This window comes from Ranitomeya imitator, chromosome 3, assembly GCF_032444005.1.
Source record: "Ranitomeya imitator isolate aRanImi1 chromosome 3, aRanImi1.pri, whole genome shotgun sequence".
Taxonomy (NCBI): Eukaryota; Metazoa; Chordata; class Amphibia; order Anura; family Dendrobatidae; genus Ranitomeya; species Ranitomeya imitator.
The window spans coordinates 560,828,958-561,405,673 of NC_091284.1; the positions used below are offsets into that span (position 1 = coordinate 560,828,958).

General features: G+C 43.8%; 3 protein-coding genes across 5 annotated transcripts; 1 reads left to right on the forward strand and 2 right to left on the reverse strand.

The window, feature by feature from the left end:
- Positions 1-24,972: 24,972 nt before the first annotated feature.
- On the reverse strand, positions 24,973-279,628 carry TNFSF13B (TNF superfamily member 13b). The gene is given in 7 exon segments (XM_069757934.1): positions 24,973-25,174; positions 40,044-40,194; positions 59,672-59,784; positions 126,773-126,829; positions 264,400-264,478; positions 279,169-279,538; positions 279,540-279,628. Coding segments are annotated over 7 exon segments (972 nt in total). The 3' UTR covers positions 24,973-25,061.
- Positions 279,629-400,904: 121,276 nt separating this feature from the next.
- Positions 400,905-410,712, reverse strand: ABHD13 (abhydrolase domain containing 13). 3 transcript variants are annotated; one of them, XR_011319343.1, is made up of 3 exons: positions 410,515-410,712; positions 404,372-404,500; positions 400,905-403,570 (listed from the first exon to the last, which is right to left on the reverse strand). XR_011319343.1 is itself a non-coding variant. In XM_069757937.1 (2 exons), exon 2 carries the CDS (start codon positions 403,545-403,547, stop codon positions 402,537-402,539), a length of 1,011 nt encoding a protein of 336 aa, XP_069614038.1. In that variant the 5' UTR covers positions 403,548-403,570; positions 404,372-404,506; the 3' UTR covers positions 400,905-402,536. The 3 variants fall into 3 exon arrangements, 1 of the variants encoding a protein (XP_069614038.1); XR_011319342.1 differs by lacking the exon at positions 410,515-410,712 and adding an exon at positions 410,262-410,359; XM_069757937.1 differs by lacking the exon at positions 410,515-410,712 and having other exon boundaries at positions 404,372-404,506.
- Positions 410,661-431,680, forward strand: LIG4 (DNA ligase 4). The gene is made up of 3 exons (XM_069757936.1): positions 410,661-410,733; positions 412,203-412,296; positions 426,631-431,680. The coding sequence occupies exons 2-3, from the start codon at positions 412,294-412,296 to the stop codon at positions 429,364-429,366; spliced, it is 2,739 nt and encodes a 912-aa protein (XP_069614037.1). The 5' UTR covers positions 410,661-410,733; positions 412,203-412,293; the 3' UTR covers positions 429,367-431,680.
- The last annotated feature ends 145,036 nt before the right edge of the window (positions 431,681-576,716 follow it).

The window sequence follows — 576,716 nt, forward strand, 5'->3', positions numbered from 1 at the left end:
TCAAAAGCTAGACATCATGCTGTGATCCAAAGAAATTCTGGAATAAATGAGAACCAAAGTAATTGAGATTTATCAGTCTGGAAAAGCTTATGAAGCCATTTTTAAAGCTTTTGGACTTCAGCGAACCACAGTGAGCGCCATTATCCACACATGATGAAAACATGGAAAGTGGGGAACCTTCCCAAGAGTAGCCAGCCAACCAAAATTACCCCAAGAGCACAGCGACAACTCTAAGATGTCACATAATACCCCACAACAACATCCAAAGAACTGCAGGCTTCACTTGCCTCAATTAAGGTCAGCGTTCATGACTCCACCACATCAAAGAGACTGGGCAAATATGATCTGTGTGGCAGAGTTCTAAGACAAAAACTGCTGCTGAGCAATAAGAACATAAAGGTTTTTCTCAGTTTTTCCAGAAAACATCTTGATGATCCCCAAGACTTTTAGGAGAATACTCTGTGGTCTGATGAGACAAGAGTTTACATTTTTGGAAGATGTATGTCCCACTACATCTGGCGTAGAAATAACAGAGCAATTCAGAAAAAGAACATCATGCCAACAGTAAAATATGTTGGCGGTAGTGTGATGGTCTGGGGCTGTTTTGCTGCTTTATCACCTGGAAGACTTGTTGTGGTAAATGGAACCAAGAATTCTGCTGTTTACCAAAATCCCTGAAGGAGAATGTCCTGCCATGTGTTCATGACCTCAAGCTGAAGCGCACTTGGGTTATGCAGCAGGACAATGATCCAAAACACACCAGCAAGTCCACCTTTGAATGGCTTAAGAAAAACAAAATTGAGACTTTGGAATGGCCTAGTCAAAGTCTTGACCTTAATCCTGCAAAGATGAGTGTCATTGCCAGGTATCGCAAATGCTTGATTGCAGTTGTTGCTTCTATGGATGGCCCAGCCAGTTATTAGGTTTAACCCCTTCACAACATGCCCCGTACTAGTACGGCACATGTCGTGTCTCCCCTTTGATGTGGGCTCCGGCGGTGAGCCCACATCAAAGTCGTGACATGTCAGCTGTTTTGTACAGCTGACATGTGCGCGCAAAAGTGGCGGGTGAAATCGTGATTCACCCGCCGCTATTAACCTGTTAAATGCTGCTGTCAAATGCTGACAGCGGCATTTAACTACCACTTCCGGCCGCGCGGCCGGAAAGGAGCCCATCGCCGGCCCCGTCACATGATCGAGGTCGGCGATGCTTCAGGATGGTAACCATAGACGTCCTTGACACCTCTATGGTTACTGATGCCGGCCTGCTGTGAGCGCCACCCTATGGCCACCGCTCATAGCAAGCCTGCATTTCAGCTACATCTGATCGCTGCTATGTAGCTGAGCCAATCGAGTGGTGCCAGCTTCTACCCTCCCATGGAGGCTATTGAAGCATGGCAAAAGTAAAAAAAAAAAAATATATATATATAAAAGTTTAAATCGCCCCCCTTTCGCCCCATCCAAAATAAAACATAAAAAAAAAATTAAACCTACACATATTTGGTATTGCCACGTTCAGAATTGCCCAATCTTTCAATGAAAAAAAGCATTAACCTGATCGCTAAACAGCGTAGCGATCAAAAAATTCGAAATGCCAGAATTACGTTTTTTTGGTTGCCGCGACATTACATTAAAATGCAATAATGGGCGATCAAAAGAACATATCTGCCCAAAAGTGGTATCATTAAAAACATCAGCTCAGCACGCAAAAAATAAGCCCTCACTCGACCCCAGATCACGGAAAATGGAGACGCTATGGGTATCGTAAAATGGCAATTTTTTTTTTTAGCAAAGTTTTGATTTTTTTTTCACCACTTAGATAAAAAATAACCTAGACATGTTAGATGTCTATGAACTCGTAATGACCTGGAGAATCAAAATGGCAGGTCAGTTTTAGCATTTAGTGAACCTAGCAAAAAAGCAAAACAAAAAACAAGTGTGGGATTGCACTCTTTTTGCAACTTCACCACACTTGGAATTTTTTTCCCGTTTTCTAGTACAAGACATGGTAAAACCGATGGTGTCGTTCAAAAGTACAACTAGTCCCGCAAAAAATAGGTTTTAGGAAGTTTCGCCCCCAGCAGTTCGCCCCCAGCATTTCGCCCCCAGCAGTTCGCCCCCAGGTACACTTCGCCCCCGAACGTTTCACCCCCAGCATGTTTCGCCCCCGCACATTTCGCCCCCGCACATTTCGCCCCCGCACATTTCGCCCCCAGCAGTTCGCCCCCGGATGTTTCGCCCCCGGATGTTTCGCCCCCGGATGTTTCGCCCCCAGCTGTTTGCCCCCGGATGTTTCGCACCCGGATGTTTCGCCCCCAGCAGTTCGCCCCTGCACATTTCGCCCCCGGATGTTTCGCCCCCGGATGTTTCGCCCCCGGATGTTTCGCCCCCAGCAGTTCGCCCCCGGATGTTTCGCCCCCAGCAGTTCGCCCCCGGATGTTTCGCCCCCGGATGTTTCGCCCCCGGATGTTTCGCCCCCGGATGTTTCGCCCCCAGCAGTTCGCTCCCGGATGTTTTGCCCCCGGATGTTTCACCCCTGGATGTTTCGCGCCCAGCAGTTTGCCCCCGGATGTTTCACCCCCAGCTTTTTGCCCCCCAGATGTTTTGGCCCCAAATTAGGCAGGGAATTTTGGCCTTGTGTTTTAGCCCTAAGACCTCTTTCACAGTAGCCACTTTCCCAAGTGCTAAGCACTGGAAAATCGCTAAGAAGATTGCCAATTTTGAATATACTAGATGGTGGCCCGATTCTAACGTATTGGGTGTTCTAGAAGGTGCAGCCACGTGGTATGTTGCACAGGTTATGTAGTATATTGGACAGTCCATGTAGTACATTGCACAGGCCATGTAGTATTTTGGACAGCGCATGTAAATTGCACAGTCCACGTAGTAAATTGCACAGCACATGTAGTATATTGGCCAGCCGACATAGTATATTGCACTTGTCACGTAGTATATTGCACTGCCCACGTAGTCTAGGAATGTGGGCACTATATTCGTGTTAAAAAAAAAAATAATAAAGATATACTCACCTCAGCCACGGGCCCTGAAGTCCTCGCGCCTCTCTGCAGTGCTGGCAGTGGCTTCCGGTCTGAGCATAGGACCTGCGATGATGTTGCGGTCACATGACCGTGACATCATCGCAGGTCCTGGACGCATAGCATCGTTCGGACCGGAAGGCACGGTGTGCACTGGAGAGAGGCGCGGAGGACAGTGCGACATCGGAGGGGGTGAGAATAACTTTTTTTAAATTTTTTTTATTTTTAACATTACATCTTTTCACTATTGATGCTGCATAGGCACGATCAATAGTGAAAAGTTGGTCACACAGGGTTAATAGCAGCATTAACGGAGTGCGGTACACCGCGATCCATTAACGCTGGCATTAACCCTGTGTGAGCGGTCAGCGGTGAGTGTAGGGCAGTGAAGCAGCGGCCATTTTTCTGGCAGCCTGTGACCGTCGCTGATTGGTCGTGGCAATGGTCGTGGGCGTTTTGCCATGACCAATCAGCGACTTGACAGACAGACAGACGCCGCGACAAATGAATATACGAATAAAACGTTACAGACAGAAAGACGAAAGTGACCCTTAGACAGTTATATAGTAAATAAGTCAATGGCTGGAAAAGCGAGGTGTTGTTTCGGCCAGCTCTTTTTATTTTATTACAGGAGCTATTTTTGAGCACTTAGCATTCATCAATAGCCTGTATCTTATGGGTCATTATCGAGAGCGCTCACAAAAGCGCTCTGAAAAATGCCAGTAAAGCACGTGCTTTGGAGTTCTAAAACAGTGGCAGCATAAGGGTGCTTTTACACTTCCGCTACATATGCACTACAGGCCGCCCGTTCGCTTCTGCGATGCCGCATTCCGCTAACCTGCAGTGGAACGAAAAGAAGAAAAAGCTCTTCTTTTTATTCTGACACTGATAGCGGAATGCGACATTATGAAGGCGAACGGGCGGCTGCAGATCGCGGAACCAAGCCGTTCACTTCTATGGGCAATGCGAGCGGAATGCCAGCATTCCACCAGCATTGCCCTGGGGTCAGCTGGATGTCAGATCCATAGCGGATTGACCTCTGGCGGCCGCAAACACAAGTGTGAAACCACTCTAAAATTACAGTGTGCAAGAGGCCTTAAATCTAAACAATTTTGAACTTTTACCTGACCCAGCACTGACCTGCTTTGTTGCAAGTTGACCCAGCACTGACCTGCTTTGCTGCAAGTTTTGTTGCAGATGTAACAAGTAGCAGGTCACATGTCCTGCAAGTTACATTAGACTAGCTTTTATTCCACCTGTACATCAGAATATAGCAGTGTCTGAAATCTCCACAAAGAGAGAAGTGTACTGCCACAAAAAATCAGTCAGCTTCCACAGCAATTCCCTTTCTACAACTATGAATTCAGTTCTGTCCAAACGTGAAAGGAGGAAGTTGGTCCATGAGAATCACATTTACTTATTTTCCAAACGAACCGCTGATGATGTCCATTCCATCTGGGTATGTGAAAAACGGTCGACTTGCAAGGGACGTGTTTGGACCAATGAAGAATCTGGCGAAGTTGTGAAAGTAGTCAATCTTCACAGTCACGCAGCACAAGCTGCAAGACCTGAAGCAATCCGAATTGTTAATGAGGCAGTCACCAGGGCAAGGACAACACAGGAGACACCACAACAGACTCTCACAGACGTCGTTTCAGGAGCCCATTCTAATGTTGCAGCACTTCTCCCAAGTAAAGCATCACTGAAGAGGACAATACGATTAGCAAGGCAACTTGGCAATATCCCAAGGTTACCTCAAACCCTTGATCAACTTGTTATCCCCCTGGAGTTCCAGGAGATCAGTATTGATGGTGTCCAGCAGCAGTTCCTTCTGCATGACTCTGGTAAGCTACTTAACCATTTAACATTGTATTAAAACAATTCCATTATGCATAATTATTGCAAAGTTTATTTTGCACAAATGTGAAAAATGCTAGACTGTAAGGTGCTGATATAAAATACTATGTGATTTTTGCCTTCAAGGGAAACTTTGAGGGTAATATAATGTAGTGAGGCCTACTGATTCCAACTAGTGTTGGCCGATCACTGGAAAGATAGGATCAGATCGGGCTGATCATACCAAAAGATTGGAATTAATTCTCCAGAGCTATATATATATATATATATATATATATATATATATATATATATATATATATATATACGCTCCTTGTAAGTAAAAAATGAGGGCACTCACCAGTCTTCGGTAAAGTGACTTCTTTATTAACAACGACAACTCCAGATAAAAGTCATGGCCGGGGGAGAGGGAGCCGAAGCAGGGGAGGACGACGGCCGTTTCGCGCTATGCCTGCGCTTCTACGGGTTGATTTGTGCTCAGGACAGACAGCGGATATAGTGCACCGGCCAGACACACCCGGCCACCAAATCCCTCCCACAAACCATAGAAATACAAAAAGCACATATTAAAAACTAAAGTTAAAAACAATACATGGCTTATGGAGTACATATATGACATGGAACACAAATCGCTACTGAAGAGATGTCAGCAAATGCTATACCAAATTATCGCTCTATTACCTGTCAATTGTGTTCACTATACGTGACACTGCGCTCATAAGACAACTACAGAAAAATGGACATATCGACTCTGTCATTGAAACCAAGCGGACCCATGGCATTACAGCGCAGGATCCACCTGGCTTCACATCTCAAGAGCAGATTGTCCAAATCACCACCTTGGGCAGGCAAATTCACCTTTTCGATGCCAGCAAAGGTAAGACATTCAGTCCTACCACCGTGTTTCTCCCTCACATGGGAAATGAATCGCGGGACACCTTTTCCTGATGCTACTGACCTGCAATGCTCTCGAAAACGGACATACATCGGGCGGATAGTTTTGCTGATATAATATCGCTTGCAAGGACAGAATACAATATACACTACATGATCAGTTTTACACGTGATGAAATCATTAACCGTGTGTGACACTGCACCTATACGGAGAAACCGCTCTGTAAGGTGCTGCTGACAGCACGAGCAATGGCCGCACCTAAAATTGCCTTTAGGGGACATCCCATTTAGCCAATTAGTATTTGATTTAGTGACGCGGTTTCTTACCAATCTATCTCTTAAGGTATCGTCACACTAGACGATATCGCTAGCGATCCGTGACGTTGCAGCGTCCTCGCTAGCGATATCGTCCAGTGTGACAGGCAGCAGCGATCAGGCCCCTGCTGTGCTGTCGTTGGTCGGGGAAGAAAGTCCAGAACTTTATTTCGTTGCTGGATCTCCCGTGGACATCGCTGGATCGGCGTGTGTGACACCGATCCAGCGATGTCTTCACTGGTAACCAGGGTAAACATCGGGTAACTAAGCGCAGGGCCGCGCTTAGTAACCCGATGTTTACCCTGGTTACCATCCTAAAAGTAAAAAACAAACACTACATACTTACCTACAGCCGTCTGTCCTCCAGCGCTGTGCTCTGCACTCCTCCTGTACTGGCTGTAAGCGTCGGTCAGCCGGAAAGCAGAGCGGTGACGTCACCGCTCTGCTTTCCGGCCGCTGTGCTCACACAGACAGTACAGGAGGAGTGCAGAGCACATCGCTGGAGGACAGACGGCTGTAGGTAAGTATGTAGTGGTTGTTTTTTTTACTTTTAGGATGGTAACCAGGGTAAACATCGGGTTACTAAGCGCAGCCCTGCGCTTAGTTACCCGATGTTTACCCTGGTTACCGGCATCGTTGGTCGCTGGAGAGCGGTCTGTGTGACAGCTCTCCAGCGACCAAACAGCGACGCTGCAGCGATCCGGATCGTTGTCGGTATCGCTGCAGCGTCGCTAAGTGTGACGGTACCTTTAACCTTGCACTTCTTCTATTGGCTATTAAGGGGCCTCTTGCTGCTACGTCGGCTAACTCCTTATCTCTCTCTAACAGGTGCCAGTTCTTTTTAATAGCTAACCTAATTTGCTGGTCCATGTTGCTATATTTAAAACAAAAAGTAAATCTTTTCCCAATCTCCTGTCTCTGGGAGGGCGGTTTTTTAACAACCCCTTCTATCCTCTCATTTTTTACTCTGTCCAAAGTAGATGTCAGCAACCTCTCTGGGTAACCCCTTTCTCTAAATCTGACTTTCATCTCTTCTGATTGACGGTGAAACCCCTCTTCAGTGTTGTTCACCCGAGGAGAAAATACATCTATTCGTATAACCATAGTTTCTTGCAACACATAAAATATTATCGTAGGTACGTCGATGATATAGTAATAATTTGGGATGGGACAAAAGATGCATTTAGCGATTTTGTGGCGCACCTGAATCGGATCAATGATCTAAATATGGTTTTTACGTCAGTGTTCGGGGGTGAACGGTTTGAATTCTTAGATGTTGCCTTGGAAATTAAAGACTGTAAGGTCTGCACTTCACTTTTTCGTAAACCGGTAGCGGCCAATACCCTGATGCATTACAACAGTTATCACCCCATGCATACGAAACGAGCAGTACCGTACAGCCAATTCTTGAGAGTGAGTAGGGTGAACAACACTGAAGAGGGGTTTCACCGTCAATCAGAAGAGATGAAAGTCAGATTTAGAGAATGGGGTTACCCAGAGAGGTTGCTGACATCTACTTTGGACAGAGTAAAAAATGAGAGGATAGAAGGGGTTGTTAAAAAACCGCCCTCCCAGAGACAGGAGATTGGGAAAAGATTTACTTTTTGTTTTAAATATAGCAACATGGACCAGCAAATTAGGTTAGCTATTAAAAAGAACTGGCACCTGTTAGAGAGAGATAAGGAGTTAGCCGACGTAGCAGCAAGAGGCCCCTTAATAGCCAATAGAAGAAGTGCAAGGTTAAGAGATAGATTGGTAAGAAACCGCGTCACTAAATCAAATACTAATTGGCTAAATGGGATGTCCCCTGAAGGCAATTTTAGGTGCGGCCATTGCTCGTGCTGTCAGCAGCACCTTACAGAGGGGTTTCTCCGTATAGGTGCAGTGTCACACACGGTTAATGATTTCATCACGTGTAAAACTGATCATGTAGTGTATATTGTATTCTGTCCTTGCAAGCGATATTATATCGGCAAAACTATCCGCCCGATGTATGTCCGTTTTCGAGAGCATTGCAGGTCAGTAGCATTAGGAAAAGGTGTCCCGCGATTCATTTCCCATGTGAGGGAGAAACACGGTGGTAGGACTGAATGTCTTACCTTTGCTGGCATCGAAAAGGTTAATTTGCCTGCCCAAGGTGGTGATTTGGACAATCTGCTCTTGAGATGTGAAGCCAGGTGGATCCTGCGCTGTAATGCCATGGGTCCGCTTGGTTTCAATGACAGAGTCGATATGTCCATTTTTCTGTAGTTGTCTTATGAGCGCAGTGTCACGTATAGTGAACACAATTGACAGGTCATAGAGCGATAATTTGGTATAGCATTTGCTGACATCTCTTCAGTAGCGATTTGTGTTCCATGTCATATATGTACTCCATAAGCCATGTATTGTTTTTAACTTTAGTTTTTAATATGTGCTTTTTGTATTTCTATGGTTTGTGGGAGGGATTTGGTGGCGGGGGGTGTCTGGCCGGTGCACTATATCCGCTGTCAGTCCTGAGCACAAATCGACCCGTAGAAGCGCAGGCATAGCGCGAAACGGCCGTCGTCCTCCCCTGCTCACACGAGCTTCGGCTCCCTCTCCCCCAGCCATGACTTTTATCTGGAGTTGTCGTTGTTAATAAAGAAGTCACTTTACCGAAGACTGGTGAGTGCCCTCATTTTTTACTTACAAGGAGCGCATGGATGGAAGTCTTTTTTCTATGAAGGAGCACCTGAGGTCCGGTGTTAGCGGCATAGCGAGGAGTCACATCTGATATCCCTGAATAGAGTTCATTATTACAGTTGATTAAGGGTCGGTGCCGCTCAGTTTTTTACTTTTTTACTTTTTTTTTAATTTTTTTTTACTTTTTTTTACTTTTTTGCGGATATATATATATATATATATATATATATATATATATATACAGTGGGGCAAAAAAGTATTTAGTCAGTCAGCAATAGTGCAAGTTCCACCACTTAAAAAGATGAGAGGCGTCTGTAATTTACATCATAGGTAGACCTCAACTATGGGAGACAAACTGAGAAAAAAAATCCAGAAAATCACATTGTCTGTTTTTTTAACATTTTATTTGCATATTATGGTGGAAAATAAGTATTTGGTCAGAAACAAACAATCAAGATTTCTGGCTCTCACAGACCTGTAACTTCTTCTTTAAGAGTCTCCTCTTTCCTCCACTCATTACCTGTAGTAATGGCACCTGTTTAAACTTGTTATCAGTATAAAAAGACACCTGTGCACACCCTCAAACAGTCTGACTCCAAACTCCACTATGGTGAAGACCAAAGAGCTGTCAAAGGACACCAGAAACAAAATTCTAGCCCTGCACCAGGCTGGGAAGACTGAATCTGCAATAGCCAACCAGCTTGGAGTGAAGAAATCAACAGTGGGAGCAATAATTAGAAAATGGAAGACATACAAGACCACTGATAATCTCCCTCGATCTGGGGCTCCACGCAAAATCCCACCCCGTGGGGTTAGAATGATCACAAGAACGGTGAGCAAAAATCCCAGAACCACGCGGGGGGACCTAGTGAATGAACTGCAGAGAGCTGGGGCCAATGTAACAAGGCCTACCATAAGTAACACACTATGCCACCATGGACTCAGATCTTGCAGTGCCAGACGTGTCCCACTGCTTAAGCCAGTACATGTCCGGGCCCATCTGAAGTTTGCTAGAGGGCATTTGGATGATCCAGAGGAGATTTGGGAGAATGTCCTATGGTCTGATGAAACCAAACTGGAACTGTTTGGTAGAAACACAACTTGTCGTGTTTGGAGGAAAAAGGATACTGAGTTGCATCCATCAAACACCATACCTACTGTAAAGCATGGTGGTGGAAACATCATGCTTTGGGGCTGTTTCTCTGCAAAGGGGCCAGGACGACTGATCCGGGTACATGAAAGAATGAATGGGGCCATGTATCGTGAGATTTTGAGTGGAAACCTCCTTCCATCAGCAAGAGCATTGAAGATGAAACGTGGCTGGGTCTTTCAACATGACAATGATCCAAAGCACACCGCCAGGGCAACGAAGGAGTGGCTTCGTAAGAAGCATTTCAAGGTCCTGGAGTGGCCTAGCCAGTCTCCAGATCTCAACCCTATAGAAAACCTTTGGAGGGAGTTGAAAGTCCGTGTTGCCAAGCGAAAAGCCAAAAACATCACTGCTCTAGAGGAGATCTGCATGGAAGAATGGGCCAACATACCAACAACAGTGTGTGGCAACCTTGTGAAGACTTACAGAAAACGTTTGACCTCTGTCATTGCCAACAAAGGATATATTACAAAGTATTGAGATGAAATTTTGTTTCTGACCAAATACTTATTTTCCACCATAATATGCAAATAAAATGTTAAAAAAACAGACAATGTGATTTTCTGGATTTTTTTTTTCTCAGTTTGTCTCCCATAGTTGAGGTCTACCTATGATGTAAATTACAGACGCCTCTCATCTTTTTAAGTGGTGGAACTTGCACTATTGCTGACTGACTAAATACTTTTTTGCCCCACTGTATATATACACACACACTGTACGCCCAAACAGTGTGTGTGTATATATGTGGGTGGGTGATGGTGGTCTGGCACTTTTGGAACTTTGTAATGCAATAAAGGATTTGTATAGGACTTCAGCAGTGCGGAGGTATTTCTTCATGGATGCATGTTAAGTACGGGCGGAAACCAACCCCTGCTCTAGCAGCACACTGAGTCCTCAGCAACAATCTCGGTTGAGCCACTCTTCTTCCAGTTTTCTTGCATATATACAGTACAGACCAAAAGTTTGGACACTCCTTCTCATTTAAAGATTTTTCTGTATTTTCATGACTATGAAATTTGTACATTCACACTGAAGGCATCAAAACTATGAATTAACACACGTTTAATTATATACTTAACAAAAAAGTGTGAAACAACTGAAATGATGTCTTATATTCTAGGTTCTTTGCTTTGATGACTGCTTTGCACACTCTTGGCATTCTCTTGATGAGCTTCATGAGGTAGTCACGGGAATGGTTTTCACTTCACGAGTGTGCCCTGTCAGGTTTAATAAGTGGAATTTATTGCCTTATAAATGGTGTTGGGACCATTAGTTGTGTTGTGCAGAAGTCTGGTGGATACACAGCCTACTGAATAGACTGTTAGAATTTGTATTATGGCAAGAAAAAAGCAGCTAAGTAAAGAAAAACGAGTGGCCATCATTACTTTAAGAAATGAAGGGCAGTCAGTCCGAAAAATTGTGAACATTTTGAAAGTGTCCCCAAGTGCAGTTGCAAAGACCATCAAGTGCTACAAAGAAACTGGCTCACATGAGGACCGCCCCAGGAAAGGAAGACCAAGAGTCACCTCTGCTTCTGAGTATAAGTTTATACGAGTCACCAGCCTCAGAAATCGCAGGTTAACAGCAGCTCAGATTAGAGACCAGGTCAATGCCACACACAGTTCTAGCAGCAGACACATCTCTACAACAACTGTTAAGAGGAGACTTTGTGCAGCAGGCCTTCATGGTAAAATAGCTGCTAGGAAACCACTTCTAAGGACAGGCAACAAGCAGAAGACACTTGTTTTGGCTAAAGAACACAAGGAATGGACATTAGACCAGTGGAAATCTGTGCTTTGGTCTGATGAGTCAAAATTTGAGATCTTTGGTTCTAACCACCGTGTCTTTGTGCGACGCAGAAAAGGTGAATGGATGGACTCTACATGCCTGGTTCCCACCGTGAAGCATGGACGAGGAGGTGTGATGGTGCTTTGCTGGTGACACTGTTGGGAATTTATTCAAAATTGATGGCATACTGAACCAGGATGGCTACCACAGCATCTTGCAGCAGCATGCTATTCCATCCGGTTTGCGTTTAGATGGACCATCATTTATTTTTCAACAGGACAATGACCCCAAACACACCTCCAGGCTGTGTAAGGGCTATTTGACCAAGAAGGAGAGTGATGGGGTGCTATGCCAGATGACCTGGCCTCCACAGTCGCTAGACCTGAACCCAATCGAGATGGTTTGGGGTTAGCTGGACCGCAGAGTGAAGGCAAAAGGGACAACAAGTGCTAAGCATCTCTGGGAACTCCTTCAAGATTATTGGAAGGCCATTCCCGGTGACGATCTCTTGAAGCTCATCAAGAGAATGCCCAGAGTGTGCAAAGCAGTCATCAAAGCAAGAGGTGGCTACTTTGAAGAACCTAGAATATAAGACATATTTACAGTTGTTTCACACTTTTTTTTGTTAAGTATATAATTCCACATGTGTTAATTCATAGCTTTGATGCCTTCAGTGTGATTGTACAATTTTCATAGTCATGAAAATACAGAAAAGTCTTTAACCCCTTCATGACCCAGCCTATTTTGACCTTAAAGACCTTGCCGTTTTTTGCAATTCTGACCAGTGTCCCTTTATGAGGTAATAACTCAGGAACGCTTCAACGGATCCTAGCGGTTCTGAGATTGTTTTTTCGTGACATATTGGGCTTCATGTTAGTGATAAATTTAGGTCAATAAATTCTGCGTTTATTTGTGATAAAAACGGAAATTTGGCGAAAATTTTGAAAATTTCGCAATTTTCACATTTTGAATTTTTATTCTGTTAAACCAGAGAGATATGTGACACAAAATAGTTAATAAATAACATTTCCCACATGTTTACTTTACATCAGCACAATTTTGGAAACAAAATTTTTTTTTGTTAGGAAGTTATAAGGGTTAAAATTTGACCAGCGATTTGTCATTTTTACAACGAAATTTACAAAACCATTTTTTTTAGGGACCACCTCACATTTGAAGTCAGTTTGAGGGGTCTATATGGCTGAAAATACCCAAAAGTGACACCATTCTAAAAACTGCACCCCTCAAGGTACTCAAAACCACATTCAAGAAGTTTATTAACCCTTCAGGTGCTTCACAGCAGCAGAAGCAACATGGAAGGAAAAAATGAACATTTAACTTTTTAGTCACAAAAATGATCTTTTAGCAACAATTTTGTTTATTTTCCCAATGGTAAAAGGAGAAACTGAACCATGAAAGTTGTTGTCCAATTTGTCCTGAGTACGCTGATACCTCATATGTGGGGGTAAACCACTGTTTGGGCGCACGGCAGGGCTTGGAAGGGAAGGAGCGCCATTTGACTTTTTGAATCAAAAATTGGCTCCACTCTTTAGCGGACACCATGTCACGTTTGGAGAGCCCCCGTGTGCCTAAAAATTGGAGCTCCCCCACAAGTGACCCCATTTTGGAAACTAGACGCCCCAAGGAACTTATCTAGATGCATAGTGAGCACTTTGAACCCCCAGGTGCTTCACAAATTGATCCGTAAAAATGAAAAAGTACTTTTTTTTCACAAAAAAATTCTTTTAGCCTCAATTTTTTCATTTTCACATGGGCAACAGGATAAAATGGATCCTAAAATGTGTTGGGCAATTTCTCCTGAGTACACCAATACCTCACATGTGGGGGTAAACCACTGTTTGGGCACATGGTAAGGCTCGGAAGGGAAGGCGCGCCATTTGACTTTTTGAATGAAAAATTATTTCCATCGTTAGCGGACACCATGTCGCGTTTGGATAGCTCCTGTGTGCCTAAACATTGGTGCTCCCCCACAAGTGACCCCATTTTGGAAACTAGACCCCCCAAGGAACTTATTTAGTTGCCTAGTGAGCACTTTAAACCCTCAGGTGCTTCACAAATTGATCTGTAAAAATGAAAAAGTACTTTTTTTTCACAAAAAAAATATTTTCGCCTCAATTTTTTCATTTTCACATGGGCAGTAGGATAAAATGGATCATAAAATTTGTTGGGCAATTTCTCCCGAGTACGTCGATACCTCATATGTGGGGGTAAACCACTGTTTGGGCACTCGGCAGGGCTCGGAAGGGAAGGCGCGCCATTTGACTTTTTGAATGGAAAATTAGCTCCAATTGTTAGCGGACACCATGTCGCGTTTGGAGAGCCCCTGTGTGCCTAAACATTGGAGCTCCCCCACAAATGACCCCATTTTGGAAACTAGACCCCCCAAAGAACTTATCTAGATGCATATTGAGCACTTTAAACCCCCAGGTGCTTCACAGAAGTTTATAACGCAGAGCCATGAAAATAAAAAATAATTTTTCTTTCCTCAAAAATGATTTTTTAGCCTGGAATTTCCTATTTTGCCAAGGATAATAGGAGAAATTGGACCCCAAATATTGTTGTCCAGTTTGTCCTGAGTACGCTGATACCCCATATGTGGGGGTAAACCACTGTTTGGGCGCACGGCAGGGCTCGGAAGGGATGGCACGCCATTTGGCTTTTTAAATGGAAAATTAGCTCCAATCATTAGCGGACACCATGTCACGTTTGGAGAGCCCCTGTGTGCCTAAACATTGGAGATCCCCCAGAAATGACACCATTTTGGAAACTAGACCCCCAAAGGAACTAATCTAGATGTGTGGTGAGGACTTTGAACCCCCAAGTGCTTCACAGAAGTTTATAACGCAGAGCCATGAAAATATAAAAAAAAAATTATTTTCTCAAAAATGATCTTTTAGCCTGCAATTTTTTATTTTGCCAAGGGTAACAGGAGAAATTTGACCCCAAAAGTTGTTGTCCAGTTTCTCCTGAGTACGCTGATACCCCATATGTGGGGGTAAATCACTGTTTGGGCACATGCCGGGGCTCGGAAGTGAAGTAGTGACGTTTTGAAATGCAGACTTTGATGGAATGCTCTGTGGGCGTCACGTTGCGTTTGCAGAGCCCCTGATGTGGCTTACCAGTAGAAACCCCCCACAAGTGACCCCATTTTGGAAACTAGACCCCCAAAGGAACTTATCTAGATGTGTGGTGAGCACTTTGAACCCCCAAGTGCTTCATAGAAGTTTATAATGCAGAGCCGTGAAAATAATAAATACGTTTTCTTTCCTCAAAAATAATTATTTAGCCCAGAATTTTTTAATTTTCCCAAGGGTAACAGGAGAAATTTGACCCCAATATTTGTTGTCCAGTTTCTCCTGAGTACGGTGATACCCCATATGTGGGGGTAAACTACTGTTTGGGCACATGCCGGGGCTTGGAATTGAAGTAGTGACGTTTTGAAATGCAGACTTTGATGGAATGCTCTGCGGGCGTCACGTTGCGTTTGCAGAGCCCCTGATGTGCCTAAACAGTAGAAACCCCCCACAAGTGACCCCAATTTGGAAACTAGACCCCGAAAGGAACTTATCTAGATGTGTGGTGAGCACTTTGAACCCCCAAGTGCTTCATAGAAGTTTATAATGCAGAGCCGTGAAAATAACAAATACGTTTTCTTTCCTCAAAAATAATTATTTAGCCCAGAATTTTTTATTTTCCCAAGGGTTACAGGAGAAATTGGACCACAAAAGTTGTTGTCCAGTTTCTCCTGAGTACGCTGATACCCCATGAGTGGGGGTAGACCACTGTTTGGGCACACGTCGGGGCTCAGAAGGGAAGTAGTGACTTTTGAAATGCAGACTTTGATGGAATGGTCTGCGGGTGTCACGTTGCGTTTGCAGAGCCCCTGGTGTGCCTAAACAGTAGAAACCCCCACAAGTGACCCCATTTTAGAAACTAGACCCCCCAAGGAACTTATCTAGATATGTGGTGAGCACTTTGAACCCCCAAGTGCTTCACAGACATTTACAACGCAGAGCCGTGAAAATAAAAAATCATTTTTCTTTCCTCAAAAATTATGTTTTAGCAAGCATTTTTTTAGATTCACAAGGGTAACAGGAGAAATTGGACCCCAGTAATTGTTGCGCAGTTTGTCCTGAGTATGCTGGTACCCCATATGTGTGGGTAAACCACTGTTTGGGCACACGTCAGGGCTCGGAAGTGAGGGAGCACCATTTGACTTTTTGAATACGAGATTGGCTGGAATCAATGGTGGCGCCATGTTGCGTTTGGAGACCCCTGATGTGCCTAAACAGTGGTAACCCCTCAATTCTAACTCCAACACTAACCCCCCCACACCCCTAACCCTAATCCCAACTGTAGCCATAACCCTAATCACAACCCTAACCACAACCCTAATTCCAACCCTAACCCTAAGGCTATGTGCCCACATTGCGGATTCGTGTGAGATATTTCCGCACCATTTTTGAAAAATCCGCGGGTAAAAGGCACTGCGTTTTACCTGCGGATTTTCCGCGGATTTCCAGTGTTTTTTGTGCGGATTTCACCTGCGGATTCCTATTGAGGAACAGGTGTAAAACGCTGCGGAATCCGCACAAAGAATTGACATGCTGCGGAAAATACAACGCAGCGTTTCCGCGCGGTATTTTCCACACCATGGGCACAGCGGATTTGGTTTTTCATATGTTTACATGGTACTGTAAACGTGATGGAACACTGCTGCGAATCCGCAGCGGCCAATCCGCAGCCAAATCCGCACAGTGTGCACATGGCCTAATTCTAAAGGTATGTGCACACGCTGCGGAAAACGCTGCGGATCCGCAGCAGTTTCCCATGAGTTTACAGTTCAATGTAAACCTACGGGAAACAAAAATCGCTGTACACATGCTGCGGAAAAACTGCACGGAAACGCAGCGGTTTACATTCCGCAGCATGTCACTTCTTTGTGCGGATTCCGCAGCGGTTTTACAACTGCTCCAATAGAAAATCGCAGTTGTAAAACCGCAGTGAAATGCGCAGAAAAAAACGCGGTAAATCCGCCATAAATCCGCAGCGGTTTAGCACTGCGGATTTATCAAATCCGCAGCGGAAAAATCCGCAGAGGACCAGAATACGTGTGCACATACCGAAACCCTAACCCTAGCCCTAACCCTAGCCCTAACCCTACCCCTAGCCCTAACCCTACCCCTAGCCCTAACCCTAGCCCTAACCCTACCCCTAACCCTACCCCTAACCCTACCCCTAACCCTAACCCTATTCTAACATTAGTGGAAAAAAAAAATGTCTTTATTTTTTTATTGTCCCTACCTATGGGGGTGACAAAGGGGGGGGGGGTCATTTATTTTTTTTATTTTGATCACTGAGATAGATTATATCTCAGTGATCAAAATGCACTTTGGAACGAATCTGCCGGCCGGCAGATTCGGCGGGCGCACTGCGCATGCGCCCGCCATTTTGGAAGATGGCGGCGCCCAGGGAGAAGACGGACGGGACCCCGGCTGGATCGGTAAGTATGATGGGGTGGGGGGGGACCACGGGGGGGGGGCAATCGGAGCACGGGGGGGGAATCGGAGCGCGGGAGGGGTGGAACGGAGCACGGGGGGCGTGGAACGGAGCACGGGGGGGCTGGAATGGAGCACGGGGGGGTGGAACGGAGCACCGGGGGGGTGGATCGGAGTGCAGGGGGGGTGATTGGAGCACGGGGGGGTGATTGGAGCACGGGGGGAGCGGACAAGAGCACGGGGGGGAGCGGAGCACTGGACGGAGGGGAGCCGGAGCAGTGTACCGGCCAGATCGGGGGGCTGGGGGGGCGATCGGTGGGGTGGGGGCACATTAGTATTTCCAGCCATGGCCGATGATATTTCAGCATCGGCCATGGCTGGATTGTAATATTTCACCCGTTATAATAGGTGAAATATTACAAATCGCTCTGATTGGCAGTTTCACTTTCAACAGCCAATCAGAGCGATCGTAGCCACGAGGGGGTGAAGCCACCCCCCCTGGGCTAAACTACCACTCCCCCTGTCCATGCAGATCGGGTGAAATGGGAGTTAACCCTTTCACCCGATCTGCAGGGACGCGATCTTTCCATGACGCCACATAGGCGTCATGGGTCGGATTGGCACCGACTTTCATGACGCCTACGTGGCGTCAAAGGTCGGGAATGGGTTAAATGAGAAGGTGTGTCCAAACTTTTGGTCTGTACTGTATAATGGCTCCAAGTTGCGCTGTTAAAAAATAAACAAACCCAGTTATTCAACTCTCTCCGGTGTCCAGCGCTGTCTCCGGCAGTGCAGGGAATTCTGAAATCCCAACGCTATGCATTCTGGGTTGTGCATCACCACCTCTGCACATGTGCCGGGCTGTTCTGTGACGTGATGTGGTGCTTTCCCAGGACCGTCTAGTGAGCGGTCCTGGGATCACTCTCCATTGTAGTTATAGTACGGCAGGCACAGAGGCGGCGATGCGCCGCCCGGATTTCGTGATTCCCTGCACTGCTGGGCTAGGAGCCGGAGCCAGTACTGGACACTGGAGAAAGAGGTGAGTAACTGGGTTTGTTTATTTTTTAACAGCGCAGCCTGGTGCCAATTACTAAAGCTAAATATGCACACATGCTGTACGCCCGTACAGTGTGTGCATATATATATATATATATATATATATATATATATATATATATATATATACACAGTGGGGCAAAAAAGTATTTAGTCAGTCAGCAATATTGCAAGTTCCACCACTTAAAAAGATGAGAGGCGTCTGTAATTTACATCATAGGTAGACCTCAACTATGGGAGACAAACTGAGAAAAAAAAATCCAGAAAATCACATTGTCTGTTTTTTTAACATTTTATTTGCATATTATGGTGGAAAATAAGTATTTGGTCAGAAACAAAATTTCATCTCAATACTTTGTAATATATCCTTTGTTGGCAATGACAGAGGTCAAACGTTTTCTGTAAGTCTTCACAAGGTTGCCACACACTGTTGTTGGTATGTTGGCCCATTCCTCCATGCAGATCTCCTCTAGAGCAGTGATGTTTTTGGCTTTTCGCTTGGCAACACGGACTTTCAACTCCCTCCAAAGGTTTTCTATAGGGTTGAGATCTGGAGACTGGCTAGGCCACTCCAGGACCTTGAAATTCTTCTTACGAAGCCACTCCTTCGTTGCCCTGGCGGTGTGCTTTGGATCATTGTCATGTTGAAAGACCCAGCCACGTTTCATCTTCAATGCCCTTGCTGATGGAAGGAGGTTTGCACTCAAAATCTCAAGATACATGGCACCATTCATTCTTTCATGTACCCAGATCAGTCGTCCTGGCCCCTTTGCAGAGAAACAGCCCCAAAGCATGATGTTTCCACCACCATGCTTTACAGTAGGTATGGTGTTTGATGGATGCAACTCAGTATTCTTTTTCCTCCAAACACGACAAGTTGTGTTTCTACCAAACAGTTCCAGTTTGGTTTCATCAGATCATAGGACATTCTCCCAAAACTCCTCTGGATCATCCAAATGCTCTCTAGCAAACTTCAGATGGGCCCGGACATGTACTGGCTTAAGCAGTGGGATACGTCTGGCACTGCAGGATCTGAGTCCATGGTGGCGTAGTGTGTTACTTATGGTAGGCCTTGTTACATTGGTCCCAGCTCTCTGCAGTTCATTCACTAGGTCCCCCCGCGTGGTTCTGGGATTTTTGCTCTCCGTTCTTGTGATCATTCTGACCCCACGGGGTGGGATTTTGCGTGGAGCCCCAGATCGAGGGAGATTATCAGTGGTCTTGTATGTCTTCCATTTTCTAATTATTGCTCCCACTGTTGATTTCTTCACTCCAAGCTGGTTGGCTATTGCAGATTCAGTCTTCCCAGCCTGGTGCAGGGCTACAATTTTGTTTCTGGTGTCCTTTGACAGCTCTTTGGTCTTCACCATAGTGGAGTTTGGAGTCAGACTGTTTGAGGGTGTGCACAGGTGTCTATTTATACTGATAACAAGTTTAAACAGGTGCCATTACTACAGGTAACGAGTGGAGGAAAGAGGAGACTCTTAAAGAAGAAGTTACAGGTCTGTGAGAGCCAGAAATCTTGATTGTTTGTTTCTGACCAAATACTTATTTTCCACCATAATATGCAAATAAAATGTTAAAAAAACAGACAATGTGATTTTCTGGATTTTTTTTTTCTCAGTTTGTCTCCCATAGTTGAGGTCTACCTATGATGTAAATTACAGACGCCTCTCATCTTTTTAAGTGGTGGAACTTGCACTATTGCTGACTGACTAAATACTTTTTTGCCCCACTGTATATATATACACACTGTTCGGACATGTATGCCCGGACAGTGTTTTCAGATTACGGAGGATTCCGATTTCTAATTCTGATCATCATCATGATCTGGCTACAAATCGGATCGTAATTTAAAATAACGATCAGCCTGAAAATCGTAATAAATTACGATCTTCAGTGATCGGATCGGCCAGCACTAATTCCAAATATGCAGCATTGTACTGGCCATACCTGTCCTGGATGCTGCCCCGGAGTTCAGCCTCGCCTGTCTGGGGCATGCACGGGCTGAACTGCCATCGCTGGCTGATTCCTCGGCTCTCGTAGTTCAGTCCTGCAGATCCTTGGACAGATCGGGCTGAACTCCGGAGCTCAGGTGAGAGATACGCCATGATTTGCAGAGGCATTTTGCCTGCTGCTTGCAAGCACTTTTTAAGCGCTTTGGCAAAACGCTTCTGCAAATAGGGGACGTGGCCAAGCTCTGCTATGGGCGTGGCCATGCCTTGCTATTGCCTAAACCGAGCGTTTTTCCATTGGTTTGCAGGCATTTTTCAGGAGGTTTCCCTCTTGCCCATTCCCTTGAATGGCAAGTTAAGCACGGGATCCGCCGGAAAATAGCTTTAAAGCTATTTTCCGGTGGGGCGTTTTCTGGCCCCAGCCGGAATCTGCCCGTAACCCGCACCATAGACATGAAAGGGCGGGTTTCATTCAGGAAACACAGCACGGAATACGCCTGTAAATCCAGCTTGTCTGGATAAAGCCTGAGGCCTCGTGCCCACTGATGGAAGGGGATTGCGGAGCGGCATCTCCGCAGCGGCTGTAATTGCGGTAGCAACTGCAGATCCCACAGGAATCTATTTGTGCCTGCAATTGTGGCCACTATTGTGGTACCCTAATTCTGCATCAAAATCTTCACTTAACTCTATGGATTTAGGTGCAGGTTTTAGTGCAGGATTTCAGCCTCTTATCTAAATGGCTGGAATTTTCTTTGTATAATGGCAGCATACATTGACATGCTGCACTGCATGTTTTTTTGTAAACAAAATTTTTTCATCAGCATTTGGATGGGATTTACACATTAATGCTGCATATGACCCCAGCCTAATGGACCATTCAGTTATGCCTTAGGCCAAAAGCACACTGGTGATTTTACTGGCGTTTTTTGCATCCTGCACAATCCTCTCAATGAGACAGCATAGTCACGAACGTCCGCCCTGCCCACCCGACGACTAGCACGCCCATCCGCTTGAATGGAACACCTCATTCAGGCGGGCGGCCCTCCCAGTCATTCATTCAGACGTCTAGCCGCACGCCGCGTCTGGATGCTGTTCAGCATGGCAGCGATCGGCTGTGCTGAACGGCCGTCTAGTTGAAGGGTCTAAAGGTACCCTAAAAATGTGACCTATTTCAAGTTTGGAAGTAATTTTAATTTTAAACAAAAATATATCATTTTCCACTGGGACAATATATGTTGTAAAAAACTATTGATTGGCCCCTTCACACTAGATTTTGCCTCAGGTTTTTTATTATGAAATCCGAAAATCTGGAGCAAAATGTGAGTTTTTAATGTGAGATATGAACAGAGGCTTCTGATTAGGATATTTTTTTTTGTGAATTTATCCCAAAATTCTCTGCTGCTTTTTACACTTTTTCTGTTATTTCCTCTACTTATACTTTCATTTTAAATTAGGAAATGGACACAGCCGTATGTTGATATTTGGAACAAGAGACAATCTCCATCTACTGGCACAAAGTAAAGAGTGGTTTGCTGATGGCATGTTTTTCACTACACTAGCCTTGTTTAAGCAACTTTACACAATCCATGTAGTCCACAGCGGCCTTGTTGTTCCGCTAGTGTACACCTTGCTGACAGACAAGAGCCGTTCTACATAACAGAGGTTGCTGCAAGAGCTGAAGAACTTGCAGCCTGGACTGCAGCCAGACAACCTGATGTTGGATTTTGAACTAGGTGCAATACAGGCATTTGAAAGTGAGTTCCCCAACCTTGTGAAGACTGGTTGCTTTTTCCACTTATCACAGTCGGTTTGGCGTAAAGTTGAAAATGAAGGACTCAAGATGCAATACCAAGGTGACCATGAATTTGCCCGTTGGATACGCATGATACCTGCCCTGGCCTTTCTACCACCACAGAATGTTGTGCAATCATTTGAAGAGTTGGTGGAAGATCCTGACTTTCCACAAGAAGCAATACCTATTGCTAACTATTTTGAAGACAGCTATATCGGTCGAATGAATCGCAGAGGACGGCAAGCACCTTTGTTTCCAATTAAATTCTGGAATGTGTATGAGCGAACATTGAATGATCAACAGCGAACAAATAATGATGTCGAAGGATGGCACCGTAGCTTTTGAGAAACATGTGGTACTCTTTTCCAAAATATATACCGGTTCAACTGTCTGAAACAGCAGCAAGAGCTCCATAGTTTTGAAATTATTCAGATAATAGCAGGAAATCCCATTGCTGCAAGAAACAAAAAGTATGCTGCAATTTCAGCAAGGGTTAAACGTATCGTGCAAGATTTCAATAATAGAAGCTTGATGGATTATCTGAGAGGCATTGCCTACAGCTTTGAATTTCAGTTCATGGTCACATATTGTATGTTTTGAGAGCAGTGTTCTTAGCTGTAAAATAATTCAAGCATTATAACCTGTAATTTGTATTTTTTCTTTTTCTCTAATCCTTCCCCTCTATACCTTTTTATGTTTCTTGTTTAAACAGTTTTGATACATACAGTTAAAGCATAACTCTACAAAAAATATGTTATGTTATAGTACCTGTGCCCATGATATTCATTTCCAAAGGAGACCTTCCAGCAGCTTCACTTCTGTGTGAAAAGTCTCATCCAAGTTAAAGCTCCATGTGCTGCAGGATTTCAGTGGTTGCTAAGGAGGTTGTTTCTCCTTAGTAGCAGTACTTGTGGATGGATTCTAGAGGGTGTGGCTGCACAGGAGCATGCAACTAACAATATATTCCCTATGATGTATAAAGGGCTGCTGGTTTACAGCCCTCTGCAAAGCCCCCCTATGTGTTCCATCCTGTAATGGCTTTACACAGGCAGGGGGAGCCCTCCTCTTGTCCAGGAAAGAGCACATGAGCGGAGGGTGAAAGGGAGCTTTGCATAGGGCTGTGAACAAGCAGCCCTGAATGTATCATAGGGAGCCACGATCCGTTCTGCTACCAAGGGGGCACGACCTCCTTAGTAACCAATGAAATCCTACTATTTTCCTGTCTGTTTGTAAAATGACTCATCTAGAAAACAAAGTTTTAAAATAAAAAAACTAATTTGATCAGAATTATATATCTTAGTCTCATATGGTGTATTATTAGTGATAAGCAAACCTGCCAATGTTCAGTTCAGGCAGGTCTTTCCCGGATGCGAAAGATCCAGGAGCAAATTGCTGGAGGCAAAACATCCAGGGATGAACTGCTGGGGGCAAAACATCTGGGGGTGAAACATCCGTGGGCGAACTGCTGGGGGCGAAACATCTGGGGGCGAACTGCTTGGGGACGAAGCATCTGGAGTTGAAACATCCAGGGGCGAACTACTGGGGGCGAAACATCCGGGGCGAACTGCTGGGGGCGAAACATCCGGGGGCGAACTGCTGTGGGCGAAACATCCGGGGGCGAACTGCTGTTGGCGAAATGTGCGGGGGCGAACTGCTGGGGGCGAAACATCCGGGGGCGAAACATCCGGGGCGAACTGCTGGGGGCGAAATGTGCGGGGGCGAGCTGCTGGGGGCGAAACATCCGGGGGCGAAATGTGCGGGGGCGAAATGTGCGGGGGTGAAACATCCTGGGGGCGAAATGCTGGGGGCGAAATGTTCGGGGGCGAAGTGTACCTGGGGGCGAACTGCTGGGGGCGAAATGCTGGGGGCGAAACTTCCAACTCCCCAAAAAATAAGCCCTCACATGACCATATTGATGGAAAAATAAAAAAGTCAATCCAGAAGAAACTCAGCTGACAGCACCACCGTACTAGGGAAATAACCTGTGCCTGCTCACCTGTGATGGGAGTCCTGACCGCCAGATCTGAGGTGCTCCAGCCACTGAACAAGTCCAATATCAAACAACGAAGAAGAAAGGAAAGGCGGCACTCACAGATCCATTCCGAGCGGTTACTTTATTGACCAGGTTTGCCGCACTGTTTGTTCAGTACCCCCAGCTGTGATGGCTTTTTAAGCAATAAAGTAACCGCTCGGAATGGATCTGTGAGTGCCGCCTTTCCTTTCTTCTTCGTTGTTGGAAAAATAAAAAAGTTGTGGCTCTGGGAAGGAGGGGAGCAAAAAACAAAAAAGGGCCGCGGCGTGAAGGCGTTAAGGGGCAATCATTTTTTCACACAAGGCCCTGTAGTTTTGGATTTTTCTTCCCTTAATAATAAAGACTTTCATTTAAAAACTGAATTTTGTGTTTACTTGTGTTATCTTTGTCTAATATTTAAATTTGTTTGGTGATCTGAAACATTTAAGTGTGACAAACATGCAAAAGAATAAGAAATCAGGAAGGGGTAAACGCTTTTTCACACAACTGTATATATGTGATAGCTCAGCCATTTTTATACATCAGTAAACAGCTGTGCTGAGCTTCATACGTACCTACAGTTCACTGGGACAATTGTACCAGAGAAGAGATTTCACTAATTGTATATATAGACTTGCTACCTTTGGGTGAGCCATATATTTTTATTGTTATCTGTAATAGGATGTGTTAGAAGTTTATGAGACTGAAATGCCTGAACTTGCTATTTTTAAGACAATATTGACAACTATAGAGGCAGGAGGCACTGAATACATCTTCTATTTTCCCCTTACTTTGTACTATTGGGTGTTTCTGGGTGAACTTAAATCAACATTCTGCCTAGGCTCACATGAAAATATTTATTCCAAGAAGTAGTATTCAATGACTTACAGAAAGCATTCTTCCAGGACGCTCTGTACCAGTAATAAAATACAGATTATTCCTGGACTTTCAAGGACATCTCACATTTTTTTTATTTGACTACTGAATTTCAAAGGGAAGACAAAAATTATGTTTGTTTCTTTCTGTTCACAAGAGTTTAATTGCCCCAAAGAAAGTACTATGTCCAATTAAAGAAATGTTTGCATTGTTTCTTGGTATTATAAGAAGAAGTTCATCACCTTCATCCAATTTTGCAATTCCTAGAAGATAAAAGGATGTATGAATATTGGGTTCAGGCTGTACCTATTTCTTATTTCAGTAGTCTGAGGAACTGCTAAATAAATAAATAAACAAATCATACTAGAAAACACAAAATAAATGTACAATGCATGCAGAAACCAAGAAATTATATCATTATTGCACATAAATAGTATAGTGGGTTCACAGAAGAACAAGCATCAATGTAAAAAAAATCATAGTTTATTTAATCATGACATAGTTAAATGGTACTTAAAACAAAACCACAGATGAAACGTCAACAGGGGCCAGTTTAGGAACATGATTTTTCCTACAAAAAACAGCTGACCAAATGGGAAGTTAATGATAGAAAATAAGAGTATGGACTATGGACCATGCCAGGGTATCATGAAGATTAATAAAAAAAATAAAGAATAATACATAAAATTAGTGCTATATTATATGATAAGTATCAGGAAGGGTAAAGTGCATGTTCTTAAATAGGTTATCCACTACCCTAATTTAGATACTAATTTTGTCAAAAATGCCTAAGAATAATGCTACTAAAGAACCCTAAATACACTTTCTGCGCATTTTCACGTTGATTTATGCCTTTCAGCTCTGTTGTTAGAGTGATCACTTTCTTTTCAGAATCCTCTGACTACATTTCACATCAGGCTGGCGGTGAAATTCATCTGTGTGCAGAGCTGTTGCAGATTTAAAAAAAAAACTATTTTTTTCAGTTGCTAACGTGATTCAGCACTCCATATCTCACCTTGTCATTTAGTGTCGGTGAAATTCATCTGTGTGCTGAGTACAAAAAATTTTTTTACGTGACAAACAGAATACAGCAGGAAAGGAGAAGGCACACCGACCCGTAGGTAAAATCACAAAAATGTTATTCTGGCATGTCAAGCCATAATTAAAAAAAAATGAAAAACACCTGATGCGTTTCTGACACGGTAAAATTCAATCCCTTCTCCTTTCCTGTTATGGCTGTGCTCACCAGCGGGACTGGAACCAACCCATTTGATTGGACTCAGCCTCATTTGGTCTGATACCTTGTTACATTGACAGCTCCCTGATCCTCTCTCCTACACTCAAAATACAGCAGGCTAGATCTGAGTTTGAAATTGTTTGGAGCATATAATCTATTGTATACAGGTCTCATCCAGACTAAAAAAATACTTTCTTCTGTTACTAACGTGATACAGTAGGAAAGATCTCACTTTGAAATTGTTTGGAACATAAATGCTTTGTTATACAGGCCTCATTCACGCTAAAAAAAATTACTTTCTTCTGTTACTAACGTGATTCAGTAGGGGAGATCTCACTTTCAAATTGTTTGGAGCATATATTCTTTGTTATACAGGCCTCATCCACAGTAAAAAAATACTTTCTTCTGTTACTATCACAATTCAGCATGCCATATTTCACCTTGTCATTTAGTGCTGCTGAAATTCAGTTGTGTGCAGAGCTAGTGCAGAGTAAAAAAAATCTAATTTTTTGTTACTAATAGTGTACTCCTACCATTCTCTCTGAGCAACATGAGTGGGGAAAAAGTGAGGTTGTGGTGGAAGAGGAATAGGCTTAGTGTTTAAGGTGTACGTGGGGTAAGTGGTAATGGTAGTAAAAGCACTAGTGAACCAACACTGTCACGTCCTATCCAAACACAACTGACAACTTATGTTACTGGATGGGCTACTGCACTATCTTTCTTTGGCAGCTGCACAGCATGTCCTCGAGAGGATGGCGCAGCTTTAAGTAGCATCTCCTTCTCTTCCTCCACTTCAACATCACACACAGTACAGTCCACAGAGATGGCACCCCAATTACCCTTGCTTCCCCCGCGTCACAACTCTCCATCCGCCCAACTGACTGTAGGGAACTACAAATGGGTGAGTCTGCATAGCTGTTCACACATTATATGTCATGGGCATCAGAAGTGTACTCCAAAGATTTACAGAGTCAAGAGGAGGAAACCATATGCATCAATACCCACATTTTTTTTAGCTTGGATCTGGGGCAGGACGAAGTAGGGTCCGAGCAGTTTCCTGACCCTCATCACCAGACAGGAGGGAGGTTATTCTGATGAAACTTATAGATCGTATATATAGATTATATATTGATAGATCGGCTGATTCTGAACGCGGCGATACCAAATATGTGTAGGTTTGATTTTTTTATTGATTTATTTTGAATGGGGCGAAAGGGGGGTGATTTAAACTTTAATTTTTTTTCACTTTTTTTTTACTTTTTTTTTAAAACTTTTGCCATGATTCAATAGCCTCCATGGGAGGCTAGAAGCTGGCACCACTCGATCGGCTCTGCTACGTTGCAGCGATCATTAGATCGCTGCTATGCAGCAGAAATGCAGGTGTGCTATGAGCGCCGACCACAGGGGGGTGCTCACAGCAGGCCGGCATCAGTAACCATAGAGGTCTTAAGGACCTCTATGGTTACCATTCTGATGCATCGCTGACCCCCGATCATGTGACGGGGTCGGCAATGTGCTCATTTCCGGCCGCCCGGCCGGAAGCGCTGGTTAAATTCCGCTGTCAGCGCTTGACAGCAGCATTTATTTAGTTAATAGCGGCGGGTGAATCGCGATTTCACCCGCTGCTATTGCGGGCACATGTCAGCTGTTCAAAACAGCTGACATGTCCCGGCTTTGATGCGGGCTCACCGCTGGAGCCCTGCATCAAAGCGCGGTATCTGACCTCGGACATACTATCCTGTCCGAGGTCAGAAAGAGGTTAAATGACAGGTGGTGAACGACTGGAGAGGATGGTGCAGGAGTATCTAAAACTCAATATCAATACCATCAAGGAGGGTTTGGACCCTGTCATATTTTGGTGTTCAAAAATGGATGAGTGGCCTGAGCTTGCCTGTCACGCCTTGGAGGTTTTATCATGCCCGGCAGCCAGCGTTCTCTGAGAATGTGTCATCAGCGGTGGTGTCCTGACAGATAAGCGCTGCCTGCTGTCCCTTGAAAGTGTAGACCACTTAACTTTCTTCAAGATGAAAAATTCATGGATCTCCAAGGACTTTTGCACCCCAATCACAGACTGTACAGACTAGATGTTGTAGTTTTTAGTGTGCTGCATTGATGTTGCGTAATTGCAGTCTGTGATATATTTATTGAAGCTTCTGTGCCTGCTGTTGCTGCTGCTTCTGCTGCAGATGTTAAGACTAATTTGTGGAAATGTGAACACTCCTATCTGCTGGGTTGGCTGTAGTGGAAAAGGTGTCAGTCCCTGTTATACTATTTCTACTATGGTGAAATTGATGCCACTTTGTTGATGTATGCCACTAATTTTTGGAAATGTGAACACTCCTGGTTGGGTCATCATCTGTTGGGTTGGCTGTAGTGGAAAACGTGTCGGTCCCTATTATACTATTTCTACTCTGGTGCAATTGTTGACACCTTGGTGGTGTCTGCCACTAATTTTTGGAAATGTGAACACTCCTGATTGGGCCTCCATCTTCTGGGTTGGCTGAAGTGGAAGAGATGTCAGTCCCCGTTATACTATTTCTACTCTGGTGAAATTCATTCCAGTTTGGTGATCTCAGGCCCTAATCTTTTTTAATTTGAAGACTCCTGATTGGGTCTCCAATTCCTCTGCTGGGTTAGCTCTAGTGGAAGAAGTATCAGTCCCCGATATACTAGTTCTACTCTATTGCAATTGATGCCAATTTGTTGGTGTCTGCCACTAATTTTTGGAATTGTATAGGCTCATGGTTGGGTCTCCTTCATATGTATTGCCTGTAGCAGTAGATCTCTGAGACCAGCAGGCCTCCACATCCTTTGAGTCATCTCCTCATATTACTATTCTTACATTTTTCTGACAATTGTAATCTACGAAACTGATATTTGTGCCACCTGAATGTGGCTGAGCATCAAAGCAGGTTGAACTATTGCATGTACTATCAGAGCTCCCAGCACAGTAGGCCTACACCGATGCCTCACCCACCTTGTCTTAATTTAAAGTTCAATTCAAAGCTGTAAATGCCGGCCCAGACCCTGATACCTCATGCATTGCTGATTGCTACCGTGTTATTCTAAAATTTGTACTGTGAATCAATTGAGGTCACTTTCCTGGTGTCTGCCCCTAATTTGCTGTGTTTTGGCAGCTTTCGGGCCCATTTGAAGGTGTTGTGTATGCCTTTGTTTCTGTCTCCCATTGACTCCAATGGCGTTTGGCTATGTTCGATGAATATTCGATGAATAAATCGGCAAATTTTGCAATATCGGCAATTGTAATCCAAACCAAAGATTTAAATATTCGCTCATCTCTATTAATGACTCTGAAAACCTGCTAATGGAGCATCTGTGCCAATATTAAATGTGTAAAAGCACAAGATTGATCATCACATCAGACTTTTTGTACTTTTTGTCTCAACTTTTAGACGGTCTGGGCTGGTGTTTGTTTTTTCATAGTTTTATTTATCTATGGGTTTTAGGCACACTGATATTGCACACTTAGTCACACTTACTTTGAGGGCTGGTCCTGAACGTTTATTTTGGGGGATATATACAAACTATTAATATGGGGAGCGTAACACTACACCTCATCTTGGCATAATCTTTTGGGTAATGACTACTATTATTGTTGAGGCACTGTAGGGGGACTTTGTCACAATTATTTTAAGAGGCCGTCTAATCTTAGAAGCACTATGTAAACAACATGCTTGCCACAGATATTTTGGGGTAAACTGTGAGCACCTATACTGTTTGAGTCATGGTTTTGGGCATTCTGAGGGTACTCTAATTTGTATTTGGGATGCATTGCAAGCAGTTATTGATAAGTAGTTGGCCTTAACTATTTCTAGCAGACATACATGAATCCTATATGTCATGCAGCTGCAATGCAGGTCTGCACAAGCTCCACCAGATGGCACTAGAGTGGAGGAAAGACTGCACACAATGCAGCAGCAGGGCTACCACCAGGTAGCAACAGAATCACCAAACTAGCCAAGTCAGCAACAAGTGGACAAACGTAGCACCAGAGGTCTAAGCAAACACGTGGTCAGAAGAAAGCCAACAGGTAAGAACCAGACTGGAGTGCGGTACCAGGGGGGGAGAAGCCGAAGGGGTAGTCAGAAAAAACCAGGAGGTCAGAAAACCGAAGCAAGCTAAATGATACCAAACCGGAGGACGGAAACACAGGTCAGAGAGCAAGTCGGGACATATACACAACAGCAGGCACGCAGGCAGAGAAACACGATTAATAACAGAGTAACCTAGGTCAGCTGCTCAGGCCGATGGACTGGAAACTATCACCGACACTGGACTTTGGTCATATGGGAACTAAATAGCTGTCCTCACCCCAGATAGAGGCAGATAGAATTAACCCCTATCTGACCAGGATGGGATAAAGACAAAACCCTGTCCTGAATCATGACACTATTGCTATGGAAGCAAGTATTAACGTTGACAAGGGCCTGTGCTAAGTTTTAGCAGAAAATGTTATGTCATTTTTAAATTCTGATTAAGTGAAATTTACCATGTCATGTGAAGAAACTTCTGCAAAAAATTTCCAAAGGTGTTTTGTTTTTGCAATATTATGTTTAGGATTACTAAAGGCGCACTTTATTGTATAGCCGGCATCAGCGAGCAGGCTGCACAAGTGATGTGATGGGAAGTGCAGGGGCAACTCCTTCACATCACCTGCCACCGCTGCCAGCTTCTATTGATCTGCCAAGAGAGCTGTGTGTGCCGACCCTCACTTCAGCCAGCACAGTCACAGGCACAGCTCACTGTGTAAGGCTGAGTCAGAGAGGAGACACACACAGGCATTCAACAGCTGACCCACAGCCACCTGTTTCCTGTGCTGAGTCTCCAGCTCCTCATCCTCAAAACTGCGGACAGAGGTGGTCTAATGCTGATTGGCTGAAATGCAGCCAATCAGCATTAGTTTTCTTTGTGTGATCTCACAGCACAGCTCAGGTAAGGCGTTGTGCTGTGATTGGTCGGCTGTCCTGCCCAAGCAGCACAGCAGTATCGTATAGAGGAGCAGAAGGAAATTTATGACTGCAGTAGTGTCTGTGTCTGTAAGTAAAATATAATATGCCTGCAACCTGACTAGTTCTCCAGCCACTGAGGCATTTAGGGGAGAGGGCCCCATGCAATCTTACGGTGACACTGGGGAGGGGGCCCACAGTAAAGTTCTAATTTCCTGTGAGCCCCTCCCCTATTTTGTTAATCACTACTATTTTAATGTGGGTCCCCTTACCCCCTCTGAGCAGGCTCACAGTAAAATAGAGGTGAAACAGTGGGGGAGGGGGCTCACAGGAAAATAGAGATGAAACAATATGCGAGGTGGCCCACAGAATATTGGGTGAAACAGTGGGGAAGGGGATCCTCAGATATTTAACACATTCACAACATCCAACTTACTACTATTTTAATGTGGGTCCCCTTACCCCCTCTGAGCAGGCCCACAGTAAAATAAAGGTGAATCAGTGGGGGAGGGGGCTCACAGGAAAATAGAGATGAAAGAGTATGGGAGGGGGCCCACAGGATATTGGGAGAAACAGTGGGGAAGGGGATCCTCAGATATTTAACACAATCACAACATCCAACTTACATGTATGGCGCGTGTTAAATGCCACTGTCAATCTTTGACAGTGGCATTTAACACGTGCCAACATGCGTGCGCATCATTCACTCACACATCGGCACGCCCATAATGTGATCGTGGGTCACCGATGGGTTGTCATGACAGCCAGGGGTCAGCTTCCTGTGGCCGTGCTTCAAAGGAGATGGTGATTTCTGCTCTATGCAGCGATGCTGTGGCATCATTGTATATAATAGCACATGCGATCGGATGATCTCATCTTCATGTCCCCTAAGGGGTTTAACTATACCAGTGGAAAGTAAAAAAATATTTAAAAAAAATACCTAAAAGTCCAAATCATCCCCTTTTATTCCATTGAAAATAAAGATATTAAAAAAAACAACAACACATACTTGGTATTGCCTCGTTCAGAAAAGTCAGATTAATCAAAATATAAAAGCAATTAACCCGTTCTGCAAACACCGCAAACAAACAATTCAAGAATGCCAAATGTCCTTTTTTTCTGGTTGCCACAATTCCACAAAAAAAGCTGCAACAAGGGATCAAAACGTCACATCTATCCCAAAACAGTACTAACATATGATAAACGTCATCTCGGGCCGCAAAAAATAAGCTATCATACAGCTTCCCTGTGTGTAATAAAATACGCAGCAGTTGCCATCTTCTGCAGCTGTTTTGTTGCTTTGGTCTTCTTTGTTGCAGTGGAATATGGCCACCAGTAAGTATTTTGCTACACACACAGGACCTACATTACTGAGATCACTATGGTTAACCCCTTAGTGACAGAGCCAATTTGGTACTTAATGACCGAGCCAATTTTTGCAATTCTGACCACTGTCACTTTATGAGGTTATAACTCTGGAACGCTTCAACGGATCCCGCTGATTCTGAGATTGTTTTTTCGTGACATATTGTACTTCATGTTAGTGGTAACATTTCTTCGATATTACTTGCGATTATTTATGAAAAAAACGGAAATATGGCGAAAATTTTTAAAATTTTGCAATTTTCAAACTTTGTATTTTTATGCCCTTAAATCAGAGAGATATGTCACGAAAAATAGTTAATAAATAACATTTCCCACATGTCTACTTTACATCAGCACAATTTTGGAAACAAAATTTTTTTTTGTTAGGGAGTTATAAGGGTTAAAAGTTGACCAGCAATTTCTCATTTTTACAACACCATTTTTTTTTAGGGACCACATCACATTTGAAGTCATTTTGAGGGGTCTATATGATAGAAAATAATGAAGTGTGACACCATTCTAAAAACTACACCCCTCAAGGTTCTCAAAACCACATTCAAGAAGTTTATTAACCCTTTACGTGCTTCACAGGAACTGAAACAATGTGGAAGGAAAAAATGAACATTTAACTTTTTTTTGCAAACATCTTAATTCAGAACCATTTTTTTTATTTTCACAAGTGTAAAAACAGAAATGTAACCATAAATTTTGTTATGCAATTTCTCCTGAATACGCCAATACCCCATATGTGGGGGTAAACCACTGTTAGGGCGCACCGCAGAACTTAGAAGTGAAGGAGCGCCGTTTGACTTTTTCAATGCAGAATTGGCTGGAATTGAGATCGGACGCCATGTCACGTTTAGAGAGCCCCTGATGTGCCTAAACAGTGGAAACCCCCCACAAGTGACACCATTTTGGAAACTAGACCCCTTAAGGAACTTATCTAGATGTGTGGCGAGCACTTTGAACCCCCAAGTGCTTCACAGAAGTTTATAACGTAGAGCCGTGAAAATAAAAAAATCGCTTTTGTTTACACAAAAATGATCTTTTTGCCCACAAATTCTTATTTTCACAAGGGTAACAGGAGAAATTAGACCACAAAAGTTGTTGTGCGATTTCTCCTGAATACGTCGATACCCCATATGTGGGGGTAAACCACTGTTTGGGCGCACCGCAGAGCTTGGAAGTGAAGGAGCGCCGTTTTACTTTTTCAATGTAGAATTGGCTGGAATTGAGATTGGACGCCATGTCGCGTTTGGAGAGCCCCTGATGTGCCTAAACAGTGGAAACCCCCCACAAGTGACACCATTTTGGAAACTAGACCCCTTAAGGAACTTATCTAGATGTGTGGCGAGCACTTTGAACCCCCATGTGCTTCACAGAAGTTTATAACGTAGAGCCGTGAAAAAAAAAAAAAAAATCGCATTTTTTCTACAAAAATGATCTTTTTGCCCACAAATTTTTATTTTCACAAGGGTAACAGGAGAAATTAGACCACAAAAGTTGTTGTGCAATTTCTCCTGAGTACGCTGATACCCAATATGTGGGGGTAAACCACTGCTAGGGCGCACCGCAGAGCTTGGAAGAGAAGGAGTGCCGTTTTACTTTTTCAATGTAGAATTGGCTGGAATTGAGATCGGACGCCATGTCGCGTTTGGAGAGCCCCTGATGTGCCTAAACAGTAGAAATCCCCCACAAGTGACCCCATTTTGGAAACTAGACCCCCCATGGAACTTATCTAGATGTGTGATGAGAACCTTGAATGCCCAAGTGCTTCACAGAAGTTTATAATGCAGAGCCGTGAAAATAAAAAATAATTTTTTTTTTCCACAAAAAAGATATTGTAGCCCCCAAGTTTTTATTTTTACAAGGGTAACAAGAGAAATTGGACCCCAAAAGTTGTTGTCCAATTTGTCTTGAGTATGCTGGTACCCCATATGTGGGGGTAAACCACTGTTTGGGCGCACGGCAGAGCTCGGAAGGAAGGAGCGCCGTTTTGGAATGCAGACTTTGATAGAATGGTCTGCGGGTATTATGTTGCATTTGCAGAGCCCCTGATGTACCTAACCAGTAGAAACCCTCCACAAGTGACCCCATTTTGGAAACTAGACCCCCCAAGGAACTTATCTAGATGTGTGGTGAGAACTTTGAATGCCCAAGTGCTTCACAGAAGTTTAGAATGCAGAGTCGTGAAAATAAAAAATATTTTTTTTTTCACAAAAAAGATTTTGTAGCCCCCAAGTTTTTATTTTCACAAGGGTAACAGGAGAAATTGGACTGCAATAGTTGTTGTCCAATTTATCCCGAGTACGCTGATGTGCCATATGTGGGGGTAAACCACTGTTTGGGCGCACGGCAGAGCTCGGAAGGGAAGGAGCGCCTTTTTGGAATGCAGACTTTGATAGAATGGTCTGTGGGCATTATGTTGCGATTGCAGAGCCCCTGATATACCTAAACTGTAGTAACCCCCCACAAGTGACCCCATTTTGGAAACTAGACCCCCCAAGGAACTTATCTAGATGTGTGGTGAGAACTTTGAATGCCCAAGTGCTTCACAGAAGTTTAGAATGCAGAGTCGTGAAAATAAAAAATATTTTTTTTTTTCACAAAAAAGATTTTGTAGCCCCCAAGTTTTTATTTTCACAAGGGTAACAAGAGAAATTGGACCCCAGAAGTTGTTGTCCAATTTATCCCGAGTACGCTGATGCCCCATATGTGGGGGTAACCCACTGTTTGGGCGCACGGCAGAGCTCAGAAGGGAGGGAGCACCATTTGACTTTTTGAGCGCAAAATTGGCTGTCGTGTTTGGAGACCCCCTGATGTACCTAAACAGTGGAAACCCCCCAATTCTAGCTCCAACCCCTAACCCTAATCCCAACCTGATCCATAATCCTAATCACTAACCCTAACCATAATCACAACCCTTACCCCAAAACAACCCTAATGTCAACCCTAACCATAACCCTAATCAAAACCCTAAATCCAACACACCCCTAATCCTAATCTCAACCCTAACCCTAATCCCAATACACCCCTAATCACAACCCTAACCTTAACCCTAATCCCAAACCTAACCCTAATCCCAAGCGTAACCCTAATGCCAACCCTAACCCTAATACCAACCCTAATCCAAACCCTAAACCTAATCCCAGCTCTAATCCTAACTTTAGCCCCAACCCTAGCCCTAACTTTAGCCCCAACCCTAACCCTAGCCCTAAGGCTACTTTCACACTTGCGTTGTTTGGCATTCCGTCGCAATCCGTCGTTTTGGACAAGAAACGGATCCTGCAAATGTGCCCGCAGGATGCGTTTTTTGCCCATAGTATTGCCGACGGATCGTGACGGATGGCCACACGTCGCGTCCGTCGTGCACTGGATCAGTTGTGTTTTGGCGGAGCGTCGGCACAAAAAAACGTTCAATGAAACGTTTTTTTGTACGTCGCATCCGCCATTTCTGACCGCGCATGCGTGGCCGTAACTCCGCCCCTCCTCCCCAGGACATAGATTGGGCAGCGGATGCGTTGAAAAACTACAGCTGCTGCCCACGTTGTGCACAATTTTCACAACGTGCGTCGGTATGTCGGGCCGACGCATTGCGACGGCCCCGTACCGACGTAAGTGTGAAAGAAGCCTAACCCTAAATTTAGCCCCAACCCTAACCCTAAATTTAGCCCCAACCCTAACCCTAAATTTAGCCCCAACCCTACCCCTAACCCTACCCCTAACCCTACCCCTAACCTAACCCTAGCCGTAACCCTACCCCTAACCTAACCCTACCCCTAACCTAACCCTAGCCGTAACCCTACCCCTAACCTAACCCTAGCCCTAACCCTACCCCTACCCTAACCCTACCCCTAACCCTACCCCTAACCCTACCCCTAACCTAACCCTAACCCTACCCCTAACCCTACCCCTAACCTAACCCTACCCCTAACCTAACCCTAACCCTACCCCTAACCCTACCCCTAACCCTAACCCTACCCCTAACCCTACCCCTAACCCTACCCCTAACCTAACCCTAACCCTACCCCTAACCCTACCCCTAACCCTACCCCTAACCCTAACCCTAACCCTAATTTTAGCCCTAACTGCTGTTCTCCTGCCGGCCGGCAGATGGAGACAGATGGCGGGCGCACTGGGCATGCGTCCGCCATGTTCTTCTGCCGGCGGCCAGGAGGAGCAGCAAGAGGATCCAGGGACCTAGGTGAGTATGCTAGGGTCCCCGAATCCCCCTATTTCTCTGTCCTCTGATGTGCGATCACATCAGAGGACAGAGAATTACACTTTACTTTTTTTTTTTTTTTTTTTTTTTGCGGTCGCCGGTAAACAGTTAATTACCGGCGATCGCAAAACAGGGGTCGCTAAAACCGACCCCCAATCATGCTCTTTGGGGTCTCGGCTACCCCAGGCAGCCGAGACCCCAAAGATTCTCCCGGTGCCGGCCGGCGGGCGCACTGCGCATGCGCCCGCCATTTTGAAGATGGCGGCGCCCACCGGGAGACACGAGGAGCATCGGGGGAGCTAGGTGAGTATTGGGGGGCCACCTGGGACCCCTTTTCTCTGTCCTCCGATGTGCGATCACATCGGAGGACAGAGAAATTAAATAGAGATCGCTTTTTTTTTTTTTTTTTGCGATCGCCGGTAAACGGTTAATTACCGGCGATCGCAAATGCGGGGAGGGTTAAAAACCCCCCGAATCATGTTCTCTGGGGTCTCGGCTACCCTCGGCAGCCGAGACCCCGGAGAAAATCGGCCTGTGGGGGGCGCTATACACTTTTTCCACAGCGCCGTTAATTAACGGCGCTGTGGTTTAAGTACCCTTAGCGGCCGCCGTTAAAAGGCGTATCGGCGGTCGCTAAGGGGTTAAATAAAAAAAACCTGGAGTGGTATTTTAAGGAAGATTCAGGTGCATCTCACAAAATTAGAAAATCATCAAAAAGTTAGTTTATTTCATTTCTTCAATGCAAAAAGTGAAACTCATATATAATATATAGTCATTACAAGCAGAGGGATCTATTTCAAGTGTTTATTTCTGTTAATGTTGATGATTATGGCTTAGAGCCAATGAAAACCGAAAAGTCATTATCTCAGTAAATTAGAATAATTAACAAAAAACACCTGCAAAGGCTTCCTAAGCGTTTTAAAAGGTTCCTTAGTCTGTTTCATTAGGCTTCACAATCATGGGGAAGACTGCTTACTTGACAGATTATCAGAAGGCAGTCATTGACACACGCCACAAGAAGGGTAAGCCACAAAAGAAGCTGGCTGTTCACAGAGTGCTGTATCCAAGCACATTAATGGAAAGTTGAGTGGAAGGAAAAAGTGTGGTAGAAAAAGGTGGATGAGCAACCAGGATAACCGCAGCCTTGAAAGGATTGTTAAGAAAAGGCCATTCAAAAATTTGGGGGAGATTCACAAGGAGTGGACTGCTGCTGGAGTCATTGCTTCAAGAGCCACCACACACAGACGTATCCAGGACATGGGCTACAAGTGTCGCATTCCTTGTGTCAAGCTACTCATGACCAATAGACAACTCCAGAAGAGTCTTACCTGGGCCAAGGTGAAAAAGAACTGGACTGCTGCTTGGTAGTCTAAGGTGTTATTTTCAGATGAAAGTAAATTTTGCATTTCATTTGAAAATCAAGGTCCCAGAATGTGGAGGAAGAGTGTAGAAGCACACAATCAAAGCTGCTTGAGGTCTATTGTGAAGTTTCCATAATCATAGATGGTTTGGGGAGCCATGTCATCTGCTGGTGTAGGTCCACTGTGTTTTATCAAGGCAAAAGTCAGCACAGCCGTCTACCAGGAAATTTTAGACCACGTCATGCTTCCCTCTACCGACAAGCTTTTCGGAGATGGAAATTTAATTCTCCAGCAGGACTTGGCAGTGGCACCTATCCACACTGCCAAAAGTACCAATACCTGGTTTAAAAACAACAGTTTCACTGTGCTTGATTGGCCGGCAAACTTATCTGACCTTAACCCCATAGAGAATCTATGGGGTATTGTCAATAGGAAGATGAGATACACCAGACCCAACATTGCAGGCGCGCTGAAGGCTGCTAGCAAAGCAACCTGGGCTTCCATAACACATCAGCAGTGCCACAGACTGAGCGCCTTTATGCCACGCTGCATTGATGCAGTAATTGATGCAAAAGGAGCCCCGACCAAGTATTGAGTGCATTTACTGAAAATACATTTCAGTAGGCCAACATTTCAGATTTTAAAATCATTTTTCAAGCTGATGTTATAACGTATTCTAATTTACTGAGATAATTACGTTTGGGTTTTCATTGGCTGTAAGCCATAATCATCAACATTAACAGAAATAAACACTTGGAGTAGATCACTCTGTTTGTAATGATTATCTAATAATGTGAGTTTCACTTTTTGTATTGAAGAACTGAAATAAATTAACTTTTTGATGATATTCTAATTTTGTGAGAAGCACCTGTATGTCCAATGTACATAGGCATAAAGCTGCCAATCAGTGCTGGGGGTGCAGTTATGCAGAGCTCATAATTATGGAGGACTACATGGCATCAGGTTTACTTGTCCCCTCGTGAATGTGATCATCTCCTGCTGAAAAATAGTGATTTATCAAAACTCCAGAAACCAGCTTATTAATTGGAATCAGGGTCTCGGGCGCTACATCATGCTACTCTCAGATTAGTTAGCAAACGCCTGGTGACTAGTGTTGAGCATTCCGATACCGCAAGTATCGGGTATCGGCCGATACTTGCGGTATCGGAATTCCGATACCGAGATCCGATACTTTTGTGGTATCGGGTATTGGTATCGGATCAATAGGGATGTGTAAAATAAAGAATTAAAATAAAAAATATTGATATGCTCACCTCTCCGGCGGCCCCTGGACATCACGCTGGTAACCGGCCGGCTTCTTTGTTTAAAATGAGCGCGTTTATGACCTGCGAATGACGTCGCGGCTTCTGATTGGTCGCGTGCCGCTCATGTGACCGCCACGCGACCAATCAGAAGCCGCGACGTCATTCTCATTCACTAAACTCCTAATTCTAGGAATTAAGGACCTGCGAATGACGTCACGGCTTCTGATTGGTCGCATGGCGGTCACATGAGCGGCACGCGACCAATCAGAAGCCGCGACGTCATTCGCAGGTCCTAAACACGCTCATTTTAAACAAAGAAGCCGGCCGGTTACCAGCGTGATGTCCAGGGGCCGCCGGAGAGGTGAGCATATCAATATTTTTTATTTTAATTCTTTATTTTACACCTCACTATGGATCCCAGGGCCTGAAGGAGAGTTTCCTCTCCTTCAGACCCTGAGAACCATCAGGATACATTCCGATACTTGATGTCCCATTGACTTGTATTGGTATCGGATATCGGTATCGGCGATATCCGATATTTTTCGGGTATCGGCCGATATTATCCGATACCGATACTTTCAAGTATCGGACGGTATCGCTCAACACTACTGGTGACATATTTACTTTAACATCATATACTTCACAAGGTTAGTGATATTAATGCGCAGCGCTTACCTGAAAATATATAGTTCCTGTATCAGCACTTATCACTTACCTCCCGTGAAACATGAATTGTTTGGATTAGACTCTGGCATGTTTTGTATGCATGTAAACAGAGTTACCAAACGTGGATCGTCACCCACTATGTGTATCTTTTTCCTCAGGATTGTATGACCCATAGCAAACACATAATCCCTATACCAAACCTTAAAAAGAAAAAATGATTGTTTAGTAATAGTCATACTCTCCCAAACATGTATTGTTAAATTAGTCAAACTGCTTCAACTACATTGTTTAGTTTTCACTATATTATTATATCATTAGAATATTACAGTCATTTATATTTCTGCCAATCACACTTGCTCTTCTCAAAGGTCTTGTCAAATTTCCCAAGTTTTTATTTTTTCACTGTGACTTCACATGGATATAACATGACATTTTGTCATCTCCATTGTGGAAACACATACACCCCCGTAGAGATCTACTGACCTACTTTAAATTAAGTCACCATAGGGTTTCTGTCAATGCAATAGGGGAACATGTCTTGGGGTACACCAGAGGAATGGACTTGCAACCTTATCACAGCATCAGCTATTAATTACAGCAAGGACAAACGAAACGCAGCTCTTGTGCTCTTCTTATTGCCATAAAGCACTCTTCTGTTCTCACCACAGTAAGAATTCCCGAATGTGCCTGAGAAGCCCATGAAATTCAGTGCAAGTGCTTGGTAATCTGAAAATGTGGCAAGGCTTGTTCAGGTTACATGGAGGGCAGAGAAGTGAGTATAATATGTTTATTTTATTTATTTTTTTCAATTTCAAGGCCTTCTCTGCTTTACAAAAATGACAGCCATTTTGGCAAATTTAGATTTTTGTAACAAATTAAGTAGAATTCAATTCCATTCAAATTTATTCACTCACCTTTACCCTACACTATACACATATCGTGGAAAGGTGTTAAGGAGATTGTCCGCTACATTCTGTAACTCCCCCATCAATTTAAACCTTGTAAAGAAGTATTTTTGTAAATACCTCTTGTTGCCATCTGTGCCTGTGAGCAGCACTATCGCTGACTGCTCACTCGGCATCATGTAATCCCGGCTGCGGCCATCGCTGACATCCGCTGATGACACGTCAAGTTCCAGAATCACTTGCATCACTCGGCGAGACCGAGTCGCATGCACCCCAGAGGAATGTAGGAGATCCAGAACTTGATGTGACATCAGTGGATGTCAGCGGCAGCTGCAGATGGGGCCACGTGATGCAGAGTGAGTGTTCAACAACAGCGATGCTCACAGGTAGAGATGAAGACACAAAAGAGAATAGTAAAACCAAAAACACTCAGTTTGAAAAAATGTTGCAGTAATCCGCAAGTGCTAGTAAAAGATGTAAAAAACAGGGTATTTGGTTGATACGTTTTTTGCAAAAAATGTATACTAAGCTGCTCTACCAATCTTCACGGTATACCCTTATCAGAGCAGTCCTAACTAATGTATGCAATCCCTATCTGATGTATTTAAAAACCTGATCATCTGTATATAACCTGTGTGAACAGGGTTCAGAGAGGAAAAATCCATGTGTGCATACAGGGTAGAACAGCTTTTGTGCAGATAGCCCAAGAGGAGTGGTGGAACTCCCCAGTCTTGTAGACACAAGAGAACAATTATGGAAACAGGAACACATGGGCTACTTGCACAGTGAACAAGTCTGTATGATCATGTTCACACACCACCAAGAAACCTGAAGACACAAAAGAGAATAGTAAAACCAAAAACACTCAGTTTGAAAAAATGTTGCAGTAATCCGCAAGTGCTAGTAAAAGATGTAAAAAACAGGGTATTTGGTTGATACGTTTTTTGCAAAAAATGTATACTAAGCTGCTCTACCAATCTTCACGGTATACCCTTATCAGAGCAGTCCTAACTAATGTATGCAATCCCTATCTGATGTATTTAAAAACCTGATCATCTGTATATAACCTGTGTGAACAGGGTTCAGAGAGGAAAAATCCATGTGTGCATACAGGGTAGAACAGCTTTTGTGCAGATAGCCCAAGAGGAGTGGTGGAACTCCCCAGTCTTGTAGACACAAGAGAACAATTATGGAAACAGGAACACATGGGCTACTTGCACAGTGAACAAGTCTGTATGATCATGTTCACACACCACCAAGAAACCTGAAGACACAAAAGAGAATAGTAAAACCAAAAACACTCAGTTTGAAAAAATGTTGCAGTAATCCGCAAGTGCTAGTAAAAGATGTAAAAAACAGGGTATTTGGTTGATACGTTTTTTGCAAAAAATGTATACTAAGCTGCTCTACCAATCTTCACGGTATACCCTTATCAGAGCAGTCCTAACTAATGTATGCAATCCCTATCTGATGTATTTAAAAACCTGATCATCTGTATATAACCTGTGTGAACAGGGTTCAGAGAGGAAAAATCCATGTGTGCATACAGGGTAGAACAGCTTTTGTGCAGATAGCCCAAGAGGAGTGGTGGAACTCCCCAGTCTTGTAGACACAAGAGAACAATTATGGAAACAGGAACACATGGGCTACTTGCACAGTGAACAAGTCTGTATGATCATGTTCACACACCACCAAGAAACCTGAAGACACAAAAGAGAATAGTAAAACCAAAAACACTCAGTTTGAAAAAATGTTGCAGTAATCCGCAAGTGCTAGTAAAAGATGTAAAAAACAGGGTATTTGGTTGATACGTTTTTTGCAAAAAATGTATACTAAGCTGCTCTACCAATCTTCACGGTATACCCTTATCAGAGCAGTCCTAACTAATGTATGCAATCCCTATCTGATGTATTTAAAAACCTGATCATCTGTATATAACCTGTGTGAACAGGGTTCAGAGAGGAAAAATCCATGTGTGCATACAGGGTAGAACAGCTTTTGTGCAGATAGCCCAAGAGGAGTGGTGGAACTCCCCAGTCTTGTAGACACAAGAGAACAATTATGGAAACAGGAACACATGGGCTACTTGCACAGTGAACAAGTCTGTATGATCATGTTCACACACCACCAAGAAACCTGAAGACACAAAAGAGAATAGTAAAACCAAAAACACTCAGTTTGAAAAAATGTTGCAGTAATCCGCAAGTGCTAGTAAAAGATGTAAAAAACAGGGTATTTGGTTGATACGTTTTTTGCAAAAAATGTATACTAAGCTGCTCTACCAATCTTCACGGTATACCCTTATCAGAGCAGTCCTAACTAATGTATGCAATCCCTATCTGATGTATTTAAAAACCTGATCATCTGTATATAACCTGTGTGAACAGGGTTCAGAGAGGAAAAATCCATGTGTGCATACAGGGTAGAACAGCTTTTGTGCAGATAGCCCAAGAGGAGTGGTGGAACTCCCCAGTCTTGTAGACACAAGAGAACAATTATGGAAACAGGAACACATGGGCTACTTGCACAGTGAACAAGTCTGTATGATCATGTTCACACACCACCAAGAAACCTGAAGACACAAAAGAGAATAGTAAAACCAAAAACACTCAGTTTGAAAAAATGTTGCAGTAATCCGCAAGTGCTAGTAAAAGATGTAAAAAACAGGGTATTTGGTTGATACGTTTTTTGCAAAAAATGTATACTAAGCTGCTCTACCAATCTTCACGGTATACCCTTATCAGAGCAGTCCTAACTAATGTATGCAATCCCTATCTGATGTATTTAAAAACCTGATCATCTGTATATAACCTGTGTGAACAGGGTTCAGAGAGGAAAAATCCATGTGTGCATACAGGGTAGAACAGCTTTTGTGCAGATAGCCCAAGAGGAGTGGTGGAACTCCCCAGTCTTGTAGACACAAGAGAACAATTATGGAAACAGGAACACATGGGCTACTTGCACAGTGAACAAGTCTGTATGATCATGTTCACACACCACCAAGAAACCTGAAGACACAAAAGAGAATAGTAAAACCAAAAACACTCAGTTTGAAAAAATGTTGCAGTAATCCGCAAGTGCTAGTAAAAGATGTAAAAAACAGGGTATTTGGTTGATACGTTTTTTGCAAAAAATGTATACTAAGCTGCTCTACCAATCTTCACGGTATACCCTTATCAGAGCAGTCCTAACTAATGTATGCAATCCCTATCTGATGTATTTAAAAACCTGATCATCTGTATATAACCTGTGTGAACAGGGTTCAGAGAGGAAAAATCCATGTGTGCATACAGGGTAGAACAGCTTTTGTGCAGATAGCCCAAGAGGAGTGGTGGAACTCCCCAGTCTTGTAGACACAAGAGAACAATTATGGAAACAGGAACACATGGGCTACTTGCACAGTGAACAAGTCTGTATGATCATGTTCACACACCACCAAGAAACCTGAAGACACAAAAGAGAATAGTAAAACCAAAAACACTCAGTTTGAAAAAATGTTGCAGTAATCCGCAAGTGCTAGTAAAAGATGTAAAAAACAGGGTATTTGGTTGATACGTTTTTTGCAAAAAATGTATACTAAGCTGCTCTACCAATCTTCACGGTATACCCTTATCAGAGCAGTCCTAACTAATGTATGCAATCCCTATCTGATGTATTTAAAAACCTGATCATCTGTATATAACCTGTGTGAACAGGGTTCAGAGAGGAAAAATCCATGTGTGCATACAGGGTAGAACAGCTTTTGTGCAGATAGCCCAAGAGGAGTGGTGGAACTCCCCAGTCTTGTAGACACAAGAGAACAATTATGGAAACAGGAACACATGGGCTACTTGCACAGTGAACAAGTCTGTATGATCATGTTCACACACCACCAAGAAACCTGAAGACACAAAAGAGAATAGTAAAACCAAAAACACTCAGTTTGAAAAAATGTTGCAGTAATCCGCAAGTGCTAGTAAAAGATGTAAAAAACAGGGTATTTGGTTGATACGTTTTTTGCAAAAAATGTATACTAAGCTGCTCTACCAATCTTCACGGTATACCCTTATCAGAGCAGTCCTAACTAATGTATGCAATCCCTATCTGATGTATTTAAAAACCTGATCATCTGTATATAACCTGTGTGAACAGGGTTCAGAGAGGAAAAATCCATGTGTGCATACAGGGTAGAACAGCTTTTGTGCAGATAGCCCAAGAGGAGTGGTGGAACTCCCCAGTCTTGTAGACACAAGAGAACAATTATGGAAACAGGAACACATGGGCTACTTGCACAGTGAACAAGTCTGTATGATCATGTTCACACACCACCAAGAAACCTGAAGACACAAAAGAGAATAGTAAAACCAAAAACACTCAGTTTGAAAAAATGTTGCAGTAATCCGCAAGTGCTAGTAAAAGATGTAAAAAACAGGGTATTTGGTTGATACGTTTTTTGCAAAAAATGTATACTAAGCTGCTCTACCAATCTTCACGGTATACCCTTATCAGAGCAGTCCTAACTAATGTATGCAATCCCTATCTGATGTATTTAAAAACCTGATCATCTGTATATAACCTGTGTGAACAGGGTTCAGAGAGGAAAAATCCATGTGTGCATACAGGGTAGAACAGCTTTTGTGCAGATAGCCCAAGAGGAGTGGTGGAACTCCCCAGTCTTGTAGACACAAGAGAACAATTATGGAAACAGGAACACATGGGCTACTTGCACAGTGAACAAGTCTGTATGATCATGTTCACACACCACCAAGAAACCTGAAGACACAAAAGAGAATAGTAAAACCAAAAACACTCAGTTTGAAAAAATGTTGCAGTAATCCGCAAGTGCTAGTAAAAGATGTAAAAAACAGGGTATTTGGTTGATACGTTTTTTGCAAAAAATGTATACTAAGCTGCTCTACCAATCTTCACGGTATACCCTTATCAGAGCAGTCCTAACTAATGTATGCAATCCCTATCTGATGTATTTAAAAACCTGATCATCTGTATATAACCTGTGTGAACAGGGTTCAGAGAGGAAAAATCCATGTGTGCATACAGGGTAGAACAGCTTTTGTGCAGATAGCCCAAGAGGAGTGGTGGAACTCCCCAGTCTTGTAGACACAAGAGAACAATTATGGAAACAGGAACACATGGGCTACTTGCACAGTGAACAAGTCTGTATGATCATGTTCACACACCACCAAGAAACCTGAAGACACAAAAGAGAATAGTAAAACCAAAAACACTCAGTTTGAAAAAATGTTGCAGTAATCCGCAAGTGCTAGTAAAAGATGTAAAAAACAGGGTATTTGGTTGATACGTTTTTTGCAAAAAATGTATACTAAGCTGCTCTACCAATCTTCACGGTATACCCTTATCAGAGCAGTCCTAACTAATGTATGCAATCCCTATCTGATGTATTTAAAAACCTGATCATCTGTATATAACCTGTGTGAACAGGGTTCAGAGAGGAAAAATCCATGTGTGCATACAGGGTAGAACAGCTTTTGTGCAGATAGCCCAAGAGGAGTGGTGGAACTCCCCAGTCTTGTAGACACAAGAGAACAATTATGGAAACAGGAACACATGGGCTACTTGCACAGTGAACAAGTCTGTATGATCATGTTCACACACCACCAAGAAACCTGAAGACACAAAAGAGAATAGTAAAACCAAAAACACTCAGTTTGAAAAAATGTTGCAGTAATCCGCAAGTGCTAGTAAAAGATGTAAAAAACAGGGTATTTGGTTGATACGTTTTTTGCAAAAAATGTATACTAAGCTGCTCTACCAATCTTCACGGTATACCCTTATCAGAGCAGTCCTAACTAATGTATGCAATCCCTATCTGATGTATTTAAAAACCTGATCATCTGTATATAACCTGTGTGAACAGGGTTCAGAGAGGAAAAATCCATGTGTGCATACAGGGTAGAACAGCTTTTGTGCAGATAGCCCAAGAGGAGTGGTGGAACTCCCCAGTCTTGTAGACACAAGAGAACAATTATGGAAACAGGAACACATGGGCTACTTGCACAGTGAACAAGTCTGTATGATCATGTTCACACACCACCAAGAAACCTGAAGACACAAAAGAGAATAGTAAAACCAAAAACACTCAGTTTGAAAAAATGTTGCAGTAATCCGCAAGTGCTAGTAAAAGATGTAAAAAACAGGGTATTTGGTTGATACGTTTTTTGCAAAAAATGTATACTAAGCTGCTCTACCAATCTTCACGGTATACCCTTATCAGAGCAGTCCTAACTAATGTATGCAATCCCTATCTGATGTATTTAAAAACCTGATCATCTGTATATAACCTGTGTGAACAGGGTTCAGAGAGGAAAAATCCATGTGTGCATACAGGGTAGAACAGCTTTTGTGCAGATAGCCCAAGAGGAGTGGTGGAACTCCCCAGTCTTGTAGACACAAGAGAACAATTATGGAAACAGGAACACATGGGCTACTTGCACAGTGAACAAGTCTGTATGATCATGTTCACACACCACCAAGAAACCTGAAGACACAAAAGAGAATAGTAAAACCAAAAACACTCAGTTTGAAAAAATGTTGCAGTAATCCGCAAGTGCTAGTAAAAGATGTAAAAAACAGGGTATTTGGTTGATACGTTTTTTGCAAAAAATGTATACTAAGCTGCTCTACCAATCTTCACGGTATACCCTTATCAGAGCAGTCCTAACTAATGTATGCAATCCCTATCTGATGTATTTAAAAACCTGATCATCTGTATATAACCTGTGTGAACAGGGTTCAGAGAGGAAAAATCCATGTGTGCATACAGGGTAGAACAGCTTTTGTGCAGATAGCCCAAGAGGAGTGGTGGAACTCCCCAGTCTTGTAGACACAAGAGAACAATTATGGAAACAGGAACACATGGGCTACTTGCACAGTGAACAAGTCTGTATGATCATGTTCACACACCACCAAGAAACCTGAAGACACAAAAGAGAATAGTAAAACCAAAAACACTCAGTTTGAAAAAATGTTGCAGTAATCCGCAAGTGCTAGTAAAAGATGTAAAAAACAGGGTATTTGGTTGATACGTTTTTTGCAAAAAATGTATACTAAGCTGCTCTACCAATCTTCACGGTATACCCTTATCAGAGCAGTCCTAACTAATGTATGCAATCCCTATCTGATGTATTTAAAAACCTGATCATCTGTATATAACCTGTGTGAACAGGGTTCAGAGAGGAAAAATCCATGTGTGCATACAGGGTAGAACAGCTTTTGTGCAGATAGCCCAAGAGGAGTGGTGGAACTCCCCAGTCTTGTAGACACAAGAGAACAATTATGGAAACAGGAACACATGGGCTACTTGCACAGTGAACAAGTCTGTATGATCATGTTCACACACCACCAAGAAACCTGAAGACACAAAAGAGAATAGTAAAACCAAAAACACTCAGTTTGAAAAAATGTTGCAGTAATCCGCAAGTGCTAGTAAAAGATGTAAAAAACAGGGTATTTGGTTGATACGTTTTTTGCAAAAAATGTATACTAAGCTGCTCTACCAATCTTCACGGTATACCCTTATCAGAGCAGTCCTAACTAATGTATGCAATCCCTATCTGATGTATTTAAAAACCTGATCATCTGTATATAACCTGTGTGAACAGGGTTCAGAGAGGAAAAATCCATGTGTGCATACAGGGTAGAACAGCTTTTGTGCAGATAGCCCAAGAGGAGTGGTGGAACTCCCCAGTCTTGTAGACACAAGAGAACAATTATGGAAACAGGAACACATGGGCTACTTGCACAGTGAACAAGTCTGTATGATCATGTTCACACACCACCAAGAAACCTGAAGACACAAAAGAGAATAGTAAAACCAAAAACACTCAGTTTGAAAAAATGTTGCAGTAATCCGCAAGTGCTAGTAAAAGATGTAAAAAACAGGGTATTTGGTTGATACGTTTTTTGCAAAAAATGTATACTAAGCTGCTCTACCAATCTTCACGGTATACCCTTATCAGAGCAGTCCTAACTAATGTATGCAAACTGAGTGTTTTTGGTTTTACTATTCTCTTTTGTGTCTTCAGGTTTCTTGGTGGTGTGTGAACATGATCATACAGACTTGTTCACTGTGCAAGTAGCCCATGTGTTCCTGTTTCCATAATTGTTCTCTTGTGTCTACAAGACTGGGGAGTTCCACCACTCCTCTTGGGCTATCTGCACAAAAGCTGTTCTACCCTGTATGCACACATGGATTTTTCCTCTCTGAACCCTGTTCACACAGGTTATATACAGATGATCAGGTTTTTAAATACATCAGATAGGGATTGCATACATTAGTTAGGACTGCTCTGATAAGGGTATACCGTGAAGATTGGTAGAGCAGCTTAGTATACATTTTTTGCAAAAAACGTATCAACCAAATACCCTGTTTTTTACATCTTTTACTAGCACTTGCGGATTACTGCAACATTTTTTCAAACTGAGTGTTTTTGGTTTTACTATTCTCTTTTGTGTCTTCAGGTTTCTTGGTGGTGTGTGAACATGATCATACAGACTTGTTCACTGTGCAAGTAGCCCATGTGTTCCTGTTTCCATAATTGTTCTCTTGTGTCTACAAGACTGGGGAGTTCCACCACTCCTCTTGGGCTATCTGCACAAAAGCTGTTCTACCCTGTATGCACACATGGATTTTTCCTCTCTGAACCCTGTTCACACAGGTTATATACAGATGATCAGGTTTTTAAATACATCAGATAGGGATTGCATACATTAGTTAGGACTGCTCTGATAAGGGTATACCGTGAAGATTGGTAGAGCAGCTTAGTATACATTTTTTGCAAAAAACGTATCAACCAAATACCCTGTTTTTTACATCTTTTACTAGCACTTGCGGATTACTGCAACATTTTTTCAAACTGAGTGTTTTTGGTTTTACTATTCTCTTTTGTGTCTTCAGGTTTCTTGGTGGTGTGTGAACATGATCATACAGACTTGTTCACTGTGCAAGTAGCCCATGTGTTCCTGTTTCCATAATTGTTCTCTTGTGTCTACAAGACTGGGGAGTTCCACCACTCCTCTTGGGCTATCTGCACAAAAGCTGTTCTACCCTGTATGCACACATGGATTTTTCCTCTCTGAACCCTGTTCACACAGGTTATATACAGATGATCAGGTTTTTAAATACATCAGATAGGGATTGCATACATTAGTTAGGACTGCTCTGATAAGGGTATACCGTGAAGATTGGTAGAGCAGCTTAGTATACATTTTTTGCAAAAAACGTATCAACCAAATACCCTGTTTTTTACATCTTTTACTAGCACTTGCGGATTACTGCAACATTTTTTCAAACTGAGTGTTTTTGGTTTTACTATTCTCTTTTGTGTCTTCAGGTTTCTTGGTGGTGTGTGAACATGATCATACAGACTTGTTCACTGTGCAAGTAGCCCATGTGTTCCTGTTTCCATAATTGTTCTCTTGTGTCTACAAGACTGGGGAGTTCCACCACTCCTCTTGGGCTATCTGCACAAAAGCTGTTCTACCCTGTATGCACACATGGATTTTTCCTCTCTGAACCCTGTTCACACAGGTTATATACAGATGATCAGGTTTTTAAATACATCAGATAGGGATTGCATACATTAGTTAGGACTGCTCTGATAAGGGTATACCGTGAAGATTGGTAGAGCAGCTTAGTATACATTTTTTGCAAAAAACGTATCAACCAAATACCCTGTTTTTTACATCTTTTACTAGCACTTGCGGATTACTGCAACATTTTTTCAAACTGAGTGTTTTTGGTTTTACTATTCTCTTTTGTGTCTTCAGGTTTCTTGGTGGTGTGTGAACATGATCATACAGACTTGTTCACTGTGCAAGTAGCCCATGTGTTCCTGTTTCCATAATTGTTCTCTTGTGTCTACAAGACTGGGGAGTTCCACCACTCCTCTTGGGCTATCTGCACAAAAGCTGTTCTACCCTGTATGCACACATGGATTTTTCCTCTCTGAACCCTGTTCACACAGGTTATATACAGATGATCAGGTTTTTAAATACATCAGATAGGGATTGCATACATTAGTTAGGACTGCTCTGATAAGGGTATACCGTGAAGATTGGTAGAGCAGCTTAGTATACATTTTTTGCAAAAAACGTATCAACCAAATACCCTGTTTTTTACATCTTTTACTAGCACTTGCGGATTACTGCAACATTTTTTCAAACTGAGTGTTTTTGGTTTTACTATTCTCTTTTGTGTCTTCAGGTTTCTTGGTGGTGTGTGAACATGATCATACAGACTTGTTCACTGTGCAAGTAGCCCATGTGTTCCTGTTTCCATAATTGTTCTCTTGTGTCTACAAGACTGGGGAGTTCCACCACTCCTCTTGGGCTATCTGCACAAAAGCTGTTCTACCCTGTATGCACACATGGATTTTTCCTCTCTGAACCCTGTTCACACAGGTTATATACAGATGATCAGGTTTTTAAATACATCAGATAGGGATTGCATACATTAGTTAGGACTGCTCTGATAAGGGTATACCGTGAAGATTGGTAGAGCAGCTTAGTATACATTTTTTGCAAAAAACGTATCAACCAAATACCCTGTTTTTTACATCTTTTACTAGCACTTGCGGATTACTGCAACATTTTTTCAAACTGAGTGTTTTTGGTTTTACTATTCTCTTTTGTGTCTTCAGGTTTCTTGGTGGTGTGTGAACATGATCATACAGACTTGTTCACTGTGCAAGTAGCCCATGTGTTCCTGTTTCCATAATTGTTCTCTTGTGTCTACAAGACTGGGGAGTTCCACCACTCCTCTTGGGCTATCTGCACAAAAGCTGTTCTACCCTGTATGCACACATGGATTTTTCCTCTCTGAACCCTGTTCACACAGGTTATATACAGATGATCAGGTTTTTAAATACATCAGATAGGGATTGCATACATTAGTTAGGACTGCTCTGATAAGGGTATACCGTGAAGATTGGTAGAGCAGCTTAGTATACATTTTTTGCAAAAAACGTATCAACCAAATACCCTGTTTTTTACATCTTTTACTAGCACTTGCGGGATTACTGCAACATTTTTTCAAACTGAGTGTTTTTGGTTTTACTATTCTCTTTTGTGTCTTCAGGTTTCTTGGTGGTGTGTGAACATGATCATACAGACTTGTTCACTGTGCAAGTAGCCCATGTGTTCCTGTTTCCATAATTGTTCTCTTGTGTCTACAAGACTGGGGAGTTCCACCACTCCTCTTGGGCTATCTGCACAAAAGCTGTTCTACCCTGTATGCACACATGGATTTTTCCTCTCTGAACCCTGTTCACACAGGTTATATACAGATGATCAGGTTTTTAAATACATCAGATAGGGATTGCATACATTAGTTAGGACTGCTCTGATAAGGGTATACCGTGAAGATTGGTAGAGCAGCTTAGTATACATTTTTTGCAAAAAACGTATCAACCAAATACCCTGTTTTTTACATCTTTTACTAGCACTTGCGGATTACTGCAACATTTTTTCAAACTGAGTGTTTTTGGTTTTACTATTCTCTTTTGTGTCTTCAGGTTTCTTGGTGGTGTGTGAACATGATCATACAGACTTGTTCACTGTGCAAGTAGCCCATGTGTTCCTGTTTCCATAATTGTTCTCTTGTGTCTACAAGACTGGGGAGTTCCACCACTCCTCTTGGGCTATCTGCACAAAAGCTGTTCTACCCTGTATGCACACATGGATTTTTCCTCTCTGAACCCTGTTCACACAGGTTATATACAGATGATCAGGTTTTTAAATACATCAGATAGGGATTGCATACATTAGTTAGGACTGCTCTGATAAGGGTATACCGTGAAGATTGGTAGAGCAGCTTAGTATACATTTTTTGCAAAAAACGTATCAACCAAATACCCTGTTTTTTACATCTTTTACTAGCACTTGCGGATTACTGCAACATTTTTTCAAACTGAGTGTTTTTGGTTTTACTATTCTCTTTTGTGTCTTCAGGTTTCTTGGTGGTGTGTGAACATGATCATACAGACTTGTTCACTGTGCAAGTAGCCCATGTGTTCCTGTTTCCATAATTGTTCTCTTGTGTCTACAAGACTGGGGAGTTCCACCACTCCTCTTGGGCTATCTGCACAAAAGCTGTTCTACCCTGTATGCACACATGGATTTTTCCTCTCTGAACCCTGTTCACACAGGTTATATACAGATGATCAGGTTTTTAAATACATCAGATAGGGATTGCATACATTAGTTAGGACTGCTCTGATAAGGGTATACCGTGAAGATTGGTAGAGCAGCTTAGTATACATTTTTTGCAAAAAACGTATCAACCAAATACCCTGTTTTTTACATCTTTTACTAGCACTTGCGGATTACTGCAACATTTTTTCAAACTGAGTGTTTTTGGTTTTACTATTCTCTTTTGTGTCTTCAGGTTTCTTGGTGGTGTGTGAACATGATCATACAGACTTGTTCACTGTGCAAGTAGCCCATGTGTTCCTGTTTCCATAATTGTTCTCTTGTGTCTACAAGACTGGGGAGTTCCACCACTCCTCTTGGGCTATCTGCACAAAAGCTGTTCTACCCTGTATGCACACATGGATTTTTCCTCTCTGAACCCTGTTCACACAGGTTATATACAGATGATCAGGTTTTTAAATACATCAGATAGGGATTGCATACATTAGTTAGGACTGCTCTGATAAGGGTATACCGTGAAGATTGGTAGAGCAGCTTAGTATACATTTTTTGCAAAAAACGTATCAACCAAATACCCTGTTTTTTACATCTTTTACTAGCACTTGCGGATTACTGCAACATTTTTTCAAACTGAGTGTTTTTGGTTTTACTATTCTCTTTTGTGTCTTCAGGTTTCTTGGTGGTGTGTGAACATGATCATACAGACTTGTTCACTGTGCAAGTAGCCCATGTGTTCCTGTTTCCATAATTGTTCTCTTGTGTCTACAAGACTGGGGAGTTCCACCACTCCTCTTGGGCTATCTGCACAAAAGCTGTTCTACCCTGTATGCACACATGGATTTTTCCTCTCTGAACCCTGTTCACACAGGTTATATACAGATGATCAGGTTTTTAAATACATCAGATAGGGATTGCATACATTAGTTAGGACTGCTCTGATAAGGGTATACCGTGAAGATTGGTAGAGCAGCTTAGTATACATTTTTTGCAAAAAACGTATCAACCAAATACCCTGTTTTTTACATCTTTTACTAGCACTTGCGGATTACTGCAACATTTTTTCAAACTGAGTGTTTTTGGTTTTACTATTCTCTTTTGTGTCTTCAGGTTTCTTGGTGGTGTGTGAACATGATCATACAGACTTGTTCACTGTGCAAGTAGCCCATGTGTTCCTGTTTCCATAATTGTTCTCTTGTGTCTACAAGACTGGGGAGTTCCACCACTCCTCTTGGGCTATCTGCACAAAAGCTGTTCTACCCTGTATGCACACATGGATTTTTCCTCTCTGAACCCTGTTCACACAGGTTATATACAGATGATCAGGTTTTTAAATACATCAGATAGGGATTGCATACATTAGTTAGGACTGCTCTGATAAGGGTATACCGTGAAGATTGGTAGAGCAGCTTAGTATACATTTTTTGCAAAAAACGTATCAACCAAATACCCTGTTTTTTACATCTTTTACTAGCACTTGCGGATTACTGCAACATTTTTTCAAACTGAGTGTTTTTGGTTTTACTATTCTCTTTTGTGTCTTCAGGTTTCTTGGTGGTGTGTGAACATGATCATACAGACTTGTTCACTGTGCAAGTAGCCCATGTGTTCCTGTTTTCACAGGTAGAGATGGAAGCAAGAGGTAGTTACAAAAATACTTCTCTGCAAGGTTTAAATTGGTGGGGGCATTATAAAATGTAGTAGACAACCTCTTGAAAGGAGTTATCTTAAAGTCCCCACATATCCCGTTTTACCTCCACATATCCTGTTTTAGAGCATAGCCAGGGCCATAGTTGCCACTAGGCACTTGAGGGCACGTGCCTAGGGTGACAGGATGCGGGGGGCCGCACCTGAGCAAGGTTTTTTTTTAGAGTCCAGAATCGGCCCGCCCACCTAACCTCAGTCTTCTGGGCTGCTGCGGGGGTCTCGGATCCCCAGGCCCCGGAGCTTTCTGAGAGCTGCGCACGGCCTTCTTACCTTGACAGCTGCGCAGCTCCGACTCCCTCCGCCGTCCCTGGACTTCTGGTCAGGTGTCGGCGCATACGCGATGACGTCATCATGTACAAGCCGAAATGTAGGAGTACAATGTGACTAGAAGAGGAGCTATGCCTGCTGGGGATAGCGTATGAGGAAAGTATGAAAAATGTTTTTTTTTCTTTCTACAATGAATTAAATGGATGAGGTGGGGGTCTGCACATGATGGAAGGGGGTCTGCACATGATGGAAGAGGGTCTGCACATGATGGAAGAGGGTCTGTACATGATGAAGGGGGGGTCAGCACATGATGAAAGGAGGGGGTCTGCACATGATGAAAGGGGGGTCTGTACATGATGAAAGGGGGGTTCTGCACATGATCAAGGGGGTCTGCATATGATGAAAGGGGGGTCTGCACATGATGAAAGGGGGATTCTGCATATGATGAAAGGGGGGCTCTGCACATGATGAAAGGGAGGATCTGCATATGATGAAAGGGGGAATCTGCACATGATGAAAGGGGGATCTGCATACGATGAAAGGCGGTGTTCTGCACATGATGAAATGGGGATCTGCACATAATGAAAGGGGGGATCTGCATATGATGAAAGGAGGAATCTGCACATGATGAAAGGGGGAGTTCTGCACATGATGAAAGTGGGGATCTGCATATGATGAAAGTGGGAATCTGCACATGATGAAAGGGGGAGTTCTGCACATGATGAAATGGGGATCTGCATATGATGAAAGGGGGAATCTGCACATGATGAAAGGGGGGATCTGCACATAATGAAAGGTGGGTCTACACATGATGAAAGGGGATCTGCACATAATGAAATGGGGGATCTGCACATAATGAAAGGGGGGATCTGCATATGATGAAAGGGGGAATCTGCACATGATGAAAGGGGGAGTTCTGCACATGATGAAAGTGGGGGTTCTGCACATGATGAAAGGGGGATCTGCATACGATGAAAGGGGGTGTTCTGCACATGATGAAATGGGGATCTGCATATGATGAAAGGGGGAATCTGTACACGATGAAAGGGGGGATCTGCACATAATGAAAGGTGGGTCTGCACATGATGAAAGGGGGGGTCTGCACATGATGAAAAGGGATATGCACATTATGAAAGAGGGTGCAGCAAATGAAGGATGGGGGCTTCAAATGATGATGGAAGGGGCCTGCAAATGACGGAGAGGGGGCTGTAATTTGCAAATGATGGAGTGGGGCTTCAAATGATGGAGGGGGGGCTGAAAATGATGGAGGGGCTGCAAATGATGATGTGAGGGAGGGGAAGGGACTGCAAATGAACGGAAGGGGACTGCACATGATGAATTGAAGGGGAAGGGGGACTGCAAATGATGATTTGAGGAGAAGGGAGACTGCAAATGATGAAGTAAGGGGGAAGGGGGACTGCAAATGATGAAGTGAGGGGGAGGAGGACAGCAAATGATGAGGTGAGGGACAGCAATTGAATTGAAGGTGGGGACAGGGAAAGCAAATGATGACCTAGGAAAGAGCAAATAATGATGAATGATAAGGGTGGTGGGAGTAAATGATGTTTTGAATGTGGGGGGGAGCAGTTGATAATGAATAGAGGATGGGGGTGGTAGAGAGAGAAGACATGACAATGAATTGGGGCAGAAGGGGCATGTAAATATAATGAATAAGGGGAGCCGGAGGCACATAGTGGGGGGCGTTGAGAATGCAGTGACTGGTAATGAAATGGGGGAAAGAGAACAAGGGCTAATTAATGTATATGTTTATTATGTGGGGAAAATGGCTATTTATTGTTGGTGGGGGCACAGTGGTGGATTAATAATAACTAATTCTATATTAATGGTGGGTGCATGTCTGTATTCAGATGTGTAGTGTAGAAGAAAGGGAAAAGCGAGGAATGTGCTCTGGACACAGGGCTCTAGGTAACTGTTATTTTATGCAAAGATGAAGGACTTCAGCTAGAGACGTCACTGGTGAGTCAGTGTGCTACCTGTACACTGACACTATACACTCTATTACCTGTTCACTGTACACTATATACAGAGATCCTGTATTTAATGTCACTGATCACTGTATTACCTATACACTGACACTACAGTTATATGAAAAAGTTTGGGCACCCCTATTAATCTTAAGCTTAATGTTTTATAAAAATTGGGTTTTTTTGCAACAGCTATTTCAGTTTGATACATCTAATAACTGTTGGGCACAGTAATGTTTCTGCCTTGAAATGAGGTTTATTGTACTAACAGAAAATGTGCAATCTGCATTCAAACAAAATTTGACAGGTGCATAAGTATGGGCATCCCACCAGAAAAGTGACATTAATATTTAGTAGATCCTCCTTTTGCAAAAATAACCGCCTCAAGTCGCTTCCTGTAGCTTTTAATGAGTTCCTGGATCCTGGAGGAAGGTATTTTTGACCATTCCTCTTTACAAAACAATTCCAGTTCAGTTAAGTTTGATGGTCGCCGAGCATGGATAGCCCTCTTCAAATCATCCCACAGATGTTCAATGATATTCAGGTCTGGGGACTGGGATGGCCATTCCAGAACAGTGTAATTGTTCCTCTGCATGAATGCCTGAGTACATTTGGAGCAGTGTTTTGGATCATTGTCTTGCTGAAAGATCCATCCCCTGCGTAACTTCAACTTTGTCACTGATTCATGAACATTATTGTCAAGAATCTGCTGATACTGAGGAATCCATGCGTCCCTCAACTTTAATAAGATTCCCAGTGCCGGCATTGGCCACACAGCCCCAAAGCATGATGGAACCTCCACCAAATTTTACTGTGGGTAGCAAGTGTTTTTCTTGGAATGCTGTGTTTTTTGGCCGCCATGCATAACGCCTTTTTGTATGACCAAACAACTCAATCTTGGTTTCATCAGTCCACAGGACCTTCTTCCAAAAAGAAATTGGCTTCTCCAAATGTGCTTCTGCATACCTCAGCCGACTCTGTTTGTGGCGTGCTTGCAGAAACGGCTTCTTTCGCATCACTCTCCCATACAGCTTCTCCTTGTGCAAAGTGCGTTGTATAGTTGACCGATGCACAGTGACACCATCTGCAGCAAGTTGATGCTGCAGCTCTCTGGAGGTGGTCAGAGGATTGTCCTTGACTGATCTCACCATTCCTTTCTGATGTTTTTCTTGACCTGCCACTTCTGGCCTTAACAAGAACTGTACCTGTGTTCTTCCATTTCCTTACTATGTTACTCGCAGTGGAAATTGACAGGTTAAATCTCTGAGACAGCTTTTTGCATCCTTCCCCTGAACAACTATGTTGAATAATCTTTGTTTTCAGATCATTAGACAGTTGTTTTGAGGAGCCCATGATGCCACTCTTCAGAGGAGATTCAAACAGGAGAACAACTTGCAAGTGGCCACTTTAAGTAGCTTTTCTCATGATTGCATACACTTGGCTATGAAGTTCAAAGCTCAATGAGGTTAGAAAACCAGAAAAAAGTGCTTTAGTAAGTCAGTAAAAAGTAGGTAGGAGTTTTTAAAACAAGAAAATGATAAGGGTGCTCATACTTATGCACCTGTCAAATTTTGTTTGAATGCAGATTGCACATTTTCTGTTAGTACAATAAACCTCATTTCAAGGCAGAAACATTACTACGTCCAACAGTTATTAGATATATGAAACTGAAATAGCTGTTGCAAAAAAAAAACAATTTTTATAAAACATTAAGCTTAAGATTAATAGGGGTGCCCAAATTTTTTCATATAACTATATAAAGAGCTTCTGTGTATAATGTCACCAGTGATCACTGTGTTATCTGTACACTGACACTGTATACAGATCTACTGTGTATAATGTTACCAGTGATCACTGTATTATTTGTACACTGAATTATATACAGAACTGTGTATAATGGCATTAGTGTTGTGTTGTTTTTTTTTTATTAATGATCGGTATTGTAGTATTCGGTCACTATGTGGTGGTAGTATGTCATCTGGTTATGGCATGGCGGTATTTCTCCCTGTATGTGTTATTATCTGGTCACTATGTGATGGTAACATGTGATCTGGTCATGTTATGGAGGTATTTGTTCCTTGTATGTGGTATATTCCATCACTATGTGGTGGTAATATGTCGTTATTGCTCTATATTATTGTTAATTTTGATTATTTATTTTCACCACATTTTTGAAGATAAGCAAGGTTAACAAGAAAGTTTACAATTGCACTAGTTCTTGTTGTATATTAATATTATTGTTATTTACTGTTAATTGCTATTGCTATTTGGACAACCCCTTCTCATTCCCCAGTTTTGCTCCCATTAAAAGGTTAAATGCTTATGCTGACCCCTTGAGTTGGCTGCTGGATCTGCTGCGAATGGCAAAAATCGCTGATGTAAAAGTAGCCCAAGTCACTGCTGGCAATGTCTGCACTAGTCACACTCACCAATGGGGGAGGCAGCACTAAAAGTACCTAGAGCAGCATAAACTCTAAATATGGCTCTGAGCATAGCTCACCATTTCTGAGATCAAAAGGAAAGCTATTCTGACTGACTCAAGCCATCTAATACCAGATTTTTCTAAAGGTTATGTCTGAAGAGACAATTAATTTAATGTTAAGGTAAATAATAAAATAACATAAAAACTCAGACACAGAACACATTACCTGGCCATATATGAAAAATATTCCACTTTCTTTTATTAACATTTTAGTTTGGCTTTCTTCAATAGCAGTTCCCAGCTTAAAACTTAGAATCCAAGGTATTAAAGTATTGTCACCTAAAATGTAATGAAAAAAACCACCATGTGATGTATGTGCTTCATTTACTAAGGTTTAGGACAGTGCTCTGTGTATTTTTTTTCACATTGAAATGTATCTTCCTACCTGTCCAAGATAGACCACTCAACACATTATTAAATGAGATAATGTAATAAATATAATTTCAATATCAATGAAAACATTTCAATATGTGCCAGTTAGCGTCCATTGACTAAAGCTCTTTTTGTCACCTTTATTTTCTCCCCCCGCCCCCCCAAGCCTTTTTCACCTTTATCATCAGGCCAAATTTTACAATTTTGTTAAATAGTTAATAAGTAACATTTCCCACATGTCTACTTTACGCCAGCACAATTTTGGAAACATATTTTTTGTTAGGAAGTTGTAACAAGTTGTTCACATTGCGTTAATGGGTTAACGCTAGTGGACTCCGTTACATGGCGAAATTGTTCCAATTAACGCCATGCAACGGAGCTGTTAGCGCACCCATTGATGGCAATATGCTAACAAATCTCTAGCGCATGCCATTTTCGGCACGCCCTAGTGATGTCCCATCAGTTTCGGTATCTGCGCTAGCGGGATCAGCAAACGCGATCCCTTTTGGGACATTGCGTTAGCGCAGTCCGTAGCACTATGTGCTAAACAGACTGTCCTAACGCAATGTGAACCTAGCCTAAGGGTTAACAGTTGACCAGCAAGTTCTCATTTTTACAACAAAATTTACTAAAAATGTTTAGGAACTATATCACATTTGAAGTGACTTTAAAGGTCCCATATGATAAAAAATACCCAAAAAGTGACAACATCCTAAAAACTGCACCTATCAATGTGCTCAAAACAACATTCTAGAAGGTGCTTCACAGGAATTAATGGAAAGTGGAAGGAAAAAACATTTAACTTTTTTTCACAAAAAAATTAATTTAGGGCTAAATTTGTTTATTTTCACATGGGTAACATGAGAAAATGGACCCCACAATTTGTTCTGAAATTCCTCCTGAGCACACAGATACTACATATGTGAGGGAAAGCTACTGTTTTTGACTCACAGCAGTGTTCGGAAGGGAAGGATCACCATTTGACTTTTTGAGCACAAAATTGGCTGGAATCATTAGCAGAGGCCATGTTGCATTTGGAGAACCCCAGATGTGCCTAAACAGTGGAAACATCCCACAAGTGAACTCATAAACTAGACCCCTCAAGGAATGTATCTAGATGTGTGATGAGCACCTTGAACCTCCAGACACTTCAAAGAAGTTTATAATGTTGAGCTGTGAAAATAAAAAATCACATTTTTTCCATAAAAATGTTCTTTTAGCCAAATTTTCTTTCAGGATAACAGGGTAACAGGAGAAAATGGAACCCAAAATATGTTGTGTAATTTCTCTTGATTACGCATATACTCCATAAGTTGGCAACAACTGCTGTTTGGGTGCAAGGCAGGGCACGGAAAGGAAGGAGTGACGTTTTGGAACTCAAACTTTGAAAGGTCTGTGGATGTCATGTGGCATTCGAAGACCTCCTGATGTGCCTAAACAGTAGAAGCCCCCCACAAGTGACCCTATTTGAGAAACTAGACATATCAAGAAATTTATCTAGATGTGTGTCAGCATCTTGAACCCACAGGTGCTTCACAAAATTTTACAACGTTGATCTGTGAAAATGAAAAAAAAATATTTTCTCCACAATATTGTTGTTTTAACCCTAATTTTTTTCATTTTCACAAATATAGCAGGAGAAAATGGACCCCAAAATTTGTGGTGCAATTTTTCCTGAGTTCACTGATAACCCATATGTGGTCAATAATGAGGCGCAGTGCAAAAAACATTTTGCTGGAATGGTTTGAGGATGCCATGTCACATTGGCAGAGTCCCTAGAGTGCCAGAACAGCAAAAACCCCACATAAGTGACAACATTTTAAAAACTACACTCTCAATTAATTCATCTAGGGGTGCCACAGAGAATTTTATACCATTGGGCAGTAAAGAAAGAATAATTGCATTTTTACCACTAAAATGTTGTTTTAGCCCTAAGTTTTTAATTTTCCTAAAGGCTAGTAAGAAAAATGGACCTCAGTTTGCTGTCAAAAATTTCTCCTGAGTAAGCCAAAACCTTGCATGTAATCGGGAAATACTTTTCAGGCATAGTGCAAAGCTCAGAAGGGAAGGATTGCCATATTATAGTGCAGATTTTACTGTTATGGTTTGCTGGTGTCATGATCCACTGGGAGAGCCCCTGAGGTGCCAGAACAGCAGAACCCCCATAAGTGATCCCATTTTGCAAACTACACCTCTTAATTAACGCATTGAGGGGTGCAGTGATCATATTGACACCACAAGTGTGTCACAGAATTTTACACAATTGGGCAGTGAAGAAAAAATGATTACATTTTTACCATTACAATTTTGTTGTAGACCCAGATTTTACATTTTAACACAGGAAAAAAAAGGGTAAAATTGGCACCAAAATTATATTCCACAATTTCTGCTCAATGTACTGTATAAATACCCATATGTGGCTGTAGAGTACTGCTTAGCCACACGGCGAGACTCTGTCAGAAGGGACAGAGCGTTGCTTGCCTCCTGGAGCTCAGAGTTACCTAGAATCATTTGCAGACTCCACATACAGAACCGCTAAGTGGTAGAAGAGCAGAAACCCCCTCAAGTGATCGCATTTTGGAAATTATATCCCTTTGGCAACTATCTACAGATGTAGTGATGATTTTGACTCCATTGGTGTTTTCCAGAAACAAGTAGCAGTGGATGTTGCTAAGTGAAAATTGCAAATTGCTATTGTAGTGCCCAGTACGTTGGAGTGACCAGTATGCTGAAGTTCCCAGTTGTTGTGACATGAACTCGTAAATTAGGTGGGCTCTCATCGCTACAGAAATGCTAAACATGTGGATGCTAAATGTGGATTAGGCACATTATGGGGCTCAAAATGGAGGGGGGCATTTGGATTTTTGAGCACAGAATTTTCTGAATTTCTTTTGGGGGTTGCAAATTGTCTCTTCAGAGAGGAAGAGGACTAGAACTCTAGTGCCACCTATTGGAAGTAGCAATACTAACAGTCAATGTCGACCCTTTAACAAGCCTTGTCACATAACTTAGGATAAAAGCCAAACCAGAATCTCAATTTGCACACACTGTTTCTGGGTACTGCCCCTCGTCGGTGCAAAGTGGAGATCTGATTTTTGGGGTTGAAAAGCCATTTTGCTTTTCCAGAGCCTTTGTACTATTAGTAATGTGCAAGACCCCTATGTTTCTCATAACAGATGATGGATCTCAGTAGGGACTTTTTTTGTGGATTGATTTGAAGCTTTTGTTTGGTACATTTTACATAACATTTAGATCACATTTATGCTGCGCTCTACACTGAGCACTTACTTTTGGGTTTCCATCTAAATCTGCAAGAGATCCATTCACGATAATGAGGCAGCAGCGTAAGGCTGTGTGCACACATTCAGGATTTTTCATGGTTTTTCGCTATAAAAAAGCGATAAAACCGTGAAAGAAACGCATACATTAAGCATCCTATTATTAGAATGCAATCCGCAATTTTTGTGCACATATTGCGTTTTTTTCCGAGGGGGAATCACATTTCGAAAAAAAACACAGCATGTTCATTCTTTTCACATAGGAATGCATTGATCTGCTTACTTTCCGCATGGGGCTGTGCCCACCATGCGGGAAGTAAGCAGATCATGTGCGGTTGGTACCCAGGGTGGAGGAGAGGAGACTCTCCTCCAGGCCCTGGGAACCATATAATTGTTAAAAAAAAAGAATTAAAATAAAAATCGTGATATTCTCACCTTCCGGCGTCCCCGGCAGTCTTTCCGCTCCTTGCGATGCTCCCATTCCCAATAATGCCATTGGGTCATTGCTGCGAGGCATTACTGGGAACGGGCGCATCGCGAGGAGCTGGAAGCCTGCGGGGGACGCTGGAAGGTAAGAATATCAAGATTTTTGATTTTTTAAAATTATTTTTAGCATTATATCTTTTTACTATTGATGCTGCATAAGCAGCATCAATAGTAAAAAGTTGGTTACTCTTGTCAAAAACTATGTTTGAACCAACCTGTCAATCAGTTTTCGCTAATTATGCTTGCAAAACGCTAGTGTTTAGCGGGAATATGCATGCCAATTCCGCATGCGATATACCCGCGGCAGGAGTTGCGGAATTGTGGCAGAAATTTCAACGGCAATTCTGCAACGTGTGCACTTATCCTAACTCTGGACTCTGTCTGGCCTCTGTTCAGCGTTATCCTTCTTTTCAGAAGTGCACAAAACTATGGCGGGCCGTACTTTTATGCAAACCTAAAAAGATGGACACCACCGGATCACCGGCCATACGGCGTCCACAGTGACTCAATCTGCCTCATCAAAAGGAATCTTCTGTCAGGGGTTCCTCTGCCTGAATCGGATATTTTACAGATTTACACGGAAACCCCGGTGTAAGCGTTCAGCGCAGATCGCAGGATAAATGTGAGCCGAACCTTACTGCGATATTTGGAAGGCAGAATTAAAAAATCAACAGCAGGTCAAGAATTGGTTTATTTATTTTTAATGCTGTTCTTCGAGTAATATAAGTGATTCAATGATTTTATTCTTCGACTGGGGGTTGAGGAAGGGACGGATTGTGGAAATATTTTTGAGTTGGAGGCGGCAGGAGGTGATGAGGGGTTTACCGTGTGGTTTGAAGGACAAAGTAGAGTCAAGGGTTACTCCGAGCCAGCAGACTTCAGGTATAGGGGAAAGTGTGATGTAATTTATTATGATAGATAGATCAGGTAAAAAAGATAGGTGAGATGGAGGAAAGATGATGAGCTCAGTTTTGTCTATGTTGAGCTTTTGCAAGTGAGAGAAGAAGGAGGAAATGGCGGATAGATACTATGGGATATAGGACAGCACAGAGGTGACATCTGGGCCAGAAAGGTTGTGTCTTCAGTCCAAAAGGTATAGATGAAGAAGAATAGGGGTCCCAAGACAGAGCCTTAAGGGACTTTGACAAAGAGAGGATGGGATGAAAAGATAGTGGGGGAGACGTTAAATGTGCGGTTTGAGAGGTATGAGAAGATTAAGGAGAGGTCAAGGTCTTCCAAACCGAGGGAAGACAGGATCTGTACTAGGAGGGTATGGCCGACTGTGTTGAAGGCAGAAGACTAGAAATGAGTGAGCACTAAAATGCTTGGGTGCTCATTGCTCAAACCTAGCAATTCTGAATACTCACATGCTCATTTCAAGTAACGAGTATAATGGGAGTCAATGGGAAAGCTGAGCTTTTTTCTGGATGGGAAATGTGCTGAATGGAAGGAGAACAACATGGGGAAGGCCATTGGAAGTTTAGCTTCTGAGAACAATGGTGTCAAACTTGTACGCCACTTTAAGGGGTGACTATAAAAAATTACAAACCGATGAGAATTTGCATTTTACAGGAAAAAATGTTAAGAAACATTTGTTCCTGTAAAATGACTTGTATATAAGGAAAATGTAAAAAGGATTTAAAAAAATATATTTTAAGAAAACCTAAATTTAATTTTTTAAAATTAAAAAATAGGAAATTTCAGTTTAATTTATAAAGGAAGCAAAAACTGCCAAAAATTAGGGACTCAGATACACTGGTATTAGACATAAAGAAGGGTGTTAGGGCTAGTGGAACGCACCAAATAATTAGAGAAAAGGAATAAGGTGCGTTCGCAGCCCGGGGTCCACCGTGCAGAGATGGTACCTGCTGCTAAGCAATGATGGACTATATGGCGGTACAATGAGGATACACACGAGTTAGCTTCACCCTGTGTGAAAGAAGCAAACCCTGTTGCGTCACTGGGCCGCAGTACCGCACGTAAAAAAACTAATAATTTAATAGCACGAGAGTGCGAGCTGTGCCGTACTGGCGGATGCCACTAACCACCCAGACTTGGGCTAAAGAAGCACTCTAATGGTGCGTGGCGCCGTACTGGCTGTCACAGCAGTAGACACTGTTTCGTGTGTTAACGCTGTGAGTTCAGCCGGGCGCTAGATAGCAGCCATACACCTTACGCGAACAGTCATACACAAGGGATTGGTTTTTTAAGGAACGACTTGCACTCATCAACACACACACGATTACAAATGTATACTAGCGCATTGCTGTGCGGCCATGCAAACCTTTTATAGCTGCAGCATCTACAGGACCTTCCCAGAAGGACCAATGGGAGGCTGCCACAGAAGATAAGCACCTTCAGGACCTTCCTGGAGGACCAATGGGATCTGCTGCAGTATCTGAGCATGAGACCCTCGATCTCCAACGGGAGATCTTGCCCTGGGCATGCTCAGAAGGGGAAAAGCAGGACTTAGTCCCAAAAGCGTCTGCTCGCCGCTGCCCAGCGCTGGCTTCAATGGCAGAAGCAGGAAAAGCAACAGTAACCCTTTGCACAGAGTGAGACTGAGCAAGATGCTGGGACCGATATCTCTGCTGAGCAGGCTCCACTGCGGCTGATGCAGAATGAGAGACTGCAGCAGACATGGTTTGAGATTCCCCCTGTGCAGCGGCAGGAACTTGACTCCTAACATTACCCCCCTTTGGGCCTCGCTACGCTCAAAGGCTGCAATGGGCAGTGGAGCCTGAATGTGCTCTACAGGTTCCCAGGTTCTGTCCTCAGGGCCATGGCCCTTCCAGTCCACCAGATAGTATTTTTTGGCACGTACTACCTTGCACTCCACGATAGCATTCACCTCGTACTCATCCATGGATGAACCCGATGTCCCGGCAGATGACTCAGAAAACCGGGACATATAGATGGGCTTTAAGAGGGAAACGTGGAAGGTGTCGGTGATACCAAGGAGCGGAGGAAAAGCCAAACGGTAGACCACAGGGTTAACCTGTTCCAGAACCTTAAAAGGACCAATGTAGCGAGGTGCAAACATAGTGGACTCAACTCGCAGCCTGATGTTACGGGCAGAGAGCCACACTAAGTCGCCAGGAGCGAAGGTCAGAGCGGGGCACCGGTGAGCATTGGCAGAAACCCTCAATCTCTCCTTGGAAGCCCGAATGGCATCCTGTGTGTGGTCCCAAATGTCACGTGCCTCCACTGCCCAGTCTGCCACCCTGGAATCAGTGGATGACACAGGCATGGGCACAGGCGGATGCTGGCCGTAATTAAGGAGAAAAGGAGTCGGCTACGGTGTTGTTCAGAGCAAATTCTGCCCAAGGTAGCAAAGATGCCCAGTCATCCTGCCTAGCAGAGACAAAATGTCACAAATGTCACCAGAGTCTGGTTGGCTCTCTCTACCAACCAATTCGTCTCGGGATGATATGCAGAGGAGAGTTTTAGTTCTATGCTGAGTAAACGACAGGGCTCTCTCCAAAACCGAGACGTCAACTGGGGACCCCGGTCACTGACAATTTTATCAGGCATGCCATGTAAATGGAAAATATGTTTAATGAACAACGCCGCCAAGGCCCGTGCAGAAGGTACCCATGGAAGCGGCACCAAGTGCACCATCTTAGAGAAATGATCAGTGACAACCCAGATAACGGTGCAATTACGAGACTTGGGCAAGCCCACCACGAAGTCCATCCCGACCATCTCCCAGGGCCTGTCTGCCACCGGTAGGGGGTAAAGTTGCCCAGCAGGCCGTTGCCGAGGAGACCGATTCTTGGCGCAGGAGACACACGCCCGAATATAGTCCCCGACATCACGGGCCATATGCGGCCACCAGTACGTCCTCGCCAAAAGCTCAGATGTCCTCTTGTTCCCAAAATGTCCACCCACCCTGGATCAGTGAGCCCAAGAGAGAAGCTCCGGTCGCAAATTAGATGGAACGAAAGTCTTGTCTGGGGGCACAGACTCTAGCAAAACCGGAGCTACAATAAGCCGAGGCTCCTCCTCCTCAGATGACACTACGGAGCGAGAGAGAGCGTCGGCACGAATGTTCTTCTCCCCAGAGAGAAAATGAAGAGTAAAATGGAACCGGGAGAAGAACAGGGACAATCTAGCCTGGCGAGAATTCAGCCGCTGGACCATCTATAAATACACCAAGTTCTTGTGGTCTGTGAACATTTGGAAGGGAAAGCGAGCTCCCTCCAAGAGGTGTCTCCACTCTGAGAAAGCCACCTTCATGGCTAGCAACTCCCTGTCCCTGATGGAATAATTCCTCTCTGCTGGTGAAAAGGTCTTGGAGAAGAAGAAGCACGGATACTTCCGACCTTGAGCATCCTTTTGGAAGAGGACTGCTCCAGCACCAACGGATGAGGCATCCACCTCCATAATAAATGGATTATCTACATCGGGGCAATGTAGCATGGGAGCGCTAGCAAAGTGTGATTTAATCAAGAAAACGGCCTTAGAGACCTCCTCCGACCACAACTTAGGATTTGCTCCCTTCTTGGTGAGAGCAACCAAGGGAGCTACCAAAGTTGAGAAGTGTGGGATGAACTGGCGATAGTAATTAATGAAGCCCATAAAGCGCTGCACCACTTTAAGAGAATGGGGTTCTTGCCAGTCCATCACAGCCTGTAGCTTGGCAGGATCCATAGCCAATCCCTGGGCATAGATGATATAGCCAAGAAAAGGCAAGGACTCCTGCTCAAACACACACTTCTCCAACTTGGCGTAGAGGGAGTTTGCCCGTAAGAGGTCAAAAACTTTGCGAGCATCTCTCCGATGGGAGTCAATATCTGGAGAGTAGATGAGAATATCATCCAGATAGACTACGACCGAGGTGGTGAGCATCTCCCAGAAGATGTCGTTCACAAAGTCTTGGAAAACGGCTGGGGCATTACAGAGCCCGAAGGGCATCACCAGATATTCATACTGCCCATCCCTGGTGTTAAAAGCCGTCTTCCATTCGTCCCCCTCACGGATGCGAATCAGGTTGTAAGCACCCCGCAGATCTAACTTAGTAAATACCCTTGCTCCCCGTAGCCTATCAAAAAGCTCAGATATCAGGGGTAGTGGGTATTTATTCTTAACGGTGATGGCGTTAAGACCCCTGTAGTATATGCATGGACGTAGTTCTCCATTCTTCTTCTGAACGAAGAAGAAGCCAGCCCCTGCAGGTGACACTGACTTCCTAATGAATCCTCTTGCCAGATTCTCTTGAACGTACTGGGACATTGCCTCCGTCTCCAGGAGAGATAACGGATAGACTCGACCCCGGGGAGGCTCTGCACCAGGCAAGAGGTCAATAGGACAGTCATAGGGGCGGTGAGGAGGAAGGGTCTCCGCAGCCCTTTTGGAGAACATGTCCGCATAGGACCAATAGTGCTTGGGGAGAGAGGAAAGATCTGCGGGTACCTCTGTAGAAGTAACCTGAATGCACTCCCTCTGACATCTACCCTCACATGATTTACTCCATCCCAAAATTTTCCCTGAGGACCACTCTATATGAGGAGAATGATAGCGAAGCCATGGAATCCCCAACAGGACCTCATCAATTCCCTCAGGAATGACTAATAGGGAGATAATCTCCTGATGTGATGGAGACATAGATAGAGTGAATGGAATGGTCTGATGTGTAATCTGTGAGGGTAGTGTCAACCCATTTACCACTCGTACGGTGAAAGCAAATGACATGAAATTGCCTTCCGCCCCGGAGTCCAGGCAAAGCTCTACCATAAGAGTGGATGGGCCTATGGTTATTGCCCCTTCAAGGACAATTTAGAGGAAAATGTCTCCATGTCTAGTGTACCTCCTCCAACTACCACTAAACGCCGACGTTCCCCCGACCGCTGAGAACACTTGGAGGCAAGATGTCCTGACTGCCGGCAAACATGACAGACCATAGGTGCACGAGCGGACCAGGACTTAGATCCCGCACGCAATGCCTCTATGGCCTCATGTGACTCGGACTCCTGGACCGGAGATTCCTGAGGTTTGGCGAAGGTGGGAGCCAGCCGAAACCTCTGCCTACACTGGGCTCGCTCCAACCTTTGCTCGTGAAAACAAAGGTCGATGCGGGTTGATATAGCTATGAGCTCCTCCAGTGTGGCGGGAATCTCCCTAGTGGCCAAAGCGTCCTTCACATGGTCAGCCAGCACTCTCCAAAATACCGGGATAAGGGCTTTATCCGACCATTCCAGCTCAGACTCTAATGTCCGGAAGTGGACAGCAAAATGGCTGACCATGGACGAACCCTGAGTTAATTGCCAGCAGTTGGAGCGTCGTATCATGGGTGACTTGAGGTCCTAAAAAGACCTGTTTCAGAGCGCTCAAAAACTGAGGAGCACTCTGCACCACATGAATGTCATGCTCCCACAGCGGCGTAGCCCACTCCAATGCCCTGTCCGACAGCAGAAAAATTATGAATCCCACCTCTGCCCGCTCTGTGGAAAAACGTGCAGCCAGGAGCTCGAGGTGTATACCGCACTGGCTCACGAAACCCTTACAGGCTTTACTGTCACCAGAGTATTTCTCTGGCAGCGGGAGGTGAGATAAGGTCGGAACAGAGATGGCAGTGGGTAAAGCTGCCGCAGCCACGCTAGCAGCCTGAACAGCTATTGCGGTAACATCCACCGCTGAGGTTGCACGCTTGAGAGCCGCCAACCTGCCCTCCAGCAGCTGGATGTACCCCTGCAATCGCTGTTCATCCGTCATTACTCAGCCGGACCCTGGTGCTAGTATAATGTTAGGGCTAGCGGAACGCACCAAATAATTAGAGAAAAGGAATAAGGTGCGTTTGCAGCCCGGGGTCCACCGTGCAGAGATGTTACCTGCTGCTAAGCAATGACAAACTATATGGCGGTACAATGAGGATACACCCTGTGTGAAAGAAGCAAACCCTGTTGCGTCACAGGGCCGCAGTACCGCACATAACAAAACTAATAATTTAATAGCATGAGAGTGCGAGCTGTGCCGTACTAGCGGACGCCACTAACCACCCATACTTAGGCTAAAGAAGCGCTCTAATGGCGTGTGGCACCATACTGGCGGTCACAGCAGTAGACGCTGTTTCGTGTGTTAACGCTGTGAGTTCAGCCGGGCGCTAGATAGCAGCCATACACCTTACGTGAACAGTCATACACAAGGGATTGGTTTTTTAAGGAACAACTTGCACTCATCAACACACACACGATTACAAATGTATACTAGCGCATTGCCGTGCGGCCATGCAAACCTTTCATAGCTGCAGCATCTACAGGACCTTATATATATAAATATCTAAAATATAACTTTTATTAGACCATACTAAAATATCAAATGGATAATGACGTCGCTTGTGAACAGTGCAAAAAAGTGCTCATAATACCAGTGCTCTATTAAAAAATGGTTTTGTCTCACCACATAATCCTTTTTCCGGGAGTATCCACTGCAATACCTGATGGGGGAGGGGAGGAAAAAATCTCTATACTACCCCAGTCGTGCCCCTGCGTGGCTCCCAAGTCAGTCTAATATGTTGTACCCACCACGATAAAGTAACCTTCCCTACGCGTTTCTTCTCCCATAGGGGAGAATCCTCAGGGGAACTAGCTGAAATGTATGTGTGGGGAATTTTTCTCTTTGAGATAAGGGAGTCCCTGCGTCGGCAGGTAACACCCGTGTCAAATGCTCCCAGTATGGGCACAGACTTCTCACCCTACCAGAAGTCTGTGCCCATACTGGGAGCATTTGACACGGGTGTTACCTGCCGACGCAGGGACTCCCTTATCTCAAAGAGAAAAATTCCCCACACATACATTTCAGCTAGTTTCCCTGAGGATTCTCCCCTATGGGAGAAGAAACGCGTAGGGAAGGTTACTTTATCGTGGTGGGTACAACATATTAGACTGACTTGGGAACTGCCCTTGTCAGGGCGGGAGCCACGCAGGGGCACGACTGGGGTAGTATAGAGATTTTTTCCTCCCCTCCCCCATCAGGTATTGCAGTGGATACTCCCGGAAAAAGGATTATGTGGTGAGACAAAACCATTTTTTAATAGAGCACTGGTATTATGAGCACTTTTTTGCACTGTTCACAAGCGACGTCATTATCCATTTGATATTTTAGTATGGTCTAATAAAAGTTATATTTAAGATATTTATATATATGAGTTGTTCTCTTAGCTTTTGTGCCTGTTGTTGTCTGAGGACCTCTAGGGGTATCATATATTTTTATACACCCTATACGTGGCTTATATCTACAGGACCTTCCCAGAAGGACCAATGGGAGGCTGCCACAGAAGATGAGCACCTTCAGGACCTTCCTGAAGGACCAATGGGATCAGCTACAGTATCTGAGCATGTGACCCTCGATGTCCAATGGGGGATCTTGCCCTGGGCATGCTCAGAAGGGGAAAAGCAGGACTTGGTCCCAAAAGCGTCTGCTCACCGCTGCCCAGCACTGGCTTCAATGGCAGAAGCCGGAAAAGCAGCAGTAACCCTTTGCACAGAGTGAGACTGAGCAAGACGCTGGGACCGACATCTCTGCTGAGCAGGCTCCACTGTGGCTGATGCAGAATGAGAGACCGCAGCAGACATGGTTCGAGATTCCCCCTGTGCAGCGGCGGAAACTCGACTCTCAACAGAGGGCCTCATACACATTCCATTCAAATTGTTATGTATTGGTACTCCTAGACTCAGGCTATTTTGTGGGTTATATACCAAGGAAATGTACTCCAGTCCACGGAAGAGTCTATGGGTGAGCAATATAAAACCGATAAGGGTATGTGCACATGTTGAGTAACATTTCTGCACCATTTCTGCATCCCTTGGCAGGAAAAACGCAGCTGCAAAAAGCATGTTTTTGATTGATTTGAGTGAAGTCTATGCTGAATAACGAAGGGCAAAATGTACAGAGAATTGACATGCTGCAGATTATTTTCTGCACCAAAAACTGCAAGTCAAAACTACTTAATGTGTACAAGACACTTTAGGTTTCTCATTCACTTTGCTCATATCAGGTTCTGCTTCAAGTTTTGTCACAAATCCGCTCAGAAAAAAGCAACAAAATCTTCCCAAGAGTATGTAAAAGTCTAAGGATGAGCAATATGTTATAACGATCAATTTTTTAACAAGTTTTTTGAGACTTATATACCACTGAAATCTTACCAAGAAGATGTAATATCCTATGGAGGAGCAATATAATACCTATACATTTTTTAACAAGTTTTCTGAGGGTTATATACCAACATGTACTCCAGACCATGGAATGGTCTATGGGTGAGCAATATAATACCAATAAAATATTGAATGCATTTTTTGAGGCATATATAGCAACAAAATCTACCCAAGAATATGTAAAAGTCTATGGATGAGCAATATATTAAACAATTAATTTTTAACAAGTTAATTGAGGGTTATATACCAAGGAAATGTATCCAAGAACATGTAATACTGTATGGATGGGTAATATAATACCAATACATTTTTAAAAAACATTTTTCGAGGCTTAGATAGCAATAAAATGCACCCAAGAAAACATAATACCCCATGGGTGAGCAATATAATACCGATAAATATGTAAACAAGTTTTTTGAGTCTTATATACCAAGTAAATGTACCCAAGAACATGAAATATTGGCTGAGAAATATAACCCAGCAAAATGTTTACTGTTTTAAAAGTGTTATAAATCACAAAAATATGGAATAGCATATGGGTAAGAAATGTAAACAAAAAAGCAAAAGCTTTAAACGCTTTTTTGTATTGTTGTATACCACCAAAAATGAGATAGAAAGTACATAATACTCTATGGATAAGAAATCTATTCCAAAAATATTTTTCTACGCTTTTTTTGAGTTTTACATACCATCATAATGCGATAATAACCTTGTTAAGCTGCATAGATGAGTCATTGAATTCAATAAAAAAAGTTGAACGTAATTATTTTGAAAGTGTACTTTATGGACTTATACACTCGTTTAGACTTTGTAGAAAGTGCAAAACCAGACAAAACTTATGAGGAGGTTCATCCATAGACCCCTCAAAGGCAACAACTATCAGGCCTCATTCAAATATATTAAAAGTGTAGTTGATGTACTCCTACACTCATAAAAGGCTTTGAACAACATACAAAGCCAGGAAAAAATTATAAGCAGGGTAATACATTAATTCTCTTCAGGTGTCCGCTTCTTTTCCTTCCTCTTGAGACTGGGGGGCCTCCCCCTACTTACTGGAGCCCAATTTACAGGTGCCATTGATGTAAGTGACCCAGCTTCAGGTAGTGCCAGAGCCCCCGACGTATGGAAATGAGCAACAGCCCCCTGTGTAACTTGCACCATCAGCTGCTCACGCATAGGAGGTGGGGAACCCCAAGGACAGTACGATTTGTGGTGGTAGTAGCCCTGTCTTGAGCTGCCTCAAGGAGCCTCTTCCAGGCCCAATCATTCCTCAAGAAGGGTTAATCATGCTCCCTTCCTTCTGGGATCACACCCACTGCAGACCAGCGATGATGTCCCTCCATTTTGAGGACCGTAACCCTAGTTCCAGCCATCAGCTCTTGCAGCCTCCGCCGAGGCAAGTGTTCCATCTCTACTGCCTGACTGTTGAATGAGTTGTGATGACGGGTCACAAATTCTACAATGGACTCACTTCTCTGCTGACAGTCGTAAGTAACTAACATCCCACAGGATGCCAACTCTGGGAACCTTACAGCTAATGTGCTTGATAACATTTGTCCAGACCGGGTTCTGGCTTGCCTTCTTGTCTCTTCCAATCAGCCTGGGCCCCACAGTCCGCTCACCAGTTCCTTAATCCTGGCTCTCACGTCCGCTGTCCACAGCGGTAAAGGATGTGGCCTGGGTTTGGGCCTGGTCTGGGATATCGGGCAGATCAGGAGCACAGGATCCTGCCACCTCTGCTTTTGTGCCAACTTCCTCTGAAACCAATATTCCTCCTCTCACTCTCTCGGGTTTCTCACATGCTTCTGTCATCTTTGTCACCCACTAAGCAGGTTACACTGTATAGATGACTAATTGAATACAGAAAAAAATGTTAACACTTTTTTTTTGTTGTGTTATAAATTGCAGAAAAGTACCACAGACCATGTTATACTGTATGGCTGAGAAATGTAACCCTACAAAACATTTTAATGCTTTTATCAGTTTTATAGATCACAGGAAATGTACATAAGGCCACAGAATAGTGTATGGATGAGAACTGTAATCCTGCCAATTATTTTAATGCCTTTTTGAAGAATTAGATAATATCACAGAAATTTAATCTAGACCACATAATAGTATATCATAAGAAATGTAATCCAGCTAATATTTTTAACTTTTTTTTGTACTGTTAGATAATATCACAGAAATTTACCACAGACTACGGAATAGTGTAAGGGTGAGAAATGTAATGCAGCTAATTTTTTTAAGCTTTTTTGGAGTGTTAGATATCATTGAGATGTACCACAGAACACATAACTGTATAGCTGAGAAATGTAAAAAATGTTTATGCTTTTTTAATGTTTTTTTAGATCACAGGAAATGTTCATCAGACCATGCAATTCTGTATAGGTGCCAAATTTAACCCTGAAAAATTTTTAAACGCTTTTTTTAGAGTGTTAAATATAAACAAAATTCACCCAGAACACAGAATAGTGTAAAGGTAAGAAATTTAACCCAGGGAAATGTTTTAATGATTTTTTGGAGTGTTATATACCACAAATCACATAATACTTGATGGATCAAAGTATATTCCATTTTTTAATTACCCAAAAAGAAGCTGAAGCTACTATATATATTGTCCAACAGACTGCACAGCCCTAATCCCTGTCTACAGACTGGATTCTGTCACTCTCCCTGCTCCTGCGATTCTCTCTCCCTCCCTAGACTACAGCCTCTGACTCGTTATACTGTGCACACACACGCATAGAAAAGCACCATCTCCTTCCAACACAAAGTATCACAGAGATATGAAATTGCGTCAGTGTACAGAACCGGACAGCGCCTCTTTTTTATAAGCCCTGATGATGTCACACGGTCAGCCAATCACAGTAATGCCACAAGCAAGATCGTAACGGCATTACAGTGATGCGCATGCAACCCTCGCATGCATATTGGCTGTGTAACAGGTGCCAAAAAATGTGGGGTGGTGATTTGAGTTTTACATAGAGCACCGCCCATTACTTGCCAAATAACGAGTACATCTTTGGCAGTAAGTAGGTCGTTGGAAAGTTTTTTGGATAGAGCAGTTTCAGTGGAATGGAGGGGCCAAAGCCAGTGTGGTATGGCGAGTGGCCATGTGGTTAATGGGCGGTATGTATCACAGAGGGTGGCCCTGTGATGGAAGCCTGGGCTTGTTTTGCTCAGCAGATCTACTGCTGAGGGCTACTATACATTGGGAAGGCTTCCAGGTGACTTTGGAGAGAAGGGTGGGTCCAGTCACTTACATACCCCACCCAAGGGGGTGTATCTGAAGACTCAAGATGGAGTCTGTGTGTTTGTGCATGGGCAGGGCTGGCTAGGCTGAGCCAGAAAGAAGGCCAGTGGTATACCTCCGGAGAGGATGCCTCTGAGAACAAGAGGTATCTGGGAACCGGTGGGGTCATCAAGGACAAAGGACACTAATCCATGTTAGGCACATCAAGACTCAGCGAGGACAGTGGGTACTGTAGAGCTGAATGGTTGCCGGATGGTGCACGGGGTGTTGTATCTTACCAAGTACCTGAGATTCGGATTATGCTGTGTATTAATAAACCAAATGGACTTTTGTTTTAATCCTGAGTGTCCCAGTGTATACCTCAACGACCGGCCAAGTGAATACTCCCCATCCACACATAGTGGAGAATCGCTACACTGGATTGAAGGTTGTCAAAGAGTTGGTTAGATGAGAGGTGAGGGAAAAATATGGTGTGGATGTGCTTTTTGAGGAGTTTGGAGGTGAATGAGAACATTGATATGGATCGATAGCTGGATGCAGAAGTTGGGTCGAGTGATGGCTTCTTAAGGATAGGTGTAATTGTGGCATGTTTGAAAGCAGAAGGGAAGGTACAGAAGATAGTGATAAGTTGAAGAGATGGGTTAGGGCTAGGATAAATGTGGAATTGAGGTTTGGGAGGAGGTGGGATGGGGTGTGATGGTGGTAAAGTGTGATTTGGATGAGTAAGCTCTCATTCAGTTATGGTGGGAAGGAAGGTTAATATAGGAAGGCAGTGGACTGGTTTACACATGACTTTTCTTGGTTGAGTAGTAAAGACTTGCCTGATTAGATTGATCTTGTTGTCGAAGTGTACCACCGGCACTCAGGACTGCAGCGTTCAGCTGCACAGAAATACATGCAGCCGCACGCTCCGGTCCAGAGTGCCGGTGTCAGTGCCAGGTATTGATGCGAGAGACTCGTGTTGTGAATTCTGTGGCAGAGCTCCCTCCTGTGGTCACAAGTGGTACTTCGGCTGATTCTCTCTGGGAGCTTCCGTTTGTGGAGGAAAGTGGTACTGCGGCTTCTGAGTTTCCTCCCTCAGGTGATCTGGTGAGGTCGTTAAGTGCTTCTCTACTTAACTCCACCTAATGCTTTGATCCATGCTTCCTGTCAATGTTCCAGTGTTGGACTTGTTTTTCCCTGGATCATTCCTGTGGCCTGCTGCTCTGCATAGCCAAGTTCTTCTTTGCTATTTGTTTGCTATTTTTTCTGTCCAGCTTGTCTAATTGTTTTGCTGGAAGCTCTGGGACGCAAAGGGTGTACCTCCGTGCCGTTAGTTCGGTACGGAGGGTCTTTTTGCCCCCTTTGCGTGGTTTTCTTTAGGGTTTTGTGTAGACCGCAAAGTTATCTTTCCTATCCTTGCTCTGTTAAGAAAGTCGGGCCTCACTTTGCTGAATCTATTTCATCCCTACGTTTGTCTTTTCATCTTAACTCACAGTCATTATATGTGGGGGGCTGCCTTTTCCTTTGGGGTATTTCTCTGAGGCAAGGTAGGCTTATTTTCTATCTTCAGGCTAGTTAGTTTCTCAGGCTGTGCCGAGTTGCATAGGCAGAGTTAGGCGCAATCCACGGCTGCCTCTAGTGTTGTTTGGAGAGGATTAGGGATTGCGGTCTGCAGAGTTCCCACGTCTCAGAGCTCGTTCTATTATTTTGGGTTATTGTCAGATCACTGTATGTGCTCTAACCGCTATGTCCATTGTGATACTGAATTGCCTATCACAACAGTACAGGAAGCCAAAAGTGCTAATGATTCTCAATAGAGGGAAAAAAGAAGTTCTGAGACCATTTTTTTTTTCTTTGCACTGTGTTTTGCCTTTTTTTTCCCCTAGACATTTGGGTGGTTCAGGACACAGGTGTAGCAATGGACATTAAAGGTCTGTCTTCATGTGTGGATCACCTCACGGCAAGAGTTCAAAATATTCAAGATTTAGTGGTTCAGAATTCTTTGTTAGAACCGAGAATTCCTATTCCAGATTTGTTTTTTGGAGATAGAACTAAATTTCTGAGTTTCAAAAATAATTGTAAACTATTTCTGGCTTTGAAATTTCGCTCCTCTGGTGACCCAGTTCAACAGGTTAGGATCGTCATTTCTTTTTTGCGTGGCGACCCTCAGGACTGGGCATTTTCTCTTGCGTCAGGAGATCCTGCATTAAGTAATATCGATGTGTTTTTCCTGGCGCTTGGATTGCTGTACGATGAGCCTAATTCAGTGGATTAGGCAGAAAAAAATTTGCTGGCTCTTTGTCAGGCTCAGGATGAGATAGAGGTATATTGCCAGAAATTTAGAAAGTTGTCCGTGCTCACTCAATGGAATGAATCTGCGCTGGCAGCTATATTCAGAAAGGGTCTCTCTGAAGCCCTTAAGGATGTCATGGTGGGATTTCCTATGCCTGCTGGTTTGAATGAGTCTATGTCTTTGGCCATTCAGATCGGTCGACGCTTGCGTGAGCGTAAATCTGTGCACCATTTGGCGGTATTACCTGAGATTAAACCTGAGCCTATGCAGTGCGATAGGACTATGACCAGAGTTGAACGGCAAGAACACAGACGTCTGAATGGGCTTTGTTTCTACTGTGGTGATTCCACTCATGCTATCTCTGATTGTCCTAAGCGCACTAAGCGGTTCGCTAGGTCTGCCACCATTGGTACAGTACAGTCAAAATTTCTTCTGTACGTTACCTTGATCTGCTCTTTGTCATCGTATTCTGTCATGGCGTTTGTGGATTCAGGCGCTGCCCTGAATTTGATGGACTTGGAATATGCTAAGCGTTGTGGGTTTTTCTTGGAGCCCTTGCAGTGCCCTATTCCATTGAGAGGAATTGATGCTACGCCTTTGGCCAAGAATAAGCCTCAATACTGGACCCAGCTGAGCATGTGCATGGCTCCTGCACATCAGGAGGTTATTCGCTTTCTGGTGTTGCATAATCTGCATGATGTGGTCGCGTTGGGGTTGCCATGGCTACAAGCCCATAATCCAGTATTGGATTGGAAATCCATGTCGGTGTCCAGCTGGGGTTGTCAGGGGGTACATGGTGATGTTGCATTTCTGTCAATTTCGTCATCCACCGCTTCTGAGGTTCCAGAGTTCTTGTCTGATTACCGGGATGTATTTGATGAGCCCAAGTCCGATGCCCTACCTCCGCATAGGGATTGTGATTGTGCTATCAATTTGATTCCTGGTAGTAAATTCCCAAAAGGTCGACTGTTTAATTTATCCGTGCCTGAGCACACCGCTATGCGCAGTTATGTGAAGGAATCCCTGGAGAAGGGGCATATTCGCCCGTCATCATCGCCATTAGGGGCAGGGTTCTTATTTGTAGCCAAGAAGGATGGTTCGCTGAGACCTTGTATAGATTACGGCCTTCTTAATAAGATCACTGTTAAATTTCAGTACCCCTTGCCATTGTTATCTGATTTGTTTGCTCGGATTAAAGGGGCTAGTTGGTTCACCAAGATAGATCTTCGTGGTGCGTATAATCTGGTGCGAATCAGGCGAGGCGATGAATGGAAAACTGCATTTAATACACCCAAGGGTCATTTTGAGTATCTAGTGATGCCATTCGGACTTGCCAATGCTCCATCAGTGTTTCAGTCCTTTATGCATGACATCTTCCGAGAGTACCTGGATGAATTCCTGATTGTGTACTTGGATGACATTTTGATCTTCTCGGATGATTGGGAGTCTCATGTGAAGCAGGTCAGAACAGTTTTTCAGGTCCTGCGTGCTAATTCTTTGTTTGTGAAGGGATCAAAGTGTCTCTTTGGTGTGCAGAAGGTTTCATTTTTGGGGTTCATCTTTTCCCCTTCTACTATCGAGATGGATCCTGTTAAGGTCCAAGCCATTCATGATTGGACTCAGCCGACATCTCTGAAAAGTCTGCAAAAGTTCCTGGGCTTTGCTAATTTTTATCGTCGCTTCATCTGCAATTTTTCTAGTATTGCCAAACCATTGACCGATTTGACCAAGAAGGGTGCTGATTTGGTCAATTGGTCTTCTGCTGCTGTGGAAGCTTTTCAAGAGTTGAAGCGTCGTTTTTCTTCTGCCCCTGTGTTGTGTCAACCAGATATTTCTCTTCCGTTCCAGGTCGAGGTTGATGCTTCTGAGATTGGAGCAGGGGCTGTTTTGTCGCAGAGAGGTTCTGATTGCTCAGTGATGAAACCATGCGCTTTTTTTTCCAAGAAGTTTTCACCTGCTGAGCAAAATTATGATGTGGGCAACCGAGAGTTGCTGGCCATGAAGTGGGCATTCGAGGAGTGGCGTCATTGGCTTGAAGGAGCTAAGCATCGCGTGGTGGTATTGACTGATCATAAGAACTTGACTTATCTCGAGTCTGCTAAGCGTTTGAATCCTAGACAGGCTCGTTGGTCGCTGTTTTTTGCCCGTTTTGACTTTGTGATTTCGTACCTTCCGGGCTCTAAAAATGTGAAGGCAGATGCTCTGTCTAGGAGTTTTGTGCCCGACTCTCCGGGTTTATCTGAGCCGGCGGGTATCCTCAAGGAAGGAGTAATTGTGTCTGCCATCTCCCCTGATTTGCGGCGGGTGCTGCAAAAATTTCAGGCTAATAAACCTGATCGTTGTCCAGCGGAGAAACTGTTTGTCCCTGATAGGTGGACGAATAAAGTTATCTCTGAGGTTCATTGTTCGGTGTTGGCTGGTCATCCTGGAATCTTTGGTACCAGAAAGTTAGTGGCTAGATCCTTTTGGTGGCCATCTCTGTCACGGGATGTGCGTACTTGGACACATATCTCTATGGATTTTATTTCTGATCTTCCCGTTTCTCAAAAGATGTCAGTCATTTGGGTGGTCTGTGATCGCTTTTCTAAGATGGTCCTTCTGGTACCCTTGTCTAAGTTGCCTTCCTCCGCTGATTTGGTGCCATTGTTCTTCCAGCATGTGGTTCGTTTGCATGGCATTCCAGAGAATATCGTTTCTGACAGAGGTTCCCAGTTTGTTTCGAGGTTTTGGCGAGCCTTTTGTGGTAGGATGGGCATTGACTTGTCTTTTCCTCGGCTTTCCATCCTCAGACTAATGGCCAGACCGAACGAACCAATCAGACCTTGGAAACCTATCTGAGATGCTTTGTTTCTGCCGATCAGGATGACTGGGTGTCCTTTTTGCCTTTGGCTGAGTTCGCCCTTAATAATCGGGCCAGCTCGGATACCTTGGTTTCGCCATTTTTCTGCAATTCTGGGTTCCATCCTCGTTTCTCTTCAGGACAGGTTGAGTCTTCGGACTGTCCTGGTGTGGATACTGTGGTGGACAGGTTGCAGCAGATTTGGACTCATGTAGTGGACAATTTGACCTTGTCCCAGGAGAAGGCTGAACTTTTCGCTAATCGCAGACGCCGTGTGGGTCCCCGACTTCGTGTTGGGGATCTGGTTTGGTCATCTTCTCGTCATATTCCTATGAAGGTTTCCTCTCCTAAGTTTAAACCTCGTTTCATTGGTCAGTATAGGATTTCTGAGGTTCTTAATCCTGTGTCTTTTCGTCTGACCCTCCCAGGTTCTTTTTCCATACATAACGTATTCCATAGGTCATTGTTGCGGAGATACGTGGCACCTATGGTTCCATCTGTTGACCCTCCTGCCCCGGTTTTGGTGGAGGGGGAATTGGAGTATATTGTGGAGAAGATTTTAGATTCTCGTGTTTCAAGACGGAAACTCCAGTATCTGGTTAAATGGAAGGGTTATGCTCAGGAAGATAATTCCTGGGTTTTTGCCTCTGATGTCCATGCTCCCGATCTTGTTCGTGCCTTTCATGTGGCTCATCCTGGTCGGCCTGGGGGCTCTGGTGAGGGTTCGGTGACCCCTCCTCAAGGGGGGGTACTGTTGTGAATTCTGTGGCAGAGCTCCCTCCTGTGGTCACAAGTGGTACTTTGGCTGATTCTCTCTGGGAGCTTCCGTTTGTGGAGGAAAGTGGTACTGCGGCTTCTGAGTTTCCTCCCTCAGGTGATCTGGTGAGGTCGTTAGGTGCTTCTCTACTTAACTCCACCTAATGCTTTGATCCATGCTTCCTGTCAATGTTCCAGTGTTGGACTTGTTTTTCCCTGGATCATTCCTGTGGCCTGCTGCTCTGCATAGCTAAGTTCTTCTTTGCTATTTGTTTGCTATTTTTTCTGTCCAGCTTGTCTAATTGTTTTGCTGGAAGCTCTGGGACGCAAAGGGTGTACCTCCGTGCCGTTAGTTCGGTACGGAGGGTCTTTTTGCCCCCTTTGCGTGGTTTTCTTTAGGGTTTTGTGTAGACCGCAAAGTTATCTTTCCTATCCTCGCTCTGTTAAGAAAGTCGGGCCTCACTTTGCTGAATCTATTTCATCCCTACGTTTGTCTTTTCATCTTAACTCACAGTCATTATATGTGGGGGGCTGCCTTTTCCTTTGGGGTATTTCTCTGAGGCAAGGTAGGCTTATTTTCTATCTTCAGGCTAGTTAGTTTCTCAGGCTGTGCCGAGTTGCATAGGCAGAGTTAGGCGCAATCCACGGCTGCCTCTAGTGTTGTTTGGAGAGGATTAGGGATTGCGGTCTGCAGAGTTCCCACGTCTCAGAGCTCGTTCTATTATTTTGGGTTATTGTCAGATCACTGTATGTGCTCTGACCGCTATGTCCATTGTGATACTGAATTGCCTATCACAACAGACTCGTGCGAGTTTCTCGCATTGCATTCGGAAGTGTGACCCCGGCCTACAGCAAAGTCTCCGGCAGAGATAAAGAAGGTCGGATGGGTAGTGGTGGGTAGAGTAGAGAGTTAAAAGTGCTGAATAACTGTTTGGGGTTGTGGGATGAAGAGGATATGAGAGTTGTGAAGAAGGCCTGTTTAGCAAAGGCGAGGACCAACTTGAATGTGAAAACTGCTTGTTTAAATGTGGTGAAATCTTTTGGTGAATGTATTTTCGCCAAAGCTTTTTAGTGAGGTTGGTATGGCAGGGCTGTCTATTGATTCAACGCACTGAGCCATGGATGAGAGAGGCGACTATTTTAATAGCTGATGTGAGTGAAGCATTGTAGAAAACAGGCGTACTGTATGTGTTGTGGAGTGGAGATATGGAGGACAGTGGTAGTATAGAGATAGAGAGTGTGTGAGTGTCAAGGTTTTGGAAGTTTCTACAGGGATGAGCTAGATGCAGGACTTGGAGAGCAGGTGAAGATAGGGAGCAGAATGTAAGTAGATGGTGGTCAGATAGCGGGAGAGGTGAGGTAGTGAGGTAAGATAGGAGGCAGAAGGCAGGTGAAAATAAGGTCTAATGTATGTCCGTCTGTGTGGGTGGCTGTAGAGGACCACTGATTGCAGCCAATAGATGAGGCAAGTCACAGTAGTTTAGAAGCTGCTGCCTGGACGGTGTCAGTGGAGATGCTGAAGTCACCCATGATGATGGTGGGAATGCCAGCAGAGAGAGTGTAGAAGTCAAGTGAAGAATTGGTTAATAAAGGTAGTGGCTGGGGTTCGGTATTTGATGGCCACTTGGAGGGACTGTAGATACGGACAGAATGCACTTCATTGGATAAGAAATGGTGGGGGGTGAATTGGGCTGAATTTGCTCATGTTAGAAAGGAGAAGACCCACTCCTCCACCACGTCTGTTGCTAGGGTGCGGAGTATAGGTGGAGTGAAGTCCACCATAGCACACTACAGCAGGGGAGGCTGTGTTGGAGGGGGTTAACCATGCTTCGGTGAGGCCAAGGAAGGATAGGTTGTGAGAGGTCAAAAGGTCATGAAAGAAGTGGAGCTTATTGGAGACGGAAAGGGCGTTCCAAAGCGCTTCGAAGAGAGGGATTAGCGGAGTGGGAGTTAGGGAAATGGGTTTTATATTTCAGTGATTGTGATAGTTTTCAGGGAGTGAGCAGTGATTGGAGGGAGATATCAGCTGTGGATGTCTAGTATTAGGAGATATGTCACCACCTGCTGTTAGGAGAAGCAAAGAGAGAATAAACAGATGGAAGAAGGAGAGTGGCAGACTTGTTTTGTATTTCTGTCTGAGAGATGTGAGATTGAGGAGCAGATCAGTCAGGTAGGAAGGTAAAAGGGAGGCAAGATAAATATTTGGAGAGTAAGGGGGTTTGGGGATAGTGTAATGCTTAGGGCCTTGGATCTGTATGATCAATCATTTCATAAAAGTGTTTGACCTTTTTCTTTTCCAGTAAGTTCTACAGTTTTATGTCTTAAAAGTCAGACAGACAGCACCAAGTGCCGTAAAATAGCCAATATTAATTTGTGTTTGCATACAGATTTGCCCTTCGCATCTGCTGTATTACAGATGTCCCTGTCTCATACAAAAAATAATAGGGTGAAAGGAACATGCATTGGTTGCTACTTAATTTCAGTATCCATAAATTAACCACAAAACATAAAAACAACAGGCACACACAAACATTTGTCATAATGCAGCATAAGTGGTAATCCAATAAAGCACTCCAATAGAATAATTCAATTTAATGTATCCTACACATGTTTAATTGAATTTATTAGTGCACATATTTCATTTAATGGATGTAAATTAAACTCGAAGGAATAACCTTGCAACGTAGTTTTTCCAAGCCATTCAGTTTCTGGCTTTATTTAACTAAAGCTGTCAATGATATATTGCAAAAGCAAATATTATTGTTTGAAGTATTTGAGTCCAGATTTTATGAAAGCTTCTGAATAACATCTGAAAGAAATCCAGCTAGGTGGCAAGCTAGAGGCAGCTTCTACTTCTGCAAGTGGAATTATTCAACTCTCATTATAAAATGTGCAAACTTTCTGCTGTTAGCAATAAACCAATAAAACAAGAACTAATTATGTACAGCTCTGGAAAAAAATTAGGAGACCACTGCAAAATGTTCAGTTTGTCTGATTTTTCTCTTTATAGGTATACTGTATTTTTGAGTAAAATGTAAATTGTTCTTTTATTCTAAAAATTTCTGACAACATGTCTCCGAATTTCCAAGCAATTTTTTTTCTGACAAAGAAAAATGGCCAAAAATTAAAAAAAAAAAAACAGTACTTTCAGACCTCAAATAATGCAAAGAAAACAAGTTCATAATCTTTTAGAAACAACAATACTAATGTTTTAACTCAGAAAGAGTGCAGAAATCAATATTTTGTGGAATCACCATGATTTTTCATCAAAGCTTTCAAGCGTCTTGGCATGCTTTCCACCAGTCTTTCACACTGCTTCTGGCGCAAAAATGTAAGCAGTTCTTCTTTGTTTGATGGGTTGTGACTATCCATCATCCTCTTGATTACATTCCAGAGGTTTTCAATAGGGTTCAGGTCTAGAGATTGGGCTTCCCATGACAGGGCTTTGATGTGATGGTCTAATTTTTTCCAAAGCTGTAGGTCAACCCAACTTATGTAAGATTTCTCAAAATTCACCATAATATGGCACTTTTAATGACAACTGAAGTTTCATAATTATTTAGCACTTAGTAGATCACCCTTTGGTTGTTGTGACCTGCTGCATGAGGCATAGCCAGACACCCACTTCTTGCAGCGTTCCTTAGGAATCTTAGCTCAATCCTCATGAACAATATTTTGGTCTTGTTAATAAGTCTTTTATAACGCTCTGGAGGAATTTTGGCCCACTTATCTTTGCAGAATTGTTGTAATTCAGCCACTTTGGAGGGTTTCCAAACATGAACCGCCTTTTTAAGGTGATGCAACAACATCTCAATCGGATTAAGGTCAGGACTTTGACTAGACCACTTCAAAGTCCTAATTTTGTTTTCCTTAAGCCATTCAGAGGTGGACTTGCTGGTGTGTTTTAGATCATTGTCTTGCTGCATAATGCAAATGCGATTTAGCTTGAGGTCACAAACAGATGGCCAGACATTTTCCTTCAGGATTTTTTAGTATACAGCAGAATTTATGGTTCCATTTACCACAGCAAGTCTTTCAGGTCCTGAAGCATCAAAACAGCCCCAGACCATCACACTGCCACCACCATATTTTACTGTTGGTATGATGTTCCTTTTCTGAAATGCTGTGTTACTTCTACGCTAGATGTAATGGGATATAAACCTTTCAAAAAGTTAAATTTTTGTTTTGTCATTCCACAGAGTATTCTCCCAAAAGACTTGGGGATCATCAAGATGTTTTCTGTCATGCAGGAGCAGTCTGTTCCTTATGGTGGAGTCATGAAGACAAAACTTAACTCAGGCAAGTGAGGACTGCAGTACTTTGGATGTTGTTATGGGATCTTTTGTGACCTCTTGGATGAGTCGCCGATGTGCTCTTCGGGCAATTTTTTTTGGCCAGCCACTCTTCGGAAGGTTTAGCACTGTTACATGTTTTTGCCATTTGATGATAATGGCTCTCACTGTGGTTCACTGGAGTCCCAAAGTTTTAGAAATGGTTTTATAACCTTTTTGAAACTGATATATCTCATTTACTTTGTTTCTCATTTGTTCCAAAATTTCTTTGAATCGCTGCATGATTTCTAGCTTTTGAGGAACCTTTGGTCTACTTTGTCAGGCATGTCCTGTTTCAGTAATTTCTTGATTGAGAACAGGTGTGACAGTAATCAGTCCTTGGTGTGGCTAGGAAATTTGGACTCAGCTTCCCAAAGATATGATAAACTAAAGTTAATTTATGTTTTAAGGGGGGCAATCACTTTTTCACACATGGCCCTGTAGTTTTGGTTTTCTTTTTCCCTTAATAATAAAGACCTTCAGTTTAAAACTGCATTTTGTGTTTACTTGTGCATCAAATATTTAAAATGGTTTAGTGATCTGAAACATTTAAGTGTGACAAACTTGCAAAACAATAGGAAATCAGGATGGGGCAAGCACTTTTTCACAAAACTGTATGTACTGCATGATTGCAATATCTATATCTAACATCAGTGGCCAAAGCTGAGCGCTAATCATTGCTTTTATTCATTTAAATGCTGATGTCAATCACTGACAGTGGTTGTTTAAATGGCGCTGTTGCAGGTGCTAAATTACACAGCTTCATAAACCCAAAAGTAATGCAATCACTGGGCACCAGAGGGTTAACATGGAAGCTACGGGCCTGCTGAACACACCTATCACTGCCATCTTGATACTCCTGTGACACTCAGCCACAAGCTATGCATCATAGACCAACATTTGCAGTATAAGCAATCCAACGATCACACGTTCATGTATCCTAATAAGCCTAAAAAAATTAAAACAATGAAAAAAAAGGTTTAACCCCTTCATGACCCAGCCTATTTTGACCTTAAAGACCTTGCCGTTTTTTGCAATTCTGACCAGTGTCCCTTTATGAGGTAATAACTCAGGAACGCTTCAACGGATCCTAGCGGTTCTGAGATTGTTTTTTCGTGACATATTGGGCTTCATGTTAGTGGTAAATTTAGGTCAATAAATTCTGCGTTTATTTGTGATAAAAACGGAAATTTGGCGAAAATTTTGAAAATTTCGCAATTTTCACATTTTGAATTTTTATTCTGTTAAACCAGAGAGATATGTGACACAAAATAGTTAATAAATAACATTTCCCACATGTTTACTTTACATCAGCACAATTTTGGAAACAAAATTTTTTTTTGTTAGGAAGTTATAAGGGTTAAAATTTGACCAGCGATTTGTCATTTTTACAACGAAATTTACAAAACCATTTTTTTTAGGGACCACCTCACATTTGAAGTCAGTTTGAGGGGTCTATATGGCGGAAAATACCCATAAGTGACACCATTCTAAAAACTGCACCCCTCAAGGTACTCAAAACCACATTCAAGAAGTTTATTAACCCTTCAGGTGCTTCACAGCAGCAGAAGCAACATGGAAGGAAAAAATGAACATTTAACTTTTTAGTCACAAAAATTATCTTTTAGCAACAATTTTTTTATTTTCCCAATGGTAAAAGGAGAAACTGAACCACGAAAGTTGTTGTCCAATTTGTCCTGAGTACGCTGATACCTCATATGTGGGGGTAAACCACTGTTTGGGCGCACGGCAGGGCTTGGAAGGGAAGGAGCGCCATTTGACTTTTTGAATCAAAAATTGGCTCCACTCTTTAGCGGACACCATGTCACGTTTGGAGAGCCCCCGTGTGCCTAAAAATTGGAGCTCCCCCACAAGTGACCCCATTTTGGAAACTAGATGCCCCAAGGAACTTATCTAGATGCATAGTGAGCACTTTGAACCCCCAGGTGCTTCACAAATTGATCCGTAAAAATGAAAAAGTACTTTTTTTTCACAAAAAAATTATTTTAGCCTCAATTTTTTCATTTTCACATGGGCAACAGGATAAAATGGATCCTAAAATGTGTTGGGCAATTTCTCCTGAGTACACCAATACCTCACATGTGGGGGTAAACCACTGTTTGGGCACATGGTAAGGCTCGGAAGGGAAGGAGCGCCATTTGACTTTTTGAATGAAAAATTATTTCCATCGTTAGCGGACACCATTGTTATGTTTGCTAATGACAGGTGTTATGAAATCAATCCAGAAACACAGTGTGCTTAGCGATCAGAGCGCACACAGTGATCTGACAAATACCCAAAAATACAAGAACGAGCTCTGAGACGTGGAAACTCTGTAGACTGCACACCTGATCCTATCCTAAACACAACTAAAAGCGGCTGTGGATTGCGCCTAACAACTACCTAGGCAACTCGGCACAGCCTAAGAAACTAGCTAGCCTGAAGATAGAAAAATAAGCCTGACTTGCCCCAGAGAAATTCCCCAGAGGAAAAGGCAGCCCCCCACATATAATGACTGTGAGTAAGATGAAAAGACAAAACGTAGGGATGAAATAGATTCAGCAAAGTGGGGCCCGATATTCTAGGACAGAGCGAGGACAGTAAAGCGAACTTTGCAGTCTACAAAAAACCCTAAAGCAAAACCACGCAAAGGGGGCAAAAAAACCACCGTGCCGAACTAACGGCACGGCGGTACACCCTTTGCGTCTCAGAGCTTCCAGCAAAACAAAAGAGAAGCTGGACAGAAAAAAAACAACAAAAAAGCAAAAAGCACTTAGCTATACAGAGCAGCAGGTCACAGGAACAATCAGGAGAAGCTCAGATCCAACACTGAAACATTGACAAGGAGCAAGGATAGCAGCATCAGGCGGAGTTAAGTAATGAAGCAGTTAACGAGCTCACCAGAACACCTGAGGGAGGAAGCTCAGAAGCTGCAGTACCACTTGTGACCACAGGAGTGAATTCAGCCACAGAATTCACAACAGTACCCCCCCCCTTGAGGAGGGGTCACCGAACCCTCACCAGAGCCCCCAGGCCGACCAGGATGAGCCGCATGAAAGGCACGAACAAGATCGGAAGCATGAACATCAGAGGCAAAAACCCAGGAATTATCTTCCTGAGCATAACCCTTCCATTTAACCAGATACTGGAGTTTCCGTCTAGAAACACGAGAATCCAAAATCTTCTCCACAATATACTCCAATTCCCCCTCCACCAAAACCGGGGCAGGAGGCTCAACAGATGGAACCATAGGTGCCACGTATCTCCGCAACAACGACCTATGGAATACATTATGTATGGAAAAGGAGTCTGGGAGGGTCTAATGAAAAGACACAGGATTGAGAACCTCAGAAATCCTATACGGACCAATAAAACGAGGTTTAAATTTAGGAGAGGAAACCTTCATAGGAATATGACGAGAAGATAACCAAACCAGATCCCCAACACGAAGTCGGGGACCCACACGGCGTCTGCGATTAGCGAAAAGTTGAGCTTTCTCCTGGGACAAGATCAAATTGTCCACTACCTGAGTCCAGATCTGCTGCAACCTATCCACCACAGAATCCACACCAGGACAGTCCGAAGACTCAACCTGTCCTGAAGAGAAACGAGGATGGAACCCAGAATTGCAAAAAAAATGGAGAAACCAAGGTATCCGAGCTGGCCCGATTATTAAGGGCGAACTCAGCCAACGGCAAAAAGGACACCCAATCATCCTGGTCTGCAGAAACAAAACATCTCAGATATGTTTCCAAGGTCTGATTGGTTCGTTCGGTCTGGCCATTAGTCTGAGGATGGAAAGCCGAGGAAAAGGATAGGTCAATGCCCATCCTACCACAAAAGGCTCGCCAGAACCTTGAAACAAACTGGGAACCTCTGTCAGAAGCAATATTCTCAGGAATGCCATGCAACCGAACCACATGCTGAAAGAACAAAGGTACCAAATCAGAGGAGGAAGGCAATTTAGCCAAGGGCACCAGATGGACCATTTTAGAAAAGCGATCACAGACCACCCAAATGACTGACATCTTTTGAGAAACGGGAAGGTCAGAAATGAAATCCATCGAAATATGTGTCCAAGGCCTCTTTGGGACCGGCAAGGGCAAAAGCAACCCACTGGCACGAGAACAGCAGGGCTTAGCCCTAGCACAAATCCCACAGGACTGCACAAAAGTACGTACATCCCGTGACAGAGATGGCCACCAGAAGGATCTAGCCACTAACTCTCTGGTACCAAAGATTCCAGGATGACCAGCCAACACCGAACAATGAAGTTCAGAGATAAGTTTATTAGTCCACCTATCAGGGACGAACAGTTTCTCTGCTGGACAACGATCAGGTTTATTCGCCTGAAATTTTTGCAGCACCCGCCGCAAATCAGGGGAGATGGCAGACACAATGACTCCTTCCTTGAGGATACCCGCTGGCTCAGATAAACCCGGAGAGTCGGGCACAAAACTCCTAGACAGAGCATCCGCCTTCACATTTTTAGAGCCCGGAAGGTACGAAATCACAAAGTCGAAGCGGGCAAAAAATAACGACCAACGGGCCTGTCTAGGATTCAAGCGCTTGGCAGACTCGAGATAAGTCAAGTTCTTATGATCAGTCAATACCACCACGCGATGCTTAGCTCCTTCAAGCCAATGACGCCACTCCTCGAATGCCCACTTCATGGCCAGCAACTCTCGATTGCCCACATCATAATTACGCTCAGCGGGCGAAAACTTCCTGGAAAAGAAAGCACATGGTTTCATCACTGAGCAATCAGAACCTCTCTGTGACAAAACCGCCCCTGCTCCAATCTCAGAAGCATCAACCTCGACCTGGAACGGAAGAGAAACATCTGGCTGACACAACACAGGGGCAGAACAAAAACGACGCTTCAACTCCTGAAAAGCTTCCACAGCAGCAGAAGACCAATTAACCAAATCAGCACCCTTCTTGGTCAATTCGGTCAATGGTTTGGCAATGCTAGAAAAATTACAGATGATGCGACGATAAAAATTAGCAAAGCCCAGGAACTTTTGCAGACTTTTCAGAGATGTCGGCTGAATCCAATCCTGGATGGCTTGGACCTTAACTGGATCCATCTCGATAGTAGAAGGGGTAAAGATGAACCCCAAAAATGAAACTTTCTGCACACCGAAGAGACACTTTGATCCCTTCACAAACAAAGTGTTAGCACGCAGGACCTGAAAAACCATTCTGACCTGCTTCACATGAGACTCCCAATCATCTGAGAAAATCAAAATGTCATCCAAGTAAACAATCAGGAATTTATCCAGATACTCACGGAAGATGTCATGCATAAAAGACTGAAACACAGATGGAGCATTGGCAAGTCCGAACGGCATCACTAGATACTCAAAATGACCCTCGGGCGTATTGAATGCAGTTTTCCATTCATCTCCTTGCCTGATTCTCACCAGATTATACGCACCACGAAGATCTATCTTAGTGAACCAACTAGCCCCCTTAATCCGAGCAAACAAGTCAGATAACAATGGCAAGGGATACTGAAATTTAACAGTGATCTTATTAAGAAGGCGGTAATCAATACACGGTCTCAGCGAACCATCCTTCTTGGCTACAAAGAAGAACCCTGCTCCCAGTGGTGATGACTATGGGCGAATATGTCCCTTCTCCAGGGATTCCTTCACATAACTGCGCATAGCGGCGTGTTCGGGCACGGATAAATTAAATAATCGACCTTTAGGGAATTTACTACCAGGAATCAAATTGATAGCACAATCACAATCCCTATGCGGAGGTAGAGCATCGGACTTGGGCTCTTCAAATACATCCTGATAATCAGACAAGAACTCTGGGACCTCAGAAGGGGTGGATGACGAAATCGACAAAAATGGAACACCACCATGTACCCCCTGACAACCCCAGCTGGATACCGACATGGAATTCCAATCCAATACTGGATTATGGGTTTGTAGCCATGGCAACCCCAACACGACCACATCATGCAGATTATGCAACACCAGAAAGCGAATAACTTCCTGATGTGCAGGAGCCATGCACATGGTCAGCTGGGCCCAGTATTGAGGTTTATTCTTGGCCAAAGGTGTAGCATCAATTCCTCTCAATGGAATAGGACACCGCAAAGGCTCCAAGAAAAACCCACAACGTTTAGCATAATCCAAATCCATCAGATTCAGGGCAGCGCCCGAATCCACAAACGCCATGACAGAAAACGACGACAAAGAGCATATCAAGGTAATGGACAGAAGGAATTTGGACTGTACAGTACCAATGACGGCAGACCTAGCGGACCGCTTAGTGCGCTTAGGACAATCAGAAATAGCATGAGTGGAATCACCACAGTAGAAACACAGACCATTCAGACGTCTGTATTCCTGCCGTTCAACTCTAGTCATAGTCCTATCGCACTGCATAGGCTCAGGTTTAACCTCAGGCAGTACCGCCAAATGGTGCACAGATTTATGCTCGCGCAAGCGTCGACCGATCTGAATGGCCAAAGACAAAGACTCATTCAAACCAGCAGGCATAGGAAATCCCACCATGACATCCTTAAGAGCCTCAGAGAGACCCTTTCTGAACAAAGCTGCCAGCGCAGATTCATTCCACTGAGTGAGTACTGACCATTTCCTAAATTTCTGACAATATACTTCTATATCATCCTGACCCTGGCACAAAGCCAGCAAATTTTTCTCAGCCTGATCCACTGAATTAGGCTCATCGTACAGCAATCCGAGCGCCAGGAAAAACGTATCGACACTACTCAATGCAGGGTCTCCTGGCGCAAGAGAAAATGCCCAGTCTTGAGGGTCGCCGCGCAAATAAGAAATAATAATCAAAACCTGTTGAATAGGATTACCAGAAAAATGAGGTTTCAAGGCCAGAAATAGCTTACAATTATTTTTGAAACTTAGAAACTTAGTTCTATCTCCAAAAAACAAATCAGGAATAGGAATTCTTGGTTCTAACATAGATTTCTGATCAATAGTATCTTGAATTTTTTGTACATTTATAACGAGATTATCCATTGAAGAGCACAGACCCTGAATATCCATGTCCACACCTGTGTCCAGAATCACCCAAATGTCTAGGGGGAAAAAAAAAGTGAACACAGAGCAGAAAAAAAAAAAAAAAATGATGTCAGAACTTTTTCTTTCCCTCTATTGAGAATCATTAGTTGGGCTCCTTGTACTGTTATGTTTGCTAATGACAGGTGTTATGAAGGCAATCCAGAAACACAGTGTGCTTAGCGATCAGAGCGCACACAGTGATCTGACAAATACCCAAAAATACAAGAACGAGCTCTGAGACGTGGAAACTCTGTAGACTGCACACCTGATCCTATCCTAAACACAACTAAAAGCGGCTGTGGATTGCGCCTAACAACTACCTAGGCAACTCGGCACAGCCTAAGAAACTAGCTAGCCTGAAGATAGAAAAATAGGCCTGACTTGCCCCAGAGAAATTCCCCAAAGGAAAAGGCAGCCCCCACATATAATGACTGTGAGTAAGATGAAAAGACAAAACGTAGGGATGAAATAGATTCAGCAAAGTGGGGCCCGATATTCTAGGACAGAGCGAGGACAGTAAAGCGAACTTTGCAGTCTACAAAAAACCCTAAAGCAAAACCACGCAAAGGGGGCAAAAAAACCCACCGTGCCGAACTAACGGCACGGCGGTACACCCTTTGCGTCTCAGAGCTTCCAGCAAAACAAAAGAGAAGCTGGACAGAAAAAAAACAACAAAAAAGCAAAAAGCACTTAGCTATACAGAGCAGCAGGTCACAGGAACAATCAGGAGAAGCTCAGATCCAACACTGAAACATTGACAAGGAGCAAGGATAGCAGCATCAGGCGGAGTTAAGTAATGAAGCAGTTAACGAGCTCACCAGAACACCTGAGGGAGGAAGCTCAGAAGCTGCAGTACCACTTGTGACCACAGGAGTGAATTCAGCCACAGAATTCACAACACACCATGTCGCGTTTGGATAGCTCCTGTGTGCCTAAACATTGGCGCTCCCCCACAAGTGACCCCATTTTGGAAACTAAACCCCCCAAGGAACTTATTTAGATGCCTAGTGAGCACTTTAAACCCTCAGGTGCTTCACAAATTGATCTGTAAAAATGAAAAAGTACTTTTTTTTCACAAAAAAATTCTTTTCGCCTCAATTTTTTCATTTTCACATGGGCAGTAGGATAAAATGGATCATAAAATTTGTTGGGCAATTTCTCCCGAGTACGTCGATACCTCATATGTGGGGGTAAACCACTGTTTGGGCACTCGGCAGGGCTCGGAAGGAAAGGCGCGCCATTTGACTTTTTGAATGGAAAATTAGCTCCAATTGTTAGCGGACACCATGTCGCGTTTGGAGAGCCCCTGTGTGCCTAAACATTGGAGCTCCCCCACAAGTGACCCCATTTTGGAAACTAGACCCCCCAAGGAACTTATCTAGATGCATATTGAGCACTTTAAACCCCCAGGTGCTTCACAGAAGTTTATAACGCAGAGCCATGAAAATAAAAAATAATTTTTCTTTCCTCAAAAATGATTTTTTAGCCTGGAATTTCCTATTTTGCCAAGGATAATAGGAGAAATTGGACCCCAAATATTGTTGTCCAGTTTGTCCTGAGTACGCTGATACCCCATATGTGGGGGTAAACCACGGTTTGGGCGCACGGCAGGGCTCGGAAGGGATGGCACGCCATTTGGCTTTTTAAATGGAAAATTAGCTCCAATCATTAGCGGACACCATGTCACGTTTGGAGAGCCCCTGTGTGCCTAAACATTGGAGATCCCCCAGAAATGACACCATTTTGGAAACTAGACCCCCAAAGGAACTAATCTAGATGTGTGGTGAGGACTTTGAACCCCCAAGTGCTTCACAGAAGTTTATAACGCAGAGCCATGAAAATAAAAAAAAAAATTATTTTCTCAAAAATGATCTTTTAGCCTGCAATTTTTTATTTTCCCAAGGGTAACAGGAGAAATTTGACCCCAAAATTTGTTGTCCAGTTTCTGCTGAGTACGCTGATACCCCATATGTGGGGGTAAATCACTGTTTGGGCACATGCCGAGGCTCGGAAGTGAAGTAGTGACGTTTTGAAATGCAGACTTTGATGGAATGCTCTGTGGGCGTCACGTTGCGTTTGCAGAGCCCCTGATGTGGCTTAACAGTAGAAACCCCCCACAAGTGACCCCATTTTGGAAACTAGACCCCGAAAGGAACTTATCTAGATGTGTGGTGAGCACTTTGAACCCCCAAGTGCTTCATAGAAGTTTATAATGCAGAGCCGTGAAAATAATAAATACGTTTTCTTTCCTCAAAAATAATTATTTAGCCCAGAATTTTTTATTTTCCCAAGGGTTACAGGAGAAATTGGACCCCAAAAGTTGTTGTCCAGTTTCTCCTGAGTACGCTGATACCCCATGAGTGGGGGTAAACCACTGTTTGGGCACACGTCGGGGCTCAGAAGGGAAGTAGTGACTTTTGAAATGCAGACTTTGATGGAATGGTCTGCGGGTGTCACGTTGCGTTTGCAGAGCCCCTGGTGTGCCTAAACAGTAGAAACCCCCACAAGTGACCCCATTTTAGAAACTAGACCCCCCAAGGAACTTATCTAGATATGTGGTGAGCACTTTGAACCCCCAAGTGCTTCACAGACGTTTACAACGCAGAGCCGTGAAAATAAAAAATCATTTTTCTTTCCTCAAAAATTATGTTTTAGCAAGCATTTTTTTAGATTCACAAGGGTAACAGGAGAAATTGGACCCCAGTAATTGTTGCGCAGTTTATCCTGAGTATGGTGGTACCCCATATGTGGGGGTAAACCACTGTTTGGGCACACGTCAGGGCTCGGAAGTGAGGGAGCACCATTTGACTTTTTGAATACGAGATTGGCTGGAATCAATGGTGGCGCCATGTTGCGTTTGAAGACCCCTGATGTGCCTAAACAGTGGTAACCCCTCAATTCTACCTCCAACACTAACCCCCCCACACCCCTAACCCTAATCCCAACTGTAGCCATAACCCTAATCACAACCCTAACCGCAACACACCCCTAACCACAACCCTAATTCCAACCCTAACCCTAAGGCTATGTGCCCACGTTGCGGATTCGTGTGAGATATTTCCGCGGATTTCCAGTGTTTTTTGTGCGGATTTCACCTGCGGATTCCTATTGAGGAACAGGTGTAAAACGCTGCGGAATCCGCACAAAGAATTGACATGCTGCGGAAAATACAACGCAGCGTTTCCGCGCTGTATTTTCCGCACCATGGGCACAGCGGATTTGGTTTTTCATATGTTTACATGGTACTGTAAATCTGATGGAACACTGCTGCGAATCCGCAGCCAAATCCGCACCGTGTACACATAGCCTAATTCTAAAGGTATGTGCACACGCTGCGGAAAACGCTGCAGATCCGCAGCAGTTTCCCATGAGTTTACAGTTCAATGTAAACCTACGGGAAACAAAAATCGCTGTACACATGCTGCGGAAAAACTGCATGGAAACGCAGCGGTTTACATTCCGCAGCATGTCGCTTCTTTGTGCGGATTCCGCAGCGGTTTTACAACTGCTCCAATAGAAAATCGCAGTTGTAAAACCGCAGTGAAATGCGCACAAAAAAACGCGGTAAATCCGCCATAAATCCGCAGCGGTTTAGCACTGCGGATTTATCAAATCCGCAGCGGAAAAATCTGCAGAGGACCAGAATACGTGTGCACATACCGAAACCCTAACCCTAGCCCTAACCCTAACCCTACCCCTAGCCCTAACCCTAGCCCTAACCCTACCCCTAACCCTACCCCTAACCCTAACCCTAACCCTAACCCTACCCCTAACCCTAACCCTATTCTAACATTAGTGGAAAAAAAAAATTTCTTTATTTTTTTATTGTCCCTACCTATGGGGGTGACAAAGGGGGGGGGGTCATTTATTATTTTTTTTATTTTGATCACTGAGATATAATCTATCTCAGTGATCAAAATGCACTTTGGAACGAATCTGCCGGCCGGCAGATTCGGCGGGCGCACTGCGCATGCGCCCGCCATTTTGGAAGATGGCGGCGCCCAGGGAGAAGACGGACGGGACCCGGCTGGATCGGTAAGTATGATGGGGTGGGTGGGGACCACGGGGGGGGGGAACGGAGCACCGGGGGGGTGGATCGGAGTGCAGGGGGGGTGATTGGAGCACGGGGGGGTGATTGGAGCACGGGGGGGAGCGGACAAGAGCACGGGGGGGAGCGGAGCACTGGACGGAGGGGAGCCGGATCAGTGTACCGGCCAGATCGGGGGGCTGGGGGGGCGATCGGTGGGGTGGGGTGGGGGCACATTAGTATTTCCAGCCATGGCCGATGATATTTCAGCATCGGCCATGGCTGGATTGTAATATTTCACCCGTTATAATAGGTGAAATATTACAAATCGCTCTGATTGGCAGTTTCACTTTCAACAGCCAATCAGAGCGATCGTAGCCACGAGGGGGTGAAGCCACCCCCCCTGGGCTAAACTACCACTCCCCCTGTCCCTGCAGATCGGGTGAAATGGGAGTTAACCCTTTCACCCGATCTGCAGGGACGCGATCTTTCCATGACGCCACATAGGCGTCATGGGTCGGATTGGCACCGACTTTCATGACGCCTACGTGGCGTCATGGGTCGGGAAGGGGTTAAAAATCTAGAAAAAAAAGTTAAAAAAAATATAGAGATTTGAACATATTTGGTATCACAACATTTGTAAAATTAAAACATCATATCTACTATATAATTGTCTAAGGGTCACTTCCGTCTGTCTGTTCTTCTGTCTGTCTGTCACGGATATTCATTGGTCGTGGCCACTGTCTGTCATGGAAATCCAAGTCGCTGATTGTTGTGGCACAGTCTGGTGGCAACATGGCCGCTCCTTCCTCCCCGCAGTCAGTGCCAGCTCTGTACTCCCCTCCAGTCAGCGCTCACACAGGGTTAATGGCAACGTTGACCGCGGTGTAACGCACTCGGTTAATGCTGCTATTAACCCTGTGTGACCAACTTTTTACTATTGATGCTGCCTATGCAGCATCAATAGTAAAAAGATCTAATGTTAAAAATAATTAAAAAAAATAAAAAAATCGTTATATACTCACCGTCGGCCCCCCGGATCAGGAACCGACCTTTCCCACTCCTCGCGACGCCCCGGTGACCGCTCCATGCATTGCGGACTCGCGAGATGATGACGTAGCGGTCTCGCGAGACCACTAGGTCATCATCTTACGAGACCGCAATGCACTCTTAAGATCGGAGCATGCGAGGAGTGTCGGCAACCGCTTCGATTCAGGGGCCAACGGAGGGTGAGTATATAACTATTTTTTATTTTAATTCTTTTTTTTAACAGGGATATGGTGCCCACATTGCTATATACTGCGTGGGCTGTGCAATATATTACGTGGGCTGGGCAATATACTACGTGGGCTGGGCAATATACTACGTGGGCTGTGCTATACACTACGTGGCCTGTGTTATACACTACGTGGCCTGTGTTATACACTATGTGGCCTGTGTTATACACTACGTGGCCTGTGTTATATACTGCGTGCGTAGTACTGCGCGGGCTGTGCAATATACTACGCGGGCTGTGCAATATAGTACGCGGGCTGTGCTATATACTCCGCGGGCTGTGCTATATACTCCGTGGGCTGTGCTATGTACTCCATGGCTGTGCAATATACTACGTGGCTGTGCTATATACTACGTGGACGGCCACGAACAATAAGCGACAGGCGCAGTCCGGCCACGAATTGGCGTGAGATTTGAACTACGCTTTGCTAATTGGTCACGCCCAGCCGGCCGAATCCTGTGTATCCAATGTATAATTCTAAAATCTTCATAAATAAACTACATACATATTCTAGAATACCCGATGCGTTAGAATCGGGCTACCATCTAGTGTACCATAAATTGGTATCAATAAAACAGGTTGCTCAGATTGCAAAAATATTTGATATTGCTACTGGATTGCCCCCACGTAAGGGCAATGGGGTACTCGGTACCGGGTCCATCAGTTACCTCAGCAAGGATGTCACGGTGGCCCGACACGGACTGTGGCCCTATGAGGGGCGCCCAATAAAAGGGTAGAGTTTGTAGATAATGGTAGTGTTCGTGACGCCACCTGTGGTATTCGGTCAGGATGACCGACGCTGCTTAGGGGTCCGCTGGGGTGATGGAATGGCAGCTAGATGGTATACCTTCCCACAGGTGAAGTATGTCCCCAGGGCTTCCCAGATGTGTAGATGGTGATGGTGCAAGGCGCAGTGAATAACAAGGACACAATGGGTGCAGTCTCTTTACCTTTACTGAAGGCTTCAGCATCCACAGTCCAGGGTGCTGGATGAAAGGGTAGGCAGAGTCCAGCCGGTCTGATGGCAATTCCAGAGTCCCCTTATCCAGGTGGAAATCAGTAGCCTTCCCCTTGCGCACAGTAACGTAGTAGGTCCCTACTTGCATTAGCGACCATAGGGTCCTCACTCTTGTTACTTCTCTCTCTGTCCCCCAGATGGATAGGACACAACCCGTATGACGGTGGTGGCCTGAGGCTATTTTATAGGGACCCTAGCGTCACCCCTCCTCCGCGTTGCCACCTTGTCTGCTTAGGTTCTTAAGACAGACAGCCAACTTGGAATCGACTGCCCGGCCGGTCTCTGAAGTAAAGCGTAGAGTCTATTACTCCCTCGGTGTTCCGGCCACCGGATCTGCCCTCAGTGGGAGGCAGCCTGCTTCTAGCTGGTCTCCCACTGATGTTTTACTCCTGTTGCTATGACTTCTGTGCTCACTCACTATGGCACACTTCCTTTCTTGTCCTTTCTTAGGAGGCTGACGCATGGGTTGCAGGCGCAGCTCCGTGTCCTTCTTTCCCTTTCCTGGGCCGAGCCCAGTCTGCTCCTCTCCTCTCCTCCTGTATATCTCCTTCTCCCTCCAGTCAGCTTCTCTCTCACTTCCTAACCAACCCCCAGTTTTACCCAAGTGTGAGGAGTGGCCTAATAGATAGAACCTTTTGCTCCCCCTGGTGGCTGGCGTGTGAAGTGTGTGTGTGGGCGTGTGAAGTGTGTGTGTGGCTGTGATACCTGGCAGGGTGAACTCCTTTGGTGCCATCAGACGTAACATTGCTCCCCCTGGTGGAAGAACGACATTACTGCAACGACCAGGACTCTGGGGCGCTGCACTACAATTGTACAGACCTGGAGAATCATGTTTCCAGGTCATTTTTAAATCACAATGAATGCCATAAAAACAATTGGAAAATTGTGGGGAGAGAAGTGGCGTAAATTCACATTAGTTGGAATTTTTTTTCCAAGGTCATTCCAAGCTACATCTTATCCTACAAAAAACAAAGCTTCATGAGGCCATTTCGACAGTAAAAGAAAAAAGATATGGTTCTCGGAAGAAGTTGAGGAAAAAATGAAAGTGCAAAATTAGATATCTCAGATGTTAAACCCCTTTATGACCTTTGACACACAGTTACATCAAAGGTCATGCCCCTGCCTTTGATGTGGGCTTACAGATTGAGCCCGCATCTTTCCATGCAGATGATGGCTATTCAATCAGTGCTATCATATGTCTTTAATAGCAGAAGATGGAGCAGAGCTCCCCCTGCGACTGTCAACCTGTTAAATGTCACTGTCAATCTCTGAGAGTGGCATTCAATACACACCAGCAGGGCGATGCGTCATTCCACCCATCGGCACGCCTATGACATGATAGCAGAGCGCCGATGGGTTGCCATATCAGCAAGGGGGTCTCCTTATGACCAGCGTGCCTGTCATTATGATCGTCCTGTGAAAGGTAGCATTTAGGAGATTGTAATTGTTCATAGGAGATTGTGAATTTTGCTTATGTACTGCTATATGTAGCACAAGTGATCAGACAATCGCAGCTTTAAGGCCGGGATCACACATGCGAGAAATATTTCCGAGTCTCGCATGTTAATCCCCAGCCCTGCACCCGACACTCAGGAGCGGAGCGTGCGGCTCCATGTATTGCTATGCGGTCGCATGCTCCGTTCCGGAGTGCAGGCGGCAGGGCCGGGTATTACCATGCGAGACTCGGAAGTATTTCTCAACAACGCAAAAGTTCAAATCATCCCCTTTTCCCCCATTAAAAATTAAACAATTAAAAAAAATACACATATTTTAGATCTCTGTAATCATAAAAGTCCGATCTATCAAAATAAAAAATAAATCAAACCGATCTGTAAACAGCGTAACGAGAAAAAAATCAAAATGTCAGAATTACTTTTTTTAGCCACCACTACTTTGCAATAAAATGCAATAACAGGAGATCAAAACATCTATGTACCTCAAAATGATATCTGCAAAATCATCAGCTCAGTGCACAAGAGTTAACCCTCACCCCATCTCAGATCCCGAAAATTGAGTGTTACAGGTCTCAGAAAATTGCGACAAAACTTTTTACAAACTTCTGGATTTTTTTTTCACCACTTAAAAAAAAGATGCATGTTTGATATCTTCATTATTATACTTACATAGTTTATAATTGTACTAAGAAGAATCATATTGTCATGTCAGTTTTGCCATATAGTGAACATGGTAAATAAAAAACTAGCAAAATAATTGTTATACTGCACTATATTTGCAATTTCAACACACTTGTAATTTTATTACCACTTTCAAGTGCATTACATGATAAAATGAATGTCACCATTCGAAAGTACACCTCATCCCGCTTGCTGGAGTCAGACGCTCCTGATGCATGAAGAGGTGCACACTTCCTCATAAATCTGAAGAGTCTGACGAGTGGCATGTGTCTCCATGTGGTATGCCAGAAATCTTACTCCTGTCAGGTACTTGGAGCACCCGCTAAGATCGTGGGGTACTCGGAACCGGGCCGGTTCTTAAAGGGGATGTGTCATGGCGGTAGTAACCCAGTCCATGGCCCTGGGCATCCAAGTAAAAGGGAAGGTCTTTAAAGGGATTATTTGGAATAATGTTTGTGACGCCACATGTGGTATTCGTTCAGGGATGTCCAACACAGTTTAAAGGGGTCCACTGGGGATGATGTTATGGCAGCAGGGATGGTATGGCTTCCCACAGGTGAAGCAGGGTCCCCAGGGCTCCCGATGTAATAGGCAAAGATGGTGTGGTGCCAGAATCAGAGGACACAAAGTTGCAGTCTATTTACCTTTTACTGTAGTAATCAGCCACAACCCAGGGTACAGATCACAGGTGATGGTGAGGTTTGGCCAGCTTGGAAGCAATTCGGGAATTCCCCTAGCCAGGTGGGATTGGAAGCTTTCCTCTCTGCGCTGTGGTGTAGTCCCTTACTGCCTATGGCTTCTTACAAGGTCCTCACTTTCTTTCTGTCCCTTTTAGTAGGACACTACCTGTATGGCAGGCAACTTGAGCCTATTTACAGGTTTCTCTAGGTATGACTCTGGGCTCAATGTGCTGCTGTGCCTTCGGGTGTTAATGGTGGTCAGGCGACCTGCAATCTCCTGTCCTCCGGTTTTATGCTGTGGGGCATACAGTTACCCCCACAACCTCGGACTTCTGGACTCTGGCATTCTTGCGCTTCAGCATGGAGGGAGCTCAGACGCAGCTCCCCTCCAGCTCTTCACTTCTCCTGTCCTCCTTCCTCCTTCACACTTTCCTACAGACTGCTCTGTCTTTCTCTTTCCTTCCCAGGAGCAGCAGAACCACTTGTCTGCACGGCCCCAGCTTTCCACTCCTCTCTGACAGACTCACTCTGTCCCTATCTCTGACAGACTGAACTCTAACTCCTCCTCCAGCCAGAATATATAGGGAAGTTTCCCTGAATCTGCGTCTCGAGCTCTCCCTTCTGGCCTGGAGGCAGAATAGTGTTGTATGGGAATGTTACCTGTAAAAGGGATCTTCCTCGCTTCCAAGTATAGCATCACCCTCCCCGAGAGGAATGTAATACCATTGTGACTACCGGACTCCTGGGGTGTCACATACTCAATTAACATTTCAGGCATAGGGAACAACACAAATCATCATGAATTGGACAATCTATGGCATTACGCCACCACCACACTTTTGTCCCAGGGCGTGAAGACGCCAAAAGTCTCAATTTAGGCACAACTCCCCTTATATTTTGCATTTTTTCAAAGCTATTATGCCACAATTCTGGGTGAAAGCTTTGATGGGACCCATGAGTCTATGGAACCTCATTTTGAGGCTATATAGGCTTACTATGGTGGAATTAGCACCACCCCACACAGCAGTTCCAGTGTGAGCCAGAAAAAAATATATAGTTCACAAGACTGTAGCAATGTCTGAGGGAGACAGTTATAGCTAAGTATTTTAACTCCTTTCCAACCAGAGATGTGTAACTATATGTCCTGGTGACCTGAGTCTATTTGACCTGGTACGTATGGATATGTCCCGGTGATTTTGTGTGCAAACGGGCTGTGTGCGCACGATCGCCGCCCGGTGTCAGCTGATTCTGACAGCTGACACACAGCACTAATTGCCAGGATCGGTCCTGCACAGCTCCCAGCACTATAACCCGCTAAATGCTGTGATCATACGCGATTGCAGCATTCTGGGAGCGGGCAGAGGGAAGACAGCCCCTCTGCCTTTGGATCAGAGACCCTTCATCTCGGGTTCTGATCATTGCCATGGTGACTCGATGTCGTCATAATGACATCCGGGTCGGCAGAGCTAGGAAAGTTGATGATAATGTGCAGTGCATGATCAACAACTTTATCTGTCACTGCAGCGCTGACAGTTTGCACTGCATAGAGATGCTGCTGCATCCCCATGTTGTACAAGTAGTAAGTCTTCAAAAAATGATAGTTTCAAAGTAAAAAAGCTAGAAAAAAGTTAAAAAAAATTGTAAAAATATTTTTAAAAATCTAAAAATAATAATAAAAAGAAATCAAAATATATTGTACCCATTAATTATTTTTTTAATGAAAAATAAACAACAATACGAGTACACATATTTGGTATCGCGGCGTACGGAGCAACCCTATGAAACTGTCCTGCTAGTTAACCCCTTTAGTGAACACCATAAAAAAATAAATAACAAACAAGGTAAAAACAATGCTTTATCATCATACCACCAAACAAAAAGTGGAATAAAACACAATCAAAAAGAGGAATCTAAAAAACATGGTACTGCTGAAAACTTCATCTTGTCCCGCAAAAAATAAGCTGTGATACAGCTCCATCAGCAGAAAAATAAGAAAGATATAACTCTCAGAATAAAGGGATGCAAAAATATCTATTTTTTTTCTATAAAATAGTGGTTATTGTGTAAAAGCTTCAAAACATAAAAAAATGATATAATTGTGGTATGGCTGCAATTGTACTGACCTGACGAATAAGCCAGAACCAGAGAATTGGTGGTTTCTTTTCTTTCTACCACCCAAAAATCGGAATAGGAAGTGATCAAAAAATGTCACGTGTCTGAAAATGGTACTAGTAGAAACGTTAACTCGTCCCGCAAAAAAACAAGCCCTCACATGACTCTGTCAGCCAAAATATGGAAAAATTATAGCTCTCAATTCAATAAATGGGGATGCAAAACTAGTTTTTGCAAAAAAAAAGCATCTTTTAGTGTGTGACAGCACAGAAACATAAAAACTCGATATAATTCTGGTATCGCTGTAATCGCACAGACCCAGAGAATAAAGTTATCTAATCACTTATGCCACATTAGGAAAAGATAAATAAAACCAATTCTTCACCTGTTTTGTTCATTCTGCCTCCCAAAGATCGCAGTAAGGCTTGGCGCACATTTATCCTGTGCTCTGCACTGATCGCTTGCACCAAGTATTCCATGTAAATCTCTAAAATATGCGGTACATTGAGGCACCGTGGAGGCCAGAGGACCTGTGATCCGGCGTTGTCTGTCTTTTTAGGATTGCATAAAAATGCAATTGGCCACAGGTTTGTGCACTTATGAAAAGAAGTACACTGCAAACAGAGGCCAGATGGAGTCCAGAGAAACTCTGCTGCCTCATTATAGTGATTGGATCCCTCAGTGGTTTCATCTGTCACGTCACTCGGAGATTTAGATGGAAACCCCAATTAAGTGCTCAACATAGAGCGCCGGATAAATGTGATCCCAAACGTTAGGTAAAAGGTTCCCAATAAAAGCTTCAAATCAATCCACAAAAAAGCAAGCACCACTCAGGTCTGTCATCTGTTAACAGAAATATAGGGGGCTTCCACATTACTGGTAGCATAAAGGGTCTGGAAAAGCAAAATGGCTCTTCGCCCCTCAAAAGAAATTCAGCAAAATCTGGGCTCTCAAATCCAAATGCCCCCCTCCCTTCTGAACCCCACAGGGTACCTCAACCACATATAGCATCCACTTGTTTTGCATTTCTGAAGTGACGAGAGAGCCCGCCTAACTTACAGGTGCATGTCTCCAGAAGCAAGAGCTGGACATAACATACTGGTCAATACAACATACTGGTCACTACAGCACACTAGTCACTACAATGGCAGTTTGCAAATTTCACTTCTCAACATTTATTGCTGCTTGTTTCTGGATAACATCCATGGAGTCAAAATCATCACTACACCCATAGATAAATTCCTAAAGGGGTATAATTTTCAAAATGGGGCCACTTGAGGGGGGATTCTGCTCTTCTAGCAATTAGGGGCTCTGTATAAGGCTGTGTGCCCACGTTGCGTTTTTTATGCATTTCTTCCGCGTTTTTTGCTGCAGAGGAAACACTAAAAACACTTAAAAAACGCATTCCCATGCAATCCTATGGGATTCCGCAGTTGCTGTGCCCATGCTGCGGATTTTCCCACTGCGGATTCACATAGCAGTAAAATCCGCAGCATTTTCATTATTTCTGCATAATCGCAGCGATTCTGCCACCATAGGATTGCATTGAAATGCTCACTTTACGCATGTGGCTATGCCCACCATGCGTAAATGAGCGCTTTCATGTGCGGATGGTACCCAGGGTTTGGAGGAGAGGAGACTCTCCTCCAGGCCCTCGGAACCATATTCCTGTAAAAAAAAAAGAATTAAAATAAAAAATAGGGATATACTTACCTTCTGATGGCCCCCGGAGTCCCCCCGGCTTTCAGCGGTGCACGCGGTGGCTTCCGTTCCCAAGGATGCATTTCGTGAATCACCTGGGATGACGTCACAAAGGTCCTTTGCGCAAAGCATCCCTGGTAACGGAACGTACCAGGAGCACCGCTGAGAAGATCGGGGGTCGTCGGAAGGTGAGAATAACCATATTTTTTATTTTTTCTATTATTTTTAACATTCTATCTTTTACTATTGATGCTGCATAAGCAGCATCAATAGTAAAAAGTTGGTCACACTTATCAAGCACTATGCTTGACAAGTGTGACCAACCTGTCAATCACTTTTCCAAGCAATGCTTCAAATCACTTGGAAAAGCGCAAGCATTCTGCAAGCTAAAAACACTTGCAAAACGCTTGTGTTTTGCAGGAAAATGCATGCGAATTTCGCATGCATTTTACCCGCAGCAGGGAGTTGCGGAAATGATGCAGACATTTCCGCAGCATTTCAGCAATGTGGGCGTATAGCCTAAAGAGTCCACAAACTATGCTAGGATAATCTGCGCTCCAGGAGGCAAATATTGCTCAGTCCCTCCCGAGTCTCTCTATATGGCTAAGTAGCACTGTACAGCCACATATGAGGTATTGCCACATTCAGTAAAAATTTTGTTATAAATTATGGTGCAATTTTTACCCACTTCTTGTGTGAAAATGTAAAATCTGGGTCTAAAACAAAATTTTGGTGGTTAAAATGTAGTTATTTTGTCTGCCCGAGTTGGCCAAAACGTTGTATTTTATGATGGCAGAATAAAGACTTTTCCTGGATATTTATCACCTGGTATGGATGCTGCTCTTTTTCTTATTATACGTTTTTGTCCGATTGGATCCTTGGACTTTGGAGCGTGCATCCCTTATCTGAGTGCTGGTGGTTGACTTTCTTGCACATTAGTTGAAAGGTGTAGTCATGGCACCTGAAAACCATAAACCAGTAAAATCTGCGTTACAGTATGGCGCGACTTCCCTTCTCAGTTTTGCACTGAGCCTAAAAAATATTACATATATGGTATTGGCACACTCAGGAAAAAATGGATTTCAGTTTGTTGTAAAAAAAAATGTCCTATTAGCTCTTAGAAAAAATAAAAACTTGGGGCTAAAACCACATCTAAGTGGTAAAAATTTAATTTATTCTTTCTTCACCACTCAATGGTATAAAATTCTGTGAGGCACATGTGGTGTCAATATGATCACTGCACCCCTAGATGAATTCACTGGGGAGTATAGTTTGTAAAATAAGTTCACATATGGGGGTTTCTGTTGTTCTGGCACCTCATAGGTTCTGCAAATGTGACAAGGCACCCTCAAACCATTGCATCAAAATCTGAATTCCAATATTGCACCTCTTCCTTTCTAAACTTTGCACTGTGCCTCAAAAGTAATATTCCCTCGCATATGGTGTATCAGCGTACTTAGGAGAAATTGAACAACAAATTGTATGGTGCAAGTTCTCCTGTTACCCTTATGAAAACTGAAAACGTGGGGCTAAACTAACATTTTTGTTTGGAAAATGTGATATTTTTTTTCACAGCTCAACGTTATAAACTTCTGTGAAGCATCTTGGGATTTATGGTGCTCACCACACATCTAAATATATTGCATGATGGGTCTAGTTTCCAAAATGGGGTCGCTTGTGGTGGGCTTCCACTGTTTAGGCATATCAGTAGCTCTCCAAACAGGACATGACGTCCACTGTCATGATTCCAATGGCAGGGAATCACAAAAGGACAAGCACCAACGAGCTCTAGGGTGATGGAACCTGAGCTGACCGCGACCCTAAACCTGAACACACAAATAACAATAACCGGGGAACGTGCCTACGTTGATCCTAGACGTCTCGCACCAGCCGAAGATCTAACTTCCCCTATTAGAAGAAACACAGACCTCTCTTGCCTCCAGAGAAATACCCCACAGAAATAGCAGCCCCCCACATATAATGACGGTGAAATGAGAGGAAGGCACATACACAGTATGAAATCAGATTCAGCAAAATGAGGCCCGCTAAAACTAGATAGCAGAGGATACAAAAGTAAACTGCGCGGTCAGCAAAAAACCCTTCAAAAAACCATCCTGTAATTACTTGAACTCATGTTCCAACTCATGGAACATGAGGAGCAATTACAGCCCGCTAGAGCAACCAGCAGCAAAGAAACAATTATATGCAAGCTGGACAAGACAAAAATAAATCAAAACGTGGAACAAGAAAGTCAAAAACTTAGCTTGTCCTGAAGATTACTGAAGCCAGAAGCTGAGGTAACAAAACACTCTGATAACCTTGATAGCCGGCGGGGAAAAGACAAGAAAGCCCGGTTAAATAGGAAACTCCCAAATCCTAATAGAACAGGTGGACACCAGAGACAGCAGAACACAAATCACCCAGTACCATCAGTAACCACCAGAGGGAGCCCAAAAACAGAACTCACAACAGTCCACCAATGATTCTAGGAAATTTTGCATTCAAAAAGTCATATGATGCTCTTTCCCTTCCGAACCCTGCCGTGCATCCCCACACATCTAGATGAGTTCCTTGGGGTATCTAGTTTCCAAAATTGTATCACTTATGGGGAATTTTCACTGTCTAGACACATCAGGAGCTCTCCAAACGTAACATGGTTTCCGCTAATTGTTCCAGCAAAATATGCATTCAAAAAGTCAAATGGCGCTTCTTCCCTTCCAAGCCCTACCGTGCATGCAAACAGTAGTTTCTCCCTCATATCGGGTATCAGGGTACTCAGGAGATATTGCACTATAAATTGTATGGTGCAATTTCTTCTGTTACCCTTTTGAAAATGCAAAATTTGGGACAAAAACATTTGTGAGGAAAATGTGATTTTTTTATTTTCACATCTTAACGTTATAAACTTCTGTGAAGAATCTGAGGGTTCAATGTGCTCTCCACACATCTGGATGTGTTTCCTGAGCGGTCTAGTTTCGAAAATTGTGTCCGTTGTGGGGAATTTTCACTGTTTAGGCACATCAGAGGCTCTCCAAATGCTACATGGCATCCGCTAATTGTTGCAGAAAATTTTGCATTCAAATGGTGCTTCTTCCTTTCCGAGCTCAGCCGTGCACCCAAACATTGGTTTTCGACCACATATAGGGTTTTGGCATGCTCAGGAGAAATTGCACAACAAATTTTGTGGTCCATTTTTCCTGTCACTCCATTGAAAATAAAAAAATATGGGTCTAAAATATTTTTTTTGTGAAAAAAATTAAATGTTCATTATTTTTCCACATTCCAAAAATTACTGTGAAGCACTTGAAGGGTTAATAAACTTCTTGAATGTGATTTTGAGCACCATGAGGGATGCAGTTTTTAGGATAGTGTCACTTTTGGGTATCTTCTATATATATACTGTAAGATTGCTCTTACTAACGGGTAGGGGATTACACGCTTGGCACGGGATTGACGTACTCGGGCACGATTTTTTCAAACAAAACAGTCCATACGGTTTATTTTGTACAGCATAAACCGCATCGTAAGCCAAGTTGCATATCACTGTCTTACATGTAGTCCATTCGATAACACATTATCTTTACATTAAGTCTCAGAACCTTAGTCTGTGGTAACTAAACACGCTGGTCCTCCTGACCAGTTGCCGTGGGTTACCACACAGTTCATATCACACAGGTTGCAGCAACTAATCACGCTGGTCCTCCTGACCAGTTGCCGTGGGTTACCACACAGTTCATATCACACAGGTTGCAGCAACTAATCACGCTGGTCCCTCTCTGACCAGTTGCCGTGGGTTACCACACAGTTCATAGAACACAGGTTGCAGCAACTAAACACGATGGTCCTCCTGACCAGTTGCCGTGGGTTACCACACAGTTCATAACACAATAAGGACCAACAGTCTATGAAGGTACCTTACGGGAGCTCCTGCTCCACCAGCTGACTCCTTGTCAGTCTTCTCTTCTGGAGAAGCTGCCAAACGGGGATCACCAACTTGCCTTTGCGGCATATCTCAGTCAGTCCAGACCCACCGAGGACTGTAGCTTCCCCAAGTTCCACTCTTCTGGAGAAGCTGCCAAACGGGGATCACCAACTTGCCTTTGCGGCATATCTCAGTCAGTCCAGACCCACCGAGGACTGTAGCTTCCCCAACTTCCACTGCGCTGCTCAGGGATCCAGTCCTACTCCCAGGACCTCCCACGCTAGCATGTGCTTTCCAGGAAGCAACACAGGCTTCCACAGGTCACTCATACACAGGGCCCCTCTGCAGTGTCCAGCCAGGACACATGGAAGTCTGCCCAGACTTGCAGACTCCCAAACACTCACTACCATGTGCTAACACACCTCCTTTAGGTAGCTTCTAACCACACCCACAGGTGAGGTAACATCACATGCACTGGTCACATGATCATGACATCACTGCAGGTCCTCAAACACCTGCAGGGAAAAAGATACAGTGAGCACCCCCACTCAGAGTGAGGTATGTGGGTAGCCAGACAGGTGCACTAAATGACATCTTCAGTGCTCACGCGCTCTAAAGACAAGATACTCCGGGTTGCATCACAGGGAGCATCCATCCCTGTGACACATACCTCCCATTAACCACAATGCCAGACACTGACTCACTATCACATCCATGCACATAATTGCCACGCACTCTCATGGCCGCAATACGCCTCCGTGCGCATACTGGGGAGACCATGCAGCGCCTCCTACCTGTTACAGGGGTCACTGGCTCACAATACATATAGACCCCTCAAAGTGACTTCAAACAAAATTTGATGTGGTACCTAAAATAAATGGTTTTGTTAATTTTGTTGGAAAAATGAAAGATCGCTGGTCAACTTTTAACCTTTATAACTTTCTAACAAAAAAATTTTTAATTTTTGTTTTAACCCCTCTGTGACCTTAGACGTACTATCCCGTCGAGGTGCCCTGGGCTTATCTGACCCTGGACGGGATAGTACGTCATAGCCGATCGGCCGCGCTCACGGGGGGAGCGCGGCCGATCGCGGCCGGGTGTCAGCTGCTTATCGCAGCTGACATCCGGCACTATGTGCCAGGAGCGGTCACGGACCGCCCCCGGCACATTAACCCCTGGCACACCGCGATCAAAGATGATCGCGATGTGCCGGCGGTGCAGGGAAGCACCGCGCAGGGAGGGGGCTCCCTGCGGGCTTCCCTGAGCCCCCCGCAGCAACGCGATGTGATCGCGTTGCTGCGAGGGTCTCCTCACCTCCCTCCCTGCTCGAGCCCCGGATCCAAGATGGCCGCGGATCCGGGTCCTGCAGGGAGGGAGATGGCTTCACAGAGCCTGCTTAGAGCAGGCACTGTGAAGTCTGCAGCGCTGCATGTCAGATCAGTGATCTGACAGAGTGCTGTGCAAACTGTCAGATCACTGATCTGTGATGTCCCCCCCTGGGACAAAGTAAAAAAGTAAAAAAAAAATTTTCCAAATGTGTAAAAAAAATAAAAAAAAATATTCCAAAATAATGAAAAAAAAAAAAAAATATTATTCCCATAAATACATTTCTTCATCTAAATAAAAAAAAAAAAACAATAAAAGTACACATATTTAGTATCGCCGCGTCCGTAACGACCCGACCTATAAAACTGTCCCACTAGTTAACCCCTTCAGTAAACACCGTAAGAAAAAAAAAAAAAAACGAGGCAAAAAACAACGCTTTATTATCATACCGCCGAACAAAAAGTGGAATAACACGCGATCAAAAGGACAGATATAAATAACCATGGTACCGCTGAAAGCGTCATATTGTCCCGCAAAAAAAGAGCTGCCATACAGCATCATCAGCAAAAAAATAAAAAAGTTATAGTCCTGAGAATAAAGCGATGCAAAAATAATTATTTTTTCTGTAAAATAGTTTTTATCGTATAAAAGCACCAAACCATAAAAAAATGATATAAATGAGGTATCGCTGTAATCGTACTGACCCGAAGAATAAAACTGATTTATCAATTTTACCAAACGCGGAACGGTATAAACGCCTCCCCCAATAGAAATTCATGAATAGCTGGCTTTTGGTCATTCTTCCTCACAAAAATCGGAATAAAAAGCGATAAAAAAATGTCACGTGCCCAAAAATGTTTTCAATAAAAACGTCAACTCGTCCCGCAAAAAACAAGACCTCACATGACTCTGTGGACCAAAATATGGAAAAATTATAGCTCTCAAAATGTGGTATTGCAAAAAATATTTTTTGCAATAAAAAGGGTCTTTCAGTGTGTGACGGCTGCCAATCATAAAAATCCGCTAAAAAACTCGCTATAAAAGTAAATCAAACCCCCCTTCACCACCCCCTTAGTTAGGGAAAAATAAAAAAAAATGTATTTATTTCCATTTTCCCATTAGGGCTAGGGTTAGGGCTAGGGTTAGGGCTAGGGCTAGGGTTAGGGCTAGGGTTAGGGCTAGGGTTAGGGCTAGGGCTAGGGTTAGGGCTAGGGTTAGGGCTAGGGTTAGGGCTAGGGCTAGGGTTAGGGTTAGGGCTAGGGTTAGGGCTAGGGTTAGGGCTAGGGCTAGGGTTAGGGCTAGGGTTAGGGCTAGGTTAGGGCTAGGGTTAGGGTTAGGGCTAGGGTTAGGGCTAGGGTTAGGGCTAGGGTTAGGGTTAGGGCTAGGGTTAGGGCTAGGGTTAGGGCTAGGGTTAGGGTTAGGGCTAGGGTTAGGGCTAGGGTTAGGGCTAGGGTTAGGGTTAGGGTTGGGGCTACAGTTAGGGTTGGGGCTAAAGTTAGGGTTAGGGTTTAGATTACATTTACAGTTGGGAATAGGGTTGGGATTAGGGTTAGGGGTGTGTCAGGGTTAGAGGTGTGGTTAGGGTTACCGTTGGAATTAGGGTTAGGGGTGTGTTTAGATTAGGGTTTCAGTTATAATTGGGGGGTTTCCACTGTTTCGGCACATCAGGGGCTCTCCAAACACGACATGGCGTCCGATCTCAATTCCAGCCAATTCTGCGTTGAAAAAGTAAAACAGTGCTCCTTCCCTTCCGAGCTCTCCTGTGTGCCCAAACAGGGGTTTACCCCAACATATGGGGTATCAGCGTACTCAGGACAAATTGGACAACAACTTTTGTGGACCAATTTCTCCTGTTACCCTTGGGAAAATACAAAACTGGGGGCTAAAAAATAATTTTTGTGGGAAAACAAAAAGATTTTTTATTTTCACGGCTCTGCGTTATAAACTGTAGTGAAACACTTGGGGGTTCAAAGTTCTCACAACACATCTAGATAAGTTCATTGAGGGGTCTAGTTTCCAATATGGGGTCACTTGTGGGGGGTTTCTACTGTTTAGGTACATTAGGGGCTCTGCAAACGCAATGTGACGCCTGCAGACCAATCCATCTAAGTCTGCATTCCAAATGATGCTCCTTCCCTTCCGAGCCCTCCCATGCGCCCAAACGGTGGTTCCCCCCCACATATCGGGTATCAGCGTACTCAGGACAAATTGGACAACAACATTTAGGGTCCAATTTCTCCTGCTAACCTTGGAAAAATACAAAACTGGGGGCTGAAATATAATTTTTGTGGAAAAAAAAATATTTTTTATTTGCATGGCTCTGCGTTATAAACTGTAGTGAAATACTTGGGGGTTCAAAGCTCTCACAACACATCAAGATGAGTTCCTTAGAGGGTCTACTTTCCAAAATGGTGTCACTTGTGGGGGGTTTCTACTGTTTAGGTACATTAGGGGCTCTGCAAACGCAATGTGACGCCTGCAGACCATTCCATCTAAGTCTGCATTCCAAATGGCGCTCCTTCCCTTCCGAACCCTCCCATGCGCCCAAACGGTGGTTCCCCCCCACATATGGGGTATCAGCGTACTCAGGACAAATTGGACAACAACTTTTGGGGTCCAATTTCTCCTGTTACCCTAGGGAAAATACAAAACTGGGGGCTAAAAAATAATTTTTGTGGGAAAAAAATTTTGTTTTATTTTTATGGCTCTGCATTATAAACTTCTGTGAAGCCCTTGGTGGGTCAAAGTGCTCACCACACATCCAGATAAGTTCCTTAGGGGGTCTACTTTCCAAAATGGTGTCACTTGTGGGGGGTTTCAATGTTTAGGCACATCAGTGGCTCTCCAAACGCAACATGGCGTCCCATCTCAATTCCTGTCAATTTTGCATTGAAAAGTCAAACGGCGCTCCTTCCCTTCCGAGCTCTCCCATGCGCTCAAACAGTGGTTTACTGCCACATATGGGGTATCAGCGTACTCGGGACAAATTGGACAACATCTTTTGAGGTCCAATTTCTTCTCTTACCCTTGGAAAAATAAAAAATTGGGGGCAAAAATATAATTTTTGTGAAAAAATATGATTTTTTATTTTTACGGTTCTGCATTATAAACTTCTGTGAAGCACTTGGTGGGTCAAAGTGCTCACCACACCTCTAGATAAGTTCCTTAGGGGGTCTACTTTCCAAAATGGTGTCACTTGTGGGGGGTTTCAATGTTTAGGCACATCAGTGGCTCTCCAAACGCAACATGGCGTCCCATCTCAATTTCTGTCAATTTTGCATTGAAAAGTCAAACTGCGCTCCTTCCCTTCCGAGCTCTCCCATGCGCCCAAACAGTGGTTTACTGCCACATATGGGGTATCAGCGTACTCAGGACAAATTGGACAACAACTTTTGAGGTCCAATTTCTTCTCTTACCCTTGGAAAAATAAAAAATTGGGGGCAAAAATATAATTTTTGTGAAAAAATATGATTTTTTATTTTTACGGTTCTGCATTATAAACTTCTGTGAAGCACTTGGTGGGTCAAAGTGCTCACCACACATCCAGATAAGTTCCTTAGGGGGTCTACTTTCCAAAATGGTGTCACTTGTGGGGGGTTTCAATGTTTAGGCACATCAGTGGCTCTCCAAACGCAACATGGCGTCCCATCTCAATTCCTGTCAATTTTGCATTGAAAAGTCAAATAGCGCTCCTTCCCTTCCGAGCTCTCCCATGCGCCCAAACAGTGGTTTACTGCCACATATGGGGTATCAGCGTACTCAGGACAAATTGGACAACAACTTTTTGGGTCCAATTTCTCCTGTTACCCTTGGTAAAATAAAACAAATTGGAGCTGAAGTAAATTTTTTGTGTAAAAAAGTTAAATGTTCATTTTTATTTAAACATTCCAAAAATTCCTATTAAACACCTGAAGGGTTAATAAACTTCTTGAATGTGGTTTTGAGCACCTTGAGGGGTGCAGTTTTTAGAATGGTGTCACACTTGGGCATTTTCTATCATATAGACCCCTCAAAATGACTTCAAATGAGACGTGGTCCCTAAAAAAAAATGGTGTTGTAAAAATGAGAAATTGCTGGTCAACTTTTAACCCTTATAACTCCCTAACAAAAAAAAAAATTGGTTCCAAAATTATGCTGATGTAAAGGAGACATGTGGGAAATGTTACTTATTAAGTATTTTGTATGACATATCTCTGTGATTTAATTGCATAAAAATTCAAAGTTTGAAAATTGCGAAATTTTCAAAATTTTCGCCAAATTTCCGTTTTTTTCACAAATAAACGCAGGTACTATCAAAGAAATTTTACCACTATCATGAAGTACAATATGTCACGAGAAAACAATGTCAGAATCACCAGGATCCGTTGAAGCGTTTCGGAGTTATAACCTCATAAAGGGACAGTGGTCAGAATTGTAAAAATTGGCCTGGTCATTAACGTGCAAACCACCCTTGGGGGTAAAGGGGTTAAAAATTGTGCAGATGTTAAATAGGCATGTGGGAAATGTATAAGAATTCAAAGTTTGAAAATGTCAAAATTTTACATATTTTCACCAAATTTCCATTTTTTCCACAAATAAACGCAAGTTATAATGTATAGAAGAAATTTTACTACTATCATGAAGTACAATATGTCACAAAAAATAATCTCAGAATCAGTGGGATCCGTTGAAGCGTTCCAGAGTTATTACCACATAAAGTGACAGTGGTCAGAATTGTAAAAAGTGGCCTGGTCATTAACGTGCAAACCACCTTGGGGGTAAAGGGGTTAATGCACCTACACTACATTACATACATATTTAGAAAGAATAAGCAGATACAGTTTTTGCTTGGGGAGATTATTTAATTTCAGTTGCACATTCACCACTTTGAAGACTTTCTGCATCAATCAGGATGTTATTAACATGAATAAATGACAGGACAGAGAATCTTCAATTGCCTTTGAGTCCTGAAATAACCACTCACAAAATAATAGGAAGTGACATTATGTTGCCGATCAGGCACCATTTCACTTATTAGAAACGTTAACAATTGACGAATGAATACACATTTCATCAATTATGGATATGTCTCCGTAATTTTGTGTGCATTCTGGCTGTGTGCGCGTGATCGCTGCACGGAGGCAGCTGATTCTGACAGCTGACACCCAGAATTAAGTGCCAGGGGTGCTCCTGCACCTATCCTAGCACTTTAACTCCCTAAATGCTGTGATTGTACGCGATCACAGCATTTTGGGAGAATGTAGAGGGAGACAGCCCCTCTGCCTTTGGTTCAGAGACCCCGTGACTTCATCGCAGGTCCTGATCGTTGCCATGATGACCCGATGTCATTCTGACAACATCCAGGTCAGCAGAGCTAGTAAAGTTGCTGATCATGTGCAGTCAGAGCCGGTTTGCATTTTATTGAATCTTTGCGGCGACAAAAAAAACCATAATTCTGGCGTTTTGATTCATTTTCTCATTACGCCGTTTACCGATATGACTAATTATTGTTATATTTTCATAGATCAGGCACTTATGAATGCAGAAATACCAAATATGTGTATTTTTTTATTGTTTTATTATTTTATTTTGAAAGGGGCAAAAGGCACAGGGTTCTCCGGCAGACTCCTGGTTCTCAATTTGTTTGTGACGTTCTTCCGATGCGATCATGTTAAGTGTCGCTATCAAAGATCGACAGCGGCATTTAACATATTAACAGCAGCGGATGGATTGCGATTCCACCCTTGGCTGATAGGGGTTCATGATAGCTTGTCAGATTAGATGTCAAGTGCTGGAAAAGGTGTGGGCTCAGCGCCGGAGCCAGCATCAAAGGGAGGAAGGCGACCTATGATGTATAGGCATGTCATAGGTTATAAAGGGGGTTAAGTGCAAATTTTTCATTTGTACTTTTAATAATGTTTTTCATTTTTTACCAGCCCGGCAGTTACTGCATTACAAAATTTGGCAACACAGCTTTGTCTATGGATGTGCTGTGTACATTAATTTCAATGTATATTTTTTGTGCAGAAAATGTTGTTGCAACTTTTAGCCTTTTCACACCAGTTTTGCTTAGTTCGGTCAAAATAGACGGATCAGGGTCATCATGACACTATAGTTCTTCTAATTAATGACTAGAGATGGGTGAATATGTTCTGCTTTCTCCTTATTCGGCAAGCTATAGCGCTTACTGAAGAAGCTGCAGAGGGAACCCGGATGCCTGGATCGCTCCTGATAATCAGGAGTCCGGGGCCGCAGCTGCATGTGTTAGGAGGTAAGGAGGTAACGGGGAACCTCACATGCCTCCTCTCCCCTGGACACTGTCCACAGGATTATCTGCGGCACCCCATTGTTATTAATGTGTAGTGTAATGTTTATGTACTGTTATGTCTTGTATCTGCCATGTACTGTGTATACACTACCGTTCAAAAGTTTAGGGTCACCCAGACAATTTTGTGTTTTCAATGAAAACTCATACTTTTATTAATCAAATGAGTTGCCAAATAAATTGAAAATCTAGTCCAGACATTGACAAGGTTCGAAAAAATTTTATTATTTAAAATAATAATTTTCTCCTTCAAACTTTGCTTTCGTCAAAGAATGCTCCATTTGCAGCAATTACAGCATTACAGACATTTGGCATTCTAGCAGTTAATTTGCTGAGGTAATCTGGAGAAATTTCACCCCATGCTTCCAGAAGCCCCTCCCATAAGTTGGTTTGGCTTGATCAGCACTTTTTGTGTACCATACAGTCAAGCTGCTCCCACAACAGCTCAATGGGGTTGAGATCTGGATACTGCGCTGGCCACTCCATTACAGATAGAATACCAGCTGCCTGCTTCTTCCCTAAATAGTTCTTGCATAATTTAGAGGTGTGCTTTGAGTCAGTGTCCTGTTGTAGGATGAAGTTGGCTCCAATCAAGCGCTGTCCACAGGGTATGGCATGGCGTTGCAAAATGGAGTGATAGCCTTCCTTATTCATTTATTTTACCTTGTACAAATCTCCCAATTTACCAGCACCAAAACAACCCCAGACCATCACATTACCTTCACCATGCTCGACAGATGGCGTCAGACACTCTTGCAGCATCTTCTCAGTTGTTCTGCATCTCACAAATGTTCTTCTCTGTGATCCAAACACCTCAAACTTGGATTTCCTCTGTCCAGTGTCTGTGTTCTTTTGCCCATATTAATCTTTTCCTTTTATTAGCCAGTCTCAGATATGGCTTTTTCTTTGCCACTCTGCCCTGAAGGCCAGCATCCCAGAGTCGCCTCTTCACTGTAGATGTTGACACTGGCGTTTTGCATGTACTATTTAAAGAACCTGCCAGTTGAGGACCTGTGAGGCGTCGATTTCTCAAACTACAGACTCTAATGTATTTGTCTTGTTTCTCAGTTTTGCAGCAGAGCCTCACACTTCTCTTTCTCTTCTGGTTAGAGCCTGTTTGTGCTCTCCTCTGAAGGGAGTAGTACATACCGTTGCAGGAAATCTTCAGTTTCTTGGCAATTTCTTCTATGGAATAGTCTTCATTTCTAAGAACAAGAATAGACTGTCGACATTCACATGAAAGTTCTTTTTTTCTGGCCATTTTGAGAGTTTAATGGAACTAACAAATGTAATGCTCCATATTCTCAACTAGCTTAAAGGAAGGCCAGGTTTATAGGTTCTCTAATCAGCCAAACTGTTTTCAGCTGTGCGAACATACTTGCACAAGGGTTTTCAAGGGTACTCTAACCATCCATTAGCCTTCTTACACAGTTAGCAAACACAAAGTACCATACGAACACTGGAGTGATGGTTGCTGGAAATGGGCCTCTGTACACCTATGAAGATATTGCATTACAAACCAAATGTTTGCAGCTAGAATAGTCATTTACGACATTAACAATGTATAGAGTGTATTTCTGAATCCCTTAATGTTAGTTTCATTGGAAAAAACTGTGCTTTTCTTTCAAAAATAAGGAAATTTCTAAGTGACCCTAAACTTTTGAACAGTAGTGTATGTTTAGGATTAGGGATAAAAGTTAGAATAGAGGGGGCACATTAGAGGTAGAGAATAGGATAGATAAGAATGTTAGCTTAGGCACAGGCCGCAAGGGGTTACTCAGTGGGGAGGGGTCAGTGCGGAGCAGCACAGAACTGGGAGATATAGGAAAGGGACTTCCTGTTTAGAATCAGATGCCCAGGCAGTGAGACAGTTACAGGCTGTGGGGGTAAAGCTGTGGTAGGCAGTAAGGGACATCAGGCTGGAGAATAGTGCAGTCGAGCTCAACAGGATCATCCCCAGGAAGGTCAAGGGAATGACAGTTAACTAGTGATGCTCAAGGTACAGATGGGACATGAATTGTCCAAAGATGTTGCCTGGATGGCAGAGGAAAGCACAGACAGAACAGAGTCTGGCTATAGGTACAGGCGTGAACGCCAAGAGTAAAGAGAGAAAAATGACAGAGATACTAGAGTCTGCCCAGAAGGCAGGGAAAGGACAGGAAACATTGCCCTGTGTGAACTGTGCTGCCAATGTGAAGGATGCCTTGCTGTTTAGTAAAGTTCAACTGTTAGAAAAGAACTGTGATTTTGTGGTGTTTCATGGAACCTGGGAGCCAGAAGCTGAAGTAACAGAGACTAAGGGTATTTCAGTAACAGAAGTGAGTATTCTACTGTACCCATCTCGCCATGTGCAAGGTGTTGGGGTGCTCACTGACTGTGACTTAGTAGACTCGCCCATGACTGCCACCCCGTGCCACCTTGTTACACATGTGTCGCAACTGTGTGATGGTCACAACACATGCATGAGAGAGCCTGTTGTGACTGTCACACAGCCGCGACACATGCAGCTGCGGGCCAGACACCTGATTATCGGAGAGCTCCAGGCATCCGGGTTCCCGCCGCAGCTTCTTCGGTAAGCGCTATAGTTTGCCGAATAAGGAGGGAGCCGAACATATTCGCTCATGTCTACTCATGACAAGCCATGGTGCACCTTACATCACAAATCTTACTCTAGTTTCTGGCTGGAGTAAAATTTGTGCTGAAGTGCATGGAGGTGCACACCACTTATAAGATGCCCCTTATTCATTAACCCCTTCCTGACCTGTGACACAGCGTATGCGTCATGAAAGTCGGTGCCAATCCGACCTGTGACGCATATGCTGTGTCACAGAATGATTGCGTCCCTGCAGATCGGGTGAAAGGGTTAACTCCCATTTCACCCGATCTGCAGGGACAGGGGAAGTGGTAGTTTAGCCCAGGGGGGGTGGCTTCACCCCCCCGTGGCTACGATCGCTCTGATTGGCTGTTGAAAGTGAAACTGCCAATCAGAGCCATTTGTAATATTTCACCTAAAAAACTGGTGAAATATTACAATCCAGCCATGGCCGATGCTGCAATATCATTGGCCATGGCTGGAAACACTTATGTGCACCCACCCCACCCCACCGATCGCCCCCCCAGCCCTCCGATCTGTGCTCCGCTCCCCTCCGTCCTGTGCTCCGTTCCCCCGTCCTCCTGTCCGCTCCCCCCGTGCTCCAATCACACCCCCGTGCTCCAATCAAACCCCCCCGTGCTCCAATCAAACCCCCCCGCACTCCGATCCACCCCCCGCACAGCGATCCCCCCCGTGCTCCGATCCACCCCCCCGCACAGCGATCCCCCACCCCGTGCTCCAATCCACCCCCCCGTGTTTCGATCCACCCCCCCATGCTCCGACCCCCCCCTGTGCTCCGACGCCCCCCCGTGCCCTGATCTCCCCCCCCCCTTATACTTACTGAGCCTCCCGGGGTCCGTCCGTCTTCTTTCCTGGGCGCCGCCATCTTCCAAAATGGCGGGCGCATGTGCAGTGCGCCCGCCGAATCTGCCGGCCGGCAGATTCGTTCCAGAGTGAATTTTGATCACTGAGATATAACCTATCTCAGTGATCAAAATAAAAAAAATAGTAAATGACACCCCCCCCTTTGTCACCCCCATAGGTAGGGACAATAAAAAAAATAAAGAATTTTTTTTTCCACTAAGGTTGGGGTAAGAACTAGGGTTAGGGGTAGGGTTAGGGGTAGGGTTAGGGGTAGGGTTAGGGGTAGGGTTAGGGGTACGGGTAGGGTTAGGGGTAGGGTTAGGGTTAGGGTTCGGGATGTGCACACGTATTCTGGTCCTCTGCGGATTTTTCCGCAGAGGATTTGATAAATCCGCAGTGCTAAACTGCTGTGGATTTACCGCGGTTTTTCTGCGCATTTCACTTCGGTTTTACAACTGCGATTTTCTATTGGAGCAGTTGTAAAACCGCTGCGGAATCTGCAGAAAGAAGTGACATGTTGCGGAATGTAAACCGCTGCGTTTCCGTGCAGTTTTTCTGCAGCATGTGTACAGCGATTTTTGTTTCCCATAGGTTTACATTGAACTGTAAACTCATGGGAAACTGCTGCGGATCCGCAGCGTTTTCCGCAGCGTGTGCACATACCTTTAGAATTAGGCTATGTGCACACGGTGCGGATTTGGCTGCGGATCCGCAGCAGTGTTCCATCACGATTACAGTACCATGTAAACATATGGAAAACCAAATCCACTGTGCCCATGGTGCGGAAAATACCACGCGGAAACGCTGCGTTGTATTTTCCGCAGCATGTCAATTCTTTGTGCGGATTCCGCAGCATTTTACACCTGTTCCTCAATAGGAATCCACAGGTGAAATCCGCACAAAAAACACTGGCAATCCGCGGTAAATCCGCAGGTAAAACGCAGTGCCTTTTACCCGCGGATTTTTCAAAAATGGTGCTGAGAAATCTCACACGAATCCGCAACGTGGGCACATAGCCTTAGGGTTAGAGTTGGGTTGGAATTAGGGTTGTGGTTAGGGTTAGGGGTGTGTTGGGGTTAGGGTTGTGGTTAGGGGTGTGTTGGGGTTAGGGTTGTGATTAGGGTTACGGCTACAGTTGGGATAAGGGTTAGGGGTGTGTTGGCATCAGAATTGAGGGGTTTCCACTGTTTAGGCACATCAGGGGGTCTCCAAACGCAACATGGCGCCACCATTGATTCCCGCCAATCTTGTATTCAAAAAGTCAAATGGTGCTCCCTCACTTCCGAGCCCCGACGTGTGCCCAAACAGTGGTTTACCCCCACATATGGGGTACCAGCATACTCAGGACAAACTGCGCAACAATTCCTGGGGTCCAATTTCTACTGTTACCCTTGAGAAAATAAAAACTTGCTTGCTAAAACATCATTTTTGAGGAAAGAAAAATGATTTTTTATTTTCACGGCTCTGCGTTGTAAACGTCTGTGAAGCACTTGGGGGTTCAAAGTGCTCACCACGTATCTAGATAAGTTCCTTTGGGGGTCTAGTTTCCAAAATGGGGTCACTTGTGGGGGGTTTCTACTGTTTAGGCACACCAGGCGCTCTGCAAACGCAACGTGACGTCCGCAGACCATTCCATCAAAGTCTGCATTTGAAAAGTCACTACTTCCCTTCTGAGCCCCGACGTGTGCCCAAACAGTGGTTTACCCCCACACATGGGGTATCAGCGTACTCAGGAGAAACTGGACAACAACTTTTGCGGTCCAATTTCTCCTGTAACCCTTGGGAAAATAAAAAATTCTGGGCTAAAAAATTATTTTTGAGGAAAGAAAATGTATTTATTATTTTCACGGCTCTGCGTTATAAACTTCTGTAAAGCACTTGGGGGTTGAAAGTGCTCACCACATATCTAGATAAGTTCCTTTGGGGGTCTAGTTTCCAAAATGGGGTCACTTGTGGGGGGTTTCTACTGTTTAGGCACACCAGGGGCTCTGCAAACGTAACGTGATGCCCGCAGACCATTCCATCAAAGTCTGCATTTCAAAAGTCACTACTTCACTTCTGAGCCCCGACGTGTGCCCAAACAGTGGTTTACCCCCACATATGGGGTATCAGCGTACTCAGGAGAAACTGGACAACAACTTTTGTGGTCCAATTTCTCCTGTAACCCTTGGGAAAATAAAAAATTCTGGGCTAAAAAATTATTTTTGAGGAAAGAAAACGTATTTATTATTTTCACGGCTCTGCGTTATAAACTTCTGTGAACCACTTGGGGGTTGAAAGTGCTCACCACATATCTAGATAATTTCATTTCGGGGTCTAGTTTTCAAAATAGGGTCACTTGTGGGGGGTTTCTACTGTTTAGTCACATCAGGGGCTCTGCAAACGCAACGTGACGCCCGTAGAGCATTCCATCAAAGTCTGCATTTCAAAACGTCACTACTTCACTTCCGAGCCCCGGCAAGTGCCCAAATAGTAGTTTACCCCCACATATGGGGTATCACCATACTCAGGAGAAACTGGACAACAAATATTGGGGTCAAATTTCTCCTGTTACCCTTGGGAAAATTAAAAAATTCTGGGCTAAAAATTATTTTTGAGGAAAGAAAACGTATTTATTATTTTCACTGCTCTGTGTTATGAACTTCTGTGAAGCACTTGGGGGTTCAAAGTGCTCACCTCACATCTAGATAAGTTCCTTTCGGGGTCTAGTTTCCAAAATGGGGTCACTTGTGGGGGGTTTCTACTGTTTAGCCACATCAGGGGCTCTGCAAACGCAACGTGATGCCCGCAGAGCATTCCATCAAAGTCTGCATTTCAAAACGTCACTACTTCACTTCCGAGCCCCAGCATGTGCCTAAACAGTGGTTTACCCCCACATATGGGGTATCAGCGTACTCAGGAGAAACTGGACAACAACTTTTGAGGTCAAATTTCTCCTGTTACCCTTGGGAAAATAAAAAATTGCGGGCTAAAAAATCATTTTTGAGAAAAGAAATTTTTTTTTTTATTTTCATGGCTCTGCGTTATAAACTTCTGTGAAGCACTTGAGGGTTCAAAGTGCTCACCACATATCTAGATTAGTTCCTTTGGGGGTCTAGTTTCCAAAATGGGGTCATTTGTGGGGGATCTCCAATGTTTAGGCACACGGGCTCTCCAAATGCGACATGGTGTCCGCTAATGATTGGAGCTAATTTTCCATTTAAAAAGCCAAATGGCGTGCCTTCCCTTCTGAGCCCTGCCGTGCGCCCAAACAGTGGTTTACCCCCACATATGGGGTATCTGCGTACTCAGGACAAACTGGACAACAACATTTGTAGTCCAATTTCTCCTATTACCATTGGCAAAATAGGAAATTCCAGGCTAAAAAATCATTTTTGAGAAAAGAAAAATTATTTTTTATTTTCATGGCTCTGCATTATAAACTTCTGTGAAGCACCTGGGGGTTTAAAGTGCTCAGTATGTGTCTAGATAAGTTCCTTGGGGGGTCTAGTTTCCAAAATGGGGTCACTTGTGGGGGAGCTCCAATGCATAGGCACACAGGGGCTCTCCAAACGCGACATGGTGTCCGCTAACAATTGGAGCTAATTTTCCATTCAAAAAGTCAAAAGGCGCGCCTTCCCTTCCGAGCCCTGCCGTGAGCCCAAACAGTGGTTTACCCCCACATATGAGGTATCGGCATACTCGGGAGAAATTGCTCAACAAATTTTAGGATCCATTTGATCCTATTGCCCATGTGAAAATGAAAAAATTGAGGCGAAAAGAAATTTTTTGTGAAAAAAAAGTACTTTTTCATTTTTACGGATCAATTTGTGAAACACCTGAGGGTTTAAAGTGCTCACTAGGCATCTAGATAAGTTCCTTGGGGGGTCCAGTTTCCAAAATGGGGTCACTTGTGGGGGAGCTCCAATGTTTAGGCACACAGGGTCCCTCCAAACGCGACATGGTGTCCGCTAACGATGGAGATAATTTTTCATTCAAAAAGTCAAATGGCGCTCCTTCCCTTCCGAGCCTTACCATGTGCCCAAACAGTGGTTTACCCCCACATGTGAGGTATCGGTGTACTCAGGAGGAATTGCCCAACAAATTTTAGGATCCATTTTATCCTGTTGTCCATGTGAAAATGAAAAAAGTGAGGCTAAAAGAATTTTTTTGTGAAAAAAAAGTACTTTTTCATTTTTACGGATCAATTTGTGAAGCTCCTGGGGGTTTTAAGGGCTCACTATGCATCTAGATAAGTTCCTTGGGGCGTCTAGTTTCCAAAATGGGGTCACTTGTGGGGGAGCTCTAATTTTTAGGCACACGGGGGCTCTCCAAACGTGACATGGTGTCCGCTAAAGAGTGCAGCCAATTTTTCATTCAAAAAGTCAAATGGCGCTCCTTCCCTTCCAAGCCCTGCCGTGCGCCCAAACAGTGGTTTACCCCCACATATGAGGTATCAGCGTACTCAGGACAAATTGGACAACAACTTTCGTTGTTCAGTTTCTCCTTTTACCATTGGGAAAATAAAAAAATTGTTGCTGAAAAATCATTTTTGTGACTAAAAAGTTAAATGTTCATTTTTTCCTTCCATGTTGCTTCTGCTGCTGTGAAGCACCTGAAGGGTTAATAAACTTCTTGAATGTGGTTTTGTGCACCTTGAGGGGTGCAGTTTTTAGAATGGTGTCACTTTTGGGTATTTTCAGCCATATAGACCCCTCAAACTGACTTCAAATGTGAGGTGGTCCCTAAAAAAAATGGTTTTGTAAATTTCGTTGTAAAAATGAGAAATCGCTGGTCAAATTTTAACCCTTATAACTTCCTAGCAAAAAAAAATTTTGTTTCCAAAATTGTGCTGATGTAAAGTAGACGTGTGGGAAATGTTATTTATTAACTATTTTGTGTCACATAACTCTCTGGTTTAACAGAATAAAAATTCAAAATGTGAAAATTGCAAAATTTTCTAAATTTTCTCCAAATTTCCGTTTTTATCACAAATAAACACAGAATTTATTGACCTAAATTTACCACTAACATGAAGCCCAATATGTCACGAAAAAACACTCTCAGAACCGCTAGGATCCATTGAAGCGTTCCTGAGTTATTACCTCATAAAGGGACACTGGTCAGAATTGCAAAAAACGGCAAGGTCTTTAAGGTCAAAATAGGCTGGGTCATGAAGGGGTTAAGAGGTTTGTGCCCCTTAATGAATTAGGTTAAACAGTTACAGAAACGATGCAGTAGAAAGATTGTAGGAAATTTTTAATTATGTTAAAATTGTAGCAGTTTATAAGCAGACAGACAATAAAGAGAATCAATGAAAAGGTGTCAATATTATTGACTTAATAGCCTTAAACACAATTTAATTCAATAAAAAGGTCCAAGACATCTGCCCTTTGGTGTTCATATCAACAAATGCATGGTACTTGGAATTTTCTGGAAATCATTAAACTCTATAAAGATCAATAGCAGTAATATTATTAATTTTCTGGAAAAGCTTAAAAAGCTGGAAAAGTGTCTTACAAACCTTGATTTTCTGTATTTTTTGCTTTGTCAGGAACCAGTTGCAAGCAGGAATGGTAACCTAAAAACATAAAAATCTGGTGACACCGGAGCAACAGATTTAATCATGTTAGTAAACATAAACATAAACTTAAAGAGGTTGTTCCCTTTCAGACAATTCCTGCCCCAGCACCAGTTTGCTAAAATATAACAAACCAAACTATACTTACCTTCCCTGGGTCTACCTGTGGGTCTTTGCTCCTGGGGTTTGGCAGTGGCTGCACTGCTGACATCATGTTAAAAGTTCATCAGCCAATCAGGGGCACAGCGGCCCTGAAGGGGATGTTCCATCTACCCAGATAGTGCCACTGAGCACATTAGTTGGCTGCCGCCCATTCAATGCTGGACATCGGGTGTAATAGCAGAGCCTAACCATTGGACTTGGGGAAAGAGAGCATAATGCAGTTTCTTGTTTTAACAAACTGCAGCCAGGGAACATTATCTGAAAGGGGATAATATCTTTAATATAGAGGACCTTAAAAGTGGTCAGTTTTTGCTCTTATTTTATTCCTGATGCTCCACTGAGTAATCAATTTTTATTTTTTTATGCTGCCTAACAGTCCTGCAGATATGGGCCTTTTTATTTAGTGCTATTTTTTTTTTACCAAGGGAGCATGGTTCAAAGGGTTCTTTTTTGGGGGGAGGGGGGTGGGGAGGTGTATTTAGACTGCAGTGCATTATTGGCCCCTTGATGGAACCTTAAAAATTAGCACTAAATAAAAAGTTGCTTATTTCTTTATCTGTATGTCGGATTAAAGGAAAAAAATACTCAAGTGGAGTAGCAGATATAAAATAAGAGAAAAAAACTGGACACCTAGGACTTGGTGACAGGTCCTCTTTAACCCGTAATTTTAAGATTTTTTTTTTTAAATTTTGTTTCAACTAACAATTATCATTTCCTATGGGAGTTACTGTAGAGAGTATTATTGTTATTGCTCAGGAATCCTTCTATTGCCAGGGCAGACTTCCACTGCAAATTGTAGGGTTTTGACTTGTTCATTTGAATGGGTGCCATGTCAAATTGCACAAAAAGAGTACCAGGATGCTGGTCCAGAGTCCATGTTGACACTTTGTGGCAGATAGCCAGGCAGTTTGAACTTCTTTGACTTTCACTCAGATACTTGTGATAACTAGGATTATGTCAAGGTGCAACACACATCATAACTAGTGAGTAGGTGTCAAGCAATGTCATTACATCGCTATGGCTTAGAGAGGGCCCTAGGCTGTTCATATTTGGGTGCTCGCCAAAAAAAAGTTTGCACAGAACCTGGTCTGATGACCACGAAATACTGACATGTATGCTGCACAAGCATTAACTTTTTACTTAACCCTGCTGCTCTATTCGTTTCCACTATACACTTGTATTGCTCCGTTCATTTTTGACCAGACCTATTAAAATGCTGTTTTTTTCTGCTCTATGTAGAAATACAGGGAGTCTCTTGTCCCTGTGTAACGGTGCCCGGAATGGTAGCCATGGGCGAGCACTACAACTTCTGTGCCAATGCCATCTACAAAAAAATGGGTTAGGCTGGTTTCACACTAGCGTTTTTGAACGCATGCATTTTTTTAAAAAAACGCATGGTACAAAAACGCATGTAAACGCGTGTAAACGCTGCGTTTTTTTGACGCACGCGTTAAACGCGTGCGTCAAAAAAACGCAGCGTTTACACGCGTTTACATGCGTTTTTGCATGCGTTTGCGTTTTTTGTGCATTTTTGGGAAAAAAAAAAAGGTTACAATAACCAACCAATGAGAATAGAGTGGGCTAGAGAGGGCGTACATGATTGGGACTCAATATATAGACCCTAGGGGTACATAAAGTTTCAAAGCTAGCTACTGTTTCCGGTGTCACGATGGATCTTTCAATAGCGAACTTTAATTTCCAACTGGAGTTCAGCTTCAAGATTTTCCTTGCCTGTGTTTTTGCTTGGGAGCAAGACCGAAACCGCCAAAGATGGAGAAGGAGACAGCGTCGGCGTTTTTGGAGGCACCCCATCATTGAAGTGCGTGAGACCCGCGGAGCATATCACACCCTGTATGCGGAGCTGAATGCCAACCCGGAGAAATTCCAGGATTACACCAGAATGTCGCAAGATTCTTTCCGTGAATTACTGTCTCGTGTCGAAGGTTCCATACGGCGACAGGACACACGGCTCCGTAGAGCAATTCCACCCGAGGAACGTCTGTTGGTGACATTACGGTACGTTCCAAAAATAAACCAATGATAGTCAAATTTTGGGGTTATGACATGTATTTTGGGTTGTTTTTTTAAAATTTTTCTTATTGAAAAACAACATAAAATAAGAGCCATTTTATAATGTTTTTTTTTTGTTTCTTTTCCTTCTAGATTTCTGGCCACAGGAGAGAGTTTATCTTCCCTGCACTTCCAATACCGCCTTGGAATCTCAACCCTGTCCGGAATTGTTGTGGACACCTGTCGTGCGTTATGGAATGTACTCCGTGAGGAGTTTATACCCGTACCCACCGTGGACATGTGGCGGGAAATATCCAAAACATTTTTGAACGTGTGTGATTTTCCAAACTGTTTAGGGGCGGTGGATGGGAAGCACATCCGCATTGTTAAACCTGCAAGAACCGGATCTGAGTTTTTTAATTATAAAAAATATTTTTCGATAGTGCTCATGGCAATAGCGGATGCGGAGTGTCGCTTCATCGCCGTGGACGTTGGAGCTTTTGGCCGTGGCAATGATTCCCAGACCTTCAAGAGCTCTGATATGGGCCGCCGTGTGTATGGCAACAATTTTAATTTCCCACCTCCACAGCCTCTCCCCAACACTCAAGGGTCACCGCTGCCATTTGTTATGGTTGGGGATGAGGCCTTCCAGATGTGTGAAAATCTCCTGAAGCCATATTCTAGTAGGGACTTGGACCATACTCGCAGAATATTCAACTACAGACTGACAAGGGCAAGAAGAACCGTAGAGTGCAGCTTTGGCATTCTGGTTGCAAAATGGCGCATTCTCGCAACAGCCATCAATCTAAAAGTGGAAACAGTGGACGAGGTGGTCAAAGCCTGTGTGGTTCTACACAATTATATAATGGCTAAGGAGCGACCCCACATTGAACTTGATGAACCAATTTCACACCCATTGCCCGATTTTCATCATCACCCGATGAGGTCAACTGCAGCCGTTGGTCTTATGCGTGACCAATTTGCGGCCTATTTTGTGTCCGATATTGGACGGGTTTCATGGCAGGACAATGTTGTTTAAATGTCCTGTTGTATGTTAATGTTTACCAAATATTAAATACTGATACCAATTTTTCAAATTAATAAACTTTTTTGTGTTCACCAGGTCTCCTGTCTTTTTCCTCTCTAAAGGTTGAACAAAGATGGGCAGTAGTAGTATATCATAATTTGTAATCCAAAACAAGGAGTGGGTGATAGTTGATGAGGTAATAATTTGATTTTTTTAATCATAATTGACCTCTGTTGCACTCCCTATTTTGGTTTACAAACAATGATATAAACACGCATACTTATAATGTAACCAGATTTAAATTTCTTTATTGGTAATCTTCTTGACGTCATTGCGTCACGACTGGCACGCTCTCTATTCCCGTCAAGTCAAGTGTAAGAAATAATGAATTCATGATGAACATAAACATGATCATGAATTCAAAATTTCTTACACCTGCCAAGGTGAGGATAGATAGTTAGCGTGTGCCAACCATTGTCCCATCAGTTTGACAAACATTGTCACATAATGTGCTATATAGAATATGGTGAATATACAAGTCAGTAATCAACTAAACAGGTCAGGTGTCTATTTTGACATCTGACCGGTTCAGTTGAGTTCTGAACTTGATTTACACCATTTTCTCTTTGTACAGTGACACTACACCAGTTAAAAATTAAAAATAAGAGTATGGAAATAACTACTATTTTTTTGGCCAACTCATATCTGTATACTAAAGAAACACATATAGATGTTGTCTGGTATTTTATACTACTGGAGATATGTGTAGGCCAAAAGAATAAAAGTGTGTAAACGCAGTTTATTGGTGTGTATTTAGAGCGGTGAAAGACACAATAAACCAAACATAATTGTTGAAAATAAACTTTTTTTTATTGGGGAAAAACACAAATTTATTTTTTTTTACCGCGCCGGGTTGAACCACGCCGGCTTGGGGTTGAGTGCCGTAACTGGGGGGTATTTAGAACTGAAGCCTGGCTCACCGTGGAGGAGGCAGAGGTTGCAGGAGAATGGGCAACAAAACTTGAAGGGTCTGGAAGTTCGGGGATGGGGCTTAAAACATGAGGGGCTTGAGACAAACTGCACGGTAGAGACACATCGGAAGGTGATGGGGGAGGAATAAACAAAGTTTTCTGTTTCTTATGGGTTTTGCCAGTTTTCTGTGTTTTCCGGGTTGGGGGAAGTCTTTTGGGGCTAGGGTGTAAACTTTGGGTGGTAGACACGTCAGGACCCGGCTCCACAATTTCACAGTCAGTCTCCATTGTGGAGCGCTCGGCAATCTCTGAGTCCAATGGGGGGAAAGATAAAGTCCCGCCTGGGTCCTGGTGCCTCGTTGGGGGGGGGAAAACAAAAACCCTCCCAGGATCCTGGTGCCTCGTTGGGGGGGGGGGAAATTAACACCCTCCCAGGGTCCTGGGGCATCGTTGGGGTGGGGGAAACAAATCCCATACCAGCGTCCTGCTGCATTGCTGGTGGGGGGGAACATAATAATAATAATAATAATTTTTATTTATATAGCGCCAACATATTCCGCAGCGCTTTACAAATTATAGAGGGGACTTGTACATACAATAGACATTACAGCATAACAGAAATACAGTTCAAAACAGATACCAAGAGGAGTGAGGGCCCTGCTCGTAAGCTTACAAACTATGAGGAAAAGGGGAGACACGAGAGGTGGATGGTAACAATTGCTATAGTTATTCGGACCGGCCATAGTGTAAGGATCGGGTGTTCATGTAAAGCTGCATGAACCAGTTAATTAGGGGGTGATCATCGCCTGACCGCCCCCCCCTACCTCTGTGTAGTGGTAAGTGCTAGCACCCTTTTTCCACCACCATACTTAATGGCATTACTATAGAGTCCCACTGCTTTGGGGTGACTTTGGTTGGATAGTGTAGGTGCTTTTTCTTATGCATACCATTACAAGGGTATTTACATCTGGGGGAGCGGGGGGATGGGCGCTTTTCCAGCATTCCTGGGACATTCATCCTGTGCTCTAGTCATTAGATAGTGTAATATTTTGATATATGTTTTTGTATTATTTATGACAATTAAAGTTTGTTTTATAAATCATTGCTCTGAATTGCTCTCCTTTTGGCATGGTTTGTTTTGAGCTGATTTGGTGAGGTCGGGGTCTTTTGGCGTATTTACTGCCAGACCCCGTGCGCTCACAATATGTATTTGGGAGTTTTGTATTCTGCATCACACTCAGCTGGAGATCAGGGCTAAGGTGTTCCGACATGCTCTGGTGGATTTTATTAAAAAAATGATGAGCTGGCTTCTGGAGGTCGGCTTTAACTTGATCAAGGCTTTTAGCGACATCCTGGATGCGGCACTGTAACAGGTTATGGGACACATCCATTTTGTCACTTAAAGCCTTGATAGCTTCGTGTAAAACCGAGCTCAAGTGCAAAAACTCGGGCATGAGGGACCTATCCGAAGCCCTCTGTCGCTGCCGGGATGAGCCCGCAAAAATGGGTGCAGCGAAAGAGGACTGCGAAAGGGGAAGACCTGATGGGCCAGCTCCCTGGTCTCCAGTGACTGTGGAAGACCCACCTGGTGCTGCGCTGCTGGATGGCTGGGACGGGTCCGTGGCTGTCGGCTGAAGGACCGCTCCAGAACCTGTGGCGACAGTCGTGCAGTGTGTGCTGTGAAAAAATAAAACAGAAAATTAATACCAAACGATAACAAGACGGTACATCCTATGGAATTAAAAATGACAGATTATGTCAATGCAATACAACCGGAGGCATGTGACAAATACTTACGTTCTCAAGAGAAGGACCGGTCTCAGGAAGGCCAGCACACGGTGGTACTTGTACAGCCGGTGCCTTGCTCCGGAACCACTAGCTGCACTCTTCTCTGCACGCAGGTCCTTGTTGAAGCGGTCCTTCATGGAACGCCAACGTGTTCTTACTTTGTCCACTGTGAAATAACAATAAAATATAATGGTCAGAATCAGGACTTTTGGCCATGCTCTCGTGACTGTGTGTGATGACAGAAACTACGAAAAGTTTCTGTCATCACACACAGTCAAGAGAGCATGGCCAAGGTCTGTTTCTTCACACTATCGTGCAATACTTACCAAATGCATTACGGACCCGTGGCGTTGAATTCTCCCAGCCATCCCACAACGCTTGGGCCACCTCACTCCACAAACGACGGATAACACTATTGACGGAGTGCTGTTGATCCCGGCTGTCCCACAACGGGACTCGCTCCTGTACCAGAGTGATTAGCAGGTCATTATCGATGTGGTCATCGTCCCGTTGTGAAACCTAAAATTTAATTAAAAAAAATTAAGTTTGCTCAACCACATTTAAAAAAAAAAAAAAAAAAAAATGAGAAAGGGCAGAAATATGAAAGACAACTTAAATAAGGACAGTCTGCCTGGTATACATACCCGCTGCCGTCTTCCACCTGGACCTTGACTCCGCTGCTCCGTACCTCTCTGTCCCTCAGTTGAAGTGCTCTATAGAATAAAAAAAATATAATTGCCTCGTGTCGATGTGACAGTCAATACTTACCAAGCTGACGGAACAAAAAATTACCTCGCTCACGTGATCCACTTCTGATTGCCGTGGCTGGAATTCATCATCAGACGAAGAAACCGGAGAAGACATTCTGATGCGTGTTGAAAGAAAAACATTGAAAAAATTAGGACATGTAGATCCAAAAAATTGAAGAATAAATGCATTGGCAAGGATATACTCACATTGCTCTGTGTCTTGTCCAACAATGCGTCCGGGCAGGGTGCTGTCTTCCTTGGAGTCTGATGAGAAGTGACCAGAAACTTCCCCCAGCCTTCCTTTTATAACCCTTCAGCTATGGGGGAGCCTTATCAGTGTCTAGACAACCTTATCTTAACTATGGTGCCAAAAAAAACGCATGCTTCAAAAAAACGCATGCGTCAAAAAAAAACGCATGCAAACGCATGTCCAAAAAAACGCATGCGTCTCCATTGACTCCAATGCAATTTTTTTCCCAAAAAAAAACGCATGTGAACGCATGCGTTTTTTTGGAAAAAAAAAACGCTTTGCAAAATACTACATGTTGCATTTTAGAAAGTGAACGCATGCAGTTAAAAAACGCATGCGTTCAAAAACGCGGACAAACGCGGACATCAAAAAACGCACGCGTTTTTAATGTTAAATATAGGGAAAAAAACGCATGCGTTTTTTTTTGTAAAAACGCATGCGTTCAAAAACGCTAGTGTGAAACCAGCCTTACTGCATATGTGTGTGTGGTGATGTATTAGACACTTTCATGTTCAACCCTGTCACAGTGTGCATGGTGCCAGACCCCTTTATTTCTAAGATGAGGAAACCAGACATTTAGTTAAAAACACAACCAACCAGCATACAAATGAGAGCAGGGAATACACTTGTTATTCACTTCTGCACCAGACAGAGATCCGTGCTTAATGGTTACTGGCGATGGCACATTACTTGGGATGAGCATTGCTGAAAGTTCACAGTTTACGCAGAGGACCTCAAACACAAACACACATAGCAAAGTTCAAGAGCTTTGTGAGTGTAGCTCAGCCCCGCCCATAGGGCAGGAGAGCTTTATATATGAGCTGCCCCTCAACAATTGGCTGGGGACAGCATTTGAAGTACACACCCTAACCCTAATTAAAGCAGGGGAGGTGTGGCTGCGCACGCCCTAAGCACAAACAGAAACCATTACAGCACACACAGTGCAGGATCTGAGGCTCAGGGCACCTGGCTGAGGCTGCAAGAACTGAACCACGTGGAAAATCATGCAACAACTGCAAATGACCTCTCAACCTGCAGACAGGTTCAAAGCAACAACCAGGGACCGCACATGAGGAAGGTATGCAGCAGGGCAAATAACAAAACACCCATGTATGACTGCGCAGCAGAGCAGGGAACTGAGAAGGCTCCATTAAGGTAATAGCCAACAGTATCCCAGCTCAAATTAGGGGGAAAAGAGTAAATGGTTAAAGCAAACATATGCATTGTCATGCCGAAAACCAGAAACAGACAGAACGGCATGACAGTAATGACATATATAAGGCAAAATAATTTACCCCAGACCAAAATGTTCCTCCACCACTTGGGGTATGTTCACACGCAGCATTTTTTATGCGTTTTTCAAATTTCATATTGCTTTCAACCAATACAAATGTATTCACTGGGAAATGTAATTGTAACATTTAACAACCCTAGCTGGCCATGTGGTGTGTGACACATAACAAGACACATCTTGTTTCATTTCTGAAGGAGGGACTCTTAAAGTCACAAAGCCTATTTTTAGAGGGGCATCAGGCGGCATTAATATTCTTAAAGGGACATTATTAAACATTGGGTCTCCCATGCTGTTATTGCCTATGCAATGAGTAGCTGGGCTGCCAATAATTACAACGCATCTCAATACCCTTTTCACGAGAGGTACAGGAGGGCCTCCTGAAAAAAAGCTGCATTGAATGCAAGGCCTGCCCTGCTATTGAGTCATATGCACCCCAATAAGCCTTTGAACCCAGGTACTGGATGGACACAGGAAAATACACTTCACATTATTTATTGTGTAATCCCACACTGTTTTCTTATGTATTAACTGCAAGACCTGCCCTGTTACCAAGTCATATGCTCCCCAATAAGCCTTTGAACCCAGGTACTGGATGGCCACAGGAAAACCCACTTCACATTCTTCAGTTGGTTCTGCCATACTGTTTCCTTATGCATTGACTGCAAGAGCCGCCTTGACCCAAATTTGCACGCAACACGATCCCCCCTTGGAAGAATCATGGAGGAGGGCCTCATAGACCATGTGGAATACATGGTGGTGGTGGCTAAGGGACTGGAAGAATTATCCGCTATCCAACCAACAACCATTTCACACTGCTATGGCTTCAATAGTGGTGTGCTGCGGTCCCCTTGAAATTGGGACAGGAAGGTCTACCGCGAACATGTGAGTCTTTGTTGTGGCCCACTTTCAGCTTTGCCACTGCCTCATCCTCTGAATGTACCATCAGCATCACGTCCACTTCCCCATCCCTTGCCTGAAAAGCAAGTAGGTGGAGACCACAGATACACCAAGTGTCTGATGGAGATATCAGACAGTTAAATTTTTTTTCAATTATTTTTTAAAGAAAAAATAATCAGTAGACCAATGTTATGATCAGGTGGCCTTGGAGCAGCATGAAAACCTTCACTGGAGTAGGTGGTAACTTATACTGACCGCAAACCCTGATCTTATCACCGCAACTAGAAGTAGCCATGGGGTGTGCCTAACAAAACCTAGACACCTCGACACAGCCAGAGGACTAAATACCCCTAAAGATGGAAATAGGAAAACTATCTTGCCTCAGAGTAGACTCCCAAAGGATAGGCAGCCCCCCACAAATATTGACTGTGAGTTGGAGAGGAAAAGACACACGCAGGCAGAAAACAGGCTTGGCAAAGGAGGCCACTTCTAGCTAAATAGAAAAGGACAGGACAGGATACTAAGCGGTCAGCATAAAAATACTACAAAAATATCCACAGCAGAAAATACAAAACTCCACCACCTAACTAAAGATGTGGAAAGTATAACTGCAACTCCAGAGAATCCAACCAGACTGAGAAAAACAACTGACACAGTCTAAGCTGGACAAATAGAAACAAAAGATCAGCACTGAAAGTAAGCACACAGCAAGTGTGCTTCAGAAAAAGAAACAGACACTTATCTTTGCTGAACTGGCAGCTAAGCAGGTGAGGCCAGGCAGAGATCCAATACTTCCAAAGAAACATTGACAACTGGAAAGGGCTAAAGAATCCTGCACACTAAATATCCCAGTCAGAACAGCAATTAGCAGATACACCTGGCCAGGACTGTGACTCAGAGACAACTGCATTCCCACCTACAACCACTGGAGGGAACCCAGGAGCAGAATTCACAACAGACCAAGGCTAGCAGACCCAAAAATACAACGAAAAATAGTGAAAAACCAGCTCACCTATTAGGCATTTGTTGTGGGGAAGCCCGGATACCGTGCAGTCATCACGTGGAACGATAAGGCAAACAGGAAAAGAAATCCAGCTTCCAAAAATATCAAGATTTATTGAGGATAAAATCCAAAGTCCAATGACATGGTTCACAGGAGTGCTTTGAAAAAGAACTCATTGTTCGAAACGCGTAGCCTGCTGCTACTCCTTCTCCTGTGAACCATGTCATTGGGCTTTGGATTTTATCCTCAATAAATCTTGATATTTTTGGAAGCTGGATTTCTTTTCCTGTTTGCCAAAAATACAACGTATGCTTGCAAAGTGAAGATTTGGACACCACAGATACACCAGGTGTCTGATGAAGATAACAGACTGTATACATTTTCTTTAAGGTTTTTTGAAATTTTGTAACACAATAAATGCTGAGTAGACCAAGCCTAGCAGACAGAACAATGCAACGTATGCCTGCGAACCGAAGATTTGACAACACAGATACACCAGGCGTGTGACGGCGATACAAGACTGTATAATTTTTATTTTTTTAATTTTTGAAAATAATAAATACTGAGTAGACCAAGGCTAGCAGACAGTACAATGCAACGTATGCCTGCAAAGCAAGGATTTTGACACCACTGATACAACAGGCGTCAGCCAGAGATAACAGACTGAACAAAATGTGGCCTTGATTTTTTGGGCACACCACAATTGTGTCAAAAAGTTGGCTACTATACCCCAAAAAATTGGAGCACTAAAATTGTAAGATATTTAGCGCAATGATATGTAATGCGTGTGGCGTACAACTCACAGTGATAAATATTTTTGGCTGAGCTACAGATTTTGGGGGAAGCAAAATGGTGTCCAAAAATGTTTTAATACGCAACAAAATATTAGATGGTGCCACAAACAAGGCCAGATTTTTTGGCACACCCACATCTGATGCCTGGGCTCCCCAAAAATTGTTAAAAAATTATATTTTCATGCTCTTGTATTGCAATGACCTGGCTGTAGTCTGCAGCGTGACCAAGCAAATAAATGTAGAAAAGGGGGGGCTATGGATTGCTTTATAATAAAATGAGCAGGTACAACATTTAAAAAAAAGAAAAAAATTGCCACGGAAAACTGCAGCTAGGTATATTTAAAATACGCAGCAGCAGACAGTGATGGAGCCTTTTGATGTATGCAGGGAGATCTATAGACTCACATACAGTGCCTGCAAGCCTTGCAGTGATATAGATATGTGCATATAGACTCCCCTGCACAACTAGCACAATTAAAAACTAGGCACAATATTAAAGGACATCTGTCACCTAATTTTGGCCCTATAAACTGCGGCAACCGCCTTCACGGGCTTATCTACAGTATTCTATAATTCTGTAGATAAGCCCCCAATGTAACCTGAAAGATAAGAAAAACAAGTCAGATTATACTCACCGAGGGGCGGTCCGGTCCGATGGGCATCGCAGGTCCGGGTCTGGCACCTCCCATCTTCATACGATGTCTTTGCTTCCTGGCACGGCTCCTGCTCAGGCATACTTTATCTGCCCTTTTGAGGGCAGAGCAAAGTACTGCATTGTGCAGGTGCCGGGAAAGTTCAGAGAGGCCCGGCGCCTGCGCATTGCAGTACTTTATGCTGCCCTCAACAGGGCAAATCAGTATGCCTGCCCAGGAGCCGCAACAGAAGTAAGGAGGATGACGACATCATATGAAGATGGGAGGAGTCGGACCCGGACCGCAGCGCCCATCGGACCTGAGTCAAGACTGCCCCTGGGTGAGTATAATCTAACTTGTTTTTCTTATCTTTCAGGTTACATCGGGGGCTTATCTACAGCACTACAGAATGCTGTAGATAAGCCCCTGATGGCGGTGGCCGCAGTTTATAGGGCCAAAACTAGGTGACTGATTCCCTTTAAGGAACGGGTCTCCTAGACTTGTAACGCCCATACACAAAGTGCATGGGCTGACAAACATTTCCCCATGGGTGGGTACATTTTTAAAAAAATATGCTATGGACATCATAGACACCCTTGCCAAAAATTGGACTGCCTGTAGCAGCACAGAACACGTTAACCATGGTGATCTAGTGAAAGAGAATGAGGAGATATTGATGAAGGCCTCTTAAAAACTAGGCCCAATGTTAAGGAGTGGGTCTCCTAGACTTGTAATGCCCATACACGCAGTGCAGGGGATGGCAAACATTTCCCCATGGGGGGTAGGTCTTTTAAAAATATACTATGGGCATCATAGACACCCTTGCCAAAAATTGGTCTGCCTGTAGCAGCACAGAACACATAAACCCTGATGATCTAGTGGTGGAGAATGAGGTGACTAAGATAAATCATACTGAAATCAAATAAATAAATAAAGGATGTGAATCCACCTATGAAAGTAAATAACAAAAGGGAGGGGCGAACACAGGTTCATAGATATGAAGCCAGAAAGTGTCCAACGAGATATGTTTGTCCCTAGCAACAGCTCAGAGACAGGGATATAAATAAAAATTTAATATAACAGTATTTCAATATTTTTCTATTGTAGAGGTGTACACTAGGTCATAAGAGGATGGTCCAAAGATAGTAAAACTGGAAAAAAATAACAATATATGGGAAGAATATTCAGCACGTACATATCATTTTGATGACAGTTTCCCCTGGGGGAGTAACATTTGTATTGGTTTCTAAATAGTAACGGGAATCATAAAAAACACCCTTGCACAAAAATTGAGTGACTTGCGCATCATGTAATAGGTTCTCCCTGGTGTTGTACTGGTTGTGGATAATGAGGATGAGGATAAGGAGGCAGATAATACCAAACAGACCAAATCAGGAAGTGGATACCCATGTGTGATTGGGAAGAGGTGCATAAGAAGACACCTCCACAAAAAAGACAATGTATTTGAGGTTATGTTTCGCTGTTTTCATTCAGTGGTGTACAGAAGTCTTGCCCAATCCAGCCCTTGTTCATTTTTATAAGAGTCAGGCTGTCAGCATTGTCAGTTGACAGGTGGATGCGCTCCACCAGTGGAACTAAAAACTCGCTCTCACAGAATGCTAGCAGCAAGGCAGGCCAGGCCCTCCAAGGCATAGAGAGCCAGGTCATGCCACATGTCCAGCGTGCATACCCAATCTATATATATATAATTGTCTAAGGGTTTGGCTGTCTGTCCTGGAAATCCTGCGTCGCTGATTGGTCGAGGCCGCCAGGCCTCGACCAATCAGCGACGCACACAGTCTCTGATTGGTCGAGGCCGACTGGCCTGTGCGCGTCGCTGATTGGTCAATGCCTGGCGGCCTCGACCAATCAGCAACGGGCACAGTCTCTGATTGGTCGAGGCCAGCCGGCCTCGACCAATCAGCGACGGGCACAGCCTGCCGCGAATTCTGGAATCATCATTGTCCTCCACTGCTGTGAAGTGCCACCATTGTGTTGTCTAAGGGTCTAATTGTCTATTCTATTCTAGAATACCCAATGCATTTGAATCGGGCCAACATCTAGTAATTAAAAGGCACAGAGGAATCACGGAGGACATTGGTACAATCTGCAAGGTACTCTCTCAGCATCTTCCCAAACATTGCACTTCTTATGGCAGCACCCCTTGCCTCTGTGTCAGCACGATGGGAGGGTCTGAGAAAACTGTCCCAGAACTTTGCCATTGCTCCCCTGCCTGAGCTGGATTGTACTTCTGTCTCTCTCGTTTGGACTCCTTGGTTGTGCAACAAACTCTGACCTCTGCTGCCAGCATTCTCACATGGGAATTTTCTTAGTAATTCCGCTACAAGGGCCCTCTGGTACTGCAACATTTTAGTACACCTGTCTGCCGCTGGAAGAAGAGATTGAAAGTTCTCCTTGTAGCGTGGGTCCAGAAGTGTCACCAACCAGTAATGAGTGTCACCGAAAATTTTAATAATGCGAGGATCACGGGAAACGCAGCGCAACATAAAGTCAGCCATGCATACCAGACTGCTAACAGACAAGACTTCGGTGTCCTCACCAACAGGACAACTGACCATGCTGTCCTTCTCCTCCTCATCCTCCTCCTACCTGTCCTCAGGCCATCTCCGCTGAACAGACGGTATGACAGCTGTGCTTGTAGTACCGTCTATAGCGCATGAAAGTAGCTCCTGTTCTTCCTCCTCCTCATTGTCTACCAATCCACGTTGCGACGACATGAGGCTGGGCTGAGTGTAATCACCCTGTATGGTTCCTTGCAATATATACTCTTGCTCTGCCTGCAATGCATCCTCTTCAATTGTTAGCAGAGAGGTTTTCAGAATGCTGAGAAGCAGGATGGTGTTATCGCCACTCACCATGTTGGTGCAGTCCTCAAAGTTCTGGAGTATGATACATATGTCTGACATCCATGTCCACTCCTGAGGTCTTATGTGTGGAGTCTGAACAAAATATCAATGGCCTTATTGATGCTGGTAGTCAACAACTGCCATCTTCTGCTCACAAATCCTTTGCAACATATGCAGTGTAGAGTTCCAATGTGTGGGAACATCACACACCAGTCGGTGAGCCGGAAACTGCAAATGCTGCTGAAGCACGGCAAGGGTGGCTGAAGCTGTAGCTGACTTTCCAAAATGGGCAGAAAGACAGCGTACTTTCACTAGCAGATCCGGCAGCTCCGGGTAGCTTTTCAGAAAACGTTGAACCACGAGGTTAAGCACATGGGCCAAGCAAGGTACGTGTGGGAGCTCAACTTGCCTCAGAGCTGCCACCAGGTTCCAGCCATTGTCACACACGACCTTGCCTGGCTGTAGGTTCAGTGGTGTCATCCAAATATCTGACTGCTCTTTCAGTGCTGTCCACAACTCTTCTGCATTGTGGAAATTAGCTTCAGCGCAGCCTGTTGCCGCTTGGCTGAGGCAGTGCTGCAGTGCTTCCAGCTCCTGACTGATGTCTTCATTTCAGAGATGGAGGCTGAAGAGAAGGAGGTGCAGGAGATATAGACTGTGGGAGCAACCCAGATTGATGTAGGGCCTGCAATCCTCGGCGTGGGGAGGATGTGTTCCATCCCAAGGTCCAACTGGGTCCCGGCATCCACTATGTTAACCCAGTGTGCCGTCAGTGAGATGTACCATCCCTGCCCACAAGCACTTGTCCACATGTCCGTGGTTGGGTGGACTTTCCCAGTAATAGCATTATTGGGGGCATGGGTAATGTTGTGGGACACATGCTGGTGTAATGCTGGGAGAAATAGTGGCAACTGAGGACCGAGTACCTTGGGACGGCCTCCGCCATCAGATTGCAGAAAACTTCTGTCTCAATGAGCCTAAAAGGCAACATTTAGAACTGTGGGGCATTGGCTAGGTATTTCCGCTTGAATTCCAATGACTGGGGTATAGACAACTGAAGGCTGGGCTGGGACAAGGACATGGATGAGCTTGATGATGGTGCTGGTTGACTGTCGGCAACAACAGGTGCAGGGCCTGAGGCATCTTCACAGGCACGGTGAATTGGGGATTGGCTTCTACGCAAAACAGTGGAAGAAGCAGTGGTGTCACCTGCAGACAGTGTTCTGCCATGTGCCTAATCATGCTGGTGGTGGTCAGGCTGGTAGTTTTGCTACCCCTTCTGATGCGGGCAAGGCAAGTACTGCAATTAGCCTGTTTGGGGTTATCGGCAGAGTCTTTAAAAAATAACCAGACTTGGGAAGATGTAACAGTTGGAATGGCAATTTCCGTCATGTTGGTGTTACGGGGAACGGATGCACACCTTCTGTCTGCGGCCACCACACTGCTTCTCCCTGCCTATTGGGGTGATATGCCTCCTTCCCCATGTGTGCTGCTGTCCTTGCTCTGCATGTCCTCCTGCCAGGTTGGGTCAGTCACTATGTCATCCACTACCTCGTCTTCCACATCTGCACCCTGCTCCTCCTCCTAACTTTGTGGCAATTGTGTCTCATCATCGTCCACCTCTTGTGACACTTTCCCACCATCGCCTTCGTGCAACCATGGCTGTTCAAATGTTTGGGCATCGCTGCATGTGATCTCATCTGGCCCCATTTCAAGTTGACTGGCCAAGAGTCCAGATTCTTTAAAGGGAAAACTGAACAGCTCTTCGGAGTGTCTAAGTGTGGCATCAGTTGCCTCAGGGCACTTGGCGTGGTGGGAGGAAGTAGGATCAGGGTGAGTAATATCCGGTCCACAATCACAGCTACTCAGACTTGACCGTGTGGAAGACATGGTGGTCGTGGTGGCTAAGACACTGGAAGCATTATCCGCTATCCAACCAACAACCATTTCACACTGCTGTGGCTTCAATAGTGGTGTGCTGCGGTCCACTTAAAACTGGAATATGTGAAAACCTCAATCCAAGTGGATTTATTTGTAGAAAAATGATATGTGGTCTGTATGCCTGCTAAAGGAAGATTTTTCCACCACAGATACAAGAGGCCTCAGCCTGAGATACCAGACTGCATTAATTTTTTTTATGTTTGTTGGTAATTTTTGAAAAAAAAATGAGAACAAGGCTAGCAGAAAGAACTATGCAATATATGCCAGCTAATAAAAGATTTTTCTACCACAGATACACCGGCCTCAGCCTGAGATAACAGGCTGTATTATTTTTTTTATGTTTGTTGGTAATTTTTTTTTTTTTAATGAGTAGAACAAGGCAGGCTAGCAGACAGAACTGTTAGGAGTCGAGCTTCCTCTGCTGCACAGGGGGAATCTCGATCCGTGTCTGCTGCGGTCTCCCATTCTGCATCGTACCCTGCACTTTTCTGCAGCGAGCAGGCTTTTCTGGGACTAAGTCCTGCTTTGCACACACTGAGCATGCCCAGGGCAAGATCTCTCAGTGGAGATCTAGGGTCACATGCTCAGGAAGGTCCTGTAGGTGCTAGGACTAAGTCCTGCTTTGCACACACTGAGCATGCCCAGGGCAAGATCTCTCAATGGAGATCTAGGGTCACATGCTCAGGTACTGCTGCAAATCCATTGGTCCTTCTTTGGAGGGTCCTGAACGTGCTGCAGCTATATAAGCTTCGCATGACCGCACAGCCATGCGCTAGTATACAATTGTTATTGTGTGTGTGTTGATGAGTGCAAGTCGTTCCTTAAAAAACCCATCCCTTATGTATGACTGTTCGCGTAAGGTGTATGGCTGCAATCTAGCGCCCGGCTGAACTCACAGCTTTAACACACGAAGCAGCATCTAACTGCTGTGACCACCAGTGCAGCGCCGTGCGCTATTAGAGCGCTTACCTTACCCAAGTCTGGGTGGTTAGTGGCATCCGCTAGTGTGGCGCAGCATGCACTTCTGTGCATAATAGTTACCTCTGAAACCCCAATTGTGGGGTCGATCGCAAGAGGTCTACACTAACTCTAATTCTGTGTCCTGGGATAGAGTTCTGTGGTTCCTTGCTTGTGCTCTCTGTGCGGTACCGCGACCCTGTGACTTAACAGGGATCGCTTCCTTCACACAGGGTGAAGTTAACCCGTGTGTGTAATCACATTGTACCGCCATATAGTGCCGCCATTCACTTAGCAGCAGGTTCTTTCCTGCACGGTGGATCCTGGGTGGCGAACGCACTAATCTTACTTAATAAATATATTCGGTGCGTTCCGCCAACCCTAACATTATACTAGCGCCAGGATCTGGCTAAGTAATGGCGGATAAACAGCGATTGCAGGGGTACATCCAGCTGCTGGAGGGCCAGTTGGCGTCTCTTGAGCATGCAACCTCGGCGGTGGATGTTACCGCAATTGCTGTTCAGGCTGCTAGCGTGGCTGCAGCAGCTTTACCCACTGCCACCCCTGTTCCGACTCTATCTCACCTCCCTTTGCCTGAGAAATACTCTGGGGACAGTAAGTCCTGTAGGGGTTTCGTGAGCCAGTGTGGTATACACCTCGAGCTCCTGGCTGCACATTTTCCCACAGAGCTGGCAAAGGTGGGATTCATAATATCTCTCTTGTCGGACAGGGCGTTGGAGTGGGCTACGCCGCTGTGGGAGCGCAATGATCATGTGGTGCGGAGTGTTCCTCGTTTTCTGGACATTCTGAAACAGGTCTTTGTAGGACCTCAAGTCACCCATGACACAGCGCTCCAACTGCTGGCTTTGACTCAGGGTTCAACCATGGTCAGCCATTTTGCTGTTCACTTCCGGACATTAGCGTCTGAGTTGGAATGGCCAGACAAAACCCTCATTCCCATATTTTGGAGGGGGCTGGCTGACCATGTGAAGGACGCTTTGGCCACTAGGGAGATTCCCGCCACACTGGAGGAGCTCATAGCTGTATCAACTCGCATAGACCTTCGTTTTCACAAGCGAAGGTTGGAGTGAGCCCAGTGTAGGCAGAGGTTTCAGCTGGCTCCCACCTTTGCCAAACCTTTGGAATCTCCAGTCCAGGAGTCCGAGTCACATAAGGTCTGTCATGTTTGCCGGCAGTCAGGACATCTTGCCTCCAAGTGTCCACAGCGGTCGGGGAAACGTCAGCGTCTAGTGGCAGTAGGAGGAGGTACACTAGACACGGCGACGTTTGCCTCAAAGTTGTCCTTCAAGGGGACAATTACCGTAGGCCCATCCACTCTTATGGTAGAGCTATGCGTGGATTCAGGGGCGGAGGGTAATTTTATGTCATCCACATTCGCCCAGCGTCACGCAATACCCCTAGTGATGCTCACCAAGCCAGCAACCTTTCGAGTGGTAAATGGATCAACACTACCCTCACAGATTACCCACCAAACCATTCCTATCACTAGGGTTGAGCGAAACAGATCGTTCGTTTTCAAAAGTCGCCGACTTTTGGCACAGTCGGGTTTCATGAAACCCGACCCGATCCCTGTGTGGGGTTGACCATGTGGTACGCAACTTTCGTGCCAAAGTCGCGTTTCAATGACGCTAAAAGCGCCATTTCTCAGCCCATGAAGGTGGACGCAGAGTGTGGGCAGCGTGATGACATAGGTCCTGGTCCCCACCATCTTACAGAAAGGCATTGCAGTGATTGGCTTGCTGTCTGCGGCGTCACAGGGGCTTTAAAGGGGCGTTCCCGCCGACCGCCATGTTACTGCTGCTGATCTGAGCATAGGGAGAGTTTGCTGCCGCTTCGTGAGAAGCAGGGATAGCGTTAGGCAGGGTCCATTAACCCCCAAACCACTTGTGCTGTAGCAATTTCCACTGTCCAACACCACCTTTTGTTTGCAGGGACAGTGGAAGCTACATTTTTTTTCTTCAGCGCTGTAGCTCATTGGGCTGCCCTAGAAGGCTCCCTGATAGCTGCATTGCTGTGTGTACGCCGCTGTGCAAACCAACTGCTTTTTTCAAAGCACAAATCCTGTTGTTCCTTCCTTTCTGCACAGCTATCTTGCTTGTTTGTCCACACTTTTGATTTAATTTGTGCAGCAGTCCACTCCTTGTTATTGCTGCCTGCCATACCTTGCTGAGATTACTGCAGGGAGATAGTAATTGTAGGACAGTCCCTTTTTTTTTTTTTTTTTTAATTCTCCCTGAAAAAAAAATAAATAGTGGGAGATTAATCTTGGCATTTGTGCTTTTGTGCCAGTCGTGTGTGCCATCTCTCTCCAATTTTGGGGCACAGAAAGCCTAGTGTCTATAATCCTTTTTTTTTTTTTTTTTTTTTTAATTCTCCCTAAAAAAAAAAGTAGTGGGAGATTAAGATTGGCATTTCTGCTAGAGTGCCAGTCCTGTGTGTGCCATCTCTCTCCAATTTTGGGGCACAGAAAGCCTAATGTGTAATACTGGCCCTGATTTCTTGGCAATTCTCCCTAACAAAAAAAAGTAGTGGGAGATTAAGATTGGCATTTCTGCTAGAGTGCCAGTCCTGTGTGTGCCATCTCTCTCCAATTTTGGGGCACAGAAAGCCTAATGTGTAATACTGGCCCTGATTTCTTGGCAATTCTCCCTAACAAAAAAAAGTAGTGGGAGATTAAGATTGGCATTTCTGCTAGAGTGCCAGTCCTGTGTGTGCCATCTCTCTCCAATTTTGGTGCACAAAAAGCCTAGTGTGTAATACTGGCCCTGATTTCTTTGCAATTCTCCCTAACAAAAAAAACTAGTGGGAGATTAAGATTGGCATTTCTGCTAGAGTGCCAGTCCTGTGTGTGCCATCTCTCTCCAATTTTGGGGCACAGAAAGCCTAGTGTGTAATACTGGGCCTGATTTCTTGGCAATTCTCACTAACAAAAAAAAGTAATGGGAGATTAAAATTGGCATTTCTGCTAGAGTGCCAGTCCTAGTGGCAGACTAGGCGGTGGAGGCACGTGACATCTGGGACCGCACTCAGGATGCCATCCGGGTTTCCAAGGAGAGAATGAGGGTTTTGGCTGATACACACCGGCGCCCCGCTCCAATCTTTGCTCCTGGCTACTTAGTGTGGCTCTCCGCCCGTAACATCAGGCTGCGAGTTGAGTCCACTAAGTTTGTGCCTCGCTACATTGGCCCGTTCAAGGTTCTGGAACAGGTCAAGCCTGTGGTCTACCGTTTGGCAATTCCTCCACGCCTTGATATCACCGATACTTTTCACGTTTCCCTCTTAAAGCCCGTTCATTTGTCCCGGTTTTCTGAGTCATCTGCCGGGACATCTGGTTCATCCACGGATGAGTTTGACGTGAATGCGATCGTGGAGTGCAAGGTGGTACGTGGCAAGAAATTTTATCTGGTGGACTGGAAGGGTCACGGCCCAGAGGATAGAACCTGGGAGCCTGTGGAGCACATTCGGGCTCCGCTGCTCATTGCAGCTTTTGAGCGTAGCGAGGCTCAAGGAGGGGGGCCCTAGGAGGGGGGGTAATGTTAGAAGTCGAGTTTCCTCTGCTGCACAGGGGGAATCTCGATCCGTGTCTGCTGCAGTCTCCTATTCTGCATCGGCCGCAGTGGAGCCTGCTCAGAAGAGACGTCGCTCCCAGCGTCTCGCTGAGACTGGTACTGTGCAAAGGGTTACTACTGCCTCTCCAGGCTCTGCTATTGTACCCTGCACTGTTCTGCAGCGAGCAGGCTTTTCTGGGACTAAGTCCTGCTTTGCACACACTGAGTATGCCCAGGGCAAGATCTCTCAGTGGAGATCTAGGGTCACATGCTCAGGAAGGTCCTGTAGGTGCTAGGACTAAGTCCTGCTTTGCACATACTGAGCATGCCCAGGGCAAGATCTCTCAATGGAGATCTAGGGTCACATGATCAGGTACTGCTGCAAATCCTTTGGTCCTTCTTTGAAGGGTCCTGAACGTGCTGCAGCTATATAAGCTTCGCATGACTGCACGGCAATGCGCTAGTATACAATTGTTATTGTGTGTGTGTTGATGAGTGCAAGTCGTTCCTTAAAAACCCATCCCTTGTGAATGACTGTTCGCGTAAGGTGTATGGCTGCAATCTAGCGCCCGGCTGAACTCACAGCTTTAACACATGAAGCAGCGTCTAACTGCTGTGACCGCCAGTGCAGCACCGTGCGCTATTAGAGCGCTTACCTTACCCAAGTCTGGGTGGTTAGTGGCATCCGCTAGTGTGGCACAGCATGCACTTCTGTGCATAATAGTTACCTTTGATACCCCAAAGAGGTCTACACTAACTCTAATCCTGTGTCCTGGGATAGAGTTCTGTGGTTCCTTGCTTGCGCTCTCTGTGCGGTACCGTGACCCTGTGACTTAACAGGGATCACTTCCTTCACACAGGGTGAAGTTAACCCGTGTGTGTAATCACATTGTACCGCCATATAGTGCCGCCATTCACTTAGCAGCAGGTTCTTTCCTGCACGGTGGATCCCGGGTGGCGAACGCACCAATCTTACTTAATAAATATATTCGGTGCGTTCCGCCAACCCTAACACAGAACTATGCAAAGTATGCCTGCCAATAAAATATTTTTCAATCACAGATACACCAGGCCACAGCCTGAGATAACAGACTGTATTTTTTTTAATGTTTTTTTGTGATTTTTTGAAAACAATAAAAAATGAGTAGAACAAGGCTAGCAGACAGAACTATGCATTGTATGCCTTCCAATAAAAGAATTATCCACCACAGATACACCAGACCTCAGACTGACATAACAGACTGATCTAAATGTGAACAATATTCTCCAAGAAAAAAGCAGGTACAACCGGCACTGAAAGCTGTACAATTCACATATATATGAACAACTGTGATCCTATGTGGATAGGACAATCCTGGGCTCGCTGCTGAAATGGGTGGTGCTCTACATGTGAAGTCCACAATCCATATAGCATAAATAGGAAGAAAAAGTGTAGCACTCACCCAGTTTTTTCAAGCAAATTCATGTCCTTTATTTAGCACTTAGCTGGTTACAGAGATTTTTCGGCATCGGCAGGAGTGAGTGAGGGAGTGGGGAGTGAAAGACAGAACGACGGCCGTTTTGAGCACTAGCGCTTCCACGGGTCCATGTGAATACACGACCATGCCCCGGAAGAAGCTCTGGGGGAAACGCGCGTCGGGGCGCATAAGAGAGAAGGGACCTACTTTATCACAGTACTATCCTAAGCATATGCACTTATTGTCTAAACTGCATATCGTATGGGCTAGAAGGAGGATTGTGTAGGTGGTTTATGATCTTATGTACGGACGGTGATATAATATATGCATTTGGGAGTGTCACCATTTCCCCCTGTATTTCTGTATGGTGGATCACACTACTGTGTAACTGCATGCACCTAAACTCAGTTTATTAGCCCTTATTTTTGTATGGAAATAGGTATAGACACATTACCACTATAGGCTAATGTAGCCGCCTATGTTATAGGATAGTATGTAGGTTGATATCTCTCTCTGGACACTTTGTTACATCATATCGTCAGGTCTTGTTGTTTTTAATATTTATTATTTAATAAAGATATACTTTCTTTTATTATATGGTTCTCTTCGTGCGGTTATTGGGATCTAAATCCGCTTTTGGTTGAATTAGTATTTTGAAGTGCCATAAACAGTTTATTTAAGGACATTTGTTGATATGTAATTTGACAGCAGCATGATGTAGGAACAGAGATCCTGATTCCAGTTATGTTACCTTTAGTTTATTGGATGCAGGGGTTGTGATAGAATCACATTTTTCTCTTATAAAAATCTGAATGCTGAACTGTATATAACCCCACTCACTCCACTGATTGACAGCATTCTATGTGCACTGTATATTGACATAAAGCTGCTAATTAGTCATGGGGGTGTGGTTGGACTAGGAGGCATGGGAAAAATAGTCCCCTAGGGATAATCTCCTGCTGATAAAACAATGATTTTATGAAAATAGCAACATATAGCCTAACAAATGACACATCACTGGAATCAGGATCTCATTCCCTACAAAATGCTGCTCTAAGTCTACATATTAACATATAAGTGGAACAACTTATTTCTATAAACAAACATCCATGTCTCATAAACAAATCTCCATATAGAACATTTTTGTTGTATGTTTCAGAAATCCTTGGATGGATGGATGGATGGATGGATTTTGGCCACAATTCATCATTTGTGACCTTTTTATAGTCACTCTTCTTTTTCTTTTGTGGCATTAGTTGTACATTTCTACACCAAATTTTTAAAATGGTGCATGTGATTCATGAATTTAATGCAAAGACAAAAGTGGCCAGTAGAGTTGAGCGACCTTGACCTTTTTAGAGTCGAGCCGGGTTTCGCGAAACCCGACTATCTCAAAAGTCGGGTCGAGTGAAATCGGCCGATTATGACGTAAAGTCGGGATCGACCGAAACACGAAACCCAATGCAAGTCAATGGGGCAGCATAGTCGGCAGTGAGTGGGGGCCAGGAAAACACCTAGAGTGCCCATTTTAATGTCAAAACCATCCATTCTTCTTAATGAAGCTTGTCAAGCGTAATTTACCTTATAATAATTGGAAGGCATTTGAAATTGGGGGTCATTTGGCTAAAGTTGTGGTGGGTAGGGCTGGTTCAAGTAATTAGTGGGCCCAGGAAATCTGGACCACGTCACGGCAGTGGAGCAGGGAGAGGTAAGTATTTCAACTTTGCAAGTGCTGTGAACCTGAGCAAGCAGGGGGGGCCCACTCGTTGGCATTGGCACTGGCACAGGGCCCCTCAAAGTACAGCGGTGTGTTTGCACGGCGGGGGCGCCTACCACCGGCAGCAACACTTTTGCGTACTATGAGAGGCCCTGTGCCAGTGACGTCGCCCACTAGTATTCCTCCTCCCCTCACCTGATGAAGGAACCTGCACTTTCATCTGCACCTTCCTCTTTGTCCCCGTGTAAGGTGGTATGGTATGCGGGAAGAGCAACCTGACTTTCAGCAGGGTCACAATGTTGTTGTGTAGCGTGCACGGGGAATGTTGCGTTATGGGTCAATGTACCAGCAGACTCATCTATCACTGGCTGGGCAATGGGCAGGATGAGGAGGAAACACAGATATAGGCCCAAAGAATAAAGTTGGCTAAATGCAGTTCAAAATTGGTAACACAGGAATAACCAGGGGGCATTGCAGTGGAGGACAACTGGAATGAGAGGCTGACACAGAGAGTAGGCCCAAATCAGTAAGTAGTCGAAATGCAGTTCAAAATTGGCAACCGTAGTAAACAGGCGGCACAGCTTTGTTCAGTGGAGGAGAACAGCAAGGAGTGGCAGACACCGATAGTAGGCCCCAACCCAACTATTAGGCCAAATGCAGTCTAACATTAACAACTACTTAACGAGCGCCTGAAAACGGAATTTCAGGACAGGAAACCAGGAGAACAGCAAGGAGCGGCAGACACTGTTAGTAGGCCCCAAACCAACTAGTACGCCAAATGCAGTTGTTCCATTTAACCACAATTTAACGAGAGCCTGAAGATAGAAGCTCAGGAAAGGCAACCTGGAGAACACCTTGGAGTGGAACACACCATCTCTCTCCACCCCATACCCATTTTGTAGGCCTAATGCAGTGTAGTTTTCTACAACTACTAAACGAGAGTCGGAAGACCGAAGCAATGGCAAGGAAACCTGGGGAACACCTTGGAGTGTAACACACCATCTCTCTCCACCCGATACCCATTTTGTAGGCCTAATGCAGTGTAGTTTTCTACAACTACTAAACGAGAGTCTGAAGATCGAAGCAATGGCGAGGAAACCTGGAGAACACCTTGGAGTGTAACACACCATCTCTCTCCACCCCATAGCCAATTTGGAGGCCTAATGCAGTGTAGTTTCCAACAACTACTAAACGAGAGCATTAAGATCGAAGCTCTGGAAAGGCAACCTGGAGAACACCTTGGAGTGGAACACACCATCTCTCTCCACCCTATACCCATTTTGTAGGCCTAATGCAGTGTAGTTTTCTACAACTACTAAACGAGAGTCGGAAGACCGAAGCAATGGCAAGGAAACCTGGGGAACACCTTGGAGTGTAACACACCATCTCTCTCCACCCGATACCCATTTTGTAGGCCTAATGCAGTGTAGTTTTCTACAACTACTAAACGAGAGTCTGAAGATCGAAGCAATGGCGAGGAAACCTGGAGAACACCTTGGAGTGTAACACACCATCTCTCTCCACCCCATAGCCAATTTGGAGGCCTAATGCAGTGTAGTTTCCAACAACTACTAAACGAGAGCATTAAGATCGAAGCTCTGGAAAGGCAACCTGGAGAACACCTTGGAGTGGAACACACCATCTCTCTCCACCCTATACCCATTTTGTAGGCCTAATGCAGTGTAGTTTTCTACAACTACTAAACGAGAGTCGGAAGACCGAAGCAATGGCAAGGAAACCTGGGGAACACCTTGGAGTGTAACACACCATCTCTCTCCACACGACACCCATTTTGTAGGCCTAATGCAGTGTAGTTTTCTACAACTACTAAACGAGAGTCTGAAGATCGAAGCAATGGCGAGGAAACCTGGAGAACACCTTGGAGTGTAACACACCATCTCTCTCCACCCCATAGCCAATTTGGAGGCCTAATGCAGTGTAGTTTCCAACAACTACTAAACGAGAGCATTAAGATCGAAGCTCTGGAAAGGCAACCTGGAGAACACCTTGGAGTGGAACACACCATCTCTCTCCACCCTATACCCATTTTGTAGGCCTAATGCAGTGTAGTTTTCTACAACTACTAAACGAGAGTCGGAAGACCGAAGCAATGGCAAGGAAACCTGGGGAACACCTTGGAATGTAACACACCATCTCTCTCCACCCGATACCCATTTTGTAGGCCTAATGCAGTGTAGTTTTCTACAACTACTAAACGAGAGTCTGAAGATCGAAGCAATGGCGAGGAAACCTGGAGAACACCTTGGAGTGTAACACACCATCTCTCTCCACCCCATAGCCAATTTGGAGGCCTAATGCAGTGTAGTTTCCAACAACTACTAAACGAGAGCATTAAGATCGAAGCTCTGGAAAGGCAACCTGGAGAACACCTTGGAGTGGAACACACCATCTCTCTCCACCCTATACCCATTTTGTAGGCCTAATGCAGTGTAGTTTTCTACAACTACTAAACGAGACGGAAGACCGAAGCAATGACAAGGAAACCTGGGGAACACCTTGGAGTGTAACACACCATCTCTCTCCACCCGATACCCATTTTGTAGGCCTAATGCAGTGTAGTTTTCTACAACTACTAAACGAGAGTCTGAAGATCGAAGCAATGGCGAGGAAACCTGGAGAACACCTTGGAGTGTAACACACCATCTCTCTCCACCCCATAGCCAATTTGGAGGCCTAATGCAGTGTAGTTTCCAACAACTACTAAACGAGAGCATTAAGATCGAAGCTCTGGAAAGGCAACCTGGAGAACACCTTGGAGTGGAACACACCATCTCTCTCCACCCTATACCCATGTTGTAGGCCTAATGCAGTGTAGTTTTCTACAACTACTAAACGAGAGTCGGAAGACCGAAGCAATGGCAAGGAAACCTGGGGAACACCTTGGAGTGTAACACACCATCTCTCTCCACCCCATACCCAATTTGTAGGCCTAATGCAGTCTACTTTCCGACAACTACTAAATGAGAGCATGAAGATCGAAGCTCAGGAAAGGCAACCTGGGGAACACCATGGAGTGTAACACACCCTCTCTCTACACCACGGAAGGGCTGATTCTTAGGAAGGAAGGCTGTCGGAAAGAAGCAGGGCGCGTCCGAGGGTGATTATATTCTTATTAGGTATATACTCACCCTCGGACGCGCCCTGCTTCTTTATTTGTAATGAATGTTTATTTGCAATGTGGTTTTGACTTACTCTATTTTTTGGGTAAATAATGATTTTATTATTTTCATTGTTTTGCATCTTCTTGGCAATAATATAAAGAAGACGCGACAGGACAACACTCGGTGGATGCCATATCTGTATTTTAAATTGAAAAAAACTTTCAGTTAACTACTTGCAGGAGAAAGTTATTGTAGCTGGTGGCCATTTTTAGTACTGTACCAGATTTTTGTTGTATGTGTTTGTTTTTAATGTTAAAATGTCTGCATTTGATATCTCTCCAGTATTTTCTTTTTTATAAGCAAAATACTTATTTTTATATTTTCTGATGTTGGTTCCAGGGGAACATGGGCAGCAGTAGACAGGTCAGTGGAGGCCTAGTGGAAGGAGGGACCGCAGACAGGCTTCGAAGCCCTAACATAATAAATTGGGCTGGCTGTAGGCAATTTAAAATTGGTTCCAGGGGAACACGGGCAGCAGTAGACAGGTCAGTGGAGGCCTAGTGGAAGGAGGGACCGCAGACAGGCTTCGAAGCCCTAACATAATAAATTGGGCTGGCTGTAGGCAATTTAAAATTGGTTCCAGGGGAACACGGGCAGCAGTAGACAGGTCAGTGGAGGCCTAGTGGAAGGAGGGACCGCAGACAGGCTTCGAAGCCCTAACATAATAAATTGGGCTGGCTGTAGGCAATTTAAAATTGGTTCCAGGTGAACATGGGTAGCAGTAGACAGGTCAGTGGAGGCCTAGTGGAAGGAGGGACCGCAGACAGGCTTCGAAGCCCTAACATAATAAATTGGGCTGGCTGTAGGCAATTTAAAATTGGTTCCAGGGAAACACGCGCAGCAGTAGACAGGTCAGTGGAGGCCTAGTGGAAGTAGGGACCGCAGACAGGCTTCGAAGCCCTAACATAATAAATTGGGCTGGCTGTAGGCAATTTAAAATTGGTTCCAGGGGAACACGGGCGGCAGTAGACAGGTCAGTGGAGGCCTAGTGGAAGGAGGGACCGCAGACAGGCTTCGAAGCCCTAACATAATAAATTGGGCTGGCTGTAGGCAATTTAAAATTGGTTCCAGGGGAACACGGGCAGCAGTAGACAGGTCAGTGGAGGCCTAGTGGAAGGAGGGACCGCAGACAGGCTTCGAAGCCCTAACATAATAAATTGGGCTGGCTGTAGGCAATTTAAAATTGGTTCCAGGGGAACACGGGCAGCAGTAGACAGGTCAGTGGAGGCCTAGTGGAAGGAGGGACCGCAGACAGGCTTCGAAGCCCTAACATAATAAATTGGGCTGGCTGTAGGCAATTTAAAATTGGTTCCAGGGGAACACGGGCGGCAGTAGCCAGGTCAGTGTAGTAGTAGTGGAAAGAACGGGCCGCAGACAGGCTTCAAAGGCCTGACATAACAAAAATTGGGCTGTAGGCAATTTAAAATTGGTTCCAGGGGAACACGGGCGGCAGTAGACAGGTCAGTGGAGGCCTAGTGGAAGGAGGGACCGCAGACAGGCTTCGAAGCCCTAACATAATAAATTGGGCTGGCTGTAGGCAATTTAAAATTGGTTCCAGGGGAACACGGGCAGCAGTAGACAGGTCAGTGGAGGCCTAGTGGAAGGAGTGACCGCAGACAGGCTTCGAAGGCCTAACATAAGAAAAATGTCAATACAATGGTATTGACAGTGCCAGGCATTGAAGGATGTCAGCGCATAGACTAAACATTGGTGGAGCTGTGAGATAATTTTGCAAGTGGTAGAGCACTGTTTGAGCTGGGGGGGGGAACTGTCTTGTGGTCGGCGGTAAAGGCCCAGGGCCCCTCATATTACAACGGTGTGTCTGACGTTGGGTGCGCACCACCACCGCCAGAGACACTTTATTGTACTAGGAGGGACCCAGTGGCAGTGCCGTTGACCAAAAGCGGGCACACCCACCTCTTCAGACAAACAGCACTCTCACGGGTGCTGTCGCCAAGTGTCGATACCACGGCCCCGTGTGGGGAGTTTGGCCATTTAGTGAGGTGTAAACATGTCGTATGCTGGACAATCAGGTGCAGAAAATTACGAGATTGGAAAAGGCATTCAGAATAGTCCACAGGCAAGACCTTTTCATAGGAAAGCTAGGTGTCAGCCGGGCAAGGTGGGGCAAAAGATTTCGAAATCCAATTGTGGTTCATTTTAATGAAGGTTAGATCATCTACATTTTGGGTAGCCAGACGAGTCCTTTTTTCTGTTAGTATTGAACCTGCAGCACTGAATACTCTTTCTGATAGGACACTAGCTGCCGGGCAAGCAAGCTCCTGCAATGCATATTCTGCCAATTCTGGCCAGGTGTCTAATTTTGATGCCCAGTAATCAAATGGGAATGACGGTTGAGGGAGAACGTCGATAAGGGATGAAAAATAGTTTGTAACCATACTGGACAAATGTTGTCTCCTGTCACTTTGAATTGATGCTGCAGTACCTGTCCTGTCTGCGGTCATAGCAAAATCACTCCACAACCTGGTCAGAAAACCCCTCTGGCCAACGCCACTTCTGATTTCTGCCCCTCTAACTCCTCTGGTCTGCTGGCCCCTGCAGCTCGTGTGAGAACGATCACGGGCGCTGTGTGCAGGGAATGCCAGAAGCAAACGGTCAACAAGAGTTGATTGTTTGGTTGCTAATATTAGTTCCAAGTTCTCATGTGGCATTATATTTTGCAATTTGCCTTTATAGCGAGGATCAAGGAGGCAGGCCAACCAGTAATCGTCATCGTTCATCATTTTAGTTATGCGTGTGTCCCTTTTGAGGATACGTAAGGCATAATCCGCCATGTGGGCCAAAGTTCCAGTTCTCAAATCTGCGGTTGTGCTTGGTTGAGGGGCAGTTTCAGGCAAATCCACGTCACTTGTGTCCCTCCAAAAACCAGAACCCGGCCTTGCCGCGCCACCAATTTCCAGTGGCCCCGGAAAAGCTTCCTCATTAAAAATATAATCATCCCCATCATCCTCCTCGTCCTCCTCCTCCTCTTCGCCCGCTAACTCGTCCTGTACACTGCCCTGGCCAGACAATGGCTGACTGTCATCAAGGCTTTCCTCTTCCTCAGCTGCAGACGCCTGATCCTTTATGTGCGTCAAACTTTGCATCAGCAGACGCATTAGGGGGATGCTCATGCTTATTATGGCGTTGTCTGCACTAACCAGCCGTGTGCATTCCTCAAAACACTGAAGGACTTGACACATGTCTTGAATCTTCGACCACTGCACACCTGACAACTCCATGTCTGCCATCCTACTGCCTGCCCGTGTATGTGTATCCTCCCACAAAAACATAACAGCCCGCCTCTGTTCGCACAGTCTCTGAAGCATGTGCAGTGTTGAGTTCCACCTTGTTGCAACGTCTATGATTAGGCGATGCTGGGGAAGGTTCAAAGAACGCTGATAGGTCCGCATACGGCTGGATTGTACGGGCGAACGGCGGATATGTGAGCAAAGTCCACGCACTTTGAGGAGCAGGTCGGATAACCCCGGATAACTTTTCAGGAAGCACTGCACCACCAGGTTTAAGGTGTGAGCCAGGCAAGGAATGTGTTTCAGTTGGGAAAGGGAGATGGCAGCCATGAAATTCCTTCCGTTATCACTCACTACCTTGCCTGCCTCAAGATCTACAGTGCCCAGCCACGACTGCGTTTCTTTCTGCAAGAACTGGGACAGAACTTCCGCGGTGTGTCTGTTGTCGCCCAAACACTTCATAGCCAATACAGCCTGCTGACGTTTGCCAGTAGCTGCCCCATAATGGGAGACCTGGTGTGCAACAGTGGCAGCTGCGGATGGAGTGGTTGTGCGACTGCGGTCTGTGGACGAGCTCTCGCTTCTGCAGGAGGACGAAGAGGAGGAGGAGGGGGTGCGAACGGCTACAGCCAACTGTTTCCTAGACCGTGGGCTAGGCAGAACTGTACCAAACTTGCTGTCCCCTGTGGACCCTGCATCCACAACATTCACCCAGTGTGCCGTGATGGACACGTAACGTCCCTGGCCATGCCTACTGGTCCATGCATCTGCTGTCAGGTGCACCTTTGTGCTCACAGATTGCCTGAGTGCATGGACGATGCGCTCTTTAACATGCTGGTGGAGGGCTGGGATGGCTTTTCTGGAAAAAAAGTGTCGACTGGGTAGCTCGTAGCGTGGTACAGCGTAGTCCATCAGGGCTTTGAAAGCTTCGCTTTCAACTAACCGGTAGGGCATCATCTCTAACGAGATTAGTCTAGCTATGTGGGCGTTCAAACCCTGTGTACGCGGATGCGAGTCTAAGTACTTCCTTTTTCTAACCATAGTCTCATGTAGGGTGAGCTGGACTGGAGAGCTGGAGATCGTGGAACTAGCGGGGGTGCCGGTGGACATGGCAGACTGAGAGACGGTGGGAGATGGTATTGTTGCCGCCGGTGCCCTAGATGCAGTGTTTCCTACTACGAAACTGGTGATTCCCTGACCCTGACTGCTTTGGCCTGGCAAAGAAACCTGCACAGATACTGCAGGTGGTGCAGAAAATGGTGGCCCTACACTGCCGGAAGGGATGTTGCGTTGATGACTAGCTTCATTGGCCGAGGGTGCTACAACCTTAAGGGACGTTTGGTAGTTAGTCCAAGCTTGCAAATGCATGGTGGTTAAATGTCTAGGCATGCAACTTGTATTGAGACTTTTCAGATTCTGCCCTCTGCTTAAGGTAGTTGAACATTTTTGACAGATGACTTTGCGCTGATCAATTGGATGTTGTTTAAAAAAATGCCAGACTGCACTCTTTCTAGCATCGGATACCTTTTCAGGCATTGCAGACTGAGCTTTAACCGGATGGCCACGCTGTCCTCCAACAGGTTTTGACTTTGCCACGCGTTTTGGGCAAGATACGGGCCCGGCAGATGGAACCTGTTTCGATGTTGATGCCTGCTGCGGCCCCTCCTCCTCCGCTTCAGAACTGCTGCCGCCTGCACCCTGTTCCCCCAATGGCTGCCAATCGGGGTCAAGAACTGGGTCATCTATTACCTCTTCTTGTAGCTCGTGTGCAACTTCGTCTGTGTCACCGTGTCGGTCGGTGGTATAGCGTTCGTGATGGGGCAACATAGTCTCATCAGGGTCTGATTCTTGATCAGCACCCTGCGAGGGCAATGTTGTGGTCTGAGTCAAAGGACCAGCATAGTAGTCTGGCTGTGGCTGTGCATCAGTGCACTCCATGTCAGATTCAACTTGTAATGGGCATGGACTGTTAACTGCTTCACTTTCTAAGCCAGGGACGGTATGTGTAAAGAGCTCCATGGAGTAACCCGTTGTGTCGCCTGCTGCATTCTTCTCTGTTGTTGTTTTTGCTGAAGAGGACAAGGAAGCGACTTGTCCCTGACCGTGAACATCCACTAACGACGCGCTGCTTTTACTTTTACCAGTTTCACGAGAGGAGGCAAAAGAGCTAGAGGCTGAGTCAGCAAGATAAGCCAAAACTTGCTCTTGCTGCTCCGGCTTTAAAAGCGGTTTTCCTACTCCCAGAAAAGGGAGCGTTCGAGGCCTTGTGTAGCCAGACGACGAACCTGGCTCCACAGCTCCAGACTTAGGTGCAATATTTTTTTTCCCACGACCACCTGATGCTCCACCACTACCACTACCCTCATTACCAGCTGACAATGAACGCCCCCGGCCACGACCTCTTCCACCAGACTTCCTCATTGTTTTAAAAACGTTACCAAACTAACGGTATTTGTTGCTGTCACACAACTTACACGGTGAGCTATAACTTCAGTATGATTTAGCTACCCCTTTACAGGTGGGTGAGACCACAACGAAAATCAGGCACAATGTTACACACTCTGTTGTTGGTGGCAACAAATGAGAGAGATGCCACACACGCAGGACTGTCACTGAAGCGCAAATGTAAATATTAATCTCCCACTTATTTGTTTGTTTTTTTTTTAAAGGGAGACTTTAGAAGAAAAAAAAATAATGAAAAAAAATGATTTTTTAAGGAAGAATTTAGAAACCAAATAAAATAAAATGATTGTTTCAGGGAGAATTTAGAAAACAAATAAAAAAAAAATAGGCTTTGTAGGGCCCACAATTGGAGAGAGAGAGATGGCACACCCAGGAGTCAAGACTGGCACACAAGCAGAAAGGGCAATATTAATCTCCCACTGATTTGATTTTTTTTTTTTTTCAGGGAGACTTTAGAAAAAAAAAATACAAAAAAATGAATTTTTCAGGAAGAATTTAGAAACCAAATAAAATAAAATGATTGTTTCAGGGAGAATTTAGAAAACAAATTAAAAAAAAATAGGCTTTGTAGGGCCCACTGAGTGAGAGAGGACGCACACAGGAGTCAGGAGTGGCACACAAGCCCAGAGGCCAATATTTTTCTCCCACTGATTGATGTAGTGATTTTTTCAGGTAGATTTTGGAACCCAAATCAAGCAAAAAAATTAATAGGCTTTCTATGGCCCACAATTGGAGAGAGAGAGATGGCACACCCAGGAGTCAAGACTGGCACACAAGCAGAAAGGGCAATATTAATCTCCCACTGATTTGATTTTTTTTTTTTTTTCAGGGAGACTTTAGAAAAAAAAAATACAAAAAAATGAATTTTTCAGGAAGAATTTAGAAACCAAATAAAATAAAATGATTGTTTCAGGGAGAATTTAGAAAACAAATAAAAAACAATAGGCTTTATAGGGCCCACTGAGTGAGAGAGGACGCACACAGGAGTCAGGAGTGGCACACAAGCCCAGAGGCCAATATTTTTCTCCCACTGATTGATTTAGTGATTTTTTCAGGTAGATTTTGGAACCCAAATCAAGCAAAAAAATGAATAGGCTTTCTATGGCCCACAATTGGAGAGAGAGAGATGGCACACACAGGAATCAAGACTGTCACACAAGCAGAAAGGGCAATATTAATCTCCCACTGATTTGATTTTTTTTTTTTTCAGGGAGACTTTAGAAAAAAAAAATACAAAAAAATGAATTTTTCAGGAAGAATTTAGAAACCAAATAAAATAAAATGATTGTTTCAGGGAGAATTTAGAAAACAAATTAAAAAAAAATAGGCTTTGTAGGGCCCACTGAGTGAGAGAGGACGCACACAGGAGTCAGGAGTGGCACACAAGCCCAGAGGCCAATATTTTTCTCCCACTGATTGATTTAGTGATTTTTTCAGGTAGATTTTGGAACCCAAATCAAGCAAAAAAATTAATAGGCTTTCTATGGCCCACAATTGGAGAGAGAGAGATGGCACACCCAGGAGTCAAGACTGGCACACAAGCAGAAAGGGCAATATTAATCTCCCACTGATTTGATTTTTTTTTTTTTTTCAGGGAGACTTTAGAAAAAAAAAATACAAAAAAATGAATTTTTCAGGAAGAATTCAGAAACCAAATAAAATAAAATGATTGTTTCAGGGAGAATTTAGAAAACAAATAAAAAAAAAATAGGCTTTGTAGGGCCCACTGAGTGAGAGAGGACGCACACAGGAGTCAGGAGTGGCACACAAGCCCAGAGGCCAATATTTTTCTCCCACTGATTGATTTAGTGATTTTTTCAGGTAGATTTTGGAACCCAAATCAAGCAAAAAAATTAATAGGCTTTCTATGGCCCACAATTGGAGAGAGAGAGATGGCACACCCAGGAGTCAAGACTGGCACACAAGCAGAAAGGGCAATATTAATCTCCCACTGATTTGATTTTTTTTTTTTTCAGGGAGACTTTAGAAAAAAAAAATACAAAAAAATGAATTTTTCAGGAAGAATTTAGAAACCAAATAAAATAAAATGATTGTTTCAGGGAGAATTTAGAAAACAAATAAAAAAAAAAATAGGCTTTGTAGGGCCCACTGAGTGAGAGAGGACGCACACAGGAGTCAGGAGTGGCACACAAGCCCAGAGGCCAATATTTTTCTCCCACTGATTGATTTAGTGATTTTTTCAGGTAGATTTTGGAACCCAAATCAAGCAAAAAAATTAATAGGCTTTCTATGGCCCACAATTGGAGAGAGAGAGATGGCACACCCAGGAGTCAAGACTGGCACACAAGCAGAAAGGGCAATATTAATCACCCACTGATTTGATTTTTTTTTTTTTTCAGGGAGACTTTAGAAAAAAAAAATACAAAAAAATGAATTTTTCAGGAAGAATTTAGAAACCAAATAAAATAAAATGATTGTTTCAGGGAGAATTTAGAAAACAAATAAAAAAAAAATAGGCTTTGTAGGGCCCACTGAGTGAGAGAGGACGCACACAGGAGTCAGGAGTGGCACACAAGCCCAGAGGCCAATATTTTTCTCCCACTGATTGATTTAGTGATTTTTTCAGGTAGATTTTAGAACCCAAATCAACCAAAAAAATAAATAGGCTTTCTATGGCCCACTATTTGTGAGAGAGATGGCACGCTCAGGACTGGCACACAAGCCCAGAGGCCAATATTAATCTCCCACTTTTTTTTTTTTTTTCCAGGGAAAATTTATAAACCCAATAAAAAAAATAATAAATAGGCTTTCTATGGCCCACTATCTGAGAGAGAGAGATGGCACGCTTAGGACTGGCACACAAGCCCAAAGGCCAATATTAATCTCCCACTGATTGATTTATTGATTTTTTCAGGTAGAATTTAGAACCCAAATCAACCAAAAAAATAAATAGGCTTTCTATGGCCCACTATTGGAGAGAGAGAGATGGCACACCCAGGAGTCAAGACTGGCACACAAGCAGAAAGGGCAATATTAATCTCCCACTGATTTGATTTTTTTTTTTTTTCAGGGAGACTTTAGAAAAAAAAAATACAAAAAAATGAATTTTTCAGGAAGAATTTAGAAACCAAATAAAATAAAATGATTGTTTCAGGGAGAATTTAGAAAACAAATAAAAAAAAAATAGGCTTTGTAGGGCCCACTGAGTGAGAGAGGACGCATACAGGAGTCAGGAGTGGCACACAAGCCCAGAGGCCAATATTTTTCTCCCACTGATTGATTTAGTGATTTTTTCAGGTAGATTTTAGAACCCAAATCAACCAAAAAAATAAATAGGCTTTCTATGGCCCACTATTTGTGAGAGAGATGGCACGCTCAGGACTGGCACACAAGCCCAGAGGCCAATATTAATCTCCCACTTTTTTTTTTTTTTTCCAGGGAAAATTTATAAACCCAATAAAAAAAATAATAAATAGGCTTTCTATGGCCCACTATCTGAGAGAGAGAGATGGCACGCTTAGGACTGGCACACAAGCCCAAAGGCCAATATTAATCTCCCACTGATTGATTTATTGATTTTTTCAGGTAGAATTTAGAACCCAAATCAACCAAAAAAATAAATAGGCTTTCTATGGCCCACTATTTGTGAGAGAGATGGCACGCTCAAGACTGGCACACAAGCCCAGAGGCCAATATTAATCTCCCACTTTTTTTTTTTTTTTCCAGGGAAAATTTATAAACCCAATAAAAAAAATAATAAATAGGCTTTCTATGGCCCACTATCTGAGAGAGAGAGATGGCACGCTTAGGACTGGCACACAAGCCCAAAGGCCAATATTAATCTCCCACTGATTGATTTATTGATTTTTTCAGGTAGAATTTAGAACCCAAATCAAGCAAAAAAATTAATAGGCTTTCTATGGCCCACTGAGTGAGAGATGGCACACACAGGAGTCAGGAGTGGCACACAAGCCCTGAGGCCAATATTTTTCTCCCACTGATTGATGTTGTGATTTTTTCAGGTAGATTTTGGAACCCAAATCAAGCAAGAAAATAAATAGGCTTTCTATGGCCCACTGAGTGAGAGATGGCACACACAGGAGTAAGGAGTGGCACACAAGCCCTGAGGCCAATATTTTTCTCCCACTGATTGATGTAGTGATTTTTTCAGGTAGATTTTAGAACCCAAATCAAGCAAAAAAATAAATAGGCTTTCTATGGCCCACTGAGTGAGAGATGACACAGACAGGGATGGCACTCTAGCAGAAATGCCAATCTTAATCTCCCACAAAAAAAAAAAAAAAAGGAACTGTCCTTCAATTACTATCTCCCTGCAGTAATCTCAGCCAGGTATGGCAGGCAGCAATAAGGAGTGGACTGATGCACAAATTAAATAAAAAGTGTGGACAAACAAACAAGATGGCTGTGCAGAAAGGAAGGAACAAGAGGATTTGTGCTTTGAAAAAAGCAGTTGGTTTGCACAGCGGCGTACACACAGCAATGCAGCTATCAGGGAGCCTTCTAGGGCAGCCCAATGAGCTACAGCGCTGAGAAAAAAAAAATGTAGCTTCCACTATCCCTGCACACCGAAGGTGGTGTTGGACAGTGCAAATCGCTACAGCACAAGCGGTTTGGTGGTTAATGGACCCTGCCTAACGCTATCCCTGCTTCTGACGAAGCGGCAGCAACCTCTCCCTAAGCTCAGATCAGCAGCAGTAACATGGCGGTCGGCGGGAACGCCTTTTTATAGCCCCTGTGACGCCGCGGACAGCAAGCCAATCACTGCAATGCCCTTCTCTAAGATGGTGGGGACCAGGACCTATGTCATCACGCTGCCCACACTCTGCGTTTACCTTCATTGGCTGAGAAATGGCGCTTTTCGCGTCATTGAAACGCGACTTTGGCGCGAAAGTCGCGTACCGCATGGCCGACCCCGCACAGGAGTCGGATCGGGTTTCATGAAACCCGACTTTGTTAAAAGTCGGCGACTTTTGAAAATGTTCGACCCGTTTCGCTCAACCCTAGTGGCCAGTAACTGTTTTGTGACTTTTAAGAGCAAAATGTTACATTTTGTGAAACGGCAAAAAATTGTGTCAAAATACTGGCATGCTCAAAAATACATCAGGGGAAGACAAGAGGGGAGTTATACCTAATTTTGCCACTTTTTAAAAAAAACCTCACAAATGACCAATCAACCGAAAACATCTGGAAATGCTAAACTTTGCTAACAAAGAGCAAAAAAAAAGCTGAAAACACACAGGCGAGCACATATAAAATAGATTTAAAAAAGTGTGCAAATAATGAATTGGGTACAAAAAAATAGGCACTAGAGATAAGCGAGCACTAAAATACTCCGATGCTCATAGCTCAATTCCTAGTGCTCGAATGCTTGCTTCGAGTACAATAGAAGTCAATGGGAAATCCAAGCATTTTTCTGGCAGACCCTACAAGGAGGTCTGGGGGTCAGTGAAAATGTTTAAATAGATGGAAAAAAATGATTGCAAGTAAAACAACACGGGGAAGACTCCTGGAAGCAACTCTGACTCCAAGATCGCTGCTGAGGACAATGGTGTCACACTTTTACTCCACTTCAAGGACTGACAATAAAACATTCAAAATTCAAAGAGAAATAGGAGTTTACAGGAAACAAAATGTTATGAAACATTTTTTCCTTTATAATAACTTGTGTAAGGCAAAATTTTAAAAGGGTTTAAAAAAAATAATTTAAATAAACTAAAATTGACATTTTTATTAAAAAAATTGGAAATTTCAGTGGCATTTATGAAGGAAGCAAGTATTGCTAAAAATTTGATGGAAGAGGGACTAAGATATGCCCTGTATTAGACATAAAGGAGGGCGTCATACACATTATGTTCAAATTGACATGTAATGGTATTCATAGACTCATAAAGATGCATATACTTTTCAAGGCATTAATTGTAGTACCTCATTCAAATATTGTGAACCGAATGTATAGTGGTACTCTTACACTCATAAAAGCTCTGCACACAGCCTACCAAAAATTATAAGCAGTGCCATCCATACACCCTTGAAGGCGCCAACTAAAGTGCCTCATTCAACTATTAAGAAAATGTAGTTGTGATACTTCTACACTCTTAAAAGCTCTGAAAACAGTGCAAAGCCAGTAATAAATTATAAGGAGGGTCATCCATATACCATTGAAGGCACCAACTGGACTGCCTCATAACAAAATTAAGAAAATAAGTAATATAATTATAGTTGTGGTACTTCCACACTCACAAAGGCTCTGCACACAGTCCAAAAACAATTTATAAGGAGGGTCATCCATACAAACTTGAAGGCAACAACTGGAAGGCCTTCAAATATTGAATATTAAAAACATGACCACCCTTCAGTTGTTATTTGCTGAGGTTGACCAGAATACTGACAGGCGTAAGCTTGCCAACTTCACAGCCACCACCAGGTTACTCCCATTATCACACCATAACCATGCCTGGTTGTAGGTTCAGTGGAGAGAGCCACAGATCTGTCTGGTCTGTTTTGCCTTTCATTAACTCAGCCACGGTGTGCTGTTTGTCTCCTAGACAAATTAGCCTTTTGCCGCTTCATTGAGGCAGTGCTACAGAGCTTCTGGTTGATGTGGACGACGTGCTCTGAGATACCACATAGGAGATGGAGGATGAGGAGGAGCAGGTGGGAGTGCAGGAACTGGTGTAGGAGGTGGAGGAAACCCTGATAGAGATAGGGCCAGCAATACTCGGTGTCTTTAGCACATATGCCGTGCCAGGGTGGGATCCGGCCCCATCCTCCACAATGTTCACCCAGTGTCCCATCAGAGAAATGTAGCACCTCTGGACACAAGAGCTTGTCCATGTGTCGGTAGTTAAGTGTGAAAAATAGTGGTGGCTGGGGACCAAGTACCAAGGGATGCTGTCGCCATAAGTCGGCAGAAATCCTCCTGGTCTACAAGCCTAAATGGCAACATTTTCATGACAAGCAGCCTGAAAATGTGCCCGTTTAGCTTTTGGACATGTGGGTGGCAACTTTCTTTTTCATTCCAAGCCCTGGGGAATGGACAGCTGAATTCTGTACTGTGACAAGGATTTGGTAATGCATGTTGATGGTCCAACAGGATGTGCAAGGACAGGTGCAGGGCGGGAGGCATCTGTGCCATTGTCATGGACAGAGGATTGCCAAGCACCTAGCACAAGGGAAGAGACAGTGATGTCACCCACGTGCACCAATTGTGGACCCAGGCGTTCGGTCCACTGAGTTAGTCAGCTGCTTAGATGACATGTGCCTGATCATGCTGGTGGAGGTTATGCTCTTAGTCTGGTTTCACATTTGCGTTTTTTGCAGCTGCGTTTTTCCGCAAAAAAAGCATGCGTTTTTTTCCCCTATACTTAACATTAAAAACGCATGCGTTTTTTTGCATGCGTTTTGCCGCGTTTGGCCGCCGCATGCATCTTTTCTATGCATGCGTTGTGTTGCAGAAATGCAACATGTAGTATTTTCTAGCTGCATTTTTTTGCGGCAAAAAAACCTATTGCTGTCTATGTAAACGCATGTGTTTTTAAGCACATGCGTTTGTTTGCGTTAAAAACGCATGCGTTTTTATAGAAAAAAAAAAAGAAAACACACTGATATGCCACCCCCCACCATAAAGGTGATAAAGGGATCCTAACCCTAATCCTAAAGGGATCCTAACCCTAACCCTACCCCTAACACTAACCCTAAGGGTTAGGGTTAGGATCCCTTTAAGGTTAGGGTTAGGGTTAGGATCCCTTTAGGGTTAGGGGTAGGGTTAGGGGTAGGGTTAGGGGTAGGGTTAGGGTTAGGATCCCTTTAGGGTTAGGGTTAGTGTTAGGGGTAGAGTTAGGGTTAGAGGTTGGGTTAGGGTTAGGATCCCTTTAGGGTTAGGGTTAGGATAAAAAAAAGGGAAGAAGCCAGCACTGCTTATGGTCAGAACGCAATAACTGAAGTGCAATTGCACATAAATTCTAACTGTATTTCAAATATGAGACATTTAGCAAACAATTGATCAATTCTTTGAGCTACCCCGCCACTTCACGGCAATCTCATAATGGGGCAGTCCTAATCTTCGTATTTTATTTACGTTGTGCCATTATGGCTTCCTGAATGTATAAAAAAAAAAAGGACCACATTAAATGCGAACTGTACCTGGAGCATTTTCAGAATCACTCCCTTGGTGCCAGGAAAGGCAAGCGCAGGTAAAGGCCGATCAGGTCCAGTGCGGACATTTCAGATCTGGCTTCCACACTGCCAAACCCGCACCAAAGATGAAGGGTGAGACAGGCTGAGACACAGGTGCACAACTAACTTGAGCCAGAGGCGGGGCAGGGCTGCTGTGTGTGTGCACAGCAGCCTATCAATCACAGTGAACACAGAAAGAATGGCGCACATAACCCAGCGTGCACGGCAACAGTGGTGGTCAGCCACATACCAATGCAAATCAAAAAAAAGGGAAGAAGCCAGCACTGCTTATGGTCAGAACGCAATAACTGAAGTGCAATTGCACATAAATTCTAACTGTATTTCAAATATGAGACATTTAGCAAACAATTGATCAATTCTTTGAGATACACACAGCAGCCCTGCCCCGCCTCAGGCTCAAGTTAATTGTGCACCTGTGTCTCAGCCTGTCTCACCCTTCATCTTTGGTGCGGGTTTGGCAGTGTGGAAGCCAGATCTGAAATGTCCGCACTGGACCTGATCGGCCTTTACCTGCGCTTGCCTTTCCTGGCACCAAGGGAGTGATTCTGAAAATGCTCCAGGTACAGTTCGCATTTAATGTGGTCCTTTTTTTTTTTTTTTTTATACATTCAGGAAGCCATAATGGCACAACGTAAATAAAATACGAAGATTAGGACTGCCCCATTATGAGATTGCCGTGAAGTGGCGGGGTAGCTCAAAGAATTGATCAATTGTTTGCTAAATGTCTCATATTTGAAATACAGTTAGAATTTATGTGCAATTGCACTTCAGTTATTGCGTTCTGACCATAAGCAGTGCTGGCTTCTTCCCTTTTTTTTTTAGGGTTAGGATCCCTTTAGGGTTAGTGTTAGGGTTAGGATCCCTACCCCTAACCCTAGCTATTTCTGTTTATAGTGGGTTTTTTACTTTATTTTGATGATTGGCAGCTGTCACACATTTCTCGGCATACGTTTAAAAAACGCAAATGCAGGAAAAAACGCATGTAAACGCGTCAAAACGACGCGTTTTTTTCACCACATGCAAAAACGCATGCGTCTAAAAAATGCAGCGTTTACACGCGTTTACATGCGTTTTTTCACCACATGCATTTTTTAAAAAAACGCTGCGTTTTGAACCGCAAGTGTGAAACCAGCCTTAGTGGTCATGCCCCTGCTGGTATTGACATGGCGCAGGATGCAAATGACTAGGGTTGAGCGAAACGGGTCGTTCATTTTCAAAAGTCGCCGACTTTTGGCAAAGTCGGGTTTCATGAAACCCGATCCGACCCCTGTGCGAAAAGCACCATTTCTCAGCCAATGAAGGTAAACGCAGAGTGTGGGCAGCGTGATGACATAGGTCCTGGTCCCCACCATCTTAGAGAAGGGCATTGCAGTGATTGGCTTGCTGTCTGCGGCGTCACAGGGGCTATAAAGGGGCGTTCCCGCCGACCGCCATGTTACTGCTGCTGATCTGAGCTTAGGGAGAGGTTGCTGCCGCTTCGTCAGAAGCAGGGATAGCGTTAGGCAGGGTCCATTAACCACCAAACCGCTTGTGCTGTAGCGATTTGCACTGTCCAACACCACCTTCGGTGTGCAGGGACAGTGGAAGCTACATTTTTTTTTTCCTCAGCGCTGTAGCTCATTGGGCTGCCCTAGAAGGCTCCCTGATAGCTGCATTGCTGTGTGGATGCCGCTGTGCAAACCAACTGCTTTTTTCAAAGCACAAATCCTCTTGTTCCTTCCTTTCTGCACAGCTATCTTGTTTGTTTGTCCACACTTTTTATTTAATTTGTGCATCAGTCCACTCCTTATTGCTGCCTGCCATACCTGGCTGAGATTACTGCAGGGAGATAGTAATTGTTGGACACTCCCTGTTTTTTTTTGTTTGTTTTTTTTGTGGGAGATTAAGATTGACATTTCTGCTAGAGTGCCATCCCTGTGTGTGCCATCTCTCACTCAGTGGGCCATAGAAAGCCTATTTATTTTTTTGCTTGATTTGGGTTATAAAATCTACCTGAAAAAATCACTACATCAATCAGTGGGAGAAAAATATTGGCCTCAGGGCTTGTGTGCCACTCCTGACTCCTGTGTGCATCATCACTCACTCAGTGGGCCATAGAAAGCCCATTTTTTTTTTTTTTTTGCTTTATTTGGGTTCTAAATTCAACCTGAAAAAATCAATAAATCAATCAGTGGGAGATTAATATTGGCCTTTGGGCTTGCGTGCCAGTCCTAAGCGTGCCATCTCTCTCTCTCAGATAGTGGGCCATAGAAAGCCTATTTATTATTTTTTTTATTGGGTTTATAAATTTTCCCTGGAACAAAAAAAAAAAAAGTGGGAGATTAATATTGGCCTCTGGGCTTGTGTGCCAGTCCTGAGCGTGCCATCTCTCTCACAAATAGTGGGCCATAGAAAGCCTATTTATTTATTTTTTTTGGTTTTATAAATTCTCCCTGAAAAAAAAAAGGGAGATTAATATTGGCCTTTGGGCTTGTGTGCCAGTCCTAAGTGTGCCATCTCTCTCTCAGATAGTGGGCCATAGAAAGCCTATTTATTTATTTTTTTATTGGGTTTATAAATTTTCCCTGGAACAAAAAAAAAAAAGTGGGAGATTAATATTGACCTCTGGGCTTGTGTGCCAGTCCTGAGCGTGCCATCTCTCTCACAAATAGTGGGCCATAGAAAGCCTATTTATTTATTTTTTTTTGGTTTTATAAATTCTCCCTGAAAAAAAAAAGGGAGATTAATATTGGCCTTTGGGCTTGTGTGCCAGTCCTAAGCGTGCCATCTCTCTCTCTCAGATAGTGGGCCATAGAAAGCCTATTTATTTTTTTTTTATTGGGTTTATAAATTTTCCCTGAAAAAAAATAAAAAGTGGGAGATTAATATTGGCCTCTGGGCTTGTGTGCCAGTCCTGAGCGTGCCATCTCTCTCACAAATAGTGGGCCATAGAAAGCCTATTTATGTTTTTGGTTGATTTGGGTTCTAAATTCTACCTGAAAAAATCAATAAATCAATCAGTGGGAGATAAATATTGGCCTCTGGGCTTGTGTGCCACTCCTGACTCCTGTGTGCATCATCACTCACTCAGTGGGCCATAGAAAGCCCATTTTTTTTTTTTTGCTTTATTTGGGTTCTAAATTCAACCTGAAAAAATCAATAAATCAATCAGTGGGAGATTAATATTGGCCTTTGGGCTTGTGTGCCAGTCCTAAGCGTGCCATCTCTCTCTCTCAGAAAGTGGGCCATAGAAAGCCTATTTATTATTTTTTTATTGGGTTTATAAATTTTCCCTGGAACAAAAAAAAAAAAAGTGGGAGATTAATATTGGCCTCTGGGCTTGTGTGCCAGTCCTGAGCGTGCCATCTCTCTCACAAATAGTGGGCCATAGAAAGCCTATTTATTTATTTTTTTTTGGTTTTATAAATTCTCCCTGAAAAAAAAAAGGGAGATTAATATTGGCCTTTGGGCTTGTGTGCCAGTCCTAAGCGTGCCATCTCTCTCTCTCAGATAGTGGGCCATAGAAAGCCTATTTATTTATTTTTTTATTGGGTTTATAAATTTTCCCTGGAACAAAAAAAAAAAAAGTGGGAGATTAATATTGGCCTCTGGGCTTGTGTGCCAGTCCTGAGCGTGCCATCTCTCTCACAAATAGTGGGCCATAGAAAGCCTATTTTTTTTTTTTTTTTTTGGTTTTATAAATTCTCCCTGAAAAAAAAAAGGGAGATTAATATTGGCCTTTGGGCTTGTGTGCCAGTCCTAAGCGTGCCATCTCTCTCTCTCAGATAGTGGGCCATAGAAAGCCTATTTATTTTTTTTTTATTGGGTTTATAAATTTTCCCTGAAAAAAAATAAAAAGTGGGAGATTAATATTGGCCTCTGGGCTTGTGTGCCAGTCCTGAGCGTGCCATCTCTCTCACAAATAGTGGGCCATAGAAAGCCTATTTATGTTTTTGGTTGATTTGGGTTCTAAATTCTACCTGAAAAAATCAATAAATCAATCAGTGGGAGATAAATATTGGCCTCTGGGCTTGTGTGCCACTCCTGACTCCTGTGTGCGTCATCTCTCACTCAGTGGGCCATAGAAAGCCTTTTTTTGTTTTATTTGTTTTCTAAATTCTCCCTGAAAAAATCATTTTATTTTATTTGGTTTCTAAATTCTTCCTGAAAAAATCATTTTATTCTATTATTTTTTTTTCCTAAAGTCTCCCTGAAAAAACAAAAAAAACAAATCAGTGGGAGATTAATATTGCCCTTTCTGCTTGTGTGCCAGTCTTGACTCCTGGGTGTGCCATCTCTCTCTCTCTCTCTCCAATTGTGGGCCATAGAAAGCCTATTATTTTTTTAGCTTGATTTGGGTTCCAAAATCTACCTGAAAAAATCACTACATCAATCAGTGGGAGATAAATATTGACCTCTGGGCTTGTGTGCTACTCCTGACTCCTGTGTGCGTCATCTCTCACTCAGTGGGCCATAGAAAGCCTTTTTTTGTTTTATTTGTTTTCTAAATTCTCCCTGAAAAAATCATTTTATTTTATTTGGTTTCTAAATTCTTCCGGAAAAAATCATTTTATTCTATTTTTTTTTTTTCCTAAAGTCTCCCTGAAAAAAAAAAAAAAAAAAAATCAGTGGGAGATTAATATTGCCCTTTCTGCTTGTGTGCCAGTCTTGACTCCTAGGTGTGCCATCTCTCTCTCTCTCTCCAATTGTGGGCCATAGAAAGCCTATTATTTTTTTAGCTTGATTTGGGTTCCAAAATCTACCTGAAAAAATCACTACATCAATCAGTGGGAGATAAATATTGGCCTCTGGGCTTGTGTGCCACTCCTGACTCCTGTGTGCGTCATCTCTCACTCAGTGGGCCATAGAAAGCCTTTTTTTGTTTTATTTGTTTTCTAAATTCTCCCTGAAAAAATCATTTTATTTTATTTGGTTTCTAAATTCTTCCTGAAAAAATCATTTTATTCTATTATTTTTTTTTCCTAAAGTCTCCCTGAAAAAAAAAAAAAAAAAAAATCAGTGGGAGATTAATATTGCCCTTTCTGCTTGTGTGCCAGTCTTGACTCCTGGGTGTGCCATCTCTCTCTCTCTCTCTCCAATTGTGGGCCATAGAAAGCCTATTATTTTTTTAGCTTGATTTGGGTTCCAAAATCTACCTGAAAAAATCACTACATCAATCAGTGGGAGATAAATATTGGCCTCTGGGCTTGTGTGCCACTCCTGACTCCTGTGTGCGTCATCTCTCACTCAGTGGGCCATAGAAAGCCTTTTTTTGTTTTATTTGTTTTCTAAATTCTCCATGAAAAAATCATTTTATTTTATTTGGTTTCTAAATTCTTCCGGAAAAAATCATTTTATTCTATTATTTTTTTTTCCTAAAGTCTTCCTGAAAAAAAAAAAAAAAACAAATCAGTGGGAGATTAATATTTACATTTGTGCTTCAGTGACAGTCCTGCGTGTGTGGCATCTCTCTCATTTGTTGCCACCAACAACAGAGTGTGTAACATTGTGCCTGATTTTTGTTGTGGTCTCACTCACCTGTAAAGGGGTAGCTAAATCATACTGAAGTTATAGCTCACCGTGTAAGTTGTGTGACAGCAACAAATACCGTTAGTTTGTTTACGTTTTTAAAACAATGAGGAAGTCTGGTGGAAGAGGTCATGGCCGGGGGCGTTCATTGTCAGCTGGTAATGAGGGTAGTGGTAGTGGTGGAGCATCAGCTGGTCGTGGGAAAAAAAATATTGCACCTAAGTCTGGAGCTGTGGAGCCAGGTTCGTCGTCTGGCTACACAAGGCCTCGAACGCTCCCTTTTCTGGGAGTAGGAAAACCGCTTTTAAAGACGGAGCAGCAAGAGCAAGTTTTGGCTTATCTTGCTGACTCAGCCTCTAGCTCTTTTGCCTCCTCTCGTGAAACTGGTAAATGTCAAAGCAGCGCGTCGTTAGTGGATGTTCACGGTCAGGGACAAGTCGCTTCCTTGTCCTCTTCAGCAAAAACAACAACAGAGAAGAATGCAGCAGGCGACACAACGGGTTACTCCATGGAGCTCTTTACACATACCGTCCCTGGCTTAGAAAGTGAAGCAGTTAACAGTCCATGCCCATTACAAGTTAAATCTGACATGGAGTGCACTGATGCACAGCCACAGCCAGACTACTATGCTGGTCCTTTGACTCAGACCACAACATTGCCCTCGCAGGGTGCTGATCAAGAATCAGACCCTGATGAGACTATGTTGCCCCATCACGAACGCTATACCACCGACCGACACGGTGACACAGACGAAGTTGCACACGAGCTACAAGAAGAGGTAATAGATGACCCAGTTCTTGACCCCGATTGGCAGCCATTGGGGGAACAGGGTGCAGGCGGCAGCAGTTCTGAAGCGGAGGAGGAGGGGCCGCAGCAGGCATCAACATCGCAACAGGTTCCATCTGCCGGGCCCGTATCTTGCCCAAAACGCGTGGCAAAGCCAAAACCTGTTGGAGGACAGCGTGGCCATCCGGTTAAAGCTCAGTCTGCAATGCCTGAAAAGGTATCCGATGCTAGAAAGAGTGCAGTCTGGCATTTTTTTAAACAACATCCAATTGATCAGCGCAAAGTCATCTGTCAAAAATGTTCAACTACCTTAAGCAGAGGACAGAATCTGAAAAGTCTCAATACAAGTTGCATGCATAGACATTTAACCACCATGCATTTGCAAGCCTGGACTAACTACCAAATGTCCCTTAAGGTTGTAGCACCCTCGGCCAATGAAGCTAGTCAGCAACGCAACATCCCTTCCGGCAGTGTAGGGCCACCATTTTCCGCACCACCTGCAGTAGCTGTGCAGGTTTCTTTGCCAGGCCAAAGCAGTCAGGGTCAGGGAATCACCAGTTTCGTAGTAGGAAACACTGCATCTAGGGCACCGGCGGCAACAATACCATCTCCCACCGTCTCTCAGTCTGCCATGTCCACCGGCACCCCCGCTAGTTCCACGATCTCCAGCTCTCCAGTCCAGCTCACCCTACATGAGACTATGGTTAGAAAAAGGAAGTACTTAGCCTCGCATCCGCGTACACAGGGTTTGAACGCCCACATAGCTAGACTAATCTCGTTAGAGATGATGCCCTACCGGTTAGTTGAAAGCGAAGCTTTCAAAGCCCTGATGGACTACGCTGTACCACGCTACGAGCTACCCAGTCGACACTTTTTTTCCAGAAAAGCCATCCCAGCCCTCCACCAGCATGTTAAAGAGCGCATCGTCCATGCACTCAGGCAATCTGTGAGCACAAAGGTGCACCTGACAGCAGATGCATGGACCAGTAGGCATGGCCAGGGACGTTACGTGTCCATCACGGCACACTGGGTGAATGTTGTGGATGCAGGGTCCACAGGGGACAGCAAGTTTGGTACAGTTCTGCCTAGCCCACGGTCTAGGAAACAGTTGGCTGTAGCCGTTCGCACCCCCTCCTCCTCCTCTTCGTCCTCCTGCAGAAGCGAAAGCTCGTCCACAGACCGCAGTCGCACAACCACTCCATCCGCAGCTGCCACTGTTGCACACCAGGTCTCCCATTATGGGGCAGCTACTGGCAAACGTCAGCAGGCTGTATTGGCTATGAAGTGTTTGGGCGACAACAGACACACCGCGGAAGTTATGTCCCAGTTCTTGCAGAAAGAAACGCAGTCGTGGCTGGGCACTGTAGATCTTGAGGCAGGCAAGGTAGTGAGTGATAACGGAAGGAATTTCATGGCTGCCATCTCCCTTTCCCAACTGAAACACATTCCTTGCCTGGCTCACACCTTAAACCTGGTGGTGCAGTGCTTCCTGAAAAGTTATCCGGGGTTATCCGACCTGCTCCTCAAAGTGCGTGGACTTTGCTCACATATCCGCCGTTCGCCCGTACAATCCAGCCGTATGCGGACCTATCAGCGTTCTTTGAACCTTCCCCAGCATCGCCTAATCATAGACGTTGCAACAAGGTGGAACTCAACACTGCACATGCTTCAGAGACTGTGCGAACAGAGGCGGGCTGTTATGTTTTTGTGGGAGGATACACATACACGGGCAGGCAGTAGGATGGCAGACATGGAGTTGTCAGGTGTGCAGTGGTCGAAGATTCAAGACATGTGTCAAGTCCTTCAGTGTTTTGAGGAATGCACACGGCTGGTTAGTGCAGACAACGCCATAATAAGCATGAGCATCCCCCTAATGCGTCTGCTGATGCAAAGTTTGACGCACATAAAGGATCAGGCGTCTGCAGCTGAGGAAGAGGAAAGCCTTGATTACAGTCAGCCATTGTCTGGCCAGGGCAGTGTACAGGACGAGTTAGCGGGCGAAGAGGAGGAGGAGGACGAGGAGGATGATGGGGATGATTATATTTTTAATGAGGAAGCTTTTCCGGGGCCACTGGAAATTGGTGGCGCGGCAAGGCTGGGTTCTGGTTTTTGGAGGGACACAAGTGACGTGGATTTGCCTGAAACTGCCCCTCAACCAAGCACAACCGCAGATTTGAGAACTGGAACTTTGGCCCACATGGCGGATTATGCCTTACGTATCCTCAAAAGGGACACACGCATAACTAAAATGATGAACGATGACGATTACTGGTTGGCCTGCCTCCTTGATCCTCGCTATAAAGGCAAATTGCAAAATATAATGCCACATGAGAACTTGGAACTAATATTAGCAACCAAACAATCAACTCTTGTTGACCGTTTGCTTCTGGCATTCCCTGCACACAGCGCCCGTGATCGTTCTCACACGAGCTGCAGGGGCCAGCAGACCAGAGGAGTTAGAGGGGCAGAAATCAGAAGTGGCGTTGGCCAGAGGGGTTTTCTGACCAGGTTGTGGAGTGATTTTGCTATGACCGCAGACAGGACAGGTACTGCAGCATCAATTCAAAGTGACAGGAGACAACATTTGTCCAGTATGGTTACAAACTATTTTTCATCCCTTATCGATGTTCTCCCTCAACCGTCATTCCCATTTGATTACTGGGCATCAAAATTAGACACCTGGCCAGAATTGGCAGAATATGCATTGCAGGAGCTTGCTTGCCCGGCAGCTAGTGTCCTATCAGAAAGAGTATTCAGTGCTGCAGGTTCAATACTAACAGAAAAAAGGACTCGTCTGGCTACCCAAAATGTAGATGATCTAACCTTCATTAAAATGAACCACAACTGGATTTCGAAATCTTTTGCCCCACCTTGCCCGGCTGACACCTAGCTTTCCTATGAAAAGGTCTTGCCTGTGGACTATTCTGAATGCCTTTTCCAATCTCGTAATTTTCTGCACCTGATTGTCCAGCATACGACATGTTTACACCTCACTAAATGGCCAAACTCCCCACACGGGGCCGTGGTATCGACACTTGGCGACAGCACCCGTGAGAGTGCTGTTTGTCTGAAGAGGTGGGTGTGCCCGCTTTTGGTCAACGGCACTGCCACTGGGTCCCTCCTAGTACAATAAAGTGTCTCTGGCGGTGGTGGTGCGCACCCAACGTCAGACACACCGTTGTAATATGAGGGGCCCTGGGCCTTTACCGCCGGCCACAAGACAGTTCCCCCCCCCCAGCTCAAACAGTGCTCTACCACTTGCAAAATTATCTCACAGCTCCACCAATGTTTAGTCTATGCGCTGACATTCTTCAATGCCTGCCACTGACAATACCATTGTATTGACATTTTTGTTATGTTAGGCCTTCGAAGCCTGTCTGCGGTCACTCCTTTCACTATGCCTCCACTGACCACACCACTGCTGCCCGTGTACCCCTGGAACCAATTTAAAATTGCCTACAGCCATGTGTTATTATTTTAGGCCTTCGATGCCTGTCTGCGGTCACTCCTTCCACTAGGCCTCCACTGACCACACCACTGCTGCCCGTGTACCCCTGGAACCAATTTAAAATTGCCTACAGCCATGTGTTATTATTTTAGGCCTTCGATGCCTGTCTGCGGTCACTCCTTCCACTAGGCCTCCACTGACCACACCACTGCTGCCCGTGTACCCCTGGAACCAATTTAAAATTGCCTACAGCCATGTGTTATTATTTTAGGCCTTCGATGCCTGTCTGCGGTCACTCCTTCCACTAGGCCTCCACTGACCACACCACTGCTGCCCGTGTACCCCTGGAACCAATTTAAAATTGCCTACAGCCATGTGTTATTATTTTAGGCCTTCGATGCCTGTCTGCGGTCACTCCTTACAATATGCCTCCACTGACCACACCACTGCTGCCCGTGTACCCCTGGAACCATTTTAAAATTGCCTACAGCCAGCCCAATTTTTTTATTTTAGGCCTTCGATGCCTGTCTGCGGTCACTCCTTCCACTAGGCCTCCACTGACCACACCACTGCTGCCCGTGTACCCCTGGAACCAATTTAAAATTGCCTACAGCCATGTGTTATTATTTTAGGCCTTCGATGCCTGTCTGCGGTCACTCCTTCCACTAGGCCTCCACTGACCACACCACTGCTGCCCGTGTACCCCTGGAACCAATTTAAAATTGCCTACAGCCATGTGTTATTATTTTAGGCCTTCGATGCCTGTCTGCGGTCACTCCTTCCACTAGGCCTCCACTGACCACACCACTGCTGCCCGTGTACCCCTGGAACCAATTTAAAATTGCCTACAGCCATGTGTTATTATTTTAGGCCTTCGATGCCTGTCTGCGGTCACTCCTTCCACTAGGCCTCCACTGACCACACCACTGCTGCCCGTGTTCCCCTGGAACCAATTTAAAATTGCCAACAGCAATGTGTTATTATGTTAGGGCTTCGATGCCTGTTTGCGGTCACTCCTTCCAATAGTTCTCCACTGACCAGACCAATGCTGGCCGTGTACCCCTGGAACCCAGCTGAAAGTGCATGTAGCCTCCTTTTTTTCTTTGTTTTATATTTAGAAAGCCCAGATGAACTACGCTGTGCAACGGTTCAAGCTACCCAGTCGACATTTCTTTTGCGAGAAAAGCCATCCCAGCCCTCCATCGGCATGAAAAAGTCTGCATTGTCATAGCACTCAGGCAATCAAACAGTAGAAAGGTGCACCTGACAAGAGACGCATGGACCAGTAGGCATGTCCACAAAAAGTTACGTGTCCATTACGGTGCACTGGGTTAATGTGTTGGATGCATGGTCCACAGGGGACAGCCTACAAAGTCTGTCTGCAGTCCCTAATTCCAATTTTCCTCCGCTGACCACACCACTGCTGCCCGTGTACCCCTGGAACCAATTTTACAGTGTCTACAACCTAATTTTGTTATGTTAGGCCTACTACGCCTGTCTGCGGTCCCTCCTTCCAATACTCGTCCACTGACCACACCACTGCTGCCCGTGGACCCCTGGAACCTATTTTTAATTGCATAGAGCATCCTTTTTTTAATAGTAGGCGTACAAAGTCTGTCTGCGGTCCACTATTGAAATTGTCCTCCACTGCCCAGAGCACTGCTGCTTGTGTACCCCTGTAACTTTTTTAAGCTGCAGTGAGCCACATTTTTGGGTTAAGTCCTACTACCTGTGTCTGTCTGCGCCACTCAATTCAGCTGTGTTCCTTTGAAAAAAGCTGAGCGTCAATAGTCTTGTTTTCAGCCTCTAGGAATTTTAAAACTGCATTGGGGGTACAACTTTGGTAGGGCCTACTAACGGTGTCTGCCTCCCCAAGGTGTGCCCCAGGTTTCCTCGCCATTGCTTCGATCTTAATGCTCTCGTTTAGTAGTTGTTGGAAACTACACTGCATTAGGCCTACAAATTGGGTATGGGGTGTAGAGAGATGGTGTGTTCCACTCCAAGGTGTTCTCCAGGTTGCCTTTCCTGAGCTTCGATCTTCCGGCTCTCGCTTAGTAGTTGTTTGAAACTACGCTGCATTAGGCCTACAAATTGGGTATGGGGTGTAGAGAGATGGTGTGTTCCACTCCAAGGTGTTCCCCAGGTTTCCTCGCCATTGCTTCGATCTTAATGCTCTCGTTTAGTAGTTGTTGGAAACTACACTGCATTAGGCCTACAAATTGGGTATGGGGTGTAGAGAGATGGTGTGTTCCACTCCAAGGTGTTCTCCAGGTTGCCTTTCCTGAGCTTCGATCTTCCGGCTCTCGTTTAGTAGTTGTTTGAAACTACGCTGCATTAGGCCTACAAATTGGGTATGGGGTGTAGAGAGATGGTGTGTTCCACTCCAAGGTGTTCCCCAGGTTTCCTCGCCATTGCTTCGATCTTAATGCTCTCGTTTAGTAGTTGTTGGAAACTACACTGCATTAGGCCTACAAATTGGGTATGGGGTGTAGAGAGATGGTGTGTTCCACTCCAAGGTGTTCTCCAGGTTGCCTTTCCTGAGCTTCGATCTTCCGGCTCTCGTTTAGTAGTTCTTGGAAACTACACTGCATTAGGCCTACAAATTGGGTATGGGGTGTAGAGAGATGGTGTGTTCCACTCCAAGGTGTTCTCCAGGTTGCCTTTCCTGAGCTTCGATCTTCCGGCTCTCGTTTAGTAGTTCTTGGAAACTACACTGCATTAGGCCTACAAATTGGGTATGGGGTGTAGAGAGATGGTGTGTTCCACTCCAAGGTGTTCTCCAGGTTGCCTTTCCTGACCTTCGATCTTCCGGCTCTCGTTTAGTAGTTGTTGGAAACTACACTGCATTAGGCCTACAAATTGGGTATGGGGTGTAGAGAGATGGTGTGTTCCACTCCAAGGTGTTCTCCAGGTTGCCTTTCCTGAGCTTCGATCTTCCGGCTCTCGTTTAGTAGTTCTTGGAAACTACACTGCATTAGGCCTACAAATTGGGTATGGGGTGTAGAGAGATGGTGTGTTCCACTCCAAGGTGTTCCCCAGGTTTCCTCGCCAATGCTTCGATCTTCATGCTCTCGTTTAGTAGTTCTTGGAAACTACACTGCATTAGGCCTACAAATTGGGTATGGGGTGTAGAGAGATGGTGTGTTCCACTCCAAGGTGTTCTCCAGGTTGCCTTTCCTGAGCTTCGATCTTCCGGCTCTCGTTTAGTAGTTGTTGGAAACTACGCTGCATTAGGCCTACAAATTGGGTATGGGGTGTAGAGAGATGGTGTGTTACACTCCAAGGTGTTTTCCAGGTTGCCTTTCCTGAACTTCTATCTTCAGGCTCTCATTAAATTGTGGTTAAACGGAACAACTGAATTTGGCGTACTAGTTGGTTTGGGGCCTACTATCGGTGTCTGCCACTCCTTGCTGTTCTCCTGGTTTCCTGTCCTGAAATTCCATTTTCAGGCTCTCGTTAAGTAGTTGTTAATGTTAGACTGCATTTGGCCTACTAGTTGGGTTGGGGCCTACTATCGGTGTCTGCCACTCCTTGCTGTTCTCCTCCACTGAACAAAGCTGCCCATTGCCCAGCCAGTGATAGATGAGTCTGCTGGTACATTGACCCATAACGCAAAATTCCCCGTGCACGCTACACAGCAAGATTGTGACCCTGCTGAAAGTCAGGTTCCTCTTCCCACATACCATACCAACTTACACGGGGACAAAGAGGAAGGTGCAGATGAAAGTGCAGGTTCCTTCATCAGGTGGGGGGAGGAATACTAGTTGGCGACGTCACTGGCACAGGGCCTCTCATAGTACGCAAAAGTGTTGCTGCCGGTGGGAGGCGCCCCCGCCATGCAAACACACCGCTGTACTTTGAGGGGCCCTGTGCCAGTGCCAATGCCAACGAGTGGGCCCCCCTGCTTGCTCAGGATCACAGCACTTGCAAAGTTGAAATACTTACCTCTCCCTGCTCCACTGCCGTGACGTGGTCCAGATTTACTGGGCCCACTAATTACTTGAACCAGCCCTACCCCCCACAACTTTAGCCAAATGACCCCCAATTTCAAATGCCTTCCAATTATTATAAGGTAAATTACGATTGACAAGCTTCTTTAACAAGAATGGATGTTTTTGCCATTAAAATGGGCAGTGTAGGTGTTTTCCTGGCCTCCACTCACTGCCGACTATGCTCCCCCATTGACTTGCATTGGGTTTCGTGTTTCGGGCGATACCCGACTTTTCGCGATAATCGGCCGATTCCACTCGACTCGACTTCTAAGATAGTCGGGTTTCGCGAAACACGGCTCGACTCTAAAAAGGTCAAGGTCGCTCAACCCTACAAATGACCATTTTTTGTTTCGGAACTCTCTTTAAAAAAGTCCCAGACTGGGGAACACGTAACTCTTTGACTGAGAAATTCTCGAGTGTCGGTGCTCTGCCGAACAGTTGCCAACCTTCTCCCTCTGGTCATTTAACTGCCTGTTTCAATTCTGCCGATTCCCCCCTTCAGCGCTGCTGGCCTCCCTCTGCATGACCGCTTCCCAGGTTAGGTCAGTGAATTGATCATCCACCACCCCGTCTTCCACCATAACATCCTGGTGCTTCTGACTTGGTGACTTAACAACAACCTGACTTATCGACTTATCGGCAACTGTGCTTCATCATCAGCTACCTCCTTAGACATAATTTGCCATTCCTCACCGTCATCTTCTTGAGTGGCTGCTGTAGGGTTTGTGCATCACTAAACAGCATGTCCTCCTGTACCTTTTGGAACATGCAGGGTAATAGGCCACAATCAAGAAATAATGATGCAAAGAGATCCTCTGAGTGTCCTAGTGTGGGATCACTGGTCTTCTGGGACTCGGCATGGTGAGTGAAAGGAGTATCAGGGTGAGGATTAAGTGATCCAGACTCTTGGGTGCTGAGACTGGACCATGTTTAAGACTGGGTGGTGCTGACAATGTAGCTGTCACGGGACTACCGCGACAGAGAGGTTCCAGAGAACTGCAGCGCTCTGGGCCTCGTTCACACACAGTGAACAGAAGCTCTTCACCTGTTTTCTGACCTGGCTGCTTTGTGCCAGCAGTGCAGGAGTTAACCTCATTGCTGAGAGCTGGGTCTCTCTCAGCTGAAGTGAATTTCTTAATCTGATCCTCTATATAGACCCAGTCCTGACTACAGCTAGTGTCAGTGATCAGTTCTACTGCCTGGCTTGGAGGTTGATGGAGCATGGTGTTGGTGTTGGAGGTTTATTTACAGAGATTGGTGTCTGCTGTTTTGGTTGCTTGTTAAACCTGTTTTCCTTCCTAAGTTTATTCCATCTCTTCCCTTCTCTGTGTTCCTCTGTGGTTGTGTGAGCATTTGGTGAGTTAGAGTCTTTTAGTTACCTTGTCTGTATACCCTGTAATTTGTTGTATTGTTACACTGGTGCAGTCCACCTCCTTTGGGGGAGAGGGGGCTACTGATAGGGCCTGCACAGGAGACAGGGATACGCTGGCGGCTCGGGCCTCCTAACCATCATAGGTACCCCCAAGATAAGGGAAAGCCAGGGCCCCATTAAAGTGGTAGGGACAGGTGCCGGTCCCAGTACGCCGTCCTGCTCCTTTATCACCGCTTATGGCGTGACAGTATCACTGACCTTAAAGATTTTTCTTGGTTCAATATGGACCCCATTGCTGCTTTAGCTGGACAAATGCAGCAACTCAGTCTAGAGGTGGCTGACCTCTGCTCGGCGGTTGTGCAGCGCACTCCGGTGGCCACTGCAGGGGTTGCTACACCTCCACAAGCTTAGCTGGAGCCTAAAATTGCGTTACCTGACAGGTTCTCTGGGTGGCGTGACAAATTTGTTACTTTCAGGGAGGCCTGTAAATTGTATTTTAGGTTGCGTCCTCAAACTTCAGGTTCAGAGGAGCAGAGGGTTGGAATTATAGTATCGCTCCTACAAGGTGCCCCTCAGACCTGGGCATTTTCACTTCCCGCTGACGCTTTGCCGTTACGGACTGTGGAGGAGTTTTTTCGAGGCTTAGGTCAAGTGTATGATGATCCTCACCGCGTCTCCCTCGCTGAGTCCACAATATGCCATCTTACACAGGGAGACTAGCCAGTAGAGGAGTACTGCTCTGAGTTTCGGAGATGGGCTACTGACACAATGTAGAATGACCCTGCACTCCACAGTCAATTTTATCAGGGCCTATCTGATAAAGTAAAAGATGCCTTTGCCCTACAGGAGACACCAACCACACTGGAGGCAGCTATGTCTCTTGCGATCCGTGTGGACCGCCGCCTGCGTCAGATACTTAATGAATCGCCGCTATTCAAGGGTAATTCAGATTTGGACTCACCACCAGAATCTGAGTCTCTAGGAGAATCTATGCAGTTGGGTGGCGCTTCTCATTCTAAGGGGGCTGCAGTAGTATGGCGTAAGGAAGGTGCATGGTTTTTTTGTGGCAGAATGGGTCATTATGTGAATGTGTGTCCTTCTAGAAGACAACCGCCGGAAAACTATTGAGCCCGGGTTGCGGGGAGGTTGGCAACTCGGGTGTACTAATTTCCTCTTTGGGTAAACCTCAATTTTTCCTACCAGCCGAGATTCATCTTGGGGAAAATAGGTTCAATATCTCTGCCTTTCTGGACTCTGGGGCAGGGTTTAATTTAATTGATGCAGGGTTTGTTCAGGCACATGGGTTTAAGACTCAAGAGTTGTCTAGACCCATACCTATAATTGCCATTGATTCTGCACCCTTGAGCCAGGGGACTTTCACTCAGATCGTCCGTGGGGTGAGCCTACAAATAGGGGCGTTGCACTCTGAGTCATTAGATTGTTATGTGTTGGGGGGGTTGCCGTCGCCTGTAGTTCTCGGTTTACCATGGCTCACGTTACACAACCCGGTGTTAGACTGGCAGACTCGGGAGATTACTAGATGGAGTGAGTTTTGTCAGGAACATTGCCTGGGTACTCGGCTGGCCGGATTGAGTTCTCAGGTTTTGCCAGAGTTCATCTCAGATTTTGAGGATGTATTCTCGGAGGAGGGGAGTCGAGAGCTACCTTCACACCGTGTTAAGACTGGCGGAACGCACCAAGAAAGATGTAATAGATGCGTTCGCAGTCCGGGGTCCACCGTGCAGGTAAAAACCTGCTGCTAGTAAATGGCAGCGTAATATGGCGGTTGAAGCGAACCCGGTAAAACCACAGGTCCGCAATACCGCACTTAAGAGTGCAAGCAAGGAGTCAGCGAACACAACCCCAAGACACAGGATTGAAGTCCGATTAGACCACTTGCTGACACAACACCGCAACAGGGTGTGTTAGGCAACTCTTATAATTAGAGCACCGAAGTGCGAACTGTGCCGTGCTGGCAGGCACCACTAAGCACCCAGACGTGGGTCAGGAAGCGCACTACTGGCACGTGGCGCCGCACAGGCGGTCACAGCAATAGACGCTGATACGTGTGTGATACGTTGAGTGATTAGTCGGGCGCTAGATAGCAGCCATACTCCATACGCGAACAGTCATACAATAGGGTAGGGGTATTTAATGAACGACTTGCACTCACAACAAACACACGTATTCAATAGTAAGACAATACTAGCGCATGGCCGTGCGGTCATGCGCAGTTTATATAGCAGCAGCACAGGAAGTGGCTACAGTACCTTTGCCCTTCCAAGACCTGCCAAAAGGACCAATGGAATGTGCTGCAGAGCCTGAGCACATTACCCTCGATCTCCAATGGGAGATCTTACCCTGGACATGCTCAGTACGTGCAGACAAGGACTTAGTCCCAGAGAAGTCCGCTCGCTGCTGACCAGCACTGACTTTAATGGCAGAGACTGGAGAAGCAGCAGTAACTCTCAGAACAGAGTGAGAATGAGCAAGACGCTGGGACCGACGTCTTTGCTGAGCAGACTCCACTGCGGCTGGACAAGAATGGGAGACCGCAGCGGAGGTGGCTCGAGATTCCCCCTGTGCAGAAGCGGGAACTCGACCCCTAACATTACCCCCCTCCTAGGGCCCCCCCCTCCTTGGGCCTCACTACGTTCGAAGGCAGCAATGAGCTGCGGAGCCCGAATGTGCTCAGCAGGCTCCCAGGATCTATCCTCAGGACCATAACCCCTCCAATTCACCAAATAAAATTTTTTGCCACGAACCACCTTGTACCCCAAGATAGCGTTCACCTCGTAATCGTCCGTAGACGAACCCGACGTCCCAGTAGATGACTCAGAAAACCGGGACATGTAGACGGGCTTAAGGAGGGACACGTGAAAGGTGTCGGTGATACCTAGGCGTGGAGGAAGGGCCAGACGGTAAACCACAGGATTAACCTGTTCGAGGACCTTTAAAAGGACCTAAGTAGCGAGGTGCAAACTTGGTAGACTCAACTCGCAGTCTGATGTTACGGGCAGAGAGCCACACCAAGTCGCCAGGAGCAAAGGTTGGAGCGGGGCGCCGATGTGCATCGGCGGAGGACCTCATTCTCTCCTTGGAAGCCTGAATGGCATCCTGAGTGCGATCCCAAATGTCCCGTGCCTCCACAGCCCAGTCTGCCACCCTGGAATCGGCGGAAGACACGGGCATGGGCACAGGTACCCGCGGATGCTGACCATAGTTAAGGAGGAATGGAGTCTGTCCAGTGGAATCAGCGACGGCATTGTTAAGAGCAAACTCCGCCCACGGTAGCAAAGATGCCCAGTCATCCTGCTTAGCCGAAACAAAATGTCGCAGATATGTGACCAAGGTCTGGTTGGCTCTCTCTACCAACCCATTCGTCTCGGGATGATAAGCCGAAGAGAGATTCAACTCGATACTGAGAAGACGACAAAGCTCTCTCCAGAACCGAGACGCAAACTGGGGACCTCGGTCACTGACAATTTTGTCTGGCATACCGTGAAGACGAAAGATGTGTTTGACAAACAACGCTGCCAAGGCCCGTGCAGAAGGTAACCAGGGAAGCGGCACCAAATGCACCATTTTAGAAAAATGGTCGGTGATTACCCAAATAATGGTACAGCCACGAGACTTGGGCAGACCCACAACAAAATCCATCCCGACCATCTCCCAGGGCCTGTCTGCCACCGGCAGAGGGTATAACAAACCAGCTGGCCGTTGTCGGGAAGACTTATTCTTGGCACAAGAGACACATGCCTGAACGTAGTCTCCGACGTCACGAACCATATGTGGCCACCAGTACGTCCTCGCCAGTAGCTCAGATGTCCACCCACTCTGGATGAATGAGCCCAAGCGAGAACCTCCGGACGCAAATTGATGGGAACAAAAGTCTTGCCCGGGGGCACAGACTCCAGCGAAACCGGAGCTACAGTTCTCAGACTCTCCGAAGGGACAATGAGCCGAGGCTCGTCCTCCTCCTCCTCAGCTGACACGAAGGAGCGAGAGAGAGCGTCAGCACGAATGTTCTTCTCCCCGGCGAGATAATGTAGGGTAAAGTGGAACCAGGAGAAAAACAAGGACCATCTGGCCTGACGAGAATTCAGCCGCTGGGCTGTTTGTAAATAGACCAAATTCTTGTGATCCGTGAAAACTTGGAATGGGAACCGAGCACCCTCCAAGAGATGTCTCCACTCCGAAAAGGCCAACTTCATTGCCAGCAACTCTCTATCCCCGATGGAGTAATTTCTCTCCGCTGGTGTGAAGGTCTTTGAGAAAAAGAAGCATGGGTGCTTCCGACCCTGAGCATCCTTTTGATAGAGGACTGCTCCAGCACCAACGGATGAGGCATCCACTTCCAAAAGGAATGGCTTACCCACATCGGGACGATGTAAGATAGGAGCACTGGCAAAATGGGACTTTATAGAAGTGAAGGCCTTGGAGACCCCTTCGGACCATGATTTGGGATTCGCTCCCTTCTTGGTGAGGGATACCAAGGGAGCTACCAAAGTTGAGAAGTGGGGAATGAACTGGCGATAGTAATTTATGAACCCCATAAAGCGCTGCACCGCTTTAAGAGAATGGGGTTCCTGCCAGTCCATCACTGCTTGTAGTTTGGCAGGATCCATAGCCAATCCCTGGGCCGAGATGATATAGCCCAGGAAAGGCAAGGACTCCTGTTCAAACACACACTTCTCCAACTTTGCATATAAGGAATTCGCCCGTAAGAGTTCGAAGACTCTGCCAACATCTCTCCGGTGGGAGTCAATATCTGGAGAGAAGATGAGAATATCATCCAGATAGACTACAACCGAGGTGGAAAGCATATCCCGGAAGATATCGTTGACAAAGTCCTGAAAAACGGCTGGGGCATTACAGAGCCCGAAGGGCATCACCAGGTACTCATAGTGCCCATCCCTGGTATTGAAAGCCGTTTTCCATTCGTCCCCCTCACGGATGCGAATCAAGTTGTAGGCACCCCGCAGATCTAGTTTGGTGAATATCTTTGCTCCCCTTAGCCTGTCAAAGAGCTCCGATATCAGGGGCAACGGGTACTTATTTTTAATGGTGATAGCATTGAGACCCCTGTAATCGATGCAAGGACGTAATTCCCCGTTCTTCTTCTGTACGAAGAAGAATCCCGCCCCTGCAGGAGACACTGACTTCCTAATGAATCCTCTTGCCAAATTCTCCTGGATGTATTGAGACATAGCCTCCATCTCAGGGAGAGAGAGGGGATATACCCTTCCCCGAGGAGGTTCAGCTCCAGGCAAGAGGTCAATAGGACAGTCATAGGGGCGATGAGGCAGTAGAGTCTCTGCTGCCTTTTTAGAGAATACATCTGCATAGCACCAATAGTACCTTGGAAGAGATAAAAGGTCTGCGGGTACCTCGGTAGTAGAGACCTGTACACACTCACTCACACACCTGCCCATACAAGACTTACTCCAACCCAATATTCTCCCAGAGGACCACTCAATATGTGGGGAGTGGTAACGGAGCCAGGGTATTCCCAGTAAAATCTCATCCATTCCCTCGGGTAGGACTAGAAGGGAAATAATCTCCTGGTGGGAAGGGGACATGGACAACGAGAATGGAACAGTCTGGTGTGTGATTTGTTGTGGAAGTGTCGACCCATTCACAACTCTAACAGTTACAGGTTTGGTGAGCTGTTGTGAATTCTGTGGCTGAGTTCACTTCTGTGGTCACAAGTGGTATTGCAGTCTCTGGGCTTCCTCCCTCAGGTGTTTTGGTGAGCTCGTTGGCTGCCTTGCTATTTAGCTCCACCTGAGTCTGTCTTCCTTGCTCCTTGTCAATGTTCCAGTGTTGGATCTGAGCTACTGCATCTTTCCTGTGGCCTGCTGCTCTGCTAGATAAGTGCTTCCAGTTTGTTTTCTGTTTTTTTCTGTCCAGCTTGCTATTGTCTTTTGCTGGAAGCTCTGAGAAGCAGAGGGGTGCACCGCCGTGCTGTTAGTTCGGCACGGTGGGTCTTTTTGCCCCTTTGCGTGGTTTTCGTTTTAGGGTTTTTTGTAGACTGCATAGTTCTCTTTGCTATCCTCGCTCTGTCTAGAATATCGGGCCTCACTTTGCTGAATCTATTTCATTCCTACGTTTGTCTTTTCATCTTGCTAACAGTCATTATATGTGGGGGGCTGCCTATTCCTTTGGGGTATTTCTCTGAGGTAAGTCAGGCTTGTATTTCTATCTTCAGGCTAGTCAGCTCCTCAGGCAGTGCCGAGTTGCATAGGTAGTTGTTAGGCGCAATCCACTGCTGCTTATAGTTGTGTGAGGATAGATCAGGTACTGCAGTCTACAGAGATTCCACGTCTCAGAGCTCGTCCTATTGTTTTTGGTTATTGCCAGATCTCTGTATGTGCGCTGATTACTGCACGCTGTGTTGCCTGATTGCCAGCCATAACAGTACAAGGAGCCACACCAATGATTCCCAATAGAGGGAAAAAAGAAATCCTGACATCATTTTTTTTTCTTAGCTCTGTCTTCAGTCTTTTTTTTCCCCTAGACATTGGAGTGCTTCAGGACACAGCTGTGGACATGGATATTCAGGCTCTGTGCTCCTCAATGGATAATCTCGTTGTAAATGTACAAAAGATTCAAGATACTATTGATCAGAAATCGATGCTAGAACCAAGAATTCCGATTCCTGATTTGTTTTTTGGTGACAGAACTAAGTTCCTGAGCTTCAGAAATAATTGTAAGCTATTTTTGGCCTTGAAACCTCATTCTTCTGGTAATCCTATTCAACAGGTTTTGATTATTATTTCTTTTTTGCGCGGCGACCCACAGGACTGGGCGTTTTCTCTTGCACCAGGAGATTCTGCATTGAGTAATGTTGATGCATTTTTCCTGGCGCTCGGATTGCTTTACGATGAGCCTAATTCAGTGGATCAGGCTGAGCAAAATCTGCTGGCTTTATGCCAGGGTCAGGATGATGTAGAAGTATATTGTCAGAAATTTAGGAAATGGTCAGTACTCACTCTGTGGAATGAATCTGCACTAGCGGCTTTGTTCAGAAAGGGTCTCTCTGAAGCTCTTAAGGATGTAATGGTGGGATTTCCTATGCCTGCTGGTTTGAATGAGTCTATGTCCTTGGCCATTCAGATCGGTCGTCGCTTGCGCGAGCGTAAATCTGTGCACCATCTGGCGGTACTGCCTGAGAGTAAACCTGAGCCTATGCAGTGCGACAGGACTATGACTAAAGTAGAACGGCAAGAACACAGACGTCTGAACAGACTGTGTTTCTATTGTGGTGATTCTACTCATGCTATTTCTAATTGTCCTAAACGCACTAGGCGGTTCGATAGCTCTGCCGTTATTGGTACTGTACAGTCCAAATTCCTTTTGTCCATTACCTTAATGTGCTCTTTGTCATCGTATTCTTTCATGGCGTTTGTGGATTCAGGCGCTGCCCTGAATCTGATGGATTTGGATTATGCTAAACGTTGTGGATTTTTCTTGGAGCCTTTGCGGTGTCCTATTCCGTTGAGAGGAATTGATGCTACACCTTTGGCCAAGAATAAGCCTCAGTACTGGGCCCAGCTGACCATGTGCATGGCTCCTGCACATCAGGAAGTTATTCGCTTTCTGGTACTGCATAATTTGCATGATGTGGTCGTGTTGGGGTTGCCATGGCTACAAACCCATAATCCAGTATTGGATTGGAACTCTATGTCGGTAACCAGCTGGGGTTGTCAGGGAGTACATGGTGATGTTCCATTTTTGTCTATTTCGTCATCCATTCCTTCTGACATCCCAGAGTTCTTGTCGGACTTTCAGGATGTATTTGAAGAGTCCAAGTCTGATGCCCTACCTCCGCATAGGAATTGTGATTGTGCTATCGATTTGATTCCTGGTAGTAAATTCCCTAAGGGTCGTTTATTTAATTTGTCCGTACCTGAACACACCGCTATGCGCAGTTATGTGAAGGAGTCCCTGGAGAAGGGACATATTCGCCCATCGTCGTCACCATTGGGAGCAGGGTTCTTTTTTGTAGCCAAGAAGGATGGTTCGCTAAGACCGTGTATTGATTACCGCCTTCTTAATAAGATCACTGTTAAGTTTCAGTATCCCTTGCCATTGATTTCTGACTTGTTTGCTCGGATTAAGGGGGCTAGTTGGTTTACTAAGATTGATCTTCGTGGTGCGTATAATCTGGTGAGAATCAGGCAGGGAGATGAATGGAAAACGGCATTTAATACGCCCGAGGGTCATTTTGAGTATCTGGTGATGCCGTTCGGACTTGCCAATGCTCCATCTGTTTTTCAGTCTTTTATGCATGACATTTTCCGTGAGTATCTGGATAAATTCTTGATTGTTTACTTGGATGACATTTTGATCTTCTCAGATGATTGGGAGTCTCATGTGAAGCAAGTCAGAATGGTTTTCCAGGTACTGCGTGCTAATTCCTTGTTCGTGAAGGGATCAAAGTGTCTCTTCGGTGTGCAGAAAGTTTCATTTTTGGGGTTCATCTTTTCCCCTTCTACTATCGAGATGGATCCGGTTAAGGTTCAGGCCATCCAGGATTGGACTCAGCCGACATCTCTAAAAAGTCTGCAGAAATTCCTGGGCTTTGCTAATTTTTATCGTCGCTTCATCTGTAATTTTTCTAGCATTGCCAGACCATTGACCGATTTGACCAAGAAGGGTGCTGATTTGGTTAATTGGTCTTCTGCTGCCGTGGAAGCTTTTCAGGAGTTGAAGCGTCGTTTTTGCTGTGCCCCTGTGTTGTGTCAACCTGATGTTTCTCTTCCGTTCCAGGTCGAGGTTGATGCTTCTGAGATTGGTGCAGGGGCGGTTTTGTCACAGAGAGGTTCTGGTTGCTCAGTGTTCAAACCATGTGCTTTCTTTTCCAGGAAATTTTCTGCTGCTGAGCGTAATTATGATGTGGGCAACCGAGAGTTGCTGGCCATGAAGTGGGCATTCGAGGAGTGGCGTCATTGGCTTGAGGGTGCTAAGCATCGCGTGGTGGTATTGACTGATCATAAGAACTTGACTTATCTCGAGTCTGCCAAGCGCTTGAATCCTAGACAGGCCCGTTGGTCGTTATTTTTTGCTCGTTTTGATTTTGTGATTTCATACCTTCCGGGCTCTAAAAATGTGAAGGCGGATGCTCTGTCTAGGAGTTTTGTGCCCGACTCTCCGGGGTTATCTGAGCCGGCGAGTATCCTCAAGGAAGGAGTCATTGTGTCTGCCATCTCCCCTGATTTGCGGAGAGTGTTGCAGAAATTTCAGGCTAATAAACCTGATCGTTGTCCGGCCGAGAAACTGTTCGTCCCTGATAGGTGGACTAGTAAAGTTATCTCTGAACTTCATTGTTCGGTGCTGGCCGGTCATCCAGGAATCTTTGGTACCAGGGAGTTGGTTGCTAGATCCTTCTGGTGGCCATCTCTGTCACGGGATGTGCGTGCTTTTGTGCAGTCCTGTGGAATTTGTGCTAGGGCTAAGCCCTGCTGTTCACGTGCCAGTGGGTTGCTTTTGCCCTTGCCGGTCCCGAAGAGGCCTTGGACACATATTTCGATGGATTTCATTTCTGACCTTCCCGTTTCTCAAAAAATGTCGGTCATTTGGGTGGTCTGTGATCGCTTTTCTAAAATGGTCCATCTGGTGCCCTTGGTTAAATTGCCTTCCTCCTCTGATTTGGTGCCTTTGTTCTTCCAGCATGTGGTTCGTTTACATGGCATTCCTGAGAATATTGTTTCTGACAGAGGTTCCCAGTCTGTCTCGAGGTTCTGGCGAGCCTTTTGTGGTAGGATGGGCATTGACCTATCTTTCTCCTCGGCCTTCCATCCTCAGACTAATGGCCAGACCGAACGAACCAATCAGACCTTGGAAACATATCTGAGATGTTTTGTTTCCGCTGACCAGGATGATTGGGTGTCATTTTTGCCGTTGGCTGAGTTCGCCCTTAATAATCGGGCCAGCTCGGCTACCTTGGTCTCTCCATTTTTCTGCAATTCTGGGTTCCATCCTCGTTTCTCTTCAGGACAGGTTGAGTCTTTGGACTGTCCTGGTGTGGATTCTGTGGTGGACAGGTTGCAGCAGATCTGGACTCAGGTAGTGGACAATTTGACCTTGTCCCAGGAGAAGGCTCAGCTTTTCGCTAATCGCAGACGCCGTGTGGGACCCCGACTTCGTGTTGGGGATTTGGTTTGGTTATCTTCTCGTCATATTCCTATGAAGGTTTCCTCTCCTAAATTTAAACCTCGTTTTATTGGTCCGTATAGGATTTCTGAGATTCTCAATCCGGTGTCTTTTCGTCTGACCCTCCCAGACTCCTTTTCCATACATAATGTATTCCATAGGTCGTTGTTGAGGAGATACGTGGCACCTATGGTTCCATCTGTGGAGCCTCCTGCCCCTGTTTTGGTGGAGGGGGAATTGGAGTATATTGTGGAGAAGATTTTGGATTCTCGTGTCTCTAGACGGAAACTCCAGTATCTGGTCAAATGGAAGGGTTATGCTCAGGAAGATAATTCCTGGGTTTTTGCCTCTGATGTCCATGCCCCAGATCTTGTTCGTGCCTTTCATGTGGCTCATCCTGGTCGGCCTGGGGGTTCTGGTGAGGGTTCGGTGACCCCTCCTCAAGGGGGGGGTACTGTTGTGAATTCTGTGGCTGAGTTCACTTCTGTGGTCACAAGTGGTATTGCAGTCTCTGGGCTTCCTCCCTCAGGTGTTTTGGTGAGCTCGTTGGCTGCCTTGCTATTTAGCTCCACCTGAGTCTGTCTTCCTTGCTCCTTGTCAATGTTCCAGTGTTGGATCTGAGCTACTGCATCTTTCCTGTGGCCTGCTGCTCTGCTAGATAAGTGCTTCCAGTTTGTTTTCTGTTTTTTTCTGTCCAGCTTGCTATTGTCTTTTGCTGGAAGCTCTGAGAAGCAGAGGGGTGCACCGCCGTGCTGTTAGTTCGGCACGGTGGGTCTTTTTGCCCCTTTGCGTGGTTTTCGTTTTAGGGTTTTTTGTAGACTGCATAGTTCTCTTTGCTATCCTCGCTCTGTCTAGAATATCGGGCCTCACTTTGCTGAATCTATTTCATTCCTACGTTTGTCTTTTCATCTTGCTAACAGTCATTATATGTGGGGGGCTGCCTATTCCTTTGGGGTATTTCTCTGAGGTAAGTCAGGCTTGTATTTCTATCTTCAGGCTAGTCAGCTCCTCAGGCAGTGCCGAGTTGCATAGGTAGTTGTTAGGCGCAATCCACTGCTGCTTATAGTTGTGTGAGGATAGATCAGGTACTGCAGTCTACAGAGATTCCACGTCTCAGAGCTCGTCCTATTGTTTTTGGTTATTGCCAGATCTCTGTATGTGCGCTGATTACTGCACGCTGTGTTGCCTGATTGCCAGCCATAACAGTGAGCATAACAAGTGGTACAGCGTGGCGCAGAGCAAAAGCAGAGGACATGAAATTTCCCTCTGCTCCTGAATCCACACAAAGCTCGACTGGTAGAGTGGATGAGTCAAACAGAATTGTCCCTTTAAAGGACAGTTTGGAGGAAAAAGCCGCTGTGTCTAGTGAACCTCCCCCTAAGGTTACTAGACGCGATCGTTTTCCCGACCGCCGTGGACATTTATTAGTGTAATGTCCTCGTTGGTGACAATTTTTACAAACCATGGGTACTCGAGCGGCCTGAGACTTAGGTCCCGCTCGAGAAACCTCCATGGGCTCATGGGAGTCGGACGCCAAAACGGAAGATTCAAGAGGTCTGGCGAAGGTGGGAGCCAGTTTAAACCTCTGCCTGCACTGGGTCTGCTCTAACCTTCGTTCGTGAAAACGGAGGTCGATGCGGGTAGATAGAGATATAAGCTCCTCCAGTGTGGCGGGTATCTCCCTGGTGGCTAAGGCGTCCTTCACGTGGTCTGCCAGTCCCCTCCAGAACACCGGAATTAGAACTTTATCCGACCACTCTAACTCCGAGGCTAGAGTCCGGAACTGAATGGCAAACTGACTGACCACGGATGAACCCTGAGTGATTGTCAATAACTGGAGTGCGGTATCGTGTGTAATACGGGGTCCCAAAAAGACCTGCTTCAGAGCGTCCAGAAAGAGCGGAGCACTCTGTACCACACGGTCATCACGCTCCCAAAGTGGCATTGCCCACTCCAACGCCCTGCCCGACAAGAGAGATAAAATAAATCCCACTTTCGCCCGTTCCGTAGGGAAACGCGCCGCCAGGAGCTCAAGGTGTATGGAGCACTGGCTTACGAATCCGCGACATTGTTTACTGTCACCAGCAAACTTGTCAGGAAGCGGGAGATGGGATAAAGTCGGGGCAGAGGTGGCAGCGGACAAACTGGCTGCGGCTACACTTGCAGCCTGAACAGCGACAGCAGTGACATCCACAGCTGAGGTTGAACGCTCTAGAGCCGCCAACCTTCCCTCCAGCTGCTGGATGTACCGCTGTAAACGCTGATCGTCTGCCATTTACTAGCCAGACCCTGGCGCTAGTATTCTGTTAAGACTGGCGGAACGCACCAAGAAAGATGTAATAGATGCGTTCGCAGTCCGGGGTCCACCGTGCAGGTAAAAACCTGCTGCTAGTAAATGGCAGCGTAATATGGCGGTGGAAGCGAACCCAGTAAAACCACAGGTCCGCAATACCGCACTAAAGAGTGCAAGCAAGGAGTCAGCGAACACAACCCCAAGACACAGGATTGAAGTCCGATTAGACCACTTGCTGACACAACACCGCAACAGGGTGTGTTAGGCAACTCTTATAATTAGAGCACCGAAGTGCGAACTGTGCCGTGCTGGCAGGCACCACTAAGCACCCAGACGTGGGTCAGGAAGCGCACTACTGGCGCGTGGCGCCGCACTGGCGGTCACAGCAATAGACGCTGATACGTGTGTGACACGTTGAGTGATTAGTCGGGCGCTAGATAGCAGCCATACTCCATACGCGAACAGTCATACAATAGGGTAGGGGTATTTAATGAACGACTTGCACTCACAACAAACACACGTATTCAATAGTAAGACAATACTAGCGCATGGCCGTGCGGTCATGCGCAGTTTATATAGCAGCAGCACAGGAAGTGGCTACAGTACCTTTGCCCTTCCAAGACCTGCCAAAAGGACCAATGGAATGTGCTGCAGAGCCTGAGCACATGACCCTCGATCTCCAATGGGAGATCTTACCCTGGACATGCTCAGTACGTGCAGACAAGGACTTAGTCCCAGAGAAGTCCGCTCGCTGCTGACCAGCGCTGACTTTAATGGCAGAGACTGGAGAAGCAGCAGTAACTCTCAGAACAGAGTGAGAATGAGCAAGACGCTGGGACCGACGTCTTTGCTGAGCAGACTCCACTGCAGCTGGACAAGAATGGGAGACCACAGCGGAGGTGGCTCGAGATTCCCCCTGTGCAGAAGCGGGAACTCGACCCCTAACACACCGTCCTTATGATTGCGCCATATGTCTCATTCCTGGTGCTAAACTGCCTAAGAGTAGGCTATACAACATCTCTGCTCCAGAGAGACAGGCCATGAAGAACTATAACACGGAAAGTCTGGCCAAGGGTCATATCAGACCCTCGTCATCACCCATTGCTGCCGGGTTCTTTTTTGTTAAAAAGAAGGACGGGGGTTTACGCCCATGCTTAGACTTCCGTGAATTAAATCAGATTACGGTCCGGGATTCTTTTCTGCTCCCTCTTATTCCGGACCTCTTTAACCAAATTGTGGGGGCTAAATGGTTCTCCAAATTAGATCTCAGGGTGGCATATAATCTCATTCAGATGAAGGAGGGGGATGAATGGAAGACAGCGTTTAATACTCCAGAGGGACATTACGAGAACTTGGTTATGCCTTTTGGGTTAAGTAATGCTCCTGCTGTGTTTCAACACTTTGTCAATGATATATTTAGTCACTTAATAGGTAGGTTTGTGGTGGTATATCTCGATGACATCTTAATTTATTCCCCTGACCTCGAGTCCCATCAGGATCATGTACAGCAGGTCCTTCAGGCACTCAGGGATAATAAACTGTTTGCCAAACTTGAGAAATGCATGATCGCGGTTAAAGAGATTCCGTTTCTGGGTTATTTCTTATCCTCCACAGGTTTTCGTATGGATCCGGCTAAGGTCAGAGTGGTCTTGGAGGGGGATCATCCTGAGGACCTTAAAGCTTTAAAGAGGTTTTTAGGTTTTGCAAATTTCTATCGCAAATTTATTAAAGACTTTTCAGTGGTAGCCAAACCATTGACCGACATGACCAAGAGAGGCACGGATTTCTCCGTATGGTCCAGTGCGGCCAGTAAAGCTTTTGAAACTTTGAAAAAGTGTTTTTCCACTGCACCCATATTAATACAGCCTGACATCACTCAGCCATTTGTGGTAGAGGTGGATGCCTCTGAGGTAGGGGTGGGAGTTGTATTGTCTCAGGGGATTTCTCCGAGTAAGTGGCGTCCGTGTGCATTTTTCTCGAGAAAATTATCTCCTACGGAGAAGAATTATGACATTGGTAACAGGGAGCTGTTGGCAATTAAATGGGCATTTGAGGAATGGCGTCATTTTTTGGAGGGAGCACTTCACCCTGTCATGGTGATCACAGATCACAAAAATCTGTTATATTTACAATCTGCAAAGCGTCTTACACCTAGGCAGGCAAGGTGGTCTCTGTTCTTCGCCAGGTTCAATTTCTACATTATTTACCGGCCAGGAAATAAGAATGTCAAGGCTGATGCGTTATCCTGTTGTTTCCCAGGGGGTGGGGATAATTGTGAACCAGGTCCTATACTGCAGAAGGGTGTAGTAGTCACCGCAATTAATTCTGATCTTGAGAAAGAGGTGATAGAGGCTCAGGGGGATGCCCCAGCAGCCTGTCCGTTAGGTAAACTTTTTGTTCCAGCTAATCTCCGTCTCAGGGTCATAAATGAGCATCATGACTCAGTTTTGGCTGGACATCCTGGAAGTAAGGTTACCACGGACCTACTCACTCGGCGTTTTTGGTGGTCTGGGTTAAGACATGATGTACAGGAGTATGTCGCTGCCTGCAGTGTGTGTGCACGTTCCAAGTCCTCTCGTTCTCACCCGTCTGGGTCTCTCCAACCTTTGGAGATTCCCAATAGACCTTGGACTCATTTGTCAATAGACTTCATCATTGACTTATCGGTTTCGGAGGGTAATACAGTTATTTTAGTCGTAGTTGATAGATTTAGCAAGATGTCTCATTTCATTGCGCTCCCCGCATTACCAAATGCTAAGACTCTGGCACAGGTCTTTATTAAGGAGGTTGTGAGACTGCATGGTATTCCTTCAGATATTGTCTCAGACCGGGGGGTGCAGTTTATTTCTAAGTTTTGGAGGGCTTTCTGCAGCCGGCAGGGGACTCATTTGTTGTTTTCTTCAGCTTTTCATCCCCAATCCAATGGTCAGACTGAACGCATAAAACAAAATCTTGAGACTTATCTCAGGTGTTTCATCTCAGAGAATCAGGAGGACTGGGTTAAATACTTACCGTTAGCAGAATTTGCTATGAACAATCGTACTCATGAGTCTACTGGTAAGTCCCCGTTTTTCGGGGCATATGGTTTTCATCCTCAATCTAGTTCATTTAATAGGAGGGATTCCTCAGGTGTTCCTGAAGAGGAGAGGTTTTCTTCATCCATCATTTCCGTATGGCAAGGGGTTCTTGAAAAATTAAAGAGGATGGGTTCCAGGTATAAGAATGCGGCAGATCGGAGACGTGTGGAAAGTCCGGACCTGTGTGTGGGTGATTGGGTTTGGTTGTCCTCGAAAAATATTAAGCTGAGAGTTCCCTCTTGGACATTGGGCCCTAGGTTCATTGGCCCTTATAGGATTGTGGCCGTCGTGAATTCCGTTGCTTTTCGGCTGGCTTTGCCTCAGTCATTTAAGATCCATAATGTTTTTCATCGCTCCTTACTCAAAAAGGTTGTGGTGTCATCCAATCAGTACCTTTCACCTCCATCTCCGGTCCTTGTTGATAGAAATCTCGAGTTCCAGATTTCCAGGGTTATGGATTCTCATTTAGTTCGTCGATCTCTCCAATATCTGGTACACCGGAGAGGGTACGGTCCTGAGGAAAGGACGTGGGTACCTGCTGCCAATGTCCATGAGGTTAGGTTGGTTCGGGCATTTCATACTGCTCAACCTGAGAAACCTGGTCTGTTGTGAATTCTGCTTTTGGGTTCCATCCAGTGGTTGTAGGTGGGAATGCAGTTGTCCCTGAGTCGCAGTCCTGGCCAGGTAACATAGTAACATAGTAACATAGTTAGTAAGGCCGAAAAAAGACATTTGTCCATCCAGTTCAGCCTATATTCCATCATAATAAATCCCCAGATCTACGTCCTTCTACAGAACCTAATAATTGTATGATACAATATTGTTCTGCTCCAGGAAGACATCCAGGCCTCTCTTGAACCCCTCGACTGAGTTCGCCATCACCACCTCCTCAGGCAAGCAATTCCAGATTCTCACTGCCCTAACAGTAAAGAATCCTCTTCTATGTTGGTGGAAAAACCTTCTCTCCTCCAGACGCAAAGAATGCCCCCTTGTGCCCGTCACCTTCCTTGGTATAAACAGATCCTCAGAGAGATATTTGTATTGTCCCCTTATATACTTATACATGGTTATTAGATCGCCCCTCAGTCGTCTTTTTTCTAGACTAAATAATCCTAATTTCGCTAATCTATCTGGGTATTGTAGTTCTCCCATCCACTTTATTAATTTTGTTGCCCTCCTTTGTACTCTCTCTAGTTCCATTATATCCTTCCTGAGCACCGGTGCCCAAAACTGGACACAGTACTCCATGTGCGGTCTAACTAGGGATTTGTACAGAGGCAGTATAATGCTCTCATCATGTGTATCCAGACCTCTTTTAATGCACCCCATGATCCTGTTTGCCTTGGCAGCTGCTGCCTGGCACTGGCTGCTCCAGGTAAGTTTATCATTAACTAGGATCCCCAAGTCCTTCTCCCTGTCAGATTTACCCAGTGGTTTCCCGTTCAGTGTGTAATGGTGATATTGATTCCCTCTTCCCATGTGTATAACCTTACATTTATCATTGTTAAACCTCATCTGCCACCTTTCAGCCCAAGTTTCCAACTTATCCAGATCCATCTGTAGCAGAATACTATCTTCTCTTGTATTAACTGCTTTACATAGTTTTGTATCATCTGCAAATATCGATATTTTACTGTGTAAACCTTCTACCAGATCATTAATGAATATGTTGAAGAGAACAGGTCCCAATACTGACCTCTGCGGTACCCCACTGGTCACAGCGACCCAGTTAGAGACTATACCATTTATATACCAGGTGTATCTGCTGATTGCAGTTCTGACTGGGATATTTAGGTGTGCAGGATTCATTAGTCCTTGCCAGTTGTCCATGGTTCTGGGAGGTTTTGGATCTTTGTCTGGTTCCTTCAGCCTTGCTGCCATTTCAGCAAAGATAAGTGTCTGGTTTTTGTTTCTGTGGCACACATGCTGTGTGCTTAATAATTCTGTGCTATTCATTTGTTTTCTCTTGTCCAGCTTAGATTGAGTCAGTGTTTTTCTCTGTCTTGCTGGATTCTCTGGAGTTGCAGATATACGCTCCACATCTTTAGTTAGATGGTGGAGTTTTTTGTAATTTCTGCTGTGGATATTTTTGGTAGGGTTTTAATACTGACCGCTTAGTTGTTATGATCCGGTGACCATGGAGCAGCATGAGAACTTTCACTGGAGAAGGTGGTCACTATACTGACCGCAATCCTGAAATTAACACCGCAACTAGAAGTAGCCATGGAGTGTACCTAACAATCCTAGACACCTCGTCACAGCCGGAGGACTAAATACCCCTAAAGATGGAAATAGGAATACTATCTTGCCTCAGAGCAGATCCCCAAAGGATAGACAGCCCCCCACAAATATTGGCGGTGAGTCGGAGAGGAAAAAACAAACACAGGCAGAAAAACAGGATTTAGCACAGGAGGCCACTCTAGCTAAATAGGACAGGATAGGACAGAGTTCTATGTGGTCAGTATTAAAACCCTTCAAAAATATCCACAGCAGAATATACAAAAACTTCCTACATCTAACTAAAGATGTAGGAGCGTATATCTGCAACTCCAGCGAATCCTACAATTATAGCAGGAATACAAACAAAAACAAGCACACAGCAGTGTGCCACAGACACAAAAAAACCAAACACTTATCTTTGCTGAATTTGGCAGCTAGCAGGAGAAGCCAGAAAGTGATCAAACACTTCACAAGGAACATTGACAACTGGCAAGGGCTAATGAATCCTGCACACTTAAATATCCCAGTCACCGAACCCTCCCCAGGGCCCCCAGGACGATCAGGATGAGCCAGATGAAAGGCACGGACCAAATCAACAGCATGGACATCAGAGGCAAAAACCCAAGAATTATCCTCCTGGCCATAACCCTTCCATTTGACCAGGTACTGAAGCTTCCGCCTCGAAAAACGGGAATCCAAACTCTTCTCAACAACATATTCCAACTCCCCATCAACCAACACAGGGGCCGGAGGATCAACAGAGGGAACAACGGGTTCCACATATTTCCGCAACAAAGATCTATGGAAGACATTATGGATAGCAAAAGAGGCCGGAAGCGCCAGTCGAAAAGACACCGGATTAATAATCTCAGAAATCCTATAAGGACCAATAAACCGAGGCTTAAACTTAGGAGAAGAAACCTTCATAGGAACATGACGGGAAGACAACCAGACCAGATCCCCAACCCGAAGCCGGGAACCAACACACCGACGATGATTAGCAAAACGGTGAGCCCCCTCTTGAGACAACACCAAATTGTCCACCACATGAGCCCAAATCTGCTGCAACCTGTCCATCACAGAATCCACACCAGGACAGTCAGAAGGCTCAACCTGCCCAGAAGAAAAACGAGGATGAAAACCAAAATTACAAAAGAAAGGCGAAACCAAGGTAGCCGAACTAGCCCAATTATTAAGGGCAAACTCGGCCAATGGCAAGAAAGCCACCCAATCATTCTGATCAGCAGACACAAAGCATCTCAAATAAGTCTCCAAAGTCTGATTAGTTCGCTCAGTCTGGCCATTTGTCTGAGGATGAAATGCAGAAGAAAAAGACAAATCAATGCCCAGCCTAGCACAAAAGGCCCGCCAAAACCTAGAAACAAACTGGGAACCTCTGTCGGACACAATATTCTCCGGAATACCAAGCAAACGAACGACATGCTGAAAAAACAACGGAACCAAATCAGAAGAGGAAGGCAATTTAGGCAAAGGCACCAAATGAACCATCTTAGAGAACCAGTCACAAACAACACAGATAACAGACATCTTCTGGGAGACAGGAAGATCAGAAATAAAATCCATCGAAATATGCGTCCAGGGCCTCTCAGGGACTGGAAATGGCAAAAGCAACCCAGTAGCACGGGAACAACAAGGCTTGGTCCGTGCATAAGTCCCACAGGACTGCACAAAAGAACGCACATCACGCGACAATGAAGGCCACCAAAAGGACCTACCAACCAAATCTCTGGTACCAAAAATGCCAGGATGACCAGCCAACACGGAACAGTGAACCTCAGAAATCACTCTACTAGTCCATCTCTCAGGAACAAACAGTTTCCCCACAGGACAGCGGTCAGGTTTGTCAGCTTGAAATTCCTGAAGAACCCGTCGTAAATCAGGGGAAATGGCAGAAAGGACCACCCCCTCTTTCAGAATAACGACCGGCTCTAAGACCTCAGGAGAATCAGGCAAAAAAACTCCTAGAGAGGGCATCAGCCTTAATATTCTTAGAACCCGGAAGGTACGAGACCACGAAATCAAAACGGGAAAAAAACAAGGACCATCGAGCCTGTCTAGGATTCAGCCGTTTAGCAGACTCGAGGTAAATCAAATTCTTATGATCGGTCAAGACCACAATACGGTGCTTAGCTCCCTCAAGCCAATGTCGCCACTCCTCAAACGCCCACTTCATAGCCAACAACTCCTGATTGCCGACATCATAATTGCGTTCAGCAGGCGAAAACTTACGGGAAAAGAAGGCACACGGTTTCATTAAGGAACCAATAGGATCCCTCTGAGACAAAACGGCCCCTGCCCTAATCTCAGAAGCGTCAACCTCAACCTGAAACGGAAGAGAAACATCCGGTTGGCGCAACACCGGAGCAGAAGTAAATCGACGTTTAAGCTCCTGAAAGGCAGAGACAGCCGCAGAGGACCAATTCGCCACATCAGCGCCTTTCTTCGTCAAATCGGTCAAGGGTTTAACCACGCTGGAAAAATTAGCAATGAAACGGCGATAAAAATTTGCAAAACCCAAAAATTTCTGAAGGCTCTTCACGGATGTGGGCTGAATCCAATCATGAATGGCCTGAACCATAACCGGATCCATCTCTATAGACGAGGGAGAAAAAATAAAGCCCAATAAAGAAACCTTCTGCACCCCAAAGAGACACTTAGACCCTTTCACAAACAAAGCATTGTCACGAAGGATCCGAAATACCATCCTGACCTGTTGCACATGAGACTCCCAATCATCGGAAAAAATCAAAATATCATCCAAATATACAATCAAGATAAGTCCGGAAGATATCATGCATGAAGGACTGAAAAACAGATGGAGCATTAGAGAGTCCGAATGGCATCACAAGGTATTCAAAATGGCCTTCGGGCGTGTTAAACGCAGTTTTCCATTCATCACCCTGCTTAAAACGAACAAGTTATATGCCCCTCGAAGGTCAATCTTAGTAAACCAACTAGCTCCCTTAATCCTAGCAAACAAATCGGAAAGCAAAGGTAAAGGGTATTGAAACTTGACCGTGATCTTATTCAAGAGGCAATAATCTATACAGGGTCTCAAGGAACCATATTTTTTAGCAACAAAAAAGAACCTCGCTCCCAACGGTGAAGAAGATGGTCAAATATGCCCTTTCTCCAAAGACTCCTTAATATAGCTCTGCATGGCGGTATGTTCAGGCACAGACAGGTTGAAAAGTCGACCCTTAGGAAACTTACAGCCTGGAATAAAGTCAATAGCACAATCGCAGTCCCTGTGCGGTGGAAGGAAACTGGACTTGGGCTCATCAAATACATCCTGAAAATCAGACAAAAACTCTGGAATTTCAGAAGAGGAAGAAGAGGAGATTGACATCAAAGGAACATCATTATGAACCCCCTGACAACCCCAACTAGTCACAGACATGGACTTCCAATCCAACACAGGATTATGTACCTGCAACCACGGAAAACCCAGCACGATAGCATCATACAAGTTATGCAACACCAGAAATCGACAATCTTCCTGATGGGCTTGTCACCTGTGTCCAAAACTGGGGCTTATTTTTAGCCAAGGGTGTAGCATCAATGCCCCTTAAAGGAATAAGGTTCTGCAGAGGCTGCAAGGGAAAACCACAACGCTTGGCAAACTCAAAGTCCATTAAATTGAAGGCGGTGCCTGAATCCACAAACGCCATGACAGAAAATGATGACAATGAGTAGATCAAGGACACAGATAACAGAAATTTAGGTTGTACAGTACTGATGGTGTTATGGTCTGGTGATTATGGAGCGACATGAGACTAGCTCTGAGCAGGTGGTATCTATACTGACCGCAGACCCTAATCTCAACACACAACTAGAAGCAGCCATGGATTGCTCCTAACGCTCCCTAGGCAACTCGTCACAGCCTAAGAGCTAACTTCCCCTAAAGATAGAAGCAGGAAAACTATCTTGCCTCAGAGAAAATCCCCAAAGGAAAGACAGCCCCCCACATGTAATGACTGTGAGAGGAGAATTAAATGACATACGTAGTATGAAACAAGATTGAGCACAGGAGGCCACTTCTAGCTAAAAAGGAAAGTACAGAAAAGAGCTCTGTACGGTCAGTAGAAAAAACTAGAAAAAGTCCACCGCAGAGAAATGCAAAAATCTCCACACCTAACTAATGGTGTGGAGGGGAAACTCTGCTGCCCAGAGCTTCCAGTTTAGCTAAATAGATCCATACTGATAAACTGGACAAATGAGCAAAAAACAAGACAGTACAAAACAACAAGTCCACAATAAGTGAACCGCAAAGGACATAGAAGGACTTAGCTTTGCAGAACTTGGTCAGAGTGTCAGGACAATCCAAAGAGCAATGACTCCAGGCAGAGACAAATGACAACTGGCATTGATTGAGGGCTAAGGCCAGACTAATATAGCCGAGCCCAAAAGACAATCAAAGGAAACAGCTGAGAAGCTAAATCCAAGAAGCAGCAATACCACTAAAGACCACAGGAGGAGCCCAAGAGCAGAACTCACAAAAATACTACTTACAACCAAGAACGGAATTCACAACATGATGGTAATTGAACTGGCGATCCTCTTTGTCCGCTTAGGGCAGACAGAAATGACATGAGAAGCGTCGCCACAATAATAACATATAACACTCCACGGCTACTTCTAGTTGCGGTGTTAAGTTCAGGATTGCGGTCAGTATAGTGACCACCTTCTCCAGTGAAAGTTCTCATGCTGCTCCAAGGTCACCGGATCATAACAGTACAACTGGCCCACAATGAGTTAAATGCATCTCAGAAGAAAGGAAGAAAGGTCTTGAGCCATTTTTTTTTCTCCAGTCTGTTTTGTGTTCTCTTCCCTCTTAATATCTGGGTGGCTAAGGAGCCTGGTGCAAGCATGAATGTTCAGGAATTAGCTTCTCGTGTGGACCAGCTTGCTGCTAGGGTACAGGGTATTTCTGATTATATTGTTCAGACTCCTGCTTTAGAACCGAAGATTCCTACTCCTGATTTGTTTTTTGGTGACAGGTCTAAATTTTTGAGTTTTAAAAACAACTGTAAACTGTTTTTTGCTCTGAGACCTCGAACCTCTGGTGATTCCATTCAGCAGGTAAAAATCGTAATCTCCCTGCTGCGTGGCGATCCACAGGATTGGGCGTTTTCCCTGGAATCTGGGAATCCGGCTTTGCTTAATGTAGACTCTTCTTCCTCTTCTGAAATTCCTAAGTTTTTGTCTGATTTTCAGGATGTATTCGCTGAGCCCAAGTGCAGTTCCCTTCCACCGCACAGGGACTGTGATTGTGCTATTGACTTGATTCCAGGCTGTAAGTTTCCTAAAGGCCGACTTTTCAACCTGTCTGTGCCTGAACATACCGCCATGCGGAATTATATTAAGGAGTCTTTGGCGAAAGAGCATATTCGGCCATCTTCTTCACCATTGGGAGCGGGATTTTTTTTTGTTGCTAAGAAGGATGGCTCCTTGAGACCCTGTATTGATTATCGCCTCTTGAATAAGATCACGGTCAAGTTTCAATACCCTTTACCTTTGCTTTCTGATTTGTTTGCTTTTCAGTCCTTCATGCATGATATCTTCCGGACTTATCTTGATAAATTCTTGATTGTATATTTGGACGATATTTTGATTTTTTCCGATGATTGGGAGTCTCATGTGCAACAGGTCAGGATTGTGTTTCAGATCCTTCGTGACAATGCTTTGTTTGTGAAGGGGTCTAAGTGTCTCTTTGGAGTGCAGAAGGTTTCTTTTTTGGGCTTCATTTTTTCTCCCTCATCTATGGAGATGGATCCGGCTAAGGTTCAGGCCATTCATGATTGGATTCAACTCTCATCCGTGAAGAGCCTTCAGAAATTTTTGGGTTTTGCTAATTTTTATCGCCGTTTCATTGCTAATTTCTCTAGCGCGGTTAAACCCTTGACCGATTTGACGAAGAAAGGCGCTGATGTGGCGAATTGGTCCTCTGCGGCTGTCTCTGCCTTTCAGGAGCTTAAACGCCGATTTACTTCTGCTTTGGTGTTGCGCCAACCAGATGTTTCTCTTCCGTTTCAGGTTGAGATTGACGCTTCTGAGATTGGGGCAGGGGCAGTTTTGTCTCAGAGGGATCCTGTTGGTTCCTTGATGAAACCGTGTGCCTTCTTTTCTCGTAAGTTTTTGCCTGCTGAACGCAATTATGATGTCGGCAATCAGGAGTTGTTGGCTATGAAGTGGGCGTTTGAGGAGTGGCGACATTGGCTTGAGGGAGCTAAGCACCGTATTGTGGTCTTGACCGATCATAAGAATCTGATTTACCTCGAGTCTGCCAAACGGCTGAATCCTAGACAGGCTCGATGGTCCTTATTTTTTTCCCGTTTTTATTTCGTAGTTTCGCATCTTCCGGGTTCTAAGAATATTAAGGCTGATGCCAACTCTAGGAGTTTTTTGCCTGATTCTCCTGAGGTCCTTGAATCGGTCGGCATTCTGAAAGAAGGGGTGGTCGTTTCTGCCATTTCCCCTGATTTACGACGGGTTCTTCAGGAATTTCAGGCTGACAGACCTGACCGCCTTCCTGTGGGGAAACTGTTTGTTCCTGACAGATGGACTAGTAGAGTGATTTCTGAGGTTCACTGTTCTGTGTTGGCTGGCAGGGCCGCCATCAGGGCATTACAGCCCTTACTGTTGTATGGGGCCCGGAGATCAGGAGGAAAGAGGAGGGCCCAGAAATGCTGGCTGCTCGGGCCCCGCCCCCTTTGCTTCAGCTGAGCAGCTCACCGAGAACCAGAGGCAAGGGGGCCAGTCACCGTCACCCATCACTTATTAACAGTAAGGCTTCTTTACTTTTCACAACTGTGTGCACGGTGCAGCATCTCCCATCTGTCTTCTTCCTGCTCCTCCTCCTGGCTTGTCCTGTCTGGCACCTGCTAGATGCCTTCTTGTCCCTGCACACCGGATTCAAGTTAGTCTGCAGTTAGCTATTAGATATTAGTTAGTTATTCGATTTTCATGTATGGCAGTTAGCTGCAGTTAGCTATAAGTTATTAGTTAGCTATTCGATTTTCCATGCATGGTGAATTATACATAGAGTGGATATTGTTTGAATAAAATTTTGATCAGGACTTTGAGATGATTATTTTGTGGTCCTGGGTAAATCACATAAATCGCTTATGTCGCAAATAATCAAACGCACTCAATCATACGTAAGATCAATTTGAAAAGAGGTACCCTTGACCACTACTACTCAAAATGAACATATCAATGTCCTGAACAATATTTACCAAAAAAAATATCAACTCTATGTGCAGTTCAGAAGTTATTCACGTAAATTGCTTATGTCGCGAATAAACAAACGCACTCAATCGTACGTACGTTCAATTTGAAAAGAGGTACCCTTGACCACTAGTACTCAAAATGAACATAAAAATGTCCTGGACAATATTAACCCCCAAAAATATCAACTCTATGTGTAGTTCAGAAGTTATTCACGTAAATCGCTTATGTCGCGAATACACAAACGCACTCAATCGTACGTAAGTTCAATTTGAAAACAGGTACCCTTGACCACTAGTACTCAAAATGAACATATCAATGTCCTGAACAATATTTACCCAAAAAAAAATCAACTCTATGTGTAGTTCAGAAGTTATTCACGTAAATCGCTTATGTCGCGAATAAACAAACGCACTCAACCGTACGTAAGTTCAATTTGAAAAGAGGTACCCTTGACCACTAGTACTCAAAATGAACATAAAAATGTCCTGGACAATATTAACCCCCAAAAATATCAACTCTATGTGTAGTTCAGAAGTTATTCACGTAAATCGCTTATGTCGCGAATAAACAAACGCACTCAATCGTACGTAAGTTCAATTTGAAAACAGGTACCCTTGACCACTAGTACTCAAAATGAACATATCAATGTCCTGAACAATATTTACCCAAAAAAAAATCAACTCTATGTGTAGTTCAGAAGTTATTCACGTAAATCGCTTATGTCGCGAATAAACAAACGCACTCAATCGTACGTACGTTCAATTTGAAAAGAGGTACCCTTGACCACTAGTACTCAAAATGAACATAAAAATGTCCTGAACAATATTAACCCCCAAAAATATCAACTCTATGTGTAGTTCAGAAGTTATTCACGTAAATCGCTTATGTCGCGAATAAACAAACGCACTCAATCGTACGTAAGTTCAATTTGAAAACAGGTACCATTGACCACTAGTACTCAAAATGAACATATCAATGTCCTGAACAATATTTACCCAAAAAAAAATCAACTCTATGTGTAGTTCAGAAGTTATTCACGTAAATCGCTTATGTCGCGAATAAACAAACGCACTCAACCGTACGTAAGTTCAATTTGAAAAGAGGTACCCTTGACCACTAGTACTCAAAATGAACATAAAAATGTCCTGGACAATATTAACCCCCAAAAATATCAACTCTATGTGTAGTTCAGAAGTTATTCACGTAAATCGCTTATGTCGCGAATAAACAAACGCACTCAATCGTACGTAAGTTCAATTTGAAAACAGGTACCCTTGACCACTAGTACTCAAAATGAACATATCACTGTCCTGAACAATATTTACCCCAAAAAAAATCAACTCTATGTGTAGTTCAGAAGTTATTCACGTAAATCGCTTATGTCGCGAATAAACAAACGCACTCAATCGTACGTACGTTCAATTTGAAAACAGGTACCCTTGACCACTAGTACTCAAAATGAACATATCAATGTCCTGAACAATATTTACCAAAAATAATATCAACTCTATGTGTAGTTCAGAAGTTATTCACGTAAATCGCTTATGTCGCGAATAAACAAACGCACTCAATCGTACGTACGTTCAATTTGAAAACAGGTACCCTTGACCACTAGTACTCAAAATGAACATATCAATGTCCTGAACAATATTTACCAAAAAAAATATCAACTCTATGTGTAGTTCAGAAGTTATTCACGTAAATCGCTTATGTCGCGAATAAACAAACGCACTCAATCGTACGTAAGATCAATTTGAAAAGAGGTACCCTTGACCACTAGTACTCAAAATGAACATATCAATGTCCTGGACAATATTGACCAAAAAAAATATCAACTCTATGTGTAGTTCAGAAGTTATTCACGTAAATTGCTAATGTCGCGAATAAACAAACGCACTCAATCGTACGTAAGATCAATTTGAAAAGAGATACCCTGGACCACTACAACTCAAAATGAACACATCAATGTCCTGAACAATATTTACCAAAAATAATATCAACTCTATGTGTAGTTCAGAAGTTATTCACGTAAATCGCTTATGTCGCGAATAAACAAACGCACTCAATCGTACGTACGTTCAATTTGAAAACAGGTACCCTTGACCACTAGTACTCAAAATGAACACATCAATGTCCTGAACTATATTTACCAAAAAAAATATCAACTCTACGTGTAGTTCAGAAGTTATTCACGTAAATCGCTTATGTCGCGAATAAACAAACGCACTCAATCGTACGTAAGATCAATTTGAAAAGAGGTACCCTGGACCACTAGTACTCAAAATGAACATATCAATGTCCTGAACAATATTTACCCAAAAAAATATCAACTCTATGTGTAGTTCAGAAGTTATTCACGTAAATCGCTTATGTCGCGAATAAACAAACGCACTCAATCGTACGTAAGTTCAATTTGAAAACAGGTACCCTTGACCACTAGTACTCAAAATGAACACATCAATGTCCTGAACAACATTTACCCAAAAAAATATCAACTCTATGTGTAGTTCAGAAGTTATTCATGTAAATCGCTTATGTCGCGAATAAACAAACGCACTCAATCGTACGTAAGATCAATTTGAAAAGAGGTACCCTTGACCACTACTACTCAAAATGAACATATCAATGTCCTGAACAATATTTACCAAAAAAAAAATCAACTCTATGTGTAGTTCAGAAGTTATTCACGTAAATCGCTTATGTCGCGAATAAACAAACGCACTCAATCGTACGTAAGTTCAATTTGAAAACAGGTACCCTTGACCACTAGTACTCAAAATGAACATATCAATGTACTGAACAATATTTACCACAAAAAAAATCAACTCTATGTGTAGTTCAGAAGTTATTCACGTAAATCGCTTATGTTGCGAATAAACAAACGCACTCAATCGTACGTAAGATCAATTTGAAAACAGGTACCCTTGACCACTAGTACTCAAAATGAACATATCAATGTCCTGAACAATATTTACCAAAAATAATATCAACTCTATGTGTAGTTCAGAAGTTATTCACGTAAATCGCTTATGTCGCAAATAAACAAACGCACTCAATCGTACGTACGTTCAATTTGAAAACAGGTACCCTTGACCACTAGTACTCAAAATGAACATATCAATGTCCTGAACAATATTTACCAAATAAAAATCAACTCTATGTGTAGTTCAGAAGTTATTCACGTAAATCGCTTATGTCGCGAATAAACAAACGCACTCAATCGTACGTAAGATCAATTTGAAAAGAGGTACCCTTGACCACCAGTACTCAAAATGAACATATCAATGTCCTGAACAATATTTACCAAAAATAATATCAACTCTATGTGTAGTTCAGAAGTTATTCACGTAAATCGCTTATGTCGCAAATAAACAAACGCACTCAATCGTACGTACGTTCAATTTGAAAACAGGTACCCTTGACCACTACTACTCAAAATGAACACATCAATGTCCTGAACAATATTTACCAAAAAAAAATATCAACTCTATGTGTAGTTCAGAAGTTATTCATTTAAATCGCTTATGTCGCGAATAAACAAACGCACTCAATCGTACGTAAGATCAATTTGAAAAGAGGTACCCTTGACCACTACTACTCAAAATGAACATATCAATGTCCTGAACAATATTTACCAAAAAAAATATCAACTCTATGTGTAGTTCAGAAGTTATTCACGTAAATCGCTTATGTCGCGAATAAACAAACGCACTCAATCGTACGTAAGTTCAATTTGAAAACAGGTACCCTTGACCATTAGTACTCAAAATGAACATATCAATGTCCTGAACAATATTTACCAAAAAAAATATCAACTCTATGTGTAGTTCAGAAGTTATTCACGTAAATCGCTTATGTCGCGAATAAACAAACGCACTCAATCGTACGCAAGATCAATTTGAAAAGAGGTACCCTGGACCACTAGTACTCAAAATGAACATATCAATGTCCTGAACAATATTTACCAAAAAAAATATCAACTCTATGTGTAGTTCAGAAGTTATTCACGTAAATCGCTTATGTCGCGAATAATAAACGCACTCAATCGTACGTAAGTTCAATTTGAAAACAGGTACCCTTGACCACTACTACTCAAAATGAACATATCAATGTCCTGAAGAATATTTACCAAAAAAAATATCAACTCTATGTGTAGTTCAGAAGTTATTCACGTAAATCGCTTATGTCGCGAATAAACGCACTTAATCGTACGTAAGTTCAATTTGAAAACAGGTACCCTTGACCACTAGTACTCAAAATGAACATATCAATGTCCTGAACAATATTTACCAAAAAATTATCAACTCTATGTGTAGTTCAGAAGTTATTCACGTAAATCGCTTATGTCGCGAATAAACGCACTTAATCGTACGTAAGTTCAATTTGAAAACAGGTACCCTTGACCACTAGTACTCAAAATGAACATATCAATGTCCTGAACAATATTTACCAAAAAAAAATCAATTCTATGTGTAGTTCAGAAGTTATTCACGTAAATCGCTTATGTCGCGAATAAACAAACGCACTCAATCGTACGTAAGATCAATTTGAAAAGAGGTACCCTTGACCACTAGTACTCAAAATGAACAGATCAATGTCCTGAACAATATTTACAAAAAAAAAATATCAACTCTATGTGTAGTTCAGAAGTTATTCACGTAAATTGCTTATGTCGCGAATAAACAAACGCACTCAATCATACGTAAGTTCAATTTGAAAAGAGGTACCCTGGACCACTAGTACTCAAAATGAACACATCAATGTCCTGGACAATATTTACAAAAAAAAATATCAACTCTATGTGTAGTTCAGAAGTTATTTACGTAAATCGCTTATGTCGCGAATAAACAAACGTACTCAATTGTACGTAAGTTCAATTTGAAAATAGGTACCCTGGACCACTGCTACTCAAAATGAACATATCAATGTCCTGAATAATATTTACCAAAAAAAATATCAACTCTATGTGTAGTTCAGAAGTTATTCACGTAAATCGCTTATGTCGCGAATAAACAAACGCACTTAATCGTACGTAAGTTCAATTTGAAAACAGGTACCCTGGACCACTACTACTCAAAATGAACATATCAATGTCCTGAATAATATTTACCAAAAAAATTATCAACTCTATGTGTAGTTCAGAAGTTATTCACGTAAATCGCTTATGTCGCACATAATCAATCGTACTCAATCTAACAAATTTTTGTTCCAAAAGATCAGAACTCTGTGTATTTTTGAAGAATTATACAAAATATGCTAACTCCACATGTGAGACATTTTATAGGTACCTCACTGTTTGCTATCACAACTTACTTGAAGTTTCCATAAGGGCTTAACCCACTAATCTATGTTCAATTCAAGGGTTGTTGAACAGATGCTAAGTTTGTGTGTGAAATTACACTTAATAAAGTTTTATGTCATCAAATTATTTATATGTAATTGTATCGTCATTCTTAATCTTTTTTAACTTTACATAGTGGTTCTTGTGTAGACATGGGGGTCAGTGGGTGCTCTCGTCCGCTGTCCCGACCGCCTTTACAAAGACCGCACGGACCATGGCTCATCCCAACTGAACGCCCGACCTCCTCAACAGTGGGTGGAACACTACTCAGACAACAGAGGGTGAGGGAATCCCAATATTAGGTCTTTCTTGGATCTCCAAACAATTAATGGCATATATCACACAACCAGCAAAACACAAAATGTAACAGGCAACAGTTTCTCACCCTTCCACTGGCTCACCAGGGATTATAATATCCGTTCATCATAGCTTCCAGGGCTACTTACTCCAAGCCAGCAGCACCCCGCTTTCGGCGGGCACCCACCGAGAACGGAATAATGCCAGATTTAGGAAGCTGACTGAGTACCGCAAATTCTGTAGTCAGGTGACTAGATTGTCCCAAGCTGTATACCATCCTTATGTAGTCTTTGATATCTCAGCCGAATCCTTGCATTTGGTGCTGAAGTCCATGTAGTCTTATAATCCATGTTCGGTTATGGCCTGCCAATCGGATCCGCAAATCAAAAATTGGTACCATGCAGCAAGAGAGACTTGGTCACTGGACAGTCCTTCTATACCCTTGAGCTCTCAATTCAGACTTGGGGCTTCATGATTGGTGGAATAAGAGTGTGCTAGATTGGCTAGATTCCAAGCCGCAAACATAATATCCTTAGTACTAATGGTGTCTAACAGAGATGAGATAGAGTCAGCTAATTTACATAGAATCGAGCAATACAATGAAAGGTTAGCATAATTGATTTATCTGAGTCTGTGACCTTCCCTGGCAAAGGTAATTACATGAGTCAACAGGAACTGTAAAGGTACCTTCACACTAGGTTGTTTGGTTCTTTAAGGCTGCAGCGATCCAGACAATGATCCGGATCGCTGCAGCGTCGCTGTTTGGTCGCTGGAGAGCTGTCACACAGACAGCTCTCCAGCGACCAACGATGTCGGTAACCAGGGTAAACATTGGGTTACTAAGCGCAGGGCCGCGCTTAGTAACCCGATGTTTACCCTGGTTACCATCGTAAAAGTTAAAAAAACAAACACTACATACTTACCTTCCGCTGTCTGTCCCCGGCGCTCTGCTTCTCTGCTCTGGCTGTGAGCACAGCGGCCGGAAAGCAGAGCGGTGACGTCACCGCTCTGCTTTCCGGCCGCTGTGCTCACAGCCAGTACAGAGAAGCACAGCGCCGGGGACAGACAGCGGTAGGTAAGTATGTAGTGTTTGTTTTTTTAACTTTTACGATGGCAACCAGGGTAAACATCGGGTTACTAAGCGCGGCCTTGCGCTTAGTAACCCGATGTTTACCCTGGTTACCAGTGAAGACATCGCTGAATCGGTGTCATACACGCCGATTCAGCGATGTCAGCGGGAGAGCCAGCGACCAAATAAAGTGCTGGCCCTCTAGCCCCGACCAACGACATCACAGCAGGATTCTGATCGCTGCTGCGTGTCACACTGAACGATATCGCTAGCCAGGACGCTGCAACGTCACAGATCGCTAGCGATATCGTTTAGTGTGAAGGTACCTTAAACCTACACTCCTAAAGGTACAGTCACACTGAGCAACTTTTGAGTGAGAATGACAGCGATCCGTGACGTTGCAGCGTCCTGGCTAGCGATCTCGTTGTGTTTGACACGCAGCAGCAATCTGGATCCTGCTGTGACATCGCTGGTCGGAGCAGAAAGGCCAGAACTTTATTTCGTCGCTGGATCTCCCGCAGACATCGCCGATTCAGCGATGTCTTCACTGGTAACCAGGGTAAACATCGGGTTACTAAGCTCAGGGCCGCGCTTAGTAACCCGATGTTTACCCTGGTTACCATTGTAAATGAAAAAAAAAAAAAACACTACATACTTACATTTCGGCGTCTGTCCCCTTGCCGTCAGCTTCCAGCACTGACTGTGAGCGCCCGCCAGCCGTAAAGCAGAGCGGTGACGTCACCGCTCTGCTTTACGGCCGGCCGGCGCTGAGACAGTGCAGGGAAGCTGAGGTCGGGGGACAGACACCGAAATGTGAGTATGTATTGTTTGGGGTTTTTTACATTTCCAATGGTAAACAGGGTAAACATCGGGTTACTAAGCGCGGCCCTGCGCTTAGTAACCCGATGTTTACACTGATTACCCGGGGACTTCGGCATCATTGGTCGCTGGAGAGCTGTCTGTGTGACAGCTCTCCAGCGACCACACAGCGACGAAACAGCAACGCTGCAGCGATCTGCATCGTTGCCTATATCGCTGCAGCGTCGCTTAATGTGACGGTACCTTTAGAGTCTTGTAGAAACAATGAGGGTCTTATCACATGGTAATAAACAGAATACCATCATGTGTGACCAAATTTTAAGAAACTCAACCCATGCTAGGCATTGAAAGAGTCCATGTCATCACTGATCTGTTCTGAAGTGATACACTCACTTGGAAGCCATTGAAGTATGCCATAGAGCGGCCCTACTTGGAGGATTGTCTGTGAACGTCATCTGTCCATGGTAAGTGTTGAATTGGCATACTGGAGTTAACTTACACTGTAACCTCAAGTCTGAATTTCAGTGTTGTTGTGTTTGTCCTGTTTGAAAGTTAAATTTATATTTGGGAATATAAAATTTGTAATATGTTTATGAATAAAAGTAAATGATGAGATCAGTCTCAACATTTTACTTAAAAATGTACTTGCTTAACCCCTTCCCGACCTCTTACGCACCGTATGCGTCATGAAAACCTGTGCCAATCCGACCTGTGACGCAGCATATGCGTCATGGCCGGATTGGGCTCCTGCAGGCCGGGTGAAAGGGTTAACTGTAATTTCACCCGGCCTGCAGGGACAGGAGGAGTTGTACTTTAGCCCAGGGTAGGTGGCTTCACCCCCCCCCCCCCCCGTGGCTACGATCGCTCTGATTGGATGTTGAAAGTGAAACTGCCAATCAGAGCGATTTGTAATATTTCACCTAAAATACTGGTGAAATGTTACAATCCAGCCATGGCCGATGCTGCAATATCATCGGCCATGGCTGGAAACACTTATGTGCTCCCACCCCACCGATCGCCCCCCCAGCCCTCCGATCTGTGGTCCGCTACCCTCCGTCCTGTGGTCCGCTCCCCCGTCCTCCTGCCCGCTCCCCCCGTGCTCCAATCCCACCCCCCGCACTCCGATCCACCCCCGCGCACACCGATCCACCCCACCGCACACCAATCCACCCCCCCGTGCTCCGATCCACCCCCCGTGCTCCGATCCACCCCCCCGTGTTACGATCCACCCCCACGTGCATCCTACGCCCCCCCCCGTGGCCTGATCTCCCCCCCCTTATACTTACCGAGCCTCCCGGGGTCCGTCCGTCTTCTTTTCTGGGCGCCGCCATCTTCCAAAATGGCAGGCGCATGCGCAGTGCGCCCGCCGAATCTGCCGGCCGGCAGATTTGTTCCAATGTGAATTTTGATCACTGTGATAAAACCTATCACAGTGATCAAAATAAAAAAAAACAGTAAATGACCCCCCCCCCCCTTTGTCACCCCCGTAGGTAGGGACAATAATAAAATAAATAATTTTTTTTTTTTTTCCACTAAGGCTGGAGTTAGGGTTATGGTTAGGGTACGGCATGTGCACACGTATTCTGGTCCTCTGCGGATTTTTCCGCAGCGGATTTGATAAATCCGCAGTGCTAAACCGCTGTGGATTTATCGCAGATTTACCGCGGTTTTTCTGCACATTTCACTGCAGTTTTACAACTGCGATTTTCTATTGAGCAGTTGTAAAACCACTGCGGAATCCGCAGAAAGAAGTGACATGCTGCGGAATGTAAACCGCTGCGTTTCCGTGCAGTTTTTCTGCAGCATGTGTACAGAGATTTTTGTTTCCCAAAGGTTTACATTGAACTGTAAACTCATGGGAAACTGCTGCGGATCCGCAGCGTTTTCCGCAGCATGTGCACATACCTTTAGAATTAGGCTATGTGCACACGGTGCGGATTTGGCTGCGGATCCGCAGCAGTGTTCCATCAGGTTTACAGTACCATGTAAACATATGGAAAACCAAATCCGCTGTGCCCATGGTGCGGAAAATACCACGCGGAAACGCTGCGTTGAATTTTCCGCAGCATGTCAATTCTTTGTGCGGATTCCGCCAGCGTTTTACACCTGTTCCTCAATAGGAATCCGCAGGTGAAATCCGCAGAAAAAACACTGGCAATCCACGATAAATCCGCAGGTAAAACGCAGTGCCTTTTACCCGCGGATTTTTCAAAAATGGTGCTGAAAAATCTCACACGAATCCGCAACGTGGGCACATAGCCTTAGGGTTAGGGTTGGAATTAGGGTTGTGGTTAGGGGGTGTGTTGGGGTTAGGGTTGTGGTTAGGGGTGTGTTGGGGTTAGGGTTACGGCTACATTTGGGATAAGGGTTAGGGGTGTGTTCGGGTTAGGGTTGTGATTAGGGTTATGGCTACAGTTGGGATTAGGGTTAGGGGTGTGTTGGGGTTAGTGTTGGAGTTAGAATTGAGGGGTTTCCACTGTTTAGGCACATCAGGGGGTCTCCAAACGCAACATGGCGCCACCATTGATTCCAGCCAATCTTTTATTCAAAAAGTCAAATGGTGCTCCCTCACTTCCGAGCCCCGACGTGTTCCCAAACAGTGGTTTACCCCCACATATGGGGTACCAGCATACTCAGGACAAACTGCACAACAATTACTGGGGTCCAATTTCTCCTGTAACCCTTGAGAAAATAAAAAATTGCTTGCTAAAACATCATTTTTGAGGAAAGAAAAATGATTTTTTATTTTCACGGCTCTGCGTTGTAAACGTTTGTGAAGCACTTAGGGGTTCAAAGTGCTCACCACATATCTAGATAAGTTCCTTGGGGGGTCTAGTTTCCAAAATGGTCACTTGTGGGGGGTTTCTACTGTTTAGCCACATCAGGGGCTCTGCAAACGCAACGTGACGCCCGCAGAGCATTCCATCAAAGTCTGCATTTCAAAACGTCACTACTTCACTTCCGAGCCCCAGCATGTGCACAAACAGTGGTTTACCCCCACATATGGGGTATCAGCGTACTCAGGAGAAACTGGACAACAACTTTTGGGGTCAAATTTCTCCTGTTACCCTTGGGAAAATAAAAAATTGCGGGCTAAAAAATCATTTTTGAGGAAAGAAATTTTTTTTTTATTTTCATGGCTCTGCGTTATAAACTTCTGTGAAGCACTTCAGGGTTCAAAGTGCTCACCACACATCTAGATTAGTTCCTTTGGGGGTCTAGTTTCCAAAATGGGGTCATTTGTGGGGGATCTCCAATGTTTAGGCACACAGGGGCTCTCCAAACGCGACATGGTGTCCGCTAATGATTGGAGCTAATTTTCCATTTAAAAAGCCAAATGGCGTGCCTTCCCTTCCGAGCCCTGACGTGCGCCCAAACAGTGGTTTACCCCCACATATGGGGTATCTGCGTACTCAGGACAAACTGAACAACAACATTTGTGGTCCAATTTCTCCTATTACCGTTGGCACAATAGGAAATTCCAGGCTAAAAAATCATTTTTGAGGAAATAAAAATTATTTTTTATTTTCATGGCTCTGCGTTATAAACTTCTGTGAAGCACCTGGGGGTTTAAAGTGCTCACTATGCATCTAGATAAGTTCCTTGGGGCGTCTAGTTTCCAAAATGGGGTCACTTGTGGGGGAGCTCCAATTTTTAGGCACACGGGGGCTCTCCAAATGTGACATGGTGTCCGCTAAAGAGTGCAGCCAATTTTTCATTCAAAAAGTCAAATGGCGCTCCTTCCCTTCCAAGCCCTGCCGTGCGCCCAAACAGTGGTTTACCCCCACATATGAGGTATCAGCGTACTCAGGACAAATTAGACAACAACTTTCGTGGTTCAGTTTCTCCTTTTACCATTGAGAAAATAAAAAAATTGTTGCTAAAAATCATTTTTGTGACTAAAAAGTTAAATGTTCATTTTTTCCTTCCATGTTGCTTCTGCTGCTGTGAAGCACCTGAAGGGTTAATAAATTTCTTGAATGTGGTTTTGTGCACCTTGAGGGGTGCAGTTTTTAGACTGGTGTCACTTTTGGGTATTTTCAGCCATATACACCCCTCAAACTGACTTCAAATGTGAGGTGGTCCCTAAAAAAAATGGTTTTGTAAATTTCGTTGTAAAAATGAGAAATCGCTGGTCAAATTTTAACCCTTATAACTTCCTAGCAAAAAAAAATTTTGTTTCCAAAATTGTTCTGATGTAAAGTAAACATGTGGGAAATGTTATTTATTAACTATTTTGTGTCACATAACTCTCTGGTTTAACAGAATAAAAATTCCAAATGTGAAAATTGCGAAATTTTCTAAATTTTCGCCAAATTTCTGTTTTTATCACAAATAAACACAGAATTTATTGACCTAAATTTACCACTAACATGAAGCCCAATATGTCACGAAAAAACATTCTCAGAACCGCTAGGATCAATTGAAGCGTTCCTGAGTTATTACCTCATAAAGGGACACTGGTCAGAATTGCAAAAAACGGCCAGGTCTTTAAGGTCAAAATAGGCTGGGTCATGAAGGGGTTAATGTAAATTTTTTGAATAATTTTTGTTTTGATATCTCAAAAAGGTTAGATATTGGAGGTCTTGCTTTAAAATTTTTGTCTCAATACGAAACTGCTACAGTGTATGTATAAATATCGTTGACAAGTATCATCTTGTCAACTAGTGTGCAAGGAAGTAGTGCTTCAAATAGATATTCATAGTCTATGTATTATATGCACAAATTATGTGAAATTAATTTATAATAATATTAGAAAGTATACATATTATAAATGTTTATTAAATTCATGTCACTGACAATAATTTCAAAATATGTGGATTATTAAGTTTTATGTACCTGATCAAGGTTGTTGATTTAGTAGTATGGTTTTAGTAAACTGATTATTAGACATACATTTTATTTGTTACCAATCCTTGTAATATCTATGAAATGCAACTAAAGTGAGTTGTGTCATTGTGAAAAGTGGAACATTCATGCATTTTAAATACAGTGGATAATTTTAATGCGCATAAAATTTTTAGGTTGTTGGCTAAAGGTACCTTCACACTAAGAGACGCTGCAGCGATACAGACAACGATCCGGATCGCTGCAGCGTCGCTGTTTGGTCGCTGGAGAGCTGTCACACAGACCGCTCTCCAGCGACCAACGATGCCGGTAACCAGGGTAAACATCGGGTAACTAAGCGCAGGGCCGCGCTTAGTAACCCGATGTTTACCCTGGTTACCATCCTATAAGTAAAAAAAACAAACGCTACATACTTACCTACCGCTGTCTGTCTTCAGCGCTCTGCTTCTCTGCTCTGGCTGTGAGCGCCGGGCAGCCGGAAAACAGAGCGGTGACGTCACCGCTCTGCTTTCCGGCCGCTGTGCTCACAGCCAGTTCAGAGAAGCACAGCGCCGGGGACAGACAGCGGTAGGTAAGTATGTAGCGTTTGTTTTTTTTACTTATAGGATGGTAACCAGGGTAAACATCGGGTTACTAAGCGCGGCCCTGCGCTTAGTAACCCGATGTTTACCCTGGTTACCAGCGAAGACATCGCTGAATCGGTGTCACACACGCCGATACAGCGATGTCAGCGGGAGAGCCAGCGACGAAATAAAGTGCTGGCCCTCTAGCCCCGACCAACGACATCACAGCAGGATCCTGATCACTGCTGCGTGTCACACTAAACGATATCGCTAGCCAGGGCGCTGCAACGTCACGGATCGCAAGCGATATCGTTTAGTGTGAAGGTACCTTTAGGAATGTTTTGATGTACAAAGAGCAGCCATAGGCACATTAAGATTTTTAAAAGGCAGATAAGAGACTTTAGTTATGACTCATTGGTTGAGTCTATACCCATCGTTGAACTAACAGGTTTGAGTTTACGAAACATTACAACGTGCATGTTAGCTATTGCAGGGCATAAATTTGTGTGGCTATCTTGCATCAGGGTTGTATGATTGGCGTTCTAGTTGGCTTAAGGTACCATCACATTTAGCGACGCTGCAGCGATCCAGACAACGATCCCGATCGCTGCAGCGTCGCTGTTTGGTCGCTGGAGAGCTGTCACACAGACAGCTCTCCAGCGACCAACGATGCCGGTCCCCTGGTAACCAGGGTAAACATCGGGTTACTAAGCGCAGGGCCGCGCTTAGTAACCCGATGTTTACCCTGGTTACCAGCGTAAAAGTAAAAAAAAAAAAAACACTCCATACTTACCTTCCGCTGTCTGTCCTCCGGCACTGTGCTTTCCTACACTGACTGTGAACGCCAGCCGGAAAGCAGAGCGGTGACGTCACCGCTGTGCTCTGCTTTCCGGCTGGCCGGCGCTCACAGTGCAGAGAAGCACAGCGCCAGAGGACAGACACTGGAATGTAAGTATGTAGTGTTTGTTTTTTTTTACTTTTACGCTGGTAACCAGGGTAAACATCGGGTTACTAAGCGTGGCCCTGCGCTTAGTAACCCGATGTTTACCCTGGTTACCAGTGAAGACATCGCTGAATCGGCGTCACACACGCCAATTCAGCGATGTCTGCAGGGAGTCCAGCGCCGAAATAAAGTTCTGGCCTTCTAGCTCCGACCAACGATATCACAGCAGGATCCTGATCGCTGCTGCCTGTCAAACTCAACGATATCGCTAGCCCGGACGCTGCAACGTCACGGATCGCTAGCGATATCGTTCAGTGTGAAGGTACCTTTAGGCATGAAAATATGTGTGGTCTGTTGTCATGTTTATAGTCTTTGTGATAGGGAATGTTGTCCATTGTAAAGGTGACGTAATAACATTACATGCACTTACATTTAAATTATAACCCTAATGTGGCACACTGAGCACTTAAAAAAAACATTACATACACTTACATTAAAATATTACACACCTATGCCACTCTGAACACGTAATAAAAATATAAATCACCTGGTTAGCTTGGTAATACAAAATTGAGATTTCATGAAAACAAATTAAGTGTTGTGTCTGTCATTGTCCATTAGAATGTTTTTTTAATTTCCTAAGTAACCCAAGTATGTTTCCATGAAAATGATAAATGGCACAGAATAATAATCTTTGGGTCTCAATTGGTCATTTGTGAAATTAATTAATTTGACTTATTTCTTAGGGGAAGATAGTTCAATCTGCTTTCTATGTTTATTACATTGTTTGTTGAATATGTTAAAGGATATACCTTAAATCACAGGTTATAAATTTGCACAAAGAGTAGAGTGTTATTCATTTGGAAACATACTTGTTTTTGTTTTCTATCAATGTTAAATGTAAAAATAACCACACCACGCCATGACATCTAATGTCTTCTTATAGACAAATAAGCTCACTGTCCATTGCACTTCAGACAGTGATCTTTGTTTCCAGCATTCCGATACTGCAATATCTGGTATCGGCCGATATTCGCTGTATCAGAGTTCCGATACTGAGTTCCAATACTTTTACAATATTGAATACCGGAATCGGAAGTTCCCATAATGCAATGAGCCAGTTTTATTCTATTCAGCCAATGAGGATCCTAAGAAGTGTGGGCACATCCTGTTAGGCATGTTAGCCATGTTAACTAATGGCATGGCTGAGATTGGCTGCTCAAATGATGTCATGATGCACTATAATGGAAAGTGGGCGGAGACTGCGTGTCTTTGTGTGCGGGCGGGGTCTGTGTGTGACCGTCGGGGGTCTGTGCGGGCCTGCCGGGGGTCTGTACGGGCCTCTCGGAGGTCTTTGTGGGCCTCCCAGGGGTCTGTACGGGCCTCTCGGGGGTCTGTGCGGGCCTGCCGGGAGTCTTTGTGTCTTTGTTCAGCCATCGTCCGATGGTACGACAAGTTCCATCGGCTATGCCTGCTACATGACAGTGATTGACACATTAGCCAATGATGGGACAGTAGTAGTCCCATCATCCGGCTAATGTGTGGATTGTGAAAAAAAAAACAAACCACAAACATACATACTACAAACATACAACATACTACATACATACATACTATATACATGCATACCACATACATACAACATACTACATACATTCAACATACATGCAACATACTACATACATACAACATTCCACATTCATACAACATACATACTACATACAACATACTACATACATACATGCAACATACATACAACATACCACATACATACAACATACATACTAGATACATACTACATACATACAATACATTCATAGATTACATACATATAGGCATACAGTACATATAACATAGAGTACATACTCACCATCACTTGTCACTTTGTTCCCCGAAGCCAGTGTCATCTGTACAAAAATATTAAAATAACAAACTAACAATATACTCCCTGTCCAAAGAAATCCACGAGTGTCCCACGACGATCTCCCGTGGAGAGCAGCAGCATCAGCTGATGAGACCACTCTCTAGGGGCTCCAGGAATACAATGACGGGAGGAAGGTATCCTTCCGCACTGTATTCCTCCGCCACTGTAAAATATAGTCCCTAGTCTCACTTTTGGCATTGCTGTGAGAAAGTTCCCACGCAGCTTTTGGAAAAAGGGAAACCAGTGAACTACAGTAATTTCTCAGTGATGCACTGCAGGAGCCATTGTCTCCTGTCAGTGTGTCTCTGGAGGTCCTCTAGAGCAGTGACATCACCAGATGTCACTGTTCTATGGGGGAGATCATCGTGGGACACTCGTTATTAATTGGACTGCGTCGGGCAGGGAGTATATGGTTTATTATTTTACGTTTTTTGCAGGCGCTGAAGTATGGTAAGTATGGTTAAATTAATAATACTAAAATACTTTTTTCTCGCTGTGTCTTTATTTTGTTTTTAACTCTTTCACTACTCTAGGATTAATAATGGATAGGTGTCTTATTGACGCCTCTCGATTATTAATCCGACTTAATGTCACCTTACAATAGCAAGGTGACATTAACCCCTTATTACCCCATATCCAACCGCTACTCGCGAGTGGGAAGAGAGGGGCTAAGTGCCAGAATTGGTGCATCTTACAGATGCGTCATTTATGGGGCTGCTGCGGGCTGGTATTTGCAGCCAGGAGGGGCCAATATCCGTGGTCCCTCTCTAGGCTATGAATATCAGCCCGCAGCTGTCTGCGTAGCCTTTCTGGCTATAAATTATAGGGGGACCCCAACGTCATTTTTTTTGGAGGGTCCCCCTATTTTTATAGCCAGTAAAGGCTAAATATACAGCTGCGGGCTGATATTAATAGCCTGGAAAGATCTATGGTTATTAACCCATTCCCAGGCTACAAACATTGGTCCCCCAGTCGCTGCCTTTCCCTCACTGGCGCAATTTTTTTTTTTTTCATTTTTTTTTAAATTAAACATATTTCTTTCAAGGCCGGGGTCCCACTTGCGAGAAACTCACACGAGTCTCTCGCCTCAATACCCTTCACTACGGCCAGCACTCGGGCCTGGAGCATTCAGCTACATAGAAATACATGCAGCCGCACACTCCGGTCCCGAGTGCCGGCAGCAGTGCCGGGTATTGAGGTGCGAGACTCATGTGAGTTTCTTGCAAGTGTTACCCTGGCCTAACGCAGATTTTGTGTGTGTGTGTCTTTATTTAAGTCTCGCATCTTCATACCCGGCACTGTCGCCGGCACTCAGGAGTGGAGCATGCGGATGCATAGAAATACATGCAACAGCACGCTCTGCTCACGAGTGCTGTCAGCAGTGCCGGGTATTAAGATGCGAGGCTCGTCCGAGTTTCTCGCATGTGTGATCCCGGCCTAACTCTTTATATACCATTTTATTATATTTATTACTAAACATTGAGCTTGGTATTATCTATCTATAGATATATCTATTATCTATCTATAGATCTATCTATCTATTATATCTATCATCTATCTCTGTGTGTAAACATTATTCGTCAATGGATTACGTAAATGAAGAGGTTGGACAAGAAATGACATCACAATTTTTTTTTTTGGTATATCTTTATGTAGCTTAGGCTGTGTTTCCACAGTCAGGAAAAGCTGCGGGTTTGACGCTGCATAGAGCAGCAGCATCAAACCGGCAGCGTCCAGATGTTTAACGCATAGTGGAGACGTCACACACGCCGATTCAGCGATGTCTGAGGGAGATCCAGCGACGAAATAAAGTTCTGGCCTTTCTGCTCCGACCAACGATGTCACAGCAGGATCCTGATCGCTGCTGCGTGTCAAACACAACGAGATCGCTATCCAGGGCTGCACCTCAATGGGGAGGGTGCAGCTGTGTTGGGGGAGAAAATGGCTAGAAGGTTGGAGGAGTGTTTAAACTAGGAATTGGGGGGGGGGGTATTAATTTTATAGGAGGGGAAGATAGTGCAGACAGAGACCTGGGCACAAAAAAGGAAGTTGGGGGTGGCGGTGGCATGGGGGGTGGGGTTAGAACAGTTAATAATTTAAGAAAGAATAGAGGTGCAGAGAGATACATAAAATGTATGTATACTAATGCCAGAAGCCTCGCCAACAAAATGGATGAATTAGAACTAGTGTTGTTGGAGCATAATGATGACATGGTGGGGATATCTGAAACGTGGCTGGATGAGAGCCATGACTGGGCTGTTAACTTGCAGGGCTATAGCCTGTTCAGAAATGACCGTACAGATAAGCGAGGGGGTGGGGTGTGTCTATATGTAAAATCGTCCTTAAAACCCATCCTGCGTGATAATATAGGCGAATTTAATGAAAATGTAGAATCCCTGTGGGTGGAGATAAGGGGAGGGGGAAAAAATAATAAATTACTGATAGGGGTTTGTTATAAATCTCCAAAAATAATGGAAGCAATGGAGAATATCCTTGTAAAGCAAATAGAGGAAGCTGCGACTCAAGGAGAAGTCATTATTATGGGGGACTTCAACTACCCTGAAATAGATTGGGGAACAGTTACCTGCAGTTCCAGCAAAGGTAATCGGTGTCTGACAACTATGAGAGACAATTACCTTTCACAACTGGTTCAGGACCCAACAAGAAGGGGGGCACTGCTAGACCTAATATTAACCAACAGGCCAGACCGCATAGCAAATATAAGGGTTGGGGGTCACTTGGGGAATAGTGATCACAAAATAATAAGTTTTCATGTATCCTTTAATAAGATGTGTGGTAGAGGGGTTACAAGGACACTAAACTTCAGGAGGGCAAATTTCCAACGGATGAGAAAGGATCTTGGTGCAATTAACTGGGACGATATGTGTTATGATCTGGTGGCCTAGGAGCAGCATGAGACGGACTCTGGAGAAGGTGGTCCCTGTACTGACCGCAAACCCTGAACTAGCAGCGCAACTAGAAGTAGCCGTGGGGGGTACCTAACACTCCCTAGACCCCTCGGCACAGCCTAAGATCTAACTACCCCTAAAGGCAGAAACAGGAAACCTATCTTGCCTCAGAGAAAATCCCCAAAGGAGGAGATAACCCCCCCACAAATATTGACTGTGAGAGGAGAGGGAAATAACATACGCAGATATGAAATCAGATTTTAGCATAGGAGGCCATACTAGCTAAAAAGAAAGATAAGAACAGAGTACTATGCGGTCAGTACAAAAACACTAAAAAATATCCACCGCAAAAAATACGGATCACCACATCTGACTAAAGACATAGGGGGTATATCTGCATCTCCAGAGAAATATCTAGGCTGCAAAAAATCCTTCACAGACTAAGCTGGACAAAACAAAAACACGAAAAATGCACAGAACTATAAAGTCCACTGCAGGTGGACAGAAAAAACCAAGCAGGACTTATCTTAGTAGAAAAGCACAGCAAACTGGAGGGACCAGCAGGGAAGTGAATCCTTCCAGAACAATGGACAACTGGCACTGACTAAAGGATCCAGAAAAGCTATATACCCCAGTCAGTTTTGCAATTAGTAGATACACCTGTCCACTCCTGCAGTCCAGGCATAACTGCATTACCCTCTACAACCACCGGAGGGAGCCCAAAAGCTGAATTCACAACAGATATCCTGAGACACAAAAATACACAAAGAAAATGGGAGACATTTATTAGCATCCTGGATAGGACCTGTGCACAATATATACCGTATGGGAATAAACATACTAGAAATAGGAGGAAACCAATATGGCTAAATAGAGCTGTAAGGGGCGCAATAAGGGACAAAAAGAAAGCATTTAGAGAATTAAAGGAAGTAGGTAGTGAGGAGGCATTAAATAAATACAGAAAATTACATAAATTCTGTAAAAAGCAAATCAAGGCAGCAAAGATTGAGACAGAGAGACTCATTGCCAGAGAGAGTAAAAATAATCCTAAAATATTCTTTAACTACATAAATAGTAAGAAACTAAAAAATGATAGTGTTGGCCCCCTTAAAATAGTCTGGGTGAGATGGTGAATGAGGATGAGGAAAAAGCCAATATGCGAAATGACTTTTTTTCATCAGTATTTACACAAGAAAATCCCATGGCAGACAAAATGTCTAGTGATAAAAATTCCCAATTAAATGTCACCTGCTTAACCCAGCAGGAAGTACGGCAGCGTCTAAAAATCACTAAAATTTACAAATCTCCGGGCCCAGATGGGATCCACCCTCGAGTACTCCAGGAATTAAGTACAGTCATTGATAGACCATTATTTTTAATCTTTAAAGACTCCATAATAACAGGGTCTGTACCACAGGACTGGCGTATAGCAAATGTGGTGCCAATATTCAAAAAGGGGACAAAAACTGAACTCGGAAATTATAGGCCAGTAAGCTTAACCTCTACTGTGGGTAAAATCCTGGAGGGCATTCTAAGGGACGCTATACTGGAGTATCTGAAGAGGAATAACCTCATGACCCAGTATCAGCACGGGTTTACTAAGGACCGTTCATGTCAGACTAATCTGATCAATTTCTATGAAGAGGTAAGTTCCTTACTGGACCAAGGGAACCCAGTGGACGTAGTGTATATGGACTTTTCAAAAGCTTTTGATATGGTGCCACACAAAAGGTTGATACATAAAATGAGAATAATGGGGATAGGGGAAAATATGTGCAAGTGGGTTAAGAGCTGGCTCAGGGATAGGAAACAAAGGGTGTTTATTAATGGAGCACACTCGGACTGGGTAGCGGTTAGCAGTGGGGTACCACAGGGGTCAGTATTGGGCCCTCTTCTTTTTAACATATTTATTAATGACCTTGTAGGGGGCATTCAGAGTAGAATTTCAATATTTGCAGATGACACTAAACTCTGCAGTGTAATCAATACAGAGGAGGACAATTTTATATTACAGGATGATTTATGTAAACTAGAAGCTTGGGCTGATAAATGGCAAATGAGCTTTAATGGGGATAAATGTAAGGTCATGCACTTGGGTAGAAGTAATAAGATGTATAAGTACCATATATACTCGAGTATAAGCCGACCCGAGTATAAGCCGACCCCCCCTAATTTTGCCACAAAAAACTAGAAAAACTTATTGGCTCGAGTATAAGCCTAGGGTGGAAAATGCAGCAGCTACCAGTGAATTTCAAAAATAAAAATAGATGCTCCATACCGTTCATTATGGCCCCATAGCTGTGCCATATAGTGCTCTGCACCGTTTATTATTGCCCCATAGATGTACCATAGAAAGCTGTGCCATATAGTGCTCTGTACCATTCATTATTGCCCCATAGCTGTGCCATATAGTGCTCTGCACAGTTCATTATTGCCCCATAGCTGTGCCATATAGTGCTCTGCACCGTTCATTATTGCCCCATAGCTGTGCCGTATATTGCTCTGCGCCGTTCATTATTGCCCCATAGCTGCCATATAGTGCTCTGCACCGTTCATTATTGCCCCATAGCTGCCATATAGTGCTCTGCGCCGTTCATTATTGCCCCATAGCTACCATATAGTGCTCTGCGCAATTCATTATTGCCCCATAGCTGCCATATAGTGCTCTGCGCCGTTCATTATTGCCCCATAGCTGCCATATAGTGCTCTGCACCATTCATTATTGCCCCATTGATGTGCCATATAGTTCTCTGCGCCATTCATTATTGCCCCATAGCTGCCATATAGTGCTCTGCACCATTCATTATTGCCCCATAGCTGTGCCATATAGTGCTCTGTGCCATTCATTATTGCCCCATAGCTGTGCCATATAGTGCTCTGCGCCATTCATTATTGCCCCATAGCTGCCATATAGTGCTCTGCGCCGTTCATTATTGCCCCATAGCTGCCATATAGTGCTCTGCGCCGTTCATTATTGCCCCATAGCTGTGCCATATAGTGCTCTGCGCCCTTCATTATTGCCCCATAGCTGTGCCATATAGTGCTCTGCGCCATTCATTATTGCCCCATAGCTGTGCCATATAGTGCTCTGCACCGTTCATTATTGCCCCATAGCTGCCATATAGTGCTCTGCGCCGTTCATTATTGCCCCATTGATGTGCCATAGAAAGCTGTGCCATTGCTGCTGCTCCTGCAATAAAAAAAAAAAGCCATACTCACCTCGCTGCTTGCAGCTCCTGGCGTCCGGTCCCGGCGTCTCTCCGCTCTGACTGATCAGGCAGAGGGCGGCGCGCACACTATATGCGTCATCGCGCCCTCTGACCTGCACAGTCAGAGCAAGAGGACGCGAAGACAGAACGGCGCCCGGTGTGTGGAACGCGGACAGGTGAATATGCGATACTTACCTGCTCCCGGCGTCCCGCTCCTTCCCTCGGACAGTTGGTCTTCGGTGCCGCAGCCTCTTCCTCTATCAGCGGTCACCGGCACTGCTGATTAGAGAAATGAATATGCGGCTCCACCCCTATGGGAGGTGGAGCCACATATTCATTTCTCTAATCAGCGGTCCCACGTGACCGCGGAACAGGGGAAGAACTGCAGCACCGAAGACCGTGGGACAGGCGGGGGGAGCGTCAGGACCGCCGGGACTAGGTAACTATGCCTCAGCGCCCTCTCCTCCTCACCCGCCGACCCTGCCGCCCACCGTGACTCGAGTATAAGCCGAGAGGGGCACTTTCAGCCCAAAATTTTGGGCTGAAAATCTCGGCTTATACTCGAGTATATACGGTATGTGCTTAATTCTAAAACTGTGGGCAAAACTGTCAATGAAAAAGACCTGGGTGTATGGGTGGATGACAAACTCATATTCAGTGGCCAGTGTCAGGCAGCTGCTACAAAGGCAAATAAAATAATGGGATGCATTAAAAGGGGCATAGATGCTCATGAGGAGAACATAATTTTACCTCTATACAAGTCACTAGTTCGACCACACTTAGAATACTGTGCACAGTTCTGGTCTCCGGTGTATAAGAAAGACATAGCTGAACTAGAGCGGGTGCAGAGAAGAGCGACCAAGATTATTAGAGGACTGGGGGGTCTGCAATACCAAGATAGGTTATTACACTTGGGGCTATTTAGTTTGGAAAAACGAAGACTAAGGGGTGATCTTATTTAAATGTATAAATATATGAGGGGACAGTACAAAGACCTTTCTGATGATCTTTTTAATCATAGACCTGAAACCGGGACAAGGTTGCATCCTCTGCGTTTGGAGGAAAAAAGGTTTAAGCATAATAACAGACGCGGATTCTTTACTGTAAGAGCAGTGAGACTATGGAACTCTCTGCCGTATGATGTTGTAATGAGTGATTCATTACTTAAATTTAAGAGGGAACTTGATACCTTTCTGGAAAAGTATAATGTTACAGGGTATATATACTAGATTCCTTGATAGGGTGTTGATCCAGGGAACTAGTCTGATTGCCGTATGTGGAGTCGTGAAGGAATTTTTTTCCCCAATGTGGAGCTTACTCTTTGCCACATGGTTTTTTTTTGCCTTCCTCTGGATCAACATGTTCAGGCATGTTAGGTTAGGCTATGGGGTGAACTAGATGGACTTATAGTCTTCCTTCAACCTTAATAACTATGTAACTATGTAAGGCTACGTTTCACATTTGCGACGCAACGCACAACGCAAATAAAAACACACCAAAACGCACGCAAAAACGCGTTTTGCAACGCATGTGTCCTTTTTTGCCGAAATTTGGACGCAAGAAAAATGCAACTTGTTGCGTTTTCTGCGCCCAACGCTTGCGGCAAAAAAAACGCATGCGTCGCACAACGCAGCACAACGCATGTCCATGCGCCCCCCATGTTAAATATAGGGGCACATGACGCATGCGTCGCCACAGCGTTTCCCGACGCAGCGTCGGGAAACGCTAATGTGAACGTTACCTAACTAAGTAACGTCACGGATCGCTGTCATTCTCATTCAAAAGTTGCTCAGTGTGACATTACCTTTAGGAGTGTAGGTTTACAGTTCCTGTTGACTCATGTAATTACCTTTGCCAGGGAAGGTCACAGACTCAGATAAATCAATTATGCTAACCTTTCATTGTATTGCTCGATTCTATGTAAATTAGCTGACTCTATCTCATCTCTGTTAGACACCATTAGTACTAAGGATATTATGTTTGCGGCTTGGAATCTAGCCAATCTAGCACACTCTTATTCCACCAATCATGAAGCCCCAAGTCTGAATTGAGAGCTCAGGGGTATAGAAGGACTGTCCAGTGACCAAGTCTCTCTTGCTGCATGGTACCAATTTTTGATTTGCGGATCCGATTGGCAGGCCATAACCGAACATGGATTATAAGACTACATGGACTTCAGCACCAAATGCAAGGATTCGGCTGAGATATCAAAGACTACATAAGGATGGTATACAGCTTGGGACAATCCAGTCACCTGACTACAGAATTTGCGGTACTCAGTCAGCTTCCTAAATCTGGCATTATTCCATTCTCGGTGGGTGCCCGCCGAAAGCAGGGTGCTGCTGGCTTGGAGTAAGTAGCCCTGGAAGCTCTGATGAACGGATATTATAATCCCTGGTGAGCCAGTGGAAGGGTGAGAAACTGTTGCCTGTTACATTTTGTGTTTTGCTGGTTGTGTGATATATGCCATTAATTGTTTGGAGATCCAAGAAAGACCTAATATTGTGATTCCCTCACCCTCTGTTGTCTGAGTAGTGTTCCACCCACTGTTGAGGAGGTCGGGCGTTCAGTTGGGATGAGCCATGGTCCGTGCGGTCTTTGTAAAGGCGGTCGGGACAGCGGACGAGAGCACCCACTGACCCCCATGTCTACACAAGAACCACTATGTAAAGTTAAAAAAGATTAAGAATGACGATACAATTACATATAAATAATTTGATGACATAAAACTTTATTAAGTGTAATTTCACACACAAACTTAGCATCTGTTCAACAACCCTTGAATTGAACATAGATTAGTGGGTTAAGCCCTTATGGAAACTTCAAGTAAGTTGTGATAGCAAACAGTGAGGTACCTATAAAATGTCTCACATGTGGAGTTAGCATATTTTGTATAATTCTTCAAAAATACACAGAGTTCTGATCTTTTGGAACAAAAATTTGTTAGATTGAGTACGATTGATTATGTGCGACATAAGCGATATACGTGAATAACTTCTGAACTACACATAGAGTTGATATTTTTTTTGGTAAATATTATTCAGGACATTGATATGTTCATTTTGAGTAGTAGTGGTCAAGGGTACCTCTTTTCAAATTGAACTTACGTACGATTAAGTGCGTTTGTTTATTCGCGACATAAGCGATTTACGTAAATAACTTCTGAACTACACATAGAGTTGATATTTTTTTTGTAAATATTGTCCAGGACATTGATATGTTCATTTTGAGTACTAGTGGTCAAGGGTACCTCTTTTCAAATTGAACTTACGTATGATTGAGTGCGTTTGTTTATTCGCGACATAAGCAATTTACGTGAATAACTTCTGAACTACACAGAGTTGATATTTTTTTTGGTAAATATTGCTCAGGACATTGATGTGTTCATTTTGAGTAGTAGTGGTCCAGGGTACCTGTTTTCAAATTGAACTTACGTACGATTAAGTGCGTTTGTTTATTCGCGACATAAGCGATTTACGTGAATAACTTCTGAACTACACATAGAGTTGATATTTTTTTTGGTAAATATTATTCAGGACATTGATATGTTCATTTTGAGTAGTAGTGGTCAAGGGTACCTCTTTTCAAATTGAACTTACGTATGATTAAGTGCGTTTGTTTATTCGCGACATAAGCGATTTACGTAAATAACTTCTGAACTACACATAGAGTTGATATTTTTTTTTGTAAATATTGTCCAGGACATTGATATGTTCATTTTGAGTACCAGTGGTCAAGGGTACCTCTTTTCAAATTGAACTTACGTACGATTAAGTGCGTTTGTTCGCGACATAAGCGATTTACGTGAATAACTTCTGAACTACACATAGAATTGATATTTTTTGGGGTAAATATTGTTCAGGACATTGATATGTTCATTTTGAGTAGTAGTGGTCAAGGGTACCTCTTTTCAAATTGAACTTACGTACGATTGAGTGCGTTTGTTTAATCGAGACATAAGCGATTTACGTGAATAACTTCTGAACTACACAGAGTTGATATTTTTGGGGGTAAATATTGCTCAGGACATTGATGTGTTCATTTTGAGTAGTAGTGGTCCAGGGTACCTGTTTTCAAATTGAACTTACGTACGATTAAGTGCGTTTGTTTATTCGCGACATAAGCAATTTACGTGAATAACTACTGAACTGCACATAGAGTTGATATTTTTTGGGGTAAATATTGCTCAGGACATTGATGTGTTCATTTTGAGTAGTAGTGGTCCAGGGTACCTGTTTTCAAATTGAACTTACGTACGATTAAGTGCGTTTGTTCGCGACATAAGCGATTTACGTGAATAACTTCTGAACTACACATAGAGTTGATATTTTTTGGGGTAAATATTGTTCAGGACATTGATATGTTCATTTTGAGTAGTAGTGGTCAAGGGTACCTCTTTTCAAATTGAACTTACGTACGATTGAGTGCGTTTGTTTATTCGCGACATAAGCGATTTACGTGAATAAGTTCTAAACTACACATAGAGATGATATTTTTTTTGGTAAATATTGTTCAGGACATTGATATGTTCATTTTGAGTACTAGTGGTCAAGGGTACCTCTTTTCAAATTGAACTTACGTACGATTGAGTGCGTTTGTTTATTCGCGACATAAGCGATTTACGTGAATAACTTCTGAACTGCACATAGAGTTGATATTTTTTTTAGTAAATATTATTCAGGACATTGATATGTTCATTTTGACTACTAGTGGTCAAGGGTACCTCTTTTCAAATTGAACTTACGTATGATTGAGTGCGTTTGTTTATTCGCGACATAAGCAATTTACGTGAATAACTTCTGAACTACACATAGAGTTGATATTTTTTTTGGTAAATATTGTCCAGGACATTGATGTGTTCATTTTGAGTAGTAGTGGTCAAGGGTACCTCTTTTCAAATTGAACTTACGTACGATTAAGTGCGTTTGTTCGCGACATAAGCGATTTACGTGAATAACTTCTGAACTACACATAGAGTTGATATTTTTGGGGGTAAATATTGTTCAGGACATTGATATGTTCATTTTGAGTAGTAGTGGTCAAGGGTACCTCTTTTCAAATTGAACTTACGTACGATTGAGTGCGTTTGTTTATTCGCGACATAAGCGATTTACGTGAATAACTTCTGAACTGCACATAGAGTTGATATTTTTTTTGGTAAATATTATTCAGGACATTGATATGTTCATTTTGAGTACTAGTGGTCTAGGGTACCTCTTTTCAAATTGAACTTACGTATGATTGAGTGCGTTTGTTTATTCGCGACATAAGCGATTTACGTGAATAACTTCTGAACTACACATAGAGTTGATATTTTTTTTGGTAAATATTGTTCAGGACATTGATATGTTCATTTTGAGTACTAGTGGTCAAGGGTACCTCTTTTCAAATTGAACTTACGTACGATTGAGTGCGTTTGTTTATTCGCGACATAAGCGATTTACGTGAATAACTTCTGAACTACACATAGAGTTGATATTTTTTTGGTAAATATTGTCCAGGACATTGATATGTTCATTTTGACTACTAGTGGTCAAGGGTACCTCTTTTCAAATTGAACTTACGTATGATTGAGTGCGTTTGTATATTCGCGACATAAGCAATTTACGTGAATAACTACTGAACTGCACATAGAGTTGATATTTTTTGGGGTAAATATTGCTCAGGACATTGATGTGTTCATTTTGAGTAGTAGTGGTCCAGGGTACCTGTTTTCAAATTGAACTTACGTACGATTAAGTGCGTTTGTTCGCGACATAATCGATTTACCTGAATAACTTCTGAACTACACAGAGTTGATATTTTTTGGGGTAAATATTGTTCAGGACATTGATATGTTCATTTTGAGTAGTAGTGGTCAAGGGTACCTCTTTTCAAATTGAACTTACGTACGATTGAGTGCGTTTGTTTATTCGCGACATAAGCGATTTACGTGAATAAGTTCTAAACTACACATAGAGATGATATTTTTTTTGGTAAATATTGTTCAGGACATTGATATGTTAATTTTGAGTACTAGTGGTCAAGGGTACCTCTTTTCAAATTGAACTTACGTACAATTGAGTGCGTTTGTTTATTCGCGACATAAGCGATTTACGTGAATAACTTCTGAACTGCACATAGAGTTGATATTTTTTGGGGTAAATATTGTCCAGGACATTGATATGTTCATTTTGACTACTAGTGGTCAAGGGTACCTCTTTTCAAATTGAACATACGTATGATTGAGTGCGTTTGTTTATTCGCGACATAAGCAATTTACGTGAATAACTTCTGAACTACACATAGAGTTGATATTTTTTTTGGTAAATATTGTCCAGGACATTGATGTGTTCATTTTGAGTAGTAGTGGTCAAGGGTACCTCTTTTCAAATTGAACTTACGTACGATTAAGTGCGTTTGTTCGCGACATAAGCGATTTACGTGAATAACTTCTGAACTACACATAGAGTTGATATTTTTTGGGGTAAATATTGTTCAGGACATTGATATATTCATTTTGAGTAGTAGTGGTCAAGGGTACCTCTTTTCAAATTGAACTTACGTACGATTGAGTGCGTTTGTTTATTCGCGACATAAGCGATTTACGTGAATAAGTTCTAAACTACACATAGAGATGATATTTTTTTTGGTAAATATTGTTCAGGACATTGATATGTTCATTTTGAGTACTAGTGGTCAAGGGTACCTCTTTTCAAATTGAACTTACGTACGATTGAGTGCGTTTGTTTATTCGCGACATAAGCGATTTACGTGAATAACTTCTGAACTGCACATAGAGTTGATATTTTTTTTAGTAAATATTATTCAGGACATTGATATGTTCATTTTGACTACTAGTGGTCAAGGGTACCTCTTTTCAAATTGAACTTACGTATGATTGAGTGCGTTTGTTTATTCGCGACATAAGCAATTTACGTGAATAACTTCTGAACTACACATAGAGTTGATATTTTTTTTGGTAAATATTGTCCAGGACATTGATGTGTTCATTTTGAGTAGTAGTGGTCAAGGGTACCTCTTTTCAAATTGAACTTACGTACGATTAAGTGCGTTTGTTCGCGACATAAGCGATTTACGTGAATAACTTCTGAACTACACATAGAGTTGATATTTTTGGGGGTAAATATTGTTCAGGACATTGATATGTTCATTTTGAGTAGTAGTGGTCAAGGGTACCTCTTTTCAAATTGAACTTACGTACGATTGAGTGCGTTTGTTTATTCGCGACATAAGCGATTTACGTGAATAACTTCTGAACTGCACATAGAGTTGATATTTTTTTTGGTAAATATTATTCAGGACATTGATATGTTCATTTTGAGTACTAGTGGTCTAGGGTACCTCTTTTCAAATTGAACTTACGTATGATTGAGTGCGTTTGTTTATTCGCGACATAAGCGATTTACGTGAATAACTTCTGAACTACACATAGAGTTGATATTTTTTTTGGTAAATATTGTTCAGGACATTGATATGTTCATTTTGAGTACTAGTGGTCAAGGGTACCTCTTTTCAAATTGAACTTACGTACGATTGAGTGCGTTTGTTTATTCGCGACATAAGCGATTTACGTGAATAACTTCTGAACTACACATAGAGTTGATATTTTTTTGGTAAATATTGTCCAGGACATTGATATGTTCATTTTGACTACTAGTGGTCAAGGGTACCTCTTTTCAAATTGAACTTACGTATGATTGAGTGCGTTTGTATATTCGCGACATAAGCAATTTACGTGAATAACTACTGAACTGCACATAGAGTTGATATTTTTTGGGGTAAATATTGCTCAGGACATTGATGTGTTCATTTTGAGTAGTAGTGGTCCAGGGTACCTGTTTTCAAATTGAACTTACGTACGATTAAGTGCGTTTGTTCGCGACATAATCGATTTACCTGAATAACTTCTGAACTACACAGAGTTGATATTTTTTGGGGTAAATATTGTTCAGGACATTGATATGTTCATTTTGAGTAGTAGTGGTCAAGGGTACCTCTTTTCAAATTGAACTTACGTACGATTGAGTGCGTTTGTTTATTCGCGACATAAGCGATTTACGTGAATAAGTTCTAAACTACACATAGAGATGATATTTTTTTTGGTAAATATTGTTCAGGACATTGATATGTTAATTTTGAGTACTAGTGGTCAAGGGTACCTCTTTTCAAATTGAACTTACGTACAATTGAGTGCGTTTGTTTATTCGCGACATAAGCGATTTACGTGAATAACTTCTGAACTGCACATAGAGTTGATATTTTTTGGGGTAAATATTGTCCAGGACATTGATATGTTCATTTTGACTACTAGTGGTCAAGGGTACCTCTTTTCAAATTGAACATACGTATGATTGAGTGCGTTTGTTTATTCGCGACATAAGCAATTTACGTGAATAACTTCTGAACTACACATAGAGTTGATATTTTTTTTGGTAAATATTGTCCAGGACATTGATGTGTTCATTTTGAGTAGTAGTGGTCAAGGGTACCTCTTTTCAAATTGAACTTACGTACGATTAAGTGCGTTTGTTCGCGACATAAGCGATTTACGTGAATAACTTCTGAACTACACATAGAGTTGATATTTTTTGGGGTAAATATTGTTCAGGACATTGATATATTCATTTTGAGTAGTAGTGGTCAAGGGTACCTCTTTTCAAATTGAACTTACGTACGATTGAGTGCGTTTGTTTATTCGCGACATAAGCGATTTACGTGAATAAGTTCTAAACTACACATAGAGTTGATATTTTTTTTGGTAAATATTGTTCAGGACATTGATATGTTCATTTTGAGTACTAGTGGTCAAGGGTACCTCTTTTCAAATTGAACTTACGTACGATTGAGTGCGTTTGTTTATTCGCGACATAAGCGATTTACGTGAATAACTTCTGAACTGCACATAGAGTTGATATTTTTTTTGGTAAATATTATTCAGGACATTGATATGTTCATTTTGAGTACTAGTGGTCTAGGGTACCTCTTTTCAAATTGAACTTACGTATGATTGAGTGCGTTTGTTTATTCGCGACATAAGCGATTTACGTGAATAACTTCTGAACTACACATAGAGTTGATATTTTTTTTGGTAAATATTGTCCAGGACATTGATGTGTTCATTTTGAGTAGTAGTGGTCCAGGGTACCTGTTTTCAAATTGAACTTACGTACGATTAAGTGCGTTTGTTTATTCGCGACATAAGCGATTTACGTGAATAAGTTCTAAACTACACATAGAGTTGAATTTTTTTTGGTAAATATTGTTCAGGACATTGATATGTTCATTTTGAGTACTAGTGGTCAAGGGTACCTCTTTTCAAATTGAACTTACGTACGATTGAGTGCGTTTGTTTATTCGCGACATAAGCGATTTACGTGAATAATTTCTGAACTACACATAGAGTTGATATTTTTTTTTGTAAATATTGTCCAGGACATTGATATGTTCATTTTGAGTACTAGTGGTCAAGGGTACCTGTTTTCAAATTGAACTTACATACGATTAAGTGCGTTTGTTTATTCGCGACATAAGCGATTTACGTGAATAACTTCTGAACAACACATAGAGTTAATATTTTTTTTTGTAAATATTGTCCAGGACATTGATATGTTCATTTTGACTACTAGTGGTCAAGGGTACCTCTTTTCAAATTGAACTTACATACGATTAAGTGCGTTTGTTTATTCGCGACATAAGCGATTTACGTGAATAACTTCTGAACTACACATAGAGTTGATATTTTTTTTTGTAAATTTTGTTCAGGACATTGATATGTTCATTTTGAGTACTAGTGGTCAAGGGTACCTCTTTTCAAATTGAACTTACGTACGATTAAGTGCGTTTGTTTATTCGCGACATAAGCGATTTACGTGAATAACTTCTGAACTACACATAGAGTTGATATTTTTTTTGGTAAATATTGTTCAGGACATTGATATGTTCATTTTGAGTACTAGTGGTCAAGGGTACCTCTTTTCAAATTGAACTTACGTACGATTGAGTGCGTTTGTTTATTCGCGACATAAGCGATTTACGTGAATAATTTCTGAACTACACATAGAGTTGATATTTTTTTTGGTAAATATTATTCAGGACATTGATATGTTCATTTTGAGTACTAGTGGTGAAGGGTACCTCTTTTCAAATTGAACTTACGTACGATTAAGTGCGTTTGTTCGCGACATAAGCGATTTACGTGAATAACTTCTGAACTACACATAGAATTGATATTTTTTGGGGTAAATATTGTTCAGGACATTGATATGTTCATTTTGAGTAGTAGTGGTCAAGGGTACCTCTTTTCAAATTGAACTTACGTACGATTGAGTGCGTTTGTTTATTCGCGATATAAGCGATTTACGTGAATAAGTTCTAAACTACACATAGAGTTGATATTTTTTTTGGTAAATATTGTTCAGGACATTGATATGTTCATTTTGAGTACTAGTGGTCAAGGGTACCTCTTTTCAAATTGAACTTACGTACGATTGAGTGCGTTTGTTTATTCGCGACATAAGCGATTTACGTGAATAACTTCTGAACTGCACATAGAGTTGATATTTTTTTTGGTAAATATTATTCAGGACATTGATATGTTCATTTTGAGTACTAGTGGTCTAGGGTACCTCTTTTCAAATTGAACTTACGTATGATTGAGTGCGTTTGTTTATTCGCGACATAAGCGATTTACGTGAATAACTTCTGAACTACACATAGAGTTGATATCTTTTTTGGTAAATATTGTCCAGGACATTGATGTGTTCATTTTGAGTAGTAGTGGTCCAGGGTACCTGTTTTCAAATTGAACTTACGTACGATTAAGTGCGTTTGTTTATTCGCGACATAAGCGATTTACGTGAATAAGTTCTAAACTACACATAGAGTTGAATTTTTTTTGGTAAATATTGTTCAGGACATTGATATGTTCATTTTGAGTACTAGTGGTCAAGGGTACCTCTTTTCAAATTGAACTTACGTACGATTGAGTGCGTTTGTTTATTCGCGACATAAGCGATTTACGTGAATAATTTCTGAACTACACATAGAGTTGATATTTTTTTTTGTAAATATTGTCCAGGACATTGATATGTTCATTTTGAGTACTAGTGGTCAAGGGTACCTGTTTTCAAATTGAACTTACATACGATTAAGTGCGTTTGTTTATTCGCGACATAAGCGATTTACGTGAATAACTTCTGAACAACACATAGAGTTAATATTTTTTTTTGTAAATATTGTCCAGGACATTGATATGTTCATTTTGACTACTAGTGGTCAAGGGTACCTCTTTTCAAATTGAACTTACATACGATTAAGTGCGTTTGTTTATTCGCGACATAAGCGATTTACGTGAATAACTTCTGAACTACACATAGAGTTGATATTTTTTTTTGTAAATTTTGTTCAGGACATTGATATGTTCATTTTGAGTACTAGTGGTCAAGGGTACCTCTTTTCAAATTGAACTTACGTACGATTAAGTGCGTTTGTTTATTCGCGACATAAGCGATTTACGTGAATAACTTCTGAACTACACATAGAGTTGATATTTTTTTTGGTAAATATTGTTCAGGACATTGATATGTTCATTTTGAGTACTAGTGGTCAAGGGTACCTCTTTTCAAATTGAACTTACGTACGATTGAGTGCGTTTGTTTATTCGCGACATAAGCGATTTACGTGAATAACTTCTGAACTACACATAGAGTTGATTTTTTTTTGGTAAATATTATTCAGGACATTGATATGTTCATTTTGAGTACTAGTGGTGAAGGGTACCTCTTTTCGAATTGAACTTACGTACGATTAAGTGCGTTTGTTCGCGACATAAGCGATTTACGTGAATAACTTCTGAACTACACATAGAATTGATATTTTTTGGGGTAAATATTGTTCAGGACATTGATATGTTCATTTTGAGTAGTAGTGGTCAAGGGTACCTCTTTTCAAATTGAACTTACGTACGATTGAGTGCGTTTGTTTATTCGCGATATAAGCGATTTACGTGAATAAGTTCTAAACTACACATAGAGTTGATATTTTTTTTGGTAAATATTGTTCAGGACATTGATATGTTCATTTTGAGTACTAGTGGTCAAGGGTACCTCTTTTCAAATTGAACTTACGTACGATTGAGTGCGTTTGTTTATTCGCGACATAAGCGATTTACGTGAATAACTTCTGAACTACAAATAGAGTTGATATTTTTTTTTTTAAATATTGTCCAGGACATTGATATGTTCATTTTGAGTACTAGTGGTCAAGGGTACCTCTTTTCAAATTGAACTTACGTACGATTAAGTGCGTTTGTTTATTCGCGACATAAGCGATTTACGTGAATAACTTCTGAACTACACATAGAGTTGATATTTTTTTTTGTAAATATTGTCCAGGACATTGATATGTTCATTTTGAGTACTAGTGGTCAAGGGTACCTCTTTTCAAATTGAACTTACGTACGATTAAGTGCGTTTGTTTATTCGCGACATAAGCGATTTACGTGAATAACTTCTGAACTACACATAGAGTTGATATTTTTTTGGTAAATATTATTCAGGACATTGATATGTTCAATTTGAGTACTAGTGGTCAAGGGTACCTCTTTTCAAATTGAACTTACGTACGATTGAGTGCGTTTGTTTATTCGCGACATAAGCGATTTACGTGAATAATTTCTGAACTACACATAGAGTTGATATTTTTTTTTGTAAATATTGTCCAGGACATTGATATGTTCATTTTGAGTACTAGTGGTCAAGGGTACCTGTTTTCAAATTGAACTTACGTACGATTAAGTGCGTTTGTTCGCGACATAAGCGATTTACGTGAATAACTTCTGAACTACACATAGAATTGATATTTCTTGGGGTAAATATTGTTCAGGACATTGATATGTTCATTTTGAGTAGTAGTGGTCAAGGGTACCTCTTTTCAAATTGAACTTACGTACGATTGAGTGTGTTTGTTTATTCGCGACATAAGCGATTTACGTGAATAAGTTCTAAACTACACATAGAGTTGATATTTTTTTTGGTAAATATTGTTCAGGACATTTATATGTTCATTTTGAGTACTAGTGGTCAAGGGTACCTCTTTTCAAATTGAACTTACGTACGATTAAGTGCGTTTGTTTATTCGCGACATAAGCGATTTACGTGAATAACTTCTGAACTGCACATAGAGTTGATATTTTTTTTGGTAAATATTATTCAGGACATTGATATGTTCATTTTGAGTACTAGTGGTCAAGGGTACCTCTTTTCAAATTGAACTTACGTATGATTGAGTGCGTTTGTTTATTCGCGACATAAGCGATTTATGTGAATAACTTCTGAACTACACATAGAGTTGATATTTTTTTTGGTAAATATTGTCCAGGACATTGATGTGTTCATTTTGAGTAGTAGTGGTCCCGGGTACCTGTTTTCAAATTGAACTTACGTACGATTGAGTGCGTTTGTTTATTCGCGACATAAGCGATTTACGTGAATAACTTCTGAACTACACATAGAGTTGATATTTTTTTTGGTAAATATTGTTCAGGACATTGATATGTTCATTTTGAGTAGTAGTGGTCCAGGGTACCTGTTTTCAAATTGAACTTACGTACGATTAAGTGCGTTTGTTTATTCGCGACATAAGCGATTTACGTGAATAATTTCTAAACTACACATAGAGTTGATATTTTTTTTGGTAAATATTTTTCAGGACATTGATATGTTCATTTTGAGTACTAGTGGTCAAGGGTACCTCTTTTCAAATTGAACTTACGTACGATTGAGTGCGTTTGTTTATTCGCGACATAAGCGATTTACGTGAATAACTTCTGAACTACACATAGAGTTGATATTTTTTTTTGTAAATATTGTCCAGGACATTAATATGTTCATTTTGAGTACTAGTGGTCAAGGGTACCTCTTTTCAAATTGAACTTACGTACGATTAAGTGCGTTTGTTTATTCGCGACATAAGCGATTTACGTGAATAAATTCAGAACTGCACATAGAGTTGATATTTTTTTTGGTAAATATTATTCAGGACAATGATATGTTCATTTTGAGTAGTAGTGGTCAAGGGTACCTATTTTCAAATTGAACTTACGTACGATTAAGTGCGTTTGTTCGCGACATAAGAGATTTACGTGAATAACTTCTGAACTGCACATAGAGTTGATATTTTTGGGGGTAAATATTGTTCAGGACATTGATATGTTCATTTTGAGTAGTAGTGGTCAAGGGTACCTCTTTTCAAATTGAACTTACGTACGATTAAGTGCGTTTGTTCGCGACATAAGCGATTTACGTGAATAACTTCTGAACTACACATAGAGTTGATATTTTTTTTGGTAAATATTGTTCAGGACATTGATATGTTCATTTTGAGTAGTAGTGGTCAAGGGTACCTCTTTTCAAATTGAACTTACGTACGATTGAGTGCGTTTGTTTATTCGCGACATAAGCGATTTACGTGAATAACTTCTGAACTACACATAGAGTTGATATTTTTTTTTGTAAATATTGTCCAGGACATTGATATGTTCATTTTGAGTACTAGTGGTCAAGGGTACCTCTTTTCAAATTGAACTTACGTACGATTAAGTGCGTTTGTTTATTCGCGACATAAGCGATTTACGTGAATAACTTCTGAACTACACATAGAGTTGATATTTTTTTTTGTAAATATTGTCCAGGACATTGATATGTTCATTTTGAGTACTAGTGGTCAAGGGTACCTCTTTTCAAATTGAACTTACGTACGATTAAGTGCGTTTGTTTATTCGCGACATAAGCGATTTACGTGAATAACTTCTGAACTACACATAGAGTTGATATTTTTTTGGTAAATATTATTCAGGACATTGATATGTTCAATTTGAGTACTAGTGGTCAAGGGTACCTCTTTTCAAATTGAACTTACGTACGATTGAGTGCGTTTGTTTATTCGCGACATAAGCGATTTACGTGAATAAGTTCTAAACTACACATAGAGTTGATATTTTTTTTGGTAAATATTGTTCAGGACATTGATATGTTCATTTTGAGTACTAGTGGTCAAGGGTACCTCTTTTCAAATTGAACTTACGTACGATTAAGTGCGTTTGTTTATTCGCGACATAAGCGATTTACGTGAATAACTTCTGAACTGCACATAGAGTTGATATTTTTTTTGGTAAATATTATTCAGGACATTGATATGTTCATTTTGAGTACTAGTGGTCAAGGGTACCTCTTTTCAAATTGAACTTACGTATGATTGAGTGCGTTTGTTTATTCGCGACATAAGCGATTTATGTGAATAACTTCTGAACTACACATAGAGTTGATATTTTTTTTGGTAAATATTGTCCAGGACATTGATGTGTTCATTTTGAGTAGTAGTGGTCCAGGGTACCTGTTTTCAAATTGAACTTACGTACGATTGAGTGCGTTTGTTTATTCGCGACATAAGCGATTTACGTGAATAACTTCTGAACTACACATAGAGTTGATTTTTTTTTGGTAAATATTGTTCAGGACATTGATATGTTCATTTTGAGTAGTAGTGGTCCAGGGTACCTGTTTTCAAATTGAACTTACGTACGATTAAGTGCGTTTGTTTATTCGCGACATAAGCGATTTACGTGAATAATTTCTAAACTACACATAGAGTTGATATTTTTTTTGGTAAATATTTTTCAGGACATTGATATGTTCATTTTGAGTACTAGTGGTCAAGGGTACCTCTTTTCAAATTGAACTTACGTACGATTGAGTGCGTTTGTTTATTCGCGACATAAGCGATTTACGTGAATAACTTCTGAACTACACATAGAGTTGATATTTTTTTTTGTAAATATTGTCCAGGACATTAATATGTTCATTTTGAGTACTAGTGGTCAAGGGTACCTCTTTTCAAATTGAACTTACGTACGATTAAGTGCGTTTGTTTATTCGCGACATAAGCGATTTACGTGAATAACTTCAGAACTGCACATAGAGTTGATATTTTTTTTGGTAAATATTATTCAGGACATTGATATGTTCATTTTGAGTACTAGTGGTCAAGGGTACCTCTTTTCAAATTGAACTTACGTATGATTGAGTGCGTTTGTTTATTCGCGACATAAGCGATTTACGTGAATAACTTCTGAACTATACATAGAGTTGATATTTTTTTTGGTAAATATTATTCAGGACATTGATATGTTCATTTTGAGTAGTAGTGGTCAAGGGTACCTATTTTCAAATTGAACTTACGCACGATTAAGTGCGTTTGTTCGCGACATAAGCGATTTACGTGAATAACTTCTGAACTGCACATAGAGTTGATATTTTTTGGGGTAAATATTGTTCAGGACATTGATATGTTCATTTTGAGTATTAGTGGTCAAGGGTACCTCTTTTCAAATTGAACTTACGTACGATTAAGTGCGTTTGTTCGCGACATAAGCGATTTACGTGAATAACTTCTGAACTACACATAGAGTTGATATTTTTTTTGGTAAATATTGTTCAGGACATTGATATGTTCATTTTGAGTACTAGTGGTCAAGGGTACCTCTTTTCAAATTGAACTTACGTATGAATGAGTGCGTTTGTTTATTCGCGACATAAGCGATTTACGTGAATAACTTCTGAACTGCACATAGAGTTGATATTTTTTGGGGTAAATATTGTCCAGGACATTGATATGTTCATTTTGAGTACTAGTGGTCAAGGGTACCTCTTTTCAAATTGAACTTACGTACGATTGAGTGCGTTTGTTTATTCGCGACATAAGCGATTTACGTGAATAATTTCTGAACTACACATAGAGTTGATATTTTTTTTTGTAAATATTGTCCAGGACATTGATATGTTCATTTTGAGTACTAGTGGTCAAGGGTACCTCTTTTCAAATTGAACTTACGTACGATTAAGTGCGTTTGTTCGCGACATAAGCGATTTACGTGAATAACTTCTGAACTACACATAGAATTGATATTTTTTGGGGTAAATATTGTTCAGGACATTGATATGTTCATTTTGAGTAGTAGTGGTCAAGGGTACCTCTTTTCAAATTGAACTTACGTACGATTGAGTGCGTTTGTTTATTCGCGACATAAGCGATTTACGTGAATAAGTTCTAAACTACACATAGAGTTGATATTTTTTTTGGTAAATATTGTTCAGGACATTGATATGTTCATTTTGAGTACTAGTGGTCAAGGGTACCTCTTTTCAAATTGAACTTACGTACGATTGAGTGCGTTTGTTTATTCGCGACATAAGCGATTTACGTGAATAACTTCTAAACTACACATAGAGTTGATATTTTTTTTTGTAAATATTGTCCAGGACATTGATATGTTCATTTTGAGTACTAGTGGTCAAGGGTACCTCTTTTCAAATTGAACTTACGTACGATTAAGTGCGTTTGTTTATTCGCGACATAAGCGATTTACGTGAATAACTTCTGAACTACACATAGAGTTGATATTTTTTTGGTAAATATTGTTCAGGACATTGATATGTTCAATTTGAGTACTAGTGGTCAAGGGTACCTCTTTTCAAATTAAACTTACGTACGATTGAGTGCGTTTGTTTATTCGCGACATAAGCGATTTACGTGAATAATTTCTAAACTACACATAGAGTTGATATTTTTTTTGGTAAATATTGTTCAGGACATTGATATGTTCATTTTGAGTACTAGTGGTCAAGGGTACCTCTTTTCAAATTGAACTTACGTACGATTAAGTGCGTTTGTTTATTCGCGACATAAGCGATTTACGTGAATAACTTCTGAACTGCACATAGAGTTGATTTTTTTTTGGTAAATATTATTCAGGACATTGATATGTTCATTTTGAGTACTAGTGGTCAAGGGTACCTCTTTTCAAATTGAACTTACGTATGATTGAGTGCGTTTGTTTATTCGCGACATAAGCGATTTATGTGAATAACTTCTGAACTACACATAGAGTTGATATTTTTTTTGGTAAATATTGTCCAGGACATTGATGTGTTCATTTTGAGTAGTAGTGGTCCAGGGTACCTGTTTTCAAATTGAACTTACGTACGATTGAGTGCGTTTGTTTATTCGCGACATAAGCGATTTACGTGAATAAGTCCTAAACTACACATAGAGTTGATATTTTTTTTGGTAAATATTGTTCAGGACATTGATATGTTCATTTTGAGTACTAGTGGTCAAGGGTACCTCTTTTCAAATTGAACTTACGTACGATTGAGTGCGTTTGTTTATTCGCGACATAAGCGATTTACGTGAATAACTTCTGAACTGCACATAGAGTTGATATTTTTTTTGGTAAATATTATTCAGGACATTGATATGTTCATTTTGAGTACTAGTGGTCAAGGGTACCTCTTTTCAAATTGAACTTACGTATGATTGAGTGCGTTTGTTTATTCGCGACATAAGCGATTTATGTGAATAACTTCTAAACTACACATAGAGTTGATATTTTTTTGGTAAATATTGTTCAGGACATTGATATGTTCATTTTGAGTACTAGTGGTCAAGGGTACCTCTTTTCAAATTGAACTTACGTACGATTGAGTGCGTTTGTTTATTCGCGACATAAGCGATTTACGTGAATAACTTCTAAACTACACATAGAGTTGATCTTTTTTTTTGTAAATATTGTCCAGGACATTGATATGTTCATTTTGAGTACTAGTGGTCAAGGGTACCTCTTTTCAAATTGAACTTACGTACGATTGAGTGCGTTTGTTTATTCGCGACATAAGCGATTTACGTGAATAAGTTCTAAACTACACATAGAGTTGATATTTTTTTTGGTAAATATTGTTCAGGACATTGATATGTTCATTTTGAGTACTAGTGGTCAAGGGTACCTCTTTTCAAATTGAACTTACGTACGATTAAGTGCGTTTGTTTATTCGCGACATAAGCGATTTACGTGAATAACTTCTGAACTGCACATAGAGTTGATATTTTTTTTGGTAAATATTATTCAGGACATTGATATGTTCATTTTGAGTACTAGTGGTCAAGGGTACCTCTTTTCAAATTGAACTTACGTATGATTGAGTGCGTTTGTTTATTCGCGACATAAGCGATTTATGTGAATAACTTCTGAACTACACATAGAGTTGATATTTTTTTTGGTAAATATTGTCCAGGACATTGATGTGTTCATTTTGAGTAGTAGTGGTCCAGGGTACCTGTTTTCAAATTGAACTTACGTACGATTGAGTGCGTTTGTTTATTCGCGACATAAGCGATTTACGTGAATAACTTCTAAACTACACATAGAGTTGATATTTTTTTTTGTAAATATTGTCCAGGACATTGATATGTTCATTTTGAGTACTAGTGGTCAAGGGTACCTCTTTTCAAATTGAACTTACGTACGATTAAGTGCGTTTGTTTATTCGCGACATAAGCGATTTACGTGAATAACTTCTGAACTACACATAGAGTTGATATTTTTTTGGTAAATATTGTTCAGGACATTGATATGTTCAATTTGAGTACTAGTGGTCAAGGGTACCTCTTTTCAAATTGAACTTACGTACGATTGAGTGCATTTGTTTATTCGCGACATAAGCGATTTACGTGAATAATTTCTGATCTACACATAGAGTTGATATTTTTTTTTGTAAATATTGTCCAGGACATTGATATGTTCATTTTGAGTACTAGTGGTCAAGGGTACCTCTTTTCAAATTGAACTTACGTACGATTAAGTGCGTTTGTTCGCGACTTAAGCGATTTACGTGAATAACTTCTGAACTACACATAGAATTGATATTTTTTGGGGTAAATATTGTTCAGGACATTGATATGTTCATTTTGAGTACTAGTGGTCAAGGGTACCTCTTTTCAAATTGAACTTACGTGCGATTAAGTGCGTTTGTTTATTCGCGACATAAGCGATTTACGTGAATAACTTCTGAACTGCACATAGAGTTGATATTTTTTTTGGTAAATATTATTCAGGACATTGATATGTTCATTTTGAGTACTAGTGGTCAAGGGTACCTCTTTTCAAATTGAACTTACGTATGATTGAGTGCGTTTGTTTATTCGCGACATAAGCGATTTATGTGAATAACTTCTGAACTACACATAGAGTTGATATTTTTTTTGGTAAATATTGTCCAGGACATTGATGTGTTCATTTTGAGTAGTAGTGGTCCAGGGTACCTGTTTTCAAATTGAACTTACGTACGATTGAGTGCGTTTGTTTATTCGCGACATAAGCGATTTACGTGAATAACTTCTGAACTACACATAGAGTTGATATTTTTTTTGGTAAATATTGTTCAGGACATTGATATGTTCATTTTGAGTAGTAGTGGTCCAGGGTACCTGTTTTCAAATTGAACTTACGTACGATTAAGTGCGTTTGTTTATTCGCGACATAAGCGATTTACGTGAATAATTTCTAAACTACACATAGAGTTGATTTTTTTTTTGGTAAATATTTTTCAGGACATTGATATGTTTATTTTGAGTACTAGTGGTCAAGGGTACCTCTTTTCAAATTGAACTTACGTACGATTGAGTGCGTTTGTTTATTCGCGACATAAGCGATTTACGTGAATAACTTCTGAACTACACATAGAGTTGATATTTTTTTTTGTAAATATTGTCCAGGACATTAATATGTTCATTTTGAGTAGTAGTGGTCAAGGGTACCTCTTTTCAAATTGAACTTACGTACGATTAAGTGCGTTTGTTTATTCGCGACATAAGCGATTTACGTGAATAACTTCAGAACTGCACATAGAGTTGATATTTTTTTTGGTAAATATTATTCAGGACATTGATATGTTCATTTTGAGTACTAGTGGTCAAGGGTACCTCTTTTCAAATTGAACTTACGTATGATTGAGTGCGTTTGTTTATTCGCGACATAAGCAATTTACGTGAATAACTTCTGAAGTACACATAGAGTTGATATTTTTTTTGGTAAATATTATTCAGGACATTGATATGTTCATTTTGAGTAGTAGTGGTCAAGGGTACCTATTTTCAAATTGAACTTACGTACGATTAAGTGCGTTTGTTCGCGACATAAGCGATTTACGTGAATAACTTCTGAACTGCACATAGAGTTGATATTTTTTGGGGTAAATATTGTTCAGGACATTGATATGTTCATTTTGAGTAGTAGTGGTCAAGGGTACCTCTTTTCAAATTGAACTTACGTATGATTAAGTGCGTTTGTTCGCGACATAAGCGATTTACGTGAATAACTTCTGAACTACACATAGAGTTGATATTTTTTTTGGTAAATATTGTTCAGGACATTGATATGTTCATTTTGAGTACTAGTGGTCAAGGGTACCTCTTTTCAAATTGAACTTACGTATGATTGAGTGCGTTTGTTTATTCGCGACATAAGCGATTTACGTGAATAACTTCTGAACTGCACATAGAGTTGATATTTTTTGGGGTAAATATTGTCCAGGACATTGATATGTTCATTTTGAGTACTAGTGGTCAAGGGTACCTCTTTTCAAATTGAACTTACGTACGATTAAGTGCGTTTGTTTATTCGCGACATAAGCGATTTACGTGAATAACTTCTGAACTACACATAGAGTTGATATTTTTTTTTGTAAATATTGTTCAGGACATTGATATGTTCATTTTGAGTACTAGTGGTCAAGGGTACCTGTTTTCAAATTGATCTTACGTACGATTGAGTGCGTTTGTTTATTCGCGACATAAGCGATTTACGTGAATAACTTCTGAACTACACATAGAGTTGATATTATTTTTGGTAAATATTGTTCAGGACATTGATATGTTCATTTTGAGTACTAGTGGTCAATGGTACCTCTTTTCAAATTGATCTTACGTACGATTGAGTGCGTTTGTTTATTCGCGACATAAGCGATTTACGTGAATAACTTCTGAACTACACATAGAGTTGATATTTTTTTTGGTAAATATTGTTCAGGACATTGATATGTTCATTTTGAATAGTAGTGGTCAAGGGTACCTCTTTTCAAATTGAACTTACGTACGATTAAGTGCATTTGTTTATTCGCGACATAAGCGATTTACGTGAATAACCTCTGAACTACACATAGAGTTGATATTTTTTTTTGTAAATATTGTTCAGGACATTGATATGTTCATTTTGAGTAGTAGTGGTCCAGGGTACCTGTTTTCAAATTGAACTTACGTACGATTGAGTGCGTTTTGTTTATTCGCGACATAAGCGATTTACGTGAATAACTTCTGAACTACACATAGAATTGATATTTTTTTTTGTAAATATTGTTCAGGACATTGATATGTTCATTTTGAATACTAGTGGTCAAGGGTACCTGTTTTCAAATTGAACTTACGTACGATTGAGTGCGTTTATGTGCGACATAAGCGATTTATGTGAATAACCCAGGACCACAAGTAGTCAAAATAAACGTCTCAAAGTCCTGATCAAAATTTTACCCAAACAATATCCACTCTATGTATAATTCACCATACATGAAAATCGAATAACTAACTAATATCTAATAGCTAACTGCAGACTAACTTGAATCTGGTCCCTGCACTGCACACCCTTCCAGCCTGTGCAGGACAGCGTCTGCACACTCGTGGCTGGAGGGAAGCTGTGTGCAGGACCTCAATCACCTGCTGAACAGGAGGTAAAGAACGGCCTGAATGTGTCCGATTGTTTAGGAGAGTAAAGAGGGGAGGCAGGGGCTGCAGTCAGAGACTAGAAGCAGTGATTTACTGACTGTGACCCCGGAGCATTGTGCTATCTGGTTGGTGTAGGATTCTCAGCCACACACAGCACCGACCAGAGAGCTCAGAGCTGGGGAACACTGGCACTAATCACTAGCTGTATTCTCTGACAGGCTGCCTCATGTCATTGATACTGAGCCCTGAGCCCATTCCCCAGTGAAGACTTTATTCACATAAACTGTACCTGTTGCATTTAACACACAGGTACAATGCATAGACACATGATACATACATGTATAGTATATCACCAGGGCATTACTGACATGAGGGAGCATCGCCGCAGGAGCACGGCCAGGTAAGAGGAAAGATTTTTTTATTTTTATTGAAAGCGGCAAGCCCGGGGCAGAATGGGAGACACGGGGGGGGGAACAATGGAGACACAGGGGGAAGTATGGAGATATGGGGAAGTATGGAGACACAGGGGGAAGAATGGAGACGCGGGAAAATATGGAGACACGGGGGGGAAACAACGGAAACACAGGGGGAAGTATGGAGACACGGGGAAGTATGGCGACACGGGGAAGTATGGAGACACAGGGGGAAGTATGGAGACACGGGGAAGTATGGCGACACGGGGAAGTATGGAGACACAGGGGGAAGTATGGAGACACAGGGGGAAGTATGGAAACACAGGGGGAAGTATGGAGACACGGGGAAGTATGGCGACACGGGGAAGTATGGAGACACAGGGGGAAGAATGGAGACACGGGGAAGTATGGAGACACGGGGAAGTATGGAGACACGGGGAAGTATGGAGACACAGGGGGAAGTATGGAGACACAGGGGGAAGTATTGAGACACGGAGAAGTATGGAGACACAGGGGGAAGTATGGAGACACGGGGAAGTATGGCGACACGGGGAAGTATGGAGACACAGGGGGAAGAATGGAGACACGGGGAAATATGGAGACACGGGGGTGAACAACGGAAACACAGGGGGAAGTATGGAGACACAGGGGGAAGTATGGAGACACGGGGAAGTATGGAGACACGGGGAAGTATGGCGACACGGGGAAGTATGGAGACACGGGGAAGTATGGAGACAGGGGGAAGAATGGAGACACGGGGAAATATGGAGACACGGGGAAATATGGAGACACGGGGGGGAACAACGGAGACACAGGGGGAAGTATGGCGAGACGGTGGAAGTATGGAGACACTGGGGAAGTATGGAGACACAGGGGGAAGTATGGAGACACAGGGGGAAGTATGGAGACATAGGGGGAAGTATGGAGACATAGGGGGAAGTATGGAGACAGGGGGAAGTATGGAGACACAGGGGGATGTATGGAGACACGGGGGAAGTATGGAGACACGGGGAAGTATGGAGACACAGGGGGAAGTATGGAGACACGGGGAAGTATGGAGACACGGAAGTATGGAGACACAGGGGAAGTATGGAAACACGGGGGAAGTATGGAGACACGGGGAAGTATGGAGACACGGGGAAGAATGGAGAATGAAGAATGGAAACACGGGGAAATATGAAGACACAGGGGGCAGAATGGAGACGCAGAGGGAAGTATGGAGACACGGGGAAGTATGGAGACACGGGGAAGTATGGAGACATGGGGAAGTATGGAGACACGGGGGAAGAATGGAGAATGAAGAATGGAACACGGGGAAATATGAAGTATGGAGACACGGAAGTATGGATACATGGGGGAAGTATGGAAACACGGGGGAAGTATGGAGACACGGGGAAGTATGGAGACATGGGGAAGTATGGAGACACGGGGGAAGAATGGAGAATGAAGAATGGAACACGGGGAAATATGAAGTATGGAGACACGGAAGTATGGATACATGGGGGAAGTATGGAAACACGGGGGAAGTATGGAGACACAGGGGGAAGTATGGAGACACGGAAGTATGGAGACACAGGGGAAGTATGGAGACACGGGGAAGTATGGAGACACGGGGGAAGTATTGAGACACGGGGGAAGTATGGATACATGGGGGAAGTATGGAGACACGGGGGAAGAATGGAGAATGAAGAATGGAAACACGGGGAAATATGAAGTATGGAGACACGGAAGTATGGATACACGGGGGAAGTATGGAGGCACGGGGAAGTATGGAGACACGGGGAAGTATGGAGACACGGGGAAGTATGGAGACACGGGGAAGTATGGAGACATGGGGAAGTATGGAGACACGGGGAAGTATGGAGACACGGGGAAGTATGGAGACACAAGGAAGTATGGAGACACAGGGAAGTATGAAGACACAGAGAAGAATGGAAATGGGGAAGTATGGAGACACAGGGGGAAGTATGGAGACACGAGGAAGAATGGAAACAGGGAGAATGGAAACACGGAAGTATGGAGACACGGGAAGTATGGAGACACAGGGGGCAGAATGGAGATGCAGGGGGAAGTATGGAGACACAAGGAAGTATGGAGACACGGAAGAATGGAGACACAGGGAAGTATGGAGACACAGAAGAATGGAAACGGGGAAGTATGGAGACACAGGGAAGAATGGAAGCAGGGAGAATTGAAACAGAAGTATGGAGACACGGGGAAGTATGGGGACACAGGGACGTATGGGGATACGGGGGAAGTATGGAGACACACGGGAAGTATGGAGACACGGGAAGTATGGAGACACGGGAAGTATGGAGACACAGGGAAGAATGAAGACACAGAGAAGTATGGGGACACGGGGAAGTATGGAGACACGGGGAAGTATGGAAACACAGGGAAGTATGGAGGCACAGGGGGCAGAATGGAGACACAGAAGTATGGGGACACAGGGAAGTATGGAGACATGGGGGAAGAATGGAGACAGAGAAGTATGCAGACACAGGGAAGTATGGAGACACAGGGGGAAGAATGGAGACACGGGAAGTATGGAGACACAGGAGGAAGTATGGAGACACGGGGCAGGATGCGAGACATGGTAGGATGGGAGACACGGGGGCAGGATGGGAAACACAGGGGGCAGGATGGGAGACACGGGGGCAGGATGGGAGACATGGGGCAGGTTGGGGGGCAGGATGGGAGACACGGGGCAGGATGGAGACAGATGGGGCAGGTTGGAGACATGGGGCAGGATGGAGACAGATGTGGCAGGATCATGGGGCAGGATGGAAACAAATGGGGCAGGATCATGGGGCATGCTCATGAGGCAGGATGGGGCATATCCAAGGGGCAGGATGGAGACAGATGGGGCAGGATGGAGACACATGGTGCAGGATCATGGGGCAGGATGGAGACACATGGTGCAGGATCATGGGCAGGATGGATATAATAAAGACAGATGGGGCAGGATCATAGGACAGATAGGGCAGGATCATGGGACAAATGGGGCAGGATCATGGGACAGATGGGGCAGGATCACGGGACAGATGGGGCAGGATCACGGGACAGTTGGGGTAGGATCGGACATCACATGGGGGCAGAATGGATACTCATGAGGGCAGGATTGGAGAACATATGGCTGGAGCCAGGAATGAGATACATGGGGGTCACAATTGGGGATATTATTACCATAAGGGCTAATTGAGGGATATTATTATTGCAATGATGTATTTATTTTATTTTTTAAGGATACTGCTTTAAATGCGGGAGGCGGTACTGTTACTGTGCAGAGCGACACTATATTGCCTTTTTTCTTTATCTGGTCTAGTTTAGAAGTTGAGAAAAAATTAAGTAATGTGTTCTACAAGTGGTGCTCTAGCTAACTGTGTTATTTCCTGCAGAGACGAGCCCTGGCTGGAAGTGATGGCGGTCTGTGCTGGATGAAGATGAAAAGAAAAGATGAAGGACTTCACCTAGTGACGTCACTGGTGAGTCAGTGTTTTACCTGTAGACTGGCACTGTACACTGAATACTATATACAGCAGTCCTGAGTACAATTTCACCAGTGATCACTGTATTACCTTTAAACTGATACTATATATAGAGCTCCTGTGTATAATGTCATTGATCACAGTATAACCTGTACAATATATACAGTTCTCGTGTGTATAATGTCACTGTTGATCACTGTATTACCTGTACACTAATACTGTATACAGACCTCCTGTGTATAATGTAATCTGGATCACTGTATTACCCGTACACTATACATTGTATACAGCGCTGCTGTGTATAATGTCACTGGTGAACACTGTATTACCTGTACACTGACCCTATATACAGAGCTCCTGTGTATAATGTCACCGATAATCACTGTATTACCTCTACACAGACATTGCATACTAAGTACAGATCTACTGTGTATAATAACACGTATGGTGAGATTAGTATTGTGTTTTTTTTTATTAATGATCAGTATTGTAGTGTTCAGTCACTATGTGGTGGTAATATGTTGTCCGGCCATGGTGCGGCGGTATTTGTTTCTTGCTTGTGCTATTTGGTCACTATGTGGTGGTAATATGTGATCTGGACATGGCGTGTCGGTATTTTTTCCTTGTATGTAGTATTATAGGTCTCTATGTGGTGGTAATATGGTGTCTGATCATGGTGAGGTAGTATTTGTCCCTTGTATGTGATATTATTGGTCATTTTAAGAATTGAAAAATAAATAAAAATATACCTAGATTGTATTGCTTATTTTAACAAATGATTAATAGGTTGCAGTAGAGTAGGGCCCGACCAAAAGAGTCTACCTTGTCGTGGTGGCGGCTTAAAAAATTGTTTGGCAAAACAAAAGCTGCCGGCTATATGTGTGATCTGGTGATGGGAACTGTTAATGTGTGATTGGTGAGAAGTGGAGTTTTTCCAAAAGAGTGGTGGGGCTGTGGCCAGTTTGAGGGGTGGAGGCGGGGCTGGGGTGGAGCCTGGGCGGAGTCTCGGGGGGGCCCTGAAAATTTTGCCAGTATGGGGCCTCAAAATTCCTAGTGGCAGCCCTGTTGGCTGGTCATCCTGGTATTTTTGGTACCAGAGATTTGGTTGGTAGGTCCTTTTGGTGGCCTTCTTTGTCACGTGATGTGCGTTCTTTTGTGCAGTCCTGTGGGACTTTTGCGCGGGCCGAGCCTTGTTGTTCTTGTGCTAGTGGGTTGCTTTTGCCATTGCCAGTCCCTGATAGGCCCTGGACGCATATTTCGATGGATTTTATTTCCGATCTTCCAGTTTCCCAGAAGATGTCTGTTATCTGGGTTGTTTGTGACCGGTTCTCTAAGATGGTTCATTTGGTGCCTTTGCCTAAATTGCCTTCCTCTTCAGATTTGGTTCCGTTGTTTTTTCAGCATGTGGTTCGTTTGCATGGTATTCCGGAGAATATTGTGTCCGACAGAGGTTCCCTGTTTGTTTCTAGGTTTTGGCGGGCCTTTTGTGCTAGGCTGGGCATTGATTTGTCTTTTTCTTCTGCATTTCATCCTCAGACAAATGGCCAGACCGAGCGAACTAATCAGACTTTGGAGACTTACTTGAGATGCTTTGTGTCTGCTGATCAGGATGATTGGGTGGCCTTCTTGCCGTTGGCCGAGTTTGCCCTTAATAATCGGGCTAGTTCTGCTACTTTGATTTCGCCTTTCTTTTGTAATTTTGGTTTTCATCCTCGTTTTTCTTCTGGGCAGGTTGAGCCTTCTGACTGTCCTGGTGTGGAATCTGTGGTTGACAGGTTGCAGCAGATTTGGGCTCATGTGGTGGACAATTTGGTGTTGTCTTAGGAGGAGGCTCAACGTTTTGCTAACTGTCGTCGGTGTGTTGGTTCCCGGCTTCGGGTTGGGGATCTGGTCTGGTTGTCTTCCCGTCATGTTCCTATGAAGGTTTCTTCCCCTAAGTTTAAGCCTCGGTTTATTGGTCCTTATAAGATTTCTGAGATTATTAATCCGGTGTCTTTCCGTTTGGCGCTTCCGGCCTCTTTTGCTATCCATAATGTCTTCCATAGATCTTTATTGCGGAAATATGTGGTGCCCGTTGTTCCCTCTGTTGATCCTCCGGCCCCTGTGTTGGTTGATGGAGAGTTGGAGTATGTGGTTAAGAAGAGTTTGGATTCTCGTTTTTCGAGGCGGAGGCTTCAGTACCTTGTCAAATGGAAGGGTTATGGCCAGGAGGATAATTCTTGGGTTTTTGCCTCTGATGTCCATGCTGCTGATTTGGTCCGTGCCTTTCATCTGGCTCATCCTGATCGTCCTGGGGGCCCTGGTGAGGGTTCGGTGACCCCTCCTCAAGGGGGGTACTGTTGTGAATTCTGTTTTTGGGTTCCCTCCAGTGGTTGTAGGTGGGAATGCAGTTGTCCCTGAGTCGCAGTCCTGGCCAGGTGTATCTGATGATTGCAGTTCTGACTGGGATATTTAGGTGTGCAGGATTCATTAGTCCTTGCCAGTTGTCCATGGTTCTGGGAGGTTTTGGATCTTTGTCTGGTTCCTCCAGCCTTGCTGCCATTTCAGCAAAGATAAGTGTCTGGTTTTTGTTTCTGTGGCACACATGCTGTGTGCTTAATAATTCTGTGCTATTTATTTGTTTTCTCTTGTCCAGCGTAGATTGAGTCAGTGTTTTTCTCTGTCTTTCTGGATTCTCTGGAGTTGCAGATATACGCTCCACATCTTTAGTTAGATGGTGGAGTTTTTTGTATTTTCTGCTGTGGATATTTTTGGTAGGGTTTTAATACTGACCGCTTAGTATTCTATCTTATCCTTTCCTATTTTAGCCAGAGTGGCCTCTTTTGCTAAATCCTGTTTCCTGCCTGTGTGTGTCTTTTTCTCTACTACTCACAGTTAATATTTGTGGGGGGCTGCCTATCCTTTGGGGTTCTGCTCTGAGGCAAGGAAGTTTTCCTATTTTCATCTATAGGGGTATTTAGTCCTCCGGCTGTGTCGAGGTGTCTAGGATTTGTTAGGCACACCCCACGGCTACTTCTAGTCGCGGTGATAAGTTCAGGATTTGTGGTCAGTATAGTTTCCACCAACTCCAGAGAAAGTTCCATGCGGCTCCAAGGTCACTGGATCATAACACTGGTCCTGAGGTTCCGGAGGTCCCTCGTAGAAGGAGGGGTACTGTCACGGGACTACCGCGACAGAGAGGTTCCAGAGAACTGCAGCGCTCTGGGCCTGGTTCACACAAAGTGAACAGAAGCTCTTCACCTGTTTTCTGACCTGGCTGCTTTGTGCCAGCAGTGCAGGAGTTAACCTCATTGCTGAGAGCTGGGTCTCTCTCAGCTGAAGTGAATTTCTTAATCTGATCCTCTATATAGACCCAGTCCTGACTACAGCTAGTGTCAGTGATCAGTTCTACTGCCTGGCTTGGAGGTTGATGGAGCGTGGTGTTGGTGTTGGAGGTTTATTTACAGAGATTGGTGTCTGCTGTTTTGGTTGCTTTTTAAACCTGTTTTCCTTCCTAAGTTTATTCCATCTCTTCCCTTCTCTGTGTTCCTCTGTGGTTGTGTGAGCATTTGGTGAGTTTGAGTCTTTTAGTTACCTTGTCTATATACCCTGTTATTTGTTGTATTGTTACACTGGTGCAGTCCACCTCCTTTGGGGGAGAGGGGGCCACTGATAGGGCCTGCACAGGATACAGGGATACGCTGGCGGCTCGGGCCTCCTAACCATCATAGGTACCCCCGAGATAAGGGAAAACCAGGGCCCCATTAAAGTGGTAGGGACAGGTGCGGGTCCCAGTATGCCGTCCTGCCCCTTTATCGCCACTTACGGTGTGACAGTAGCATTTTCTGCTATCCAAATGACCTCCTGATCACACTGCTGTGGCTTCAGAAGTGGTGTCCTGTGCCTCCCTGCAAAGTTGGACAGGAAGCTATGTGTTGTGGATAGGTGTGTTGCTTGAGCTCCAGCATCAGTACTTTCACTTTCCCATCCCTTACCGCACGCTTTTACGCATTTTTTAATTGCTAGGTCTCTAGAGATCAAGTTTTCTTGATGCATTGAAACTAAACTTTTTAAATAAAAAAAAGGCACCAGTAGGAGGCCAAGCAGTTTTTAAAGATTTCAAACCACTGTAATTTCACACAAAGCAAGTTAACTGTATGAAAGACAATAGTCAATTTTTTAAACAAAAAATGTTGTGAGCTGTAGCAGGCCAATCAGTTTTTAAACCACCGTAAATTTGCACAAAGCACATTAATCTGTATGGATGAGAATAGTCATTTTTTTGTTTGTTTTTAAATTTTGCGAACTGCAGCAGGCCAAGCAATTTTTAAAAATGTCAAACTACCGTAATTTTACACAAAGCACGTTCAAACGTATGGATGACAATAATCAATTTTAGAAACCAAAACATTTTATGAACTGTAGAATGCCAAGTGTTTTAAAAAATTTAAACCACCATAATGTTACATAAAGCACATTAAACTGGATGAGAATATTCAATTAAAAAAAAATTGTGAACTGTAGCAGGCCAAGCAATTTTTAAAAATTTCAAACCACCATCATTTTACAAAAAGCAAGTTAAAATGTATGGATGACAATAGTCAATTTTTTTTATTAAAAAATGTTGTGAACTCTAGCAGGCCAAACGGTTTTTACAAACTTTAAATCACCATAATTTCACACAAAGCACGTTAAACTGTATGGATGACAATACAGCAAATTTTTTCACACAAAAAAATGTGGTAACCTGCAGCAGCTATAATTTTAGCAATGGACTGCAAAGCACTAAGCCTTGCCTAGAGGTCGTATTCAGCCACTCTCCAGCTGTCCCTAGGCTAAATGCAAAATGCATTGCATAGAAACAGCAAAGCACAAGATTAGCCCTAAAAGGACTTTTAACATGATGTTTCAGCAAAGTATCACCTCACCACTAAAGGAATCAAATTACTAAAACTGTGCAAACAGGTCTGGACAGCACATACCAGGATGGGGACGCAGGATGATTGCAGCACATACCAGGATGGAGACGCAGGATGGGGACGCAGGATGATTGCAGCACATACCAGGATGGGGACGCAGGATGATTGCAGCACATACCAGGATGGGGACGCAGGATGATTTCAGCACATACCAGGATGGGGACGCAGGATGATTGCAGCACATACCAGGATGGGGGACGCAGGCTGGGGACGCAGGATGATTGCAGCACATACCAGGATGGGGACGCAGGATGATTGCAGCACATACCAGGATGGGGACGCAGGATGATTGCAGCACATACCAGGATGGGGACGCAGGATGATTGCAGCACATACCAGGATGGGGATGCAGGATGATTGCAGCACATACCAGGATGGGGGACGCAGGATGGGGACGCAGGATGATTGCAGCACATACCAAGATGGGGACGCAGGATGGGTGCAGCACATACCAGGATGGGGACGCAGGATGGGTGCAGCACATACCAGGATGGGGACGCAGGATGGGTGCAGCACATACCAGGATGGGGACGCAGGATGGGTGCAGCACATACCAGGATGGGGACGCAGGATGGTTACAGCACATACCAGGATGGGTGCAGCACATACCAGGATGGGGACGCAGGATGGTTACAGCACATACCAGAATGGGGACGCAGGATGATTGCAGCACATACCAGGATGGGGACGCAGGATGATTGCAGCACATACCAGGATGGGGGACGCAGGCTGGGGACGCAGGATGATTGCAGCACATACCAGGATGGGGACGCAGGATGATTGCAGCACATACCAGGATGGGGACGCAGGATGATTGCAGCACATACCAGAATGGGGACGCAGGATGATTTCAGCACATACCAGGATGGGGACACAGGATGGGTGCAGCACATACCAGGATGGGGACGCAGGATGGGTGCAGCACATACCAGGATGGGGACGCAGGATGGGGACGCAGGATGGTTACAGCACATACCAGAATGGGGACGCAGGATGATTGCAGCACATACCAGGATGGGGACGCAGGATGATTGCAGCACATACCAGGATGGGGACGCAGGATGATTGCAGCACATACCAGGATGGGGGACGCAGGATGATTGCAGCACATACCAGGATGGGGACGCAGGATGATTGCAGCACATGCCAGGATGGGGGACGCAGGATGGGGACGCAGGATGATTGCAGCACATACCAGGATGGGGACGCAGGATGGGTGCAGCACATACCAGGATGGGGACGCAGGATGGGTGTAGAACATACCAGGATGGGGACGCAGGATGGGTGCAGCACATATCTGGATGGGGACGCAGGATGGGGACGCAGGATGGTTGCAGCACATACCAGGATGGGGACGTAGGATGATTGCAGCACATACCAGGATGGGGACGCAGGAGGATTGCAGCACATGACAGGATGGGGACGCACGATGGGTGCAGCACATGACAGGATGGGGACGCAGGATGGGTGCAGCACATGACAGGATGGGGACACAGGATGGGTGCAGCACATACCAGGATGGGGACGCAGGATGGGTGCAGCACATGACAGGATGGGGACGCAGGATGGGTGCAGCACATGACAGGATGGGGACGCAGGATGGGTGCAGCACATGACAGGATGGGGGCGCAGGATGGGTGCAGCACATGACAGGATGGGGGCGCAGGATGGGTGCAGCACATGACAGGATGGGGACGCAGGATGGAGCAGCACATACCAGGATGGAGACCATATACCAATATAAATGCTCGCCACCCGGGCGTAGAACGGGTTCAATAGCTAGTTTTTAATATCAGCCCACAACTATAACCCACTGCCACTTTGCTGACATATGAGTCCAGTCTGCGACTCTTGATGCAGCCATGGGTCCACTCATCTGGTTCTGCAAGGGTCATTCTCATCTCATCAGCTCATAAAAGCTTTGAAAAATCTGTTTCCATGTATTTTTTGGCCCAGTCTTGATGTTTCAACTACAACTTCTGTGTCTTGTTAAGTGGTGGTCGTGTTTCAGCTTCCCTTACCTTGGCCATGTCTCTCAGCACTGAACACCTTGGCAGGTGGCAGTTCTGGAATATGACAGCACTGGGGGATAATGGTTCCTGATCACTTCGCATTTCATTTTTCTCAAATCTTTGGCAGTTAATATGCAACTTTTTTTCATAACTGTTTTTTGCAACTCTGATGACTGTTTGTAACAACGTTGATGTTCCATTATAACATCTCAATATCAAAGTAATTTCAAAAGTGCTGCATCCCTCTGTAAGACTAACAATTTTTGACTTTTCAAAGTCAAAATCTCTTTTTTGGCTCACTTTACCTGACGAAAATAAGCTGCCTCAAAATAATAAGCTGCCTAATAATTCTGTACACCTGATCTGCTTCATCCAATAAGCATTGAAGTTTATATAGCTTGGAGTTGGAAAATCTGCATAAGGGCTCGCTCACACAAGTATATAAAATGGCTATCCCATGTTTTATCAGATAGCACTTGGCCCAATGTTATACTATGGGCAATACAGACCTATGATTTTTTTCTCATGAGAAAAAAAATTGCAACATGCTGTGGGTGGCTCCGGAATTCAGATCACGTGCATCCATACAAGAGTATGGGTGAGTGTGAACCATTGGCTTGCACTCGGATGTTATCCCAGTTAAGTCCAACATTTGTGGACTCAGACAATAGAGAAGATGGAGAAATTAAGTTCTCCGTCTTCGATGATACTCTGCTCAAACTCTGACACAATTTGCGTCAAGTTCCATTAGCATAATTGAGCCAATTCTCTCACAAGAAAACACACCAGTCTTCTAAATCTCACCCTACATAACATTTTTGCATGAGCTGGGTAGGACAGTTTCATCAATTTTTGCATTCAATCATGGTTTACTCAACCGGAGCACAATAAATGAATACCTTTTCCATCCAATGCCTGTCTTCGGAGTCGTTCATTTTGGAGTAAACTGCTTTCTTTCTGAATATCTGATTTTTCCTTCTGTAAAAAGCAAAGCGTTTACCAGGGTATATATTTTAATTGCAACAATGGTTATTATCGTTGATGACAATAGTGTTGGCTTAATATAAAAGCTCTGTTGACATCACCATTTAGAGTTTACCATATGTGCAGATATAATCTACATAAACAGTTGAACAACTTTATATATCCAAGGAGAACTAAGAGTCAAAGAAACTGCCAGAAATAACGTAATCAATCATAACCAATCTTTATTAAGAACAATACAAAATTATTAAAACTGGTACCACATATACAATGACATGTGAAAAATCCGTGAGTACATCATTTGAGTCGCCATAGTTATTTTTGGTCGATTATTCTTTGCTGATGTTCTGTTTATATAGTTGAACAACTTTGTACAATATATGCATTATGCATATGCACTGCTCTATCATGTGTTAACAAGAAAATCATTTTACTTGTAAATTGTAAGTGAAGTGTCACCTGTTAACATCTTCTGGTCTAACTATGCCTCTCTTGTGGGTTACCATAGTTTTTGTTATTGTTCTATACTTTTTTACAGTATTGGGTGCTTCTTAATTATTCTATACTAAATATATTTTGCAAGTATTTTATTTTTTACATGGACAAGGAAATGCATGGAAGAAAAGAATGAATGGTTGCTGTCGGCACCCTTAACAGCTCACTGTTTTCTCAACACTCTTTACAGAAATCAATTGTTACATAGGTTTACCAGTGGTCTCTTGGCCGCTTTAAAATGGCTACCATCGACAGGCTTAATGCAAGGAGACATCACCCTTTATTCCTTATACAGGGATCTGGACTTACACAGGTGCTAGGTTGGAGCCACGAATTAAACTCCTGGTACTAGCGCAGACTGGCAGGAGTGAGATAGATGAACCAGAACAGGAAGGGCAGTAATGGTACAAAATTGGAAGGCAAAAGAATGGTCAGACAACAGTCTGTGGTCAGGTAACACAGGTCAAGGGCACTGCAGAAATTACCTAGAAATTACTGGAGAATATGCAAAAAAGATGTACTTGCAGTGACTAGTCGAAAGCCAAAATCTTTCTGTAGTACTCAGTAAAGAAGCTAATAAGTTTCCTTTTAATAATAGTGAGTGATGATTTTGTAGGTTGTGTAGATAAAAGTGTGTGTCCTGGAGAAAAGCCAGAGAGGATCGGCTGCATGTCAGTGACCAGTGGTCACATTATGCCACCTCAGCAGTATTGAAAAGCTTTAGAAGCACGAAACAGACTGTGACAGCTCTCATGAGATAAACTGAAGGTAATCAGCTGCGGTCGCAGAAACTGAGATGACTTCACCACAGGAAAAGTGCCCACTGCCTTGTTTGTTGTGAATTCTGTTATCGAACTCCCTCCTGTGGTCATGAATGGTACTTCGGTGAGTTCTGTCCATTGACTCCCTCTGGTGGCTGTGAGTGGAGCTGCTGCTTCTGAGGTTCCTTCCACAGATGACTTAGTTTATTCTTTGGCTGGCTGCTCTATTTAACTCCACTCAGATCATTACTCCATGCCAGCTGTCGATGTTCTTGTACTGGTTCAGTTCGCTCTTGGATCTTTCTGGTGACCTGTCTACTCCAGCAGAAGCTAAGTCCCTGCTAGCTTATTATTTGTTCATTGTTTTCTTGTCCAGCTTGCTATCATTATTTTGCCTTGCTAGCTGGAAGCTCTTGGAGGCAGAGTGGCACCTCCGCACCGTGAGTCGGTGCGGAGGTCTTTTTGCACACTCTGCGTGGTCTTTTTGTAGTTTTTTGTGCTGACCACAAAGTTACCTTTTCTATCCTCAGTCTGTTTAGTAAGTCTGGCCTCCCTTTGCTGAAACCTGTTTCATTTCTGTGTTTGTGACTTTCATCTTAACTCACAGTCAATATATGTGGGGGGCTGCCTTTTTCTTTGGGGAATTTCTCTGAGGCAAGGTAGGCTTTATTTTCTATCTCTAGGGCTAGTTAGCTCTTAGGCTGTGAAGAGGCGTCTAGGCCGAGTTAGGTACGCTCCACGGCTATTTCTAGTGTGTGTGATAGGATTAGGGGTTGCGGTCAGCAGAGCTTCCACTTCCCAGAGCTTGTCCTTTGTTATTTTAACCATCAGGTCGTTTCGGGTGCTCCTAACCACCAGGTCCATAACACTTGTTATACCCAGCCTCCGGGACAGCCCCTTACATGTCCTCCCTTGGAAACTATCCTCTGGACGCCATATCTCTTTTGCGAAGCACACCAGGCAGTTACTACATCTTTTTTCCCTATACTACAGGATCTAGCAATGTTTAAAATCGATGTTTAAAAGCCAGGCTGGGTCGAAATGTAGCCTTTACCACTCTACTATCTACTATCTTCAAACACTGTGGTGTACAACTACCCTTTTGTACAATAAAAAATTTTCTTGCACAATTTCTGCAAGTACGGCTGACTACCTTCAGCTTGTCTACTTGAATTTATCCAGCTCAGCCAGCACCTCCACCAGAAACAGAGTGCACATCCTTACCATTGTCTAGCTCTTATGAGATGGCAGCCAGGCAGTGTAGCAAGGTATAGGATGAGACTGTATAGAAGACAGCAGGAATCCAGCACCAGGGTTTTACCCATAAAGAAACATGCACAAGCTACAGTGCAAGACACAAGGACAGCACCTTCAGAGGCCATAGCTGCAGGGACCAGAGCCCTGGGGTCCATCATCTGTGGCTGTAAATATACAGACTCAAAGTTATTGCCATTGTGGGCTTGTTGCCCCTGTTCAGAATCCATTCCTTAAATGGAACCTGTCAGCAAGATTGTGCTGAGTAACCTACAGATAGTGTTAGGTTGGCGCCATTATATTAATTAACCACTTAACGTCTAATGACGGACACAATCCATCATTAGGCGCCTCCCCGTGTTTTGTGCGGGCTGCGGAGGTGAGCCCGCACCTTTTCTGGCACATGACAGCTAATCTGATCAGCTGACATGTGCCCAGAACAGCCGCGGGTGGAATTGTGATTCACCCACGGCTGTTAACATGTTAACGTTGACAGTGGCATTTAACATGGACTAGCAGGAAGCATGTCTTTACCTCCTCCCATCGGTGCCCATGTTTAATGACCGCGAGTGATCGATGGGTTGACATGACAACCCAGGGTCTGCAGGAGACCCATGAGGTTGTCATTGCTGGATTGCTGTGCGCGACCTGACAGTCAGCGCTCATAGCAAGTGAGCATATTTGCTATATAGAGCAGGGCAGAGCTGATTGGATAAGTGCAGCTTCTAGTCTCCCATGGAAATTATGAAGCAAGTAAAAAGTAAAAAAAAATGTTTTTGAAAAAAATGTAAAAAATATAAAAGTTCAAATCTCCCCCCCTTTCACCCCATTCAAAATAAACATCAATAAAAGAAATCAAATATATAGTACATATATTTGGTATCACCACATTCAGAATCGCCCAATCTATCAATGCATAAAAAGAATTCATCCAATCGGTAAACGGTGTAGCGAAAAAAAGTCTACACGCCAGAATTTAATTTTTTTAGGGTCGCTGCAACATTGCAATAAAATGCAATAACGGGCGAACAAAAGAACATATCTGCACCAAAATGGTATCCATAAAAACGTCAGCCCTCACCCAAATCCATTGGAGACGCTACGGGTCTCGGAAAATGGCAACTTTTTTTTTCCACAAAATTGGAATTTTTTTTCATCACTTAGATAAAAAATAACCTAGACATGTTTGGTGCCATTGAACTCGTAATAACCTGGAGAATCATAATGGCAGGTCAGTTTTAGCATTTAGTGAACCTACTGAAAAAGCCAAATAAAAAACAAGTGTGGGATTGCACTTTTTTGCTATTTCACAGGACTTGGAATTGTTTTCCCGTTTTCTATTACCCGACATAGTAAAACCAATGGTGTTCAAAAGTACAACTCGTCCCGCAAAAAAACAAGCCCTGGAATGGCCATTTTTACCAAAAAATAAAAAAGTTATGGCTCTGGGAAGAAGGGGAGCAAAAAATGAAAATGCAAAACCAAAAATACCCCTGGTCGTTAAGGAGTCGATACCTGGGTTGATTAAATTCATCTTGTGCTTGTAGCTTAATCCATACTGTAGTTTTGGACGTGTGGGGGGGTCTTTATGTGTATCTTTGCTTATAAATTCATCTGTATGGCTTATGACAGGTCACTGATCCCTCAGTGACCTGCCCCTTATTTAACCCCTTAGTGACAGAGCCAATTTGGTACTTAATGACCGAGCCAATTTTTACAATTCTCTGACCACTGTCAATTTATGAGGTTATAACTCTGGAACGTTTTAACGAATCCCGCTGATTCTGAGATTGTTTTTTCGTGACATATTGTACTTCATGATAGTGGTAACATTTCTTCGATATTTCTTGCGATTATTTATGAAAAAAACGGAAATATGGCAAAAAATTTTAAAATTTTGCAATTTTCAAACTTTGTATTTTTATGCCCTTAAATCAGAGAGATATGTCACGAAAAATAGTTAATAAATAAAATTTCCCACATGTCTACTTTACATCAGCACAATTTTGGAAACAAATTTTTTTTTGTTAGGGAGTTATAAGGGTTAAAAGTTGACCAGCAATTTCTCATTTTTACAACACCATTTTTTTTTAGGGACCACATCACATTTGAAGTCATTTTGAGGGGTCTATATGATAGAAAATAACGAAGTGTGACACCATTCTAAAAACTACACCCCTCAAGGTTCTCAAAACCACATTCACGAAGTTTATTAACCCTTTACGTGCTTCACAGGAACTGAAACAATGTGGAAGGAAAAAATGAACATTTAACTTTTTTTTGCAAACATCTTAATTCAGAACCATTTTTTTTAATTTCACATATGTAAAAACAGAAATGTAACCATAAATTTTGTTATGCAATTTCTCCTGAATACGCCAATACCCCATATGTGGGGGTAAACCACTGTTTGGGCGCACCGCAGAACTTGGAAGTGAAGGAGCGCCGTTTGACTTTTTCAATGCAGAATTGGCTGGAATTGAGATCGGACGCCATGTCACGTTTAGAGAGCCCCTCATGTACCTAAACAGTGGAAACTCCCCACAAGTGACACCATTTTGGAAACTAGACCCCTTAAGGAACTTATCTAGATGTGTGGTGAGCACTTTTAACCCCCAAGTACTTCACGGAAGTTTATAACGTAGAACCGTGAAAATAAAAAATCGCTTTTGTTTACACAAAAATGATCTTTTCGCCCACAAATTCTTATTTTTACAAGGGTAACAGGAGAAATTAGGCCACAAAAGTTGTTGTGCGATTTCTCCTGAATACGTCGATACCCCATATGTGAGGGTAAACCACTGTTTGGGCGCACCGCAGAGCTTGGAAGGGAAGGAGTGCCGTTTTACTTTTTCAATGTAGAATTGTCTGGAATTGAGATCGGATGCCATGTTGCGTTTGCAGAGCCCCTGGTGTGCCTAAACAGTAGAAACCCCCCACAAGTGACACCATTTTGGAAACTAGACCCCTTAAGGAACTTATCTAGATGTGTGGTGAGCACTTTGAACCCCCATGTGCTTCACAGAAGTTTATAACGTAGAGCCGTGAAAATAAAAAATCACATTTTTTCTACAAAAATGATCTTTTTGCCCCCAAATTTTTATTTTCACAAGGGTAACAGGAGAAATTAGACCACAAAAGTTGTTGTGCAATTTCTCATGAGTATGTCGATACCCAATATGTGGGGGTAAACCACTGTTTGGGCGCACGGCAGAGCTCGGAATGGAAGGAGCGCCGTTTTGGAATGCAGACTTAGATAGAATGGCCTGTGGGCGTTATGTTGCGTTTGCAGAGCCCCTGATGTACCTAAACAGTAGTAACCCCCCACAAGTGACCCCGTTTTGGAAACTAGACCCCCCCAAGGAACTTATATAGATGTGTGGTGAGAACTTTGAATGCCCAAGTGCTTCACAGAAGTCTATAATGCAGAATCATAAAAATAAAAAATAGTTTTTTTCCACAAAAAAGATTTTGTAGCCCCCAAGTTTTTATTTTCACAAGGGTAACAGGAGAAATTGGACCCCAGAAGTTGTTGTCCAATTTATCCCGAGTACGCTGATGCCCCATATGTGGGGGTAACCCACTGTTTGGGCACACGGCAGAGCTCAGAAGGGAGGGAGCACCATTTGACTTTTTGAGCGCAAAATTGGCTGTCGTGTTTAGAGACCCCCTGATGTACCTAAACAGTGGAAACCCCCCAATTCTAGCTCCAACCCTAACCCCAACACACCCCTAACCCTAATCCCAATCCGATCCACAATCCTTATCACTAACCCTAACGATAATCACAACCCTTACCCCAAAACAACCCTAATGTCAACCCTAACCATAACCCTAATCAAAACCCTAAATCCAACACACCCCTAATCCTAATCTCAACCCTAACCTCAAACCTAACCCTAATCCCAATACACCCCTAATCACAACCCTAACCTTAACCCTAATCCCAAACCTAACCCTAATCCCAAGCGTAACCCTAATGCCAACCCTAACCCTAATCCAAACCCTAACCCTAATCCCAACTCTAACCCTAACTTTAGCCCCAACCCTAGCCCTAACTTTAGCCCCAACCCGAACCCTAGCCCTTAGGCTACTTTCACACTTGCGGCGTTTGGCATCCGTCGCAATCCGTCGTTTTGGACAAGAAACGGATCCTACAAATGTGCCCGCAGGATGCGTTTTTTTGCCCATAGACTTGTATTGCCGACGGATCGTGACGGATGGCCACACGTCGCGTCCGTCGTGCACTGGATCAGTGTTTTGGCGGACCGTCAGCACAAAATGACGTTCAATGTAACGTTTTTTTGTACATCGCATCCGCCATTTCTGACTGCGCATGCGTGGCCGTAACTCCGCCCCCTCCTCCCCAGGACATAGATTGGGCAGCGGATGCGTTGAAAAACTACATCCGCTGCCCACGTTGTGCACAATTTTCACAACGTGCGTCGGCATGTCGGGCCGATGCATTGCGATGGCCCCGTACCGACGTAAGTGTGAAAGAAGCCTAACCCTAAATTTAGCGCCAACCCTAACCCTAAATTTAGCCCCAACCCTAACCCTAGCCCTAACCCTAGCCCTAGCCCTAGCCCTAACCCTAACCCTAGCCCTAGCCCTAACCCTAGCCCTAACCCTAGCCCTAACCCTAAGCCTAATTTTAGCCCCAACTGCTCTTCTCCTGGCGGCCGGCAGATGGAGATAGATGGCTGGCGCACTGCGCATGCGCCCGCCATTTTCTTTTCCCCGGTGGCCAGGAGGAGCAGCAGGAGGACCCAGGGACACCGGTGAGTATGATAGGGTCCTCGAATCCCCCTATTTCTCTGTCCTCTGATGTGCGATCACATCAGAGGATAGAGAATTACACTTTGCTTTTTTTTTTTTTTGCGGTTGCCGGTAAACAGTTAATTACCGGCGATCACAAAACAGGGGTCGGTAAAACCGACCCCGATCATGGTCTTTGGGGTCTCGGCTACCCCTGGTAGCCGAGACCCCAAAGATTCTCCCGGGGCCGGCCGGCATTTTGAAGATGGCGGCGCCCATCAGGAGCCACAAGGAACACCGGGGGAGACAGATGAGTATCAGGGGGCGATCGGGGACCCCTTTTCTCTGTCCTCTGATGTGCGATCACATCGGAGGACAAAGAAATTAAAAAGAAATCGCGTTTTTGTTTTTTTTTGCGATCGCCGGTAAACGGTTAATTACCGGCGATCGCAAATGCGGGGTCGGTAAAAAAACCCCCAAATCATGTTCTCTGGGGAGAAAATCCGACTCTGGGGGGCGCTATTTACTTTTTCCACAGCGCCGTTAATTAACGGCGCTGTGGTTTAAGTACCCTTAGCGGCCGCCGTTAAAAGGCGTATCGGCGGTCGCTATGGGGTTAACATGCTGTATATCTCATTGTTTGGGAAAAAAATTACATTTATCATGGAAATTGCCTCTTCAGAGAAAAAGAGGACTTGGAAGTAGCGATCCTACAAGTCACAATCAACATTTTAACGAGTCTTGCAATATGACTTAGGATAAATAGCCAAATCAGTATCTCAATTCGCAGACATGGTGTTTCGGGCTGTTAGCCCTCATCAGTGTGAAGCATGAGAACTGATTTGGCTAGGTGAGAGGCTCTGGAATGAGGTCTAAGGGGTAAGGTTTCTCCTTTGGAGAGTGACATACCAGTTCTGGCTTGTCAAGGTAAGGAGGCTTATTTGCCGTGCAATGCTCCTCTGGGATATTAAATATGCAAATTGCCTCTTCATGCAGGCGCCTGTGCTGTAGCATGATCAGATCTATAATATCCTTTTATTCATTTTATTTAGTGATATAAATTTGTTGACAAAATAAAAAATTTCTTCAAAATGGTGCAAGTGCCACCGCTGGTGCCATTTTGCTATGGGAAAAAGAAATTTGTCTCCACCAAGATGCTGCTGGCCGTGCCTGCGCAGTAGCTTCTACCTGATTAATGATACTGTGCAGGTGCAACCGGCAGGGCCATTATCAGGGCATTACTGCTCTGACTGGTGTATGGGGCCCGATCAATAGAAGGGGCCCGCATCAGGCCCTGTCTCTTCTGCTCCGGGCCCTAGCGGCAGGATTCAGTTACTCCATTGCCGTGCGTGGCCGCACGGCAATAAAGCCACCAGCCAATCGGAGCCTGGCAGCTGACGTCAGCACGCACACCGCCAGCATATGACATCATTGTCATTCGCTGGTGAGTGTGTACTTGAAATGCCTGGAGGGATCATAGCCGCAGGAGTGCGGCCAGGTAAGGAGAAAGGTTTTTTTCGTTTTTGTTTTTATTGAAAGCGGCAAGCCACAATATGTTTCACCGGAAGGATGGAGATAAATGGATCATGTGTCTCCATCCTGTCCAGGGTAGAATGGAGACATGGGGCAGAATGGGAGACATCGTGCAGAATGGAGACAAGGGGCAGAATGGAGGCACGGGGCAGAATGGAGACACGGGGCAGGATGGGAGACAGGTGGCAGGATGGGAGACACGGGGCAGGATGGAGTCACAGGGCAGGATGGAGACACGGCGCAGGATGGGAGACACAGGGCAGTATGGAGACACAGGGGTAGGATGGAGACACAGGGGCAGGATGGGAGACACGGGTGGCAGGATGGGAGATACAGGGGGCAGGATGAAGACATGGGGCAGGATGGAGACATGGGGGCAGGATGGGAGACACAGGGGGCAAGATGGGAGACACGGAGACAGGATGGGAGAAACAGGTGGCAGGATGGAGACCCAGGGGCAGGATGGAGACATGGGGCAGCACAGGGGGCAGGATGGAAACGGGGACAGGATGGGAGACACGGGGCAGGATGGGAGACATGGGGCAGGATGGAGACACGGGGCAGGATGGAGACACGGGGCAGGATGGAGACACAGGGACAGGATGGAGACATGGGGGCATGATGTGAGACACGGGGCAGGATGGAAACGGGGCATGATGGGAGACACAGAGGCAGGGTGGGCGACACAGGGCCTGATGAAAACGGGGCAGGATGTAAAAAGGGGGCAGGATGGAAAAAGGGGGCAGGATGGAAAAAGGGGGCAGGATGGAAACAGGGGGCAGGATGGAGATACAGGGTCAGGATGAAGACATGGGGCAGGATAGGAGACACGGGGAAGGATGGGAGACATGGAGGTAGGATGGGAGACACGGGGCAGGATGGAGACACAGGGGCAGTATCGAAACACGGAGGCAGGATGAGAGACACATGGTCAGGATGGAGACACGGAGGCAGGATGGAAGACAAGGGGCAGAATGGAGACAAGGGGCAGAATGGAGACACAAGGGCAAAAAGGGAGACATGGGGGCAGGATGGAGACACAGGGGGCAGGTTGGAGGCATGGTGCAGGATGGAGACAGATGGGGCAGGAACATGGGGCAGGATGGAGACAGTGGTGCAGAATCATGGGGCAGGATGGAGACAGATGAGGGAGGATCATGGGGTAGGATGGAGACAGATGAGGAAGGATCATGGGGTAGGATGGAGACACATGGGGCAGGATGGAGACACATGGTGCAGGATCATGGGGCAGGATGGATATGATGGGGCAGGATCATGGGGCAGATGGGGCAGTATCATGGGACAGATGGGGCAGGATTATGGGGCATATGTAGCGGGATCATGGGACAGATTGGGCAGGATCATGGGACATGATGGGGAGATCATATGGGCAGGATAGGACATCAAATGGGGGCAGAATGGATACTCATGAGGGCAGGATGGGAGAACATATGGGCCCAAGATGGGAGAACATATGGCTGGACCCAGGAATGAGAAACACTAGGGCCAGGAAGAGGGATATTGTTACCATAGGGGCTAATTAGGGGATATTATTACTGCAGTGATGTATTTATTTTATTTTTTGAGGATACTGTTTTAAAAGGGGGAGGCGGTCCTGTTACTGTGCAGAGTGACACTGTCACCTTTTTTTTCTTCTTCTGGTGTAGTTTAGAATTTGGGAAAAAAATGAGTAATGTGTTCTGCAAGCAGTGCTCTAAATAACTGTGGTATTTCCTGCAGAGACGAGCCCTGGCTGGAAGAAGTGACGGCGGTCTGTGCTGGATGAAGATGAAAAGTGAAGATGAAGGACTTCACCTAGAGACATCACTGGTGAGTCAGTGTGTTACCTGTACACTGTGTGAGATAATTCTACCTGAGTGGGTTGGTGAAACTCGCTTGGCAACAGGAATTAAAGCACTTAGGCATTATTTCTCCACAGTTTTTCCGGTTTATTAAGACTCATAAACCGTGTCACAAACAGTTCATTATACATGTCAACAGAACATATTAACCACCGACAGGCTGTTCCAATGGCAGACACTTCTCTGCCAGTAAAGACCCTTTATCTGGAGTTACCTTACAGGAGCTCCGGCTCCACACGCTGACTCCTGTCAGTGCAGGTTCCCAGGGGAAAGCTGCCTCACTGGGGTCACCTTCCTTGTGACCAGGACACCTCAGATAGTCCAGACCCATAGTAGGAACTGTAGCTTCCCCACCACAGTAGCCATCCCAGGCTCTGCAGATGCGGCCTCACCGTGCGCTTTTCAGGAAGTCCCGTCACAGGCACTTCCAACACACACGCCTTCAGTCCATGGTCTCACCAGGTGTTTCCAGGAATCCAGTCCATCCCAGGACATTCCAACACACTGGCTATAAAGGAACTCACATTCTGACCCATGTGACCCACGCCCTGGTCACATTACATAGTTGTAACCACTCCCATAGGTGGGAGGTTTGTGGCTAGTTCGACCCGCACAGCTCTTCAAACTAGCCCTATAAGCCCCCCTTATAAGTAAACACAACAAACACATATGGAACTATAAGTCTAAGCATAACCATATAATTTTGGGCTTACAGCGGAGAGCACATCTGCGACCCATACCGGCCATTTACAATAATGCCAGTCCCTAATTCACCATCATAATTATGCCTCCAAGCACATCCTGAAGCACACACACAGCGCCCCCTGGCTGTAACATGGGTCACTGCACCACAACTGACACTATACACTGTATACTATATACAACGGTCCTGTGTACAATGTCACCAGTGATCACTGTATTACCTTTATGCTATAAACTATATACAGATTTCCTGTATATAATGTCACCGGTGATCACTGTATTACCTTGCACAAACACTGTATACAGATGTCCTGTGTATAATGGCACTTATGGTGATATTAGTATTTTTTTTATTACTCATTGGTATTGTAGTATTCAGTCACTATGTGGTGGTAATACGTTGTCCAGCCATGACTTGGTGGTATTTGATCCTTGTATGTGCTATTATTTTGTCACTATGTGGTGGTAATATGTGGTCTGGTCATAGTATGGTGGTATTTGTTCCTTGTATGTGGTATTATTGGTCACCATGTGGTGGTAATATGTGGTCTGGACATGGTGTGGTGGTATTTGTTCCTTGTATGCAGTATTATAGGTCACTATGTGGTGGTAATATGGTGTCTGGTCATGGTGCAGTTGTATTTGTCCCTTGTATGTGATATTATTGGTCACCATGTGGTGGTAATATGTGGTCTGGACATGGTGTGGTGATTTTTATTCCTTGTATGTGGTATTATATTTCACTATGTGGTAGTAATATGGTGTCTGGTCATGGTGTGCTGGTATTTGTTCCTTGTATGTGGTATTATAGGTCACTATGGGGTGGTAATATGGTGTCTGGCCATGGTGCTGTGGTATTTGTCCCCTGTATGTGATATTATTGGTCATTTTAAAAATTGAAAAATAAATAAAAATATATCTAAATTGTAATGGATATTTTAACAAAAGTTTAATAGGTTAGAGTAGAGTAGGGCCCGGCCAAAAGAGTCTACCTTGTTAAGGTGGTGGCTTACAAAGTCTTTTGGCCTAAACTAAAGCTGCTGGCTATATGTGAGATCTGGTGATGGGAACTGTTAATATGTGATTGGTGAGAAGTGGAGTTTTTCCAAGAGAGAGCGGTGGGACTGTGGACAGTTCGAGGGGTGGAGCCTGGACGGTGTCTCAAGGGGGCCCTCAAAATTTTGCCAGTATGGGGCTCCAAAATTCCTAGTGGTATCCCTGGCCACCAGCATCATCTTGGTGGAGTGAAAAAAAATATTTTCTCCAGTAAAATGGCTCCAGTGGTGGTGCCTGCGCAATAGCATCTATTGAGCTCCAAATCATACTACTGCGCACACATTATTTTGAGGTAAAAACCTTTTTTGGCAACAAATTTATATCACTAAATAAAATAAATAAAAGGATATTATAGAACCAATCATACTACAGCACAGGCGCCGCCATTGGCACCTGCATGATGAATGTTATTTTTTTCAAAAGACTTAGGCTGGTTTCACACTTGCGTTTCAAAACGCATGCGTTTTGAAAAAAAACGCATGGTGAAAAAACACATGTAAACGCATGCAAACGCTGCGTTTTTTTGACGCATGCGTTTTTGCATATGGTGAAAAAAACGCGGCGTTTTGACGCGTTTACATGCGTTTTTCCATGCGTTTGCATTTTTTAAACGCATGCTGAGAAATGTGTGTCAGCTGCCAATCATTAAAATAAAGTAAAAAACCCACTATAAACAGAAAGAGTTAGGGTTAGCGGTAGGGTTAGGGGTAGGGATCATAACCCTAACCCTAACCCTAAAGGGATCCTAACCCTAACCCTACCCCTAACCCTAAGCCTAAAGGGATCCTAACCTTAACCCTAACCCTAAAGGGATTAGGGTTAGGGTTAGGGGTAGGGTTAGGGTTAGGATCCCTTTAGGGTTAGTGTTAGGGTTAGGGGTAGGGGTAGGGTTAGGGATAGGGTTAGGGATAGGGTTAGGATCCCTTTAGGGTTAGGGTTAGGGTTAGGATCCCTTTAGGGTTAGGGTTAGGATCCCTTTTATCACCTTTATGGTGGGGGGTGGCATATCAGTGTGTTTTCTGTTGTTTTTTTATAAAAACGCATGCGTTTTTAATGCAAACAAATGCATGTGCTTAAAAACGCATGCATTTACATAGACATCAATAGGTTTTTTTGCCGCGAAAAAACGCATGCGTTTTTTGCGGCAAAAAAAAACGCCGCAAAAATTACTACATGTTGCATTTATGCAACACAACGCATGCAGAGAAAAAACGCATGCGTTGCAAAAACGCGTCAAAACGCATGCAAAAAACACATGCATTTTTAATGTTAAATATAGGGGGAAAAAACGCATGCTTTTTTTGCGTTTTTTACCGCAAAAACGCAAAAAAAAAAACGCAAATGTGAAACCAGCCTAAGTTTGACATTGCCATAATTTGTACTGATCTGGAGAAGCATGTTGGCAGACAACTTTTTACCATAAAATGAACGCTGTATAAGAAGATAGGAATTTAGAGTAGAGGGGAAAGGATGTGGATTTTTTAAATTGATGTACTGTATATTAGAAAATTGCTTAGCTTTTTTATACATTAAGTTTTGGACAACCCCTTTAGGACTTTTACTGAGCTTTTTTGTCACTTTTAGTGTTTAATATATTTGTATCAGGGTGACTGATACATTTTTTTATACATTTTTTTGGAAATGCATGTCATTTCATGTCTACTGTTCTCCTTGATTTGATCCCAGGTCACACATGTCTAGTTGGAATGTGGCCATACATATGCATATCGTACACTTGCAGTCACATCACCGCAAGGTTTCACCGCCTGCACCAGAGAATCCTGACAGCGCATGCTGCTTGGGCTCTGAGAATTCACAAGCCTGCAGTCACATAGAGTGACAACAGACTTTCATGCCAAACCTGAATAACCCCTTTAATTTTATAGAAACCAATGAGAAAAACAATGGCTACTAGGCTCAGAAATTAAATGAAACCTAGCAAACAATTGTGAAACTATATAAAAAACAAATGGCATTCACTTTAAATGGGTCAGTCAGAAAATTAATGAAGCAGTGTTGTGCATGTGGGACTATTACCACAAACATGGTACTCTAGAGCCTCATCCTTGGGATCATTATGTGTTTCAGTGGATGGACTTTCAGCAATCAATAACTTTACACCTATCCTGTGGATAGATGAAAAGTTGTTATGGTGGCCGACCCCTACATGCTATCTCAAACCATTATCTGTATAGCTTTTTCTTATGTTTTTCTTTGCCTTAGTATTTTTGCATATAATTTACAAAAGCCAATACAAACTGACCTGTAGATCCTCACCCTCGGCTGGGAGAGTCTCACCACTTGCTTCATTGGGGCTGTTTTCTAGCATGGAGGTAGGAGATACCTGACTTCTGTCTAGACTTCTGTATGATCTCAGCTCTGCTTGCAAGTTTGTGAGTTCTGTTTTCAAAGCACTGACATTATAAAGAAATACAGCTGTAAGGCAGGAGAAGAGAAGAATGATGAGCGGAAGACTGGCAGCTAATATAACTCCCTTTGGGTGATGATGGCAACAGTTGTAAATCCGTTTTTGCTCGGCGGTAGGTGGAAGATAATTTGTTGATGTGCTTTCTGCATCCATTCTGAACTTCTTTATGGAATATCTAAGGATTTTCTTATTTGGCTCCTTGTTAGAAGGGAAATATTCCAAATTCACATCTTGTGCCAGGGCAGAGAGATGTATCCAGAGGGATTTCACTAGCATTACTACTTTGGTTTGTCATTTTATTGTATCGTATTTCTTTCCTGTTCCATTTTCGCTTTACAATTGTCCCTTTGTATTCTGTTATGTTCGAATGCATTTCTATTTGTGATCGTCAGGAACTTCTTCTTTTTAGGAAGGAAGTAATATTTAATGATATTTAGAGGAAGACATGCATGCCATCATCTCTTTCTCTATTACTGATTGTAGGCTAGTCATTTACAAGAACATATCCACAGCTCCTTTAAAAAAAATATTGAGTAAACGCGGAAATAACATTAAAGCAGTTCCCCACTTGGGAAATTTTCATTTGTTTCAAGGATTTCCTAAAAGGGAATCTGTCAGATCCCCCGCAACCCCAGAACCACCAGCAGTTGTGTCTGCATATGTAAATACCCTAATAGCCCCTGTATTACATTACACACATAAATAGATCTTTAGAAAAAGTATTTCTGAAATCCGGTTATGAAATGTAAATGAGGCCTTTGACTAGTCAATGGGGTGTTAGTGTCCCCAAACTAGTCAGCCCACTTAAATGTTATCGCTCCCACAGGTGCCAACCATTAATAAGCCTTAAAAATATAATGACCAGATTAGACTTTGCCAAAAAAAATCTAAAGAAGCCAGCCCAGTTCAGGGAAAGCATTCTTTGGATAAATGAAACTAAGATCAACCTGTAACCGAATAATGGAAAGAAGAAAGAATGGAGAGGGCTTGGAATGGCTCATAATCCAAAACACACCACATCCTCTATAAAATATGGTGTAGGCAGTGTGATAGCATGGACATGCATGGCTTCCAATGGCACTGGGTCACTGGTGTTCATTTATGTGACTGAAGACAGAAGAAGCCCGATGAATTCTGAAGTGTACACGGTTATACATTCTCCTCCTCAAATTCAACCAAATGTGGCAAGGTTGATTGGACGGCGCTTCACAGTACAGATGGACAATGACCCAAAACATACTATGAAAGCAATCCAGGCGTTTAAGGCAAAGAAATGGATGATTCTGCCATTGCAGAATATATCAGGAGGTCTGAACCCCATACTGCATGGGGTTATTCACCGAATAACGGCGACCGCAAAAAAAAAGTCTGATTTCCCATTTATTTCTCGCTCCTCTGATATGATCTAGCATATCAGAGGAGAGAGAAATGGGGTCCCTAAAGCCCCCCAGGTACCTCCGGTGTCCATGGACCCTTGGGCTCTGTCCTATGGCCCTGCGTGTCATCTTCCTGGGAGAAAATGGTGGGCGCATGCGCAGTGCATCCACCGAGATCTGCCAGCAGGGACACCTGGCAACAATAGGAGATTTTTCCTTTTGGTTCATTTTGATCACTATGATAGATCCTATCACAGTGATCAAAATGGAAAAAATATGACATCAAACCCCCCATATTTTTTTCCACTTTTCCATTAGGGTTAGGGTTGGGACTAGGGTTAGGGTTGGGGCTAGGGTTAGGGTTAGAGCAAAGGCTAAGGTTGGGCTATGGTTAGGGTTGGGCTAGCATTGGGCTAGGGTTTTGATGATGGGGTTAGGGTGGTGTTGGTGTTAGCGTGGTGTTGTGGTTATGGTTAAGGTTGGGATTATGGTTAGGGGTGTGTTGGGGTTAGGGTTGTGGTTAGGGTTATGGTTGGGATTAGGGTTAGGGGTTTGTTGGGGTTAGGCCTGTGTTAAGGTTGGAGTTATAATTGGGGGGTTCCACTGTTTAGGTGCATCAGGGGGTCTCTAAATGTGACATGGCACCCACCATTGATTGCAGACAATTTTGCGTTCAAAAAGTCAAACGGTTCTCCCTCCCTTCTGAGCCCTGCCATGCACCCAAACAGTGGCTATCCCTTACACAAGGGGTATCGGTGTACTCAGGGGAAATTGCATAACAAATGTTGTGGTCCAATTTCTCCTGTTACGCTTGTTAAAATAAAATAGTTTGGGCCAAAAGTAAAATTTTTGGTGAAAAAAGTAAAATGTTCATTTTTTTCCTTCCACATTGCTTTAGTTCTCGTGAGGCACCTGAAGGGTTAATAAACTTCTTGAATGTGGTTTTTAGCACCTTGAGGGGTGCAGTTTTTAGAATGGTGTCACTTTTGGGTATTTTCTATCATATTGACCCCCCAAACTCACTTCAAATGTAAGGTGGTCCCTAAAAAAATGGTTTTGTAAATTTTGTTGGAAAAATCAGAAATTGCTGGTCTATTTTTAACCCTTATAACATCCTAACAAAAAAAATTGTGTTTCCAAAATTGTGCTGATGTAAAGATGACATGTGGGAAATGTTATTTATTAACTATTTTGTGTGACACAACACTCTGCTTTAAGGGCACAAAAATTACAAGTTTGAAAATTGCAAAATCTTCAAAATTGTTGCCAAATTTCTTTTTTTTTCACAAATAAACGCAAGTCATATCAAATAAATTTGACCACTAGCATGAAGTACAATATGTCACGAAAAAACAATCTCAGAACCAGAGGAATCTGTTGAAGCGTTTCAGAGCTATAACCTCATAAAGTGACAGTGGTCATAATTGTAAAAATTGGCTTGGTCATTAAATACAAAATTGGCATGTCACTAAGGGGTTAAAGAGAATCTGTCAATAGAATCAACTCTCCTAAGCCATCTATATAGGCATGTAGGTCATGGGAAGCTGAATAAAATGAACCCTTGATATCTGTGATTTGATGTAATTTTCCAGAGACCTCTATGTTTTTCTTATATGTAAATGAGCTGCTCAGGACTGTGGGCTGGACATAGATCTCCCGGGGAACTTGCCTCCAAAGCTTATTATAAATAAAAGGGGGCATTACCAGTGGGATGTGCTATAGCCACTCTCTGCTCTCCTGTGATTATAACGGACACATCAGCAGGTTCTCTCTTTTTCAGCTTCCATCTCACAGGTAGACAGTGTTGCAATATTGTTGCAATAAAGCCGGGCTCTGCGTTGTCACTGCTAATGTGTTTGACTCAAATTGGTAATGCCTCCTTTCATTTAAAATATGCTCTGGAGGCAGATTCTTATGCAGATCAGATTACGGCCCATTTCCTGGAAAAGCTCATTTACATGTCATAAAAAATGGATTTCTCTAGGATAAGACATCAGATCCCAGATATCAAGGTATCACTTGTCCTGCTGACAGATTGCCATTAAGGACCTGGCGATTTTAAGATTGAGCACTTTAGTTTTTTCTTCTCCCTCTTCTAAGAGCCATAACTGTTTTATATTTTCACCTACATCTATATATATATATAATTGTCTAAGGGTCACTTCCATCTGTCTCTGTCCTTCTGTCACGGTTATTCGTTCGCTGATTGGTCTCGGCAGCTGCCTGTCATGGCTGCCGCAACCAATCAGCAACGGGCACAGTCCGATTAGTCCCTCCCCTGCTCTCACTCCCCGGCGCCCGCTCCATAATCCCCTCCACTCACCGCTCACTGCTCACACAGGGTTAATGGCAGCGGTAACTGCCCGTAACGCACTCCATTACCGCTGCTATTAACCCTGTGTGTCCCCAACTATTTACTATTGATGCTGCCTATGCAGCATCAATAGTAAAAATAGGTCATGTTAAAAATAATAATAAAAAAAAAAACCTGCTATACTCACCCTCCGCCGCCTTTCCCGCTCCTCGCCACGCTCCCGCAACTGCTCCATTGCAAGCGGCAGCTTCCGGTCCCAGGGCTGGTGTGCGACAAGGACCTGCCATGACGTCACGATCATGTGACCACGACGTCATCATAGGTCCTGCTAATACCAGCCCTGGGACCACCAGAAGCTGCCGCTTGCAATGGAGCCGTCCCGGGAGCGTGGTGAGGAGCGGCAAAGGCAGGGAATGGTGAGTATAGCAGGACTTCCAAAGGGCCTTCGGAAGGTGAGTATATGTTTATTTTTTTTTTTAAGTCTCTATACTACGTGACTCTGTGCTGGGCAATATACTACGTGACTGGGTAATATACTACGTGGCTCTGCTATATGCTATGTGGCTGGGCAATATACTACGTGCCTGGGCAATATACCGTACTACGTGGCTCTGATATATAATATGTGGCTGTGCAATATACTACGACACTGGGCAATATACTACGTGGCTGGGCAATATACTATGTGACTGGGCAATATACTACGTTGCTGGGCAATATACTATGTGACTGGGCAATACACTACGTGACTGGGCAATATACTATGTGGCTGGGCAATATACTACGTGGCTAGCCAATATACTATGTGACTGGGCAACATACTACGTAACTGGGCAATATATTATGTGACTGGGCAATATACTAAGTGACTAGGCAACATACTACTTGGCTGGGCAATATACTATGTGACTGGGCAATATACTACGTAGCTGGGCAATATACTACGTGACTGGGCAATATACTACGTGACTGGGCAATATACTACGTGGCTGGGCAATATACTATGTGACTGGGCAATATACTACGTGACTGGGCAACATACTACTTGGCTGGGCAATATACTACATGACTGGGCAATATACTACGTGGCTGGGCAATATACTACATGACTGGGCAATATACTACGTGACTGGGCAATATACTACGTAACTGGCCAATATACTACGTAACTGGGCAATATACTACGTGACTGGGCAATATACTACGTGACTGGGCAATATACTACGTGACTGGCAATATACTACGTGACTGGGCAATATACTATGTGGCTGGACAATATACTACGTGACTGGGCAATATACTACGTGACTGGCAATATACTACGTGACTGGGCAATATACTATGTGGCTGGACAATATACTACGTGACTGGGCAATATACTACGTGACTGGGCAATATACTACGTGGCTGGGCAATATACTACGTCACTGGGCAATATACTACATGGACATGCATATTCTAGAATACCCGATGCGTTAGAATCGGGCCACCATCTAGTAGCCATATAATGGTTTGTTTTTTACAGGACGAGTTGTACTTTTGAAGGACACCATTCATATTCAAATATACTTTACTGGAAAATGGAAAAAAAATCCAAGTGAGCTGAAATTGAAAAAAACACCACAATTCAACATTTTTTTTTTGTTATTATGGCTTTCATTCTTCAATGGAAATGACCGGAAATATAATTCTCCAAGTCAGTATGATAATGGTGATAACAAACTTGCATCGTTTTTTCATAAGTGGTAAAAAAAAAAATCTGATATTTGCAAAAATAAAAATGCTTGTGTTGCCATTTTCCAAAACCCAACCTTTTGAGTGATGTAAATGATGCTGTTAAAGAGTGACTACTGCATTTAACAGGTTAACAGCTGCTCCACTTACTGCTGTTACATTAACAAACTGTGACATTAACCAAAAAGTAACATTAACCCTTTCTATGTATCCTCCCTCTTCCCCTGGAAGTGACATAAACCCCAAGCCTAACTGTGACAACTTTTTGAAAAGTGTCTGGAACCTTTCAATAATCTTGTCGTTAAGGATGGAGGGCAATGTCAGAGAGCCAGCACTGGAGTAGGCTTGGTCACTAAAACTACCTGTTACTTTTAACCAGTGGAAGCCTATGCAATAAAAAAAAAAAAATTAAATTCCCCCTTTAAATATTCTGCACTTAAGTGATTACAATGGGAAACTCAGATTTTTTACTTTAAATAGGATCAGGGCTAAATGTAAAAAGCATACATATATTAAGTAGTCTTTCAGGTACTTCAATAGTATGAATTGCCAATCAATTATGCATATGATTACCTTGAAAGTGAAGTACTTTGTTTATTTGTTGGAAATGTTATTGACTCCTGCTATAGTGACACTTATGAAAAATCTATTCCCTCTACAATACAATTAGAACATTCGGTATTTCATCCAGATGTTGATTCATAATAACTGCAATCCCTGCACATCATTGTGTAACATTCTGACAACTTGTCCATCCAGAGGCCACAGATCATTGGAAATAGTGAATTATTGTAAGTTTAGCTGAACATCAATTAGCTAGCAGATACAGACGGACAGTATAGAGGATATACATAGTCCTGGTGACACTAATGATAAGAATAAAGTACCTAAGTAAATTTACAGTGGGTATGGAAAGTACTCAGACCCCTTTAAATTTTTCACTCTTTCATTACAGCCATTTGGCAGATTCAAAAAAGTTAATTTTTCTCTCATTAATGTACACTCTGCACCCCTTCTTGACTGAAAAAAAAAACAGAAATGTAGAAATTTTTGCAAATTTATGAAAAAAGAAAAACTTAAATATCACATGGTCATAAGTATTCAGACCCTTTTCTCAGTATTGAGTAGAAGCACCCTTTTGAGCTAGTACAGCCATGAGTCTTCTTGGGAATGATGCAACAAGTTTTTCACACCTGGATTTGGGGATCCTCTGCTATTCTTCCTTGCTGATCCTCTCCAGTTCCGTCAGGTTGGATGGTGACCTTTGGTGGACAGCCATTTTCAGATCTCTCCAGAGAAACTCAATTGGTTTTAGGACAGGGCTCTGGCTGGGCCAGTCAAGAATGGTCACTGCGTTGTTCTGAAGCCACTCCTTTGTTATTTTAGCTGTGTCAATGTCTTGTTGGAAGGTGAACCATCGGCCAAGTTTGAGGTCCAGAGTACTCTGGAAGAGGTTTTCATCCAGGATATCTCTGTACTTGGCCGCATTCATGTTTCCTTCAATGACAACCAGTCGTCCTGTCCCTGCAGCTGAAAAACACCCCCATAGCATAATGCTGCCTCCACCATGTTTCACTGTTGGGATTATATTGGGCAGGCGGTGAGCAGTGCCTGGTTTTATTTACACATACTGCTTAGAATTTTCACCAAAATGGTCTATTTTAGTCTCATCAGACCAGAGAATCTTATTTATCATAGTCTAGGAGTCCTTCATGGTTTTTTGTTTTTTTAGCAAACTCTATGAGGGCTTTCATATGGCTTGCACTGGGGAGAGGCTTTATTAAGACCACTCTGTCATAAAGGCCTGACTGGTGAAAAGCTGCAGTGATTGTTGACTTTGTGGAACTTTCTCCCATCTCCCTACTGCATCTCTGGAGATCAGCCACAGTGATCTTGGGGTTCTTCTTTACCTCTCTCACCAAGGCTCTTCTCCCACGATTGCTCAGTTTGGCTGGATGGCCAGGTCTAGGAAGACTTCTGGTGGTCCAAAACGTCTTCCATTTAAGAATTATGCAGGCCACTGTGCTCTTGAGAACCTTGAGTACTGCAGAAATTCTTTTGTAACCTTGGCCAGATTGGTGCCTTGCCACAATTCTGTCTCTGAGCTCCTTGGCCAGTTCCTTTGACCTCATGATTCTCATTTGGTCTGACATGCACTGAGAGATGTGAGGTTCTATATAGACAGGTGTGTGCCTTTCCAAATCAAGTCCTATCAATTTAATTAAACACAGCTGGACTCCAATGAAGGAATAGAATGATCTCATGGAGTATCACCAGGAAATGGACAGCTAGTGACTTAAATATGAGTGTCTGAGCAAAGGGTCTGAATACTTATGACCATCTGATATTTTAGTTTTTCTTTTTTAACAAATTTGCAAAAATTTCTAAGGGGTATCGTTTCTCCTTATGGAGAGTGACATACCATCTCTAGCTTGTCAAGGTAAGGAGGCTTATTCGCCGTGCAATGCTCCTCTGGGAAATATAATATGCAAATTGCCTTTTCTGAGAAAAAGAGGACTTAAACTCTATAGCGCCACCTGTTGGGAGTAGCGATCCTACAAGTCACAATCAACCCTTTAAACGAGTCGTGCAATATGACTTAGGATAAAAGCCAAATCAGTATCTCAATTCGCAGACACGGTGTTTCGGGCAGTTGGCCCTCGTCAGTGCGAAGCATGAGAACTAATTACCTAGCCAAATCCTCACCATAATATTCAACGTCAGAAGTATGCAAAAGAACATCTAAACAAGCTGATGCATTTTATAAACAAGTCCTGTGGACCGATGAGGTTAAAATAGAACTCTTTGGCCAAAATGATCAATGTGTGGAGAGAAAAGGTGTTATGATCTGGTGGTTTAGGAGCAACATGGGACGAGCTCTGAAGGAAGTGGTACCTGTACTGACCGCAGTCCTTAAGCTCAACACAACACTAGAAGTAGCCGTGGGATGCTCCTGACACTCCCTAGGCACCTCGTCACAGCCTGAGAACTAACTACCCCTAAAGATAGAAACAGGAAAACTATCTTGCCTCAGAGAAAATCCCCAAAGGATAGATAGCCCCCCACAAGTAATGACTGTGAGTGGAGAGGGAAGAGACATACACAGAATGAAACCAGGATGAGCACAGGAGGCCAGTCTAGCTAGATAGATAGGACAGGATGGAATACTGTGCGGTCAGTATAAAACACTACAAAAAATCGACACAGAGTTTACAAAAATCTCCACACCTGACTAAAAGTGTGGAGGGTAAATCTGCTTCCCAGAGCTTCCAGCTACACAGAATAATTCATACTGACAAGCTGGACAAACATACAAAGCACAGAATGGATAAGTCCACAACCTGTGGACAGAAAAGAGCAAGCAAGGACTTAGCTTTGCTGAACTGGTCAGGATAACAGGGAAATCCAAAGAGATGTGAATCCAACCAGGAACCTGTTGTGAGTTCCGTTCTGGAGCTCCCTCCTGTGGTTGCTAATGGTATTTTTGCGAGTTCTGCCCTTGGGCTCCCTCTGGTGGTTTCAAGTGGAACTGCTGCTCCGTTAGGTAGTTGTAGCAGCTGCCTTCACTAATCGCCTTGCCTGGGCTTGTTATTTAAACCTGCTCTGGGCTTTAGTCCTTGCCTGCTGTCAATGTTCTTGGTTGGATTTGATTCTTCCCTTGGATTTCTCATATGGCCAGTCCTTGTCTGCAAAAGATAAGTTTTGCTAGTCTTGTTTGTCCATTTGTTTGGACTCTATTGCTTTGCATTTTGTCTCTTTTGTCCAGCTTGTCACTATGTCTTATTCAGGCTAGCTGGAAGCTCTGGGAAAGCAGATTTGCCCCTCCACACCGTGAGTCGGTGTGGAGTTCATTTTTGTAAACTCTGCGTGGATTTTGTAGTTTTTTAATACTGACCGCACAGTATCCTTTGCTCTCTGTCTATCTAGTTTAGTTTTGGCCTCCCTTTGCTGAAATCTAATTTCATTTCTGTGTTCGTCATTTCCCTCTCCTTTCACAGTCAATATTTGTGGGCGGCTGTCTTTCCTTTTGGGGGTTTCTCTGAGGCAAGATAGCTTTCTATTTCCTTCTTTAGGGGTAGTTATATCTGAGGCTGTGACGAGGTGTCTAGGGAGTGTCAGGAACATCCCACGGCTATTTCTAGTTGTGTTGTTAGGATTAGGGACTGCTGTCAGTAGAGATACCACCTTCTCAGAGCTCGTTCCATGTTGCGTTTTAGCCACCAGGTCATTTCAGTGTGGCCTCTTAACCACCAGGTCATAACAGTACAGCAGGCCAAGAATGAATTGAATGCATCTCAAAAGAAGGAAAAAAGAAGAGTTCTGAACCATTTTTTTTTCTGTGCTCTGTTCTGTCTTCTTTTTCCTCTTGATATCTGGGTGGTGCTGGATATATGCTCTGGTATGGAGGTTCAGGGTTTGTTTTCTCGTGTGGATCAACTTGCTGCAAGAGTCCAGAGTATCCAAGATTATATTGTTCAGACTCCGGCTCTAGAGCCAAGAATTCCTACTCCTGATTTGTTTTTTGGGGACAGATCCAAGTTTTTGAACTTTAAAAATAGCTGCAAATTGTTTTTTGCTTTGAAACCCCGTTCTTCTGGTGATCCCATTCAGCAAGTGAAAATCATCATATCCTTACTGCGTGGTGATCCTCAAGACTGGGCTTTTGCTCTTGAAACAGGGAATCTGACATTATTGAATGTAGATGCATTCTTTCAGGCTCTCGGATTGTTGTATGACGAACCTAACTCTGTAGAGCATGCTGAGAAAACACTGTTGGCCCTGTGTCAGGGTCAGGAAGTGGCAGAGTTATATTGCCAGAAATTTAGAAAATGGTCTGTGCTCACTAAATGGAATGAAGAGGCGCTGGCTGCTATTTTTAGAAAAGGTCTTTCTGAAACCCTTAAAGATGTTATGGTGGGTTTTCCTACGCCTACCGGTTTGAGCGAATCTATGTCTCTAGCCATTCAGATTGATCCGCGCTTGCGTGAGCGCAAGGCGGTGCACCATATGGCAGTGTCCTCTGAGTGAAGTCCTGAGCCTATGCAATGTGATAGGATTTTGACTAGAGCAGAAAGGCAGAAATTCAGACGTCAGAATGGCCTGTGTTTTTACTGTGGTGATTCAGCTCATGCTATTTCTGATTGCCCTAATCGTACTAGGAGGGTTCCTGGGTCTGTTACCATTAGTACTGTGCAGCCTAAGTTTCTCTTGTCTGTTACCCTGATTTGCTCATTGTCGTCCTTTTCTGTTATGGCATTTGTGGATTCTGGCGCTGCCCTGAACTTAATGGACTTAGAATTTGCCAAGCGCTGTGGTTTTTCCTTGGAACCTTTGCAGAGTCCTATTCCCTTAAGGGGGATCGATGCTACGCCATTGGCCAAGAATAAACCTCAGTACTGGACACAGTTAACCATGTGCATGGCTCCAGCACATCAGGAAAATATTCATTTTTTGGTGTTGCATAATTTGCATGATGTTGTTGTGCTGGGTTTTCCATGGTTACAGGTACATAATCCAGTGCTGGATTGGAGATCTATGTCTGTGACTGGTTGGGGTTGTCATGGGATACATAGTGATATCTCTTTGATGTCCATTTCCTCGTCCCCTTCTGAAGGTCCTGAGTTTTTGTCGGATTTCCAGGATGTATTTGATGAGCCCAAGTCCAGTTCCCTGCCTCCTCATAGGGACTGCGATTGTGCCATTAATTTGATTCCTGGCTGTAAGTTCCCTAAGGGCCGACTTTTCAATCTGTCTGTGCCAGAGCATGCCGCTATGCGGAGTTATGTAAAGGAGTCCTTGGAGAAAGGGCATATTCGCCCGTCTTCGTCACCGTTGGGAGCGGGATTTTTTGTTGTTGCCAAGAAGGATGACTCCTTGAGACCCTGTATAGATTATCGCCTTCTCAATAAGATCACTGTCAAATTCCAGTATCCGTTACCTTTGCTTTCTGATTTGTTTGCTCGGATTAAGGGTGCTAGTTGGTTTACTAAAATCGACCTCCGAGGGGCGTATAATCTTGTGCGTATTAAACAAGGTGATGAATGGAAAACAGCATTTAATACGCCTGAAGGCCATTTTGAATATCTTGTAATGCCATTCGGGCTCTCTAATGCTCCATCGGTATTTCAGTCCTTTATGCATGATATCTTCCGGAATTATCTGGATAAATTTATGATTGTGTATTTGGATGATATTTTGGTTTTCTCCGATGATTGGGAGTCTCATGTGAAGCAGGTTAGGATGGTGTTTCAGGTCCTTCGTACTAATGCGTTGTTTGTGAAGGGGTCTAAGTGCCTCTTTGGAGTTCAGAGGGTTTCTTTTTTGGGTTTCATTTTTTCTCCCTCGGCTATTGAAATGGACCCTGTTAAAGTCCAGGCCATTCATAATTGGACTCAACCTACATCTGTAAAGAGCCTTCAGAAATTTTTGGGCTTTGCCAATTTTTATCGTCGCTTTATTGCTAATTTTTCTAGTGTGGTGAAGCCTCTGACCGATTTGACGAGGAAGGGCGCTGATGTGGCGAATTGGTCCTCTGTGGCTGTTGAGGCCTTTCAGGAGCTTAAACGTCGTTTTACTTCTGCCCCTGTGTTGCATCAGCCAGATGTTTCTCTCCCTTTTCAGGTTGAGGTTGATGCTTCTGAGATTGGGGCAGAGGCCGTTTTGTCTCAGAGAAATTCTGATGGCTCTTTGATGAAACCTTGTGCCTTCTTCTCCAGAAAATTTTCGTCTTCTGAGCGTAATTATGATGTCGGCAATCGGGAGTTGTTGGCTATGAAGTGGGCATTTGAGGAGTGGCGACATTGGCTTGAGGGAGCCAAGCATCGCGTGGTGGTCTTGACTGATCACAAGAATCTGATTTACCTCGAGTCTGCTAAGCGGTTGAATCCTAGACAGGCTCGGTGGTCTTTGTTTTTCTCATGTTTTGATTTTGTGGTCTCGTATATTCCTGGATCTAAGACTGTGAAGGCTGATGCCCTTTCTAGGAGTTTTTTGCCTGATTCTCCGGGAGTTCTTGAGCCGGCTGGGATCCTCAAGGAGGGGGTGATTCTTTCTGCCATCTCCCCTGATTTACGGCGGGTATTTCAGGAGTTTCAGGCTGATAAACCTGACCGCTGTCCTGTGGGGAAATTGTTTGTTCCTGATAGATGGACTAGTAGGGTAATTTCTGAGGTTCATTGTTCGGTGTTGGCTGGTCACCCTGGGATTTTCGGTACCAGAGATTTGGTGGCTAGGTCCTTTTGGTGGCCTTCCTTGTCGCGGGATGTGCGTTCGTTTGTGCAGTCCTGTGGGACCTGTGCTCGGGCTAAGCCTTGCTGTTCTCGTGCCAGCGGGTTGCTTTTGCCTTTGCCTATTCCTGAGAGGCCCTGGACGCATATTTCCATGGATTTTATTTCTGATCTTCCTGTTTCTCAGAAAATGTCTGTCATCTGGGTGGTTTGTGACCGGTTTTCTAAGATGGTCCATTTGGTGCCGTTGCCTAAGTTGCCTTCCTCTTCTGATTTGGTTCCATTATTTTTTCAGCATGTGGTTCGTTTGCATGGTATTCCGGAGAATATTGTGTCTGACAGAGGTTCCCAGTTCGTTTCTAGGTTTTGGCGGTCCTTTTGTGCTAGAATGGGCATTGATTTGTCTTTTTCTTCTGCATTCCATCCTCAGACAAATGGCCAAATGGAGCGAACCAGTCAGACCCTGGAAACCTATTTAAGATGCTTCGTGTCTGCTGATCAGGATGATTGGGTGACCTTTTTGCCGTTGGCCGAGTTTGCCCTTAATAATCGGGCTAGTTCGGCTACCTTGGTTTCGCCTTTTTTTTGTAACTTTGGTTTTCATCCTCGTTTTTCTTCAGGGCAGCTTGAGCCTTCTGACTGTCCTGGTGTGGATTCCGTGGTGGACAGGTTGCAGCAAATTTGGACTCATGTGGTGGACAATTTGACGTTGTCTCAGGAGAAGGCTCAGCGTTTTGCTAACCGTCGTCGGTGTGTTGGTCCCCGGCTTCGTGTTGGGGATTTGGTCTGGTTGTCTTCTCGTCATGTTCCTATGAAGGTTTCTTCCCCTAAGTTCAAGCCTCGCTTTATTGGGCCTTATAAGATTTCTGAAATTATCAATCCAGTGTCTTTTCGTTTGGCCCTTCCAGCTTCCTTTTCCATTCATAATGTGTTCCATAGATCCTTGTTGCGGAGATATGTGGTACCTATGGTTCCCTCCGTTGATCCTCCTGCTCCGGTGTTGGTTGAGGGGGAATTGGAATATGTGGTAGAGAAGATTTTGGATTCTCGTTTTTCGAGGCGGAAGCTTCAGTATCTGGTCAAGTGGAAGGGTTATGGCCAGGAGGATAATTCTTGGGTTGTTGCCTCCGATGTTCATGCTCCCGATTTGGTTCATGCTTTCCATTTGGCTCGTCCTGATCGGCCTGGGAGCTCTGGTCAGGGTTCGGTGACCCCTCCTCAAGGGGGGGTACTGTTGTGAGTTCCGTTCTGGAGCTCCCTCCTGTGGTTGCTAATGGTATTTTTGCGAGTTATGTCCTTGGGCTCCCTCTGGTGGTTTCAAGTGGAACTGCTGCTCCGTTAGGTAGTTGTAGCAGCTGCCTTCACTTATCGCCTTGCCTGGGTTTGTTATTTAAACCTGCTCTGGGCTTTAGTCCTTGCCTGCTGTCAATGTTCTTGGTTGGATTTGATTCTTCCCTTGGATTTCTCATATGGCCAGTCCTTGTCTGCAAAAGATAAGTTTTGCTAGTTTTGTTTGTCCATTTGTTTGGACTCTATTGCTTTGCATTTTGTCTCTTTTGTCCAGCTTGTCACTATGTCTTATTCAGGCTAGCTGGAAGCTCTGGGAAAGCAGATTTGCCCCTCCACACCGTGAGTCGGTGTGGAGTTCATTTTTGTAAACTCTGCGTGGATTTTGTAGTTTTTTAATACTGACCGCACAGTATCCTTTGCTCTCTGTCTATCTAGTTTAGTTTTGGCCTCCCTTTGTTGAAATCTAATTTCATTTCTGTGTTCGTCATTTCCCTCTCCTTTCACAGTCAATATTTGTGGGGGGCTGTCTTTCCTTTTGGGGGTTTCTCTGAGGCAAGATAGCTTTCTATTTCCTTCTTTAGGGGTAGTTATATCTGAGGCTGTGACGAGGTGTTTAGGGAGTGTCAGGAACATCCCATGGCTATTTCTAGTTGTGTTGTTAGGATTAGGGACTGCGGTCAGTAGAGATACCACCTTCTCAGAGCTCGTTCCATGTTGCATTTTAGCCACCAGGTCATTTCAGTGTGGCCTCTTAACCACCAGGTCATAACAGGAACAATTGACAAGTGGCACAAGCTGAAGGAAAGAGCCAGGCTAAATAGCCGAGCAGAATAGACAATCAGTGGAAGCAGCTGCTGACTGCTAAATCCAAGGAGCAGCCATTCCACTTAAAACCACCGGAGGGAGCCCAAGAGCAGAACTCCCAAAAGTGCCACTTACAACCACTGGAGGGAGCCCAAGAGCGGAATTCACAACAATTGGGCACAGAATTTCAGGAAAAGAACATCTTGTCAGCCAATAATGGTGGACCAATCATATGTTGGGGTTGTGTTGCAGCCAATGTCACAGGGAACATTTCACAGGTAAAGGAAAGTACGGATTCAATGAAATTCCAACAAATTCTTTATGCAAACATAACACCATCTGTAAAAAAGCTGAAGTTGGAAAACGGATGGCGTCTCCAAATAGATAGTGATCCTAAACACACATCAAAATCCACAATAGACTACCTCAAAAGGTGCTAGCTGAAGGTTTTAGAATGGCCATCACAATGTTCTGATCTGAACATCTTTGAAAATCTTTGGCTAGACCTCAAAATAGCAGTGCATGCAAGACGACTCAGGAATCTCACAGAACTGGAAGAATTTACCAAGGAAGAATGGATTAACGTCCTTCAAATAAGAATGAAAAGACTCTTGGCTGGCTGCAAAAAGTTTTTACAAGCTGTGATACTTGGAAAAAGGGGTGCTTTGGACCTTTTAGAGATCATTTAATCTTTAACTTTCTTAGCTATTCACAATGGCAGTAATTTTGATCAGGGCTGCCCAAACCTTTACATGCCACTGTATCCCTCGCTTTCTGTAGCATGGCTACCATGAAAGGAGGGGGCCCAAACATATTTCTTGCACAGGGGCCCCAAGCTGTCAGTGTCTAATTCACTCATTCTTATATCATTAATGAGTGAGGCGTTTAGCATAGACTCAAGGTCTCCCCAAACATGTCTGTTATTAAGATAAAAACATTTACAATTCTATTTTTTGTTAATGTGGTTTACAAAAATGCAAAACTGTTTCCTATGTGATAGTGAGGACAGGTTACATCTGTTTCCTTCAGGGAAAATGTAACAAGGCATTTCATATAGATTTCAAGTGCGTGACTACAAGCAACATGAATGTATATGAAGCCAATACAATAACAAAGCACATTATGCCATTATTGCACCCGGACAGAATGATGGGGGTGGAATCATCGGCTGAAGCTTCCTCCTCCATCATCCTTGCTCTTGCTGGCGGCTGGAGTTCATTATATTCTATGGAGGACTGTGGGGGGGGGGTGTGGATTATATTGTATGGAGGACAATTGGGGGGTGCCTTATATTGTATGGAGGACCATGGGGAGTGCATTATACTATATGGAGGATTATGGGGGGTGCATTATACTATAGGGAGGAATATGGAGGGTGCTTATACTTTGTGGAAGGTTATGTGGGGTGATTATATTTGAAGGGCTATGTGGGGGGCCATTATACTGTATGCAAGCAATTATACAGTGTGAAGATTTGTGTGGGGTCCTTCATACTGTGTGGAGGGCTGTATGGGGGTCATTATACGATTTGGAGGGCTAGTGCGAGCCATTATACAGTGTGGGGTTATTATACTGTACTTAGGCCCATTATACTGCATGGAGGGCTGTGTGGGGGTCACAGTTGGAGGATCATATTGTGTTGGGGTCACCATATTTTGAGGTGGGGTACAGAAGATCATTATACTGCGCACTTTTGTTGGAATCATACTTTATGGGGGTGATGAAAGAGGAATCTAGAACTTCAGCACGAGAAAAAAATACTATGTAAAGGCTGGAAAGTTATGAGATATGCTCTTCTGTGATCCCGACAATTATTTTATTTTTTTTGAGGGGGCAATTAGAACTTCTGCTATGGGGTCCCATGATTTCTATGTACGCCCCTGGCCATTAGATATGATATACAGTGATATGATGGATTTTGCTCATTATGCCACATAAGGTATACTTTTCCCAAATGCAGCAATTACAGTATATCTATGGAACGTGTCCAAAATAACAGATTCACTTTCAAGATAACATAACTTGCTGGTATCAAAACTTGCTGAGAGCAGGCACCGGCAAGCCTCCTGCACTGCCTGTCAGATCGCTGATCTGACACAGTGCTCTGCAAAGTGTCAGATCAGCGATCTGACACTATATAGTGATGTCCCACCCTGGGACAATGTAAAAAAAAAATTACCATGTGTAAAAAATTTTTTTTTTTTTAAATTCATAAATAAAGAAAAAAATATATTGTTCCAATAAATACACTTCTTTATGTAAATAAAAAAATAAACAATAAAAGTACACATGTTTGGTATCCCCGCGACCGTAACAACCCAACCTATAAAACTGTCCCACTAGTTAACCCATTCAGAAAACACCGTAAAAGAAATAAATTAAAAACAAAGCACAAAAAAAAAATTCTTTATCATCATACCGCCGAACAAAAAGTGTAATAACATGCAATAAAAAAGACGGATATAAATAAACATGGTACCGCTGAAAACGTCTTTTTGTCCCGTAAAAAACGAGCTGCCATACAGTGTCATCAATAAAAACTAAAAAAGTTATAGCTCTCAGAATAAAGCGATGCAAAAACTATTTTTTTATATAAAATAGTTTTTATTGTATAAAAGTCCCAAATTAGGTATCGCTGTAGTCGTACTGACCCGAAGAATAAAACTGCCTTATCAATTTTACCACACTCGGAACTTTGTAAATGCCCCACCCAAAAGAAATTCATGAATTGCTGGTTTTTGTTCATTCTGCCTCCCAAAAATCGCAATGTGACGCCCAGGAGACCGGGATACCCAGCACCGGACCAATGGAGTCTGTCTCTTGAGGGGGATGTCACGGGTGGCTTGACCCGGTGCTGTGGCCTCAGGCAATGCACAGTGTAAGGGGTATCATGAGGGGACAGGCACTTACTTGATCAGCAGCAGGTTCTCCCAGCGGTGACGATCCCGATCCTGGATAGATGGCTATTGTCCAAATGAAAGACTGAGGCACTGAAACGTTTAACCAATTTACTTTAACATAAAAGGATTTACAACCAGTCCTGTCACCGGAGTCTGTATGGGAACTCTGAGTTACTTTGACCCTGCCGGGGTCTTCGCCTCTTATTGTGCGCAATTTCTGTGTGGCCCTGCTGCTGTATGTGAACTGGCTGCCGGCCCAATCTGTCCCCTCCGGGTCCTGGTTCGACGGGCAACCCGAGTCCTTTTATCGGTTTACCCCCTCTGGGAGTACCGCTGAACTCTGTGTCTGTTGCTGCGTCCGGCCCTAGTGAAGCTGATATCACCTCACGTTTTTCCGGTTGCTGTATTATATATAATGAATACAGCCACGGATCCGGTATCCGTCTTTGCGCCTGTTCTGGGTAGTGATTAATGCTACCCGGTTCTCACAATGTCCTTTTTCTCTATCCCTCTTCTCCTCAGGCCGGTGATTTAGGCCTGGTAACAGTCACAGGGCTGTTAGAGATTCAACTGTATGACCTCTCACTTTCAGCTCCTTGGCCCAACTGCCATTTCTTCTCTCAGACCAGAATGGATCAAGGGGAGTCTCTGGAGCTCCCCCTTCTTGCCGGAGGTGGTAGTGCAGTCTTGCTATTTTAGTATTTGTACTTACTGTCAGTAACTATTTTTGTGGCAAATACCCCTAGGGGTGCCACATTCCCCCTTAGTTAAGAACAGTACTCCGGGACTGTGGGACAATAACATTTTGAAATAACAATTAATATGTACAGAGTCTTAAAAATGAAAAGTTACAAAAACCACTCAAGGAAACAAAAATAGAGTTCTGTAAAAAGTCACTTCAAATAGCGTCCATTAATACAGTTCTATCCTTGAAGGTATTAGGAAAGGCACTGTACTTAGTGTCTAGGAATTTAGTTCCATTTTTCCAACGGAGTTATCAATATAAAGTCTAAAGAAAGTTCAAAAAGAGCAAAAAGCAAAGTTCAAAAAGCAGTCTTCCGGAGCTTTGATTTAGTGCCTCCGGGCTGATAAAAAGTTCAAGAATATGCAATAAGTTCATACAGACAAGTCTCTGTAGGCACTGGGCTTAAACGTTGCAGACTGATAACAATGACTATACTACATTTTCTGTTTAACTATATACGGCATAACATATATACAATTCACATTATGAGCTTTATAGTTGGTAATCTGCATACCTGGCCGGTAATTGACCCTTGGTACTACGCTGTGATCTACGTAATAGCGGTGTCTCTTCATGTGGTGTACTACTGTCTACTGCGGATGTAGTATCTGCCCGCTCTGCTAAAGATAATTCCACGACTATGGAGTTGGCAAGTCCACCGTGAATGGGATTACTCTGACCAGGAATCTGTTCTTCCTGGCCTGGAACCTCCTGTAGTACGGGGTCAGCCTCTTCCTGTCTTGGGACTTCTGGTATTGGGTTCGGTGTTGGGTAAAAGGCCACCATGGGAACCACTACTGCACCATGGTATGTTAGTAGGGTTTTGGGAAAGTCTCCTATACAGGTGTGATACACTTCCTCTTCTTTTTCCTTTACTGGTTGAACCTGTATGGGTTGAATAACTTCTGGTTCTGGCTGGACAACGTCTGGCTCTTTCAATGCTTCCGGACATAATTTAAGATTGTCTCTTGACACTAGTACAGATGTTAAGCCTCCGTTTTTGCTAATGAGACACATTTTAGGATTATCCACTCTTGTTGGTAAAATTGTGTAGGGTACGGCTTCCCACTGATTGTCCAGTTTATTGGTTCGACGATTTCTCTTGAGCACTTGGTCACCCGGTCTTAATGGGGTCGCTAGAGCATTCTGGTTGAAAGTTCGCTCTTGTCTTTCTCTAGTTTGCTGAAGGCTTCTTTCCACACTCTCTTGCACTTGGCGATACTGCTTTTGCCGTATGATATCCCAATTGGAGTCTTGAACTTCTGCGTCTGGTTTCAGAATTCCCATTTCTAGATCGATTGGTAATTGGCCGGGTCTTGCACGCATAAGGTAAGCTGGGGTGCAGTTGGTGGAGCTCACCGGGACATGATTATACAGATCCACCAAGTCAGGCAATTTCTCTGGCCATTGATTCCTTTCTGTCTCAGGTAAAGTCTTTAGTAGGTCTATTACAATATGGTTCATCTTCTTGCATAAGCCGTTTGTTTGTGGATGATAGGCCGTCGTCCGGATCTTTTTGCAACCATACATATTACAGAATTCTCTGAAGATCTCTGATTCAAAGGCTGTACCTTGGTCGGTGAGAACCTGTTCCGGATATCCATGGGGTCTACAAAAGTACGTTTGGAACGCTTTGGCTGCTGTTTTTGCTGTCAGATCTTTTACGGGTACTACTACCAAGAAACGTGAATAATGGTCCACGATGGTCAAGGCATAGACATAGCCGGACCGGCTTGGTGTCAACTTCACGTGGTCCATGGCTACAAGTTCAAGTGGTTGTTTGGTGATTATGGGCTGCAGTGGTGCTCTTTGGTTCTTTTGATCGTTTCTTCTGAGGTTGCACGGGCCACAATTTCTGCACCACTGTTCGATTGATTTTCTCATCCCGACCCAATAAAATCTTTCTCTTAGAAGTACTTCTAACTTTTTCCAACCGAAGTGACCAGCACCATTATGGTAAGCTTCGAGGACCATCTTCACATCTTGTTTAGGCACAATAATCTGCCAAACCAATTCATGTGTTTTCGGATTGGTGTATCTTCTACAGAGCTTCCCTTGATACAGGAACATTTTGCCTCTCTCTTTCCAGAGTTGATGCGTCTCTTCTGGGGCATCCTCATCGGGATATGCACTTTGCTCGGTCAACAGTTCCTTCACCAACTTCACAGCCGGATTGCTGTCTTGGGTGTCAGCCCATCTATGGTGTGCTAACGGATTAAAATTCACCTCTTGTTGTTTCTGATAGGTACTTGACTGATGATGTTTTGACTTGGGACGATGGAAGGCTGGTAGTTCAATTTCTTCAAGCTCCCCCGTTTCCTCTTCTACATCTCTCAAGTGTGGCATCCGGGATAGGGCATCGGCATTTCCATTCTTGCGACCTGCTCGATACTTGATTATGAAGTTGTAATTAGATAACCGGGCTATCCATCGCTGTTCTAACGCACCTAATTTGGCTGTGTCCAGGTGGGTCAACGGATTGTTGTCAGTATAGACAATAAATTCTGCAGCGGCCAGATAGTGTTTGAAACGCTCCGTCACAGCCCAAACTACTGCCAGTAGTTCCAATTTGAAGGAGCTGTAATTTTCTGAATTTCTTTCAGTAGGCCGGAGCTTTCTACTTGCAAAGGCGATGACTTTCTCCCGACCTTCTTGCTTTTGTGACAGCACCGCTCCTAGTCCCACATTACTGGCATCGGTGTAGAGGATGAAAGGTTGATGGTAATCTGGGTATGCCAGAACCTCTTCTCCGGTTAGTGCCTTCTTTAGTTGTTCAAAGGAGTCTTCCCTTTCGTCGTTCCACTGAAAAGGAGGGTTTCGGTTTGAAGGTTTCTTCGTCTGCCCTACCAAGGTGTCTTGCAAGGGTGCTGCCAACTTGGAAAATCCTTTTATAAATCTGCGATAGTAACCCACCAATCCCAGGAATTGTCTCACTTCTTTTGCGCTGGTAGGTCTTGGCCAATCCCTTATGGCGCTTATTTTCTCGGGATCTGGTGCTACTCCCTCCGAACTCACGATGTGTCCCAGGTACTGTACCTTTGGCTTGAGAAGGTGACATTTGGATGGCTTGACTTTCATGCCATACCTGGATAAGGCTTCAAACACTTCTGCCAGGTCTATTAAGTGTTGTTCGTAAGTCTTTGAGTAGACGATCACATCATCTAGGTACAGGAGGACGGTCTCGAAGTTCTTGTGTCCGAGGCAGCATTCCATCAGCCGCTGGAAGGTACCGGATGCGTTGCAGAGTCCGAACGGCATGCGATTAAATTCACATAGACCCACTGGTGTGGTGAATGCCATCTTTTCCTTATCTCTCTCAGCCACAGGGACTTGCCAATACCCGCTTGTTAAGTCTAAGGTGGAAAAATAATTAGCAGATTTCAAAGCAGTTAAGGACTCTTCTATCCTAGGCAAGGGGTAGGCGTCTTTATGGGTGATGTTATTAATCTTCCGGTAGTCTACGCACATTCTCATGGTTCCGTCCTTTTTTTTGACAATCACTAGAGGGGCCGCCCAGGGGCTACAGCTGTCTCTTATTACCCCGGCCTGTTTCATTTCCCTCAGCATATCTTTTGCACATTGATAGTGAGCGGGCGGTATGGGTCTATATCTTTCTTTTATTGGGGGATGGTCACCTGTGGGGATTGTGTGTTCTACCCCTTCTATCCGTCCGAAGTCCAATGGGTGTTTACTGAAGACTTGTTCATATTCCATCACTAGCCTATACACCCCTTGTTTTTGATGGGTAGGTGTTGAATTTATGCCCACGTGTAGCTGTTGGCACCAATCCTCCATTTCTCCATCTGAGCCATTGCCTTCCACCTGACAGGTTGGTTCTAAGGGCTCAATGGTTGTGATGGCATTGTTGTCAACAGTATATAGCTTTGCCATTGTAGCATACCTTGGCAAAGTGACCTCTTCCTCTCCACAGTTCAAAAGTCGTACCGGCACTCGTCCCCGGTGTACCTCGACTATCCCTCGTGCTGTGAGTATAGTGGGCCTGCTGTCGGTGTACACTGGTTCTATTAAGGCTTGATAATCTCGTCCCTTAGTACCAATGGCTGCTCTACACCATACCAGCATTTCTGTTTTTGGTGGGATTACAATAGACGTTGGATCACTTACCCTCACACTGCCGATTTCTCCACCTGCAACTTCTACCTGTTGCCTTAACATCAATACTTTTATTTCCCTCCGGAGAACTCTCTGCCGGCAGGATTGGGCAGTTTCAGCAATTTGCTGTAAGACAGAAATGACTTCGGAAAAGCAGTTCTCTAACACATTCATTCCTATCAATACAGTTGGTTCACAGTTCCGCCGGTCAACATCAACAACAATTATACCCTGTTTCTTCAGTTCTACTTTACCAATCTTTATGGTCATCTCCCTGAATCCTAGTTTCGGTACCAACTTACCATTACTGGCCCATATATCTAGTTCAACATCAGAGGGCCCTTTATCAATATCTGCATCAGCCCAGTACCTCTTATAAAGGATATACGGTATAGATGAAATCTGGGAACCTGTGTCCAGCAAAGCGTTGAGGGGAATTCCGTCCAGCACGATAGGGATAATGGGTCGTCCTCCGATGTACCTGTCGTGCCAGGGTGTTGGGCCTTGAAAGTTCATTCCTGCGAAGCGGCCCGCATTCCCAGGGGATTCCCGTTTAAATCACAATCTCGTGCAAAGTGGCCCGGCTGCTGGCAACGGCGGCAAATGGGCTGTCCATCCGGTTGGTAGCGGTCGCGGGGTCGTCCTCTCCATGTCGGGTATCTCCGGGGTCTCATCCATGGAACATCCTCTCTACAGTTTGCCAACTCCATCTTGTGTCCTCTCATCTCCTGCATGGTTTTAGCCATTGAAGCAACAACATCAGCTAAAGAGTCAAGCTTTTGTTGAAGAGCCTCATTAGTACTGGGCCCCAGGGGCTTAGCAATGGCCCCAGACATAGCTGATGTCACTGGCACTCCCTGTTGTTGAGGTGCCTCTGCCATGGGTTGCGCAGGATCCTGATCCCGAGGTGCCTCTGCCAGCTGGAGACGTATAGCGCTCTCCTTTAATTGGGCAAATGTCAATTCAGGGTTCTTAAAAACAAGCATGCTCACATGCCCCCGGTGAGAAGGGGTGTAGAGTCCCTCAATAAATTGATCTCTTAGCAGTTTATCCGCTCCGGTGTTAAAAATGGGTTCAGCCAGTGTAAGTGATTTAAGGGCTTCCTGCAGGTTTAAGGCAAAGTCTCTCACGCCCTCATTAGCTTTTTGTTTGCAATTAAAGAATCGTATTTTAGCTTTGCTGCTGGCCGTGGTTTCAAATGTAGCTTTTAATCCAGCAAATATGCGTTCAACAGTGCCTTTTAGATCAGCTGCCCATGCTGTGACTTCTCGCTTAGCATGGCCACTTAACTGCATCATCAGGAGACTAACACGCTGAACTTCACCCACAGGGAACATGTCAAAATGGGCCAGCATCTTTTCTCTGAAATCGTCAAGGGTATTAGGCTCACCTTCATACATTGGAAGCCATGGGCCACCCGGGGTATATGGCATCAGCACCGGCATGATGTGCGCCACTCCTTGCACCGCTGCGCTGCCGGACTCTCTATTGACACTCTGTCTTTCAGCTGCATTAGCGTTGCCGGGTGCTGCGGCGTCTCCGTGCTGCGACATACTGTGCCCCCTTAGTTAATCCGGACCCTTCCGGTCCTCCGCTTCCGTCGGGATAGTGTAGATTCGTTCCGCTGTGCAGCAGGATCGATTTTCCCCTTGCTCTGATGTCAGAGCGCTCAGCTTGGTGCCGCCCACAATGACACGCCCCCTGCTGCTCTCACCCACCGCGCTCTGTAATGGCGGATTCTGAAGTTTTTCAGTTAGACTGGGGATCAGGTGATGGCATAGCTCAATTAACAGTCTCGTGCCTAACGGTTATGAAGTGATTACCTCAGGGGATGGCGGCCATCTTTACTCCATTATAACCAATGGGGAAAAGTCACTTTCAATAGTTTTCAATGGGGAATGGATTTTTCTTTAATAAAGTCAATTTTCAAGATTTTTCATCCCAGTTTTCACAGTTTTGGGCTCCAATCACGGCACACAATACCCGGTATATGGGCTGGCTAGATCCTGTTCGTGACGCCAATTGTGACGCCCAGGAGACCGGGATACCCAGCACCGGACCAATGGAGTCTGTCTCTTGAGGGGGATGTCACGGGTGGCTTGACCCGGTGCTGTGGCCTCAGGCAATGCACAGTGTAAGGGGTATCATGAGGGGACAGGCACTTACTTGATCAGCAGCAGGTTCTCCCAGCGGTGACGATCCCGATCCTGGATAGATGGCTATTGTCCAAATGAAAGACTGAGGCACTGAAACGTTTAACCAGTTTACTTTAACATAAAAGGATTTACAACCAGTCCTGTCACCGGAGTCTGTATGGGAACTCTGAGTTACTTTGACCCTGCCGGGGTCTTCGCCTCTTATTGTGCGCAATTTCTGTGTGGCCCTGCTGCTGTATGTGAACTGGCTGCCGGCCCAATCTGTCCCCTCCGGGTCCTGGTTCGACGGGCAACCCGAGTCCTTTTATCGGTTTACCCCCTCTGGGAGTACCGCTGAACTCTGTGTCTGTTGCTGCGTCCGGCCCTAGTGAAGCTGATATCACCTCACGTTTTTCCGGTTGCTGTATTATATATAATGAATACAGCCACGGATCCGGTATCCGTCTTTGCGCCTGTTCTGGGTAGTGATTAATGCTACCCGGTTCTCACAATGTCCTTTTTCTCTATCCCTCTTCTCCTCAGGCCGGTGATTTAGGCCTGGTAACAGTCACAGGGCTGTTAGAGATTCAACTGTATGACCTCTCACTTTCAGCTCCTTAGCCCAACTGCCATTTCTTCTCTCAGACCAGAATGGATCAAGGGGAGTCTCTGGAGCTCCCCCTTCTGGCCGGAGGTGGTAGTGCAGTCTTGCTATTTTAGTATTTGTACTTACTGTCAGTAACTATTTTTGTGGCAAATACCCCTAGGGGTGCCACAGCAACAAAAAGCGATAAAAAAAAGTCATGTGCCCGAAAATGGTACGAATAAGAGTCAACTCGTCCCGCAAAAATCAAGATCTCACATGACTCTGTGGGCCAATATATGGAAAACGTATAGCTCTCAAAATGTGGTGATGCAAAAACTATTTTTTGCAATAAAAAGCGTCTTTTAGCGTGTGACAGCTGTCATACATAAATACCTGCTATAAAAACCCTGCTGTAAATAATAAATCAAACCCCCCTTTATCACCCCCTTAGTTAGGGAAAATTAATAAAATAAAAAATGTATTTCTATTTTGCCATTAGGGTTAGGGTTGGGGCTAAAGTTAGGGTTAGGGCTAAAGTTAGGGTTAGGGTTGGGGCTAAAGTGAGGGTTAGGGTTGGGGCTAAAGTTAGGGATAGGGTTGGGATTAGGGTTAGGGGTGTGTCAGGGTTAGGGGTGTGGTTAGGGTTATGGTTGGGATTAGGGTTAGGGGTGTGTTGGAGTTAGGGGTGTGGTTAGTGCTGGGATTAGGGTTAGGGGTGTGTTGGGGTTAAGGTTGTGGTTAGGGTTGGGATTAGGGTTAGGGGTGTGTTCAGGTTAGGGGTGTGTTGGGGTTAGGGTCGGAGTTAGAATTGGGGGTTTCCACTGTTTAGGCACATCAGGGGATCTCCAAACACGACATGGTGTCCGATCTCAATTCCAGCCAATTCTGCGTTGAAAAAGTAAAACTGGGCTCCTCTTCTGAGCTTTGCTGTGTGCCCAAACAGTGGTTTACCCCACATATGGGGTATCAGCATACTCAGGACAAATTGGACAACAACTTTTGTGGTCCAATTTCTTCTGTTACCCTTGTGAAAATACAAAATTGGGGCTAAAAAATAATTTTTGTGGAAAAAAAATGATTTTTTATTTTCTCAGCTCTGCGTTATAAACTTTGGTGAAACACTTGTGGGTTCAAAGTTCTCACAACACATCTAGATAAGTTCCTTGGGGGGGTCCAGTTTCCAATATGTTGTCAATTGTGAGGGCTTTCCACTGTTTAGGCACATCAGGGGCTTTCCAAACATGACATGACATCCGATCTCAATTCCAGCCAATTTTGCACTGAAAAGTTAAACGGCGCTCCTTCCCTTCCAAGCTCTGCCATGCGCCCAAGCAGTGGTTTACCCCCACATATGGGGTATTGGCGTACTCAGGACAAACTGTACAACAATGTTTGGGGTTCAATTTCTCCTGTTACCCTTGGTAAAATAAAACAAATTAGATCTGAAGTAAAAAAAAAAATTAAAAAAAAGTTAAATGTTCATTTGTTTTAAACATTCCAAAAATTCATGTGAAGCTTGATTGTGAAGGTTGATAAACTTCTTGAATGTGGTTTTGAGCACCTTGAGGGGTGCAGTTTTTAGAATGGTGTCACTTTTGGGTATTTTCTATCATATTGACCCCTGAAAGTGACTTTAAATGTAATGTGATCCCTAAAAAAAATGGTGTTGTAAAAATGAGAAATTGCTGGTCAACTTTTTTTTTTTTTTTTATCAAAGTTTTTATTGGGTTTAACATAATTTTATAAGGTAAGGGGAAAAAGGAAGGGAAAGAAAGGGTCGAAGGAAGGGTAAATAGTTCCCTGCGAAACAGAGAAAGGGAAAGAAAAGACAGGCGTAACAATGTATATATACATGCTTTCAAAGAATACGTAGTAGGTTGTAGCTATTCAAGGCTTTTGTAAGAGTATAAACAGAGCTCAACGTTGCTTTGAGAAACAAGCATATCTACAAACAAATTAATGCTACCAAAATTATACAGCAAACTGTTGCTAATCAAGGCTCAGATTAAGCTTCAAAACCTGTAAAGAAAAAGCAATACCAATAAAGTAAAATAAATAACATTGTATACTTTTGTACATGTAGGCCCGTCATATCTGGAAACGCCTCGAGGGCACCCCTAGATTAAATGGGGGGAAAGTTCGGTTCAATAGTGTAATTATAAAAGTGGAAAACTCCTTAAAGTTGTAAAGTTCTTTTTTCCTGTTTAAACAAAATCCAGCTTCAACGTAGACCGGCATCATCTAGGAAGGTGGCACCCTCATCCGGAGAAGAGATGTTTATGCTGGTCAACTTTTAACCCTTACATCTCCCTAACAAAATAAAAAAAATTGGGTTCCATAATAGTGCTGATGTAAAGTAGACATGTGGGAAATGTTACTTACTATGTATTTTGGGTGACATATCAGTGTGAATTAAGGACATGAAAATTCAAAGTTGGAAAATTGTGAAATTTTCAACATTTTCGCCAAATTTCAGTTTTTTTCACTAATAAACGCAAGTCATATCAAAGAAGTTTTACCACTGTCATGAATAGTGTTGAGCCACCCCACTAGTGTTCGAGTTTGGTTCATCGAATTGGGGCGTGTTCGACGAATGTTCATCGAACACCGTTGAACCCCATTGAAACCAATGGCAGGCAGACACAAACACACACAAACGCATAGAAAACACATAGAAAACACCTTAAAAGGTGTCCAAAAGCTGACAAACTGCTTAGAACAGGGGTCCCCAACTCATAGTAACATAGTAACATAGTAACATAGTTAGTAAGGCCGAAAAAAGACATTTGTCCATCCAGTTCAGCCTATATTCCATCATAATAAATACCCAGATCTACGTCCTTCTACAGAACCTAATAATTGTATGATACAATATTGTTCTGCTCCAGGAAGACATCCAGGCCTCTCTTGAACCCCTCGACTGAGTTCGCCATCACCACCTCCTCAGGCAAGCAATTCCAGATTCTCACTGCCCTAACAGTAAAGAATCTTCTTCTATGTTGGTGGAAAAACCTTCTCTCCTCCAGACGCAAAGAATGCCCCCTTGTGCCCGTCACCTTCCTTGGTATAAACAGATCCTCAGCGAGATATTTGTATTGTCCCCTTATATACTTATACATGGTTATTAGATCGCCCCTCAGTCGTCTTTTTTCTAGACTAAATAATCCTAATTTCGCTAATCTATCTGGGTATTGTAGTTCTCCCATCCCCTTTATTAATTTTGTTGCCCTCCTTTGTACTCTCTCTAGTTCCATTATATCCTTCCTGAGCACCGGTGCCCAAAACTGGACACAGTACTCCATGTGCGGTCTAACTAGGGATTTGTACAGAGGCAGTATAATGCTCTCATCATGTGTATCCAGACCTCTTTTAATGCACCCCATGATCCTGTTTGCCTTGGCAGCTGCTGCCTGGCACTGGCTGCTCCAGGTAAGTTTATCATTAACTAGGATCCCCAAGTCCTTCTCCCTGTCAGATTTACCCAGTGGTTTCCCGTTCAGTGTGTAATGGTGATATTGATTCCCTCTTCCCATGTGTATAACCTTACATTTATCATTGTTAAACCTCATCTGCCACATTTCAGCCCAAGTTTCCAACTTATCCAGATCCATCTGTAGCAGAATACTATCTTCTCTTGTATTAACTGCTTTACATAGTTTTGTATCATCTGCAAATATCGATATTTTACTGTGTAAACCTTCTACCAGATCATTAATGAATATGTTGAAGAGAACAGGTCCCAATACTGACCCCTGCGGCACCCCACTGGTCACAGCGACCCAGTTAGAGACTATACCATTTATAACCACCCTCTGCTTTCTATCACTAAGCCAGTTACTAACCCATTTACACACATTTTCCCCCAGACCAAGCATTCTCATTTTGTGTACCAACCTCTTGTGCGGCACGGTATCAAACGCTTTGGAAAAATCGAGATTACTACCCAGGTAATAATTGCATCACCTGTGCAATGCAAAGGAAATCCTGAAAACATGACCTGTTGGTGGGCCTTGAGGACTGGAGTTGGGGACCCCTGGCTTAGAAGACACAACAAACACATGGAAAAGTCACAAGTACATATAGTCATGCGAAAAGAAAAGAGGTGGAGGAGTAAAAGGATATAGGCATGGCATGCCCTTCTAAAATCAAGAAAGGCTGGAGTAAAAATCTAAAATCAGCCTACCAACACCAAGACGTTGTAACAAAAAATTTAAAAAAGAAATATCCATTCAGAACACTTTACTTAGAAGACGTAATGGTATCCCCGTGGGGATTCGTGCCAAAAAAGGAACCCAATACTTTCACACTGTGAGGAAAATGTATGTCACGATAATGGAAAAAAAAAACATAGCTGAGGGGTTTTTGCACTTCTGACCATGGTCCCAAAAGCTGTGGGCTAACCCCCCCCCCTTCCCTTTCACTCAAGCAAGAGCGTGTCTTGTCAATGCATGTGGGGGAGTTTTATTGAAGAAAGGTATTTACGACTAGGCTCAAAGCTTCCTCTAGCAGAAACTGGTTTAAAAGCTTCCAGAATCCATGAGAGTCTTTGTTCTAATATGATAAGATATTGGGCTAATGAGTTAGGTTAGGATAGAAAATGGAAAAAATACATATTCTTTACGTCCTTCGGCGGATCTCTAACGCGCTGTAAACATGAGCTTCTAACTCCATCAGGTAAAAAAGTAGGGATTTCTATGTAATTATGCATCCCAAATAGGACATATTTGATCTCATTAGAATGCCAATGTTAATACGAGATGAATGCTGGGTTTGTTATGGCTATGACATGTTCTGTAGCGGAGTTACAGGCATTAGACAAATTTAGGTTAAACTTAGTTAAACTGAAGAGGTAGGAGGGTCTGGGAAAGCCAGCCATTTCTGTGATGTCACAGGCGGCAGTTTATACGTTTTGCCAGACCCCAGCAGTTTAGTTTTACCTGGGAAGCCCTGACTGCCAGTCCTAATGCACTGGGACAGATGGAAACTCCACTAGCCTGGTTGCCTGCAATGCTCTGAACACATGTAAGTGTTATTTCTCATTTAACCCCTGTTATTTTTATAATTACCTTGTACATATTTTCAATTGTCTCATATGGTAACATCTTTATATGCCTTTTTATAAACACTGCCTTAAAATCTTTTATGGGGTATAATATTTAAATTACTAGTTCGTTCTTCCTGTTCTAAAACGTACCCTAAGTCTTCTGAAGGGAATTACGCTACTGTTTTGGATTAGCTTCGGACCTGTTTAATCGAAGCTGGTGACAGCTTACCGTGTGCAGTCCTTTGGGTGTTGTTGTAGCAACTGCAGCGTTGATAATTACTGTTCCTGCCTGAGTGGGAGTAGTTTATCGCCTCGCTGCAGCATGCCCAATAGCCAGTACATAGCAGGCAGCCTTTCTGGCGACTAATTACCCCAGGTGCAATACCTAATCTGACCTGAGAGTAAGGGGGGCGCCAGAGAGCTGCAAGTTTCAAGTGGAACTGTAAGCGGGATATACATAAATCCCTGCAGTTCGTGGTATATTGCAGAGCAGTGGGATACCTAGAATAAGCGCATGCAGTAAACTAAGAGGTCAATAGCCTTGTGTGTGTGTTTTTTCATCACATTGTGGAGTGGAGGGATAACTAAGATAAGCCCCCCTGCACATGTGATAGCCATCTGTTGGCCTAAAGTCACCCCGACCCGTGACGAGGGTGTGACGGTCACGGTGTGAATCGTGACACACACTAATCCACCATTTGTCATATCCAAGGGGCAGGTCAGTAAACGACAACATCGATGTGGAACCAAGTACAGTACTATGTACTGTACCTCCTTTGACAAGGCAATCAAGCAGGTTAAGAAGTTGGGAAGGGGCACCCTAATGGCCAAAACAGACATTGAGAGGGCATTTCAGTTACTACCTGTGCCTCCGAATAGTGTCCACCTATTGGGCTGCTTCTGTGAAGGAGTATACTACATAGATTGCTGTTTGCCCATGGGGTGCTCCATATCCTGCTCACTATTTTAGGCGTTTAGTTGCTTCCTCGAATGGGTCGCCATGGACGTTTCTAAGGAGGCACATATTATCCATTACCTTGACGACTTCTTATGTCTGGGCCCAAAAGCTTTGCCACAGTGTGAATACACACAGTAGTCCACCTGTGAGGAGAGAGCTGGAGGGAGAGCGGACACCCAAGAGCTGAGGGGTTAGTTTGAGAAAGGAAGAAGGTGGTGTAGCTTGCATCATGGGTGGGGTACTCTGCTGAGTAGCACAAAATGCAACTAGTCCCAAAAGGATTTCCTGGGCTAGATGCAGTTAAAAATTAGTAATTAGATAAACAGGCGGTGTAGCTTTCTTCATGAGTGGGGTACTCTGCTGAGTTGCACAAAATGCTACTAGGCCCAAAAGGATTTACTGGGCTAGTTGCAGTTAAAAATTATTAATTAGATAAACAGGCGGTGTAGCTTGCTTCATGGGTGGGCTACTCTGCTGACTAGCAGACACTGAAGCTTTGGAGCAGACCTCTGAATCCCAGGCCATAGTATGAGTAAACAGCTCTGGAGACTTAGCCATCCGTGTTACCCCATACTCAGATGTGCGGCTGGAGACTTGGAAGCTGTGAGGCCATCCACTTTCTGCCACTTAAATTGTGTTGTTTTATGCACAGGGCCTGAGTTTGGTTCAGTCTCCCCAAAAAAGGGAGATTTAAATTCTCAACAAGTTTATATACACCTTCTACCTTGTTTTACAGTACCATATAACGGTTGTTATTTTGGTTAGATTTTCCAAAATATGAGGAAGTCTGGTGTCCACCATAGGCCATTTTTATACCTCCCTAAATGGGCTGACTCCCCCGACAGGGCTGTGGTCACCACCTGGCGCAAGCACCCGTGCGAGTGCCGTTTTCCTGGACAGGTGGGTGGGCCCACTCTTGGGCGACGGCACTGGCACAGGATCCCTCATAGTACAATGAAGTGTCTCTGACGGTGGTAGTGCACAACCAACGTTAGACACACCGTCGTAATATGAGGGGCCCTGTGCCAGTACCGCCGCCCACGAGAGAGTGTTCCCCCCAGCTCGAACAGTGCTCTATCACTTGCAATACTTACCTCTCCCTGCTCCACCACTGCGTAGTCTGTGCTGTTAAATCCCTCAATGGCACTGCCAATACAAATTTGTTGAAATGATAGATGATAGTTAAAATATACAGGGGCCCTGGCCTCCATTTAGACCAGTTAATACTTTGCACCTACTACCACTGTCTGCTACTCAGCAGAGGAGCTCACCCCAGTACCTACTGTAGCTATGCCACCTGTTTATTTATGAACAATTTTTTGGCAGACATTTAGCCCACTTTATTATTTGGGCCTAATAACTTAGTCTGCTACTCATTACAATTTTCCGACACTGAGCAAAGCAATGTCGCCTGTTTATTTATGAACTATTTTTTGGCAGACATTTAGCCCACTTTATTATTTGGGCCTACTAACTTAGTCTGCTACTCATTACAATTTTCCGACACTGAGCAAAGCAATGTCGCCTGTTTATTTATGAACAATTTTTTGGCAGACATTTACCCCACTTTATTATTTGGGACTACTAACTGTGTCTGCCACTCATTACAGTTTTCCTCCACTCAGCAAAGCAATGCCGCCTGTTTAGTCCTGTTACCAATTTTGAACTGCATTTAGCCTACTTTATTATTTGGGCCTATATCTGTGTTTCCTACTCATCCTGCCCATTGCCCAGCCACTGCTAGATGAGTCTGCTGGTACATTGACCCAGACCACTACATTCCCCTTGCACTCTACACAGCCAGAATCTGACCCTGCTGAAAGTCAGGTTCCCCTTCCCGCATACTATACCACGTTACACGGGGACAAAGAGGAAGGTGCAAATGAAATTGCAGGTTCCTTCATCAGGTTGAGGGGCATACTCGTTGGCAACGTCACTGGCACAGGGCCCCTCATAGTATGCAAAAGTGACTCTGCCAGTGGGAGGTGCCACCCGCCGTCAAACACACTGCCGTACTATGATGGGCCCTGTGCCAGAGCCAACAAGTTTGGGCCCCCCCGCTTGCTCAAGATCACAGCACTTGCAATGTTGAAATACTTACCTCTCCCTGCTCCACCGCTGTGACGTATTCCGCGTTTCCTGGGCCCACGAAAATCTTGAGCCAGCCCTACCCCCCCACAACTTTAGCCAAATGACCCCCAGTTTTCAATGCCTAACTATTATTATAAAGTAAATTAAGATTGACAAGCTTAAGTAATAAGAATTGATGTTTTTGGCATTAAAATGGGCACTGTAGGTGTTTTCCTGTCCTCCACTCACTGCCGACTTTGATTCCCCATTGACTTGCATTGGGTTTCGTGTTTCAGTCGGCCCCCGACTTTTCACAATAATCGGCCGATTTCACCCAACCCGACTTTTGACAAAGTCAGGTTTCGCGAAACCTGACTCGATCCGAAAAAAGTAAAAGTCGCTCAACTCTAGTCTCTGCTGATACTCCTGCATGCGTGAATACCTTTCTCTGGCAGGAATTGTTTCGCCAAATTTAGTTTTGTACCGGGGATCTATGAGTGTGGCAACCCAGTAGTCGGCATTACTTCGAATTCTGACAATCCGAGGGTCATGTTGCAGGTAGTGCAGCAAGAAGGCACTCGTGTCTTGCGCATCCAGGAGGACCAAGTCCTTGTTGTCTTGGTGGCGGCGAGGTGAGAAACATGCTTCCTTCCTCTGCCCTCTCCCCCCAACCTCATACAACAGAAATTTGATCAAGGTCTCCCTCATCTGATGAGTTTTCCATGCCCAGCGCCAGTTCGTCCTCCACTTCTTGTTCGGCTCCTGCACCTTCCTCAACAGTTTGGCTGCTACCATGCGCCCTCGGTAATCCCTCTCCCCCACCCTCCAATGCCTGCCGCCTTGGTGCTGCTGACTGTCTGGACCTTGGAGATATTATACCTTCTGCATACGACTCCTCCTGGTCCTCCTCCTCCTCCTCTTGTCCCACCACCTGACTATGAATACTGTTTAAGGTGTGCTCCAGCATGTAAATTACCGGAATAGTCATGCTGATAATGGCATCATAAACATCTTCGTCACTATTTAACCCCTTCAAGACCCAGCCTATTTTGACCTTAAAGACCTTGCCGTTTTTTGCAATTCTGACCAGTGTCCCTTTATGAGGTAATAACTCAGGAACGCTTCAACGGATCCTAGCGGTTCTGAGATTGTTTTTTCGTGACATATTGGGCTTCATGTTAGTGGTAAATTTAGGTCAATAAATTCTGCATTTATTTGTGATAAACACGGAAATTTGGCGAAAATTTTGAAAATTTCGCAATTTTCACATTTTGAATTTTTATTCTGTTAAACCAGAGAGATATGTGACACAAAATAGTTAATAAATAACATTTCCCACATGTTTACTTTACATCAGCACAATTTTGGAAACAAAATTTTTTTTTGTTAGGAAGTTATAAGGGTTAAAATTCGACCAGCGATTTGTCATTTTTACAACGAAATTTACAAAACCATTTTTTTTAGGGACCACCTCACATTTGAAGTCAGTTTGAGGGGTCTATATGGCTGAAAATACCCAAAAGTGACACCATTCTAAAAACTGCACCCCTCAAGGTACTCAAAACCACATTCAAGAAGTTTATTAACCCTTCAGGTGCTTCACAGCAGCAGAAGCAACATGGAAGGAAAAAATGAACATTTAACTTTTTAGTCACAAAAATTATCTTTTAGCAACAATTTTTTTATTTTCCCAATGGTAAAAGGAGAAACTGAACCACGAACGTTGTTGTCCAATTTGTCCTGAGTACGCTGATACCTCATATGTGGGGGTAAACCACTGTTTTGGCGCACGGCAGGGCTTGGAAGGGAAGGAGCGCCATTTGACTTTTTGAATCAAAAATTGGCTCCACTCTTTAGCGGACACCATGTCACGTTTGGAGAGCCCCCGTGTGCCTAAAAATTGGAGCTCCCCCACAAGTGACCCCATTTTGGAAACTAGACGCCCCAAGGAACTTATCTAGATGCATAGTGAGCACTTTGAACCCCCAGGTGCTTCACAAATTGATCCGTAAAAATGAAAAAGTACTTTTTTTTCACAAAAAAATTCTTTTAGCCTCAATTTTTTCATTTTCACATGGGCAACAGGATAAAATGGATCCTAAAATGTGTTGGGCAATTTCTCCTGAGTACACCAATACCTCACATGTGGAGGTAAACCACTGTTTGGGCACATGGTAAGGCTCGGAAGGGAAGGAGCGCCATTTGACTTTTTGAATGAAAAATTATTTCCATCGTTAGCGGACACCATGTCGCGTTTGGATAGCTCCTGTGTGCCTAAACATTGGCGCTCCCCCACAAGTGACCCCATTTTGGAAACTAGACCCCCCAAGGAACTAATTTAGATGCCTAGTGAGCACTTTAAACCCTCAGGTGCTTCACAAATTGATCTGTAAAAATGAAAAAGTAATTTTTTTTCACAAAAAAATTCTTTTCGCCTCAATTTTTTCATTTTCACATGGGCAGTAGGATAAAATGGATCATAAAATTTGTTGGGCAATTTCTCCCGAGTACGCCGATACCTCATATGTGGGGGTAAACCACTGTTTGGGCACTCGGCAGGGCTCGGAAGAGAAGGCGCGCCATTTGACTTTTTGAATGGAAAATTAGCTCCAATTGTTAGCGGACACCATGTCGCGTTTGGAGAGCCCCTGTGTGCCTAAACATTGGAGCTCCCCCACAAGTGACCCCATTTTGGAAACTAGACCCCCCAAGGAACTTATCTAGATGCATATTGAGCACTTTAAACCCCCAGGTGCTTCACAGAAGTTTATAACGCAGAGCCATGAAAATAAAAAATAATTTTTCTTTCCTCAAAAATGATTTTTTAGCCTGGAATTTCCTATTTTGCCAAGGATAATAGGAGAAATTGGACCCTAAATATTGTTGTCCAGTTTGTCCTGAGTACGCTGATACCGCATATGTGGGGGTAAACCACTGTTTGGGCGCACGGCAGGGCTCGGAAGGGATGGCACGCCATTTGGCTTTTTAAATGGAAAATTAGCTCCAATCATTAGCGGACACCATGTCACGTTTGGAGAGCCCCTGTGTGCCTAAACATTGGAGATCCCCCAGAAATGACACCATTTTAGAAACTAGACCCCCAAAGGAACTAATCTAGATGTGTGGTGAGGACTTTGAACCCCCAAGTGCTTCACAGAAGTTTATAACGCAGAGCCATAAAAATAAAAAATAAAAATATTTTCTCAAAAATGATCTTTTAGCCTGCAATTTTTTCTTTTCCCAAGGGTAACAGGAGAAATTTGACCCCAAAAGTTGTTGTCCAGTTTCTCCTGAGTACGCTGATACCCCATATGTGGGGGTAAATCACTGTTTGGGCACATGCCGGGGCTCGGAAGTGAAGTAGTGACATTTTGAAATGCAGACTTTGATGGAATGCTCTGTGGGCGTCACGTTGCGTTTGCAGAGCCCCTGATGTGGCTTAACAGTAGAAACCCCCCACAAGTGACCCCATTTTGGAAACTAGACCCCCAAAGGAACTTATCTAGATGTGTGGTGAGCACTTTGAACCCCCAAGTGCTTCATAGAAGTTTATAATGCAGAGCCGTGAAAATAATAAATACGTTTTCTTTCCTCAAAAATAATTATTTAGCCCAGAATTTTTTAATTTTCCCAAGGGTAACAGGAGAAATTTGACCCCAATATTTGTTGTCCAGTTTCTCCTGAGTACGGTGATACCCCATATGTGGGGGTAAACTACTGTTTGGGCACATGCCGGGGCTTGGAATTGAAGTAGTGACGTTTTGAAATGCAGACTTTGATGGAATGCTCTGCGGGCGTCACGTTGCGTTTGCAGAGCCCCTGATGTGCCTAAACAGTAGAAACCCCCCACAAGTGACCCCATTTTGGAAACTAGACCCTGAAAGGAACTTATCTAGATGTGTGGTGAGCACTTTGAACCCCCAAGTGCTTCATAGAAGTTTATAATGCAGAGCCGTGAAAATAATAAATACGTTTTCTTTCCTCAAAAATAATTATTTAGCCCAGAATTTTTTATTTTCCCAAGTGTTACAGGAGAAATTGGACCCCAAAAGTTGTTGTCCAGTTTCTCCTGAGTACGCTGATACCCCATATGTGGGGGTAAACCACTGTTTGGGCACACGTCGGGGCTCAGAAGGGAAGTAGTGACTTTTGAAATGCAGACTTTGATGGAATGGTCTGCGGGTGTCACGTTGCGTTTGCAGAGCCCCTGGTGTGCCTAAACAGTAGAAACCCCCCACAAGTGACCCCATTTTAGAAACTAGACCCCCAAAGGAACTTATCTAGATGTGTGGTGAGCACTTTGAACCCCCAAGTGCTTCATAGAAGTTTATAATGCAGAGCCATGAAAATAATAAATACGTTTTCTTTCCTCAAAAATAATTATTTAGCCCAGAATTTTTTAATTTTCCCAAGGGTAACAGGAGAAATTTGACCCCAATATTTGTTGTCCAGTTTCTCCTGAGTACGGTGATACCCCATATGTGGGGGTAAACTACTGTTTGGGCACATGCCGGGGCTTGGAATTGAAGTAGTGACGTTTTGAAATGCAGACTTTGATGGAATGCTCTGCGGGCGTCACGTTGCGTTTGCAGAGCCCCTGATGTGCCTAAACAGTAGAAACCCCCCACAAGTGACCCCATTTTGGAAACTAGACCCTGAAAGGAACTTATCTAGATGTGTGGTGAGCACTTTGAACCCCCAAGTGCTTCATAGAAGTTTATAATGCAGAGCCGTGAAAATAATAAATACGTTTTCTTTCCTCAAAAATAATTATTTAGCCCAGAATTTTTTATTTTCCCAAGGGTTACAGGAGAAATTGGACCCCAAAAGTTGTTGTACAGTTTCTCCTGAGTACGCTGATACCCCATATGTGGGGGTAAACCACTGTTTGGGCACACGTCGGGGCTCAGAAGGGAAGTAGTGACTTTTGAAATGCAGACTTTGATGGAATGGTCTGCGGGTGTCACGTTGCGTTTGCAGAGCCCCTGGTGTGCCTAAACAGTAGAAACCCCCCACAAGTGACCCCATTTTAGAAACTAGACCCCCCAAGGAACTTATCTAGATATGTGGTGAGCACTTTGAACCCCCAAGTGCTTCACAGACGTTTACAACGCAGAGCCGTGAAAATAAAAAATCATTTTTCTTTCCTCAAAAATTATGTTTTAGCAAGCATTCTTTTAGATTCACAAGGGTAACAGGAGAAATTGGACCCCAGTAATTGTTGCGCAGTTTGTCCTGAGTATGCTGGTACCCCATATGTGGGGGTAAACCACTGTTTGGGCACACGTCAGGGCTCGGAAGTGAGGGAGCACCATTTGACTTTTTGAATACGAGATTGGCTGGAATCAATGGTGGCGCCATGTTGCGTTTGGAGACCCCTGATGTGCCTAAACAGTGGTAACCCCTCAATTCTAACTCCAACACTAACCCCAACACACCCCTAACCCTAATCCCAACTGTAGCCATAATCCTAATCACAACCCTAACCCCAACACACCCCTAACCCTAACCACAACCCTAATTCCAACCCTAACCCTAAGGCTATGTGCCCACGTTGCGGATTCGTGTGAGATATTTCCGCACCATTTTTGAAAAATCTGCGGGTAAAAGGCACTGTGTTTTACCTGCGGATTTTCCGCGGATTTCCAGTGTTTTTTGTGCGGATTTCACCTGCGGATTCCTATTGAGGAACAGGTGGAAAACGCTGCGGAATCCGCACAAAGAATTGACATGCTGCGGAAAATACAACGCAGCGTTCCCGCGCGGTATTTTCCGCACCATGGGCACAGCGGATTTGGTTTTTCATATGTTTACATGGTACTGTAAACCTGATGGAACACTGCTGCGAATCCGCAGCCAAATCCGCACCGTGTGCACATAGCCTAATTCTAAAGGTATGTGCACACGCTGCGGAAAACGCTGCGGATCCGCAGCAGTTTCCCATGAGTGTACAGTTCAATGTAAACCTATGGGAAACAAAAATCGCTGTACACATGCTGCGGAAAAACTGCACGGAAACGCAGCGGTTTACATTCCGCAGCATGTCACTTCTTTGTGCGGATTCCGCAGCGGTTTTACAACTGCTCCAATAGAAAATCGCAATTGTAAAACCGCAGTGAAATGCGCAGAAAAAAACGCGGTAAATCCGCCATAAATCCGCAGCGCTTTAGCACTGCGGATTTATCAAATCCGCAGCGGAAAAATCCGCAGAGGACCAGAATACGTGTGCACATTCCTAACCCTAACCCTAGCCCTAACCCTAGCCCTAACCCTAACCCTACCCCTAGCCCTACCCCTAACCCTACCCCTAACCCTACCCCTAACCCTAACCCTACCCCTAACCCTACCCCTAACCCTAACCCTATTCTAACATTAGTGGAAAAAAAAAAATTTCTTTATTTTTTTATTGTCCCTACCTATGGGGGTGACAAAGGGGGGGGGGGGGGTCATTTATTATTTTTTTTATTTTGATCACTGAGATAGATTATATCTCAGTGATCAAAATGCACTTTGGAACGAATCTGCCGGCCGGCAGATTCGGCGGGCGCACTGCGCATGCGCCCGCCATTTTGGAAGATGGCGGCGCACGGGAGAAGACGGACGGGACCACGGCTGGATCGGTAAGTATGATAGGGTGGGGGGGACTACGGGGGGGGATCGGAGCACGGGGGGGGTAATCGGAGCGCGGGAGGGGTGGAACGGAGCGCGGGGGGCGTGGAACGGAGCACGGGGGGGCTGGAACGGAGCACGGGGGGGTGGAACGGAGCACGGGGGGGGTGGATCGGAGTGCAGGGGGGGTGATTGGAGCACGGGGGGGTGATTGGAGCACGGGGGGAGCGGACACGAGCACGGGGGGGAGCGGAGCACTGGACGGAGGGGAGCCGTAGCAGTGTACCGGCCAGATCGGGGGGGTGGGGGGGCGATCGGAGGGGTGGGGTGGGGGCACACTAGTATTTCCAGCCATGGCCGATGATATTTCAGCATCGGCCATGGCTGGATTGTAATATTTCACCCGTTATAATGGGTGAAATATTACAAATCGCTCTGATTGGCAGTTTCACTTTCAACAGCCAATCAGAGCGATCGTAGCCACGAGGGGGTGAAGCCACCCCCCCTGGGCTAAACTACCACTCCCCCTGTCCCTGCAGATCGGGTGAAATGGGAGTTAACCCTTTCACCCGATCTGCAGGGACGCGATCTTTCCATGACGCCGCATAGGCGTCATGGGTCGGAATGGCACCGACTTTCATGACGCCTACGTGGCGTCATGGGTCGGGAAGGGGTTAAAAACTGTGCAGAAGGGTGCATAGGTCCCTGATCTGAGACCACTCCTGCAGCATGATTTTCCCCATCTCTGGATCTCATTGGCCCAGACTATACATCATAACGTATTGCACTAGGGCTCGTCGGTGCTGCCACAGTCGCTGCAACCTGTGCAGAGTTGAATTCCACCGTGTGGGCACATCGCATTGCAGCCGGTGAACTGGCATGCCCAATGACTTCTGTAGAGATGTAAGTCATTAAGCTGCGGGATGCGAATGGCGGAAGTGAGCATACAGAGACCGTGCCCTCTGCAGAAGCCCATCTAGTCCGGGATAGTTGGATAAAAATTGCTGGACAGCCAGGTTCAAAACGTGAGCCATACAGGGCACGTGTATGACATTGCCCCGGCGAAGGGCCGCGCCCTGGTTTTGCAGCATTGTTGCACACGGCCTTCCCTGGCTGCAGGTTCAGTGAAGACAACCATTGATGGAACTCGGTCTCCAGAGCTGACCACAACTGCTCAGCTGTGTGACTCACATTTCAAGGTAAACACTGCCTGATGTCGTGGAGGACTGGTGACAGCGTTGTAAGGAGGTGTGCAGGCTTCCTTCTGCGCAGTTAGAACGCGGGTGGCATTACCAGACAGGCTTTGGGTGCAGGTGACCGAGAGGAGGTTGAGGAGGCAGAAGCAGTGGAGGAACTTAGAGATACAGAGGATCAACACACAACTCGTGGGGACAGGAAGACTTGGACAGCAGCCCCTTCTCCTGATGTCACCATAGTTACCCAGTGCCCAGTCACCGACATGTAATGCCCCTGTCCATGTCTACTCGTCCAAGTCTCTGTGGTGAAATGCATCCTGTCACACACAGAGTTTCTCAAGGAAGCGGTGATGTTGTGTGCGACATGCTGGTGTAGCACAGGCACAGATTTCTTTGAGAAGTAGTGGCGACTGGGCATCTGGTACTGGGGCACTGCTACGGACATAAGGTCTCAAAAATCCTCTGTGTCCACCAGGTGGAAAGGCAGCATTTCTGTAGCCAACAGCTTGCAGATGGTGAAATTCAACCTCTTAGCTTTGTCATGGCTAGGAGAAAATGGTCTTTTACTTGTCCACTTATGAGGGACCGAGGGCTGGCTGCCGTGCTTAGACAGGGTTGAGTAGGATGTCCCCGGCAAACTGCTGGTCTGTGAGGAAGGTGCAGGCGGAGATATTATGTTTCCTTGATCAAAATGTGGCGGTCTCAATGTCGGAGAGCGCTCAACACCAGCAGGTGTTTCGAATTGCAAATGTCCTGACAACCTGCCAATCACACTGGCTGTTGTGGGTAAAGAGGTGGAAGGTCTGCATCCAAAACCATGTGCGACTGCTGTCCCTACAGTCACAGATGAAGAGGCCCCGGATGCACTTGATGGGGCAGACGGTGGTTGGCCCGGCCCACTAGGCCACATTGTAGCACAGCGAGCTTCCCACTGCAACTTATGCCTCATATCCATGTGATGGTTCATGCATGAAGTACTCAAACTATTCATTTTTTGGCCTCTACTGAGAGTTTGGTGACAAATCTTACAGACAACATGAGTTCAATCATCCTTTGCAATCTCAAAAAATGCCCAGGCTATTCAAGGCTTAGAGCCCATGCGACCTGAAGAGCCACCACGACTTGTGTTCAGAGGCACAGTTGTGGTTGAGGATGCAGTTGTTGACGTGCTTCCAGTACGTCTTTGTCCAGGAAGGCGCAACCTAACCTCGCTGTCAGACTCGTCACTAGCATCCTCCTCCACCTTCTCTGCTGACCTCATGGACTGTCGGACTGTGGGTTGACAGTAAGTGGGGTCTCCAACCTTGTCATCATCACCCTGTGTGTTCTCACACTCGTCATCCTCAGAGCCAACGTCTTCCTGCCCTGACCGAAAAGTAAAATTTTCGTTCCAGTGAGGTGTCTCAGTCTCATCATTATCTTCCTCATTGTCTCCACCAACAGGAGTTACAGTTTGGGAATTATGGTCTACCTTATGATCAAAACCTTCTTCATCTGGGACTGGATCCAACTCACAAAGATTCTGGGCATCAGTGCAGATCATTTTCTCATCTGGATTCTCAGAAGCTCTGGAGCAGACCTCTGATTCCCAGGCTATAGTATGAGTAAACAGCTCTGCAGACGCAACCATCTGTGTTACCACATGCTCCGACGGGCGGCTGGAGACTTGGAAGCTGTGAGGAAGCAAGTGCGATTGGGGTGACACCTCTGAGGACTGGAGTATTTGTGATGTTGAAGTTGAGTGGAGGAGAGCTCACTTGAACGAGCACTTGATATCCGTTTAAGCACTTGCTGTTTTTGTGCCTCATCTGGAATTTGTAGCGATGCTCGTAGCGATGGTCGTACGAAAGGGATCATATCAGATTGTCTATGAAAAGAAGTAGACATCTTACTTTGGCTAGAAGATGGTCTTTCTTCTGCAGATGTTACTGCTGCTTTACCACCTACCCCACGGACACAACCTTTTTTTCCATTTCCAACACGCCTATTCCCCTTTCCACCAGCAGCAGGCCTTTTGCCACTCATTTTGGTGCTTTACTAATTGGCAACTCTGTATCTGTAGTTGTTGGCACAAAAAATGATAGATGGAAACCGAGCAGAGCTGAGTGGCCAAACTGTGGTACTAGGCCCAAAACGATTTACTGGGTTAGATGCAGTAAAAATTGAGATACAAGGGCGGTGTAGTTAGCTTCACAGGCGGACTACTCCGCTGACATGCAGACACTGCTCCTAGGCCCAAAACGATTTACTGGGTTAGATGCAGTAAAAATTTAGATACACAGGTGTAGTTAGCTTCACAGGTGGGCTACTCCGCTGATGTGCAGACACTGCTCCTAGACCCAAAACGATTTACTGGGTTAGATGCAGTAAAAATTTGGATACACAGGCGGTGTAGCTAGCTTCACAGGCGGGATACTCCGCTGACGTGCAGACACTGCTCCTAGGCCCAAAACGATTTACTGGGTTAGATGCAGTAAAAATTTAGATACACAGGCGGTGTAGTTAGCTTCACAGGCGGGCTACTCCGCTGACGTGCAGACACTGCTCCTAGGCCCAAAACGATTTACTGGGTTAGATGCAGTAAAAATTTAGATACACAGGCGGTGTAGTTAGGTTCACAGGTGAGCTACTCCGCTTAGTACTACTAAGCCTAAAATGATTTACTGGGTAAGATGCAGTAAAAATTTAGATACACAGGAAGTGTAGCTAGCTTCACAGGCGGGCTACTCCGCTGATGTGCAGACACTACTACTAAGCCTAAAATTAGGGTTGAGCGAAACGGGTCGAACATTTTCAAAAGTCGCCGACTTTTGGCTAAGTCGGGGTTTCATGAAACCCGATCCGACCCCTGTGCGGGGTCGGCCATGCGGTACGCGACTTTCGCGCCAAAGTCGCGTTTCAATGACGCGAAAAGCGCCATTTCTCAGCCAATGAAGGTAAACGCAGAGTGTGGGCAGCGTGATGACATAGGTCCTGGTCCCCACCATCTTAGAGAAGGGCATTGCAGTGATTGGCTTGCTGTCTGCAACGTCACAGGGGCTATAAAGAGGCGTTCCCGCCGACCGCCATCTTACTGCTGCTGATCTGAGCTTAGGGAGAGGTTGCTGCCGCTTTGTCAGAAGCAGGGATAGCGTTAGGCAGGGTCCATTAACCACAAAACCGCTTGTGCTGCAGCGATTTGCACTGTCCAACACCACCCTCGGTGTGCAGGGACAGTGGAAGTTTTTTTTTTTTTTTTTTCCCCTCAGCGCTGTAGCTCATTGGGCTGCCCTAGAAGGCTCCCTGATAGCTGCATTGCTGTGTGTACGCCGCTGTGCAAACCAACTGCTTTTTTCAAAGCACAAATCCTCTTGTTCCTTCCTTTCTGCACAGCTATCTTTTTTGTTTGTCCACACTTTTTATTTCATTTGTGCATCAGTCCACTCCTTATTGCTGCCTGCCATACCTGGCTGAGATTACTGCAGGCAGGGAGATAGTAATTGTAGGACATTCCCTGTTTTTTTTTTTTTTTTTTTTTGGTGGGAGATTAAGATTGGCAATTTGGCATTTCTGCTAGAGTGCCATCCCTGTGTGTGCCATCTCTCTCACATAGTGGGCCATAGAAAGCCTTTTCATTTTTCTGTATTTTTTTTTGTGGGGTGTATAAATTCTCCCTGATAAAAATACAGTGGGAGATTAATATTGGCCTTTGGGCTTGTGTGCCAGTCCTGAGTGTGCCATCTCTCTCACAAATAGTGGGCCATAGAAAGCCTATTTTATTTTTTTTGGGGTTTTATAAATTCTCCCTGAAAAAAAGGGAGATTAATATTGGCCTCTGGGCTTCTGTGCCAGTCCTGAGCGTGCCATCTGTGCCAGTCCTGAGCGTCCCATCTCTCTCACAAATAGTGGGCCATAGAAAGCCTATTTAATTTTTTTTTTGGTTTTATAAATTTTCCCTGAAAAAAGGGAGATTAATATTGGCCTCTGGGCTTGTGTGCCAGTTGTGAGCGTGCCATCTGTGCCAGTCCTGAGCGTGCCATCTCTCTCACAAATAGTGGGCCATAGAAAGCCTATTTAATTTTTTTTTTGGTTTTATAAATTTTCCCTGAAAAAAGGGAGATTAATATTGGCCTCTGGGCTTGTGTGCCAGTTGTGAGCGTGCCATCTGTGCCAGTCCTGAGCGTGCCATCTCTCTCACAAATAGTGGGCCATAGAAAGCCTATTTAAATATTTTTTTGGTTTTAGAAATTCTCCCAGAAAAAAAGGGAGATTAATATTGGCCTCTGGGCTTCTGTGCCAGTCCTGAGCGTGCCATCTGTGCCAGTCCTGAGCGTCCCATCTCTCTCACAAATAGTGGGCCATAGAAAGCCTATTTAATTTTTTTTTTGGTTTTATAAATTTTCCCTGAAAAAAGGGAGATTAATATTGGCCTCTGGGCTTGTGTGCCAGTTGTGAGCGTGCCATCTGTGCCAGTCCTGAGCGTGCCATCTCTCTCACAAATAGTGGGCCATAGAAAGCCTATTTAAATTTTTTTTTGGTTTTATAAATTTTCCCTGAAAAAAGGGAGATTAATATTGGCCTCTGGGCTTGTGTGCCAGTTGTGAGCGTGCCATCTGTGCCAGTCCTGAGCGTGCCATCTCTCTCACAAATAGTGGGCCATAGAAAGCCTATTTAAATATTTTTTTGGTTTTATAAATTCTCCCAGAAAAAAAGGGAGATTAATATTGGCCTCTGGGCTTCTGTGCCAGTCCTGAGCGTGCCATCTGTGCCAGTCCTGAGCGTCCCATCTCTCTCACAAATAGTGGGCCATAGAAAGCCTATTTTATTTTTTTTTTGGTTTTATAAATTTTCCCTGAAAAAAGGGAGATTAATATTGGCCTCTGGGCTTGTGTGCCAGTTGTGAGCGTGCCATCTGTGCCAGTCCTGAGCGTGCCATCTCTCTCACAAATAGTGGGCCATAGAAAGCCTATTTAATTTTTTTTTTGGTTTTATAAATTTTCCCTGAAAAAAGGGAGATTAATATTGGCCTCTGGGCTTGTGTGCCAGTTGTGAGCGTGCCATCTGTGCCAGTCCTGAGCGTGCCATCTCTCTCACAAATAGTGGGCCATAGAAAGCCTATTTAAATATTTTTTTGGTTTTATAAATTCTCCCAGAAAAAAAGGGAGATTAATATTGGCCTCTGGGCTTCTGTGCCAGTCCTGAGTGTGCCATCTGTGCCAGTCCTGAGCGTCCCATCTCTCTCACAAATAGTGGGCCATAGAAAGCCTATTTTTTTTTGGGGGGGGTTTTAGAAATTCTCCCTGGAAAAAAAAAGGGAGATTAATATTGCCCTTTGGGCTTGTGTGCCAGTACTAAGCGTTCCATCTCTCTCTCTCTCTCTTAGTCAGTGGGCCATAGAACGCCTATTTTTGGTTTTATTTGTTTTCTAAATTCTCCCTGAAAAAATCATTTTATTTTATTTGGTTTCTAAATTCTTCCTGATGAAATCATATTTTTTTTATTATTTTTTTTTCTAAAGTCTCCCTGAAAAAAAAAAAAAAAAAAAAAACAGTGGGAGATTAATATTGGCCTTTCTGCTTGTGTGCCAGTCTTGACTCCTGGGTGTGCCATCTCTCTCTCTCTCTCTCTCTCTCTCTCTCTCTCCAATTGTGGTCCATAGAAAGCCTATATTTTTTTTCCTTGATTTGGGTTCCAAAATCTACCAGAGAAAATAACTCCATCAATCATTGGTAGAAAAATATTGGCCTCTGGGCTTGTGTGCCACTCCTGATTCCTGTGTGCGTCATCTCTCAGTCAGTGGGCCATAGAACGCCTATTTTTGGTTTTATTTGTTTTCTAAATTCTCCCTGAAAAAATCATTTTATTTTATTTGGTTTCTAAATTCTTCCTGATAAAATCATATTTTTTTTATTTTTTTTTTTTCTAAAGTCTCCCTGAAAAAAAAAAAAAAAAAAAAAAAACAGTGGGAGATTAATATTGGCCTTTCTGCTTGTGTGCCAGTCTTGACTCCTGGGTGTGCCATCTCTCTCTCTCTCTCTCTCTCTCTCTCTCTCTCTCTCTCTCTCTCCAATTGTGGTCCATAGAAAGCCTATATTTTTTTTCCTTGATTTGGGTTCCAAAATCTACCAGAGAAAATAACTCCATCAATCATTGGTAGAAAAATATTGGCCTCTGGGCTTGTGTGCCACTCCTGATTCCTGTGTGCGTCATCTCTCAGTCAGTGGGCCATAGAACGCCTATTTTTGGTTTTATTTGTTTTCTAAATTCTCCCTGAAAAAATCATTTTATTTTATTTGGTTTCTAAATTCTTCCTGATAAAATCATATTTTTTTTATTTTTTTTTTTTCTAAAGTCTCCCTGAAAAAAAAAAAAAAAAAAAAAAAAAAACATTGGGAGATTAATATTGGCCTTTCTGCTTGTGTGCCAGTCTTGACTCCTGGGTGTGCCATCTCTCTCTCTCTCTCTCTCTCTCTCTCTCTCCAATTGTGGTCCATAGAAAGCCTATATTTTTTTTCCTTGATTTGGGTTCCAAAATCTACCAGAGAAAATAACTCCATCAATCATTGGTAGAAAAATATTGGCCTCTGGGCTTGTGTGCCACTCCTGATTCCTGTGTGCGTCATCTCTCACTCAGTGGCCCATAGAAAGCATATAGTTTGTTACATTTGTTTTCTAAATTCTCCCTGCAAAAATCAATTTTTTTTTTTTGGGGGGGTTTCTAAAGTGTTCCTGAAAAAAATAAAAATAAAAAACAAATAATAGTGTGACATTAATATTAACATTTGTGCTTCAGTGACAGTCCTGCGTGTGGGGCATCTCTCTAATTTGCAGCCACCAAAAAAAGAGTGTGTAACATTGTGCCTGATTTTCGCGGTGGTCTCACCAACCTGTAAAGGGGTAGCTAAATCATACTGAAGTTATAGCTCACCGTGTAAGTTGTGTGACTGCAACAAATAACGTTAGTTTGGTTACGTTTTTAAAACAATGAGGAAGTCTAGTGGAAGAGGTCGTGGCCGGGGGCGTTCATTGTCAGCTGGTAATGAGGGTAGTGGTAGTGGTGGAGCATCAGGTGGTCGTGGGGAAAAAAATATTGCACCTAAGTCTGGAGCTGTGGAGCCAGGTTCGTCGTCCGGCTACACAAGGCCTCGAACGCTCCCTTTTCTGGGATTAGGAAAACCGCTTTTAAAGCCGGAGCAGCAAGAGCAAGTTTTGGCTTATCTTGCTGACTCAGCCTCTAGCTCTTTTGCCTCCTCTCGTGAAACTGGTAAAAGTAAAAGCAGCGCGTCGTTAGTGGATGTTCACGGTCAGGGACAAGTCACTTCCTTGTCCTCTTCAGCAAAAACAACAACAGAGAAGAATGCAGCAGGCGACACAACGGGTTACTCCATGGAGCTCTTTACACATACCGTCCCTGGCTTAGAAAGTGAAGCAGTTAACAGTCCATGCCCATTACAAATTGAATCTGACATGGAGTGCACTGACGCACAGCCACAGCCAGACTACTATGCTGGTCCTTTGACTCAGACCACAACATTGCCCTCGCAGGGTGCTGATCAAGAATCAGACCCTGATGAGACTATGTTGCCCCATCACGAACGCTATACCACCGAACGACACGGTGACACAGACGAAGTTGCGCAGGAGGTACAAGAAGAGTTATTAGATGACCCAGTTCTTGACCCCGATTGGCAGCCATTGGGGGAACAGGGTGCAGGCGGCAGCAGTTCTGAAGCAGAGGAGGAGGAGGGGCCGCAGCAGGCATCAACATCGCCACAGGTTCCATCTGCCGGGCCCGTATCTTGCCCAAAACGCGTGGCAAAGCCAAAACCTGGTGGAGGACAGCGTGGCCATCCGGTTAAAGCTCAGTCTGCAATGCCTGAAAAGGTATCCGATGCTAGAAAGAGTGCAGTCTGGCATTTTTTTAAACAACATCCAATTGATCAGCGCAAAGTCATCTGTCAAAAATGTTCTACTTCCTTAAGCAGAGGTCAGAATCTGAAAAGTCTCAATACTAGTTGCATGCATAGACATTTAACCACCATGCATTTGAAAGCTTGGACTAACTACCAAACGTCCCTTAAGGTTGTTGCACCCTCGGCCAATGAAGCTAGTCATCAACGCAACATCCCTTCCGGCAGTGTAGGACCACCATTTAGCGCACCACCTGCTGTATCTGTGCAGGTATCTTTGCCAGGCCAAAGCAGTCAGGGTCAGGGAATCACCAGTTTCGTAGTAGGAAACACTGCATCTAGGGCACCGGCGGCAACAATACCATCTCCCACCGTCTCTCAGTCTGCCATGTCCACCGGCACCCCCGCTAGTTCCACGATCTCCATCTCTCCAGTCCAGCTCACCCTACATGAGACTATGGTTAGAAAAAGGAAGTACTTAGCCTCGCATCCGCGTACACAGGGTTTGAACGCCCACATAGCTAGACTAATCTCGTTAGAGATGATGCCCTACCGGTTAGTTGAAAGCGAAGCTTTCAAAGACCTGATGGACTACGCTGTACCACGCTACGAGCTACCCAGTCGACACTTTTTTTCCAGAAAAGCCATCCCAGCCCTCCACCAGCATGTTAAAGAGCGCATCGTCCATGCACTCAGGCAATCTGTGAGCACAAAGGTGCACCTGACAACAGATGCATGGACCAGTAGGCATGGCCAGGGACGTTACGTGTCCATCACGGCACACTGGGTAAATGTGGTGGATTCAGGGTCCACAGGGGACAGCAAGTTTGGGACAGTTCTGCCTAGCCCACGGTCTAGTAAACAGTTGTCTGTAGCCGTTCGCACCCCCTCCTCCTCCTCCTCCTCCTCGTCCTCCTGCAGAAGCAAGAGCTCGTCCACAGACCGCAGTCGCACAAACACTCCATCCGCACCTGCCACTGTTGCACACCAGGTCTCCCATTATGGGGCAGCTACTGGCATACGTCAGCAGGCTGTATTGGCTATGAAGTGTTTGGGCGACAATAGACACACCGCGGAAGTTCTGTCCGAGTTCTTGCAGCAAGAAACGCAGTCGTGGCTGGGCACTGTAGATCTTGAGGCAGGCAAGGTAGTGAGTGATAACGGAAGGAATTTCATGGCTGCCATCTCCCTTTCCCAACTGAAACACATTCCTTGCCTGGCTCACACCTTAAACCTGGTGGTGCAGTGCTTCCTGAAAAGTTATCCGGGGTTATCCGACCTGCTCCTGAAAGTGCGTGGACTTTGCGCACATATCCGCCGTTCGCCTGTACACTCCAGCCGTATGCAGACCTATCAGCGTTCTTTGAACCTTCCCCAGCATCGCCTAATCATAGACGTTGCAACAAGGTGGAACTCAACACTGCACATGCTTCAGAGACTGTGCGAACAGAGGCGGGCTGTTATGTTTTTGTGGGAGGATACACATACACGGGCAGGCAGTAGGATGGCAGACATGGAGTTGTCAGGTGTGCAGTGGTCGAAGATTCAAGACATGTGTCAAGTCCTTCAGTGTTTTGAGGAATGCACACGGCTGGTTAGTGCAGACAACGCCATAATAAGCATGAGCATCCCCCTAATGCGTCTGCTGATGCAAAGTTTGACGCACATAAAGGATCAGGCGTCTGCACCAGAGGAAGAGGAAAGCCTTGATGACAGTCAGCGATTGTCTGGTCAGGGCAGTGTACATGACGAGGTACCGGGCGAAGAGGAGGTGGAGGATGAGGAGGATGATGGGGATGAGTATATTTTTAATGAGGAAGCTTTCCCGGGGGCACGGGAAATTGGTGGCGTGGCAAGGCCGGGTTCTGGTTTTTTGAGGGACACAAGTGACGTAGATTTGCCTGCAACTGCCCCTCAACCAAGCACAACCGCAGATTTGACAATGGGAACTTTGGCCCACATGGCGGATTATGCCTTGCGTATCCTCAAAAGGGACACACGCATTACAAAAATGATGAACGATGACGATTACTGGTTGGCCTGCCTCCTTGATCCTCGCTATAAAGGCAAATTGCAAAATATTATGCCACATGAGAACTTGGAACTAATATTAGCAACAAAACAATCAACTCTTGTTGACCGTTTGCTTCTGGCATTCCCTGCACACAGCGCCCGTGATCGTTCTCACACGAGCTCCAGGGGCCAGCAGACCAGAGGTGTTAGAGGGGCAGAAATCAGAAGTGGCGTTGGCCAGAGGGGTTTTCTGACCAGGTTGTGGAGTGATTTTTCTATGACCGCAGACAGGACAGGTACTGCAGCATCAATTCAAAGTGACAGGAGACAACATTTGTCCAGTATGGTTACAAACTATTTTTCATCCCTTATCGACGTTCTCCCTCAACCGTCATTCCCATTTGATTACTGGGCATCCAAATTAGACACCTGGCCAGAATTGGCAGAATATGCATTGCAGGAGCTTGCTTGCCCGGCAGCTAGTGTCCTATCAGAAAGAGTATTCAGTGCTGCAGGTTCAATACTAACAGAAAAAAGGACTCGTCTGGCTACCCAAAATGTAGATGATCTAACCTTCATTAAAATGAACCACAACTGGATTTCAAAATCTTTTGCCCCACCCTGCCCGGCTGACACCTAGCTTTCCTATGAAAAGGTCTTGCCTGTGGACTATTCTGAATGACTTTTCCAATCTCGTAATTTTCTTCACCTGATTGTCCAGCATACGACATGTTTCCACCTCACGAAATGGCCAAACTCCCCACACGGGGTCGTGCTATCGCCACTTTGCGCTTGGACCCTTGAGAGTGCTGTTTGTCTGAAGAGGTGGGTGTGGCCGCTTTTGGTCGACGGCACTGCCACTGGGTCCCTCATAGTACAATAAAGTGTCTCTGGCGGTGGTGGTGCGCACCCAACGTCAGACTCACCGTTGTAATATGAGGGGCCCTGTGCCTGTACCGCCGGCCACAAGCCAGTTCCCCCCCCCCCAGCTCAAACAGTGCTCTACCACTAGCAAAATTATCTCTCACAGCTTCACCAATGTGTAGTCTAGGCGCTGACATCCTTCAATGCCTGGCACTGACAATACCATTGTTTTGACATTTTTGTTATGTTAGGCCTTCGAAGCCTGTCTGCGGTCACTCCTTCCACTAGACTTCCACTGACCATACACTGCTGCCCATGTACCCCTGGAACCAATTTAAAGTGCCTACAGCCAGCCCAATTTTGTTATGTTAGGCCTTCGAAGACTGTCTGCCGTCACTCCTTCCACTAGACTTCCACTGACCATACACTGCTGCCCATGTACCCCTGGAACCAATTTAAAGTGCCTACAGCCAGCCCAATTTTGTTATGTTAGGCCTTGGAAGCCTGTCTGCGGTCACTCCTTCCACTAGACTTCCACTGACCAGACCACTGCTGCCCATGTACCCCTGGAACCAATTTAAAGTGCCTACAGCCAGCCCAATTTTGTTATGTTAGGCCTTGGAAGCCTGTCTGCGGTCACTCCTTCCACTAGACTTCCACTGACCAGACCACTGCTGCCCGTGTACCCCTGGAACCAATTTAAAATTGCCTACAGCCATGTGTTAATATTTTAGGCCTTCGATGCCTGTCTGTGGTCACTCCTTCCACTAGGCCTCCACTGACCACACCACTGCTGCCCGTGTACCCCTGGAACCAATTTAAAATTGCCTACAGCCATGTGTGATTATTTTAGGCCTTCGATGCCTGTCTGCGGTCACTCCTTCCACTAGGCCTCCACTGACCACACCACTGCTGCCCGTGTAACCCTGGAACCAATTTAAAATTGCCTACAGCCATGTGTTATTATTTTAGGCCTTCGATGCCTGTCTGCGGTCACTCCTTCCACTAGGCCTCCACTGACCACACCACTGCTGCCCGTGTACCCCTGGAACCAATTTAAAATTGCCTACAGCCAGCCCAATTTTTTTATTTTAGGCCTTCGATGCCTGTCTGCGGTCCATTCTTTCAACTACTACTACACTGACCAGGGCACTGCTGCCCAAGTACCCCTGGAACCAATTTAAAATTGCCTACAGCCATGTGTTAATATTTTAGGCCTTCGATGCCTGTCTGTGGTCACTCCTTCCACTAGGCCTCCACTGACCACACCACTGCTGCCCGTGTACCCCTGGAACCAATTTAAAATTGCCTACAGCCATGTGTGATTATTTTAGGCCTTCGATGCCTGTCTGCGGTCACTCCTTCCACTAGGCCTCCACTGACCACACCACTGCTGCCCGTGTAACCCTGGAACCAATTTAAAATTGCCTACAGCCATGTGTTATTATTTTAGGCCTTCGATGCCTGTCTGCGGTCACTCCTTCCACTAGGCCTCCACTGACCACACCACTGCTGCCCGTGTACCCCTGGAACCAATTTAAAATTGCCTACAGCCAGCCCAATTTTTTTATTTTAGGCCTTCGATGCCTGTCTGCGGTCCATTCTTTCAACTACTACTACACTGACCAGGGCACTGCTGCCCAAGTACCCCTGGAACCAATTTAAAATTGCCTACAGCCATGTGTTAATATTTTAGGCCTTCGATGCCTGTCTGTGGTCACTCCTTCCACTAGGCCTCCACTGACCACACCACTGCTGCCCGTGTACCCCTGGAACCAATTTAAAATTGCCTACAGCCATGTGTGATTATTTTAGGCCTTCGATGCCTGTCTGCGGTCACTCCTTCCACTAGGCCTCCACTGACCACACCACTGCTGCCCGTGTAACCCTGGAACCAATTTAAAATTGCCTACAGCCATGTGTTATTATTTTAGGCCTTCGATGCCTGTCTGCGGTCACTCCTTCCACTAGGCCTCCACTGACCACACCACTGCTGCCCGTGTACCCCTGGAACCAATTTAAAATTGCCTACAGCCAGCCCAATTTTTTTATTTTAGGCCTTCGATGCCTGTCTGCGGTCCATTCTTTCAACTACTACTACACTGACCAGGGCACTGCTGCCCAAGTACCCCTGGAACCAATTTAAAATTGCCTACAGCCATGTGTGATTATTTTAGGCCTTCGATGCCTGTCTGCGGTCACTCCTTCCACTAGGCCTCCACTGACCACACCACTGCTGCCCGTGTAACCCTGGAACCAATTTAAAATTGCCTACAGCCAGCCCAATTTTTTTATTTTAGGCCTTCGATGCCTGTCTGCGGTCCATTCTTTCAACTACTACTACACTGACCAGGGCACTGCTGCCCAAGTACCCCTGGAACCAATTTAAAATTGCCTACAGCCATGTGTTAATATTTTAGGCCTTCGATGCCTGTCTGTGGTCACTCCTTCCACTAGGCCTCCACTGACCACACCACTGCTGCCCGTGTACCCCTGGAACCAATTTAAAATTGCCTACAGCCATGTGTGATTATTTTAGGCCTTCGATGCCTGTCTGCGGTCCCTCCTTCCACTAGGCCTCCACTGACCTGTCTACTGCGGCCCGTGTACCCCTTGAACCAACCTAATAAAATATTTAAAAAATTAATTTGATTATAAAAAATAAGATCGTGTTGAGATCTCAAATGCAGACATTTTAACAATCAAAACAAACACACAACAAATATCTGGAACTGTACTACAAAGGTCCAACAGCTACAATTTCTTTCTCCTGCAAGAAGTTAACTGAAAGTTTTTTGGAGTTGTTAACACAGATATGGCATCCACCGAGTGTTGTCCTGTCGCGTCTCCTTTAAATTATTTCCAATAAGATGTTAAACTATTAATTTAATAAAATCAATAATTAAAAAAATAATTGAGTAAGTCAAAAGCACATTGCAAATAAACATTAATTACAAATCAAGAAGCATGGCGCGTCCGAGGGTGAGTAGATACCGAATAAGAATATAATCACCCTCGGACGCGCAATGCTTATTTACAACAGCCTTCCTTCCTAAGAATCAGCCCTTCCGTGGTGTAGAGAGAGGTTGTTGTTACACTCCAAGGTGTTCCCCAGGTTGCCTTTCCTGAGCTTCGATCTTCCGGCTCTCGTTTAGTAGCTGTTGGAAACTACGCTGCATTAGGCCTACTAATTGTGTATGGGTGAAACAGTGGCGCATCTGCGGTCCCTCCTTCCACTAGGCCTCCACTGACCTGTCTACTGCGGCCCGTGTACCCCTTGAACCAACCTAATAAAATATTTAAAAAATTAATTTGATTATAAAAAATAAGATCGTGTTGAGATCTCAAATGCAGACATTTTAACAATCAAAACAAACACACAACAAATATCTGGAACTGTACTACAAAGGTCCAACAGCTACAATTTCTTTCTCCTGCAAGAAGTTAACTGAAAGTTTTTTGGAGTTGTTAACACAGATATGGCATCCACCGAGTGTTGTCCTGTCGCGTCTCCTTTAAATTATTTCCAATAAGATGTTAAACTATTAATTTAATAAAATCAATAATTAAAAAAATAATTGAGTAAGTCAAAAGCACATTGCAAATAAACATTAATTACAAATCAAGAAGCATGGCGCGTCCGAGGGTGAGTAGATACCGAATAAGAATATAATCACCCTCGGACGCGCAATGCTTATTTACAACAGCCTTCCTTCCTAAGAATCAGCCCTTCCGTGGTGTAGAGAGAGGTTGTTGTTACACTCCAAGGTGTTCCCCAGGTTGCCTTTCCTGAGCTTCGATCTTCCGGCTCTCGTTTAGTAGCTGTTGGAAACTACGCTGCATTAGGCCTACTAATTGTGTATGGGTGAAACAGTGGCGCATCTGCGGTCCCTCCTTCCACTAGGCCTCCACTGACCTGTCTACTGCGGCCCGTGTACCCCTTGAACCAACCTAATAAAATATTTAAAAAATTAATTTGATTATAAAAAATAAGATCGTGTTGAGATCTCAAATGCAGACATTTTAACAATCAAAACAAACACACAACAAATATCTGGAACTGTACTACAAAGGTCCAACAGCTACAATTTCTTTCTCCTGCAAGAAGTTAACTGAAAGTTTTTTGGAGTTGTTAACACAGATATGGCATCCACCGAGTGTTGTCCTGTCGCGTCTCCTTTAAATTATTTCCAATAAGATGTTAAACTATTAATTTAATAAAATCAATAATTAAAAAAATAATTGAGTAAGTCAAAAGCACATTGCAAATAAACATTAATTACAAATCAAGAAGCATGGCGCGTCCGAGGGTGAGTAGATACCGAATAAGAATATAATCACCCTCGGGCGCGCAATGCTTATTTACAACAGCCTTCCTTCCTAAGAATCAGCCCTTCCGTGGTGTAGAGAGAGGTTGTTGTTACACTCCAAGGTGTTCCCCAGGTTGCCTTTCCTGAGCTTCGATCTTCATGCTCTCGTTTAGTAGGTGTCGGAAAGTAGGCTGCATTAGGCCTAAAAAATGGGGAATGGGGTGGAGAGAGATGGTGTGTTACACTCCAAGGTGTTCTCCAGGTTTCCTCGCCATTGCTTCGATCTTCCGACTCTCGTTTAGTAGTTGTAGAAAACTACACTGCATTAGGCCTACAAAATGGGTATCGGGTGGAGAGAGATGGTGTGTTACACTCCAAGGTGTTCCCCAGGTTGCCTTTCCTGAGCTTCTATCTTCAGGCTCTCATTAAATTGTGGTTAAATGGAACAACTGCATTTGGCGTACTAGTTGGTTTGGGGCCTACTATCGGTGTCTGCCACTCCTTGCTGTTCTCCTGGTTTCCTGTCCTGAAATTCCATTTTCAGCCTCTCGTTAAGTAGTTGTTAATGTTAGACTGCATTTGGCCTACTAGTTGGGTTGGGGCCTACTATCGGTGTCTGCCACTCCTTGCTGTTCTCCTCCACTGAACAAAGCTGTGCCGCCTGTTTACTACGGTTGCCAATTTTGAACTGCATTTCGACTACTTACTGATTTGGCCCTACTCTCTGTGTCAGCCTCTCATTCCAGTTGTCCTCCACTGCAATGCCCCCTGGTTATTCCTGTGTTACCAATTTTGAACTGCATTTAGCCCACTTTATTCTTTGGGCCTATATCTGTGTTTCCACTTCATCGTGCCCATTGCCCAGCCAGTGATAGATGAGTCTGCTGGTACATTGACCCATAACGCAACATTCCCCGTGCACGCTACACAACAACATTGTGACCCTGCTGAAAGTCAGGTTGCTCTTCCCGCATACCATACCACCTTACACGGGGACAAAGAGGAAGGTGCAGATGAAAGTGCAGGTTCCTTCATCAGGTGGGGGGAGGAATACTAGTTGGCGACGTCACTGGCACAGGGCCTCTCATAGTACGCAAAAGTGTTGCTGCCGGTGGGAGGCGCCCCCGCCGTGCAAACACACCGCTGTACTTTGAGGGGCCCTGTGCCAGTGCCAATGCCAACGAGTGGGCCCCCCCTGCTTGCTCAGGATCACAGCACTTGCAAAGTTGAAATACTTACCTCTCCCTGCTCCACTGCCGTGACGTGGTCCAGATTTACTGGGCCCACTAATTACTTGAACCAGCCCTACCCCCCACAACTTTAGCCAAATGACCCCCAATTTCAAATGCCTTCCAATTATTTTAAGGTAAATTACGCTTGACAAGCTTCATTAAGAAGAATGGATGGTTTTGACATTAAAATGGGCACTCTAGGTGTTTTCCTGGCCCCCACTCACTGCCGACTATGCTGCCCCATTGACTTGCATTGGGTTTCGTGTTTCGGTCGATCCCGACTTTACGTCATAATCGGCCGATTTCACTCGACCCGACTTTGGACATAGTCGGGTTTCACAAAACCCGGCTCGACTCTAAAAAGGTCAAGGTCGCTCAACTCTACCTAAAATGATTTACTGGGTGAGATGCAGTAAAAATTTAGATGCACAGGAAGTGTAGCTAGCTTCACAGGCGGGTTACTCCGCTGATGTGCAGACACTGCTCCTAGGCCCAAAACGATTTACTGGGTTAGATGCAGTAAAAATTTAGATACACAGGCGGTGTAGTTAGCTTCACAGGCGGGCTACTCCGCTGACGTGCAGACACTGCTCCTAGGTCCAAAACAATTTACTGGGTTAGATGCAGTAAAAATTTAGATACACAGGCGGTGTAGTTAGCTTCACAGGTGGGCTACTCCGCTGAAGTGCAGACACTACTACTAAGCCTAAAATGATTTACTGGGTTAGATGCAGTAAAAATTTAGATACACAGGAAGTGTAGCTAGCTTCACAGGCGGGCTACTCCGCTGATGTGCAGACACTGCTCCTAGGCCCAAAACGATTTACTGGGTTAGATGCAGTAAAAATTTAGATACACAGGCGGTGTAGTTAGCTTCACAGGTGGGCTACTCAGATGACTTCCAGACAATGCTACTGGCCCAAAAGGATTGGCTGAGCTAGATTACACCAAATGCTGTGACAAACACTTGCACAGCACTTGCACAGACCTGCCTGGCAAAAAGTGCTATGAACTGCTGTAACTTACCCTGAAAAGGGCTGATATTACAGATATTCCCGACTCCCGACTCCCTAAACCTATCTCTCAGAAAATTTGCTCGCAAAAAAGACTCTTAGACTGTATAGCGCCCACAGCAGCAGCAGTGCCATCTAACACAAAGCTGCAGCAGTGAGGAAATGGTGGCAACAGGGAAAATCGATGGTTCTTATAGGGCAAGGACATGTGACATACACAGCCAATGCCCTTGCTTGTGTGCATCGCATGCACATTGCTGTGTGTGTGTGCACTGCTGATAGGCTGAGAGACTGCACCACCCCACTGTAAATGCGGGAAAGAACAAAAAAATGGAGATCGGCGTTATTTCAGCACAGATCTATCCCTCGCCCACTATACACTGAAACAGTCTATTAACAATGATAAACAGTTTTAATGTGCAAATCAAGTTAGGCTTTTGGTGAACGAACAGTTATCGAACAGAAACTCGAACAGCCGAATTTTAAGCAAATTGTTCGAGTTTGTCGAACGACTCAAACACTCTTGGCACACATGCCAGCACATCCTGCATCCTACAACCCCAAGAACACAGTCCCAATTCTCAAGAATGGTTGGGGAAACATCACACTTTGGGGGTGCTTTTATGCAAAGAGGAGAGCACAACTGCACCGTATTGAAGGCAAGATGGATGGGGTCATATATCATGAGATTTTGGCCAACCTCCTTCCCCCAGTAAGAGCATTGAAAATGTGTTGTGGCTGGGTCTTCCAGCATGACAATGACCTGAAACACACAGCCAGGAAAATTAAGGACTGGCTCCATAAGAAGCATTTCAAGGTCTTGGAGTGGCCTAGCCAGTCTCCAGACCTGAATCCAATAGAAAATCTTCGGAGGGAGCTGAAACTTAATGTTTTCCTGCGACAGCCCCGAAATCTGAAATATCTGGAGAAGATGTGTATGGAAGAGTGGGCCAAAATCCCTGCTGCAGTGTGTGCAAACTTGGTCAAGAACTGCAGGAAATATCTAACCATATATAATCCGAAAAGGAGTTACAAGACTGCCATTTAAAGGTATATAAAATACATCATTTATTAGTAAACATAGCAATTAAAATACTAAGATGTCATACAAAAAACTCTCAGTCATCATAGGGTAATAATGTGAACAACGGACATAGGTAACAGGCACCATATACCACACCTAGAGTCTACGACTTGAGGTCACAGGTTCACTAGACAAGGTTTCCTATACAGGGTAACACATAAAAAATCCCAATAAGGGCCCTTAGATAAGTATAAATCTACAACAGTATATAGGACTGGACCTCACCCATATTAGTCGTGGTGTATATGTGGCAGCGCCAGCCCCTACGCGCGTTTCGCGTAGGCTTCTACGCGAAACGCGCGTAGGGGCTGGCGCTGCCACATACACACCACGACTAATATGGGTGAGGTCCAGTCCTATATTAAGATGTTATTCTATTGTATCAAGTACTTATTTCTTGCAATAATATGCTAATCAATTATGTACAATTTTTCTGGATTTTTTTTAAGATTCTGTCTCTCACAGTTGAAGTATACTTACGATAAAAATTACAGACCTCTCCATTCTTTGTAGTTGGGAATGTGCATGTAAGGCACCATTCGTGGTGAGATTCGCTTCTTTGTCCCAAAGCACTCATTTACGGTTCCCCTGAGTGTGTGAAAGATCTGGGGGTTTGCCATAGACCCCTATTCAAGCTACAAGTGGGATGATGGTATGTTGACATTGAAAACACTCAATGAATCAGGGAGAATCAGATCTAAAAAGATAAAAACATATTTACAGGAATTCCTTAAATAGAACTGTAACAATCGAGAGCAGGCAATACATTTTCGGTACATTTCTTCTTTGTCATACAGAGGCCGTCTTCGTAAGTGTTCCACACACAGCATTTCGTTGATGTTGATATTATCCACAAGTGTCAGAGTACTTATCAAGCTTTCTAGCTCTAGCCTTCACCCCTTTATCCTCCACTACAGGTGAATCTTCATGTCTCCTCCTGGTCAGAATAGAAACTCCTAGCTTCCTGGATCCGCTAACACGGTGGCCTTTGTAGCCCACTCCTTCTAGCTGCCTTGGTAAATTATGCCTCCCACAGCTCTGTTGTTCTATGCTTGTACTCACTGCAGATGCAAGATATGCATTCAATTTCCACACTCCATATATATAAAAATCAGTTGCTGGTAGAAATCTATTCTCAAACTTGCTATCTTTATTTCATCTGGACTAAACACACTCTCCACTTGTGGCCCTTTCCTAATGGCAGTATTTCTTACTCCTTCAGAAGCTGCTCTTCAACTGCCTCATTAACAGGAACACAACATGTGCCCATTTATCTCCTACCACCATGAGCTGGGCTCTAACAATTAACCCTATCCACAAGCTAACTCACTGTTGCAACACCAAATATATTAAACCCACATATCAAACAGGTCAATGCATTACATTCATAAACATGTTTTTCAGAAGGGGTGCCGATAGCTCGGGATGGGAATGTGACAGCTGCAGCCAACCACTGGATACAACAAGGAATAATCCACCACTGATGCAGCCCACATATCAAACAGGTCAATGCATTACATTCATAAACATGTTTTTCAGAAGGGGTGCCGATAGCTCGGGATGGGAATGTGACAGCTGCAGCCAATCACTGGATACAACAAGGAAAGATCCACCACTGATGCAGCCTGCAATTGGAGCATTCATGCCTGTTTGACCAGGATACATTCTCTATGTACATCCTGCTCTGGTTTTATGGCCTTGTAACTTTCTATAATTCATTAATTGAAAGGCATATTCTTGTTTCCAGGAGGGCTGTGGAATCCAAGTCTCCCCAATTTCCCTGACTCCGACTCCTGATTCCAAATCCTCAGCACTGCCTCACTACTGAGCATGTACATAAAGTGCAGCACAGATTCATCTCACCTAAAAGCCGAGATCCTTAGATCAGGAACAGAACAGACATTTATAGGACATTTCATAACCATTTTATACCGACTCCAACTCCGACTCCACCAAAATGAACACTGACTCAGACTCCACGACTCTGACTCCAACTCCACAGCCCTGATTTCCAGAAATGAAATCTTATTCTTTGCATAAAAAGTTAATTTCTTTTTTAAATGTGTTTTTTTTATTATTTTAGAACAAATCTACATCTTGTAAACATGGCATGAAAACACTTAGCAAGGTGTAGACTAATGTACTACAAAGTCTATTGGGATACACAATTAGGCTACGTTCACACTAGCGTTGTGCGCCGCTGCGTCGGCGACGCGACGCACAACGCACCGAAAAACGCGTGCAAACGCACGCAAAAACGCTGCGTTTTTCGACACGTGCGTAGTTTTTTGACGAAAATCGGACGCAAGAAAAATGCAATTTTCTTGGTCCAACGCTAATACGCAAAGAGAAAAGAATACGCTGATAGGGAGATCACCAAACAATTACAAAATATGGCTTTTATTAGAAAAGTGCACACAGAAAAACAGTACAATAAAACCACTTAAAAAACACATACATGAAAACAATGCCCTGTAGATAGTAAGAAATCCCCCTCCTCCCCCCATCCAAACTGAACACTCCCGCTGATCTGGCAAAAGTTACAACCCAGGAAGGTATACATGCAGGTGCTGAGTGCATAAACACTAAACTAAAGCTCCTATCCCCAATATGCAGTAATCTAACATGAAGCGGTCAAACACATACCACCTGAGAGTCCGTCGGACTAATGAAATGTAAATAACCCTATCTCACACTGATAGTATAATGTCTGCTACCTGCACACATAAATAATGAACAGTGAGCACGACCAATGTCTAAATCAGAGCAAGTGGGAGACAAATAAGAGATACAGAGGGTATATACGTTACACAGGTGCTGCAGAGCCGCAGGCAGCCAGGAGGTGTGACGGAGCTGAAGCCAGGGTGTCAGTCAGGAGAGAGGAGGGGGGCCGAAGCCCAACGCGTATCGCTACACACAGGTAGCTTCGTCAGGGGCAGAAAGAGGATTCTTGGTCCGACGCTAGCGTCAAAAAAGACGCACGTGTCGGAAAACGCAACAAGCAAAAACGCATGCGTCCCCCATGTTAAACATAGGGGCGCATGATGCGTGCGTCGCCGCTGCGTCGCCCGACGCTAGCGCGACTCACACTAGCCGAACGCTAGTGTGAACGTAGCCTTACATGTTGCATTACAGATAAAGGTCAAGTGTACAGTTTTGTAATGTACTACTTAATTCCTCAGTCAATAAGAATCTACATTATGTGCTTTCACTGGATCAAAGATTTTGCCCTGGTCATGTAATAATCACTCGGGTTTATAGCTTGTTATAGAGAAGACAAGTTCCCATGTGGCAGATCCAGCATTGTCACTAAGTGCATATGAGGGATGTGTCTTAGCTCATTTTAGCTGTTTTCCCTTATTCCTTTCATTACATTGAGGATTGTAGGCTCTAATGGGCAGAATCCTTTTTCTTGTATTTCATTATTCATAAGTTTTGATTTGTCATTTTACATATTTATTGATTCCCCCTATTGTAGACCACTACACAATATCCTAAAGCTATATAAAAAGTAGCTATTTGAAAATCTTTTTCTCCATGGATTCTCCACCGAATACATGCTATATGCTATAGTAATCTGTTCACAAGTTAGAGACATTTAGGTGGTTTTGTGTATCTGACAGAATTGCAGGGGTGTCAATACTTTTGACCACAACTGTATGTGTTCCTCAAATCTGCCCATTTAATGTTACCAATTCTAGTTATAATTAAGATTATGCATGTATGTAAGGATTTGATATACACTTTTTCACCAGCAGGTGGCAAGATGTTGTAAGGTGATGAGCCTCTGCTATCAGAATGTAGGAATGTATTGAAGTCTAGGTAAACCCATCAAGCATCAACCAGAAAAACTTGGCACTGGCACTGTTGTTTTTTTTTTATAAGCTTCAGCTCATTTTCTGAGGCACCTGGATGTAAATGATTAGTCAGAAGAAATGCTTATAATGATTTATGAAGTTAGCAAAGAAGTGCCAATTATTAATACACCGCTCAAAAAATAAATGGAACACTTAGATAACAGAATATAACTCCAAGTAAATAAAACTTCTGTGGAATCAAACTGTCCACTTAGGAAGCAGCACTGTTTGACAATCAATTTCACATGGTATTGTGCAAATGGAATAGACAACAGATGGAAATTATTGGCAATTATCAAGACACATTCAATAAAGGAGTGGTTCTGCAGGTGGGGACCACAGACCACATCTCAGTACCAATGCTTTCAGGTTGATGTTTTGGTCACTTTTGAATGTTGGCTGTGCTTTCACACTCGTAGTAGCATGAGATGCTGTCAGCGTAGTGTCCAGAGGCACTACCAGGAGACAGGCCAGTACACCAGGAGATATGGAGGGGGCCATAGGAGGGCAACAACCCAGCAGTAGGACCGCTACCTCAGCCTTTGTGCAAGAAGGAACAGGAGGAGCACTGCCAGAGCCCTGAAAAATGACCTCCAGCAGGCCATAAATGTGTATGTGTCTGCACAAACCGTTAGAAACCGACTCCATGAGGATGGTCTGAGTACCCGACGTCCACAGATGGGGGTTGTGCTCATAGCCCAAAACCGTGCAGGACGCTTGGAATTTGCCACAGAATACCAGGATTGGCAAATTCGCCACTGGTGATCTGTGCTCTTCACAGATGAAGGCAGATTCACACTGAGCACATGTGACAGATGGGACAGAGTCTGGAGACGCCGTGGAGAGAAATCTGCTGCCCGCAACATCCTTCAGCATGACCGGTTTGGCAGTGGGTCAGAAATGGTGTGGGGTCGCATTTCTTTGGAGGGTCGCAAAGCCCTCCATGTGCTCTCTAGAGGTAGCCTGACTGCTATTAGGTACCAACATGAGATACTCAGACCCCTTTTGAGACCATATGCTGCTGCGGTTGGCCCTGGGTTCATCCTAATGCAGGACAATGTCAGACCTCATGTGGCTGGAGTGTGTCAGCAGTTCCTGCAAGATGAAGGCATTGAAGCTATGGAGTGGCCCGCCCGTTCCCCAGACCCGAATCCGATTGAACACATCTGGGACATGATGTCTCACACCATCCACCAATGTCACGTTGCACCACAGACTGTCCAGGAGTTGGCAGATGCTTTAGTCCAGGTCTGGGAGGAGATCCCTCAGGAGAGCATCCACATCCACATCAGGAGCATGCCCTGGCATTGTAGGGAGGTCATACAGGCATGTGGAGGCCACACACACTACTGAGCATCATTTGTAACTTCATTTTCCACTTTGATTTTGAGCATCAATCCAACTCCAGACCTTCGTGGGATATTAGTCGTGATTTACGTTGATCATTTTTAGGTTTTAGTGTTCTCAACACATTCCAGTATGTAATGAATAAAGATTTACAACTGTAATATTTCATTCAGTGATAGCTAGGATGTGGGATTTTACTGTTCCCTTTATTTTTTTTGAGCACTGTATGATACTAGATGAATTCAGATCTTCAGTCTGAATCTAGTGAGAAGTAAGTAAGCTGGAACACTATAGCATTTCCTGAGCCTTTTGTACTAGATCTTTAACCTAATACATCTTTTGTATGTCTAATTAATATTAAATCCCTGATTTCATTAGAATATAACAGATGTACATAAATCATGTATATACCACAATCCAAGTTATTATTCTAAATGGATTGAAGTGTCATAAAGATGTAATTTTTTTTTGTTTTAAATAGACTCATGAATGGTATTGTGTCTCAGGGTCTTTGGATCACTGACATCAATCTCATCAATCTTTGGATTCTCCCACATCTTCTCCTTTACTGCCCGCAGATTTGCCAGCATTGGGGTCCTCTTTATGGCAGCCACAGACATGCAACTATTTTTGGCTCTTCCTTCATTGTTGTGAGCCGGTCTTGCAGCTCTGGTTGCATTTTTTGGCTGTGCTATTTTCCAGCTATGCTTGCAGCTTCTTTATTTTGTGGCTGTAGTCTTGTGCACACATCCATAGTGGCTTGCTTCGTTGTGCCCCTTTGCTGATTCAGCCTACACACTTTTCTTGCCCTCTGTTTCCCTTGTGTTGGATATTTAGCCTTAGTCACAGGGTTTCATCCACATAGTGATTATTTCACATGTTTGGGTTTGGCTCATGGTTTGATAACTTTGGGGACGCCCATATGTTATTGGGATCTGTGGGGTTATATTTATTTATGTCACAAGTGCTCGGCCTTTATATATTTAAATGATTTTATTTATATTTATCTATGCATTTATGCATATGAGTGTATTAGCATTTTCCATCATTTTAGGCTGTGGCTCTTTGGTGTATCATTACAACAGTAGCATGGTGTGTTCGTTTTTTGATCCTTATGGGATATGCTTTTAATGTTTTTATATTTTGTATGTTTTTTTGTCTTATAATAAAGTTGTTATTCATTCTTTGATACATAGGTGTGCACACATTTATGCAGTGTCTTTTTCATCGCTGGTTCAGTATTTGCATTCTCCATGCATTGTGTAGCACCCTAGTGGATATATTTAAATATTGGTTGTGCTCCCGACACATCTCTTTATCTTGACATCAATCTCAAACACATGTGATAATTAGTTTGCCAGGCGATTCCATTTAAAGGAAAAGTACTTGAGAAGGACGTTCCACATTATTAAGCAGGGCACAGGTTTCAAGCATTATGGGAAAGAAAAAGGATCTCTCTGCTGATGAAAAGCATCCAGTAGAGCAATGCATTGGACAAGGAATGAACACACTAGATATTTCACGAAAACTTAAGCCTGATCATCGTACTGTGAAGAGATTTGTCGTTGATACAGAGCACAGACGGCTTTGTGCAGATAAAAGCCTGATCAGGAAGAATTCTGCCAGAAAAGTTAATTGGAATAAGAGAGTAGCTGCTAAACTATAAAGCATCAAACAGGTATGTGAAGCTGCTAGTGTCTCTGGAGTCCCGCTATCCTCAAGGTGTAGGTTTCTCCAGAGACATGCTGCTGCTTATAAACTCACTTTTTGGCCACCCCCAAACAGTGCTTACAAGCAGAATTAGTTGATGTGGGCCCAGTCATACATGATGACTAGGGATAAGGAACATGCTTGGTGATACTCGGATATCACTCGAGTATCTGGGTGCTCGGATGTGCTTGTTACTCGGCGAGCATTAGCTGATGCTCGATTTCAAACTCTGATCCCCACCCCGTATGTTTGGCGATGGAAAACAAGTCAATAATCATGCAAGGATTGCCTGCATATCACTGTAATGCCGTAGCCATCTTGTTAGTGGCATTACTGTGACTGGCTGGCCATGTGGCATCATCAGGGGTTATAAAAGGACAGGAGCTGCCAGGCTCAACACAATGACACCATTGCACAGTTCTGTGAGAGTTGTTATTGGAGGGATATAGTGCTTGTCTAGTGGTGTGTGAGCACAGTTTAGCAAATCAGAGTTCTGTAGTGTTGATACTAGTGCTGAAGCTGAACCATCATAAAACAGCAGAAAAAAGGCAGAGATGTTTACCTGCCCAGGCCTCCAAACAAATGCAGTGGACCCATGTGGTTAAGATTGGCGGCAACACAGATGCAAAAATACCTATGAGATAACTACCCTCAGCATGCCAATCCATGGAGGGGGTGGTTGCTTGATATATTAATGCACAATAGAGGTTTGTATGCGCCGCTGTTGACATACAGGTGATGCACAGCATCTGGCTTACAGCCTATTAGTGATGCCCATACTATTAGTTCAGGCAGGCTGTCCAGTGCTATCCAAATGCATCCCGTGTTAACAGACACCACAGTTTACAAGACCAAATGGGCCCAGCTTCACCCTGAAAAATAAAGTGCAGAAAACACATACAAAAATATGTGAGGTATTAGTCGATATTTTGGCCAAGATATGCAAGCTCACAACCCGTGTCAAGGATCCTCATGCTTGCAAGTCCTATCACTAAACAGCAAAACCACAAAAAGAGGACTTAAGGGCACGTGTCCAGGAACAGCACCCGTGCCCTTACCAACACTGTTACTGGGATTGTCCACTTAACAATCAATATGTGGACATGAGCTTGTGGCTAGAGATGCTACATTTCCCTGACAGCACACCGGGTGAACATTGTGGAGACGTGAACATTGTGGAGACTGGCGTCGAGTCCCTTCCTGGCACGGCACATGAGCTATCGACACATCAAAGATTGCTGGTCTTACTTCTATCAGGGTTTCCTCCACCTCCTACACCAGCTCCTGCATTCCCTCCTGCTCCTCCTCAACTGCCATCTCCGACGTGCTCTCTCAGAGCATGTCATCCACCTCAGCCAGAAGCTCTGCAGCACTGCCTCAGCAAAGCGGCAACAGGCTCTGCTGAAGCTAATTTCTCTAAGAGACAAACCACACACTGTGACCGTTATTGAAAGGAATAACAGACCAGACAGATCTGCGGCTCTCTCCACTGAACCTACACCAGGCATGCTCATGTGTGATAATGAGTGTAATCTGGTGGGGGCTGTGAAGCCTGGCAAGCTCATACATGTACCATGCTTGGCTAATGTGCTCAACTTGGTAGTTCAGAGGTTTCAGAAAACCTTCCAAGATTTTCCAGAGCTTCTGGTCAAGGTACGCTGCATCAGCGCCCATTTTCAAAAGTCAGCTACAGCTGTCATCGCTCTGGCAGTGCTGTCTCAGCACATGCAAGTGCCAGCTCACCAACTGGTGGGCGACATCACCATGAGCTGGAACTTCACACTGCACACATACTGGCAAGATTTTGTGGGCAGCAGAGACCAGTTGTGGAATACCACCTCCAACATGCTTGTTGGAATTCTGGTCAGCCTCCACACATAACAACTGAAGAATCTGCATGGATGTCTTACATCTGTTCAGTTCTCCAAGACTTTGAGTACTCCACAAAGATGGTGAGTGGCGATGACTCCATTATCAGCGCAACAATACCGCTTCTGTGCCTAGTTAAAAAGTTGCTGCTCACAAAGCTGAAGCTTTGCATGCATACCAGATGTAGATGGAGGAATACATGAGACAGGGAGATACTACCCAGTCCAGCCTCATCTCATCTGCTCAGCATGGATTGGGTAACAATGAGGAGATGGAGGCTGAGGAATAGGAGCTGATTGCTAATGCAACGGAGGCTAGTACCCGCACAACCTTCATCCTGTCTCTTCTATGTGGATGGACAGAGGAGAGGAATAAGGAGGAAGAGATGGAGGAGGATGAGATAGAGCGTAGTCATTATGGTGGAGACAGGGAAGTGTTGGTTGTTGTGAGGTTTGCACATATGGCTGACTTTATGTACTGTTGCCTTTCCCGTGACCTTTGTGGTGTATTCATCATGGCTAAAAAAAAAGTGCTGGTTGTTTACACTGCTAGACCATGCTACAAAGAGTTCCAAAAGCCATTATGGAAATTTGTTGAAAAAAATTCCATCATACCACACTAGTGACAGGAGGAAAGCTTCCTTGGCCAACCAAGGAGGAGAAGCAAGGGAGACACACGCTATGTAAGGGAGGTGTACACTATCAAAGGCCTGGGCCAATTTCATGAAACCCTCCCAGCACCTTTGCCCTGCTGACCGGTAAGTTTTTAAAGATGTTCAAGCAATACTTGGGTGACAAAACCAGCATACTCCCTAATTCCCATGACCTTAAACTATTGGGTCTCAAAGCTGGACACCTGAAAAGAGTTGATCCTCTCTGCCTTGGAGATGTTATGCTGCCCCCCACTAGCATCTTGTCTGAGCTTGTTTTAATGCAGTCGGGGGGGGGGGGGAGTTATAATAGTTATAATAGTCAGGTGCTTTCAGCTGTTAACAGAAGATGCTGACAGGCTCACTCTGATAAAAAATAAGCCAATCTTGGATTATTATTATTATTATTTTATTATTTATTATTATTATTATTATTATTATTATTATTATTATTATTATAACGCCATTGATTCCATGGTGCTTTACATGTGAGGAAGGGTATCACTGATTAGCTATGACTTTTCCACACCACCAGATAACAGCAGCACATAGTGTTTTTAATCTTTTATATTTGAATGAGGCCCACCAGCTGTTGCATTCAAGGGTCTGTGGATGTCTGGATGACCCAATTTATAATTCTTTTCCTGGCTTTACACTTTATGAAAAGCTTTTATGACTGTTAGGCTATGTGCACACGTTGCGATCGATCTCCCTGCTCTGCCGCTATAGGGCCCCTGAGCAGGCGGGGGGGCCCAGTGCCAGCGGTGGGCCCCCCGCCCGTTATCGCAATGTGAGCTGTATCGGCGTTGCGCTCCTTCTCCCATCATCCCACACACTGACAGCGGGCGCGCTGATGTCATCGCCCTGCGCCCGCTGTCAGTAGATGAGCAGGAGCAGGGAGCGCCGCTGGAACAAGGAGGAAGAGAGGTGAGTATTTGTTTATTTATAGGATCTGCCTATTGGGGAGGTGCTGCCTTATATACAGGATCGGCCTATTAGGGAGGTGCTGCCTTATATACAGGATCGGCCTATTAGGGAGGTGCTGCCTTATATACAGGATCGGCCTATTAGGGAGGTGCTGCCTTATATACAGGATCGGCCTATTAGGGAGGTGCTGCCTTATATACAGGATCGGCCTATTGGGGGGGTGCTGCCTTATATACAGGATTTGCCTATTGGGGGGGTGCTGCCTTATATACAGGATCTGCCTATTGGGGGGTGCTGCCTTATATACAGGATCGGCCTATTGGGGGGGTGCTGCCTTATATACAGGATTTGCCTATTGGGGGGGTGCTTCCTTATATACAGGATCTGCCTATTGGAGGGGGCGCTGCCTTTTATACAGGATCTGGCTATGGGGGTGCTGATTATATACAGAATTTGCCTATTGGGGGGGTGCTGCCTTATATACAGGATCTGCCTATTGGGGGGTGCTGCCTTATATACAGGATCGGCCTATTGGGGGTGTGCTGCCTTATATACAGGATTTGCCTATTGGGGGGGTGCTTCCTTATATATAGGATCTGCCTATTGGAGGGGGTGCTGCCTTATATACAGGATCTGCCTATTGGAGGGGGCGCTGCCTTTTATACAGGATCTGGCTATGGGGGTGCTGCCTTATATACAGGATCTGCCTATTGGGGGGGGGGGGGTGCTGCCTTATTTACAGGATCTGTCTATTGGGGGGTGCTGCCTTATTTACAGGATCTGGCTATTGGGGGGTTGCTGCCTTATTTACATGATCTGCCTATTAGGGGTGTGTGCTGCCTTATTTACAGGATCTGCCTATTGGGGGGGTGTGCTGCCTTATTTACAGGATCTGTCTATTGGGGGGTGCTGCCTTATTTACAGGATCTGGCTATTGGGGGGTTGCTGCCTTATTTACATGATCTGCCTATTAGGGGTGTGTGCTGCCTTATTTACAGGATCTGCCTATTGGGGGGGTGCTGCCTTATTTACAGGATCTGCCTATTGGGGGGTGCTGCCTTATATACAGGATCTGCCTATTGGGGGGGGGTGCTGCCTTATTTACAGGATCTGTCTATTGGGGGGGGGTGCTGCCTTATATACAGGATCTGCCTATTGGGGGGGCGCTGCCTCATATACACGATCTGCCTATTGGGGGGTGCTGCCTTATATACATGATCTGCCTATTGGGAGGGTGCTGCCTTATATACAGGATCGGCCTATTGGGGGGGTGCTGCCTTATATACAGGGTTTTCCTATTGGGGGGGTGCTGCCTTATATACAGGATCTGCCTATTGGGGGGGGGTGCTGCCTTATATACAGGATCTGCCTATTGGAGGGGTGTGCTGCCTTATTTACAGGATTTGCCTATTGGGGGGGGGGTGCTGCCTTATTTACAGGATCTGCCTATTGGGGGGTGTGCTGCCTTATTTACAGGATCTGCCTATTGGGGGGTGCTGCCTTATATACAGGATCTGCCTATTGGCGGGGTGTGCTGCCTTATTTACAGTATCTGCCTATTGGGGGGGTGCTGCCTTATTTACAGGATCTGCCTATTGGGGGGGTGCTGCCTTATATACAGGATCTGCCTATTGGGGGGTGCTGCCTTATATACAGGATCTGCCTATTGGCGGGGTGTGCTGCCTTATTTACAGTATCTGCCTATTGGGGGGTGTGCTGCCTTATTTACAGGATCTGCCTATTGGGGGGTGCTGCCTTATATACAGGATCTGCCTATTGGCGGGGTGTGCTGCCTTATTTACAGTATCTGCCTATTGGGGGGGTGCTGCCTTATTTACAGGATCTGCCTATTGGGGGGGTGCTGCCTTATATACAGGATCTGCCTATTGGGGGGGGGGTGCTGCCTTATATACAGGATCTGCCTATTGGGGGGTGTGCTGCCTTATTTACAGGATCTGCCTATTGGGGGGGGTGTGCTGCCTTATTTACAGGATCTGCCTATTGGGGGGGTGCTGCCTTATATACAGGATCTGCCTATGGGGGGGGGGGGTGCTGCCTTATTCACAGTATCTGCCTATTGGGGGTGGTGCTGCCTTATTTACAGGATCTGCCTATGGGGGGGGTGCTGCCTTATTTACAGGATCTGCCTATTGGGGGGGTGTGCTGCCTTATTTACAGGATCTGTCTATTGGGGGGTGCTGCCTTATTTACAGGATCTGGCTATTGGGGGGTTGCTGCCTTATTTACATGATCTGCCTATTAGGGGTGTGTGCTGCCTTATTTACAGGATCTGCCTATTGGGGGGGTGCTGCCTTATTTACAGGATCTGCCTATTGGGGGGGTGCTGCCTTATATACAGGATCTGCCTATTGGGGGGGGTGCTGCCTTATTTACAGGATCTGTCTATTGGGGGGGTGCTGCCTTATATACAGGATCTGCCTATTGGGGGGGCGCTGCCTCATATACACGATCTGCCTATTGGGGGGTGCTGCCTTATATACATGATCTGCCTATTGGGAGGGTGCTGCCTTATATACAGGATCGGCCTATTGGGGGGTGCTGCCTTATATACAGGATCTGCCTATTGGGGGGGCGCTGCCTCATATACACGATCTGCCTATTGGAGGGTGCTGCCTTATATACATGATCTGCCTATTGGGAGGGTGCTGCCTTATATACAGGATCTGCCTATTCAGGGGTGCTGCCTTATATACAGGATCGGCCTATTGGGGGGGTGCTGCCTTATATACAGGATTTGCCTATTGGGGGGGTGATGCCTTTTATACAGGATCTGGCTATGGGGGTGCTGCCTTATATACAGGATCTGCCTATTGGGGGGGTTCTGCCTTATATATAGGATCTGCCTATGGGGGTGCTGCCTTATATACGGGATCTGCCTATGGGGGGTGCTGCCTTATATACAGTATCTGCCTATGGGGGATGCTGCCTTATATACAGGATCTGCCTATGGGGGTGCTGCTTAATACTACAGGGTCTGCCTATGGGGGTACTGTCTTATACTACAGGGGCTGCCTATGGGGTGCTGCCTTATACTACAGGGTCTGCCTATGGGGTACTGCCTTATACTACAGGGTCTGCCGATAGGGGTGCTGTCTTATACTACAGGGTCTGCCTATGGGGTGCTGCCTTGTACTATATTGATGACTATCTGGCACATTATACTATATGGAGGTTATCTATGGGGCCATCACACAGTGAAGTGGCATCATACAGTGTGGGGATTACAGTGAATGGCCATCATATAGTGTTGGAGCCATCAAACAGTTTGGAGGCTAATAAGGGGTCAGTATACTGTATGGGTGGTACTATACAGTTAGGGGGCATTCTACTGTGTTTAGGGGAGCTGTACAGGGGGGAGACTGAGGACATTATTATTAATTGTAAAGTGGGCACTTATTGTTATAGGGGAACTCAGGTTACTGTGACTATCAAAGGGGCACACAGGGCAATATTACTTTCTAGGGGGCAAAATGTGGGCACTAATTTCTAGGGCACTTGCACCCAGCATTACTTTAGAGGGTACAGAGAACCACACAGCAGGTGCAGTAATAGAGACACATACGGCAGCAGCAGCTCAGTATTGGGGTATCAGGTGCAGTAATAGGGACACATACGGCAGCAGCAGCTCAGTATTGGGGTATCAGGTGCAGTAATAGGGACACATATGGTAGCGGCTCAGTATTGGGGTATCAGGGGCAGTAATAGGGATACATACGGCAGCAGCGGCTCAGTATTGGGGTACCAGGTGCAGTATTAGGGACACTTACGGCAGCTGAGGCTCAGTATTGGGATATCAGGAGCAGTAATAGGGATACATACGGCAGCAGCGGCTCAATATTGGGGTATCAGGTGCAGTAATAGGGACACATACGGCAGCAGCGGCTCAATATTGGGGTATCAGGTGCAGTAATAGGGACACATATGGCATCAAAGGCTCAGTATTGGGGTATCAGGTGCAGTAATAGGGACACATATGGCAGCAGCGGCTCAGTATTGGGGTATCAGGTGCAGTAATAGGGACACATACGGCAGCAGCGGCTCAGTATTGGGGTATTAGGTGCAGTAATAGGGACACATACGGCAGCAGAGGCTCAGTAATGGGGTATCAGGTGCAGTAATAGGGACATATACGGCAACAGCGGCTCAGTATTGGAGTATCAGGTGCAGTAATAGGGACACATACTACAGCAGAGGCTCAGTATTGGGGTATCAGGTGCACTAATAGGGACACATACGGCAGCAAAGGCTCAGTATTGGGGTATCAGGTGCAGCAATAGGGACACATACGGCAGCAGCGGCTCAGTATTGGGGTATCAGGTGCAGTAATAGGGACACATACGACAGCAGAGGCTCAGTATTGGGGTATCGGGTGCAGTAATAGGGACACATATGGCAGCAGCAGCTCAGTATTGGGGTATCAGGTGCAGTAATAGGGACACATATGGCAGCAGCTGCTCAGTATTGGGGTATCAGGGGCAGTAATAGGGACACATACGGCAGCAGCAGCTCAGCATTGGGGTTTCAGGTGCAGTAATAGGGACACATATGGCAGCAGCTGCTCAGTATTGGGGTATCAGGGGCAGTAATAGGGACACATACGGCAGCAGCGGCTCAGTATTGGGGTATCAGGGGCAGTAATAGGGACACATATGGCAGCAGCGGCTCAGTATTGGGGTATCAGGGGCAGTAATAGGGACACATACGGCAGCAGCGGCTCAGTATTGGGGTATCAGGTGCAGTAATAGGGACACATATGGCAGCAGCGGCTCAGTATTGGGGTATCAGGGGCAGTAATAGGGACACATACGGCAGCAGCAGCTCAGCATTGGGGTTTCAGGTGCAGTAATAGGGACACATATGGCAGCAGCTGCTCAGTATTGGGGTATCAGGGGCAGTAATAGGGACACATACGGCAGCAGCGGCTCAGTATCAGGGTATCACGGGCAGTAATAAGGACACATACGGCAGCAGCGGCTCAGTATTGGGGTATCGGGAGCAGTAATAGGGACACATACGGCAGCAGCGGCTCAGTATTGGGGTATCAGGTGCAGTAATAGGGACACATATGGCAGCAGCGGCTCAGTATTTGGGTATCAGGTGCAGTAATAGGGACACATACGGCAGCAGCGGCTCAGTATCAGGGTATCAGGTGCAGTAATAGGGACACATACGGCAGCAGCGGCTCAGTATTGGGGTATCAGGTGCAGTAATAGGGACAAATATGGCAGCAGCGGCTCAGTATTGGGGTATCAGGAGCAGTAATAGGGACACATACGGCAGCAGCGGCTCAGTATTGGGGTATCAGGTGCAGTAATAGGGACACATACGGCAGCAGCGGCTCAGTATTGGGGTATCAGGTGCAGTAATAGGGACACATATGGCAGCAGCGGCTCAGTATTTGGGTATCAGGTGCAGTAATAGGGACACATACGGCAGCAGCGGCTCAGTATCAGGGTATCAGGTGCAGTAATAGGGACACATACGGCAGCAGCGGCTCAGTATTGGGGTATCAGGTGCAGTAATAGGGACAAATATGGCAGCAGCGGCTCAGTATTGGGGTATCAGGAGCAGTAATAGGGACACATACGGCAGCAGCGGCTCAGTATTGGGGTATCAGGTGCAGTAATAGGGACACATACGGCAGCAGAGGCTCAGTATTGAGGTATCAGGTGCAGTAATAGGGACAAATATGGCAGCAGCGGCTCAGTATTGGGGTATCAGGTGCAGTAATGGGGCACATACGGCAGCAGAGGCTCAGTATTGGGGTATCAGGTGCAGTAATAGGGACACATATGGCAGCAGAGGCTCAGTATTGGGATATCAGGTGCAGTAATGGGGACACATACGGCAGCAGCAGCTCAGTATTGCGGTATCAGGTGCAGTAATGGGACACATACGGCAGCAGAGGCTCAGTATTGGGGTAGCAGGTGCAGTAACAGGGACACATATGGTAGCCGCAACTCAGTATTGGGGTATCAGCAGGATGAGGAGTTTGTGCAGGTTCGGAATAGATGGTGATGGGGCTGGAATATGAGAAGTGAAATGTTTCTTTGTTGTAATCTCTGCAGACGAGTCCTGGCTGGAAGAAGTTGTCATGTCGGTCTGGGCCAGACCGAAAAGACATGAAAAGTGAACGATTCCATCATAAAGGACATCAGCGGTAAGAGATTATCTGTAACTGTGCTGTGATCTCTAACATGTTCCGTAGGACTGGTATCTTCTACTGACCATATGGCGGTAATATCCATGTTGGTCTTTATACAGAGATTATCTTCAGTAACAGCGCGGTTATCTGCTGATGTTCTCCTCCACTATTAGGCCGCGTCACCCAGTTATAATCAAGGTTACCTGGTTAGGGGCCCACTCAGAAGCTTCGCCCCCCCTGAACCAAAACCCTAGCTACGCCTCTGGTAATCAGCAAGTAAATCGCAGTGTGTTTCACCTTCGGATTTCTCAAAAACTGAGCGGAAAAATCCACACAGAAATGCTCAACGTGGACACATAGCCTCAAAGAACATCAACTATGCTTTTAAAATATTTGAATGAGGCCCACTAGATGTTGCCTTCAAGGGTTTATGGAAGATCACCCTTATATTTTTCCCTGGTTTTGCACAGTCTGCAATGCCTTTATGAGTGTAGAAGTGCCACAATTACACGTTCCTAATTTTTTTATGAGGCTCAATAGTTGTTGCCTTCAAGGGTCTATGAATGACTGGATGACCCTTCTTATAATTTTTTAATTGCTTTATACTGTTTGCAAAGCCTTTCTGAGTGTACAAGTGTCACAACTACACTTTATTTTTTATAAGGCATTTCAGTTGGTGCCTTGAAGGGTGTGTGAATTACCCTGCTTGTAATTTTTGGCAGGCTTTGCACTGTGTGCAGACCTTTTGTGAGTGTGGGAGTACCACAACAAACACTTTGTTAGCAATATTTGAATGAGGTACTACAGGTGTCTTTAACCCATTATCTACCAATGTTTTTTTTTGGGGGGACGCCTAATCTTTAGCTTCTAGCAGCTATGATTTTATAATTTTTATAATTAGGTCCATTTTTTTTTGTGTTGTGTTTGCAAAATTAATGTTTTCAAAATAGTAAATCATGTCATTGTCATTTTTCATTGAATATTGGTACGCCCTTTTCTGAAAATAATTTTGCAAATTATGTTTCTGATTCATTAGGACCCAAATCATAAAAAATCTGTCATTAAAAAAAATAAAAATGAAAATGGTTAATTTGGCAAGTAATTGGTTAAGGGTGTAAGAATGATCCTACTTCTAATTTTTGGCAGCCTTTGCACTTAGTGGATAGCCTTTATGAGTCTAGAAGTATCACTGTATCACTGGCTGTATGTATGAGACATTTCTGTCTATGTCTAATACAGGGTGTGTATCAGACTCCCTCTGCCATCAAATTTTTGGCAGTTCTTGCTTCCGTCAAAAATTACACTGAAATTTCCAATTTTGTAATAAAAAAATTCAATTTTGGTTTACTTAAATTATTTTTTCAAATCCTTTTTAAATGTTGCCTTATATACAAGTCATTATACAGGAAAAATGTTTCTTAATTTTTTTTCCTGTAAACTACTTTTTTTCGCTGATTTTAAATGTTTTATTGTCAGTCCTTAAATTGGAGTAAAAGTGTGACAACATTGTTCTCAGCAGGGATCTGGGATTCAGATGCTTTCAGGGGGTCTTTCCCATGCAGTTCGCCTTCTATTCAGCACTTTTCCTATCTATTTCAACCTTTTCACTGCCCCCAGACCTCCTTGTAGGGTCTGCCGGAAAAATTCTTAGAGTTCCCATTGACTTCCATTATACTTTTTACTTGAAAACGAGCGTCAGAGCATTGGGAATTGCTCGGTTCGAGTAACAAGCATCCGAGCATTTTAGCGCTCACTCATCCATATGCCTGACCAATGTGTGAAATTGAACAATGGCCTGCTAATGTATTTGCCAAACTATTCCCACCCAATTCACATCCCCTTGATGTTAAATTTGCAGTTGGGTTCTTTCTCATGAACTCATACTAACTTTCTTGTTCAGATTAGTCACTATCTAAAAGCCGATCAATATGAAATATATGAAATATGAATAGCAATTCTGCTTCTGAATACTGGGGGAAAAAAAATAAGACGCTTAGCACATAATTTGGACAATTCATGCATGCTAGTGTGAATACATCTCTAAGGGCTCATACTCACTTGCACGAAACTCGGATGAGTCTCGCATGTTAATACCCAGCGCTGAGGCCGACACTCAGGTTGGAGCGTGCGGCCGCATAGCAATACATGCAGCCGCACACTCCGCTCCTGAGTGCCGGGTATTGCTGTGCGAGACTCATCCGAGATTCTCGCAAGTGAGTATGAGCCCTAAGACTGAAATCTGAATTCCTGCATCCATGTGAATACCTCTCTTACAAAGTCTGATTTTATGGGTAGATAGGACCCTGTTGCAAGTAAAATCCACCACAATCCACCATTTCATATTGACATGCTTTAGTTCTATAGAGTGCAACTTTTTTTGTTTATTGTATATGGAGATGGCTGCTCCTAGTATGCGCCTGTTCACACTAGCTTAGAAGTGCCAGTCTTTTGTCATTGTACATTAGCTTTCTGACCGAGCACTCTCCCCTCCAGCATGTGGTGGATTTTAGTTGCAACAGGGTTCTACCTTCCCACAAAATCAGACTTTGAAGAGAGGTATTCACATCTACCCTCCAATTCAGACTTCAGTCTTAGAGAGGTATTCACACTAGACACGTAGGACCCAGCAGATTTGAGACCACCTTGTCGTTGGCTGCTAGGAATGCATAAATTGGCCAAATTATGTGCTAAATGTCTCATTTTTTTTCCTAGTATCCAGAAGCAGTATTGCTATTCATATTTCATATTGACATGCTTTAGCACTATACTCTATATAATCTTGCTATTTTTCACCAGTGACTACACACTAAAGAAATCTTCCTCCTGCCCAATTTCTGCCACCTTTATACATTTAATCAGGAATCAAGGTAATCAGCTTATTCTATATCTATTACCTCCAACACCTTCTACCCTTTCTTGAACATTATCCTGAGATATCTTCAATTGGGCACTGTTGCTCTTTATCAGTAGTCTACAACCATCTCTGGCTGCTATTTATATTCTTTCTTATGTTTTATTCATTGGTGTATATATATATATATATATATATATATATATATTATTGTATATTTGTTTCATAGGGCACATTTTTTTTCTTCTGTTAATGTTGCTAGGTTGATATCTGATATTGTTTCTTTATCTCCTTAGTAACCCCATGAGTAAGACCCAGGAGGGTCAAAACATTGGGTTTCTATCTGCACGTATCTTTTGGTGGCAACCTTGTTTGTTAACATAATAAACTTATGAAATATTTTTTGCATCATACCAGTTCTGAGTGTGCGGTAATTTTTTGACATATGACTATTGGGACCACATGCTCTGTTTTACCAGCACCTCCTTGTTCTTGACCTGAGTGCACACCATTACTCCCTTATATATGACTTTTTGCTTGGTGTAGCACCGGTCCACCAGATGTCGTCGGACACTTTTGCATACGACATTGCAACCAGCTCTAGTATACTTTCTCAAGTCTCTAATTCAAGTGAGTTCTTGAAAACCTCCCTCCATGAATTGAGGACGAGAGACTACGAGAAGGAGCGACGTAAGCGGATATCCTATGATTTACACTGCATAACCTTGGCAGAATACCATAAGCAGGGCAAGATCTCTCTTTTCCGAAAACCCTGATTTTTGCGACAAGTATAAGAGGATACTTAACAAATGTTCCATGGACATTATAATTCTAACCATTGAATTCTTACAGAAAGCTATCACAGAAACTCAAGACAATATCAAGGCTATTGAAACCCAGCTGTCATCTACTCTGGCTTCTACTGACTGGACCAGCCTCAAAGATAAGACGGACAAGATCCTTGCGGACCACCAGAAGTTTCTACAAGAAAGGAAATGACAGAAATTTCAACGCGACAACGACGACTATACCCATAACAGGGTTTACAAATGGAGTGATACCTCAGGAAACAATCCCTGGTGTCGCCCGTACCAGCGCAAAGCAGGTTCCTTCAGCACAGAGAGCGACTCGTCCACAGGTTCCAACAGACCCCGTTTTTTATCAAAAGGCCGCAGGGGAGGTTACCAGCGTCCCTACCGACAAGAAGATCGAGAAAAAAATGACAACCCATTCACAGGTAAGACGCCTAATGTAGTAATCAACATCTCGGGTTATACGCTCTCATCTGCGGAACTAGACTTGCCCCAGAAAGGACTATCATTCTGCCCTACTCCCAACTGGGACAGCTTCCAGCTGGAGAGGGACCTACAACATTTTTATCGTCTAGTGAGACTCAAGACTCAATTGGGACTCTAGAGGGGTACTCCGAGAACAGAGTGCCTCCCCACGGGGACGTCTCTGTTGCGGAGATCCCTCTCATCACTGGGACTGAGGAACCCTAGTTCCTTTAATCCACCACAGACATTCCACGCCACTGAAACTTTTATTTCTTTTGTTGATAAAGACATTAATAAGGATTTGATGCACCAACATCGTCTGGGATTTTTTCCCACACATACAAACCTGACATTAGCCAGGGACAAAGGTGGGGCCACGGTCATTATGGACCATACTGCATACTCTAGTGAGATATTACGTCAACTGTCTGACAGTAACACATACAGAATTATTCCAAGAGACCCCACTTTTGATATCCGCAAAAAAATCCAGTCAGTAATCAGTACATATACTGAGAACGGTACGATTGACCAACAGACAGCAAAGTTCCTTTCCAACCTTCACCCAATAACTCCTGTCTTTTATGTCCTCCCTAAAGTTCACAAATCCCTACCCAACCCTCCAGGCCGTCCCATCATGGCATCCACGGATTCCATACTTTCACCCCTTTCGGTCTTTCTAGAAAAGATTCTTACACCCTTGGTTAGGACTACCAGATCATTTTTACTGGATACCAGACACTTCCTCAATATAATTAGACAACTGAATGTGGTACCACCAGAGAGCCTCCTGGTTACTATGGACGTGAATAGCTTTTATACCTCCATCTCCCATGAAAAGGGTATCCTAGCATCCAAATCATTATTGGAAACCTCTAACATGTCCACCAGTTCCATACATGTATGTCTGGATCTGTTAAAACTAGTTCTGTATGAGAATTTCTTTCTATATGAGGACACTTATTACATCCAGCGACAGAGGACCGCGATGGGTTCAAATGTCGCACTTGCGTACGCAAATGCATTTATGAATGCATTTGAGGAGAATTTTGTCTACACAGATGCTAGATTTGAACAATACACTAGCTGTTACCACCGTTACATAGATGATATTTTTTTCTTCTGGACAGGACCTACTGACTTACTGCAAACATTCCACCAATCTCTCAACTCAGTCTATCCTGAACTTCAATTTACCATGCACCATGACCTTAAACAGATCTCCTTTTTAGATACCCTTGTGTACAAGGACGACCTGGGCCACCTCTCTCCTGACATTTATCCGAAACCAACAGACTGTAATAGTCTCTTACATTATACAAGCAGCCATCCTAAAGCCACACGCAATAGTCTTCCTCGCTCTCAGTTTACCAGAGTAGTCAAGATTGTCTCCGATCCTGCCATACTCCCCACACGCCTTGAGGATATGTCCTTAAAATTCAGAGAAAGGAGTTACCCCCAACACCTGCTAGACCAGGAGAAGTCACGGATTCTTCAACCTTAACCACTACTCCTAAAACAAACCAATGGGGACAAGGTACCTTTTGTTCACACCTTTCATCCCTTAATGCCTAAAATTGAGTCCGTTATCAAGAAACATTGGCCATTACTGGCAAAAGCCTATCCTAATATCTCAAGATTCTCAGCTCCTGCTCTCATCTGGAATAGGAGAGCCCCTAATCTCAAGGACAAATTAGTCAGGGCAGACATTGGCAGCCCACGCCCAACCACCAGCCAAAATGTTCTAACATGCCGCCACGGTACATTCCCCTGCCTCAACTGTGCCTCATGCTCAAACATCATCAAATCGGACGTCACACACCCTAGAACGGGCAAATCATACCCCATTCGCGGCTACCATATATGTGACTCCAACTTCGCAGTTTATGTCATAAAATGTCCCTGTGGCCTCCTTTATGTAGGTGAAACTACACAACATGTCAAGGACCGCATAGCGAGCCACAAATCTACCATCCGCTGTGGTAAAACTTGGCTACCCATCCCTGAGCATTTCATTACATTCAGACATATGGTAGCGCAATTAAAATATCAAGTCATTGAACAGGTACCCAGACCAAGGGGAGGAAACCATATTAAACAGCTGAGACTGAGAGAAACATTCTGGATCCATAAGCTGGAGACCCTAACCCCTAAGGGTCTGAATAGGGAAATGGACTGGCTACTGTAGTATTCCACTAACATTGCGTTTTATTTTCCAGACACGGTGAGCCCTCAGCCCATTAGGTGAGTTCCCCTCTAACTTTTTCTTCCCATTCAGGGTCATCCATCATGCACATTATGGTCTTTGTCCACTTATTCCACAAACAATACAATCTCTTACATAGAGCCCTGTCACGCCTAGCGATCCTGTTCTTATTACCTCATTAACATAGCTATACATATTACATGATATACGGCACTCCCATGCATTGTTAGTCCCAGGCTCATAGATCCAGGCATCCACCAGCACCTTAGTACTGTTTTGGTGCAGTCACACACGTGACCGCACTCTTCCACACCCTTCTCCTGGCATCCTCATGCCCTCACACATATCCAGTGCTCACCGCGCATGCGCGGTTATTCCAGCAAGAGCGCCGCTTCATTTACAGTTCAAGGGGCCTCACTTCCGGTGCGGCGATACCTACGGCGGCATTTAAACCCGCCATCTCCCTCATTCCTCATACGCGACATCAAGCAGGGCGCGGGAGCGCCGCTTATGCAGTCATCCAGGAGGCTACAGGTACTTTAGCAACTTCCCATTAGCCCATTAGGCTGCGCCACCACTGTCTCTCTAGACATCCCCTCACTACATGGATGTCTTTCGTAGGCCCACCACGGAAGTAAAGGCCACCCCACTGAACAAACACCACTTACTGAGGACTTCCATACTCCTTCCTCGCGCTTTATTAAAGTAACTAAACGGGACTTATTACCCAATGACCTGGTAACAGTACTTTCAATATGAATTATTGCTGCCCCCCACGCCTCTTACTATGCCCTCCCGTTGCGGTTATCTGCATTTAGGATGCCATGGGTCCCCATACTGTGCATGTTATCGAGACGCCTCTCTGGCTACACCCGATTTTACTTTATATAACCTTATTAGTGCAGCCATTGGGGTATCAGGTGCAGTAATAGGGACACATACGACAGCAGAGGCTCAGTATTGGGGTATCAGGTGCAGTAATAGGGACACATATGGCAGCAGCAGCTCAGTATTGGGGTATCAGGTGCAGTAATAGGGACACATATGGCAGCAGCTGCTCAGTATTGGGGTATCAGGGGCAGTAATAGGGACACATACGGCAGCAGCAGCTCAGCATTGGGGTTTCAGGTGCAGTAATAGGGACACATATGGCAGCAGCTGCTCAGTATTGGGGTATCAGGGGCAGTAATAGGGACACATACGGCAGCAGCAGCTCAGTATTGGGGTATCAGGGGCAGTAATAGGGACACATATGGCAGCAGCGGCTCAGTATTGGGGTATCAGGGGCAGTAATAGGGACACATACGGCAGCAGCGGCTCAGTATTGGGGTATCAGGTGCAGTAATAGGGACACATATGGCAGCAGCGGCTCAGTATTGGGGTATCAGGGGCAGTAATAGGGACACAAACGGCAGCAGCAGCTCAGCATTGGGGTTTCAGGTGCAGTAATAGGGACACATATGGCAGCAGCTGCTCAGTATTGGGGTATCAGGGGCAGTAATAGGGACACATACGGCAGCAGCGGCTCAGTATCAGGGTATCACGGGCAGTAATAAGGACACATACGGCAGCAGCGGCTCAGTATTGGGGTATCGGGAGCAGTAATAGGGACACATACGGCAGCAGCGGCTCAGTATTGGGGTATCAGGTGCAGTAATAGGGACACATATGGCAGCAGCGGCTCAGTATTTGGGTATCAGGTGCAGTAATAGGGACACATACGGCAGCAGCGGCTCAGTATCAGGGTATCAGGTGCAGTAATAGGGACACATACGGCAGCAGCGGCTCAGTATTGGGGTATCAGGTGCAGTAATAGGGACAAATATGGCAGCAGCGGCTCAGTATTGGGGTATCAGGAGCAGTAATAGGGACACATACGGCAGCAGCGGCTCAGTATTGGGGTATCAGGTGCAGTAATAGGGACACATACGGCAGCAGAGGCTCAGTATTGAGGTATCAGGTGCAGTAATAGGGACAAATATGGCAGCAGCGGCTCAGTATTGGGGTATCAGGTGCAGTAATGGGGCACATACGGCAGCAGAGGCTCAGTATTGGGGTATCAGGTGCAGTAATAGGGACACATATGGCAGCAGAGGCTCAGTATTGGGATATCAGGTGCAGTAATGGGGACACATACGGCAGCAGCAGCTCAGTATTGCGGTATCAGGTGCAGTAATGGGACACATACGGCAGCAGAGGCTCAGTATTGGGGTAGCAGGTGCAGTAACAGGGACACATATGGTAGCCGCAACTCAGTATTGGGGTATCAGCAGGATGAGGAGTTTGTGCAGGTTCGGAATAGATGGTGATGGGGCTGGAATATGAGAAGTGAAATGTTTCTTTGTTGTAATCTCTGCAGACGAGTCCTGGCTGGAAGAAGTTGTCATGTCGGTCTGGGCCAGACCGAAAAGACATGAAAAGTGAACGATTCCATCATAAAGGACATCAGCGGTAAGAGATTATCTGTAACTGTGCTGTGATCTCTAACATGTTCCGTAGGACTGGTATCTTCTACTGACCATATGGCGGTAATATCCATGTTGGTCTTTATACAGAGATTATCTTCAGTAACAGCGCGGTTATCTGCTGATGTTCTCCTCCACTATTAGGCCGCGTCACCCAGTTATAATCAAGGTTACCTGGTTAGGGGCCCACTCAGAAGCTTCGCCCCCCCTGAACCAAAACCCTAGCTACGCCTCTGGTAATCAGCAAGTAAATCGCAGTGTGTTTCACCTTCGGATTTCTCAAAAACTGAGCGGAAAAATCCACACAGAAATGCTCAACGTGGACACATAGCCTCAAAGAACATCAACTATGCTTTTAAAATATTTGAATGAGGCCCACTAGATGTTGCCTTCAAGGGTTTATGGAAGATCACCCTTATATTTTTCCCTGGTTTTGCACAGTCTGCAATGCCTTTATGAGTGTAGAAGTGCCACAATTACACGTTCCTAATTTTTTTATGAGGCTCAATAGTTGTTGCCTTCAAGGGTCTATGAATGACTGGATGACCCTTCTTATAATTTTTTAATTGCTTTATACTGTTTGCAAAGCCTTTCTGAGTGTACAAGTGTCACAACTACACTTTATTTTTTATAAGGCATTTCAGTTGGTGCCTTGAAGGGTGTGTGAATTACCCTGCTTGTAATTTTTGGCAGGCTTTGCACTGTGTGCAGACCTTTTGTGAGTGTGGGAGTACCACAACAAACACTTTGTTAGCAATATTTGAATGAGGTACTACAGGTGTCTTTAACCCATTATCTACCAATGGTTTTTTTTGGGGGGACGCCTAATCTTTAGCTTCTAGCAGCTATGATTTTATAATTTTTATAATTAGGTCCATTTTTTTTGTGTTGTGTTTGCAAAATTAATGTTTTCAAAATAGTAAATCATGTCATTGTCATTTTTCATTGAATATTGGTACGCCCTTTTCTGAAAATAATTTTGCAAATTATGTTTCTGATTCATTAGGACCCAAATCATAAAAAATCTGTCATTAAAAAAAATAAAAATGAAAATGGTTAATTTGGCAAGTAATTGGTTAAGGGTGTAAGAATGATCCTACTTCTAATTTTTGGCAGCCTTTGCACTTAGTGGATAGCCTTTATGAGTCTAGAAGTATCACTGTATCACTGGCTGTATGTATGAGACATTTCTGTCTATGTCTAATACAGGGTGTGTATCAGACTCCCTCTGCCATCAAATTTTTGGCAGTTCTTGCTTCCGTCAAAAATTACACTGAAATTTCCAATTTTGTAATAAAAAAATTCAATTTTGGTTTACTTAAATTATTTTTTCAAATCCTTTTTAAATGTTGCCTTATATACAAGTCATTATACAGGAAAAATGTTTCTTAATTTTTTTTCCTGTAAACTACTTTTTTTCGCTGATTTTAAATGTTTTATTGTCAGTCCTTAAATTGGAGTAAAAGTGTGACAACATTGTTCTCAGCAGGGATCTGGGATTCAGATGCTTTCAGGGGGTCTTTCCCATGCTGTTCGCCTTCTATTCAGCACTTTTCCTATCTATTTCAACCTTTTCACTGCCCCCAGACCTCCTTGTAGGGTCTGCCGGAAAAATTCTTAGATTTCCCATTGACTTCCATTATACTTTTTACTTGAAAACGAGCGTCAGAGCATTGGGAATTGCTCGGTTCGAGTAACAAGCATCCGAGCATTTTAGCGCTCACTCATCCATATGCCTGACCAATGTGTGAAATTGAACAATGGCCTGCTAATGTATTTGCCAAACTATTCCCACCCAATTCACGTCCCCTTGATGTTAAATTTGCAGTTGGGTTCTTTCTCATGAACTCATACTAACTTTCTTGTTCAGATTAGTCACTATCTAAAAAAAAAAAATTGCACTCTGTAGTGCTAAAGCCGATCAATATGAAATATATGAAATATGAATAGCAATTCTGCTTCTGAATACTGGGGGAAAAAAAATAAGACGCTTAGCACATAATTTGGACAATTCATGCATGCTAGTGTGAATACATCTCTAAGGGCTCATACTCACTTGCACGAAACTCGGATGAGTCTCGCATGTTAATACCCAGCGCTGAGGCCGACACTCAGGTTGGAGCGTGCGGCCGCATAGCAATACATGCAGCCGCACACTCCGCTCCTGAGTGCCGGGTATTGCTGTGCGAGACTCATCCGAGATTCTCGCAAGTGAGTATGAGCCCTAAGACTGAAATCTGAATTCCTGCATCCATGTGAATACCTCTCTTACAAAGTCTGATTTTATGGGTAGATAGGACCCTGTTGCAAGTAAAATCCACCACAATCCACCATTTCATATTGACATGCTTTAGTTCTATAGAGTGCAACTTTTTTTGTTTATTGTATATGGAGATGGCTGCTCCTAGTATGCGCCTGTTCACACTAGCTTAGAAGTGCCAGTCTTTTGTCATTGTACATTAGCTTTCTGACCGAGCACTCTCCCCTCCAGCATGTGGTGGATTTTAGTTGCAACAGGGTTCTACCTTCCCACAAAATCAGACTTTGAAGAGAGGTATTCACATCTACCCTCCAATTCAGACTTCAGTCTTAGAGAGGTATTCACACTAGACACGTAGGACCCAGCAGATTTGAGACCACCTTGTCGTTGGCTGCTAGGAATGCATAAATTGGCCAAATTATGTGCTAAATGTCTCATTTTTTTTCCTAGTATCCAGAAGCAGTATTGCTATTCATATTTCATATTGACATGCTTTAGCACTATACTCTATATAATCTTGCTATTTTTCACCAGTGACTACACACTAAAGAAATCTTCCTCCTGCCCAATTTCTGCCACCTTTATACATTTAATCAGGAATCAAGGTAATCAGCTTATTCTATATCTATTACCTCCAACACCTTCTACCCTTTCTTGAACATTATCCTGAGATATCTTCAATTGGGCACTGTTGCTCTTTATCAGTAGTCTACAACCATCTCTGGCTGCTATTTATATTCTTTCTTATGTTTTATTCATTGGTGTATATATATATATATATATATATATATATATATATATTATTGTATATTTGTTTCATAGGGCACATTTTTTTTCTTCTGTTAATGTTGCTAGGTTGATATCTGATATTGTTTCTTTATCTCCTTAGTAACCCCATGAGTAAGACCCAGGAGGGTCAAAACATTGGGTTTCTATCTGCACGTATCTTTTGGTGGCAACCTTGTTTGTTAACATAATAAACTTATGAAATATTTTTTGCATCATACCAGTTCTGAGTGTGAGGTAATTTTTTGACATATGACTATTGGGACCACATGCTCTGTTTTACCAGCACCTCCTTGTTCTTGACCTGAGTGCACACCATTACTCCCTTATATATGACTTTTTGCTTGGTGTAGCACCGGTCCACCAGATGTCGTCGGACACTTTTGCATACGACATTGCAACCAGCTCTAGTATACTTTCTCAAGTCTCTAATTCAAGTGAGTTCTTGAAAACCTCCCTCCATGAATTGAGGACGAGAGACTACGAGAAGGAGCGACGTAAGCGGATATCCTATGATTTACACTGCATAACCTTGGCAGAATACCATAAGCAGGGCAAGATCTCTCTTTTCCGAAAACCCTGATTTTTGCGACAAGTATAAGAGGATACTTAACAAATGTTCCATGGACATTATAATTCTAACCATTGAATTCTTACAGAAAGCTATCACAGAAACTCAAGACAATATCAAGGCTATTGAAACCCAGCTGTCATCTACTCTGGCTTCTACTGACTGGACCAGCCTCAAAGATAAGACGGACAAGATCCTTGCGGACCACCAGAAGTTTCTACAAGAAAGGAAATGACAGAAATTTCAACGCGACAACGACGACTATACCCATAACAGGGTTTACAAATGGAGTGATACCTCAGGAAACAATCCCTGGTGTCGCCCGTACCAGCGCAAAGCAGGTTCCTTCAGCACAGAGAGCGACTCGTCCACAGGTTCCAACAGACCCCGTTTTTTATCAAAAGGCCGCAGGGGAGGTTACCAGCGTCCCTACCAACAAGAAGATCGAGAAAAAAATGACAACCCATTCACAGGTAAGACACCTAATGTAGTAATCAACATCTCGGGTTATACGCTCTCATCTGCGGAACTAGACTTGCCCCAGAAAGGACTATCATTCTGCCCTACTCCCAACTGGGACAGCTTCCAGCTGGAGAGGGACCTACAACATTTTTATCGTCTAGTGAGACTCAAGACTCAATTGGGACTCTAGAGGGGTACTCCGAGAACAGAGTGCCTCCCCACGGGGACGTCTCTGTTGCGGAGATCCCTCTCATCACTGGGACTGAGGAACCCTAGTTCCTTTAATCCACCACAGACATTCCACGCCACTGAAACTTTTATTTCCTTTGTTGATAAAGACATTAATAAGGATTTGATGCACCAACATCGTCTGGGATTTTTTCCCACACATACAAACCTGACATTAGCCAGGGACAAAGGTGGGGCCACGGTCATTATGGACCATACTGCATACTCTAGTGAGATATTACGTCAACTGTCTGACAGTAACACATACAGAATTATTCCAAGAGACCCCACTTTTGATATCCGCAAAAAAATCCAGTCAGTAATCAGTACATATACTGAGAACGGTACGATTGACCAACAGACAGCAAAGTTCCTTTCCAACCTTCACCCAATAACTCCTGTCTTTTATGTCCTCCCTAAAGTTCACAAATCCCTACCCAACCCTCCAGGCCGTCCCATCATGGCATCCACGGATTCCATACTTTCACCCCTTTCGGTCTTTCTAGAAAAGATTCTTACACCCTTGGTTAGGACTACCAGATCATTTTTACTGGATACCAGACACTTCCTCAATATAATTAGACAACTGAATGTGGTACCACCAGAGAGCCTCCTGGTTACTATGGACGTGAATAGCTTTTATACCTCCATCTCCCATGAAAAGGGTATCCTAGCATCCAAATCATTATTGGAAACCTCTAACATGTCCACCAGTTCCATACATCTATGTCTGGATCTGTTAAAACTAGTTCTGTATGAGAATTTCTTTCTATATGAGGACACTTATTACATCCAGCGACAGAGGACCGAGATGGGTTCAAATGTCGCACTTGCGTACGCAAATGCATTTATGAATGCATTTGAGGAGAATTTTGTCTACACAGATGCTAGATTTGAACAATACACTAGCTGTTACCACCGTTACATAGATGATATTTTTTTCATCTGGACAGGACCTACTGACTTACTGCAAACATTCCACCAATCTCTCAACTCAGTCTATCCTGAACTTCAATTTACCATGCACCATGACCTTAAACAGATCTCCTTTTTAGATACCCTTGTGTACAAGGACGACCTGGGCCACCTCTCTCCTGACATTTATCCGAAACCAACAGACTGTAATAGTCTCTTACATTATACAAGCAGCCATCCTAAAGCCACACGCAATAGTCTTCCTCGCTCTCAGTTTACCAGAGTAGTCAAGATTGTCTCCGATCCTGCCATACTCCCCACACGCCTTGAGGATATGTCCTTAAAATTCAGAGAAAGGAGTTACCCCCAACACCTGCTAGACCAGGAGAAGTCACGGATTCTTCAACCTTAACCACTACTCCTAAAACAAACCAATGGGGACAAGGTACCTTTTGTTCACACCTTTCATCCCTTAATGCCTAAAATTGAGTCCGTTATCAAGAAACATTGGCCATTACTGGCAAAAGCCTATCCTAATATCTCAAGCTTCTCAGCTCCTGCTCTCATCTGGAATAGGAGAGCCCCTAATCTCAAGGACAAATTAGTCAGGGCAGACATTGGCAGCCCACGCCCAACCACCAGCCAAAATGTTCTAACATGCCGCCACGGTACATTCCCCTGCCTCAACTGTGCCTCATGCTCAAACATCATCAAATCGGACGTCACACACCCTAGAACGGGCAAATCATACCCCATTCCCGGCTACCATATATGTGACTCCAACTTCGCAGTTTATGTCATAAAATGTCCCTGTGGCCTCCTTTATGTAGGTGAAACTACACAACATGTCAAGGACCGCATAGCGAGCCACAAATCTACCATCCGCTGTGGTAAAACTTGGCTACCCATCCCTGAGCATTTCATTACATTCAGACATATGGTAGCGCAATTAAAATATCAAGTCATTGAACAGGTACCCAGACCAAGGGGAGGAAACCATATTAAACAGCTGAGACTGAGAGAAACATTCTGGATCCATAAGCTGGAGACCCTAACCCCTAAGGGTCTGAATAGGGAAATGGACTGGCTACTGTAGTATTCCACTAACATTGCGTTTTATTTTCCAGACACGGTGAGCCCTCAGCCCATTAGGTGAGTTCCCCTCTAACTTTTTCTTCCCATTCAGGGTCATCCATCATGCACATTATGGTCTTTGTCCACTTATTCCACAAACAATACAATCTCTTACATAGAGCCCTGTCACGCCTAGCGATCCTGTTCTTATTACCTCATTAACATAGCTATACATATTACATGATATACGGCACTCCCATGCATTGTTAGTCCCAGGCTCATAGATCCAGGCATCCACCAGCACCTTAGTACTGTTTTGGTGCAGTCACACACGTGACCGCACTCTTCCACACCCTTCTCCTGGCATCCTCATGCCCTCACACATATCCAGTGCTCACCGCGCATGCGCGGTTATTCCAGCAAGAGCGCCGCTTCATTTACAGTTCAAGGGGCCTCACTTCCGTTGCGGTGATACCTACGGCGGCATTTAAACCCGCCATCTCCCTCATTCCTCATACGCGACATCAAGCAGGGCGCAGGAGCGCCGCTTATGCAGTCATCCAGGAGGCTACAGGTACTTTAGCAACTTCCCATTAGCCCATTAGGCTGCGCCACCACTGTCTCTCTAGACATCCCCTCACTACATGGATGTCTTTCGTAGGCCCACCACGGAAGTAAAGGCCACCCCACTGAACAAACACCACTTACTGAGGACTTCCATACTCCTTCCTCGCGCTTTATTAAAGTAACTAAACGGGACTTATTACCCAATGACCTGGTAACAGTACTTTCAATATGAATTATTGCTGCCCCCCACGCCTCTTACTATGCCCTCCCGTTGCGGTTATCTGCATTTAGGATGCCATGGGTCCCCATACTGTGCATGTTATCGAGACGCCTCTCTGGCTACACCCAATTTTACTTTATATAACCTTATTAGTGCAGCCATTGGGGTATCAGGTGCAGTAATAGGGACACATACGACAGCAGAGGCTCAGTATTGGGGTATCAGGTGCAGTAATAGGGACACATATGGCAGCAGCAGCTCAGTATTGGGGTATCAGGTGCAGTAATAGGGACACATATGGCAGCAGCTGCTCAGTATTGGGGTATCAGGGGCAGTAATAGGGACACATACGGCAGCAGCAGCTCAGCATTGGGGTTTCAGGTGCAGTAATAGGGACACATATGGCAGCAGCTGCTCAGTATTGGGGTATCAGGGGCAGTAATAGGGACACATACGGCAGCAGCGGCTCAGTATTGGGGTATCAGGGGCAGTAATAGGGACACATATGGCAGCAGCGGCTCAGTATTGGGGTATCAGGGGCAGTAATAGGGACACATACGGCAGCAGCGGCTCAGTATTGGGGTATCAGGTGCAGTAATAGGGACACATATGGCAGCAGCGGCTCAGTATTGGGGTATCAGGGGCAGTAATAGGGACACATACGGCAGCAGCAGCTCAGCATTGGGGTTTCAGGTGCAGTAATAGGGACACATATGGCAGCAGCTGCTCAGTATTGGGGTATCAGGGGCAGTAATAGGGACACATACGGCAGCAGCGGCTCAGTATCAGGGTATCACGGGCAGTAATAAGGACACATACGGCAGCAGCGGCTCAGTATTGGGGTATCGGGAGCAGTAATAGGGACACATACGGCAGCAGCGGCTCAGTATTGGGGTATCAGGTGCAGTAATAGGGACACATATGGCAGCAGCGGCTCAGTATTTGGGTATCAGGTGCAGTAATAGGGACACATACGGCAGCAGCGGCTCAGTATCAGGGTATCAGGTGCAGTAATAGGGACAAATATGGCAGCAGCGGCTCAGTATTGGGGTATCAGGAGCAGTAATAGGGACACATACGGCAGCAGCGGCTCAGTATTGGGGTATCAGGTGCAGTAATAGGGACACATACGGCAGCAGAGGCTCAGTATTGAGGTATCAGGTGCAGTAATAGGGACAAATATGGCAGCAGCGGCTCAGTATTGGGGTATCAGGTGCAGTAATGGGGCACATACGGCAGCAGAGGCTCAGTATTGGGGTATCAGGTGCAGTAATAGGGACACATATGGCAGCAGAGGCTCAGTATTGGGATATCAGGTGCAGTAATGGGGACACATACGGCAGCAGCAGCTCAGTATTGCGGTATCAGGTGCAGTAATGGGACACATACGGCAGCAGAGGCTCAGTATTGGGGTAGCAGGTGCAGTAACAGGGACACATATGGTAGCCGCAACTCAGTATTGGGGTATCAGCAGGATGAGGAGTTTGTGCAGGTTCGGAATAGATGGTGATGGGGCTGGAATATGAGAAGTGAAATGTTTCTTTGTTGTAATCTCTGCAGACGAGTCCTGGCTGGAAGAAGTTGTCATGTCGGTCTGGGCCAGACCGAAAAGACATGAAAAGTGAATGATTCCATCATAAAGGACATCAGCGGTAAGAGATTATCTGTAACTGTGCTGTGATCTCTAACATGTTCCGTAGGACTGGTATCTTCTACTGACCATATGGCGGTAATATCCATGTTGGTCTTTATACAGAGATTATCTTCAGTAACAGCGCGGTTATCTGCTGATGTTCTCCTCCACTATTAGGCCGCGTCACCCAGTTATAATCAAGGTTACCTGGTTAGGGGCCCACTCAGAAGCTTCGCCCCCCCTGAACCAAAACCCTAGCTACGCCTCTGGTAATCAGCAAGTAAATCGCAGTGTGTTTCACCTTCGGATTTCTCAAAAACTGAGCGGAAAAATCCACACAGAAATGCTCAACGTGGACACATAGCCTCAAAGAACATCAACTATGCTTTTAAAATATTTGAATGAGGCCCACTAGATGTTGCCTTCAAGGGTTTATGGAAGATCACCCTTATATTTTTCCCTGGTTTTGCACAGTCTGCAATGCCTTTATGAGTGTAGAAGTGCCACAATTACACGTTCCTAATTTTTTTATGAGGCTCAATAGTTGTTGCCTTCAAGGGTCTATGAATGACTGGATGACCCTTCTTATAATTTTTTAATTGCTTTATACTGTTTGCAAAGCCTTTCTGAGTGTACAAGTGTCACAACTACACTTTATTTTTTATAAGGCATTTCAGTTGGTGCCTTGAAGGGTGTGTGAATTACCCTGCTTGTAATTTTTGGCAGGCTTTGCACTGTGTGCAGACCTTTTGTGAGTGTGGGAGTACCACAACAAACACTTTGTTAGCAATATTTGAATGAGGTACTACAGGTGTCTTTAACCCATTATCTACCAATGGTTTTTTTTGGGGGGACGCCTAATCTTTAGCTTCTAGCAGCTATGATTTTATAATTTTTATAATTAGGTCCATTTTTTTTGTGTTGTGTTTGCAAAATTAATGTTTTCAAAATAGTAAATCATGTCATTGTCATTTTTCATTGAATATTGGTACGCCCTTTTCTGAAAATAATTTTGCAAATTATGTTTCTGATTCATTAGGACCCAAATCATAAAAAATCTGTCATTAAAAAAAATAAAAATGAAAATGGTTAATTTGGCAAGTAATTGGTTAAGGGTGTAAGAATGATCCTACTTCTAATTTTTGGCAGCCTTTGCACTTAGTGGATAGCCTTTATGAGTCTAGAAGTATCACTGTATCACTGGCTGTATGTATGAGACATTTCTGTCTATGTCTAATACAGGGTGTGTATCAGACTCCCTCTGCCATCAAATTTTTGGCAGTTCTGGCTTCCGTCAAAAATTACACTGAAATTTCCAATTTTGTAATAAAAAAATTCAATTTTGGTTTACTTAAATTATTTTTTCAAATCCTTTTTAAATGTTGCCTTATATACAAGTCATTATACAGGAAAAATGTTTCTTAATTTTTTTTCCTGTAAACTACTTTTTTTCGCTGATTTTAAATGTTTTATTGTCAGTCCTTAAATTGGAGTAAAAGTGTGACAACATTGTTCTCAGCAGGGATCTGGGATTCAGATGCTTTCAGGGGGTCTTTCCCATGCTGTTCGCCTTCTATTCAGCACTTTTCCTATCTATTTCAACCTTTTCACTGCCCCCAGACCTCCTTGTAGGGTCTGCCGGAAAAATTCTTAGATTTCCCATTGACTTCCATTATACTTTTTACTTGAAAACGAGCGTCAGAGCATTGGGAATTGCTCGGTTCGAGTAACAAGCATCCGAGCATTTTAGCGCTCACTCATCCATATGCCTGACCAATGTGTGAAATTGAACAATGGCCTGCTAATGTATTTGCCAAACTATTCCCACCCAATTCACGTCCCCTTGATGTTAAATTTGCAGTTGGGTTCTTTCTCATGAACTCATACTAACTTTCTTGTTCAGATTAGTCACTATCTAAAAAAAAAAAATTGCACTCTGTAGTGCTAAAGCCGATCAATATGAAATATATGAAATATGAATAGCAATTCTGCTTCTGAATACTGGGGGAAAAAAAATAAGACGCTTAGCACATAATTTGGACAATTCATGCATGCTAGTGTGAATACATCTCTAAGGGCTCATACTCACTTGCACGAAACTCGGATGAGTCTCGCATGTTAATACCCAGCGCTGAGGCCGACACTCAGGTTGGAGCGTGCGGCCGCATAGCAATACATGCAGCCGCACACTCCGCTCCTGAGTGCCGGGTATTGCTGTGCGAGACTCATCCGAGATTCTCGCAAGTGAGTATGAGCCCTAAGACTGAAATCTGAATTCCTGCATCCATGTGAATACCTCTCTTACAAAGTCTGATTTTATGGGTAGATAGGACCCTGTTGCAAGTAAAATCCACCACAATCCACCATTTCATATTGACATGCTTTAGTTCTATAGAGTGCAACTTTTTTTGTTTATTGTATATGGAGATGGCTGCTCCTAGTATGCGCCTGTTCACACTAGCTTAGAAGTGCCAGTCTTTTGTCATTGTACATTAGCTTTCTGACCAAGCACTCTCCCCTCCAGCATGTGGTGGATTTTAGTTGCAACAGGGTTCTACCTTCCCACAAAATCAGACTTTGAAGAGAGGTATTCACATCTACCCTCCAATTCAGACTTCAGTCTTAGAGAGGTATTCACACTAGACACGTAGGACCCAGCAGATTTGAGACCACCTTGTCGTTGGCTGCTAGGAATGCATAAATTGGCCAAATTATGTGCTAAATGTCTCATTTTTTTTCCTAGTATCCAGAAGCAGTATTGCTATTCATATTTCATATTGACATGCTTTAGCACTATACTCTATATAATCTTGCTATTTTTCACCAGTGACTACACACTAAAGAAATCTTCCTCCTGCCCAATTTCTGCCACCTTTATACATTTAATCAGGAATCAAGGTAATCAGCTTATTCTATATCTATTACCTCCAACACCTTCTACCCTTTCTTGAACATTATCCTGAGATATCTTCAATTGGGCACTGTTGCTCTTTATCAGTAGTCTACAACCATCTCTGGCTGCTATTTATATTCTTTCTTATGTTTTATTCATTGGTGTATATATATATATATATATATATATATATATATATATATAATTGTATATTTGTTTCATAGGGCACATTTTTTTTCTTCTGTTAATGTTGCTAGGTTGATATCTGATATTGTTTCTTTATCTCCTTAGTAACCCCATGAGTAAGACCCAGGAGGGTCAAAACATTGGGTTTCTATCTGCACGTATCTTTTGGTTGCAACCTTGTTTGTTAACATAATAAACTTATGAAATATTTTTTGCATCATACCAGTTCTAAATGTGAGGTAATTTTTTGACATATGACTATTGGGACCACATGCTCTGTTTTACCAGCACCTCCTTGTTCTTGACCTGAGTGCACACCATTACTCCCTTATATATGACTTTTTGCTTGGTGTAGCACCGGTCCACCAGATGTCGTCGGACACTTTTGCATACGACATTGCAACCAGTTCTAGTATACTTTCTCAAGTCTCTAATTCAAGTGAGTTCTTGAAAACCTCCCTCCATGAATTGAGGACGAGAGACTACGAGAAGGAGCGACGTAAGCGGATATCCTATGATTTACACTGCATAACCTTGGCAGAATACCATAAGCAGGGCAAGATCTCTCTTTTCCGAAAACCCTGATTTTTGCGACAAGTATAAGAGGATACTTAACAAATGTTCCATGGACATTATAATTCTAACCATTGAATTCTTACAGAAAGCTATCACAGAAACTCAAGACAATATCAAGGCTATTGAAACCCAGCTGTCATCTACTCTGGCTTCTACTGACTGGACCAGCCTCAAAGATAAGACGGACAAGATCCTTGCGGACCACCAGAAGTTTCTACAAGAAAGGAAATGACAGAAATTTCAACGCGACAACGACGACTATACCCATAACAGGGTTTACAAATGGAGTGATACCTCAGGAAACAATCCCTGGTGTCGCCCGTACCAGCGCAAAGCAGGTTCCTTCAGCACAGAGAGCGACTCGTCCACAGGTTCCAACAGACCCCGTTTTTTATCAAAAGGCCGCAGGGGAGGTTACCAGCGTCCCTACCGACAAGAAGATCGAGAAAAAAATGACAACCCATTCACAGGTAAGACACCTAATGTAGTAATCAACATCTCGGGTCATACGCTCTCATCTGCGGAACTAGACTTGCCCCAGAAAGGACTATCATTCTGCCCTACTCCCAACTGGGACAGCTTCCAGCTGGAGAGGGACCTACAACATTTTTATCGTCTAGTGAGACTCAAGACTCAATTGGGACTCTAGAGGGGTACTCCGAGAACAGAGTGCCTCCCCACGGGGACGTCTCTGTTGCGGAGATCCCTCTCATCACTGGGACTGAGGAACCCTAGTTCCTTTAATCCACCACAGACATTCCACGCCACTGAAACTTTTATTTCCTTTGTTGATAAAGACATTAATAAGGATTTGATGCACCAACATCGTCTGGGATTTTTTCCCACACATACAAACCTGACATTAGCCAGGGACAAAGGTGGGGCCACGGTCATTATGGACCATACTGCATACTCTAGTGAGATATTACGTCAACTGTCTGACAGTAACACATACAGAATTATTCCAAGAGACCCCACTTTTGATATCCGCAAAAAAATCCAGTCAGTAATCAGTACATATACTGAGAACGGTACGATTGACCAACAGACAGCAAAGTTCCTTTCCAACCTTCACCCAATAACTCCTGTCTTTTATGTCCTCCCTAAAGTTCACAAATCCCTACCCAACCCTCCAGGCCGTCCCATCGTGGCATCCACGGATTCCATACTTTCACCCCTTTCGGTCTTTCTAGAAAAGATTCTTACACCCTTGGTTAGGACTACCAGATCATTTTTACTGGATACCAGACACTTCCTCAATATAATTAGACAACTGAATGTGGTACCACCAGAGAGCCTCCTGGTTACTATGGACGTGAATAGCTTTTATACCTCCATCTCCCATGAAAAGGGTATCCTAGCATCTCTTACATAGAGCCCTGTCACGCCTAGCGATCCTGTTCTTATTACCTCATTAACATAGCTATACATATTACATGATATACGGCACTCCCATGCATTGTTAGTCCCAGGCTCATAGATCCAGGCATCCACCAGCACCTTAGTACTGTTTTGGTGCAGTCACACACGTGACCGCACTCTTCCACACCCTTCTCCTGGCATCCTCATGCCCTCACACATATCCAGTGCTCACCGCGCATGCGCGGTTATTCCAGCAAGAGCGCCGCTTCATTTACAGTTCAAGGGGCCTCACTTCCGGTGCGGCGATACCTACGGCGGTATTTAAACCCGCCATCTCCCTCATTCCTCATACGCGACATCAAGCAGGGCGCGGGAGCGCCGCTTATGCAGTCATCCAGGAGGCTACAGGTACTTTAGCAACTTCCCATTAGCCCATTAGGCTGCGCCACCACTGTCTCTCTAGACATCCCCTCACTACATGGATGTCTTTCATAGGCCCACCACGGAAGTAAAGGCCACCCCACTGAACAAACACCACTTACTGAGGACTTCCATACTCCTTCCTCGCGCTTTATTAAAGTAACTAAACGGGACTTATTACCCAATGACCTGGTAACAGTACTTTCAATATGAATTATTGCTGCCCCCCACGCCTCTTACTATGCCCTCCCGTTGCGGTTATCTGCATTTAGGATGCCATGGGTCCCCATACTGTGCATGTTATCGAGACGCCTCTCTGGCTACACCCGATTTTACTTTATATAACCTTATTAGTGCAGCCATTTACATTTAGAATGACAGGGGTCCCAGGAATATACACTACATCAAGACGCCTCTCTTATTATATCTGATGTTACTCTATAATCTTGCTATTTTTCACCACAGCGACTATACACTAAAGAAATCTTCCTCCTGCCCAATTTCTGCCACCTTTATACATTTAATCAGGAATCAAGGTAATCAGCTTATTCTATATCTATTACCCCCAACGCCTTCTACCCTTTCTTGAACATTATCCTGAGATATCTTCAATTGGGCACTGTTGCTCTTTATCAGTAGTCTGCAACCATCTCTGGCTGCTATTTATATTCTTTGTTTCTTATGTTTTATTCATTGGTGTGTATATGTATATATATATACAGTGGGGCAAAAAAGTATTTAGTCAGTCAGCAATAGTGCAAGTTCCACCACTTAAAAAGATGAGAGGCGTCTGTAATTTACATGATAAGTAGACCTCAACTATGGGAGACAAACTGAGAAAAAAAAATCCAGAAAATCACATTGTCTGTTTTTTTAACAATTTATTTGCATATTATGGTGGAAAATAAGTATTTGGTCAGATACAAAATTTCATCTCAATACTTTTTAATATATCCTTTGTTGGCAATGACAGAGGTCAAATGTTTTCTGTAAGTCTTCACAAGGTTGCCACACACTGTTGTTGGTATGTTGGCCCATTCCTCCATGCAGATCTCCTCTAGAGCAGTGATGTTTTTGGCTTTTCGCTTGGCAACACGGACTTTCAACTCCCTCCAAAGATTTTCTATAGGGTTGAGATCTGGAGACTGGCTAGGCCACTCCAGGACCTTGAAATGCTTCTTACGAAGCCACTCCTTCGTTGCCCTGGCGATGTGCTTTGGATCATTGTCATGTTGAAAGACCCAGCCACGTTTCATCTTCAATGCCCTTGCTGATGGAAGGAGGTTTGCATTCAAAATCTCACGATACATGGCCCCATTCATTCTTTCATGTACCCGGATCAGTCGTCCTGGCCCCTTTGCAGAGAAACAGCTCCAAAGCATGATGTTTCCACCACCATGCTTTACAGTAGGTATGGTGTTTGATGGATGCAACTCAGTATTCTTTTTCCTCCAAACATGACAAGTTGTGTTTCTACCAAACAGTTCCAGTTTGGTTTCATCAGACCATAGGACATTCTCCCAAAACTCCTCTGGATCATCCAAATGCTCTCTAGCAAACTTCAGACGGGCCCAGACATGTACTGGCTTAAGCAGTGGGACACGTCTGGCACTGCAGGATCTGTTGTGAATTCTGTGGCTGAATTCACTCCTGTGGTCACAAGTGGTACTGCAGCTTCTGAGCTTCCTCCCTCAGGTGTTCTGGTGAGCTCGTTAACTGCTTCATTACTTAACTCCGCCTGATGCTGCTATCCTTGCTCCTTGTCAATGTTTCAGTGTTGGATCTGAGCTTCTCCTGATTGTTCCTGTGACCTGCTGCTCTGTATAGCTAAGTGCTTTTTGCTTTTTTTCTGTCCAGCTTGTCTTTTGTTTTGCTGGAAGCTCTGAGACGCAAAGGGTGTACCGCCGTGCCGTTAGTTCGGCACGGTGGGTTTTTTTTTTGCCCCCTTTGCGTGGTTTTGCTTTAGGGTTTTTTGTAGACTGCAAAGTTCGCTTTACTGTCCTCGCTCTGTCCTAGAATATCGGGCCCCACTTTGCTGAATCTATTTCATCCCTACGTTTTGTCTTTTCATCTTACTCACAGTCATTACATGTGGGGGGCTGCCTTTTCCTTTGGGGAATTTCTCTGGGGCAAGTCAGGCCTATTTTTCTATCTTCAGGCTAGCTAGTTTCTTAGGCTGTGCCGAGTTGCCTAGGTAGTTGTTAGGCGCAATCCACAGCCGCTTTTAGTTGTGTTTAGGATAGGATCAGGTGTGCAGTCTACAGAGTTTCCACGTCTCAGAGCTCGTTCTTGTATTTTTGGGTATTTGTCAGATCACTGTGTGCGCTCTGATCGCTAAGCACACTGTGTTTCTGGATTGCCTTCATAACACCTGTCATTAGCAAACATAACAAGGATCTGAGTCCATGGTGGCGTAGTGTGTTACTTATGGTAGGCCTTGTTACATTGGTCCCAGCTCTCTGCAGTTCATTCACTAGGTCCCCCCGCGTGGTTCTGGGATTTTTGCTCACCGTTCTTGTGATCATTCTGACCCCACGGGGTGGGATTTTGCGTGGAGCCCCAGATCGAGGGAGATTATCAGTGGTCTTGTATGTCTTCCATTTTCTAATTATTGCTCCCACTGTTGATTTCTTCACTCCAAGCTGGTTGGCTATTGCAGATTCAGTCTTCCCAGCCTGGTGCAGGGCTACAATTTTGTTTCTGGAGTCCTTTGACAGCTCAGGTGTCTTTTTATACTGATAACAAGTTTAAACAGGTGCCATTACTACAGGTAATGAGTGGAGGAAAGAGGAGACTCTTAAAGATGAAGTTACAGGTCTGTGAGAGCCAGAAATCTTGATTGTTTGTTGCTGACCAAATACTTATTTTCCACCATAATATGCAAATAAATTATTAAAAAAAACAGACAATGTGATTTTCTAGATTTTTTTTCTCAGTTTGTCTCCCATAGTTGAGGTCTACCTACGATGTAAATTACAGACGCCTCTCATCTTTTTAAGTGGTGGAACTTGCACTATTGCTGACTGACTAAATACTTTTTTGCCCCACTGTATATATACATATATATATATATATATTTTATTATTGTATATTTGTTTCATAGGGCACATTTTTTTTCTTCTGTTAATGTTGCTAGGTTGATATCTGATATTGTTTCTTTATCTCCTTAGTAACCCCATGAGTAAGACCCAGGAGGGTTGAAACGTTGGGTTTCTATCTGCACGTATCTTTTGGTGGCAACCTTGTTTGTTAATATAATAAACTTGCAAAAAATATTTGATATCATACCAGTTCTGAGTGCTTTTTGCTTTTTTGTTGCTTTTTTTCTGTCCAGCTTGTCTTTTGTTTTGCTGGAAGCTCTGAGACGCAAAGGGTGTACCGCCGTGCCGTTAGTTCGGCACGGTGGGTTTTTTTTTGCCCCCTTTGCGTGGTTTTGCTTTAGGGTTTTTTGTAGACTGCAAAGTTCGCTTTACTGTCCTCGCTCTGTCCTAGAATATCGGGCCCCACTTTGCTGAATCTATTTCATCCCTACGTTTTGTCTTTTCATCTTACTCACAGTCATTACATGTGGGGGGCTGCCTTTTCCTTTGGGGAATTTCTCTGGGGCAAGTCAGGCCTATTTTTCTATCTTCAGGCTAGCTAGTTTCTTAGGCTGTGCCGAGTTGCCTAGGTAGTTGTTAGGCGCAATCCACAGCCGCTTTTAGTTGTGTTTAGGATAGGATCAGGTGTGCAGTCTACAGAGTTTCCACGTCTCAGAGCTCGTTCTTGTATTTTTGGGTATTTGTCAGATCACTGTGTGCGCTCTGATCGCTAAGCACACTGTGTTTCTGGATTGCCTTCATAACACCTGTCATTAGCAAACATAACAGTACAAGGAGACCAAACTAATGATTCTCAATAGAGGGAAAGAAAAAGTTCTGACATCATTTTTTTTTTTTTGCTCTGTGTTCATTTTTTTTTTTTTCCCCTAGACATTTGGGTGATTCTGGACACAGGTGTGGACATGGATATTCAGGGTCTGTGCTCTTCAATGGATAATCTCGTTATAAATGTACAAAAAATTCAAGATACTATTGATCAGAAATCTATGTTAGAACCAAGAATTCCTATTCCTGATTTGTTTTTTGGAGATAGAACTAAGTGTCTAAGTTTCAAAAATAATTGTAAGCTATTTCTGGCCTTGAAACCTCATTCTTCTGGTAATCCTATTCAACAGGTTTTGATTATTATTTCTTTTTTGCGCGGCGACCCTCAAGACTGGGCATTTTCTCTTGCGCCAGGAGACCCTGCATTGAGTAGTGTCGATGCATTTTTCCTGGCGCTCGGATTGCTGTACGATGAGCCTAATTCAGTGGATCAGGCTGAGAAAAATTTGCTGGCTTTGTGTCAGGGTCAGGATGAGATAGAAGTATATTGTCAGAAATTTAGGAAATGGTCAGTACTCACTCAGTGGAATGAATCTGCGCTGGCAGCTTTGTTCAGAAAGGGTCTCTCTGAGGCTCTTAAGGATGTCATGGTGGGATTTCCTATGCCTGCTGGTTTGAATGAGTCTTTGTCTTTGGCCATTCAGATCGGTCGACGCTTGCGCGAGCGTAAATCTGTGCACCATTTGGCGGTACTGCCTAAGGTTAAACCTGAGCCTATGCAGTGCGATAGGACTATGACTAGAGTTGAACGGCAGGAATACAGACGTCTGAATGGTCTGTGTTTCTACTGTGGTGATTCCACTCATGCTATTTCTGATTGTCCTAAGCGCACTAAGCGGTCCGCTAGGTCTGCCGTCATTGGTACTGTACAGTCCAAATTCCTTCTGTCCATTACCTTGATATGCTCTTTGTCGTCGTTTTCTGTCATGGCGTTTGTGGATTCGGGCGCTGCCCTGAATCTGATGGATTTGGATTATGCTAAACGTTGTGGGTTTTTCTTGGAGCCTTTGCGGTGTCCTATTCCATTGAGAGGAATTGATGCTACACCTTTGGCCAAGAATAAACCTCAATACTGGGCCCAGCGGACCATGTGCATGGCTCCTGCACATCAGGAAGTTATTCGCTTTCTGGTGTTGCATAATCTGCATGATGTGGTCGTGTTGGGGTTGCCATGGCTACAAACCCATAATCCAGTATTGGATTGGAATTCCATGTCGGTATCCAGCTGGGGTTGTCAGGGGGTACATGGTGATGTTCCATTTTTGTCGATTTCGTCATCCACCCCTTCTGAGGTCCCAGAGTTCTTGTCTGATTATCAGGATGTATTTGAAGAGCCCAAGTCCGATGCTCTACCTCCGCATAGGGATTGTGATTGTGCTATCAATTTGATTCCTGGTAGTAAATTCCCTAAAGGTCGATTATTTAATTTATCCGTGCCCGAACATGCCGCTATGCGCAGTTATGTGAAGGAATCCCTGGAGAAGGGACATATTCGCCCATCGTCATCACCACTGGGAGCAGGGTTCTTCTTTGTAGCCAAGAAGGATGGTTCGCTGAGACCGTGTATTGATTACCGCCTTCTTAATAAGATCACTGTTAAATTTCAGTATCCCTTGCCATTGTTATCTGACTTGTTTGCTCGGATTAAGGGGGCTAGTTGGTTCACTAAGATAGATCTTCGTGGTGCGTATAATCTGGTGAGAATCAGGCAAGGAGATGAATGGAAAACTGCATTCAATACGCCCGAGGGTCATTTTGAGTATCTAGTGATGCCGTTCGGACTTGCCAATGCTCCATCTGTGTTTCAGTCTTTTATGCATGACATCTTCCGTGAGTATCTGGATTAATTCCTGATTGTTTACTTGGATGACATTTTGATCTTCTCAGATGATTGGGAGTCTCATGTGAAGCAGGTCAGAATGGTTTTTCAGGTCCTGCGTGCTAACTCTTTGTTTGTGAAGGGATCAAAGTGTCTCTTCGGTGTGCAGAAAGTTTCATTTTTGGGGTTCATCTTTACCCCTTCTACTATCGAGATGGATCCAGTTAAGGTCCAAGCCATCCAGGATTGGATTCAGCCGACATCTCTGAAAAGTCTGCAAAAGTTCCTGGGCTTTGCTAATTTTTATCGTCGCTTCATCTGTAATTTTTCTAGCATTGCCAAACCATTGACCGATTTGACCAAGAAGGGTGCTGATTTGGTTAATTGGTCTTCTGCTGCTGTGGAAGCTTTTCAGGAGTTGAAGCGTCGTTTTTGTTCTGCCCCTGTGTTGTGTCAGCCAGATGTTTCTCTTCCGTTCCAGGTCGAGGTTGATGCTTCTGAGATTGGAGCAGGGGCGGTTTTGTCACAGAGAGGTTCTGATTGCTCAGTGATGAAACCATGTGCTTTCTTTTCCAGGAAGTTTTCGCCCGCTGAGCGTAATTATGATGTGGGCAATCGAGAGTTGCTGGCCATGAAGTGGGCATTCGAGAAGTGGGCATTCGAGGAGTGGCGTCATTGGCTTGAAGGAGCTAAGCATCGCGTGGTGGTATTGACTGATCATAAGAACTTGACTTATCTCGAGTCTGCCAAGCGCTTGAATCCTAGACAGGCCCGTTGGTCGTTATTTTTTGCCCGCTTCGACTTTGTGATTTCGTACCTTCCGGGCTCTAAAAATGTGAAGGCGGATGCTCTGTCTAGGAGTTTTGTGCCCGACTCTCCGGGTTTATCTGAGCCAGCGGGTATCCTCAAGGAAGGAGTCATTGTGTCTGCCATCTCCCCTGATTTGCGGCGGGTGCTGCAAAAATTTCAGGCGAATAAACCTGATCGTTGTCCAGCAGAGAAACTGTTCGTCCCTGATAGGTGGACTAATAAACTTATCTCTGAACTTCATTGTTCGGTGTTGGCTGGTCATCCTGGAATCTTTGGTACCAGAGAGTTAGTGGCTAGATCCTTCTGGTGGCCATCTCTGTCACGGGATGTACGTACTTTTGTGCAGTCCTGTGGGATTTGTGCTAGGGCTAAGCCCTGCTGTTCTCGTGCCAGTGGGTTGCTTTTGCCCTTGCCGGTCCCAAAGAGACCTTGGACACATATTTCGATGGATTTCATTTCTGACCTTCCCGTTTCTCAAAAGATGTCAGTCATTTGGGTGGTCTGTGATCGCTTTTCTAAAATGGTCCATCTGGTGCCCTTGGCTAAATTGCCTTCCTCCTCTGATTTGGTACCTTTGTTCTTTCAGCATGTGGTTCGGTTGCATGGCATTCCTGAGAATATTGTTTCTGACAGAGGTTCCCAGTTTGTTTCAAGGTTTTGGCGAGCCTTTTGTGGTAGGATGGGCATTGACCTATCCTCTTCCTCGGCTTTCCATCCTCAGACTAATGGCCAGACCGAACGAACCAATCAGACCTTGGAAACATATCTGAGATGTTTTGTTTCTGCAGACCAGGATGATTGGGTGTCCTTTTTGCCATTGGCTGAGTTCGCCCTTAATAATCGGGCCAGCTCGGCTACCTTGGTTTCTCCATTTTTTTGCAATTCTGGGTTCCATCCTCGTTTCTCTTCAGGACAAGTTGAGTCTTCGGACTGTCCTGGTGTGGATTCTGTGGTGGATAGGTTGCAGCAGATCTGGACTCAGGTAGTGGACAATTTGATCTTGTCCCAGGAGAAAGCTCAACTTTTCGCTAATCGCAGACGCCGTGTGGGTCCCCGACTTCGTGTTGGGGATCTGGTTTGGTTATCTTCTCGTCATATTCCTATGAAGGTTTCCTCTCCTAAATTTAAACCTCGTTTTATTGGTCCGTATAGGATTTCTGAGGTTCTCAATCCTGTGTCTTTTCGTTTGACCCTCCCAGACTCCTTTTCCATACATAATGTATTCCATAGGTCGTTGTTGCGGAGATACGTGGCACCTATGGTTCCATCTGTTGAGCCTCCTGCCCCGGTTTTGGTGGAGGGGGAATTGGAGTATATTGTGGAGAAGATTTTGGATTCTCGTGTTTCTAGACGGAAACTCCAGTATCTGGTTAAATGGAAGGGTTATGCTCAGGAAGATAATTCCTGGGTTTTTGCCTCTGATGTTCATGCTTCCGATCTTGTTCGTGCCTTTCATGCGGCTCATCCTGGTCGGCCTGGGGGCTCTGGTGAGGGTTCGGTGACCCCTCCTCAAGGGGGGGTACTGTTGTGAATTCTGTGGCTGAATTCACTCCTGTGGTCACAAGTGGTACTGCAGCTTCTGAGCTTCCTCCCTCAGGTGTTCTGGTGAGCTCGTTAACTGCTTCATTACTTAACTCCGCCTGATGCTGCTATCCTTGCTCCTTGTCAATGTTTCAGTGTTGGATCTGAGCTTCTCCTGATTGTTCCTGTGACCTGCTGCTCTGTATAGCTAAGTGCTTTTTGCTTTTTTTCTGTCCAGCTTGTCTTTTGTTTTGCTGGAAGCTCTGAGACGCAAAGGGTGTACCGCCGTGCCGTTAGTTCGGCACGGTGGGTTTTTTTTTTGCCCCCTTTGCGTGGTTTTGCTTTAGGGTTTTTTGTAGACTGCAAAGTTCGCTTTACTGTCCTCGCTCTGTCCTAGAATATCGGGCCCCACTTTGCTGAATCTATTTCATCCCTACGTTTTGTCTTTTCATCTTACTCACAGTCATTACATGTGGGGGGCTGCCTTTTCCTTTGGGGAATTTCTCTGGGGCAAGTCAGGCCTATTTTTCTATCTTCAGGCTAGCTAGTTTCTTAGGCTGTGCCGAGTTGCCTAGGTAGTTGTTAGGCGCAATCCACAGCCGCTTTTAGTTGTGTTTAGGATAGGATCAGGTGTGCAGTCTACAGAGTTTCCACGTCTCAGAGCTCGTTCTTGTATTTTTGGGTATTTGTCAGATCACTGTGTGCGCTCTGATCGCTAAGCACACTGTGTTTCTGGATTGCCTTCATAACACCTGTCATTAGCAAACATAACAAGGATCTGAGTCCATGGTGGCGTAGTGTGTTACTTATGGTAGGCCTTGTTACATTGGTCCCAGCTCTCTGCAGTTCATTCACTAGGTCCCCCCGCGTGGTTCTGGGATTTTTGCTCACCGTTCTTGTGATCATTCTGACCCCACGGGGTGGGATTTTGCGTGGAGCCCCAGATCGAGGGAGATTATCAGTGGTCTTGTATGTCTTCCATTTTCTAATTATTGCTCCCACTGTTGATTTCTTCACTCCAAGCTGGTTGGCTATTGCAGATTCAGTCTTCCCAGCCTGGTGCAGGGCTACAATTTTGTTTCTGGAGTCCTTTGACAGCTCAGGTGTCTTTTTATACTGATAACAAGTTTAAACAGGTGCCATTACTACAGGTAATGAGTGGAGGAAAGAGGAGACTCTTAAAGATGAAGTTACAGGTCTGTGAGAGCCAGAAATCTTGATTGTTTGTTGCTGACCAAATACTTATTTTCCACCATAATATGCAAATAAATTATTAAAAAAAACAGACAATGTGATTTTCTAGATTTTTTTTCTCAGTTTGTCTCCCATAGTTGAGGTCTACCTACGATGTAAATTACAGACGCCTCTCATCTTTTTAAGTGGTGGAACTTGCACTATTGCTGACTGACTAAATACTTTTTTGCCCCACTGTATATATACATATATATATATATATATTTTATTATTGTATATTTGTTTCATAGGGCACATTTTTTTTCTTCTGTTAATGTTGCTAGGTTGATATCTGATATTGTTTCTTTATCTCCTTAGTAACCCCATGAGTAAGACCCAGGAGGGTTGAAACGTTGGGTTTCTATCTGCACGTATCTTTTGGTGGCAACCTTGTTTGTTAATATAATAAACTTGCAAAAAATATTTGATATCATACCAGTTCTGAGTGTGCGGTAAATTTTTGACATATGACTTAGCTCTAAAGAGTGCAACTTATTTTGTTTATTGTATACGGAAATGGCTGCTCCTAGTATGCACCTGTTTACACTAGCTTGGAAGTGCCAGCCAGTCTTTCATCATTTAACTATTTTTTTAGGACAAAAAAACTTTTTCCACTAAATAATTTGATTGCATTTCACTATTTTCCTAAAATGTTTTACATTGGTGGCCTAACACCTTGCATTGTTTATGCTTGCAAGGTGCAAGGAAAGCTGAACTTTGGGATCTGAAAAAATACAGCAAAATCCACACACAAAAAAAGCGTTTTGTCTGCAAAAATCACACCCACTATAAATCCCATCGACTTTTCTGAAACTGTAAGCCGCTGCATTTTAGAAGCAGCAAAAATATGCAGATTCAAAAACGCACCAAAAGGTCATGCTGGGAACGTAGCCATAGGCCGGGATCACACATGCGAAAAATACGGCTGAGTCTCACATGTTAATACCCAGCATTGCCTCCATCACTCAGGAGCAGATCGTGTGGCTGCATGTATTGCTATGCAGCCGCACGCTCCGCTCCTCGCATGTGTGATCCCGGCCTTAAAGTCCAAAGTTAAGGACATTCTTTGGCACAGGTCTGTTTACCTCATTATAGGGAGAACTTTATCAGTACTAGTACATCATGTATGAGCAATGCAATGAAGGGGAGGCTGAACATGATGACTATATCAGTTTTTTGCCATCAGTCACAATCCGTCTTTTTTAGAAAAAAACGGATCCAACAAATGTTGCTGCTGGATCCGTTTTTTTCTCATAGACTTGTATTAGCGACGGATCATCCGTCGTTTGACGAATCCGTCATAAATAGTGTTGAGCGATACCGTCCGATACTTGAAAGTATCGGTATCGGATAGTATCGGCCGATACCCAAAAAATATCGGATATCGCCGATACCGATATCCGATACCAATACAAGTCAATGGGACATCAAGTAACGGAATGTATCCTGATGGTTCCCAGGGTCTGAAGGAGAGGAAACTCTCCTTCAGGCCCTGGGATCCATAGTGAGGTGTAAAATAAAGAATTAAAATAAAAAATATTGATATGCTCACCTCTCCGGCGGCCCCTGGACATCAAACCGGCCGGCTTCTTTGTTTAAAATGAGCGCCTTTAGGACCTGCGAATGACGTCGCGGCTTCTGATTGGTCGCGTGCCGCCCATGTCATTCGCAGGTCCTTAATTCCTAGAATTAGAAGTTTTGTGAATGAGAATGACGTCGCGGCTTCTGATTGGTCGCGTGCCGGTCACATGGGCGGCACGCGACCAATCAGAAGCCGCGACGTCATTCTCAGGTCCTAAAGGCGCTCATTTTAAACAAAGAAGCCGGCCGGTTACCAGTTTGATGTCCAGGGGCCGCCGGAGAGGTGAGCATATCAATATTTTTTATTTTAATTCTTTATTTTACACATCCCTATTGATCAGATACCGATACCCGATACCACAAAAGTATCGGATCTCGGTATCGGAATTCCGATACCGCAAGTATCGGCCGATACCCGATACTTGCGGTATCGGAATGGTCAACACTAGTCATAAAGTCTTTATCCGTCGGCCGGAGACAACGGACAAAATAACGTTTGTTGTGTACGTGAAAAGTCGGACAGCAACTCTCTCTCCAGAATTCTGTTTCTTTACATTCCTGCGGCAGCTACTTCGACGGATCCGTCAAAAAAATCGGATCCAGTGTATCAGTTTTACAGATTGTAAAAATGCACTGGATCCCAATTTTAAAATCTGCACAGGATCCGTCTTTTCAACACTTTGACGGATTGTGACGGATTCTAAAAAACTGATGTGTGAAAGAGGTCTTAGAGTCAGCATCCTATCAGAAAGACTGGACTTTGCTTATATCATTGCAACCTAAAAATGGTAGCTTAGGCCCCTTTCACACATCAGTTTTTTTATATCAGTTGCAATCTGTCAAATTTTGAAAAAAAATGAGTTTTTTTTCTCATAAACTTGTATTAGCAACGGATGGCCTCATATTTCATCCATCGTTTGCCGGATCCGTCGAAAATTGTTTGTCCGGCGGCTGGAGACAATGGACAAAGTAACGTTTTTTGTCTCTGTCGCTGTCCATTGTTCGCTAGAATGGGAACCTATGGCGCCGGATCCATCAAATGATGGAATCCGGCGACGGATTGCATTTTTTTTAACTGAGCATGCTCCGCTTTTTTTCGGATCCAATTAGCCAGCCCCCCTAGTCAGATCCAAAAAACGGATCCGTCGCATCAGTTTTTCACAATTTGCGACGGATCCGTCGAGCCAGCGGATTGTGACTGATGGCAAAAAACTGATGTGTGAAAGGGGCCTAACCCCTCCACTACTCTAGCCTTTCAGGGATACAGGAATAACCACCATTATTTAAAAACAATAAGAAATAATACAAGACCAAATACAGTTTCCTACGTTAAAAATTGCAATGGATTCATTCAAAATGGATGACATACATATGGTGTTCATATGGCATCAATTTTTTTGTCTTTTTTAACGCACTCTGTTTAACGGGCGAGCCAGATCCAAAAGTGGATTAGAAAAGCACAGGCTATAATTTGCAACACACAGACCATCGATCCATGGGTAATCACATTAAGCTGAACTACCCCATACACGTACATTAGTTTGTGTAAGATCCACATGTCACATTGATAGAATGTAGATCAAAAATACTCTTATCTGAAAACGCTCTTACTTAGAAGGGGTTTCCACAGAATAAGTGATGAATGGGTGGATGTGCCACCAGTAGGAACCCCAAATCACTATGTCTCAGTGCCATATTCCTCTTCGCTGTTCAACTGTGGAGAACTTTTTGTATCAAGTGATAGTCCATCACACACGCTGCAGTTCCATGCAGCTTACAGTATCTTTACATTTGTGAATAAGGGTTTTAAAAAGGATTGTAGATTTCATTTTTTTGGACCTCCAATAAGGACCACCTTGAGGACATGAACAGTTACATAGCTGATACATTTGATAAATATTCATCAAGTTCAACTGAGGGAAGGGAGAGGAGAAAAGGAAGGGATACACCGTATTCTGCGGACTATGAGACGCACCCCAAATTTTGGGGTAGAAAACAGGATTTTTTTTCATAAAATGCGAATCCGTCTTGGGTCATTCCATGTCAAGTGAACCAATGATTTTTACCACTATATTTTTTAATTCTTTTGAGATTTTGTTATGTGGTAACAGTGTGTCAGAGAATGCAAAATGTGAAGAAGAAAAAATTCTAGATATTTTTTTTTTATTTTTATTGATTTTCAAAGTTCGGAAAAAGTGTGAATTTCGGTGTTGCCTGCCTTTACATTTCTCCCCATAGCTCAGGCTAGAAAAGAGATACTGTACAGGCTTTCACCAGATATGTCACAAGAGTATCTTTGATAATATTTTACCTATGCGAACGCAAGCGCAAAACTTTACAACGCATTTCCGAAAAAAAACGTTTAATTTAAAAAAATTTCAAAAACTGCACATGTGCCTGCTATGCTCCTCGCCACATCTGTACCAAAATACAAGATGGGATCTTGATGGGATCATATTTTAAAAAATAAAACTATTACAGTGTCAGTTCAAAAATCTTGTTTCAGATCTGTTCAGCCTGTGGTCTAACAGTGTGGGGTCTAGATTTACCAAATAATCCATGATTGCTAGATATTACTGTATTATTTTATTATGTTACAGCTTAGAAGCAGGAGAGGACAGAGGAGAAGCTTTGTTAGGGCTGAGAATGACTAGGGGTAGACGGTGACTGCAGAGCAGATGACCGGCCGGCAGCTCCAGCCTCCAGAGAACGTATTCACACCAAATCTTATCACCCAGGAAACTCCCCAAATGGAGGGAGAAAAATATTCTTAACATCCAGTTCATGTATTGTACAAACCAGGACTACGAAGAGGAGGAGGAGAGTTTGTTATAACATCAGTTACAGGAAGCAGAACCCATCACAGGGACTCTGCAATACCGGACTGTCATCCCATGTAGTGGAAATAAAGACAGTGACGACCATGAAGTGGTAGAAGGCGGCACAAGATCGGCAATGGATGACACAACTGGCTATGTGACCTGTGAATATGATTGGCGCTGGCGGCTACTGGGCTCTCCAAAGATTGTGAAAATGAAGACGTAGAAGTGACTTTTCTGCAGCTTCTGGTCCAGCGCCGTCCTTTGTGTATCCAAGAAAATCAGACATTGTAAAAGTGAACAAAAATCAGATATAACTCAGGTGGAGCCGAGCACCATGACCGGCCGCACATACTCTGACACAGAAGGGAACGGCCATTACTAGTAAGCGCTTATGGACAAGATGACATTTCACCCACTAGAAGGGACACATTGATGGTAACAGGCCAGTGTAAAAACCTACTATTGTTTGATTAGTTCATATTTTATAGAACGAGGATTTAACTAGTGTACTATTCTTCTTAAACACTTCAAAAATGACATGTTTAGTGATATAGTAGAAAAAAAATTGTTACATGTATAAATAGGTGGTAGAAATATTGGTTCGTTTAATCTTTAACATACCGTATATACTCGAGTATAAGCCGAGATTTTCAGCCCAAAATTTTGGGCTGAAAGTGCCCCTCTCGGCTTATACTCGAGTCACGGTAGCGGTGGGGTCGGCGGGTGAGGGGGAGAGGGCGCTGAGGCATACTTACCTGCTTCCAGCGATCCTGACGCTCCCCCTGCCGTCCCACGGTCTTCTGTGCTGCAGCTTCTTCCCCTCTTCAGCGGTCACGTGGGACCGCTCATTAGAAAAATGAATAGGCGGCTCCATCTCCCATAGGGGTGGAGCCGCGTATTCATTTCTCTAATCAGCGGTGCCGGTGACCGCTGATAGAGGAAGTGGCTGCGGCACCGAAGACAGCTGTGACAGGCAGAGGGAGCGTCAGGACCGCTGGGACTAGGTAAGTATGTAATATTCACCTGTCCGCGTTCCAGCCGCCGGGCGTCGCTCCATCTTCCCGGTGTCGGCGAATGCAGACTGTGGAAAGAGGGGTAGCACAAGGCACAGCAAGCCCTGATAAACACTGCTTGTCTTTGAACTTTTGGTTTAGATAATTCATTCATCATAAGCTGTTATTACATATGGAGGTTAAATACAAGAGGTTAATTTTCTTCTTCCTCAGTTTCCGTTTTGTTCATACCCCCAGGAAGAAGATATATCCCACTGTGAGTGGGTTCTTTGTATTAAACAAACTTCTCAATTGTTGGTGTATTCTATACACCCCAATTTTGAATTGTAAATATTTAATTCATTTATAGGTGTACCACATACACCTTAATTCTTGATCAATAGAGGTATGTTTTAGTATTGACCAGTGAGACTTTTATTTCTACTTTAACTTCCACTTTCCCCAACTCTTTCTACACAAGACACTATAAACATGAACCTTAAAATCATGACATACAATATTAAAGGACTCAACAGTCCTAGGAAAAGATATTCCCTATGGAGAGAACTTGAAAACTCTAAAACAGACATAATATGTGTCCAAGAGACCAAATTTAAAAATGAAGACCACCCAAAATTTGAACACAAAAATTTCCCACATATATATCAATCTAACAATTCAAAAAAGAAAGCGGGGGTAATGACAATAATAAAAAACTCGATCCCTTTTGAATTTATTGAAGAAGTCAAGGACAATACCACATCTTAATTTGCCGTATTAACAACATAACCTGCACAATTGCCAACATCTATACTCCTAATAAAAAACAAAAAACATTTCTAAATAAATTCATTAAAAAATTCGACCAAAACAAAAAAGGTATACCCATTATACTGGGAGACTTTAACTCCACCCCAGACCACCTCCTTGACTCTTCTTCCAAAAAGAGACCACAAACAGGAGATCTCAACCCTTGGCTGTTCTAGAATGAGCTCTACGATACATTTCGATGTATCAACGCCTCTTCCATTGAATACTCCTTCTTCTCAGAGACTCATCAATCAGCGTCCAGAATAGACCTAATCATCGCCGACGTCTTTACTTTGGCGAGGTTTACAAAAATTTATATAAAAGACAGAACAATTTCAGATCATTCACCGGTGGTTGGAGAGCTCGTTCTGGGACCCCCAATAAACAACAAAACTCTGTGGAAATGTAACTCTAATATAATCAACAACACCATACATAAATCCTCAATAGAATCCTCGACTAAACTGTACTTTAAAGAAAATTGTTCTGACTCCACTAACCCCATCATTAGATGGTGTGCCCACAAGGCAGTGATTAGAGGTTTGCTGATCCAGATTTCTTCCAGAAAAAAGAAAGAAAATAGGGCGGAAACAGAAAGAATCCAAACTCTTCTAAAAAATAAAATTAATGAACAAATTACACTCCCCTCCCCTTCTTCTACATTACAGTCTGAAATATCGAAACTGACACAAGACCTAAAATTACTATTATTCTCCCCTTATGAAGCAGCAGTCAAAAACTCTAAATATAAATTGTATACATCTTTAAACAAGCCCACTAAATTTATGTGCAATCGCATTAAAAAAAAAAGAAGGCTCAATAACAGAATTGACAAAATAAAAAATTTAAAAGGAACAACACTATCCCACCCCCAAGACATAGTAAATGAATTTGCAAAATTCTACGAGAGGCTATATAACATCGACCCCCCCAAAAAAACCCTCCCAACTCCACCAAGATGCCATAACCTCATTCCTTTCTTCAATCAACCTCCCAAAAATAACAACCAAAGACAAGTCAATCCTATCAGCTCCCTTTGATTTAGAGGAGATAGAGGATTGTATTAAGCAACTAAAGCCATCAAAATCCCCAGGTCCCGATGGCTTTGGCAACGATTATTATAGAACTTTCTACAAAACTCTCTCCCCCCATCTCTTGCAATCACTTAACATGGCCTCATCCTTGGGTACCTTCCCTACTGAAATGCTCGAAGCTTCTATTGTTTTAATTCCCAAGCTCAAAGACAACCCTGAAGACATTGCCAATTTTAGACCCATTTCCTTAATCAATTGCGACATCAAAATACATGCCAAAATTCTAGCTAATAGGCTTAATCTGATACTTCCCACCTTAAAGGGAACCTGTCACCCCGTTTTTTGAGATTGAGCTATAAATACTGTTAAATAGGGCCTGCGCTGTGTGTTCCTATAGTGTATGTAGTGTACCCCGATTCCCCACCTATGCTGAGATATAACTTACCAAAGTCGCCGTTTTCGCCTGTCAATCAGGCTGGTCAGGTCGGGAGGGCGTGGTGACATTGCTGGTTCTTCCTCAGCTTTACGTTGGTGGCGTAGTGGCGAACAAGCAGCGCGCGATCTGCGCTGTAATCCCTTGCATCGGTGGGGGCGGCCATCTTCCTGGGGCCGCGCGTGCGCAGATCGAGTGCTCTGCTGCACGGGGCTTCAGGAAAATGGCCGCGGGATGCCGCGCGTGCGCATTAGAGATCGTGGCGGCCATTTTCCCAAAGCCGAGTTTGCATCTCGGCTTTGGGAAAATGGCCGCCGCGATCTCTAATGCGCACGCGCGGCATCCCGCGGCCATTTTCCTGAAGCCCCGTGCAGCAGAGCACTCGATCTGCGCACGCGCGGCCCCAGGAAGATGGCCGCCCCCACCGATGCAAGGGATTACAGCGCAGATCGCGCGCTGCTTGTTCAACCACTACGCCACCAACGTAAAGCTGAGGAAGAACCAGCGATGTCACCACGCCCTCCCGACCTGGCCAGCCTGATTGACAGGCGAAAACGGCGACTTTGGTAAGTTATATCTCAGCATAGGTGGGGAATCAGGGTACACTACATACACTATAGGAACACACAGCGCAGGCCCTATTTAACAGTATTTATAGCTCAATCTCAAAAAACGGGGGTGACAGGTTCCCTTTAATAAATAATGACCAGATCGGGTTTGTCGTGGGTCGCCACGCTTCAGACGGTACCAGGAGAATCATCAACGCCATCAAAATAGCTAATCAAACAAAACAAAGCACCCCGATTGTCTCTCTAGACGCAGAAAAAGCTTTTGACCGTCTGGAGTGGGGCTTCCTACGACAGACCCTGATCAAATTTGGGTTTGATAATTCCTTTATTACTACAATTATGGCACTCTACTCCAACCCTAGAGCAAAAATCGTTGCTAACAATCATGTATCTCCCTCCTTCGCTATAACAAATGGTACAAGGCAGGGATGTCCCTTATCCCCACTCCTTTTTATCTTAGCCATGGAGCCCCTTGCACAAATGGTCAGAGAAAATAATAACATCAAGGGATTGGAAACTCCCTCTCGCCAATACAAACTAAGTATGTTTGCTGATGACATCATTCTCACCCTAACAGACCCTATCAACTCCATGTCAGAACTTCACAAGATATTGGATTCTTTTTTAAATGTCTCCCATTTCAAAATTAACGCAACAAAATCAAAAATCCTACCCTTAAATGTAGATGAAGAGCAAATTAAAAAAATTAAAGCTTCTTCCCCCATTACCTGGGCTAATAAAGAACTTACCTATTTAGGGATTAAGATCACTAAAAATCTAAACAACATAGTAACAAATAATATTAATTACTTAATTAAAACTATCAATAATGACACTACCACCTTTGGGCATAAATTCCTCTCCTGGTGGGGCAAAGTCCTTACAATAAAAATATTTACGCTACCTAAGATTCTATACATTCTGAGCGCCATTCCTCTTCCCATTTCGGTATCATACCTTACATCTCTCCAAACCATCATTAATAAATTTATTTGGAATAATAAAAAACCTAGGACACCCTCAAGTATCACTTACAAAAAAAGAGCATATGGGGGCTTGGGGATTCCCAATATAGCTGCCTATTATTATACATCCTTGATAAAACAAAGCAGATTCTGGCTAACAGTATCAAAAACCCCAGCGTGGTTAGATATGGAAACCCTTCTAAATAAAAACAACCACCCCAAAGATTTAATTATAAAAACACTAACTGGTCATCAACTCAACTCAGTGACTCACCCAATATTCCAGGCCACCATACATGCTTGGGAAAAATTGTCCAGATCAAGAAAGGGAACATCCAAAAAATTTATCTTGGTTAAAATTCCTCTCTCCACTATTTCTACATGTAACAATATTACACTTCCAACTCTATGGGAAGAAAGGGGAATTACGAGATTGGGAGACGTCTATGACGGTAGCTCTTTCATAAAATTTAGCAACCTAAAAGAGAAGTTTAGACTCCCGTCATCGACGTTTTTACAATTTGTAATGTTAAAAGAACAAGTCATGAAGTTTCTCCAGAAGGGTCCTAAATTCTCCGAAGCATCCTTAAACTTAGTAAGTAACACGGAGTCTTTTGGAGTCACAAATATATTTATGACTGGTTTAATCATGATTGGGAAATGCCCAAACACCCCTATATAGGCAAGTGGGAAAGGGAACTGCAGTCTACCTTTAACAGAGAAGATTGGGAGGACGCTCTGTCTTCCACATATGATTCTCTTCAAGAATGTCCCGCTGGTACTACACTCCAGCAAGATTAGCTCATATTAACCAAGATGGATCTGCCTCCTGTTGGAGAAAATGTGGCATTAAAGGGGACCTCCTTCACATGTTTTGGCATTGCCCAAAACTAAAACCTCTCTGGACACAAATATCTACCCTTATTGACAAAATTTATGGCAAACCACTAAATTTAACTCCCCATATAGCTTTGCTTTCCCTGGGCCTCGAGGACCTTAGTCTAGATAAAAGGAATATGATTATACAAATACTACTGGTAGTAAAAAACAGCATAGGTTTTAACTGGAAACATCATCTCCCTCCTTCATTTTCAGACATAATAGAACAACTCTCTCTCCATAGGACATATGAATTATCCTTCGCCCTAGCGAATAACCAACTGGTGAAATATACAAATAAGTGGTCTCACTGGGACAATATATATCCATAACATCTATTCTCATAGATATATATCTAATATACGTACCTTAAAAATTGTTGTATAAAGTTTACTTTATTTTTGTACATTTCAGTTTATTTTTACTGTATATCTATAAAGTGATATAAAGCGTTTATAATACCCAAAATTGATATTGAAGCAAAATAAAGCTTTATAGAGAATGATTAAATATAAAAAATTATATGGTATGTTATGTTACATATCGGCAAAAATGCCTATAAAAATGAGTCATGTTTTGTTCCGAAAACGAAAATATTGGAATGTACTTTTTCTATATCTTTAAAACGATATGAAGCGTTTGATACGCTTAAAATTGTTAATGAAACAATACAAAGTCTTATAAACACCCATTATATGTCAAATGTCTATTATAATATGGAATATTATGTTATATGTTACCTAATGACAAACAATGCCTTCAAACTTGAATCTTGTTATGTTGCTAAAATGAAAAACATTGGAAAAGAAATTTACCAGTAGCTGCTGCATTTCCTACCCTAGGCTTATACTCGAGTCAATAAGTTTTCCCAATTTTTTGTGGCAAAATTAGGGGGGTCAGCTTATAATCGAGTATATACAGTAATTAGGATCAGACTCTATTTAGAAAACCACACTTAAGGATGTGATCACATTTTTTCTTTTGGTTTTGTTCAAAGAATTCAGGTTGAAAATGCTGAGCAAGTTGTTATGATGATTAAGATGGATTTATTCTGGCACTTCGGTATTTGTTTTTTGTGTTTCTTTATTGTTACATATAAATGTTGAATGCAATAAGTTGTAATTTGAAAAGAAAAAAGGAAGAAACTCACACAAACATAAAGTCAGATGATTCAAGGCTTACAAAAAATACAAATTTAATAGATCCCAAGTTGAGTCCCTGTACAAATATAAACAAGGACACGAGCAACACACATGCATGTTTTCAAAATTTTAAAACATACGTTTTTTTCAGAATTGCGCATCAAAATTTTTAATTTGATTTCTCCAAAACAAAATATAAAGAAACATAGTCTTGTGACATATCAAATGAAAGCTGGTACCGTTCTGAGAAAAATGATGCCTCTCCCACCTCTATATCTTAATTCCAGCCCGAGATATGATAAAAAATGTAAAGCCATACCAGGCCAAAATCTGTGCTTTTTCAAAACTTTAAAAATCTGTAAAAAATTAACTGATGAAGAAAAAAATTCTAAACTTTTAATTTGTAATTAACTAAAGTTGTACTTCATAAAAACAAAAAATAAAAAAAATCTAAAGACGTAAGGTAAAAATAATATTCATATTTGGATCACTTGATATGGAATGACCCTCTTATACTTTGGAATGGGTGGGGGGGGTGGCAGTGGAGCGTGGTCACATGAGGTAAGCTCGCTGCTGCAGGAAGCCGGCAGCAGGAGCAGGGGTGGGGCGATAAGTTGAGATCTAAATCTGTGCATGCGCCACCTCTGGAGGCCATTTTCCTGAAGCACACCACCAGGAAATCAATGGGTAGAGCGGGGACTGCACTCCTGCCTCACAACCGACATTTTCTCAAACCTCAGGACCTGGAGCCTCGCCTTGCCAGGAAAACCCGGGACCCACAGCGTTGACCCACTCCCGATGCTGCCGGCTTCCTGCAGCAGCAATCCCTGCCTCCTGTGACCCTGCTCCATCGCCTCCCACACCCCTCGATAAGCTTCGTTCGGATTATAAGATGCACCCCCATTTCCCTACCAAAATTTGGTGAATAAGGTGCGTCTTAGGCTGGTTTCACATTTGTGGACGAGGGCTTTGCGGAGGACTGCGTAGTTCCTCCCGTTAAGCCCGGCTCACTGCAGCGCCTCTTCCTTCAGCTCTGCCTGCGTCCCCTATCTTTAACATTGGGTACGCAGGCCATGTGGATGTATCCGGATGCCTCCGCATGCGTCATTTTCACACTGCGCCGACCGCAACAAAATGCAACATGTTGCGTTTGATGCATCATGAAAACGACGCATGCGGAGGCATTTGAATACATCCGCATGGCCTGCATACCCAATATTAGAGTAAGGGTACACAGGCTGACGTAGGCAGAGCTGAAGGAAGAGGCGCGGCAGTGCGAAGGGCTTAACAGAGGAACTATGCAGTCCTCCGCAAAGCCCTCGTCCGCAAATGTGAAGCCAGCCTTAAAATTCGCAAAATATGGTATTTACAATTAACAGCATGTATTTCTATGCAGCTGTCTCGCTCAGGTCAGGTGAGCAGACGACCAACCCGAGGATTGCAATGCGATCCTCGGGCATACTGAATCACTGACGCCAGTGCAAAGGCATGGGCAGGGGAAGAGGTGACGGTGGTAGGGGAAAGGGGTGAATATTTATTTGCAATTTACATATGCTTGTCTTGCTGGCACGTGACAAATTTAGGGCTTACGGGAACACAATGGGGAAATATACAGCATTAAAAGTTACATATCCTGAAAGGGCTGCTACTTCCTATTTCAAGATACCATTAGTAGGGTGCGCAAAAATGACCTGACAGATTCCCTTCAACAAGGCCTCATACATCCATGTTGGTGCAAAAAGAATAATACACTTATTGCCTCTGAGGCAACCAAGTTGGTCAGATGTTTAGACCTTGTCATTAGGGGTTAATAAGAACTTTTCCCTTGAATGCTGTAAAATTCCAGCATCAATCTGTAGGCCTCCTGGGACGGTTACTTGAAGTAACCTCAGAAGATATACAGGTAAAAGCACCTCTTATGGTCCTCATGAGTGCGCTCCTGGTTCCCACACACGTGTTGTGGAACTCATGGTGGCACATGCCTTAGGTATGAGCGTGGTTTAGAAATACCCATCCAGAGAAAGCAACACAAAGCACTCATCTGTCAAGCATGTTGAAAACATGAATAATTTATTCTAAGTATGTACATCTCGACAGGAGTAAAATTGGTGTTTAAACAGCTTTCATACAAAGTGAACATTCTTACACTTAGAAGCCCTTGCAAGTTGATTGTGAGCATAAAGTCACTTCAGCTGAAATCTGATACCATGGATAGTGTGCTAAGGACTCATTGCAACATTGTTTCATTTAATGGTAGTCCGCTTTAATGTGTAGATTGCCACCAGCACTAGAAACTCTTCTGCTCATTGGGTTTGCAGTGCAGATCCAATATATGTATCACTGGCTGGGAAACTGCAATGGAAGGCAACTTGAGTTCATTTACTACTGAGTATGAAAAACCTTACTCCAATCATTCAGAAAAAATGCTGACATACATTACCAAACCCAACCCATAATTAGAAGTAACTATTGCTTATGCTTCATTATTTGACCATTTATTGCAATGGATGGAACAAAAGATGCACATTGTGAAATAACTGAGGTATAAAAACCGTCTCAAACTAGAAGTTATACCTTAATGAAGGGCATGGAGACTAGGCCGGCCCCAAGTAAACACTTGCCATACACTGATGAGGTGAAGATGTGACTTGCCAAGGTAAAAGATAGAAACGGGAAAAGAATACGAGCATGCAGAGAAATATTACTGCTGAATGAATTGCATACAATATTGGAAACCAATCTCTGGTCATCACAGCACATTAAAGAACACATAATGGATTGTGACCTTTACCTAAAAAGAAAGTTATGCCTTTATGTACAGTCAGATGACCTGACCCATACTGCACACATCTACTGTATAGTACGAGTTTTACCGGAGTAGTCTTCTCTCAGAAGGGTTGTATTGCCGATACCATTGTGTAGCATGTTGTGTAGCTTCATCTTATCAATGACTTTCAGATATGGGTTTCCTCGATTAAAAAATATAGATTTTTTATAAGTAGCAGGGCCCCTCTTCCTAGTGGCGGGTGCTGTAATTGCAGCTCAGCTTTATTCACTAGCTATACCAAACATGGATCATAGAGACCCATACTGCTGCTGGAAAAAGGCTCTTATTTGTAATCCTGATCACCCCCTTTGGCCTCATTCAGACCTCTCTGGATCACGGTCTTAGTACAGAATGCGATGAATGGACTGATGGCAGGATTCCTGACTTGACTCCTCATATATGCCTATGAGGCTGTTGATTAAGGGTCACGAGGCCCACAGCCAGTGTCTATCACTGCCAGTGTGAAATCGGCCTTACAGTGAACCACAGTATTTGTCTTGATGGCCCTTTTAGTGTTACATTGGAAGCAGCGGACAGGACCTGGGCTTTAATATGTGTATATAAAACATAATAAAGATGATTGTGTCATTCCCAATAAAGCCGAAGCTACCATAAAAAAACAGCGCAGCAATTAATTCAAAGTGAAGGATATGTTAAAACAGTGCATGCACTGAACTCTATAGAGAAATGTAGTTTATCAGAACTCCATAGAAAAAAAGCTGAGGTATCAGCTACATCATGGATGCACTCTCCAAGCTTTACCTTCTGGTGTTCAGAAAACAAACAGTACAAACGACATTCTTTTCATCAAGTCTCACAAACCTAAAATACAACAGTGCAAAGGGAAGAAGTTGGCAATCATATTATTGTCACATTTGAGGTTTTTGCATTTTCTTCTGGACAGTGATTACTGGTCAGTTCTTTAATGAATTGTTCAAGTGCAGCAAAGTAGCCTTGGCACTGCCAGGTGTCATTATGTGTCCCATCTGGGAAGATGGCTAGTCTTTTAGTCCGGGACGGGGAAAGTTCATAGAGCTGTTTCATCATGAATGGAGGAATTAACTGGTCAGATAACCCAGATATGAATAAGGAAGGCATTCGGCATTGAGAAATTTTCCGGTAGGACAAAAACTTATTTTTGTAGCACCATAAAGGAAGGTATCTCATAGGAAGAAAAGAAAATAGGGTGCTGGCCATGTGAGGAATGCTAAGAAAAGTATTTTCTAATACCAGCGCTGATATTCTGTGTGCATTTTCTGATGCTAAATGAATGGCCACTCCACCCCCTAAAGAGCGGCCAAAAAGGATAATTTTTGTCTTATCGATGTCAGGTCTGGTCATGATGTAATCGAGCACGGCTTCAGAGTCTAGATACAGGCCTTCTTCACTGGGTTCGCCTTCACTTTTTCCATAGCCTCTGTAGTCAACCAGCAGCAAGTTCACTTTCAGGTTGACCAGCATCAACAATGCATTGGGTAGCCTATGGCCAATATTTCCGGCGTTACCGTGAAAATAAATAATGGTCGGAGAAAAGTTTGAGTTATCACCTGTATATCTCAAGAGGATGAGGTTGAGATGCACACCATCCTTTGTTTTAATGAATATGTTTTCATGTGGTATTCCAGTAGGCATCGGTACATAAAGTCGTGATGAAGAAGGCTGGTCAGGAAAATATAGCAGTACATCCTGGAATTTAAATAGTATTCCAGCTATGGAGACAAATATAAGAAGCAGCAGAATAATACCACCATACATATTAAACGTTAATATCAATGGGAGAAGACCTATCCGACATAGTCCCCATGACCAGGAGCCTAACGTTAGTAACCACCGTTCGGCACAAGCCCAAAACTTCAGATGTTTGTCCATTGTTGATCTTTCCTGTTTGTGCCCTAGAAGAAACACAGATAAAAAAAATATTCAAAAGAATGGCATATATACATTAAAAAATCAATTCTTCACCTAGAGTTATAGAGGCACAACTATCCAATGCAACGTAGAATAGTATGTCATGTAACTGTGGTTTGGAGGATCCGGATTTAATTATTAACATTATGTGCAGAAGTTTGGAAGATATTACCCCTACAAGGATATACACAGTAATTAGGATAGATGAGCAATAAAGTTAGAGAACCACTGTACATGTCTGGGCTCGCACATCGCTCTCCGTAGGGAGATGTTCGAGAGTTTTTTCAACAAAACGCATCAATGACAAAAATATTGAATCAAAAAGATTACTGTATGGCATCCAAGTGTGTCCCATCAACAGTGGTCAGACAATCATGGGGTTCTCCAATGATCCTTGGCCTTCCTGCTAATACTAGGAATAGGCCTGGATAACATCATGGGCACTCTCCTTGACGTCATCAGAAACAAGGGCTTAAGCTTCTCCCTTTGGATGCCACCATCAGTATTAATTAAGACAGCAGAGACCTCTGGAGAAGCCCGAGCTGCATCCGAGGGTTGCTGGAGAATGAGTATGCCTCACTTTATGATTTTTAATCAATGCCTAACATATACTATTGGTTTTCCAGTTCTTTTACACTGATGACATATCAGATTGGCAAGGGTCTGACTTCTGAGTGCCCTCACGATTATCTGATTGAAGAGACCGTGGAGCATGAGAAGTAGCAATTTGCCGTACATTGTTTCGGCTCACACTCAAAAACAGAGGAGCCTCAGAATGGACCTACCTGATGTGTAAGAGTCACTATGGAAGAAAGAGCAAGACAATAAGCTGTGTGAGCCCTTCAGATGCCAGAGTTAGTAGCGGTCCTGTGTGTTTGAGATGCAGCATCCACAGGAACACAGATTATTGGAACCTGTTTCAGTAACAGAAATGACAGTGGTTTACTACCATTATTAAACTTTTACAATTAGTAATCCAGTAGTCAGTAGTAAATAGCCAGTACAGTATATGGGAAAGCCAGCTGCTCTACTCTACTTCCGCACCCCAGGGACTGTATTCAGCGAGGTGGAAGATGCCAGAGGTCCAGACTATGCCCTTAACCCCTCTGTGACCTTAGACGTACTATCCCGTCGAGGTGCCCTGGGCTTATCTGACCCTGGACGGGATAGTACGTCATAGCCGATCGGCCGCGCTCACGGGGGGAGCGCGGCCGATCGCGGCCGGGTGTCAGCTGCTTATCGCAGCTGACATCCGGCACTATGTGCCAGGAGCGGTCACGGACCGCCCCCGGCACATTAACCCCTGGCACACCGCGATCAAAGATGATCGCGATGTGCCGGCGGTGCAGGGAAGCACCGCGCAGGGAGGGGGCTCCCTGCGGGCTTCCCTGAGACCCCCGGAGCAACGCGATGTGATCGCGTTGCTGCGAGGGTCTCCCCTCCCCTCCTGCTCCCTCCAGCCCCGGATCCAAGATGGCCGCGGATCCGGGTCCTGCAGGGAGGGAGGTGGCTTCACAGAGCCTGCTCAGAGCAGGCACTGTGAAGCCTGCAGCGCTGCATGTCAGATCAGTGATCTGACAGAGTGCTGTGCAAACTGTCAGATCACTGATCTGTGATGTCCCCCCCTGGGACAAAGTAAAAAAGTAAAAAAAAAATTTTCCAAATGTGTAAAAAAAAAAAAAAAAAAATATTCCAAAATAATGAAAAAAAAAAAAAAATATTATTCCCATAAATACATTTCTTCCTCTAAATAAAAAAAAAAACCCAATAAAAGTACACATATTTAGTATCGCCGCGTCCGTAACGACCCGACCTATAAAACTGTCCCACTAGTTAACCCCTTCAGTAAACACCGTAAGAAAAAAAAAAAAAAAACGAGGCAAAAAAACAACGCTTTATTATCTTACCGCCGAACAAAAAGTGGAATAACACGCGATCAAAAGGACAGATATAAATAACCATGGTACCGCTGAAAGCGTCATATTGTCCCGCAAAAAAAGAGCCGCCATACAGCATCATCAGCAAAAAAATAAAAAAGTTATAGTCCTGAGAATAAAGCGATGCAAAAATAATAATTTTTTCTGTAAAATAGTTTTTATCGTATAAAAGCGCCAAACCATAAAAAAATGATATAAATGAGGTATCGCTGTAATCGTACTGACCCGAAGAATAAAACTGATTTATCAATTTTACCAAACGCGGAACGGTATAAACGCCTCCCCCAATAGAAATTCATGAATAGCTGGCTTTTGGTCATTCTTCCTCACAAAAATCGGAATAAAAAGCGATCAAAAAATGTCACGTGCCCAAAAATGTTTTCAATAAAAACGTCAACTCGTCCCGCAAAAAACAAGACCTCACATGACTCTGTGGACCAAAATATGGAAAAATTATAGCTCTCAAAATGTGGTATTGCAAAAAATATTTTTTGCAATAAAAAGGGTCTTTCAGTGTGTGACGGCTGCCAATCATAAAAATCCGCTAAAAAACTCGCTATAAAAGTAAATCAAACCCCCCTTCATCACCCCCTTAGTTAGGGAAAAATAAAAAAAAATGTATTTATTTCCATTTTCCCATTAGGGCTAGGGCTAGGGTTAGGGCTAGGGTTAGGGATAGGGCTAGGGTTAGGGTTAGGGCTAGGGTTAGGGCTAGGGTTAGGGCTAGGGTTAGGGCTAGGGTTAGGGCTAGGGTTAGGGCTAGGGTTAGGGCTAGGGTTAGGGCTAGGGTTAGGGCTAGGGTTAGGGCTAGGGTTAGGGCTAGGGTTAGGGCTAGAGTTGGGGCTACAGTTAGGGTTGGGGCTAAAGTTAGGGTTAGGGTTTAGATTACATTTACAGTTGGGAATAGGGTTGGGATTAGGGTTAGGGGTGTGTCAGGGTTAGAGGTGTGGTTAGGGTTACCGTTGGAATTAGGGTTAGGGGTGTGTTTAGATTAGGGTTTCAGTTATAATTGGGGGGTTTCCACTGTTTCGGCACATCAGGGGCTCTCCAAACACGACATGGCGTCCGATCTCAATTCCAGCCAATTCTGCGTTGAAAAAGTAAAACAGTGCTCCTTCCCTTCCGAGCTCTCCTGTGTGCCCAAACAGGGGTTTACCCCAACATATGGGGTATCAGCGTACTCAGGACAAATTGGACAACAACTTTTGTGGACCAATTTCTCCTGTTACCCTTGGGAAAATACAAAACTGGGGGCTAAAAAATAATTTTTGTGGGAAAACAAAAAGATTTTTTTATTTTCACGGCTCTGCGTTATAAACTGTAGTGAAACACTTGGGGGTTCAAAGTTCTCACAACACATCTAGATAAGTTCATTGAGGGGTCTAGTTTCCAATATGGGGTCACTTGTGGGGGGTTTCTACTGTTTAGGTACATTAGGGGCTCTGCAAACGCAATGTGACGCCTGCAGACCAATCCATCTAAGTCTGCATTCCAAATGATGCTCCTTCCCTTCCGAGCCCTCCCATGCGCCCAAACGGTGGTTCCCCCCCACATATCGGGTATCAGCGTACTCAGGACAAATTGGACAACAACATTTAGGGTCCAATTTCTCCTGCTAACCTTGGAAAAATACAAAACTGGGGGCTAAAATATAATTTTTGTGGAAAAAAAAATATTTTTTTATTTGCATGGCTCTGCGTTATAAACTGTAGTGAAATACTTGGGGGTTCAGAGCTCTCAACACATCAAGATGAGTTCCTTAGGGGGTCTACTTTCCAAAATGGTGTCACTTGTGGGGGGTTTCTACTGTTTAGGTACATTAGGGGCTCTGCAAACGCAATGTGACGCCTGCAGACCATTCCATCTAAGTCTGCATTCCAAATGGCGCTCCTTCCCTTCCGAACCCTCCCATGCGCCCAAACGGTGGTTCCCCCCCACATATGGGGTATCAGCGTACTCAGGACAAATTGGACAACAACTTTTGGGGTCCAATTTCTCCTGTTACCCTAGGGAAAATACAAAACTGGGGGCTAAAAAATAATTTTTGTGGGAAAAAAATTTTGTTTTATTTTTATGGCTCTGCATTATAAACTTCTGTGAAGCCCTTGGTGGGTCAGAGTGCTCACCACACATCCAGATAAGTTCCTTAGGGGGTCTACTTTCCAAAATGGTGTCACTTGTGGGGGGTTTCAATGTTTAGGCACATCAGTGGCTCTCCAAACGCAACATGGCGTCCCATCTCAATTTCTGTCAATTTTGCATTGAAAAGTCTAACTGCGCTCCTTCCCTTCCGAGCTCTCCCATGCGCCCAAACAGTGGTTTACTGCCACATATGGGGTATCAGCGTACTCAGGACAAATTGGACAACAACTTTTGAGGTCCAATTTCTTCTCTTACCCTTGGAAAAATAAAAAATTGGGGGCAAAAGTATAATTTTTGTGAAAAAATATGATTTTTTATTTTTACGGTTCTGCATTATAAACTTCTGTGAAGCACTTGGTAGGTCAAAGTGCTCACCATACATCCAGATAAGTTCCTTAGGGGGTCTACTTTCCAAAATGGTGTCACTTGTGGGGGGTTTCAATGTTTAGGCACATCAGTGGCTCTCCAAACGCAACATGGCGTCCCATCTCAATTCCTGTCAATTTTGCATTGAAAAGTCAAATAGCGCTCCTTCCCTTCCAAGCTCTCCCATGCGCCCAAACAGTGGTTTACCGCCACATATGGGGTATCAGCGTACTCAGGACAAACTGGACAACAACTTTTTGGGTCCAATTTCTCCTGTTACCCTTGGTAAAATAAAACAAATTGGGGATGAAGTAAATTTTTTGTGTAAAAAAGTTAAATGTTCATTTTTATTTAAACATTCCAAAAATTCCTATTAAACACCTGAAGGGTTAATAAACTTCTTGAATGTGGTTTTGAGCACCTTGAGGGGTGCAGTTTTTAGAATGGTGTCACACTTGGGCATTTTCTATCATATAGACCCCTCAAAATGACTTCAAATGAGACATGGTCCCTAAAAAAAAATGGTGTTGTAAAAATGAGAAATTGCTGGTCAACTTTTAACCCTTATAACTCCCTAACAAAAAAAAAAATTGGTTCCAAAATTATGCTGATGTAAAGGAGACATGTGGGAAATGTTACTTATTAAGTATTTTGTGTGACATATCTCTGTGATTTAATTGCATAAAAATTCAAAGTTTGAAAATTGCGAAATTTTCAAAATTTTCGCCAAATTTCCGTTTTTTTCACAAATAAACGCAGGTACTATCAAAGAAATTTTACCACTATCATGAAGTACAATATGTCACGAGAAAACAATGTCAGAATCACCAGGATCCGTTGAAGCGTTTCGGAGTTATAACCTCATAAAGGGACAGTGGTCAGAATTGTAAAAATTGGCCTGGTCATTGACGTGCAAACCACCCTCGGGGGTAAAGGGGTTAATATTACAGTCTCAGAAAATCTCTTAAATGCTGCTTGTTTAAGAAGCAAGACACCTGCTATATGAAAAATGTATCAATACCAAAGTGTGTCAGATATAATATTAGAGATGAGCGAATTGACATGTAGAGCCCCTGACTGCCAGACAGGAATCCTGCACACTACCTCCTACCCGCCCGAATCCCCAGCACCTCTTCTGATTTGTAGGCCCGGAGTGACATCAGTTGTGGCCGCTGGATCAAGGTCCGACAGATCAATTTGCTTACCTCTTAATAGATATGCAGGCTTCCTAATATCATGTCTAACAGTGCAAACAGACTAATGAGGCATTCTACGATCAAGAATATGTGCCCCTCCATCAAACGCAAACAGTACTCGCACTCCCTGGGTCCAGTGTCTTTATTAGACCTAGTTCACATTAAACAACGTTCTGGTGAGGTCTATCTCTTTTAGGTGGACACAATAGAGTTGAAGATGACACTCTTCTGTCCACCTGAAAAGATACTAGAGGCAAGGAAATTACATTAGTGGCACCACTCCAGCAATAAAATAAAAAAACAAGCGCTGGAGTGGTGTTTTAAGTGTGCTCCATACTGTAATAGTCAAGGCAATCCCAGGGGTTGCTGAAAAAAAAGTTATCGCCTATTTGCAGGATATGTCTGGGATCTGCACTGACCGGCAGAAGGGGGAACTTTAATTCCCATTATTATATGGAATGGCAGTGCGAATGTGCAACCACCACTCCATTCATTCTCTAAGGAGCTACACTCCGCCCCACAAGGAATAAATGATCAGTCGGTGGATTGTGCACAGTGTGGCTCCATACTTACAGGGACTATAGTGCCCGTTCTGCCAGGCACTGCAGGTCTTAGCAGTCGGTCCACCGTGATCAATCAGTTATCACCTACCCAGAGTATAGGTGATAACTGTATAACACCCAAGGGTGTGTCAGTATACTCCTGTGCAATGGCATCACAATACCATACACAATACACTGTGCAATGCTTACAGCACCCTGATGAGCACACTGTGCCGTGGCTGACACGTCAGTGCAGGGTACACTGTACACTATAACATTTACCAGCACACCACACACACAGCTTATAGCACCCTGCCGGGCACACTGTGCCGCGGACAGCACCCTGATGAGCACACTGTGCCGCGTACAGCACCCTGATGAGCACACTGTGCCGTGTACAGCACCCTGATGAGCACACTGTGCCGGGGCTGACACGTCAGTGCAGGTACACTATAACCGCGCACACACCAGCCCATCCCCCACGCTGCTCACATGCCAGGTACAAGATGTGGGCTGCTCGCGGCCTCTCATCCCATCGTAATCCGTCTCGCCCCGCAGTCACTTCCCGATCCACTTCCGGGATAGAATACGTGACAGAACGTCACACTCGCGTTAGTGTTGTCCGGAGTCACATGCGCACCACTTATCTGCCATCTTTCTTGAGGGCAGGGACCTTGCAGTGCCATAACAGCGGGTTACAAGACCTAGCATACATACATACATACATACATAGCGCAGCGCTAACCTTTATCTCGTATTGCCGTGAATGTGGCACAAGTGAAAAGAGACCGTTTACAAGACTAGGAGCGTGACTGTGTGTTCATAGATGACGTGTTACGTACGGCACGCTGACTTCAGAGGGTTTGGTGCGGCGCCGGGCTATGACGTTGCAGCTTCCGCTGTTGTCAGTAGTCGCGCACAGTGGGCTGCTGTGGATGGTGATGATGTCACGTGAGGGTAGCAGGTGAGAGCCGCCCGGGCCTGCGCTCCTGACAGACTGGGGTTGTCTGACCGAAAGAGGACGGATTATTAGCTGCTCGCCCCTCTTGTTTCTATAGTAACCTCTTTCTCTCCACTTGTACCTGGTGATGTCAGTCAGGGTGACAGGAAAGCTTTATTGGAGGGGTTCTCTTTATTAAAGGGGTGTTCCAGGCAATGACTATTAGCTTACTGCATCCAGTCATCTTCTATCTACAGATGTTATTGTCTGGGGGATCCACATATGAGACCCCTATTAGAGGATATGATACAAGCAGTGATGGTGGCTCCTGGCACACGCCAGCCGTCTGTGACTAGGACAACTGCTTAGCTGATGTAATGCCATGCTTCTTGGCTCCACAGAGCGAAAGCAGCAGCCATGTTAGGAAAGGGAACAAGCAATCGCAACCGATCTCCCCGAGTCTTCTTCCTACTTGTGTTCAGACAAAATGGGATGGGCTAGAAAACTGGAGCAGAGGAGGCCCCCCCCCCTGAAGCGGGGGAGCGCCTCCCCCTGTAGCAGCGGAGCGCCCCCCCCCCGAAGCGGAGGAGCGCCCCCCCCCGAAGCGGAGGAGCGCCCCCCCCCCTGAAACGGAGGAGCGCCCCCCCTCCCGAAGCGGAGGAGCCCCCCCCCCCCGAAGCGGAGGAGCGCCCCCCCCCCCCCCCCGAAGCGGAGGAGCGCCCCCCCCCCCCCCCCCGAAGCGGAGGAGCGCCCCCCCCCGAAGCGGAGGAGCGCCCCCCCTCCCGAAGCGGAGGAGCGCCCCCCCCCCTGAAACGGAGGAGCGCCCCCCCTCCCGAAGCGGAGGAGCGCCCCCCCTCCCGAAGCGGAGGAGCGCCCCCCCTCCCGAAGCGGAGGAGCGCCCCCCCTCCCGAAGCGGAGGAGCGCCCCCCCTCCCGAAGCGGAGGAGCACCCCCCCCTGAAGCGGAGGAGCGCCCCCCCCCCCCCCTGAAGCGGAGGAGCGCCCCCCCTCCCGAAGCGGAGGAGTGCCCCCCCCTGAAGCGGAGGAGCGCCCCCCCCCTGAAGCGGAGGAGCGCCCCCCCGAAGCGGAGGAGCGCCCCCCCCCCCCCGAAGCGGTGGAGTGCCCCCCTCCCTTAAGCTGAGCCCCCTCCCATTACTTGCCTGCGTGCTTGATTTCAGAAGGTTAGATTTGTAGATCCACTTCAGACTCTGATTTACTTATATTATGCTTTGTTTTTGATTTTTGGATGGAAATCTTCAATCTCACAAAAACATGGCTGATTTAAAAACAAACCACAGCACCGCCGCTGTCTGTAGACTGTGGTGCTGCAGCTCAGCCTACTCATTACAGTGGAGCACCCACTCCGATACATCAATTATTGTAAAACACATGTATATTCCATCTCTGAAATGTTGTATGTGCTAATTTACATGTTAATTTTTATTTTACACTGCAACCATGTTATCAACAACTTATATTTATGATCTGTTTATAGGACATAAACCCTGAGTGCCCGTCATCGCTACTAATGGTACTATCTGCAGAAGCTCATCAATAAGTCCGTGGACTTTTTAAAAAATATTTTTATGGTTTGTATTATTTTTTTTTCTTCTAAATTATGGTGACATCTTTAATAGCCCATAGACCAAATTTGGCCTTTAAGGGTATTTGTACTCGCATCAGAGGAGTAATATATATATATATATATATATATATATATATATATATATATATATATACAGTGTATATACAGTACAGACCAAAAGTATGAGCAATCGTGGGACTGTGTATACGTTATATAGGTGATACTGTGATTATATACAGCAGTGTCACCTATATATTGTACATAAAGCAGTCTACATACGGCTTTAATGGGGATAAATGTAAGGCCATGCACTTAGGTAGAAGTAATAAGATGTATAACTATGTGCTTAATTCTAAAACTCTGGGCAAAACCATCAATGAAAAAGACCTGGGAGTATGGGTGGATGACAAACTCATATTCAGGGGCCAGTGTCAGGCAGCTGCTACAAAGGCAAATAAAATAATGGGATGCATTAAAAGAGGCATAGATGCTCATGAGGAGAATATAATTTTACCTCTATACAAGTCACTAGTTCGACCACACTTAGAATACTGTGTACAGTTCTGGTCTCCGGTGTACAGTCATGGACAAAAATTTTGAGAATGAGACAAATATAAATTTTTCCAAAGTCTACTGCTTCATTTTTTCTAATGGCAATTTGCATATACTCCTGAATGTCAGAGTGATCAGCTTAACAGCAATTACTGTACTTGCAAAGTCAATATTTGCCCAGAAAATGAACTTTAAAGGGACACTGTCACCTGAATTTGGAGGGAACAATCTTCAGCCATGGAGGTGGGGTTTTTGGGTTTTTGATTCACCCTTTCCTTACCCGCTGGCTGCATGCTGGCTGCAATATTAGATTGAAGTTCATTCTCTGTCCTCCATAGTACACGCCTGCGCAAGGCAAGATTGCACTGTGCAGGCATCAGGTTAGCATCCTCAATAATCAGAACCTCCCACTCCCGTCTCCAAGACTTTACACGTGCTGCGCCGATTCTTTGGAATGCACTACCTAGGATAATACGATTAATCCCCAATCCCCACAGTTTTAAGCGTGCCCTAAAAACTCATTTGTTCAGACTGGCCTACCGCCTCAATGCATTAACCTAACGATCCCTGTGTGGCCTATATTAAAAAAAAAAAAAATTAATTAACTGGTTCATGCAGCTTTACATGAACACCCAAGCCTTACACTATGGCTGGTCCGAATAACTATAGCAATTGTTACCATCCACCTCTCGTGTCTCCCCTTTTCCTCATAGTTTGTAAGCTTACGAGCAGGGCCCTCACTCCTCTTGGTATCTGTTTTGAACTGTATTTCTGTTATGCTGTAATGTCTATTGTATGTACAAGTCCCCTCTATAATTTGTAAAGCGCTGCGGAATATGTTGGCGCTATATAAATAAAAATTATTATTATTATATTATTATTATCATTGCACTGCACAAAAATGGCCTAACAGGGAAGAGTATCGCAGCTACAAAGATTGCACCTCAGTCAACAATCTATCGCATCATCAAGAACTTCAAGGAGAGAGCTTCCATTGTTGTCAAAAAGGCTCCAGGGTGCCCAAGAAAGGCCAGCAAGCACTAGGACCGTATCTTAAAACTGTTTCAGCTGCGGGATCGGACTACCAGCAGTGCCGAGCTTGCTCAGGAATGGCAGCAGGCTGGTGTGAGTGCTTCTGCACGCACTGTGAGGCGGAGACTCTTTGAGCAAGGCCTGGTTTCAAGGAGCGCAGCAAAGAAGCCACTTCTCTCCAGAAAAAACATCAGGGACCGACTGATATTCTGCAAAAGGTACAGGGAGTGGACTGCTGAGGACTGGGGCAAAGTCATTTTCTCTGATGAATCCCCTTTTCGATTGTTTTTGACATCTGGAAAACAGCTTATTCGGAGAAGAAGAGGTGAGCGCAGGGGCGGACCTACCGCTGGTTCAACCGCTGCAGACGCACCGGGGCCCAGAGGTGGAGGGGGGGCCCTAGCAGGCAGGGGTATACAGGGCCCCGGCTTTCTGCTGCTGCTGTAGATCGGTGCAGGCCCCGCACTGTATGAGCAGTTTACAAGTGCCGGCCGGCATCCTCCTATTGCAGACAGCAGGCTGTGTGTCTGCTGATCTGATGTCACCTGCGCGCCTGTTTCACTCTGCTGGAGGCCTGGAGAGGAGAGATTAGTAGAAAGCCATGGGGTCCCGGGCAGGAGGTATGTGAAGGGCTTCATCTCATTCCTGCTTTCTTATCAGCATTATGTAGATCTCTCTGTACTGTGAGATTTATTGCACCATCTTAAGCTTACAGACAGATAAGGTCCCGGCTTCAGCATCACCCGATCTGCATGTAAGCTGTAGCAATAACTCACAGTGATCCTCACCCTGCACTGTGTGACCCTGAGCCCGGCTCCAGGATATCCCACATTATATATCAGATATATATTATAATGTGAGTTCCTGCAGCCTGGTCAGTGCATGTAACACTATATATGTGCACATAGTACAATACAGTGGTGGCAATGTACAGTATGGAGCATCATGTGCGGCCATTATACAGTATGGAGCATCATGTGCGGCCATTATACAGTATGGAGCATCATGTGTGGCCATTATACAGTATGGAGCACTGTGTGCGGCCATTATACAGTATGGAGCATCGTGTGCGGCCATTATACAGTATGGAGCATCGTGTGCGGCCATTATACAGTATGGAGCATCGTGTGAAGCCATTATACAGTATGGAGCACTGTGTGGCCATTATACAGTATGGAGCATCATGTGCGGCCATTATACAGTATGGAGCATCATGTGCGGCCATTATACAGTATGGAGCACTGTGTGCGGCCATTATACAGTATGGAGCACTGTGTGCGGCCATTATACAGTATGGAGCATCGTGTGCGGCCATTATACAGTATGGAGCATCGTGTGAAGCCATTATACAGTATGGAGCACTGTGTGGCCATTATACAGTATGGAGCATCATGTGCGGCCATTATACAGTATGGAGCATCATGTGCGGCCATTATACAGTATGGAGCATCATGTGCGGCCATTATACAGTATGGAGCATCATGTGTGGCCATTATACAGTATGGAGCATCATGTGCGGTCATTATACAGTATGGAGCATCATGTGTGGCCATTATACAGTATGGAGCATGTGTGGCCATTATACAGTATGGAGCATCATGTGCGGTCATTATACAGTATGGAGCATCATGTGCGGCCATTATACAGTATGGAGCATCATGTGCGGCCATTATACAGTATGGAGCATCCTGTGCGGCCATTATACAGTATGGAGCATCATGTGCGGCCATTATACAGTATGGAGCATCATGTGTGGCCATTATACAGTATGGAGCATCATGTGCGGCCATTATACAGTATGGAGCATCCTGTGCGGCCATTATACAGTATGGAGCATCGTGTGCGGCCATTATACAGTATGGAGCATCGTGTGCGGCCATTATACAGTATGGAGCACTGTGTGGCCATATTTTTTTGTTTATAATTATTCTTCATGAAACATCTGCAAAGAGTTTGTATGTTCTCTCCGTGTTTGCGTGGGTTTCCTCCGGGCACTCCGGTTTCCTCCCACATTCCAAAGACATACTGATAGGAATTCTAGATTGTGAGCCCAATCGGGGACAGTGATGATAATGTGTGCAAAACTGTAAAGCGCTGCGGAATATGTTAGCGCTATATAAAAATAAAGATTATTATTAAAGATTATTATTATTATTATTATTATTAAAACAGTGTGATCAGCAGTGCTAAATGGGTGTGGTTGGGACGTGGATATGGGTGTGACTAGTTATGAATGGGTGTGGCCAGAGGTGTGGCCTAAAAATTGCCGCGGCGCGCTTTGCACACCGCAAACTTTGTCCCTCTTTCCCATCTTCAAAAGTTGGGAGGTATGATGCTGGGCAGGGAGGGGGGCCCAGACACATTTCTTGCACAGGGGCCCAAAGCTGTCAGTGTCCGCCACTGGGTGAGCGCTACCACCAGTCTTGTCTCATGCCAACTGTAAAGCATCCTGAAACCATTCATGTGTGGGGTTGCTTCTCAGCCAAGGGAATCGGCTCACTCACAGTCTTGCCTAAAAACACAGCCATGAATAAAGAATGGTACCAGAATGTCCTCCAAGAGCAACTTCTCCCAACCGTCCAAGAGCAGTTTGGCGCCCAACAATGCCTTTTCCAGTATGATGGAGCACCTTCCCATAAAGCAAAGGTGATAACTAAATGGCTCATGGAACAAAACATAGAGATTTTGGGTCCATGGCCTGGAAACTCCCCAGATCTTAATCCCATTGAGAACTTGTGGTCAATCATAAAGAGACGGGTGGACAAACAAAAACCAACAAATTCTGGCAAAATTCAAGCATTGATTATGCAAGAATGGACTGCAATCAGTCAGGATTTGGTCCAGAAGTTGATTGAGAGCATGCCAGGGAGAATTGCAGAGGTCTTGAAGAAGAAGGGTCAACACTGTAAATATTGACTTGCTGCATTAACTCATTCTAACTGTCAATATAACCTATTGGTACTCATAATATGATTGCAATTATATTTCTGTATGTGATATAAACATCAGACAAACACTAATAAAAACCAGAGGCCAGCAGATCATGTGAAAATATAATTTTGGTGTCATTCTCAAAAATTTTGGCCATGACTGTATAAGAAAGACATAGCTGAACTAGAGCGGGTGCAGAGAAGAGCGACCAAGGTTATTAGAGGACTGGGGGGTCTCCAATACCAAGATAGGTTATTACACTTGGGGCTATTTAGTTTGGAAAAATGAAGGCTAAGGGGTGATCTTATTTTAATGTATAAATATATGAGGTTACAGTACAAAGACCTTTCTGATGATCTTTTTAACCATAGACCTGAGGACAAGGGGGCATCCTCTACGTCTGGACGAAAGAAGATTAATCATAATAACACGAGGATTCTTTACTGTAAGAGCAGTGAGACTATGGAACTCTCTGCCGTATGATGTTGTAATGAGTGATTCATTACTTAAATTTAAGAGGGGATTGGATACCTTTCTTGAAAAGTATAATGTTACAGGGTATATACACTAGATTCCTTGATAGGGCCTTGATCCAGGAAACTAGTCTGATTGCCGTATGTGGAGTCGGGAAGGAATTTTTTTTCCCCAATGTGAAGCTTACTATTTGCCACATGGGTTTTTTTTGCCTTCCTCTGGATCAACATGTTAGGGCATGTTAGGTTAGCCTATGGGTTGAACTAGATGGACGTAAAGTCTTCCTTCAACCTTAATAACTATGTAACTATATACGTTATATAGGTCAAACTGCAAATGCTGTATATATACAGTACAGAGCAAAAGTTTGGACACACCTCGTTTAAAGATTTTTCTGTATTTTCAGGACTATGAAAATTGTAAATTCACACTGAAGGCATCAAAACTATGATTTAACACATGTGGAATTATATACTTAACAAAAAAGTGTGCAACAACTGAAAATATGTCTTATATTCTAGGTTCTTCAAAATAGCCACCTTTTGCTTTGATGACTGCTTTGCACACTCTTGGCATTCTCTTGATGAGCTTCAAGAGGTAGTCACCGGGAATGGTTTTCCAACAATCTTGAATGAGTTCCCAGAGATGCTTCGCGCTTGTTGGCCCTTTTGCCTTCACTCTGCGGTCCAGCTCACCCCTAACCATCTCGATTGGGTTCAGGTCTGGTGACTATGGAGGCCAGGTCATCTGGCGTAGCACCCCATCACTCTCTTTCTTGGTCAAATAGCCCTTACACAGCCTGGAGGTGTGGTTGGGGTCATTGTCCTGTTGAAAAATAAATGATGACTAAACGCAAACCGGATGGAATAGCATGCCGCTGCAAGATGCTGTGGTAGCCATGCTGGTTCAGTATGCCTTCAATTTTGAATAAATCTCCAACAGTGTCAGCAGCAAAGCACCCCCACGCCATCACACCTCCTCCTCCATGCTTCATGGTGGGAACCATATAATCCCTTAAAAAGATATACTTTAATAATATTAAAAATACCTATTCTCAGTGAAAAACAATAGTAGACCTAACCGTGCACATAACTTACCAAATATCCCTACGCTTTGCTGCTATCCCTACCTAGCAGTGGAGGTTGGCACCCTGATAGAACAATTTTTGGCGCCCCCACTCCGCGGCGGCTATCCCCAACTCGCCCTATTTGTTCCTGACGGGCTATAGGTGGGAAAACAATGAGCAAACAAAAGAGATGAAGGAAAGCGTTTAGGTAAAGAGAAGGCTATAGTGCACAAACTATTTTACTTCCCCATGCATGTATTCCTAATAACCAAAAAATGGATTAAGACTCAATACATTTGCATATATCCACATAAAATCCTATGATGTGTTTAGCTATGATGGCCACTCCACAGATACACACAGCTTATGTTTACACAGGACTCAGAGAAAAAGTAAATGTGAAAAAGACAGCAAGGGGATCAAACCATAAACAAGCCTGGTTCAAATAGTCATGAACAGTCCATCATATCTGACTTCAGCCATTGTCAGTGATATGCAATTTTAGCAGGTACTGATGGAAAATTTAGAGGAAAGCAAGGGAGGGTGTTAGCCCAAATTCACTTAGCTTCCAACCGACCGCCTCTACGCATTTCCCCGTCATACGGTTCATCAGGAGGCACAAATTTAGAACCAGTGATGCATAGATGCAGGTGTCCTGATGAATGGACAGAAGTCCGCAGGATTTACTGCGATTTTTCTGCGGATTTCATTGCGGTTTTACAACTGCGGTTTTCTATTGGAGCATTTGTAAAACCACTGCAGAAAGAAGTGACATGCTGCGGAATGTACACAGCTGCGTTTCCGCGCAGTTTTTTTCTGCAGCATGTGCACAGCGTTTTTTGTTTCCCATAGGTTTACATTGAACTGTAAACTCATGGGAAACTGCTGCAGACCCGCAGCTGCGGATCTGCAGCGTTTTCCGCAGCGTGTGCACATACCCTTAGAATTAGGCTATGTGCACACGGTGCGGATTTGGCTGCGGATCCGCAGCGGATTGGCCGCTGCAGATTCGTAGCAGTTTTCCATCAGGTTTACAGTTCCATGTAAACCTATGGAAAACCAAATCCGCTGTGCCCATGGTGCGGAAAATACCGCACGGAAACGCTGCGTTGTATTTTCCGCAGCATGTCAATTCTTTGTGCGGATTCCGCAGAGTTTTACACCTGTTCCTCAATAGGAATCCGCAGGTGAAATCCGCACAAAAAACACTGGAAATCCGCGGTAAATCCGCAGGTAAAGCGCAATGCCTTTTACCTGCGGATTCTTCAAAAATGGTGCAGAAAAATCTCACACGCATCCGCAACGTGGGCGCATAGCCTTAGGGTTAGGGTTGGAATTAGGGTTAGGGTTCGAATTAGGGCTAGGGTTGGAAATAGGGTTAAGATTAGGCTTGTGGTTAGGGGTGTGTTGTGTTTAGGGTTGGGATTAGGGCTAGGGTTGGGATTAGGGTTATGGATGTGTTGGGGTTAGGGTTGTGGTTAGGGGTGTGTTGGGGTTAGGGTATGGCTAGAGTTGGGGTTAGGAGTGTGTTGGGGTTAGTGTTGGAGTTAGAATTGAGGGGTTTCCACTGTTTAGGCACTTCAGGGGTCTCCAAACGCAACTTGGCGCCACCATTGATTCCAGCCAATCTTGCGTTCAAAAAGCCAAATGGTGCTCCCTCCCTTCCAAGCCCTGACGTGCGCCCAAACAGTGGTTTACCCTCACATATGGGGCACCAGCATACTCAGGACAAACTGCGCAACAATTACTGGGGTCCAATTTCTCCTGTTACCCTTGTGAAAATAAAAAATTGCTTGCTAAAAAATTATTTTCACGGCTCTGCGTTGTAAACTTCTGTGAAGCACTTGGGGGTTCAAAGTGCTCACCACATATCTAGATAAGTTCCTTTGGGGGTCTAGTTTCCAAAATTGGGTCACTTGTGGGGGGTTTCTACTGTTTAGGAACATCAGGGGCTCTGTAAATGCAACGTGACGCCCGCAGACCATTCCATCAAAGTCTGCATTTCAAAACGTCACTACTTCCCTTCCGAGGCCCGACGTGTGCCCAAACAGTGGTTTACCCCCACATATGGGGTACCAGCATACTCGGGACAAACTGGGCAACAACTATTGGGGTCCAATTTCTGCTGTTACCCTTGTGAAAATAAAAAATTGCTTGCTAAAACATCATTTTTGAGGAAAGAAAAATGATTTTTTATTTTCACGGCTCTGTGTTATAAATTTCTGTGAAGCACTTGGTGGTTTAAAGTGGTCACCGCTCATCTAGATTAGTTCCATGGGAGGTCTAGTTTCCAAAATGGGGTCACATGTGGGGGAGCTCCAATGTTTAGGCACGCAGGGGCTCTCCAAACGCGACATGGTGTCCGCTAACGATTGGAGCTAATTTTTCATTCAAAAAGTTAAATGGCGCTCCTTCCCTTCCGAGCCCTGCCGTGTGCCCAAACAGAGGTTTACCCCAACATATGAGGTTTCGTTGTACTCAGGAGACACTGCCCAACAAATTTTAGGATCCATTTTATCCTGTTGCTCATGTAAAAATGAAAGAATTGAGGCTAAAAGAACATTTTTTGTGAAAAAAAAGTACTTTTTCATTTTTAGGGATTAATTTGTGAAGCACCTGGGGGTTCAAAGTGCTCACTATGCATCTAGATAAGTTCCCATAAATACATTTCTTTATCTAAATAAAAAAAAAAAAACAATAAAAGTACACATATTTAGTATCGCCGCGTCCGTAACGACCCAACCTATAAAAATGTCCCACTAGTTAACCCCTTCAGTAAACACCGTAAGAAAAAAAAGGCAAAAAAACAACGATCATACCGCCGAACAAAAAGTGGAATAACACGCGATCAAAAAGACTGATATAAATAACCATGGTACCGCTGAAAACGTCATCTTGTCCCGCAAAAAACAAGCCGCCATACAGCATCAGCGAAAAAATTAAAAAGTTATAGTCCTCAGAATAAAGTGATGCAAAAATAATTATTTTTTCTATAAAATAGTTTTTATCGTATAAAAGCGTCAAAACATAAAAAAATGATATATAAATGAGGTATCGCTGTAATCGTACTGACCCGAAGAATAAAACTGCTTTATCAATTTTACCAAACGCGGAATGGTATAAACGCCTCCCCCAAAAGAAATTCATGAATAGCTGGTTTTTGGTCATTCTGCCTCACAAAAATCGGAATAAAAAGCGATCAATAAATGTCACGTGCCCGAAAATGCTACCAATAAAAACGTCAACTCATCCCGCAAAAAACAAGACCTCACATGACTCTGTGGACTCAAATATGGAAAAATTATAGCTCTCAAAATGTGGTAACGCAAAAAATATTTTTTGCAATAAAAAGCGTCTTTCAGTGTGTGACGGCTGCCAGTCATAAAAATCAGCTAAAATACCCGCTATAAAAGTAAATCAAACCCCCCTTCATCACCCCCTTACTTAGGGAAAAATTAAAAAAATGTATTCCCATTTTCCCATTAGGGCTGGGGTTAGGGTTGGGGTTGGGGCTAGGGTTAAGGCTACAGTTAGGGTTGGGGCTAAAGTTAGGGTTAAGGTTGGGGCTAAAGTCAGGGTTAGGGTTTGTATTACATTTACGGTTGGGATTAGGGTTAGGGGTGTGTCTGGGTTAGAGGTGTTGTTAGGGTTACCATTGGGATTAGGGTTAGGGGTGTGTTTGGATTAGGGTTTCAGTTATACATAGTTAGTAAGGCCGAAAAAAGACATTTGTCCATCCAGTTCAGCCTATATTCCATCATAATAAATCCCCAGATCTACGTCCTTCTACAGAACCTAATTGTATGATACAATATTGTTCTGCTCCAGGAAGACATCCAGGCCTCTCTTGAACCCCTCGACTGAGTTCGCCATCACCACCTCCTCAGGCAAGCAATTCCAGATTCTCACTGCCCTAACAGTAAAGAATCCTCTTCTATGTTGGTGGAAAAACTTTCTCTCCTCCAGACGCAAAGAATGCCCCCTTGTGTGTTGTGAATTCTGTGGCTGAATTCACTCCTGTGGTCACAAGTGGTACTGCAGCTTCTGAGCTTCCTCCCTCTGGTGTTCTGGTGAGCTCGTTAACTGCTTCATTACTTAACTCCGCCTGATGCTGCTATCCTTGCTCCTTGTCAATGTTTCAGTGTTGGATCTGAGCTTCTCCTGATTGTTCCTGTGACCTGCTGCTCTGTATAGCTAAGTGCCTTTTGCTTTTTTGTTGCTTTTTTTTCTGTCCAGCTTGTCTTTTGTTTTGCTGGAAGCTCTGAGACGCAAAGGGTGTACCGCCGTGCCGTTAGTTCGGCACGGTGGGTTTTTTTTGCCCCTTTGCGTGGTTTTGCTTTAGGGTTTTTTGTAGACTGCAAAGTTCGCTTTACTGTCCTCGCTCTGTCCTAGAATATCGGGCCCCACTTTGCTGAATCTATTTCATCCCTACGTTTTGTCTTTTCATCTTACTCACAGTCATTATATGTGGGGGGCTGCCTTTTCCTTTGGGGAATTTCTCTGGGGCAAGTCAGGCCTATTTTTCTATCTTCAGGCTAGCTAGTTTCTTAGGCTGTGCCGAGTTGCCTAGGTAGTTGTTAGGCGCAATCCACAGCCGCTTTTAGTTGTGTTTAGGATAGGATCAGGTGTGCAGTCTACAGAGTTTCCACGTCTCAGAGCTCGTTCTTGTATTTTTGGGTATTTGTCAGATCACTGTGTGCGCTCTGATCGCTAAGCACACTGTGTTTCTGGATTGCCTTCATAACACCTGTCATTAGCAAACATAACACTTGTGCCCGTCGCCTTCCTTGGTATAAACAGATCCTCAGTGAGATATTTGTATTGTCCCCTTATATACTTATACATGGTTATTAGATCGCCCCTCAGTCGTCTTTTTTCTAGACTAAATAATCCTAATTTCGCTAATCTATCTGGGTATTGTAGTTCTCCCATCCCCTTTATTAATTTTGTTGCCCTCCTTTGTACTCTCTCTAGTTCCATTATATCTTTCCTGAGCACCGGTGCCCAAAACTGGACACAGTACTCCATGTGCGGTCTAACTAGGGATTTGTACAGAGGCAGTATAATGCTCTCATCATGTGTATCCAGACCTCTTTTAATGCACCCCATGATCCTGTTTGCCTTGGCAGCTGCTGCCTGGCACTGGCTGCTCCAGGTAAGTTTATCATTAACTAGGATCCCCAAGTCCTTCTCCCTGTCAGATTTACACAGTGGTTTCCCATTCAGTGTGTAATGGTGATATTGATTCCTTCTTCCCATGTGTATAACCTTACACTTTCCACTGTTTAGGCACATCAGGGGCTCTCCAAACGCGACATGGCGTCCGATGTCAATTACAGCCAATTCTGCGTTGAAAAAGTAAAACAGTGCTCCTTCCCTTCCGAGCTCTCCCGTGTGCCCAAACAGGGGCTTACCCCAACATATGGGGTATCGGCGTACTCAGGACAAATTGGACAACAACGTTTGGGGTCCAATTTCTCCTGTTACCCTTGGGAAAATACAAAACTGCGGGCTAAAAAATTTTTGTAGGAAAAAAAGATTTTTTATTTTCACGGCTCTGCGTTATAAACTGTACTGAAACACTTGGGGGCTCAAAGTTCTCACAACACATCTAGGTAAGTTACTTGGGGGGTCTAGTTTCCAATATGGGGTCACTTGTGGGGGGTATCTACTGTTTAGGTACATTAGGGGCTCTGCAAACGCAATGTGACGCCTGCAGACCATTCCATCTAAGTCTGCATTCCAAATGGCGCTCCTTCCCTTCCGAGCCCTCCCATGCGCCCAAACGGTGGTTTTCCCCCACATATGGGGTATAAGCGTACTCTGGACAAATTGGACAACAACTTTTGGGGTCCAATTTCTCCTGCTACTCTTGGGAAAATACAAAACTGCGGGCTAAAATATAATTTTTTTCTTATTATTTTCACGGCTCTGCGTTATAAACTGTAGTGAAACACTTGGGGGTTCAAAGTTCTCACAACACATCTAGATAAGTTCCTTGGGGGGTCTAGTTTGCAGTATGGGGTCACTTGTGGGGGGTTTCTACTGTTTAGGTACATTAGGGGCTCTGCAAACGCAATGTGACGCCTGCACACCAATCCATCTAAGTCTGCATTCCAAATGATGCTCCTTCCCTTCCGTGCTCTGCCATGCGCTCAAACGGTGGTTCCCCCCCCCCCCCCCCCCCACATATCGGGTATCGGTGTACTCACGACAAATTGGACAACAATATTTAGGGTCCAATTTCTCCTGTTACCCTTGGAAACATACAACACTTGGAGCTAAAAAATAATTTTTATGGAAAAATGATTTTTTATTTTTATGGTTCTGCATTATAAACTTCTGTGAAGCACTTGGTGGGTCAAAGTGCTCACCACACCTCTAGATAAGTTCCTTAGGGGGTCTATTTTCCAAAATGGTGTCAATTGTGGGGGGTTTCAATGTTTAGGCACATCAGGGGCTCTCCAAACGCAACATGGCGTCCCATCTCAATTCCTGTCAATTTTGCATTGAAAAGTCAAATGGCGCTCCTTCGCTTCCGAGCTCTGTCATGCGCCCAAACAGTGGTTTGTTTACCCCCACATATAGGGTATCGGCGTACTCAGGACAAATTGTACAACAACTTTTGGGGTCGATTTTCTCCTGTTACCCTTGGTAAAATAAAACAAATTGGAGCTGAATAAATTTTTTTGTGAAAAAAAAAAAAAGTTAAATGTTCATTTTTATTTAAACATTCCAAAAATTCCTGTGAAACACCTGAAAAGTTAATAAACTTCTTGAATGTGGTTTTGAGCACCTTGAGGGGTGCAGTTTTTAGAATGGTGTCACACTTGTGTATTTTCTATCATATAGACCCCTCAAAATGGCTTCAAATGAGATGTGGTCCCTAAAAAAAAAAAAGGTGTTGTAAAAATGGGAAATTGCTGGTCAACTTTTGACCCTTATAACTCCCTAACAAAAAAAAATGTTGGTTCCAAAATTGTGCTGATGTAAAGTAGACATGTGGGAAATGTTACTTATTAAGTATTTTGTGTGACATATCTCTGTGATTTAATTGCATAAAAATTCAAAGTTGGAAAATTGTGATATTTTCAAAATTTTCGCCAAATTTCCGTTTTTTTTCACAAATAAATGCAGGTAATAGCAAAGAAATTTTACCACTATCATGAAGTACAATATGTCACGAGAAAACCATGTCAGAATCACTGGGATCCGTTGAAGCGTTCCAGAGTTATAACCTCATAAAGGGACAGTGGTCAGAATTGTAAAAATTGGCCTGGTCATTGACGTGCAAACCACCCTTGGGGGTAAAGGGGTTTGTGCACACGTAGAATAATTATCTGTGGATTTTTCCGCAGCAGATTTGATATATCCGCAGGGCAAAAACTGTGCGTTTTTCCTGCGGATTTACCGCGGTTTTTGTTGATTCCACTGCGGTTTTACACCTGCGGTTTTCTATTATGAAGCAGGTGTAAAACCGCTGCGGATTCCGCACAAAGAATTAAACTGCTGCGTTTCCGCGCGTTTTTTTCCGCAGCATGTGAACCGCGGATTGCGCTTCCCATAGGTTTGCATTGTACTGTAAACGCATGGGAAACCGCTGCGAACCCACCGCTGCGGAAACGCTGCGGATCCGCAGCAAAATCCACAGCGTGTGAACATAGCCTTAAAAAAAAATGCATTTATATTATATCCAATATTTTGCCAAAGCACAATTCTTCAAAGAAGGAAACGACTGACCTATCGGCACAAATTATTTGTACAGCTAATACTATAGAAAAAAACAAGTATTATACTCTAGAATGCAGATTGCGGTAATAGTTTCACATAAACGGGATTCTAGTTTGTATTTTATCAGTGATCGTGATTTTCAATTCACTTCCCCATGTTTCACATCATGTTGCTTTTTATGTCAGGAAAGTGACCGACAAATGTACCCATAGGGTTTCATTCACACGTCCGATGCACGAAGAGTGTTATTTTGGCCCCCATGTATTGATATACCTGTGGAGTAGACTACGCAATGTAGAGGAGTCCTTTTAAAAAAAAATAATAATAATAAAATACTCTACAATAAAAAGAAAAAATAAATTGTATATATTCGTGTAGATTGGTATTCTACGTCATCTGTTGGAGGTATACTTTGGGAGATACTCCTGACAGGAGGCTTAAGTGCTAAGTGAGAAGTGCCTTAGTATACTGGAGCATTACATGCATGATATTATGTGTCTTAATTTTTCTTTATCAACTGCTTAAAGAAGTCTTGTGTGCTTTTGTCTACAGATCTCTGGCACAATGTCTTCCAATATCCTGCCTTTAAAAACCGTGGCTGCCCAAGTACCTTTTGCAGATCTCTGTAGTACTTTAGAAGGAATTCAGAAATGCAAGAACAGAACAGAGAAAACAAAAATTTTAAAGCAATTTATTGACTCCTGGAGAAAATTCCACAATGCCGTTCACAAGAGCGAACCTACTACTAAAGACTCCTTCTATCCAGCAATGCGACTTATTTTACCACAGTTAGAAAGAGAGCGGATGGCTTATGGGATTAAAGAGACTCTACTTGCTAAACTCTATATTAAAGTTCTTGGTTTGCCCAAAGATGGCAAAGATGCTCTTAAGCTTTTAAATTACCGAACTCCTACTGGCTCCAATTCAGATGCCGGCGACTTTGCTGCAATAGCATACTTTGTGCTTAAGTCACGATGCCGAAAAGAAGGAACCTTGTTCATTAAGGATGTGAATGATCAGTTAGATTCAATAGCTAGCAACAATGCTGGCAGGAAGAAGGAACTGATAGAGAAAAGTCTGCTGCACTTAATTACCAACACCACTGCTCTAGAACAGAAGTGGCTTATAAGGATGATTATAAAGGACATGAAGCTTGGGTTTAGCCAGCAAACAGTCTTTTCCATCTTTCATCCTGATGCTACAGAACTTCATAATGTCACCACAGATTTAGAAAAAGTGTGTTTACAGCTACATGACCCCAGTGTGTGCCTTAGCGACGTTTCTATCTCAATATTTTCTGCCTTTAAACCGATGCTTGCTGCAATTGCTAACATTCAACACATAGAAAAACAAATGAACCACCAGAGTTTTTATATTGAAACAAAGCTGGATGGTGAACGGATGCAGATGCATAAAGATGGAGATGTGTATAAATACTTTTCTCGGAATGGCTTTGAGTACACCCAGCAGTTCGGTGGTTCTCCCCTTGAAGGCACTTTAACGCCATTTATTCATAATGTCTTTCGTACTGATGTCCAAAACTGCATACTTGACGGTGAAATGATGGCCTACAATCCTAACACTGAGACATTCATGCAGAAAGGAAATAAGTTTGACATCAAAAGGATGGTTGATGATTCAGAACTTCAAACTTGTTTCTGTGTGTTTGATGTTCTGATGTTTAATGACCAGAAGTTAGCTCATGAAACACTTAGGAAAAGGTACGACATGCTACGTGACGTTTTTACCCCAGTTACCGGAAGGATTCACATAGTTCACAAAACTGAAGGCAGCACCAAAAAGAATGTAATTGATGCACTAAATGAGGCAATCGATAACCGTGAGGAAGGTATTATGGTGAAAGACCCAATGTCGATTTATAAGCCAGATAAACGTGGTGAAGGCTGGTTAAAGATCAAACCTGAATATGTTAATGGACTCATGGATGAATTGGATCTTTTAATTGTTGGGGGATATTGGGGCAAGGGTCTGCGCGGGGGTATGATGTCTCATTTTTTGTGTGCAGTGGCAGCGAAACCACATCCAGGAGAGAAGCCATCTGTCTTTCATTCACTTTGTCGTATTGGCTCAGGCTACACCATGAAAGAATTATATGACTTAGGTTTAAAGTTGGCTCCCCACTGGAAACGTTATCGAAAAAAAGATCCACCTATAAATCTATTGTGTGCAACTGAAAAGCCAGAAGTGTTTATTGAGCCTTGTAATTCTGTTATCATTCAAGTCAAGGCAGCAGAGATTGTTCACAGTGATATGTACAAAACCAATTGTACTCTACGGTTTCCCCGAATTGAAAAGATCAGAGAAGACAAGGAATGGTATGACTGTATGACGCTTGATGACTTGGAACAATTTCGAGAAAAAGCTTCTGGGAAATTGGCTTCAAAACACTTGGATTTCAGTGAAGAGCCACCCGAAAAGAAAAGAAAAAATGTTCCAAAGATTAGGAAAGTCATCGGTGTGGTTTCTCATTTGAAAGCGCCCGATCTTACCAACATCTCGAAGCAGTCAAATATGTTTGAAGAGGTTGAGTTCTGTGTGATGAGTGGAACAGATATCCATTCAAAGGCAAATCTAGAGAGCATGATAGCTGCTTGTGGTGGCATAGTGGTACAAAATCCCGGAGAAGACACATATTGCGTTATTGTAGGAACTACCAATGTCAGAGTGAAAAATGTTATCTCTTCTAATAAGCACGATGTTGTCAGAGCTGCTTGGCTTCTTGAGTGCTTTGAAAATAAAACCTTCGTACCTTGGCAACATAAACATATGATTCATATGTGTCCGTCCACCAAGGAACACTTTGCTAGTGAATATGACTGCTATGGTGACAGTTATGTCACAGATACTAATGAGTCTGAGCTGAAGGATCTGTTTACCAGAATACCTGACACGAAGGACAAAATCCCCCTGGACATGATTGCTGACCTAGAACATCGCTATCCATGGGAAAATTCTTCTAGTAGTGTGTTCCGTCAATGTGTTGTATATCTAGATATTTATACAGTCGTTAACGACCCATTTACTAAAATTGAAAACTCTGCTATGAGTATAAGAGCGCTGGAGTTGCGCTTTCATGGAGCAAAAGTAGTGAGCCATCTTGAAGAAGGAGTTTCACATGTTGTGGTAGGAGATGACTTGTCTCGTTTAGCAGAAATTAAGAGTCTGAGAAGGACATTTACCAAAAAATATAAGATTGTTCCAATTCTTTGGGTAGTCGATTCGCTGAAGATGGCAGAACTTCAGATGGAGCAGGATTATTTATTATGAAGTCACATTTTATTGGAGATTTTTAAATTTATTTTAAGTCCACAAATCTTTTTTTAATCTAGATTTTGATTTATAGAATCATGTATTTAAATGTGTTTTATTGTCAATTTTATATTTTTATGTGGACAAAACGTAATCAGTTTGTATGATTGCTTCAAAGTACCCTATATAGAAATAAATATTTAAGTCCCTTAATAATATAAATGTTAAGACTGTACCTTCCCTCAGTAAAATTCCTGCAGGACACCCCCTCCAGTTCAGTAACCTGGAGTATGTAAATATGCCTTAGAGATCTCAGACACAAGGGTCAGATTTATAAGAGAGTGTTCAAAGGAAAAACTTATTGTAGGCCGCAAAAACCAATCATAGTACAGCTTTTATTTCTGATGAGCACCCTAAGAAATGAAACCTACACTGTGAGTGGTTGCTATGGCCAACAGATGTTTTTAATTTCCAGTTTTAGAACCCCCCCCCCACCTCTCCCACCCCACCTCCATGGAGCCTTACAGCCTTGCAATGTGGGGTAGGTGGGGGTAAGCAGGGATCCTTATTGAGTGACTTACCAGTCCTGTAATAAGTATATTGCCAGACTTCTTGTATATGTAAGGGTGATAACTTATTATGTGTGTTGGAAAGACTCTTATGTGAGGGAACATTGTTTTGAGTGAACACTTATTTTATTTGCATTTTTAATGATTTGTAATAAAATCTTTCATTTTTATGAGGTCTCTTTCGTCTTTTAAAGATTAACTGTCACTTATTTTTAATTGCATAAAACAATAACCACAGGAATTTTATAGATATCTTAATTGCACTTCATTATCCTTTTTTTATTATATAAGTTTTATACTCTTGCCATGCTTCCTTTGTGCTGTCCCTATCGCTTTCATAAACTATACTAAAGATGCATTGTTAGTAGAGCTGGGCGAACTCAAATAGTAAAGTTCGGCGTCTGTACTGAACACCTACTGTTCTGGCATAGACACCGAACACAGACTTCACCAGGAAGTCCGTGTTGCTGTTCGGTTTCAGCCCCCTGAACACCGAGTGTTTGTCGCAATGTCATGTGCATGACAGCGCGGCAAACACTGCTTCTTATCGGCGGTAATGATTACCGCCGGTCAGATAGCCGCAGTTCCCATGTGACAGCGTGATAAGAGGTAATCTTTATACCTCCGATCACAGCTGGGCGCTGTCTTTTGACAGCGTGGAAACCACGGCTCTCTGACCGGCGGGGATGATTTCACTGCCAATCAGAAGCGGTGTTTGCTGCGCTGTCATGCACATTAGGCTTAGTAAATCTATGGAGGGCACCACACAATAACTAGGACGCACCTGTGGTCAACACTGAAACATAACAAATATTTATATTATGGGTGTTGCACATACATACAGTCTGTCGGCGCCCTGGAAGCTTGCATTCCCGCTATGGTTACAGCAGCTCCCACTGCGCAAACACGATCTAAAACATCTTTCTATGCGCATGCGCAGTTATATGCTTGCAATTCAATACATGTCTAACATAGGTGACGCACACACACGCAGTCCTTCGGCGTCCCGGAAGCTCGTATTCCCACTCTCTCAATACCATTGGCCTAACAGGTAAAACTACCGTAGCTGTGCCTCATTATGTTAAATTACAGTGTATATTTATAGGATCTCTAACAGACTAAACCCACAGCCCCTGACGAAGCTACCTAGCGGTGGCGACACGCATCGGGCATCTCCACAGGCTCCTCCACCACATGGCCGTTTAGGTATTGCTCTGCCGGGTCTCTCTTGTTGACTGTTAGCTTCTTTAACAATTAGGCACTTTATTTGCTTATTACTTGCGGGCCATGGCACTACTTAGTTCGTCATGCTCTATTGTAGATCTGGGTTATCTTCATTAGTGAAGCCTTTATCATTGACTGGTCCGGTTTTGAGCACCTATATATATATATTTATTCCTTTGCTCCTTTTTGATTCTACATATTTGCATTTTCATGTTCTCATTTATTTGATGTTATTAGGCATTGTTATCCCTTGTGTTCACTACTAGTATTTATTTGTGCTTTACTATTGATGTACAAGTGTTTTATTTATGTGACAATGTACCATCCACAAGGTGTTTAGTCATTCGGGTTAACATGTATACATGTTATGTTTAGCCATGCATGTACTTTGTTACTTTTGCATATAGGAGGAGGGCCTTAGGCTTCATTATGAGCCATCCGAGTTGTTAGTACGTCATGTTAATGACTTTTTAAATGTTTTTATGGTACTGGTCTGTTTTTGTATTCAAATAATAAAGTGTTCTATTTGTTTGTTGTGATCCCTGGTATTGGTCTGCAGCTTTTTTCTCTTGTTAATATTTGTCATGCACATTAGAGCGCAGCAAACACTGGATGTTCAGGTCCCCCATTCAAGTAAAACACCAGAACGAGAGTGCCACCCTAGATGGATAAAATAATTTTTTTCTCATATAGAACCACCAAATACAGCTACATAGCGTAAAGTAATAGTGATGATGATGATAATACTGGTAGTGCCGCTGTGTAGTGTGATATTATCTTAAGGGGGCAAGACTAATAGTAAAGGACAGTCGGGAAAATTGGCCAAAGAAAAGCAGAAAAAAAAACCCTGACCAAAAAGTCCAGAGTGGTTAATATAAAATCATGAAAATTTTATTAAGTAATAATACATCAGATTTATAACATGAATAGAGCAAATGCAATAGAAAAAAAAAAATATATATACAATGTATAAGGGGGCGCACCTAACCAGGATTAGAAATTCTATATTTATTAATTGCCACATATAAAGTGCAAAAGACGTGAAAAATAATAATAAAAAATATAAATGCATAAAAAAGTGATAACCACAATTGGGCACCGTTGAGACAGTAATCTCATGCGGAGAAATGCTAGTGTGCAAACAGTGTGCAAGCCAAAGTGCATATATAAGAAGAGTGTAATAGTAATTTAGGCTGGACTCTACAAAAATACCACTAGGTGTCGCTGTTAATAGCAGCAAGTATTAGCGAACGGGAAAAGAGACTAGTAGTAATAAAAAACATAATGCGGTCATAATTGACATGTACTTACTATACTCTTAAGATCCCGGTTTCCTGGATGGCGCTCTCCCCAACGCGCGTTTCGGCACGCTGCCTTCGTTGGGGGTAATGGCTGCCATTTGTTGACCGGCTGCTGATTAGCTACTGTATTTGTCCTTGCATTGCAGTCCTAGTATTGTTCTACTATTGTTTAGGAAACAGGCACAATGTGTGAATGTTTGTTAATATGTTGATGACCCATTAGTGCTCTGCAATATAAAAGACAATCTATGCATGTTGTTTGAACACTCCAGCAGTGAGGGATACCACCTTCCTCCAAGCCTGTGGTGGAATGCCTAAGTGCAAAGCTGTGACCTATAAAAAGGAGGAGCTGCATGTGTTCAGAGAGAGATGCAGCAAGGCATCAATACAGCCAGAGACAGGACAGCAGCCAATATATGATGGCTCCATCACAAGGGACACAGATTCATTATTCTACAGGATTCTGGCTTAGGGGACTTCGGCCCCGGCTGGAAAAATACAGATCTGCTCAATTGACCATCGCCGAACCATGGATACATTTGGAGACAGCCAGGATTGGGACCCGCCGGTCTCCTGGCTCTATGGAAATGTTCAGAGAAGCCAGGTTGTGACCCTCAAGTCAACTGACCTTGCACCTTAATGGACTGTCATCATCCTACGCTTGTCGTTACCTACTCGGTGTGTGCGTGCCGTAGGTGGGATAGTCGACCCTGGAAGCTGAAGTTACAGCTGCCGTTATCCCGGCGAGTCAGCGGAAGGGTGAGACTACTATGCACCATCTTGGGGTACTGTGCTAGGACTGTTGTACGTGTTATCTTCCTATTTTGTGGTTCAATAAAACATTGCCACACTGTTTTACTCTCACCCTGTGTTGTCTGAGTAGCGTTATGGCCACATTAAAGGTAGAGTGGGCATTCGGCGTGACGATCCCTCGTCCATTCGGTGTCTCCATAGATGGATATTCAATAAGTATACAAATGATGAAATCTGATGACATTCAAATAAAAATATATATGGAAGATGAATATATTTTCCTGTCACAATAGTATATCACAAAAGTCATATCAACCCCATTATACAGGAGCAAGTAGTGGTGACAGCTGTAGATTGCTACATATATAGTGCTCAAGGCGATATACTAAATGGTATAAAGGTGCTGCAGCAATCACATAACCAGCCCCTCACACTCCTGATAATGCATTATATTGAATGTAAACCAAACCATCAGCAAATTAATGTACAGTAAATCATGTATTACCTGGAGATGAGGTACAACAAACCCCAATGCGCGTTTTGCATCGGCTTCTTCGGGGTTCAACCACCCCAGGTTGAAAACTAGTAATCCTCAGACATGGATCACTGCGTGGGACAGAACCACGGACAGCTGAGGGATATGGTTATTTTATTTATTTTTTTATTACAGGAGATGAGGGATTCAATTGAATGAGCATTAGGTGAGTATAACCGTGTTTGTTATTTTTAAATAAAAAAGGAAAGTGTTTTGTTTTTATTTGAAATAAAATACTTTATACTTGCTGTGTCTTTATTTATAATACAACTATAGGATTAGTAATGGGGTTGTGTTATAGATCAAAGAAGAAAATCCAGCTCACCACCTGCAATTCCACACTTCTGCAGCATGGATAGCACCTGGGCAGGGTGCAACAGCTAATGACGAAAGCAGAAAAATCTAGCTCACAGATGAAGTCCAAAAAAGTGCATTTTTCCTTTTTCAAGGTACATGGAACAAAGATTAAAATTGTGTGCTCACAAAAAGAGAGTACAGGCATCTTTTAATGCGTTTCGAGCGACATGCGCTCTTTGTCAAGTTACCATCCAAGTGAACTTACAGAATTTAAAAGCAATCTGAACATGTGCATACACCAATTTCCTGATTGCAAACAAATCAATTAAATCATAGGTCGGAGACATCTGCAGCTAAACATGTATTAGAATTTCCCATGCATGGCTACAAAATATTTAAATCTATCAATTTCTGTGTTACAAAATAACATACACAGAAACACTATAATTAGTGATGAGCAAATATACTCGTTACTCGAGATTTCTCGAGCACGCTCTGGGGTCCTCCGAGTATTTTTTAGTGCACAGTTTTAGTTTTTCTTGCCGCAGCTGAATGATGTACATCTGATAGCCAGCATAAGTACATGTGGGGGTTGCTAGGGAATCCTCACATATACTTATGCAGGCTAACTGATGTAAATCATTCAGCTGCGGCATGGAAAACTAAAACTCCCGAGCACTTAAAAATACTCGGAGGACCCCTGAGCATGCTCGAGAAATCTCTAGTAACGAGTATATTCGCTCATGACTATAATACTAATCTTTATTACCTCTATATTTTGCTCTAGAACATGGAATCAATGTTAAATACATTCCATGAAAAATACAAATACTGTATATACTCATGTATAAGCCGAGATTTTCAGCACTTTTTTGTGCTGAAAACGCCCCCCTCGGCTTATACACGAGTCACGGTCCCAAAAAGCCGGAGGGGGGAGCAGCAACAGGAGCCGGTGGCTGTGACATCAAACCCTCCTCACGTGGTCCTGCAGGTCCCTGCATCTCCATTGTCCAGCGCCAGTAGCTCCTCTGCTCAGTGGTCACGTACCGCTCATTAAGGTAATTAATATGTAGGTGTCTCCACGCCCATAGGCGTGGAGCGCATATTCATTACATTAATGAGCGGTACCACGTGACCGATGAGGAGAGGAGAACTGCTGGCGCCAGACAACGGAGATGCAGGGATGTGTAGGACTGCATGAGGAGGGTGATTATGATGGGGGAGGATGCTGAGCCATGCCTAGAAGGGGGAGGACGCGAGCCATGCATACAACTAGGAGACCTTGGGAGCCACACATAGTAAGAGGGATGAGGAGACAATGCATACCCAGCTTATACTCATAGAATGTAAGTCCGCAAGGACAGGGTCCTCTCCCCTCTGTACCAGTCTGTCACTGTAAACCTGTTTACTGTAAACGATATCTATAACCCTGTATGTAACCCATTTCTCATGTACAGCACCATGGAATTAATGGTGCTATATAAATAAATAATAATAATAATACTCAAGTCAATAAGCTTATCCAGCTTTCCGTGGCAAAATTAGGTGCCTTGGCTTATATTCGGGTCGGCTTATACTCGAGTATACACTACATATTTTTTCGGATCACATAATAAATCACAATATTTCTGGCTCTTATTCATCTTTATTGATGTGATGGTTCATTTTCAGATGTACTAAATTCCTTTCCTCTTACAGGATATTTATCCTAATTATATACATCTAAGTTAGTAAGTTCTCTAAGGGTTTTACACTAAATTTCAAAGAAAAAGAGAGAAAGGGTTAACACAAGCAGGATTTACACATACTTTCAAATCAGCACTTGCAAAATTTTCACATGCTAATAATTTATCACCTTCGGTTTAAGTGTCACAATACACCATTAACTCTCTAAAGAAAGAAGGACCTCTCCCTTTAGTGCTTTATTCACACTACAATATTCCCAACTGTTTTTTTAAATTTGGGATTTCTATGGATAAGGAAAACCTTCAAACTGGGTTTTTTTTTAAATTATTTGTTTAGCACGCTGGAGCCGGTTGATAAATACTCCCATCAGCAGTCGCCTGCTCTCAGTGTTCTTATTGGCAGCAGGCGTAGTCTGATGGGAGCAGTAGTCCCATGAGCCTGTGCTAGTGACCGGAGGTAAACTTATACCTCCGATCACAGCTGTGGGGTCATGCTTTCATTTGACAGCATGTGATCTGCGGCTGTCTGACCGATCAGAAGCAGTGTTTGCCGCACTGTCATGCACGAACCCACTGGACCCCGGACATCCAGGGGTCCACCCATCTCTAATTGTTAGGCAAATTCCATACTCTGATCAGTACTGGCTGAGTGCAAATCCAGTGGGAAAAATAAGTATTTGATGTACTGCCTATTTTGAAAGTTTTCCCACCTACAAAGAATTGAGAGGTCTGTAATTTTATCATAGGTACACTTCAACTGTGAGAGACAGAATCTAAAAATAAAAAACAGGAAATCACATTGCATGATTTTTAATTAATTACATTGGATTCAAGTGTTTGATCACCTACCAACCAACAAGAATTCTGGCTCTAACAGGGGTCCCCAACTCCAGTCCTCAAGGCCCACCAACAGGTCATGTTTTCAGGATTTCCTTTGCATTGCACAGGTGATGCAATTATTACCTGGGCAAGACTAAGGAAATCCTGAAAACATGACATGTTGGTGGGCCTTGAGGACTGGAGTTGGGGACCCCTGCTCTAACAGACCTGTTAGTTTTTCTTTAAGAAGTCCTCCTACTCTGCACTCAATACCTGTATTAATTGCACCTCTTCGAACAGTGTTAAAGGCACCTTTCCACACACTGAATCAATCACAATTCAGTTTCTCCACCATGGCCAAGATCAAAGAGCTGTCTAAGGACACCAGGTACAAAATTGTAGACCTGCACAAGGCTGGGATGGGCTACAGGACAATAGGCATGCAGCTTGGTTAGAAGTCAACAACTGTTGGTACAATTATTAGAAAATGGAGGAAACACAAGATGACTGTCAATCTTCTTAGGTCTGGAGCTCCATGCAAAATCTTGCCTCGTGGGGTAAGGATTATTCTGAGAAACATCAGGAATCAATCCAGAACTACACGGGAGGACATGATCAATTACCTGAAGATAGCTGGGACCACGGTGTCAAACATTACTGTTAACACACTACGCCGTCATGGATTAAAATTCTGCAGGGCACGCATGGTCCCAATGCTCACACCAGTACCTGTCCAAACCCATTTGAAGTTTGTCAGTCACTATCTGGATGATCCAGAGGAGGCATGGGAGAAGGTCAGATGAGACCACAATAGAACATTTGGGTATCAACTCCACTCGCCGTATTTGGAGGAAGAAGAAGGATGAGTACAGCCTCAAGAATACCATCTTAACCATGATGCATGGTGCTGGAAAAAACATACTTTTGGTGCTTTTCTGCAAAGGGAACAGGACGACTGTACCGTGTACGAGGGGCGATCCAAAAGTAATGATAATCAATACTAAACACAATGAATATAGTCAAAAAATTTTTTTATTTTTTTACATAGTCTCCTATCAAGTCTATACATTTAGTCCATCTCTTTTCTAAACTTAGAATTCCCTTAGAAAAAAATTCTTGATCTTGACCCTCAAAGAAATCCCCAACAGCGGTTATCACGTCGCTATTGTCATCAAATTTCTTGCCCCGGAGGTGTTCCTTGAGTCGAGAAAAGAGAAAGAAGTCACTGGGGGCTAGATCTGGCCAATAGGGGGGGTGTTCCACCAGTTCAAAGCATGCTTCTTGAATGGTAGCCATGGCAACTGCAGCTTTGTGAGCCGGCGAAACAGCACTCCAGCCTGCAGTTTGCCGCGCCTTTTCTCCTTGGTAGCCTCCCACAATCTTCTTATTTGTTCTGCGTAGTAGGAGCCCGTAATAGTGGCCCCCTTCTCCAAATAGTCCACCATAATAATTCCTTCATCGTCCCAAAAAACGGACGCCATAACCTTCCCTGATGAGCTTGACACTTTGAATTTCTTCGGCGTTGGTTCGTCGGCTCGTTTCCACGTCATCGATTGTTGTTTAGTTTCGGGATCAAAGTGGTGGATCCAGGTCTTGTCCATGGTCAAAAAACGTTACAAAAAATTTTCCTTGTCTGCTTGGAACTTTTCGAGATTTGCTATTGAAATGTCAACTCGTTTCTTCTTTTGCTCGTCGGTTAACATTTTTGGCACCCAACGTGCGGAGACCTTTCTCATATGCAATTCTTTTGCAAGGATTCTTTGAATACTGCCATATGAGATCCCTGGGACCTCAGCTACATGCCTGATAGTCACTCTTCGATCTGCCAATACAACTTCTTCAACTTTTTTCACATTTTCTTCATTGAGGGACGTGGATGGGCGTCCTTGACGATGTTCATCTTCCGTCGATGTTCTTCCCAGCTTAAATTCCTTGGCCCAGCATGCAACTGTGGAATATGGAGGAGAAGAGTCCCCCAATGTTTCCACCAAGTCGCTGTGTATGTCTTTGGTAGTCATTTTTTTCAAGCAGAGGTATTTGATGACAGCTCTGAGCTCGTTTTTTTCCATTTTGATGTTCACTCCTCGGCAGTTCATATTCAAATGAATGTAGCTCCCGGGAATCGTGGTCTATTTAAGTGATTTTTTTTTCCTGGACTAGTGGGTACCTAAGAGAGAAGAAAACATTTTATTTTAATTTCTGTGTGCAATAGAAATAACCGATTATCATTACTTTTGGATCGCCCCTCGTATTAAAGGGAGGATGGATGGGGTCATGCATCGCAAGATTTTGCCCAACAACCTCCTTCTCTCAGCAAAAGCATTGAAGATGTGTCATGGCTCAGTCTTCCAGCATGACAACGAAACACAAAGCCAGGGCTACTAAGTAGTGGCTCCGTAAGAAGTATTTCAAAGTCCTGGAGTGGCCTAGCCAGTCTACAGACCTGAACCCAATAGAAAGTCTTTGGAGAAATCTGAAACTCAATGTTGCCCAGTGACAGCCCCGAAACCTGAAAGATCTGAAGTAGATCAGTATGGAAGAGTTGGACAAAACCACTGCTACAATGTGTGCAATCTTGGTCAAGAACTACAGGAAACATCTGACCTCTGTAATTGTAGACAAAGGTTTCTATACCAAATATTAAGTTCTGTTTTTCTGTTGTATAAAATAATTTATTTGCATTTTTTTGCATGAAATATGTAACAATCATACAATGTGATTTTCTAGTTTTTTTTTTTTAAGATTCTGTCTCTCACAGTTGAAGTGTACCTACGATAAAAAAAAATTACAGACCTCTCCATTATTTGTAGTTACGAAAACTTGTTTCCAAGTTCCAGCTTCCAAAAATTAGTGTTCCAGCTTCAAAAAATCCAAAAGGTTATTAGTACATCTTTAAAAGTCGATCACAAAAAAAGGGTCTGCATGATGACCTACAAGGCAATGGGTTTCAATTGCTCTCAGGTATCATTTTTCAAAGTTAAACATGGTACAACTCACAGGAAATGTAACTAATGATATGACCAATGGAAACTCATACATGCGTTGTATGATCCGCAGGAATTGCAATAAAATCAAACACATAACAATAAGGAAAAGAATAAAACATATATGCAACTATCAAAATGCACATATAAGGTTTACAGTGTTAGTAATAAAACATGACTTCTTTGCCAGCACCTAAACCTGCAGGTTAATAGGTGCCGAGATAAAATATCCTAAATGCCTCCCTCGTCAGAAGGTGTCTCCTGATGTTTCTTCATCTCAGTGATTTCATCACACTCTCAGTGCCCAATACTCTAAGACCGACCTCACACTCAGCGTATAAAAACACGGTCCGTTATTTACGGCCGTAATACGCAGAAAAGTCCCCAAAATAGTGGTCCGTATGTCATCCGTAGGCAGGGTGTGTCAGCGTATTTTGCGCATGGCATCCTCCGTATGTAATCCGTATGGCATCCGTACTGCGCGATATATATATATATATATATATATATATACACAGTCATGGCCAAAAGTATTGACACTCCTGCAATTCTGTCAGATAATACTCATTTTCTTCCTGAAAATGATTGCAAACACAAATTAATTGGTATTATTATCTTCATTTAATTTGTCTTAAATGAAAAAACACAAAAAGAATTGTCCTAAAGCCAAATTGGATATAATTACACACCAAACATAAAAAAGGGGGTGAACAAAAGTATTGGCACTATTCGAAAAATCATGTGATGCTTCTCTAATTTGTGTAATTATCAGCACCTGTAACTTACCTGTGGCACCTAACATGTGTTGGCAATAACTAAATCACACTTGCAGCCAGTTGACATGGATTAAAGTTGACTCAACCTCTGTCCTGTGTCCTTGTGTGTACCACATTGAGCATAAAGAAAAGAAAGAAGACCAAAGAACTGTCTGAGGACTTGAGAAACCAAATTGTGAGGAAGCATGAGCAATCTCAAGGCTACAAGTCCATCTCCAAAGACCTGAATGTTCCTGTGTCTACGGTGCGCAGTGTCATCAAGAAGTTTAAAGCCCATGGCACTGTGGCTAACCTCCTTAGATGTGGACGGAATAGAAAAATTGACAAGAGATTTCAACGCAAGATTGTGCAGATGTTGGATAAAGAACCTCGACTAACATCCAAACAAGTTCAAGCTGCCCTGCAGTCCGAGGGCGCAACAGTGTCAACCCGTACTATCTGTCGGCATCTGTATGAAAAGGGACTGTATGGTAGGAGACCCAGGAAGACCCCACTTCTTACCCCGAGACATAAAAAAGCCAGGCTGGAGTTTGCCAAAACTTACCTGAAAAAGCCTAAAATGTTTTGGAAGAATGTTCTCTGGTCAGATGAGACAAAAGTAGAGCTTTTTGGGCAAAGGCATCAAGATAGAGTTTACAGGAGAAAAAAAGAGGCATTCAAAGAAAAGAACACGGTCCTTACAGTCAAACATGGAGGAGGTTCCCTGATGTTTTGGGGTTGCTTTGCTGCCTCTGGCACTGGACTGCTTGACCGTGTGCATGGCATTATGAAGTCTGAAGACTACCAACAAATTTTTCAGCATAATGTAGGGCCCAGTGTGAGAAAGCTGGGTCTCCCTCAGAGGTCATGGGTCTTCCAGCAGGACAATGACCCAAAACACACTTCAAAAAGCACTAGAAAATGGTTTGAGAGAAAGCACTGGAGACTTCTAAGGTGGCCAGCAATGAGATCTAAAAATGGCAGTTTGGAGAAGGCACCCTTCAAATATCAGGGACCTGGAGCAGTTTGCCAAAGAAGAATGGTCTAAAATTCCAGCAGAGCATTGTAAGAAACTCATTGATGGTTACCGGAAGCGGTTGGTCGCAGTTATTTTGGCTAAAGGTTGTGCAACCAAGTATTAGGCTGAGGGTGCCAATACTTTTGTCTGGCCCATTTTTGGAGTTTTGTGTGAAATGATGATTTGCTTTTTGCTTCATTCTCTTTTGTGTTTTTTCATTTAAGACTTATTAAATGAAGATAATAATACCAAAGAATTTATGTTTGCAATCATTTTCAGGAAGAAACTGAATATTATCTGACAGAATTGCAGGGGTGTCAATACTTTTGGCCATGACTGTATATATATTAATATATCATACAGCGCTAGATAGCTTAAAAGCCGGTAATTCAATTGCCGGCTTTTCCTATCTCCTTCTCAAACCCGACATGATATGAGACATGGTTTACATATAGTAAACCATCTCATATCCCTTTTTTTAGCATATTCCACACTACTAATGTTAGTAGTGTGTATGTGCAAAATTTGGGCGCTCTACCTATTAACCCCTTTCTGCCAGCTGACGGAATAGTACGTCAGCTGGCAGATCCCCTGCTTTGAGGTGGGCTCCACCTGAAGACCCTCGTTCTGTAAAAAAGGGAAAATAAAAAAACAACAATATCCCATGCCTTCCGTCGTTCTGTCACGTCCAACGATGTAAATCCATCTGAAGGGGTTAACTAATTTTACAAGCAGAAGCTCTGCTAATGCAGCTGTGCTCCTGCCTGTAAAACCCTGGGGAATGAATGGAATGTAGGTCAATGACCTGTAGTTACCTTGAGTTGCGGTGATGCGCCCTCTGCTGGATGTCCTCATATGAACTTGAGCGTGGGAAAATATTTTCAAAAGTTCCCAGGCTCGAGTTCATATGAGGACATCCAGCAGAGGGTGCATCACCGCAACTGAAGGTAACTACAGGTCATTGACCTACATTCCATTAATTCCCTGGGGTTTTACAGGCAGGAGCACAGCTGCATTAGCAGAGCTTCTGCTTGTAAAATTAGTTAACCCCTTCAGATGGATTTACATCGTTGGACGTGACAGAACGACGGAAGGTATGAGATATTGTTGTTTTTTTATTTTACCTTTTTTGCAGAACGAGGGTTTTCAGGTGTATTACCAGTATAATAAAATATTACAAAAACCTGTGTATTTATTTCATTAAAATACTTTGTAATAATGTGTGTGTTTTTTAACCATTTCATACTATTGGATTAATAATGGATAGGTGTCATAATTGACGCCTCTCCATTATTAATCTGGCTTAATTACATAGTTACATAGTTATTGAGGTTGAAGGAAGACTATAAGTCCATCTAGTTCAACCCATAGCCTAACCTAACATGCCCTAACATGTTGATCCAGAGGAAGACAAAATAAAACCATGTGGCAAAGAGTAAGCTCCACATTGGGGAAAAAAATTCCTTCCCGACTCCACATACGGCAATCAGACTAGTTCCCTGGATCAACGCCCTATCAAGGAATCTAGTGTATATACCCTGTAACATTATACTTTTCCAGAAAGGTAACCAGTCCCCTCTTAAATTTAAGTAATGAATCACTCATTACAACATTATACGGCAGAGAGTTCCATAGTCTCCTGCTCTTACAGTAAAGAATCCGCGTCTGTTATTATGCTTAAACCTTTTTTCCTCCAAACGCAGAGGATGCCCCCTTGTCCCTGTTTCAAGTCTATGATTAAAAAGATCATCAGAAATATCTTTGTACTGTCCCCTCATATATTTATACATTACAATAAGATCACCCCTTAGTCTTCGTTTTTCCAAACTAAATAGCCCCAAGTGTAATAACCTATCTTGGTATTGCAGACCCCCCAGTCCTCTAATAACCTTGGTCGCTCTTCTCTGCACCCGCTCTAGTTCAGCTATGTCTTTCTTATACACCGGAGACCAGAACTGTGCACAGTATTCTAAGTGTGGTCGAACTAGTGACTTGTGTAGAGGTAAAATTATATTCTCCTCATGAGCATCTATGCCTCTTTTAATGCATCCAATTATTTTATTTGCCCTTGTAGCAGCTGCCTGACACTGGCCACTGAATATGAGTTTGTCATCCACCCATACACCCAGGTCTTTTTCATTGACGGTTTTGCCCAGAGTTTTAGAATTAAGCACATAATTATACATCTTATTACTTCTACCCAAGTGCATGACCTTACATTTATCCCCATTAAAGCTCATTTGCCATTTATCAGCCCAAGCTTCTAGTTTACATAAATCATCCTGTAATATAAAATTGTCCTCCTCTGTATTGATTACCCTGCAGAGTTTAGTGTCATCTGCAAATATTGAAATTCTACTCTGAATGCCCCCTGCAAGGTCATTAATAAATATGTTAAAAGTAAGAGGGCCCAATACTGACCCCTGTGGTACCCCACTGCTAACCGCTACCCAGTCCGAGTGTGCTCCATTAATAACTACCCTTTGTTTCCTATCCCTGAGCCAGCTCTCAACCCACTTGCACATATTTTCCCCTATCCCCATTATTCTCATTTTATGTATCAACCTTTTGTGTGGCACCGTATCAAATGCTTTTGAAAAGTCCATATACACTACATCCACTGGGTTCCCTTGGTCCAATCCGGAACTTACCTCTTCATAGAAACTGATCAAATTAGTCTGACATGAACGGTCCCTAGTAAACCCGTGATGATACTGGGTCATGAAGTTATTCCTCTTCAGATACTCCAGTATAGCATCCCTTAGAATGCCCTCCAGGATTTTACCCACAGTAGAGGTTAAGCTTACTGGCCTATAATTTCCGGGTTCAGTTTTTGTCCCCTTTTTGAATATTGGCACCACATTTGCTATACGCCAGTGCTGTGGCACAGACCCTGTTATTATGGAGTCTTTAAAGATTAAAAATAATGGTCTATCAATGACTGTACTTAATTCCTGCAGTACTCGAGGGTGTATCCCATCCGGGCCCAGAGATTTGTCAATTTTAGTGATTTTTAGACGCCGCCGCTCTTCCTGCTGGGTTAAGCAGGTGACATTTAATTGGGAATTTTTATCACTAGTCATTTTGTCTGCCATGGGATTTTCTTGTGTAAATACTGATGAAAAAAAGTCATTTAGCATATTGGCTTTTTCCTCATCCTCATCCACCATTTCACCCAGACTATTTTTAAGGGGGCCAACACTATCATTTTTTAGTTTCTTACTATTTATGTAGTTAAAGAATATTTTAGGATTATTTTTACTCTCTATGGCAATGAGTCTCTCTGTTTCAATCTTTGCTGCCTTGATTTTCTTTTTACATAATTTATTTAATTTTCTGTATTTATTTAATACCTCCTCACTACCTACTTCCTTTAATTCTCTAAATGCTTTCTTTTTGTCACTTATTGCGCCCCTTGCCGCTCTATTTAGCCATATTGGTTTCCTCCTATTTCTAGTATGTTTATTCCCATACGGTATATACTGTGCACAGGTCCTATCCAGGATGCTAATAAACGTCTCCCATTTTCTTTGTGTATTTTTGTGTCTCAGGATATCGTCCCAGTTAATTGCACCAAGATCCTCTCTCATCCGTTGGAAATTTGCCCTCCTGAAGTCTAGTGTCCTTGTAACCCCTCTATTACACATCTTTTTAAAGGATACATGAAAACGTATTATTTTGTGATCGCTATTTCCCAAGTGACCCCCAACCCTTATATTTGATATGCGGTCTGGCCTGTTGGTTAATATTAGGTCTAGCAGTGCCCCCTTCTTGTTGGGTCCTGAACCAGTTGTGAAAGGTAATTGTCTCTTATAGTTGTCAAAAACTGATTACCTTTGCTGGAACTGCAGGTTTCTGTTCCCCAATCTATTTCAGGGTAGTTGAAGTCCTCCATAATAATGACTTCTCCTTGAGTCGCAGCTTCATCTATTTGCTTTACGAGGATATTCTCCATTGCTTCCATTATTTTTGGAGATTTATAACAAACCCCTATCAGTAATTTATTATTTTTCCCCCTCCCCTTATTTCCACCCACAGGGATTCTACATTTTCATTAAATTCACCTATATTATCACGCAGGATGGGTTTTAAGGACGATTTTACATATAGACACACCCCACCCCCTCGCTTATCTGTACAGTCATTTCTGAACAGGCTATAGCCCTGCAAGTTAACAGCCCAACCCATTACCATAGCAAGGTGACATTAACCCTTCATTACCCCATATCCCACCGCTACACGGGAGTGGGAAGAGAGTCGCCAAGTGCCAGAATAGGCGCATCTTCCAGATGTGCCTTTTCTGGGGTGGCTGGGGGCAGATGTTTTTAGCCAGGGGGGCCAATAACCATGGACCCTCTCCAGGCTATTAATATCTGCCCTCAGTCACTGGCTTTACCATTCTGGTGGAGAAAATTGCGTGGGAGCCCACGCCAATTTTTTCCACGATTTAACCCTTTAATTTAATAGCTAGAGCGCCCAAATTTTGCACATACACACTACTAACATTAGTAGTGTGGAATATGCAAAAAAAAGGGATATTAGATGGTTTACTGTATGTAAACCATGTCTCATATCATGTCGGGTTTGGAAAGGAGATAGCAAAAGCGGCAATTGAATTACCTGCTTTTAAGCTATCTAGCGCTGTATGAAATATTAATATATATACATATATGTGTCTCACTGACATATATATATATATATATATATATATATATATATATATACAGTTAGGGCCAGAAATATTTGGACAGTGACACAAGTTTTGTTATTTTAGCTCTTTACAAAAACATGTTCAGAAATACAATTGTATATACATAATATGGGCTGAAAGTGCACACTCCCAGCTGCAATATGATAGTTTCCACATCCAAATCGGAGAAAGGGTTTAGGAATCATAGCTCTGTAATGCATAGCGTCCTCTTTTTCAAGGGACCAAAAGTAATTGGACAATGGACTCTAAGGGCTGCAATTAACTCTGAAGGCGTCTACCTCATTAACCTGTAATCAATGAAGTAGTTAAAAGGTCAGGGGTGGATTCCAGGTGTGTGGTTTTGCATTTGAAAGCTGTTGCTGTGAGCAGACAACATGCGGTCAAAGGAACTCTCAATTGAGGTGAAGCAGAACATCCTGAGGCTAAAAAAAAAGAACAAATCCATCAGAGAGATAGCAGACATGCTTGGAGTAGCAAAATCAACAGTTGGGTACATTCTGAGAAAAAAGGAATTGACTGGTGAGCTTGGGAACTCAAAAAGGCCTGGGCGTCCACGGATGACAACAGTGGTGGATGATCGCCGCATACTTAATTTGGTGAAGAAGAACCCGTTCACAACATCAACTGAAGTCCAGAACACTCTCAGTGAAGTAGGTGTATCTGTCTCTAAGTCAACAGTAAAGAGAAGACTCCATGACAGTAAATACAAAGGGTTCACATCTAGATGCAAACCATTCATCAATACCAAAAATAGACAGGCCAGAGTTAAATTTGCAGAAAAACACCTCAAGGAGCCAGCTCAGTTCTGGAAAAGTATTCTATGGACAGATGAGACAAAGATCAACCTGTACCAGAATGATGGGAAGAAAAAAGTTTGGAGAAGAAAGGGAACGGCACATGATCCAAGGCACACCACATCCTCTGTAAAACATGGTGGAGGCAACGTGATGGCATGGGCATGCATGGCTTTCAATGGCACTGGGTCACTTGTGTTTATTGATGACATAAGAGCAGACAAGAGTAGCCGGATGAATTCTGAAGTGTACCGGGATATACTTTCAGCCCAGATTCAGCCAAATGCTGCAAAGTTGATTGGACGGCGCTTCATAGTACAGATGGACAATGACCCCAAGCATACATCCTAAGCTACCCAGGAGTTCATGAGTGCCAAAAAGTGGAACATTCTGCAATGGCCAAGTCAATCTCCAGATCTAAACCCAATTGAGCATGCATTTCACTTGCTCAAATCCAGACTTAAGACGGAAAGACCCACAAACAAGCAAGACCTGAAGGCTGCGGCTGTAAAGGCCTGGCAAAGCATTAAGAAGGAGGAAACCCAGCGTTTGGTGATGTCCATGGGTTCCAGACTTAAGGCAGTGATTGCCTCCAAAGGATTTGCAACAAAATATTGAAAATAAAAATATTTTGTTTGGGTTATGTTTATTTGTCCAATTACTTTTGACCTCCTAAAATGTGGAGTGTTTGTAAAGAAATGTGTACAATTCCTACATTTTCTATCAGATATTTTTGTTCAACCCTTCAAATTAAACGTTACAATCTGCACTTGAATTCTGTTGTAGAGGTTTCATTTCAAATCCAATGTGGTGGCATGCAGAGCCCAACTCGCGAAAATTGTGTCACTGTCCAAATATTTCTGGCCCTTACTGTATATATATATATATATATATATATATATATACCCCTATACTATGTGTAGACATTTATTTTAGCTATTCTATTCTAACCTGTCAGTGTGATTTTACTGTACACCGCACTGAATTGCCGGCTTTTCGCTAGAACACCGCTGTGTATTTCTCGCAAGTCACAGTGTTGGTCCATGTGTAATCCATATTTTTCTGGCCCCCATAGACTTTCATTGGCATATCTTTTGCGCAATACAGTGATAAACGCAGCATGCTGCGTTTTTCTACGGCCATAGAACACCGTATAATACGGATCAATAAAATACGGCTGATAGGAGCTGGGGCATAGAGAAGCATTGTACCGTATGCAATCCGTATTTTCAGCACCTCTCTTACGACCTTAAAACACGCTAGTGTGAGGCCGGCCTAAAGGACATTGTATATTGTTCATGGTGAGTTATAAAATGCCTGGATGCATAAAAAATTCAGAAATGCACATTTTTAATTTCCTGGTGGTACATCCAATATTAATTAGATTGCACGCTACACACTTTATCATATAAACCATGTTTTGGGAATTGCAATTAACATATTCTTTAATTCTATATTGCTTTGAACCATCATGACTTGAAAAAGTACATGAGACTATGGAATGTTTACAGGTTCTGCATCTAGTACGTCCGCAATTATAGAAACCTGAATGATTTAACCATGTCCTACAATGATTTTTTTTAATTAAAAAAACTAGGGAATATGATGTTGCCCAGATTAGCCGCTCTTTTAGCAACAATAAGACAGCATAGTTCCTATACATTAGAAAGTGTAACATCCTAATATAAAATAAGAATATGTTTAAGAATAATATATTTTATTCTGTTAAACTAAGGAATGTATCAGATGGATAAGGCCGGAGTCACACATGCAAGAAACACGTCCGTGTCTCGCATGTGAAAACCAAACACTGGCGCCGGCACTCCAGAGCGGAGCGTGCGGCCGCATAGCAACACATGCAGCCACACACTCCACTCCCAAGTGCCGGCACAAGAGCTTGGTTTTCACATGCGAGACACAGACTTGTTTCTCGCATGTGTGACTCTGGCCTAAGACTGGTTATTTACTGGTCTAAGAAGTAACCTTCTGTGGGTAATTAAATCCTGGCAATTTTGATTCTGCACAATGTTAGATGCCCTGTTTTAAATCCACTGAGGATGGGGGGGGCGTGGTTTGCATGGGGAACAGAGCGGTCCTACTTCACAGGAGCTCCTGCAAATTCCCCTAATAAAGCACCGGCAAGCATACCAAAAGTGCACAGATTGACTTCAAAGCAGTCACAACATGCCAGAATTTACCCACAACAAGGAAAAACTGGATCCTGTGGGTAAAAATCCTCTTTCGGAACAAAGAATCAAGAGGCCTATTTACACCTAGGCCTAACCAGACCAGACCTGCAGCGGCGGCGCCAGACCCTCGCCATATCCCAGCAAAAGCTAAACCCTCCAAAGTAGAGCATGCCGTCAAACATCAAGCCGGGAAGAAGCCTGCACTCACCGGAGCCCCTGCATCAGCCAGCAGTGACGAGGAGGGAAGCCGGAAAGCAGCGGTGAGGTCGGACGCCGTGAAGCTGCACAGGAGAGCCGGAAGTCTTGCAGTGTTCTCACAGCAAGCGCCCGGCAGAGCGCCTATTGACAAGCGGGACCCAGGAGCACAACTGCAGCATGAAGCTCCGGTATTTGTCCCGACGCTGCAGATGGCGACTGGACTCGGACCGCGGGAGAAAATGGAGGAGGAGCAGGTCAGCACATCGCAGCAATCAAGCAGTCATGAAGAAACTCACTGCCGACTGACTGGAGGGCAAAACGCTGAGACACGCTGGAGGAGCAGTGAGGGGCAGGAAAAGACCCTCACACAGGCAGAGCCCAGGGAAAGAGCGGAGGATATGCAGGAGACTAAAGGGGCCAGCCATATAGGTAAGCCGACATTCACAGCCTCCCCACTTACCACACACCCACCAGCCTAATACAGGGGAGATAGATGGGAAGGGAGAGCTTCCTGCCCCAATCACACAAAACAATGGGCATAATTTTACTGCCATATATCCTTCCTGCCACTCCACCATAGACAAACAGAATGGAAAACTTAAAGACACGCTTTCAGACAAACTCCCAAGGCACCCTGGTAAATCATCAATTAGCTCTGAGTTTGACTCAGTTGTATGCAGGATTATTGACACCAACTTCAAAAGATTTGATTCTTCATAAAAGGTCCTGGGAGGTGGGGGTGATGGGGGCGTCCCGACAAATAATTCATTCTGCTCTCCTGGTTCCATGGAGAGCCTAGAAAGTATACACCCGGAAGAATTTTTTTAAAATACAGACACATCCGACCACAATAGAGCTGTCCTTTCTGACAATACCTCGCCTACACGCTCCTCGAGTGATATTTCTTGAGAGAACCACACACAGGCTTAAAACTCTGATATGGGATGGTCCTACCCTAATTTACTACTTATTGAAGTGATTCCTGCATTTGACAATTACCCGACGGAGGGTTTTATGATTAACATGCTCAAAACCTTCCTAATCTCAGTGAACCTTTTGAGAGATGAGGATAACGGGGATTGGGATAGAGACTCACTACATGACCATAATAGCCAAAAACTTGATTCTAAACAAACAAGAAACTCTAAAGCATCAGAAGCTTTTATAAAAAGGCTCTTCAAAGCACACTAATCTCAGTGACCAATGACGCCGATTCAACTACTTCAAGAACCCCTGTTGGCCCCTACTATGCTCCAGAAGTAAGAGATCCTTCCCAAAAAAACGAACCGAGAGTCTCCCAAAGCCATTCCATACTCCCAGAATCACTGGATAAGATTCAAAGGGATATTGCTACCCTCAAAACTAGTCTGGCCAATTACGAGGATTTTAAAAGAAAGAACAATGTTAAAATCAGCGGAATCCCAGAATCGATTCAGACCTCCCAACTCAAAAGCTACATTTCATCAATGGTATCTCACCTGATTCCCAACACCAATGAAAAGTTCCTAATTGAAAGATTTTTCAGAATACGCAGACCACCTTCTCTTCCGCAAGACATATCAAGGGACGTCATTGTCACCTTCTATCCTAACTGGATAAGAAGTGCACTTCTCAATATATCAAAGGAACCAGAATTTCTTTCTTCTCCATACAGACACTTGGTTTTCTTTAAGGACCTATCAAGAGACACCATACAGAAAAGGAAAACACTCTCTAACATCACGCGTGGACTCCTATGGGCCGGCATTCCCTATGTTTGGACCCAGTCGTCGACTCTCAAGGTGAACTATGCTTCAAACCTTATTTCTTTCACCTCTACGGACGAGGGAAATGATTTTCTGGAATCAGCTGGAATACAATATTCTATGGCCTCTTCTGCATCTTCCTCTATGCCGACATCAGACTGGAACCCCGACTGAGAAATACGAACTAGACCTGTTTATCTCCACTTTAGAGTCTTTTGGTTAAACCGAACTTTCCCCCCATGTAGTCTAGGGCCACTTAAGGGCGTTCCCAGACAAGGCAGACCTCCAGATATTTATGTAAACCTTGTTACCTTCGCCTTTTATGTTGTTAACATAATGTGATATATACAATTTTGGCATTTTATCTGTGCATTCAAATATTCACTGCCATAGATTTTTTCTCCAGGTATGGTATATACGCAACCGACATTCTGGCTAAATTTTTTAGGCACATGTATGTCTGTCTCTCTTTATTCTTTTAGGTTTGGACATTAAGCAACCAATATCTTGTCTAAACTTACTTGTATGCTTACATATATACCTGTCTCTCTTTCCCTCTCCCTGCATCCTCTATCTCCCCCCTCCCTCCTTCTTCCTGCCCCCCACTTTCCTCAGTTGAGAAACATATTACCATCCACTAAAAATGCAATGTTAAATTTTCACAATGTTAATAAATATATTTAAAAAAAAAATCTACTGAGGATAACCCCTTTTTTAATTGATTATGGCAATGCCCCAGTTCCTCATTCAATTTAGCAGTATCACTTCAACTTGTGATTGAATTATTGTGATGCCCCCATGAGGTCTAAGTCAAACATTACTTAGTTGATACAGAAAGACATAAATGCATGCAACACATTCATTCCTGCATTGAGTGTGTCAAAGGTTGTCATACGTTTTTTCTGTCTCTCTGAGATTTGAAGTTACCTTTTAATACCAGTATTTCATGTCCATGACTCTGTGATTAGGGATATAAACATTTTTGGCCACAGGTAAATCTATTCTTTTTTCTTTTATTGTGTGGCAATGAGAATTCATCCTTGTTCTAAGTGTTTGCCCTGTCTCCCCTACATAAAGACCCCCAGTTGGACATTTGATACAAATAATGAAGTACATTACATTAGATGTGATGCAGCTGAAGATACCTGAGATCTTACCGTCACGATGTAAGTTGGGGATCATTATCTTGTCTGTGGTCATTATAAATGGACAGGTTTTACTTTTTTTTTTGGTTGCAGGGAAATGTTCCTGTTGCTGTTAGAGAGGATAGTAATGCTTCTTAGATTTAGGGGCTGCCTAAAACACAGAAGAGGGAGGTCTGGAAATACAGATTGTAATCGGGCATCTTTTTGTAGTAAAGATTGTAGTTTCCATGCAGCTTCCCTTAGCACCTCCAGATTTGGATTGTAGGGTGACCAATAGAGGCACCAAGTTGCTTCCTTGTTTAGTTTTGTAATGTAGAAGATGATTCCTTGATATGCTGGTGGCTCTTGCAATCTGGTTTTCAATATTTTTTTGATCATGGCCCTGGTTTAAAAGGGTTTTTCTAAGACCACCAAGGTGTTGGTTTCTGACCATTGAGTTGGAACATATTGGATTGTATCTGATGGCTTGGCTGTAGACAATAGTTTTTTATGTGTTTTGGGTGGAAACTGTCCCATTTAAGGTATGTTGGACGGTCAGTTGGCTTCTGGTACAGGGATGGTTCTATTTCATTGTTCTTTAGCTTAATGATAGTGTCCAGAAAGTTCATTTCTGTACAGGAGTAGTAAATTGTTAAGTTGGTGGTTGATGAAATTGTTTAAAGTGTTCATGGAACGTATTTAGCTGTTGCTCAGACTCCGTCCAGATGATTAAAATATCTTCAATATAACGGTAGTAAACCAAAGACCTTATGAGACAAAAGGACAAGAAGACACATTCAAGCTTGGCAATGAAAATATTTACATATTGTGGAGCCACTTTACTTCCCATTCCTGTAACAATGTCATTGCTGTAACAGTGATATCAAAATTAAAAGTCGTTGTGGTTGAGAATGAATTTTGTATGTTTCACCACAGAATCAGCATCAATTCCTGAATTTTCCATGGAGATGTTTCAGACATATATTCCATCCTGTTGTGGAATATATAAAGATTCCACGTCCATGGTGGCCAGGATGGTTCCTTCTGGCAGAGGATCTATTGCTGCTAGTTTACTCAATAGGTTAGTTGTTTCCTGAATGTAGCTGGGTGTATCCTTTACCAGGAGTTTAAGAATATCCTCCACCCTTCCAGAAATGTGCTCAGTAAGCTCACATGAAATAATTGGTCTTTCTTCTTCCTGGATTTTCAGATTTGTGGATATTGCGAAGTATATAGAATGTCCCTGTTCTCTTACATCAGATCACTGGCTCTTATGGATTTGTCTGGAGGACAAGATGCCAACCTGTTTAGTTCCTTGTAATAGTCTTGTGTAGGTTCAGACTTGTCTGTTTGCTTCCTTCATGTAGTCTGATGTATTCATCATGACTATTGCAGAATCACACATCTATGTAAGTTCTTTGAGGGGTCTAGTTTCCAAAATGGGATCACTTGTGGATAGTTTCTCTTTAGGCACATCAGGGGCTCTCCAAATGCGACATGACGTCCGCTAATGATTCTAGCAAATTTTGCATTCAAAAAGTCAAATGGCGCTCCTTCTCTTCTGAGCCCTGACATGCACCCAAGAAGTAGTTTTCCTCCACATATTTCATCTTGGTGTGCTTAGGAGTAATTTTGGGGTCTATTTTCTCCTGTTACTCTTGTGAAAATAAAAAAATTGGTTCTAAAGTAACATTTTTATGAAAAAAAGTTAAATGTTAATTTTTTCCTTGCACATTTCAGTAGTTCCTATGAAGCACCTGAAGGGTACATAAACTTCTTAAGTGTGGTTTTGATCACCTTGATTGGTGCAGTTTTTAAAATGGTGTAAATTTGGGATGTTTTCTGTCATCTGTCGTACAGGCCCCTCAAAGTCACTTCAAATATGGTGTGGTCCCTTAAAAATGGTTTTGCAAATTTTGTAAAAATGAGAAATCGGTGGTCAAATTTTAACCCTAATAACTTCCTAATAAACAAAATGTTAAAAAAAATTGTGCTCATGTAAAATAGACTTGTGGGAAATGTTATTAATGTGACATAACTCTCTGATATTAGTGCATAAAAATTAAAAGTTTGAGGATTGCAAAATTTTCAACATTTTCCCCAAATTTCTGATATTTTCATAAATAAATGCAAATTGTATAGAACAAATTTTACCACTATCATGAAGTACAATATGTTCCGAGAAAGAAGAATCACTAAGATTTCTCGAAGCATTGCAGAGTTATTACCTCATAAAGTGACACTGGTCAGAATTGAAAAAATGACCTGGTCAGGAAGGTGAAACTAGGTTTCTGGGTGGAAGGGTTAATGTCACTAATGTTGATGGCATAGGTTTGTGCCTTGCTACTTTAGAGATTGAATGGGGTAAAATTGTATTTCAAAGTGGTAATTAACCCCTTCCCGACCCATGAAGCTACGTTGGCGTCATGAAAGTCGGTGCCAATCCGACCCATGATGCCTATGTGGCGTCATGGAAAGATCGCGTCCCTGTAGATTGGGTGAAAGGGTTAACTCCAATTTCACCCGATCTGCAGGGACAGGGGGAGTGGTAGTACAGCCCAGGGGACGTGGCTTCACCCCCCCATGGCTACGATCGCTCTGATTGGCTGTTGAAAGTGAAACTGCCAATCAGAGCGATATGTAATATTTCACCTAAAAAACTGGTGAAATATTACAATTCAGCCATGGCCGATGCTGCAATATCATCGGCCATGGCTGGAAACACTGATGTGCACCCCACCCACCCCACCGATCGCCCCCCCCAGTCCACCGATCTGTGGTCCGCTCCCCTCCGTCCTGTGCTCCGCTCCCCCATCCTCCTGTCCGCTCCCCCGTGCTCCTATGCTTCCCCCGTGCTCCGACGCCCCCCCGTGCCCCGATCTCCCCCCCCTAATACTTACCGAGGCTCCCGGTGTCCGTCCGTCTTCTCCATGGGCGCCGCCATCTTCCAAAATGTTCGGGCGCATGTACATTTTGATCACTGTGATAAAACCTATCACAGTGATCAAAATAAAAAAAGTAAATGAACCCCCCCCCTTCCTGTATCACCCCCATAGATAAGAACAATAATAAAATAAAGAAAAAAAAAAATTTTTCCACTACAATTAGAACTAGGGTTAGGGTTAGGGTTCGGGGATGTGCACAAGTATTCTGGTCCTCTGCGGATTTTTCCGCAGCAGTCTTTATAAATCCGCAGTGCAAAACCGCTGCGGATTTATTGCGGTTTTTCTGCGGATTTCACTGCGGTTTTCTATTGGAGCAGTTGTAAAACCGCTGCGGAATCCACAGAAAGAAGTGAAATGTGCGGAATGTAAACCGCTGCGTTTCCGCGCAGTTTTTTCCGCAGCATGTGCGCAGCGTTTTTTGTAAACTCATGGGAAACTGCTGCGGACCCGCAGCGGCGGAAACGCTGTGGATCCGCAACGTTTTCCGCATCGTGTGCACATACCCTTAGAATTAGGCTATGTGCACACGGTGCGGATTTGGCTGCGGATCCGCAGCGGATTGGCCGCTGTGGATTCGTAGCAGTTTTTCATCAGCTTTTCAGTTCCATGTAAACCTATGGAAAACCAAATCCGCTGTGCCCATGGTGCGGAAAATAGTGCGCGGGAACGCTGTGTTGTATTTTCCGCAGCATGTCAATTCTTTGTGCGGATTCCGCAGCATTTTACACCTGTTCCTCAATAGGAATCCGCAGGTGAAATCTGGACAAAAAACACTGGAAATCCACGGTAAATCCGCAGGTAAGACGCAGTGCCTTTTACCCGCGGATTTTTCTAAAATGGTGCGGAAAAATCTCACACGAATCTGCAATGTGGTCACATAGCCTTAGGGTTGGAATTAGAGTTAGGGTTGGAAATAGGACTAGGGTTGGTAATAGGGTTAAGATTAGACTGTGGTAAGGGTTATGGTTAGGGGTGTGTTGGGGTTAGGGTTGTGGTGAGGTGTGTCTTGGGGTTAGGGTTAGGATTATGTTTAGGGTTGGGATTAGGGTTAGGGGTGTGTTGGGGTTAGAGCTGTGGTTAGGGGTGTGTTGGGGTTAGGGTTGTGATTAGGGTTATGGCTAGAGTTGAGATTAGGGTTAGGGGTGTGTTGGGGTTAGTGTTGGAGTTAGAATTAAGTGGTTTCCACTGTTTAGGCACATCAGGGGTCTCCAAACGCAACATGGCGCCACCATTGATTCCAGCCAATCCTGCGTTCAAAAAGTCAAATGGTGCTCCCTCCCTTCCCAGCCCCGACATGCACCAAAACAGTGGTTTACCCCCACATATGGGGTACCAGCATACTTGGGACAAACTGGGCAACAACTATTGGGGTCCAATTTCTCCTGCTACCCTTGTGAAAATAAACTGCTTGCTAAAACATCATTTTTGAGGAAAGAAAAATTATTTTTTTATTTTAACGGCTCTGCGTTATAAACTTCTGTGAAGCACTTGGGGGTTCAAAGTGCTCACCACATATCAAGATAAGTTCCTTTGGGGGTCTAGTTTTCAAAATGGGGTCACTTGTGGGGGGTTTCTACTGTTTAGGCACATCAGTGGCTCTGCAAACATAACATGATGCCCGCAGACCACTCCATCAAAGTCTGCATTCCAAAACATCACTACTTCCCTTCTGAGCCCCGACGTGTGCCCAAACAGTGGTTTCCCTCCACATATGGGGTATCAGCGTACTAAGGACAAACTGGACAACAACTTTTGGGGTCCAATTTCTCCTGTTACTCTTGTGAAAATAAAAAATGCTGGCTAAAAAATAATTTTTGAGGAAAGAAAAATGATTTTTTATTTTCACGGCTCTGCGTTATAAACTTCTGTGAAGCATTTGGGGGTTTAAAGTGGTCACTGCACATCTAGGTTAGTTCCATGGGAGGTCTAGTTTCCAAAATGGGGTCACATGTGGGGGAGCTCCAATGTTTAGGCACACAGGGGCTTTCCAAACGCGACATGGTGTCAGCTAACGATTGGAGCTAATTTTTCATTCAAAAAGTCAAATGGCGCTCCTTCCCTTCCGAGCCCTGCCGTGTGCCCAAACAGTGGTTTACCCCCACATATGAGGTATCAGTGTACTCAGGAGAAATTGCCCAATAAATGTTAGGATCCATTTTATCCTGTTGCCCATGTGGAAATGAACAAATTGAGGCTAAAAGAATTTTTTTGTGAAAAAAAAGTACTTTTTCATTTTTACGGATCAATTTGTGAAGCACCTGGGGGTTCAAAGTGCTCACTATGCATCTAAATAAGTTACTTGGGGGGTCTAGTTTCCAAAATGGGGTCACATGTGGGGGAGCTCCAATGTTTAGGCATACGGGGGCTCTCCAAACGCGACATGGTGTCTGCTAACGATTGGAGCTAATTTTTCATTCAAAAGTCAAATGGCGCTCCTTCCCTTCCGAGCCTTGCCGTGTGCACAAACAGTGGTTTGTGACCACATATGAGGTATCGGTGTACTCAGGAGAAATTGCCCAACACATTTTAGGATCCATTTTATCATGTTGCCCATGTGGAAATGAACAAATTGAGGCTAAAAGAAATTTTTTGTGAAAAAAAGTACTTTTTCATTTTTACGGATCAATTTGTGAAGCACCTGGGGGTTAAAAGTGCTCACTATGCATCTAAATAAGTTCCTTGGGGGGTCTAGTTTCCAAAATGGGGTCACTTGTGGGGGAGCTCCAATGTTTAGGCACACAGGGGCTCTCCAAATGCGACATGATGGCCGCTAAAGATTGGAGCCAATTTTTCATTGAAAAAGTCAAATGGCGCTCCTTCCCTTCCGAGCCCTGTCGTGCGCCCAAACAGTAGTTCCCCCCCACATATGGGGTATCGGCGTACTCAGGACAAATTGTACAATAACTATTGAGGTCCAGTTTCTCTTTTTTACCCTTGGGAAAATAAAAAAATTGTTGCTAAAAGATCATTTTTGTGACTAAAAAGTTAAATGTTCATTTTTTCCTTCCATGTTCCTTCTGCTGCTGTGAAGCACCTGAAGGGTTAATAAACTTCTTGAATGTGGTTTTGTGCACCTTGAGGGGTGCAGTTTTTAGAATGGTGTCACTTTTGGGTATTTTCAGCCATATAGACCCCTCAAACTGACTTCAAATGTGAGGTGGTCCCTAAAAAAAATGGTTTTGTAAATTTAGTTGTAAAAATGAGAAATCGCTGGTCAAATTTTAACCCTTATAACTTCCTAGCAAAAAAAATATTGTTTCCAAATTGTGCTGATGTAAAGTAGACATGTGGGAAATGTTATTTATTAACTATTTTGTGTCACATAACTCTCTGGTTTAACAGAATAAAAATTTCAAAATTTGAAAATTGCGAAATTTTCAAAATTTTAGCCAAATTTCCATTTTTTTCACAAATAAACGCAAAAAATATTGACCTAACTTTACCACTATCATGAAGCCCAATATGTCACGAAAAAACAATCTCAGAACCGTTAGGATCCGTTGAAGCGTTCCCGAGTTATTACCTCATAAAGGGACACTGGTCAGAATTGCAAAAAACGGCCAGGTCATTAAGGTCAAAATAGGCTGGGTCATGAAGGGGTTAAATCAGAGCTTCCTACCTGTGGTTTAGTGAACAGTATATTAGAGGGGTTGAAACAAAAATAAGGAGCATTATTTGTTCTCTAATACAGTGAACTAGCAAAAGTTTTAAAAGCGTGTTCATACTTGCATCATGAAAACGCCGCACCTACACGCAATTGGACCCTGCACAGCAGACCCGGATTGGCAACCTACAAAGGTGGGCAGATGCCCGCTGGTCCATAGGCCCTGTGCACGCACACGCGCTCTCTCGGTACACGCGCTGACAAGGGCCAGTACCAGCGTCAAAGAACAGTGTGCTCTCCTCACCAATCCCCGGCATCCGCTGCGAGTCCTCAGCACCTCCGACGCTGGCTGGACAGGACCCACCTCATCTTTTCATCCTCCTCCCTTCTCTGGGACTTGGGTGAGTACCAAGATGAAAACTTTTTTATATATATACAGTATATATATATATATAAACAGCATTTGCAGTTTGACCTATATAATGTATATAGACTGCTGTATGTGCAATATATAGGTGATACTGCTGTTTATAATTACAATATCACCTATATAATGTATACACAGTCCCACGATTGCTCAGTTTGGCTGGACGGCCAGGTCTAGGAAGACTTCTGGTGGTCTCATACTTCTTCCATATAAGGATTATGGAGGCCACTGTGCTCATAGGAACCTTAGGTACTGCAGAAATTCTGTTGTAACATTGGCTAAATCTGTTCCTTGCCACAATTCTGTCTCTGAGGTCCTTGGCCAGTTCCTTTGACCTCATGATTCTCATTTGGTCTGACATGCACTGTGAGTTGTGAGGCCTTATATAGACAGGTGTGTGCCTTTCTAAATCAAGTCCTATCAGGTTAAATAAGTGCAGCGCCCCAGAGACCTGGTCGTTGCAGTATGGCCCCAAGGCGAGTAGCGGTACGCCCGATGGCACTAAAGAGTTCTCCTGACCAGGTATCAACAGAACACATTACACTTCACACTCCGGCCACTAGGGGGAGAAAAAGGCTTTATTTATTGGGCCACTCCTCACACTGGTAAAACTAGGGGCTGGGGAGGAAGTTAGTCAGAAGCTGACTGGGTTGGAACCAGGCAACATCCCGTGGCAGGGGGTGTTGCAGGGAGAAGGCACAGGGGGGTCCCTGTCAGGCGTGGGAACCTGGCAGGTGCCTAGCGAAAGGACAGAACGTAACGGAACCGCGCCTGCACACCTTGCGGCGGTATCCTAAGAAAGAGACAAGAGGGGAAGAATATTGTGGAACAGTGTAAACGAGATCAGCACAAAGGAGAGCCAGTAAGAGTCGTGCCGAGAGAGGAAGGCAACATCTTACTGAGGCGCGTAGTCGGTGGCCGGATCACCGTAGGAGTAACTGACTTCAGGCCTTACTTCAAATTCCGCTGGACAGTTCATTATAGGTTGGCTGTCTACCTTTTACACCTACGAAGACATAGGGGGCAACATTGGGAGAGGGGTGTCTCTAGGGTCCCGGAAGACCTCCAAGCCTTCCCGTCAAACGGGTGGCGTCCTAGCCATAACATATCTGGGGGACGTTAGAAACTAGCAACATCTGGAACCAAAGAACGAGAGAGAGAGAGCTGTAGAGAACGAACGAAGAGTAACAGCAGTTGTGAGGACTATTCCGAATGCTCAGCAGGGTAGGACTACAACACACAGGCGCTATTGGTAGGCAACGATTTCCATCTGCGAGGGAAGCTCTGGATGTGCCCATCGGACTGGCCGGTCTCTGATAGCCCGGTTGAACGTGCTAATGACTGAGTGTACTGAAGCCTTCAGTAAAAGGTAAAGAGACTGCAACCCTGTGTCCTCGTTATTGCCTGCACCTCACACCATCTCCCTCCACACTACTGGGAAGCCCTGGGGATTTACTTCACCTGTGGGAAGGTATACCATCCGGCTGCTATTCCATCACCCCAGCGGACCCCACAGCAGCGTCGGTCACCCTGATCGAACACCACAGGAGGCGTCACGAACCTCTGACAGACTGCCCTACCCCTTTTACTGGACGCCCCTTAGCAGGGTCACGGGGCGGGTCTAGCCACCGTGACAGCCTCAGAACCGAACCAGAGAGGCCCGGTACTGAGAACTCGTGGCCCTGTGTCTGGGGGCGCTCCATAAACACAGCTGAACTCCAATGAAGGAGCAGAACCATCTCAAGGAGGATCACAAGGAAATGGACAACATGAGACTTAAGTATGAATGTCTGAACAAATGGTCTGAATACTTATGACCATGTGATATTTCAGTTTTAATTTTTAATAAATTTGCAAAAATTACTACATTTCTGTTTTTTTCAGTCAAGATGGCGTGCAGAGTGTACATTAATGTGAACAAATGAACTTTTTTGAATTTACTAAATGGCTGCAATGAAACGATTAGTGAAAAATTGAATGGGTTCTGAATACTTTCCATACCCAATGTATACACTGCACAGTACGACTCCTCCTGTCCTGTATACAGGTACAGACTGGGACTGAAATTCAGCCCTGGCATTTGAAATCACACAGGCCCATGGTGTCCCCGCCCCCGAGCACCAGATGGGCATATATTACTAATATTACCCAGGATGGTGGAAAGCAAGATTTACTACAAGACCAATATTTCTAATGATACCTGTGGCCTGCTAGGGTAAGTGGCGGAGTCAGCAACTTTGTGCTCCGTCACAACTCTTAGCAGTATGGATGTCTTGAGAATACATATTCTGCTAACAGCATAACAGACAAGGCAGCCCACAACCAAACAGGCCCTCCTGGCATTTTCCAGAATTTCCAGATGGCCAGTCCGGCCCTGCCTGTATATATACACTGCACAGTACCACTCCACCTGTCCTGTATATATACACTGCACAGTACCACTCCTCATGTCCTGTATATATACACTGCACAGTACCGCTCCTCCTGTCCTGTTTATATACACTGCACAGTACCACTCCTCCTGTCCTGTATATACACTGCACAGTACCACTCCTCCTGTCCTTTATATATACACTGCACAGTACCACTCCTCCTGTCCTGTATATATACACTGCACAGTACCACTCCTCCTGTCCTGTATATACACACTGCACAGTACCACTCCTCCTGTCCTGTATATATACACTGCACAGTACCACTCCTCCTGTCCTGTATATATACACTGCACAGTACCACTCCTCCTGTCCTGTATATATACACTGCACAGTACCACTCCTCCTGTCCTGTATATATACACTGCACAGTACCACTCCTTATTTCCTGTATATATACACTGCACAGTACCACTCCTCCTGTCCTGTATATTCACTGCACAGTACCACTCCTCCTGTCCTGTATATATACACTGCACAGTACCACTCCTCCTGTCCTGTATATATACACGGCACAGTAGCACTCCTCCTGTCCTGCATATATACACTGCACAGTACCACTCCTCCTGTCCTGTATATATACACTGCACAGTACCACTCCTCCTGTCCTGTATATATACACTGCACAGTACCACTCCTCCTGTCCTGTATATATACACTGCACAGTACCACTTCTCCTGTCCTGTATATATACACTGCACAGTACCACTGCTCCTGTATATATACACTGCACAGTACCACTCCTCCTGTCCTGTATATATACACTGCACAGTACCACTGCTCCTGTCCTGTATATATACACTGCACAGTACCACTCCTCCTGTCCTGTATATATACACTGCACAGTACCACTTCTCCTGTCCTGTATATATACACTGCACAGTACCACTGCTCCTGTCCTATATATATATATACACTGCACAGTACCACTCCTCCTGTCCTGTATATATACACTGCACAGTACCACTCCTCCTGTCCTGTATATATACACTGCACAGTACCACTCCTCCTGTCCTGTATATATACACTGCACAGTACCACTTCTCCTGTCCTGTATATATACACTGCACAGTACCACTGCTCCTGTCCTATATATATATATACACTGCACAGTACCACTCCTCCTGTCCTGTATATATACACTGCACAGTACTACTCCTCCTGTCCTGTATATATACACTGCACAGTACCACTCCTCCTGTCCTGTATATATACACTGCACAGTACCACTCCTCCTGTCCTGTATATATACAGTGCACAGTACCACTTCTCCTGTCCTGTATATATACACTGCACAGTGCCACTCCTCCTGTCCTGTATATATACACTGCACAGTACCACTCCTCCTGTCCTTTATATATACACTGCACAGTACCACTCCTCGTGTCCTGTATATATACACTGCACAGTACCACTCCTCGTGTCCTGTATATATACACTGCACAGTACCACTCCTCCTGTCCTGTATATATACAGTGCACAGTACCACTTCTCCTGTCCTGTATATATACACTGCACAGTGCCACTCCTCCTGTCCTGTATATATACACTGCACAGTACCACTCCTCCTGTCCTTTATATATACACTGCACAGTACCACTCCTCGTGTCCTGTATATATACACTGCACAGTACCACTCCTCGTGTCCTGTATATATACACTGCACAGTACCACTCCTCCTCTCCTGTATATATACACTGCACAGTACCACTCCTCCTGTCCTGTATATATACACTGCACAGTACCACTCCTCCTGTCCTGTATATATACACTGCACAGTACCACTCCTCCTGTCCTGTATATATACACTGCACAGTACCACTCCTCCTGTCCTGTATATATACACTGCACAGTACCACTCCTCCTGTCCTGTATATAGACAGTGCACAGTACCACTCCTCCTGTCCTGTATATATACACTGCACAGTACCACTCTTCCTGTCCTGTATATATACACTGCACAGTACCACTCCTCCTGTCCTGTATATATACACTGCACAGTACCACTCCTCCTGTCCTGTATATATACACTGCACAGTACCACTCTTCCTGTGCTGTATATATGCAATGCACAGTACCTCCTGTCCTGTATATATACACTGCACAGTACCACTCCTCCTGTCCTGTATATATACAATGCACAGTACCACTCCTCCTGTCCTGTATATATACAATGCACAGTACCACTCCTCCTGTCCTGTATATATACACTGCACAGTACCACTTCTCCTGTCCTGTATATAGACAGTGCACAGTACCACTCCTCCTGTCCTGTATATATACACTGCACAGTACCACTCCTCCTGTCCTGTATATATACACTGCACAGTACCACTTCTCCTGTCCTGTATATATACACTGCACAGTACCACTGCTCCTGTATATATACACTGCACAGTACCACTCCTCCTGTCCTGTATATATACACTGCACAGTACCACTGCTCCTGTCCTGTATATATACACTGCACAGTACCACTCCTCCTGTCCTGTATATATACACTGCACAGTACCACTTCTCCTGTCCTGTATATATACACTGCACAGTACCACTGCTCCTGTCCTATATATATATATACACTGCACAGTACCACTCCTCCTGTCCTGTATATATACACTGCACAGTACTACTCCTCCTGTCCTGTATATATACACTGCACAGTACCACTCCTCCTGTCCTGTATATATACACTGCACAGTACCACTCCTCCTGTCCTGTATATATACACTGCACAGTACCACTCCTCCTGTCCTGTATATATACACTGCACAGTACCACTGCTCCTGTCCTATATATATATATATACACTGCACAGTACCACTCCTCCTGTCCTGTATATATACACTGCACAGTACTACTCCTCCTGTCCTGTATATATACACTGCACAGTACCACTCCTCTTGTCCTGTATATATACACTGCACAGTACCACTCCTCCTGTCCTGTATATATACAGTGCACAGTACCACTTCTCCTGTCCTGTATATATACACTGCACAGTGCCACTCCTCCTGTCCTGTATATATACACTGCACAGTACCACTCCTCCTGTCCTTTATATATACACTGCACAGTACCACTCCTCCTGTCCTGTATATATACACTGCACAGTACCACTCCTCCTGTCCTGTATATATACACTGCACAGTACCACTCCTCCTGTCCTGTATATATACACTGCACAGTACCACTCCTCCTGTCCTGTATATATACACTGCACAGTACCAGTCCTCCTGTCCTGTATATATACAGTGCACAGTACCACACCTCCTGTCCTGTATATATACACTGCACAGTACCACTTTTCCTGTCCTGTATATATACACTGCACAGTACCACTCCTCCTGTGCTGTATATATGCACTGCACAGTACCACTTCTCCTGTATATATACACTGCACAGTACCACTCCTCCTGTCCTGTATATATACACTGCACAGTACCACTCCTCCTTTCCTGTATATATACACTGCACAGTACCACTCCTCCTGTCCTGTATATAGACAGTGCACAGTACCACTCCTCCTGTCCTGTATATATACACTGCACAGTACCACTCTTCCTGTCCTGTATATATACACTGCACAGTACCACTCCTCCTGTCCTGTTTATATACACTGCACAGTACCACTCTTCCTGTGCTGTATATATGCAATGCACAGTACCTCCTGTCCTGTATATATACACTGCACAGTACCACTCCTCCTGTCCTGTATATATACACTGCACAGTACCACTCTTCCTGTCCTGTATATATACACTGCACAGTACCACTCCTCCTGTCCTGTATATATACACTGCACAGTACCACTCCTCCTGTCCTGTATATATACAATGCACAGTACCACTCCTCCTGTCCTGTATATATACAATGCACAGTACCACTCCTCCTGTCCTGTATATACACTGCACAGTACCACTACTCCTGTCCTGTATATAGACAGTGCACAGTACCACTCCTCCTGTCCTGTATATATACACTGCACAGTACCACTTCTCCTGTCCTGTATATATACACTGTACAGTACCACTCCTCCTGTCGTGTATATATACAGTGCACAGTACCACTCCTCCTGTCCTGTATATATACACTGCACAGCACCACTCCTCCTGTCCTGTATATATACACTGCACAGCACCACTTCTCCTGTCCTGTATATATACACTGCACAGTACCACTCCTCCTGTCCTGTATATATACACTGCACAGTACCACTCCTCCTGTCCTGTATATTTACACTGCACAGTACCACTCCTCCTGTCCTGTATATAGACAGTGCACAGTACCACTCCTCCTGTCCTGTATATATACACTGCACAGTACCACTTCTCCTGTCCTGTATATATACACTGTACAGTACCACTCCTCCTGTCCTGTATATATATACAGTGCACAGTACCACTCCTCCTGTCCTGTATATATACACTGCACAGTACCATTCCTCCTGTCCTGTATATATACAGTGCACAGTACCATCACTCCCCTGTATATATACACTGTACAGTACAACTTCTCCTGTCCTGTATATATACACTGCACAGTACCACTCCTCCTGTCCTGTATATATACACTGCACAGTACCACTCTTCCTGTCCTGTATATATACACTGCACAGTACCACTCCTCCTGTCCTGTATATATACACTGCACAGTACCACTGCTCCTGTCCTATATATATACACTGCACAGTACCACTCCTCCTGTCCTGTATATATACACTGCACAGTACCACTCCTCCTGTCCTGTATATATACACTGCACAGTACCACTGCTCCTGTCCTGTATATAGACAGTGCACAGTACCACTCCTCCTGACCTGTATATATACACTGCACAGTACCATTCCTCCTGTCCTGTATATATACAGTGCACAGTACCACTCCTCCTGTCCTGTATATATACACTGCACAGTACCACTCCTCCTGTCCTGTATATATACACTGCACAGTACCACTCCTCCTGTGCTGTATATATGCAATGCACAGTACCTCCTGTCCTGTATATATACACTGCACAGTACCACTCCTCCTGTCCTGTATATAGACAGTGCACAGTACCACTCCTCCTGACCTGTATATATACACTGCACAGTACCATTCCTCCTGTCCTGTATATATACAGTGCACAGTACCACTCCTCCTGTCCTGTATACAGTGGGGCAAAAAAAGTATTTAGTCAGTCAGCAATAGTGCAAGTTCCACCACTTAAAAAAGATGAGAGGCGTCTGTAATTTACATCATAGGTAGACCTCAACTATGGGAGACAAACTGAGAAAAAAAAATCCAGAAAATCACATTGTCTGTTTTTTTTTAACATTTTATTTGCATATTATGGTGGAAAATAAGTATTTGGTCAGAAACAAACAATCGAGATTTCTGGCTCTCACAGACCTGTAACTTCTTCTTTAAGAGTCTCCTCTTTCCTCCACTCATTACCTGTAGTAATGGCGCCTGTTTAAACTTGTTATCAGTATAAAAAGACACCTGTGCACACCCTCAAACAGTCTGACTCCAAACTCCACTATGGTGAAGACCAAAGAGCTGTCAAAGGACACCAGAAACAAAATTGTAGCCCTGCACCAGGCTGGGAAGACTGAATCTGCAATAGCCAACCAGCTTGGAGTGAAGAAATCAACAGTGGGAGCAATAATTAGAAAATGGAAGACATACAAGACCACTGATAATCTCCCTCGATCTGGGGCTCCACGCAAAATCCCACCCCGTGGGGTCAGAATGATCACAAGAACGGTGAGCAAAAATCCCAGAACCACGCGGGGGGACCTAGTGAATGAACTGCAGAGAGCTGGGACCAATGTAACAAGGCCTACCATAAGTAACACACTACGCCACCATGGACTCAGATCCTGCAGTGCCAGACGTGTCCCACTGCTTAAGCCAGTACATGTCCGGGCCCGTCTGAAGTTTGCTAGAGAGCATTTGGATGATCCAGAAGAGTTTTGGGAGAATGTCCTATGGTCTGATGAAACCAAACTGGAACTGTTTGGTAGAAACACAACTTGTCGTGTTTGGAGGAAAAAGAATACTGAGTTGCATCCATCAAACACCATACCTACTGTAAAGCATGGTGGTGGAAACATCATGCTTTGGCGCTGTTTCTCTGCAAAGGGGCCAGGACGACTGATTCGGGTACATGAAAGAATGAATGGGGCCATGTATCGTGAGATTTTGAGTGCAAACCTCCTTCCATCAGCAAGGGCATTGAAGATGAAACGTGGCTGGGTCTTTCAACATGACAATGATCCAAAGCACACCGCCAGGGCAACGAAGGAGTGGCTTCGTAAGAAGCATTTCAAGGTCCTGGAGTGGCCTAGCCAGTCTCCAGATCTCAACCCTATAGAAAACCTTTGGAGGGAGTTGAAAGTCCGTGTTGCCAAGCGAAAAGCCAAAAACATCACTGCTCTAGAGGAGATCTGCATGGAGGAATGGGCCAACATACCAACAACAGTGTGTGGCAACCTTGTGAAGACTTACAGAAAACGTTTGACCTCTGTCATTGCCAACAAAGGATATATTACAAAGTATTGAGATGAAATTTTGTTTCTGACCAAATACTTATTTTCCACCATAATATGCAAATAAAATGTTAAAAAAAAACAGACAATGTGATTTTCTGGATTTTTTTTTCTCAGTTTGTCTCCCATAGTTGAGGTCTACCTATGATGTAAATTACAGACGCCTCTCATCTTTTTAAGTGGTGGAACTTGCACTATTGCTGACTGACTAAATACTTTTTTGCCCCACTGTATATACACTGCACAGTACCACTCTTCCTGTCCTGTATATATACACTGCACAGTACCACTCCTCCTGTCCTGTATATATACACTGCACAGTACCACTCATCCTGTGCTGTATATATGCAATGCACAGTACCTCCTGTCCTGTATATATACACTGCACAGTACCACTCCTCCTGTGCTGTATATATGCACTGCACAGTACTACTTCTCCTGTATATATACACTGCACAGTACCACTCCTCCAGTCCTGTATATATACACTGCACAGTACCACTCCTCCTGTCCTGTATATATACACTGCACAGTACCACTCCTCCTGTCCTGTATATATACACTGCACAGTACCACTCCTCCTGTGCTGTATATATGCACTGCACAGTACCACTTCTCCTGTATATATACACTGCACAGTACCACTCCTCCAGTCCTGTATATATACACTGCACAGTACCACTCCTCCTGTCCTGTATATATACAGTGCACAGTACCACACCTCCTGTCCTGTATATATACACTGCACAGTACCACTTTTCCTGTCCTGTATATATACACTGCACAGTACCACTCCTCCTGTGCTGTATATATGCACTGCACAGTACCACTTCTCCTGTATATATACACTGCACAGTACCACTCCTCCTGTCCTGTATATATACACTGCACAGTACCACTCCTCCTTTCCTGTATATATACACTGCACAGTACCACTCCTCCTTTCCTGTATATATACAGTGCACAGTACCACTCCTCCTGTCCTGTATATATACACTGCACAGTACCACTTTTCCTGTCCTGTATATATACACTGCACAGTACCACTCCTCCTGTCCTGTATATATACACTGCACAGTACCACTCCTCCTGTCCTGTATATATACACTGCACAGTACTGGAGCGCCCCCAAGGGCTAGGGAATCTCGGCACCGGGCCCTTAGGTTCTCAAGGGGGATGTCACGGTGGCTGACCCGGTCCGTGGCCCTTGGGAGGTCCATTGTAAAAGGGATAAAGGTCTTTAAAGGGGAAATGTTCATGACGCCACCTGTGGTATTCGGTCAGGGTGACCGATGCTGCTTAGGGGTCCGCTGGGGTGATGTGATGGCAGCTAGATGGTATACCTTCCCACAGGTGAAGTATATCCCCAGGGCTTCCCAGAGTGTAGATGGTGGATGGTGTGAGGCGCAGTGAAGAACAAGGACACAAGGTTGCAGTCTCTTTACCTTTTTACTGAAGGCTTCAGCATCCACAGTCCAGAGCACCAGATCACAGGGCAGGCAGAGTCCGGCCGGTCTGAAGGCAAATCCAGAGTCCCCTTATCCAGGTGGAAATCAGTAGCCTTCCTCTAGCACCTGGATGTTGTAGTACCTTACTGCTGAGCTTCTCATAAGGTCCTCACAATTGATGTTGGTGTTCTAGATGTTATGTCTCTCTCTCTGTCCCCCAGATGGATAGGAACAACCCGTATGACTGGTGGCTTGAGGCTTTTTAAAGGAGCTCTAGGATACCCCAGCCTCCACAGTTGCCACCGTGCCTCCTGGGTAAAGGTCGGGCACAGTATCACTTCTTCTGTCCTGTAGAGATACACTGCACAGTACCACTCCTCCTGTATATATACTCTGCACAATACCACTTCTCTTGTCCTGTATATATACGGCACAGTACCACTTCTACTTGATTTGTTGGGGGTCCTTTTTTGTTCTTCTTGCCATGGATTTTTGGTGTTTCTGACCATGGATCTCTCAGAAAACTCTTCTATAATAGAAAACAGAATTAACAAGGACTGAATATTCTGAACTGTATGGACTTTTTCATTTTTGATCCTCACATTGTCACAATTGTCATTTAGTATAATATTTCATGTTTATATTTACTTTTATTTTTATATTAATTTCTTATTAATTTATTATATGCCTTCTTATTTCACTTGCCTTATATTCCCTTTTAATCACCTTCCCATTTTATATTTGTGTCTTGAACTTTCTATATACCGTACATTTTTTTGACTTTTGCACATATCATACTGCCCCTTTAGTATTGTTTAATAATAATTCACTTTATTCTCATTTCACTTCAATTGTGCAATTTTTTCACATATGCACCTTCATGTCCTGAGTTTTTCCATCCTACTTTTGGGTTTTGTATTATTCACATTTTTCCACACATACAACACTGTCCCTTTTATTTTACCATATAGTTTAATATTTTATTTTAATTTTTTATTCTATCCTTTATTTTTATTGTTTCATTTCCCATATATACACTATCGTTTTGTGAGTTTCCCCCTTTTTTTGCTTAGTCCATACCTTTATACTTTTTGCATACAATTCAACACATTGACTGATTCCTTTCCCATGATCAGTGCGCATGCCCATGCTTTGCTACACCCGGGCCTTCCCAATGCACTCATTTAGCACGCATGCAGTTCCTGCTGCCTAGCAGTGATGGATTGCTCCCGCTCCACGGGCACAGGAGGAAGTGCCCCTATGTGGTATGGTGACGTCCACGCATGCGCCATTGACCTACATCACTAAATAGCGGACGCCCCTGATTGGTACAACTCCCTTCATACACCGACACACATGACTGTAGGCCACGCCTCGTGATGAAGACAGGCGGAATGCGCTTAGAGGCAGCAGGCCTGGGTTCATTTTTGTGGAATACCATGTAAGTTATAGCGCTGGCACTTGCACTTTCGTTATGGATATTTATTTGAACAAACATGCACTAACATGCACTGCAGCACCTTTCTAAAAGAATGTCATTGCTTCCAGGATCCTTCTCCACTTAAAAACTTCAAACTTCAAACACTGATTAAAAAAAGAAACACAAGAAGGGTTTCTCCAACCCAGGTATCATTTTAATCGGTGTAACAGCGCCAACCCGATAATGTTGGCCCTGACGGGATGATATGGGATATTAGGGGTAGTAGTCTGGTGGCTCTGATGGGATGATTGGGATATTAGGGATAGTAGTCCGGTGGCTCTGGCTGATGGGATAATTGGTTTTTTAGGGTAGCAATCCAGTGGCTCTGATGGGATGATGTGGGATATTAGGAGTAGTAGTCTGGTGCCTATGGCTGACTGGATGATGTGGGATATTAGGGGTAGTAGTCCGGTGGCTCTGGCTGATGGGATGATTGGGACGTTAGGGGTAGTAGTCTAGTGGTTTTGGCTGATGGGATGATGTGGGATATTAGGGGTAGTAGTCCGGTGGCTCTGCCTGATGGGATGATGTGGGATATTAGGGGTAGTAGTCCGGTGGTTCTGGCTGATGGGAGGATTGGGATATTAGGGGTAGTAGTCCAGGGGCTCTGGCTGATGGGAGGATTGGGATATTAGGGGTAGTAGTCCAGGGGCTCTGGCTGATGGGATGATGAGGGATATTAGGGTACTAATCTGGTGGCTCTTCCGGGATGATGTGGGATATTAGGGGTAGTAGTCTGGTGGCTCTGGCTGACTGAAAGATGTGGGTTATTAGGGGTAGTACGGTAAGAAAACACGGCACTCAGTAGATATGAGGGTTGGCGGTGCTCAAGTATGGTGTCCACCCCGTATATTAAAGATGAATGAAACTTGGCACTCAATTTTTGAGAAGAAAAGCTTCTTAGTTTATTGATGCATCCAGACAAACAAAACCGCTAAACGTTTTCGGTCCACACCGGACCTTCGTCAGAGCGTTTCTTAGACATTGACTGGATGAGGAAGCTAATAAGCCTGAATGAGCATCAGCCAGAGCACGGGATATAGGAGCTGCAGTCTGCTGCAGGATCACAAGAGCGTCGCTCTCCTATGCTCTGCACTACTAGCGCTCAGGATCCAGCGCCGTTACTCCCTCCAGGCTTTGTGCCTCTCCTCTGGCACTTCACCTTCCTTTGTGATCCTGCAGCAGACTGCAGCTCCTATATCCCGTGCTCTGGCTGACGCTCATTCAGGCTTATTAGCTTCCTCATCCAGTCAATGTCTAAGAAACGCTCTGACGAAGGTCCGGTGTGGACCGAAAACGTTTAGCGGTTTTGTTTGTCTGGATGCATCAATAAACTAAGAAGCTTTTCTTCTCAAAAATTGAGTGCCAAGTTTCATTCATCTTTATTAGGGGTAGTAGTCCGGTGGCTCTGGCTGATGGGATGATGTGGGATATTAGGGGTAGTAATCCGGTGGCTCTGGCTGATGGGATGATGTGGGATATTAGGGGTAGTAATCCGGTGGCTCTGGCTGATGGGATGATGTGGGATATTAGGCATTGTAATCCGGTGGCTCTGGCTGACAGTATGATGTGGGATATTAGGGGCAGTAATCCAGTGGCTCTGCCTGATGGGATGATGTGGTATATTAGGGGTAGTAGTCCGATGACTCTGGCTGAAGGGATGATGTGGGATATTAGGGATAGCAATACGGTTACTCTGATGGGATGATGTGGGATATTAGGGGTAGTAGTCCAGTGGCTCTGGCTGATGGGATGATGTGGGATATTAGGGATAGTAATACGGTGACTCTGATGGGATGATGTGGGATATTAGGGGCAGTAGTCTGGTGTCTCTGGCTGATGGGATGATGTGAAATATTAGGGGTAGTAATCTGGTGGCTCTGGCTGACGGGATGATGTGGGATATTAGGGGTAGTAGTCTGATGACTCTGGCTGACAGGATGATGTGGGATAATAAGGGTACTAGTCCGGTGGCTCTGGCTGACAGGATGATGTGGGATATTATGGGTAGCAGTCCGGTGGCTCTGACTGATGGGATTATTGTGATATTAGGGGTAGTAGTCCGGTGGCTCTGGCTGACGGGATGATGTGGGAAATCTGTTCATCTTTGCATCAGAAGGAAAGACCAAAAATGTTGTTTACCAAAAGACTCTTGAATGAGTTGAAAATAAAATACTATCATTACTATATTTGTGTTGCAAATCTGTAGTGTTGAATATATGATGTGAAATGTTTTTATGTGCACTATAATCATTATAATTTGTTATAATTAACCACAGTTTCTTACTATGACCGGGCAATGCTGGGCTCTTCAGTTAGTTTATAATATTAATAAATGGATAATACTTTGTTAAATATAATCTTGACCCTCTTTTCTGTGGTTTTCTATACCCAGTAAGGGTTTTTATGTGATAATGATATTTTGAGTTTTTTCATTTCACTTTTGATATCCTTTTTGGGAAAAGTGTGTAATTGTTTACTTGTGTAGTTTAAAAATAAAGACCACCTGAATAAAGCCTTTTGCTGTAATGTATTTGTCTAGGCAAAACTATATGAGTTAAATACCCTATCACTACAACTCTACAGCTTCTGTGAGTTTGTTTTCGTTAGCCAATCTGAACTTAGTAAGAACTAGATTCCCTTTTATAGTGCAAGTTAAGAAATACAAGTTGATTTCATTGGTTGTGGCTGACTTTAAGACAGAAAATTCTTAAAAGGCAAAGTTAAAAACAATACTCTGTCTTCGCCCCATCAACAGAGCAGACCAGAAAAAAAAGAGATACTCTGCAGACAAAAGATGAAGTGAAGCAGGGGATTCGCCATCTGAGAGGCAGATTTCATTCCCGTGCAGAACAGGTAGGTAATTGTCTGTTTATTCTTAGCCCCATAAATAAAAATAATAAATGTCCTGGACAATCCCATTAATTAGCTCACCACTAATGTGATGGCTTGAGCTGCTTCTCTTTCGTGAGGCGTGGGAGTTTTAGGTGGTATTAATTGTGTTGATACTTGCGACTGCTTTTCCAAATTTGTGTTGGTCAGACTTTGGCGTATTCAACTCTTTAATGGAAAGTTTTGAAAATAATTACTTGCACCAGACATTTTTAAATGTATGTATCCTCTAAGTAGGAAATTCTCCAATGCTTACATAACGTTTATTGAACTCCAGCAGTAGTAAGTCTGCTGTATACATCACAATATGAGACATCGGGATTCTGCAGTATGTACATCATACTGACTCTGCTGTATACACACAGCATAGCATAAACAGAGACTGATGTGTATAAATCAAGTGGGGAACATCGAGACTGCTGTGTATATATCACATAGAAGACACAGAGACTGCTGTATATGCATCATATTGGGTACATTGAGACTGCTAAAATTCATCGCCCAGAATACACTGGTGTATATTTCACGTTGGAGATAATGAAAATGGTGTGCACATCACATAGAAGACACTGTGACTGTTCAAAACATCTCATAGGTTGCAGCACGCTAACCATGCCCACAAAGTTACATACGCCATGATGTTCATTAGTAAACGCTGCTTGCATGTGCTTTAGTTAAAAACTAAAGTGCCAGTGGCCCAAGCACTATGACCCACTGGAAAAGTGAGTGGAGGCCAAAACAGATTACATTGTGGGCTGCAGGGTCCCACTACTGTTCTAAAGATATGCATCACACACACTTAGTTAATAATAAGCCCTAGAACGCATACCCATAGAAATCTACACATTCACGCACCTGGGGCCTTTTAGGCCTGTTCACAATTATCATGGAATAACTCAAATAAAAATACTTTTCAAAGTTTATTGCAAAGTAAGGATGCATTCCCACTAGCGCAGGGGTCCGCCAGGATGGGATTCCGTAATGGATCTGACCTCCTGGTGACCCCAGCTAAGGCTGGAGGATGCATACCTGGGGCCTCGCAAGCCTGCCAGGTTACTTGTTTTCTATTTTCTGTAAAATTACTTTAGTTAGAATTTTGAAACTCTAGGTATTCCTCAGGTATATTGTTGTTAGTAATTTCCAGTTGTTCATATATTTTTATGTTATAGGCATTTCGGTATAACAACCTTTTTTTGGGACTACCCCATATTCCCGCACCTGGGGCCTTTTAGGCCTGTGTGCAAATAACACGGAATAACTCAAATAAAAATACTTTTAAAAATTTATTTTACAATTGCAAGGTAAGGATGCATTCCAACTAGCGCTGGGGTCCGCCAGGAGGGGATCCGTAATGGATCTGACCTCCTGGTGACCCCAGCTAAGGCTGGCGGAATCCCGCCATTCCGGCAGCCTTAGCTGGAGTTACCAGGAGGTCAGATACAGTATGGATCCCCTTCTGGCGAACCCCAGCGCTACTGGGAACACAGCCTAAGATGTGTATATTTCAAAACATAATTACGTGCATAAAACAACAAAAAAGCAAGTAAACGGGTACGCCAAATATAGGCATTCTATATGCAATTTTTTTATGAAAAAATTTTTTGGTTGTAGCAAACTTGGTGCAGGAATATTTATTTGTAACTTTACATATTCCCCCGACAATTCTCACATATTATTTTTTCGGCTGAATGTTCCTTGCATACATTTTGTCCGCAAGTAGAACAGAAACGCTCCGATTTTCTTTCCTTCTTTGCTGGACAAATATAGCAGCGCTTTCTTTTTTTTTCTCTTTGCTCTGGATGTTCCAGAAAGTGTATTCCACATTGGATCATTGTCTCCGTAATTTGCCTTGATAAGCATATCATGCTGCTTCTCTCCATCATAGTAGGCATCAAAAGTTCATAACAAAGTTCTGTCAAAAATAGACGTCTCTTGTCTTTCCTGTTGGCATGGAATTCTGGATTAGTTTGACAATAAACAATGTAGCTATTGAGGGCTGACACATCAAGGATATTGGAAAAAAGGGCAACAGGCCAACGTTTAGTCTGCCTTTTGCACGAATACTCTCCAATCATTTCATCCATCTTGTCGACACCTCCTTTTGTCTTATTATAATGCAGTATGATTTCAGGTTTTTTTTTCCTGTAATTGGTGTCAATACTTCCATCATGATGCATTGTACTCAGTAATATCACGGGTTTTTCTTTCTTGGCTTTATAAGACACCATTGTTGCTTGATTGCAGAAACCAAATACACTCTCGTAGATTGTTCGCTGTGCATTGTGCTTCATGATTGGAGGAATTTTGCGGCGGTTTGGCCTCATAGTACCAACAAGTGTAAGTTGCTTTTGAAGCAAAAAGTTGGCCATTTCAAAATTGGTAAAGTAATTATCCATTGTAATATTTTTTCCTGAATTGAAAATTGGTAGAGCAAGTGTTTTTTTACTTTGTCGGAACATAGGTCTTTCTGGACTGGAGCTTCAGCTGACCATGTTGTCATGCAGAATCCATACTCTTCCCAGCAATAGCAGAGTCATAAAAGTTCTTCCCCAGCATCAATACAGACAAAAAGACTGAGTATCACATGTAAACCTAGTACAGGCCTAAAAGGCCCCAGGTGCGTGGATATGGGGTAGTCCCAAAAAAAGGTTGTTATACCGAAATGTCTGTAACATAAAAATATATGAATAACTGGAAATTACTAACAACTATATACCTGAGGATTACCTAGATTTTCAAAATTCTAACTAAAGTACTTTTACAGAAAACAGAAAACAAGTAACCTGGCAGGCCTGCGAGGCCCCAGGTATGCGTTCTAGGGTATTTAATCATGCAAAATACTGCAGTGTGATTGATGCCTAAGGCTACAGTCAGATGTCTAATGTAAGTCTCTGTGGAGCAGCACTTACATTTTACAGCAACCTATTCTACTTTTAGCTGAAAATATAATTAGAAAGCCTTTCTTAAAATAAACTAAACACAGAACTTGGTTTAAAAGTTGATCCATGTGTTTTTTTTTTTACTTATCACACTATATTAAAAATAAATTCAGAAAATCTTGTGATTTTCACACTGGCTACTAGGCTTAACACTAGACTCATACTTCCTGTTCCTTACAGACACTTTTCAGCAGTTATTATCATTACAGACAAGATTACAATGATGGATAGATAAACTGTAGGTAACATGGAAACCAGCCTTCACAATACGTAACATCGCTGCTCTCCTCATCACCCTCCCTTCACAAGAACTTTGCCCAGAACAAAACATATTCATCGGAGCCAGTCTATTGGAGCCTATATCCGAGTAGCTGCTGAAATTATATTATTAGTGTGGAAAATTGCAAGATTTCAGAATAGCTTTTTAATGTAAATAGAGATATTAAGAAACCCTTCAAGTATGAGAACATGATTTAAACAATAGGTAATTTTCTGATGACACTTTCCATTTGAGCTTTTCTGAAATTATGCAGAAAAGAATGATGAGCGACTGTCAGTTTCAGAGCATTTGCCTGGTGACGACTCCATTATCTACTACTACTACCTCCTTATTGCCACAGTTTAACGTCATATTGGCAGCAATTTTTGGGCCAAATAAATGTCATCTTGATGAAATGAGAGAGAGCTTTTATTCTACTGATTCTTCCTAGTACTCTGTAGAGGAGGGCTCAGTTTCCAATAAACAGCTATTTTTTAGCCTTCTTCTATAAGAGCCATTGAGAGGTTACAGCACCAGTAACAGCCTGGTAAAGTCAGTCATAGTATGGGATTGTAGAATTATTTGTCAGCTGTTGACCCTATTACAGTAAAGTTCTGAGTATCTGTGCGCTCTGTCCATTTCTATATCTTTATCCTGAACGTTTTCACACATTCAATTCAACTACCTTGAACAATATATTGCATTCCTTTGGCACACAGCTAATTGTTTCACGCAGGGAGGAAAGTCCTGCTCCTGCTGGGGTTACAATTGATAATGTTCCAGGCTCGGCTGCAGTTCAGTTTTCTAACACCTAGGCCATTAATTCCAGTTATGTTTCTGATGCTGTCTGTCTCAAACCTTTTTATAAGTACCAGGTGAAGCAGGAACGCAAAGACAAACATCTTCAGAGACTGACATGATATATTGCTTTAAATGATTCATTATATCTGTGCAGGAAATCTCTACATCTCTAATATAATGCTGTACTCTCGCTGCTGGCGAAATAAATCCGGCATTCATGGATCATGCTATATCTTGTGAACACCGATGTATTCATTCTTAAAAAAAAAAGGCTGAATGAGATATTCTGTATAATACAGTGTGCTTAATGTTCCATATTTCAGAGCCGGCATAGCTTGGACCTGGAGAGACACGTATATTTGTAAAAGAATGAGATGGTACAGATGTCCACGCTGTTCATACACGACGTACAATTCGCCTCTATATCTGAGTATAAAATATGTTTTCTGAGCATTAGAATCATACCCCAATATTGTGGGACATTCATTGTAATGCTCCAGGTGAAATTTGAGAGGGCAGCTTGGCTGTCGATTCGCTACAAATGAATTTTGAAGTATATCAGTCTCTAAAAGTCATCAACTCGGATATCTCTACAGACACAATGCATTACAGAAGCTATGAAAAGCTGCGCATATTATTTAAAGGAAATCTGTCAGCATTATTTCACCTTCAAAATTTTTATGTGCATGTAGCAATTTCAAAGACAAGTCCAACAATATCGTTAGATAAATTAATATGCAAATGAGGCAGAAGAGCTATTTGTAGACTTGAAGGTCACTGCCAACTCCAGCTCTACTTGAGTCGCCCACCAGGGCAGCGGGGTACTCGGTACCGGGTTGGGTACTTAAAGGGGATGTCACGGTGGCTGCGACCAGATCCTTGGCCCTGGGCGCCCAATAAAAGGGGAAAGGTCTTTTAAGGGGAATTGTGAATAAAGTCTATTGTTCGTGACGCCACCTGTGGTTCTCAGTCAATAGGGACCGACACTGCTTAAAGGGGTCCTCTGGGGTGATGTTGTTGCATCAAGATGGTAACTCTTCCCACAGGTGAAGCGGGGTCCCCAGGGCTCCCAATGTGTGTGGCAAGGATGATGTATGCCAATGAATAAGTGGAGGACACAGAGTTATAAAGTCTTTACCTGGTTTACTGGTGGTAGTAGTCCACAGTCCAGGGTACCAGGTACAGGTGTCCTTTGGTCCAGCCGGCTCGGAGGTAATGGGAGAATCTCCTTCCCAGTTGAGGTCTGTGAGCCTTTCCTCCTTGCACTGTTTTGTGAGGTCCCTGCTGCCTGAAGCTTTCTAACAAGGTCCTCATTCTTTCCCCCTGACCTGGGACAGGTACCTGCATGACAGGCAGCTTGAGCCGTTTTACAGGGACTCTATCATGCCCCGGGCTCCTCAGGTGCTGCTGCGTCTCAGGTGTGGTGTTGGCCAATTACATACAGCTCTTGGCCCTCTGGTTCTGCCCTGTGTCTTAGAGTCCCAGAAAAGCCTTTGGCTCCCGGTACTTGGCTGCTGCGTTCTGGCTCTGAGGGTGTCCGATCGCAGTTCCCCTCTGAGCCCTTTTTCTCTCCTTTGCTCCGTCCCACTGTAGCTCCACCACATACAACCCTTTGGGTTCTCTCAGTCCTTCCAGAGGCTGCAGCTCCCTCGTGGCTGCTCGACCTCTCTGTCTGCTCTCAGTTCCAGACTTCCTTCTCTTTCAGTGTCTCTATCAGACTGTCCTAACTCCTCCTCCAGGTCAGGATACATATAGCTCAGGGAAGCTCCCCTGAATCCGGGTCCTGAGCTCATCATTCTTCCCTGCTCTTCCAGCGATCAGCGTGAGCAAGAGAGAATGTTGAGAGTTATATGCAACTATTAACAGTGAGAGCAGGTGGCAGCTAATGCGAATATTCATCAGCCGCTGCCTGTGCTATAAATAAGTTTAAAAAATGGCATGGGTTCCCCTGTACTTTTGATAACCAGCTAGGCAAACCTGACAGCTGCGGGCTGCAACTCATAGCTATCAGCTGCAGCACGGCTGGTTATCAAAAATAGAAGAGTCCCCACCCTGTTTTTTTATTATTTAAGTAAATAATTTTTAAAAAGGCGTGTTGTTCCCCTCATTTTTTACAACCAGACTTGCTAAAGTAGACAGCTGGAGCTTTGTACTCTCAGTCTGGTAAGGGGCCCTGGATAATGACCCCCCAGCCTAAAAATAGCTGCCCACCCAGCCCGGAAAAGGCGCATCTATTAGATGTGACAATTCTGACAATTTGCCTGGCTTTTCCCACTTGTCTTGTGGTGGTAAGTGGAGTTCTTATTTGTGGGATTGATGTCAAATTTGTATTGTCTGGTGACATCAAGCCCATGGCTTAGTAATGGAGAGGCATCTCTAAGTCTCCTCTCCATCAATAATTCTATAGTTGTAAATACACAGCTAGAATAAAGTCTTTATATTTTAAATAAAAACAAAACGCATTTTTCCATGTGTATTTAAAAATATGAAAATTGTCTTTTCAGAGAGAAGGAGGACTAAAACTCTAGTGCCACCTATTGGAAGTATACAAAAAAGTTGCACTCTATTGTGTCAAAGCATGTCAATATGAAATACATGAAATATGAATAGCAAAATGGCTTTTAAACATTAGGAAAAATATTTACTGAGACGCTTTGCACAAAATTTGGCCAAGTAGTGTGAGCCCATCAACCATTGTCAAGGTGACCTAATGAATCTGATGGGTCCCTGACCTCCTTGTCCAATGTGAACACATACCTACGGATAATGTCTGAATGCATGGGTGAATGTGGACACCTCTCTCAGTAAAGCCTACATATATGGGTTGCCAGAACCAAATGTGATTGTAGTGACACAGGGACAGTGTCACCGAGGTTAAGCCTGGGGGCGCTAACAGGGGACATGTGCCAGTAAACAGGGTGTGCAGAGAACGAGGAGCGCAGAGCGTACAGGACCTGAGCTTAGCCGGTCATGTGATCACAGGAGGAAGAGCTAGCCGGTCACGTGATCACAGGGGGTGGAGCTACCACGTGCGAGGTCCTGGAGCCGGCGAAGAACACAGAATACAAAGGACAAAACCGATAACATAGTCAGAGAGCAAAGCCGAGGGTCAGAAGCCAGATGGGAACAAAATAACCAGGGACGAGATAGACTAGTAAACAGATACAAGCCAAGGGGTCAAAATACCAGCAGTGATGAATCAGTACCGAGCAGAAAGACAGAGACAATAGTCAAAGGACAAACCGGGTCATACACAGCAAAACTCAAACACCAAAAGGAACAACGATTACAGAGAGTAACCTGGGTCAGCGACCTCAAACTGAGAAGATAGAAGTATTACCGACACAGAACCCAGGAACTCCCAGCATTAAAAAGCTGACCCCAAAACCAAATAGAGGTGGACAGACTTAACCCTGACCTGACAGGATGGAGCCAGAGCCACCCCATCCTGAGTCATGACAGTGATTAGATGTAGTTAAAAACCACATGGTGAAGGGCGGAGTGCTCAGTCAGTAAGCTAACAGACACTGTGTTTTGGGGTGCTGCTCCTCATCAGTGCAAAGTGTGAGATCTGATGAGGCTGTGCAAGAGGCGTCTGACCGGGATCCAAGAAGTATTGTTTCTCCTTGCGGAGAGTGACATCTTAAGCCTGCGTCTGCAAATTGAGATTCTGGTTTGACTTTTATCCTAAGTCATGTGCCAAGGCTCGTTATAGGGTCAACATTAACTGTTAGGATTGCTACTTCTAATAGGTGGCACTAGAGTTCTAGTCCTCTTCCTCTCTGAAGAGACAATTTTCATATTTCCCAGAGGAGCATTGCGGCTTTAAGTCTTCTCATCTCGGCATGCTAAACATGTCACTCTCCGCAAGGAGAAACGGTACTTCTTGGATCCCGGTCAGACACCTCCCGCACAGCTAAATCAGATCTCACACTTTGCACTGATGAGGAGCAGTACTCTGAAACACAGTGTTTGCAAATTGAAATTCTGGTTTGGCTTTTATCCTAAGTCATGTGACAAGGCTCATTAAAGGGAGGACATTGACTGTTAGGATTGCCACTTCCAATAAGTGGCACTAGAGATCTAGTCCTCTTCCTCTCTGAAGAGACAATTTGCATAGTGCATCATATATGTGTATCATACAAGTGTGTGGAGTTATGGAAGAATTAATCCAGAAATGAATATGATATATACAAACTGTACCCTGCCATCTGCCAGCATCGCACTCTAATCAACATGTCCATTTCTCTATTCTTCCTACAGGTATGTTACCCAGTTTTCCACATTGACTTTCCCATACCTCAGTCTCTTGCAACTATTTTGGTGCATTACCCAGCTTTTCCACATTGACTTTCCCATACCTCAGCCTCTTGCAACCACTTTGGTATGCTTTTCAACTGACCCTTGCAATACTCCCAATGTTATTTATGACCTTGTTGCTTCTGACTCACTCTTAATTATGTGACCAAGATGAGCACAGACCACTCCGCCTGCTTCACACATTAATGCACTTTCTAGCACATATATTGCATAGCATAAGTCTGCCTAGTGCATCATATCAGTGTATCATACAAGTGTGTGGAGTTATGGAAAAATTAATTCTGAATTTAATATGATATATACAAGACTGTACCCTGCCATCTGCCAGCATCGCACTCTAATCAACATGTCCATTTCTCTATTCTTCCTACAGATACGTTACCCAGCTTTTCCACATTGACTTTCCCATACCTAAGCCTCTTGCAATCAAGATGAGCACAGACCACTCCCCTCTGCTTTACACCTGAATGTACTTTCTAGCAGATTTATTGCATAGCGTAAGTCTGCCAAGACGTCAGTCTGCCTAGTGCATCATATCAGTGAATCATACAAGTGTGTGGAGTTATAGAAGAATGAATCCAGAATTGAACCAGAAGGGAACTGAAGGTAACTGGATACAGTCACAGTAAACAATGTTTCTGTTTGTCTTCACTCTCACCCCTATAATCAGGGGTGGGATTCGGATGGTTCTCGCCGGTTCGATGGAACCGCTTGTTAAAAAAGCAGCCAGTTCCCCGAACTGGGAGATTCAGAGCAGCGATCCGGTACCACACCTCCTAACCGTCCTGTATCCCATGGGGCAGTCCTGATTTTGAGAGTGCCCCGCGGTCCTGCACTGCAGAGCCACATCCCTCCACCCACAGAGAGCCGCACACCACATATATGGCTGCCGCTGCCTTGTGCGCACAGGACCTGTAATGAGGTCACAGGAGGGGAGGAGTCACATGATCGAGGGCCTCCGTGTATTGCAGGACTCTGCAGTGCTGTCATGGTGCTGGATGAGGGTAAGCTTATGTGTGGGGTCAGGAGGGTTTACAGTGTGGATGTAGCAGAGCCATGTGTGTATTAGGTGTACGGAGCGGAGCCGTGTGTGAGCAGAGACGTGTGTATGTGAGGTGTATAGAGTGGAGCCACGAGTGTGCGAGGTGTACAGAGTGGAGCCGTGTGTGTGTGTACAAGGTGCACGGAGCAGAGCCGTGTGTGTATGAGATGTACAGAGCAGAACCGGGTGTGTACGAGGTGTACAGAGGGGAGCTGTGTGTGTACGAGATGTACGGAGCAGAGACACGTGTGTACAAGTTGTACGGAGCGGAGCCACGTGTGTACGAGGTGTACGGAGCGCAGCCGTGTGTATACGAGGTGTACGGAGTGGAGCCGTGTGTGGAAGGTGTACGGAGCGGAGCTGTGTGTATACGAGGTGTATTGAGTGGAGCCGTGTGTTTACGAGGTGTACGGACCGGAGCCATGTGTGCAAGGTGTACGGAGCAGAGCCATGTGTGTACGAGATGTACGGAGTGGAGCCGTGTGTGTACGAGGTGTACGGAGCGGAGCCATGTGTGCAAGGTGTGCGGAGCTGCGTGTGTAGGAGAAACTATGTGTGGCCATTATACGGTGCGCAATATCATGTGTGGCCATTATACAGTATTGAGCATCATGTGTGGACATTATCCAGTATTGAGCATCATGTGTGGCCATTATACAGTGTGGAGCATCATATGTGGCCATTATACAGTATGGAGCATCATGTGGGGACATTATACAGTTTGGAGCACTATGTGGCCATTATACAGTATGGAGCATCAAGTCAGGCCATTATACAGTATTGAGCATGTGTGGCCATTATACAGTATGGAGCATCATGTGTGGCCATTATACAGTATTGAGCATCATGTGGGGCCATTATACAGTATGGAGCATCATGTGAGGCCATTATAGTGTACGCAGCATCATTTGCGGCCATTATAGAGTATGGAGCACTATGTGTGGCCATTATACAGTATGGAGTGTGTGGCCATTATACAGTATTGAGCATCATGTGTGGCCATTATATAGTATTGAGCATCATGTGAGGCTATTATAGTGTACACAGCATCATTTGTGGCCATTATACAGTATGGAGCACTATGTGTGGCCATTATACAGTATGGAGTGTGTGGCCATTATACAGTATTGAGCATCATGTGTGGCCATATTTTTGTTCATAATTATTGTTTATGAAACAGTGTGATCAGCAGTGCTAAATGGGTGTGGTTGGGACTTGGATGTGGGTATGACTAGTTGTGAAATGGGTGTGGTCAGAGACGTGGCCTAAAATTTGCCGATGCACGCACCGTAAACTTTGTCGCTCATTCCCTTTTTCAAAAGTTGGGAGGTATGGTTTGACTGCGCCCCTACTTGTTTATGTTTGAGGAAAAGGTGTGTGTAAATGGGTGTGGCTTAAAAAATGGGTATGGTTTTCCTACACACAAACGCAAAACCTGTTGTTAAAAATTTGAATCCCACCCCGCCTATAATCCTTCACTTTCTGCTAACCCCCCTAATCCCTAAACCTAGCAATGAACTGGTTATCTCTCCCTCCATCCTCCCCATCAATCTCACCTCCTCCTTAGAACTGTTCCTCAACATACAATCCTCTGTCTCCAAATACAGATAGCCACCTCATGCCCTCTCCTGCTTCCACCTGCTATCACTTTCTCTGCTCCTCCTCACTGCCAGTGATATCTCTCCAAATCCTGGCCCTCCTCTCTAAATTCCCACAGTAATTTCTACCTCCTTTCCACGCGCTATCACAAATTTCCGTAACCTCTCTAACCTTATACCCATCCGCCCAGCGCCCACTTCCCCAGTCCCACTAACAGAAACCCTATGGAATATTTGCTCTGTCTGTAACAAACTTTCTTACATCCATGATTTTTTCATTACTAACAAACTTTCCTTCCTTGCCATCACCGAAACCTGGCTCACTCCCTCGGACACAGCCTCTCCAGCTGCACTTTCACATGGTGGATTCCATCTTTCCCACACACCCCGCCCCAGCAGCAAGCGTAGAAAAAAATTACCGCACACTCAATACTGGTATAATGCAAAAAGGTATATGCCAATTTTATTCAAGGAGACAAAAAACAAAAAAACGATGGTTGCCACATTGGTTAAAGAAGACAAAAACCCGACGTTTCGACCCTCCCGGGTCTTATTCATGGGGTTACTGAAAAGGCAAAGAAACTGTATAAATCACTGTTTGTCATATACAAACATATTGAGAGCAAAAAATGGCAAAGATAAACACATATAATAAATCACCATCAGAAAAAAAGATAAAGAAGAAAACAAGTAAAGTTATTATGTACAAAGCAACCCAAAATTGACGAAGGTCATACAATCAGGAGCGGCGAAAAAATTATTGCAATATGGTGCAAAAATTAAAGACATGATAATAGACTATACAAGGTTTACCTCTAGTCCTTTGATACAAGTGCATAAAGGTGGCAGTAGTAGGGGATGAACAAACAATCCCTTTTTAGGGCATAACCTGTCAAAGTGACAAGATTACAATGTTACTAAATATATACCAAGACAGAGTATGTAAAAGAATCAAATTAATGAAGGATGGGTTCCAGACACGTGTACCCCTCATGGAATATATTGTAAGACAGAACTGGTAGTTCAGGGTTAAGGTGAAGGGCGTAGTAGGATCATAAGGTGAATGATATGACACCCCTGTGGATGGAACCCATCCAACTGAGACAGCTCATAGAATCTCATGGCTTTCAGTATCACCGCTATGCTGATGACACACAGATCTACCTTTCTGGACTAGATATCACCTCCCTACTAAACAAAATCCCATACTGTCTGTCCGTTATTTCTTCCTTCTCCGCTAGATTTCTAAAACGTAACATGGACAAAACAGAATTCATCATCTTTCCCCATCTCTCTCAACTCTCCCAACAAGCCTATCCATTAAAATAAATGGCTGCTCACTCTCCCCAGTCCCACAAGCTCGCTGCCTTGGGGTAATCCTTGACTCTGATATCTCCTTCAAACCATATACCAAGCCCTTTCCACTTCCCACCAACTTCAACTCAAAAACATCTCCCGGATCCGTACATTCCTCAGCCTAAAATCTGCAAAAACTCTAGTGCATGCCCTCACCATCTCCTGCCTTGACTTCTGCAACCTCTTGCTCTGTGGCCTCCCCTCTAACACTCTAGTGCCCCTCCAATCTATCCTAACTCTGCTGCCTGACTAATACACCTATCCCCCACTATTCCCTGGCCTCTCCTCCCTGTCAATCCCTTCACTGGCTCCCTATTACCCAGAGACTCCAGTTCAAAACCCTAACCATGATGTACAAAGCCATCCTCAACCTGTCTCCTCCATACATCTGTGACCTCGTCTCCCAGTACCTACCAACACGCAACCTCTGATCCTAACAAGATTTCCTTCTCTACTCTCCTCTTATCTCCTCTTCCCACAATCGCATACAAACTTTCTCCCCCCTCCTCAGGAACTCTCTACCCCACATATCAGACTCTCGCCTATGGGGGAAACCTTCAAAAGGTACCTGAAGACCTACCTCTTCCGACAAGCCTACGACCTGCAGTAACCACCGATCCACCAAACCGCTGCATGACTAGCTCTGCCCTCACCTATTGTATCCTCATCTATCCATTATATATTTTGAGACCTCGCGTGCAGGGTCCTCTCTCCTCCTGTACCAGTCGTAACTTGTATTGAATAAGATTATTGTACATGTTTGTCTTTTTTTTTATTATGTATAACCCTCTTCACATGTAAAGCGCCATGGAATAAATAGCTCTAAAATAGTAAATAATAATATTTCCCAGAGGAGCATTGCGGCTTTAAATCTCCTCATCTCGGCATGCTTAACATGTCACTCTCCATAAGGAGAAACAATACTTCTTGGATCCCTTTTTAAAAATAACAAACACAGTTATATTCACCTAAGTCCCATTCCATTGAAGCCAACCCAACATCACCTATAATAATAAAAAAAAAAAAAACAACAATATTCCTCACCTGTCCGACGTTCTGTCACACGCCATAATCCCTGACTGGGGCTAAATAGTTTTTAATCTGGATTGTGGCAAAGTGCGACCATTCATGCTGAGAACCACTGATGAATGAACTGCTGCAAGCAGCATCAGTTACTAGCGGTGACCTCATCGAGGTTACCGCAGGTCACTGAGGCTTCTTTCCCAGCCAGTGTGAATTGCGGTAATCTCAGCATTGGTAGAAAGTCATCGCAGTTCAGGTCAGTGAGTTCAGTGTGGGGATCCCTCTTTTCTTAATAACCAGCTTCGCTGAAGCTGACAGCTGAGGGTTGCAGCCCGCTGCAGTCAGTTTTGCCTGGCTGGTTATCAAAAATGTAGGGAAACCCACTCTGGATTTTTCATTTATTTATAGTGCCGGTGGCTGATGATTACTCTTACGAGTCGCCGCCTGCTCTCACTGTTATTAGTGGCAACAGGTGTAGGCTGATGGAAGTAGTAGTTACATCAGCTGACGCCTGCTCATGCTGTTATCAGTTAAATATAACTCTCAACATTCTTATGATGTGTCAGCCCTATTGGAAGCTACCTAGCTAATTAGAGATTATAGTATAAATAGGTGTTTTCTAGTGGATAACACTTTGAAGCCAAGTCATAACATTTATGCTTTTATAAACTGGCATATTCCTTATGTTTGCTATGCTTAGAAAAAAGGATGCCTTCTGGCTTCATAACAATTAACTTGTATGCAAGAGAAGATTATTAGATACACAAATAATGATGCTAAGGAGCTAGATAAATAAGAGACTTACTCTATGGGCACAGTCAGATGGCCAAAAAACATGGATGATGAACACCTTGCAGTGCTCGGAATGACCAGCACCTCTCCTGACCCGAGCCTGCCAGCATGCATTTCTATGCAGCTGTTACACTCAGGTCAGGAGAGCCAGTCCGAACACTGCAATGTGATCATCGGCCATTTTGTACGGCCCTCTGACTGCACCCTAAGGTTTACCATAAACATTAGATATCTAGAGCCCAATTAATTAATCTGTTTTTTACATAAATTCTAGCGGGAAAACTACTTGGAACATTACAAACTTCAGTGTTTGTAATGTTTGCTGATTCCACCAACTTTTAGAAAAGTGTGCAGAGCTCAGGCAGGACAGAGCATGGCCAAGCTAGCTGAACAAAATTTACACTTTAGTTGGCACAAATTACAACAGAAAAGTACGCCAGACCCTAACTGATGTACATTTCTTGCTGAATAGTATAGCAGTTTAAAGAAGTGCCAAATTCATGAAAGCCAATGGCCTCTTAATGAATACTACAACACTCCCTTTTTTTAGGAGTGGCATGCAGTGTTAAAGACAATGTTAATGAATCGAGCCCTTAATTTTTTTTTTTATTGTGACCTTAATCCCATCCCATACACCGCTTGGTAATTTTTGCATGTTCTTTATGGGAAGAGAGAGGATCGAGCCGCTGCCATACACCTTTGGTGGTGGCTGTGAAATTCAGTAGAAACAATCCTTCTTTTCTCCTACATCTTCTGTCGGGAAAAAGTTGGGAATCCCTCATATATAATGCATCATCAGTCAGTTCCAGCAAAATCTACCTGATCATGCAATATTATTCTAACGTGTATATCTGGCTTGAGTGTTTGTGTTACTGATATTGTGTATCGTCTTCATTCTGTAGTGCAGTCTTTGTATAGCTCTGATCTGCTTTATCTGAAGTTGTCTATAGGGTACCAGAAGGTGCTAGCACTGCAACATCCTCTGTCACCTTTCTAATCAGCATAATGCATTGGATAGCTCCGCATTGTCCTTGAGTTGATATCATCTTGTTGCTGTGTTCTGCAGAGCCTTCACTGAGTGACGTCCCTTTTATTTTATTATTTGACTTGATGATTTCTATAAATAATTTGTTTAACTGAAATGTTTGGTTTAGTCACATCTCAAAAACTATTTAAAATGTAAATAAAAAGAATATTAGAATGTGCAGTATGCTTAGTAATGATTGGTAAAATAAATATTGCTATTATCTGCCAAAAAATATGGATCCAGAAAATCCACATATAATACTGGAAGATTTGCAGGAAAATCCTTGTCAGAAATCGCTCCGCATAAATTAAGCAAGAATCTGTAAACTTGCTAAGGCTACTTTCACACTTGCGTCGATTGGCGTACGTCGCCATGCGCTGTTTTGGTGAAAAAAACGCATCCTGCAAATGTGCCCGCAGGATGCGTTTTTTCTCCATAGACTTGTATTACCGAAGCATTGCGACGTATGGCCACACGTCGCATCCGTCATGCAACGTATGCGTCGTGTTTTTGGCGGACGTGACGCACAAAAAAAGTTCAATGTAACTTTTTTTGTGCATCATGTCCGCCATTTTCGACCGCGCAAGCGTGGCCGAAACTCCGCCCCCTCCTCCCCGCTCATCGCAATGGGCAGCGAATGCATTGTAAAACTGCATCCACTGCCCACGTTGTGCTACATTTAACACACTGTCCGTCAGTATGTCGGGCTGACAGTTTGCGACGGCCCCGTACCGATGCAAGTGTGAAAGTAGCCTAAAGAATTCACTCCCTTGGATTTTTACCTATTTTGTTACATTACAACCTGTGTTTAAATATTTTTGTTATTTTATTTGTGAGTGATGCACGCCCCCTGACGAACAATGGGCGAAACACGTGTTGGGGCGGTGTGGAATGCACCTTATCAGCATTTACTCGTAAGTACCCATTCGCGTTACATTACTAACCCAACCATCCTCCATAATCACTGGTTCACACTATCCATATATTCATTGTTTGATACTGCTTGCACACATAGTAACATAGTAACATAGTAACATAGTAACATAGTTAGTAAGGCCGAAAAAAGACATTTGTCCATCCAGTTCAGCCTATATTCCATCATAATAAATACCCAGATCTACGTCCTTCTACAGAACCTAATAATTGTATGATACAATATTGTTCTGCTCCAGCAAGACATCCAGGCCTCTCTTGAACCCCTCGACTGAGTTCGCCATCACCACCTCCTCAGGCAAGCAATTCCAGATTCTCACTGCCCTAACAGTAAAGAATCCTCTTCTATGTTGGTGGAAAAACCTTCTCTCCTCTAGACGCAAAGAATGCCCCCTTGTGCCCGTCACCTTCCTTGGTATAAACAGATCCTCAGCGAGATATTTGTATTGTCCCCTTATATACTTATACATGGTTATTAGATCGCCCCTCAGTCGTCTTTTTTCTAGACTAAATAATCCTAATTTCGCTAATCTATCTGGGTATTGTAGTTCTCCCATCCCCTTTATTAATTTTGTTGCCCTCCTTTGTACTCTCTCTAGTTCCATTATATCCTTCCTGAGCACCGGTGCCCAAAACTGGACACAGTACTCCATGTGCGGTCTAACTAGGGATTTGTACAGAGGCAGTATAATGCTCTCATCATGTGTATCCAGACCTCTTTTAATGCACCCCATGATCCTGTTTGCCTTGGCAGCTGCTGCCTGGCACTGGCTGCTCCAGGTAAGTTTATCATTAACTAGGATCCCCAAGTCCTTCTCCCTGTCAGATTTACCCAGTGGTTTCCCGTTCAGTGTGTAATGGTGATATTGATTCCCTCTTCCCATGTGTATAACCTTACATTTATCATTGTTAAACCTCATCTGCCACCTTTCAGCCCAAGTTTCCAACTTATCCAGATCCATCTGTAGCAGAATACTATCTTCTCTTGTATTAACTGCTTTACATAGTTTTGTATCATCTGCAAATATCGATATTTTACTGTGTAAACCTTCTACCAGATCATTAATGAATATGTTGAAGAGAACAGGTCCCAATACTGACCCCTGCGGTACCCCACTGGTCACAGCGACCCAGTTAGAGACTATACCATTTATAACCACCCTCTGCTTTCTATCACTAAGCCAGTTACTAACCCATTTACACACATTTTCCCCCAGACCAAGCATTCTCATTTTGTGTACCAACCTCTTGTGCGGCACGGTATCAAACGCTTTGGAAAAATCGAGATATACCACGTCCATTGACTCACCGTGGTCCAGTCTATAGCTTACCTCTTCATAAAAACTGATTAGATTGGTTTGACAGGAGCGATTTCTCATAAACCCATGCTGATATGGAGTTAAACAGTTATTCTCATTGAGATAATCCAGAATAACATCCCTCAGAAACCCTTCAAATATTTTACCAACAATAGAGGTTAGACTTACTGGCCTATAATTTCCAGGTTCACTTTTAGAGCCCTTTTTGAATATTGGCACCACATTTGCTATGCGCCAGTCCTGCGGAACAGACCCTGTCGCTATAGAGTCACTAAAAATAAGAAATAATGGTTTATCTATTACATTACTTAGTTCTCTTAGTACTCGTGGGTGTATGCCATCCGGACCCGGAGATTTATCTATTTTAATCTTATTTAGCCGGTTTCGCACCTCTTCTTGGGTTAGATTGGTGACCCTTAATATAGGGTTTTCATTGTTTCTTGGGATTTCACCTAGCATTTCATTTTCCACCGTGAATACCGTGGAGAAGAAGGTGTTTAATATGTTAGCTTTTTCCTCGTCATCTACAACCATTCTTTCCTCACTATTTTTTAAGGGGCCTACATTTTCAGTTTTTATTCTTTTACTATTGATATAGTTGAAGAACAGTTTGGGATTAGTTTTACTCTCCTTAGCAATGTGCTTCTCTGTTTCCTTTTTGGCAGCTTTAATTAGTTTTTTAGATAAAGTATTTTTCTCCCTATAGTTTTTTAGAGCTATGCACCTGATACTATGTTATTTATGATTTGGAGTAGGTGGGAATAGGCTGGCTATATCACACATACTACATATATACAATACAGACCAAAAGTTTGGACACACCTTCTCATTTAAAGGTTTTTCTGTATTTTCATGACTGTGAAAATTGTACATTCACACTAAAGGCATCAAAACTATGAATTAACACATGTGGAATTACATACTTAACAAAAAAGTGTGAAACAACTGAAATTATGTCTTATATTCTAGGTTCTTCAAAGTAGCCACCTTTTGCTTTGATGACTGCTGTGCACACTCTTGGCATTCTCTTGATGAGCTTCAAGAGGTAGTCACCAGGAATGGTCTTCCAACAATCTTGGAGGAGTTCCCAGAGATGCTTAGCACTTGTTGGCCCTTTTGCCTTCACTCTGCGGTCCAGCTTACCCCAAACCATCTCAATTGGGTTCAGGTCTGGTGACTGTGGAGACCAAGTCATCTGGCGTAGCACCCCATCACTCTCCTTCTTCATCACATAGCCCTTACACAGCTTGGAGGTGTGTTTGGGGTCATTGTCCTGTTGAAAAATAAATGATCGTCCAACTAAACGCAAACCGAATGGAATAGAATGACGCTGCAAGATGCTTTGGTAGCCATGCTGGTTCAGTATGCCTTAAATTTTGAATAAATCCCCAACAGAGTCACCAGCAAAGCACCCCCACACCATCACACCTCCTCCATGCTTCATGGTGGGAACCAGGCATGTAGAGTCCATCCCTTCACCTTTTCTGCGTCGCATAAAGACACGGTGGTTGGAACCAAAGATCTCAAACTTGGACTCATCAGACCAAAGCACAGATTTCCCCTGGTCTAATGTCCAAACAAGTCTCTTCTGCTTGTTGCCTGTCCTTAGCAGTGGTTTCCTAGCAGCTATTTTACCATGAAGGCCTGCTGCACAATGTCTCCTCTTAACAGTTGTTGCAGAGATGTGTCTGCTGCTAGAAGTCTGTGTGGCATTGACCTGGTCTCTAATCTGAGCTGCTGTTAACCTGCGATTTCTGAGGCTGATGACTTGGATAATCTTATCCTCAGAAGCAGAGGTGACTCTTGGTCTTCGTTTCCTGGGGCGGTCCTCGTGTGAGCCAGTTTCTTTGTAGCACTTGATGGTTTTTGCCACTGCACTTGGGGACACGTTCAAAGTTTGCCCAATTTTTCGGACTGACTGACCTTCATTTCTTAAAGTAATGATGGTCACTCGTTTTTCTTTACTTAGCTGCTTTTTTCTTGCCATAATACAAATTCTAACAGTCTATTCAGTAGGACTATCAGCTGTGTATCCACCAGACTTCTGCACAACACAACTGATGGTCCCAACCCCATTTATAAGGTAAAAAATCCCACTTATTAAGCCTGACAGGGCACACCTGTGAAGTGAAAACCATTCCCGGTGACTACCTCTTGAAGCTTATCAAGAGAATGCCAAGAGTGTGCAAAGCAGTCATCAAAGCAAAAGGTGGCTACTTTGAAGAACCTAGAATATAAGACATAATTTTAGTTGTTTCACACTTTTTTGGTAAGTATATAATTCCCCATGTGTTAATTCATAGTTTTGATGTCTTCAGTGTGAATGTACAATTTTCATAGTCATGAAAATACAGAAAAATCTTTAAATGAGAAGGTGTGTCCAAACTTTTGGTCTGTGCTGTATATCACACATACTACTACTAATAATCTTTACTTTTATATAGCGCTAACATATTCCGCAGCGCTTAACAGTTTGCACACATTATCATCACTGTTCCCAATGGGGCTCACAATCTAAATTCCCTATCTGTATGTCTTTGGAATGTGGGAGGAAACCGGAGTACCTGGAGGAAACCCACAAACTCCTTGCAGATGTTGTCCAAGGTGGGATTAGAACCTAGGACTCCAGCGCTGCAAGTCTGCAGTGCTATCCAATGAGCCACCGTGCTGCACATATTACATATAAGTTTCATTTAACCCCTTCCCAACCTTTGACGCCACGTAGGCGTCATGAAAGTCGGTGCCAATCCGACCCGTGACGCCTATGTGGCATCATGGAAAGATCGCGTCCCTGCAGATTCGGTGAAAGGGTTAACTCCAATTTCGCCTGATCTGCAGGGACAGGGGGAGTGGTAGTACAGCCCAGGGGGGTTAGTTTATATTGGGGCCTCAATACATAAGCTGGCAACCCACGTCACGGGTCCTTACAATTTGCCAGTCCTAACGCTAAACATTGAATAAATGTTTACGCTAAACATTGAATAAACTAATACCTTACATACATTGATATGTGGTTTTCTTTTTGCACTTTATCTTGCAGGGCGCAGTCGGACCATGATGGCTCTGTAAACTATTGGCCTCTGTTCACACAGCATGCATTTTGTAGCACTGGGCAGCCCGCCTGTATGTGCGTTACTAATAGGTTGCAAACCAGATGCCTTGCATTGCGTGTGTAATTATGCCATATACAGACTAGTATCTCTTATCTTTTTGTGCACTAATGCCAAACAGACAACACTGGATTGAAAGTGGTTGTTTCATCGGTATTTTTTGCACCTGTGTGTTTGTCATCATTTATCAGGTCCGCTGCGCCCTGCTGGTGCATTCAGTTGGAGGCTTCAGCAGGTAAAACATCTCTGCTTTTTGCTGTGACTTTTTTGAATTTTTTGGAGGATTTGTAAGTCCTCTTTTTGTGTCGGTTTCCACTGTTTAGGCACATCAGGGGTCTCCAAACGCAACATGGCGCCACCATTGATTCCAGCCAATCTTGTATTCAAAATAGTCAAATGGTGCTCCCTCCCTTCCGAACCCCGACGTGTGTCCAAACAGTGGGGTCCAATTTCTCCTGTTACTCTTGTGAAAATAAAAAATTGCTTGCTAAAACATCATTTTTGAGGAAAGAAAAATGATTTTTTATTTTCACGGCTCTGCGTTGTAAACGTCTGTGAAGCACTTGGGGGTTCAAAGTGCTCACCACATATCTAGATAAGTTCCTTGGGGGGTCTAGTTTCCAAAATGGGGTCACTTGTGGGGGGTTTCTACTGTTTAGGCACACCAGGCGCTCTGCAAACGCAACGTGACGCCCGCAGACCATTCCATCAAAGTCTGCATTTCAAAGGTCACTACTTCCCTTCTGAGCCCCGACGTGTGCCCAAACAGTGGTTTACCCCCACACATGGGGTATCAGCGTACTCAGGAGAAACAGGACAACAACTTTTGGGGTTCAATTTCTCCTGTAACCCTTGGGAAAATAAAAAATTCTGAGCAAAAAAATTATTTTTGAGGAAAGAAAACGTATTTATTATTTTCACAGCTCTGCGTTATAAACTTCTGTGAAGCACTTGGGGGTTCAAAGTGCTCACCACATATCTAGATAAGTTCCTTTCAGGGTCTAGTTTCCAAAATGGGGTCACTTGTGGGGGGTTTCTACTGTTTAGCCACATCAGGGGCTCTGGAAACGCAACATGACGCCCGCAGAGCATTCCATGAAAGTCTGCATTTCAAAACGTCACAACTTCACTTCCGAGCCCCGGCATGTACCCAAACAGTGGCTTACTCCCACACATGGGGTATCAGCGTACTCAGGAGAAACTGGACAACAACTTTTGGGGTCCAATTTCTCCTATTACCCTTGGCAAAATAGGAAATTCCAGGCTAAAAAATCATTTTTGAGGAAAGAAAATTGTTTTATTTTCATGGCTCTGCGTTATAAACTTCTGTGAAGCACCTGGGGGTTTAAAGAGCTCAATATGTATCTAGATAAGTTCATTGGGTGGTCTAGTTTCCAAAATGGGGTCACTTGTGGGGGAGCTCCAATGTTTAGGCACACAGGGGCTCTCCAAACGCGACATGGTGTCCGCTAACAATTGGAGCTAATTTTCCATTCAAAAAGTCAAATGGCGCGCCTTCCCTTCCGAGCCCTGCCGTGTGCCCAAACAGTGGTTTACCCCCACATATGAGGTATCGGCGTACTCGGGAGAAATTGCCCAACAAATTTTAGGATCCATTTTATCCTATTGCCCATGTGAAAATGAAAAAATTGAGGCGAAAAGAAATGTTTTGTGAAAAAAAAGTACGTTTGCATTTTTACGGATCAATTTGTGAAGCACCTGAGGGTTTAAAGTGCTCACTAGACATCTAGATAAGTTCCTTGGGGGGTCCAGTTTCCAAAATGGGGTTACTTGTGGGGGAGCTCCAATGTTTAGGCACACGGGGGCTCTCCAAACGGCCAGGTCATTAAGGTCAAAATAGGCGGGGTCATGAAGGGGTTAAAGTGCTTGTAAATACTACAATTTTGACTGATGTTATGCGATGTATCCCTGCACCGTAATAGCAGCAATCTGATTTATTGTTTGTTCAATGTTTTTAATATAATATTTAATAAATAAGATTATTTGGTTTAATATACTCTGCAATATCCCGGACTTATTTATATCTATGGACTGGTTGTGATGATCAGCACTAAATAGTCTAAGTTGGTGAAGTGAAGTAAGAAAAATATATGCATAAATTACAATTATGGGATCACATAACTAAGAATTGTCATATGCATATGTATTCACCCCTTTGAAATGAAGACCCTAAATTTCTGTTGCTAGCAATTACCTTCATAAGGCCGGCTTCACACTCAGCGTATGAAAATACGGTCCGTATATTACGGCCGTAATACGCTGAAATGTCCCGAAAATAGTGGTCCGTAGCTCCTCCGTAGGCAGGGTGTGTCAGCGTTTTTTGCGCATGGCATCCTCCGTATGTAATCCGTATGGCATCCGTACTGCGTGGTTTTCTCGCAGGCTTGCAAAACCAACATACCGCTATAGAAGTGATCCATGTGTCCCAAAAAGAAAAAAAAATATATATATACTGTCTATATATATATATATATATATATATATATATATATATATGTCAGTAGACACATATATGTATATATATTAATATTTTTTCCAGCGCTATACAGCTTGAAAGCCGGTAATTCAATTACCGGCTTTTTCCTTCTCCTTCCTAAAACCCGACATGATTTGAGACATGGTTTACATACAGTAAACCATGTCTTCTCTCCATTTTTTTTGCAGATTCCACACTACTAATGTCAGTAGAGTATATCTGCAAATTTTGGCCTTTCTAGCTCTTAAAATAAAGGGTTAAATGGCGGAAAAAATTGGCGTGGGCTCCCGCGCAATTTTCTCCGCCAGAGTAGTAAAGCCAGTGACTGAGGGCAGATATTAATAGCCTGGAGAGGGTCCATGGTTATTGCCCCCCCCCCCCCTGGCTAAAAATATCTGCCCCCAGCCACCCCAGAAAAGGCACATCTGTAAGATGCGCCTATTCTGGCACTTGGCCACTCTCTTCCCATTCCCGTGTAGCGGTGGGATATGGGGTAATGAAGGGTTAATGCCACCTTGCTATTGTAAGGTGACATTAAGCCTAATTAATAATGGAGAGGCGTCAATTATGACACCTATCCATTATTAATCCAATTGTAGTTAAGGGTTAAATAAAACACAAACACATTATTTAAAATTATTTTAATGAAATAAAAACAATGGTTGTTTGAGTATTTTATTCTACGCCCAATCCAGTCACTGAAGACCCTCGTTCTGTGAAAGAAAAAACATAATAAACCAACAATATACTTACCCTCCGCAGATCTGTAACGTCCAACGATGTAAATCCTTCTGAAGGGGTTAAAACATTTTGCAGCAAGGAGCTTTGCTAATGCAATGCTACTCCTCGCTGCAAAACCCCGGGGAATGAGTCTAAATATAGATCAATGAGCTATATTTAGCTTCATTTGCGGTGAGGCGCCCTCTGCTGGATGTTCATAGATCGTGGGAAATTACCTAGAAAGCTCCCAGGCTTTCTAGGAAAGTTCCCACGATCTATGAACATCCAGCAGAGGGCGCCTCACCGCAAATGAAGCTAAATATAGCTCATTGATCTATATTTAGACTCATTCCCCGGGGTTTTGCAGCGAGGAGTAGCATTGCATTAGCAAAGCTCCTTGCTGCAAAATGTTTTAACCCCTTCAGAAGGATTTACATCGTTGGACGTTACAGATCTGCGGAGGGTAAGTATATTGTTGGTTTATTATGTTTTTTCTTTCACAGAACGAGGGTCTTCAGTGACTGGATTGGGCGTAGAATAAAATACTCAAACAACCATTGTTTTTATTTCATTAAAATAATTTTAAATAATGTGTTTGTGTTTTATTTAACCCTTAACTACAATTGGATTAATAATGGATAGGTGTCATAATTGACGCCTCTCCATTATTAATTAGGCTTAATGTCACCTTACAATAGCAAGGTGGCATTAACCCTTCATTACCCCATATCCCACCGCTACACGGGAATGGGAAGAGAGTGGCCAAGTGCCAGAATAGGCGCATCTTACAGATGTGCCTTTTCTGGGGTGGCTGGGGGCAGATATTTTTAGCCAGGGGGGGGGGCCAATAACCATGGACCCTCTCCAGGCTATTAATATCTGCCCTCAGTCACTGGCTTTACTACTCTGGCGGAGAAAATTGCGCGGGAGCCCACGCCAATTTTTTCCGCCATTTAACCCTTTATTTTAAGAGCTAGAACGGCCAAATTTTGCAGATACACTCTACTGACATTAGTAGTGTGGAATCTGCAAAAAAAATGGAGAGAAGACATGGTTTACTGTATGTAAACCATATCTCAAATCATGTCGGGTTTTAGGAAGGAGAAGGAAAAAGCCGGTAATTGAATTACCGGCTTTCAAGCTGTATAGCGCTGGAAAAAATATTAATATATATACATATATGTGTCTCACTGACATATATATATATATATATACCTATTCTATGTGTACACATTTATTCTACCTATTCTACTGTAAGCTGTCAGTGTGATTTTACTGTACACCGCACTGAATTGCCGGCTTTTCTCTCTAACAGCGCTGCGTATTTCTCGCAAGTCACACTGCCTGTCCGTGTGTAATCCGTATTTTTCACGCTTCCATAGACTTTCATTGGCGTATTTCTTGCGCAGTACGGTGACAAACGCAGCATGCTGCGATTTTGTACGGCCGTAGAAAGCCGTATAATACTGATCAGTAAAATACGGCAGATAGGAGCAGGGGCATAGAGAATAATTGTGCCGTATTTTTTGCGAGTTTTACGGACGTAGTTTCTGCGCTCTTACGTCCGTAAAACTCGCAAGTGTGAAGCCGGCCTAAGTCACATGCTTATCATAAGTCACATGCTTAGTGAAAGGAAGTCCACCTGTGTGTAATCTAAGTCACACAGGAACAAGCGGTGAATGCCACTTTCAGCACACTATTTATTTGGGCTCTTCTCCAAAACACTTACTTAACTGGACACTGTGTCGTTTCCTTTTTTACTTCTCTACTTGTGCGATCGATACACTGAGAAAGGTCATTTGAGACCGAAATATCTACTTTTTGTACTTGTTTAACCCCTTTATGACCATGGGATTTTTCATTTTTCCGTGTTCGTTTTTCACTCCCCTCCTTCCCAGAGCCATAACTTTTTTATTTTTCCGTCAATTTGGCCATGTGAGGGCTTATTTTTTGCGGGACGAGTTGTACTTTTGAACGACATCATTGGTTTTAGCATGTCGTGTACTAGAAAACGGGAAAAAAATTCCAAGTGCGGTGAAATTGCAAAAAAAGTGCAGTCCCACACTTGTTTTTTGTTTTGGCTTTTTTGCTAGGTTCACTAAATGCTAAAACTGACTTGACATTATGATTCTCCAGGTCAGTACGAGTTCATAGACACCTAACATGACTAGGTTATTTTTTATCTAAGTGGTGAAAAAAAATTCCAAACTTTGCTAAAAAAAAAAAATTGCGCCATTTTCCGATACTCGTAGCGTTTCCATTTTTCGTGATCTGGGGTCGGTTGAGGGCTTATTTTTTGCGTGCCGAGATGAAGTTTTTAATGATAGCATTTCGGTGCAGATACGTTCTTTTGATCGCCCGTTATTGCATTTTAATGCAATGTCGCGGCGACCAAAAAAACGTAATTCTGGTGTTTCGAATTTTTTTCCCACTACACTGTTTAGCGATCAAGTTAATGCTTTTTTTAATTGATAGATCGGGCGATTCTGAGCGCGGCGATACCAAATATGTGTAGATTTGATATTTTTTTTATTGATTTATTTTGATTTGGGCGAAAGGGGGGTGATTTAAACTTTTATATTTTTTTTATTTTTTTAACATTTTTTTCAAATTTTTTTTTTTACTTTTGCCATGCTTCAATAGCCTCCATGGGAGGCTAGAAGCAGGCACAACGCGATCGCCTCTGCTACATAGCAGAAATGCAGGTGTGCTGTGAGCGCCGACCACAGGGTGGCGCTCACAGCCACCGGCGATCAGTAACCATAGAGGTCTCTAGGACCTCTATGGTTACAATGGAGACGCATCGCCGACCCCCGATCATGTGACGGGGGTCGGCGATGACGTCATTTCCGGCCGCCCGGCAGTAAGCGGTAGTTAAATGCCGCTGTCTGCATTTGACAGCGGCATTTAACTAGTTAATAGGTGCGGGCAGATCGCGATTCTGCCCACGCCTATTACGGGCACATGTCAGCTGTTCAAAACAGCTGACATGTCCCGGCTTTGATGCGGGCTCACCGCGGAGCCCTGCATCAAAGCAGGGGATCTGACCTTGGACGTACTATCTCGTCCAAGGTCAGATAGGGGTTAAATTCAAGACATATATTCATTTTTGAGTGCCACGTTTTTTCAAATACGGGTTGCTTGAACATGGCGGTTGAACCAATAAGACTGAATGCTCATTTTTTAACAAGCCCCATGGACTAAAAATCTCCCCAAAAATTAATGTCGCATAATTGGATCATGGATTCTGACTGATGAATTGCGAAGTATACAAATTTGTTTGGAGGCAAATATGCTCTAGCGACTAGGGTTGAGCGAAACGGGTCGTTAATTTTCAAAAGTCGCCGACTTTTGGCAAAGTCGGGTTTCATGAAACCCGATCCGACCCCTGTGCGGGGTCGGCCATGCGGTACGCGACTTTCGCGCCAAAGTCGCGTTTCAATGACGCGAAAAGCGCCATTTCTCAGCCAATAAAGGTGAACGCAGAGTGTGGGCAGCGTGATGACATAGGTCCTGGTCCCCACCATCTTAGAGAAGGGCATTGCAGTGATTGGCTTGCTGTCTGCGGCGTCGCAGGGGCTATAAAGGGGCGTTCCCGCCGACCGCCATCTCACTGCTGCTGATCTGAGCTTAGGGAGAGGTTGCTGCCGCTTCGTCAGAAGCAGGGATAGCGTTAGGCAGGGTCCATTAACCACCAAACCGCTTGTGCTGTAGCGATTTCCACTGTCCAACACCACCTTCGGTGTGCAGGGACAGTGGAAGCTACATTTTTTTTTTTCTCAGCGCTGTAGCTCATTGGGCTGCCCTAGAAGGCTCCCTGATAGCTGCATTGCTGTGTGTACGCCGCTGTGCAAACCAACTGCTTTTTTCAAAGCACAAATCCTCTTGTTCCTTCCTTTCTGCACAGCTATCTTTTTTGTTTGTCCACACTTTTTATTTAATTTGTGCATCAGTCCACTCCTTATTGCTGCCTGCCATACCTTTGTGGGAGATTAAGATTGGCATTTCTGCTAGAGTGCCATCCCTGTGTGTGCCATCTCTCACTCAGTGGGCCATAGAAAGCCTATTTATTTTTTTTGCTTGATTTGGGTTCTAAAATCTACCTGAAAATATCACTACATCAATCAGTGGGAGATAAATATTGGCCTCTGGGCTTGTGTGCCACTCCTGACTCCTGTGTGTGCCATCTCTCACTGAGTGGGCCATAGAAAGCCTATTTATTTTTTTGCTTGATTTGGGTTCTAAAATCTACCTGAAAATATCACTACATCAATCATTGGGAGATAAATATTGGCCTCTGGGCTTGTGTGCCACTCCTGACTCCTGTGTGTGCCATCTCTCACTCAGTGGGCCATAGAAAGCCTATTTTTTTTTAATTTTGTTTCTAAAGTCTCCCTGAAAAAAAAAAAATCAGTGGGAGATTAATATTGACATTTGTGCTTGAGTGACAGTCCTGCGTGTGTGGCATCTCTGTGATTTGGTGCCACAGAAAACAGAGTGTGTAACATTGTGCCTGATTTTCCTTGTGGTCTCACCAACCTGTAAAGGGATAGTGAAATCATACTGAAGTTATAGCTCACCGTGTAAGTTGTTTGACAGCAACAAATAAAGTTACTTTGGTTAAGTTTTTAAAACAATGAGAAAGTCTGGTGCAAGAGGTCGTGGCCGTGGGCGTTCATTGTCAGCTGGTAATGATGGTAGTGGTAATGGAGCATCAGGTGGTCGTGGGAAAAAAAATATTCCACCTAAGTCTGGAGCTGTGGAGCCAGGTTCGTCGTCTGGCTACACAAGGCCTCGAACGCTCTCTTTTCTGGGAGTAGGAAAACCGCTTTTAAAGCCGGAGCAGCAACAGCAAGTTTTGGCTTACCTTGCAGACTCAGCCTCTAGCTCTTTTGCCTCCTCTTCTGAAACTGGTAAATGTAAAAGCAGCGCGTCGTTTGTGGATGTTCACGGTCAGGGACAAGTCGCTTCCTTGTCCTCTTCAGCAAAAACAACAAGAGAGAAGGATGCAGCAGGCGACACAACGGGTTACTCCATGGAGCTCTTTACACATACCGTCCCTGGCTTAGAAAGTGAAGCAGTTAACAGGCCATGCCCATTACAAGTAGATTCTGACATGGAGTGCACTGATGCGCAGCCACAGCCAGACTATTATGCTGGTCCTTTGACTCAGACCACAACATTGCCCTCTCAGGGTACTGATCCACAATCAGACCCTGATGAGACTATGTTGCCCCGTCACGAACGCTATACCACCGACCGACACGGTGACACAGACGAAGTTGCACACAAGCTAGAAGAGGAGGTAATAGATGACCCAGTTGTTGACCCCGATTGGCAGCCATTGGGGGAACAGGGTGCAGGCGCCAGTAGTTCTGAAGCGGAGGTGGAGGAGGGGCCGCAGCAGGCATCAACATCGCAACAGGTTCCATCTGCCGGGCCCGTATCTGGCCCAAAACGCGTGGCAAAGCCAAAACCTGTTGGAGGACAGCGTGGCCATCCGGTTAAAGCTCAGTCTGCAATCCCTGAAAAGGGATCCGATGCTAGGAAGAGTGCAGTCTGGCATTTTTTTTAAACAACATCCAATTGATCAGCGCAAAGTCATCTGTCAAAAATGTTCAACTAGCTTAAGCAGAGGTCAGAATCTGAAAAGTCTCAATACAAGTTGCATGCATAGACATTTAACCACCATGCATTTTCAAGCCTGGACTAACTACCAAACGTCCCTTAAGGTTGTAGCACCCTCGGCCAATGAAGCTAGTCAGCAACGCAACATCCCTTCCGTCACTGTAAGGCCACCATTTTCCGCACCACCGGCAGTATCTGTGCAGGTTTCTTTGCCAGCCAAAAGCAGTCAGGGTCAGGGAATCACCAGTTTTGTAGGAGGAAATATTGCATCTAGGGCACCGGCGGAAACAATACCGTCTCCAACCGTCTCTCAGTCTGCCATGTCCACCGGCACACCCGCTAGTTCCACGATCTCCAGCTCTCCAGTCCAGCTCACCCTACATGAGACTCTGGTTAGAAAAAGGAAGTACTTATCCTCACATCCGCGTACACAGGGTTTTAACGCCCACATAGCTAGACTAATCTCGTTAGAGATGATGCCCTACCGGTTAGTTGAAAGCGAAGCTTTCAAAGCCCTGATGGAGTACGCTGAACCACGCTACGAGCTACCCAGTCGACACTTTTTTTCCAGAAAAGCCATCCCAGCCCTGCATCAGCATGTTAAACAGTGCATCGTCCATGCACTCAGGCAATCTGTGAGTACAAAGGTGCACCTGACTACAGATGCATGGACCAGTAGGCATGGCCAGGGACGTTACATGTCCATCACGGCACACTGGGTGAATGTGGTGGATGCAGGGTCCACAGGGGACATCAATTTCGGGACAGTTGTGCCTAGCCCACGGTCTAGGAAACAGTTGGCTGTAGGCGTTCGCACCCCCTCCTCCTCCTCCTCCTCGTCCTCCTGCAGAAGCGAGAGCTCTTCCACAGACCGCAGTCGCCCAACCACTCCATCGGCAGCAGACACTGTTGCACACCAGTTGTCCCATTATGGGCCAGCTACTGGCAAGCGTCAGCAGGCTGTATTGGCTATGAAGTGTTTGGGCGACAACAGACACACCGCGGAAGTTCTGTCCGAGTTCTTACAGCAAGAAACGCAGTCGTGGCTGGGCACAGTAGATCTTGAGGCAGGCAAGGTAGTGAGTGATAACGGAAGGAATTTCATGGCTGCCATCTCCCTTTCCCAACTGAAACACATTCCTTGCCTGGCTCACACCTTAAACCTGGTGGTGCAGTGCTTATTGAAAACTTATCCTGGGTTCTCCGACCTGCTCCTCAAAGTACGTGGACTTTGCTCACATATCCGCCGTTCGCCTGTACACTCCAGCCGTATGCAGACCTATCAGCGGTCTTTGAACCTTCCCCAGCATCGCCTAATCATAGACGTTGCAACAAGGTGGAACTCAACACTGCACATGCTTCAGAGACTGTGCGAACAGAGGCGGGCTGTTATGTTTTTGTGGGAGGATACACATACACGGGCAGGCAGTAGGATGGCAGACATGGAGTTGTCAGGTGTGCAGTGGTCGAAGATACAAGATATGTGTCAAGTCCTTCAGTGTTTTGAGGAATGCACACGGCTGGTTAGTGCAGACAACGCCATAATAAGCATAAGCATCCCCCTAATGTGTCTGCTGATGCAAAGTTTGACGCACATAAAGGATCAGGCGTCTGCACCAGAGGAAGAGGAAAGCCCTATCAGAAAGAGTATTCAGTGCTGCAGGTTCAATATTAACCGAAAAAAGGACTCGTCTGGCTACCCAAAATGTTGATGATCTAACATTCATTAAAATGAACCACAACTGGATTTCGAATTCTTTTGCCCCACCTTGCCCGGCCGACACCTAGCTTTCCTATGAAAAGCTCTTGCCTGTGGACTATTGTGAATTACTTTTCTAATGTCTTAATTTGCTGCAGCTGATTGTCCATCATACGACATGTTTGCACCTCCCTAAATGGCCAAACTCCCCACACGGGGCCGTGGTATCGCGACTTGGCGCAAGCACCCGTGAGAGTGCTGTTTGTCTGAAGAGGTGGGTGTGCCCGCTTTTGGTCGACAGCACTGCCACTGGGTCCCTCATAGTACAATAAAGTGTCTCTGGCGGTGGTGGTGCGCACCCAACGTCAGACACACTGTTGTAACATGAGGGGCCCTGGGCCTGTACCGCCGGCCACAAGAGAGTTCACCCACCCCCAGGTCAAACATTGCTCTACCACTTCCACATTTATCTCTCACACTTCCACCAATGTTTAGTTTATGCGCTGACATCCTTCCATTCCTGCCACTGACAATACCATTGTGTTGAAATGTACGATGGTACTTAACATAGTCAGGGGCAGTGTCCTCTATTTACCAAAGTAAATACTTTGCGCCAAATTAGTAGGTCTGAAACTACGCAGAGGATCCCACCCCTGTACCTAATGATTGCACCCTTTAGTGTTTTCGTTTTGTTTTAATGCGAGACATTCACATTTATTTATTGTTTTGGACTACTAACTGGCAGACACTCATTACAATCGGCCTCCGCTGACCAGATCACTGCTGCCCGTGTACCCCTGGAACCAATTATAAAGTGCCTACAGCCAGTCCAATTTTATTATGTTAGGCCTTCGAAGCCTGTCTGCGGTCCCTCCTTCCACTAGGCCTCCAATGACCTGTCTACTGCTGCCCGTGTACCCCTGGAACCAATTATAAAATGCCTACAGCCTGTCCAATTTTATTATGTTAGGCCTTCGAAGCCTGTCTGCGGTCCCTCCTTCCACTAGGCCTCCACTGACCTGTCTACTGCTGCCCGTGTACCCCTGGAACCAATTTTAAATTGCCTACAGCCAGCCCAATTTATTATGTTAGGCCTTCGAAGCCTGTCTGCGGTCCCTCCTTCCACTAGGCCTCCACTGACCTGTCTACTGCTGCCCGTGTACCCCTGGAACCAATTGTAAATTGCCTACAGCCAGCCCAATTTATTATGTTAGGCCTTCGAAGCCTGTCTGCGGCCCGTTCTTTCTACTACTCCTACACTGACCAGACCACTGCTGCCTGTGTTCCCCTGGAACCTATTTAAAAGTGCCTACAGCCCAATATTTTTTTATGTTAGGCCTTCGAAGCCTGTCTGCGGCCCGTTCTTTCTACTACTACTACACTGACCAGTCTACTGCTGCCCGTGTACCCCTGGAACCTATTTAAAATTGCATAGAGCATCCTTTTTTTAATAGTAGGCGTACAAAGTCTGTCTGCGGTCCACTATTGAAATTGTCCTCCACTGCCCAGAGCAATGCTGCCTGTGTACCCCTGTAACCTTTTTTAAGCTGCAGTGAGCCACATTTTTGGTTTAAGGCCTACTACCTGTGTCTGTCTGCGCCACTCAATACAGCTGTGTTCCTTTGAAAAAAGCTGAGCGTCAATAGCCTTGTTTTCAGCCTCTAGGAATTTTAAACTGCATTGGGGCTACAACTTTGGTAGGGCCTACTAACGGTGTCTGCCGCCACAAGGTGTGCCCCAGGTTTCGTCCACATTGCTTCGATCTTCCTACTCTCGTTTAGTAGTTGGTGAAAACTATACTGCATAAGGCCTACAAATTGGGTATGGGGTGTAGAGACGGTGTGTTCAACTCCAAGGTGTTCCCCAGGTTTCCTCTCCATTGCTTCAATCTTAATGCTCTCGTTTAGTAGTTGTTGGAAACTACACTGCATTAGGCCTACACATGTGGTATGGGGTGTAGAGACGGTGTGTTCCACTCCAAGGTGTTCCCCAGGTTTCCTCTCCATTGCTTCAATCTTAATGCTCTCGTTTAGTAGTTGTTGGAAACTACACTGCATTAGGCCTACAAATTGGGTATGGGGTGTAGAGAGATGGTGTGTTCCACTCCAAGGTGTTCCCCAGGTTTCCTCTCCATTGCTTCAATCTTAATGCTCTTGTTTAGTAGTTGTTGGAAACTACACTGCATTAGGCCTACAAATTGGGTATGGGGTGTAGAGAGACGGTGTGTTCCACTCCAAGGTGTTCCCCAGGTTTCCTCTCCATTGCTTCAATCTTAATGCTCTCGTTTAGTAGTTGTTGGAAACTACACTGCATTAGGCCTACACATTTGGTATGGGGTGTAGAGAGATGGTGTGTTCCACTCCAAGGTGTTCTCCAGGTTGCCTTTCCTGAGCTTCTATCTTCAGGCTCTTGTTAAATAGTGGTTAAATGGAACAACTGCATTTGGCGTACTAGTTGGTTTGGGGCCTACTAACAGTGTCTGCCGCTCCTTGCTGTTCTCCTGGTTTCCTGTCCTGAAATTCCATTTTTAGGCTCTCGTTAAGTAGTTGTTAATGTTAGACTGCATTTGGCCTACTAGTTGGGTTGGGGCCTACTATCGGTGTCTGCCACTCCTTGCTGTTCTCCTCCACTGAACAAAGCTGTGCCGCCTGTTTACTACGGTTGCCAATTTTGAACTGCATTTCGACTACTTACTGATTTGGGCCTACTCTCTGTGTCAGCCTCTCATTCCAGTTGTCCTCCACTGCAATGCCCCCTGGTTAGTCCTGTGTTACCAATTTGGAACTGCATTTAGCCAACTTTATTCTTTGGGCCTATATCTGTGTTTCCTCCTCATCCTGCCCATTGCACAGCCAGTGATAGATGAGTCTGCTGGTACATTGACCCATAACGCAACATTCCCCGTGCACGCTACACAACAAGATTGTGACCCTGCTGAAAGTCAGGTTCCTCTTCCCGCATACCATACCACCTTACACGGGGACAAAGAGGAAGGTGCAGATGAAAGTGCAGGTTCCTTCATCAGGTGGGGGGAGGAATACTAGTTGGCGACGTCACTGGCACAGGGCCTCTCATAGTACGCAAAAGTGTTGCTGCCGGTGGGAGGCGCCCCCGCCGTGCAAACACACCGCTGTACTTTGAGGGGCCCTGTGCCAGTGCCAATGCCGAGTGGGCCCCCCCTGCTTGCTCAGGATCACAGCACTTGCAAAGTTGAAATACTTACCTCTCCCTGCTCCACTGCCGTGACGTGGTCCAGATTTCCTGGGCCCACTAATTACTTGAACCAGCCCTACCCCCCACAACTTTAGCCAAATGACCCCCAATTTCAAATGCCTTCCAATTATTATAAGGTAAATTACGATTGACAAGCTTCTGTAACAAGAATGGATGTTTTTGCCATTAAAATGGGCAGTGTAGGTGTTTTCCTGGCCTCCACTCACTGCCGACTATGCTCCCCCATTGACTTGCATTGGGTTTCGTGTTTCGGTCGATACCCGACTTTTCGCGATAATCGGCCGATTCCACTCGACTCGACTTCTAAGATAGTCGGGTTTCGCGAAACACGGCTCGACTCTAAAAAGGTCAAGGTCGCTCAACCCTACTAGCGACTTATCGGTCATAAACAAATTTAAAAAATTAACTCGTCCAAAATCTTCCACCTCCACATTTATACCAGGGATGGCATTAAAATCAGGGATGAATGCGGCAGCCGAATCTGAAGCTTCCCATAAGGGAAATGCTACATCAAGTGGCAAAGCCCCTCGTACGTTGACATGCACCAATTCACTAGTACCAGGAACAGTGCTTGCACTGGGCATTGTTTCCTGATTTGGAAATATTCCTCCAGTAGCGTGATTTGCCTCTCTCGTACCGGTTATGGTCGTTTTTGAGGATGGATAACTGCTCATTTCTGAGCTATTACTGTCGCTAAAACGAAAGCCCCAGAAATCATTATCGGCTTCTGACATTCGCTGTCAGAACACAAAAGGACATACGCTTTCTCTGCAGTATAAAACGGACGTGCCATTTTATTATTTTTTATATTTTTTTATATATAAATGTACACTCTACACAGTATTATTTACAGTACACTTTAGTAAAACATACGTTCCTATCAAATTATGTATCATATATATCTATCAAATTATGTATGTCGTATATGTAGTAGTGTATATATTTGTATGTGTATATTAGTAAAAAAATGAACAAATTTAATAATGCAACTAATTAGTGTAAGTGATTATCGTAACTAATTAACATAATTAATTGATTAATCAAATTGATGGAACTGCTAATTGATCTGTAAAACAATTGAGATCAACTCTAAACCTATCCCTAATGATTTATTTTAATTTTATGAATATAAATATATTAATTCATTATGAATAATTTAATTTATCTAATCAGCTTATACTATACTAAACACCTGCCCTATCTAACCATATATCCTAACTAATAAATTGATGAGACTAAAGGTACCGTCACACTGAACAATATCGCTAGCGATCCGTGACGTTGCAGCGTCCTGGCTAGCGATATCGTTCAGTTTGACACGCAGCAGCGATCAGGATCCTGCTGTGATGTCGTTGGTCGCTGCAGAAAGTCCAGCACTTTATTTCGTCGCTGGACTCCCTGCAGACATCGCTGAATCGGCGTGTGTGACGACGATTCAGCGATGTCTTCACTGGTAACCAGGGTAAACATCGGGTTACTAAGCGCAGGGCCGCGCTTAGTAACCCGATGTTTACCCTGGTTACCAGCGTAAAAGTTAAAAAAAACAAACACTACATACTTACCTTCCGCTGTCTGTCCCCGGCGCTGTGCTTCTCTGCACTGGCTGTGAGCGCCGGCCAGCCGGAAAGCACAGCGGTGACGTCACCGCTCTGCTTTCCGCCCGCTGTGCTCACAGTCAGTGCAGGAAAGCACAGCGCCGGGGACAGACAGCGGAAGGTAAGTATGTACTGTTTGTTTTTTTAACTTTTACGCTGGTAACCAGGGTAAACATCGGGTTACTAAGCGCAGCCCTGCACTTAGTAACCCGATGTTTACCCTGGTTACCGGCATCGTTGGTCGCTGGAGAGCTGTCTGTGTGAAAGCTCTCCAGTGATCAAACAGCGACGCTGCAGCGATCGACATCGTTGTCGGTATCGCTGCAGCGTCGCTTAGTGTGACGGTACCTTAACTGGGAAAGGGGGTAATTTATTGATGTGTGTGTTTTTACAGAATGTCACACATCGGTGCTGCACAAAGCCCAGAAAGCGGCAACGTCTATTTACCATCAGCAGTCATGAAGACGTTAAACAAAAGTTCATTAGTGTAAGTTTGTTGGATTACAAATGGAAGAAAACGAGGCAGAAATTGTAAATGGAGCTTTCATTGAAGGATATGATTTTATGTTATCAGATGTGAAAGTCTCCTTATATTCCCTATTTGCATACACAACATATACACAACATATCGCCCAGCATTATGAAATACTTAATTTTAATAACAATGGATTACCCTTCTGCCTTTCACAGTTGTGCTCTGTAGTAGAGTGCCTAGAAATGCCCGCTCTTCTGCATACTAATAACCCATTTGTACATCAATCTAATATGCCACTCATGGCTGTTTGCCTGGGACACTTGATTTGATTACTTTTGTTTCGCAGGATTCTAAAGCTATTTCATACATATGGAATAACTTACACACTCTTTTCATGAAACGTGCACTGTTAACCCCTCTCCAACTGGGTGATTTTCAGTTTTTGCGATTTTTTTTTTTTTTTTTTTTTTTACCTCCCCTTATTCCAAGAGCATTAACTTTTTCGTTGACATGACTGTGTGAGGGTTTGTTTTTTGCGGGACAAGATGTGCTTTTGACTGACACCATCCAAGTTGTCATGAGATGTACTGGATAGTGGTAAAAAATTCTAAGTGTGTCGAAATAGCGAAAATATTGCAATTCTGAAATTGTTTTTATTTACAGCATTCATTTTACTGTAAAAATTACTTGGCAATATGATTCCCCAGGTCAGTACAATTACTTAGATACCAAATGTGTATGGTTTTTATTTTAAGTGTTAAATAATAATTCAGAAATTTGAAAAAAAAAATAACAAAAATGTGCTTGTGCCTCCGTTTTCTGAAAGTCGTAACATTAAATTTTTGGGATATGGACCTGCATGAGGGCTTGTTTTTGTGCCTGTTTTGATGTTTTTATTGATATTACTTTGGGGTAGATACAATGTTTTGGCCACTGGTTATTACTTTTTTTGTGTTGTTGCAGTGGCCGAAAAACTGCAATTTTGGTTGTCGTTGCCAGATTGCTATGAGCGTGGTCGGTGCTCATAACAAGTGAGCATATCTGCTACACACAGGCGATCTGAACATCGCTTCTGTGTAGCAGAGACGATCAGACAACTGAAGCTTCTAGTCTCCCACGGAGACTATTGAAGCATGCAAAAAGTAAACATATTTTTATAAACATTAAAAAAATAAAAAAAATATATAAAAGTTCAAATCACCCCCCTTTTGCCCCATTCAAAAAAAACATCTTGTATGCACATATTTGGTATCGCTGTGTCCAGAATCACCCAATCTATCAGTATAAAAAATAACCCGATCACTAAATTGCGTAATGAAAAAGAAAAAGCCAGAATTACATTTTTTTGGTCGCTGCTACATTGCAGTAAAATGCAATAACGGGCAATCAAAAGATCTTGTCTACACCAAAGTGGTAACATCAGCTTGGTTTGCAAACAATAAGCCCTCACCCAGACACAGATCACGAAAAATGGAGACGCTACAGGTCTCTGAAAATGGCTCCATTTTTTTTTAAGAAAATCTGTCTTGTGGTTGTTGTTTAATCTTTATTTTCAGTTTTGTGTTAATGATATGCCCGTGCTCCGGGATGGCCTGTGGTGCTCTGATTAGGTATTCATAATGCAGCCTGCTGACTGGTCACTGATCCCTCAGTGATCTGCCCTCTAGTTTGCATAATGAATACATACTGAAGAAAAAAAACAACCCTTTTGCAGGCAGGGGCCAGCCATGGCACCTGCACTGCAGCATAATCACATGTTTACTGTCCTGATAACTGATAGAGCTGCTCCTGTGCTCTATCTATCTCCAAAAGATGCTACTGCGCAGGCAGTTTTTCTCCAGCAAGATGGCGCTAGCTGTGCCTGCGCAATAGCAGCTATCGGATCATCTCTATATACACCGATAGCTGCTTCTGCGCAAAAAGAGATTTTTTTCGTACTATTTGAATAACATCAAGCACAGTTATTATTAGGACAGTAAATATGCGATTATGCTGCAGCGCAGGTGCCACAGCTGGTGCCTGCCTGCAGAAGATTTTTATCTTTTTTTCTTCAGTATGTACAGATATTCATTATGCAAACTAGGGGGCAAGTCAGTGATGGATCAGTGACCAGTCAGCAGGCTGCATTATGAATACCTAATCAGAGCACCACATGAAGACCCCCCACAGGACGCCCGGAGCACAATCAGATCATTAATTCAAAACTGAAAATAAGGATTTAACAACAACCACAAGACAGATTTCATCAATCAAGATATCATTTTAATCAGTATAATGGCGCTGACCTGACACTGTCTGTAGGTTACAGTGCACAATCTTGCTGACAGGTTCCCTTTAAGGGGTTAAACCATGTCTCTCAAACAGGACTGAAGAAACAGATTAGGCTGGGTTCACATTCACACAGTGCAATATGCTGGATGAGTTACAAAAAACTGTACTCAGATGTATATGGCAGCATGTCCACAGCGTAGCAAAGCCAGGTAGGCTAGGTATAAATCCTAGCTCTACACCTTTTGATAGATCCCCGTGAGAAAGCAGTGTCTACAAAACGCAAAACGCACGTTGGGGTCTTGCCATCCGCCTCAGGGTCATCCTCTTTTCTCTGGTAAGCTCTGCCCCTTTCCCTTATCTGTTACCCCATTGTAATCATTCACTGTTGTGCACCTTCATGCATTGGGACAGGTCTTGCCAAGGTGCACCACTTTATATCAGTGTATTCTTTCTGCTTCTTTGTCTAAGGCCTCTTTCACATTTCCGTCGGTACGGGCCCGTCGCAATGCATCGGGCTGACGTACCGACGGACGTTGTGGGCAGCGAATGCAGTTTTTCAACGCATCCGCTGCCCATTCTGCAGTCCAGGGAGGAGGGGGCGGAGTTTCAGCCGCGCATGCATGGTTGAAAATGGCAGACGCGACGCACAAAAAGTTACACTGAACTTTTTTGTGACGACAGTCCGCCAAAACATGACGGATCCGTCGCACGATAGACGCGACGTGTGGCAATCCGTCGCTAATACAAGTCTATGGGCAAAAAACGCATCCTGCGAGGACATTTGCAGGATCCGTTTTTTGCCCAAACCGACGGATTGCAGAAAACGGAAGTGTGAAAGAGGCCTAAGCATACAGGTGACGTCGTATTACTTTTCTATTTATTATGTATGGCCCTCTTGTATGTGTTTGTCTATGTACTTCATCACTTTATCCTATTGTCTTTTTATATCATTAATATTCTAATAAAATTGGAACATGTTTTTACTATATTAATTGAATACTCCTCATTCTCCTACTGTTTCCATGTTTTTTGGAGTTGGTTTTTGTTTTTGCAGGGTGGGTCACTATTAGTGTCACCACCCTGTCATCTAGAATGCAACTGGGATTTTCGTTTACATGCTTTAATAGATGCACCTTGCTGGCCCTGCTTATAACCAGTCTAGGTGATCACATTAGTCAGTCAGCTGGCAGAAAGCTGACCAGAGTTTATTTGTGTTGGAGCTGATAAGACAACATTACCCAATGCCTACCTGAGAGTGTGAATCACTAAAAAAAGATTAAAATGGGAAATACACAGTCAGAAAATGATCTTTTAACTATGTTTTATCCAGTTTACATTGCATTAAACTTTTTTGGCGGCATAAAACAACATATTCTTTCTTCTCTTTGAAATTTTCTTCTGTGTGGGGCTTTTTTCTGTTTTCAGTGGATTCAGTTTGTAATTTGGTACATTTACCATACGGAAAATATCCCGAGCATTGTCATGGCACTCTTTTTCCACACTGAGAAAGTGAATGGAAATAATGCTTCATGTGTAGTATAGTTGTAGTGTGTTGTGAATTCTGTTGTCAAGCTCCCTCCTGTGGTTATGAATGGTACTTCGGCTGGTTCTGTCCATGGGCTTCCTCTGGTGGTTGTGAGTGGGGCTGCGGCTTCTGAGTTTCCTTCCACAGGTGACGAGGTTAATTCGTTAGCTGGCTGCTCTATTTAACTCCACTTAGATCATTGCTCCATGCCACCTGTCAATGTTCCAGTATTGGTCTAGTTCACTCCTGGATCGTTCTTGTGACCTGTCTTCCCAGCAGAAAGCTAAGTTCCTGCTTGTTTTTCTCTTGTTTGCTTTTTTTCTGTCCAGCTTGCTATTTTTGTAGTTTTTTGTGCTGACCGCAAAGTTACCTTTCCTATCCTCAGTCTGTTCAGTAAGTCGGGCCTCACTTTGCTAAATCTATTTCATCTCTGTGTTTGTAATTTTCATCTTTACTCACAGTCATTATACGTGGGGGGCTGCCTTTTCCTTTGGGGAATTTCTCTGAGGCAAGGTAGGCTTTATTTTTCTATCTTTAGGGCTAGCTAGTTCCTTAGGCTGTGACGAGTTGCATAGGGAGCGTTAGGAGCAATCCACGGCGATTTCTAGTGTGTGTGATAGGATTAGGGATTGCGGTCAGCAGAGTTCCCACGTCTCAGAGCTCGTCCTATATTATTAGTAACTATCAGGTCATTCCGTGTGCTCTTAACCACCAGGTCCATTATTGTCCTAACCACCAGGTCATAACAGTAGTGTATCATAAAATTTTCACATTCTTGTTGACGGGGTGTTCTGTAATGTAGATGCACGCCACTGATTCATGAAGGAATGCACGTCCCTTCATAAATCTGGAGCATTTGATAAGATGCATCTGCCTCCGTGTACTATGCCAAAAACCTCACTCCACTCAGGTACTATTCTGTCTTCATACACGTTGATACGGTGTGTGATCCGACATACGGCATAAACCACTTCTGTCTCCCAAATAAGCAGACTGTTCTCTGTAGTCTAACTTGTTTATTGGTAAACATGAGTGCGGTAAAACTATAAGAATACAAATGATTTGAGTAAGTATTGTGCAAATAATAACATGACTGCAACTAACAGGGAAAGCATACAGGATGATGCAACTTCTATAATAACTACATACAGCAGGTAACTGAAATCACATTTCCTGTGTACTCGCTGCTATACAGTTAATCACACTCTGTACAACATTACATAGCAAGAACAGGGATAATGGTCTTACCGGATAAACTTAACCGGAATGGGAAGTAAGTGAGGTAGTTCAACACAGCAGATTAACACGTGTGTCCAGGGAAATACACAGAGAGAAAATGGAGTTTCCCCTTCCCATGATACCTTGGTGAATCCCAGAATGCAACACTCTAATAATTACTGAAAAACACAGGTAATAAGTTTAACCACCACTGGGTGGTGCTATAACACAGCAAAACCAAAACTATGGTATTAAACCTTTTTAAAGCTAGATACGAAACCTGACCTTCGCTAGAATGGGCAGAACACTCCCCGCTTGGCATCAACCGATGCCACCCACAGGTTCTTTTGGCGAAAACAGTAAGACAAGTTCCGCAACTGGTCTGAGGAATAGTTTACTCTCCCCGGACTTGCCTACTTTGACCTTGACCTTACGCACCTTCCCATCTTTGCTTGGGAGTATCTTAGTGATGAGGCCTAGTGGCCACTCATAACGGTGAGACTGGCTGTCTTTCATGAGAACGACATCACCGGTTTTGATGTTTGGTTTGTCGGTCTGCCACTTCTTCCTGGGTTGTAAGGTGGAGAGGTACTGCTTCCTCCATCTGTCCCAGAAGGTATTGGAGAGACTTTGGACTTGTCTCCATTGTCGTCTGTAGAGGTCCTTGTTGCTAAATTCTCCAGGTGGAGCGCTGAGAACGCTGGCTTTCTGAGTAAGTAACATAGCAGGAGTGAGAATGGTCGGATCCTCAGAGTCACTAGAAAGTGAAGTCAATGGTCTAGCTTCAACAGATCTGGTTGCGTGGTCCGCAGGATTGTGGTGTGTGGACACATAGTGCCACTGTTTAGGGTCGGTGGATCTCTTGATCCTTAGCACCCGATTGCTGACATAGACATAGAAACGACGAGTTTCATTGCAAATGTACCCCAACACTACCTTGCTGTCGGTGTAGAACTCGATTTCTTTGAACTCCAGGTCCATTTCTGTCGAGATAAGCTCAGCTAACTCTACTGCTAACACAGCTGCACAGAGTTCCAGTCTGGGTACTGTGTGTTCGCGGAGTGGGGCCAATTTTGTCCGGCTCATAACAAGCCTCACGTGGCATTGTTCATTGATGTCAGTAGTTTTCAAATACGCCACTGCTGCAATTGCTTTGGTTGAGGCATCGCAGAAGATACAAAGCCTTTGCATCTTGATTTATGTTGATGGCACAGAAGCATATGGTCGTGCAACGTAGAGACTTGACAGGGCTTCTAAAGAGTTCTTCCATCTTACCCACAAGTCTCTTTTCTCACTGGGAAGCGGATCATCCCAATCGGACGTCTCTTGGGTGAAGTCTCTCAACATCATTTTACTTTGGATAGTTACAGGAGTTACAAATCCCAGAGGATCGTACAAGCTGTTCACAACGGACAGGACGCCTCTACGCGTGAAAGGTTTCTCTTCTTCGCTGATCTGGAAGGTGAATGTATCCTTTTTCAAATCCCAAAGTAAACCCAGGCTCCGCTGCATAGGAAGGGAGTCCGTGCTTAAATCCAAGTCTTTTAAATCGGTTGAGTAATCTTGAGAGGGAAAGGCTGCCATTAGTTTTTGGCTGTTGGAAGCAATTTTGTGCAACCTCAAATTGGATGAAGCGAGCATTTCTTGTGCCCTTTTCAGGAGACTGACTGCTGACTCATCTGTGGGTGTGGAGTTCAGGCAGTCATCTACGTAGAAATCCTTTTCCACAAAAGATCTTACATCCGATCCATACTTTGCTTCACCCTCTCTGGCTGAATGTCTAAGCCCATAGATAGCGACAGCAGGGGAAGGGCTGTTCCCGAAGATGTGTACCTTCATATGATATTCCACGATGTCCTTGTAGGGGTCATTATCGCGGTACGAGAAAAACCTCAAGTAGTTTCTGTGTTCTTCTTTAACAAGGATGCAGTGAAACATCTGTTGTATGTCGGCCGTAAATGTTACTGCATCTTTGCGGAAACGAAGGAGTGCTCCCAGAAGTCTGTTGTTGAGGTCTGGACAAGATAGAAAGACGTCGTTTAAAGAAACACCTTCGTATCTGGCACTTGAGTCAAATACCACTCTTATCTGACCAGGTTTCTTCGGATGATACACGCCGAAAATAGGTAAGTACCAACATTCCTCGGAATCTTGAAGTACAGGTGCAATTTCCGCGTGGCCACTCTGGAATATTCTCTCCATGAAGGTAAAGAAGTGTTCTTTTGTCTCTGGTGACTTCTGCAGTTTGCGTGTAAGGGAGACAAATCGACTGTACACAAGTTCTCTGTTGTTGGGTAAGCGTTGCCTCTGTGGTTTGAATGGTAAAGGTGCGACCCAACTCTTTGATTCATCTCTTACTATCTCTCGCTCCATGATGTCCAAGAACAGTCTGTCCTCTATGGACGTTGCTACCTGGTTGTCTTCTCTTGTCCTGTGGAAAACTGTGCACCCTATATGATCTTGCTCACCGTCGCATGCATGGTCTTCACAGGAGGGATCAGCTAACGGACAAGATGGAGGGGTGTTGTGTGGCAATTCTTTAATCAGGAAACTGCTCTCACATGGCTGGAAGAGAGACGGGCGTCCATTCTCGAGGGTATTGGTGAGCATGCTGTTGACTGATGTTGGCCTGTGTGCTCCACCCAAACAGACGTCTCCCACAATGACCCATCCTAGGTCAAGTCTCTGAGCATATGGGGCATTTTGTGGGCCGTTGATCTGTCCTCTAGCCTTGTGGACCCGTAGAATGTCTCTTCCGAGGAGTAAGACAATAGGGGCTCCTTGGTCAAGCTCCGGTATCAGGTGAGCTATACGTCTCAAGTGGGTGTGATGAGCTGCTACCTCCGGTGTAGGTATCTCAGACCTGTTGTCCGGAATTTGATTACACTCTATTATTGATGGTAAGGATAAGCAGGTTTGACCGTCCATAGACTCTACTTTGAATCCGGTCGCTTTTCTCCCCGCCGTCTCGACAGTACCTGCACATGTCTTCAAGGAGTACGGAGAGCCGGGACCAGCAATGTTGAAGGTGTTGAAGAAAAAGGACTTAGCTAGAGACCTGTTACTCTGATCATCCAAGATTGCATATACCTTGATTGCCTTATCCCGTTGGCTCGCTGGGAATACTCTGACAAGGCAGATCTTCGAGCAGGATCTCCCTGCTACAAATTCCTTGCAGATCTCTGTACACTGAGAAGTGACCACTGGGGTGTCAATGTCAGTGTCCCTCTGTTTTTCGGCAGACTATTCTACTCGCGACGATACCCCTGAGGGTGGTCCAGGGTTTAAAGCCGTGTTGTGCTCCACACTACTGCATTCTGCGCATTTCACACTGGTTTCACATTTCTTGGCGAAGTGTGAGGTAGTCGCGCAGCATCTGAAGCATATCTTGTTTTCCTTTTAGGAAGCTCTTACGGACTTCTAGAGGCTTCTCCCTGAAGGCTCTACATTTTAGTAGAGGGTGAGGATTCTTGTGTAGGGGGCAGTGTTTGCTGAGATCCTGAGGTTTGTCCTCCTCTGGAGAGGACTTACTTGCCCTGTAAGGAAAACCTGTGGAGGTAACATTAGTTTTGTGTACTGCCACTGGTGTTTTACTGGGTTTTACACCGGAGGCAGTGGTACATGACATAGTGAAATCAAAACTGGGGTCATTTCTAACTTTAGCCTGCTGAGCAACAAAGTCTACAAACACCCTGAAAGGAGGAAATGACACCTTATGAGCCTGTTTGTAACGGGACCCGTGACTGACCCACTTTTCTTGTAAGTTGTAAGGGAGCTTTTGGACAATCGGGTTGACACCTCTGGCAGTGTCCAGGAATGCCAACCCTGGTAGGTCACCTTCTGCCTGAGCAGCATGTACCTCCATTAACAAGTCGCTCAGTTCCCTGAGCTTTTGATAACCCTTATTTGCTATCTTGGGGAAATCATCAATTCTTTTATACAAAGCATTTTCTATAGCTTCTATTGACCCACAACATTCTTCGAGTCTCTCCCACACCATGCGAAGTCCTGTGTGTGGGTACTTTATGTTAATGTTCCTGATTCTTTTGGCGTGTTCAGCTGACTCACTCCCAAGCCACTTAACCAGTAGATCTAACTCTTCACTACTGGAAAGATGCAAGTCTCTGATGGCGTTCTGGAAGGAGGCTCGCCAAGCTCTGTAGCTTTCAGCTCGATCGGTGAAGTTTACAAGTCCCTTGGTCACCAGCTCCCGGCGGGTAAAGAACCTTGCAAAGTTCATAGTGGCTGAGTCAGTGTCAACATGAGCTGGTGTGCTGTTGTCATGCGGTGTGTGTGGTGCATCCTCATACCTGGTAGGAGCTTCTGGCTTAGGAAAGTCTGTATAAAACCGTTCTGAAGCGAAGGGTGTCCCTGTCAGTCTGGGAGGAGGCCGTACCTTCTGTTCTGTAAGACGGTAGTGGTGGTCGATGTCGTTTCACAGTATACCTTCCTGCTTCCAGTGCGGTGTTTGGAGGAAGGATCTCTGGTAATCTGTATAGGCTGGTTGGTGTAACAGATCAGAGTTGTCTTCTATTCCGGGATGTTGGTGGACATATTCTGAGACACGTTGAGCAGGGTCCTGACGATCAAGGTCTGGTCCACGTACGTCGCTGTCACGCTCAGATTCGGGAAACTCCACGGCTTCTAAGAACTCAGCTTTGGCTATTGCGGCTGCTGCTTCTTTTTCAGCGGAAAGCCTTTTGCTTGTTTTTCAGCGGAAAGCCTTTCTAAGGTCGCTCGCAGGCGGGCTGTATCTGCGTCTCTATCGGCTTGCAGGCGGGCTCTTTCTGCTTCTTGCTCTGCGTGTCTTAACTTTAACTGCATCTCTTGTGCAGCGAAGGAGGATCATACCTTCGCCGCCTCAACTTCTGCTCGGGCGAGGGTGACAGACCTTTTCGAGGAAGACTTGCTAGAGCGGCTTGTTTGGGACCTCGTCCTGAGTGAGGATGCTCGACTTGCAGACATTGTGTGTCCTTTTGCAGGCTGTAGGATGTCTCAGAGCGGGTAGGAATGACTTCAGCGTAGACTGAGACGTGTAGCGCTTGGCGGGCAATATGGCGCCCGCTGCGGTATCTGCAGGCTGTGCGGTGTGGTACAAGCGGCTGTGTAAGTGGTCTTGTTATTGCTGGCGTCTAGCCTGGTTTTGCTAGCCTGCGCTGGTATTTAGCTTCTGTTTTACTGCTTGCTGGTATCTAGCCTGCGTTTTACTGGCCTCCGCTGGTATCTAGAATCCGTTTTACTGTTCTGTCTTCATACACGTTGATACGGTGTGTGATCCGACATACGGCATAAACCACTTCTGTCTCCCAAATAAGCAGACTGTTCTCTGTAGTCTAAGCAAGTAAGAAACCCAGCACTCAACTTTGTTATGGTGAGATGAAAAACTGGTAGTTTATTGTATCCCAAGCAAGACGTTTCGGTCACACAAAAGACCTTCGTCAGTAACTGAAAATTACATATACCAAAACAATTCATATAGGGATAATATCAACATAACTAAGAAAGCAAAATAAAGTATATACATAACACACACATGGACAACCGTACATGTGTATGGCAAAAAATATTGACTATGGTGCGCATCGGAGAATGGAGAGTAATATACACATCGTGGCACGATAAGTGAGAGAGAGGTAGAATATAGGATAAAAGGAGAGAAAAGAGAGGGGGGTACGTACCAAATACTGGGATAGAAGATGAGTGTAAATGGCTATAAACGCTGCCTCTAAAATAGAAAAAATATAGTGGCAAATCTGCTATGCTACGGAGGTGTAGTGAATAGTGGAGGTAAATGAGAGCCTACCGATAGAATCCTGGGTACAGCGCTAGTTCCTGAAGAGGAGAAATAGTATCCTGATGCAGCCTAAGGTGAGATAAGACAAATGTCTAGAGAACAGCTACTAGGTATAGAATCCAACAAGGATAGAGAAAAGATGTCACAAAACAGATTACCTATACAGATGGCCAGTTCCGCGGTATCCACCGCTGTGTGAGTGGGGGAAGCAAGAGGAGGGGGGCCATATAAATACCTGTGGGCGGGAAATCAGCTGCTAGTACAAGTGTCATCTGTGCTGCGGCACGTCCCAGCCACGAGGATTCTATCGGTAGGCTCTCATTTACCTCCACTATTCACTACACCTCCGTAGCATAGCAGATTTGCCACTATATTTTTTCTATTTTAGAGGCAGCGTTTATAGCCATTTACACTCATCTTCTATCCCAGTATTTGGTACGTACCCCCCTCTCTTTTCTCTACTTTTATCCTATATTCTACCTCTCTCTCACTTATCGTGCCACGATGTGTATATTACTCTCCATTCTCAGATGCGCACCATAGTCAATATTTTTTGCCATACACATGTACGGTTGTCCATGTGTGTGTTATGTATATACTTTATTTTGCTTTCTTAGTTATGTTGATATTATCCCTATATGAATTGTTTTGGTATATGTAATTTTCAGTTACTGACGAAGGTCTTTTGTGTGACCGAAACGTCTTGCTTGGGATACAATAAACTACCAGTTTTTCATCTCACCATAACAAAGTTGAGTGCTGGGTTTCTTACTTGCTTAATTTCACGGTTTGGGAACCTACCCATGCACCTTCTTAGGTTGTGCACACGTTGATTTATCATTTGTTCTCTGTAGTCTAACTTGTTTATTGGTAAACATGAGCGCGGTAAAACTATAAGAATACAAATGATTTGAGTAAGTATTGTGCAAATAATAACATGACTGCAACTAACAGGGAAAGCATACAGGATGATGCAACTTCTATAATAACTACATACAGCAGGTAACTGAAATCACATTTCCTGTGTACTGGCTGCTATACAGTTAATCACACTCTGTACAACATTACATAGCAAGAACAGGGATAATGGTCTTACCGGATAAACTTAGCCGGAATGGGAAGTAAGTGAGGTAGTTCAACACAGCAGATTAACACGTGTGTCCACGGAAATACACAGAGAGAAAATGGAGTTTCCCCTTCCCATGATACCTTGGTGAATCCCAGAATGCAACACTCTAATAATTACTGAAAAACACAGGTAATAAATTTAACCACCACTGGGTGGTGCTATAACACAGCAAAACCAAAACTATGGTATTAAACCTTTTTAAAGCTAGATACGAAACCTGACCTTCGCTAGAATGGGCAGAACAGGTACTGGAATAAGATTTCTGGCATAGGGAACACCACACTTTGCCATGATTTAGACAGGCTGTGGTGCCACACCCCCACCGCACTTCAGTCTTGTTCCAGCACTGCTCTCTGCCATGTCCATCCATCAAAATCAGCAAAAATGGAGCCGTTTCTTATGCTAGAATTGTTACTTCAGTTCTTAGCTAGAGTAGCACTTCTGTTGCAGCTGACAGAGCCAAAGAACACCAATAAGATGCCCCAAATTCATTAAGTGGTGTGCACCTCTTATTGAATTCAGCACATCACACTTCAGGGAGCCCTTATGATTGATGTTTGCAAGATCTTTAAGTATCAGCCCCTATATATCTAGGTGTTGGATAATGTGTCCACTTTACGCTACGTTCACATTAGCGTTGCGCCGCCGTGCGTCGGCGACGCACGCTAAAACGCACGCAAACGCGCGCAAAAACGCGCGCGTTTTGCGACGCGTGCGTCGTTTTCCAACGAAAATCGGACGCACAGAAAATGCTACATGTAGCGTTTCCTTGCGTCCGACGCTAGCGTCGGAAACGACGCATGTGGCGAAAAACGCCACCAAAACGACGCACGCGTCCCCTATGTTAAACATAGGGGCGCGTCGCCGCTGCGTCGCCGGCGCAACAGCGACGCACATTGGCGGAACGCCAATGTGAACGTAGCCTTACACTACTGTGGATCCATCAACACCTTGCCTTAGTTATCGTAAAAATAGTAGCAAATGAGATGTTTGGTGATGTTTTCAAATAATAACTGAGCAAGACCATAAAACCACCTTAAATCGAATCTGTCATCAGGTTTTTGCTATGTAATCTAGAGCAGGGGTCCCCAACTCCAGTCCTCAAGGCCCACCAACAGGTCATGTTTTCAGGATTTCCTTTGCATTGCACAGGTGATGCAATTATTACCTGGGCAAGACTAAGGAAATCCTGAAAACATGACATGTTGGTGGGCCTTGAGGACTGGAGTTGGGGACCCCTGATCTAGAGTACCATGATGCAGGGAAAGATACCCTGATTACAGTGATGGGCTGTGTGTTATGACTGAGCCCTAACACTCACACGGGGATGAAAAAAAATCAGCGGAGATGTTCACACCACAGGTTTCTCTTTAGACTAGGCAAATCTCTAACTTGACCCTGATTTGTCCCTACCTGACCACAAAGATTGGCACCCTAACATCATGCAATGATGCCCCTACTCAACATCAGCTGACACTGAATGTCCTTAAATGTTTGGCCCCAATAAAATAAAGAAACCTTTACTCACCTCCCATGCCGGCGCTGTTCCAACAGTGTCAGCACTAGTAGTCCCGGGTCTATCATGCAGTTGTTGTAGATAATAGATGTGCTTTTTCTGAACAGCTGCGGATTGCTACTTTTAGGCTGGGGGGTAATATCCATGGCCCGTTACCAGCCTGAGAATACCAGCCCCCAGCTGCCTGCTTTAGCTTGACTGTGTCATAGTTAGGACATAGTTAATGTCCTGTTCTCTCAGGGTTAATTTTGCTGGCCTCCCTTTCAATCTGGGAGGGGTATTTATGGTCACTCCAGACAGGGATTCCCTGTCAGCTATACTCTCCTTCTAGTGTGTGTGCCTGACCTCTGGAGTGTGTGCCCAGTTTGCAATTGTTTTCCTTGCTCTCCGTGCATTACTCTGTTTGTTTGTTCTTCTGGATTTCTGATCTCTGGCTTTTCTTCTGACAATCCTCTATCTCAACCCTTTGGTACCTCGTAATCTCCTGGTTTAGATCTTGGCTTCTTTGACTACTCTCCTGTGTAGATCGTCTCCTCTGCACTCCGGCGTCTGGCTCCACCCCGATCAACTCCCACTCTGTCACATGGTTCAGGTTCTGGTTGTTACCTGGTTAGTAACCTGGCACGTTGCTCAGCTCCCTTGCTGCTGCATGCAGCATTTCCCACGGTAAATCATTCAGCTGCCATGATGAAAACGAAATCTCCGAACACTACCAAATACTCGGAGATCACCCGAGCGTGCTCAGGAAAACCCGAGCAACGAGTATATTCGCTCATCACTAGTGGGGACAGTTAGAGAAGATTCCTCATTCAATGTTCCGCCAGTGTTGGTAGAGGGTCAGCTAAATTACAAGGTAGGGTGCATCACTGATTCACGGTGGGTGCACCGGAGGCTACAGTACCTAATCCACTGGAAGTGATATTCCATTGAGGATCGGTGATGGGTTCCGGCCAGTTCTGTGCACGCTGATCGACTGGTATGGGCTTTTCATGCCAGATACCCTGAGAAGCCTGGGGGCCCAGTTGCCCCCGTTAAGAGGGGGATACTGTCATGGTTAGGACATGGTTAATGTCCTGTTCTCTCAGGGTTAATTTTGCTGGCCTCCCTTTCGATCTAGGAGGGGTATTTATGCTCACTCCAGACTGGGATTCCCTGTCAGCTATACTCTCGTTCTAGTCTGTGTGCCTGACCTCTGGAGTATGTGCCCGGTTTGCAATTGTTTTCCTTGCTCTCCATGCGTTTGTTTGCTCTTCTGGATCTCTGATCTCTGGCTTCTCTTCTGACAATCCTCTGTATCACCCCTTTGGTACCTCGTGATCTCCTGTTTCAGATCTTGGCTTGTTTGACTACTCTCCTGTGTAGATAGTCTCCTCTGCACCCCGGCATCTGGCTTCGTCCCTGACCACCTCCCACTCTGTCACATGGTTCTGGTCCTGGTTGTTACCTAGTTAGTAACCTGGCGCATTGATCAGCTCCCTTGCTGCTGTGTGCAGCATTTCCCACGGCAGTATTACCCGGGAGCCGTGACAGGCTGGTTGTCAAAAATAGGGTGGACCCCACACCTTTTTTTAAATTAATTATTTAAATAATTTAAAAAATGGCATGGGGACCCCTCTATTCTTGATAACCAACCTTGCTAAAGCTGACAGCTAGCAGAAACAGGGTTGCAGCCTGCAGCTGTCAGTTTTACATATAAAACCTACAAGAGAAAAAATGAGCAAAAACCCTGCTGTAACTAAGTAAAAAGCAAAAAGTGCATTAAAATAACACAGAGTTTTTAGTAATACTGTTTTTGATCAAAAGTAGCATAAAAGCCATTCCATCACAACAAGGTAACTCTGATCGGGATAGTCCTACACTGTCTAATATTAAAAACCTTACCATGTGTCAATGTTGACCTCAGTGTATGAATAAGGGCAGACAAAAGGACTGGGCCCAGCCAGTGGAACACCAGTCTGGGGGAGCCTTATATACAATTTCCAGCTCAGAAAATGGAGGCCACACCCCAGCTTGCACAGAATGCAATAATACAAAGAAAAAATTCCAAAACTGAGCTTGACTTGAGTTGGTACACATGCAGCACATAAACGCATGTTCACATTGGCCATACAACACAAAACCTACAAGAGAAAAAATGAGCAAAAACCCTGCTATAACAAAGGAAAAAGTGCATTTAAATAACAGAGTTTTTAGTAATACTGTTTTTGATCAAAAATAGTATAAAAGCCATCCCACCACAACAAGGTGACTCTGATCGGGACAGTCATACACTGGTTGGGCCCAGTAATTTTGTCTTCCCTTAGTCATACACTGAGGTCAACATTGACACATGGTAAGGTTTTTAATATTAGACAGTGTAGGACTGTCCCGATCAGAGTTAGTTTGTTGTAGTTGGATGACTTATGCTATTTTTGATCAAAAACATTATTACTAAAAACTTTTTACTTAGTTATACTGTTTGTTATTTTTAAATAAAAATGTAAAAGTGTGTTGTTGTTTTTTTCAAATAAAAGACTTTATTCTGACCGTGTGTTTATTTACCATACAACTATAGAAGTAGTAATAGATAGGTGTCTTATAGATGCTTCTCTATTACTAAACCGTGGGCTTGATGGCACATGACAATACAAAGGCGACATCATCCTCACAAATATGAACCCCACAGGGCAAGTGAGAAGTGTCGGGAAAAGTGGCAGAATTGGTGCATCTAATAGGTACGCCTTTTCTGGGTGGCTGCGGGCTGCTATTTTTAGGCTGGGGGAGGACAATCTTCATTGCCCCTTCCCAGCCTGAGAATACCAGCCCACAGCTGTCTGCTTTAGCTTGGCTGGGTGTCAAAAATGAGGGGAAACCCACCCATTTTTAAAAATTATTTTTAAAAAAATGGCGTAGGAAACCATCTCTTCTTGACAACAAACCTTGCTAAAGCTGACATTTTTCTATATTTCTGCTGACAGAGAATTGAGGGCTTGTTTTTTTAGCCTGGGAAGCTCCATGGATATTATCCCTTTCCCAGGCTGTAAACTGTTATGACCTGGTGGTCAGGACAATAATGGACCTGGTGGTTAAGAGCACACGGAATGACCTGATAGTTACTGATAATAAGGACGAGCTCTGGGACGTGGGAACTCTGCTGACCGCAATCCCTAATCTTATCACGCACACTAGAAATAGCCGTGGATTGCTACTAACGCTCCCTATGCAACTCGGCACAGCCTAAGGAACTAGCTAGCCCTGAAGATAGAAAAATAAAGCCTACCTTGCCTCAGAGAAATTCCCCAAAGGAAAAGGCAGCCCCCACATATAATGACTGTGAGTAAAGATGAAAATACAAACACAGAGATGAAATAGATTTAGCAAAGTGAGGCCCAACTAACTGAACAGAATGAGGATAGGAAAGGTAACTTTGCGGTCAGCACAAAAACCTACAAAAAGATCACGCAGAGGGTGCAAAAAGACCCTCCGCACCGACTCACGGTGCGGAGGCGCTCCCTCTGCGTCCCAGAGCTTCCAGCAAGCAAGACAACAATAAAAATAACAAGCTGGACAGAAAAATAGCAAACCAAAGAAAAACAAGCAGGAACTTAACTTCTGCTGGGAAGACAGGTCGCAAGAACAATCCAGGAGTGAACTAGACCAATACTGGAACATTGACAGGTGGCATGGAGCAAAGATCCAAGTGGAGCTAAATAGAGCAGCCAGCTAACGAATTAACCTCGTCACCTGTGGAAGGAAACTCAAAAACACCCACCAGAGGAAGTCCATGGACAGAACCAGCCGAAGTACCATTCATGACCACAGGAGGGAGCCCGACAACAGAATTCACAACAGTAAACATCTGCCCCAGCCGTCGGCTTTCCCTTTGCTGGTTATGAAATATACGCTGGAGCCCACACCATTTTTTTCAGAAAAATAATCTTTTTTTAATTAAACACATGTACAGTAAGCTGCACACACACTGCAATTGTACAATTGTATTAGTCACAAACATCTGTATATCTATCTATTCTATGTATTTACTGTATGTAATCCATCTATTCTATCCTGTCGGCTCCTGCTGTGATTTTACAGTACGCGGCTTTTATTCTCTCTAACTATCTACAGTTATATACAGTACAGACCAAAAGTTTGGACACACCTTCTCATTTAAAGATTTTTCTGTATTTTCATGACTATGAAAATTGTAAATTCACACTGAAGGCATCAATAATATGATTTAACACATGTGGAATTATATAATTAACAAAAAAGTGTAAAACAACTGAAAATTTGTTTTATATTCTAGGTTCTTCAAAATAGCCACCTGTTGTGAATTCTGCTCTTGGGTTCCCTCCAGTGGTTGTTGGTGGTAATGCAGTTGTCTCTGACTCGCAGTCCTGGCCAGGTGTATTGGATGATTACAATTCTGACTGGGATACTTAGGTGTGCAGGATCCTTTAGCCCTTGCCAGTTGTCAATGTTTCTTTGGAAGTATTGGATCTCTGCCTGGCCTCTCCTGCTTATCTGCCAGTTCTGCAAAGATAAGTGTCTGTTTCTTCTTCTGAAGCACATATGCTGTGTGCTTATTTTCAGTGCTGATCTTTTGTTTCTATTTGTCCAGCTTAGACTGTGTCAGTTGTTTTTCTCAGTCTGGTTGGATTCTCTGGAGTTGCAGATATACTCTCCACATCTTTAGTTAGGTGGGGGAATTTTGTATTTTCTGCTGTGGATATTTTTGTAGTATTTTTATGCTGACCGCTTAGTATCCTGTCCTGTCCTTTTCTATTTAGCTAGAATTGGCCTCCTTTGCTAAGCCTATTTTCTGCCTGCGTGTCTTTTCCTCTCCAACTCACAGTCATTATTTGTGGGGGGCTGCCTATCCTTTGGGGATCTGCTCTGAGGCAAGACAGTATTCCTATTTCCATCTTTAGGGATATTTAGTTCTCCGGCTGTGTTGAGGTGTCTAGGTTTTGTTAGGCACACCCCACGGCTACTTCTTGTTGCGGTGATAAGATCAGGGTTTTCGGTCAGTAGAGTTACCACTTACTCCAGTGAAGGTTTTCATGCTGCTCCAAGGCCACCTAATCATAACAGTACAACTGGCCAATAATGAGTTAAATGCATCTCAGGAGAAGGGAAGAAAGGTCTTGAGCCATTTTTTTTTCTTCAGTCTACTTTGTCTACTCCTCCCTCTTAATCCCTGGGTGGCTGAAGAGCCTTGTGCTAGCATGAATGTTCAGGAATTAGCTTCTCATGTAGACCAGCTTGCTGCTATAGTACAGGGTATTTCTGATTACATTGTTCAGACTCCTGTTTTAGAACCAAAGATTCCTACTCCTGATTTGTTTTTTGGTGATAGGTCCAAATTTTTGAGTTTTAAAAACAACTGTAAACTGTTTTTTGCTTTGAGATCTCGATCCTATGGTGATTCCATTCAATGGGTTAAAATCATCATCTCCTTGCTGCGTGGTGATCCACAGGATTGGGCACTTTCCCTGGAATCTGGGGATCTTGCTTTGCTTAATGTAGACTCCTTCTTTCAGGTGTTAGGATTACTGTATGATGAACCTAATTCGGTGGATCAAGCTGAGAAGACCTTGTTGGCCCTGTCTCAGGGGCAAGAGGCGGCTGAATTGTATTGTCAGAAATTCAGAAAATGGTCGGTGTTGACTAAATGGAATAATGAAGCTTTGGCGGCAATTTTCAGAAAGGGTCTTTCTGAATCCGTTAAAGATGTTATGGTGGGGTTTCCCACACCCTCCAATCTGAGTGATTCTATGTCTCTGGCCATTCAGATTGACCGGCGCTTGCAGGAGCGCAGAACTGTGCACGCTATGGCGTTATCCTCAGAGCAAATTCCTGAGCCTGTGCAGTGTGATAGGATTCTGTCTAAAACAGAACGACAAGGTTTCAGACGTCTCAATAGGTTGTGTTATTATTGTGGCGACGCTTCTCATGTCATTTCTGTCTGCCCTAAGCGGACAAAGAGGATCGCCAGTTCATTAACCATCAGTACTGTACAACCTAAATTTCTGTTATCTGTGTCCTTGATCTGTTCATTGTCATCATTTTCTATCATGGCGTTTGTGGATTCAGGCGCTGCCTTGAACTTAATGGACTTTGACTTTGCTAGGCGTTGTGATTTTCCCTTGCAGCCTTTGCAGAACACTATTCCTTTAAGGGGCATTGATGCTACACCCTTGGCTAAAAATAAGCCCCAGTTTTGGACACAGGTGACCATGCGCATGGCGCCAGCTCATCAGGAAGATTGTCGATTTCTGGTGTTGCATAATTTGCATGATGTTGTTGTGCTGGGTTTTCCCTGGTTGCAGGTACATAATCCTGTTTTGGATTGGATGTCCATGTCTGTGACTAGTTGGGGTTGTCAGGGGGTTCATAATGATGTTCCTCTGATGTCTATCGCCCCTTCTCCCTCTTCTGAAATTCTGGAGTTTTTGTCTGATTTTCAGGATGTATTCGATGAGCCCAAGTCCAGTTTCCTTCCACCGCACAGGGACTGCGATTGTGCTATTGACTTGATTCCAGGCTGTAAGTTTCCTAAGGGCCGACTTTTCAACCTATCTGTACCTGAACATACCGCCATGCGGAGCTATATTAAGGAGTCTTTGGAGAAAGGGCATATTCAGCCATCTTCTTCACCGTTGCGTTGGGTTCTTTTTTGTTGCTAAAAAAGATGGTTCCTTAAGACCCTGTATTGATTATCGCCTCTTGAATAAGATCACGGTCAAGTTTCAATATCCTTTACCTTTGCTTTCCAATTTGTTTGCTAGGATTAAGGGAGCTAGTTCGTTTACTAAGATTGACCTTCGGGGGGCTTATAATCTTGTTCGTATTAAGCAGGGTGATGAATGGAAAACTGCATTTAATACGCCCGAAGGCCATTTTGAATACCTTGTGATGCCATTCGGACTCTCTAATGCTCCATCTGTGTTCCAATCCTTCATGCATGATATCTTTCGGAGTTATCTTGATAAATTCTTGATTGTATATTTGGACGATATTTCAATTTTTTCTGATGATTGGGAGTCTCATGTGCAGCAGGTCAGTATGGTATTTCAGATCCTTCGTGACAATGCCTTGTTTGTGAAAGGGTCTAAGTGTCTTTTTGGGGTGCAGAAGGTTTCCTTTTTGGGCTTTATTTTTTCTCCCTCGTCTATAGAGATGAATCCTGTTAAGGTTCAGGCCATTCATGATTGGATTCAGCCCACATCCGTGAAGAGCCTTCAGAAATTTTTGGGTTTTGCTAATTTTTATCGCCGTTTCATTGCTAATTTTTCCAGTGTGGTTAAACCCTTGACTGATTTGACGAAGTAGGGCGCTGATGTGGCAAATTGGTCCTCTGCGGCTGTCTCTGCCTTTCAGGAACTTAAACATCATTTTACTTCTACTCGAGTGTTGCGTCAACCGGATGTTTCTCTTCCATTTCCGGTTGAGGTTGACGCTTCTGAGATTGGGGCAGGGGCTGTTTTGTCTCAGAGGGATCCTGTTGGTTCCTTAATGAAACCGTGTGCCTTCTTTTCCCGTAAGTTTTCGCCTGCTGAACGCAATTATGATGTCGGCAATCGGGAGTTGTTGGCTATGAAGTGGGCGTTTGAGGAGTGGCGACATTGGCTTGAGGGAGCTAAGCACTGTATTGTGGTCTTGACCGATCATGAGAATCTGATTTACCTCGAGTCTGCCAAACGGTTGAATCCTAGACAGGCTCGATGGTCCTTGTTTTTTTCTCGTTTTGATTTTGTGGTCTCGTACCTTCCGGGTTCTAAGAATATTAAGGCTGATGCCCTCTCTAGGAGTTTTTTGCCTGATTCTCCTGAGGTCTTGGAACCGGTCGGTATTCTGAAAGAAGGGGTGGTCCTTTCTGCTATTTCTCCTGATTTACGACGGGTTCTTCAGGAATTTCAGGCTGACAAACCTGACCGTTGTCCTGTGGGGAAACTGTTTGTTCCTGACAGATGGACTAGTAGAGTGATTTCTGAGGTTCACTGTTCCGTGTTGGCTGGTCATCCTGGCATTTTTGGTACCAGAGACTTGGTTGGTAGGTCCTTTTGGTGGCCTTCTTTGTCGCGTGATGTGCGTTCTTTTGTGCAGTCCTGTGGGACTTGTGCGCGGGCCAAGCCTTGTTGCTCCCATGCTAGTGGGTTGCTTTTGCCATTGCCGGTCCCTGAGAGGCCCTGGACGCATATTTCTATGGATTTTATTTCCGATTTTCCTGTTTCCCAGAGGATGTCGGTTATATGGGTTGTTTGTGACCGATTCTCTAAGATGGTTCATTTGGTGCCTTTGCCTAAATTGCCTTCTTCTTCTGATTTGGTTCTGTTGTTTTTTCAGCATGTGGTCCATTTGCATGGTATTCCGGAGAATATTGTGTCCGACAGAGGTTCCCAGTTTGTTTCTAGGTTTTGGCGGGCCTTTTGTGCCAAGCTGGGCATTGATTTGTCTTTTTCTTCTGCATTTCATCCTCAGACAAACGGCCAGACCGAGCGAACTAATCAGACTTTGGAGACTTATTTGAGATGCTTTGTGTCTGCTGATCAGGATCATTGGGTGGCTTCTTTGCCATTGGCCGAGTTTGCCCTTAATAATCGGGCTAGTTCGGCTACTTTGGTTTCGCCTTTCTTTTGTAATTTTGGTTTTCATCCTCGTTTTTCTTCTGGGCAGATTGAGCCTTCTGACTGTCCTGGTGTGGATTCTGTGGTTGACAGGTTGCAACAGATTTGGGCTCATGTGGTGGACAATTTGGTGTTGTCTCAGGAGGAGGCTCAGCGTTTTGCTAACCGTCGTCGGTGTGTTGGTTCCCGGCTTCGGGTTGGGGATCTGGTTTGGTTGTCTTCCCGTCATGTTCCTATGAAGGTTTCTTCTCCTAAGTTTAAGCCTCGGTTTATTGGTCCTTATAGGATTTCTGAGATTATTAATCCGGTGTCTTTTCGTCTGGCGCTTCCGGCCTCTTTTGCTATCCATAATGTCTTCCATAGATCTGTTTTGCGGAAATATGTGTTGCCCGTTGTTCCCTCTGTGGATCCTCCGGCCCCTGTGTTGGTTGATGGAGAGTTGGAATATGTTGTGGAGAAGATTTTGGATTCCCGTTTTTCGAGGCGGAAGCTTCAGTATCTTGTCAAATGGAAGGGTTATGACCAGGAGGATAATTCTTGGGTTTTTGCCTCTGATGTCCATGCCGCTGATTTGGTTCGTGCCTTTCATCTGGCTCATCCTGATCCGCCTGGGGGCTCTGGTGAGGGTTCGGTGACCTCTCCTCAAGGGGGGGAACTGTTGTGAATTCTGCTCTTGGGTTCCCTCCAGTGGTTGTTCGTGGTAATGCAGTTGTCTCTGACTCGCAGTCCTGGCCAGGTGTATTGGATGATTACAATTCTGACTGGGATATTTAGGTGGGCAGGATCCTTTAGCCCTTTCCAGTTGTCAATGTTTCTTTGGAAGTATTGGATCTCTGCCCGGCCTCTCCTGCTTATCTGCCAGTTCTGCAAAGATAAGTGTCTGTTTCTTTTTGTGAAGCACATATGCTGTGTGCTTATTTTCAGTGCTGATCTTTTGTTTCTTTTTGTCCAGCTTAGACTGTGTCAGTTGTTTTTCTCAGTCTGGTTGGATTCTTTGGAGTTGCAGATATACTCTCCACATCTTTAGTTAGGTGGGAGAATTTTGTATTTTCTGCTGTGGATATTTTTGTAGTATTTTTATGCTGACCGCTTAGTATCCTGTCCTGTCCTTTTCTATTTAGCTAGAATTGGCCTCCTTTGCTAAACCTGTTTTCTGCCTGCATGTGTCTTTTCCTCTCCAACTCACAGTCATTATTTGTGGGGGGCTGCCTATCTTTGGGGATCTGCTCTGAGGCAAGACAGTATTCCTATTTCCATCTTTAGGGATATTTAGTTCTCCGGCTGTGTCGAGGTGTCTAGGTTTTGTTAGGCACACCCCACGGCTACTTCTTGTTGCGGTGATAAGATCAGGGTTTGCGGTCAGTAGAGTTACCACTTACTCCAGTGAAGGTTTTCATGCTGCTCCAAGGCCACCTAATCATAACAGCCACCTTTTGCTTTGATGACCGCTTTGCACACTCTTGGCATTCTCTTGATGAGCTTCAAGAGATAGTCACCGGGAATGGTCTTCCAACAATCTAGAAGGAGTTCCCAGAGATGCTTAGCACTTTTTGGCCCTTTTGCCTTCACTCTGCGGTCCAGCTCACCTCAAACCACCTCGATTGGGTTCAGGTCTGATGTAGCACCGCATCACTCTCCTTCTTGGTCAAATAGCCCTTACACAGCCTGGAGGTGTGTTTGGGGTCACTGTCCTATTGAAAAATAAATGATGGTCCAACTAAATGCAAACCAGATGGAATAGCATGCCGCTGCAAGATGCTGTGGTAGCCATGCTGGTTCAGTATGCCTTCAATTTTGAAGAAATCCCAGTGTCACCAGCAAAGCACCCCCACACCATCACACCTCCTCCTCCATGCTTCACGGTGGGAACCAGGCATGTAGAGTCCATTCGTTCACCTTTTCTGCGTCGCACAAAGACACGGTGGTTGTAACCAAAGATCTCAAATTTGGACTCATTAAACCAAAGCAGAGATTTCCACTGGTCTAATGTCCATTCCTTGTGTTCTTTAGTCAAAACAAGTCTCTTCTGCTTGTTGCCTGTCCTTAGCAGTGGTTTCCTAGCAGCTATTTTACCATGAAGGCCTGCTGCACAAAGTCTCCTCTTAACAGTTGTTGTAGAGATGTGTCTGCTGCTAGAACTCTGTGTGGCATTGACCTGGTCTCTAATCTGAGCTGCTGTTAACCTGTGATTTCTGAGGCTGGTGACTCAGATAAACTTATCCTCAGAAGCAGAGGTGACTCTTGGTCTTCCTTTCCTGGCGCAGTCCTCATGTGAGCCAGTTTCTTTGTAGCGCTTGATGGTTTTTGCCACTGCACTTGGGGACACTTTCAAAGTTTTCCCAATTTTTCAGACTGACTGACCTTCATTTCTTAAAGTAATGATGGCCACTCGTTTTTCTTTACTTAGCTTCTTTTTTCTTGCCATAATACAAATTCTAACAGTCTATTCAGCAGGATTATCGGCTGTGTATCTACCAGACTTCTGCACAACACAACTGATGGTCCCAACCCCATTTATAATGCAATAAATCCCACTTATTAAACCTGACAGGGCACACCTGTGTTGTGACTACCTCTTGAAGCTCATCAAGAGAATGCCAAGAGTGTGCAAAGCAGTCATCAAAGCAAAAGGTGGCTACTTTAAAGAACCTAGAATATAAGACGTACTTTCAGTTGTTGCACACTTTTTTGTTAAGTATATAATTCCACATGTGTTAATTCATAGTTTTGATGCCTTCAGTGTGAATTTACAATTTTCATAGCCATGAAAATACAGAAAAATCTTTAAATGAGAAGGTGTGTCCAAACTTTTGGTCTGTACTGTATATATATATTGTAGGGGTTGTACTCGCTCAGTTGCATAGGAGGAAACTGGAGGCACACTCTCTTCAGCGTTCATGTAGGTTTATTCACTCCATAAACCATTTAAGTCAGCAAAACAAGGATAAACAGTCTCACATTAGACGGAAAAGTCCTCAATGTCCATATTAGAGCTCCGCTCTCTCTCAGACCTGTAGGCATATAGGCTGTGCCATGTCCAGCACGTAGGCTCTCCAGCCTAAATATGGTCTCTGTGTGTTGTTCAGGACGCCTGTCCCCACGTGGAACCGTCCAACACACAGGCCACTCTGCAGTGTCCAGCCAGGACACATGGAAATCTGTCCACACTGACAGACTCCCAAACAAACTCTCACCATGTGCTACACACACACACCTCTTTACATACAGGTCCTTCTCAAAAAATTAGCATATAGTGTTAAATTTCATTATTTACCATAATGTAATGATTACAATTAAACTTTCATATATTATAGATTCATTATCCACCAACTGAAATTTGTCAGGTCTTTTATTGTTTTAATACTGATGATTTTGGCATACAACTCCTAATAACCCAAAAAACCTGTCTCAATAAATTAGCATATCAAGAAAATGTTCTCTAAACGACCTATTACCCTAATCTTCTGAATCAACTAATTAACTCTAAACACATGCAAAAGATACCTGAGGCTTTTATAAACTCCCTGCCTGGTTCATTACTCAAAACCCCCATCATGGGTAAGACTAGCGACCTGACAGATGTCAAGAAGGCCATCATTGACACCCTCAAGCAAGGGGGTAAGACCCAGAAAGAAATTTCTCAACAAATAGGCTGTTCCCAGAGTGCTGTATCAAGGCACCTCAATGGTAAGTCTGTTGGAAGGAAACAATGTGGCAGAAAACGCTGTACAACGAAAAGAGGAGACCGGACCCTGAGGAAGATTGTGGAGAAGGACCGATTCCAGACCTTGGGGAACCTGAGGAAGCAGTGGACTGAGTCTGGTGTGGAAACATCCAGAGCCACCGTGCACAGGCGTGTGCAGGAAATGGGCTAGAGGTGCCGCATTCCCCAGGTAAAGCCACTTTTGAACCATAAACAGCGGCAGAGGCGCCTGACCTGGGCTACAGAGAAGCAGCACTGGACTGTTGCTAAGTGGTCCCAAGTACTTTTTTCTGATGAAAGCAAATTTTGCATGTCATTCGGAAATCAAGGTGCCAGAGTCTGGAGGAAGACTGGGGAGAAGGAAATGCCAAAATGCCTGAAGTCCAGTGTCAAGTACCCACAGTCAGTGATGGTGTGGGGTGCCATGTCAGCTGCTGGTGTTGGTCCACTGTGTTTCATCAAGGGCAGGGTCAATGCAGCTAGCTATCAGGAGATTTTGGAGCACTTCATGCTTCCATCGGCTGAAATGCTTTATGGAGATGAAGATTTCATTTTTCAGCACGACCTGGCACCTGCTCACAGTGCCAAAACCACTGGTAAATGGTTTACTGACCATGGTATTACTGTGCTCAATTGGCCTGCCAACTCTCCTGACCTGAACCCCATAGAGAATCTGTGGGATATTGTGAAGAGAAAGTTGAGAGACGCAAGACCCAACACTCTGGATGAGCTTAAGGCCGCTATTGAAGCATCCTGGGCCTCCATAACATCTCAGCAGTGTCACAGGCTGATTGCCTCCATGCCACGCCGCATTGAAGCAGTCATTTCTGCCAAAGGATTCCCGACCAAGTATTGAGTGCATAACTGAACATTATTATTTGTTGGTTTTTTTGTTTGTTATTAAAAAACACTTTTATTTGATTGGATGGGTGAAATATGCTAATTTATTGAGACAGGTTTTTTGGGTTATCAGGAGTTGTATGCCAAAATCATCAGTATTAAAACAATAAAAGACCTGACAAATTTCAGTTGGTGGATAATGAATCTATAATATATGAAAGTTTAATTGTAATCATTACATTATGGTAAATAATGAAATTTAACACTATATGCTAATTTTTTGAGAAGGACCTGTACAGTCAAATAAATAGGGCAGCACACTGCGGCGCCAAAACATGCAAACATGAAACATGAAAATTGAACTGCATTACTGCACTAGAAATATGAAAAATGAGAGCGTTTAGCGCATAAATTGTCCAATTCATGTGTACCTGGTAGCCACATTAGGGCATCTCCAGTATACCAGGTCCTAATCTTTCCTTTCCTCACTGAGAATAAACGTCACCATCTGAATGGGTACCTGTGAAACATCTTCTTAGACTAAATTTCTCTCTCTCTGTGGAGGGGTAATGGACTTGCTTGATTGACTTTAAATGAAAATGGACTACAACCTTGGACTAATCCATTTTTCAGTCCACTTTTGTCCATTCATGTATCTAAGGCTTTATTTTTTTATTTTCCCCATGGAGACAATGCTGGGCAATACTTGTATCTGGGCTCCCCAACAGGTTACAGCAAGAATCTAGATCATAGGGGATCACAGCAATGAGATTGATTTATTGACAAATCTATCGAACATAGAGGAACTTACCCAAGTGAAAAACAATAAGATGTAAATTTCTGTTCTATTCTATGTTAACACTGGATAACCTGCAAACATTCCTGTTTCTGCTATGAGGCTGGCTGGACATAATAAAGAACATTGTACTTATAAATTGATTGCGCGCAAGAATTTCTGGGGCCTACATGAGCATATGAGATTTTGGTTTAATTAGCAAAGGATGAGTTTTTGATTGGTACGGCTTCCAGAGTTATTACATGTGGGATCTGATATAACACAGTACATCTTGAGTTAACATCACTAATTTGCAGACTGCGATAATGACTTTCATTATGTTAATTCAGAAAGGAAGCACAAGGAAAGTGAAATGGAAGGAAATATGTGCTTGGAAATCCTTACTTGGGTAAGATACATTATTTTCGCATTACGCTGAAGACAGCAAATTAAGAAAGAAGTTTTCATTAATGTTAGCTATTAATTGAAACCCAAAAAAGGATGTGCATTTATATCAATTTTCTGCACAAACATTTATGTTCTTACAAGCATTAAGAACAATACTCAATTTGTGCTGCTCCACTTCTGTACACTGGTTTCTTCTGCCCGTTTCTTGCGCTGCAAACAGCTAATTGATAGGGTTGGCTGTTATTGGAACCTCAGCAATCTGATTTAGATGACCTACTCTACAGATAGGCTGTCAATATCTATCTAGCGTACAACTCTTTTAAGATGACCTTACGTCAAAGAGAAGGGTTAGTAGTGGGCCCAGTGATTATAGAAAAGGAATTTGGGGATATGTCAAATGAAAAAATAAAAGATGCTATAGGATTTTTCCAGGATGAAAATGGTAAACAGGTGTCCCGATCCCACCAGGGGGTCGGTCAGCGGACAGCACGACACACACACAACAGGATGGAAATGGAGAGAGGAAGGCCCAACCGATAGGGAATGAGGGATGGACACCTCCTGAGCTCCAACCTGAGCCTGTGCCTGCACTCCCCTAAAGCCCTGGCTAGTGTACTGGCCAACAAAGGTGCTAGCCACCCCACTCCAGATGGCTCAACACGGGGTAGTGAGAAGCAAGAGACAGACAAGTTAAAAACAACACACTTAGCTTCCAGACTCCGATGCCAAAGTCCACACTGCAGACAACACAGAAACAGGATGCCAAACTCCAGAAGTACCTGACACCAAAGAGCTGCAACTGCAAGGCTGGGCTCCATAGAATAACTATCACCAACAGTCAGCTGATGCATCAGGTGACTATTTAAAGGATTGTGTAAGTGGTCACCACCCACATCAGCTGACCTAGCAATTCATCAGCAGCTACAGCACGCTGCCAGCAAGGGAAACAAAAAACAAAAAGGCTACATTTAAATCATAGTGGAACCAGAGCTGCCACACATCCAAAAATTGATCATGACAACTTGTTAAAAATGATGTTGATAAGGCTGAACTTTTAAATTCCTGTTTTGCATCTGTGTTCTCTAAGAAAGCAATTCTAACATCAGCTGATCATCACAGGGATATCGAAGTAATAAAAGAATCCAGACTATCTATAGACAGAGAAATGGTGAGGGAACACATAGCTAATTAATACGCATTTAAATCTCATTTTCCAGATGAATTGTATCCTAGTTTACAGAAAGAGATAACAGAGGAAATTGCAGAACCACTAGCCAGAATCTTTAAAAAATCCTGAAGAACATGAGAAGTGCCAGACGATTGGAGAAGAGCAAATGTTGTCCCGATCTTCAAAAAAGGAAAGAAGATGGAGCCAGGAATTTACAGGTCAGTGAGCCTTACTTCTATGCGAGGAAAGATCTTTGAACAAATTATTAAACAGCATGTATGTACTTTGGTACAGTAATACAGTAATGAACCAGAGCCAGTATGGGTTTATAGCAAACAAATCATGACAGACTAATCTAATTTCTCTCTATGATGGAATCACTAACTTTTTCGATCAGGGAAATGCGATAGCCATAGTATGTATTGACTTCAGCAAAGCATTTGATAAGTATCTCATATTATCCTTTTTGAAAATATGACCAAGTATGGGATTGACAAGGCTACGGTTAGGTTGATTCATAGTTGGCTCAGTGATCATACCCAAAGAGTGGGCAAGACAAATGAAAATTACATGTACAGAATGGGAGGAATTGGACTAGGCAACAGCACCTGTGAAAAAGACTTGAGTATACTAATCGACCACAGACTGCACATGAGTCAACAGTGTGATGCAGCAGCAAAAAAGGCAAACACAGTTTTGGGATGTACTGTATTTTTCGGACTATAAGATGCATCAGACCATAAGACATAAGACCATAAGATGCAGGGCTCCCATCTCCATCCTGGTATGCATGGACCCCATCCCCATTCTGGTATGAATGGCCCACATCCCCCATCCTGGTATGCATGGCCCCCATCAGAAAAACATAAAAAACATAAGCCATTCTACTTACCTTCCATGCTCACCCTTGCAGCATCCTATTGTGATGCCAGCAGCTGATTTCAGCTTGTAAGCAGCACATGGCAGTGACATCATGTGCTGCTTACAAGCAGAGGACAGCTTTGGAATACTCACTGCTCCTAATGCCAGGACTATTGGCATGTAGAGCAGTGAATATTAATTTCACTTTAATAGCAGGCACAGTAACTTCAGCTGCTGTCAGCCTGCAGCTGACAGGCTATCATGTTTGCCCGCTACTTAAGAGATTGAATGTTCACTGGTTTCCACTCCCATGAGCATGTTGAGCAGTGAATATTCATTCTCTGTAATAGCGGGCACACGTGATCGCCAGGCAGCTGTAGGAAGCCGGCTGCTGCAACTACTGTGCCCACTATTTAAGATCAATGAATATTTACTGCTTTTCATGCCTATGGGAGTGGAGAACAGTGAATATTTATTCACTTAAGAAGCCCAGCCACGGCAGGAAGCAGGCAGCTGCGGCTAACAGCGTGTCCTCTATTGAAGAGGAATTAATATTCACTGCTTTCCACTCCCATGGGCATGGAGAGCAGTCAATATTCATTTCTCTTTAGCAGAGGGCACAGGGGTTAGACGCAACAGCTGTCTCCTGCCTCCTGTAACTCGCTGATCCACCGCTGCCTCTCCCCCACTCCCCATCAAGAGCTACAGCATTTGCATTTGGACAATAAGATGCGCCCCCATTTCCTCCAAATTTTTGGAGTAAAAAAGTGTGCCATATAGTCTGAAAAATACAATATTAAGAGAGGCATAGAGTCTAGATCACGTGATGTAATTATCTCCCTCTACTCCTCCTTGGTCAGGTCTCATCTGGAATACTGTGTTCAGTTCTGGGCACCACATATTAATAAAGACATTGAAAAACTAGAACAAGTTCAGGGAAGAGCTACCAGGATGGTAAGTGGACCACAAAGTATGTCCTACGAGGAACGGTTAAAGGATCTGTGAATGTTTAGCTTACAAAAATAAGGCTAAGAGGAGAATTAATAGCTGTCTACAAATATCTGAAGGGATGTCATAGTAACAAACCCAAACATCAGTATTATGGATGCACCAGGGAGACAAAACTGGATTATAAAATAATATCTTTATTGAGTAATAGTAGCAATACAGAAAAAAATAATAGTTTTTAAAATAAAACAGACTGTTGTGCGAATCAGGACAGTATGTATAATAAAAGTAAACCCATAAACACGATTCATATAAGTGCCACCAATGGGCATGTTGCAAGGTAATGATTCCCCTTTAAGGAATATAGGCAATTCCCTGAAATTCTTGTGTCATTGTGCCAGAAAAAAGGTTTAAAAAAATATATAACAAATATAAAAAATATACAAAAACAATATATAAACAATGTATATAGCAATGGGTGGAGGTCACACAAAAAAGCCGTGCAAAATTGCAGCAAGTAATATAAAGTGCTTAAGTGTGGAAATAGATTCAGGGAGGAATCCTCACATGTGCATAGGGAAATCCCTGAGAGCTGTGCAAAGCTGCAGAATCACAAAGTGCAATGTGCAGAAAAAGTGACTCAAGAAACAAAAATATATATCAGGGGAAGATACTATTAGAGCATTACCTTGGGGTGCCTCACTGTCCTGTAAACGCACACACACCCGACGCACGTTTCGTAAATCACTTTCTTTGTCCCCCTGCCATTGGTGGCACTTATATGAATCGTGTTTATGGGTTTACTTTTATTATACATACTGTCCTGATTTGCACAACAGTCTGTTTTATTTTTAAAATTATTATTTTTTTCTGTATTGCTACTATTAGTTAATAAATATATTATTTTAGAATCCAGTTTGGTCTCCCTGGAGCATCCATAATACTGGTGTTTGGGTTTGTTTCTGGTTATGAGTGGTTTCCACTTTTCTTTCTTGTTTTAACACCTACGGCAATCACTACTATTAGTATATATTAATTTTATTGTTTTTAAAAAAATCTTTTATAGTTTTATATTGTTCCTAGGTGATTCAACTTTATCTAAAGGGATGTCATAGTGTAGAGGGATCATCCTTATTCTCATTTGCATATGGGAAGAGAAGCAATGGAATGAAACCGAAAGGGAGAAGATGTAGATTACATATTACAAAAAACTTTTTCACAGTGAAGGTGATCAACGAATGGAACAGGCTGCCACGAGAGGTGTGGAGTTCTCCTTCAATGGACGTCTTCAAACAGAGGCTGGACAGACATCTGTCAGAGATGGCTAAATGAATCCTGCATTGAGCAGGGGTTTGGACATGATGACCCTGGAGGTCCCTTTCAACGCTAGCAATCTATGATTATGATTTTATGATTCCTTCTGAGAAACAATACCTAGTGACTTAACTACCCTGACAATAAATTGATGTCATGCCTGATCCATCTTTCTTCCAAACATCATTTCCAATTCAATAATGATCTGAGAAAAAACTTCAGTGTTAACCCATTTAGAGACTGTGCATAATTAATTCATTAATACTGATTGCCTACAGTGGTCACCTGATGCCTATCCCTAAAACAGAAAGATAGGAGGTAAGAGGGAGACACAGGCAGCAGTAAAGGAGAGAAGCTGGTGTCTAGCAGATGAATATAGTTTTTTATTTTTTATTTTTACACAGCCCTGTGTCCATTATTGTTTCTTAACCCCTTCACCCCAAAGCCTGTTTTCACCTAAGTGACAGGGCCAATTTTTACAATTCTGACCACTGTCACTTTATGAGGTTATAACTCTGAAACGCTTCAACGGATCCTGGTGATTCTGACACTGTTTTCTCGTGACATATTGTACTTCATGATAGTGGTAAAACTTCTTCGATATGACTTGCATTTATTTGTGAAAAAAACAAAAATTTGTCGGAAATTATGAAAATTTAGCAATTTTCAAACTCTTAGTTTTTATGCCCTTAAATTAGAGAGTTATATCACATAATATAGTTAATAAACAACATTTCCCACATGTCTGCTTTACATCAGCACAATTTTGGAAACATAATTTTTTTTTGTTAGGACGTTATAAGGGTTAAAAGTTGACCAGCAATTTCTCATTTTTGCAACAAAATTTGCAAAACCATTTTTTTACGGACCACCTCACACTTGAAGTGACTTTGAGGGGTCTATATGACAGAAAATGCCCAAAAGTGACACCATTCTAAAAACTTCACCCCTCAAGGTACTCAAAACCACATTCAAAAAGTTTATTAACCCTTCAGGTGCTTCACAGGAATTTTTTGAATGTTTAAAAAAATTGAACATTTAACTTTTTTTTCACAAAATTTTTACTTCAGGTCCAATTTGTTTCATTTTACCAAGGGTAACAGGAGAAATTGGACCACAAAAGTCGTTGTACAATTTGTCATGAGTACGCCGATACCCCATATGTGGGGGTAAACCACTGTTTGGGCACATGGCAGAGCTCGGAAGGGAAGGAGCGCTATTTGACTTTTCAATGCAAGATTTGCTGGAATTGAGATCGGAGCCCATGTCACGATTGGAGAGCCCCTGATGTGCCTAAACAGTGGAAACCCCCACAGGTGACACCATTTTGGAAAGTAGACCCCCTAAGGAACTAATCTAGATGTGTGGTGAGCACTTTGAACCTCCAAGTGCTTCACAGAAGTTTATAATGTAGAGCCATAAAAAAAAATTTTTTATTAATTTTCACAAAAAATGATCTTTTTGCCCCAAATTTTTTATTTTCCCAAGGGTAAAAGGATAAATTGTACCCCAAAAGTTGTTGTGCAATTTGTCCTGAGTACGTCGATACTTCATATATGGGGATAAACCACTGTTTGAGCGCATGGCAGAGCTCGGAAGGGAAGGAGTGCCATTTGACTTTTCAATGCAAAATTGGCTGGAATTGAGATCGGACGCCATGTCGCATTTGGAGAGCCCCTGACGTGCCTTAACAGTGGAAACCCCCCACAAGTGACCCCATTTTGGAAAGAAGACCCCCTAAGGAACTTATCTAGATGTGTGGTGAGCACTTTTAACCCCCAATTGTTTCATTAAAGTTTAGAATGTAGCATTGTGAAAATTAAAAAATCATTTTTTCTTTCCACAAAATGATGTTTTAGCCTGCAATTTTTTTTTTCCCAAGGGTAACAGGACAAATTGGACCCCAAAAGTTGTTGTCCAACTTGTCCTGAGAACGCTGATACCCCATATGTTGGGGGGAACCACTGTTTGGGTGCACGGCAGAGCTCGGAAGGGAAGGAGCGCCATTTGAAATGCAGACTTAGATGGATTAGTCTGCAGGCGTCATGTTGCATTTGCAGAGCCCCTGATGTACCTAAACAGTAGAAACCCCCCACAAGTGACCCCATATTGGAAACTAGACCCCCAAAGGAACTTATCTAGATGTGTTGTGAGAGCTTTGAACCAACAAGTGTTTCACTACAGTTTATAACGCAGAGCCGTGAAAATAAAAAATATTTTTTTTTCCACGAAAATGATATTTTATCCCCTATGTTTTTATTTTCCCAAGGGTAACAGGACAAATTGGACCCCAAAAGTTGTTGTCCAACTTGTCCTGAGAACGCTGATACCCCATATGTTGGGGGGAACCACTGTTTGGGCACACAGGAGAACTCGGAAGGGAAGGAGCACTGTTTTACTTTTTCAAAGCAGAATTGGCTGGAATTGAGATCGGACGCCATGTCGCGTTTGGAGAGCCCCTGATGTGCCTAAACAGTGGAAACCCCCAATTATAACTGAAACCCTAACCCCTAGCCCTAGCCCTAACCCTAGCCCTAACCCTAGCACTAATGGGAAAATGGAAATAAATACATTTTTTTACATTTTATTATTTTTCCCTAACTAAGGGGGTGATGAAGGGGGGTTTGATTTACTTTTATAGCGTTTTTTTGGCGGATTTTTATGATTGGCAGCCGTCACACACTAAAAGACGCTTTTTATTGCAAAAAATAGTTTTTGCATCACCACATTTTGAGAGCTATAATTTATCCATATTTTGGCCCACAGAGTCATGTGAGATCTTGTTTTTTGCGGGACGAGTTGACGTTTTTATTGGTAACATTTTCGGGCAGATGACATTTTTTGATCGCTTTTTATTCCGATTTTTGGGAGGCGGAATGAACAAAAACCAGCAATTCCTGAATTTCTTTTAGGGGGGGCGTTTATACCGTTCCACGTGTGGTAAAATGGATAAAGCAGTTTTATTCTTCGGGTCAGTACGATTACAGCGATACCTCATTTATGTAATTTTTTTTATGTTTTGGTGCTTTTACACAATAAAAACTATTTTATATAAAAAAATAATTGTTTTTGCATCGCATTATTCTGAGAGCTATAACTTTTTTATTTTTCTGCTGATGATGCTGTATGGCGGCTTTTTTTTTTGCGGGACAAGATGACGTTTTCTGCGGTACCATGGTTATTTATATCCGTCGTTTTGATCGCGTGTTATTCCACTTTTTGTTCGCCTGTATGATAATAAAGCGTTGTTTTTTGCCTTGTTTTTTTTTGCGGTGTTCACTGAAGGGGTTAACTAGTGGGATAGTTTTATAGAGCGGGTCGTTACGGACGCGGCGATACCAAATATGTGTACATTTATAGTTTTTTTTTTTTTTTTACATAAATAAATGGATTTATTGGGAAATGTTTTTTTTTTTTTATTTGGGGATTTTTTTTAATTTTTTTTTACACATTCTATTTTTTTTTTTTTTTACTTTCTAACATTGTCCCAGGGTGGGACATCACTGTATTAGATCAGATCGTTGATCTGACACTGTGCATAGCACACTGTCAGATCCACGATCTGACAGGCAGCTTAGCTGGCTTCCAGCGCCTGCTCTCAGCAGGCGCCGGCTAGCCAGGTCACTTCATGACCCGGAAGGAGTCCGGCGGCCATCTTGGATCCGGGGACTCCTTCCGGGTCACCGGAGCAACGCGATCTCATTGCGTTGCTCCGGTGGGAGAGCGCAGGGAGCCCCCGTCCCTGCGCGATCCCCCTCTATGCCGCTGTCACTACTGACAGCGGCATCAGAGGGGTTAAATGCCCGCGATCGGCGATAGCGCCGATCGTGGGCATTGCTGCGGGGTGTCAGCTGTCATATACAGCTGACACCCGCACCCGATCACCGCGGCGCTCAGCGCGAGACCGCGGTGATCGGTGCGCCGTACTAGTACTGCTGCTGGCACTAATGCAGTGCCGGCAGCGCAGTACTAGTACGGCGCGTGTCGCGAAGGGGTTAAAGAAGTGGCCAACCCCTTTAATTTTGGTTGGAAGACCAAACAAAACTTCTGTCAGGGATATTGAAATAGTGCAAATATAGTAGAAGGAAGGTGCTGTCACTCGAAGGGAATGTAGCATCAGTTTAGGGGTACAGTAAAAGATTCTATTTTATTCATGCAGTGTCTTAAAAGGTTACATGTTTCAGGGCTCTGCTTCCCATTATCTCTTTTAGGGTATGTGCACACGTCCGGATTTTTAGCGTTTTTTTTGCGGAATTTCGCCATAAAAACGCTATAAATCCGCTAAAAAAACGCTAACATTATGCATCCTATCATTTAGAATGCATTCCGCATTTTTTGTGCATATGTTAGCCTTTTTTTCCGCAAAAAAAACGCATACCGCAAAAAATCCGTACATGCTCAATCTTTTTGTGGATTTTCTGCGGATTTCCTATCAAAATGGACATTCCGGAAAAATTCCGCAAAAAAACGCGTCAAAAACGCGCAAATTCCGCGATAAATCCGCGCGAAAAAAGCACGCGGATTTCTGGCAGAATTCTCTGGATTTTGTCAGGAAAAAATCCTGACGTGTGCACATACCCTTAGTGAAGTATTTTTGTATTCAACAGTAGATCAGAAAGTTTGCAAATCAATAAAGATTAAAACAGGTGCACTGTAGGCAAGCTGGGAGGATTTTTCCTAGTTCCTTATTGAACTAAAAATGATTTCAGAGGAAAGAAGGATCAGATAGGCACATTGTATTTCAACCTCCTATTTTTTTTTTGTGGCTACAGGAGACATACCGCCAAAGGTTTCTGGCACCAGCTTCCTCCCATCCTCCCTTTAAGAATGCATTCAAGCTCAATGGAAGTGTATGGGGTATAGTCTGGAGAGATAGCTGTCAGCTAATAGAGCATTTATCCACTAGTTATTAAAGGGGTTGTCCGGTCCAAATAGATAAGTCTACAGTCAGTTGCCAGTGACTGAGCCGGGACAGGAGGGTATGCATGATTTACACATACAGTACAGACCAAAAGTATGGACACACCTCATTTAAAGATTTTTTTTGCATTTTCATGACTATGAAAATTGTAAATTCACACTGAAGGCATCAAAACTATGAATTGACACATGTGGAATTATATACTTAACAAAAAGGTGTGAAACAACTGAAAATATGTCTTATATTCTAGGTTCTTCAAAGTAGCCCCCTTTTGCTTTGATGACTGCTTTGCACACTCTTGGCATTCTCTTGATGAGCTTCAAGAGGTAGTCACCGGAAATGGTTTTCACTTCACAGGTGTGCCCTGTCAGGTTTAAGAAGTGAGATTTCTTGCCTTATAAATGGGGTTGGGACCATCAGTTGTGTTGTGCAGAAGTCTGGTGGATACACAGCTGATAGTCCTACTGAATAGACTGTTAGAATTTGTATTAGGGCCCCTTTCCACTTGCTAGGAAAACGGACGAGTGCAATCCGATTAAAAATCGGATTGCACTCGGACCAATGTTAATCAATATGTGACACTCCATTTGCGATTTTTTTCCCAGCCGAAATCGGACTGAGAAAAATCTGTGTCGGCTGAGAAAAAAATCGCAGCATGCTGCGTATTGCTGAGATTCTCGGACGAGACTCGCCAATGCAAGTCAATGGGTGCGAGAAAAAAAACGCACAGCACTCGCACCATGCGTATGACATCCGTTTTAGGGCCCCTTTCCACTTGCTAGGAAAACAGACGAGTGCAATCCGATTAAAAATCGGATTGCACTCGGACCAATGTTAATCAATATGTGACACTCCATTTGCGATTTTTTTTTTTTCCCAGCCGAAATCGGACTGAGAAAAATCTGTGTCGGCTGAGAAAAAAATCGCAGCATGCTGCGTATTGCTGAGATTCTCGGACGAGACTCGCCAATGCAAGTCAATGGGTGCGAGAAAAAAAACGCACAGCACTCGCACCATGCGTATGACATCCGTTTTAAACGGATAGAAGAATCAGAATTTAGCACAAAAGAGGAAAATGATCCCATGACAGGAAGTGACATACAGGGAAGTGTTGGCAGGCTCCCCTACAGCACATGTCATTAATCACTGCTTGTGCCCACCTCCACGGAGTTGAAAGTTAATCTGTTGTAGCCATGTCTAATATAATTAACGTGGAGACGCTCTTGGTGTTAGTCCAGGAGCGCCCCGAACTTTGGGATCCACAAGATTCTAATTATCAAAACCGACTTGTGAAGGACGCCTCCTGGACTTACATTTGCCGGCAATTATTTCCCAATTATGCTGAGAGCCCCCCGGATGTCAAAATTAGGCTGAGTAAGTAAACAATATTTCTTTATATAGATATATATGTAAATTTGTTATCTCTCCTTCCTGTGTATATATATATATATATATATATATATATATATATATATATATATATATCTAGAGAGAAATATATATATAGATATATCTATCTATATCTCAAAACTAGGTATGTATGTATATATACACACATATATACATACATATATATATATATGTGTATATATATATATGTTTCTCCTAAAAAAAAATATATATATAGATATATACATATATAAATATATACTAGATGGTGTCCTGATTCTAACGCGTTGGGTATTCTAGAATGTGTAGGTAGTATCTAGCACAGGCCACGTACTAGATAGCATAGCCATATAGTATAGAACATAACCATAGTAACATAGTAACATAGTAACATAGTCAGTAAGGCCGAAAAAAGACATTTGTCCATCCAGTTCAGCCTATATTCCATCATAATAAATCCCCAGATCTACGTCCTTCTACAGAACCTAATAATTGTATGATACAATATTGTTCTGCTCCAGGAAGACTTCCAGGCCTCTCTTGAACCCCCCGACTGAGTTCGCCATCACCACCTCCTCAGGCAAGCAATTCCAGATTCTCACTGCCCTAACAGTAAAGAATCCTCTTCTATGTTGGTGGAAAAACCTTCTCTCCTCCAGACGCAAAGAATGCCCCCTTGTGCCCGTCACCTTCCTTGGTATAAACAGATCCTCAGCGAGATATTTGTATTGTCCCCTTATATACTTATACATGGTTATTAGATCGCCCCTCAGTCGTCTTTTTTCTAGACTAAATAATCCTAATTTCGCTAATCTATCTGGGTATTGTAGTTCTCCCATCCCCTTTATTAATTTTGTTGCCCTCCTTTGTACTCTCTCTAGTTCCATTATATCCTTCCTGAGCACCGGTGCCCAAAACTGGACACAGTACTCCATGTGCGGTCTAACTAGGGATTTGTACAGAGGCAGTATAATGCTCTCATCATGTGTATCCAGACCTCTTTTAATGCACCCCATGATCTTGTTTGCCTTGGCAGCTGCTGCCTGGCACTGGCTGCTCCAGGTAAGTTTATCATTAACTAGGATCCCCAAGTCCTTCTCCCTGTCAGATTTACCCAGTGGTTTCCCATTCAGTGTGTAATGGTGACATTGATTCCTTCTTCCCATGTGTATAACCTTACATTTATCATTGTTAAACCTCATCTGCCACCTTTCAGCCCAAGTTTCCAACTTATCCAGATCCATCTGTAGCAGAATACTATCTTCTCTTGTATTAACTGCTTTACATAGTTTTGTATCATCTGCAAATATCGATATTTTACTGTGTAAACCTTCTACCAGATCATTAATGAATATGTTGAAGAGAACAGGTCCCAATACCGACCCCTGCGGTACCCCACTGGTCACAGCGACCCAGTTAGAGACTATACCATTTATAACCACCCTCTGCTTTCTATCACTAAGCCAGTTACTAACCCATTTACACACATTTTCCCCCAGACCAAGCATTCTCATTTTGTGTACCAACCTCTTGTGCGGCACGGTATCAAACGCTTTGGAAAAATCGAGATATACCACGTCCAATGACTCACCGTGGTCCAGCCTATAGCTTACCTCTTCATAAAAACTGATTAGATTGGTTTGACAGGAGCGATTTCTCATAAACCCATGCTGATATGGAGTTAAACAGTTATTCTCATTGAGATAATCCAGAATAACATCCCTCAGAAACCCTTCAAATATTTTACCAACAATAGAGGTTAGACTTACTGGCCTATAATTTCCAGGTTCACTTTTAGAGCCCTTTTTGAATATTGGCTCCACATTTGCTATGCGCCAGTCCTGCGGAACAGATCCCGTCGCTATAGAGTCCCTAAAAATAAGAAATAATGGTTTATCTATTACATTACTTAGTTCTCTTAGTACTCGTGGGTGTATGCCATCCGGACCCGGAGATTTATCTATTTTAATCTTATTTAGCCGATTTCGCACCTCTTCTTGGGTTAGATTGGTGACCCTTAATATAGGGTTTTCATTGTTTCTTGGGATTTCACATAGCATTTCATTTTCCACCGTGAATACCGTGGAGAAGAAGGTGTTTAATATGTTAGCTTTTTCCTCGTCATCTACAACCATTCTTTCCTCACTATTTTTTAAGGGGCCTACATTTTCAGTTTTTATTCTTTTACTATTGATATAGTTGAAGAACAGTTTGGGATTAGTTTTACTCTCCTTAGCAATGTGCTTCTCTGTTTCCTTTTTGGCAGCTTTAATTAGTTTTTTAGATAAAGTATTTTTCTCCCTATAGTTTTTTAGAGCTTCAATGGTGCCATCCTGCTTTAGTAGTGCAAATGCTTTCTTTTTACTGTTAATTGCCTGTCTTACTTCTTTGTTTAGCCACATTGGGTTTTTCCTATTTCTAGTCCTTTTATTCCCACAAGGTATAAACCGCTTACACTGCCTATTTAGGATGTTCTTAAACATTTCCCATTTATTATCTGTATTCTTATTTCTGAGGATATTGTCCCAGTCTACCAGATTAAGGGCATCTCTAAGCTGGTCAAACTTTGCCTTCCTAAAGTTCAGTGTTTTTGTGACTCCCTGACAAGTCCCCCTAGTGAAAGACAGGTGAAACTGCACAATATTGTGGTCGCTATTTCCTAGATGCCCAACCACCTGCAGATTTGTTATTCTGTCAGGTCTATTAGATAGTATTAGGTCTAAAAGTGCTGCTCCTCTGGTTGGATTCTGCACCAATTGTGAAAGATAATTTTTCTTGGTTATTAGCAGAAACCTGTTGCCTTTATGGGTTTCACAGGTTTCTGTTTCCCAGTTAATATCCGGGTAGTTAAAGTCCCCCATAACCAGGACCTCATTATGGGTTGCAGCTTCATCTATCTGCTTTAGAAGTAGACTTTCCATGGTTTCTGTTATATTTGGGGGTTTGTAACAGACCCCAATGAGAATTTTGTTACCATTTTTCCCTCCATGAATTTCGACCCATATGGACTCGACATCCTCATTTCCTTCGCTAATATCCTCCCTTAAAGTGGACTTTAGACAAGACTTTACATAGAGACAAACCCCTCCTCCTCTCCGATTTTTACGATCCTTTCTAAACAGACTGTAACCCTGTAAGTTAACTGCCCAGTCATAGCTTTCATCTAACCATGTCTCGGTTATTCCCACTATGTCAAAGTTACCTGTAGATATTTCTGCTTCTAGTTCTTCCATCTTGTTTGTCAGGCTTCTGGCGTTTGCGAGCATGCAGTTTAGAGGATTTTGTTTTGTTCCAATCTCCTCGCTGTGGATTGTTTTAGAAATGTTCTTACCTCCCTTCTGAGTTTGTTTTCCTGGATCTTCTTTGTTCAAGTCTAATGTTTTTCTTCCCGTCCCCTCTTCTTCTAGTTTAACGCCCTCCTGATGAGTGTAGCGAGTCTTCTGGCGAATGTGTGTTTCCCAGGTTTGTTGAGGTGTAGTCCGTCTCTGGCGAGGAGTCCATCGTACAAGTAATTCACACCGTGGTCCAGGAATCCGAATCCTTGTTGTCTGCACCATCGTCTTAGCCAGTTGTTTGCATCAAGGATCCTGTTCCATCTCCTGGTGCCATGCCCGTCTACTGGAAGGATAGAAGAAAAAACTACCTGTGCATCCAGTTCCTTTACTTTCTTCCCCAACTCTTCAAAGTCTTTGCAGATTGTCGGTAGGTCCTTCCTTGCCGTGTCATTGGTGCCAACATGTATCAGAAGAAATGGGTGGACGTCCTTGGAGCTGAAGAGCTTTGGTATCCTATCGGTCACATCCTTGATCATCGCACCTGGAAGGCAGCATACTTCTCTTGCAGTTATGTCCGGTCTGCAGATGGCTGCTTCTGTGCCTCTCAGTAGTGAGTCTCCCACCACCACCACTCTTCGTTGCTTCTTGGCTGTACTTTTTGCTGTCACTTGTTGCTGTGTGCCCTTTTCTTTTTTGCTTGCAGGTATTGCTTCATCCTTAGGTGTGCCATCTTCATCCTCTACAAAGATTTGATATCGGTTCTTCAGTTGTGTGGTTGGTGATTTCTCTATGGTCTTCTTGCTTCTTTTGGTCACATGCTTCCACTCATCTGCTTTTGGAGGTTCTCTGACACTTTTTTCACCTTCTGTGACCAGTAGAGATGCTTCTGTTCTGTCTAGAAAGTCTTCATTCTCTTTGATGAGTTTCAAAGTTGCTATTCTTTCTTCCAGACCCCGCACCTTTTTTTCTAAAAGGGCCACTAGTCTACACTTCTGACAGGTGAAATTTAATTCTTCTTCTGGTCGATCTGTGAACATGTAGCACATGCTGCAGCTCACCATGTAGGTTGTCACATCTGCCATGTTGCTCCTAGATCCTGCTGACTTGCTGTGTGTTTTCCTTCTTGTGTAATCTACTCAGCCAAGCTCTCTTGCAATAATGTCCTACAGGCAAAAATTCTTTTTTGGTGATTCTTTCCAAGCAGCTGGTCCCGGCTGTACCCAACGATCTTCTAGCTTAGGGAGACTCTTCGCTTTCCCAGAAGGCACCTGGAATATGCAAATTAGCCTCCTCAAGCTTGAATCCCTGGTTTGGTGATTCTTTCCAAGCAGCTGGTCCCGGCTGTACCCAACCATCTTCTAGCTTAGGGAGACTCTTCGCTTTCCCAGAAGGCACCTGGAATATGCAAATTAGCCTCCTCAAGCTTGAATCCCTGGTTTGGTGATTCTTTCCAAGCAGCTGGTCCCGGCTGTACCCAACGATCTTCTAGCTTAGGGAGACTCTTCGCTTTCCCAGAAGGCACCTGGAATATGCAAATTAGCCTCCTCAAGCTTGAATCCCTGGTTTGGTGATTCTTTCCAAGCAGCTGGTCCCGGCTGTACCCAACCATCTTCTAGCTTAGGGAGACTCTTCGCTTTCCCAGAAGGCACCTGGAATATGCAAATTAGCCTCCTCAAGCTTGAATCCCTGGTTTGGTGATTCTTTCCAAGCAGCTGGTCCCGGCTGTACCCAACGATCTTCTAGCTTAGGGAGACTCTTCGCTTTCCCAGAAGGCACCTGGAATATGCAAATTAGCCTCCTCAAGCTTGAATCCCTGGTTTGGTGATTCTTTCCAAGCAGCTGGTCCCGGCTGTACCCAACCATCTTCTAGCTTAGGGAGACTCTTCGCTTTCCCAGAAGGCACCTGGAATATGCAAATTAGCCTCCTCAAGCTTGAATCCCTGGTTTGGTGATTCTTTCCAAGCAGCTGGTCCCGGCTGTACCCAACGATCTTCTAGCTTAGGGAGACTCTTCGCTTTCCCAGAAGGCACCTGGAATATGCAAATTAGCCTCCTCAAGCTTGAATCCCTGGTTTGGTGATTCTTTCCAAGCAGCTGGTCCCGGCTGTACCCAACGATCTTCTAGCTTAGGGAGACTCTTCGCTTTCCCAGAAGGCACCTGGAATATGCAAATTAGCCTCCTCAAGCTTGAATCCCTGGTTTGGTGATTCTTTCCAAGCAGCTGGTCCCGGCTGTACCCAACGATCTTCTAGCTTAGGGAGACTCTTCGCTTTCCCAGAAGGCACCTGGAATATGCAAATTAGCCTCCTCAAGCTTGAATCCCTGGTTTGGTGATTCTTTCCAAGCAGCTGGTCCCGGCTGTACCCAACGATCTTCTAGCTTAGGGAGACTCTTCGCTTTCCCAGAAGGCACCTGGAATATGCAAATTAGCCTCCTCAAGCTTGAATCCCTGGTTTGGTGATTCTTTCCAAGCAGCTGGTCCCGGCTGTACCCAACGATCTTCTAGCTTAGGGAGACTCTTCGCTTTCCCAGAAGGCACCTGGAATATGCAAATTAGCCTCCTCAAGCTTGAATCCCTGGTTTGGTGATTCTTTCCAAGCAGCTGGTCCCGGCTGTACCCAACGATCTTCTAGCTTAGGGAGACTCTTCCCTTTCCCAGAAGGCACCTGGAATATGCAAATTAGCCTCCTCAAGCTTGAATCCCTGGTTTGGTGATTCTTTCCAAGCAGCTGGTCCCGGCTGTACCCAACGATCTTCTAGCTTAGGGAGACTCTTCGCTTTCCCAGAAGGCACCTGGAATATGCAAATTAGCCTCCTCAAGCTTGAATCCCTGGTTTGGTGATTCTTTCCAAGCAGCTGGTCCCGGCTGTACCCAACGATCTTCTAGCTTAGGGAGACTCTTCGCTTTCCCAGAAGGCACCTGGAATATGCAAATTAGCCTCCTCAAGCTTGAATCCCTGGTTTGGTGATTCTTTCCAAGCAGCTGGTCCCGGCTGTACCCAACGATCTTCTAGCTTAGGGAGACTCTTCGCTTTCCCAGAAGGCACCTGGAATATGCAAATTAGCCTCCTCAAGCTTGAATCCCTGGTTTGGTGATTCTTTCCAAGCAGCTGGTCCCGGCTGTACCCAACGATGATCTAGCTTAGGGAGACTCTTCGCTTTCCCAGAAGGCACCTGGAATATGCAAATTAGCCTCCTCAAGCTTGAATCCCTGGTTTGGTGATTCTTTCCAAGCAGCTGGTCCCGGCTGTACCCAACGATCTTCTAGCTTAGTGAGACTCTTCGCTTTCCCAGAAGGCACCTGGAATATGCAAATTAGCCTCCTCAAGCTTGAATCCCTGGTTTGGTGATTCTTTCCAAGCAGCTGGTCCCGGCTGTACCCAACGATCTTCTAGCTTAGGGAGACTCTTCGCTTTCCCAGAAGGCACCTGGAATATGCAAATTAGCCTCCTCAAGCTTGAATCCCTGGTTTGGTGATTCTTTCCAAGCAGCTGGTCCCGGCTGTACCCAACGATCTTCTAGCTTAGGGAGACTCTTCGCTTTCCCAGAAGGCACCTGGAATATGCAAATTACCGACGTAGTATATAGTATTAGATAGGCCAGACACGTATTATAAAGGCCAGCCACGTTTTTTTTGTTTAAATGTGGCCAGTATATTCCATTGCAAGCAATAATTTTACGAAAAACTCATTATCTACTCACCCTCCGGCATCCTGCCTATTCAAGGCAGGCGTTTAGCGATGGACGTTGCGACGCGGCGGGCTGAAGAGTGCACTGCCGTCTTGACAGATGCTGATGTGCGAGAGCAAGACCACTACATCATCATCTAGCGATCTTGCAATGCATGGTCCCTAGCCTCGCCACCATTGTTGAAGCCGTTGTAGTGTGAATATATAATTCTTATTTCTGTTTGTTCTTATTTTTTTTTTTTTTTTTTCAAATATTGATGCTGCATAGGCAGCATGAATATGAAAAAGTTTGTCACACAGGGTTAATAGCAGCGTTAATGTAGTGCGTTACAGCGTGGCATAACGCGGTCCTTTAACAAGGCAATTAACCCTGTTTGAGCTGTGACTGTAGGGGAGTATGGAAGGTACACTGACTGCTGTGCAGTAAGCATCGCCCATTTGTCTTCCGGCCTCTGCGCGTTGCTGATTGTTCATGGTCGTTTGGCCAAAAACAATCATCAATTTTGTTTTCATTGACACACAACCAATGGGATTTTGCATACTGCCAGACAGACAGAACGTACCCTTACACAATTGTGTTTATATATATATATATATATATAAATATATCTATATTTGTGATTATGGCATTCACAGTACGAATTATTGCATGTGTAACTATTTTTGCTGGCTTTATCTTTTGCAGTGAATGATGTAACCCGGAGGTGGAGGAGCTGCCGGGATCAATACCGGAGAGAGCGCCAACTACGTCAGCAAAGTGGTTCTGGGGCTATCAAAAAAAGGCCATATCTGTATATGAGGCAATTAAACTTTTTATCACGCATCATTGACCTAAGACCGTAAGTACCCTATACTCTTGAGTCTAAGCCCGGTATGCGTTTGCAACATCATCCCTGTCCTGCTATGCGTGCCTAACAACGTTCTGTCCTGATGTGTGGCTCCCCTTGTCGTGTCCTGGTATGTGAGTCTCACCATGTTGTATGCATGGCTCTTCTGGGCCCTCCTTGCTCAGCTACCCACCCTTAACATGTTTTTAGGCCTGGCTGACATTACCCCCCTTCCCATCATACTCACCCTCTGTTGTTGCCTCTACGTCCCTGCATCGACATTGTCTGGCATTGTCTGCTCTCCCATGCGGTCACGTGTTACCCGTCATTAAGGTTATAATTAAGCACTCCACGCCTATGGGAGTGGAGATGTATACATATTTAGTACCTTAATAAGCGGGACCACGTGACGGCTAAGCCCAGGAGTGGAGAGATGGTGGCGTTGTGAAAACGGTGATGCCTCGACGGAGGTTGAGTATGATGAATTGTGAAAGTCATCTCCATATGCTGCTAGGGCGTTGCCCTTCCCCTGCCAGCATTGTTGCAAATTTTCTGGTGTCTAATCCGAGGATGAGGTTTTGTGGCTCATCCAATTTGAATATACTCTTGGCTTATACACGAGTATATATGCAACTTGTTTGTATGGGCCATCGATAATTTAATGACCGAAATTCAAATTTGGCTTAGCAAAATATATTAATCTAAAAACTTCTTTATATTTAGAACCGATTCTAACATTCGAGAAACAGACACAGGCTCGGAGGCAGAGGCAGGGACATCACAACATGAAGAACGACGGCCATGTGAAGATGTCGTCCCAGGAGCATCAGCGGAGGAAGGTCCAGACCCACCAAACCATACAGAGGATGCTGCACAGCAGGAAGAGCAGGCCAGGAGCAGCAGTCCAACATTGCCTCTATATAGCTCCCCCCAGGCATCAATACCACAGCGAATGCGCCGAAGGAGAGAAGCACACAATCTAGGGTCAAGGAGGGAGATTGATAGACGTGTAATGGATTATATTGGTCGCACCATTAGTGATGATGGCGAGGAGGCATTTTGTCGCAGCTTGGCCCAACATCTTCGCCGAATCCCAATGGATTTAAGACTAAATACAAAAACATGTATAATGCACCTCATACATGCTGCAACACCACCACAAAATCCACGTGAGATCTTTCAAATAATTGAAAGACAACACCAACTGTCTGAATGCCCCAATGCATCCAGTTCTGCCGCTGCTCACGGCCATGCAACTGGTGAGTCACAACAATCACCTATCAGTAGGCCAACTAATGACTCTGGGCGTCCATCTTCCTCTGACATTTCTACACAATCATGGCATCGTCACATGAGTGTGGAAGGTCAATTTGGCCAGGAGCATGGCAACATAGGCCAACCGCCTCCTTTTATTGGCTATTCCAACCCCACCATCACCAATATTCCACCCACAAATACTCTGCAAGCATGGCCACCATACCCAAGACATTATGGTCATCAAGGCCAATATGGGCCACAAAATAGGTCAGCTAATGTAGTTGGCCAGGGTGAAGGCTGGGTTCCTCGGGGCCCACACCACCATCCAAATATTCCCCAACACAGCAATATATTTCACCATCCACAAACACAAGAGGCTGCTTTCTATTCTCAGGGCCAAGTTGATTATGTAACCAGTCATCACCAACCAATACGAACCCAGACCAACCCACCAGCAGCAATTACTCAAAATCAAACATATCAGCAAAGCCCTGGCCGCGAAAACCGCAGCAGTAACATTTCTCCATCTTCACCAACAACATCCCATCAGTCTTTTATTGATTTGTAATGTTTTGAACAGTTTTGATTGTTTTTTTTACAACGTTTGCAAATTGAAAAATTAGGCCAAAGGAAGCCTTGTTATTTATGTTTAATTTGCTAAATAAAAGCAAATATTGTTTGACAAACAAGATCTGTGTTTTTTCTGGAAAACTTAAAATGTAGCCATTGTAATGCCAAAAAATCATTACAGTATATACTCGAGTATAAGGCGACACAAGAATAAGTCAACCCACATACATTGACCATTTTTAAAGAAAATACTCCTCAGACACTATCTTGTAAGGACTTGTTGCCCAACCTTAAAGCTGGCAGGATCCTTGGAAGTGGACCACCCATTTGCTTGGAGATAATACGCCAAACCATTATGTTAGAATTTAATATGCGACAATCTATATTTCTTACATTATACACAATATAGAACTTTCAAAAGTTAATTTGACGGTCAACTGACAACCAGAATGCAAAAATTATAACTTTGTCAAAAATTTGGCCTAATCAAAATGTTGTAGTTTGTTTGAAGCCATTGGCAATATACTTACTTAAGGGTGTTGGCTGCGTGGAATGGAGGGTCCCAGAGTCGATGATGGAGGAGCCATGATTGGAGCATTGATGAAGGCTGGGAATCGGGTGGTGTTTGAAAATGTATCACGCTCCACATTCTCAGCAACACACATTGATGATTACTCCTAGCTACCAAGAAATGCCTCCATCATCTGCTCCGTCCCATTTCTGGAGTGAGAGGTACCACCATGGGCAACTAACTGGTTTTTTGAATGCTTATGGCCATGTTAAATGTTGGCAGCAATGCCAACAACGCCAAGGGCCATTTTGAACACACAAAACCAGAGTATTGTGACATTAGGAAAAAGCTAATGGTTGCTTTAACATAACACATGATGGGTCTAGCCACAGTCACAAAGACATTACCTAACATCATTCACCCACCCATTTACACAATGTTCCTTTGCCTACAACCAATCAACATCAGTCTTGAAGACAAACATCCAAAACAACCACCTGGCCCTCAACAGCCAATCATTCTTTTTTTGACTTGGAATGTTTCTTATTTGTTAAATTTGCAAAGCTTTGACAAGTATGCCACCTTTTCATTTAGTTAGAAATGAAGGCTGATTTGTGTTTTTATGTTTGTTGACTTTTTTTTTTTTTTTTTTTTTTAAGGTTCCCAAAATTTTGACCAATCCAAACATTTTTGTGTGAAATATTGCAAAAAAAATTTAATTTTTTAGCACAATCATAATGAAGAAACCAGAATAGGAAACAATCATATTACTACATTTTCTTGGCAGGGTATTGCTCCCTCCAGCGAATCAAAATAATTTGCAAAATAATTTCTGACTCTGAGGCCTGACAGCTGTGTGTGTATGGGCAAAGCCTGTGCAATGTGTTGACGATTGCTTGTTGATCCTAAAACGCCATCCTGACACACAGAGACATCATGTTGACGGGTAAAGTTGTGTAGTATGACGCATGCCTTTACTACTAGGTCCACATTGTTTGGGCTTAACTCGAAGGCACTGTGCAAGACCCGCCATTTAGCTGACAAGATGCCAAATGCACACTCCACCAGACGACGGGCACGAGTTAATCTATAGTTAAAAATGCGCCCACGTCTGTCCATACACCGTCGCGGATAAGGCCTCATCACATTCCGTGTTAGCTGAAATGCCTCATCACCAACTACAACATATGGCATTGGTGGACCCCCAGAAGAAGGAAGACTCCTTGGGGGTGGCACACCCAAATCATTGTCCTTCAGCCACCGACCCATAATGGAAGAACTGAAGATTCGAGAATCTCCAGTTCGTCCATAGGACCCTATATCTACAATTATAAAGTTGTAGTTGCTGTCAACTAAGGCCAACAAGACAACTGAAAAATAACCCTTATAATTGTAGTATAGGGACCCAGAGTTCGGCGGCTTCTTGACACGGATGTACTTCCCATCTAGGGCACCTAGACAATTAGGAAAGTGGCACGTGTTGTAGATGCCATTAGCAATACGTTCCCAATCTTCGGTTGTGGGCTCAGGCATCACTTTGGTCTTTAGGGCAATCCATATTTGTGAGCATGTGTGCTTCACTATATTTGATATTGTTGGTATGCCTAGAAGAAACTCGAGATGGAGGGAAGCATAGGATTGTCCCGTTGACAAAAACCTAGAAATGGAAAGGACAAAAAAAAAATAAATAAAATAAAATTGATGTATATCACACCATGTTGAAATAAAATAGAGTTCCACGCCTAAGCAAACTCCAAAATTTAAGCCACATACAAAACTAAACTTTACCCCTACCTATAACCCTAACCCTACCACGAAAACATAAGTATAGGTAGGGGTAGGGTTAGGTTTAGGGGTAGGGGTACGACCAAACAGTGGATTAACCACACATATGGGTTATTGGCGTACTCTGGACCAATTTAAAAAATTTTTGTGTAACATTTATCATGTTACCCTTGCTGACTTCCTAAAAATTGGAACACTTTGTTAGATGTTAGCATGAGATACATTAAATGTTTTTTTGTGTGTAGCATAGCTACGCCTTGAGGGGTGGTGGCTTTGGAATGGGGTAACATTTATGTGTTTTAGAGCATATCGACCTATTATAAAGTGACAATTTGATGGGTTAAATAGCAACCATATTCTTTGATGCCAGTATGTGATTTTACAAAAAAAATATACCTTAACGTTAACATGAGACGTTCTTCAGCAGAAATGCAGTGACGAAAACGGGTATTTTGAAAAGTGATGGCTGGACGAAGCTGTGCAAGAAGAAAGTCAAAGGCCTCAAGTGACATCCTTGTGTAGGCATAAAATTTATCCCGATGCATCCGCATATGTTGATATAGGCGGGAAAAATGACCTTTTCTAGGACGCTGGGTGAGGAGAGGATGCACCCAAAATCTACGCCGCCTACTCGGAGCACCAACAAGGGGATATCCCACTCCATATTCCCGGGATAACATCCAGTTAAAGAGGAGCTCCTCAGTAGGGTCCAGACTAAGATTTCTGGCAGACATGCTTGCTTGGGGTTTATTAGAAAAGACACACCACAAAAAACTCAACAAGCAATCACACATGTTGCTAAATGCCTTTATATAGGGATAGCACACATGATTTCTGATTGCTTGGGCATTTTAGGTCCGTTTAAAACGGATTGCATACGGATGTAAAAACGGATGATGCGATTAAAAAATCGCATGACACTCGCATGACACTCGCATGGCACTCGCATGGCACTCGCAGACGTTACATCAGTTTTTTCGGTCCGTAAATCGGACCGTTTTTTTCTCACACTAGTGGAAAGGGGCCCTTAGGGCAAGAAAAAAACAGCTAAGTAAAGAAAAACAAGTGGCCATCATTACTTTAAGAAATAAAGGTCAGTCAGTCCGAAAAATTAAGAAAAATTTGAAAGTGTCCCAAATTGCAGTTGAAAAACCATCAAGCGCTACAAAGAAACTGGCTCATATGAGGACCGCCCCAGGAAAGGAAGACCAAGAGTCACCTCTGCTTCTGAGGATAAGTTTATCTGAGTCACCAGCCTCAGAAATCACAGGTTAACAGCAGCTCAGATTAGAGACCAGGTCAATGCCACACAGACTTCTAGCAGCAGACACATCTCTATAACAATTGTTAAGAGGAGACATTGTGCAGCAGGCCTTCATGGTAAAATAGCTGCTAGGAAACCACTGCTAAGGACAGGCAACAAGCAGAACAGACTTGTTTGTGCTAAAGAACACAAGGAATGGACATTAGACCAGTGGAAATCTGTGCTTTGGTCTGATGAGTCCAAATTTGATATCTTTGGTTCCAACCACCGTGTCTTTGTGCGACGCAGGTGAACGGATGGACTCTACATGCCTGGTTCCCACCGTGAAGCATGGAGGAGGAGGTGTGAGGGTGTGAGGGTGCTTTGCGAGTGACACTGTTGGGGATTTATTCAAAATTGAAGGCATACTGAACCAGCATGGCTACCAAAGCATCTTGCAACGGCATGTTATTCCATCCGGTTTGCGTTTAGTTGGACCATCATTTATTTTTCAACAGGACAATGACCCCAAACACATCTCCAGGCTGTGTAAGGGCTATTTGACCAAGAAGGAGAGTGATGGGGTGCTACGCCAGATGACCTGGCCTCCACAGTCACCAGACCTGAACCCAATCGAGATGGTTTGGGGTGAGCTGGACCGCAGAGTGAAGGCAAAAGGGCCAACAAGTGCTAAGCATCTCTGGGAACTCCTTCAAGATTGTTGGAAGTCCATTTCTGGTGACTACCTCTTGAAGCTCATCAAGAGAATGCCAAGAGTGTGTAAAGCAGTCATCAAAGCAAAAGGTGGCTACTTTGAAGAACCTAGAATATAAGATATATTTTCAGTTGTTTCACACTTTGTTAAGTATATAATTCCACATGTGTTAATTCATAGTTTTCATGCCTTCAGTATGAATTTACAACTTTCACAGTCATGAAAATACAGAAAAATCTTTAAATGAGAAGGTGTGTCCAAACCTTTGGTCTGTACTGTACTCCTGGGCAGAGCCCTTCCAGTAGTCACGACTTCGCTCCATACAAATGTATGGAGCAAGGCTGTGCTCACTAGACAAGCCCTGGCCGGGAGTATGTATAGCACATACAGTACAGACCAAAAGTTTGAGCTCTTGAAGCTCATCAAGAGAATGCCAAGAGTATGCAAAGCAGTCATCAAAGCAAAAGGTGGCTACTTTGAGGAACCTAGAATATAAGACTTGTTTTCAGTTATTTCACACTTTTTTGTTAAGTATATAATTCCACATGTGTTAATTCATACTTTTCATGCCGTCATGTACAATTGTTATAGTCATGAAAATACAGAAAAATCTTTAAATGAGAAGGTGTGTCCAAGCTTTTGGTCTGTACTGTACATACCCTCATATTCTGGCTCAGTCACTGGTAAATGCCCGTATTGCACAGTTAAAGTTTGGGCACCTTTAATAAGAGGTGCTATTCTAAGAATGATGTCTGGATGATGTAGTAGTGGGGGCATTATTTGTCTTTTGGACTAATTCAGTGATCTAGAACATAAACTGCTATTGTTACAAACCTGTTTAACCCCTTCATGACCCAGCCTATTTTGACCTTAAAGACCTTGCCGTTTTTTGCAATTCTGACCAGTGTCCCTTTATGAGGTAATAACTCAGGAACGCTTCAACGGATCCTAGCGGTTCTGAGATTGTTTTTTCGTGACATATTGGGCTTCATGTTAGTGGTAAATTTAGGTCAATAAATTCTGCGTTTATTTGTGATAAAAACGGAAATTTGGCGAAAATTTTGAAAATTTCGCAATTTTCACATTTTGAATTTTTATTCTGTTAAACCAGAGAGTTATGTGACACAAAATAGTTAATAAATAACATTTCCCACATGTTTACTTTACATCAGCACAATTTTGGAAACAATATTTTTTTTTGTTAGGAAGTTATAAGGGTTAAAATTTGACCAGCGATTTCTCATTTTTACAACGAAATTTACAAAACCATTTTTTTTAGGGACCACCTCACATTTGAAGTCAGTTTGAGGGGTCTATATGGCTGAAAATACCCAAAAGTGACACCATTCTAAAAACTGCACCCCTCAAGGTACTCAAAACCACATTCAAGAAGTTTATTAACCCTTCAGGTGCTTCACAGCAGCAGAAGCAACATGGAAGGAAAAAATTAACATTTAACTTTAGTCACAAAAATTATCTTTTAGCAACAATTTTTTTATTTTCCCAATGGTAAAAGGAGAAACTGAACCACGAAAGTTGTTGTCCAATTTGTCCTGAGTACGCTGATACCTCATATGTGCGGGTAAACCACTGTTTGGGCGCACGGCAGGGCTTGGAAGGGAAGGAGCGCCATTTGACTTTTTGAATCAAAAATTGGCTCCACTCTTTAGCGGACACCATGTCACGTTTGGAGAGCACCCGTGTGCCTAAAAATTGGAGCTCCCCCACAAGTGACCCCATTTTGGAAACTAGACGCCCCAAGGAACTTATCTAGATGCATAGTGAGCACTTTGAACCCCCAGGTGCTTCACAAATTGATCCGTAAAAATGAAAAAGTACTTTTTTTTCACAAAAAAATTCTTTTAGCCTCAATTTTTTCATTTTCACATGGGCAACAGGATAAAATGGATCATAAAATTTGTTGGGCAATTTCTCCCGAGTACGCCGATACCTCATATGTGGGGGTAAACCACTGTTTGGGCACTCGGCAGGGCTCGGAAGGGAAGGCGCGCCTTTGACTTTTTGAATGGAAAATTAGCTCCAATTGTTAGCGGACACCATGTCGCGTTTGGAGAGCCCCTGTGTGCCTAAACATTGGAGCTCCCCCACAAGTGACCCCATTTTGGAAACTAGACCCCCCAAGGAACTTATCTAGTTGCATATTGAGCACTTTAAACCCCCAGGTGCTTCACAGAAAATTATTACGCAGAGCCATGAAAATAAAAAATAATTTTTCTTTCCTCAAAAATGATTTTTTAGCCTGGAATTTCCTATTTTGCCAAGGATAATAGGAGAAATTGGACCCCAAATATTGTTGTCCAGTTTGTCTTGAGTACGCTGATACCCCATATGTGGGGGTAAACCACTGTTTGGGCGCACGGCAGGGCTTCGAAGGGATGGCACGCCATTTGGCTTTTTAAATGGAAAATTAGCTCCAATCATTAGCGGACACCATGTCACGTTTGGAGAGCCCCTGTGTGCCTAAACATTGGAGATCCCCCAGAGATGACCCCATTTTGGAAACTAGACCCCCAAAGGAACTAATCTAGATGTGTGGTGAGGACTTTGAACCCCCAAGTGCTTCACAGAAGTTTATAACGCAGAGCCATGAAAATAAAATAAAAAAATTATTTTCTCAAAAATGATCTTTTAGCCTGCAATTTTTTATTTTCCCAAGGGTAACAGGAGAAATTTGACCCCAAAAGTTGTTGTCCAGTTTCTCCTGAGTACGCTGATACCCCATATGTGGGGGTAAATCACTGTTTGGGCACATGCCGGGGCTTGGAAGTGAAGTAGTGATGTTTTGAAATGCAGACTTTGATGGAATGCTCTGTGGGCGTCACGTTGTGTTTGCAGAGCCCCTGATGTGGCTTAACAGTAGAAACCCCCCACAAGTGACCCCATTTTGGAAACTAGACCCCCAAAGGAACTTATCTAGATGTGTGGTGAGCACTTTGAACCCCCAAGTGCTTCATAGAAGTTTATAATGCAGAGCCGTGAAAATAATAAATACGTTTTCTTACCTCAAAAATAATTATTTAGCCCAGAATTTTTTATTTTCCCAAGGGTTACAGCAGAAATTGGACCCCATACGTTGTTGTCCAGTTTCTCCTGAGTACGCTGATACCCCATATGTGGGGGTAAACCACTGTTTGGGCACATGCCGAGGCTCGGAAGTGAAGTAGTGACGTTTTGAAATGCAGACTTTGATGGAATGCTCTGTGGGCGTCACGTTGCGTTTGCAGAGCCCCTGATGTGGCTTAACAGTAAAAACCCCCCACAAGTGACCCCATTTTGGAAACTAGACCCCAAAAGGAACTTATCTAGATGTGTGGTGAGCACTTTGAACCCCCAAGTGCTTCATAGAAGTTTATAATGCAGAGCCGTGAAAATAATAAATACGTTTTCTTTCCTCAAAAATAATTATTTAGCCCAGAATTTTTTATTTTCCCAAGGGTAACAGGAGAAATTGGACCCCAATAGTTGTTGTCCAGTTTCTCCTGAGTATGCTGATACCCCATGTGTGGGGGTAAACCACTGTTTGGGCACACGTCGGGGCTCAGAAGGGAAGTAGTGACTTTTGAAATGCAGACTTTGATGGAATGGTCTGCGGGCGTCACATTGCGTTTGCAGAGCCCCTGGTGTGCCTAAACAGTAGAAACCCCCCCACAAGTGACCACATTTTAGAAACTAGACCCCCCAAGGAACTTATCTAGATATGTGGTGAGCACTTTGAACCCCCAAGTGCTTCACAGACGTTTACAACGCAGAGCCGTGAAAATAAAAAATCATTTTTCTTTCCTCAAAAATGATGTTTTAGCAAGCATTTTTTTAGATTCACAAGGGTAACAGGAGAAATTGGACCCCAGTAATTGTTGCGCAGTTTATCCTGAGTACACTGATACCCCATATGTGGGGGTAAACCACTGTTTGGGCACACGTCAGGGCTCGGAAGTGAGGGAGCACCATTTGACTTTTTGAATACGAGATTGGCTGGAATCAATGGTGGCGCCATGTTGCGTTTGGAGACCCCTGATGTGCCTAAACAGTGGTAACCCCTCAATTCTACCTCCAACACTAACCCCAACACACCCCACACCCCTAACCCTAATCCCAACTGTAGCCATAACCCTAATCACAACCCTAACCACAACCCTAATTCCAACCCTAACCCTAAGGCTATGTGCCCACGTTGCGGATTCGTGTGAGATATTTCCGCACCATTTTTGAAAAATCCGCGGGTAAAAGGCACTGCGTTTTACCTGCGGATTTTTCGCAGATTTCCAGTGTTTTTTGTGCGGATTTCACCTGCGGATTCCTATTGAGGAACAGGTGTAAAACGCCGCGGAATCCGCACAAAGAATTGACATGCTGCGGAAAATACAACGCAGCGTTTCCGCGCGGTATTTTCTGCACCATGGGCACAGCGGATTTGGTTTTTCATATGTTTACATGGTACTGTAAACCTGATGGAACACTGCTGCGAATCCGCAGCCAAATCCGCACCGTGTGCACATGGCCTAATTCTAAAGGTATGTGCACACTGCGGAAAACGCTGCAGATCCGCAGCAGTTTCCCATGAGTTTACAGTTCAATGTAAACCTATGGGAAACAAAAATCGCTGTACACATGCTGCGGAAAAACTGCACGGAAACGCAGCGGTTTACATTCCGCAGCATGTCACTTCTTTGTGCGGATTCCGCAGCGGTTTTACAACTGCTCAAATAGAAAATCCCAATTGTAAAACCGCAGTGAAATGCGCAGAAAAAAAACGCGGTAAATCCGCCATAAATCCGCAGCGGTTTAGCACTGCGGATTTATCAAATCCGCAGCGGAAAAATCCGCAGAGGACCAGAATACGTGTGCACATACCGAAACCCTAACCCTAGCCCTAACCCTACCCCTAACCCTACCCCTACCCCTACCCCTAGCCCTAACCCTAGCCCTAACCCTACCCCTAACCCTAGCCCTAACCCTAGCCCTAACCCTAGCCCTACCCCTAACCCTACCCCTAACCCTAACCCTACCCCTAACCCTATTCTAACATTAGTGGAAAAAAAAATTTCTTTATTTTTTTATTGTCCCTACCTATGGGGGTGACAAAGGGGGGGGGTCATTTATTATTTTTTTATTTTGATCACTGAGATATAATCTATCTCAGTGATCAAAATGCACTTTGGAACGAATCTGCCGGCCGGCAGATTCGGCGGGCGCACTGCGCATGCGCCCGCCATTTTGGAAGATGGCGGCGCCCAGGGAGAAGACAGACGGGACCCCGGCAGGATCGGTAAGTATGATGGGGTGGGGGGGGACCACGGGGGGGGGGGATCGGAGCACGGGGGGGGGAATCGGAGCGCGGCAGGCGTGGAACGGAGCACGGGGGGGCTGGAACGGAGCACGGGGGTGGAACGGAGCACGGGGGGGGTGGATCGGAATGCAGGGGGGGTGATTGGAGCACGGGGGGGTGATTGGAGCACCGGGGGAGCGGACAAGAGCACGGGGGGGAGCGGAGCACTGGATGGAGGGGAGCCGGAGCAGTGTACCGGCCAGATCGGGGGGCTGGGGGGGCGATCGGTGGGGTGGGGTGGGGGCACATTAGTATTTCCAGCCATGGCCGATGATATTGCAGCATCGGCCATGGCTGGATTGTAATATTTCACCCGTTATAATAGGTGAAATATTACAAATCGCTCTGATTGGCAGTTTCACTTTCAACAGCCAATCAGAGCGATCGTAGCCACGGGGGGGGTGAAGCCACCCCCCCTGGGCTAAACTACCACTCCCCCTGTCCCTGCAGATCGGGTGAAATGGGAGTTAACCCTTTCACCGGATCTGCAGGGACGCGATCTTTCCATGACACCACATAGGCGTCATGGGTCGGATTGGCACCGACTTTCATGACGCCTACGTGGCGTCATGGGTCGGGAAAGGGTTAAAGAAAGATTAAATACAATCTTCTTAGGTTAATAGAAAATCTCCATTGCGCTAATGTATTATTTCAATTGATTTTTCTAGCGAAATTGGAAAAAAGCCGACCATGTCACCTACGATATGCTTTTTCCCAGTAGCCTAAATGATTTTCTTGTAGTTGAATATCTGGTTATATCCATTATAATAAAAGCATGCTTGTTCATAACATAAGAGAAGAAAGTACAATGTGCTTCAATCCATTATAATAATAACACGAGTATTAAGGAGGATTAACTGCTGTGTACAAGGAAGAATCTGAGTTATTGTAAAATAAGGACACAAGCTGCTTTTCTGTTGCATAGATACTGAAGTCAGAAGCTATACTGAAGCTCATTATTAATACTGAGAGCTGTACTTTACATATGAAGTAGTTGCTTCTATAATGTATTTACAGTATATAGTATTTAACTACATAGCAGGATCCTATCTTCCCAAATAATTGTAGGCTATCAATCAGCGAGTATTGCCTTATCACGGGTGCCAGGTACACATGAAATGGCCAATTTATGCTCTAAGTTTTTTCAGTTTTTCCTACCCTATTTTGTAGAGCAGTAATGGAGTTCAAATTTTATATATTTCATGTTTGCATGCTATAGCGCTAAAGGGTGCTACTTTGTTAGTTATATAAGGAGATGTCTACTCTCAGTAAGCACCTGTACACATCTGTTTCGGTTTGGAATTGAAGATCAATCTTTTGATATGTATATTATAACAGTGTCACTGGCACTGGGGACCTGGGGAGAGATGTGTCGCAAAGGTTGCTCTCCTGCGTGAAAGACATACTTTTTTTTTCCTCCAGCATGATATGTGCTGAGAGCAATCAAGTCGCTATATGGGTCTGACTGTCATGGTGGGTAGGTCAGAGATGGGCGGGACTTCTACACACCATATCTCCACCTCCAGGGTGTGGCTGGAAGGAGTTAAATATCCAGCGAGTTTTTTTCTCTGTGTTTCAAAAACCTGACCTGCACATCCAAACATAGACTGAGTGTGAACAGGTGCTGAACCCAGAGTCGCCAACTCGTATATAGTTAAGTAAAAAGGGCAGCACACTGCAGCGCCAAAACATGCAAACTTGAAAACACGAAATTTGAACTGCATTACTGCACTAGAAATATGAAAAATGAGAGCTTTTAGCGCATAAAAATGGCCATATTTATGTGTACCTCGTAGCCACTTTACGGCATCTCTCTTATACGAGGTCCTACGCTTGACCTACCTCATTGAGAATAAACGTCTCCATCTGAACGGGTACATGTGAAACCTCTTCTTGGACTCAAATTCTCACTCTCTGTGGAGGGGTATTAGACCTACTATAATTAAAACACCTGTGGCTAGGAGGCGGGAGTGCACGATCAGAAGGCTAGAGAATACATTTCAAAAACCTGACCTGCACATCCAAACATAGACTGAGTGTGAACAGGTGCTGAACCCAGAGTCGCCAACTCGTATATAGTTAAGTAAAAAGGGCAGCACACTGCAGCGCCAAAACATGCAAACTTGAAAACACGAAATTTGAACTGCATTACTGCACTAGAAATATGAAAAATGAGAGCTTTTAGCGCATAAAAATGGCCATATTTATGTGTACCTCGTAGCCACTTTACGGCATCTCTCTTATACGAGGTCCTACGCTTGACCTACCTCATTGAGAATAAACGTCTCCATCTGAACAGGTACATGTGAAACCTCTTCTTGGACTCAAATTCTCACTCTCTATGGAGGGGTATTAGACCTACTATAATTAAAACACCTGTGGCTAGGAGGCGGGAGTGCACAATCAGAAGGCTAGAGAATACATTTCAAAAACCTGACCTGCACATCCAAACATAGACTGAGTGTGAACAGGTGCTGAACCCAGAGTCGCCAACTCGTATATAGTTAAGTAAAAAGGGCAGCACACTGCAGCGCCAAAACATGCAAACTTGAAAACACGAAATTTGAACTGCATTACTGCACTAGAAATATGAAAAATGAGAGCTTTTAGCGCATAAAAATGGCCATATTTATGTGTACCTCGTAGCCACTTTACGGCATCTCTCTTATACGAGGTCCTACGCTTGACCTACCTCATTGAGAATAAACGTCTCCATCTGAACGGGTACATGTGAAACCTCTTCTTGGACTCAAATTCTCACTCTCTGTGGAGGGGTATTAGACCTACTATAATTAAAACACCTGTGGCTAGGAGGCGGGAGTGCACGATCAGAAGGCTAGAGAATACATTTCAAAAACCTGACCTGCACATCCAAACATAGACTGAGTGTGAACAGGTGCTGAACCCAGAGTCGCCAACTCGTATATAGTTAAGTAAAAAGGGCAGCACACTGCAGCGCCAAAACATGCAAACTTGAAAACACGAAATTTGAACTGCATTACTGCACTAGAAATATGAAAAATGAGAGCTTTTAGCGCATAAAAATGGCCATATTTATGTGTACCTCGTAGCCACTTTACGGCATCTCTCTTATACGAGGTCCTACGCTTGACCTACCTCATTGAGAATAAACGTCTCCATCTGAACGGGTACATGTGAAACCTCTTCTTGGACTCAAATTCTCACTCTCTGTGGAGGGGTATTAGACCTACTATAATTAAAACACCTGTGGCTAGGAGGCGGGAGTGCACGATCAGAAGGCTAGAGAATACATTTCAAAAACCTGACCTGCACATCCAAACATAGACTGAGTGTGAACAGGTGCTGAACCCAGAGTCGCCAACTCGTATATAGTTAAGTAAAAAGGGCAGCACACTGCAGCGCCAAAACATGCAAACTTGAAAACACGAAATTTGAACTGCATTACTGCACTAGAAATATGAAAAATGAGAGCTTTTAGCGCATAAAAATGGCCATATTTATGTGTACCTCGTAGCCACTTTACGGCATCTCTCTTATACGAGGTCCTACGCTTGACCTACCTCATTGAGAATAAACGTCTCCATCTGAACGGGTACATGTGAAACCTCTTCTTGGACTCAAATTCTCACTCTCTGTGGAGGGGTATTAGACCTACTATAATTAAAACACCTGTGGCTAGGAGGCGGGAGTGCACGATCAGAAGGCTAGAGAATACATTTCAAAAACCTGACCTGCACATCCAAACATAGACTGAGTGTGAACAGGTGCTGAACCCAGAGTCGCCAACTCGTATATAGTTAAGTAAAAAGGGCAGCACACTGCAGCGCCAAAACATGCAAACTTGAAAACACGAAATTTGAACTGCATTACTGCACTAGAAATATGAAAAATGAGAGCTTTTAGCGCATAAAAATGGCCATATTTATGTGTACCTCGTAGCCACTTTACGGCATCTCTCTTATACGAGGTCCTACGCTTGACCTACCTCATTGAGAATAAACGTCTCCATCTGAACGGGTACATGTGAAACCTCTTCTTGGACTCAAATTCTCACTCTCTGTGGAGGGGTATTAGACCTACTATAATTAAAACACCTGTGGCTAGGAGGCGGGAGTGCACGATCAGAAGGCTAGAGAATACATTTCAAAAACCTGACCTGCACATCCAAACATAGACTGAGTGTGAACAGGTGCTGAACCCAGAGTCGCCAACTCGTATATAGTTAAGTAAAAAGGGCAGCACACTGCAGCGCCAAAACATGCAAACTTGAAAACACGAAATTTGAACTGCATTACTGCACTAGAAATATGAAAAATGAGAGCTTTTAGCGCATAAAAATGGCCATATTTATGTGTACCTCGTAGCCACTTTACGGCATCTCTCTTATACGAGGTCCTACGCTTGACCTACCTCATTGAGAATAAACGTCTCCATCTGAACGGGTACATGTGAAACCTCTTCTTGGACTCAAATTCTCACTCTCTGTGGAGGGGTATTAGACCTACTATAATTAAAACACCTGTGGCTAGGAGGCGGGAGTGCACGATCAGAAGGCTAGAGAATACATTTCAAAAACCTGACCTGCACATCCAAACATAGACTGAGTGTGAACAGGTGCTGAACCCAGAGTCGCCAACTCGTATATAGTTAAGTAAAAAGGGCAGCACACTGCAGCGCCAAAACATGCAAACTTGAAAACACGAAATTTGAACTGCATTACTGCACTAGAAATATGAAAAATGAGAGCTTTTAGCGCATAAAAATGGCCATATTTATGTGTACCTCGTAGCCACTTTACGGCATCTCTCTTATACGAGGTCCTACGCTTGACCTACCTCATTGAGAATAAACGTCTCCATCTGAACGGGTACATGTGAAACCTCTTCTTGGACTCAAATTCTCACTCTCTGTGGAGGGGTATTAGACCTACTATAATTAAAACACCTGTGGCTAGGAGGCGGGAGTGCACGATCAGAAGGCTAGAGAATACATTTCAAAAACCTGACCTGCACATCCAAACATAGACTGAGTGTGAACAGGTGCTGAACCCAGAGTCGCCAACTCGTATATAGTTAAGTAAAAAGGGCAGCACACTGCAGCGCCAAAACATGCAAACTTGAAAACACGAAATTTGAACTGCATTACTGCACTAGAAATATGAAAAATGAGAGCTTTTAGCGCATAAAAATGGCCATATTTATGTGTACCTCGTAGCCACTTTACGGCATCTCTCTTATACGAGGTCCTACGCTTGACCTACCTCATTGAGAATAAACGTCTCCATCTGAACGGGTACATGTGAAACCTCTTCTTGGACTCAAATTCTCACTCTCTGTGGAGGGGTATTAGACCTACTATAATTAAAACACCTGTGGCTAGGAGGCGGGAGTGCACGATCAGAAGGCTAGAGAATACATTTCAAAAACCTGACCTGCACATCCAAACATAGACTGAGTGTGAACAGGTGCTGAACCCAGAGTCGCCAACTCGTATATAGTTAAGTAAAAAGGGCAGCACACTGCAGCGCCAAAACATGCAAACTTGAAAACACGAAATTTGAACTGCATTACTGCACTAGAAATATGAAAAATGAGAGCTTTTAGCGCATAAAAATGGCCATATTTATGTGTACCTCGTAGCCACTTTACGGCATCTCTCTTATACGAGGTCCTACGCTTGACCTACCTCATTGAGAATAAACGTCTCCATCTGAACGGGTACATGTGAAACCTCTTCTTGGACTCAAATTCTCACTCTCTGTGGAGGGGTATTAGACCTACTATAATTAAAACACCTGTGGCTAGGAGGCGGGAGTGCACGATCAGAAGGCTAGAGAATACATTTCAAAAACCTGACCTGCACATCCAAACATAGACTGAGTGTGAACAGGTGCTGAACCCAGAGTCGCCAACTCGTATATAGTTAAGTAAAAAGGGCAGCACACTGCAGCGCCAAAACATGCAAACTTGAAAACACGAAATTTGAACTGCATTACTGCACTAGAAATATGAAAAATGAGAGCTTTTAGCGCATAAAAATGGCCATATTTATGTGTACCTCGTAGCCACTTTACGGCATCTCTCTTATACGAGGTCCTACGCTTGACCTACCTCATTGAGAATAAACGTCTCCATCTGAACGGGTACATGTGAAACCTCTTCTTGGACTCAAATTCTCACTCTCTGTGGAGGGGTATTAGACCTACTATAATTAAAACACCTGTGGCTAGGAGGCGGGAGTGCACGATCAGAAGGCTAGAGAATACATTTCAAAAACCTGACCTGCACATCCAAACATAGACTGAGTGTGAACAGGTGCTGAACCCAGAGTCGCCAACTCGTATATAGTTAAGTAAAAAGGGCAGCACACTGCAGCGCCAAAACATGCAAACTTGAAAACACGAAATTTGAACTGCATTACTGCACTAGAAATATGAAAAATGAGAGCTTTTAGCGCATAAAAATGGCCATATTTATGTGTACCTCGTAGCCACTTTACGGCATCTCTCTTATACGAGGTCCTACGCTTGACCTACCTCATTGAGAATAAACGTCTCCATCTGAACGGGTACATGTGAAACCTCTTCTTGGACTCAAATTCTCACTCTCTGTGGAGGGGTATTAGACCTACTATAATTAAAACACCTGTGGCTAGGAGGCGGGAGTGCACGATCAGAAGGCTAGAGAATACATTTCAAAAACCTGACCTGCACATCCAAACATAGACTGAGTGTGAACAGGTGCTGAACCCAGAGTCGCCAACTCGTATATAGTTAAGTAAAAAGGGCAGCACACTGCAGCGCCAAAACATGCAAACTTGAAAACACGAAATTTGAACTGCATTACTGCACTAGAAATATGAAAAATGAGAGCTTTTAGCGCATAAAAATGGCCATATTTATGTGTACCTCGTAGCCACTTTACGGCATCTCTCTTATACGAGGTCCTACGCTTGACCTACCTCATTGAGAATAAACGTCTCCATCTGAACGGGTACATGTGAAACCTCTTCTTGGACTCAAATTCTCACTCTCTGTGGAGGGGTATTAGACCTACTATAATTAAAACACCTGTGGCTAGGAGGCGGGAGTGCACGATCAGAAGGCTAGAGAATACATTTCAAAAACCTGACCTGCACATCCAAACATAGACTGAGTGTGAACAGGTGCTGAACCCAGAGTCGCCAACTCGTATATAGTTAAGTAAAAAGGGCAGCACACTGCAGCGCCAAAACATGCAAACTTGAAAACACAAAATTTGAACTGCATTACTGCACTAGAAATATGAAAAATGAGAGCTTTTAGCGCATAAAAATGGCCATATTTATGTGTACCTCGTAGCCACTTTACGGCATCTCTCTTATACGAGGTCCTACGCTTGACCTACCTCATTGAGAATAAACGTCTCCATCTGAACGGGTACATGTGAAACCTCTTCTTGGACTCAAATTCTCACTCTCTGTGGAGGGGTATTAGACCTACTATAATTAAAACACCTGTGGCTAGGAGGCGGGAGTGCACGATCAGAAGGCTAGAGAATACATTTCAAAAACCTGACCTGCACATCCAAACATAGACTGAGTGTGAACAGGTGCTGAACCCAGAGTCGCCAACTCGTATATAGTTAAGTAAAAAGGGCAGCACACTGCAGCGCCAAAACATGCAAACTTGAAAACACGAAATTTGAACTGCATTACTGCACTAGAAATATGAAAAATGAGAGCTTTTAGCGCATAAAAATGGCCATATTTATGTGTACCTCGTAGCCACTTTACGGCATCTCTCTTATACGAGGTCCTACGCTTGACCTACCTCATTGAGAATAAACGTCTCCATCTGAACGGGTACATGTGAAACCTCTTCTTGGACTCAAATTCTCACTCTCTGTGGAGGGGTATTAGACCTACTATAATTAAAACACCTGTGGCTAGGAGGCGGGAGTGCACGATCAGAAGGCTAGAGAATACATTTCAAAAACCTGACCTGCACATCCAAACATAGACTGAGTGTGAACAGGTGCTGAACCCAGAGTCGCCAACTCGTATATAGTTAAGTAAAAAGGGCAGCACACTGCAGTGCCAAAACATGCAAACTTGAAAACACGAAATTTGAACTGCATTACTGCACTAGAAATATGAAAAATGAGAGCTTTTAGCGCATAAAAATGGCCATATTTATGTGTACCTCGTAGCCACTTTACGGCATCTCTCTTATACGAGGTCCTACGCTTGACCTACCTCATTGAGAATAAACGTCTCCATCTGAACGGGTACATGTGAAACCTCTTCTTGGACTCAAATTCTCACTCTCTGTGGAGGGGTATTAGACCTACTATAATTAAAACACCTGTGGCTAGGAGGCGGGAGTGCACGATCAGAAGGCTAGAGAATACATTTCAAAAACCTGACCTGCACATCCAAACATAGACTGAGTGTGAACAGGTGCTGAACCCAGAGTCGCCAACTCGTATATAGTTAAGTAAAAAGGGCAGCACACTGCAGCGCCAAAACATGCAAACTTGAAAACACAAAATTTGAACTGCATTACTGCACTAGAAATATGAAAAATGAGAGCTTTTAGCGCATAAAAATGGCCATATTTATGTGTACCTCGTAGCCACTTTACGGCATCTCTCTTATACGAGGTCCTACGCTTGACCTACCTCATTGAGAATAAACGTCTCCATCTGAACGGGTTCTCTGTGTTGTGAGAAGCTCCTGCGAGAGCTGCCATATGTGCTGTCCCAGAAGGCGGACGCCATGCTGGGTAGGCCTTTATATGAACTTTTTACTTTGATTTGATCCAGAAAAGCTGTTTTTTGTTACCATTTTGGGTTTATCGATTTATAACGCAATAAACCACTCAGAGACTTTAACCAAACGTGTTCCTGTATCTACTTTGGGGAGCAGCTAATTGAGCAGAACTTAAACAATATATATATACATTGACGAGC

What these genes read in the sequence shown, in the direction of transcription:
- ABHD13 (XM_069757937.1), bottom strand. Translation starts at nt 403,547, where the DNA reads ATGGACAAACATCTGAAGTTTTGGGCTTGTGCCGAACGGTGGTTACTA.